At 39.7% G+C, this 576,716-nt stretch overlaps 2 protein-coding genes, 1 long non-coding RNA gene and 1 pseudogene across 5 annotated transcripts; 1 reads left to right on the plus strand and 3 right to left on the minus strand.

The window, feature by feature from the left end:
- The first annotated feature begins 47,008 nt into the window (after positions 1 to 47,008).
- LOC126198446 (DENN domain-containing protein Crag) lies at positions 47,009 to 392,338 on the plus strand. Of its 3 annotated transcripts, XM_049934769.1 has the most exons (35): positions 47,010 to 47,805; positions 64,119 to 64,215; positions 73,618 to 73,861; positions 73,938 to 74,007; positions 90,630 to 90,802; positions 91,014 to 91,237; positions 109,699 to 109,824; positions 109,924 to 110,068; positions 110,186 to 110,361; positions 125,997 to 126,180; positions 140,095 to 140,236; positions 158,487 to 158,632; positions 158,831 to 158,953; positions 164,419 to 164,621; positions 168,277 to 168,400; positions 175,918 to 176,114; positions 190,540 to 190,730; positions 205,461 to 205,568; positions 215,250 to 215,390; positions 220,632 to 220,872; positions 227,855 to 227,998; positions 228,079 to 228,972; positions 253,203 to 253,289; positions 275,179 to 275,328; positions 283,858 to 284,045; positions 307,696 to 307,762; positions 309,273 to 309,404; positions 352,743 to 352,885; positions 370,362 to 370,462; positions 375,045 to 375,215; positions 375,300 to 375,467; positions 380,039 to 380,133; positions 388,827 to 389,002; positions 389,091 to 389,270; positions 391,294 to 392,338. In XM_049934769.1, the coding sequence occupies exons 1-34, from the start codon at positions 47,604 to 47,606 to the stop codon at positions 389,225 to 389,227; spliced, it is 5,910 nt and encodes a 1,969-aa protein (XP_049790726.1). In that variant the 5' UTR covers positions 47,010 to 47,603; the 3' UTR covers positions 389,228 to 389,270; positions 391,294 to 392,338. The 3 variants fall into 3 exon arrangements, with proteins under 3 accessions (XP_049790727.1, XP_049790726.1, XP_049790728.1); XM_049934770.1 differs by lacking the exon at positions 253,203 to 253,289 and having other exon boundaries at positions 47,009 to 47,805; XM_049934771.1 differs by lacking the exon at positions 205,461 to 205,568.
- LOC126199833 (5S ribosomal RNA) lies at positions 149,585 to 149,702 on the minus strand (annotated as a pseudogene).
- A 31,073-nt stretch (positions 392,339 to 423,411) lies between the features above and the next one.
- LOC126199119 (sphingomyelin phosphodiesterase 3-like) lies at positions 423,412 to 483,270 on the minus strand. Its single transcript, XM_049935875.1, has 5 exons — positions 482,282 to 483,270; positions 482,029 to 482,141; positions 446,060 to 446,273; positions 442,346 to 442,554; positions 423,412 to 423,951 (listed from the first exon to the last, which is right to left on the minus strand). Exons 1-5 carry the CDS (start codon positions 483,027 to 483,029, stop codon positions 423,718 to 423,720), a joined length of 1,518 nt encoding a protein of 505 aa, XP_049791832.1. The 5' UTR covers positions 483,030 to 483,270; the 3' UTR covers positions 423,412 to 423,717.
- A 1,441-nt stretch (positions 483,271 to 484,711) lies between these two features.
- Positions 484,712 to 485,307, minus strand: LOC126199229 (uncharacterized). Its single transcript, XR_007540132.1, has 3 exons — positions 485,249 to 485,307; positions 484,983 to 485,094; positions 484,712 to 484,823 (listed from the first exon to the last, which is right to left on the minus strand). It is a non-coding gene; the product is annotated as an uncharacterized LOC126199229 (long non-coding RNA).
- Between the last annotated feature and the right edge of the window lie 91,409 nt (positions 485,308 to 576,716).

A 576,716-nucleotide genomic window follows, 5' to 3' on the forward strand; every position in this document is an offset into this window, starting at 1 on the left:
ATCAGATTCTTTATTGAATTTGTGGCTCCTCTAATTGTAATCTATCATAGATCCCTCAAATAAAAAGCAAGGCCCAGTTCTTGGAAAAAAGCACAGGTCACATCCATATACAAGAGTAGTGGAAGTGTTCCACAAAACTATCATCCAATATCCTTAAAATCTATTTGTTGTAGAAACAGTATCGCACCTAAGCTTATTGTCAAAAGTATGATCATATGGAGTATCAAGTGAAATTTGTGGCTGGATTGGGAACTTCTTGGTAGGTAGGACGCAGCATGTTATCTTGGATGGTGAGTCATCATCAGATGCAGAACAACTTCAAGTGTGCTTCAGAGAAGAGTGTTGGGACCGTTGCTGTTCATTTGTATATTAATGATCTTGCACACAATATTAATAGTAACATCAGGCTTTTTGTAGATGATGCAGTTATCTATAATGAAGTACTATCTGAAAGAAGCTGCATAAATATTCAGTCACATCTTGAGAAGATTTCAAAGTGATGCAAAGAATGGCAACTTGCTTTAAATGTTTACAAATGTAAAATTGTGCCTTTCACAAAATAAAAAAGTGTACTACCCTATAATGATAATATCACACTGTTGGAATTGGCCAGCTCATACAAATACCTGGATGTAACACTTTGTAGGGATATGAAATGGAATGATTATGTAGGTTCAGTCATGGATAAAGCAGATGGTAGACTTTGGTTTATTAGTAGAATACTGGGGAAATGCAATCAACCGACAAAGGAGATTGCTTACAAATCACTCATATGACCAGTTCTAGAATATTGCTCAAGTGTGCTGGACCCGTACCAAATAGGGCTAACAGGAGATACTGAATGTATACAGAGAAGGGCTGCATGAATGGTCACAGGATTGTTTAATCCATGGGAGAGTGTCACAGAGATACTGAAGGAAATGAACTGTAAGAGTCTTGAAGACATAAGACACATAAATTATCCTGAGAAAGTCTGTTGGCAAAGTTTCAAGTACCAGCTTTAAATGATGACTCTACAAATATATTGCAATTCCGTATACATCACTCACATGGGGATCATAAGGATAAGATCAGAATAATTACTGCAAGTACAGTGGCATTCAGACAATTGGTCTTCCCATGCTATATATGTGAACGAAACAGGAAGAAACCCTAATAATTGGTACAATGTAAGATACCCTCTGTCATACACCTCATGGTGGGTTGCAGCATATAGATGTAGATGTAGATAAAAACCCTGTAAGCTGCAAGGCTGCCCCTTAGAAAGATGCCAGGAAGACTGTAACTAGGAAAAAAGCTAGAGATGTTCAGCCAGTGGCTAGAATTGATATGAGCTCATACGTGGCTCACTTTGTTTATAACAAATTAAAATTTGTACAGATAACAGGATTGGAAACCGATAACTATAGACTATGATGTTATTGTTTCAATTGCTACATTGTCCATCTATTTGCATATGTTGCTATTACCAACTTGTATGATGTGATATGTGAGGTGCTCATTTGCCTAAAAATATATAATAGCTGGAGCAACATGACTTGAATCACTATGTAGATTTAAATTTTACTTTCAATCTCTGAAAACACTGTCATTATATCTGCATAAAATACATTACCATGACATTTGAAATTATACTCATAAGTATCTTATTAATGAAATTTTTTTCAAGCATGCAGTTGGGAATGAATTTGGTTTCTACAACAAAGGTAATTAAATCCAACTTGTAGGGCATGTCCTGTCTGCTTTCATACTGGGATCAATTTACATTTACAATAAGAAAGGTATCTCTTTACTGCACCAAATAGTTTATTCTGTGTGTACCATCCAGGAGGAATGAGGTTTGACATATGTCCATCACAGGCAGCAGTGTGGCTGGATGTCTGTCACAATTTGGGGATGAGTATCATCAACTGGTTGTAGCATTCTGTGGGAACTGGTCCATTAGTATGCTACTCGAAGGGAGAAACATGAACTGACAGACACTAAAGGAAGTGGCCAGCTGTCCCACATAAGCCTATTTAATCAAGAACCAGTATTGAGTGAGGAATCTAGGAATATGGATTTACTATGCCATTGCAGTGCATAGGCCTCCAGAAGAATTTAAGCAAACATTTTTTTCATGTTTCATGCAGGAATGGAATGAGAAGAAACTCTACCTTACCCTGTCATGCACTTTACAGTGATTTGTGGAGTACAAATGTATATGCAGCCAAAGCTCATCAGTTTGAAATTTAGCTTTTTAAAGCTATTCAAACACTCAAGACAGACTTAAACAGAATCAGCATCATTACCACAAACATGGCAGGAATCAACAGCTACAGCAGCAGTAACATTATCAGCAGCAGCAGCAACTGTAGAACTAGCATGTTGCAGATTGAGTAAAAGGAGGAGAGTGCCTCCTTCCCATCCCAAGGGCTTTTTAATAGTAGTTGTAGAAGTAATAGTAGTAGTAGTAGCTTTATTCATCTGAAGATCTCTTTTTACAAGGATATAGGACATTTATTTACAATTTAAAATAAGCTTATTCATATACACATATATTTACAGACTTCTAGTTAGAGACAATCATTAGGTTTACTCCTGGTATACAATATTCTTTTTTACAAATAACTTATTAAATAATGTAATGCCACACTGTTCACTCATATCTATCAGTCATTGAACACACTATATGCACATTGTTTCATAACACTTCACTCACTACACACACACACACACACACACACACACACACACACACAGACTTCTAGTTAGAGACAATCATTAGGTTTACTCCTGGTATACAATATTCTTTTTTACAAATAACTTATTAAATAATGTAATGCCACACTGTTCACTCATATCTATCAGTCATTGAACACACTATATGCACATTGTTTCATAACACTTCACTCACTACACACACACACACACACACACACACACACACACACACACTGTTGATCTCTGGGCCATTTTCTGTACCGCAACTTCCCATCTCTGGGCCATTTTCTGTATCGCAACTTCCCATTTGCTATCCTGAAAAACTGAGTCAGCATCCCTCCATAATGAGTGAGATGTTGAGCTCAGAAAGAGGAAAAGGTGTTAGTATTGTGCTATGCATAGCTCGGGGGTAAGTATTTCTAGCGAGGAAAAAAGAAACAAAGTGAAGGTGTTATGTGGAATGTTGGATGTTTTATAATCATTATTATTATTATTTATTTGTATAACATTTTTTTCATCAAACCCCTACACTGTTTTATCTAAGTAATCCTTCAATGTATAAAATGTATTGCATAAAAGGTACATTTTAGCAGCCTTTTTAAATACGTATATTTCTGCAATTTCTGTAATCTCTTTTGGTAATTTATTGTACAGTCTTATTCCTTGGTAGAAAATGCTGTTTTGAGTTTTATGTTTATTTTTTCTTGGTAAATGTAAGTTGAGTCTATATACAGGGTGTTACAAAAAGGTGGAATGGAAACACACAGCAACAGAACATACCAGCGTGACATCAAACACTTTGTTACAGTAAATGTTCAAAATGTCCTCCGTTAGCAAGGATACATGCATCCACCCTCTGTCGCATGAAATCCCTGATGTGCTGATGCAGCTCTGAAGAATGGCGTATTGTATCACAGCCATCCACAATACGAGCACGAAGAGTCTCTACATTTGGTACCGGGGTTGCGTAGACAAGAGCTTTCAAATGCCCCCATAAATGAAAGTGAAGAGGGTTGAGGTCAGGAGAGCGTGGTGGCCATGGAATTGGTCCGCCTCTACCAATCCATCGGTCACCAAATCTGTTGTTGAGAAGCGTACGAACACTTCGACTGAAATGTGCAGGAGCTCCATCGTGCATGAACCACATGTTGTGTCGTACTTGTAAAGGCTCATGTTCTAGCAGCACAGGTAGAGAATCCCGTATGAAATCATGATAACGTGCTCCATTGAGCGTAGGTGGAAGAACATGGGGCCCAATCAAGACATCACCAACAATGCCTGCCCATATATTCATGGAAAATCTGTGTTGATGACGTGATTGCACAATTGCGTGCGGATTCTCGTCAGCCCACACATGTTGATTGTGAAAATTTACAGTTTGATCACGTTGGAATGACGAAACTAAAATGAGCTCTAACATGGAAATTAAGCATTCCCAGACACATGTCCACATAACATCTTTTCTTTATTTGTGTGTGAGGAATGTTTCCTGAAAGTTTGGCCGTACTTTTTTGCAACACCCTGCATAATACAAGGAAGGAAGAAGAAGTACCCAAAATAAGTGACCTTAATTATTTAACAGTATTTCACTAGAAAGCTCAGTCAATAACAAACACAATGCAACAATTATAAATTTAATTAGTAGCCATATATAGCTTGGTAGTCTGCCTTACTGAACACTGGTACAAAGGAAATGAAATTAATCTTCTTATGAATTAGCTTGTCACTACAGCACAACATTAACAAGAGGTGGAGGCTCATGTATTTGTGTTAAAAGAGGACTTCAGTTTATTGTTATAAGTGATACAATTTCTTTGAGAGAAGAAAAAGATTTTGAACTCTCAGTAGTGGAGTTAAAACTGTTTATACTGTATTTATATAGGTCTCCTAATTGTGATGTCAAAGCCTTTTTTACTAAATTAATACAAGCACTAGACAAGATATATAATCCTAATGAACATATTATTATTTGTGGAGATTTAAATAACAATGTGATGAAAGTGGATGAAGTCAGCAACAGATTCCTGAATATCATGTACAGTTATGGTATCTCACAATGTGTAACAACTGTCACAAGAAGAACCAATTACTCATCCTCAACTACCAACCTTGTTCTAACACATAGCAACCATAAGTGTCATAAGGTAGCTGTTAAAAATCTTGGTATTAGACCATTTTGGTCAAATTACAGAAGTCAGAATATCTACAAAGAAACAAACAAAAATGCTTAGCTACAGAAGGTGTTTTTTAAATCATTTGAAATGCAGATGACCAGCCAAACATAGTCAGAAGTATATTGAGCAACACAAGCAAATGCAGAATTCAATAAATTCATGAACATATTCAGATTTAAATTTGAAGAGAAATTTCGTAAGAAGGTACATTCCATTTAGGAATCTAGTAGAAAGAACTGGGTAAAAAAATGTATCAGAAATCTGAAACTCTCAAATTTCTCAATTCTATTAAAGAAAATAAGAGTGACCCAGCCTTCTTACAGTTCTTTCTCAGACACATACAGAAAACTGCTGCAGGAAGCAAAAAGAATCCAAACTCAACACAAAAAAAATGAAAGCAAAGCCATTTGAAACATAGTAAAACAAGAAACTGGTAAGACAAAGCCAAAACAGATGAACATAAAAACTAGAAATAAAGATAATTTAACAGATGACCCTAAGTACCTGGCCAACTTTGTAAACAACTACTTTACTAGTGTAGCAACCAAACTGCCAGAAAAGCTTCCAGAAATCCAGCAAACAGCTACAAATGACTGTGTACCTTACACAATGCTGCTGCTACCCACCACTAGGACTGTAAATGCATTTAAGAGTAAAACATCCACAGGTCATGAAGTTCAAATGTGTATATTAAAAGACTGCAATAGCAAACATTATAAATGAGTCATTTTCATCAGGTTGCTTCCCTGATTACATAAAGCATTCAGAAGTTCTTCCCATACATAAAGAAGGTTATACAGAAAATGGAGAGAATTTCAGACCAGTTTCATTACTGTCGTAGGTAGTGGGGAACAGGCGTGGTAATTATGTTTATAAATAATCACTCGCACTTCCGTCGCTTACCATGAATACTTTTATTCTTGCAGCATATAAACAATGCATTTAGCATAGAGCACATACTACAGAGAACTGGTCAGGCAAAGATACAGTTGTTCTTGTTGCAGTAGGGCAGCGATATTATTGGGGGTAGAGCCAGTGGTTCTACATTCCCACACTGTCTCCCTTTTCAAAAATAATGGAAACTATTATGAATAACAGACTTATGGATCATTTAAATAAGCACTAACTTCTGTGCAAAGGACAATTTGGCTTCAGGTCTGGAAAGGGAACAGAAGCTTCTATAGTAAAATTTACAAAAGTATTTTTAGAAACCCTAGAGAAAGGAGGACAAGTAACAGGCAATTTCCTAGACCTCAGCAAAACATTTGACACAGTTGATCATGAAATACTAGGTAAGCTTTAAGTAGTAGTGTGTGTAGCTGGCACAAAATTTTTAGTTATGTATGTTGATCAACAATTAAAATAGGATGAACATATCATGGTACGTGGAAAAAGAAATAGCACACCATGCTATGCCTTACAAATATTAACCACAGTGTGTAACAGCTCTTGCCTAAAAGCAACATACTATGCACACATATGTTCTGTATCAGTTATGGTGTAAAATTCTGTGATGCAAGCTCAGAATGTGGAAAACGTGTACGGTTTGCAAAAACAAATCGTTAGAATACTGTACAAGAGTCACAAAAGGGGCACTTGCACCAATCTATCGAAAAACTGGGGTATTCTGACAATTCCAAGTTAATATATATTCCAAACTGCAATAGCAATAGGCAGCAAGCAGCTCCATACATGCTCATCAAACTAGATGCAGCAATTGCTTGTTTCCAGATAGAATAAGTAGAGAAAAGACCCAAACCATACATTTTACTAAGGAATGAAGATATAATAAATTGCCAACAGGGATCAAAAACATAAAAGAACTCTGGAAATTTAAAACATATATTAAAGAATATTTACTAAAAGTAGGTTTTACTCCATTAAAGAGTTCATTCAACGTAAAATAATTATGAATAAATAATCAGGTTAAACAATTACAAAGTGGACAAAGAGGTTAGAGAGAGGGAGAGAGAAGAGGGAGAGGGAGGGAGAGAGAGAGAGAGAGAGAGAGAGAGAGTGCATGTGCATGTGTGTTCTCTAATGATGACATCCATACAAAGAAATTAGCAATAAACAGATAAATAATGGAATTTTTACTAGTACAACATTACATACATACAACTATTTTGTCAGCATTGACCTGTCCTAGGAATAAGAACAATTATGTGCACAGTCTCCATCAGCCTAATGTGCCATGCATTACTGCAGGAACATACACTCAAACATTGGTGAAGAAGACATGCACCCCCTCACAAATCTGTTTCCTCTACAGAAATTCTAAAAACTAATAGGGAAATGTGGGTTGTAGGAATGCAAAATGATGGAGTAATTAAGACTCTATTGGAATTCAAAAATCCAACTTCCCACGTATAAATATATCATGTGATCATGTTCCATTACAATTTCAAAGTCAACAGAAAAAAATAAAGTGCACCTGAAAATATTGAGAATTGATGAAAGCAACTATAATATTCCCAGAATGCAAAATGTTTACAGTTTCAACTATAATATTGTTCAATATCTTGCACAGAAGTGTGAAGCCAAAAATGGCACAATATTATTGCACAATTTTTATGTCTGGGACACACCAGTTAGAACTGTGTTTTCATAGTGAATCTTTCAGTATTCAATGATGTGGATGTTTTTATTTATTTATTTATTTATTTATATCCCATAAATCCAATATTGCGAGACATTCGCTTGGATGTAGGATGTGTCAGAATTATTACAAATAATACAAAAGGAATACATAAAAGTACCTCTTGCAAGAGGATATCTGGTATAAGACAAAATACACATTAATAGGTATAGAAAAAATTACATTAAAAATGGTAGCTAATAGCTAAATGAAAGACACAGTAATGTTAACAGTGATTGTGAGTATCATAATGCACAATAGCACATCAAGTTAGTAAATGAAAAAATCAAATACAGTTAACTCTACTGAAATATTCTTCTGCCGAATAGAAGGAATTATCTAAGAAATACTGTTTGAGCTGTTGTTTAAATTTGGGAAGCTCGTCGATAAGTAATTTCAGTGATAGTGGGAGAGCATTGAACACCTTGCAGCTCATGTAATGGACTCCTTTTTGTACAATAGTAAGGTTGTTTGATTCATAATGAAGGTCCATCTTCCTCCTGGTATTGTGGGTATGGTATGAATCATTGGTTTTGTACGATTGTCCATGTTTACCAATGAAACATAACAGGGAGTACATATATTGGCATGCAGTTGTCAGTATCCCTAATTTTCTGAAAAGGTTCCTACAAGAATGTCTAGGCTGGACTCCGCTCATTATCCTAATAACTCTCTTTTGGGCAATGAATATTTTTTGGATAATGGCTGATTACCCCAGAAAACTATGCCATACAGCAATAGTGCATGGAAATAACTAAAATAAGCAGTTTTGTGGTGTCTCAGTCACATACAGTGGAAATAATACGAACAGCAAATGTTGCTGAGCTGAGTTTTTTGTGGAGGTGCAAAATACGTTCAGACCATTTTAGACTGTTGTCAATGTGTATACCCAGAAACTTGGTTGACTCAACTTGTAGTAACTCACTACCATTCAATGTAATATTTAATTGATCCTCAACTTTTTTCCTTACTTGGAAATGTACAAACTGGGTCCTGTTAACATTTAGCAATAACCCATTATTTACAAACCAATTACATACTTCACTAAAGACAATATTGGCCTATTCCTCAAGATTGAGGTTGGGAGTTTTGTTGATGAGGATAGAGGTGTCATCAGCAAAATGAGTAAAGTGTGTTTTAAAGCTAGTACACAAGGGAAGGTCATTGATAAAGATGAGGAAGACAAGGGGGCCAAGTACAGAGCCCTGAGGAACACCACAGCCAATAGAGCCCCAGCTAGATGACACAGAGTACCCCTCAGAGTCGTTCAACATGACCTTCTGCTTTCTTCCAGCTAGGTAGGATTTAATCCATGAGCCAACTGAGCCACTTATACCATAATATTCAGCTTTTGCTAGGAGGATTTCATGATTAACACTATCGAAGGCCTTAGAAAGGTTACAGAAGATACCAACAGGAGACAATTTATTATTAAAAGACTCTAAGATATGATGGGTGAAGGAAAAAATAGCTTGTTCTGTTGGTACACCCTGTTGAAATCCGAACTGGCTACTGTTTAATACCTTATAATGCTTGAGGTGTTCAATAAGTCTTTTCAGAACCAATTTTAGAAAAGGTTGTTAAAAGGGAGATAGGCCGATAGTTGGCAACATCGGCTTTATCGCCTTTTTTAAAGAGAGGTTTGACAATAGCAAACTTTAGTCTCTCAGGAACAATCCCGTGCTGGATGGATTCATTGAATATGTGGCACAGTATTTTGCTTATCAACTTATAGCACTCCTTCAGTAATCTTGAAGAGATACCATCTATGCCAACAGAATTCTTGCTCTTCATCTCTCTAATTATATTCTCAATTTCATGTACTGTGACAGGAGACACTTTAATCTGCTTGGTTTTTTTTATTAATAGCTTTTTGAAGGGATAACATGTCTTCATTAACAGAACATGTTTTTTCAGTTTGTACTGTTGATGCCTGAAAGTGGTTGTTAAAAATTTCGGTGATTATTTCAACATTGTCATGAATGGTATCATTTGTTTTAATTTCTATTGTGTTTTCTGCAGCAGGGATTTTACCTGTTTCCCTTTTTATTATGCCCCATATGGTTTTAATTTTGTTGTTAGAGACATCAATTTCTGATTTTATAGAAATACTCTTTGCCCTTCTTAGCAGTTTTTTTAAGGATAGAGCAGTATAGTTTGTAATGTTTTTCCTTTTCTACACTATAACTGGATTTGAGTGAGGCATACAGATTCCTTTTCCTTCTGCAAGACGTTTTAATGCCCAGTGTTAGCCAGTTTTTATTAGAGTAGGTTTCACATTTGGATTTGACAGTCCTTTTAGGAAAGGCCATTTCTAATAGGCAGATAAATTCATTTAGAAAAGCATTGTACTTGTCATTAACATTGTCAAAGAGCTCAATCTGGTCCCAGTGTACTTCTTGTAGGGAATTACAGAAGCTATTGATAGACTGTGTGTTCATTACTCTGAAAGTTTTACTGCAGGAGTTGTTCTTACAAAGAGGACTAATATTATCAATTGAAAGTAGTTGACCATCATGGTCTGAGAGCCCATTCAATATATGTTTTACAGTTATGTTTAGAATTCTACTGCTGTCTAAGAAGATAACGTCAATTTGACTTGTAGAATTAGCTGTGACTCTAGTGGGAAAATCCACAAGTGCTGTTACATTAAAAGAGTTCATTATTGTGATAAATCATTTCTTCCCATGTTATCTGTAAGAAAGTCAACATTAAAATCACCTACAATTATAATATCTTTTGTTTTTACAAAGAGATGAGTTAACAGAGACTCTAACTGTTTTAGAAAAATACAGATATTGTCTGCAGGAGCCCTATAAAATGAAAGGGCAGTAATTTCAGAGAAATCATTACAGATTACAACTCCACAAACCTCACAATGTTGATCAATACTCAAGTCTAAAGATCTATAAGCTGTTTTGTTCTTAACGTAAATCACCACTCCACCCTCATCTAAAGAATGTCTACAGTAAAGAGCAGCTAGATTACAGTTATTCAGTTGCAGTGTATCACAACCAAGTTTCATAAAGTGTTCACTAAAACAGATAACATCAGCATTATTAATAAAGTACTTATCTAAAATGTTAATGGATAGCTCATCTAGTTTACTTAGTAAGCCTTGAATGTTCTGATGGTAAACAGCAAATTTATTAGCACTGGCTGGAGATTTGGGGTGGTTGATTGGGTTAGTCTCTCTTAAAGTATTAACATTAGGCTTACTTGGAGGTGTAGTTATGACACAATTTTCCTTTCCTTGTGGTGGTACCATAAAAAATTCTCACTACGAACTGCAGCTTTTTTGGACCTCTTGCTCCTCCTCCTTGCAGTTGGCACTTCTCCTTGGGTTGCTGAAGATTTCTTGTCTGTTAGCTGCTCTGATGGTTCTGCAACAGCAGAAAATGATACTCTGGGTGCTGATGATGCTTCATCTTTTGGCTCTGGAACTATTCTTGATGCCAGTATATCTTCCTGAGGTGGTGCTGGGAAAGCCTCTTCTGCTTGTGGGAGTGATGATATCCCCTCTTCTTCTTCTGAAATTGTTGGTAGGTCTATTCCGGATTCTGAAGTGATTTCTTGAATGACCATTGAAGCAACATTATTTGTTGATGCTAGTACTACTGTTGCAACCACTTCTGATGAGGGTGATTTTCCTTCAGTTGATTCAGGTTTTGCTGCCCTTGGTGAAGTATCTATTGTGTCAGCAATTAATCCTGGTAGTGCTGCCACAGATGTTCGCTCTCTTGAATTCGCTAATGATGGTGAATTTGCTAATGCTATTAATAGTGGGTCCACTGTTGGGAGTTGAGTTGTTGCAGTAATTTTGGAAAGTTGAGCCGCTGCATATGGTGATGTTTGCTGAGGTACTGAAGGTTGAACTGTTCTAGGCGAGTAATTTATTTATTTATTTGGTACTTACAGGCAGCATTTCCACAATTTTTCTGCAGAGAAGTTTCTTGTCCTTTCTGTTAAGGTGCAACCCATGTCTCGTGAAGCTCTCTCTAAGTAGGAAGTCGACAGGCAGAAACTGAGTATTTCGATATAGTTTACATATAATTACGTACTGTTCATTAGCCTTGGTTATTTCTTTGTTTACGCATGATTCAAATGTAAGGTCATGTGTATGTGGAATGCCCATGGCTATAATTGTTTTACTATTATTAGAATCAAGTATCCTCTTCAAGTTTTGGACAGCACTCGACAATTCATTTTTATAAATGTAGTTGGCTCCCCCCACTATTACTGCATATTCATTTATATTTGTTGGACACCCGTCTTTTATGTTTTTTTCCGATTTCATACAAGAGTGCTCCTGGTTTCACATAATTGCAAACTTGAACATCGTGGCCTTCGCATAAGATTTTTGCTAATCCACGACCATGACTATCCGAGTCAATATTTACCTTAAAGGATTTCTTCCCTGACGCACTTTTATTTGACAATACAGTAGCAAATGAGTATTCACTATTTCTAATGTCTTCGAGAACACTGAAATGATTATTTAATGGCACTTGGACGACAGATTCGTTTGGGTTTCGACGAGTGAACTTTTTAGGCCTATTAAACTGAGCACAACTTTTATTTGGCGACGTATTAACACTGTTCAGTGACTGAAGATATATCAAGATCTGTTTTAGCTTTACTATGTCATCACACATAATGTCAATGATTTTTTCTTTTGTTACTAATTCACAAAGAATATCGTCCAAATTTTGTTGCAAAGGTCTGTGTTTACCGGGCTGATCACTAAAACTTGTATATACACGAGAGTTTACATGTTCTTTTTTCCCAGTGTTTTTAATTAAGATGTGGCACGGCACGCACAAATTATCACACACTGCGTTGTATTTCTCGCACAGAGAACACTTAAACACGCGATTTTTGTTACTAAAAATGGACCTCACCAAATGTGTATCTTCTCTGGCCGCCATCTTAAATCTGTGACAGTTGCTTGCCTTGCAAAACAGAAGCAAATACTATGCAGAATGAACAAAACAAGGGTCCTTTCATAGAAGCAAATATTCATAAACCACAACAACTGATTTCAAACTACACAAGCAAATTGTTTAATTTATCACTCCTGTACCAAATGTTGCAAATGAAATAAAGCAATTTTGCTCATTGAAAGCTCACATGATCTAGTGTGTGTGCTGTGACAACTGTTGCAAGAAACATATGGCTCTGAGCACTATGGGACTTAACAAGAAACATAAATATTAATGATCACTAAACAGCTGACCTAATCTCATGTGCCAATTCTGAGAAGTGTTACAAGTAAAATATACATTTCTGTTTACTGTCATGATGCCATGGTCTTTAGTAAGTCCGAGAAGGTGGACGCTATCTTGCAGCTACCCCGACCAACTACGATCAAAGAATTATGTCATTTTTTGGGGATGCTCAATTTTTATCGTCGACACCTTCCTCACACTGCGGAGCTGCAGGAACCTTTGATGGCGGCATTATCAGGCCCTAAAGTAAATAGCAAGTCTCTGATACAGTGGACAGAGGACATGTGTTCTGTGTTCGAGGCAACAAAGAATAGCATGGCCGACGCGGCGCCTCTCGCACACCCACGGCTCGACGTGCCATTAGCAATTGTCGTAGACGCGAGCCAGACAGCGATCGGAGCCACGTTACAACAATGGTTGGCCAAAGCCTGGCAGTCACTGGCGTATTATTCCCACAAGCTTTCGCCTGCACAGAGAAAATGGAGCACATATGACCGTGAGCTCCTGGCGGTATACCAAGCAGTGAAATATTTCCGCCCCCAAGTGGAAGCACGAACTTTCACAATATATACGGACTACAAGCCACTCACGTTCGCCTTCCATCGGAATAGTGTCAACTGCTCCCCCCCGTCAATTTCATCACCTTGAGTCCGTGGCCCAGTTTACTACCGACATTAGACATATTTCTGGGATCGACAACATTGTTGCGGATGGATTGCCTATCACGGATCAGCAGTGTTTCCAGTACCATAGACTTTCCTGCACTGGCACAGGCACAGAGAGACGACGAAGAACTCCTTGCCTATGTTAAAGATATGGCTTCCGCATTGCAAATGAAACTCGTTGATGTTCCGAGGGGAAGATACACAGCTATACTGCAACGTTTCTCGCGGCCGAACTCGTCCCTTTCTGATGCCGGCTCTTAGAAGACAAGCCTTTCATACGGTACATGGATTGTGCCATCCAGGGGTACGCCCGACGTTCCGCCTGGTATCGCAACGTTTCGTGTGGCCAGGCATGCAAAAAGACTGCCGCGAGTGGGTCCGATCTTGTCTTCAGTGCCAACGCAGCTAGATTAACCGCCATGTACACACACCGATCGGCGATTTTCCTGATACCACTGCCCGCTTTGCCCACGTTCATTTGGATGTAGTCGGACCACTTCCACCTTCGAACGGACAAAGATATCTGTTTACAATGATCGACCGTTTTACACATTGGCAGGAGGCAGTGCCGGTGGATAATATCACAGCAGACACATTAGCTTCCGCTTTTGCAATGACTTGGTTGGCAAGATTTGGGTGCCCACTACATATTACCACTGACTGCGGATGGCAATTTGAATCAGACCTGTTCTCACAGCTCGCCAAGTTCTGTGGTTACACCCAGCATAAGACCACAAGTTATCACCCAGCAAGCAACAGAATGATCGAACGCTGGCACCGTGGTTTGAAGGCTGCGCTGATGTGCCACAAAGAAACCTGGACAACCGCACTACCAGTGGTCTTGTTAGGCTTACGGACGACTTTCAAACCAGACCTGGGGTCGTCAGCGGCAGAACTGGTTTATGGAGAAACACTGCGCCTTCCTGGCGACTTTGTAGATGTTGATGCCATAGAGACAGTTGCTACTGGCCAGCCGGATTTCCTGCGACGCTTGAGGGACCATGTATCAAAGATTCGCCCTCCGAAAGCCACACGTCATGGCAAGCCGCACACTTTCGTGCACCAGGACCCGGAACAATGTCGTCACTTCATGCTCCGCACTGAGGGCGTTAAACCGCCTCTACAAGCTCCTTATTCTGGTCCATATGAAGTGCTACGGCGCAGTGCCCACACGATGGATATCCTAGTGAACGGCAAAACCACGACTGTTGCATTGAATCGGGTTAAACCTGCGTATGTCTTTCCTGACACCCCACTAGCGGCACCTCGTCGTAGGCATCCACCTACCGCTGTTCCAGACACTGATGCCACATCTCCGGCGCCGGCTCTTCAACATCTGCCACCCAACGCAGCACAACATCCGCCTCCTGACGCTGTTCCTCCTCCTCCGTCACGGACGACCCGTTCTGGACGTCGGGTGCACTTTCTGACGCGGTATCTCGACACCGACGCTCCGCTTCTGCCCGGGGGGCTGAAGTAGCGACGCTGCCCCACGCTAATTCAAGCTCGCCGGTGTGTGTGTGTGTGGTTTGTGCGCATGTGTCAGTGCAGTGCTGTGCGGTCGTAATTACTGTACACGACGTTTGTGTAGTTCCGTGCCCAGCCTCTAGAGGCGCTATGTTTTCTAGCTTTTACATACGTTCTGTTTATTATTATTATTCCTTGTTTTTTGAGTTATTAGTAGTTCCATGCCTCCTGGCTTGTGTGGACAAGTACTGTTTTCTCTCTGATAACTACGGAAGTTTTCCTAGGATTAAGGATCCTTCTGTAGAGGCCGGAAGCAAATTTTGTAACTCCGATCGGTCCGGTCGTCAGATACGCGCTCGCAATGAAGTTATTGTGGCTGAACTGAAGGTCTTTATTCTTCTGAATCACGTTAAGCAAAGGTCTGACAGCCACCAGTTTAGCTGAACCCGATAGTTCCCTCTGCTATGGTGGATTGGGAGATATCTGGCATTTCCTGGTCAACTACCATCTTTGTTTGTGCAGAGTAACACATGGTGTTTTCACGTACGTCTTCCTGCACACTTCCTGATCTTTTGTCATGTACTTTTTTCAGTTTTTGTAGAAATTCATTGAGAGCAAATTGAAATTCTCTCTGTCTCAGTAGGATATGTTGTATATTGTGAAGTAACACCCTTATATGGTACAATATATTTGACAATGAAAACAATTCAATTTTGACAGAATAATTTAATTGGATGGATAAAAAATATACTCAACAAGTGGCTCCTTCTTCAGGCAGCAGGGTTGAAGAGGGAGGAAAAGTAGTGAAGAAAAAGGACTGGAGAGGTCTAGGAAAAGGGTTTGATTTTGGGAAAGTCACCCAGGACCATGGGTTAGGGGAGACTTACCACACGGGGTGACTGATTATTGGGGTCCACATCAGATGAGATTTGAAAACCTGAGACCTTAAAGGTGGAAGACAGGGTAATATGCAGGACTGAGATTACTGTTTAAACATCATGCATGAGTTAATAAGAGTGCAAGCTAAGAGCATTATACATAACAAAGGTGGGAGGGGGGGTGAAAAATAGATGGGTAAGACAATGCTTAGATGGAAGAAATTAACGTAAATTAAGGCCTGGTGGGTGGTGTGAACCTAGGACATGTTGTATTACTAGTTCCCACCTGCGAAGTTCTGAGAAACTGATGTCTGTGTCGAGAATCCAGATGGTGCATGTGGTGAAACAGGTGCCGAGGTCATGATTTCATGTTGTAGAGCATGCTCTGCAACAGGGTAGTGTATGTTGCCAGTATTCACCTATGCCCATTGATCCTAATCGATAATTTGTTTACGTAACAGCTGGTATATGACTTGTCGTTTCAGAGGTGGCTCTCCCTTTGACAGTATATGTTCTGCTAGTTACAGGGCTGCTATAGGTGGTGATAGGAGGGTTTGTAGCATACCTCTTGCAGCAAGGACAGTCACAGGGGTAGGAGCCATAGGGGAGGGAGATGGGTGCAGAAGGAGCATAGGGTCTGACAAGAATATTGTGGAGATTGGGAGGGTGGCAAAAAACTATTCTAGGTGTGGTGGGCAAAATTTCAGACAAAATGGATCTCATTTCAAGGCATGATTTTAGGAAGTGGTGATTCCTTGATTGTGAATATGCTGCTATGCCCATTGCATTAAAAAAGGTGAGAAAAACAATGTTACAAATTATCGCCCAATCTCCTCTTAACCATCTTTTCAAAAATTCTTGAAAAACTCATGCACAGGTTGATTGTCAATCATCTTAGCTTCCACAATATCCTAAACAAAAGCCAGTTTGGATTTCGTGCTGGTCCTCGTACAGAACAAGCAGTATTCTGTTTAATCAACCAAGTTCTGGAAGCCATGAACAAAAAAATGTCTCCAGAAGGTATTTTTTGTGACCTCTCAAAAGCCTTTGATTGTGCAAACCATCTAAACCTTTTGAAAAAGGCAGAATATTATGGTTTGGGTGCTACCATTGGTTCGTGGCTCCAATCATACCTAAAGGACCGAAAGCAGACTGTAATGCTGAATGGCTCATCCAGAGAACCTGCCTCATGTGAGTGGGGCTCAGTAAGTTGTGGTGTGCCGCAAGGCTCTGTTTTGGGTCCACTGCTATTTCTCATCTTCATTAATGATCTCCCACAGTTCTGATACAAACAGTAAATTTACTCTTTTTGCAGATGACACTACAATTCTAATTGACAATTTTACAGACAACAATCTTGAACAAACTACGAATAAAATTTTCAATGATATTGTAACCTGTTTTTCTCCAAATGGTCTCTCACTCAATACAGATAAAACCCTTTATATGAGATTCCATACTCCACAAAGAAGTCTGGAGGAAATTAACATTAAATGCAGAGTTCAAGAAATACAAAAAGCTGAGGTTGTAAAATTCCTGGGTGCTTATATAGACAGCAAATGTAACTGGTCAGCACACATTCTTCATCTTTATAAAACACCTAGGTCAGCAATATTTTCACTATGGGTTATTGCTTCAGTGGCTGAAGTAGACACCATTAAGGCTCTGTACTTCAGCTATTTTCATTCATTAATGTCATATGCTATTACATTCTGGGGGAACCAACCTGAATGAATTAGAATAATGAGTGGTGTCCATCACAGGCACTCTTGCAGGCACTTGTTTCGAAAAATGGGGATCCTTACCACCTCCTCACAATATATCATTTCCTTGTTGACCTTTGTTTGTAAAAACCCTTCTATTTACAAAGATAATGGTCAATTTCATGACTATAACACAAGAACCAATAACAGTATGCACATTGAAGTGAAAAGCCTCACTATGGTTCAAAAATGAGAAAATGTATATAATCACCAAATTTGTAAGTGTTGTAAAATTAGTATAATTAAAGTTATTTTGATACTCACCATATAGCGGAGATGCTGAGTCGCGATAAAAAGATTCACACAATCATAGCTTTCGGCCATTAAGGCCTTTGTCAGCATTAGACACACATACACACACGTACACACACATTCACACAAGCGCAACTTGCACACACATCTGCACTCTCAGAGAGCTGAAACTACACACTCCATCCTGGATTTTCCATTGTTTAATTTTATTTTGAGTATTATCATAGGCATATGACAAATATTTATTGGTATTCCTGTATTTCCTTTGGAATATTTAGTTTATATTGATTCCTGTATGCATTACACATTCTTAACATGTGAAACAGAAATTTTCTGTTAACTGAATGTGCTGTTGTTTAGTTGATATCTTATTTACATTGTATCTTTTATTGCATTTATGTAAGATATATGTCAACTGTGTACAATTTTACACATTCCATGTCATAAATATATTACTCATCCTTAACATGTGAAACACAATTTTCTGTTAATTGATTGTGCTGTTGTTTAGTTGATTTTTATTTACATTGTATATTTGAACTATGTAGAATCTGACACGCTCCATATCCTTGCGATTCACTTGCTACCAGGATTTATGGAACATGAAATGAAATAAATAAACTAAGTCACCATTCACCTATTCTGAGTGAGATGCTGGGCTCAGGAAATTAGCAAGATACTACTACAAAGAGTAATTATAACTACAAATTGAAGAAATTACTCCTAAAACTGGAAAGCAATTGGTGAAGGAGTCCTGCTGCATTAGATATTGGGTGCCTAACTGTTCCTTTTCTATCTAAATGACCTACCACTTGCTACTGATGCTCATTCAATTTAATTGACTGATGGTACATCAGTTGTAATTGAAAATGAGATGTCTGAAAGAATTCCAGAAAATGTTAAAAATACTTTAGAGAAACCTGAATGTTGGTTCCATCAAAATGGACTGAAACTAAATGTAACTAAAACAAAAATGATGCAATTTGAAGCTAAATTATTGGAACAAAATAAAATAAATATAATTTGCAGTGATCAGAATATCATAGAAGCAAACCACATGAAGTTCCTAGGCCTAAATTTTGATAAAAATTTTAATTGGAAGGTACACAAAGACTGCAAACTTAACACCCTAGCTTTGCAACATATATTTTTTCAGGTGTCACAAGCATAGACATCTTGCTTTGAGACCATTATTCTGAGGACATTTAAGAACAAGTGTGCTGCCAAACAACAGGCATCATGTTGATTACTGTTATGAAATATAAAAATATGACATGTTTCTTCCCTTTAGATGTATGAGGCATTGTTCTTCTTATATAAAAATAAATATACACTTAACTTTTTAAATTTCAACCACAACTACAGCATTTGCTACCGAGAGAATTTTAAACTCACAGCGCTCCATTTAAAACCTATGCTCAAACATTAGAGTACAAAGGGTTAAAAATTTACAATAAAATAAAATACATTTAACATGGAGGTAGGTTCACTGAAAAGATTGCTCTATACCCGTCTGGTGGAAAAGGAGAATTCTTTGATGGCAGCTTTACAGTTCGAACAAGGAAATTACGGGCTCAGAGCTGAAGAAAGTTAAGGATTCTCCTAATAATTTGTTAATTCAATTATTTTTTTGTATTCTGGGGGAATTTTACGACCATAAATCCTAATTGTACTTATTTATCATTTTGTCATAATTTAAATAGTCTATTTTTGTATGTATTTATATCTTGACATAGCATATGCAATATTTACATGTGTGCGTTGTTGAAAGGTGCAGAGCAAGTAAAATACAATGTTTACTGTGTGTCCTTAAAAAAAATATTGCATTCACATAAAGTTACAATAAAATTCAGATAAAAATCACAGCAGGTTATGGGCCCAGAGCAATAAGAAAATAGAAAAGCTAAAAATAGAAGGCATGAATAAGGAAGAAAAACAGTTAAAGATGTTTCAAGAAAACGAAGAATTTCGTGATATATAAGTGCTTAAAGGTAGTAGTACATGCAATCTGTGGGATGTTGAAATTAGAATATTATTTAATATGCAAGCCCTGTGAGATACTGTGGATGGAACTGAAATACTGGAAAATTGCAAAACTCAAGAAAAAGAAAAAATGGACAGTAAGGCAAAACATTTTATAATGAGAACAATTGACAAAAAGGTAAAGCCACATGTACTGTGTTGTGAAACTTCTAAGTCAATGTACGATACACTTAAAGCAATTTATAAAAGAAATGCGTCTCAAAGGACTCAGCAGTTGCTTCAAGAATATTATACTTTCAAGTATGATAAAACCAGAGACATAGCTAGTAATATAAGTGCACTACAGAATATAGTATTTGAACTGAATCGTCTCCAGTCAGAAACGGTAGCAGTTTTATGATTATACCCAAGATATTGTCTATTTTGCCAGAATAATACAAACACTTTTCTCCAGCACAGGATTCTTCACCCAGTGGTGAGAAGACTATGGAAAACCTAATTGCAAGGCTTATAAGAAAAGATGAATGACTGAAAAACAATAATCAAGAAGAGAGCATTGCCTTTGATATTGGGTTTAACAAAGATAAAAGATATAATTTGTAAAAATTGTGATGGTCGTGGACATTTTGCAAGAGAATGTAAGAAGCCTAAGAAGAAAGAACACTGTTCTGTATGCAAGAGGAATAATCACAAAGAAGGAGAGTGTTACTTTAAAAATGAAAATAAAATTCAAGAACCAAAACTGAGATCTTTCAAGCCCTGTCCTCATTGCAAAAAGACAAACCCCAAAGAAGAAGATTGTTATTTTAAGAACAAAGACAGTGAACGAATATCATTTTGCACTTTTGAAGACATAAAAGAAGATCTAGTCACTCAAGAAAACAAGAAAAAGACATTGATGAATAAAAGAAGATGGAAAACACTGCACATATAGCATATGAATGTAACAAAGGAAAGATTTCACAAGAAGCCAATGAGAAAGAAGATATGGCCATGGTTGTTAATAGTGCATGTAGAGGACATTTGTGCAATGAAGTGGACAAGTTAACAAATGTGAGACATTATGATAGTATTGTAAAAGTTGCCAAACAAGGTGGATCAATGAAAATAGTAGCAACAGGAAACTTTGTAGGAGATAACTGTGTTCTAAAAGATGTTATGTATGTTCCTGAACTGAGCAGAAATCTGATGTCTGTAAATGCAATCACTGAAAAAGATTGTACAGTTGTGTTTACTAAACATTCTGTTCAAACCTATAAAGGTGAAAACCTGTTTTGAAAGGACAAAAACAAGAAATGGGTTGTATGAAGTGAACATTAAATCAGGAATGCAATCACTACTGACACAAGAAGAAAAACAAGAATGGCAAAAGAAACTAGGTCATCCAGGCATAAGCTGTACTTCAAAGATCAAGAGAATGTGTGAAGCAGAACAATTGTGTGATGCTTGTGTGAGAGCTAAATTAACAAGAAAAACATTTTCTACTGTGAGAGAAAGAGCAACAAGACTTCTTGAAATCATACATACTGATATCTGTGAAGAGATAGAACCCCAACATTTAATGGATATAGGTACTACATGACAGTGTTAGATGATTTCACTCATTTCTGTGTAACCTACTTGTTAAGATGTAAGTCAGAGCCTGAAAGATTCATAATAAAATATGTGTTAGAAAGTGAAAATAAGTTAAATACAAAATTATCAAAAATAAGATGTGATAAAGGTGGTGAATATTCCAGCCATGAGTTTAAGAATTGGTGTGAAGGAAAAGGAATTGTGCTAGACTATAGTATTCCTTATAGCCCTCAGCTCAATGGGAAAGCAGAGAGACTAAATCTGACAATACTGGCAATAATGAACGAGGCAAGAGCTATGATATTCGATAGCAAACTAAAGAAAGAGCTATGGGGAGAGGCAGTGCTCACAGCTACATACTTAATCAATAGAAGCCCAACTATCAATCAAAGTGCCATACCTGCAGAGAAGTGGTTTGGGAAAAAACCAGATCTGTCAAGAATTCAAATTTTTGGATCAAGAGTTTTTTCCAAAAATTTCGACTATTTGAAGAAACTAGATGTAAGAAGTAATGCATACATTTTTGTTGGTTGTGCACCAAATGGCTACAGACTGTTTGTTGCAGAAAGCAGAAATATTGTTGTGTCAAGAGATATTGAATTTGAGGAGAAAGTTACAAAAGAAACTCTACAGAAATCTTGTTATTCGTGAACTATCAAATGATACTAGCAATCAAGAAAATGAAATAGAAGACCATGAAAATCAAGGAGAAGAAAATCAAGAAGTAATAACATGCAATGAAGACACAAGAAACTACAACCTTAGAAAAAGAACTAGTTTGAAAAAAAAAACCTGTAAAATATAGTGATTATGAAACAGCTTTACTTACCTATGAAGAATGTATGAGTGGTCCAGACAAAGAAAATTGGTTAAAAGCAATTGAAGAAGAAAAGAGATCTCTTCGACAGAGTGAAACATGAAAGTTGGTTAGTTCAGAGGAAGCAAAAGGGAAAGAAATCTCAACAAGCAAATGGATCTTTAAAGTCTAAGATGATGACAATATAAGGCCAGACTAGTTATCTGAGGTTGTCAACAAGAAAAGGATATAGATTTCAAGGAATTATTCAGCCCAGTAGTAGATATATGCTCATTGAGACTGTCGTTTGCGCTGGCAGCAGAAAAAAGTTTCCATATGAGAGTGTTTGATGTCAAAACAGCATTTCTCTATGGGAAACTGAATGAAGAAATTTTTATGAAGATACCTGAAGGATACAAAGAAGCTGGAAAAATCTGCATGTTGAAGAAAGCTCTGTATGGACGTAAACAAGCCCCATCCAGATGCAATAAAACTTAGACAGATTTCCTAAAATCAGAAGGACTAATTCAATTAAAAACAGATCAGTGCATATTTAAAGATGCAACTGAAGAAATGTACATAGCTATACATGTTGATGATGGAATCATAATAGGAAAAGACTTGGAGAAAATTGAAAATACACTAAAGAAACTTAAGAAGAAATTTGAAATGGTTGTGGTAGAAAATCCAGATATGTACTTAGGGATACAAAGAATGAAGACAGAGGATGGAATACTTTTACACCAAGAACAGCATACAAAGAAAGTACTAAATAAATTCAATATGACTGACTGTAAGGCCATGAAGACTCCATTAGTTCCAGAGGGAAAGACAAATGAAGAAAATCAAGAAAACAGACACACTGAATTTGCATATCGCGAAGCCATAGGAAGCCTACTTTATTTGTCATGTAAAACCAGACCAGATCTTCGATTTACAGTAAATTATGAGAGCCGCTTCACAGAAGACCCCAAGAAAAGGGATTACAAAAATGTAAAAAGAACTCTTAGATATCTACAAGGTTCCAAGAATTGTGGTCTTTTCTATATGAAAAAAGAAAGTGAAGAAGATGACAGTATTCATCTAAATGTTTATTGTGATGCTGATTATGCACAAGACTTAAGAGGCAGAAAAAGTACAAGTGCATACATAGTTCTTTATAATGGTGCTCCCATTAGTTGGTGTTCCAAGAAGCAAAGTGTGACAGCTACTTTGTCAACTAAAGCAGAATACATTTCAGCAGCAGAATGCACCAAAGAAATAAAACACATCAATACCCTAATACAAGAGTTAACCAGAGAAAAAGTGAAAATCATTCTTCATGTAGACAATCAAAGTGCTATCCAAATGATCAAATCAGGACAGTTGGTTAGACGAAGCAATTATATAGATGTAAAATTTCACTATTTTAGCGAACAATACAGAGAAGCTTTGTTCAAGATAAAATATTGTAATACAGAAGAACAATTAGTGATAACTAAGTTTGTGGAGCTTGTGATTTAGAGTCATTAAAAACAAACATTGTACTTTAAGGGGTGATGTTGAAAGGTGTGGACAAAGTAATATACAATGTTTACTGTGTGTGCTTCTTTTAAAAAACAAAAAAATAGTGCTTAACATCTAAGAGTTTATATAAAAATAAAATATATCTGTAAGGTAGGTTGACATAGCAACATATCATGTGTGTATAGTGTTTTTTTTTCTTTGTGTCTATTTATGTGTGTTATTACATTCACGTAAAGTTACAATAAAATTAAGATAAAAATCACAGCATTCATTGGCAATAAAAAATAAAATAAATATACATTTACTTTTGTATACTGAAAACCGTTATATGTAATTGCATAGCAGTATCTTGGAAATGTATATAAAATAACTTAAAAATCCTGATATGTCTCCAGTACAGCAAATCAACAATGATTTGAAATTGCATGTTGTGAGACGCATAAATCTATCATGCTCTATAGATCTTGGTGCATTTTTTACATCATTACAATGTGATCTTCTAGTGTAATGTGACAGGGTGTTGTAGTTGTCCCCTTTCATTGTTAACTGCAACTGTGAGTCCTATAAGTAATCTTTAACTGTGTAGTATGCATTAGTTGCCAAGAAAGTTTTAGTTGCCTTTTTAAACAGATTTAATTTAGCAATCTTTTTCATCTCCTTTGGCAATTAATTATACAGTTTTATTCCCTTATAGAAAACGCTCTTTTGAACTTTCCATTTGTTTTTACTTGGTAAATGTAAGTTGAAAATAGCTCCTGTTCCTTGATTATTTTGAAATATTAATGGAAAATTCATAATGCTTCCTCTAATTGGCACAACAGCTATACCATTCACTTGGTACAGCAAGGATACTCAGTTTTTTAAACAGTTCTTTGTTATAAAACCGACTACTACATCTAGTTATCAATCTTACAGCCCTGTTGTGTGTGTATCCATGTTTTGTGCCTTCACTCCCCAGATAAGAATCCCATAGCTAAAAACTGTGTCTACCTGGGCATTCACAAGACATTGGCTGTTACAAATTGATTACAGAACCCTGAGAGCAAAACATGTTGATGACATTTTGTTTTGCCAGTATCTTAATATGTTCATTCCTTGCTAACTGATAATCAATATTCATACTTTAAAACATTGTTCTTGTTACATTGTCTGTATATTTATCATCTACACTTAATGTGATAAAGACATTTTCCCTCTTTATGCTATGTGCATGCTGTTTGTTTTCCTCGTGTATAGTGTTAATTTATTACCAGTTACCAAACATCTTTGAACATTTCATTTGTTGTGTCTAATAAAAGTTTTGCTGTTTTATCAGTGACTATGATTTTGCTCATCAGCAAAGAGGACTTTTTCTCCTTGTCTTACACTGTTTGGAAAGTCATTAATATACAGGGTGAGTCACCTAACATTACCGCTGGATATATTTCGTAAACCACATCAAATACTGACGAATCGATTCCACAGACCGAATGTGAGGAGAGGGGCTAGTGTAATTGGTTAATACAAACCATAAAAAAATGCACGGAAGTATGTTTTTTAACACAAACCTACGTTTTATGAAATGGAATCCCGTTAGTTTTGTTAGCACATCTGAACATATAAACAAATACGTAATCAGTGCCGTTTGTTGCATTGTAAAATGTTAATTACATCCGGAGATATTGTAACCTAAAGTTGACGCTTGAGTACCACTCCTCCGCTGTTCGATCGTGTGTATCGGAGAGCACCGAAATACGTAGGGATCCAAAGGGAATGGTGATGGACCTTAGGTACAGAAGAGACTGGAACAGCACATTACGTCCACATGCTAACACCTTTTTATTGGTCTTTTTCACTGACGCACATGTACATTACCATGAGGGGTGAGGTACACATACACACGTGGTTTCCGTTTTCAATTACGGAATGGAATAGAGTGTGTCCCGACATGTCAGGCCAATAGATGTTCAATGTGGTGGCCATCATTTGCTGCACACAATTGCAATCTCTGGCGTAATGAATGTCATACACGCCGCAGTACATCTGATGTAATGTCGCCGCAGGCTGCCACAATACGTTGTTTCATGTCCTCTGGGGTTGTAGGCACATCACGGTACACATTCTCCTTTAATGTACCCCACAGAAAGAAATCCAGAGGTGTAAGATCAGGAGAACGGGCTGGCCAATTTATTCGTCCTCCACGTCCTATGAAACGCCCGTCGAACATCCTGTCAAGGGTCAGCCTTGTGTTAATTGCGGAATGTGCAGGTGCACCATCATGCTGATACCACATATGTCGACGCGTTTCCAGTGGGACATTTTCGAGCAACGTTGGCAGATCATTCTGTAGAAACGCAATGTATGTTGCAGCTGTTTGGGCCCCTGCAATGAAGTGAGGGCCAATGAGGTGGTCGTCAATGATTCCGCACCATATATTTACAGTCCACGGTCACTGTCGCTCTACCTGTCTGAGCCAGCGAGGATTGTCCACGGACCAGTAATGCATGTTCCGTAGATTCACTGCCTCATGGTTTGTGAAACTCGCTTCATCGGTAAACAGGTAGAACTGCAATGCATTCTCTGTTAATGCCCATTGACAGAATTGCACTCGATGATAAAAGTCATCACCATGTAATCGCTGATGAAGTGACACATGAAACAGGTGAAAGCGGTGATGATGCAGTATGCGCATGACACTACTTTGACTCAGTCCACCGGCTCTCGCAATGTCCGGTGTACTCATGTGTGGGTTCATGGCAACAGCAGCTAACACACCAACTGCACCCACTTCTCCTGTGACGGGCCTGTTATGGACCCGTTTGCGTGCTACGACCATACCTGTTGCATACAGTTGGCGGTAGATGTTTTGCAATGTGCGGCACGTTGGATGCTCTCTGTCCGGGTACCGTTCTGCATACACCCTGCAGGCTTCAGCTGCATTTCGTCGACACTCGCCATAGATGAGTATCATCTCCGCCTTTTCAGAGTTCGAATACACCATGGTCACAGTTCCTACAACACTACATTATCACAGATGTCTGGCAACACGGTGTACTACAGTTGGTCTGCATGCGGAGACGAATGCAGAATAACAATAGCAGCAAGCGCTACATGCGGACACTGCGACAGCTAGACCAAACCACAACAGTGCACTACAGCCACACTCGTAAACACGGTCATCATCGTAAACATGTCCCTGCAGATGCTGCTCGCCGACCGTGGCCCGTGTTTGTTACAACACGCAACTGAACGTCGGAGGTTTCAAGCGTCAACTTTAGGTTACAATACCTCCAGATGTAATTAACATTTTACAATGCAACAAACGGCACTGATTACGTATTTGTTTATATGTTCAGATGTGCTAACAAAACTAACGTGGTTCCATTTAAAAAAACGTAGGTTTGTGTTAAAAAACATACTTCCGTGCATTTTTGTATGGTTTGTATTAAACAATTACACTAGCCCCTCTCCTCACGTTCGGTCTGTGGAATCGGTTTGTCAGTATTTGATGTGGTTTATGAAATATATCCAGCGGTAATGCTAGGTGACTCACCCTGTATATTGAGAACATAACTGGACCCAGCACGCTATCCTGATGGACACCTATGTTTATAGGTTTCTTGTCTTGCAATTGTTGTATTAAAAGTTTATCATCAGCAGGCATGTGAACTATCTCCACCATTTGCACCTTGATTTCCACTTAAGATTGGAACCACTCATTTGCCATTCATCTTACACCTATTCCTTCTTCATCTTATTTAGTGGTATTTTATGATGAACAGTATCAAAAACCTTGGACAAGTCTAAAAATATGCTTATAACAGTCATTCTTATCAAGGGCTTCAAGTGCCACTTTTGTGAACATTGTATCAACCAGTATTGCACTTCTTTCACTGTTGTTGTTGTGCTCTTCAGTCCAGAGACTGGTCTGATGCAGCTCTCTCACTATTAAAATAAAACTGTCTGTGGTAAGAGGTTGTATCAATTGATATAAGTCATTAGTTTATCTTTCATGAGTAATTCAATTATTTTTCCAAATATAGACAGCAGTGAATGTGAGCTGTAATTTCCAGTATTCTGTGAATTACCTTTCCTTGGTAAGGGCAAAATGTGATGTGTGTTCCAGAAAAATATCTGAACTAAGGGCTTTTAGTGACACAGATCAAGAAATGAAAGACAGTGTGAATGGCCTTAACTAAAGTGCTTCAGTGAGTTGGCTTTGCGCTATTCTCTGTGACGTGATGTCTTATTTTGTCTGGTATTGAGTACAAGAATTAAAATTGTTAAAGTGTGTAGTCAGTGTTCTTCATTGGATTACCCTAACTTTCAGCAACTTCCCTACAGTGATGACCCTGCACAAAATGCATCACTATGGCTTCAGAGAATGGAGCTGGCATGAAAATGGAAGGTGTCAAAAGCACTCTCCATTCATCCAGCAGTAATGCAACAGGTCCTCCTCATGATCAACAGCTTCAGCAAACAGCTCTGTAATGTAGGAACATACAAAACATTAAACTGTCAGTGTTTTGGAACTCAAGGTCACATCTCTGGTTCCTACATGTGCAAATTGTCAACACAACATACAGAATGATACATTACAATTCCTTCCTGTCATCGTCCACTTAAGCAAAGCTCAGACAACCTTTGAGGAGAATACTTCATGTATGCATAGCTGCACAGCACTTAAAGTCTGCCTCATCAAGCACTTTTCACAGTCACCTGAATACAAGCTCTGCAGATTTAGGGTGGATGACAACTTAGGAAATACGTCTACCACCCAATTACTGCACAATCTGCACTCGCTATTGGCACCTGACCTACTTTTGTAGCAGACCCTCCACACAATTTGGCTCAGCAGGCCTCCAAAGGACATGAAACTTATCCTCACAGGGGAAATAAATGCTTCACTACAGGTCTGGAAGATAAAGCTGAAAAAATGGCACCTAGCATAAAGGCACAGTGCAAAAAGTATTTTTTTATGTCAATGGCCCCACCCCAAGCAATTCAGTGGCCATCACAAAACTGGCCCTGACACAAGTGTGCCAGCAGAAGCACTGGCCTCACAACTAATAAACTCACCTTAGAGATTAAAATGCTCACCACAGGTGACAACACTACACAGAGTGCAGCACTCAGAAGAGATGTGCCAAGGCAGATGATGTGACAAGCATCAGAATGGCACCAGAACAACAAAAGCAGTTGGTGCTGATATCACTACAAGTTTGGTAACAAGGTTTGCACCTGCTCAGCACCTTGTCAGTACCAAAATCCCCCTGACTGTCACTAAATGGCACAGTTAGTCATCATGCTCAACATTCAAGCTGCCACTCACCCTGTTACAACTGCTGCATTGGTTTCTAAGGAGTTGCCCACTCATGTTTTTGTCCATAGTGCTTGTCCAGGCACATGCACAAAGATATTGACTCTGACAACCAAATTGCTGTCTTGTTCCACTGGCATGGTGAATTTTCTGCATGCATCTTCTGCAGTGGGATTTCAGGCTTACGACAGACAGGAACAGCATGGTGGTGTCCATGCAAACAGGAAGCACAATATTTTTTGGCTCGTACAGGGCACTGATGTTATGCACAAGTGCCAGGCAAGAAGAGACTGTGCATTAACGTAGGCCTACAGGAATGAATCACATGGAATTTCCTAATTGTAGATGTCAGGCAACCTATAACCGGGGCAGACATCCTATATCATTTTTAGTTACTTGTGGATGTTTAGAGAGTCCTGGCATCTCAGACCATCATCATGAGCACCTTGCAGGAGAACAAGTTTCAACAGATCCTGGAGCAAGTTTTCTGAGCTCATTTCTCCATCAGGTGACAGACATAAAAGATCAAAGCCTCAGCACCAGGGCAACAAGAGGGAGTGAAGTACAGTCACCTCAGGGCCAAGAACTTGGCTGCAGTAAAGACAGACATGGATAGACAAGTTATGGACAGAATCACATTCTCCTCAGGCATCCTGTGAGCCTTGCCCCTCCACATGGAGACTGTGTGAAGATTGCTGGGTACTGATGACTTGTGTGAATCTTTTTGTTGTGCCTATCGTGACTCAGCATCTCCGCTATATGGTGAGTAGCAACTTTCCTTCTCTAATATTGTTGCTGGGTACTGAATGAGAGAACCATCCTCAACAGGTACAAGTTGCTATATGAGTACTTGTATATGTCATATGGGCTAAAAAAAATGCTGCCCAGGCATGCAAAATTTCATCCACCAAGTCCTCTGAGGTGTAGAGGGTATATATTGTTATATGAGTAATAGCCATGTGTTTTCCTATCCATCTACATAGCATATTAAGCAGTTGCAACTACTTTTCAAGCAATTTCAAAAGCAGGGATCATGGTGAACACAGCTAAGTGGGTTTTTGGCCTGGGCAGCATCAAGTTCTTGGGGCTTGATGTAACAACAGCAGCCATCTTGCCTCTAGCAGACTATGTCAGGGTGGTCCAGGAAGTGACACTGCCAAGAACATTCAGGAACCTTAAATGGTTCTTAGGGTATTGAACTACTGCTACCACCTACCTCATATGGTAACATTGCTGACACCGCTGAGTGGGTTGCTTGGAGGAAAATTTGCAGTAGGAAATAGGAAGGTGCCTTGGAGTTAGAAAGTAATTGCCACATTTGAGTCAGTGAAAGACTATGCCACACCAGCCATACTGTTGAACCACACTCACCAAAATGAGCCGACAGCTATAATGGTGTATGCAAGCCAGGAGGCAGGGGGCATCATCCTCCAAGAGCGTAATGATAAGATAAGATCGCACATGGCAGCCCATGGAATTCTCCTTGCTACTAACAAAGAATCAAGGAAACTATAGTGCTATAGATCATAAGCTGTATGTCATCTATGCCATTGACAAGCACTTCCTTGATTGTGTGGATCACCTTGAAGGAGCATTAATATGCATCTGCCCCACATGGTCGGATGCACTACTGCTCATCCTGTTTGGCTTACAATCTCGCAATTAAGGAGAATCTGCAACATTTACCTCATGTACCATGAGGAGCTATGCCTACCAGAGGAAGAACTAATTACTGACAAACCCTCAGACCTCTCCCCGCCAGCTTCCATGACTGAGTTCGGTCAGTACCTTCGAGGAAGAAATGGCCCTACTACATACTTCCACACTGCAATTACATGGACACAGAAACACTTTCACATATAAGGATCTCTACAGTGCAACTCTCGTCTGGTTGTATGGTGACTCGGTCCACCCACCTCTCATGTCACCGTACAGTGGACCATACAAAGTTCTGCAGCATGGGACACACACCTTTAAATTTTGACACAGTGGACAAGACAAAATGGTTAACATTGAGAGGTTGACACCTGTACGCTTGGACATGGAGGCTACAGAGGGCACTGTTACCATACTATTCACCCCACTGCCAGCCACTTCCAAACAGCACCATGCAGAGAACCCTACCTTGATCAGATACCACCAGTAGGACCCACTGCTGGGAAAAACACCAGTTTCCTGATGTACCTGGGGCTCCAGGTTTATAAAAAAGAAGGGGGTGGGGGTGTGGATGATGTAGTGACACAGATCAACAAACAAGTGACAAACTGAAGACATTTTTACATAGTTTTACCTGACATGCTTTGGTGAGCTAGCTTGGTACCATCCTCTATTGAGGAAATAGGATAATTTTTTTTATTTCATCCATCTCTGTTGCGTTAATACACAATATTTGATGCAGTGGTTACTGGTTTGAAGCTGGCATGCCCATTCTCAGACTACACACCTATTTCCTCTGTTAAGGAAATAGGATAATTTTTTGTTTCGTCCATCTCCATTGTGTTCATACACAATATGTGATGCAGTGGTTACTGGTTTCAAGTTGACACACTCATTCTCAGACCAAACCCCTTGTTATTAACCATAAACAGTGATAAAAGATGGTGCCAAAAGGCTTGAATAGATCCTACATAGGACGTCCACCAGTGTAGGTGCTATTCTTGCCTCTTGGCACCATATTGTGTGATTAGTTATGGTTAGTAACAAGATGTGTGATTTGAGAATGAGTATGTAAGCCTGAAAATTGCAATCATTGCACCAAAAATTGTATATTAATTCAAATGAGATGGACAAAAAAAATTATCCAATTTCCTCAGTACTGAACAGTTGCAAACCTACCACATCCTGGCATCATTATTTGAATTACCAACCATTCTCTATGTTGTGACATATTTGGAGTGTTTGAATTTAAGGAATTTATGACATCAGGGTTCTTCATTGAATTACTGCACTCTTCAGTGACTTTCTTACAGACCCATTTAATATGTTTGTTAATGGGTTTTGTATACTGTTCTTCAGAACAGAGACTGGAGCCTGCTGACTTCTTATTTTCTAATTGTTGTATTGTTTATCTGACTTCAAACTTTGTTGTGGGAAAGAACATCATTCTGCTGTGATTCTTGAAGTTTTCCTGGCATACTGAATATTCTATGAGGTTTCAGGATTGCAGCTGGATCATGTTGACTGCTAGCCACAATATTTTGGCTGGCAACTCTCCAGCCATATTCAGGTGAGTGTCTGCCATTGGGGACCACTAGTTAACGGTGTTGGCTTTATAGAAAAAATTGGCATGGAAACACATGTGCATTGGCTGCCATCACAGAAGCGTCCTCTATCAAAATCCGCACCCTCTGCAAATAATGTTCCATCTGCAGTACACAGCCACAAGCGTAAAAGTGAAACTATATGTCCGTTCTCTGTCAGATTGCATGCTTTGACGGGGCGGTTAATAAAGAAGAAGTGCAGTTGAAGCATTTTCACACGTGAATGTGCATATACAAATGTTTGTTAAAAATGTTATTGCAAATTTTGGCTCTCATGTAAGTCTCAGGGGATGATTTCCCCACTTGGTTCATTAGTACACTTCCACACCTGGGCATTTGTTATATTTTTTAATTAATTATTCACTCAGACATAAGTACAGTTTATGCTAGGGGACAAGAATTAGGTGATTATTACACTAAAATCAGTATTTCACGACACAGTTCAATCACTATTTATTGGTGTTGTTCTTTTCTTTCGCACAATGAAATTAGCACTGGTGAGACAGTTTACAGTTTTACTTTAATAATAATTTGGCTCCGAGCCCCCAATAGCAGTAATGTAGACTGCTATAAACTAAAATCACTCAATCAATTCGAACAGAACCACAAGTCCCGCTGTCCTTTTTGTTCTAACAGTTTTGGCGTGAAATCACAGTTCGCCACATATTCACTTACGACGATGTATACCTCGTAAATCATACTCACACAAATAATCATAGCACTTACAGTTCACCAAATATATGCTTACACACTTGCACTCTTAAACAATACTCTTTGTTGAAATAAATCGACGCGAAAAAGAATTCTCAAATGACCACATGGGTCACCCTCAAGTGGGGCTTGCTCGCCACAAACCCTCTAAAATGACTGACCAACGACTGACCCCCTGGCCAACATGGCCGCTCACTTATATAGGCTCAGATGTCCAACCCCCCTGGCTATTTAAGTACCAGTCTCGCCAGTTAAGGTTACTGGAATCCATCCCCCCGATGCATCCACCAGCATCTCCGCCAGCACCGCCTCCTTCCCATTACCCAGTGTGGCTTTCGGCCGACCTTGTCTACCGATGACCTTCTCCTTTACCTCACTCATCTCCTCTCTGAACAGCTTAATTCCCGTCGCTCCGCTGTCTTCCTCTCCCTTGACCTCGAACGCGCCTATGAGCGTGTGTGGCATTCTGGTCTCCTCTTCAAGCTCCAAACCTTTGCCCTTCCTCTTAACTCCGTCCATCTGATTGGGTCCTTTCTTTCCCTACGTCCTTCCTACATCACCATCCATAACACGGATTGCTACACCTTCTTCCCCTCCGCCAGTGTGCCCCAAGGTTCCGTCCTCTCCCCTCCTCTGTACCTTTTGTATACGACGGACATGCCGCTGCCTTCACCCCCCATCCACCTTCTCCAGTACACCAATGACACCGCCTTCCTTGCCCTTGCTCCCACCCTGCAGCGCTCCCAACACCTTCTCCAATCCCATCTTGATCGGTTCACCACTTGGTGCAACCAGTGGTTGCTCAAGGTCAATCCTTCCAAAACCCAGGCAATCCTTGTAGGCAAAACCACCCCTTCCTTCCGCCTCCTTGACTTCTATGTCACCGTCTATGGCCGTCCTATCACCCTCACCCCCAACTTTAAGTACCTTGGCGTCACCCTTGACCGTCGCCTCTCCTGGACCCCGCACCTCCGGAAAATCCAAGCCAAGCCATGCTCCCGACTCCGTCTCCTCAAGCTCCTTTCTGGCCATACATGGGGTCTGGACCCCTCCACCATCCTCCACACCTATAAATCCCTCATCCGCCCTATCCTCTGCTACGCCCACCCTGCCTGGATCTCCACTCCTCCTACCTTTTACAAATCCCTTCAGATCCTTGAACGCCATGCTCTTCACCTTGCCTATCGCATCCGTCTCCCCTCCCGCATACGGATCCTGTACGACCTTATCCCGTTCCCCCACCTCCTCCTTTTCCTCGAACGGATACAGATCCTCTACACCTCCCATAAACTCGATCCTTCTTACCCGCTTGTCTCTCCCATCCTCTCCCGCCCCCGTCCGCTGCCGCGCCTGTATTTCCGCGTCCCACCTGCTCTCCATCTCTCCACTCTCCTTACCTTCTCCCAAGGTGGCTTCCACCAGCTCCCCCTCCCTGATGATGCCCTCGTCCCCTCCATCTACCCTTCCTACCAACTTCGATACTCCCCTCCCTCTTCCTGTGTTTGTTCCTATGGGCACCCTCTCTCCCTTCTCTCCCCATTCCCTCCCCCCTCCCTTTCTCCCCCCTCCTCCCCCGGGCTTCCCCTACCCCCATACCTTCATTCCTCCCATCATCTCCTCTGCCATTGGCATCTTTGCTCTCACCTCTCCCTCCCCAATCACCTTCTTCCCCTCTTGGCAGGTCCCCGGACTCGCACATGTTAAGTGGACATTCGCACGCCGGAGATCATCACCATTGTTTTAGTGTGTGTGCCGTCGTGTTTGTGCCTGAGTTTTTCGCCGCTCACGCTCCATCGTTCATGTGACATCTCCATCATCAGTATCTGTGTGCAGTGCCAACAGTTTCTTAGTTGTCTTTGCATGTGAATGGCTACGGGTTATTTGTTTCTGTGTCTACTGTTTTTTGCCCCCCACTTTGTTCTGTATATTCTGTGTCTCTATTGTTTTTCCTTTGTAAAACTTGTGGCTGAAGAGCAGCGTAGTGTGCTGCTGCCAGCCCACCTTATGTAAGGGGTTAAATAACAATAAAGAAAAAAAATTAAAAAAAAACTGTTAAGGTTACAAATTTTGATACATACATCCCCCAACAGAAATAAGTACACCATCGTAACCGCGCTAAAAAGTACATCTTATTTACTATATTACATTAATTTCTAGGATTATTCCATCGCCCATAAATCAAGTTTTAGTTTTTGTAAAATTTCACCACTGAGCGCAAATTTGATTGTTTACATCTGTGCTGCAAAGTTTTAACATGAAACTGCATATAGCACTGTTTTTAGACATAATCTATAGCGATCTACACATTTCGCTGCTCAAAGTCTTCAAATCTATAATAATTAATTAATTATGGGCGATAAATGTTAATAATAATTTGCAAACAAACTATTGCAAGTTACATGTATAGTATAACTTAACGAGTTTAAAATACGTGTGATGCCACCCAAAATATTATATAGTGCTGCTCTTTATGTCATAAATTTTCTATTGAATTTTATAAACAATTTCCCCTCAAACTTTGTTTATTGCTCTTTACAGGCTTATTTATTTATGAATCTTAACATATGACTACGGCACTCGATCCGCTATCACGAGACGTTTTTAATGAGTGCTCGCTCATCCCTGTAAGTTGTTATTTACTATTTTTACTAATCTTTCAGTATTCATGATATTAACCAATTTTGAGGTTACTATAACTTTTGCATCTCATGACTTGAAATAAAGACCGATCTTTCAGAAGGTGCATATTGCTGACGACAATCCACTGCCGCATCGCTCTTCACCGTAAGTTTTCGCGGAATGCACGAAAAACCAAACAATGCCCCCACCTCCTCCTTTTCCTTGAACGGATACAGATCCTCTACACCTCCCATAAACTCGATCCTTCTTACCCGCTTGTCTCTCCCATCCTCTCCCGCCCCCGTCCGCGGCCGCCGGAGACCATCCCACCAACCATTGCAAATCTCACATGGGCACGCCACGCGCTTCCGCGTATCGCGCACCATGCAGTGCGCTCGCTCTCCACAAAGCAATCCTTACATACTAGAAATATTCATTTAGTAAGGGGTTTGTACTGTCACAATGCTCACATCACTAAAAACAAATGTCAGATGTTGTCAGGTGTGTCTTTATGAATTAAATGTTTTCTTTCAGAAGAAAATAAAGAGATCACTGGGTCCCAAGCCTTTTTCAGTTGAAAGGTGTCATCCCGATTTGTAAGATTTTGTGCTAGATTCATTTCCACAGATTTTTTAATTACTGATTCCCAAAAGGATCTCGCTGGGGCCAAGATTTCTGTGGCAGAATAATCCATAGAGTGCCTTGTGGTAATACAATGCTCAGCTATGGCCAAGTTACTGGGCTGCAAAAGGCAAGTGTGATGCTCATATTCAATGCACAATTTGTGTACTGTGAGTATCGTCTTGCCACACTGGCAAGGAATTTTGTACATCCCAGCAAACTGCAGACCCAGCTCATCCTCTACCAAAACAAGAAGGGCACTAATCTTTGTCAGTGGCCAGAAGAATACTTGAATTTGATGTTTCCGTAGGATGCTCCCTACTTTAGATGGAAGGTTGCTGACGTATGGAAGGAACGTCCTGGACTAGAACAGCTCCTTATCTTCTTGATGTTGTGGGTGGTCACGTTTCTTCCTCATTAGCAACCCTACTAATCTGATGTGGAAAGTAACCATTACCTTTGAACACCAACCCCTGTAGATGTTATAGCTCCTTTGAAAGGCTATGTGCATCAGGAAAAAACATGAGTCCATTGCACGTATGTACTAAGGACAATAGTAGTTTGTGAAGGGTGATTCGACGCTTGCTGATAAAGTTTTGTATGTGTGGGCTAATGGTAGTCAGAATGCCCTAATGACCCTTCCATTCTCATAGTGTCCATAAGAGGAACCTTAGTGAAAACTGAGATGACATCAAAGCTCACCAGCAAGTCAGTTTCATTGAGTTGACATGACTTCAGTCTATTGATAAAGTCAGCAGGGTTGCAAACATATTGCGCGCACTTCCCCACAAAAGATCTTAGTAGACAGGCAAGGTGTATCACTAAGTCGTGTGTGGGGGCATCGATATTACTGACAACTGGTCATAACAGGACTTCTTTTTCGTGAATCTTCAGAAGACCACATAACCTGGGTGGCACAGAATCTGTAGGCCACTTCTTGCAGAATAGAAGGAGAATTCAACAGTTCTGATGTTTTCTTTCCCACTTTCGCTGCAGGGTCTTTGTCAGTCTTCCAATACATTTGTTAACTCAGCAAGTTATAAATCTTCTGTTAGAAAATGTAATGTGGCAACAGCATGGTGGCATTTCCCTTATCTGCTGGTAAGACCACTGTGTGAGGATCTTCTTGTAGCTTTCATAGTGCTGTTCTTTCCGTGACTAGAATGTTGCTCTTCTGAGTTGGAGCTTTTGTGAGTGCACGATAAGTTTCATCTTATTTCTTCTGCAGCATCTCTAGAAAGAGGTCTAACAGCTTCCTCAACAGCACTAATTCAATCAAACAGAAGCAGGATTCACAGCATAGGGGTGAAGTTCAAGGCTTTCCCTAGCACAGACAGTGTTACATGTCCAAAACCTTATCTGTTAAATTGATCACGGATAATTGATAAGTATCTCCTTGCGGTAATGTTGCTGATATCCAGGCAAACTTAAAAAACTGTCTTGAAGTAGACACCTTATGCATCCAGTCCAACTTTGCCCAAATTATGCCGTCGACCCACTCCCAGGAAAGTGATGGCAGGCTCAATGTGTTCTCCATATGTATATGAAACACCTGTTTTGATATGGTGTCCAATTCATGGCAAGTAAAATGAATCCCTTCCTTTACTAGTGCTCGGCTCGCCTTTTGTGTAATAAGTTTGCAGCAGCAGTCTGGGTAAAACGTCTCAGTATAGCAAACTTCAAAATAAGGCCATTGTCCCAACACTTGAGTAAAAAACACAGAGAACTTAACAATCATTCTCGCTTATTGTGTAGCTTATCAAACCTCTACATATGTAATGCCATCACCTCCCTGTGATGTATCTGATGTGATTCTTGTAGTTTTCCCAGCATACTGAATATTCTATGTAGTTTTGGGCTTGCAACCAGATCATATCGACTTCATGGCACAATATTTTGGCTGGGAACCATCCAGCCATTTGCAGGTGAGTGTCCGCCACTGGAGACTGCTAATTCATGGTGTTGGCTTTATAATGGAAACTGGCGTAGAAACTCATGTGCATTGGCAGCTGTTACAGGGGAATCCTATGTCAAAATCTGTGGCATCTGCAAATAATGCTCCATCTGTGGCGTGCAGGTGCACATGTAAAGGTGAAACTACATGTCTGCCCTCTTTCGGAATGGGTGCTTGCATCACTAAAAACAAATGTTAGATGTCGCCAGTTGCGTCATTATGTATTATATGTTTTCTATCAGAAGATCACTGGGTGCCAAGGCTTATCCAGTTAAAAGCTGCTGACATGATTTATAAGATTTTGTGCTAATTATATTTCCACAGATTCATTAATTACTAAATCCCAAAAGGATTTTGCCAGGGCCAAGGTTTTTGTGGCAGAATAATCTATAGAGTGTCCTGTTATAATACAATGCTCAGTTACGGCTGACTTACTGGGCTGCAAAAGGTGAGTGTGGCACTCATGTTCAACACACATTTCGTGTACTGCACATATTGTCTGACCTATGTACACTTTGCTACTTTGGCAAGAAATTTTGTATGTCCTGGTCTTCTGCAGACCCAGCTCATCCTTTACCAAAACAAGAAGGGCACTAATCTTTGGCAGTGGCAAGAAGATTATTTTAACTTGATGTGTCCTTAGAATGCTGCCTACTTGAGATAAAAGGTTGCCGACGTATGGAAGGAATGCCCTGGACTTGAACAGCTCCTTGATGCTGTGGCTGGTCATGTTTCTTCTTCATTAGCACCCTAATAGTCGGAAGTGGAAAATAACCATTATGTTCTAGCTCCTTTGTAAGGCTGTGTCCATCAGGAAAAACATGAAACCATTGCACCAACATTCTAAGGACGCCAGTAGTTTGTGAAGAGTGATGGTAGCTCAACACCTGCAGATAAAATTCCATATGTATGGGCTTATGGTAGACAGAATGCCCTAATGAACCATCCGCTCTCCTAGTAACCAAGATGTCAAAAAATGGTAAGCAAACATTCTTCTCTATTTCCACCATAAACTGATGTTCTTGTGGATTGAATTCAGATGTTGCAAGAAGTGTGACAGTTCTTCTTCACCATGGGGCTACACTACAAAAGTGTCATCTAAATATTGCCAGAAGACTTTCAGTTTAACTTCTGCTGAATCAATTGCCCTTTCCTCAAAGTCTTCCATAAAAAAGTTGGTTACCAGAGGGGACAGAGGACTGCTCATGGCCACACCATCAGTCTGCTCAAAATATTTGTTGTTAAATAAAATGTAGGCCATGAAAAGGACGCGATGAAAAAGTTCTGTTATATCAGCTGCGAACTCATTGCTAATGAGTGACAAAGAGTCCATAAGAGGAACCTTAGTGAAATCTGAGTCGACATAAAGCTCACTAGCAAGTTAGTTTCACAGAGTTGAAGTGACTTTAGTCTATTGACAAAGTCAGCAGAGTTGCAAAGAATAAACATTCAACATTTGAAGCATGCTGAGTGTGGCTATGGCCAACACAGAAACTTTTTTCCAGGAGTCCCCTCACGGTTCCATGTCACTTCCACTGATCCAGTCTGTCACCACATTTTTGCCTGCAGATGAGAACTGGGTCACCAGTGAAGAAGGAAATGGGCTATTTTCACTGCTTTCAAGTCCATCACATTGTGTTCCAGCTTTTGCTGTCAAACCCACACACTAAGTTGTGGATGTAGGCTCAGGTGATGCTAATTGATTACATACATGATTACGTAATAACACAATTGTTTCTGAAGGTGGTTAGACAAACAAACTTGTAAAGTAATGTCTGAATGTTCACATGCCATGGTCGTGTGAGGGCAGTAAATAGCTCGATCACAGATCCTGGAGGGTGCACATTCCTCAGTGATTGAATGTGTAGTATGACTACACAGCCACAGAGAGACAAAGGTTGCATGTCTGTCCAAACACACAAATTCTCTCTTGGCTCACTGGGCACTGTTTAATTCATGGAAGCAATGGAATGAAGCAAATGATCGGTGCCTGTTCAGATGCATGAATGCGACGGAGGCGAGCACGTGTTGTACACGACCAATGTTATCCACGGCTGACAGAATCTGCAATCAGCGTAAACATCCACATGTCATAGAGGTCTAGCTTATACTGGCTTTCACTTCATCTCTTTCATGCCAGTGGGCACTGTAACATAGCCAAAAGTTGGCCTAAGGAGAAAATCTGCACTTTTGTGTGAGTACTGGCATGCTGCCAACTGTGCAATTCTGAGGTATGGCTGCCAATGATCCTGTGGTATGGCTGCCACAATTTAATAACAAAGTATGTCAGAATATTAACCCTGATCATTACTATGTGAAGCTTATGAACAAAATCTCTGTGGGTTATATGACTGAATAATAGTTCAGACCACACCAACATCAGTGGTAAATAGTATTCTGTATTTAACTGTATTATTTTAGAAATGTTTCTCAATCTTGCTACTGTCTAAAGAAATTATTTATTCATCTTTATACATTCAAGGTTCCTCTCACAATGATATAGGAATTATCAAAGTAGTACCTCAAAATATACAACACACAGATTAACATGCTTTATGAGGATAGGACAGACAGTCTATGATTCACCAGGTGGTTGGCAGTGACCTTGATTAAGAAACCAACCCGACATTTGCCTCAGTCATTCAGTAAAACCACAGAACACTCCAATCAGGATGGCCAGACAGAGCCTTGAATATGAGGTCAGTATATTAACAGCTGCATTGCCTCATTCTGTTGGTCCCTGCTGTACAATGTTCCTTAATTTACATGTATACAGAAATTCTGAATGAAATATGTTTCCACTGCCAAGAGAGCAATGTGTGAAGCCTCCAGTGACTACCATAGGAAAATATTGTCAAATGATCTTTCACAAAACCCAAAGAAATTCTGGACATGTGTAAAGGCTGTTAGTAGCCCTAGCAAAACAGAGAATAACTGAAATTGAGTGTAGCAAAACAAAAGCTGGAATGCTTAACTCTGTTTTCAAATGTTCCTTTACAAAGGAAAACCCAGGAGAATTGCCCCAATTTAATTTCTGTACCACTGAAAAGATGAGTGAAATAAGTATTAGTGGCAGTGGTGTTGAGAAACACCTGAAATTGTTAAAACTGGACAAAGCTCCAGGGCCCGATGGAATCCCTATCAGGTTCTATACTGAATTTGCAACTGAGTGGTCCCCTCTTCTAACTATAATCTATTGTAGGTACCTCATACAAAAAACAATGCCCAGTTCTTGGAAAAAAGCACAGGTCACACCCATATACAAGAAGGGTAGTAGAAGCGATCCTCAAAACTACCATCCAGTATTCTTGACATCGATTTGTTGTAGAATCTTAGAAGATAGTCTGAGCTCAAACATAAAGAGGCTATCTTGAAGAGAAATATCTTCTCAATGCCAACCAGCATGGATTTTGAAAACACAGAACATTCGAAACCCCACCCACACTTTTCTCACATAACATACTGAAAGCTTTGGATCAAGGCAGCCAAATAGACGTAGGGTTTCTTGATTTCTGAAAAGTGTTTAACTCAGTACCACACCTAAGCTTATTGTCAAAAGAATGATCGTAAGGGGTATCAAGTGAAATTTGTGACTCGATTGAGGACTTTTAGGTGAGGAGGACGCAGCATGTTAACTTGGATGTAGAGTCATCATCAGATGTAGAAGTAATTTCGCATGTGTCCCAGGGAAGTGTGTTGGGAACCTTGCTGTTCATGTTGTACATCAATGACCTTGCAGACAATATTAATAATAACCTCAGACTTTTTGCAGATGAAGCAGTTATCTATGATGAGTACTGCCTGAATGAAGCTGTGTAAATATTCAGTCAGATCTTGATAAGCTTTCAAAGTGGTGCAAAGATTGGCAACTTGCTTCAAATGTTCAGAAATGTAAAACCATGCCCTTCACAAAACAAAAAAACGTAGTATTCTATGACTGTAATATCAGTGAGTCACTGTTGAAATCAGCCAACTCATACAAACATCTGGGTGTAACACTATGTAGGGATATGAAATGGAATGATCACATAGATTCAGGTGTAGATACAGCAGGTGGTAGACTTCAGTTCATTGAAAGAATACTGGGAAAGCACAATCAGTCTGCAAAGAGATTGGCTTACAAATCACTTGTGCGACCAGTCCTAGAATATTGCTCAAGTGTGTGGGAACCATACCAGATAGGAGTAACAGGGGATGTAAAACATATACAGAGAAGGGCAGCATGAATGGTCACACGTTTGTTTGATCAGTGGTAGAGTATCACAGAAAACTGTTCCTGTAATACTGGTATGTCAAAAGAAATAAAACTCAGTCCCAACAATGGCAGCACCACAACCAATCATGTAATTAAAAATAAGCTCAAAATTTTTCACCAAAATATTCAAAGCCTGCTCTGTAAGTTAGACCAATTTATTGTAAATATTGATGAACCAACAGGCGCAAATTGTGCTCATATTCTCTGTCTGACAGAACACCATATCACTTTTGGCATCAAAATGCTCAATATACCAAACTATGTTTTAGCTACCTCATTTTGTAGAAAGCAAATGTGCAAAGGTGGGGCAGTTATTTATGTGAAAAATAGCCTGTCCTTTAATACAATAGATGTAGAGAAATATTGTGTAGAGAAAGACTTTGAGGCATGTGTCACAGAAATAGTAGAAGCTAACAAGAAACTGGTAATCGTAGCAGTATACAGGGCTCCATCTGGTAATTTTAAAGTATTCATGAAACAATTAGATTCTGTGCTATTGTATCTAACAAGAAAAAATAGGGACATTATAGTGACTGGAGATTTTAATATAGATTTCCTAGAAAGCTCATCTTCTAAGACAGAGTTTGCAAATTTAATACATACCTACAATCTTGTCTCCACTGTCAGTTTTCCCACAAGAACTACTGCCACTTCCAGCACTCTAATAGACAATATCTTTGTAGATATGAGTAAAACTAATCACATCAAAGTTGAAAAAGTCATAAATGGTCTCTCTGATCATGATGGGCAAATACATACAATTGACAACTTTAATACAAATCAGAACAAAGCTAGTGCACAGTGGAAAACCATTAGAAACATGAATGAGGAAAATATCCAAAAATTCAAATTATGCATTCGGGAGACTGACTGGAGGTATGTTTATCTTGCAAATGATGTTAATACAAAATATAATTTATTTACTGATAAATTATCAGGTATATTTGAAAATGTCTTTCCAAAAAAGGTCTGTAGACTACAGAACAGGCAATCAAGCAAAAAACCATGGCTCACCAAGGGCATAAAAATATCATGCCAGAGAAAAAGGGAACTGTATATAATATCTAGACAATCCAATAATCCCCTGCAGATGAAATATTATAGGACATACTGCAAAATCTTAACTAAAGTCATTAAAAAATCTAAAAGTATGTGCATGCAATCTGAAATTAACTGTTCAAACAATAAAATCAGAACAATTTGGAATGTAATAAAGAGGGAAACAGGTACTGCACCATCTGACAATGAAAAAACTGCTGTCCTAAAAATTAACGATTTGGAAATAACTGATAGTAAACAGATAGCAGACACATTTAACAACCACTTTCTAAGTGTCACCTCTCAAATAGGTTGCAGTGGTGCCCTTGGGGAAGCTTTAGATATTCTGAAACTTAACCTCCCACAATGTTTTAATGATATAAATGTAACACCCATAACTGTTAATGAAATAAAAAAAATAATTCACTCATTGAAAAGTAAAGGATCTTCAGGTATAGATAACATCTCTAATAAACTGTTGAAAGCCTGCAGTAATGATGTAAGTGTAGTACTTGCTCACATTTGCAACACATCTCTTTATGAGGGAGTTGTTCCAGAGAGAATGAAATATGCCATTGTGAGACCTCTTTTCAAGTCTGGCGATGCTACAGATGTAAAAAATTATCATCCTGTCTCTCTCTTAACAACATTTTCAAAGGTTCTTGAAAAGGCAGTGTATAACAGGATTATGGCACATCTAGATAAACTTAATATTACTAACCATAGACAGTTTGGTTTTCAAAAAGGCGTTTCCACAGAGAGTGCCATATATTCACTCACAAATGATGTCTTGGAGTCTATTAATAGTAAGAAGTCACCAGTTGGTGTCTTCTGTGACATTTCCAAGGCCTTTGATTGTGTAAACCACAAGATACTCTTGGAGAAGGCCTATCATTACGGAAGCAAAGGGCCTATAGGTAACTGGCTAAAATCATATCTTGAAGACAGGAAACAAAAGGTGGTTCTAAATGGCTGCAACAAAGGATCTCCTAATCTAGTGGATTCTGAATGGGGCAAAATTCAGCATGGAGTTCCCCAGGGATCTGTCCTTGGACCCTTGCTGTTTTTAATATATGTTAATGATTTACCCCTGTCCATTAGTAAAAATTGTGAATTCACAATGTTTGCTGATGATACAAGCATTGTCGTAGATGGTAAGTCTACTGCTGATCTGGAGACTGATGTTAATGATATACTCAGAGAAGTTACAGCTTGGTTTTCAATTAATTCTCTTTCAGTTAATATTAAAAAAACTAATTTTATACAGTTCCACACAAAAAATAAAACTCTAGAAAATATAGTAATTGCTCATGACAACCAGGAACTAGAACAGGTGCAATCCACTAAATTCCTGGGGGTTCACATTGACAGTAGGCTCAACTGGGAACAGCATGTGTCCCTTACTCTAAAAAGGCTTTCATCAGCAACTTTTGCTCTAAGAATAATTACTCATTTTGGGGACATCAACATTTTAAAATCATCTTACTTTGGGTACTTTCACTCATTAATGAGTTACGGAATAATATTCTGGGGTAATTCACCAGCCTCAAAAAAAATCTTAACTGCTCAGAAGAGAGCAGTCAGAATCATGTGTGGGGTTCCTCCATGAACCTCATGTAGATAACTTTTTCCACAGTTAGGTATTCTGACCACAACATGTCAGTACATATACTCTCTGATGAATGTAGTTAATAAAGACTATGCTCAGTATGAAACCAATTGTTCATATCATAACTACAATACTAGAGGTAAAGATGATCTACATGTTGAACTAAAAAATTTAACACTTGTACAGAAGGGAGTAAAGTATGCTGCTATAAAGACTTTTAATGCATTGCCTAATTATATTAAATGTACAATAGAAAATGAAACGCTGTTCAAAGGTATGTTAAAAAAATACCTGCTCGACCATCCACTGTACTCGTTAGATGAATTATTTTCCAGAAGTAATGCCCTCCCTTAATAATAGATGTATTTAGTCTCTTAGTTATTAGATGGATGATACAATATTATGTTAATGTCACAGTGTTAATGTTATAATGTTATATTGAGAATTGCTATACTAGTTCAATGGCAGCTTGTAAATGAGATACTTATAATATCTATATCATTGTATTATATTACTATTCTGCAGCATTAATTGTATTTGTACAATTGTATTGACACATTCCACATCCAGGCGAATCACTCGCATGTATGGATCTATGGAATACGCATACCAAATAAAAATAAATAAAAAAAGAGATACTGAAAGAACTGAACTGGAAGAGTCTTGAACACAGGTGTAAACTGCATTGAGAAAGTGTATTAACAAAGTTTCAAGAACCAGCTTTTACTGCTGACTCTAGGAATTTACTATATTTCCCTATGTATTGCTCACATAAGGGATGTGAGGATGAGATTAGAATAATTACTGCATGCAAAGAGGCATTCATACAATCATTCTTCCCATGCTCCATACATGAACGGAACAGGAAGAAATCCTAATAACTGGTACAGTGGAACGTACCCTCTGCCATGCACCTCATGGTGGTTTGCATACTATAGATGTAGGTGTGGATAATTTGTTCCAGCCAACTCATTATATACAGCATACTTTGCATTAAAGGACACTCAATGGCGATTCTTGGACTGTTAAGGTGCTTAAGTGCCCCCCCCCCCCCTTTCCACCACCAACCCTTCACAAAGTTGACTCATGCCTGCACATATGGAACTATGCTCCTCAGTCCATATGGAAAACTGGGGCATCTTCTCGCATGATGAGTGAGATGTTGAACACAGGAGAATGACAAGACACAATTATCATGAATGTTACATATTGATACACGATTTTCATGTCAAAGTAGCAAGTGCGATCATGTACTGAAATGCAACGGCGTGTTGTAGTTATCAACTCTCATTACTACCCGCTACTCTTGAGTCCTCTTAGTAATCTTTAATTAGTACACGTAGCAGTATAGTAATAGTAGAATTGCGTAGTATGCATTGCTTATTATACGAGCAAACAAAGTTGGCACTCGGCGTGTTGTCTGATGGGAGCGACTGTACATGCCTTTATGGTCGCCCCAACATCCACAGCGCTGAGTGTCAACTTAGTTTGCGGATTCAGTATACAGAATAGTTTGGCTACCTTTTTAAACGGATGAATTTTAATAGTCTCTTTCATTTCCTTTGGCGATTTGTTATTCATTTTTGCTACCTGATATATTATTTTGGGTTTTTTGTTTGTTTCCGTGGGTAAATGCTGTTCCGTGATTATGTGTAGAATTATTGGTGAAATACATAGTAACGTTTTCCCTGATGTGTACCACATATTGATGGGATAGACGTACCAGTACTCACTTGGCACAGTAAGAATGCTCAATAGCTGTTTACCATGAGACCGACTACTACTTTATTCTCTTATTATTATTCTTACAGTCATTTTCTGTAGTTTAAAACTGTGACCATGTTTGGTGCCATGTTGCGTGTCCTCACCTCTCAATAAGTATGTTTGGTTGTTTGCAGCTGTTACCTTACGGTGAAAACAAGCGCTGAGACTCAGTGTAGGGAAAACGAATTTTAAATTTAGCGGCTATTGACTCATTCGCTTGTCACGACCTTGGTGAAGTCAACATGGCAGCAGTGGCAGAGATGAAATCATTTTGCTGAAGCGCAAGAAGTTACTGCGACAGTTGATGTTTCGTCAACACAATAATTGTGGGATGACATGAGATCGGCGTCGTTGTACAGCGTTGAAAAAAAATAACAAAATGCACGACTATCATGTTATACCGTGGATTTCATTAGTTTGTGATGTTTTGTGGATGAGTGAAGAAAATAGAATCGCCGATGTTCTTCGTTAATTGACGCATGCAATGCACATGTAGTTCGTACACACGAAGCGCTGGATTTGTCAGCAGCGCGCAAAAGCAGGAACGGAGAACTATCATGCGTAAATTTACGAGACAAGGAAGGAAGAGATGACATAACCTCCACACTCGAATGTGTTTTCGTTGAAGTTATAACCATGGCGTAACGTTTGTGCGCAAAGGAAAGGTGTAAATTAACTTTTATAGTCCGTGCCGTTTGTTTGTGTGTTCCCACTCAAAAAACTATGATAATCAAGTGCCTGAAGTTATGCTTCTAAAAAACTCATATGTGATAAGTGTTTTTTTCCTGCTGTACGGAACGTTTAAATCAGTGTTGTACTTAAGTTTATTGTTTTATTGAATAACGATGGATGAGAAAAGAATTGCCGATTACTTCGTGGTAGCCGGGTTACCTGAAAATCCTGAGCCATTGGAGGAATTTTCTCATGACAGTGCACATCTGAAATCGAACTACAATCAGCCACCAATAACAGATATCACTGTATATTTTCCAACCCTTGGAGAAAGTGTGCCACCAGAATATACTGTCCTGAGCAGAACACCAACAGGTAACTTACAAATTGGCTTGTAAACTAAACTTAACATTAGATTTGTAAAGGAAAGGAATGGAATCATCCTTCCAGGTGCACCTTTTTTATGCTTTTGAAAGGCATCTGATAACAAACATTGCCAAGACAACGCTCTGTACTTGAGATATGTACGATAGTTGTTTGAGATATTGAAGCAAATACCTATCAAGGCCCCCTAGAACCAACAACAAGTATTTCATACACTCCTGAAATTAATAAATATTGCAAATTAATAACCGTAAATTTGATAGAGGGTACGTACGTGATTCCACATGTATTGACCCCTGAAAGCTATTGTAAACAACTACAATAACAGATCTTTAACAGGTTTGTATGAGATAGTACAATTGGCCTCTCCACTCTCTTCTATAAACTGTGGTTGTAGGGACTTTCTGATTTACAATATAGGCCCTAGCTCAATTATTAATTGAGAAAAACTTTACAACAATTTTGTGGGTTATCCGACAGATTCTGTTTTGAGAAACCACTGCATTTGACTCCTCAGCATCCTTGTTAGTAAGTTGTTCTTTTTCCATTCTTGAGTAATAGTTGAAACTGTCTTTGAACACACTGTACTCACAATCCAGTCGCTGTTATGATTTGATTTCTTGTATTGCAGAATATGACATGTTCCTGTTATAACAAGTATGTGAAACTTTGTTGGCGCAATGCACTCATCGATTGGCTTACACAATTGCAAGATTTATAACTGAATAGGGGTCACTATAGGAGTAGACTTATTTGTGGAAATAAATCAACTTACAATGTACAATTTTTTTTAAAAAAGTATAAGGGGATAGACAAGTGATATGTTTTGTATATTATATTCCTTACTATATTCACTGATATTGCTTTACATTAGTTTTTAATAAAATGATGACTGAAGCAACACACACATTTTATTACACTGACAGAAAATAGACCTATATAACTGTCAACAGAACATTCAGAGATGCATTGGCAAAGAACAAAAAGATGATAGAAGCTTTTGAAATGTGTTTCTACAGAAGAAAGCCTAAGATTAAATGGTTAGATGATGTAAATAATGGAGAGGTACTGAGTCAAATCAGGGAGAAATGAAATTTGTATCATAGTCATACTAAAGAATCATAACATTGATAAATAGTTAACTGAAGAAGTGTTGAGGGGTACAAATCATAAAGGGAGATAAAGGCTTGATGGCAGTACAGGTAGGTTCAAATGGATGTAGGTCGCAGTAGTTATGCACAAATAAGGACTTGGCTAGGACAGAATAGCATTGAGCGCTGCGTTAAACCAGTCTTCAGACCAAAGTTGATGACAAAAACAACAACAATGATGGTAATAACAATAACACTGACCATAAATTATGAAACATGCAAGATAGGGCAAGTACGTAACTCTTACTGAACAAAAGGCTGCTTTCTTTGTTAGATTCTTGACTATACTGGAATCATATTCTACGCTGACACTTTCAGATACATATCACTAAGGGTAATCTGTATCATTAAATAATCATCAATGAAAGCAACGCACAAATATTATGGTTATATACTAAAAACTGTATATTAGTGTACTGTAGTTAAGGTATATTGAAATAAATATTTACTACTACTAATATATACTTTACATGAAACAGATTTCCTTGAAAAACAGTTGAAATAAATGATGCAGCAACTAGTGAGCCATGATCCACATCTCTTTTATTATTCAGTGTCATATATGATGATTATCTCAAATATACTTATTGTAACAATGAATGTTGCAAGTGATTAATCTGTTTCAGAGATTAGTTAACAATGCAATACCATGCCAATCAACCGATGACCTCATTAAAGTGACTGTGATACAAGCTTTAAGAAATGGTCAGAGGTTGACATCACTAACAGTACAAAAACATTAACAAAATAAAATCCAACAAACTAATGGGGTTCTTGTTGTTAATGTTGTCTGATATATTTAAAACTTAAAAACAACAGAACACTGTGGGGAAAACTGGGGTTTTGATCACACACGTTAATGTAACTATTGAGTATGTAGTAGGCCTATATATAAAATGAAAGGTAGCCATGGCACATTTGTTGGTTTCAATAATTCCAAACCAAATCATCACCTGACAAGCAATCCTAAGCTGTGGACTATGCTATAGCTTATTCTGTCACCATAAAAATTGACAAAAACAGCTTTTTGTTGTGACTCGTTTGTTGGCTTCCCCAACTCTCATCCAAACTATCACCCTTGACCCTAACCTTGATCTCAGACTGTAGTACTGTTCAGTTTGTCACTGGAACCTTATAAAAAGTACCATACATAGAATGGAGGTCCATATCCACTAAACCTATATAGGTCTAATAGCAAAACTGTTTAAGCCATCACCCACAAGAAATAAATGTCCATATCACTGTCGATTTTTTTGCCAGTAGTTGTGACATCACACCAATGCAATACCCCAGTGCAATGCATGCAACAACTGCAAATGCAAGGACACAACACTGGGGGGTAATCACTTGTTGGCACTGGCAATCATCCCTGGACACCTTTGAATGAAGTATAGAGGAGAAAAAATATATGCCATGCTGGAGCCACACTTGAAGAGACGCACTCCAGCCCACCCACCAGGACCGCTGGAATGATTTTCCAGAAGAGCGAGTCAGCAGCCATGGCGGTCACGACCTCTCATGCTGTCGACAGAAAATCCAACAAGGTTTGCCGCAAAGCCACATCTGGTGTGAACACAAGAGCTTCTTGCCACTCCAACTCTGGACCAGGTCCCACCCTTAGCTGCAAATATGGATCAGCATTGGCATGCTGGTCAGTGGAGCATGAAGAAATGCATGAGAATTTGAAGCATTACCAAATGTCATAAGAATACTTACTGAGAGGGAGGGCCACTGCTGCAACCAATGGGCAGTCCTATCCAGCAGTTTGGAATGAGGGCCAAATAAGGAAACCAACGGCTTGTGGTCAGTGATGAGAAGGAATCTCGCCCCATACAGCAAGATGTGGAACTTTTTGACCCCGATAATAATAGGTAGTGCCTCCTTTTCCACCAGTGAGTAGTTTTGTTGTGAGGCAGATAGTGTCTTCAAAGCGTAAGCAATGGACTGTACAGTGCCGTCTCAGTTCTGATGGGCAGGACAGAACCAGTGCCACACTGGGATGCATCACAGACCAGAGTCAAAGGCTTATCTGGTGTAAAAGAAGTCAGGCAGGGAGCAGAGCACTTATGCTTCTTGAGAAACTGAAAAGCCAGTTTACAATCTGCAGACCAGATAAACTTAACGCCCTTCTGGTGAGGCCGGTTAAGAAGCTGGCATGGGGAGTGAACTGAGCATAATATGAAATATTAGCAAAAAACGACCGTGTCTCCTTCAGGTTCTTGGGCACTGGTAGGTTGACAATGGCCTTGAAAGGGGCCTTCCATTGGGATGAGACCGTCTTTACTGAGCACATGACTCAAACAATAAATAAATAAATGCTTTTCTGGGTAGAACAATAGCACTTTTCCAGCTTTCATTAAAGGCCATTATCCAGGAGGTGTTGGAAAACCAGCTGTTGTTTCCATAAATGCTCTTCCCGATTAGGCCCCATGACCCAGGTGTCATTAAGGGAATTGACGCAATAGGGAATGTCTTGAACCAACAGTTTCAAATATCATTGTTAAATTCCCAATGCAGACAAGATTCTAAAAGACAAGCTATTAAACTGATAAAGTGCGAAGGGTGTCTTGAGGACCAAGAAAGTCCAAGAAACTGCATCCAATGGCAACAGCAGGTAAGCCCTCCCCCTGATAAATTCACCAACAAGTCTGCCTGCCATGGATTCAAATAAGAATCTGCGACACATCGTGCATTGACCGTCTGTTTAAAATTGCGCAAAGGCACACGGTGCTGTCAGGCTTCTGAATTACCACCATAGGAGTGGTCCACTGTCTCAGTGAAGTAGGAGAAATGACATCCTTGTCCTGTCAAAGGAAAAAGTCAGTCTTTACCTTGTTGTGCATGGCGAATGGAATGGGGTGGAGGTGACAATTTTGGGACTGCCAACAGCTTAAGAGAAACACGTCTTGAAATTTTCTGCGGTACCAAAGATACTGTCGAACAATGGACTATAGCACCAAGTAAGAAGTTCAAATCCGTCACAGGGTTGGACTGAGACACTAAATGCACTTTGTCCATGACCTGAAAGCTGAAAATGGTAAAGGCGTTGAGCCCAAAGATATTTTGCGCCAATGGTGAGTTGACCACAAACAATGTAAGGTGCCATTCCACATTCTTGTAAGCCTCAGACATGGAGAATTGCTCTTGCAAGAGAATGCACTGTTTACTGTAAGACACATCCTGATGAAGTATCCAATTCATTTCTGGGCACCACAAGATCCTCTATGTATCCAAATTAATGAGGCTTATTCACTCTTGTGTCTATCTGAAATTCAGCTTGCCACTCGTTCACATTGAACATCAGCAAAACACAAATGGCTACCACATGTGAGGCCTCAGAGGTAGCCCCAGAGTTCAATGAAAACACCGGGGCATTCGATGACTCACTCATGGCCTATCAACTGTCACAAACAATTTCCAAATGGCTTAGTAAACAGCATACAAACACAAATCATAATTATCCTCCCAACCTCGTACAAAAACAAATTTCCCCTGCCTTATCTTTTCAGTCTCCCACCACCTCCAAAGTCCCACCGTCCAGCCACAGTGGCGCATTCCCTGTGTAACTCAGTATGATCCAGGACTGGAGCAACTAAATTACATCCTCCGTGAGAGTTTTGACTATCTCTCCTTGTGCCCTGAAATGAGAAGTGTCCTGTCCACTATCCTTCCCATCCCTACCACAGTAGTAGTCCGCCATCCACATAACTTATACAATATACTTGTCCAACCCTATACAACCCCTGCTCTCAACCCCCTTATCTCATGTCTCATACCCCTGTAATAGACATAGGTGCAAGACCTGTCCCATACATTCTCCCGCCACCACCTATTCTAGTCCAATCACAAACATCACCTATCTCATCAAAGGCAGGGCTACCTGTGAAACCGGTCATGTGATCTACAAGCTAAGCTGCAACCACTGTACTTCATTCTATGTGGGCACGACAACCAACAAGCTGTCTGTCTGCATGAATGAATGGCAACTGACAAACTGTGACCAAGAAGCAAGTGGACTATCCTGTTGCTGAGCACGCTGCCAAACATGACATCCTTCATTTCACTGACTGCTTCACAACCTGTGCCATACGGATCCTTCCCTCCAACACCAGCTTTTCTGAATTGCGCTAGTGGGAACTTTCCCTGCAATACGGCCTACATTCCCATAACCGTCCTGGCCTCAACATTCATTAGTCATTGTCCCCTCCCATCTATCCCCTTTTCTCTGTTCCTATTCCCGCGTGGAATGTTTCTCACTATTAATGAATGTTGAGGCCAGGACGGTTATGGGAATGTAGGCTGTATTGCAGGGAAAGTTCCCACTAGCGCAATTCAGAAAAGAATTATATATATGTATAATAGAGGGAAACATTCCACGTAGGAAAAATATATCTAAAAACAAAGAAGATGTGACTTACCAAACGAAAGCGCTGGCAGGTCAATAGACACACAAACAAACACAAACATACACACAAAATTGTAGCTTTCGCAACCAATGGTTGCTTCATCAGGAAAGAGGGAAGGAGAGGGAAAGACGAAAGGATGTGGGTTTTAAGGGAGAGGGTAAGGAGTCATTCCAATCCTGGGAGTGGAAAGACTTACCTTAGGGGGAAAAAAGGACGGGTATACACTCGCACTTACACACATATCGATCCACACATATACAGACACAAGCAGACATTTGTAAAGGCAAAGAGTTTGGGCAGAGATGTCAGTTGAGGCGGAAGTAGAGAGGCAAAGATGTTGTTTAAAGACAGGTGAGTTATGAGCGGCGGCAACTTGAAATTAGCGGAGGTTGAGGATTGGTGGGTAACGAGAAGAGAGGATATACTGAAGGGCAAGTTCCCATCTCCGGAGTTCTGACAGGTTGGTGTTAGTTGGAAGTATCCAGATAACCCTCATATATCACACACACACACACACACACACACACACACACATAACTCTTTGCCTTTACAAATGTCTGCTTGTGTCTGTGTATGTGCGGATGGATATGTGTGTGTGTGCGAGTGTATACCTGTCCTTTTCTCCCCCCAAGGTAAGTCTTTCCACTCCCGGGATTGGAATGACTCCTTACCCTCTCCCTTAAAACCCACATCTTTTCGTCTTTCCCTCTCCTTCCCTCTTTCCTGACGAAGCAACCGTTGGTTGCGAAAGCTAGAATTTTGTGTGTATGTTTGTGTTAGTTTGTGTGTCTATTGACTTGCCAGCGCTTTCGTTTGGTAAGTCACATCATCTTTGTTTTTAGATAGATAGATATATATGTGTATTTTAATTCTTGTGGTTGTTTCCTTATTTTTTGTGGGCTCATATGTTGTAAATTAAATCATGCCAGTGATAGCATCAAAAATATTTTGAGTTTTTTTTTTTTCTTCCAGAAAATTTGTGAAATCTCCAATACAAATATCAACTACATTATGTGCCGCATTGTTTGTATCAGTTATAAACAGATGACAAAATCTCAATTGTGCAGTTTCTTGCATCTTCAACAACTCTTTTTCCTGACTTCACCATACCACTGAAATGAAATGAAATGAAATGTCGTGTGACGAGGGCCTCCCGTCGGGTAGACCGCTCGCCTGGTGCAAGTCTTTTGATTTGACGCCACTTCGGCGACTTGCGCGTCGATGGGGATGAAATGATGATGATTAGGACAACACAACACCCAGTCCCTGAGCGGAGAAAATCTCCGACCCAGCCGGGAATCGAACCCGGGCCCTTAGGATTGACAGTCCGTCGCGCTGACCACTCAGCTACCGGGGGCGGACACCATATCACTAACTTGGGTATTAATGGTTATTTTGTGCAGAGTATCGATGAACTTTCTTACATGGCACTGCATTTCTATATTGTGGATTTTCAAATGCAGTAGCTGTTTCCTTCCTACAGTTTAAAGGGTTTCTTAACCTTTTTGACTGACTTCTTTCCATTTTGTTGTAGAAATTCGCTAAATTTTATGGATTGTTTTGTTTTCCTAATTTGCTGAATTTATGTTTTTGCATGTTGTGCAACTCCAGTTGCAGTATGTGTTTACTCGCTATGCATTTTGTTTTTATTTCTGAGAAACCTCATCAGTTGAAATGTTCTACTGATTGCACACGTTTGGTTGGTACCTGTGTGGATTACAGCACAAACAGAATCTTGCGATCGGCGTGTAGCACATTGACTTCTGAGACAAGCCCTGCCTCCTCTTACCAGAGCTACCAGCTTATGACTTAGAAAAGAAACAAACATGTAATGGTTTAATGTACTGTAGAAGTGGCATGAGAGATGATGGAGAGCAGGTAGAACAACGTGAGAGATGGTGGAGAGCAGGTAAAAGAACTGGGTACAGCCCCTTCACTCACTTCAGTAAATAATAATAGCAGTAACTAGACACAACACTACACATGGACCAACATTATATTAACAGCAGCTACTTGTTATGCCACACAATACAGCTCCTTAGATAAGGCAAGCAATGAGCATACATATTCCAGAGCAGCACAAAGTCAGCCAACTTCCCCTGATCACAGGGGAGCCAAGGTACAGTGTGTGACCAGTACCTATACCCACGCTTGTGCTACTGCCAACATCAGTAATCAATCAAAACAGAATGGAGATATTAATAACCAGATCTGTTGAAGATAATATGGTCAGTAGTATCACTTTATTTTACAGAGGAGTACTATCCGTAACACTTTCTCAAGCACAAATAGGAAGGAGTGTTAGCAGCAGAGCAAGTAAGCTTTGTCCAGCATATTATAGACTACCACAGAGAGAGGAGTGATGCAGAGTGTGCTAGGTGGTGTCTTCCTCACTTAGTGTAACACTATACTTGTGCTTTGAGAGAGGAAACAAGTAATGTATGAAGCAGAAGAAAATATTGGCCAAGGATGTCGCATGTGTTTGGTTATTTTTAAATTTGTCTTCATTGGCTTCCAGCACCTTCAAGATATTGGAGTGGTTGGCAGATATTTTTACTATTGTGAAATTCTTTATAAAATACAGCATAATAACTTAAAGGACTTTGAATGCAATTTGAAAGTGTTCTTCATTAGAAAGAAAACTCTCAAAAATTTTACAGTGATATTGTTCATAGTTCCAAGTGTCTTTCTTATACCATATCCTGTTGGATTTTTGTTAAGTAGGCTTATAATGATTCCGCATTAAACAAACCCATGATGAATCGTGCAGTACTTCTCTGAATCCCCCCCCCCCACTCACACTCAGTCTCCCTCCCTCCCTCCCTCCCCCCCTCCCTCCCCCCCTCTCCCCCTCTCCCCCGCTCCCGCGCTCTCTCCATAATTCAAATTTGTAACAGTCTGAGACCAAAGAACAATACTTAGATATGGTTATTTATTATTATTATTATTGATATTATTTATTTACTCGTTCTTAGACCATTCAGAGCAACAGCATCAAATATGTCAGACATTACAGAAGTAATACGTACATATATAAAACGAAAATCAAGTAGGATAGGATTAGGTGAGGATAGGGCAGGAAGTCTGCCATTAAATAGTAAATGGAACCATCCCAGCATTTACCTCAGCAACTTGAGAAAACCCCTATGAGGATGGCTGGATGGGGAATAAACCTCTCTCCTCCTTAATGCGAGTCTAGGGCGTAAAGACTGACATAGCCACTTTTTCCTTCTCTCTCTCTCTCTCTCTCTCTCTCTCTCTCTCTCTCTCTCTCTCTATGTATATGAAATTGGAAGGGGAATACAAATACATGGTCAGCATTAAGGTTGCAACATGCACAAGAAGTAAATCAGTGATGTAACTAGAATGTGAAACCTTGATGTAAAACACTTCTGAAGAAATAAAAACACATGAACGTGCTATTTAACCATGCTGAAACAAATGTGCTTCAACTATATCCATCACAACCAATCCAATACCAGATTCCTTCTCTGAGGTGTGTTCCACAGCATCTGAAACAAGGGAAACAGAAAACCAACAGCAGAACCATTATTTTGCAAAGACAAATACAGCATAGATGGGCCATAAGTTAACAGACTCAAAAGAACTCAACAATAAATGAGGACCTAGTATTCCTGTAAGCTACTGTATTCACTTACACTGTAGAAACACTTCTAAAAAAGAACTAATTTAAACTGCTCTAAAAGTAGTTTCCTTCCCCAATCTCTTTATGGAATTTGGAAGTGCATTATAAATAATGACACCAAAGTGGCTCAATGCCATTCTTACTTATTCTGTATACAGGGATTCACAGCTACAAGTATTGTAACTGTTTTAATCGCAGTTGGTCGGCAGGCCGCTGAGTCTAGTTATTGTCATCAACACACATTTGTAGATGCACAAGGAGGCCACAGTAAACAAACACAACTTTTTAAATAAGGGCTTGCTGTGAGCCGTAGCATAGCTACACTATGTAATCAAAAGTATCTGAAAATGACTTAAAAGTTCGTAGCACCCTTCATTGGTAATGCTGCAATTCAATATGGTGTTGGTCACCTAGTTAGCCTTTTTTTCGCCGATGTCGAAATACTAATCTTGAAATTAATATCGAGGCATCATTTGGCATTTACCAGCATGATGTGTGGCTTATGGGCAGCCACTTGAACATGAAATCCAAATTTTCTCACCTCCCACCTAACTATCATAGTACTTGCAGTGGATCCTGTTGCAGTTTGGAATTCCTGTGTGATGGTCTGGATAGATGTCTGCCTGTTACACATTACGACCCTCTTGAACTGTCAGCGGTCTCTGTCAGTCAACAGATGAGGTCAGCCTCTACGGTTTTGTACTGTACGTGTTCCTTCATGTTTCCACTTCACTATCACATTGGAAAAAGTGGATGTATGGGGAGGTTTAGGAGTGTGGAAATCTCGCGTACAGACGTATGACACAAGTGATACCCAATCACCTGACCACATTCGAAGCCTCTTGAGTTCTGCGGAGTGCCCTATTCTGCTCTCTCATGATATCTGTTGAGGTCACTGATATGGAGTACCTGGCAATAGGTGGCAGCACAATGCACCTAATATGAAGAATGTATGTTTTTGGGGGTGTCCAGATACTTTTGGTTACATAGTGTATGTGACAAGATTCAAGCAGCCGTTTTCTGTAATGTAAAAATTTCATTTAATCATCCATTAACTTTACCCCAGAAAACTATTCCATAAGCTACAAAGGACTGGCAGTAACCAAATGAGCCATTCTAGCACCATCTGAAGAGCAAAATTTAGAAATAATTCTCAGAGCAAAACATGCAGCCTGAGTCTCGAGGAGAGTTTGGTTACAAGGTCTTTCCAGTTTAAGTCTTGATCAATTTTGATTCATCTTTTCAATTTGTGTGTGTGTGTGTGTGTGTGTGTGTGTGTGTGTGTGTTTTAAGGGTCAGCCTTTGAAGGACTTGAGGACTTGTTGTGGACAAAGATTCCTTAATATTGCTCACTATTACACTAGTGTAATCTGCAAACATCAACTCAGCTTCAGTTTCTGAGATGTGTTTGTCATTTATATAAATAAAGAGCAGGCTACCTTGCAGTACACTTTCTTTGCATCAGATAATAATATGATTTTATGATTAGAATGAGCTGATGTGAGTTCCATAATCTCTGATCTGCTGTGCAAATATGATTGAAACCACTTGTTTTCAACCCCTTTTAGTCCCTTTACTTCCAACATTGCAAAAAGAGTTTCATGAGTAACAGAATAAATGCTCTAGGAAGATTTAAATTATTGATGACACTTGATTTTGAAACCAATAATCATGATTTTTAAAAATAAAATAACAAACAAATTACAGAACTGAATCTAGATCTTTATTTTACACCCTTAAATTGTATTATGTTTTCTTTTAAGTAAAACACTTGCATACAGAGGACACTACATGACATCGAAGGAAAGCCTTCGTGGAATGTGAGGGAGCTTGGTGCGACATTGAATGCTGCAATTTTCGTCCTAGAACAAAATTTCAGAAACTGCTTGAAACTGACGATATGTTAGCCATAGTAGGTAGGGATATTTAAAAAAATTGTTTTTGACAAAACAGTTGCTATAAGAGCGTGCACCGAAAATCTGAATTGAAATATATTGCAAAATTCCTGCTTACTACAATAGAAAAAATGTTGACTTGCCAGTTACAAAAATGTATACTGTAATTACATGTATGTTTTATGAGTTATAGCTCCCACAAACTTGAAAAATGTTGTTAAAAAAAGCATTTATGAGTTTGAACTCATGTTTTTTTAATATTGAAACTGAACAGACCTTCAGTCGGCAGTGGTGGCACCACCCAGTTAGCCTTTTTTCACCAATGTCGAAACACACTTACCTTGAAATTAATATTGATTTACTGGCTTCTGCTTATCAGTTGAAACATTGTTTGCACAATTAAGAGTACTTTTTGAAATTTTCTATACATTTGCTCGTTATTTTCAAGCACTCACATTTTACTTCATATAAAAGATAAGTGAAATGACATGTTATGTAGATATGAGAAAAGCATGTGCTTTCAGACTGTTTACCGTAAATGAATTGTTAAGAAGAGAAATCTTGTTGAGAATAGTTTTTTAGTTGATACTAATATTCACTGTGACACCATCCGAAGCTAACAGGACCCCAATTTCATCAGTAACTATTATAGTATTACATCGGTTGTATTCGAGCTCTTTGATGCACCAGACTACCATGCAGTAAACAGCAGTTTTAACATATTTTAATATTTATGGCACACTTTATGTGAATGAATCTTAAAAACACTCTCTCTAAGGAACATTTTAATCCATTAAATATTATGCCTAGTAAAGTAAATTCTACCCTTGTTTATCCCCTTAACTCCTACAACACTGTCCACAGCTCGTGGTCGTGCGGTAGCGTTCTCGCTTCCCACGCCCGGGTTCCCGGGTTCGATTCCCGGCGGGGTCAGGGATTTTCTCTGCCCCATGATGACTGGGTGTTGTGTGATGTCCTTAGGTTAGTTAGGTTTAAGTAGTTCTACAGTGTCTTGAAAGGAGGATATAAGATGAACATCAACAAAAGCAAAACGAGTATAATGGAATGTAGTCAAATTAAATCGGGTGATGCTGAGGGAATTAGATTAGGAAATGAGACACTTAAAGTAGTGAAGGAGTTTTGCTATTTAGGGAGTAAAATAACTAATGATGGTCGAAGTAGAGAGGATATAAAATGTAGACTGGCAATGGCAAGGAAAGCGTTTCTGAAGAAGAGAAATTTGTCAACATCGAGTTTAGACTTAAGTGCCAGGAAGTCGTTTCTGAAAGTATTTGTATGGAGTGTAGCCATGTATGGAAGTGAAACATGGACGATAAATAGTTTGGACAAGAAGAGAATAGAAGCTTTCGAAATGTGGTGCTACAGAGGAATGCTGAAGATTAGATGGGTAGATCACATAACTAATGAGGAGGTGTTGAATAGGATTGGGGAGAAGAGAAGTTGGTAGGACATGTTTTGAGGCATCAAGTGATCACAAATTTAGCATTGGAGGGCAGCGTGGAGGGTAAAAATCGTAGAGGGAGACCAAGAGATGAATACACTAAGCAGATTCAGAAGGATGTAGGTTGCAGTAGGTACTGGGAGATGAAGAAGCTTGCACAGGATAGAGTAGCATGGAGAGCTGCATCAAACCAGTCTCAGGACTGAAGACCACAACAACAACAACAAGTTCTAGGGGACTGATGACCATAGATGTTAAGTCCCGTAGTGCTCAGAGCCATTTGAACCTACAACACTATTGTTTTTATCCAAGTTTCTCACTATTTCATCTGTGTAATCCATCATCACTGTTTCTGTACTTCTATCTGCTTGAAAGCCCTGATGTTTATTATTCAGTGAACTGTGGTTGTTTAATTGCCTGTTGGTTTTTTGTTTAGTTAATCTCTTAATTGCTTTAGAGACTGCCAGTAAGAGTGAAATGGGTCTATTGTTTTCAACTGTATGCCTATTACCACTCTGGAATAAAGGTATCGCTTGCAAGATTTTTATTCTGTGGGAAAACACTCAGTGAATGATAAATTAACAATGTGAGCCAAGGGCTTTGCAATTTCTGAAGCAGTTATGTGTTGTAAATGACACCTGTACATCATCTACATTGTCTGACAGTTTGCATTTGAGGCTTTTAATCTCCTTCACTACCTCATGTTCACTAGTTGGAATGAAACTCATGCCATGTGCAGATATACAGTACCTAAGTTTACCCTGTTTTGCTTAATTTAAGCTGGGTGTTTGGCAAACATTTACAAAGTAATCATGTATGTAACTTGGCAGATATTTCTTTGCCAATAGTGGTATTACCAGCATTGTTAGTGTAATTTCCTGCTCTTCATATATTTTCCCTCTCTCACTTTTTACAGTATCCTATATTGATTTTGATTTATTGCCAAACATTCTTATTGTACTATAGTTTTTAAGTAGTTTTTCATTTGCAGTTACCAGCCGATATATTTTCTTGAATGTCTGAACCTATGCCATAAACTGGGGTTCTGTAGATCATTTAATTTGAGAACTGAGCATTTTTTAAAGTCCTACAGAAAAACTTAATGTCTGATATAATCCAGCAGCTAGATATGAATGGGCTCTGATTAGTCAGAAAATACATTTCAGAATTGTCCCTGAATATTGAAGAGAAAGCATCATAGTCATTGTTAGTACTTGACTGTGGAAACACTTCCAACCAGGATTCATTACTTAGACCTTCAACAAAAAATACAATTTTCCATAGAAAAATTTCTTCTTTAAATAGGAGTACATTCCTTTCTTTTATAGGCATAGCTGGAATTGTAAGGATGAGACCATTATGATCAGACAGCCTTAAGTCAGTATGAAGTCAGGCCCATTTACATTCTGCCAACATTGTCCAAGGCTTTGGAATACAAAGTTCACAAACAGCTTACTAATTATTTAATATCTTATGGCATTTTAGATGAATAGCAGTCTGGTTTCTGGCAAAATTGTAGCATGATGACTGTTCTTATAAAAGTGATGGATGAACTGGAATAACATGCGACTATTAAGTGCTTTTTAGATACTCTTCTAATTGTATGTTAATTGTATGCAACTATTCTCTCCCAGTGCAAATATCATCTATACATTGATGGCCTTCATTTATATGATATAAGTACAAGTCCAACAAACCTGTCCACAACTACCCAGCAAGTAAATGCTGATTTACTTGCCCTACCAGAGCAGGCACAGAACATGGGTTTGAAACTTAACCCATCTAAAATTCAAGCAATCTTAAGTCACCCACAAAAGAATTATTACCCCTCAGTTCAGAGAATCTCTTCCACAATTAATGCTGAATTGCACAGAAATAACCTTTTTTTCTTCTGCAAAGAACTTAAGGATAATTCTAGACCATCACTTAGACTGGATTAAGCACAAAACTGCAGTCTGTAAGGTGTCAGCATCACATCACTCTCTACAGAAATATAAAAAGCATTTCCTTTTGAGCTTAGAAGGAAGCTCTTAGAGAGTTTAATACTCCCCTTACTAGATATTCTCAAAGGACTTTCGTACAAAAACTCACACAGGCCAGAACTGGCAATTAATGCTTTTGTACAATACAATAGTGATGTATGCTTTTTCGACCATATCATTCTTGCCTACGAACAACTGCTACAGGTGTATGCTGATAAGCAGAGAGACTATCATACTTTATTTGCTCTATTCTCTTTTCAGTCATTGCACTCCCTCTTATTTGCGTACACTCGTATACTACTACACTCATTCTCATCAAAGTAATATCCTTTCTATATCAGGAACCCAATTTTGGAACAATTTTCCTCAAAATATAAGAAATTAAACCCCTTTCAAACTTCAAAATACAGCTAATGGTACACCTTCCATCACAATAGCCATATCTCCTAATGTCTGTGCAGCTCACTCTCACCAGTTCCTCTCCCCCCACAACTTTTCTCTACAGCTTGTTGGCAGAGCTCTCTATTTATATTCTGTTCTTTCCTTAAGGGCAATGTTATTGTAATTTCAATATTCTCCTCTTTCTTTATCCCTTACACTTCTGATAATACTAAACATGTCTTTAATAATACTAAACATGGCTTCAGGTGCATTAAGTTAATCTATACCATTCTAAGGGCCCTTTACCACTATTCTTCTTATTCTTATTTTTCTTTCTTCTTCTTCTTTTTCTTTTTTCTTATTGTTGCTGTTTTGAAAGGTTTGTGATATATTTGGTACCAGTATATGTTGTTCCTGGCCAGGTGGAAGAGAGGCCCTTGGGTCCCGGTTGGGCTAAATAAGCAATAAATAAATAAATATTTTCTATCTCTGTGGTGTCCACATTTGAACATATGTTGTCTGTAAGATTTGTGATTGTATTTGTTATTCTTGTGGGCTGTTTATGAAAGGAAACATGTTGGAACTGTGCAACACATTAAGAAACAGTTTTTTGGTGTAGAATAATTCACGAGATTTAATAATGTTGAAGTCCTCACAGACAATTATTGTAGCTTTTTCATTAAACATAATATCCACCAGAGACTCCAGCTTATTAAAGGTGTCTAAGTCCCCACAAGGTGCTTTATACAGTGCCATAATTGTTATATTACCCATGTCACCTTGCTATTGAACAGCAGCAGCTTCAAAACTCTTTTCAGTACTCAGTGCTTCATCTCCCTCACACCCTTTTTTTAATTCCACGTCAGATTTAAGAAAAGTACAAACTCCTGCACTTTTGACATCATGTCTACAAAACTGACTCCAGATTATAATGATTAATATTAAAAATACCCAGTTCAAAATCTCTGCACCAGTGAGTGTTCCATATTTTGCATACAGTCAGTATTGACATCATTGACTGCAATTTCTTTCTCGGACTCTGGATATTATAGCTTGAAATATGAAAATTTCTAGAACAGAGACTGGTAACAGTTGTACTCACACTTTGCTGTGTCATACCTGATGCTACTTTTTTTTGGTGGGGGAGGGGGGGGGTGAGAGACACCAAAAATCCTTGAGCACTAAAGGTTGAATGAATGCTTTGTAAGTGTGTGTGAGTGAACAGCCTTAGGATAATAGGATAATTCTGGTAAACCTCAGTCTGGAATTAGCTTTCCCCATGGCAGTCAACAGCATTTTTATTTTTGTCATTATAAGAAATAGAATTAATAGCTGCACAAATTGAATTACTGGATACATATACCTTCAAATCTGTTAACAGGTTTCTCAGCAGACTTGAATCATGGAAGCTTACGCAGTCCTGAAGTTTACCTGTGCTATCGTAGAGGAAGAGACAAGCCACCTCTTGTGGATGTCGGGTAAGTTTTTTGATTTGTTATATTTTGTAAACTGTTCTATTTATTGACAGTTAGTTATTAATGTTGTCATATGCGTGGGAGAAAATGTTTGTGTTTTAACATGTATGCCAACAGTTCGCAAGATTATTCTTACAAGCAAAATTTATTTTGTAAGTTCATTCTTTGTTTGCCAGATGGAGCAGTAGATGACAAACATACTTGTATGTGCATATTAAAACTGGCTTCAAAATGCAGTACTGAAATTTTTATAGCATTTGGTAACTGTTCTGTAAATCATAACGCAGGGACACTGTTGCTAATTATTGTCAGTGCACTTGTTTAACAGTAATGGAAATTCTTGTATGGAACAATACATAAAATAAGGGAAAGACAGCCACTCACCTTTAGTGGACTGATATGTGGCACAAGTGTGCTTGCGTATCCATCCTCTCTTTTTATGGAAAAAAACAAACGCACACGCACACACACACTCACACATGCACACGGACTAACTCTACCGCATCCTACCCTCAATGTATTTGTGTACTGTGACATTGCCATACATACAGAATTATTGCAATGGTTGCATCTGTTAATACACATTATCATGCTAAGAATCATCTGAATGTCAGAGATTTACTTGCCAACGAGATGGAGCACATTGATGTACTTTGTTTTAAAAGTAAAATCCTGTGACACTTCTTGGTAACACAGAAATACGCCATAGACCATTAACGAAGGCAATCATTAGGATTACGGAATATACCATCTTACTGACTTTACAGGAAAAAGTTGAAGTCTTCAACATCTGTGAGGGAAGAAAATCTTAAGTGTACAAGATATAGCAGTGCATTGTGAAGTGAGTAAAACACAGATCACTGATATTCCAAGGAACATGAGTGACATCTTTAAATTATGGGTTGGAAATGAAAATCTTTAGCAGTACATGGGGGTTGATAGTGGGTAACCTAATATTTCAGTCTGATTTTCATTTACATACCAAGAAAAGACATTGGAATGTATGAAGGTCAAGAGAAATGAAACACATTTCTACATATACATTCGCATCTATGTAGATACTCTGCAAACCGCCATCCCGTGCATGGCAGAAGGTACCTTGTACTACTCTCCTTAATAATGCCTTGCAAAAAAGAGGATCATCTTTCCTCAAGGAATTCCTGTGTATGTTCAGAAAGCATCTCTGTAATTCTTGCTAACTGGTCGAACCTGCAAATAACAAATCTAGCAGCATGCTTCTGAATTACTTCCATGTTTTCTTTTAATCTGACCTGATGGGGATCTCACATATTTGAACAGCATTCAAAAATGGGTCACATTAGTGTCGTGTACATTGTCCCCTTTATGGATGAGCTGCATTTTCCCAAAATTCCCCCAATAAAATGAAGTCGAGCATTTGCCTTCCCTACTACCAACCTCACATGCTCATTCCATTTAATACTGCATTGCAGCGCTACACCTAGATATTTAATTGTTGTGACTGTGTCAAGCTGCATCCCACTAATGCTGTATTCAAACATTACAGTATTGTTTTTCGTACCCATCCACATAAACTAGCATTTTCTACATTTAGAGCATGCTGCCGTTCATCACACCAACTGACCGGGGGATGTCACGGGGGAAAAACTCATGAAAATTTTACCAATACATAGCACTGTAAGTGTCTTAAAATAAATGGGGTTGGCTACAGATGACAGATGAATTGCAATATGACGGCTATGGTTTGAGTTGCACATTACACCATCTGTACTGTTCAGTGTGTGAGACTGCGCAAGTTCAGCCATCAACAGTTGTGGCACTGTTAGCTAGCAAAGCCCATCCACCATGGCAAGATCTTACCATGCTGCATGGGGAAAGTGGGTTTTTAACCGCCCTGGGACCAAAAACGATATAAAAAGCAAAATGGCATTGACTTCTACCTGTCGCAAGACTAATGTGAGACTGTTCAGTATGCTGTCCACCATTTTCTGCAGCAAGTTGAAATAGAGAAACAGCATGTTCCACAACAGATCAGTGTGTCTCGGGGGTCATGTTCCGAATGTGTTGTGCAATGCATGCCTTCAGTTCAACTACATTCATAATTGGAGCACTGAACACTACACCTTCCAGATAATCTCAGAACCAGAAGTCACATGGATTAAGATTAGGTGACCTGGACAGCCACGCTGTAGGGAAATGATGGCTGATAATTGTAGCATATCCAAACTTACTGTCTCACTGGCTGTGCAATGTGTGGGGAACATCATCTTGCTTAAAAATGAGCCTACACCCCTGCTATTGAAGGGTTGGAATGACATTGGTGCGTAAAAGACCCTCATAGTGTTTACTAGTGGTGGTGCAGGTAACGGGACCTGCAGGATTCATCTCCTTGAAAAAATATGGCCCTATGATAAAGGATGCTATCATCCCGCACCACACAGTCATCTTTGCAGAATGAAGGAGTACCAGTTGATATGCATATGGCTTTTTCATTGCCTATCTTCAGCAATTCTGCATATTGACAAGTCCTTGAAGATGGAAATGAGCTTTGACTGTCCACAGAGTGTTCCATGGCTGTTCATTTTCCACTTCCTTGTGAGTAAGAAACTCTAGAGTGAACATTTGTCTCAGTAGCAGGTCATCAGGAAGCAATTCCTGAACATGGATAATTGTGTATGGATAGCAATACCAGATGTTTTGTAGGATTATGTTTCATAGGACTGAATGCACCATGCTTGCAGGCATGCCCAACGTTCAGGCAGTTTCCCATGCACTGCATGTTTGCACACCACTTCTTGACACCTCCAGTAATGCTGTGGCCACATCTTTGACAGATGTCCGATTCACTGCTTTCCCCCCTTTGCCACATTGCGCTTCAAAAGAACCTATCTTTATGAATTTTGTAGTCATTTTCTCCAGATCCTTAGCAGATATTGGACCAATGCTTTTTTCATACCCTTGAGTGTCTGGAACTTTTGCAGGGCAGGCACGTAGTCATCATTTTTGTAAAAGGACTATATTAGCAATGTGTGATCCTTCATGGAGACAGTAATGTTGGGCATCTTGGATGCAAACTGAGAACTGCACATCTGTTGGTGTGTGTATTATGACACAGTGCCGTCTATTAGTCGAACTTTTTTTTTCCCCCCGTGATGTTTCCTCCGTGTCAATAATATGCTGCTCAAATTTGACGTCATTCTGAGCAGTGGCTCTCTTTCTGTTTTAATTGTGGGAACCTAGTATTGATGATGTAATTTATATTACAGTGTGACAACATGTGACTATATAAATGCAAAGCTTTTATGTGATGTGATTTGTTCAAAATGGGTTACACCACTGTGTATATCACTTTCATTTTCAGTGACAAGTTGATAGTTTTATTATCTGACATCAACATTTTTCTACATACATAATGTGATGCTCTAAATACTTTTAAGCAAATGCGTGACATTTTATAGTGTGTGTGTTGTCATTAACATTTACATCAGTTTACAGATTTTTGGCAGTTTAATCTTGTAATGCTACTTATGTAGTTTTTCAGTTTCGTACACTAGAACCTGATGATGGTCAATCGACTAGAAATGATTGTTCAAATAAAGAATTTTATCAGAAGCTCAATCAGAACATTTTTCAGCGATAAGCTAGGTTTTTTCTTCAGAGCCATAACCAGTAAGACAATGTTCTTAAAATGTAACAAGTTTGTGGGAGGAAAAATTTCAAAAAGAAGACTTACATCACACTGTGTATCATCAAGATTGATGAATTTCAGACAATGTTGTTAGAGGCAAGATTTCTAGACATAAGAGGCTACTGGTATTTTCTGTGATGTGTCAAAAGCCTTTGACTGTGTGAACCACAACATTATCTTAAGTAAATTAGAATATTATGGTGTCACCGGCAGTGCTGCGAAAGGGTTTGAGTCTTACGGTATATTGATAATTTTTACTTATGGACCGTCTGACAGCAACTGAATAAAACACAATTTTAGTGCCATACGCGTTTCGCCTTTATTTTCTGCAAGGCATCATCAGTGGCCTGGAAACGCGTATGGCACTAAAATTGTGTTTTATTCAGTTGCTGTCAGATGGTCCATAAGTAAAAATTATCAATATACCGTAATATTACACGCAACTGAGGAAGACAGGACTACAAAAGGTTTGAGTCTTATCTATCCAACAGGAAACAAAGGGTGTCATTGTGAAATACCTGTGCAGTAAGCAGTCAGTCTTCATCTGACTGGGAATGTCGTGTTCCTCAAGGTTCCATCTTGGGCCCATTGCTTCCCCCCCTCCCCTTGTGTACATTAAGTACAGATTTAGAAATAGCTGCTAATAAAATTTTTACTGACATTATTAAGTGGTTTAAAGGTATTTCACTGTCATTAAACTTTGAGAAGACCCACTATATGTAGTTTAGAACCTGTAAGAGATTTCCCTACAGCATGAGTATAACATATGAAGACATGCAGATCGAAGAGGTTGACAGTGTTAAATTGCGGGGATTAAAACTCAATAATAAATTCAATTGGGAAGGGCATACCACAGAATTGCTTAAGCACGTAAACAAGTCTGTATTTGCCGTGAGAATGATGTCAGATATATACTTTGCTTACTGTCATTCTATTATGTCATATGGGATCATATTCTGGGGCAACTCATCAAACCAAGCAAAAGTTTTTAAGGTGCAAAATTGTGTGATAAGAATCATTTGTGGTGTAAATTGAAGAACATTTTGTGGAAACCGTTCAGGAAACTTTGGATTCTAACCACTGCTTCTCAGTATATTTATTCATTAATGAAATTTGTTGCAAGTAATACATCTCTATTTCCAACTAATAGCTCAATATATCGTATCAATACTAGGAATAAGAACAATCTACATTAAGACGTAAAATCACTTACCTTGGTCCAAAAAGGGGTCCAATATTCAAGAACACACATTTTCAATAAATTGCCAGCAACCACTAAAAACTTGGTTTCAGATAAAGCACGGTTTAAGCAGAGTTTGAAAGACACTTTGATTGGCAACTCCTTCTACTCCATAGATGAATATCTTAATAGAGACTGTTAAGCCAGCTAAAGTAAAAATATCTGTTAGATTTCTGTTTTGACTACACTTGGTCACAACAGGCAAGATTAGGTATTTTGTGTATGATAAATAATGCATAACAGTGTTTCATTCTGACAGTGTGTTAATTCTGTAAATATTAGCTGTTCCAGTTTACTGCATTGTATTAACCTGTTTCGACTATCTCCTGACAAATGATCAGATTAGTAAGTATCATATTCAAATGTTTTAGGTTTTTATGTTATACTTTCTGACATATCCCGCACCCACGAGAATCATCTCATTTTTTGGGTCTATGGAACGAAAACTGAATTTAATCTAATCTTAAGGGGATTCATTTGAGTAAATTGAACAAGGAATAGAATTCAAACTGCTGTGCCTGAGTGAGAAGGGCAATAATGACTGAGTGGTTGTTGGTATTTATACTAAAAAGAGAGAGAGAGAGAGAGAGAGAGAGAGAGAGAGAGGAGGCAAAATAGGAAAGTGATCTGGTTTTTGGAAAATGCTACATCACACTAAAATGCCACTAAAATGAATGTGGAACTTTTCTTTCTGACACTGAATACTATTTTGGGATACTAACCCCAGGATCGGAAGATTATAAACAATTTTGAAGTTTTGTATAGATAAAAAGTACTAAGACAATTAATTGTTTCAAATGGACACCCTTGACTCTGTCGATGAACTAGCAAAATATATTAAGGGATGGACGCAACTCTGTGGATATCTTCTGCCTTGAGGCATGTTTCTTTTGCTAACCATCAGTTACTTAATAAAAAAGCTCAGTTTAACTGGAATAACATCCTACTGTCAGTGTAAATAGTAGTGTTAAGAACATGACGTCAAACATGATTTCAGGATTTACTATGTGTGAATGTAAGAATGATGTCATTACTGACAGTGCATTGTATGTAGATGTGTTAACAGATATCAGTGAATTATATCTTCTTTAGGAAGAGTATAGTAACAAAGGTGATCCAAAGAGAAAGTTAAAGCATTACTTTTCAGAATGGACAGATGACGAGGGAATCAGTTTAGCATCTGAACTTTAATGAATGCATATTGAATTGATAATTGTAAAGATCTTTAAGATTAAATAAAAAGGTAGATGGTTATTTAGGCCAATCTAGCCTCAAATAGAACCTCCAGAGAGTGATACAGCATTATGAATGCAGTAATTTAACCAAAAAATTCTACTACTGCAAGGACTGTATGTCCTTGTTCGAATTTTGTGTGTACTTCCCTTTTTTTTTTTTTTTAAGTGTAAAAATGCTTTTGTATTTTACACCCTGAATGTTAGAAACAACTATACAATAAAAGAAAAGAAAATATGTTCATAAAGTAGCAAAGTATGCTATTCCTGTTGTATAACATGGCACAATTTTTTTTAATGTGCATTTATATACATGCTACACTAGCCACAATACAGTGCATGGTGGAGGGTACTTTGTACCAGCACTAGTCATTCTATCTCCTGTTCCATTATCAAATGAAGCAAGCGAAAAACAGCTGTCTATATTAGCTTTTCCAACTTTGCCCCATGGGCCCTGAGTATCCCTCGTCATGCTAGTGGGCAGGCACAGGTAATGAAGAGTACCTGTAAAATAGTCTTATTGCAAGCTTGCTGCTGGGCCACTCCGTCCACTTGCACTTGGCCAGTTCAGTATAATTGTACCAGCCGGGAGAGCCCAGTTTACATAATTCAGTACGAGCTTTAATTTCTCTTATCTTGCCTTACGCAAAACAAAATCATGGTGTCAGTAGAATCGTTCTACAGTCTTTAGCAAATGCTAATTCTCTAAAGCTTCTCAATAGATTTTCGCAAAAAGTATGTCTTCCCTCCAGGGATCACTTTTTCATCTCAGCTAAGCATTTTCCTAATATTTGTGTATCGATTGAATCAACCAGTGACAAATCTAGCAGCACGTCACTTAATTACTTTGATGTCTTCCTTTAATCTGACTTGGTGGGGATCTCAAACAATCTAGAACAACTCAGGGATGGGTCATACAGCTATTCAGTATGAAGTCTGCTTTATAGAAGAGGTATACTTTCCTAGAGTTCTCCCAATAAATGTTCTATACTTGTACCATTTCTTGTTGCTTTACCACTTTATGCCTAAGTATTCAATAGATGTGACTCTTTCAAGCAGCACACCACAAACAATAAAGGATGGTTTTTGTGACTCATCTGCACTAACTTACGGTTTTACCTACAGTTATGCACATTTATCTCAAGCTGCCATTCATCGCAACAAATAGAAGTACCGTTCAAGTCATCCTGTATCCTCCTATAGTCACTCAACTGTGACACTTTCCTACACATTACAGAGTCATTAGCTAGCAATGGCAGAGCATTCGTATATGGAGAACAAGAGGAGTCCTGTCGCACTCCCCTCAGGGACCCCAGATGATACCCTCGATTCTGATCAAAACTCATCATCCAGAACAATGTATCAATTTAAAAAAAAATCCTGAAATATCACTCCTGGTGCATACTTCTGATTGTGTACAATAAAAGCACAGTATGCAATCACATCACAGGGAGGGAAATTTTCCAAACTAATAGCCACTGAACATAAAGTGAAATCAATACAAACAATAGCAACAGAAAACTGGGCTTGACCAGCTTGTACATCAACACCAGTCAATGGAAAATTGACCACGAAACACTGAGTGACCATATAGAACATCAGTGACATTTGTAATGTCATCATTCATATTATAGTCAGTTGTTCCACATCTAAGACAGTTGCATAAATAATAGGACACTAATGAGACACATGGTGCACATGATGGCAAGGCATCTTGGCAAATGAGTAATAGCACCATAGTGGTTACTTATATAGAAAAGCATAACTGGATGACGCAAGTCACAAATAAGGGACTTCAAATAATTTCAGACTCCATGTGAGTCTTTATCCCATTACCTGAACGCTAAGAAATGAGAGGAACCCAGAGGAAAGGATATTTGGAAAGTCTTAGAGTCATTCAGTTTTCTGAGTGGACTGGAGTTAGTGCATGGGGTGTAGCAGCAAGTGTGTGTTTCTGGAGTCATCAGCAGTGGTTCTTGATGTCTGCAGTGATGAAGAGAGAATTGTGTTTAAGTCAAAGAACATTGTACAGTAGGGTCCAGCCTATTGAGGCTGTGCAGTTGTTAAGACACTGACCTCATATTCCGGAGACAGCTTGTTCTATCAGGCTATCCTGATTCATCATGATTTTCCTGAGTCACTTCAGGAAGATGCTAGGATGGTTCCTTCATCAAGGCCACAGCCACTCACCTGTACTCTTAAAGCTTGCTTATATATTTTTGATGTATATACATCTTTGAGTTATTTATGTTCCTTGTATTGTGAAGACAAATCTATCATTGTAAGATAATGCCTGGATGAAAATCTGAGGGCATATTCTATAAGCATAGTTTTTATTTCTTCTCCCTGAACTTCAGTTCCCTTTACAAATCTCTCTGTAATTTCCTTTACTGCTTGCTGATGATGTAGATTGAGTAGCTTCAGGGATAGGCCAGAACCCTGTCCACCAGTCGATCGAGTGGGTTGGGGCATACAATTATTTCAATTACACTGTTATTTCTGAAATGAAAAGTATTGCTTACAACCAATATTCTGCAAAACATGTGTAATATTTTTGTATACTTCTCAATGAATCATAAAAAAAAAAAAAAAAAAAAAAAAGGATCTGCCGCAGCAAAACATAACCAGCTATCAGTACAGCATGATTTACAAATGGTTCTGCAAAACCATGTAATGTAAAATTAATATCTGAATAAAGAAAACCCACTGATGATGGCACGGATGCACTGAAATATGTTTGAATTTGCATGAAAAAAAGCATGTTTTGCATAAGAGGCAGTCTGTGTATTCAATAATTTTAACTGCAAACATGGCAAACGCAAGCGCTGTAAGTCTAAATGATGAATACATTAAGAGAAGAAAAAAGCTGTACCTAACTTTCAGAAGAACTGTTACTTCATTCATCAGGGATGAGTGATGGGTAGGGTATGGGAGGTCTGAAAGGAGGGGTATGTTACTCAAACCCCAGGATGATGACGACTTCCCTGATGTAAGGAGGAGAGAAAATATGGATCCTTCATCATGTGGCAGACTATCAGTTGAACTGCACACTAGAGACCAGAAATTAGTAATGCCACTGGTGTTCATGTCTGAGGTGGGAGTCACCATTTACCCCCCCCCCCCCCACACACACACACAACGCCTTTTTTTTCCCAAATGTGTGGTATTTATTTTATGTGGTACACCAGTGAAAACCATTTTAATTAAGCATAAATACGTATCTGTCTGTATTCTTCATGTGATTATTTTTGTTTCTATTTTAACAGTGTAATGTATGAAGGGAAGGAGCGCATTATGGCTGATTCAGAACCAATAGTCACTACTCCTGGCGGAAGAATAGCAAATGTGAACAACTCTGGGGCAAAGACATTTGTCACCTTCAGACGTGCTTCAGCCAGCATGCCATGCAATGAGCTTGTTGTGACGGACATATGTGTCATACTCACCAATAAAGGCGAAACAGCACCTCATGCCTTCTGTATGATCAATAGAAACCTTAACAAGGGAATGGTAAGTTCTACCGTAAAATAACTATCTTTTCCAGTGTCATTCATTGCCATAAATTATTGTGTATTTTTATTTCCAGGTTGGTTCTGATGTATTTTTATGTTACAAAAAGTCAATGAACAGAGCGACATCAATATCATATAAGCCAGGTATGTTTGTAATTGATTGATCTCTTTTGTATTTGATTTTCTGATTTCCAGGGCTCTGTAGATCAGTTAGTAGATGATAAGATCTCTGTATTGTTAGTTTTTTACACAAAACTTTTTAAGTACATGCCAGAATAATGTTCAGAATGTTTACTGTGTAAACATCCTGTTTACTTTTTTCATATCAGACTTTTTTCATTTAGTTACAATTTCCTATTGAGCCTTATTACCTCTTATACCCTGAGCAAATAAAGCATTAACAGACACTATTTTAACATAAAAAATTACACTTCTGATGTTCTGTGTATTTAGTCATGAACTGGCTTTCATCTCCTTACACCATTGTCAGCTAACAACTGCCTAAGAAACCACAAGCCAAATAAATAAACAAAATTTGCAGAACATCAGTAAGGTTTTTCCTTTTTAATGTTATTGTCATGTTCATTCATTCAGTCACTTATGGACTATTTTATAACACTTCTGCATTATTTGTGGCATGGCTGATTTTGGAAAGTATTGCATATCATAAGACTGCTACGTTTTTGACTTTTACATAATGTGTAGCAATAGTTATATGACCTCTATTGCTGTGCTTTATGAAAAATTTAATACCATTTTCAATGACAAAGAAAGAATCAAAATGATTCTTTTGCTGACAACATTGTTAATCTTTCTTGTTAGTTTGTCAACCATATCTTGTCTAGTGTATCAGACGTGAAGGTAGACACAATGACTTTTCCGAGAAAGTTGTGTTCAAGTGTGTCAAGATTATAACTACCATAATTTGTGTTTCTACAAGTTCAGATAAAAATATCTCATATATATTCAACAAATTTTATGCCTAAACTGCCATGTTTTGAAGGAATAAACCGTCTCCATCAGAAGTGTCGTTTCCAGATCCACAGAGTATTGTCAGTATCATTTCCTCTTTCTGGCATGCAAACTTTTACGTCTCAGATGCTGTGTTTTCAGTTGCTCTTTGAACAGGTTTGTTTTTTGTTTCCTCGCAGTGTCTAAGGGGTAATAGGGTGTATTGTCTGCAGAATGAAGGAACTTCAGCAAAAGATGAAATGATGATATCAACAGTTCTTCGGTATTTCTACTGTATCATTATAGCAGAATCTTGTGATCCAACATTGAAGCCTCTTGGAGATTTATTGCTCCAGGAACTGGCTACACACTCTGATACATTTCAAACTGGACTATGTACCACAGTATGGAGTCATTTCCTGGAAGAAGGCCAGGAAGTTTGGTCAGAAGATTACATTAGAATGATACAGTACCACCAATATTCAAGAACTTTTAATGTCTTCAACAACAAAAGAATAGCGCATAAAGTGATCCACTCTTAGAAAATTACAGTTATTGTTCTGACTTGTAAAGAATTTAGTGAACCATGAACAAAGTTAGTCAATGCCTTCACTTTATCAATCACTGTATTATGTTAATATGCTAATTGCAAAATAATCTTGCTGCTGATTGGGATGAGATACTGGGTACTGATGCACAGCCGGCCGCGGTGGTCTCGCGGTTGTAGGCGCGCAGTCCGGAACCGTGGGACTGCTACGGTCGCAGGTTCGAATCCTGCCTCGGGCATGGATGTGTGTGATGTCCTTAGGTTAGTTAGGTTTAAGTAGTTCTAAGTTCTAGGGGACTGATGACCACAGCAGTTGAGTCCCATAGTGCTCAGAGCCATTTGAACCATTTGAACTGATGCACAAATACTGGGCACTGATGTACACATACAGGTCATGCCTAGAAAGTAATGTGTTACATTGTTTTGTGATGCGACTATACATCACAGAGTGCTTGGACCAGTTGGGAGGGGACCTTAGCCTTCCAGCGGTAGGTCGCTTACAATGGAGAAAACTTTGTAGTAATGCTTTTCAATAAAGTTTTATGGAATCTCAAGAAGACAATGCTGGAAACTTTTGGAATACTTAATAGGGTTGCCACAGGTTCTGGAAACCAGAGAAATCATGGAATTTGAAGCACATCAGGGAAATACAAGGGAAATTTGGAAAAAAAAACACTGGAAAAATCTCATTTTTGTCTCTGTGGATGAAATGGTTTGTTTACTGAGGTGTCGTGCATCGTCATTGGCTGGGTGCAACTGAGTACGTTTGCCACTTCCTTACTCCCTCATTACTACTGCTTTTCCCCTTCCTACCACTCCCCTCAGCTTGCAGTCAGTGCTGTCACCACTTCTTGCTGCTAGCCTAGCAGCTGCCGATGAGAGGCAGGGAGGCATGAGGAGTGGTTTGTTTGGATCTGATTCTCAGAGGCAGTGGATGCAGCAGCCCGAGATGGTGGTCATGTGTGCATGAGTTGTGTCTGTGTGATTGTGTGAATGTGTGCGTGCCTTGCTTTTCTGGCAAAAGCTATGGCTGAAAATTTCGTTGTGAGAGTGTGGTTGTCATTTCTACATGCCTGTATGTGGCTCTACAATCATTTTATGGTGAGTTGCTACCTATCCTCGTTATTATTGATTCTCAGAGTATTTGAACAAGTTATCTGTTGCATGGGTTGATCACCATGGTCTCATTGATCAACATGCTGTCTGTTGCTCTTGAATAGCTGGCCACACAAGTGGATTTCCACCATAGGCCAAAACCGCAGGCCGTTTCTGTAGGTATGTGTAATGAATCGGGTCTTTTGATCTGAAGTCATTCGATTCCCACTAATGTGAAGAGCCCCCAGGGGCTCAGCATTCATTTGCTGGGTACGGGCTTGGCGACCCCGGGGTGCCTGAGCTGGGGACTGGTAAGCGCCGCCAGTCCCCTGTCACCGTTAGCTCTGAGCATACTTCAGCGACCACCGTGCGGCGCGGCGGTGGAACGTTGTGTGTCTCAGGGAATGGGGATCTTGGCTTGACCGCCTGGATCGCGAGGATGGAATAAACCTCTATAAAAAAGCCCTCAATCTCGAGGTGTGCTGCGCGCTGATAAGATGCATGGCTGTTGAGGTGGAACAGTCGATAGCGGGCAACCTCTGGGGAACCTGCCGCACCTCAGTTGTATAAGGCTTACCTAGGCATGCGGGGCTCTGTCTAGGTGGACTTTTAGTTCCCTAGCTGCTCGTGGGACCGAGATGGATCCTTCGAAATCCTCTTTTCTTCCTCCCAGCGGAAAGGGTGGGCCGCTGGAAGGTTCTAACACCCAGTCTCTTAAGAGGGCCCGTGCAGTCAGTCCCCCTGACTCCGGCGCTTCTTTAAAAAGTCCAGTCTTAGGTAACAGAATGCATTCTGGTAATCCGAATGTGTTTCTCGTTGTGAAACGGAAGGAGGGTAGTTTTGAGAAGGTTTCGCCCTTCTATATACAAAAGGGATTGGAGGGAATCTGTGGCTCCTTAAAATCGGTGAAGCGCTTACGTAATGGGACCTTGCTAGTGGAAACTTCCACTTCCCAGCAAGCAACTAACCTCCAATCTGCTAAATGCCTTGGAGAGTATGCCATAGACACTGAACTGCACGGCACCTTGAATTATAGCAAAGGTGTTGTGACATGCCGGGATCTAGTCGACATTCCCAAAGACGAACTGCAACGTGAGTGGGCTCCAGAAGGTATCGTTGATGTTCAACATATCATGAAGAGGGTTGATGGCACTCTTGTCAAATCCGACTCCTTTATTCTGACCTTCAGTAGCACAAAACTTCCTGAACATGTTAAAGCTGGCTTCCTTCGCCTTAGTGTGAGGCCCTATTTCCCGGCCCCAATGCGCTGTTTCCAATGCCAGCGTTTTGGGCATAACACCTTAGGCTGTAAAGGCGAAGCGACTTGTGGAAACTGTGGTGAATCTGCTCATGAAGGAGTTGGTTGCTCGTCTCCGGCTAAATGTATTAATTGCTCTGGGAACCACCCTGTTTGGAGTAGGGACTGCCGCATGTTTTTAGAGGAACGCAAGGTCCAGGAAATAAAAACAACCAAGCGTATCCCCTATGGTGAGGCCAAGAAGATTTATAAGTCGATGCAACCTCCCACATTTGCTACATCTTTTGCATCCCTGGTACAGAAGCCTACTCCAAAAGTCGATGCCTCAATGCAGACTGAGGTGGTGAGTGTTGGCACTAACACCTGCAGCTGTCAGTGCTCTTGCAACGCAGGCAGTGTTTCAGAGCCAGTAGCCCCTACTTGAACGGCAGACAAAGGTACAGTGGCGAACTTGGTCCAGCCCCTCGCACCTCCAACAGCTGCGGCTGTTCCCAAGCCCAGTGCGCCGATTACCACTCCCGCATCTGCTCCCCCAAAGCCCACCAAACCACAGAAAGCTCCTGTACAGCAGCCACAGCGGGTCAAATCCCGTGGTAAACCATCTGACCATGCGGATGTTGTTTTACGTGAGGCTTCCTCTGACTCTTCCCCAGAGTTGATGGAATACGATGTATGTGTGGGGCCACCATCTCGCCCCAAGACTGAGCCTCCACCCGCTGCAGTCTCCCCACCTCGGCGGAAAGAGAGGCCGAAAATACAACCACCGTGATGGCTCCCATATTGCAATGGAACTTGCAAGGGTTCAGGACCCATGTGGAGGAACTACGTCTCTTGATTCAGGATAGACCTATGTGTGTATGTCTGCAAGAGACAAATTTCAGTGAAACATACACCCCTGAGCTACGTGGTTATCTCCTCCACAAAAAGGACGACCTGAGTGGACAGAGGGCTCGAGGAGGAGTAGGTATCTTCGTCAACACCGACTACCACTCCTCGCCTCTCTCCCTCACGACGAATTTACAGGCAGTTGCAATATTAGTACATGTGCGTCATATGCTAACAGTATGTTCGCTTTACCTGCCCCCACATGATGTGGTCGACGAAGAGGCTCTCAGTGATCTTCTTACACAGCTCCCCCACCCCTTCATCCTCTGTGGTGATTTTAATGCACACAATGTGCTATGGGGCTCTGTGAGTACTTGCCCCAGGGGAAGAGCAATCGAGAGGCTTCTTCTGTCTTCCAGTGCCTATTTGCTAAATACAGGTCAAAGCACGCATTTTTGCATTGCAACTGGGTCGTTCTCTGCCATTGATCTATCGCTTTGCTCTCCAGCCATCGCCCACACTGCTACATGGGAAGTGGTTGATGACTTACACGGCAGCGATCACTTCCCCATCTGGATTCACCTGCCACATGCAGTGGAACCGGAAAGGAAACCGCCTCGATGGGTGCTCCGTAGAGCCAACTGGGCACTGTATAGTCAACTAGCCCAGTTTGAACATCGGGTTGGTGTCCAGGAATGGGTGGATCATATTACTGAAGTGATTCACCGTGCCAGTGAAGCGTCCATCCCACAGTCCATTGGACAACCGAAGCGGCAGCCTGTCCCTTGGTGGAGCGACGAATGCCGCTCTGCAGTCAGGGCTAGGCGGGCAGCTCTGCGTAGGTTCAAATGCCGGCCTACTGTAGAGAACCTTGCAGCCTTTCGGGTGGCGAGGGCAAAGTGTCGTCGGATTATACGAGAGAGCAAGAAGAGGTCGTGGCAGCAGTTCCTGAACACCATTAATCGTTCTACACGAAGTTCTATTGTATGGGAGACCATAAGGAGGATTTCTGGGAGGGGTGGGAGGTGCCCTATGGCTGCTATAATGTGGAATGGTACTCTCCAAACGACCCCGAAAGATATTGCCCAGTCTATGGTGGCTCATTTTGCAGCTATTACTGCAACCACCAGTCAGAATCCAGCTTTCCAGCCCCACAGAGTGGCTGCTGAGAGGAGCAGTTTTGACTTCCGCTCACCCAATACAGAAGAGTACAACTGCCCATTTTCCATGTGGGAACTGGATTCTGCATTGTGTGGGGCTCGTGATACATCCCCTGGTCAGGATAGAATCCACTATAGCATGCTGCGGCACCTCACAGGGAGAAATAAAGAAATCCTCCTCCGACTTTTTAATCTAGTTTGGATGTCTGGTCACTTCCCCGACTCGTGGCGTGAAGCAATTTTAATTCCTCTTTTAAAACCTGGGAAAGACCGCACGTGCCCGGGTAGTTACCGTAGTGTTGCCCTCACTAGCTGCGTGGGAAAGACCTTGGAGCGGATGGTCAACCGCCGCCTTGTCTGGATGTTAGAATCCAGCCAACTCCTTAGTCGCTTTCAGTGTGGGTTCAGGAGGTATCGCTCCACCTTTGATAACCTGGCCCTCCTGGAGGCGGCTATACAACAGGCTTTCCTGCGCCAGCATCACCTGTTGGGAATATTTTTTGACATTGAAAAGGCATACGACACTACTTGGAGGCATCTTATCCTCAGGCAGCTCCACGAATGGGGTTTTCGTGGATGTCTTCCCAATTTTATTCGGTCCTTCCTGTCGCCACGCTATTTTCGGTACCGAGTCGGAGACGTACTGTCAAGTCGCTTTGAACAAGAGAACGGTGTCCCTCAAGGTAGTGTTTTAAGTGTGACGGTCTTTGCTATTGCTATTAACAGTATTACGTCTGTTGTGAAAAGTCCTGTGCAGTGTTCCTTGTTTGTGGACGATTTCTCTGTATTTTGCTCTTCTTCAAGCCTTGCAACGACGACTCGTCAGTTGCAACTCACTCTGCGACGTTTGGATGAATGGGCACAGAAGAGTGGTTTTAAGTTTTCAACTGATAAGTCGGTGTATGTTCTTTTTAACCGTTCTCGTTCCATTTTTGACTTGCCTGAGTTGCGGATGAGGGACACCGTTCTGAATTTTAAAGACACGGTGAAGTTTCTGGGCCTCACTTTTGATTCTAAGCTTACGTGGCTGCCACACATTAAGGAACTGAAAAAACGGTCTCTTAAGGCACTGTCTATTTTAAAATGTCTTAGTCACCGCACATCGGGAGCAGACAGGACTTGTCTGCTGCGGTTTTACAGAGCTTTCGTGCGGTCCCGGCTTGATTATGGATGCACGGTGTACGGGTCTGCAAGACCCACTTGTTTGAAGCTGTTGGATGTGGTGCACCATGAGGGGATTCGGTTGGCCACTGGGGCATTCAGAACCAGCCCCATACCGAGCCTCTGTGCAGAGGCAGGTGAACCGCCACTTCACCTCCGGCGGCGTCTACTAATGGTGCGCCAGGCCTATCAAACATTATCCACACCATACCCACCTGCATACCACGCTGTTGCTCGGCCTCCACTGGAAAGGCTTTTTCGCAACCGGCAACGAGCGACATGGCCCTATGGGATTCGCGCAAAGGATTGCCTTTTAGAGATGGGTGTGGCCGGTTTTAATGTTTCACGTCGAGGTTGGAGCAGATATCCACCTTGGCTCCTCCAGAGACCCACACTGATTTTAGATTTGGCAAATTTTAAGAAAGACAGTACATCAGATTTTACTTTCAAATCTTTGTTTTTTAACATTTTAGACATGCATCATGATTTTACAGCAGTCTACACTGATGGATCCCAACAGGGGGATTTTCTTGGCTGCTCAGTCGTGTTCCCCGACCGTGTCATCAGGATTCGCCTTCCCCAGGAATACACTGTTTTTTCCGCAGAACTTCATGCGATCCTGAAGGCATTGGAGCAGATACGGTTTACTCAGGGCAAACACTTCCTCATTTGCTCTGACTCACTGAGCGCATTACAGTCCCTGCAGAACCTGTACCCAGCGGAGAAGTTGGAACAGCTGATTTACGACCAACTGTACATCCTTCAACGACAGGGCAAGCAAGTGTCCTTTTGCTGGGTGCCAGGGCATGTGGGCATACGGGGAAATGAACAAGCTGACAGAGCTGCCAAGGACGCCTGCAGGTTACCGGAGGTGACGCAATGTTCTATTCCTTTGCAAGGTGTCGTTTCTGTGCTGCGGCGGAAGTATATGCAATTGTGGGAGGAGGAATGGCTGGTGGTGAGGGACAATAAGCTGCGGTTGGTGAAACCCACCGTCCAGCCGTGGTGTTCCTCCGGCCGGTCACCTAGGCGTGACGAAGTGACCCTTACACGTCTTCGCATAGGGCACTGTCCTCTTACGCATGCCTTCTTACTACGGCGCGAGGAACCCCCTCTGTGTGCTGCCTGTGGCGTGCGAATCACTGTACGCCACATTTTAGTTGAGTGTGCTTTATATCGTTTTGTCAGGGCGGAAGTTAATATTAGTGGGGATCTGCCCTCGATTTTAGCCGATGACGAGGCGAGTGTCAAGAAAGTTTTAAGGTACTGTGCTGTTTCTGGGCTTCAGCCAAAAATTTTAGGTTGGAATTATTAGTGTGTTGCCGAGTGGCTTACCACTCCTTTTTATTCTTGTCATAGGCCAGTTCCCAACATGTGCTATGTGTTTCCTTTTAACCCCTTCCCCTCTGTTCTCTTGCAGTTCTCCTCATTATGTGCTGCTTTCCTTTTGCTACTGTTGACGTGCAAACTGCCTCTGTAGACTTTCACCTATATTTTTAATCCTATTTCTGCACTTGCTGCATTTTAGTGACACTCGTCCGTTGTTGTCTCCGTTCGGGCGCTAAAGACTACACTGTTGAGCGCCCATAACACCATCTCCATCCATAATGTGAAGACTGTGCCCGTCGGATCTAGTCTCACCGATCTGCTCACAGGCTGGGTCAATGTGTGTGGTATAATGCAGCAAATTTTCATGGTTTATCCCTAGACCCAGGACTGTGGTGCTCCTCAGCAAGCCAGAGGCCATGGGCGATGGATTTCAGGAATTAAGACTGTCTCACCGCAAGTACGTTGTACAGTGTGGTGTTTTATAGAAATTTTATTTGCTCTAGTACATTTTGGCACTTCAAAAGCAGATTATATGTTAGAAAGTATGAATGATAAGAAGTAGAAAATTGTCAGTCCCTGGCAGCTTGTATGCTATGCATTCATATACTTCTTGAAAGAACAATCGCACAATACCTGTAAAATAATAGATATAACACAGTGGGTAATAACTGATAATAATGAACATACTAGAATCAACATTTTATTAGCGGTCACCCATAGTGTTGGTTTACACAGTTCTTCTCCCCCACCTCCACTGCCCCCTTCTCTGCACTTTTTTCAAAAGGCCTACTTTTTTCTGAGGTTATTTCTGAAATCAGTGAAGGTATTTTAAATCTGCCTTTCAACTCTAAGGAAATGAATGTTTTCATCACCAAATGTGTTTCGTTTTATTGAAATAAAATAATGCCATTGGTCTTAATTAAACACACATGCCATTTGCTTGCTTTCTCCATCTAAAGCAGTTCATTACAAAAGATGTTGATGTTAGCATTTAAGATTTTTGCTCACATAGGAAACACCATCTGCTTGCAAGTTTTTTTTTCGATATTTCCTTGTTTGCGCTATTGTTTCTTCTACCGGAGCTGCAAAGGCAGCTTGTCAACTTACATCTTAATTTACCCTTGAGACCTAAAAATTTGTCAGGGACAAATGCTAAAACTTGACTGGAAATGAGAGGAATATCAGGGAATTTCACTTGGGGAAACTTGTGGCAACCCTGGCCTAAGGACACCTTCGGAATGATTGTCTTTCCAGATCATAGTCAAAAAAGTGGCACAAGAGGTTTAGAGGAGATCAGAAGGAGCTAGCTGACAAGGCCTGTGCAGGATACCTGTCAAAATCGCAAATGGATGATCATTAGATTTATGTGCACCTGTTGCTGGACTCAGACTGTCAAATGAGTGTTCACTTGCTGTCGGAATTATTGTACATGCTAAAAACTTTTTTTTTTTATGAGATTGTATCTGAAGACTTGGCCTTGTAGAAGATTTGCACTTCATGGATACTGCACGACAATGCAGCAGCTCACACTGCCTTTGTTTGCACAGCCTGCCTGATCTGTACTGATTTGACAATGGTGCTGCAGCCGCTTTACAGTCCCAACATGGCTCCAGTGGAAATTTTTTTCTTTTTGTTTCCTTATTTGAAAACGAACATCAAAGGAAATCATCTTGAGTTGATGGCCAGTATGCAAGTTACTTTGAGGGCTTCTCTGAAGAGCATCCTGATTCATGAGTTACAGAAAGCTTATGATGCATTGAAAGAATTTGAAGTTGTTTGAACCTATCTGAGAATTTTTTATAACAGAGAGGGGGGGGGGGGAGGGGGAGAGAGAGAGAGAGAGAGAGAGAGAGAGAGAGAGAGAGAGAGAGAGAGAGAGAGATTATTTTCTGGACAAACCCTGTAAATTCGTTTGCTTAGCTATTGTTTTACTCAAAGATTCAGCAATAAAATACACACAAGATTCATCCCATAATTTTTTGTTAGTCGCTCATTTGTGCCATTTTTAGCAGTACATAAAAACTGAGAATGATATTAATTACTATACACTGAAGTAGGTACTGATGGCTGTCATAGTGCTCTACTATCAATAGATTGTTCCAAATTCCTGCCCCTTTTACTACCCATACTGTTCGTGTCTTGCCAACTATCACAGCTGCTGCCATTACAGCTTTTATCTTTCTATAAATGCAGCTTTTTTTTGTAGTAACTGACAAATGACTCCTCTTCATCAATACAAGACATCATTAAGTAGCAAAGGCTACAGCAAACAATTAGACTGCCATTTGCCACTAATTGTTGAAGTTCACTCCTGACGGTACCAACAGAACCAGTCATGTTGACTGACCAGAACTACCATTGTCTAACAGCACATTGTTGTTGTTGTTCTTGTTCTTGTGGCGGTGGCAGTGGCAGTGGCAGTGAAGGTCTTCTTGGTCTTGGTCTTCAGGCTGAAAAGTGGTTTGATACAACTCTTCACACTAGTCTCTCCTGTACAAGTTTTGTCACCTCTGAATAGCTACTGCTGACTATATTCATTTGAATCTACATACTGTACTCTTCCCTAGGTCTCCGTCTGCAATTTTTACCCCTCACATTTCCGTCCATTATTAAACCAACAGTTCTTTAAGGAAGATGACATACATCATACCACAACAGAAAATGAAAATAAAATATATGTGGTGTGTATGTAATTATTTACTGCAAAAATTAATCATAAATGATGGAAAGGTCTTGTGCAATAAAATATTTTTCTCATTTACTTAGTTTATTCGACTTCCAAGAATAGAAACCCACCTAACCATATCTCACTCATTCACATTGATGAAAACTGACAAATCCAAATCCATTCTCACAATAAACCACAGGTTGTTCAGTATTCTTATATCAATTAATTACACCCCTCAGTGCAATTATTAAACATATTCGTCTTTAAATTCACATATTTTTCCATCCTGACTCTTGCACCAGATGCCACTCCACTGACTCCATCCCACAACTCACTTCACACATTTGCTGCAGATCAGAATTGTTGACATAACATGACATTGCTCTGACCATCAGAAAAGATGTGAAGTGAGGAAAGTTTTACAAGCCAAGGCTCATCAGCTGGTGCATGCTGTTAGATTAGATTAGATTAATTATTTATTCCATAGACCCATAAAAGAGGGAATCCTCCTGGGTGTGGAACATGTCAGATAAACACATTACAAAAATGTAATTAGAAAAACTTGAGTTTCATTAATTTTAATGATCCTCAGTCAATAAACAGTAAAATTATGTACATGAATTAAATTTAAACTTCTAATATTTACAGCTTTAATACTTACATCTACTTTCATTAAATCCATCATTCAAACATTTGCTAGTTTCTTGGCTATTACAACCAAGTGTTGTCAAAAATTAAATTATTCATTTCAGTGATACTCAGTTAAGAACAGTCAAATTATGTACAAGATTTAAAATTAAACTTCCACTATTTACAGTCTTAAGACTCACATCTGCTTTCCATACATCCATCATTCACACAGTAGGTAGTTACTTGGCTGTTACAACCAAGTATTGTCAAAAACTAAAGTATAATAAAGTTTCATTAAAATGGTCTACTGCACTTGTTGAGAAACTCATGGATGGAATAGAAGGAGTTGGCCACCAAAAATTCTTTTAAATTATGTTTAAATTGTGCCTTGTCTGAAACTAAACTCTTAAAGGCTGCTGGTAACTTATTGAAAATATGCATTGCTGAATACTGGACTTCTTTCTGGGCAAGAGTAAGTGATTTTAAATCTTTATGTATATTGTTCTTATTCCTAGCATTGATACTGTGTACTAAGCAGTTAGTTGGAAAAAGGGATGTATTACTTACAACAAACTTCATTAAGGAATAAATATACTTTAAAGCTGTGGTTAACATGCCCAATTCTTTAAATAGGTTTCTACATGATGTTCTTGGATTTACACTACCCATTACTCTTATTATACGCTTCTGTACTCTAAAAATTTTTTCTCTGTTTGTGGAGTTGCCCCAAAATATGATACCATATGACATAATGGAGTAAAAATAAGCAAAATATGCCAGTTTTTTTATATTTATATCTCCTATGTCTGACATCATTCGCGTTGCAAATACAGACTTGTTTAGGCACTTTAGCAGTTCGTTAGTATGTTGCTCCCAACTGAATTTATTATCAAGTTGTAATCCCAAGAATTTTACACTCTCAACTTCTCTTATTTCCATGTTGTCATATTTTGTACACACACCAGAAGGAAATCTCTTGGAAGTTCTGAACTGCATATAGTGGGTCTTTCCTAAGTTTAATGACAGTGAATTGGCTATAAACCACTTATTAATGTCAGTAAAAATTTGATTAGCTGCCCTTTCTAAATTTATATATGATTTACTATTTATTTCTATGTTTGTATCATCTGCAAATAAGACAAACTTGGCATCTGGTAATGTAACAGATGACAGGTCATTAATATACACAAGAAACAGTAGTGGACCTAGTATGGAACCTTGGGGAACACCACATGTAATTTCTTCCCAGTTAGATGATGTCTGATTGCCTGCTGCTGAAGTGTTACGTAATGACACCCTTTGTTTTCTATTAGTAAGATATGACCGAAACCACTTTGCACTACTAGTGACGCCATATATTTTAATTTACTTAAAAGAATGCTGTGATTCACACAGCCAAAACGCCTTTGACAGGCCACAGAATATGCCAGTTGCCTCTAATTTGTTGTCCAATGAATTAAGGACATTTTCGCTATAAGTATAAATAGCTTTCTCAATATCACAACCCTTAAGAAACACAAACTGTGACTTTGACAGTATGTTATTTTCACTAAGGTGCTTAAGTAGACGCTTGAACATAACCTTTTCAAAGATTTTTTGAAAAAGCTGGCAAAAGTGAGATCGGTCGGTAATTTGACGGCATTTCTTTGTCCCCTTTCTTGTGGAGAGGTATAACTGCAACATATTTAAGCCAGTCCGGGAATCTTCCTATGACAAGTGATTGATTACACAAATAACTTAAGGTTCGACTAAGCTCACATGAACATTCTTTTATTGACTTTGTTGATATGCTAAGACACTATCCAAATAGAACGGTGAATGCTTCAAGAAGAGGAAGCACAATATAGAACAGGGAAATAATGAAATGATGGCATGGTTAAGTGGTTACGGTGATGGACTGCTATTTGGGTGAGCTTTGTTCATTCCTCTCTCCTGGCATTTTTTATTTTTATTTATTTATTTTCTGTTCACTTCATTGAAATTTATGTCTGTGTCGTGGTGTTGTAATGTCTGTTTACAACAGCGAGGTGCAAGTAATGGACCTGTTATGGCAGTTGATTTTGCACAACTACCCTGTTAGCAGCCGAAAGGAAGTGGCTTTTGAATGGGAACCACAAATGTTTGACTACTAGGCGACAAGTCAACCGAATCCTCCACCAGAAAATTCATTTGGTGTATCGTACATAGCCTTAGTGACAGTACGTGTATCATTTGATAGGAATCTCTCATCGACACACCTATTTGGTACAACTGGTAAGTGACTGAGATATACCTCCTTGCCCGATTTAGATATTTGTATGAATGTGAATGTGATCACTCCCAAGGAAATGATGAGAACGTAATAGTTTGTCATATAAACTGCAAGAAATGAATGCAACAGTTTCACAATTACACAGTTTCTCTGTGCTCTGTCAAAACATGTTTTTAACATTTTTGAAGTTACGTTCCACTTTGGAAATCTCGACTCTTAAATTCCTTTGTGTTAACAAAGGTCACACCTGTGTATTTGTTCTTTTTCATTTCTTAAGAAGTCTCTCACCTGTTCTCATTATTCATGGCATTTACATATGATGGTAACATATCCTTACCACATGACTCATTCTATAACCAGTGTATAGTATGACAACTACCAAAACTACAGAAAGAGAAGAAACATTTCAGTGACCAGATGGACAGTTCATGATGTTGTGAAAAATAAATAAATAAATGGCATGAAGGAGTTTCGAATATGGCTCATCCGTTTGCCAGTCCAACATCACGACCACTTACCCATGATGCCGTTGGTGTGTCAGGTTGCTCTTCATTGCAGTTCTTGTTCCTGGACCATTCACTGTTGTTTCTATTTTATTTATTTATTTATTTTTCCCACAGTTCAGTACACATACTTCCTGATTTCGTGCTAGATCTTCTGTGTTCAGCTATTGATGAGCTGTCCACTGATGCCTCTTACCATTAAATCTGAGTGTATGTGATGGCGAGTTTTCCTTGTCGGAATTTGCCGAACAAGCACCTCGTAAGCCATTTCGTCCATGGATGATTTGCATTTCCTTAAGCTTTTTCGTATGAATCTGTCTGGTGTCTGCTTTTTCTATTGTTGTTTCCTGTGCTCATGCACAGGTTGCTCTGGATAGTTACTCCTAGATATTTTGCGGTAGATAGTGTTTCCAGAAATTTGTCTATCAGTTGTATAGTTATACAGCAGTGGATTTCGTTTCCTACTCGTAATGTTTTCTGGACGACTGGAGACTGTGTGGTACTGGGGTGCAAGACTCACATGGCTCTCGCGGGTGATTTAATTACTGTGTGCAGCCGATCTTCTTCTCAGGACAGACGGCTGCATCGATCTTCACAATGTTTCTTCTCCGAAGATTTCATGCTGGTTAGGGAAATAATACTGAACTACTTCTCTACTTTTGAAATGATTTCTTACTCTCAGAATATTTTCATATCAACATCACTATATTTTCTTCTTCACCATAAAACAACTACATAAGTTTCACATGCACTTTCTAGTCTCGCAAATGAACCCTGTCTGGAAAACATTAGTACTTAACATATACCATTACAGACTCTCTTGGTTTTAATAACCCCTGTCAAAACAATTCTTGCTCTTATCAAGTCAAACGACAGAGTATATGAGTCTCTAGATAAAACGTATTTCATTTGTTCCCAACAGTCAGTACTATTTCACTGCCAAAGAGTAGCCCTTGATTACTCCTTGTACTGGACGTACAGCTTCCAAGGTGTGTGCGGTCACCACTTGTCAGTGCTGATAGACCGCCACAACTTTAATCATCTCGTAACACGTGCCCATCCTGCACACACATAAACCGTGGTGCAGTAGACACGTTTCCACTCTCACACACTCATCCTTAAAATATCGTGTGTTCGAGATGGTGAAATACGAGTGTGTCTAGAATTTACCCTGAAATTCTCGAGGCACTAAACTATACATGCACAATATGTTAACATGTTCAGGGTCAACTGGTAGAAACTGGATCATTCATCAGTCTTCTGCAGGTCCTTTTTCAAATCAATACTGTCTTGTGGCATTGTTACTTTTTTGATAGACAACTGCATCAACTGCAAACAGTCTGAAAGAGCTTCCGACACTTTCTGCTAAATCATTCATATACTGTGTCACACATCTCTTCCACTGAACAAGTGATCATAGCTCCTATGGTATGCATTTTAGACCCCATGTTTGTCAGACTTTCTCTCCACACTGTCTCCTTCCAAAATATGGATTCCTGTCATATCCCTGAATATTCCTGTCATATCCCTGAATACAGACCCAGTAGAGAAGTAATCACTGTAACTGTTACTTTGAGACAAGAGAGTCAATGCCAAAAATATTTGTGGTTGCCATGGAACAATGATTGTACCCAAGTGTGCACCTCTTCGTTCTAAGCAACTCTACACCCACAAATGCCTTTCTTCAGGGCTCCAAAAATATGGAAATCAAAGGAGGGGGAATTAGGACTGTATGGAGTGGAGAATATGTGTAAGGGCTTCCCAGCGAAACTCCTGCTCCTTAGTTGAAACAAAAGGCACACTAGTTTCTGGAAAGTCATAATAACCTGTTTCTTTGATTGCAAGAACACACTGTTCATTAACTTTCTGGAACACAGCTCTACAATTAACGCATGGTGATATTTGGGCACTTTCGCATGAATGGAAGCACTGCATCAAATCCAAACACCCGGCACTGTTGACAGAAAGCATCATTCTGTTGCAGAATCATGCCCACCCACATGTTGCCAAATTATTGAGACTACACTGTAGAAGTTTCACAGGGAAGCCCTTACACATAATCCATACAGTCCTGATCTCCCCCATGCAAATACTGTTTTCAAGAACAACATTCAGGGCAGTTAATTTGCTTTGGAAGAGTTGCATGCCTGGGTGCAATCCTGGTTCCATGTGTAACTGCTAACTTTTTTCCCATGAAGGCTTTTTTCACAGTGGGATAAATGTATTGACAGTTATGGCAATTACTTCTGAAATAATAAACAATTTACTTACTTTTTTCCAACTGCCTTGTTTTCATTTCATGGCCCCAGATATATATTTGTTGTTCTTGAGAGTTGCACTGAAATGGAATAGACTGTAAAGTGGAGTGAAACTGATGTTCTTTTTCAGGTATTTTGTCTCGATATCCATATGCAGATCGTCGAGATTTTCCATTCCCTCCATCTGTGCCATTGTTCTGCTTACCTATGGGCTCTACAATAGAATGTTGGCCAGTTTCAGCAACTCAACCACGACCTGTTTTCTCTACATTTGTGCTTACAGTTTCAGATGCAGCTGAAAAGGTTAGTCTGAATTTCTGAGGTTTTCTAGTTAAAGTATGTTTAAATGGAGTGTGTTAGAATATCTTGTAGCGTCATGCAAGAGTTGAAAAGGGTTGATGTAGCAGTGAGAAAGAACAAACATTTCACAATTATAACACTTTTTCTTCAATGAAGAGTCCTCTAACAGCAGAGGTTTGCAAATATGAGTATATAGACATTTCTTGTGTTTCAGGTGTATGGATCAGCAGTAACTTTCTATGAAAGAATTCCTAAGGATGCACTTTCTTCAAAACAACAGGAAGAACTGGAGTTGAATGATGGTGATCAGAAAACTGTGAATATCAATAAATGTATCTGTCTTCTATCACATTGGCCATTCTTCGATACATTTGAAAAATTTCTTGGGTACCTTTACAACATGTCATGTGAAGGTTCTCACAATGTACCCATTGAGAGGTAAGTTCTGGCTAGACATTGACTTCAAATTACATTAAATACACTATAAAGAAAAAATACATTTGAATGTTCTTTTTTTGTTTGAAAATTGTACCTGATAACAGATGACAAAAAAATTACCAGTCTAAAACAGAAAATCTTCAGTCTGAAGTATATGTTAAGTTTCAAAAGTGCTGTTTCACATTACTAATCACTAATGGCATACACTCTGTACAGTACTGCATCAAACACTTGGTAACATATTTGTATACCATTGTCCAGTAATGGAATGGATCAAGGTGATAAGCAGAGTAACTCATTTGCAAAATCCTGTGTTTTTTCCCTTGACAGTTATTATTATGTGTCATACTACAATTATTTACATGCCATGTTTAGGGTGTACATGCCCCCCCAGACAACTGAGAAATTTGGGAAAAACCTGGAAATTTCTCACCTGGGAGAAAACTGGAAAAACCCAGAAATTTTTTAGAATTTCAGGAATTTTACATTGCTTTAGTTTTCAGTTAAATTTTTGTAATTTTGACTGGTTAGAACTGGTACTCCAACAAAGAATTTTACTTTAACCTGCTACTGCAGAATAATACTTAGCAATAAAACATAAACAAGAGAAGAACACAAAAATAAAACTTACATTGCAAAGAAAATGCGTCATTTACACTAATGAAGCATAATGCATGCAAAATGTCTGCCAGTAGCAATAAAGACTATGCAATGCTTCATAATAACAAACTGCTTTTGATGAGTGTGATGTCACAACTGTTTAAATTAGGTTCATTTGAGCAGTTGCCAGTGGGCTCATGCCTATGCACAGAGCTGCAATCACTTATGAACAGCACCTTATCCCGCTTTCGGCTACTGGAAATGTCACTATCAGCTGTATAAGCAGTATCAGCAAGCAAGGAGATGTTAGCTAGAAAAATTTTCCTGGTCTGCTCATTCTGTGTTTGCATGTGCACAGAATATTCTGGGTTGTAGTGGGGGTGGGTGGGGTGTGTTTGTTTTCTGATTTTGCTATTTTCTTTCCATTTACAGCTCTCGCTTCAAATGAAAACAAAATTGTGTTCTGTGACTGGGAGCTATCTAGTGATTTAAAATACGTTTACATAATTACAGAAGACCAAAATATGTTATTAGTTTCAGTTTTCTGAATTTATTTTATTTCCGCATTCTTGGCAATCGAGCATTAATACTCTTGCAGAACAATGAAGTTATTTTTGTCGTTTTGCTAAAGAAATTTGGCTTTCAGTAAGCTTTTCCTCAGAGCTAGTCAGTTTATTTTAAACAAAGTGTTTCATTCCACACTATTGGCTAGTTTCAACTGTTCACTCAATTGGTAGTGCAGGTTTTCATTTCTGCCACATATGACATTATGCCATAATAAAGAACCAAACATGAAATAATACAGTACTGGCACCTCAAGGAAATTGGGATCGCGAAGACCATACTGAAAAGGTTAACACTGGGTAGGGACCTGCTTCATTGTGAATCGGACATACGAATGTGCTATTTCATGCCGAGTTATTCATTTTAGTATGGTTTATGAAATTCTGATGCTCTTGGAGTGTTCTGTGATGTCTTGTTTCTTGTATGACATAATGTAATATGACGTAATGTAGAGTCTAGTTTTGAAATGTGTATGTGCCAAGGACTGCTTTCTTGTTTTGCGTTCGTAATCTAGATAGGATATGATAAAACATGCAGCTTTACTGTATGATTAAATGATGATGGCGTCCTCTTGGGTAAAATATTTCGGAGGTAAAATAGTACCCCATTCGGATCTCCGGGCGGGGACTACTCAGGAGGACGCCGTTATCAGGAGAAAGAAAACTGGCGTTCTATGGATCGGAGCGTGGAATGTCAGATCCCTTAATCGGGCAGGTAGGTTAGAAAATTTAAAAAGGGAAATGGATAGGTTAAAGTTAGATATAGTGGGAATTAGTGAAGTTCGGTGGCAGGAGGAACAAGACTTTTGGTCAGGTGATTACAGGGTTATAAATACAAAATCAAATAGGGGTAATGCAGGAGTAGGTTTAATAATGAATAAAAAAATAGGAGTGCGGGTTAGCTACTACAAACAGCATAGTGAACGCATTATTGTGGCCAAGATAGACACAAAGCCCATGCCTACTACAGTAGTACAAGTTTATATACCAACTAGCTCTGCAGATGATGAAGAAATTGATGAAATGTATGACGAGATAAAAGAAATTATTCAGGTAGTGAAGGGAGACGAAAATTTAATAGTCATGGGTGACTGGAATTCGTCAGCAGGAAAAGGGAGAGAAGGAAACATAGTAGGTGAATATGGATTGGGGCTAAGAAATGAAAGAGGAAGCCACCTTGTAGAATTTTGCACAGAGCATAACTTAATCATAGCTAACACTTGGTTCAAGAATCATAAAAGAAGGTTGTATACCTGGAAGAATCCTGGAAATACTAAAAGATATCAGATAGATTATATAATGGTAAGACAGAGATTCAGGAACCAGGTTTTAAATTGTAAGACATTTCCAGGGGCAGATATGGACTCTGACCACAATCTATTGGTTATGACCTGTAGATTAAAACTGAAGAAACTGCAAAAAGGTGGGAATTTAAGGAGATGGGACCTGGATAAACTGAAAGAACCAGATGTTGTAGAGTGTTTCAGGGAGAGCATAAGGGAACAATTGATAGGAATGGGGGAAAGAAATACAGTAGAAGAAGAATGGGTAGCTCTGAGGGATGAAGTAGTGAAGGCAGCAGAGGATCAAGTAGGTAAAAAGATGAGGGCTAATAGAAATCCTTGGGTAACAGAAGAAATATTGAATTTAATTGATGAAAGGAGAAAATATAAAAATGCAGTAAATGAAGCAGGCAAAAAGGAATACAAACGTCTCAAAAATGAGATCGACAGGAAGTGCAAAATGGCTAAGCAGGGATGGCTAGAGGACAAATGTAAGGATGTAGAGGCTTGTCTCACTAGGGGTAAGATAGATATTGCCTACAGGAAAATTAAATAGACCTTTGGAGAGAAGAGAACCACTTGTATGAATATCAAGAGCTCAGATGGCAACCCAGTTCTAAGCAAAGAAGAGAACGCAGAAAGGTGGAAGGAGTATATAGAGGGTTTATACAAGGGCGATGTACTTGAAGACAATATGATGGAAATGGAAGAGGATGTAGATGAAGATGAAATGGGAGATAAGATACTGCGTGAAGAGTTTGACAGAGCACTGAAAAACCTGAGTCGAAACAAGGCCCCGGGAGTAGACAACATTCCATTAGAACTACTGATGGCCTTGGGAGAGCCAGTCATGACAAAACTCTACAATCTGGTGAGCAAGATGTATGAGACAGGCGAAATACCCACAGACTTCAAGAAGAATATAATAATTCCAATGCCAAAGAAAGCAGGTGTTGACAGATGTGAAAATTACCGAACTATCAGTTTAATAAGTCACAGCTGCAAAATACTAACGTGAATTCTTTACAGACGAATGGAAAAACTGGTAGAAGCGGACCTCGGGGAAGATCAGTTTGGATTCCGTAGAAATGTTGGAACACGTGAGGCAATACTAACCTTACGACATATCTTAGAAGAAAGATTAAGAAAAGGCAAACCTACATTTCTAGCATTTGTAGACTTAGAGAAAGCTTTTGACAATGTTAACTGGAATACTCTCTTTCAAATTCTGAAGGTGGCAGGGGTAAAATACAGGGAGCGAAAGGCTATTTACAATTTGTACAGAAACCAGATGGCAGTTGTAAGAATCGAGGGACATGAAAGGAAAGCAGTGGTTGGGAAGGGAGTGAGACAGGGTTGTAGCCTCTCCCTGATATTATTCAATCTGTATTTTGAGCAAGCAGTGAAGGAAACAAAAGAAAAATTCGGAGTAGGTATTAAAATCCATGGAGAAGAAGTAAAAACTTTGAGGTTCGCCGATGACATTGTAATTCAGTCAGAGACAGCAAAGGACTTGGAAGAGCAGTTGAACGGAATGGACAGTGTCTTGCAAGGAGGATATAAGGTGAACATCAACAAAAGCAAAACAAGGATAATGGAATGTAGTCAAATTAAATCGGGTGATGCTGAGGGTATTAGATTAGGAAATGAGACACTTTAAGTAGTAAAGGAGTTTTGCTATTTAGGGAGTAAAATAACTGATGATGGTCGAAGTAGAGAGGATATAAAATGTAGACTGGCAATGGCAAGGAAATCGTTTCTGAAGAAGAGAAATTTGTTAACATCGAGTATAGATTTAAGTGTCAGGAAGGCGTTTCTGAAAGTATTTGTATGGAGTGTAGCCATGTATGGAAGTGAGACATGGACGATAACCAGTTTGGACAAGAAGAGAATAGAAGCTTTCGAAATGTGGTGCTACAGAAGAATGCTGTAGATAAGGTGGGTAGATCACGTAACTAATGAGGAGGTATTGAATAGGATTGGGGAGAAGAGAAGTTTGTGGCACAACTTGACTAGAAAAAGGGATCGGTTGGTAGGACATGTTTTGAGGCATCAAGGGATCACAAATTTAGCATTGGAGGGCAGCGTGGAGGGTAAAAATTGTAGAGGGAGACCAAGAGATGAATACACTAAGCAGATTCAGAAGGATGTAGGTTGCAGTAGGTACTGGGAGATGAAGAAGCTTGCACGGGATAGAGTAGCATGGAGAGCTGCATCAAACCAGTCTCAGGACTGAAGACCACAACAACAACAACATGATAAAACGGTTGCCCTAAAGACAATAACTCTGTATGTACCCTACAAACAACATGCCACAGTGCTGAACCGTGTCACATGATGCCCCAGTACACAGAAAAAATGCAACAAAAGGCATATGAGCAGAGCAAACATCAAGCACTGGCTACCTACATCATTGTAGCTGCACATATGCAGTATCGCCTGTTTTCTGGCACTCACTGGCAGATGTGAATAGTGGTTTGAGAAGTTTTATTTTCAAAGTAAATTTCCTTTTAGGTGAGATTAATTATTTTACATGTAAGGACCAGCCACTTAGAAAAATTTCAGGCCCAGAAGAGTCACTATTTAAAATTATACTGGCTCTTTTGCATTTGATACATCTTAAAGGGTAACACACCCAAAAAAGACCAGTATTATATGTGGAAGCTTAACTTTCTTGTAGCTGTACTGTATGTATATTAATTTCAACCCTTAACTTTTCCTATTTGTGTGTTTGTGCTTCTAAACAGTGATGTTGCTATTGGTGGATGAATACATCATTTATCTGTGTTATGAAAAGGAAAGTTGCTACTCAGCATATAGCAGAGATGCTGAATCACAGATAGCCACAACAAAAAGACTGCCACAAATAAAGCTTTCAGCAGTAAGGCCTTCATCAAAAATAGGCGACACACGCGCAGATGCAAACACAACCCTCTCACATGACTGCAGTCTTGGGCAATTGAAACCACACTGTGAGCAGCAGCATTGGAGGCTAGCTTGCTGTGTTTTGTGGGATTCGTATTTATACTTTCACAATACAAAAATATGCAGCGTACATGTTGTTGCGCATAAAAGTTCTTTCCAGTGTGCGTTGTTTCTTTGCTGGGTTTTGGTTACTAAATGACCCCCCTGCGGGTCCGGGGGTTAGAATAGACCTGGGGTATCCCTGCCTTTCATAAGAGGTGACTAAAAGGAGTCTTGCAATTTTTGACCCTGTAAGTTCAGGTCCCATTTTATGGTTTGACCTGCCACTTTCCAAATTCTACAGAAGTGCGGGCCATTTGGGGAAGGACGCCTTACATGGTGCATGAGTTATCTATAGTGCCTTTAGATTTGATCTCCTGAACCTCTTGTCATGACTTTGAATCTCCATCTGCAATTCAACTACTTGGGCGAGGTCACTTCCCGGGGTATGTCATCTTCTTCTGTTGCCTCCTGTCCTCATTCGCTCCCATGACAATATTGGATTCCTCTGCACCCAATATCCAGCACGGTAACCAGTCTGTTGTGGTGGGGCCATCATGTACCCATTTGCGGGTAGTCCCCTGACAGCACAGGGATCCCACTGCTGATGCCTGAGCTGTAAACTCCACACGTATGCCAAGGAGTAGATGCCTGTCTTCCTGGGGCATCAGGACTCCCGGCAATGGCCATCATGCCATGTGGCCTTTGCTGTGGCTGGGTGGTGCCCATGGGGAGAGCCCATGAGCGGAGTGGGTCACATCAGGGCGGATGACCCACAATGAAGCAGACTAAATCATCTCTTGCTGGTGACCATACGGCACCAGCAATCTTTAAGAAGGGCAAGATCGAGTACAATGCTGACAGATATGGCCCTAAATCGTTGCTGTCCCTTGCTACACCATGGAAGGAACATAGTGTTACAGAAAGAAGAGAGCCATATTTACCTCAGTATTTAGTCTGTAGCAGAATGGATGGGGACTCCTTTCTACCTACTAAGCCTCAATTGTTTGTTGAACATCTTGACGATAAGTTTGGGGAAGTGACAGTGCTGTCCAAGCAGTGCAGTCTTGATTCAGACACCATCCTCAGCCCAATCCCGGGTGTTACTCACTTATGACTGGCTGGGTGATATTCCTTTTTCCATCACTCGCCATAAAAGCCTCAGTATGGTCCAGGGGTTTCTTTTCCATTGCGACCTCCTCTTGCAGTCTGACGACGAGCTCCGTGCCAATCTAGAACGGCGGGGTGTTCATTTCATCCGGTGCATTTACAGGGGACCCAAAGACAATAGTGTTGCTACCAGTGCTTTCATCTTGGCCTTTAAGGGTGATTCCATGCCTGCAAAGGTCAAGGTGATGGTTTACCACTGTGGCTTTAAACCATATGTCCCTCCCCCTATGCAGTGCTTTAAGTGCTGGAAACTCGGGCACATGTCTTCCCGCTGCACTTCCAGCACCACATGTTGTGATTGCAGACGTCTGCTGCATCCAGATACTCTATGTGCACCTCCTCTCTCTTGTATCAACTGTGGAGAGCAGCACTCCCCCTGCTCGCCAGACTGCACAGTACTCCAAAAGGAGCGGAAAATCATGGAGTAAAAGACCCTGGACCAGTTGTCTTACCAAGAGGGTAAACGTAAATTTGAACGATTACCCCCCGTTCGGTTGACATCCACGTATGCTGCAGCTACATTACCATCACTGTCACAATTACCAGTCATACCGCACTCTGTGCCACGAACAGTGGGCCCTCAGAGCTTCCAGAATACATCTGCCCCCTACTTTGGGAGCAAGTCTCCCCCCCCCCCTCCAAACGCAGTAACATCGATCCCCTCCTCCCAGCCAGAGAAACACCCAAGGTCTACACTAATACCACAGCGGACACTCGCCAGTGGCTAAAGGAGCCAAAAGCTGCTGGATGAAGAGCTTCATGGTCTTCCTCTGTGCCTGAAACTACTTTGAAGGCAATCAAACAAAGCAGTCTGCTAAGAAAAAGGACCCTCCAGTGGCCCCAACACCACCGCTCCCTATAAATTCTGCACCTGCGGATGAGGTGGAGATCTCAGCGACCCCTGAGGACCTGGATCTCACTGATGGATGGCTCATCCACAATAGGAATGGATACAAATACTCAATTGGTGGCAGGAGGTGACCCTCAGGTGTACCCTGCCTCCTTTCATGCTTCATGCCTTCCCAGCCTCATGATAACATTGTCCTCCAGTGGAATTGCTATGGATTTTTCCACCTCCTGGCTGAGCTATGACAACTGTTAAGCTTTACACCTGCTTTCTGCATTGCCCTCCAGGAAATCTGTTTCCCGGCAATGTGGACTCCTGCCCTCTGCAGCTATTGGGGATACGGCAAGAACCGTAGTGACTATAATAGAGTGTCAAGTGGAGTTTGTGTCTATGTCCTGAACTCAGTATGCAGTGAACCTGTGCCCCTTCAAACCCCTCTTGAAGCTGTGGCTGTCAGGATACGGACAGCGCAGGAAATAACAGTTTGCAACATATATCTTCCTCCAGATGGTGCAGTACCCCTGAATGCATTGGTTGCACTGATTCATCAACTCCCTAAACCTTTCCCACTTTGGCAGATTTTGATGCCCATAACCCCTTGGGGGGTGGCACCATGCTTACTGGCTGAGGTAGAGATAGAGATGTCAAAACCTTCTTGCCTTAAGTCAACCTCTGCCCCTTAAATACTGCCCCCCCCCCCCCCCTCCTCCACATTTCAGTGTGGCTAGTGGTACTTAATCGTCTGTCCACTGGAGAGCCTACGTTAACTTATGTGGTAGTGACCACTTTCCCATCTTCCTTTCCCTTGCACCATTCCCCCAGACGTCTACCAAGATGAGCTTTAAACAAGGCAGACTGGGAAGCTTTCACCTCTGCTGTCATAATTGAATCTCCCACCACATGGTACCATCGATGTGATAGTTGAGCAGTTCACTAGAATGATCATTTCTGTGGTGGAAAACACGATCCCTTGTTCTTTATGGTGCACCTGGCAAAAATCAGTACCTTCATGGTTGCTGGAAATCACTGAGGCCATTAAAGAGCATCGGTGAGCTCTACAGTGACATAAGCGGCACCTTCCTTAGAGCACCTAATAGCTTTTAAATGGCTCCATATCCGCATTCACCAGCTTATAAAAAGATGGAAACAGGAATGATGGGAGAGGTACATCTTGACCATTGGGTGCCATACATCACCTTCCCAAGTCTGGACGAAGATAAGAAGTGTTTATGGGTACCAGACCCCGACAGTTGTCCCTGGCATTAACATCAATGGTGTTTATCCACTGACCCAAATGCAATTGCTGAGCACTTTGCTGAGCACTATGCTCAAGCCTCCATGTCTGAGAATTATCCCCCAGCATTTCTCACCCTCAAATGGTGGATGGAAAGGAAAGACCTCTCGTTCACTGAATGTCGCAGTGAACCTTATAATGCTCCATTTACTAAGTGGGAACTCCTCAGCATCCTTGCACATTGCCCCAACACAGCTCCTGGGCCAGATCAGATCCATAGTCAGATGATCTAACATCTCTCGTTCGACTAAAAGTGATATCTCCTCATCATCTTCAACCAGATCTGGTGCGATGGCATCTTTCTGTCGCAGTGGTGAGAGAGCACAATAATTCCAGTGCTCAAACCTGGCAAATAACCGCTTGATGTGGATAGCTATGGCCCATCAGCCTGACCAATGTCCTTTGTAAGCTCTTGGAATGTATGGTAAGTCAGCGGTTGTGTTGGATCCTGGAGTCACGTGGCCTACTGGCTCCATGTCAGGGCGGCTTCTGCCAGGGTCGCTCTATCACTGATTATATAGTTTCCCTCGAGTCTGCCATCCAAATAGCCTTTTCCAGATGCCAACACTTGGTAGCCGTCTTTTTTTATTTATGAAAAGCTTACGACACAACCTGGTGACATCATATCCTTGCCACATTATGTGAATGGGGTCTGCAGGGCCCACTCCTGATTCCTATCCAAAATCTCCCCTCGTTCTATACTTTCCATGTCCAAGTTGGTGCCTCCCATAGTTCCCCCCATATCCATGAGAATGGGGTCCCGCAGGGCTCTGTATTGAGTGTGTGTCTATTTTTAGTGGCCATTAATGGTCTAGCAGCAACTGTCGGGCTGTCTGTCTCACCTTCTCTGTATGTAGACCGCTTTTGCATTTCATACTGCTCCTCCAATACAGGTGTTGCTGAGCAGTGCCTACAGGCAGCCATTCACAAGGCACAGTCATGGGCTCTAGCCCACGGCTTCCAGTTTTCAGCTGCGAAGTCGTGTGTCTTGCACTTCTGTCTGCAGTGTACCATTCATCAGAACCAGAACTTTACCTTAATGACGATACACTCATTGTAGTGGAGACATATCGATTCTTAGGAATGGTTTTCGAAACCTAATTGACGTGGCTTCCTCATCTTCGTCAGCTGAGGCAGAAGTGCTGGCAGCACCTCAAGGCCCTCTGCCGCCTGGCAACACCAACTGGGGTGCAGTTTGGTCTATGCTGCTGCAGCTCTACAGAGCCCTTGTTCAATCCCAACTTGACTATGGGAGTCTGCTTTATGGTTCGGTGGCATCCTCAGCATTGCGTTTACTCGTCCCAGTGTACCACTGTGGAGTTCGGATGGCAAAGGGAGCTTTTAGGTGAGTCCAGTGACCAGCATCCTGGTGGAGGCCGGAGTCCCTCCATTGAAGGTTAGGCGTGCACAACTGCTCACCAGTTATGTTGCTCACATTTGTAGTTCTCTTGAGCATCTGAATTGCTGTCTCCTTTTCCCACCCACGGCGGTTCATCTCCTGCATCAGAGGCCCAGGTCAGGGTTTACGATAGCAGTTGACGTCCGATCTCTACTGTCTAAAGGGAGTCCTTGACTTTACCACCTGTATTTATTTATTTATACGTCAAGTTCCGTAGGACCAAATTGAGGAGCAAATCTCCGAGGTCATGGAACATATTAGTACATGAACTTACAACATAAAAGTAATAACAGATAAAAATAAATGTTCATGAACCTGAAAAAAGTCAATCCATAAGTTTAAGTAAACGCTATCAGCAATACAATAAGAATCAGCTTAATTTTTCAATTAACTCCTCGACAGAATAGGAGTAGTGACCCATGAGGAAACTCTTCAGTTTCGATTTGAAAGCGCGTGAATTACTGCTAAGGTTTTTGAATTCGAGTGGCAGCTTATTGAAAATGGATGCAGCAGTATACTGCACACCTTTTTGCAGAAGAGTACGATCCAAATGCAGGTTTGATTTCTGCCAAGTATTAACCTAGTGAACGATGCTTATTCTTGGGAATAAACTAATATTGGTAACAAGAAATGACAATAAGGAATATACATATTGAGAGGCCAATGTCAAAATACTCAGACTCGTGAACAGAGGTTGACAAGAGGTTCGTGAACTCACACCACCTATTGCCTGAACCGCCCGTTTCTGAGCCAAAAATATCCTTTTAGAATGGGAAGAGTTACCCCATAATATAATACCATACGACATAAGCGAATGAAAATAAGCAAAGTAGTGTCGAACAATCACTCAGTTCTGATAACGTTCGAATAGTAAAAATGGCATTATTAAGTCTTTGAACAAGATCCTGAACGTGGGCTTTCGACGACAGCTTGTTATCTACCTGAACAACTAGAAATTTGAACTGTTCAGTTTCACCAATCATATGCCCGTTCTGTGAAATTAAAACATCAGGTTTTGTTGAATTGTGTGTTAGAAACTGTAAAAACTGAGTCTTACTGTGATTTAGTGTTAGTTTATTTTCTACAAGCCATGAGCTCAGGTCATGTACTGCACTATTTGAAACCGAGCCAGTGTTGCACCCATCATCCTTTACTACCAAGCGAGTGTCATCAGCAAACAGAAATATTTTAGAGTTACCTGTAATACTAGAGGATGTGTCATTTATATAAATAAGGAACAGGAGTGGCCCCAACATTGATCCCTGGGGCACCCCCCACTTGACAGTAGCCCACTCAGACCCCACATCACAGCTGTTATCAGCATTGTGAATAATGCCCTTTTGCTGCCTGTTGCTAAAGTAAGAGGTGAACCAATTGTGAACTACTCCCCGTATTCCGTAATGGTCCAACTTTTGGAGCAATATTTTTTGATCAACACAATCAAATGCCTTAGTTAAATCAAAAAATATGCCAAGCATTCAAAACCTTTTGTTTAGCCCATCCAGTACCTCATAGAGAAAACAGAATGTAGCATTTTCAGTTGTTAAACGACTTCTAAAGCCGAACTGTACATTTGATAGCAAATCATGTGATATAAAATGACCAATTAACCTTACATACACAACCTTTTCAATAACTTTTGCAAACACTGATGGTATAGAAATAGGTCTAAAATTATCTGCATTGTCCCTTTCTCCCTTTTTATAAAGTGGCTTTACTACTGAGTACTTCAATCACGCAGGAAACTGACCATTCCTAAAGGAAAAATTACAAATATGGCTAAATACAGGGCTAACGTGCAGAACAGTACTTTAATATTCTGCTAGACACTCCATCATAACTATAAGAGTCCTTAGTCTTCAGTGATTTAATTATTGACTCAATCTCCCTCTTGTCTGTATCACAGAGGAGTATTTCAGACGTCAACCTCGGAAAGGCTTTTGCCAAGAAAGTTATATCATTTCCTGTAGAAACTAAATTTTTATTTAATTCACCAGCAGTGCTCAGAAAATGATTGTTAAATACTGATTTATCAGTAACAGAAATATTTTTACTGCGAACTGACTTGATATCGTCGACCTTGTACTGCTGACCAGACACTTCCTTCACAACTGACCATATGGTATTAATTTTATCCTGTGAACTAGCTATCCTATTTGCATACCACATACTCTTTGCCTTCCTAATAACATTTTAAGCACTTTACAATACTGTTTGTAATGGACTATTGTAGCTTGATTGTGACTACTTCTAACATTTTGATATAATTCCTGCTTTGTTCTACATGATATCCTTATCCCACTAGTCAGCCACCCCAGGCAGCCCATTACTACTAGTACCCCATTTAGAATGTTCTAGTGGAAAGCAACTCTCAAAGAGCATGAGAAATGTGTTAAGAAAAGCATTGGATTTATCATCTATGTTATTGGCACTATAAACATCCTGCCACTCTTGTTCCTTGACAAGGTTTAAAAAACTCTCTATTGCTGTTGGATTAACTTTCCTACATAGTTTGTAATTAAATATGACATTGATTTGAGTACAGAAGCAGTTTAGTGTTAAAAATTGTGCATCATGGTCTGAAAGGCCATTCATGCTCTTACTAACAGAATGCCCATCTAATAATGAAGAATGGATAAAAATATTGTCTATGGCTGTGCTACTGTTCCCCTGCACCCAACTTGGAAAAAACACAGTCTGCATCAGATCATATGAATTTAGATCTATCAACATCATTTTTCTTGAGCCATCATATACAAAATTTATGTTGAAGTCACCACATGTAACTAGTTTCTGGAACTTCCCAAAAAGTGAATCAAGAACTCACTCTAGCTTGAGCAGAAATGCTCTGAAGTCAGAGTTAGGGGACCTATAAACAACAACAATTAGAAGTTTAATTTCACTAATACTCGACATCCATTCACTTACACCTCCATGGTGTACACCTAGGCCGTAGATCCATCTGGACCTTTCACATGGTCCTAAGGACTCAGTTAACCCCACGGCTCTCCGCTGTCACTTCCTCTCAATTCTTGACATGTACCGGGACCATGAAGTGGTTTACACCGACGACTCGATGGCTGAGGGTCACGTTGGTTTCGCGTATGTTCATGGAGGACATATTGAACAGCTCTCCTTGCCAGATGGCTGACTGTTTTCACTGCAGAGCTGGCAGCCATTGCTCGTGCTCTTGAGTGCATCCGCTCATGCCCTGGCAAGTCATTTCTTCTCTGTACTGACTCCTTGAGCAGCCTACAAGCTATCGACCAGTGCTACTCCTGCCATCCTTTGGTAGCAACCATCAAGGAGTCCATCTACACCCTGGAATGGTCCAGTCACTCCGTGGTGTTTGTGTGGACCCCAGGCCACGCCAGAATCCCAGGAAATGAACGTGCCAACAGGCTACACTGAAACCGCTTCTGGAGATCGGCATCCCCGTAACTGACCTGCGATAATTATTATGCTGCAGGGTTTTTCAGCTTTGGGAGGCAGAATGGCATAATCTCAGTACACACAACAAACTGCGTGCCACTAAGGAGACTAAGAGTGTGTGGAGTCCTCCATGCGCGTCTCTTGCGTGGACGCTGTCGTTCTCTGACAGCTCCATATTGGCCATACATGGCTACCTCCTCTGTCACGAAGACCCATCTCGGTATCACTGTGGCTCACATATGACTGTCGTCCGCATCTTGCTGGACTGTCCACCTTTAGCCCCTCTGCAGCAGACTTTTAACCTTCCCAGCACCCTATGTTCGGTGTTGGGCGACAATGCCTCAACAGCAGATTTAGTTTTATGTTTTATTCGTGGTGGTTTTTTTTATTGTACCATCTAAGGGTGGGCATTTAGCCTTCTCTCTGAGTCCACCACCCTCCCTCCGTTTTAACTCTGTTGCACTTTCTTTGCATTTGTTTGTCTTGGTGGTCGTCTTTTCCCTACAATTGTTCATTTCGCCTTGTGTTTTTGGGGTGGACATTTTAATGTGTTGCGAAGTGGCTGGCTCATCCTCTTTTATTATTGTAATCAGCCAGCCCAGACCATGTGCTCTATGGTTTTAATACCTTCTTCTACTTTTCCTTGTGGTGTAAGTTTTCCCCATTTTTTGTTCGTTCCATTCGTTTTCTTTTTAGGTGTTGTTCCCCATTCCTTTTCCCCCTTTTACTTTCTCAAACATACATTAGTTTTTTTTTTTTTTTTTTTTTTTTTTTTTTTTTTTTTGTGTACCTTGAGCCTTGCTTGCGTCAGGAATAAGGGACTGATGACCCTTTATACCCCAAACAAATCAACCAACCAACCAACCAACCAACCAACCAGTCGTTTCCTAAATGGCTGGGAAGTTCTAAGCTGCTGAGTAAAAATTTTAACATTCAAAAGATTGATACATTTTACAATTCCGAGGGCAAGTATACTATCACTTGAACATGTAAAAAATGTATTTTCACCCGGGAAAATGTATATTTTTAGCCGGAAAAATTTGTATTTTCACCCAGGAAAAGTGTATTTTTAACTGGGAAATCGACAGAAAACCCAGAATTTTTTTTTCTGTTGTTGGAAACAGACAAAAAACGAAGGGCAATCATTCAACATCAGCAGACTGATTGGTGTCACACACACACACACACACACACACACACACACACACACACACACACAAATTACACTGTCTGTTAAAGAGCAGTTTCTGAAGCAGTGGGGGTAGAGTAGTTTGGCAACTGGAATTGAAGGGTAAGTGTTGGGAAGTAGTGGGTAGCAGCAGAGTAGTCAGAAAGCTGTTATTGAATTGTCAGTCTCAAAATGAGAATAAGTTACAATAAACATTATGGAATTACAAGAGATATGAGAAAGGAAATAGCAGGGAGTTTGGCATAAGAAACCTCAGGATTATTCCTGGAATAACATTTTTCTACTCTTTGCCAAAGTATATGCTACAGTGGACATTTGTGACAAGCTAAAATTGTGTGGCAAACTGGGACTTAAACCCAGATGCCCTACTTTCAGCAGGGATAAATATAAATGGGACAGTAACTGTACAAAGTGATGGAAAAAATGAGCAATGTGGCAGTTGTAAGAAGGTTGACAGCAGATATTGAGTGTAGATTCTGGTCAGCCAAGGCAGATGATCTGTCTGTGAAATGTTACAAGTAGTTGTGCATGGCCCAGTGAGGTTGCAGAGCCTGTGCACTGGTAAGGGTGGGCTGGCTACGATGTGGTGCGCATATGCCAGTGACAATGCAGAACAGATGGGCAGGCAGTTCAGTGACAGCATCCAGAAAAGGTGGCAAGTCGACGGGTAGCCAAGTCTTGCGGTGAAGCTTCCACGTACAGGAGATGCAAGGAAGCCACGAGGCGGTCAGAGAGAGGCAAGAGGAAGGACAGCCAAGGGTGGCAATGGGGAGTGGGTGGCTCCAAGCAGGGCCAGACCAAAGGCAGAGCAACAGAAGACCCATCAGGAGGAGATAGGCCTGGCGCTGTGCAAACAGAAAAAAGATGAGTTATGGCGTCAACGGAGGGAGCAAGGAAGACTGTGGAATGGACAGACACCAAGAGTGCCAGAATGCATTAGCAGCTTGGACGAAAAGGTTCACTGACTGAGCCAGCAACAGTGCTGGAGACAGTGGCGGTGGCCACAGGGAGGGCAGTGAGAATGAAACAAACACCAGAATCAGTGGCACCACGTAGTGCAGAGGTGCTGCATAGGGCAGTGTTGTGGCCATATCGAGTTGTATCAGGCCAGGTCTGGAGGTGTCAGAGTGGATGGAGGCACCGCACCGTGAGGCCTAGAGGAGACAGAGGTACTGGAATGGGAGCAGGAGTCAAAAGTGCCGTGATGGACGAGTCCCAGGTAGCAATGTAGGACACAAGTGCGCGAGAGGTGGAATGGGCAGAGCAGGAGGCAGGGGCCAAGAACAGGGTGACCAGGAGAGAAGCAACAGGAAGTGCTGAATTGCTAAGCATGTAGCAGAAGCTGTGTTGTCGTGGCTTTACCAAGTGGGGATGGCACCCCGAAGAAGTACTGAAGCGAAAGAGTGTTTTTCTAGTTGAAAAGAAGCAACTGCTGGTCTTGCAACTGGACAAGTTGCATAAGCAATCGTTCTGGCACAGAAGAAGACATGGGGAAAGAGTAAGTGAAAAGAGACCTGAAGAGCATTAGAAGAACATGTGTGGAAGCACACAAATGCTGAGAGAAGGGGACTGGTTGAGCACAGGTACTGGAATAAAGTTCCAAAGACAAGTGTGTCCTGAAAAGTTTACCCTTGCCGCCCACTAAAGTATCCGTTGGGAGATGGTGCTCAGAGAAAACTAAAAGTTACCCGAGTAGCATTGACCAATGGAAGTTTATTTCTATGAAGAAATATGAACATCAGAAAACCTATTCTCTATGACAAAAGTGTAATAATTTTCTTGACCTGATAGAAGAATTGTCACTCTATCAAACACAGTCCCAGGAAGATGCAACAGAAAGCACACAGTTTGTCACCATAGGTTACACTTCTGTAGGCTTGATAGGAATTGGTCAATGTAACAATCAGTTGTTGCAGTGGCATAGTCCTAGTCCTAGTCCCACTCTTGGTGCGCAGTACCGGAGACTCGTCATACATCAATCGAATTCACGATTGGTTTTAGACTTGGCGTCAGGCTCCTATTCAGAATTCTATATTCCAACATAATTGTTGTAAAGGAGTGTGACAATAAAATAAGTTAAATGTTTATTTGACACTACCATAGTGAAACCACAGTCACAGTGCCATGACTGTGGCTTGACTATTGTTGTGTCAAATAAACATTTAATTGACGTTCAGACTGCAGGAGAGCTGCAGGCAGCTGTCCTATAAAGGCCGCCTGGTGTATGGATACCAGGAAGTGGCTGGCATCACATGCCTTCACAGATGTGAGAAGTGCCAGCTGTGTCCGGTGATCGTAGCACCCTCACTACTGCAGCTAATGTCTCAGTGCAGTGGAGCAGCGTCAGCTGCAGGCATCTGGCATGGCAGCAACCTGCAGGGTAATGCTGTGTGGCTTGTGTGCTGGGTCATGAGGCACCAGCCTTCCACTGCACTGCTCTTCCCTTTTGAGTGATCTCTGTGTGTAAACAGTGGCCATGCATAGGCAACAGCCAAGGACATTCATTCCTCTTCCCTTTGGAGGGATATGGTGAAGCCATCTCTATGCGTAGATAGCTGCCATGGCAGAGGTGATAGTCAAGGACATAGTAGGAATCAATGCCTTGGAGGGCTGAATAAGGTCCCAAGATAAGTTTCAAAGGTGATTTAACCAAATTTTGAAAATTCTGATTGAAGATACATGCTGATATGTGACTTCATTAGCCACATTCCTTTATTATTTTATTGCTTTATTAGGTGATATGCCAAATATGAACAGAAAATTCATGCTGAATAAGAGAGCACACTGTAGTACAGAACCACAAGATGGGCTGATTATTTCAACAATATGTGTACAGTAGTTATATCAGAATTACCAACAGCAATGATTTTTTTTCGTACATTTTGTCTACATTACAATAAATTCCTTTCTTTAGATATTTCATATTTTCATACAATGAGTAAAAAAATTATGATAAGCAGTTGTGTGCCATTACTTAATGCATTGTTTATACTTACCTCGATCCTGGCAGACTTTTTTTTTATTGATTTCCTTATGAGCTGCAGCTTGCCCTGGAATACTGTGTGCCATTCCTAATACATCCCTACAGTTTTCATTTCCTTTAAAATTTTTCTTATAACTTTCCAGATGAATCTAGAAATGTTGTTATTATCTATAAGCACTTATTTCTTTATTGTTGCTTGTTAAGTAGGAACATATTGTATTTATATTAATTGAAATATGTTTATCTAAAAACAAAGATGATGTGACTTACCAAACGAAAGTGCTGGCAGGTCGATAGACACACAAACATACACACAAAATTCTGGCTTTCGCAACCAACGGTTGCTTCGTCAGGAAAGAGGGAAGGAGAGGGAAAGACGAAAGGATGTGGGTTTTATGGGAGAGGGTAAGGAGTCATTCCAATCCCGGGAGCGGAAAGACTTACCTTCTTTCCCCCTAAGGTAAGTCTTTCCGTTCCCGGGAGTGGAATGACTCCTTACCCTCTCCCTTAAAACCCACATCCTTTCATCTATCCCTCTCCTTCCCTCTTTCCTGACGAAGCAACCGTTGGTTGCGAAAGCCAGAATTTTGTGTGTACGTTTGTGTTTGTTTGTGTGTCTATCGACCTGCCAGCGCTTTCGTTTGGTAAGTCACATCATCTTTGTTTTTAGATATATTTTTCCCACATGGAATGTTTCCCTCTATTATATTCATATCATTAATTTGAAATATGTTTAGGTACATATCATATTTCTTGGAAGACATTCCATTTCCATCCCCTCAGAGGCCACGAATTCTGATACAGCTTTCAGCTTCTGACCGTCTTGTACTGACACAGCCAGAAGATCTTCCACTTCCCAGAAGGTATGGTAGCAGACTTCAGCATTATGGTTACTTATTTAATAATAGGTTTGCTCTTTTGAAAAGCATAACATATTCTTCAACTTAAATATTATTTTTCAGTGGAGCAGGATTTAGAGAACTTTTGATGAGCCTGGGACCTGATAATTGCCTTCTTGTTTTGCTGTTGGCACTAACAGAACAGAAACTTTTGGTGCATTCTCTTAGGCCTGATGTATTAACAGCAGTAGCTGAAGCAATTTCTATGGTATGTGCTGTGCAATTTCATTTGCAGTCTTGTGCTAAATAATTGTAAAATATATAAGTAGGATATTCTTTTGTTTCTTTTTTGCTAACATTACTACCTTCTCACTTTTTTTTACAGATAATTTTTCCTTTCAAGTGGCAGTGTCCATATATACCTCTTTGTCCACTTGGTTTGGCAGAAGTTCTTCATGCTCCACTTCCTTTCCTTATTGGAGTGGATTCAAGATTTTTTGATCTCTACGATCCACCAGTAGATGTTAATTGTGTTGACCTTGATACTGTCAGCATATCAGTGTAAGTTGGATATGATAATGTTGTTGTACGATGATGATTTAACTCATGTGTGCTCATAGACTGAAGCTGTGTAGTGCATCAGAGAGACTAGTGTAGATAACCGTACTCTCCTGTAAACTGATTTAAATGTAATATCATAATCACTGAGATGGTCCTGTTTCAGTGACATGCATATATGCAATAAAACATAAAAGACAACTCACCACAATGTAGTTACAAGACTGTTTAAGAGGAAGGTGATAACCCCTTAATGACAGTCCACAGGCCATGGGATTAACCCATATGCACTTCTTCTGTGGCATGTACTGCTTGTGTGCCATTAGCATACTATTTTGCAACAGCTGCAGGATTGAAGTGCCATCTGTTTGTGGTATGTCATATGCATCTAGATGGTAGATAAGAGGTATGCATTCTCATTTTAAGCTGTGCAAGATGTCTGACCATGTGCGGGCTCACCCATTGCAGAGGGACAGGGAGAGGGATGATGGACATCGTGGCCTGTAAAGCTGGTCCTTCCAAATGTGGGTAGCTGCTACCTTGATGCCCAGAAGTGAATGGGCCTCTTAGGCCACAGGGAATGGTGCTGATTTGGCTGCTGAGATTGCTGCTGGCAGCTTGATTTTAATCATCAGTCACTCTGTATTACAGTAAATAGTAGTTGGTGTTCAGGGTTACATGGAGTGAGGTGGGGCTTACTACAGTTGGTGTTTTTATGATGGTAGGACCTGCAGATGTGGTTGCAGTGTGCCCCATAAATGTGTCAGTTGGTATGGTGGCTGAGGTGGCTGCCTTTAGCAGTGACAAAATGTTTCTTTTGTCCTCTTTGGCCAACGGTTGTGGGAAAGTGTATCTTTCCTTTCTTCTGCCTAAAGGTGTCGGGTCACACATTGCCATCGACACAGTATTTCCTGGGGATGGACTGAGTTAGGGCTCCATGATGTTAACCAAAGCAAAACTATCTGTGTGTGGGGAGACATGTAACATCTCAACTGATCTTTTTTTTTTCCATTTATTGCTTAGGATTAATGTTTCGATTGACAACTGTGATGGTCTTCTATATCTGCTGTTTAAAGATTCTGACCATTGGTTTGGTTCTCTTTTTGACTGGGAGTGGAATAGAGAAACAATCAGATGCTCACTCTGTTTTACTGACAGAAATGCTAGGTCTCGTAAGCCATGGGCCATGGTCATTTTCCTGCAACAAGGCCTTGCAGTCTCCTCTGATGACAGAGATATTTACCAATAGCTTGGTAATAACCTCCATGTTTGTGGAACCATCCTGACAATATAGAGAAAATGTGGTATTGTGTCTGTGTAGGTGAACTATATAGGCTGCAAAAATGGGCCAGCAGTGTTCACCTGTGCACTCTTGCCACAGGAAAGGTTTTCGTGGTACTACAGTCTGAGGAGGGTGATGTGACCTTTTGTGTCAGCGTCAGTGATAGGCCATTAGGGCTGCCGATGGGCTAATAGCTTCATGCAGGCAATTCTTCAGTTGATTGGGTGCAAGGGACAGAGGACACAGGTCGAGTATCTTGTGAGTGACACACACACACACACACACACACACACACACACACACACACACACACACACACACAGAGAGAGAGAGAGAGAGAGAGAGAGAGAGAGGGAGAGAGAGAGAGTGTGTTAATGTATTACAAATGGAAACAGTTTGGATAGGAAACGGCTTGGTGAAGTAATGCTGAAACTTCACAATCTCACTAAAACCGAAGTAGCAACTTTGTAAGCAACAGGCTTCACTATCTGGTCATGCTTTGTCTTTCTTGCATCAGCTTTCTCGTTCATGTGTTCTTGGACTTGGTGATACAATTCTTCTCTCGAAAACCCATCTCTCAGTGGAAAACTTACAAGCTGCCCAAAAATGCTAGGAGGCTTTTTATACAACAGAACGGTTGAAGGTGACTTTCTGCACTCTTCTGGGGATATCATATTGATAAGTCTCAAAGTCTGATAACTTTTCATGCACTTGTGTTGTTTCCCAAAATACACAAAATAAACAACCAACTTCGCACGTTACATGCTTCACTGGATGTTTCATGTTACTGTCTTCCATAATTTTTATTTACACTATGGACCTTTATCACTAATAATGTACTGAGGCTGAATAACATTTACAGAATAGTCATCTTCTAATTTCTTAAGTATAAAATAGTAATATTTTAAAAACATTGAGAAAAATTACATACAAAATTTACTCTGTAGCGTGGAAGTGGTCGATACAAGTAAATTGAAAACGTCTCAGCTGGTTTACGTGAGATTATATACATTAGTCCTTTGTGCTGCTCAGTTGACACTTTAGTTTTTTTGGCATACATTGTATGTCTTCAAAATTGTGCTGAGTCTGTTCACCATGTTATTAAAGATACAATACATTTGCATGGTCCAAAATTGGCAAAGCTGTTGTGAATATACAGTACCTTGCAAGATCATCAATAGCATGTCGCAGTATACAGACTCTCCATTGATCAAAATTAATGTTACATTTTTGAAACAATATTTCCTTGCTCTTCCAGATTATAACTTGTCTCATTCAGATCGCCATATTCATCCACTTCTAGCTTGTCATCTGCATCTTGCTAACATATGATATTCTGCAACATTTTTCAGACAAACTTTTCTCCCTCAACAAGTTTGATGAAATTTGCACATGTATCTTTCTGCATAAGGTGGGCTGTGTTTAACGCTATTGCATCTCCAGAAAGGCATGATAATGTTTCTGGTATGACTTTAATCTGTCCAGGTACAAATCTTATTTCAAAGTCAGGTTCTTGTAATGTTATTGCTTAGCACATGACAGAAATGGGCACAAGATGTCAGCTCATGTTGTGGTCAACCATTACTGTTGTATCCTTTCCCAAGAGATAAAATGAGAACTTATCAATTCCCGTGATGAGAACTAATGCTTCTCTCTGTATGCTTCTTCTAAAACAGTTAAGGGTCGACTCGCAAACGCTGGTGTTTCATACCTCTGTTGACATAACATCTGATACAATTGCACACCTATAATATAACCACAGGAGTCTGCTCCTAAATAAAAATCCACTGAAAAATTTGGATGATGCAATAATTTTGCATCGTCCAATTTAGTTATTTTAAGATCAAAAGCTTCATGCTGTTGGCCCCACATCCACAAAGTTCTGTTTTTAGTAATCAACATTTTGGTACAGTGAATTTTCCGACACATCCATTTCGTCCATATCTGGTACAATTGGTTGCAACAATGATGCTGTGATAACCCACTGCTGGTGTATTGAGGAATGGTTGTTCATAGAAGCTGTTTCAAATTCTTTAAAAGTTTCACATTTTTCTGGTGCTTTACTGCCCCATACATGAGCTCCATCTATTAAATAGCTAACTCATTCCGTCTTCAGGCCATGAGTGGCCTGCAGGGACCATCCGACCGCCGTGTCATCCCCAGAGGAGGATGCGGATAGGAGGGGCGTGGGGTCAGCACACAGCTCTCCTGGTCGTTATGATGGTATTCTTGGCCAAAGCTGCTACTATTCGGTCGAGTAGCTCCTCAATTGGCATCAAGAGGCTGAGTGCACCCCAAAAAATGGCAACAGCGCATGGCGGCTGGATGGTCACCCATCCAAGTGCCGGCCACGCCCACCAGTGCTCAACTTCGATGATCTCACGGTAACCGGTGTATCCACTGTGGCAAGGCCATTGCCTATTAAATAGCTAACATGTATGACAATTTTCCATCTTTCTGGGCATATTTAAATGGAAAGCATTTTGCAATTATTTGTTGAAAATCACTGGATGGATGCCATGAAGTGTTTTAAATTGCTGAAATCTTCTCAGCTTATAACTGTGATCCATGATGATGTGAGGTGGTGTAATGATATGTACACTGTTCCATTCTTTGAATGGGTATCAGCCTCCTCCTTCAAAATTTTGTGATCAGGTTTTGCTGTATTGTTGATGCATTTGTGTATCACTTCATTAATGTCATAAGGTTTTGTTTCAAGCTCTGTACAATGACGTTGTACACCATCAAGCAGTTTCATTGCAGCATTCGCATAATCGGTGCACTTTTGCTTTCTGGTTGCAGTTCCGTGATTGTACTGCCAGACCAAATCAGAAGTTTCAGCTAGAGGCTTTTTTCACTTAATCTATTGCTCTTTGAACTGTGTTTATACTGTGATTTCACTCTAATGATTATCACATTTACTCTGCAATTCCACCTTGAGCACTTCGTGCTTTTGTGAAATTAAATCAACAAGTTCGCTTTTTGTATCTCTTAATTCTGCTTGTAATCCCTGTACAAGATTATTTCTTGGCGGATTTTCTTATTTAAACTGTGGAGCAATTCAAGTAATGCCTGATTATGTCTTCACATGCAGTTTCCGGTCGCATAGCCAGGACTGTTGTTGCCAAATTCACGTTATCATTATCACTAATTTGATTGCTTTCAAAATTTTCTGTACTTTTTTCTGGATCAGGATAATTAATTACATTTCATACAAATTCAGATTCACTGTTCTGTGTACCATTAGCCATTGTGTATCCACTTCACTTAAGCTCGACAAAGTTAGTAATGGTTCCTAAATTTAAAATTTACCATCTTATGACCCACTGCTACACATTTTGTGGACATAATTTAATGACCCGGCCTATTCCGGGCTGCTGTGTGTCAGGATGGGCAAGAGAAATAGTGAGGGAGAGAGCAGAATCATGCCAGAGCATGCAGTTAAACAGTTATACAGGGTGTGTATGACCCGGGAAATCTGGGAAAGACCTGGGAATTTTTCATTGTTTCAGTTTCAGTTAATTTTTTGTAATTTTGACTGGTAAGAATTGATTCTCTAGCAAGGAATGCTACTGTATCCTGCTACTGGAGAATAATACTGCAGCAGTACAACAGAAATGATAGGGAAAAAAATAAATCTTTTGTTTCAAAGGAAATGCGCCGTTTACAACAAGAAAACACTGTGGAGACAAAAGCATCTGCAAACAGCAAAAATATGTCAAAGGGCTTAGGGCAAAGACTATGTAATACTTCGTGACAATAAACTCCTTTCTATGAGCGTGACATCACAACTGTTTACATTAGGTTCATTTGAGCAGTTGCTAGCAGGCTCATGCGCATGCACAGTTGACTTGCGTATGAGCAATACCTTCTCCCGCTTCTGGCTTCTTGATGTGTGGCTGTTAGCTGTATCGGCAATAGCAGCAAGCAGCCAAATGCTAACGAGAAAATTTTTCTTGCGCGCTCTAGCTGCCAGATTCACGCGTGCACAGAGTTGTAGTCGGGAGGGTGGTAGTCTCTACGTGATGTTTGCGTTAAGTGATGTCGCTGTTTCCTCTTCGCTTGCAGCCCCCACATCAAAAGAAAACAAAACGAATTTTTGTGGCCAGGAGCTATCAAGCGAGTTAAAATACATTCACATAATTAAAGAAGGCAAAAGTATATTATTAGTTTCAGTTTTCTGATTTTATTCTATTTCCAAGTTTTTAGCAGTCAAGCATTAATCGCTTTGCAGAACAATGAAGTTATTGTTATCAATTTGCTAAAGAAGTTTCGTTTTATTAATCTTTTCCGCTGAGGCAGTCAATTTATTTGAAACGAAGTGGTTCATTCCACACTGTTGACTAGTTTCAATTGTTTGCTGAATTTCAAGTGCACATTTTCATCTTCTGCCATGTATGGCATTATGCCATAATAAAGAACCAAACAGGAGATAGTACAGTACTGCTACTCCAAGAAAATTTACATCCCAAAAACTACACAGAAAAGCTTAATATCAGGTGGGGACCTACTTCATTGTGAATCTGGACAAACCAATGTGCACTTCTGGCCATATTATGCATTTTAATATTGTTACGAAATTCCGATGCTCTTGGAGTATCCTCTGAAGTCTGGTTTCTTTTATGGCGTAATGTAATATCTCTTTATGCTTTATACATACAAACAAGCGGGCTTTGTACATCACTGCAGCTGTGCACGCACCACTTTGCCTGTTTTCTAGCTCTCTCTGGCAACTGCTAAATCAAACCTATTTCTGACAGTCTCGGGTTAGTATTGCGAATGGTGGTTTGAAAAGCATTACTTTCAAAGTAAGTTTCCTTTTACGCAAGATGAATTATGTTACGTGTGAGAAAGTGGGATAAATTTCTTAAATCACATAGCATTTGACTCTCGTTTAAAACTGAATACTTTGAGGACCAGCCACATAGAAAAATTTCAAGCCCAGAAGACCAGATATTTACGTCATTATTTTAAATTTACTGGCACATTTGTGTGACGTACCTTGTAGCTTATTAATCTTTGAGACCAATATTATATGTGTAAGCTTAGCTTTTCTTGTTGCTACATTATGTATATTAATGTTAACCATTAACTTTTCCTCTTTGTGTATGACGACGGCGACGGCGACGTTTGGTTTGTGGGGCACTCAACTGCGCGGTTATCAGCACCTGTACAATTTTCAACCTTTGCTCAGTCCTGTCTCGCCACTTTCAAGAATGATGATGAAATGATGAGGACAACACAAACACCCAGTCATCTCTAGGCAGGTGAAAATCCCTCACCGTATCTGGAATAGAACCCAGGACCCTGTGCTCAGGAAGTGAGAATGCGACCGCGAGCTCTTTATGTATTCGCACTATGTAAGTGATCTTGCTATTGGCCCCCACCCCAACCCCAGATGTGAATCATTGATAGTGTGCAGTCTGTCAACCGAAATCCCTCAGGGGGGTGGTGGCTAGCTAGACACCCACTCTCCACTTCGGTGAAGTTTCACAAAGTTCCACAGCTGTTATGCCACAGGTAGGACATACCTTGTAGTGCAACTGGATGAATTAATCAGCAGACAGGTTGCAAACCGATCTTCATCGCACAGTTTTAGCTGTGGCTTATCTGAAACTCAAAAGCCCATTATTCTCACCACTTAAAGATGCAGACAGAATGGCGGCACAACTAAATGCTTGAGAGCCCCTAAGTTAAAATATTTATAACCTTACAGCTGTGCTTGTGACATAGTCCTACTGGGGATGGGGGTGGTGGTGATGGTGGTGGTAGTGGTGGTGGTGGTGTTGGGGGGGGGGGGGGTAGATTTGTCATGTAGTTGTTCTGTCAGCTTTTCCTAGCTCGCTCTGCCTCGAGTAAGGGTTGTGTCACAAACCCCGTGTCTCTGGATTGTTTTGATGTAATGTTAACAATAGCATATCAGCCACACTGGCCTATCTTGTCTGGCCATGGTTGGAATTTTTTTTTAAAAATTTACGATTTGTGCACCAAACTTTTTCGGAACACAGCAGTACTAACCGTATAACTGCCATCATCTGCATCTGCCACAGCCGAAGACTGGATGTTGCCCAGGCATGCAACTCTACGTTGTAAGCTCCTCCCCTGTTATACTCTCACTAAATATGATTTTTGTCCTCCTCCTGATGTGCAAGTTGCTTAGGGAATGAGCTTGTAAACGTTATGGTAGGTTTTTTGTGATATTATTTTATGAGCTTTAGGCCATAGTCCAAGACACATTTCTCTGCCTAACGTGTCATCTACTAGTGGCTGTAACAATTCAGAAAACTATTACAGTCTCAAACAAGTTCAAAAAGCTGAACTGTTTATACGTTTCCAGACTACAGTTGGTTCATGAGATCATCAGGCCACTGCCTAAGGTCACAGAGTCCATTGATGTGTGTGTTACTGAGCTTTATTTGATTTTAAGGTCTACAACTTGTCTAAATTCACTCTTTATTATATTCAGTTAAAGTTGTTTTTGAATTTCTGTGGCATCTCTGTACATCCTTACATAGTAATGATTCAATCTTGATAAAGCCATGGTATGATAATTCCATGGTCCCAGGTGCACCCTACATCTGTGTCTACACACAAATACACATACATACTCCACAAGCCACTATAAGGTGCGTGGCAGAGGGTACCCTTACCACTACTAGTTATTTCCTTTCCTGTTCCATTCACAAAATACAGCAAGGAAAAAAAAATGACTGTCTGTATTCTTCCCTACAATCCCTAATTTCTCTTACCCTCATGATCCTTATGCAAAATGTGCATTGGCAGCAGTAGAATCATTCTGCAGTCAGCCTCAAATTCCGGTTCTCTAAATTTTCTCAATATTGCTCCTCGAAGAGATTGTTGTCTTCCCTCCAGTGATTCCCATTTGAGTTCCCGAAGCATCTCATAATAAATGCATGTTGTTTGAACCTACTGGTAACAAATCTAACAGCTTTTCTCTGAATTGCTTCAATGCCTTCCTTTAAACCGAGCAGGAGCGGATCCCAAACACTTGAACAGTACTCAACAATTGGTCACAGTAGTGACACATATGCAGTCTCCTTTACAGATGAACACTTCCCTAAAATTCTCCCAGTAAATCGAATTCAGCCATTCACCTTCTCTACTACAGTCCTTATATGCTCATTCCATTTCCTATTGCTTTGCAGCATTACACCTAGATATGTAAATGATGTGATAGTGTCAAGCAGTACACTACTAATGTTATATTCAGACATTATGAGTTTGTTTGTCCTATTCATCTGTATTAACTTACATTTATCTACATGTAGAATTAGTTGCCATTCATCACAGAAACTTGAAATTTTGTCTGTTATGCTCAGAGCAAACATATTCCTGTACACCAGAGCATCATCAATCAGCAAACAACTGCAAATTGCTGCTCAACCTGTCAAGCAGTTCATTTATATACGTATAAAATAACAGTGGTCCTATCATACTTCCCTGGGGCACACCTGATGATACCCTTGTCTCTGATGAACACTCACTGTCAAGGACCACTTATTGATTCTGTTACTTAAGAAGTCTTTGAGTCACTCACGTATCTGAGAACCATTGTTCAGCTATTGCTCATCTATCCATGTTGCCCAGATGATAATATTTCTTTTGATTCTAAAAGCAGGTGTTAATGCTTCTTTTTGAAGTTCCTGTTTACACTTGACTGCATATGCAAGGGATTTTAGTACTCCAGCTGTGGCATGCAGTATATGTAGGTTCTTTGTAGTGTCCAAATGTTCACACATCCTTCCTGCAGGTTTAAACATTGTGTCAGTACCAAGTCTTCCAAGAACTCTGCTGTGACCTGTGACCAATTTTATGGAAGGAAAAATTTCCCTTCAGATGGTTCATTCTCATTAGAATCTTCAGATTTTTTAGGGTTTAGTGACCTATTTATCTCTGTCACAGTAGCCATTTCTTCTGAAGGCTGCCCATCCACCAAGTACTGTGGCTCGCACATTCTCTAATCCTGGTCCACCGGTGTTTTACTATGGTGAAGTATTTATCTCTTTGTCACAGTAGCCATTTCTTCTGAAGTCTGATCATCCTCCAAGTAATGTGGCTCACACATTCTCTAATCCTGCTCCACTAGTGTTCTGGTAACTCCTCTTTTCTATTTGGGATGGACCATACTAAGAGAATCTATGAGCTGCAGTACTTGGAGGATACATTTGGTCATTTAAAAACTGACTTCAGAAGAAAGAGCTATTGTGACAAAAAATAAATAGGGCGCTACGTCTTAAAAGATCTGGAGAGTTTAATGAAAAAGAACCAACTAAAGGGAAAGTCTTCTTCCCATTCATAGAACCAGTTAGAGCTCACATCGGCAGATTACTTGGAAAACACTGTATTGATACAATGTTTAAACCTTCAAGGAAGGTGCGTGAATATTTGCAGAAGATCTACACCCTCAGGTTGCCACAGCCAGAGTATATAAAATCCCTTTCACAAGGGACCAAGTGTGCATATGAGCAACCCAAAGCAGCAATTAATGCCTGCCTTAAGGAACACAAGCCATTGTTATCTGGGCAACACAGATAAATCAAAGTAGCAAAACATGCACTGGTACCAGGAAACCACCAAATTCATTTTTCTGAGACCATGGTTTTATCAGGATCAAATAATTACTATGCTTGGATATACAGAGAAGCCATAGAAAATCAAAAACACAAAAACAACTTTAATAGAAAATAATAAGGACTGAGGTTAGACAAGTTGTGAGCCATAGTACTAAGCAAAGCTCCATAACGCATGTCGGTGCAACCCAGCAGCCTGACACATAAACTCTTCAGCATGCTGAGGTCGCTTGATGTTGTAACTACTTTCTGAGTTGTTATAGTCGCTGACAATGTCTGCAGCACTGGGAGATGAAATGTTAGGCAGAGAAAAATAGCTTGGATGAGAATCAAATGCCCATAAAACAAGTATCACAAAAAACACAAATACTGGCTGTGAAAACCTGCATTGTATCATTTATTGGTAGGATCCAAGTTCACAGAAACTCTGACAGTTGCAGGCTAACACATTAAGTCGACCAAAGCAGAACAAAGAATACATTTAGTTTATTGGTTCCACAAAACATCTCTCTTTACAGTTATTGGTTTCTTATGACCATGGGCCATTACCAGACAGCCAGCCCTGCGTGTAAAATATAAAGCATAGTATTCAGTAAACGTTATACACCAGTGTGGCCTACTAGACACACATCCACATAGGGGCTCACTTTCGTGCATGCTACTGTGTAACACTCACAGTACACGCTCCAAATCAGGCACATTTTTGAGACCAGACACAAAGAGCAATTCATGCTCACATTCACACAGCAATATACAATTCAGAAAAGTCATCGAAAATTGTCTTCGAAGTAGCATTAGAAAATGGCATGATTTCTGGCAGCACTTAATGTCAATCTCTTATACTTCTATAAGACTAAATGATTTTCAGTGTTTATTATGACTTCTGGCAGCACTGAATGTCAATCTCTTATACTTCTATAAGGCTAAATGATTTTCAATGTTTATTATCCAATAGTTACTGAAAATTAGCAGATGTTTGATAATAGTTATCAGGTCATGATTCAAATATGAATCTATTATTGATTGAACATTAATTGTAGATCAAAGAGACTAGTTTGTAAATTACGACTGCCAAGTTTATGTGCCAGCTAGCTCAATAGATGATGATGAAGAGATTGAAAAAAAAAAAAGTCTGGTGAGATAAAAGAGATGATTCAGATATTTAAGGGTGAGATAAAGTAATTATGATGGGAGACTGCAATACAATGGTAGGAAAAGTAAAAGAAGGAAAAATAGTAGGTGAATATTGTCTTTGGGAAAGAAATGAAAGAGGAAGCTACCTGGTAGAATTTACTTAGAGCATAATTTAATCATCACTGATACTTGGTTTAAGAATCATAAAAGAAGGTTGTGTTCGTGGAAGAGATGTGGAGACACTGGAAGGTTTCAGATTGATTATATAATGCTAAGTCAGAGCTTTTGGAACCATATTTCAAATTTGTAAGAAATCTCCAGGGGCAATTGTGAACTCGTTCCATTATTTATTGGTTGAACTGTAGATTGAAACTTAAGAGCTTGCAAAAAGGTAGTAAATCGAGGAGATTGGACCTGGATAATTTGAGAGAACCAGAGGTTGTTGAGAGTTTCAGAAGAAACATTAGGTAATGATGTACTGCAACAGGGGAAAGGAATACAGTAGAAGATGAGTGGTTAGCTTTGAGAGATAAAATAATGAAGGCACCAGAGGATCAAATTGGTAAAAAGATGAGGCCTAGTAGAAATCCTGGGGTGTCACAAAAGTATTGAATTTAAATGGTGAAAGGAGATAATATAAAAATGTAGCAAATGAAGAAGGCAAAAGAAAATACAAACTTCTAAAAATGAGATTGACTTGGAAGCAGAAAATGATTAAGAAGCAATGGGTAGAAGATATATTTAAGGGTATAGAAGCATATATATATATCTACGGGAAAGATAGATACAGCCTGCAGGAATATTAAAGACACATTTGGAAAAAAAGGAAAGAAGCTATATGAATATCAAGAGCTCAGGTTGGAAACCAGTACTAAGCAAGGAAGGGAAAGCTCAAAGGTGGAAGAAATGTGAGGAGGACTATGCAATGGAAATTTAATTGAAGGCAATAATATAGAAAGAGAAGAAGATATAGATGAATTGATGAAAATGAGTTAGGATGATACTGTGAGAAGAATTTGACAGAGCATTGAAAGACTGAAATTGAAACAAGAATATATGGCATTTTCTCGGAACTGCTGATAGCCTTGGGAGAGCTAGCCATAGCAAACCTATTCCATCTGCTAAATAAGAAGTGTGAGACAGACGAAGTACCCTCAGAATGTAATAATTCTAGTTGTAAAGAAAGCAGCTGCTAACACGTGTGAATATTACCAAACTATCAGTTTAATAAGTACTGATGTGAATTATTTACAGAAGAATGGAAAACTGGTAGAAGCCAAACTTGAGGAAGATCAGTTAGGATGCCAGAGAAACTAGGAACACACAAGGCAGACTAACCTCATGGCTATAATAAAATACAGGGTGCAGAAAGTTATATACAACTAGTACAGAAACCAGACGGATGTTATAAGAGATGAAGGGCATGGAAGGAGAGTAATGGTTGAGAAGGGAGTGAGACAGTGTTGTAATGTATCCCCGATGTTGTTCAATAATCTGTATATCGAGCAAGCAGTAAAAGAAACAAAAGAAACATTTTCAGATTGGATAATGCTGCAGGAATTAGGTTAGGAAATGAGACATTAAAAGTATTAGAAGAATTTTGATATTTGTGTAGTAAAATAACTGATTATGAGGAAACAGAGAGTGTAGACTGACAGTGGCAAGAAAAGCATTTCTGAAGAACGGAAATATGGTAACACTGAATGTAGATTTAAGTGTTAGCAAAAATTTTCTGGACCATTATCTGAAGTGTAGCCCTGTATGGAAGTGAAATGTGGAAGATAAACAGTTCAGACAAGAAGAGAATAGAGACTTTTGAAATGAGATGCTACAGAAGAATACTGAAGATCGGATGGGTAGATCATATAGTCAACGAAACTGAATAGAATTGGAGAGAAAAGAAAATTGTGGCATAACTTTACTAAAAGAGGGTATCAGTTAATAGGACGCATTCTGAGGTGTCACAAATTCAAGTTTGAGAGAAGTGTGCAAGTTAAAAATTCTAGGAGACCAAGAGGTGAATACAGTCAGCAGATTCAGAAAGACATACAATATGTTAGCAATAGTATCCAGACACCTGGCTGAAAATGACTTACAAGTTTGTGGAGTCATCCATCAGTAATGCTGGAATTCAATATTGTGTTGGGCCACCCTCAGCCTTGATGACAGCTTCCACTCTCGCAGGCCTACATTCAATCAGGTGTTAGAAGTTTTCATGGGGAATGGCAGCCCATTCTTTACGGAGTGCTGCACTGAGGAGAGGTATCGATGTCGGTCGGTGAGGCCTGGCACAAAGTTGGTGCCCCAAAACATCCCAAAGGTGTTCTATAGGATTCAGGTCAGGACTCTGTGCAGGCCAGTCCATTAAAGCGATTTTATTGTCATGTAACCACTCAACCACAGGCCGTGCATTATGAACAGTTGCTCGATCGAGTTGAAAGATGCAGTCGCCATCCCCAAATTGCTCTTCAATAGTGCGAAGCCAGAAAGTGCTTAAAACATCAATGTAGTCCTGTGCTGTGATAGTGATAGTGCCATGCAAAACAACAAGGGGTGCAAGCCCCCTCCATGAAAAACATGACCACACCATACCACCACCGCCACCAAATCTTACTCTTGACAGACACTACACACGCTGACAGATGACGTTCTCTGGGCATTCACCATACCCACACCTTGCCATCGTATTGCCACATTGTGTACCGTGATTTGTCACTCCACACAACATTTTTCCACTGTTCAATTGTCCAATGTTTACACTCCTAACACTAAGTGAGGTGGTGTTTGGCATTTACCGGCATGACATGTGGCTTATGAGCAGCCGCTCGACCATGAAATCCAAGTTTTCTCTCCTCGTGCCTAACTGTCATAGTGGATCCTGATGCAGTTTGGAATTCCTGTGTGATGGTCTGAATAGATGTCTGCCTATTACACATTATGACCCTCTTCAACTGTTGGCGGTCTCTGTCAGTCAACAGATGGGGGTCAACCTGTACACTTTTGCACTGTACATATACCTTCACATTTCCACTTCACTATCACATCAGAAACAGTGGACCTAGAGATGTTTAGGAGTGTGGAAATCTTGCGTACAAACGTATTACACAAGTGACACCCAATCACCTGACCACGTTCGAAGTCCATGAGTTCCTCAGAGTGCCCCATTCTGCTCTCTCAAGATGTCTAATGACTTCTGAGGTCGCTGATATGGAGTACCTGGCGGTTGGTGGTAGCAAAATGCACCTAATATGAAAAACTTAAGTTTTTGGGGGCGTTCGGATACTTTTGATCACATAGTGTAGGGAGCCGTAGTTATTCAGAGATGAAGAGGCTAGCAAGGATAGAGTAACACGGAGAGCTGCATCAAACTGGTCTTTGAACTACAGACCAACATAACTAGCAGAGTAACCCCAAACCCAATTGATTTTCCACTTAAATACAGAATTGCCTAGATCACATATGTATATAAATATTTTATGTGTTTTGGTACCAGCAATAGTCAGAATTACAAGAATTCGTTGAGTCACATAATGTACAAGGACTTGGTATATGACTTAGTAAATGGGTTTCAGTTACAGTTGGTGTCAAGGGATGTCAATGACAGTGTCTCTCAGTACTTGTCAAATATGAGAAGGTAGCATACAAGTACTGAACTGACATACTGTGGTTTTGAACCAATGTAATTTTTTATTTTCTGTTGACAGTTATAACAACACTATGTGAACCATCAATAAGCAGTTCTGTTTCTATCACATTTAGCTCCAGCCATCACTATTTGCCCTGTCCCAAGGGCTCTTTAAATCAGTTGGTTTTCTAATTCCATGCACATGAAGTTGGTCAGATGTTTAATCACATGCCCATAGGACCTAGGTTTCATGCTCATGGCAAGAAATAATAATTATTATTTTTGTGCTGATCAGTGTATTCATTATGTTTTCTGTTTTTTTCTTTATTTCAGAGAAGTACTGTCAAATTGGTAAAGAAAATTTGTGACCATTTACAAATGCAAATTTCTGGCACAACATGGTTGTTTGACAGTTGAACCTCAAAAGAGTGACTTATGATAATATCTTTTTCTGTGCTTTCATTGTACAATGACACAAGCAAAAGGATCTTGTTGTTAATATGTTTCTAGATACACTAACTGGAGCATTAATCTCTTATTGTCACTATGACAATTCATTATTTATGGAACTTCCAGTACAGTATTGATGTTCTTGCTTGTAATATAGCTTTGATCACTCAGTGTGTGTTACATGGGTATTCTTAAATTATGCATGCTGAAACCTAGGGTAATTCTGTGTAAAGGACTATAACTCCAGAGTCAGTTCATTTTACATTCAAGAAAAGTTCCATCACTAATTATTGGCTGTTGCAAGGAATTTTGCCAGCTGATCTTGTATCTTCTGTAACTTTTCAAATGTATTTCAAGTGGATCTTTAAGTTTTGTGCTCTGGCTGCAACAACTTAGCAAAATAAGCCACTTTGTAAGTAATATATAGAAAAGTGTACTGATTATTCCATTATCTTTCAGTAATTTCATAACAGAGTGATTAATAAAATCAGTGCCAGTATAGTTTGCAACTGTAAGATTGTTGAATGTTAGACTACTAAAATCTTGGAAATTACAGCTGTGAAGATAGAAGAAGCCTCAGTACAAAGCTGCTCCCAAAGAAACCAGCCAGGATATTGCGGAACAGCCTTGAGAATTTGCAACAGAAAGTGATGTTGCACATAAGAACTGTGAACAGTTTGGCTCAAGATACATCAAAAGAAAATAACATTGATAGAGATTTCCAACTAAAGAGGAAGGAGGTAATATAAAATTATAACAGTATGATAAGTCATTTATAATTGTTAATATGACATTCTGCTGTTCATCATTATAATAGAAAGCAACTGAAAGTGACGGCTGAATAAATTTATATTAGAGATGCTTTTTCATATCATCAAGCAAACTTCTGTTGGATCTGTTACATTTTATTGTGGTGTGTGGGACTTGGAGATATGTCTAGAGCAGGTCTTGGGGGCAGATGAGAGGACTGGAATAAAATTCTTGTTTGTCATCCTGATGCCGAGTTTGTCCATTTCACCAAACTTGATTAACATTAATTACTAGGGACTTGAAAATGTAACATCTATTTTTGGCAAACTTTGCATGTTTTTGACAGTAGTCTCATCTATTTTTTCTGAAATTTGCATCTATTTGTGCTAAAATATGCATCTGTTTTTGGCAAAATTTGCATCACTGTTGGGTGAAATTTGCACCAATTTTTTGTGAAGTCACATCTGCTTTTGGTGAAATTCGCATTTTTGTTGTTATAAGGTTATCCTGCTACTTGCTTCAAGATGAAGCCATAGTACTTTGAAATGAACCATAAAAAGGAGAGATTTTTGACTGGAATGTTTTGTTTCTATTTAAGCTTTCGGCAAATGATTGTTTCTGCTGAGAAGCAGGAGCATTTTCCTGGAAGTGAACAGTATGTTTGTATGATTTAATGTGCTTCTCAACATTATTTTTTATTTCCCCACTCATTTCAATAACTACAAAATCTGCAGAATATTGGTTTGAATCTTTCATGAGCATTCATAGCTGTGTGACCCATATTAGACAACACTATGTACAGAAGTGACAAGCTACGTGCATAAAAGTGTAACTGAAAATAACTCTGTTCGCACATTAGGGGAAAACTTTTGGCATGTACAAAATATATTTATAGGTTATGTTTTCTGGTCACTACAGTGCAGAGTGCAGACACTATAAACTGGCAGTCAGCCATGAGAATAAACAAACAAGAATTATGACCTCTAGAGGGGAGAGGAACAGAATAGGGTAACAAGCCCCACCTCTGTCTCTCAGGGCAGCCAGCCAGCCTATACTCATGTTCTGTTTCTGCAAAAGCAGAACTAACACATTGTCATAGGAATTGTCGAACCCTTTTGGTGTGTGAGAGGATCATAAATGGAACCACATGATGGACCAGGATCAGTCTCTGCATTCATTTCATGTAAGAAAAAAATACGACAACCAATGCATAGTTGAAGTGTTCGGTAACAGCTCTTGCACAATTGCTGACTGAAGTTGGAAGTATTGTAAACAAGGTAGTTCAGGCCCAACCTCTAGCTGTATTGGACACAATTACAGTCCGGAACACCCACCACCTAAAACTTCCACATGAAGTGTCTGCATTATAACAACTTTTGAACTTCAGCTAACTGACAAACTTGCATGTTTCTGTGTTCTAAAATGCAAGATCTCATTGCTGACTCCTGTGTTGCAGTACACTGCATGTATCTTAGACAAACCATTCAGCCTCCCACAATTGGTGTGGTGCCAGAGCTATGTAGCTTCTGAATATAAAAGAAGGGTAATTTCTTCACTGGTCTGTGTCAAGAGAGAGAGGGAGCATAAGAGAGGTTCACTTGGTCTTTTAAGAACACATCTGTTTATCAACTGGAAAATCTCTGACATTTTTTTCCATTCCATTAAAACTGTCCCTTGCAATCATACTACACATTTTTTCAGATCATTTCACTTCTGTTAGTTCACGATTTTTATAACCTCTTGTTATATGAAGATGCCAGTAGCACACTACCACACTACACTTCCATTTAACATATTCATCAGCAAATTGTTTAAGGTTCCACATGCACTGAATGAATTGTTGGAATACAATGTTTTTAGCTGTCTTTGTCTGTAAATTGCACATCATCATCACAGAAGATTGTATCTCTTGTTTACTGACATGGCATGTAGGTCAGTGTGTCTTTCGGTATCTTGGTTTCTTCCATTAATGTTAAAACATCCTTTCTAAAAGTTTTTAGTTCACTTCTGATATGTTTACATCCATTCTGCATATCTTGCTGCCCACCTCAGTTATCTGGTCACTTCACTTCCTGTACTTGCAAAAATTGTGGACTAAATCCTTGTTAAAACTTAAAACTCTCTCTCTCTCTCTCTCTCTCTCTCTCTCTCTCTCTCTCTCTCTCCATCCATGTACAAACATAACAGAAATCTATTTTCATTCATATCAATGCAATCTTTGTAACAGACTGAGAACTTTTCATCTTGCTCCCTTATTCATGTGTGCTCCCATCAGACACTATACTTCTGCACTCTCTTTCTTTCTCTCTTTCTGTTCCTTTGTTGTAGTACTGTCAGCCTATTGCACATTTTAATATTTCCCTTGTGAAAGACAATATTACTACCAAATGGACAGTTTAGTGATATCAATCAATTGGCTACATCCCAAGTTAACTTGTTTATGTAAATTTATAAAAACACTACCATTTAGTACGATAGCCAAGGCATTTGTCAGTCATGACTGAACGCACTGTATCAGTATTAACAAAGTTAAGATCACACAAGCATTTTAATACAATAACAAATTAACATAAGTATAGTATAGTACTTAATAACAGAGTGAGAACATTTTTACAAATACATGTCCATTAAGCAATAATTAATTGCATATAATACTGCATTGTTTAGGCAGTGCAATTTGCTATTTCACTGCCAAAGAATTAATTCAAACTGCGCCGTGGTTTTTGTCGCATATTGTGCAAAATATTTCCTCAAAATTTCACTAATATTTAGATGATTGAATATTTTAATAGTCCTGCTGGAAAATTGTTCCACATCATTGACAGGTAACAGTTTGAGATGTCTTTTTTTCTTATTGTGTGCGTTATAATTGTGGGTATCACTCCTGTTGCTGAATGTTTAATGATTTTCCTTCACATACATGAAACAGTTGACACATTGACAGAAAATTGTCATTACTTCTAGACATGCAGTGGTTGAGTTTCCTGCTTGATATTATGATCTTTATTGCCTTTTATTATTATTATTATTGTTATTGTTATTTAGTAACAGTACTTCCTTGCTGTTGGTAGAGTGATCAAATAGTAACGGGCCATAGCTGATATGGCTGTGAAACAGTGAATAATATATCATTAACAGATACTGACCACTTATCACATTTCAGTTTTCTAAGTCCGTATTTGATTCATGAAAGTTTGTCACACACACATGTACAGTTTGTTCTTGCAAGTGAGTTTGCTGCCCACCATAATACCCAGAAGTTTCACAGCCCCTGATCCCTGCTGCAATTTTGCCTGGCGTAGCCCCCTTATTAGTCAGTCTGCCAAGCTGTGGACATCTAGGCTGAAAATTCACAGCTATTTATACAAGATAGCAGCTCATTTGCTGTGCCAATGCACCACATCTAGTCATGTTTTTGACAACATTTTCCTGGCCCACCAGTGGAGAAACTGCTTGACTCATTCTGTAAGACTCCCATCTTACCACCACACTGGCAAGTTCATGGTGCCAGGTCTGATCTGTCTCACAACGTTTGAACAGCCTCATTGCTGTAACAGGCATGCCAACAGCTTATGCTCACCAGCTGCCTATGGCTTGCGCAACACTGTGTTGCTGTGCTTCCACAGAATCACCAATCTTCTTTTTCCTGAAAAGAAAAGTTTGGTATTGAAACTCTTTATGCAGGCTTCAAAATAAAATTTAATTCACTCTTTTGAACACATCATAGCATGAAGTTCACTGTTACTGAGTGCTACACAGTCATTGTGGAAGGATTTCCACACACTAAAACTATTTCCTTGTGTTTATCTGCTTTTTTGCACTTAACACGTGATTTGCTCTCATCACTCACCATTATCTTGGTACAGACTGTTTTGGACTCAGCTCCACTAAAGTGTAATTGTTCTTATTACTGCATCAACAACTCAGATAGGAGATGAGGCACTCATGGAAGTAAGGCTGTGAGGATTGGTCCTGAGTCCTACTTGGGTAGTTCAATCGGTTGAGCACTTGCTCGCGAAAGGCAAAGGTCCTGAGTTGGAGTTTCGATCGAGCACACTGTTTGAATCTGTCAAGAAGCTTCATAACACACTCACTTCACTGCAGAGCAAAAACTTCATTTTACAAACTTTCTCCAGGCTGTGGTTAAGCCATGTCTCTGCAATATTTTTTCTTCCAGGAGTGCTAGTCCCACAAATTTCGCAGGAGACCTTCTGTGAAGTTTGGAAGGTAGGAGACGAGACACTGGCGAAAGTAAAGCTGTGAGGATGAGTCGTGAATCATGCTTGGGTAGCTCAGTTGGTGAGCACTTGCCAGCGAAAGGCAAAGGTCCTGAGTTCGAGTCTTGGTCCTGCACACAGTTTTAATCTGCCAAGAAGTGTCAACACATTTGTCTTTTGGCTCCATGTATGAGAAAAATATTGGCAATTGCTTGGAACACATGCATATTCCTAGCTTTATCAGATTTACAATGTAAGGGGTAAGTATGGCCTGCAGTTGTTCCTCAACTACGGTGTTCATTGTAAATGCACTGAGTTCTTCAACCTCAGCATGTAAATCAATGCATGCAGGCCTGAATCCGTATACCCTCGGCTGCCATCTTCTGATGGCACAGGGACACACTAATTTGAAGACATCGTTGTCTCATAATTTGAAGACACCTTTGCCTCATTCAGGGAGTTAGTTAGTTGCTTGCATGTTCTATGGATCATAGTTGCAATCTCTTGCTGTAATATGGAATGTGTCAATTTGTTTATCGACAAAACCCTGACCATTTACATTATTGATTTTTTACATTTATGGTAAGCTTTTTATTCCTTTGGTGGTTTATTTTTTATTATTTTATTTTTTTATTTTTGCCCCCCTCCCCATGCCTATCTATTTGCACTCTCTCTCCTATGGTTTCATTTTGTGTTTAAAATTAATTTTACTATCTATTACATTTCTCATGGTAAATCAAACAATGGAAAATCCATGATAGAATGTAACAATATTATAAAAAGGAAAGTTGCTACTTACCATACAGTGGAAATGCTGAGTCTCAAATAGGATGAAAAGACTGTCACAAATAAAGCTTTCTTCCATTAAGGCCTTCGTCAACAATAGACAACACACACACACACACACACACACACACACACACACACACACACATATATGACTGCAGTCTCAGACAGCTGAAACCACATTGCAAGCAGCAGCACCAGTGCATGATGGGAGTGGGGACTGGTTGGGGGTAAGGAGGAGGCTGCGGTGGGGAGGGGGGAGGGATTGTATGGTGGGGGTAGTGGACATTAAAGTGCTGCAAGTTAGATGGAGGGCAGGAGGGAGGGGAGTGGGGGGAAGTAGCAGAAAGAAGAGAAGTAAAAAGACTTGATGTGATGGTGGAATGACAGCTGTGTAGTGCTGGAATGGGAACAGGGAAGGGGCTGGATGGGTGAGAACAGTGAATAACGAAGGTTGGGGCCAGGAGGGTTATGGGAATGTAGGATGTATTGCAGGCAAAGTTCCTGCCTGCACAATTCAGAAAAGCTGGTGTTCATGAGAAAGATCCATATGGCACAGGCTGTGAAGCAGTCATTGAAATGAAGAACATCATTTTTGGCAGTGTGTTCAGCAACAGGGTGGTCTTCTTGTTTCTTTTGGCCACAGTTTGTGGCCAGTGGGCTGGACATTTCTCATGAGAAATGTCCTACCCACTATCCTTCCCACCCCTCCCACAGTTGTATTCTGCTGTCCACCAAACCTACACAATATACTCATCCATCCTTATACAACCCCTGCTTCCAACCCCTTACCACATGGCTCATACCCTGTAATAGACCTAGATGCAAGACCTGTTCCATACATCCTCCCACCACCATCTGTTCCAGTCCGCCACTAACAGCAGCTATCCCATCAGAGGCAGGGCGACCTGTGAAACCAGTCATGTGATCTACAAGCTGAGCTGCAACCACTGTGCTGCATTCTATGTGGGCATGACAACCAACAAGTTGTCTGTCTGTATGAATGGCCACTGACAAACTGTGGCCAAGAAACAAGTCGACCACCCTGTTGGTGAACACGCTGCCAAACATGACATCCTTCATATCAATGACTGCTTTACAGTCTGTGCCATATGGATCCTTCCCACCAACACCAGCTTTTCTGAATTGCGCAGGTGGGAACTTTCCCTGCAGTACATCCTATGTTTCTGTAACCCTCCTGGCCTCAACCTTCATTAGTTACTGTCCTTACCTATCCAGCCCCTTCTCTGTTCCCATTCCAGCACTACACAGCTGTCATTCCACCATCACATCCAATCTCTTTACTTCTCTCCTTTTCCGCTACTCCCTCCTCACCTCTCCCTTGCCCTCCATCTAACCTGCAGCACTTCACTGTGCACTACCCCCACCATACTATCCTTCCCCAGCCCTGTCCCAGCCTCCTCCTTACCCCACCCAGTCGCCACTCCCACAATGCACTGGTGCTGCTGCTTGCATTGTGGCTTCAGTTGTTTGAGACTGCAGTTGTGTGTATGAGGTGTGTGTGTGTGTGTGTGTGTGTGTGTGTGTGTTGTTGATGAAGGCCTTAATGGCTGATAGAGTTATTTGTGACAGTCTTTTTGTTGTGCCTATCTGCGACTCAGCATCTCCGCTATATGGTGAGTAGCAACTTTCCTTTTCATAATATTGTTACATTTTTAATAGTAAAGATATTTATAATTTAATACTTCACTCATTTCTGTGCCAGTATAAGGCTGTATGATGGATTGTGTAATTCATTTCTTCCTCTAGCATCACATTTATTAATCTTGCTGTTTTCGGAGTGTGACTGATTGTTTATGACAAATTTCATTGTTGTTGTTGTGGTCGTCAGTCCTGAGACTGGTTTGATGCAGCTCTCCATGCTACTCTATCCTATGCAAGCTTCATCATCTCCCAGTACTTACTGCAACCTACATCCTTCTGAATCTGCTTAGTGTATACATCTCTCGGTCTCCCTCTACGATTTTTACCCTCCACGTTGCCCTCCAATACGAACTTGGTGATCCCTTGATGCCTCAGAACATGTCCTACCAACTGATCCCTTCTTCTAGTCAAGTTGTGCCACAAACTCCTCTTCTCCTCAGTTCTATTCAATACCTCCTCATTAGTTATGTGATCTCCCCATCTAATCTTCAGCATTCTTCTGTAGCACCACATTTCGAAAGCTTCTATTCTCTTCTTGTCCAAACTATTTATCGACCATGTTTCACTTCCATGCATGGCTGCGTACAAATACTTTCAGAAACGACTTTCTGACACTTAAATCTATACTCATTGTTAACAAATTTCTCTTCTTCAGAAATGCTTTCCTTGCCATTGCCAGTGTACATTTTATATCCTCTCTACTTCGACCATCATCAGTTATTTTGCTCCCCAAACTTCAAAACTCCTTTACTACTTTAAGTATCTCATTTCATTTCCTAATCTAATTCCCTCAGCATCACCTGACTTAATTTGACTGCATTCCATTATCCTAGTTTTGCTTTTGTTGATGTTCATCTTATATCCTCCTTTCAAGACACTGTCCATTCCGTTCAGAAAAGAGTGTATTCTAGTCAGCATTGTCAAAAGCTTTCTCTAAGTCTACAAATGCTAGAAACGTAGGTTTGTCTTTCCTTAATCTATTTTCTAAGGTAAGTCGTAGGGTCAGTATTGCCTCACGTGTTCCAACATTTCTATGGAATCCAAACTTGTCTTCCCCGAGGTCGGCTTCTACCAGTTTTTCCATTCGTCTGTAAAGAATTTGCGTTAGTATTTTGCAGCCGTGACTTACTAAACTGATAGTTCGGTAATTTTCACATCTGTCAACACCTGCTTTCTTTGGATTTGGAATTCTTATATTCTTCTTGAAGTCTGAGGGTATTTCACCTTTCTCATACATCTTGCTCACCAGGTGGTAGGACTGGCTCTCCCAAGCCTGTCAGTAGTTCTAATGGAATGTTGTGTACTCCTGGGGCCTCGTTTCGACTTAGATCTTTCAGTGCTCTGCCAAACTCTTCACGCAGTATCATTCCTATTTCATCTTCATCTACATCCTCTTCCGTTTCCATAATATTGTCCTCAAGTACATCGCCCTTGTATAGATCCTCTGTATACTCCTTCCACCTTTCTGCTTTCCCTTCTTTGCTTAGAACTGGGTTTCCATCTGAGCTCTTGATATTCATAAATGTGGTTCTCTTTTTTCCAAAGGTCTCTTTAATTTTCCTGTAGGCAGTATCTATCTTACCTCTAGTGATATGCACCTCTACATCCTTCCACTTGTGCTCTAGCCATCCCTGCTTAGCCATTTTGCACTTCCTGTCGATCACATTTTTGTGACATTTGTATTCCTTTTTGCCTGCTTCATTTACTGCAGTTTTATATTTTCTCCTTTCATCAATTAAATTCAATATTTCTTCTGTTACCCATGATTTCTACTAGCCCTCGTCTTTTTACCTACTTGATCCTCTGCTGCCTTCACTACTTCATCCCTCAGAGCTACCCATTCTTCTTCTACTGTATTTCTTTCTCCCATTCCTGTCAATTGTTCCCTCATGCTCTTCCTGAAACTCTACACCTCTCGTTCTGTCAGTTTATCCAGGTCCCATCTCCTTAAATTTCCACCTTTTTGCAGGTGTAGAGCGGTGTAGAGACCGAGGAGGAGAGTACATTGAAGGAGATAACATGAAATTGTAAATAAATGTTTTTTCCAGCATCAGTCCAGTTTTTTTCTAGCCGCACCTCGTATAAACCTATATTACAACCTCTTTTTATTTTCGTAGGTTGAGGATGTAAAATGTAATGGGTTTATATTAAAATACATAGAAATGTATTGACATGTAAAGAAATATAGGCTTTGGTACTGTCACCATCTGGTGGCTGTTGTGTTTACTTCCGCCATTGACACTTCAAACTTGGCTATATCTGCCTCAGCCCATGGCAGATGCACACACAGTGGACAACAGGCAAGCACCACTGCTTCACTAGTAAGTCTCAGAAAATGTCAGAGTTCCAGTTCAGTCTGAAATCATTTTGTTCTTTGAGCACATGCTGTGGTTCTTTCTTGCCATGAACAAAGATTTCCATTTCTTCTAGTATGTCTAGGGTGTAGCCTTTAGATGCCTTGTATAAAATTTCTAAATTATCTTGCAAATGGCCTGTTTTATTTCAGACGATCACTGAGGGCATTCTTGTTTTGATCATATGTGTGCTCTCTAAGTCTAACTGCTAAGTTCCGGCCATTTTAGCCAACATAAAATTTATTGCAGTCATGACAGTTTATTTTATAAACACCAGAATCCATGAATTTATTACATAATGCCAATACTCTAGTGTCATATTGTTCCCAAGGCATGCAAAAGCCTATGTTCACTGTTTCTTTTTTAAAGGAGTGCATGATTTATTCAGAGTGTGCACCATATATGTCATTACCACATACTTTCTATCATGAACATCCTTTTTACAGTCATTAGTCCCCTTTTCTCCCCCCTCAGCTTGTACATTTTCCTCATGTTATTTTCTTTATATCTGTTGGCCCTTGCCACTTGCGTGATTATCCTGAGTTCTTTCTTGATTTCATTACTTTTTTGTGGTAGCTTAAGATCTATAGTGCCCCCTGGTGCAGGGTGGGGCAGCTATGAACCAGGATGATGCGAGCAGGAGGTGTAGGCAAAGTGGAAGCCCAAGAGATTGCAGAGAAAAGCTGCTGCAAATGTAACAAGTTCTTTTATTGACATGTCTGGGCTGCTTGATACAGCAGGTCAGCAGCTGACTGGTAGCTAAATTCTGCTAGGCTGTCTGTCTGCACATCCTGCGATGCTGCCACGGTACTGCAGATTACCGACAGACTCATTGTGTACGGTGGCCATAAGGTCCCCATGCCAGTGGCTTGCATTCTTGATGTTGCTGCATCCACTCGAGCCCCTGGTGATGCATGGCTGTGTCATTGTGGAGGATGCACATCACATGGAGATGCCCATCCCACAGTGGCAAGATCTGGTGCACAGAGCTGCCCTGCCATGGCCGCAAACTGTTGCCTTCTACTGGCAGGTCCATGTGGCTTTCTCGTCCTGCACAGCCCTGTGATGCTGGTTGGGATGTGAGACTCTAATTGTATTACAAAAATGACCGATACTTATAGTTGGCAGGGCCATGCTTGTTGTGCCACTACCAATTACTTATTCTAAAATACTACTGCCACTGTCTGTGTAGAAATCTGCCTTACCCCTTGCTGCACTAGTTTGTGCTGTACCATAGAGTTCTTTGTTTTCAGCAAGCTGACCTGGCTCCCAACATTGCATTGGCCTTTATTACAGTGACAACCTCCCACACTCGCCTGTTGTCTGTGCTGCTGCAATACATCACTCATGCTGACACTAATATGTCCATATATGATTGTTACACTACAGTTCTGATGGGTGGCTGATGTAAAATAAGCCCATTCCTGTCAATTTGGATGGCTAGAGATGACTTTCATAATTGTATCTGTGTCTATCAGTATTTTGAATACTGAAAATAAATGTCTCTTGTGATGGTTAGGTCCAAATATTTTATACTACAGTCTTTTTTTAACTCTACCATTAATTTAATTTTTTGTGAATTGCACTCATCTCTTTGGCTATACTGCAAACCTCATCCTTATCACCTTTATAAAGTTACGTTAACCTCTACATTGTGTAATGTTATAACTATACATTAAAATGTTTTCTCAATATAATTGTCCATTTGAATTTTTACATATTGACTTTTATGAAAATGGCCATATCCCCAATATGTGATGCAAATTTGAATTTTTAACATGACAAGTCCTATTCATTGTTTTTACAGATTATTTTTTATGAAATAACTGTATGCTCAGTTGTTGCACTTTATTTTGAATTTTACCACGACAATTTTTACTTTTTATCTTGTGTTTAATTTGTGGACATTAATTGAATTTTAACATTGTCAAGTGCTTTAACTTCACCTATTATCGACAAGAGTATTATTTGAGGCAGGCTGCCTCACTGAACAGCACTAGTCATTGTACAATTGCACACGTGGACTGACAAGATGCAGTATATTGAGTTTTTTAAATGTGGTAAGTCTTAATTTTGTTTCTATTCATTCATTGCACCATATTAAGGTTGTCGTCTGCACAGAAATGGGTGCACAATGCTGCAACCACAATTTTAATCACTTTTCCAGTGATACAAAATGTCTGACAGACAGCAGAGTAAGATTTGAAAGTAAACTGAAAAAATGTCTTCTTGAACTCGCATCTGTATGTCTTCTTTTTTATGGAAAGAAAAGGGTAAAAAGCCCTTGTCGGTGATCAGCATGTAGGCATATTTATAAAAAAAATTGTGATGTAAATATGAAATGACTCGTACCATATCATAACAATTTATCCTGCAAATGATCCATGTAACATGAAACTAGTACACAATTGAAGACTACTTAGAGAACTCAGAGAAGTAGTTAATAATGAAGGGGAGTGATTACAATACCTTGCCACATTACAATATGTGGTCATATCGTGTTTGCATGTTTTTGAACTGTTTATTTTCATTGTGTTGTGATAACAAATCCTATATCATTTTAAGATGACCCCTGTATGCATAAACAAAAATAAATAAGAAGACAGAATTGTGACTACAGCCAACTAGCAAAGACTCACATAATAGAACTGTAAAGTCAGTATGTCATCTGAACTGTTTACTTTTGCACAGTTTCATAGCTTCCAGCACTTTTTTCAAAGAAAGCTGCCACTCCACAATACAGTCATATTGTTGGTCGTAGCTAGCCTTTTCTGTGCTCAGGTGCTGCCTTCAACTAGAATGACGGCACGGTAGCTCAGCGTATTCGGTCAGAGGGTTTAGCTACCCTCTGTAATAAAAAACTGAGTGAATGGATCAACGAACAACCTGAACGAGTGTCATCGGACGTCCGCCACGAACAAATTCAACGAACAATGCAGATTGCCGGCACGGTAGCTCAGCGTGTTCGGTCAGAGGGTTAGCCGCCCTCTGTAATAAAAAAACTGAGTTAACCGATCAACGCCGAACTTAAACGGGTGTCTTACGACGTCCGCCACGAGCAGATGCAACGAATGAAAGCGAACAAAATGAGATTAAAAAAAATGCAATGGTTTGTGTGTTGTAATGTTTCATTACGCATGTTATTAACTTTAAAGATTACAAACACAATATGAGAGATCCAAGTTGGTTGACAGAAAAATCTACGTCTTTCTTTCTAGGCTGGGATAGATACTACTCCCACTCTGAAATGAGTTAGATATGACTAAAAGTAATTGAGGTGAATGTATTAGTGTTCACATTATGTATTTCATAATCATATGAAAAAGAGAGTACAGAAAAGTAAGTACCTTTATCCTGACATGGAATGAGCCAATAGAACTTGTGCAGGAGGAGTAAAAAATTATAATATGAGGTCTGTTCAAAACATTATAGAACCTACTCCACAAAATTTTTCTATGCTTACGTTTTACTTTTTGTGCGAGGTCTCATTTTAAATACTCTCCTCCAATGAAGATATTTCCATTTCCGGAAGCATTCTTAGTACACCTCTTGCTGGATCATGTGAAGCACCGTCTGTGAATTTTCTTTTATCTCATCTATCATTGTAAAACTTCGTCTTTTCAGTGGGATTTCCAACTTTGGCAATAAGAAAAGTCCACAGGAGCCAGGCCTGGAGGGTACGGAGGATGAGGTAGGACAGTGATTTGTGTGTGTGTGTGTGTGTGTGTGTGCGCGTGCATGCATGCATAGTCACATACCAACAGGGATGAATGGATGAATGTGCGGGTGTGTTATCATGATGCAAGAGCCATGAACTATCTCACCACATTTCAGGCCATTTTCTTCTCACATTTTCTAACAGGCATCACAACACATCTTGATAGTACCATTAATTAACAATTTGTCCCTGTGGCCTGAATTCATGATGAACTAATCCTTCAGCATCAAAGAAAACTATCAGTGTCGGTTTGACATTTGTTCTGACCTGATGAGCTTTTGTCTTGGAGAACCTTTCCCGACTCATTGTGAAGGTAGAACCTCGGTCACATCATAACTGTAGACTCACGTCTCATCACCATTTATGATTCTCTTAAGGAACATCTGGTTCTCATTTGTGTTATCCAAAAGCTTTTCACCGATTGCTAGGCAAAGGTCTTTCTGGCCATGACTCATGAGCCGTGGCACAAACTTGTTGGCAACACGATGCATTCCAAGATGCTGTATGGATTTCATGACATGATCCATCTGAAATGTTACATTCTTCTGCAATCTCTTGGACAGTCAGTCTTCAATTGGAATGCACAATTATGTTGACATTCCTGACATGAGCGTCGTCTGTAGACGTCAAAGGGCATCCAGCCATTTTGAAACCATGTAAATAATTCATAACATCTAGTACAGCTTAACCACTCATCATGATAGGTTTCCTGCATCATTTAGTATGTCTCTGTAAAGGTTTTCTCAAGTTTCATGCAAAACTTAATGCTGAGATGTTACTCCTCTTACTCTGCCACCTGGAAATTCGCAAACTGTGTGACACAATGTTCTGCTCAATAGAGCACTGAACAATAACTAACAGACATACAGCAATGAAACCTGTAGTAGTTACACATTAAACACAGGTGTGTGCAGGGATGCCAACCGCATTTCGCTCCAACACACCATTGGCATGAAATTACTAATGTACCAGAATTTTTTGAACAGATTTTGTATATAATATATTTCTTGTATTTTCCTTAATCTTTACAGCATATTTATCAGTTGCAGAACTAGCACTTGAAATTGAGAATTAGGAATAAGTACCTTTAGAAAAATTCATGTTATTGGTATCTTTAAATGTGTGACATATAGGGAGACAATAACACTTTGCCTTTTGTTTCAGCAAACACTAGAGCTGGAAATTCAAGAAGCATTTCTACGTTTTATGGCAACAATATTGAAGGGATATCGTTCATATTTGTTGCCAATTACCAAAGCACCAACTGTGGGAACCACTGATCCTAATTCATTATTTGACCTACAAGGTAATATAATTACAAATCAGGTGGCATTTGTAACATCATTAAAAATTTGCTCTTAATCTAGTTTATAACCTACATAAATGACCTTCCAGTGAATTTAGAGGACAGTTCAAAAACTGTAATGTTTGCTGATGTTGCAAGCATACTAATCGAGGGCCCAAACTCAGCTTTGGTTCAAATGGCTCTGAGCTCTATGGGACTCAACTGCTGAGGTCATTAGTCCCCTAGAACTTAGAACTAGTTAAACCTAACTAACCTAAGGACATCACAAACATCCATGCCCGAGGCAGGATTCGAACCTGCGACCGTAGCGGTCTTGCGGTTCCAGACTGCAGCGCCTTTAACCGCACGGCCACTTCGGCCGGCAAAACTCAGCTTTAGCAGACACACCTCTGATGATAGTTGAATATGCCACAAATGGTTCACAGCAAATAGTTTATGCCTTAATCTCACAAAGATTCGTATTATGCAATTTCAAGCAAGCAAACATGACCTTTTAGCTTCAGAAGTGGACATAATGGCCATACTCTAAATGAAACAATGTGTGCAAAACTCCTAGAGGCACATTGGATATAAGAAATGAGTCAGCACTTGAATAAACTGATCAATTTCAGTCCAGCATGGTATGCCTTTAGATGCATCTCCCATTGTGTTGTCTTATTTTGCGCATTTTCATTCCCTGTTATCTTATGGAATTATTGTGAGAGGCAGTGCACTTAAAATAAATAAAGTGTGTGTTCAGCAGATGTAAGCATTAAGAATATCATGTAAAGTAACTAACTTTACAGCCGGCAGCAGTGGTCTCGCGGTTCTAGGCGCACAGTCCGGAACCGTGCGACTGCTACGCTCGCAGGTTCGAATCCTGCCTCGGGCATGGATGTGTGTGATGTCCTTAGGTTAGTTAGGTTTAAGTAGTTCTAAGTTCTAGGGGACTGATGACCACAGCAGTTGAGTCCCATAGTGCTCAGAGCCATTTGCACCATTTTTTTGAACTAACTTTACATTTTGCCGAAGCCTTTTTAAGGATATTGGAATTCTTACCCTCAGTTCTCATTACATTTACTCTTTATTGGCTTTTGTTGCTGATGATAAAAATCAATTGGAACTGAATTAATAATAACATTCTACTATAAATGGAATACCATAGCTGTACAAGACACAAAAATAGTTTTCATGTAGACTTTTCCTCCTTGTCCAAGTTTCAGAATGTAGTTACAGGGTGTATGTGACCTGGGAGATCCGGGAAAAACGCGGGAATTTTTTCATCCGGGAGAAAACCAGGAAAAAGCCAGGAATTTTTTAGAATCCCAGGAATTTGTTTTAGTTTTCACTTAAATTTTTGTAATTTTGACTGCTAAGAACCCCCATGAACCATGGACCTTGTCGTTGGTGGGGAGGCTTGCGTGCCTCAGCGATACAGATAGCCGTACCGTAGGTGCAACCACAACGGAGGGGTATCTGTTGAGAGGCCAGACAAACATGTGGTTCCTGAAGAGGGGCAGCAGCCTTTTCAGTAGTTGCAGGGGCAACAGTCTGGATGATTGACTGATCTGGCCTTGTAACATTAACCAAAACGGCCTTGCTGTGCTGGTACTGCGAACGGCTGAAAGCAAGGGGAAACTACAGCCGTAATTTTTCCCGAGGACATGCAGCTTTACTGTATGATAAAATGATGATGGCGTCCTCTTGGGTAAAATATTCCGGAAGTAAAATAGTCCCCCATTCGGATCTCCGGACGGGGACTACTCAAGAGGACGTCGTTATCAGGAGAAAGAAAACTGGCGTTCTACGGATCGGAGCGTGGAATGTCAGATCCCTTAATCGGGCAGGTAGGTTAGAAAATTTAAAAAGGGAAATGGATAGGTTAAAGTTAGATATAGTGGGAATTAGTGAAGTTCGGTGGCAGGAGGAACAAGACTTTTGGTCAGGTGATTACAGGGTGATAAATACAAAATCAAATAGAGGTAATGCAGGAGTAGGTTTAATAATGAATAAAAAAATAGGAGTGCGGGTTAGCTACTACAAACAGCATAGTGAACGCATTATTGTGGCCAAGATAGACACGAAGCCCACGCCTACTACAGTAGTACAAGTTTATATGCCAACTAGCTCTGCAAATGATGAAGAAATTGATGAAATGTATGATGAGATAAAAGAAATTATTCAGGTAGTGAAGGGAGACGAAAATTTAATAGTCATGGGTGACTGGAATTCGTCAGTAGGAAAAGGGAGAGAAGGAAACATAGTAGGTGAATATGGATTGGGGAGAAGAAATGAAAGAGGAAGCCGCCTTGTAGAATTTTGCACAGAGCATAACTTAATCATAGCTAACACTTGGTTCAAGAATCATAAAAGAAGGTTGTATACCTGGAAGAATCCTGGAGATACTAAAAGGTATCAGATAGATTATATAATGGTAAGACAGAGATTTAGGAACCAGGTATTAAATTGTAAGACATTTCCAGGGGCAGATATGGATTCTGACCACAATCTCTTGGTTATGAACTGCAGATTGAAACTGAAGAAACTGCAAAAAGGTGGGAATTTAAGGAGATGGGACCTGGATAAACTGAAAGAACGAGAGGTTGTAGAGAGTTTCAGGGAGAGCATAAGGGAACCATTGACAGGAATGGGGGAAAGAAATACAGTAGAAGAAGAATGGGTAGCTCTGAGGGATGAAGTAGTGAAGGCAACAGACGATCAAGTAGGTAAAAATACGAGGTCTGCTAGAAATCCTTGGGTAACAGAAGAAATATTGAATTTAATTGATGAAAGGAGAAAATATAAAAATGCAGTAAATGAAGCAGGCAAAAAGGAATACAAACGTCTCTAAAATGAGATCGACAGGAAGTGCAAAATGGCTAAGCAGGGATGGATAGAGGACAAATGTAAGGATGTAGAGGCTTGTCTCACTAGGGGTAAGGTAGATACTGCCTACAGGAAAATTAAAGAGACCTTTGGAGAGAAGAGAACCACTTGTATGAATATCAAGAGCTCAGATGGCAACCCAGTTCTAAGCAAAGAAGGGAAGGCAGAATGGTGGAAGGAGTATGTAGAGGGTTTATACAAGGGCGATGTACTTGAGGACAATATGATGGAAATGGAAGAGGATGTAGATGAAGATGAAATGGGAGATACGATACTGCGTGAAGAGTTTGACAGAGCACTGAAAGACCTGAGTCGAAACAAGGCCCCGGGAGTAGACAACATTCCATTAGAACTACTGATGGCCTTGGGAGAGCCAGTCCTGACAAAACTCTACCATCTGGTGAGCAAGATGTATGAGACAGGTGAAATACCCTCAGACTTCAAGAAGAATATAATAATTCCAATCCCAAAGAAAGCAGGTGTTGACAGATGTGAAAATTACCGAACTATCAGTTTAATAAGTCACAGCTGCAAAATACTAACGCGAATTCTTTACAGACGAATGGAAAAACTGGTAGAAGCGGACCTCGGGGAAGATCAGTTTGGATTCCGTAGAAATGTTGGAACATGTGAGGCAATACTAACCTTACGACATATCTTAGAAGAAAGGTTAAGAAAAGGCAAACCTACGTTTCTAGCATTTGTAGACTTAGAGAAAGCTTCTGACAATGTTGACTGGAATACTCTCTTTCACATTCTAAAGGTGGCAGGGGTAAAATACAGGGAGCAAAAGGCTATTTACAATTTGTACAGAAACCAGATTGCAGTTATAAGAGTCGAGGGGCATGAAAGGGAAGCAGTGGTTGGGAAAGGAGTGAGACAGGGTTGTAGCCTCTCCCCGATGTTATTCAATCTGTATATTGAGCAAGCAGTGAAGGAAACAAAAGAAAAATTCGGAGTAGGTATTAAAATTCATGGAGAAGAAGTAAAAACTTTGAGGTTCGCCGATGACATTGTAATTCTGTCAGAGACAGCAAAGGACTTGGAAGAGCAGTTGAACGGAATGGACAGTGTCTTGAAAGGAGGATATAAGATGAACATCAACAAAAGCAAAACGAGTATAATGGAATGTAGACAAATTAAATCGGGTGATGCTGAGGGAATTAGATTAGGAAATGAGACACTTAAAGTAGTAAAGGAGTTTTGCTATTTAGGGAGTAAAATAACTGATGATGGTCGAAGTAGAGAGGATATAAAATGTACACTGGCAATGGCAAGGAAATCGTTTCCAAGAAGAGAAATTTGTTAACATCGAGTATAGATTTAAGTGTCAGAAAGTCGTTTCTGAAAGTATTTGTACACAGCCATGCATGGAAGTGAAACATGGTCGATAAATAGGTTGGACAAGAAGAGAATAGAAGCTTTCGAAATGTGGTGCTACAGAAGAATGCTGAAGATTAGATGGGGAGATCACATAACTAATGAGGAGGTATTGAATAGAACTGGGGAGAAGAGGAGTTTGTGGCACAACTTGACTAGAAGAAGGGATCAGTTGATAGGACATGTTCTGAGGCATCAAGGGATCACCAATTTAGTATTGGAGGGCAACGTGGAGGGTAAAAATCGTAGAGGGAGACCGAGAGATGTATACACTAAGCAGATTCAGAAGGATGTAGGTTGCAGTAAGTACTGGGAGATGATGAAGCTTGCATAGGATAGAGTAGCATGGAGAGCTGCCTCAAACCAGTCTCAGGACTGAAGACCACAACACAACACAACAAGAACCGATACTCTAACAAAGGATATTACTGTGTGCAGCTACTGCAGAATAATACTGCAGCATTAAAACTTGAACAAGAGAGAGAAAAAAAAAATTAAATAAAACTTAAATTGCAAAGGAAATGCTCCATATAAAAAACACAGTACTCGCATAAGCGCCTGCAAACAGCAAAATGTGCCAAAGGCTTTCAGAAGGCTATGCAATGCTTCATAGCAACAAATTGCCTCCGATGAGCGTGAAGCCACCACTGTTTACATTAGACTCATTTAATCAGTTACGAGTGGGCCCATGCACACGCGCAGTTCTGTCACATATGAGTAGTTCCTTCTCCTGCTTGTGGCTACAGAAATGTGGCTGTTGGCTGGCAGCAGTAGCAGCAACCAGCCACATGCTACTCGGAAGAATTTTACTGGTGCGCCCAAGCTCCCAGATTCACGCGAGCGCAGCAGGCCCAGATCAAGTGGGGGGTGAGGGCAAACCGGGGTATCTGAACAGGCCGGCAATTTCAGGGGGAGGGGGCAAATTCATATTTTTGAGGGGAAAAAGCCTTGTTTCACAAAGCACCTAGCATCCAGCACACGTGGGTCTATCGATAATTCATATGATTTTGAAATGCACCCCTGCTGGTTTTTGAACACATTCTAAGTTGATTTCTGAATGAATTATATGTTGATTTTTGAATGCGTGCATAGTGTACATGATGTCTCTGCCAGGGGAATCCTCGTCACATCTAGAAATAAACTTTCCTGCAGACAAAACGGGACAGGGCTATATGAGCTGAGTGGAATAAAGCCGAACCGTTGAATGCCAACTGGTGCTTGTTTATGTGATTGATTCGGTTTGCGAATGTTCAGCAATGTTATAATTACTAGCAGAATCCATAGATTCAGACTACCAGAGTGGAAATAAATGACTAACAGGAATAACAGGTAAGAAAGATTATGCATTATCTTCTCAGTGTATCCAAGAAAGTGAAATTTTTACAGAAAATTTTTGGCCAGATCGTTACACTAGACAGGGCCTATGGTAGTCCCCGGCTGGCAGCCGCTTAATTTCCATTCCGGGAGTAGCGCGGAAAACGCATTGTACGAACACGTAATAACAGCTAACCAGAGAATAATTGCTGGTTAACTAAACCGGTGATTGCAGCAGGGTTAGTAAAGTTAACCGGAGAATAAGTTTTGACAGTGGTAGGAATAGTTACAGAATTAGTGATGACAAGACTGTTTGTTAGAACGAGGAAGGAGAAGATACGGGGACATCACACAAATTATGGCAGAATATGACGATTCCAAATTTATACAAAAATTTAGTTTTTCTACTTTTCGGTCTCATCCACGAGAAACTGGTGCGTATGAATGAAATATGAAACTGTTTCCTAACGTAAAGCTTTTTGCTTGTAATAGACCAAATAGGTATTATGTATTCGTACTTCGTGAATTATATTCTGTCATATTATAAAAATGATTATTATTGCCAAAATGGTCTCGTTTATTTGGTGTGTGTTACAGTTGCTGCAATATTAGTAAGGCCTAATTTGTTTTATCCAGCACACAGTGACAAAATAGACGTAATCAGATTGAGAAACCATACCAGTCTGGGTACTATTTGTATTAACAGCCTTTCCAGCATTAGACAACGACATTTCTATTTTTCATGCAGCAAAAAGTTTGACGAACTTCGATTAGGTAATAGTTCTTTCGCAGAAAGGAAAGCATGGCTTGTAAAGCTGTAGCAAGATTAGGGAGAAAAATCGCTAGGACCTAAGGATTGAAGAAGTGTGTACTGTCTTGCCTGTCTCTTGTCTTTTACTGGTTTTAGGTATCCTATATTTAATTTTATGTTACACAGAAGATCTAATTTCTAGCTAATAGGCAATAAAGAGTCCAGATTTTCTGAGGAGTTCTTGTTCTCCTGGTTACAAATAATCCTATCCAGTATTAATTGCGATGTTCTCTCTCTCTCTCTCTCTCTCTCTCTCTCTCTCTCTCTCTCTCTCTCTCTCTCTCTCGCTCTCTGAGTGAAATCAAGTGACATGCGGTATAAGAATGTTGTTTGAAGAGGCATGGCACTGCACTGCACACTTAAGACCAAATAACGTGTCTTACATTTCCTCGAAGATATGTGTTTTATGTATCGGACTCTTCAGAAAGGTGTTCACAACAAAATGAACTTATTTTTGAAAAGCTCTTATTAATTTTTGACGTTCTAATGCGCAGAGCAGTCTGAGTTAGGGGGGCTAGTCTCCACGTGACCCATGTTTACATTTAGTGATTTGTGTGTTTCCTCTTTGTTTACTGCTCTCACGTCCAATGAAAACAAGACAGATTTCTGTGGCTCGGAGCTATCAAGTGAATTAAAACAGACCTGCCCTCTGCAGGAGACAAACTGTTCAAGAAGCGGGAACCACTGATATCAAAATGTTCCCACACGACACAGACTGATGCAGTTTTTATTTGACAACAGCGTATTGAAAAACAGAGAGAATTTAACAAAGACACGTATTGCTTCCATAAAATTTGGGGAAGCTATTGATAATGTAGTTGGAAAAAGTTACAGAGAACAACCTGTTCAATATTTACATTGACAATGCAGTTCACAGATGGAATTCTTGGATAAATACTGGAGCACAATTAAATGATTTGGTAAAACTAAAATCACTCCCATATGCTGATGATGTTACACAGATTTTTTTCAAGAGAAAATGATTTACAAAAATCCATTCAAGAACAGTGTATGTTAGAATGCCACTTCCAAGGTTTGGGCAGTCATTCCAGCCCCTTAATGACAAGGGCTGGCGTGTCACCCAGCCTGGATGTAGTTTTAGGCAGGCTATTTCGCACATTCAACTAGGTTAATACCAGGCTGCTACCCGCATACCGCCTCAGTTGAGCACTATTTCAAAACATTTAGGAAGCATTTACACTCTTTCACATGGGTAAGATTACATGCAGACTGTTGGGGTACACAAATTTGGTTCCCAGTTGGGATGAGGAGGGAGTATAAAGGGGTGGCAACATAAAGGGCATCTGGTCATTCTCTCACATTAACAGTGCCAAATCTGATAATAGCTGTGTGACCCCTAGTAGGTATTGGATATAGACAAAAGGAAGATGATGATGATGATAAGATGCACAGAATATAACATGAAAATATCTTTTAGTAAACCTAAGTCAATGGCATTTTGCAGAAAATATTCAATGTGAACTAAGGTAGTAGTTAATGAAAAAACAATTAAACAGGTAAAATATTTTAACCATCTTTGATGTAAAATATCACATGAATATACAGAAGTTATGCTGATTAAGTTGCACAGATTTGTAGTTAATGAAATTTATAAAACGGTTGCACTGTCAACATTTTTATGTAGAATTAAACCATGCGTATGGAAGAAAAGACAAGAAAAACAAATGCAAGGATTATAAATTAGATTTGTCAGAGTAGTGAAGGGATGTAAAAGAATAGATAAAATACAAAATGAAGATATTCTAAAGGAGTTGAAAATTTGGAACATAAAAAAGATAAATGGAATGAAAACAAAAAGAAATGGAATGACCATCTACAATGAGTGGGTCTAGAGAAACAACTATGTCAGATAAAGAGCTTTAAAACAAAAAGGGATCCTGGCAGACTGCGAAAAAGATTGGAAACTGCAGAAGAAGAAGAAAATTTACAGACTGAGTTTCCATAATGTCTTTCTCTTACGACAATGTGTAGCTTCTTTTATTTCATCACATGTTCTTTCTAACTCTTCACCATCCATGGAGAGCAAGTTGGCATAAAAATTTATACTGCTGTGGTAGGTGTTGGAATCCTGCCTATTTGGCTACATTAATGCGTTCACTATGCTGTTTGTAGTAGCTTATCTGCATTTGTAATTCCTTATTAATGGTTAGACTTATTCCTGCATTACCCCTATTTGGTTTTGTGTTTATAACCCTGTACTCACCTGGCCAGCTGTCCTGTTCTTCCTACCATCGAACTTCACTAATCCACACTATATCTAACTTCAGCCTAATCATTCACCAAGCGAGGTGGCGCAGTGGTTAGCACACTGGACTCGCATTTAGGTTTTCCGTGATTTCCTTAAATCGTTTCAGGCAAATGCCGGGATGGTTCCTTTGAAAGGGCACGGCCGATTTCCTTCCCCATCCTTCCCTAACCCGAACTTGCGCGCCGTCTCTAATGACCTCGTTGTCGACGGGACGTTAAACAACACTAACCTAACCTAACCTAAACTAACCTAACCTAACCTAATCATTCCCCTTTTTAAATTTTGTAACCTACTTGCCCTATTAAGGGATCTAATATTCCTTGCTCCAACCTGTAGGTTGGAGGTCTGTTTTCCCTGGTGATGTCAGTCCAATCAAGAGATATGAATGTGTGACTATTTAACCTCCGGAATATTTTACCCAAGAGAATTCCATCATCATTTAACCACAGAGTAGGGTTGCATGCACTCAGGAAAAATAATGGCTGTAGTTCAGATAGTTAAGGTATAGCACTCCGTCTTCAGGCCACAAGTGGCCCATCGGGACCATCCGACCGCCTTGTCATTCTCAGTTGAGGATGCGGATAGGAGGGGCGTGTGGTCAGCACACCGCTCTCCCGGTCTTTACGATGGTTTTCTTTGACCGGAGCTGCTACTATTCGGTCGAGTAGCTCCTCAATTGGCATCACGAGGCTGAGTGCACCCCGAAAAATGGCAACAGCACATGGCGGCCCGGATGGTCATCCATCCAACTGCCGGCCACGTCCGACAGTGCTTAACTTCGGTGATCTGACGGGAACTGGTGTATCCACTGTGGCAAGGCCGTTGCCAGTTAAGGTATAGAAAAATTTAATCATGAGTGAGTGAAGCTTAATTGTAGGAAGAGGATGAGAAGGAAAAATTATGGACAGGGGGAAAGGAATAAAATAGAAAACCACGTGATAGAATTTTCCAAAGAGCATAATCTAATCATTGTTAACCTTTGGTTTAAGAATCATGAAAGACTTTTGTATGTCGGAAACAGACCTGGAGACACCAGAAGGTTTCAAACTGATTATATAATGGTAAGAGAGAAATTTCAGAACCAGTTTTTAAACTGTGAAACATTTCCAGGGGCAGATGTGGACTCTGACCACAACTTATTAGTTAAAAACTGTAGATTAAAACTGAAGACATTGCAAAAAGGTAAGAAATGACGGAGATGGGACCTGGATAAGTTGAAAGAATCAAACGTTGTTGCAAGTTTCAAAGGGATCATTAGGCAAAAATGTACTGAAACAGTGGAAAGGAATACAGTAGAATACGAATAGTAGCTTTGAGAGATGAAATAGTGATGGCAGCAGAGGATAAAATAGGTAAAAAGACAGTGCCAAGTAGAATTCCTAGGATATCACAAGACATATTGAATTTAATTGATGAAAGAAGAAAAGATAAAAATGCAGCAAATAAATCTGATGAAAGCAAACACAAACACCTAAAAGATAAGATCATCAGGAAGTGCAGAATGGTTAAACAGAAATGGCTGTAGGACAAACGTAAGGATATAGAAACATATATCAGTAGGGGAGAGAGAGAGATGCTGCTGGGAAAGATAGATGCTGCCTATAGAAAAACTTTAGATGTCTTTGGAGAAAAGAGAAACAGCTGTATGAGTATCAAAATCTCTGATGGAATGCCAGTACTAAGCAAAGAAGAGATAGGTGGAAGGACTATATAGAGGGTTTATACTAGGTAGATGAACTTGAAGGTAATAATATAGAAACTGAAGAGGACGTAGACAAAGATGAGAGACTGCAAGAAGAATTTGACAGAGCATTGAAGGACCTAAGTCGAAACACGGTCTCTGGAGTAGACAACATTGGATCAGAAGCACTGATATCCTAGGGAGAGCCAGCCATGACAGAACTATTCACCTGGTGTTCAAGATATGTGTAACAGACAAAATACCCTCAGACTTCAAGAAGAATGTAATAATTCTAATTCCAAAGAAAGCAGGTGCTGACAGTTATGAATATTACCAGTCTGTTAGTGTAATAAGTCATGGTTGTAAAATACTGACTCTAATTATTTGCAGAAGAATGGAAAAACTGACGTAAGCTGACCTCGAAGAAGATCATTTCCGATTCTGGAGAAATGTGGGTACACACAAGGCATACTGACCCCATGGCATACCAGGTGTAGAAGTATGAAACTGGAATTTCCCTAGAGATGATGTTAGTCTCTGTGTAGGGCCCATGAGACCACATCTGCAGCACCATCTGTTTCCTGTAATGGCTGACAACAAATGTCAACACACAGTAACCCAAGTTCCATACATCTATGTCTGTAAACACAATAACTTTTGTGCCTACAAACTACTATTTGCGGACAGCATTGGTTTTCCATTATCATTTGAAGAAAACTGCTGCAGAATTGCATCGAATGCTTGTCGAAGCATTAGGTGAACATGCTCTTGGGAAACACAGTGTTTCGAGTGGTAAAAAAATTCAAAAGTGATGATTTTGACATGAGAAACAATGAATGCTGGAAACCACTGAAAAAGTTCTAAGACAACGAATTGCAGGCCTTATTGGATAAAGACGATACTCAAACTCAACAGAAACTCGTGGAACAATTGAATGTGATGCAGAAAGCCGTTTCTCTTCAGTTTAAAGCTATGGGAAAGGTGCAGAAAGTGGGAAAATGGGTTCCACATGAACTGAATGAAAGACAGCAAGCAAATCAAAACACCACTTGTGAAATGCTGCTTGCCAGGTACAAAGGAAAGTTGTTTCTCCATTGAACAGCGACATTTGATGAAAAATGGGTATATTTTGAGAATCCTAAGTGTCCTAAATCATGGGTGAATCCAGGCAGACCATCGACATCCACTGTAAGACCAAATCACTTTGGAAAGAAGACAACTCTCTGTGTATGGTGGGATCAGAAGGATGTCATCTAGTATGAGCTGCTAAAACCTGGTGATACCATTAGCACTGATCACTACCAACAGTAAATGATCCATTTAAATTGAGTATTATGTGACAAATGAGCGAAACATGAAAAAAGGCAAAACACAGTCATATTTCTTCATGATAATGCCCCATAACATACAGCAAAACAGGTCAGGGAAATGATCAAAGTGTTCAGTTGGGAAATACTAGGGCCTGCAGCTTATTCTCCAGGCTTGGCTTCATCCGATTATTATGTGTTTGCATCACTGGGATGCACTCTTGCTGAACAACGGTTCAATTCATATGAAAACGGCTCATTGACTGGTTCGCTTCAAAAAAACTGTTTTTTTGGCATGGCATTCATAGCCTGCCAGAGAGGTGGAGAAATGTATGAATTACAATGGAATGTATTTTAAATAAAATATTGTTTATCAGTTTCAAAATACAGACATAATTATTGCAGTCAAATTCCGGTTTCAAACATTCAACCCTTGCAGGTTTGAACATAGGTTAAGGAAAGAAAAACCTATGTTTACAGCTTTTGTAAATTTGGAGAAAATGCTTGACAGTGTGGAGTGGAATACACTTTTTGAAATTCTGAGGGTAGAAGTGGTAAAATGCATACAGCAAAAGATCATATATTACTTGTACAGCATTTACAGAGAGTTGAGGGGCATGAAAAAGGAACAGAGATTAAGAAGTGAGTGAGGCAGGGTTGTAGCATATCTGCAATGTTATTCAATCTGTACATTGAGTAAGCAGTAAAGGAAATCAAAGAAAATATTGGAGATGGAATTAAAGTTCAGGCAGAAGAAATACAAGTTTGGAGGTTTGCCAATGACATTGTAATTCTGTCAGAGACAGCAAAGAACTTGGAAGAACTGTTGAATGGAATGGAGAGTATGTTGAAAGAAGGATATAAGAGGAATCTAAGCAAATGCAAAACAAGGGTAGAGGAATGTAGTCAAATTAAATCAGGTAATGCTGAGGGGATTAGAAAGGAAACAAGACACTCAGAGAATTAGATGAGTTTTGCTGTTTTGGCAACAAAATAACTGATGATGACCGAAGTAGAGAGGATATAAAATGTAGACTGGCAAAGGCAAGAAAGGCATTTCTGAATAAGAGAAATTAGTTAATATCAAATATAGATTTAAGTGTTAGGAAGTCTTTTCTGAATGTATTTGTAGCCATGTATGGAAGTGAAACATTGATGATAAATCGTTTAGACAAGAAGAGATTGACCTTTTGAAATGTGGTGTTACAGAAGAATTCTGTAGATAGATGGGTAGGTCACGTAACTAATGAGGAGGTACTGAATAGAACTGGGGAGCAAAGAAATTTGTGGCACAACTGATGAGAAGAAAGGATCGCCTGATAGGACACTTTCTGTGACATTGAAGGATCACCAATTTAGTATTTGATGGAAGTTTGGAGGGGGAGGGGGTCCTTGAAGGAAACAAGGAAACGAATAAAGTAAGCAGATTAGAAGGATGTAGGTTGTAGTAGTTATTCGGAGTTGAAGAGGCATGCACAGGATAGAATGGCATGGAGAGTCCCATCAAACCAGTCTTTGGACTGAAGTCCCCAACAATGCTGTGTGCCATGATTCATTCCCCATCCCTGTAGGTTCTCATTTTTGAAGGGGTCTTTTGAACATATTTAATGAATGAATCATGCAAGTAATAAAATCTCATTGCATAGTAAGCTGATTCAGAAGATCTGACATTTTTATTGCTGAACATTTTATTATGCTAGTACCAGAGGCATTTACTGAAAATTATGTAGTCTTCACTGAATACCCTCCAATTACATTATGCAATATCTCTACAAATCTGGTAACATAACAGTAAGCAAAATTGCACTTTTAAGTGAGCAAAATGTAGGATGTTAAGTATCAGCAGCAGACTTAAAGCAGTCAAATTGCAAAATCACAACAGTTGCATTTAGTAATAAATTTCACTGCGGTGTGAGTTAATTTTAAAATGTCCTAAAGCACCACGGCAAACCCACAAAGGAGTTTAATAAATTTAACTCCCCTTATACTTATCACTGCTGATTAGGAACAATACCAGTAAACAACAAATGACCACAGTGCAGTATGGTAATGGTAATTGCAGCAGTCAGTCTTATTTAAAAAGACAATAAAACTAGTTTAAAAATACAGGTTGACTCTTAACAAAGAAGACAACAGCAACCAGCCACTTTCTACAGGGCTGTTTATTTAAATAGCGCCATTATTGGTTTCAAACTGACAGGTTCATCTTCAAACAACTGGTTCGTGTTGTGATACATTTTACCCTTAGCTTTGGCGTTTTGTTTTCCCAAATGATGAAATTTCTTTGGGGTGGTGGTGCCCTACAAATGAAACAAGATAGACAGTGTCTTTTAAAGTGTAATTTTGCCTCACAATGATTTTAAATGATGTAAACAAATTATTAAAGTAAAGGTGTTTTTGGTAACTTAGTTGAAAAATCCACGCTGTTATATTCCAGTGCTGACTGCTTATGGTCATGCAACAGTGATGGCTGTATGATGCACTTTTTTACGTACGTGAATACACATAATCTTACACATCAAGAAGTTTCACCACATGGAATTGTATATACAAAGATGGCGATAATGCAACAATAACAATGCCAAAGACTTCCACTCTCACAGATATTTCGATATATACATATTTGTGACAGTAGGAATTTACAAATTACTGTTGTTCAATTACTTACTCTTTATATTAACAAAGAACTTATTAAAATTAAGATAAACAAATGAGCAGCCAGTTTGTTATAAAGTGTTACTGCAGTGATATTATGTAAATATTGTGGTATACATTGAAAGCAAAGTAAATCATAAGGGATAGGTGTACATAAATAAATATTACAACTGTGGACATGTTATGTAACTATTGCGGCATACATGTATATGATTTGGGTTGGATATACATAAATAAATATTAAATCGGTTTTTGACAAAGTAGCACAGTTGAAAAATGTAATTACATAGTTATATTTTGGCCATGTCATCACACTGTGGCTCTTGCTGCAGACTACAAGATTTTGCATAATTAATCACAAGTGAGTCAATGAGACAACAGGGTATAACATTTACCTCCTTGCCCAGTTTTACAACTGTTATTGTAAGTATATAGACTGGTTGATAATCCATGTTGTGGGGATCTTATCCAAATTCCAGATGCACTTTAAACATTCTGCTGTGTTGCTGACAGACCACTCAGCCGACTTCATCTGTATAAAGTCCTCCCATCTTCTAATCCAGAGACTTTGGGCTCTTGGATTGCCCCAAGTGCAAGCTCTTTAGGAATTAAGTAGTATCATAATAATCTTGAAAATTAATATGAAATTATTGAAGTGTTACATGCTTTTATTGCCTCCATTTATAAAAGTCGAGTGTATGTCCTTGAGTTACCAAGTAGCAGAAATATGGTACAGTAACGTATATATGTGTTACATTATGTCGCAATTTCCTGTACATTAAGATTAATTCCCTCAGTTAATGGTAATGTTGCTATTGCAATAATATCTGTTCAACATTATGCATTTCGTATGGTCTTTTATTCAAAAATTGTAATACTGTCCTTTGTGACATAACCTACTTCATCAAACACTGGTTGCAGACTGTCTGCACACCTCAGGTAGAAGTATTCCAGCACACCAACATATTATGGAACAAAAAGCAAAGAGGAACCATTACTTTAAACTGCACCAATTATTGTTCAGGCTGTAGGACATAATCTCAGGGTACCCCGTAAGCTTCCATACTAGACCTAGTCCTGCTTCTATTCTGGATGACTTACTAGTAAATATCAGTTTCTTATCTTTTTTTGCAGGCAATGCTTATGTGTTAGTTGAAAATTGAGATGCACAAAAGTTTCCTGAATCAGTGCTCAGTATTCACAACAGCTCAGAAAAATGGTTTCAGTTAAATTCGTTGGATGTGAACACATCTAAAACACACATGATACAATTCAGAACCATATAATCAAAATGCAAGCAGTACTAATAAATGTTGGTTTCTTATCAGTTTATTGCAGGCAATGCTTATGTGTTAGTTGAAAACTGAGATGCAGAAAAAAATTCCCGAATCAGTGCTTAGTATTCACAACAGCTCACAAAAATGTATTTTAGTTAAATTCCTTGGATGTGAACACATCTAAAAGACACATGGTACAATTCAGAACCAAATAATCAAATACTATTCACAACAATGAAGACATAGAAGAAATTCATAGGACTGAATTTAGATAGACAGACAACAGTACCCAGCAAACAAATAAAGCAACTTTGCATTTTTCATGCAAGTAACATCAACTGCAACTAACATGGTCACACAAAAAAGCACATATAGAAGGTACTTAAAAATCTATTTTTAAATGTAGTATTATTTTTTGGGGAAATTATGCTAACATAATATGAGTACTAAACATACCAAAAAAAGTCATTCAGAATATGTGCACTGTGGATAACAAAGAACTATATCATCCATTATTTAAAACCCCACAACTATTAACTCACCAATCACTATATAGCTATGAAATTATCATCTTTTTTTACAACAGATATGAATTGATTGAGGAAAATCATTTTGTTCATATACATGTCAACAGAACTGAAAAAAAAAAAAACTTTATGCTTTGTATCCATCATCTTAATCTGTATGCCCAGGCTCCTCAAATGAAAGTGTGTAGCTTATTAAAAGGGACCACGTTAATGCAAATTAAGTTAGTTCCACTGAAAATAAAGCTGTATGAAGCACCACTACAGAAATAGATGGATTCATGTAGGGTGGACTGATAATAATATATACTCATATATTATTCTTTATTAGTTTAAAAATTATTGTAACTATGATGTAAATTTCTGACGTATCTCCCGTATACGAAGCACACAGTGCAGATTTGCATCATGAGAAGCACAAATTATAATTCACATATTAGTTTGGCAAAAACAAATTGTGTTTGTGTACTCATATTATTTATTTGTTTTACAAAATACACACAATTAAACAGTTTAAAAAACTTGAACAGTAATTTAACATTAAGAAGTTTCATCAGCTAGCCCCCCTGTCATGACTGCTTCACAGACTAGTAGTTATTAATATGAGATGAATCTTCAGTGGAAGTAAGTAGGGCTTCTCCTGTTTTAGAAGTTCGTTTAGCAGCCTTTCTAATGCTGCCCAAGCAGCTACACACTGCTGGTGCCATCTCATATTACTGTGTATGAGGTCTGTCCAATAAATTCCAGAACATTTGTAATTTCACAGCAATGGCGTGTTGGAGTGAAGTGCAGTTGGCATCCCTGGACATGACTGTATTTAATGTTTAACTGCAGGAAGTTTCATTGTTGTTTGTCTGTTTATTGTTCAGTGCTGTATTGAGTAGAGAGCTGTGTCACACAGTTAGCGAATTTTTTAGATGACAGAGTTAGAGGGGCAACACATCTGCATTAAATTTTGCATGAAACTTGAGAAAACCTTTACAGAGATACACCAAATGGTGCAGGAAGCCTACAGTGATGAGTGGTTAAGATGTAATCGGTCTTACGTATGGTTTACACAGTTTCAAAATGGCCGAACAGAAGTTAAAGATGACCCTCATTCAAGGTCCCCTTAAAATCTATCGTCAATGCTCATGTTAGGAATCTCAATGAAATTATGCCTGCCGATCGAAGACTGACTGTCAGAGAGGTTGCAGGAAAATATAGCATTCCAGTTGGATCATGTCATGAATCCAGAGAAAGCACCTTGGAATGCATTGTGTTGCCGCCAAGTTCGTCCCACGGTTCATGAGCCAAGACCAGAAAGGCATTGCAATCTATGGTGATGAGACATGAGTCTATGTTTATGATGTTGAGACCAAGGCTCTATCTTCACAATGGGTTTGGAAAGTTTCTCCAAGACCAAAAAAATCTCATCACGTCAGGTCAAATGCCAAATCCAAGCTGATAATTTTCTTTGACTTTGAAGGATTAGCTCATCAAGAATTCATGCCACAGGGACAAACTGTTAATGGATAGTACTATTGGGACGTGTTACGATGCCTGCAAGAAAATGTGACAAGGAAATGGCATGAAATGAAATGTGGTGAGACAGTTCATGGCTCTTGTATCATAATAACACACCCGCACATTCTTCCCCATTGTGCATGACTGTTGCACAAAAATGAAGTCACTGTGCCGCCTCATCTCCATACTCTCCAGGCCTGGCCTCTATGAGCTTTTTATTATTATTATTATTATTATTATTATTATTATTATTATTATTATTATTTTCAAAGTTGAAAACCCCATTGAAAGGATGACAATTTGCAATGATAGATCAGATAAAAGAATATTTGCAGACGGCACTTCACGCAATCCAACAAGTGGCGTACCAAGACTGCTTCCAGAAGAAGAAATGGTGTTGGGAGTGGTGTATCAGTTGTGGAGGAGTGTATTTCGAAGGAGACCATGCACAATAAGTGAAGGATAAGCACAGAAAAAAATTGTGGACATGGTTCCAGAATTTTTTGAACAGGCCTCTACAGTAAATAAATGCAGCGAGATACTTAATCAAATGTGCAATATTTGTGGTGGGCAGGCAAATTTTCATAAAGTTAAATTGTATACATATTTCAGAAATTTTATGATCTTGTTTTTATCTGAAATAATTGTTTTCTTTTTAAAGGCTTCCTTCGCTCCAGAGATAAGAATAATCATAAATTTTTCACCTATGTGATGAAAACCCAGATGTTCATACGGTTTATAGAAGAGCGCTCATTCGTTTCGGATATGGATGCAAGTTGGGCATTTTTTGATGAATGTACAGAGAAGGTGACTTTTGTTATTGTATTACTATTAATGGTGTATTTGCTTGTTCACATATGTTTTCATTCCGTGTGACCATGATTTTTGTCTATCAACGTATTTTCTAAGAACATCCCTGTAGTTTCTCATTGATTATGGGATCCACAGAGCATGCTGAAATAATGAATGTACCATCTGTTTCATGTCTGTTTTTGGTTGTGTTAGGTTGATGATGATGGCGAGTGTCGCCTCTTAGAAATGGATGAGTCTCAACATAGTGAACGCACTGTGTTCATTCCACCACCAGAGCCAACTGGATTATCACCAGGAGTGACATATTCATATGAGGTCTGTGTTATTTTGATATTTATTAACTCTGTATATGTTCTGTGTCCTTATTTCATGTGCCATAGATTAAAAAAATATATATGTCTCACTTATGAGCAGAAATAAGTGTTTTTAGCCAAAGCTTAGCAGCAACAATCTGGAAGAGACTGAGAATTTTACAGAAATATATTGAGATCAATATCATTTTATAACATACCTGATGGTCATCATATTAATGTTGAAGACTACGACCGCTATACACATTGCCAAGTAATATTGTAATATATTATTTCCCCTTTCAAAGATATATTATGTCTATAAAATGGTTGTATATTGATTGTGTATGTGATATTGTATTGATAATATAGAATACTCAAGGTAAAAGAAAGGTATTTTAATAACATGATTCTTTTAAATCACACTAAAGGACTCTTCAGTATATTGTATTTATTATTTCGGGCATGTTGTACATTCCCTGAGAGGGCATTCTTCATTTAGTTTTCTTTGTAAATACTAAAAATGGCAAGAAAGTAATACCTTACATTTAATTAATTTACAAGGAATTTTGGTTAAACCATGGTGAGAACACTGTTTTTGAATACGTTACACCTAAAAATAATCAGTAATTCTCTACAATCCATGATGCATTCCACAATCTCTCTCAACTTCCCTACGATGAAATTACCTGCATATGTCAAAGTTCTCATTCTTCCTGAAAAATGATTTCTTTACATTTACCCAACAGAATTTCTCAGTTCAATCCCCAAGCATCTGTTACACTTTTCTATCAACTACACTGACCCCTCCTAACAATATGTGATCCACTGACTCGTCCTAACAGTATGTGTCAATTTGTAACAATCACAAACATTAGAATATGCTGTAGGATTTTGTAAAAAATGAGCATTGGTGATTTTGGTTTGAAATTAAATTGTATCCATTTCTTTACCCTAATATGCACTTGGAAAGGTATTAATTCTGGACAGTATTTTGTGGTGTCACCACCAGACACCACACTTGCTAGGTGGTAGCCTTTAAATCGGCCGCAGTCCATTAGTATACGTCGGACCCGCGTGTCGCCTCTTATCGGTGAGTGCAGACTGAGTGCCGCCACACGGCAGGTCTAGTCTAGAGAGACTCCCTAGCACCCGCCCCAGTTGTACAGCCAACTTTGCTAGTGATGGTTCACTGTCTACATATGCTCTCATTTGCAGAGACGACAGTTTAGCATAGCCTTCAGCTACATCGTTTGCTACTACCTAGCAAGGTGCCATAGTCAGTTACTATAATTACTATCTTCAAGAATGTGTTCTGAACAGATAATATTGTGAATCATGTACCGTCAAGAGCAACGTTCATCATTAGTGGATTAAGGTTAAGTATCAAACTAATTATGTCTGCTTTCTGAATTTTCATTCCTTGTCATGTTCCAGACCTCACGTCAGTATAGTTCTTCCCTCCTCACACCAGCCTGCGTGAGCTAAAACATGTGCATTTCGGCCTCCAATCGTAACACGGTGTTGGCTCTTCTGCTAACACAAAATATTTAATATAAAATCTAGTGGGGATTTCAATAAGTTTTGATACCTTGTTCAGTTTGAGTAGGACTTATTGTTTTCCATTACTTGGAGTGTTTATTTCAGTGTCAACCATTATAAGATTTTGTGCCGGTTGGACAGTGCCATGGTAGTAGGGTCCTCGTGAATGAATGCATATTTAAACGTAGAATTTTGCTTTGTGTCTAGTGCCTTCTGTTTAAAAAACAAACAGATCTACAAGAGACTGTATGAAAAGTTTTGATGCTATAATTCACTTTTCACAGGACCAGCACTTTGTAGGGTTTTCCAATAGATAATTAGCCAAGATAAATCTGTAGGTGATCTTCATAGCACATCTAGAGTAAACCTTCCTAGCCACCCAAGATTCCAAACTTCTTGTCTGGCTCAAGTTCATCGATGAGATCGTCATGATCTGATCCCACGATAAAGGCATTCTATCCTCATATCTCCACATCACCAGCACCTTCTCTTGCATCCCTTTCACGTGGTCTTCCAGCCCAGTGCCCCATCTTCTTGATTGTTTCGAACACCACCTCTTTTGGTGTCTCCATAAAAACCTTTGCATCAAGCTCACTAATCGACAAAAGTACCACAATTTTGATAGCTGCCACACCATCCTCAATAAAGAGGCTTACCTGTACAGTCTTGTTACCAATGGATGATGCATCTGCAGTGATTAATAATCCCTTGTCCTGAATGCCGAAGTATTATCAAAAAATTGGTTAGGGAAGGTTAAACAGGAAGACAGGGCAATGAGACCCCGGGTGAGAGTGATTACCTGCTATTGGGATGAGGGGGGCGACAGGCAACAGACACTTCATTGACACTCCTGACCCTCCAAATGTAGTCCGCAAATAGATCTCCCATGCCATATCCAACATGCCAGTATTCCCCTTACCAACTCCATGAACCATTTGCGTAGAAGCAACTCCACCCCTCCCCAACTCCTCAATTACCCAATATCACTCTGGGCTGGAACAACTAAACCATGTCCCTCACCATTGCTTTGACTACTTATCACACCTGTAAATGAGGAACATCACATCCATAATCCTTACTACACACCCAAACTGGGATTCTGCTGCCAATGTACAAAGTATCCTGGTCCAGCCTTATGCCACACATACTGCTACTCCTTGCCACATGCATAATGCTTCTATTTAAGTCCCAGTTGCAAGATCTGTTCAATGTATCCACTCAGGACATCCTATTTCAATCCCATCATAAGCATATCTTAGCCTATCAGAGGCAGTGCCAGCTTTGAAACCATTCTCGTCATATACCAGCTTTGCTGTAACTTCTGCACAGCCTTTATACGGGCATTTGTCCTGCCAAATGAATTACCACCACCAAACTGCAGCCAAGAGCAGAATTCATTACCCATTTGCAAAACACTCCACTGACTACTACATGTCCGATTGAAATAGCTGCTTCACAACATGTGGCATAGGGATCTTCCTCGGACGTCCCCCCCCCCCTCCCCCCTCTTCCCCCCTGTAAACGTAACTTATTCGACTGTCAGTATTCATTTTATTGAAGGTAAGAACAGTTACCCCATCAAAGGTTTTAAAAAGTTTTGCTACAGTTCTAATTTAGTTTGTTACCTCTTTTACTGTACTCGGGTTGCTTCGTTCTTCATTGGAACATTGAACTGCACATCAGGGTAAAAGATGCTTCTGTCTCCTCAAATAGTTATATGCTTTAAAAGAAATTGCTCTTAACACAAGTATCTATATACATTAGCAGAAAGTAAAATTCAATTTACAATAATTTTCTTTATTGCCAGTTACGCATCAAATTAGGTGGCAATTTAATTGATAATGATTGCAAAGATGAGTTTTGCTATTTGGGCATCAAAATAACTGGTGATGGCCAAAGTAGAGAAGATATAAAATGAAAACTGGCAATGGCAAGAAGACATTTCTGAATAAGAGAAATTAGTTAAGATTGAATATAGATTTAAGTGTTAGGAAGTCTGTTTCTGAAGATATTTGTCTGGATTGTAGCCATGCATGGCAGTGAAACATGGATGATCAACAGTTTAGACAAGAAGAAAATAGAAACTTTTGAAATGTTTTGCTACTGAAGATGGATAGATCACATAACTAATCAGAAGGTACTGAATATAATTTTGCAGAAAAGAAATGTGTGTCCAACCTGACTATAAGAAGGAATTGGTTGATAGGACACATTCTTAGACATAAGGCATCACCAATTTAGTGTTGGAATGAAGTGTGTGTGTGTGTTTAATGTGTGTGTGTGTGTGTGGAGGGTAAAAATTGCAGAGGGAGACCAAAATATCAATACAGTAAGCAGACGCAGAAGGATGTAAGCCGCAATAGTTATTTGGAGATGAAGAGGCTTGCACAGGACAGAACAGCATGGAGCCACATCAAACCAGTTTTTAGACTGAAGACCACAACAACAGTGACAACAATTGACAAAATAAAAGTGAAGATAGCTGGGCTCTAAATATTGACTTTAACAGCAGTTCAGCATGACTCACTGAAGATGTGGCACACAGTACATGGCTTTGCCTTCAAATGAAAGAAAATTTATTGTTCACTGGGGGAGGGGGGGTCAGTCTGCTGTAAAAGAAATTGCTGTTAAAGACTGGATTACTGTGTGAGATTTTCACTGTGCAGCAGAGTGTGAGCTAATATGAAACTTCCTGGCAGATTAAAACTGTGCGCGGACTGAGACTCAAACTGGGACCTTGAAGGCAAAGGTCCCAGTTCGAGTCTCGGTCCAGCACACACTTTTAATATGGATTACTGTGATTATTAAAGTAGGTATTACGTATCCAACACCTCAGTGGCTGACTATATTGCTAGAGTTCAAGCATATTTTCACCACTTTTCACAAGGAACGTATTTGGAAGTACAAAAAGGTGATGAAAATACTGATACATTCTCAGTTTGACAAAATTAACAGAAAAGGTCATTTTCTTGTATGTGGGGACAAGAAATTTTATTTGGATAAGGCATTTAGACAGGAGAGCTGACAGAAAAGGGTGGCTGTTAAGAGGAATTCAGCAAGAAGAAACATTCTGTGGACTGTCTCTCTTTTAGTATTACAGATTAAACACCTTGCACTACTATCGTTTAAGTGTCCTCTCCCCATCCCATGCCTTCTCACAGAATATCTGATTTGAAATTTTACTGTTGTGAAGATGGTATTTATGTTGTTGTTGACAGTTACTTTACTAGGTAAATGTACACAACCCTATGGGGTGGTAAAACTATTTCTGCAACATTCTGCTGGTTTGAGCAGTGTCATTTTATTTTTAATCATCTTACTATTTAGCACTTCCAGCTTGACTGATTCGAACAGTAGTTGTTTTAAAATGTACCAGAGCTAGAAAATGCAACTGTTTACAATTGGTACAAGAAATAACCCAGAAACAACATCAAGTTTAGTGCACACTGCAATACAGAACTGGAGTCCCCAGTGCTGCTGTCTCCTCAGTGACATCAGGGGCACTGACCAATGTTAGCTGCTAACTGTGGGTGGCCTACCTGTTAAATTCCTACCTGCCTTGGTCTCTCTCTCTCTCATAGCCACCAGTCACTCTTCCCTCCAACTGTCCCTTCTCCTCTTCTATCCCTCCTATCTCCCATAGTCCACTCCAACTGTTAAAACTACTCACTCTAGTCGAGCTGCATTGCAAGTTCATAGTTCTCAACCAAAACAGTGTAGCCATGCAGATGTGTGTGTTTGTCTTCTGTGCTTAATTAGCTCTGAAGGAATACATAACCCAGGAACGTAGCAAAGTTTTCAATCTTGTTTATGTACCTATCGACACTCAGTATCTCACCTATACCGAGGTTGTACTGTTAGTTTCATCGACAACTGTTGTACTTTTATACAATTCACATAGCTTTGTGGTTCATTTTCCAAACAACATTAATTTTCTGTTGTCAACAGGGCTTCAATTTGAATCCTTTACTCTTCAAACAAAAGGATGTTAAAGGTTTTCTAAATGCAGCACATCGTCTAAGTGGAGGTGCTCCAGGAAGTCCAATGGCTCGGAGAACAAAGCACGAAATTAAGTTGTCACAAAAATTAGCAAGAAAATATTCTTCTTCTCCTGAGCACTGGGCTAAGTACCTTCTGGGAACATGCTTCAGGTATGTTTAATCTTGTTATTTAAAGGTGCCAGTCAGTAATACTGGTATGGTAGACTGATACTAGCTTTGCATTTAGAAAGTAATGTGCTGGCATTTTCGATCAGGAACATCACGCTCAGAGAGACTTTTTTTGCAGCAGATTAGTTAGAAATGTAAAAGTAATAAAATGTATATTAACAGTTGTAAATAAGCAAATACTTTTAACTAGTCAGTTAATCATTATACACCGTGCAACTGAATTAAAGGGTCACTTTTTCAAAAAGTTGTAATTGTCTCTCATTCCAATGCACAGGAGTTAGGAAACCTGTTTGACACATCTTATCTTTGGTTTGCCTACCTCCATTTTCTAGAGCAACCGGGAAACTAAATTTGTATCGAAGTTTCTGAAAGATATATTTTTAAAGTGTTAAAGTGTTCAACAAAGATAAGGCAGTGGCACCGAGGCTTTTGCCGAACGGGGGGAGGTCTTAGATGGACCCAATGCCATTTTATTCATGGGTGTGATAATGTAGCGCATGCACGTGTGTGCGTGCGTGCGCGCGCCCACACACACACACACACACACACACACACACACACACACACACACACACACACGCCACAGGAGGGCATGAAACAAAAGTGCTGAAAAAGCATGAAACCCCTTCACTGCCTTGTATCATATTCAAATTTCATTAAATGGTTTTGAACAGTGCCTAGTGTTTTTACCTTGTATACCAGAGCAAAAACTGCACTCTCACAACATCCCAAAGGAGGCAGATAATGTTCAATGTGGCCACAACCCCGCAATGTCCTTAGAGTAGGACTGAAAGCTCAGTATGGCAGCAGTGTTGAACAGTGTCCTGTTGCTAATCGTACTGCAAGTATCTGGCAATCAACACCCCAAGTGAAGAAGTGGTCTAATTGGCACGCTTTATGTGACCCCCTGAGGCATTTCTGTGTCAATTTTGAGCTTCTGTGTGTCTGAAATGTTCGCCATGAGAAAACTGTGCAATTTCAGTGCTTTGTGTCGCTGTTGTGACCCCCATCACAGAAGCAGCAAAATAATAGGTGAAATGTGTGTAAGTAGGACTGTTATGACCTTCCTGTCATGTGACATGTCCATGGTGGCATTGGGTAGAATTGTGATGAAATTTGGTTCCAGTGTAACATCATTAACCCACCTTAAAGGTCACACAAACTTCCAAGCTGTGTGTTGACACCTTGCTGTTTGAACCATCACTGAACCTGTAACCTAAGCTTCAGCTCATTCACGTTGTGTGAAATTTTCAGTATTCTTCCTTCATACAAACTATTAACACTAGAGAAAAAAATACTGAACCTTTATTGTAGGAAATTTAGTGTAGTTTAATTTTGTTCTGTGACAAATTTTCGCTAGAGGGTGTGATTTGAGAATTATTCATGAAAAATGTATAAAAGTGATATTAATTGTCTTCTGTCGTAGGGACCATTTGAAATAGGTCATATGTCCACATGAAGTTTTTTGTTCAGAATCAAACAATGGAAAATCCAGGATGGAATGATAGTATTATGAAAGGGATAGGTTTCAGCTCACCATATAGCGGACTTAACATCTGCACTTTGTTCAGAATCACTAATAAACCCCTCAAAGCATGTATCTTTCCTCCTGACTCGCCCTATATGTACATACGGTATCTTTCACAGTCTGCTAGACAAATGTATCTTAAGATATGCATTATGGATGGAATCATACTTAGAAACTTTTAAAAAAGTTTCATAAGTCCCCTTAAATTTGACTAGGTAGATCAGTTAAAAGGTCGGAGGAAGGTGAGGGCATAAGGACCATGTCAAGTTAATCACTGTTATAATCAGCATTATGTTTTTAAGATATGTGCGAAGTTTTTCTCTGTTATCATGATATAGCTTATGAAAAAAGTATGTGTACTGGAAAAGGAATACTAATTCAAAATCCTAAAAAATGATATATGTTTTGAATGTACAACCATTTTCTGTTTGGTGAAAAGCTCTTGGGTTTCCATCCAGTGTCAGTGTTAAAGTACTGCAACATTTCAATGAGTGTCATCCTCGTCATCTTCTGGCAAAGTGTCAAGATATGCGAATGCCGTGATTATACAGGTCAAGTGTCCTCCCCCCCCCCCCCCCCCCTAGGTGTGGGTGGCTGTGTGTTCTCTGGACCCCAGGCAGGGGAAGGGGTTGAGGTTGCAGTGATGGGGCTAGTAGGTGGGCATTCTGGTTGTGTCTTGCAGTTGGATGGTACTGGTTGCACTCCTATCATATTGCAGCTAATGCCAGATGCCAAGCTGCGCTAAGTTGATATCCTTCATCTCTGTTGACAAAATGTCATGAACCGTATTTCAATGTATTACTTTATGATGCTTTCTCAATAGCTGGTTGCTCAGCAGAGCACCTTGGTGTTCTGGAAGTCAACGTGTGGTCTTCTTTGAAGATATGCTCTGCTATCAGTGATTTTTCTGTCTGTCCCAGGGGCACATGCCCGATTTGCTCGTTGCAACATTTCAAAATACAGTGCTGTGTTTTCCCCATGTACTGTCGGCCACATCACAGATGATGCTATAAATTCCTGGTACATTCATTTTTAATAAGTTTTTCACAGAGCCTAGATGCTCTTTCATCTTCATTGGTTATCAGAAGACAGTTTGCATGTTGGATTTTTTGAATAGTATTGCAACTTCTTGAGAGTAGTCCCAGGTGCAGAAGGCAAGCATACCTCTTGTCTTGTTCTTCTTCTTCCCAGTTTCCAGCATGTTGTCTCTTCTTGAATACCCTATTCATTTGCACTTCTTTGTACCCATTTTTGCAGAATACTTCCTTCAGGTGCTGTAGTTCGTTGAGAAGGTTTTCTTTATCACAGGTGATGTACACTCTAAAAACCATCTTCCAACCACTACTGAAGACAAAAGAGTAGCTGGCCTCTGCAAAAGACCCATTAAAAGTGAATGTAGCAAGAGTATACACCATCACTTGGCAAACACAATGCTGTATTTCGAAAGGCTATGAAGAGCACATCAGGCTTGTGCACCTGGGGCAGACAGAAAACTCAGCAATATCAGAGCATACCCTCAAGGAAGACCACACCTTGACTTCCAGAATACCGAGGTGCTTTGCTGAACAGTTACCTCTTGGGACAATGTCACGAAGGAAGCCATTGAAATATGGGTTCACAACAATCTTGTCAGCAGATATGAAGAACACCAACCAAGTGTGCATGGAATCCAGCCTTAGCAGCAATAAGACAAAAATGTGACAAACCCATTCAAATTGCAAGACACATCCAGAATGCTCGCAGTGAAATGTGAGTGGAGGGCCCACTGCCCCTACCACTGCAGCCTCACAGCCCTACACACCTGTCAACCAGACAATACATGTCCACCTGTAGCCAGGTGGAGGGGACCACTCTACTGGTGTAAGTATACAGTATCTGCTTATCTCAACAGCTTCTGCATATCTCACTTTATCTCACACTTCACCAGAAGATTATGAGTATGACATTCATTGAAATGTCGTGGTATTTTAACACTGCCTCCCTGGTGGGTACCCGAGAGCTTTGACCAACAGTATATGCCAAGAGAGCCCACATTCTCAGATTTCTGTTTAGTTTTATTGTGAACATGTATTCCTATTGCTTGGCCTTACAGTTTCATTCTGTCCACAGTATCTGGTTCATACACCTACCAAGCTATGTTATGATGTACCGAAGCAAAGCAGCTACTTGTCTACGTACTGCTTATGAGGTCTTAGTAAAAATACAGAAAATGAAGTTGCAGCCTATGGATGAGGTATGTTACAACTTTTTGCAATTGCTAAACAACTCTCTCATATTCTGCAGAGTCTTTGTCAACAATAAAAAATTATAAATGTATGTTCATAGTTTTCGGTATTGTTGGTTCGTTACTCAGAGAAGATAAATTGTTAGAAGTGGGGGGAACTAAGACCCCAGAATGAGAAGAACCTGTCTATCGCATGTTCCAACCAGGTAGATACTTCTCATTCTCTGGTCTCTTACACCCACCATCATGACCTTCCAAATATTTTCTTTCTGTGGATGACAGTAATTGTTTCATAAGCTCAGAACTGGAATTTCACCTTATATACTGGGTATCTTAGAAGCAAAATAAAAAGTATACCAATCAAATGTTGTTTAGCTATCAGGGTGATATCAGTCAGCATTGTTGCCATTTCTAGTAACTGCATTCATTATGAAGATACGAACAGCATTACATCTTTCTTGAAATAGCACTCTATATTTTTTATTCAATGTACCACTGTCTGTCTCCTCAATACCAGTCCAAAAATATATCACAGTGTACCATCCACAAAAACATGACTATATTAAAAACAGGACACAAAATTCACGTGCACTTCCTGTATTAGAATACAGTTCAAGTGCTCAGGGAAAAAACACCACAATAAGGCAATAAAACATCTGTTTGGAAGGTGGGTTGTTGTCAGGATAACATTACAGCTACCTTCAACCACAATGTTGTAACGATTCAGTTCTTAATTGAGGGCTACCTTAGCTATACACTATATGTCATTCAAATAACAACGTGTGTCTGTATTGTAAATAAAACATTGCAGTTACTGTTCTGTTAACTTACATGCTCCATAGATAAATAGCATTCCTATCTATTTTCCATTGGTGTATGTTGCACTAGCACAAACATTTAACTTAGGATGATTGACTGAAATACAGGTGTGCACTTTCCTTGTGTTTCCATTTGTTTACTGTCAACTGCAACAAGTGGATGAGTTACTTTGCCTGGTGACCTGCTCTGTGAACTAGTACAGGAGAGTCAGTAAGTTTTGTGACACATCTTGAATAGGTTTTGATGGAGGATGTGTATTACTGAATAAAACATATATGGTGCTATTTAAAAAAGACTCATGCTGTTTCTCTCTTCATAACAAAGAAATTTACAAGGAAGGTAATCATGCTGGTTAATTTTACCCTGGTAGCTAAACAACATTTGTTTCAAACATTTTGTATTTTGCTTCTGTACAAAAAGTTTTTGAGTGGGGGTGGTCACATGTTTTATAACTGTTTCACAGGCAACATGTGCTTGTCAAGGTGGAGAAAGAGTGTATCATAGAATAGTAAAATGGATGGGAAGAGAAGAGAGAATAAAATTCGTTACCATAAGTTAAGCCTAACCACCTATGTTAAAAGAGTCATTATTTCTGCTTGTAATAATTTCTTTTTATCACTTTCTGTATTAGTGTATCTCCATTTAAAAATAATTTCCCTAGATGGATCCATTTGCTTTCCATTTACCCTATTTTACTCTCATAAGAGGGTATGAAAAGAGAATCTTTCCAATGTATCACACAAACCCTGTGTATTGACGTGTTGAGAAATCCAGGATGGCTGTATAGCAGAAACATACCGTAAAATATTTTCATCAGTCTGTCTTATTGTCACTGTGATAGCTTAAAATTGTTAATAAACACTTGCAGCAAATTTTGCTTTCAGAAATGTTAGTAACTTTGTTTTGAAAATCGTGTTTAGTACTCAGCTACTTTTTTAATCACCTGTTCATTTCTTTTGCTTTCCATCTATTCACTGTCTTCAACTGCCTGAAATCCAAAAACTCCTCAACTTTTTCTACGACTTCAGTCTTAAGTACCACTATTTTCTTTCTGATGTATTGGCTATACATTATTTAAATTCTGCTATAATCGATTCTTGACAGTGGAAGGAAGAAGATAGTTTGCTACTCACCATAAAGATGACACATTGAGTTGCAGAAAGGTACAGTGAAAAGACTGTTACACACTTAACTTTTCGCCAAAGCCTTCCTGAGAAAAGGAAACACATACACATTCATTCTCAGTTAATACACACTTGACTGCAATCTCTGCCAGCTCAGTGCGGAAGATCAGCTGTCATGTTGAATGGAAGTAGCAATATGGAGGGAGCAGGAAAGGGGAAGGGATAGCAGCATACAGGTGGGAGGAAGAGAAGAGCACTGTCTGGTGGAGTGTGCAGGAACCACACTGGTGTCCAAAATTACAGCAACAAACTGCTGTTTCCACATCCTGTGTTTAAAATAATTCACGATATAATCATACAAACTGTCAACCAGATGTCCATATGATCGTATTCTGCACAGAAGATGGCATTCCAGTCAATGGACAACCATGCCAACAATAATGTCAGAACACCTATGAAACGAGGTGGAGTTTGCTGGGTAGCCCCACATCCACAATCATTGTGAACACAGTCATAGATGGTGCAGTATGGCACAGAGCAGATGCCTACCAGAATGTCTCCTGTGGAGGACCAGAGATAGAAAAGAAGCAGGGCAGTCGCAAACTGATGCAGCTCGATAGCTTAGTGTGCATCATTCCTTTGTTTCTCGAATGTGACAACAGTGTATACAGAACAAAACTGTATCCCAAAGACCAGGGCAGAGCCAACCACTTGTGACTTCAGAAGAGAGAACTGTTATTTGGCTGTAAGGGCATGACAGTACCACCTTAGTACTGCACAGCAACTGGCATGTGAACTTGCAGCATCCACTGGATGTGTTGTATCGAGGCAAATGGTGTGCAGAAGGCTCTGGCAGAGTGGCCTTTGTTGTTGGAGACCTGCTGTACGTCTACCTCTGACGTGTCTTCACAGAAGGAATATCTAGAATGGAGTCATCAACATGCTACCTGGGCAGTCAAACAGTGAGCCAGTGTTGCTATCACAGATGAGACCTGATTTAGTCTGGCGAGTGATTCTCAATGGGTTTGCATCTGAAGGGAATGTGGAACACAATTTCGTGACTCAAACATTGTGGAAAGAGCTGATATCGAGGAGGATCCCTAATAGTGTGGGCAGGGATTATGTTGAACACTCGAACCCCTCTTCATGAAATTGTATGGGTGAATCAACTGCTGTCAGGTATCGCGACAAGATCTTGGGACCTCATTTAAGTTTGTTGCGAAGTGCTATGGACAAGGACTTCGTATTGATGGATGATAATGTTTGACCTTATACAGCACAGGTGGTTGATGTTTTCTTGGAAACAGAAAATATTGCACACGTGGCGTGGCCTGCTCACTCTTCTGATTTGAATCTCTTAAAGCATGTCTGGGATGCACTAGGGAGATGGCTTGCATCACATCAGTGTCCACCGGCCGCTCTCCAGGACTGCAAGCAGCTCTGCAGGAAGAATGGGCGTTATTGCCTCAACATGAGACTGATGACATTATTCACAGCATGCCCTGTCGTTATCTGGCCTTTATTGCTGCCAGAGGTGGTCACATCCCACAGTGAGCAAATTAACCAGTTGTTGGAACGTGTGTGCAAATTCATTAAGTTGGAAAGAACAAAGAACATCTTTGTCTACCATTAAACATGTTGTAGTTGTTTATGTTCTGTGTTCTTTACATTATTTGTACTTTACTATTGTATATTTATACTGTCTTGAAGCAAAATAAAACCAACCTTGCAAAATTTCCATTTATTGGTTTAATTTTGGATGCCAGTATAGATAGAGGCATGATAAGACTGCCACCAGACACAGTGTCGGGAGGCTGTGGAGGTGAGACAGAGGTAACAATCAGTCCCTGCTTAAAGCTGTAGGTCCTTCGCAGAGTCTCTCTCCTGAAACAAATTTCACATTTCACCCCACTGACACCCCATGCTCCCATCATCTGCATGCTGCCCAAAATCCACCCAACCCAAAAATCCTGGATGCCCCAATGTAGCTGGTCATTGTGCTCCCACTGAAAGAATTGCAGCCCTCATTGACCAACACCTCCAAACAGTTGCCCATAATCTATCCTCCCATATGAAAATACCAACCACTTCCTTCACCGACTGTCCACTGTCCCCACCCCTTTACCTCCTGGATCCCTACTCGTCCCTGTTGATGCCATTACCCTGCACACTAACAGTCCTATTCCCATAGTCTTGCTGCTATTAAACAATTACCTTTCCCAATTTCCTTCAGACTCCAAACTTACTACCTCATTTCTAACGTGAAACTACTACTTCTTTGAAGGGAAGGAATATAAAAAAATCCATGGCACAGTCTTGGGCACCCGCATGTCAGCTTCCCTGTGCCAACCTTTTTGTGGGCTATCTAGAGGAGAACTTCCGAGCCTCTGTAATATTAAGTGGCGAAAATGTTTTTGTGTGGTGAAGTTTGGGATGTGTATTGTTGCTTAACAAACAAAAATCAGAATACCACGTTGTATCTTACACCAAATATCACGGATATCTTACACCAAATAAATAACACATATCTTGCACCGGGGTGTTGCATCTTAATGCTGCTGTAGGTTCATCTTGATGTTACTGCATCATCACTCAGGAATCGTGCAATGGTAGAAATAAGCCCCAGGAATTTGTGTTTACAGAGAGTTTTATTTTGCACGCTAGATGTTCGGCAGCAAACTAAGACTGATCTCAAACTGCACTGAACTGGACCAAGACTGACTTATGGTGGCGTACAAGTCGCCTCTATTTATATGATTTTAAACAATTACTGACATTGTTACATATTAAATTTGCATATTTAACAATTAAAACTTTTACATACATCTTCCCAAATTACATATAAATTTACCCGAAATAAAAGTGGGTAATTTCCTACAAAGACAGGAAAGAATCTGTTTTTATTAAGGCTATAAATTACATGTTTTCTCATTGCAACAATATATTCCGTTAACTTGCATATATTACTATACTTACTTAAAGGATAAACACCCTATCACTTTCAGGTGAACAGAGGGAATAGTTTTATTGAATGAAAGGCCTAGATTCAATTAATTACATTTTGTATGAGTAAAACTTTACATTTCTATATAGTTGTAATTACAATTCCATTAACTAACACCAATTAAAACAGGAGTGTGCTTAATTCTGACTGAAAAAATTGTTATGCCTTATTTCTATTAGGGATACAATTTGTTTTTAGCTTGAATACATAAAAATAGCTGTCTTTCGATGACAAGAACTATCAGAATTTGAAACGTTAATTACTTCATAATTACAATAGCAGTTTTATTCCTACCATGTGCCTGAAGTTTGTATGATGTACAAATTGTGATGGTACATCAGCTTTTAATCCAACGTGTTTCCTTCATTCTGCAGTGTAAACAATGTCAAAACAATGGTTTAAATTAGTGCAAATTACTAATTTGCTGCAAAAGAAAATTTTCAGTGTATTCGAATCCAGATAACCAGAAAAGACAAAATCAAAGCAGAAGTTTGAATTTGTGTAAATTACTGATATTACACAGATCTTTGGGAGAGTGCAGATGAGACTGGAAAAGGATACGGGGTACCAAAAAGGGTTGTGATATTACACCTCACAAAACACCAAACCCTAATCTGGTTCAGGTTCATTGACGGTATCAACATAAAAATGCTTGATTTCAGTGGCTGCTTCTCTTTCTAGGCTACATGGATCCTCCCCTCCATCACCAGCTTTTCTGAACTGTGCAGTTGTGAGTTATGCTTACAACACATTCTCCACTCTTGAAATTATCCTGGCCTCAGCCTTCGGTAACCTACTACCCCCAACCTTACAGCCAACAGTTTCCATGTGCCGTTCCTATTCACAGCCCCACAGCTGTGTCTGGTGGCAGTCTTGTCATGCCTCCTTTTAGTTCCCACATGCTCTTCTCTCCCGTACCCTGCTATTCCATCTCTTCCCCTTCCCTGCTCCCTCCAGACTGATGCTTCCATTCCACTTGACAGTCTGAGCTGTCAGAGATGGCAATCATGTGTACATGATGTGTGCTTGCCTGCGTGAATGAATTTGTGTGTGTGTGTGTGTGTGTGTGTGTGTGTGTGTGTGTGTGTTTCCTTTTCTGAAAAAGGTTTTGGCCAAAAGCTAGGGGTGTAACAGCCTTTTGGTTGTGCCTATCTACAGCCCAACGGGTCATCTTTTACAGTGAGTAGCAATCTGTCCTTTTCCATATATTGCTGATATTCAAACCTGGAGTTTCCATATTAATGTCTGCTGTATTAAGTTCTTCCTTTCTTTATGGTAGGTTGCCTGTACTAGAGGCAAACACTACATGATGTTCTGCAAAATAAAAGTGTATAGGATATGCTAAATTAACCTGCATTCATTTTTCATTTTCCCAGTTTCAGGATTTGAAAACTTCCTTCAGGACTGCTGAGAATAGTTTCAGATCCCTGGAATCTCCTTCCATATCTCCTCCTTTTAATTCTGAATTTTTCACTATCTCAATGAAGTCAAGTGGTGGCTGTAGCATTGAGCATTGACATATATGTATGTTTCCATATACTAACATAGGTTGAATCAGTGTCGTATTTCTTAAAGGCTGTTAGTGCAGATTTGTTCAAAACTGAATGAAAAGCTCCCTCAAAATCTGCAAATAACAGACAAGAGAAGAGATTTGTATCAGTTGGTCTTTTTCGTAATTTCTTTCATGACCTGCAAATGTTCCATGGTACTTTATGTACTTATAAAGCAAATTTCCTCCATTTTATGATGAAAAACTAATTTTTTTTCTGTGCGATTGGATGATAAATTTAGTGAATATCTTCAGCTAGCAGATGCAAGGCATATATTATTTAGTTTTTTATGTCTTGTTTGTCTCTTCTTGTGAAGTACAATAATTACATCACTGTTACAGTTTTAGGTAATTTTCTTTTTCCACAACATTTTCATTATTGTTTCTAATTTTTTTGCAAGTATTCTCCTTAATCCATAATGATATTGACTAGATAATTGATGGAAAATGGAAGGTACTAACAGCTACAAAAAATCACAAAAAAGAGAAACTCATTCTGTAATTCAAGGCAAGATGAACACACACAATTATTTTGTATTTTGTTGTCAGAAATTTCAGGATGGAGAATTAACAAAAATTAGGAAAGACTACACACACTTGCCAGTAAATGATGGGTGATGCACAGACACATTTAAAAAATCAGATCATTGCTCCAGCTTTCAAACTGTTTTTGTTAAACACACACACACACACACACACACACACCACACACACACACACACTTAAAAACTAATGTAGTAATGTAAACTTAGAAACTAACGTGATAATGTGATAGTGTACTTTCTGATCTCTTCACTGTGTTTATATGCCACCTACCATTCATCAGCATGTGAATTGCTGTCTTTGTTATTTAATTTTTTTATATTATACATTAGCAGTATCACTGATAGTTGAAATGTGGTTGTGGAGTTAAGGAAGTGTGATTCATGTCATTAGATTCACTTTTTACATTTAAATCACGAGAGGCAGAAACTGGTAACTGTTTACTGATTAATTTATTTTAGTCTTTTTCCTTTTATGCTTGTTTCAGGTTTGTTACCGTGTGATGATGCAGCTGTGTGGCGTGTACAGCCAACCAGTCCTTGCAGTGAAACTGCTTTTTCAGATGAAACGAAGTGGTATACAGCCAAATGCTATTACATACGGCTTTTATAACAGAGCTGTATTGGAGGCCACTTGGCCCTCAGACTGCACTAATTCTAGTCAGCTGCTGTGGAACAAGCTAAGGTTTGTGCACCTTTGAGGTATAGACTGAGGAATAGTGTGAAATACTGGCTGTTATATTCTATGTTTATATATACGTATAATCTGAAATGAGGTGATAGTGTGTGGGATGAATTACTGTTGTAAGCCTCCATATGGTATAAGATATCACTAATTTTATCTTGTTTTGTGAGACATTTGTAGGAGGGCACAATATGATGACGAATGTACACTGCTGTAATTTCAACACTGAATCACACTGTCATGCACAACACCTATCTTGTAATATTTTGCGCTGGTCTTGGCTGAGCACCCCTATAATGCTTTTTCAATAACTAAACAAACATGTGCTCTGCTCTTCTTTCGGGTTTTGCTATTTCTGCCATCAGTCCTACGTGGTCAAGATCCCAGACTGAAAGTACTAGTCAGGTATTGGTCAAATGAGGGTTTTGTTAGCTACCTCCTTCCTTAGGATTCTTCCAGTGAATCTGCCTGCCTCTCCTATTATTATTGTTATGTGGTTGTTCACTTTAAATCACTTCATATGCATGCTAAAATCAAACAGTGGAATATTAACTATGTAGGAAAAGATAGATTTCTACTTACCGTAAAGAAGAGACGTGTCTTCTGTATGGTAAGTAGCATTCTATTTTTTCCTGCATTGTTCGTATGCATGCTTGGATATGTAATGTAAGTGACTGATTCCAGTGAGTGTTTGGCAATCGTAATCAATAATAATGGATCTTTCTACCTATTAATGTGCAACATCTTACATTCATTTATGTTGCGGGTTAACCTCCAATCCCAGCACAAGGTGCCAGTGTTATCCCTGCATTTTGTTACAGCTATCCAGCATTGTGATTTCTCTGTATACAACAGTGTTATTCGCTAACACTTCATGGAAATCTGTAGTTATGTGCACACTGTTCACAATCTTGAGCAATTTTAGGTAATTTTCTATCCCACGGTGACTAATCTAAAGATCTGTCAATTTGGTGTTGGTAATATCTTTAAATGGAAGATCCATGGTACAACCTTCGTCAGTGAAACAATTTCAGAAAACAAAAATTGGTATTTCAGCTTTCTCTCTGGCATCATCTGTTTCAGTGTGATGATGGATAGTAAGTGACTTAGTAGATGGATTTGATCTGTGTACAATAATAGTATTTTTCCATTGATACTCATCATTTTCTATGTCAGAGATAAATATTTTGTTGAGGGCTCAAGCATTTGGAGCTGTATCACATTATTGCAAAGTAGGGTTCATCGATATGTGAGTTGGGGTGGGAATCTATAAAACATAGACATTTAGCAGAGATGCTGAGCCACGATAGGCACAACAAAAAGATTCACACAATTATAGCTTTCGGCCATTAATGCCTTTGTCAGCAGTAGACACACATACACATACACACACGCGCACACACACTCACGCAAACACAACTTGCACACTCGTCTGCAGTCTCAGAGAACTGAAACCACACTCAGTTCTCTGAGACTGCAGACTTGTGTGCAAGTTGTGTTTGCATGAGTGTGTGTGTGTGTGTGTGTGTGTGTGTGTGTGTGTGTGTGTGTGTGTGTGTGTGTGTTTGTATGTGTGTCCACTGCTGACAAAGGCCTTAATGGCGAAAAGTTATAATTGTGTGAATCTTTTTGTTGTGCCTATCGCGACTCATCATCTCCACTATATGGTGAGTAGCAACTTTCCTTCTCTGGTATTGTTACATTCCAGCCTCAATTTTCCATTGTTTGATAAACATAGACATTTTTCATTCTGGCAAGACATTTTCACAAAACTTCAATCCCAAACTTTCTCCTTCGAACACCAAAATATTTCCTTGACTCACACTTACACAGGGAGGATTGACCACTGTAATAAAATAAGATAAATCAGAGCCCACACGGTAAAGGCTGTTAGACAGTGGTACGGTGGATAAGTAGTCTGAAAGTAGTTTTGTGAATCCCCTGCCAAACATTTAATTGTAAACTATAGAGTAATCATGAGCTGTAGAATCCTTGTTCCTGCTACCCACTGTAATCACTTGAGTCTTCTAATCTGTAGCATGTAAAAGAACACACCGAAGTTATAGTAGTTATTTGACGGTGTTCAAGAAATGTCTTCACATTAACTTGCCCTTCACTTCTATTTACTGTCATCAGTATTTAACTTTAACATCATATGCCCTCATAAAGAAAATATGTTGTGTGGAGATGCAAGTAAATATTCATGCTTAGTAACCAACAGAGCTACATTGCAGTGGAAACCTGAGAAATCCTGTATGTGGTTGTGAGCGGGAAAATAAACAAACTTGTTTGTCGAAAGATGATAGAATATATCATATGATAATGGAATACATTTAAATTAAAATCATCCACTCCCTTTTCACTACCTTTATCCCCCTAGCTCCCTTAACCATCAACTGTTGAATCTTCACCTCCATTACTACTCTTATTTATTGAATACGTGAGGACAATCTTTTTGAACACAAAATGTTGCCCTGATGAATCTCCTCCATTTTGTGTGCCATGGAATATTTTTTAATTACTCTAATTAATATTCACACATGATGTTCATGCCATCAGCACTTTATGCTATTCTACTTGAAACAAGTTAGCTTTGTCAACCAAATCAGCTTCAAAATGAATTAAGATTGACCAGTTTTGTAATTGACCTCACTTTAAGAGAATAATGTTCAAGTATTGGAATTAGTCAAATAATGTTGCAAGAACAGTTTACAGTATTGTAAAACAGCACCAGTTTTTTGTTTTGTACTTTTATCTTTTCATTAATAAACAAACCATTTCAATAAAATTCTTATGGATGCATGGCTGTGTCATTATGTAAATAAAAATTCCAGTATTTTGTCCACTGTCATGAGCATCTTTCAATGGATGGACCACATACAACATGTCACTACAGTTGCACAGGGTGTCTCAGCACAACAATCACAAATTTTCGGGAGAGATAGAGGACACCTAAATGATGGAAAATCACAGAGCAATGCATGGTCATAAATGTATTCCTGGCATAGTAGGGATGACATAAAATGCAAGAAAGGAAGGACATTAAAAGGGTGAGAAAACATGTTTATTATACTACATAGGAGTGTGGGTAAGCTACTACAAACAGCATAGTGAACGCATTATGATTACTGTATGATTAAATGATGGTCGTCCTCTTGGGTAAAATATTCCGGAAGTAAAATAGTCCCCCATTCGGATCTCCGAGCGGGGACTACTCAAGAGGACGTCATTATCAGGAGAAAGAAAACTGGCATTCTATGGATCAGAACGTGGAATGTCAGATCCCTTAATCGGGCAGGTAGGTTAGAAAATTTAAAAAGCGAAATGGATAGGTTAAAGTTAGATATAGTGGGAATTAGTGAAGTTCGGTGGCAGGAGGAACAAGACTTCTGGTCAGGTGACTACAGGGTTATAAACACAAAATCAAATAGGGGTAATGCAGGAGTAGGTTTAATAATGAATAAAAAAGTAGGAGTGCGGGTAAGCTACTACAAACAGCATAGTGAATGCATTATTGTGGCCAAGATAGACACGAAGCCCACGCCTACTACAGTAGTACAAGTTTATATGCCAACTAGCTCTGCAAATGATGAAGAAATTGATGAAATGTATGATGAGATAAAAGAAATTATTCAGCTAGTGAAGGGAGACGAAAATTTAATAGTCATGGGTGACTGGAATTCAACAGTAGGAAAAGGAAGAGAAGGCAACGTAGTAGGCGAATATGGATTGGGACTAAGAAATGAAAGAGGAAGCCGCCTGGTAGAATTTTGCACAGAGCGTAACTTAATCATAGCTAACACTTGGTTCAAGAATCATGAAAGAAGGTTGTATACATGGAAGAATCCTGGAGATACTAGAAGGTTTCAGATAAATTATATAATGGTAAGACAGAGATTTAGGAACCAGGTTTTAAATTGTAAGACATTTCCAGGGGCAGACGTGGACTCTGACCATAATCTATTGGCTATGAACTGTAGATTAAAACTGAAGAAACTGCAAAAAGGTGGGAATTTAAGGAGCTGGGACCTGGATAAACTGAAAGAACCGAGGTTGTACAGAGTTTCAGGGACAGCATAAGGGAACAATTGACAGGAATGGGGGAAAGAATTACAGTAGAGGAAGAATGGGTAGCTTTGAGGAATGAAATAGTGAAGGCAGCAGAGGATCGGGTAGGTAAAAAGACTAGGGCTAGTAGAAATCTTTGGGTAACAGAAGAGATACTGAATTTAATTGATGAAAGGAGAAAATACAAAAATGCAGTAAGTGAAGCAGGCAAAAAGGAATACAAACGTCTCAAAAATGAGATCGACAGGAAGTGCAAAATGGCTAAGCAGGGATGGCTAGAGGACAAATGTAAGGATGTAGAGGCTTATCTCACGAGGGGTAAGATAGATACTGCCTACAGGAAAATTAAAGAGATCTTTGGAGAAAAGAGAACCACTTGCATGAGTATCAAGAACTCAGATGGAAACCCAGTTCTAAGCAAAGAAGGGAAAGCAGAAAGGTGGAAGGAGTATATAGAGGGCCTATACAGGGGCGATGTTCTTGTGGACAATATTATGGAAATGGAAGAGGATGTAGGTGAAGATGAAATGGGAGATATGATACTGCATGAAGAGTTTGACAGAGCACTGAAAGACCTAAATCGAAACAAGGCCCCGTGAGTAGACAACATTCCATTAGAACTACTGACAGCCTTGGGAGAGCCAGTCCTGACAAAACTCTACCATCTGGTGAGCAAGATGTATGAGACAGGCGAAATACCCCCAGACTTCAAGAAGAATATAATAATTCCAATCCCAAAGAAAGCAGGTGTTGACAGATGTGAAAATTACCGAACTATCCGTTTAATAAGTCACAGCTGCAAAATACTAACGCGAATTCTTTACAGACGAATGGAAAAACTGGTAGAAGCCAACCTCAGGGAAGATCAGTTTGGATTCCGTAGAAATGTTGGAACACTTAAGGCAATACTGACCCTACGACTTATCTTAGAAGCTAGATTAAGGAAAGGCAAACCTACGTTTCTACCATTTGTAGACTTAGAGAAAACTTTTGATAATGTTGACTGGAATACTCTCTTTTGAATTCTGAAGGTCGCAGGGGTAAAATACAGGAAGCTAAAGGCTATTTACAATTTGTACAGAAAGCAGATGGCAGTTATAAGAGATGAGGGGCATGAAAGGGAAACAGTATTTGGGAAGGGAATGAGACAGGGTTGTAGCCTTTCTCCGATGCTATTCAATCTGTATATTGAGCAAGCAGTAAAGGAAACAAAAGAAAAGTTCAGAGTAGGTATTAAAATCCATGGAGAAGAAATAAAAATTTTGAGGTTCGCCGATGACATTGTAATTCTGTTAGAGACAGCAAAGGACTTGGAAGAGTAGTTGAACGGAATGGACAGTGTCTTGAAAGGAGGGTATAAGATGAACATCGACAAAAGCAAAACGAGGATAATGGATTGTAGTCGAATTAAGTTGGGTGATGCTGAGGGATTTAGATTAGGAAATGAAATGAGATACTTAAAGTAGTAAAGGAGTTTTGATATTTGGGGAGCAAAATAACTGATGATGGTCAAAGTAGAGAGGATATAGAATGTAGACTGTCAATGGCAAGGAAAGCGTTTCTGAAGAAGAGAAATTTGTTGACATCGAGTATAGATTTAAGTGTCAGGAAGTCGTTTCTGTAAGTATTTGTATGGAGTGTAGCCATGTATTGAAGTGAAACGTGGACGACAAATAGTTTGGACAAGAAGAGAATAGAAGCTTTTGAAATGTGGTGCTATAGAAGAATGCTGAAGATTAGATGGGTAGATCACATGACTAATGAGGAGGTATTGAATAGAATTGGGGAGAAGAGGAGTTTGTGGCACAACTTGACCAGAAGAAGGGATAGGTTGTTAGGACTTGGTCTGATTCATCAAGGGATCACCAATTTAGTGCTGGAGGGCAGCATGGAGGATAAAAATCGTAGAGGGAGACCAAGAGATGAATACATAAGCAGATTCAGAAGGATGTAGGTTGCAGTAGGTATTGGGAGATGAAGAAGCTTGCACAAGATAGAGTAGCATGGAGAGCTGCATGAAACCAGTCTAAGGACTGAAGACCACAACAACAACAACAACAACAACAACAACAACAACATGCTTAATACAGCAAAAATGCTGGGATGACTTTGGCTGGTGTATGCAGTAGATGGCTGCAACATCATATGCATGATCATCGTGACCACACTCGCTGTGAAGCTTCACTTTGTCTGCCAACACAGTGGAAGTAGGATGGCACCTTACACAAATCTGGAGCTGACAGATTTACATCTGGTATATAAACCCACTCATTGCAGTGAGTGAGGTGCACAGTTGTTGTACACCCGTTGTTACCCCATGAGGCAAACTCCCTGCCACATATTCTTTGCACACACAGACATGAGGTTGTCCAAAAAGGGAATCTTTCAATGAAAGGAGACAACAAGGTAAGCAAACACCTGACAGTGGTAGCCAACGAGGAGACTGTGCTAGGGTTGATACACAACAATCATGGTGTCAGTACAGGCAGTGTCTGGCGGATTCTGCATGACAACTTCATGTGCCAGAACTACATCCACTGTGCTAGCTCGTTCTTGTTACCCAAACATTTGACATCTTTCTTCAGGAAGTATTGTTGCAGCTATTGAATGACTTACACGTTCCCATTGTGAAGTGTTCTACTATATGGTTGCAGCATGATGGGGCCCCCTACATTACAGTCTTGATGTGCATCAACATCTGAGTGCAATGTAACATCATCAATGGATCAGCCAGAGTGATCAGGTGCATTGGCCTATGGGATCGGCAGACCTCACTTACCTTGATTATTTCCTCTAGGGATACACCAAGACATTGGTGTACAGTACTCCCCCTAACAGTGCTAAGAACCTTGTTGCGCACATTATGGCAACTGCCTGGGATGCCTGGAACACATCCAGTATTTCCCAGAACATTAGGTCTTCCATGCGCCAGAGATGTGAAGCATGCAGCATGGTCCAGGGTTGTAACTTTGAACACCTTCTTGGACGATGATCATTGTCCATTATTGTTCTTACTACTCGGTTTCTTCTGTACTACACATAATAAACAATTTTTCTCAGCCTACTCAATTCCTTCTTTTCTTGTGTTTTTGTGGCGTCACTACAGCACTGAGCTGAAACACCCTTTATATGTTCAGAAGGCACATACCTCATAATGTATTACTTGGTCCCTATACCTCCAGTTTTCAGATGACATGGGCACGTTGGCATCCATTTGTTACTGGAATGAGAGGAGATGGAGGAGGAAGATCAGATACTTTATCGTTAAAGGTTTTTACTTTATTTTTTATTATTTGTCATCTGTGAATCAAGCAGCAACTGCTGCCTTTATGTAATGATTATTAGGCACGTCCTGGCTCTACTTGAAACAGTTCGGCTCTCCCTCAGCCATGATAGAATGGCACATAATCGCTATAATGAGATCTTACTAGTACATGCGCTGATGAGACTGCCAATATGATGACAGTTTTATTCAAACGATTACACAATCTCACACACAGAATAACTGTACTGACAGGGACTCTTGATTGTGGAAGCCTGTGCTCGTACATCAACCAGTCTTCCACATTTATGCATATCTATTTTTCTTAAAACTGGTACCTGTCTTCCATTAAGTTTTCATCTCAGTCTTTTCTAATCTTTTGTAATGTGGCAGAGAATTTCTTGGTCCATCTACCATCATTTCATATGTCTACTTCTGTTTCATTCTCATTAGGGTCATATTTAAGTCTGTGTTGTGTACCAATAACATGCTACAGTCTGATTAAAATTACTTGTTAGTTTACACATCACACTTTGGAGATTGTTTCCTTCATGCCCAAAGTGTTTGCTGTTGCCAAACTGCCACAACGAATGGTCAGTTCTCTTACAGTACCTTGTCAGACTTACTTTCTTGATGTGTTTGTCTCCTGAATCGTGAGACTACCCCTTTTATTTTGCATTTCATCAGACATGATAATATCTCTCTCTCTCTCTCTCTCTCTCTCTCTCTCTCTCTCTCACACACACACACACACACACACACACACACACACACACACACACACCATTTCAAACAATGCCCAAAATATATCTTTAAAAAAGAGGGGAAAAAAAACTAAATGCAGGACAACTAAAGTTAGTATCAAATACATAGTTTTAGGGGTAGCTATGATGACTGATGACAGCCCTGGTGACAAAAAAAAGAGCAGCTTCTCTGATTTTCTACAACTAATTTTAATCATTTACTAAGTAAGTTTCAGTTTCTCAGACCATCATCAGATCACCATGTTTGCAGAAAATTGTGGTTGTTTAATTTTTCTATGGTAATGTTGTTTGCTGCCAGGCTTAGACAGAAAAATCAGTTAATCTCAATAAATTTTAATTTCTGTTTCAGTCATATAGGGTGCCTGGAATCCTCCATACATTTTAGAAAGGAATAGATATTTACAGGACTTTCTATAAGGCACAAAACATTCAAGAAATTATTTTTCTGAGCCTGTATGGTGAGTGGAATTGGGAGGATTAAAAACCAGGCAGCACTAGATCTTCACAGAGTACTTGATAAACATTTTGAACCATTGAAGACAATATTTGTTCTGTAAAACAACTGTAAGTGTGACATCAGAGAAACATTCAACTTTTTCACAAAGAGAAGATGGAAGGCCCCCTAGCTCTGAAGTAGGGGGTAGGTCGACTTTGGTCCAATCATGTTTTGCGCTGCTGGCCTCAGCAGTCTGATACAGAATATTGCCTAGCTAGTAATTGAAGTAATTGTTGCCGTGTGCTGTGTTGAGTTCTGTAGTAAAGTGATACATCTCTTGATGAGTAATGATGAACAGTTCCTGCCTCGTCGCAGGCAACGCCAGATGCTTCTTCCACTCCTCATAGAAGGACAAGGCTTAGTACATTATGGAGTGGAGCAAGGAAAGCAATAATGTTGCTGAAAGTTGCGAGCAGGTGAGCAAGAATAGTGTGTTACTTCGTCCTCTTTCCCGGCTGACAAGACGAATTGTGGCATACACAAGGGCAAGTTTCAGCTCTGTGAAAAGAATTCGCATATTTCACAAAGAAAATCCTGGGAAATCACCAGAAACTCCTGGCACAGAGAGTTAAATTTCAGTTCAAGTTTTTCTTCTTGACAGTCTCTGAAACTGCCTCCCACTTTGTCTGAATTACTTTAAAGTGATAAATTTGTTTTGTGTGTAAAAGAATTTCTTGTCACTGAGTAGGTAGATCAATATGCAATAACAATGAGTGTTTAGCAGAAGTCCTCATGTAGCCTACAGGATCAGGTATTAGCCCGCTATGCCAAAGGTAGTGGGTACCAACCATATCGCATATCAAATGCATGTTTGGGGTTTTTTACATCATAGCAGATATGCCTATTCACAGAGCTGTAGTTCCCCTGACTATATAGTCTTTTGTGATAGAAATTATTGCCATCACTAACTTCATTCGGTTACATGTGGCTGCATCATCTGATACCTGGGGCCATAGTTTACACAGCGGTATGAGTGGTTTTAAAAAGTTGAAGGCTTCCTGTGGGACATCTCCTTGCTACTTGTAACTATAGATTCTGCATAAAATTGAATTCTACTTTCTGACGTTTTTATTCTTTCATGTAGGTCAGGATCTACTGGGAAAATCCAGATTGGAAACTTTGACAGGGATGTCTTGAGACAAACAATTGAAGCCTTCTACTTGATCCAGAAGGTTGTTCCCAGTCTGCGGAAACTTTGACCAGTTTGTTGTTGTTGTGGTCTTCAGTCCTGAGACTGGTTTGATGCAACTCTCCATGCTACTCTATCCTGTGCAAGCTTCTTCATCTCCCAGTACTTACTGCAACCTACATCCTTCTGAATCCGCTTAGTGTATTCATCTCTTGGTCTCCCTCTACGATTTTTACCCTCCACGCTGCCCTCCAAGGCTAAATTTGTGATCCCTTGATGCCTCAGAATATGTCCTACCAACTGGTCCCTTCTTCTTGTCAAGTTGTGCCACAAACTCCTCTTCTCCCCAATTCTATTCGATACCTCCTCATTAGTTATGTGATCTACCCATCTAATCTTCAACATTCTTCTGTAGCATCACATTTCGAAAGCTTCTATTCTCTTCTTGTCCAAACTATTTATCGTCCATGTTTCACTTCCATACATGGCTACACTCCATACAAATACTTTCAGAAACGACTTCCTGACACTTAAATCTATACTCGATGTTAACAAATTTCTCTTCTTCAGAAACGCTTTCCTTGCCATTGACAGTCTACATTCTATATCCTCTCTACTTTGACCATCATCAGTTATTTTGCTCCCCAAATATCAAAACTCCTTTACTACTTTAAGTATCTCATTTCATTTCCTAATCTAAATCCCTCAGCATCACCCAACTTAATTTGACTACAATCCATTATCCTCGTTTTGCTTTTGTCGATGTTCATCTTATACCCTCCTTTCAAGACACTGTCCATTCCGTTCAACTACTCTTCCAAGTCCTTTGCTGTCTCTGACAGAATTACAATGTCATCGGCAAACCTCAAAGTTTTTACTTCTTCTCCATGGATTTTAATACCTACTCCAAACTTTTCTTTTGTTTCCTTTACTGCTTGCTCAATATACAGATTGAATAACATCGGGGAGAGGCTACAACCCTGTCTCATTCCCTTCCCAAACACTGCTTCCCTTTCATGCCCCTCGACTCTTATAACTGCCATCTGGTTTCTGTACAAAGTGTAAATAGCCTTTCACTCCCTGTATTTTACCTCTGCCAACTTTAGAATTTGAAACAGAGTATTCCAGTCAACATTGTCAAAAGCTTTCTCCAAGTCTACAAATGGTAGAAACGTAGGTTTGCCTTTCCTTAATCTTTGTTCTAAGATAGTCGTAAGGTCAGTATTACCTCACATGTTCCAATATTTCTGTGGAATCCAAACTGACCAGTACTCAAGGAAAAAATTGGGTGGACTTGCGATATTACATCTCTACGAATTATTGTGTTTTCCATGAGATTCGCATGGAAAATAGGAGGTCTTTACTGCCAGAGTATATCGGCATTATTGATTGGCAGTCATGTTTCATTGTACAAATGAAATGTATTAGGAAACAGCCACAGAAATATTCAGTCTGAATGAAACTTTAATAGAGTTAAATGTCGGCAGAAGGATGGTGATGCCAGTGTCATGGAATGGGGAGCCTCCTCTAAAAGATTTATCATTGGAGGTTTTGGATCGAGGAAGGGGTTTGTCAGGGACACCCAACTAAAATTCTGAGGTAAATCCACAAAAAGTGATTACTATGGTCAAATGAACGCTGGAAACTTTGAAAGGTGGTTTGCTAGTATAGTTCTCCCAAATGATCTGGTGACGGACAGTGCTGTGTGACAGATAGGTGGATGCTGGAACGGCCACAAAAGAGGCATGTTACTTGTAATGAGAGCATGTGGAAGCAGGCTCTATTTGCTTTAATTCAAAAACAGCTGTTTAAGATTGCAATTGAATCTCTTCTGTCAGCAACTGCTGATGACTGGGAAGGGTACCACAGGAAGGTCCAGCAAGTGGAAGGAGATTACTGGGGTGCAACATTTTGCCACAATGTCAGTAGGTGAAATCATTGTCAATACTGCTAACGCTAAATCGCACAGTAGCAATAATAATGCATCATCACGGATAAGGAATTTAATGAGACAGAGTGATTTATGTGTATGTATATTTTCAGCATTACATTTGTTAATAAATGTTCAAAATTTTACTCAGTCCCTTTTTATTGCCAAAATGTAAGTTTTACTACTGGTTCTTTTAATTCCAATTTGTCTATGACAATGGATGTGGCATTAGTAGCCATAAGTACTATCATTAAACACAAAGCTGTGGGCAGACCTTGCTTACTCTGCACCCCTGTCAGGATTCGCTCTTCTTCAACAGTAGTGACATCAGTTACATTCCATGCGATTTTAGTTCACTGTCATTAATGTGACATGTTGTATCTGACATCTTATTCTCTCTTTATTTGGTATCATTTTGTGTAGTTTTGGCACATATGAATTGGAGTTGCTTGCAAATTACAGCAAGCTGTTCCTTATACGTAAATAGTCTCGTATGACGCGCCTCCCATGCTGTCCTCCTGACCTCGGCTCCTTCCAGAAGCTTTTATGCTGCTTGTCACATAGCCCCCAATACCCTTACCACAAAAGCACAGTTCCTCCTGCTTTCTAGCATCCCTGCTGATGTTAGGTTACTCCTTTATTGGCACACCTTATGCAACATTACTCCTTTAGCTATAGTCTCTCAATACTTCATGCTACTCCTTCACGATACATAAATGAAAAGTTGTTATGTTGTAACACACACACACACACACACACATATATATATATATATATATATATATATATATATATATATATATATATATATATATATAATAGAGGGAAACACTCCATGTAGGAAAAATGGGTATATATATATAGGATTCCTTACCATTGTTTTATATATATATATATATATATATATATATATATATATATATAACAATGGTAAGGAATCCTTTAACAGTAGTAAGGAATCATATATTTTTGTTAGTACCAACTTGATTAAGACTGGTGTGCACATAACCATTTACAGGGTGTATCATAATTAATGGCGTAAACGCTTACAGTTGAAAGTACGTGATACTAGAAGAAAAAAAGTCGCAGTAAAGGTAGAGTTGGAAATGCGTGTCTTAAGAGCTACAAGCAATATTTCGACTTCCATACCGTGAAGCAAATATCTTCTACTGCAAGCTCTTTGCTTTCCATATTTTGGGAAGTGATAATATGGACCAAAACAAGGAAAAAATGTCCAGTAAACATGTGCTCTAAAATGCATACCTTAAGAGCTATGAGCACGTGTTCATCTGCAGTACTTAGGAACACAACTCTTGTAATGAATAAGTGCTCATAACTTTTAAGGTATGCATTTTAGAGCACTTGTTTACTGGACATTTTTTTCTTGTTTTGATCCATATTATCACTTCCCAAAATATGGAAAGCAATGAGCTAGCAGTAGAAGAGATTTGCTTCACAGTATCAAAGATGAAAAATTGCTCGTAGGTCTTAACGTATGCATTTTTGCCCCTGTGTTTACTGAGACTTTTTTGCTTCTAGTATCATATACTTTTAACTGTATGCCTTTACACCATTAATTATGATACACCCTGTATATAAAGTGTAATAGGTATCCTTCAGAGCAGATAGATCTCTCGTAGATGTGCTGATCTCTCAGTGATTTTCGTGTTTACCTAAGTTTGACATCTCTAGACTTTAAGATTTATGCTGTGATATTGACACTTTTTATTTTCATCAGCATTTATTTACATGATAATATAACTAAAACCAAACCACCTAAAAATCAAATTTATGAATGCAGTTTACGAACACAAAATAACCAATTTGTAGGTTTTTTTTGGGCAGTTAATGTAGGCTGACATGCTTCAAAAGGCTGCACATATCACATAAAATTCTTGTTGTGTGTTGAAAGTTGGTTCATGTTCACAGAAATTTGAATGAATCAGCCCAAGTTATGGTATGGAAACCAACCCCAAAACATCACAGAACCACCTCTGGCCTGAACTACACCCTTCACACACTGCAGGTTAAACACCTCATTGGGCAGTTAGTGCACTTGATGCCCTGCTTCATTTTAAACAATTCAAAACCATGGTGAAAACCATGTTCTGTTGGATCACACTTAACACCTCCAGTCAAGTGCTGTTCAGCTTGTGTGTTGTTTGGACCATAGAAGACCTGCCACAAAGTTTGCTCAGAAACTGGATGAGATCAGTCTGCATTCACAGGCAGCAGAAATTTGTGTAAGATTTCAAACCAGTTGTCCTTAACAAGGCATAACACTTGTTCTTATGTAATGTTACATGGCATTCCTTGTAGACAAACTAATCAGCTGTGTTGATCCAACACCAAACTGGGCAACTTCATTTGTGGCGTTGTCAGAGCCATGTCCAAACACAGTAGCCCCATTTTGCCATTCTGTCACTCCTCCTTATCGACCCATGCTACTGCACTGGTACAGTACAACTGACTGGCATATACTCACTGCGTCCCTGCCATGACTTACGTCAATAGTGGAGGCTCAGATGTCACCTAGTACCATTTCTACACCAAGTACAATGATTGAAAATGAAAATGGTCATTATTTTATTTTAATAAATATATTGTTCATTGAGTTTATGTAAGTAACAATTGCAGACAGTGTGGCAATAATTTGGAGCGCATTTGCTCTGCTGCCTTAAATAACAATAAGCAACAAACTGTTTCTATAAACTGAAACCAGATTATACTTTATGATTCATTATTTTAATTGTATTGTTTTATTTATTTGTGTTAGGAACGTCATTATTGGTGTAGCACTGTTTCGTCGTTCTGGAGCAAGAAGACGTCTTTCAGAGGACGCTGTTTCATTTGCTGATGCCATGGATGGTTTGTCTCACACTTCTGTAGACAGTGGAAACTCTCATGAATATGCACAGGTTCCTCCATCATCTGATTTATCTGAAGTAAAGAGCAAACACATTGGTGGTAAGTCCCAATGCTAAAATATGATAAAAATATAGTATTTCTTTACTTTTGGTGCTGGTGTTGTTTAGAGATTATCTGACAAATGGTATCTGGCTTACATGCTTTTATGGCTATAAATCCTGTACAGTTCATTTCATTTCCAATTTAATTGACATGAATTGCAGATTGCTAGTGATACCACACCAGATTAGCTGCATGACACACAAACTATCTTCCTGATACAGCTTATTTGGGGTGGGCCAGAGGTGGTTTAGGTGGTTTCTTCCTTTCTTCCTTTATTTTCTTTTCTTTTCTTTTTTCTTTATTTTAAATAAAAAATAGAAAATGAGATAGGTGAGTCTTGAGATTTTAGAAGCAGATATTTCATTCCTCTCCTCAGTTCCTTTCTCTTGACCAGTTATCTTCCTCTGATTGCTTTCCTTCATATTTTTCACTTTTTAGTTTTTGTCACTACTTCCCTTAATATCCTTATTGCCAGAATATGTGGAGCAGTTAAAGAAACCTTTATGAAATTTGCCATACCCAACATATTGTTATAATTCACTGTTTACATTTTGTTTCTTTGTTTGCAGTTGTTTTGTAGTATAAGTGATGGATGAATATTAACACCTACTTAAGAAAAATAAAGCAAAGTTATTACGAGTGTTAGTTATAAGTGGGTACTAAATAAAATTTTTGTTAATTTCTTTTGTTTTATTTGTCCTGTTTGTAATTACTGTGAGAATCAACACCGAACACCTCGCCTTAATCACCATGATTATGTTTTGCATAAGATTCTGCCGGCCACATTTGTTATGCTATATTTTCAGCAGTACTTGGCAGTGACGATTGTTAGAAAGGCATGTGATGGGACTTTTTAAGTAATGGCAGGAACTTCAGACTACATAGCAAATGTTTTGTGACATTTGGCTCGCAGGGTTGACCCGCGTTTGCTTTCAGGTCTTATATCCTTCCTTGGTTAATAAACGGTCATCTTTTGCTGACTATATCTTCTGGGCAGCAAATAGTATTCTGTTGCTCACTATGCGCGCAAATTTGTTTTTATGCCAACTTCTGAAGAGGTTAGAAACAAAACTTGCAAGGTGTGTGTTACCTGTTAACAATTTACCTTTTTACCAAATATTTTGTTTTGAATTTTCGGATATTGCTAAGGTATGAAGCTTTCTTTTCTCAATACTTTTAGGGACCATCCTGACCAGTGCGCAGTGTCTCCCTCACACTCCACCTGCCCCACCCTATACTGATGTTGTACTGATGGTCTATTTGCATTAATGGATACATTTCATAACAGCTTTAATAGAACTGTCAGCTGTGGAATAAGCTATGGGAGGGAGCCTAGTGTATGCAAGTATTAGGTTGGGTTTATTGTGTAAATTGGGTTTTAATCAGTGTAATCCCAATTTGTGGAAGCTCTCATCCCTCCTCTCCCCCTCCCCCCATTTCATCTCTTCATTAGTACTTCCATACATCACTTGTCACTCATTCCCATAAAGAAAAGATACTTAACAATTCAGGCCACTTGAATTCCCCTGCCCCCTCCCCTTTTTTCAGCACTAGCTTTTCTTAATTATATAGTTGGAAACATTCCCTGCAACTGTCCTTCATTCGCGCATCTCTGACCTCAAATCTCCACTGCTCGTTGCTCTCAATCTAGCTTCCTTTCTCCATGCCCAAACCTTTCTCCCACCCCACATCCATCCTCCTGCCTTCACAACAGCCTTTCAGTCCCTCTGCTATTTTTCTACCCCAACTTAGGTCACCCATCATAACCTTTCCACATAATTTTCTTCTTATCTGAGTCATCTACCTTCCAGTCTCCCTTTTTCATTCAGTATGATTACTGCTGTTTACCTACATGTTCCAACCCATTGCACGGTCTCTCTTAACCCCATCCTTTCTATTCCACTCTCCACATGCAAAATCACTTCTTGCCCTAGTCAGGTAGTAGAAGTCAGTATTTACCCCCCCCCCCCCCCCCCCTCTCTGCTGTGTGGAAAGCTCATCTTGTGAAAATCATTATTTCAAAATTTTAAATATGGCTGAAGCAGCAACTGTTGAAAATCTTCACGGTAAACGATAACAGCCAATCAGTTGCAGGACAAAGATTTGTTGAAATCCTTGACCACGGTTTCGATATATCTAAATATATCTTCATCAGAAGCAAAAATACACTAAAATCACATCCTGCAGTGGAGATACATAAAATAATCGTGCCAAAGGCATCGTCAATAGTTAAAATTAAAATATCACCTCCATTGGTACAGCATAATTTTTGGCATGATTGTTTTATGTATCTCCACTGCAGGATGTGATTTTAGTGTATTTTTGCTTCTGATGAAGATATATTTAGATATACCAGAACTGTGGTCAAAGATTTCAATAAATCTTTATTTGCAACTATTTGGCTGCTATCATGGAAGTATACCGCGAAGAAAATCATTATATCGACAATGGGAGGTCACAATGTTGGGATTACAGATCTACTTCAAACTTTTTACACCTTTAGAAGACCATTAAAATAACATAATGTGCAAGTCATAAGTTACACTACTCTGGAAAGTCCAAGAAAATTGCATGAGAAGTTTGACACGCATGTTATGTGGCTTATTTAAGTGCCTTGAACATGTACGAGGTGATGGTTCAACTCACATTCAAATTTAATTTTTAATTCTTTTCTTTTTTTTCGTCACTAGTGATTTTATTTAATTTATGTGATATTTGAGACATAATACAATGAAAAAAAAAAAAGATCACGTACAGGGTTATTACAAATGATTGAAGCGATTTCACAGCTCTACAATAACTTTATTATTTGAGATATTTTCACAATGCTTTGCACACACATACAAAAACTCAAAAAGTTTTTTTAGGCATTCACAAATGTTCGATATGTGCCCCTTTAGTGATTCGGCAGACATCAAGCCGATAATCAAGTTCCTCCCACACTCGGCGCAACATGTCCCCATCAATGAGTTCGAAAGCATCGTTGATGCGAGCTCGCAGTTCTGGCACGTTTCTTGGTAGGGGAGGTTTAAACACTGAATCTTTCACATAACCCCACAGAAAGAAATCGCATGGGGTTAAGTCGGGAGAGCGCGGAGGCCATGACATGAATTGCTGATCATGATCTCCACCACGACCGATCCATCGGTTTTCCAATCTCCTGTTTAAGAAATGCCGAACATCATGATGGAAGTGCGGTGGAGCACCATCCTGTTGAAAGATGAAGTCGGCGCTGTCGGTCTCCAGTTGTGGCATGAGCCAATTTTCCAGCATGTCCAGATACACGTGTCCTGTAACGTTTTTTTCGCAGAAGGAAAAGGGGCCGTAAACTTTAAACCGTGAGATTGCACAAAACACGTTAACTTTTGGTGAATTGCGCATTTCCTGCACGAATGCGTGAGGATTCTCTACCGCCCAGATACGCACATTTTGTCTGTTCACTTCACCATTAAGGAAAAATGTTGCTTCATCACTGAAAACAAGTTTCGCACTGAACGCATCCTCTTCCATGAGCTGTTGCAACCTCGCCGAAAATTCAAAGTGTTTGACTTGGTCATCGGGTATCAGGGCTTGTAGCAGTTGTAAACGGTAAGGCTTCTGCTTTAGCCTTTTCCGTAAGATTTTCCAAACCGTTGGCTGTGGTACGTTTAGCTCCCTGCTTGCTTTATTCGTCGACTTCCGCGGGCTACGCGTGAAACTTGCCCGCACGCGTTCAACCATTTATTCGCTCACTGCAGGCCGACCCGTTGATTTCCCCTTACAGAGGCATCCAGAAGCTTTAAACTGCGCATACCATCGCCGAATGGAGTTAGCGGTTGGTGGATCTTTGTTGAACTTCGCCCTGAAGTGTCGTTGCACTGTTATGACTGACTGATGTGAGTGCATTTCAAGCACGACATACGCTTTTTCGGCTCCTGTCGCCATTTTGTCTCACTGCGCTCTCGAGCGCTCTGGCGGCAGAAACCTGAAGTGCGGCTTCAGCCGAACTAAACTTTGAGTTTTTCTACATATCTGTAGTGTGTCGTGACCATATGTCAATGAATGGAGCTACAGTGAATTTACAAAATCACTTCAATCATTTGTAATAGCCCTGTATTTGTGTGAAATATTTGTGTGAAGTTTCAATTTATGTTTTCCATGTCTGTATGACAAATACTATCCTGCAACGTGTGATGTCAAGAGCACATCCGATGAGTAATTGCACATGTCCCTTGCCCTTGAAAGTTTAATTACAAATAGTAAAAAGTCAAATAACATATGAAATTCACTACAACTTCATAAAATCCATGTTTTTTGTCCCCCCTTCCATTATGTCACATCTCAAATGTCATATAAATTAAGGGCCGACACCTTCGCACAGATACATCAGTACCATAGTAGACATGTATAACTTCTCTTGCAATTTTCTCAGAATTATCAGGGTAGTGTGCCTTATTACTTGCACATTGTGGGATGTCAATTCCATTTTCAATTTTTCTCTCTTTTTAAATATCTAACAGTCGTGTGATTTCCAACCTTTTGTTCCAGTTTGGCAACTTTCTGATTTGAAGCTGCAGAGTAGATGTTTATTTCAAGCATCACTTCCACTGTATAATTTGTAAGAAAAATTATTCACCTATCTTTGCTTACATATTGCTTGGTATCTTGGAGTACATCCCTTTTTGAGGATGTGTAATTGTTCTTACAGATGACAGTGTTACCCCGTATCAAACATGTCTTCGTGGTGAAACTTTAATAATGATGTGCTTGAAGTATGGTATATATCTTAATTAAATAATGTGACCAGCAATGAAAAAAATCGTTTTAGAAAGAATCCACAAGAAGATAGTTGTATAATGATACCTAAATTCCTTTGTTGTGTTCTTATATATAAAATTTCACAAATACCCAATCCCATTTTCTATCCTTTACTTAACAGTTGCTATAATATTTGGTTTGTTCAATTTTGTGAACTTCTCCCTGATTTCACTTCTCATTTCAACAACTTCATGAGCATACTTTGTCTCTCCTAGTATCGTCAAGATTGTATAAAGTTGACTACAGATTTGTATTAAATTACATTAATAAATGTATGTAGAGAAAGTGGGTGGGATCCAGTAACTGCCCCCTAAGAATTTTGCTCCATTTATGTATGAGTAATTAATACATTTCATTTCTCTTAATCAGAATTGAGATAATTATTTTTGCTGGACAGACATCTCTGCTCACTAACATCATTACAAGAGTTCATGCTCTGTGGGGTGGAATACTCCATTGGAAATCATAAACAGTAGAATATTTTGAGCTGTGTAGGTACTTTTCTTATTACTTTTCAGTAGTATGCCATGCTTCCTTCTTCTCTTTATTTTTAATGTAGTTAAGTATTTGGGTGGTCACACTATGGATCCTCATCATACTTTGAAGGTACTGAATTTCCACTCTTTTTCAAACACCTGAGAGAATAAGGGGATCTTATGATTTTATTGCCCATGTCCTTATGTATGAATGATAGCAGGTATTGCAAGACTTACCATTCATTGACAAGGAATACTGGACTTATGCTTCTAACTTAAAGAAAATGTTATGGTTTGTGCATTTATTGTCAACAATAGGTTACTCTAAGTGTTGCATTTTTGCTACCCCTACCTGCTGTTTCCTTAATTTTGACTTCTTTGATTCATCATGTCCAATGTCTGATCTCACACATCTGTCCGGAGTAGTGACCAGTGGGCTTAGTCTACAAAGCAAGGTAGATGCCAGGAAAAATCATGTTTTTAAATTAATTTGTATCAGCCTGGATGTTTCAAGTTATTTGAAGTCCAGAATAATACTACCTTCTTTTGGATACTACAGAAATGCTAAGCACCCATATACTCGTATATATTGTTTAAGAATAGTGTATAAGTGAAATTCACTGGTGAATACTAAGTACAGTATCGTTCATATTTCAAATTTCCTGATCAGTTAGTTATCAGCTGGATTGTTTTCTGCATGGCCTTTTTATTGCAGTTTTCATGGATCTCTCATTTCTCTTTGTTCATGATATCTTTCTTACTTTCTAAATATATCAATCTGAAATGTTATTGCTAGAAGCAGACATAACTGTCGTTTACAAAATGCGTGGAGAGGATAAAATATAGTTTATGTCACACTTCTTGCAAGTGCCTTTCATACCCATTGAGGTGGTCCCATACTTTAGAATGGATTTAATGAACAGAATTTTTTTTTTTAAAGTGCGCAAAGAGTAGGAAAGGTACAGCCAGGAAATTCAACTATCAGGACTAGCAACAAAACCATGTAAAACAGAACTCGACACTCCTAACTATGATGCCATCACTTCTTTTTAGTTATGCTGTCTGTTCCTAATTGGGATTGATCTTGACTTGACTGTGAGGCATCAGACAGAAACAACAGCAGTCGCGTGTGGTAGTTACTTGAAATGCCATTCTGTAATATGTATCTTACATTAATACAGTGCATTCAAGCTCCTACTCTTACGAAATTTGTATTGCAAAACAGTTTGGGGAGGGATATAATGGAACTGGATAGATAAAAAATATACTGAGTCTTTATTTATCATCCTGGTAAGTCTCCCCTGACCTGGGATTCTGGATGACTTTTCCGAACTTTCCACAGTACCTAAAACTCACCATTCATCTTCCTTCACCCCTCTTCCTTCCCCTTCAACCCTTTCTCCAGAAGAAGGAACCACTAGCTCTGAAAACTTGCAAATTTCTATGCCTTTGTACATATTTCTTGCAACTGTTTGGTGAGTATATCTTTTATCTATACAATTACATTATATTTTCAAAAACGAATTACTTTTGTTGAAATGTGGGGAGAGAGGAAGAAACAAATTACTAAATACACTGTAATCTGCACTCCAATGTTGAGATGGCTGGGGTGGTAAGGAATACCATAGGAAGGAAGACACTATTATTAATATCACTGCCTACTGCTAGACACACTTGCTCACGTTATCAGTATACACCGTACACCATGAAATAGTAATTGTGCAAAAGAAACACAGTAAGTTAATGCAATATGTTAATGATCTACACTGTACAGAAGGTGCAATGTACATTGTGGTGGCTGGTGATTTGTGGAACAGAATGAAAAACATTCAGAATCATTAATAATGTTATTGATATTGGCACTTTCCTGATAGCTATATCATAGTAAACAGAAGTTAAATAAAAAGAGACGCTAAATTGTAAGTTTTGGTCACTAAATGATTCAATTTGAACACACAAAACTAATAAGAATATCTTCACTGTGATTAGCTTCAGCATAATGCACACTCTGAATGAATGTTTAGTAATGTAAATGGTTGTATGTACCAGTCAGAGTTGGTGAAGTATTTAAACCCACATCATATACACATTAACAAGAAGGTGGTTTTGGGCATATACCCAATTCTAAATATTGTACCAGAGGCTTCCTCTAGGAAATATTTCCATTATTTCTTACCATGCACTCTTACAGAGAGCTCCACCAATAAAAAGGCACCAATAAAAAAGGTATGCCAACAGGATGTTGCTTGTCTTTGAGGTTTCTCCTAATCTTATATATCTTTGGTCTATATACTGCCTCTATCCACCTGCCAGTGCTGCTCTCTCTCTCTCTCTCTCTCTCTCTCTATCTATCTATCTATCTATCTATCTATCTCTCCCTCCCTCAAATACGTTTAGTTGTGTTTACAGGAATATTTGTTTATTTCCACTATGCATACTACTAAATACTAAATTATTTCACTGTTAATAAACCTGGTTCTGAGCATAATAGCCAATACAAAATAACATTAATTACATAATTTCCACATAGACTCAAGACCATTAGTTAATCAATTACAGCAATTGCCTACAGGTGGCACTGACTGATGAGAGCTCACATTTCAGTTGCTTCCTATATCAGTTAACTTGACTGCCCATAAATGGGGTGAACATGCTTGGTTGTGACATTCACACACAGCATCTGTCTTAAGGCCAAGTAACTTGCTAGTTATGCATGTTAAAACTGAGAAATTAATTTGAAATATTATTAAGGTGATAATAAGCGTCTTGTTACATAGCTTTCAGAACTATATGCTCTTTACTCGGGAAGGAAAGAGGAATAAAACAGCAATTGGTGGGGGGGGGGGGGGGGGGGGGGGGAGTGAGTCACCTTGCTGACAGAAGTAGTGTTTAGGAGGGCAGCACAAGGAGGGGATATGTTGGAGAGCGAGTTCAGGTGAGAGAAGACTGGTACACTATAATGTGTTGAGCGAAGTCTGGCATACCCAGTCGACACTAACTGTAAGAATACCATTAAGAAGTGTGTGAGCAATGTTGACCCTGTGACAAAGTGAGGTCACAAAAAAAAGTTCATGATGATAATAGGATCAGTGGTGAAAAGTGCCATTTGAAAGCTTTTCATAAACCTGAGGTCACATTTAATGTTATTCAGATGTAGTTATCTGTGCCAGTGTCATTTGCTGCTGTGAGATTGAAGCTTGTACCTAGCATCCAATGCCCCGAGAACATCCCTCAGAACATACATACATTGGAGCTAGTGTCCATTAGGAACTGCAATTTGGTGGCAAGAGATGGTGATTGTCAGCTCAGTTAGCGTTGTTGAATAATAGCTCCATACAGATGTTTGTATCACTTTGTTACTGATGAAGGGTTAATAAGCACATGGCCTGCTTTGAGGGTCATACAGTAGTCTAAAAATGCTACAGTATGGGTATTGATCATTGCATCTTCCATTATGCCAGCAATGCCAAAATGTCTCTCTACATGACTAAACCACCAGACCTGCACACTCAGGCCATAGCGGTGCTGCTTTGAAGACGTGAGTGCCACAAACAGTGCAGTTGACTGGTCTTGCATCTAGTACACTAATTTATTGCCTACTTGGATGTAGTTGAGTTTGGTTTCAGAGTATTTCACAGTGGCATACGCATATGAAACTTTCTTGATGCTCAAACTTTGTTGTCTGAGTTAACTCGAACTTTTGAAGGTATTCACCAGAATTATGAGGTATAAGGTAATAGAGACTGCCTGTAACATCATCTCTTATACCACTGAAATAAATATTTTAATTTTGATTCCAATATCTGAAGTGATGAATTCTGTACACCCAGACATCAAATTCGAAATGGAAGTAGAAAAGGAGGACAACTTGCCATTTTCAGATGTGTTAGTTGAACCAAAGATAAATAAGTGGCATGGCAATTCCATATACAAAAAGCAGACACACACAGTTTTGTATTTAAATGAGTTTCCACCATCCTGTTCAGAAGAATTCTGTCCAGAGCACTGTAAAATGCAGAGCTCAAGACATTTTGTATTACAATAATCTTCCATCTGAATTAAAATGCTAGAAGTCTGTGTTTTGTGGGCAATGGGTACAAACCACACCAGATTAAATCTGTGTTCACTAATAAATAAAGGTCCAAATGTGTTCATCCAACAGAAGAAAAAGACAGTCCAACAACATTTCTTCCTTTCTATTTTGCAACTTTGAGCAAAAATGATTGGTATTACATTTTTGTTCACGGAAACCATATACTGAACGAACAGATACAAATTATGTTAGTGATATTCCCCACCAATGTGTCTGCACTTTTGCCATTTTTCTGGCAGCTTCTGTATTCACCTAGCAAACCGTTCTTTGGATGTATTGTGGTGCCACTGGTGAAAAACTACATTAAGTTCATAATTGGTGGTGAACCTTGTACCCCACATGACCTCATTCATTCAGGTGAATAGGGAATATTCACTAGGAGCCAGATATGGTTGATGTGGAGCATGTGGCACCACGGTAACCCCTAGTTCATGCACGGTGGCAGTAGTCGGGCAACTGACATGTGGCTCACATTGTTATGTTGGAGTAGAAAGGCACGACCCCATTTTTTCTGGTGGTACTGGTAAATGCATCAACAGAGTTCGTGCAGTGACATGCAGTACCTTTCACTGTTGAGGATTGTACTGAGAGGAAGTCAGTCCACCAGCAGTATCTCTTCTTGATCCCAGAACACAGTCACCATTTGTGTCTGCTTCATTGTCCCAGCCATTCTTTCTGGGTCTGCATTTAACTTTTGCACCAACTGTTGGCACATCTCCACACGCATCTGTTGCTGCACTGTGGTGAGGGAATGCACCCATTGTGCACACATCTTCTTTGTCTTTAAATCTTCATAGATGGTGGTGTGAAGGATTCCTGGTGATATACCTGTTGCCTTTTCTAGTTCATCAAATGTGATTCACCTGTGCTCCGTTTATCAACTCGTTGATATGTTGGGCGTTGTTTGGTTTGTGTGCAGCTGCTGGATACCCAGTGCTTTCACATTTTTTCATCACAATCCCTGCTGTCTGTGCACCCTTATACCAAACAAAACATGGATCTGTGATTTGGTGCACTTTCTCTACAAATGGCTACTAACAACTTGTAGATTCCTGAAGCAGCTACTCGTTCCTTCCAGAGAAACCGTGCTGCCCACCATTACCCACGTTTGTCTGTTTTGATGTCCACCAGCATCCTCACCAGCCACAACAAATGCTGCTACAATGCACCACCTGTGAGAAGCAACACCACCATCTGGTGTTGGTAGACAGTACTGCAGTCTTACCTTCACACATACATCAATACACATTCCAAATTGCTACTGTTCAGGAGCTGTAGACCCAGTGACAATCAGTATGCACCAGTGTTTCATTTACTACTGGAAATTAAAGAAACAGTGCCTTCAGTAAAACACTGCCGTGGTTTGAGAGGATCTTGTATTTTTAGTGTTCTGTGTGAATTAATTGAAAATTTCGTAAGGCAGGCAATCCATAGTGTGCCTAGTCACTGTTGTGATTATAAGTGCCACACCAAACTCAAAAAAATAGAAAAGTATGTGATAGTGGAACACTGCTGTACAAAAGGACATAAAAATCTCCTGTGAAAATACAGAGATCCTATGTTGTGCCTTATTGTACTGGGACTCTGTAATAAAAGAAGTGGTAGAAATCTGGATGTATTATTCCACCCTATTCAGTATGTAACGAAGTTAAATACTAAACAAATTAAGTGCATTCTAGGTATAAATATTCATCATTTTTGAACAACTTAACCCCTTCACTGCTATGCCTGTGTGCATGTGGGTGGTAGTTGCTGCATGTCTCAGGTGCTACACCCAAAAGAATACAGGTTTACTTTTCAATTTCACACACCACACTTGTTTTAAATCATTCTTATGTTGCTTTTTCCTGATAAGTACTGTTCTTTGTTCGGTCTGGTTGCGTCACTTTAATCTTATAAAAATTCCACTGTTGTACTGTGTAATTCATTATTGCTTTCCCAATGGGGTGTTTCCTGTGCAGCGTTTCCAGCCCACACTTCCCCATGTGCTTGTCTTAGTTAAAAAATGATTTATTCACCCTTCAGCCATGATAACTGCAGCCCATCTGTCCTGGCCGGGAATTGTGTTAAGATTGTGGCCAGGTGGGCAGGGCCTCTCACATGATATTGCCGGCTTGATCTATCTGACCTGTGGAAATTCTATGTAATTGTTTTTGTAAAACTGTAGGAAGTAATACATACGAGTTACATTTCTTTTGTATGACTTTACAAAAAGAAAAGAAAGAGGAAAAAAGAATCGACTATGAGAAAGTCTTTTTTCGCCACCGTGCACAGGTCTTGCACCTGCTTTCCTGATATTGCAGCAAAAGGGATAATTTTCATAATTACAAACAAAATACTTTTTACTTATCTTCCTCTATCACTTCGCTTTCTGCTCATTTCTTTGGCAAAGCTTGGATTAGTTATGTGATGAATGAAACACATTTCTTTGCCATTCTAATTATTTATTAACATCAGATTGACTATTCACAACACAGCTTCTGGAGAGAAGCGAGACAAATGAAAGACATCTTCAGATGAGTGGCATTGTATCTTTCAATCTATGTTTCTTTACAGGTCAAAAGCTACACACAGACACTCTGAACCTGTGTGCAATGCCCATATTTAAAATCTCACATTTCCCATGAGAATTTTTGCAAGGCAGACTTTTTTTAGTTACAGCAATTTTATAATCAATGCATTAATTTTTAAGAAAGTGTATGTTTTAAAAAACCATAGAATTATGGTTACAGAAATATAGTAACTTTTGGAAAAGAAAATTATTCTTTCAAAAGTGAAGTAAAGAAGGTTTCACAATTTAGGTATGTCAAGGTTAATACAAATGACATTCCTCTTGTACAAATTTTAGGCCATACACAGTTTGTAGGTATTGTAATTTTATCAAATTTCTGTAAATAAAATGGCTTTATTGAAACTAACTACACTATTACAATTAGAAAACTGATAACTAAATTCTGAATAATGAAATGTAATGTGAAACATTTTGAATAAAAGAAGAACTGGAAAAGAAAGAAAGGATAATACTCAAAAAGAACAAAGACAACAAGTGGATGAAGAGGAGAAAGAAGATTTACACAGAAACATAGAAGCGATCACAGATGCAATTATTAAAGAGGGGATTAAAGTTTTGCAGTCACATTTACAGAATGAATACCAGTAGGCTAATGAAGAAAATCTATAATTTCATTTCCAAATTAAGACACACCATGGGATGGCTGGAAGAGACAAGAAGGCATTTGAGAAAACTTAATGTCACAGAAAACACTTTAAATGACAGGGAACATTTCAAGCTAATGATCATACAGCTAAATTTCATATGCACAACAAGAGCCAAAACGTAAGAAGGTGATGTCTAATAAACAGAGGCAGGCCACCAGCCAGTGCATAAGTAGTTCTGGGAAGATAAGAAGAAAAAGATTTTGCCATAATCTTGGGTTCTAAGCAGTCTTGAATTGCCTCCTCCCCCGCGGTACACACACACACACACACACACAAACCACACTATTTCTGGAACATAATAAAGGATATGATGCCAAACCATCATTACTATATGTTCAACATACATGTTGAACTCGTTATGGCACTGCTTGTTAAAATAATTATATGTGATTACATTTACTGTGTAGTTCAGAGACAAGTTAGTATTGAGAATGCCTTATAAACACTGATATAGGCTACTACAAAAATCAAAATTTTCCTACCCATTGTTAAAAGTTCATAGTGCATCAGCAAATCTAACAGAGATAGTGTCTATAATCTTTCTGGAGCCTGGGACAGGTTTTTAGAAATGGGGCCTTCACAAAGGATCATAAGTAAAAACTTGATTTCAAGGGTAAGTGGTGAGACTGCAAGCAGTCCACAGTTTTCTCCTTGCCCTGCAAAGCTGCCCTGTTGGATAACAAAGGCTGCACTCTCAACCTTGTCCATTTGCACACGCAAATCTCATTCTGGGTGCTGTCATTCTGTCAATAATAAGCTAAGCCATTATTTTATAAAACACACACACACACACACACACACACACACACACACACACACACACACACAGGTCTTCTCCTGGTAGTCAGTAAGTTGCCAATGAAAATATAGTGAATATCTTCCATAGCTTGAGTTTTATTGCCAGACATTATGTAGCTTGAACACTGAGAGAGTTTTGTAACAGAGTTTGTCTCTATAAGGAAATTCTTACTCAGTAGTATTCATGTGAAGTATACTGCAAGGTTTCCTGTGTGAGTTGATGAACACATCCAGATACTATTGCTCATACTCCCTGAAGAAATTTTTCTGCTGCTCTTGGAGTTGCTGATTCTACAACTATTAGTGATTTACCTGTGCTCTTAACTGACACAAATTGATTTGATGATAGCAGACCATTGAATATTGTGGATTTCGATACTCACATCTTACAGACTTTCGAGACTTGTATTATGTATACATGAAAGTTCCGTTCTTTCACACAAGTCACAATTTTGTAGTGAACAGACATGATTATACTATAGTAGGTTCACTGATTTATTTGTCAAATTACCTGCTGAAGAGTTTGTGTTCATGTAGACTTACATTACTGTCTGACCAGGTCAAACACTAGATGCCCAATCCTCTGTAGGTAGTTGTCACAGTGCTGCAGGTAAAGTGCTGGAATGATGTTGCTGGTTCTATTGTGTGGTTGTTTGGCTGGTGTAGAGACTATCTGCCCTGTCCCCCATTTTATTATATTGTGGTTATTTCCTGTTTATCATTTGTTATTTTATTTTCCTCTCTTTCTTTTGTTCTTTTTATTCTTTAACTGAATTATTCTTTTCTCTTTTAATTGTGTCTTGTTTTGGTAATCCAAGTTTACTTCTCCCTCTGTCCTTTCTGTTATTTTGTACTGAAGCTTGCACCAAGCTTCTTAATTTACTTTATTTGACATCCAGCTCACACTGACATTTTTTGTTAATCATTGCCTCCCTTCCTCCCTACAAATGGTGGGTCATTGTTGGCAAACACAAGCACGCGCGTGCACACACACACACACACACACACACACACACACACACACTATTACTATTAGGACTCTCTCTTTCTTTCCTCAAATGCCTTTTATCTCCTTGTAGAACAACAACAATGTAATTAAATTAGACATTCCGTTGTGTATTATGATTCTGTATGTGTCCGCAAAAGGCTTATGAAAATGTAATGTTAAAATAATTGTGGTAGCACTGTAGTTTTGGCAGAAATCCTTGGTTGTATGAATGTGGCTGTTCTGTAGTTTTATACAGTTTTATTTCATTTCATTTCTCTGCACACTAGTTGTTGTAGTACTTTTCTTCTTCCTGCACTGCTGATTCAGTATTGTAGCTGGCTTCTTCTATTGCTTAGGCAACCAGACAGATACTGACACAGGATACAACAGCTCAAGTGTCAGTGTCAATGCACGTGAAGTTCAGCCTGCAGTGACTTCAGATACGCAAACAGAACTTGTTGGTGGTATGTGTAGTTCACTTTGGAAGCTTTTCTGAGTATGTAGCAATATAGTTAATTAACTTGGCATTGCTATTTCTGTTGTAAAATAAATTAACCCTAGTAATATATCAATGTAAGTAAAATCATGTATAATTTGCTCTGGGTATAAATTTTTTGTCAGTCTGTTTTTGCTGCATTGTATGATATGTCATTATTTGGTCTCGTAATTATAAATTCTTCGGCATGCTTATATTCTTTCCTTTCATTCATTTTATTCATGTGTGATGAACTTATTTAATTGAACCTGTGTGCATTATGTTATCTAATTATTTTCTAAGGACAAAATGGGAATGGGGTAGGGGGATACATTTAAAACAAATTGTAACAACTAAGAATATTACTGTAATGTTGTAATTTATGTTGTTTTGTATCTCCACATGACTGACTGATGTTTCAGTTCAGTACTAGGTAGATATTTGTAATTGCAGACTCCTTCTCATAGGTGCTTATGATCTGTTCAGATATCTTTTTCATATAATATTTTGAAAGAAGTGAGATGGATATGGATATATATTTCTTAATTTTCTAAGAACTGATAGGGGAGTGGTAATGTAGCTTCAGAAAAATTGTTTAAATTACATAAAAGCAACTGTGACATGGGAATTCTAATTTAAGAATGTAGTAGAACATGCAGTTTAAAGCAGTTTTATTTACTCATACAGCTCAAGGTCTGACACAAGGCTTTCTTATTGTCAACATTCGGGCAATGTCTCTGTCAGGTGTCTTAACTATAACTTCTCATTTCTGTGGCAGATGAGTAAATGTACAGTGTACTCATGCTTGTGTTGCTGTTGTTATGATGCCGACTGTGATGGTAGAAGAGAGAGGGTTCAGTTGTAAGCTGGCATATATCCAGTTCCTATCAAATAACACCAAGACAGAAGCTTAGTGTTCACACCCCAAGCACATATCACTGTCAATAGTGTTGCATGGTCTCATTTCTTGAGACACTGCAAAAAGGTTTGGAATTTGGAGTCTTTACCTGTATCAGAATAACAAAGTGACTGACAATTGAACATGATAAAATCAAATCAACAGTCACATCAGTGGCTGTAATTGTTGCCCGCAGAGTAATATGACAATAGTGAACAAAACAGAAGGCACAATCAAACTTTGTTCGCTGATTATTTGTTGCTGTGGTAGCTCTTTTGTGAACCACTGTCATTCACTTTGTTATTGTGGTCTGTTTATAATACAGGTATTTGGCACAAGATCTGGTGATTTTCTAGCAACTCCTTTCGTACCAATGCTGGCCAGATATTGGCAGTGAAAATTTTTTCAGCATTTCAAATTAAACCAGTTACTTTTGAGTCTTGTGCCACCTCACTGGTGTGCATTAGCTGCTTCAGTTTTAGGAGCAGTTACATATTACAGTCCTCACTTAAGATAGTTATATTGGAGTAGGAATTAAAGTTAGGGAGAAGAAATGCAAACTTTGAAATTTGCCAGTGACATTGTAATACTGGCAGAAACAGCAAATGACTTGAAAGAGCTGTTAAATGAAATGGAGAGTGTCTTGAAAGGAGGATATAAGATAAACATCAACAAAAGCAACACAAGGATAATGGAATGTACTCATATTAAATCATATAATGCCGAGGGAATTAATTAGGAAAAGAGACACTTAAAGTAGATGAGTTTTGCTATATGGGATACAAAATAACTGAGGACAGCCAAAGTAGAAAGGATATAAAATGTAGACTGACAACGGCAAGAAAAGCATTTTCGAAGGAAATAAATTTTTAACATCGAATATAGATTTAAGTGTTGAGAATTCCTTAAGCTTTTGAAATGTAACACTACAAAAGAATGCTGAAGATTAGCTTGGTAGATTGCATAACTAATGAGGAGGTATGAACAGAAATAGGGAGAAAAGAAATTTGTGGCACAGCTTGACTAACAGAAGGGAGTGGTTGATAGGACACATTGACACATTGTCCAAGGATCACCAATTTAGTATTTCAGGTAAGTGTGGCAGGTTAAAAACTGTAAAGCAAGACCAACAGACGAATACAGTGAGCAGATTAAGAAGGATGCAGGTTACAGTAGGGTCACTCTGTGTCAGCTCTCCTAGGCTTCCCTGCTCAACTATCACAGATTTCGACAAAAATTTATGGAACATTGGTAAATTTTAACGTTTGTCGAAGCAATGGTCACCTTGTACAACTGGACACTTTCTCTTAAGAATAATAATGAAGATAATTTTACAGGACAAGTTCAAACTTGAATATTTTGTTAAAACACAAAAAATGTGGTATTTTCAACCTGATTTTGCAAATAACTGTGTTCTATGAAACTTTTCAAACTGTCTTCATTTGAAAGACCGTGGATTTAACCACCTAAAAAAGTATGTTTGATTATCCAAAGTGAGCTAACAGTGCTAGATAATTTGAATCAAACTTGTGCAGGAAAACCATGGCTTGAAAAAATGTAGTTTGGCTTCTCACACCTTTTAGAGTAAACATATGCTGAACATAAAACTTAATATGCAGTAGTCTGGTAGTACAAGGATATTGAATACAAAATTTCACTCACCTACTATTTTGCAAGAAGCTACAAATTCATCAAAAAGATGACAGTTTTTGTGAAAAGGGGAAAATAGTGTATATGCAATACTTCTTTTTCATATTCCATTTTCTGTTATTACTTCAAAACCAGTCGCATCCGAAACAAAGTGTTTTAAACCCTACAAAGCAGTGGGTTTAATTTCCAACATGGGCCAACAATGCTACATAAATATAGGCAAAATAGTCCTACAAATCACTCTGCAAATGAAAACAAATCGCTCTGCAAATGAAAACTTTGGGTTCTTATATCTTGTTGGTTAAAGACATGATAAACATGAAACTTTTCAGACAACAACTTAGTGACATAAGGTTTTCCCAGATAAAATGTCATTCATGTACTGGTTTCTAAATTTCTCAAAATCAGTTAAAACTTAATTTTTGTAAAAATTACAAAAATAGATCACATTCAGTGTGCTTTCTGTGAATCTATTTTATGTAACTGGTCTGAAGCTAACTACAGTTGAACAAAGCATGTTTTCAAGCATTCAGAAAATTGCGTCTAATTTTCCGCTGTTCGCTAACATAGCAGAAAATGATGGCAAATCATAGTAAATGGACCGCAGAAACATGCTACATTGCAGCCACCTGTTGTCCATGTTTTGTTGCTTGTGGTTTTTATTTTTAAAGTGATGAGTAATATATTTCTATATTGCATTGCTCCATGGTGACATTGTCACTAATGGCTGCAGAACATGACCAAGCAACCCCTTTCCAATAGGGTCATGCCTGATAGCCATCCAGTACGAGTCACAGGTGGGTTTCTTCATCAAGGTTTCCAAGCATCTAATTTGGTTTCTTAATATAAGTTACAAAGCCTTGTTATGCTACCTCTCTGCTTATAAAGCCATTTGATAAATACCTTATCTGTGATCCTCAAATCTGTAGAAGTATCTCATATAGGTGGCAAGCAAAAAGTAATATAAATTTTTATTTTAAATTTATCAACATTGCAGTTTTCATTTAATTCGAAATTTTTGAACCATTTTCTGCTGTTCTTTTTCTGGAAATTGATACTGTGTTACCCAACAAGCATCTTGTTGCTAGAGCCAATAAAATGAATGAGCTGGGCCTTGAGGATGCATAAATTTTATCAGTGCATCATTTTGTTCAGTTGATCTCAGTAATGTTGCACTGTTCAGAAGTTTAAAATCAAAATTGATATTACTGTTTGCTTGGCACATACAAGACACACTTCTACATACTTGAGAATTGGAGATAAGGTATCTATCAAGTGACTTTATAAGCAGACAGACTGTACCACAGCAGGGCTTTAGAACCTAAATTAAGAAATGAAATTGGAGGCTTGGGAACTTGAATGAAGAAACCCACCTAAGGCCGGTATTACACAGCTGTCAGACTTGACCCCTATTGCAATGGGGTTGCTGGTTCATGTTCTGCAGCCATTCATAACAGTTTCACCATGGATCAATGCAATGTAGTGAGATATTGCTTCTCAACGTAAAAATAAAAACCACATGCAACAAAACATGGACAGCAGGTGGCCGCAGTGTAGCCTGTTGCTGTGGTACATTCCATCACATTTGCCATCATTTCCATGTTTGTTAGTGGACATTGGAAAATCACATCTGATTTCCAACTGTGGTTAGTTTGAAGTCAGTTTTATAAAACAGATTTACTAAAAGCAAATTGAATATGATCTATTTTTGTAATTTTTACAAAAAATCAAGTTTTAACTGATTTTGTGGAAAATTAGAAAGCAGTAAGTGAATGACATTTTAATCTGGGAAAACATTATGTTACTAAGTTGTTGTCTCCAAAGTTTCATGTTCATCACGTCTGTAATCAACAAGATATAGAAACTAAAGTTAAAACTTTATTTGCAGAGTGATTTTTCCAACCAGTTTGCCTCAGTTTATTAAACATTGTTAACCCATGTTGGAAATTAAATCAACTGTTTTGTGGGGGGGGGGCTGAAAATACATTATTTTGGATGAGACTGGTTTTGAAATTGTAATAGAAAATGGAATTTGAAAAACAAGTACCGGATATGCACTGTTTCTACCTTTTCATAAAAATTGTCATATTTTTTATGAATTTGTAGAATATTAAAAAATAGATGAATAAAATTTTGTGTTCCACGTCCTTGTGCTACAGAGCTGTTGTGTATTAATTTTCATGTTCAATGTGCATTTACTGTATAAGATATAAGAATCCAAAATTTACATTGTTTTCATGCTGCAGTTCTTGTGGACAACTTTGATTCAAATTATCTAGCATAGTTAATGTGCATTGGATAATCAAATTCACTTTTTAGGTGGTTAAAACAATGGTCTTCCTAATGAGCCCAGTTTGAAAAGTTTTATGGAACGCAGTGGTTTACAAAATCAGGTTGAAAATACCACATTTTTTTGTTCTTACAAAATACTCAAGTTTGCACAGATTTTATTCAGTATGGCAAAGTGTTACATAAATGAAGCTTTATCTTTGAGACCCTTGTGGTGTTAGGTTACTACACACCAAGTTTCACATTCAACATACCTGTAATCTTTGAGATGTAATCAGCCAAACTTTTACATTTTTGATGACTTTGTCTAAATTTTTCTGAGTGTATATGCCTGGTAAAATTCTTTTCATTATTATTATTATTATTTCGTTCCTTTCTCAGACCTTGATCAAGTGTGACTTCCTTTTAACTGTACGGTATATGTTACATTGCGTTTAGGAACTTTCGGGTAATTGAACATGTATCAATAATTACGGATTTCTGTAGTTGTATATATATGTTTGGATGTAGCTGTATTGCGTTGATGTACTGGTGGATATTGTGTGGTATGACTCCTGTAGTTGATAGTATAATTGGTATAATGTCAACTTTATCCTGATGCCACATGTCCTTGACTTCCTCAGCCAGTTGGATGTATTTTTCAATTTTTTCTCCTGTTTTCTTTTGTATATTTGTTGTATTGGTTATGGATATTTCGATTAGTTGTGTTAATTTCTTCTTTTTATTGGTGAGTATGATGTCAGGTTTGTTATGTGGCGTTGTTTTATCTGTTATAATGGTTCTGTTCCAGTATAATTTGTATTCATCATTCTCCTGTACATTTTGTGGTGCATACTTGTATGTGGGAACGTGTTGTTTTATAAGTTTATGTTGTAAGGCAAGCTGTTGATGAATTATTTTTGCAACATTGTCATGTCTTCTGGGGTATTCTGTATTTGCTAGTATTGTACATCCGCTTGTGATGTGATCTACTGTTTCTATTTGTTGTTTACAAAGTCTGCATTTATCTGTTGTGGTATTGGGATCTTTAATAATATGCTTGTTGTAATACCTCGTGTTTATTGTTTGATCCTGTATTGCAATCATGAATCCTTCCGTCTCACTGTATATATTGCCTTTTCTTAGCCATGTGTTGGATGCGTCTTGATCGATGTGTGGCTGTGTTACATGATACGGGTGCTTGCCATGTAGTGTTTTCTTTTTCCAATTTACTTTCTTCGTATCTGTTGATGTTATGTGATCTAAAGGGTTGTAGAAGTGGTTATGAAATTGCAGTGGTGTAGCAGATGTATTTATATGAGTGATTGCTTTGTGTATTTTGCTGATTTCTGCTCGTTCTATAAAGAATTTTCTTAAATTGTCTACCTGTCCATAATGTAGGTTTTTTATGTCGATAAATCCCCTTCCTCCTTCCTTTCTGCTTAATGTGAACCTTTCTGTTGCTGAATGTATGTGATGTATTCTATATTTGTGGCATTGTGATCGTGTAAGTGTATTGAGTGCTTCTAGGTCTGTGTTACTCCATTTCACTACTCCAAATGAGTAGGTCAATATTGGTATAGCATAGGTATTTATAGCTTTTGTCTTGTTTCTTGCTGTCAATTCTGTTTTCAGTCTTTTTGTTAGTCTTTGTCTATATTTTTTTTAGTTCTTCTTTAATATTTGTATTATCTATTCCTATTTTTTGTCTGTATCCTAGATATTTATAGGCATCTGTTTTTTCCATCGCTTCTATGCAGTCACTGTGGTTATCCAATATGTAATCTTCTTGTTTAGTGTGTTTTCCCTTGACTATGCTATTTTTCTTACATTTGTCTGTTCCAAAAGCCATATTTATATCATTGCTGAATACTTCTGTTATCTTTAGTAACTGGTTGAGTTGTTGATTTGTTGCTGCCAGAAGTTTTAGATCATCCATGTATAGCAAATGTGTGATTTTTTGTGGGTATGTTCCAGTGATATTGTATCCATAATTTGTATTATTTAGCATGTTGGATAGTGGGCTCAGAGCAAGGCAGAACCAGAAAGGACTTAATGAGTCTCCTTGGTATATTCCACACTTAATCTGTATTGGCTGTGATGTGATATTATTTGAATTTGTTTGGATATTAAGTGTGGTTTTCCAATTTTTCATTACTATGTTTAGGAACTGTATCAATTTAGGATCTACTTTGTATATTTCCAATATTTGTAGTAACCATGAGTGGGGTACACTATCAAAAGCTTTTTGCTAATCAATGTATGCGTAGTGTAGCGACCTTTGTTTAGTTTTAGCTTGATATGTCACCTCTGTATCTATTATCAGTTGCTCTTTACATCCTCGTGCTCCTTTGCAACATCCTTTTTGTTCTTCATTTATAATTTTGTTCTGTGTTGTATGTGTCATTAATTTCTGTGTAATGACTGAAGTTAATATTTTGTATATTGTTGGTGGGCATGTTATGGGGCAATATTTAGCTGGGTTTGGTGTGTCTGCTTGATCTTTAGGTTTCAGATAAGTTATTCCGTGTGTAAGTGTATCAGGGAATGTGTATGGGTCTGCAATGTAACTGTTAAATAATTTAGTTAGATGTGAATGTGTTGAGGTGAACTTCTTTAGCCAGAAATGTGCTATTTTATCTTTTCCAGGGGCTTTCCAATTGTGAGTAGAATTAATAGCTTGGGTGACTTCATGTTGCAAAATTATCACTTCAGGCATTTGTGGTATCATCTTGTATGTGTCTGTTTCTGCTTGTATCCACCATGCATGCCTGTTATGTTGTACCGGGTATGACCATATGTTGCTCTACAAGTGTTCCATGTCTGTTATGTTTGGTGGATTGTCTATTTTAATGTGTGTGTTATCTATTGTCCGGTAAAATTTCTTTTGGTTTGTGTTGAATGTTTGGTTTTGTTTCCTTCTATTTTCTCTTTTTTTGTATCTTCTAAGTCGTTTGGCCAATGCTTGTAATTTCTGCTTCTTTTCATCTAATTGCTCTATCACTTCTTGTTGTAAGATTTTACCTAACATTTTTCGTTTTTTTTTCTGACATTTCATTTCTTATAAATTGTGTTAGCTGTCCAATGTCCTTTCTCAGTTTTTCTATTCTGATCTGTAGCCTGTGTTGCCATGCTGGTTTTGTGGGTTTCTTCTGTGTGTTGGTTGGTTCTGATCTCTGCCTAGTGTGTATATTTAGTGTAGTGAGTGCTCCTATATAAACCAGTAGTTGTAACTCTTCCATAGTTGTGTTTTCATTTATTTTGTTGTGTATGATTGTGTTGATAGTTTTTATTGTTGTTTCGACTTGTGGGTTACTTGGCAGTCTATGCAAGAATGGTCTAATGTCTGTATTTGTGATTTTGTATTCTATATATGTCAGCTGAAATTTTTCTTCTATATCTAACATGTGTGTCACTTCGTGTTCTATTTGTGCTTGTTCTGGTGGCTGTCGCAAGATTTCGTTTTCCTCTGATTGTTTAATTGATGTGTGTTGTTCTTTGTTTGTTTGCTCTGGGATATTTGAGTCCATTACTCTATTTTCTTCTTCTTCTGTTTGCACATTATTTTGTTCCAGTATTTGTTGTACTTGTTGTTTGATGTTTTCTAATTCTGACTGGGGTATCCTGTTATTTTTGATTATTACAAGGATTTGATCAGCTAGTCGTTGTTCTGTTAAAAATTCTAATTCTGGGTATCTGGTAATAAATGTTGTGTATACTTGTGATCTGTATCCAGTTGTGTTGGTTCCTAGGTTTGTTGCTTGGTAATAACAGAACATGAGGTGTCGATTAACTTCATCTGACCATCTCATCCTCTGCCTTTGTTTTCCTTCTAGGGTGGTTGTAGGAAGCATATCCTGCAAAACACCTCTATTTGGATTTAAATCATTTTCCAGTTGGCTAGCAGTGTCGTTACCATTGTGGGCGGGCATAGGGTTCAAGCGTCGTCCCCGACCATGACGGCGCTTGTCCGAGGCTTCTTTAGTTCTGTCCTGAACCAACTCATCACACTAAAAGGGGGGTTAGACCTATTAGTGGTTTGTTCTTTTCGTCGCCTTTTACGACTGGCTGAACATACCGGAGGTCTATTCTTTTCCCGGGCCTCCACGGGGATTATTATTATTATTAAGAAAATGTGTCTAGTTGTACAAGGTGTTCAAATTTGATTTCTTTCAACAACATATTGCGTGGAATATAACAGCTCAAATTCACCAGAAATTCATGCTCACTCTGTGTAAAGTCGTGCACAGAGTCAAACAACAAGTGACTACATCTTGGCCAGTATTGCTTTGACACATGTTAAACTTTACCAATATTCATAAGACACATGTGCAAATGTTGACATATAATTTCGTCGAAATCCATGATGATCGAGTGGGGAAAATGTTCAAAGTTAGGCTGTTTGACATGGAATGACCCAGTAGTTATTCGGAGATGAGTCTTGCATAGGACAGAGTAGCATCAAGAGGTGCATAAAACCAGTCTTTGGACTGAAGACCACTACAACAAACAAATACCCTTCATATCTTTTGTCATGTGATGTTGGAATGTAAATGCAGGAGAAAGAAAAGTGTTGTATACCAAACAGTAGCTATTATACTCTACATATTTTATACAATCAGGAATTCGTAGCAGATATGCAAGTTTGAATGTGAATAGAGCAGTTGGGAAGTGAAGGGGACAGAAATTACTTCATCAATAATTTTAGCTAGTAGCAAGTAGAAGACTAAATAAAACTATGCTTAAGCATAAATTCCTTGTAGCCCTTTTTTTATTACATATTTGTAATTGTAATAAATAGACAAGTGTTCAGAAGATACGCTGTTGAAGTTGTGGCTTGTATATTGCTTACAGATGTTAAATGTGCGAGCAAGGCAAACCCTTCTGACTCAGGCTTCGCACAATTTGACCGCTTCCGCTCACGTCACGGCAGCATTGTGAGACCCTCAGGCACTTCCTTGCTTACACCAGTGCGTCCCCTGCATCAACAGCCATGTAAGTTATAATATGTGTCATTTCAACCAGCCACTATAATTGAAAGTTGTTGTTGTAATTGAAAATTGGCAAGAAAGTTGAGTTTCCATTGGTGTATATTCACTATACAACATTTTAAATTGTGGCAATTTTAAATGTGTCTTGTGTGAAATCTGATATACTTTTTGCCATTTCAGAAAAGTCATTGTAAGAAAGGAAAACATGGAGCACAGTATGGTCAGACTGACAAATTTTCCCTATTCTTGCAAAAGTTAAAAATGTTTATTATATGCCTTGTAACCCACATGAAACAAAATTTCTCCTAATCATAGAAACAAGTGAAAATAAACTCTATAACACTTAAGTTATAGGAGTAGATGAGAATAATACTTGGTAAGGGGAAGCTGAGGGAAGTATTTAATTAAAGGTACTGTTAGCTTGTCAAAAATATAGAAGTGCAGAAATGCACTGACAGGCCAAAATATGTTGAACACCTGCTTAATAGCTTGTTGGCCAACCTTTGAAACGTGATACAGCAGCAATTCTGTGAGATACAAATCCAGTATGTCTTTGACAGGTTTCTGGAGATATATGGCAATCAATATCTATGCACAGGTAAAAGGATTCCCATAAATTATGGGCTGGTGGCTTGGGGGTGTGGGAAAGGGGCCCAGTGGTTTCCCAAACGTGTTCCATTGGTTCACATCAGGCGAATTTGGTGACCAAGATATCAACATCAGTTTCTCAAGCCACAGTAGCATAGTTCTAGCCTTGTGGCATGGACACTCATGTATATTACTAAAGGTTTATTACAATAAGGCAAGTATTAAAACTAGAAACTGTTTATATGTGTTGAGGTAGAGTAACTCGTGGTGCTCAAATTACAAATTACTCAGACTACAGTCATCCAGGATTTGAGAATGAGAGCGCTTAATGACTTACAACGAACTTTAAATATAATTTCATATATTTTCCAAACTTTTTCTCTATGATACCCCCCCCCCCCCCCCCACACACACACACAAAATAATGAAAGGAAAAAAACGCTTGTTGCTCACTAAATTTCATGCAGTAGAACTTCAGTGTCAGGCATGGCATTTTAATTTATTACTTCTTTACTACTTACTCTATTGACAGCACATTTTGCAGGCAGTATCCACGTATACCACTGAATGTATGCCACATAGTTCAGGAGGTAAAATATTTTACACAAGATAGTTTTGATAAGTCGGTAAATTTCCATTAAAGAACAGAACATTTTTGATGCATCTTCATAGTTGGTAAGCTTGATTATTCCAAGGATTTATGAAGAATTCTGACAATATACAATGTACAGTTCATTGTTGATAGCTGTCTGAATTGATGAATTGTCAACTGTGATTGACAATGGAGAAAACAGAGTTTCGTGCTGTTATTAAACATTTTCATTTGAAGGGTTGGGCTGCCACACAAATCAAAACAGGCTATGACGAATTTCATGCGGGCTCTGCACCATCATTGAAGACCATTTACTTTTGGATTAATGAGTTTAAACTTGGTCGGACAAGCACTGAAGACGAAGAGCACTCCGGCCCTTGAGTTGACGTCATCACGAAGGAAACCATTGACAAAAGCCATGGTATGGTAGTAGAAGATCGCTGAATGAAAGTTCATGGTATTGCTGAGACTGTAGGCATCTCAACTGAGCAGTACATAATATGCTGCATGGAGAATTGGGTATGAAGAAGCTGTATGCGAGGTGGGTGCCACAATTGCTCAAGGCCAACTAAAAGCATATCCGAAACAACATTTCATTATGGTGTCTGGCAATGTTAAATTGCAATCAGCAAGACTTTTTGCACAGATTTGTGACTGCTGATGAGACCTGGATCTATCATTGCCCACCAGATTCAAAATGACAGTCAAAACAATGGACAAAGGTGGGTGAAAGTGCACCAAAGAAGGCAAAGACCATTCTGTCAGCTAGTAAGGTGATGGCTGTACTCTTTTTGGGATCCCCAAGGAATAATCCTCATCGATTACTTTAAAAAGGCAGATCCATAACTGGACCTATTATACTTCAGTACTGGATCATTTGAAATTTGTGTTGGGTGAAAAAAGACCAAGGATGGCACCCAGAAAAGTTCTCTTTCACCATGATAACGCACAATCCCACACATCAGCAATAAAAATGGTGAAAGTGCACGAATGGGCTTTGAATTGGTTCCTCGTCCACTGTAACCTGAATTAGCCCCAAGTGACGTCTTCTTGTTCCCTAACCGGAGACTTTGACTCACTGGGAAGAAATTTACATCAAATGAGAAAGTGATAGTTGCAGTCAATGAGTGTTTTACAGAGTTTGACAGAACCTATTTTTCCAATGGGATGAAAAAGTTGGAGGATACATGGACAAAGTGTGTATCCCTCAATGGAGTCTATGCCGAGAAGTAAGACGAGCTGTTTACAAAATCTTATCTATCAAACCGGTCTCATACATAGGTGTTCGCCCCTTTTAAAGAATCATGCCCTGGAGGTTTACTGGTTCTACTAGAAGGTGCCATCACTGTCAGAGGGTGTCCAATAATGTTCACCTGGTCCACAGCTGTCATGACGCCACATTTGATTATTATCACAGGTCCCATGGAAGTTCAGACGAATGAGTGCCCCCCTCCAGCATACCTCTGTCCCCATTGGCCTGCATCCACAGCATGCTGCTTGTTTCGAGCAGCTGTTCACCTGGATGATGGTGTAGACACAACTATTATTGTGATGTAATAATAATGTTATTCATATAAACAAGAAACACTTTAGTACTGATTCGAGGTCCCAGCTCGATGATCCCATGCCCACTGCAGGCATAATTAACTTTTTTGTTGCATCAATGAAGTAGCATCATAAAGTAAATGAGACTTGAAAAAGGCTCTGTTATAAGAAAACATAAGATGAACATGTGGGATAGAAGCAGGGGTGGGAAAAAATTATGACGAGGGGTCTGTATCGGTTGTGAAATGCCTTTGATATGGTTAATCTGTTGATCCAGGATCTTTTGTGGCGTTGAACCTAACTTACACTTCTAAAAATGTTTGACTACCAAAAATAACATACGTAAGTGAAACACTGCAAAAATAAATAGAATACTCAAGTTAGAAAGTTGAATAATCAGAATGTGCATAAACAAATAATACCAAGTAAATGAACACTGGAGACTATTTTATAATAAAACTGTTTTCAAGAAAATGGAACTGGTAATAACCACAAAGAAGACACACATTTCATTTTTCAGACATACCACATAATAACTGTGAACTACTGTTTATTGGATACTCACACCGTTTGAGTATACAAAACACAAATAAAGAATGTACTGAATTCCAAATGCTATGCCATGAATGAGCCAGTTCAGTCACTGATATTAAGCATGTTGGGATACAATCAGATGTATTATCAAAAAACATCAAAGACTCTACATGCAATCTTCCAGAGTGTGTCACAAACAAAATCCTGGCAATGTGTAGTGTGTCAAAAATGACCCATAAGGCAAAGATACAGGGAATGGCCAAAATAATGTGAACACCTTTACTTATTTTGGAATCATTTATTAATAATAAGGGGTTGGACCTCCATTTGCCCATAATACAGCTGCGACTCTTCTTGGAATACTGGCATATAATGATTGTATAGTCCTCAGTGGAATGTTGTGTCACTCTTTGATCAGAACCTCTTCTAACTCCTGTAGTGAAGAGGAAGGATGAAATCAGCTCCAGAGTCTGCGCTTCAGTACCACCCGAAAGGGCTCGATAATGTTCAAGTCTGGGGACTGTGTTGGCCAGGGAAGATGCTGCAGTTCAGTTGCATGCTCCTCATACCATGATTGTACTCTCCTGGCTGTGTGAATTGTTGCATTATCGTCCTGAAATATGGCATTGTTGGGGAATAACATTTGAAACATGGGATGCACCTGATGACCCAAAATGTTCACATAATCATTGGATGTAACATGGCCTTTGAGAGTAATGATGGGACCAGCAGAATGCCATGATATGGCTGCCCCACCATCACACTTCCACCTCCACACTTAACTGTTGGAATCAAGCAATCAGGATTGCAGGCTTCTTTTGGCGTTCTCCAGGCGTAAACCTGGCCCAGAGTTGGAAATAACGAAAACATTGACTCATTGGACTGTATGACATGTTTCTTCTGATCACCTGTCCAGGATTTATGCTCCTGACACCCTGTTTTACACTTCATTGTGTTGGTTGTCATCACTGATAGTTTCAGCATAGCAGCTCACTCTGCAGTCACTTTAACCACTGTAGTTTTGTGTTGTTTTGACACAATTCATGTTAGCGTATGGCAGTCTCTGTCATTTAGTTTTGATTTGTGCCCACTATTAAATTCACACAATGATGTCCTTCCATGTTTTGTGTAGGCTGTCATGCTGTTCAAACAGTTGCTCTTGAAACATTCAGTAAGTTGGCTGTCTTGGTTACTTATGCTCCAGCTAATCGAGCCTCCACATTCTGCCCTCTTTGGAACTCTGTTTGATCTTTTCATTTCACGTCAACCTCGGGCTCTGAATGCAAATACGAAATGTGCTGTACTCATAAATAACCTCTACTAATGTGCAACTGGTACTGAACATGCACAGTCCAGCATGACACGTGCCATACCTGCATTGTTGACCGTCAAACACAACCACCCCATTACTACCACTGTTCACGTTATTCTGCCTATCCCCTGTATATTTACAGCAAAATTGGACTTCGTGAAGTGAAGCAGCTAGTTGTATCTCTGTTTTATTAATGGCAGTTTATTGTGAGGGGTGTGTTGCTTGATGTTGGGTTATGTTGCGGAGCGCTCTGTAGCTAAGCAAATTCCCACAGGCATTAGTTGTGTGTTATCATTAACTCCCGTAGGTATAGTAAATAACACACGCAACTGTGTCATAATTGTAATTCAAAATCCTAGAACTTAAGTTTAGAATAAACACAAATGCTTTCATAATGAAACTGTTGTATTAAATGTTTTTGGTAGGCTTATTGGGTTAATTCTCTTCATTGTCTTTGATTGTGTAACTTTCTACAATTTGCAAAATCAAGACCAACCTATCACCCTATAAAGAAGTAATGCTGCAAATGTGCTGAGAACATTTAATACAACTGAGGTTAATTGGTTGAAATTTGGGATGCTAGAATGTGGAAGCAGATAAATGTGTGCTCTATTGAAAGAAATGACAGTTAAAAAATACTTTTTATGCTAAAATACATACATTGTTTTACACAGTTGAAAGCAGTGCTGGTCTACTGATGACTGGTTTGTACAATGGACCATCTTTGTCAGAAGAGGAGACGGACGTTTTTGACTCAGCTTTTGGAGGTGACTCCCCTACAGTAGGATCACAGAGGAGACGTGCTCGGAGTGGTAGTTGTTCTGAGTTTGTCTTCAATCTGCGACATCACGGTCAGCCTGCCAGCCCAAAGCCAAACCGAGCTTCTGAGACTGAGGCTTGGAAGCTTCTTAGCAGGTATTGTTGATACATTGCTCATTGCATTAATATGTTAGAAGTATACATAAGAAACAGTTCTTCTTATCAGTTGACACCAGAGCTGGCCAGAAAATCACGCAGAAACATTACTATTTGAAACCAAGAAACCTTCTTTCAGTACAACACTGACGATCGTCACAAGAAACAGTATGAATTCAACATAAAACAGTACAGTTACTCAGCATAGTCAGTCGAGGGAAACATAACAGAAATTGCCTAAGAGTGAAATCAATAGAGAAATTATTATAGTACGACACTTGAGAACCTTACAATTTAGGAATGGATGAGAGAGCAACAAATCTGAGACAAAATTTGGAATACCAACCATATGGAAAGGATAGACTGCTACTCACCACACAGAGAAGGCACACAGTGAACAAGAATGCTAAAAATATTTCAGCTTGTAGACAAAACCCTTTTTCAGAAGTAGAAAACTCACCCGCATTCACACAGCTCACACAGACACACACATGACCACTGTCTCCAGGCAATAATGCCCTACTGTCAAAGGACTTTCCATTTTCTGGCAATATTTGAAGTAACTAATTAGCATACTGTAGGGTCAGAACTGTTATGGGGACAAGTGCATGTTGCAGATCAAGTTCCCATTTGTAAAATTGTGAAGTACTGATGCTGGAGGAAGAATAATCTTTTCCAAATGGTATTATGCATCCTGTTTGACAGTTTTATGATTATGTAGGAAGTTAAGTTTTGCAGCAGTGGTGATAATGAAGCTATTGATTTTATATCCAGGTGTGTTGAGGAGAAACATTGTCTGATGATGGCAGTGTTGCAGAGTTTGCGAGGTGGAGTTATGATGTGCAATAAATGTGTAGCACTCATTACATAGTGGTCCCATTAGATATTTGCTGTACAGAAAAATAACTTCTGTTTAAAGTGTTCTGAATTCTTGCCTTCGTAGTAGTAAAGTTTCGAGATTTCATAGCCATATAGCAGAGGCGGGACAACCATTGTCAGGTTGGCGAGATGTGTGACGACTGGATGGGTAAATGGAATTCTGTTTTGCATGTCTTTCTTGTTAGTGAAACATTCAGAGAGTGTGTTTCGTTAGTAGGCAAAGTGACCGAGGAGTTTTGTTCAAAAAATTCTGAAACATTATCCACAAAATTTTTCTGTGCTTACCTTTTACTTATTGTGAATGCTATCCTTCGCAGTACTCTCCTCCACAATTAATACACCACCCCTCCCTCCCTCTCTCCCTCCCTCCCTCCCTCCGAATACCATTTCCACTTCCAGAAGCAGTCTTGGTATGTCTCCTGCTAGATCGCTCGAAATGCTGTCTGCGAATTTTCTTGTATCTCATCTATCGTTGCAAATTTTCATCCTTTCAATGGGGTTTTCAACTTCGGAAATAAAAGAAGTCCACAAGAGCAGGTCTGGATGGTACGGAGGATGAGGCAGCACAGTGATTTTGTTTTTTGTGCAGTCACACACCCACAATGATGAATGTCCAAGTGCCTTATCGTGATGCAAGAGCTATGAATTGCCTTGCCATATTTCTGGCCATTTCCTTCTCACATTTTCTTGCAGGTGTCGGAGCACGTCCCAATAGTACCAGCGATTAACACACTGTCCCTGTGGCACGAATTCATGAACTAATCCTTCAAAGTCAAAGAAAACTGTCAGCATTGCTTTGGCATTTGACATGATGTGTTGAGCTTGTTTTGGTCTTAGAGAACCTTTCCCGATCCATGGTGAAGACTGAACCTTGGCCTCAAGATCATGACTGTAGACCCACGCCTCGTCACTAGGTATGATTCTGGTAAGGAACATCTCATTTTCATTAAAACAATTCTAAAGCTCATCACAGATTGTGAGGCAAACATCTTTCCGGTCTCGACTCATGAGCTGTGGTACGAACTCGGCGGCAACACAATGCTGTGTCAGGATTTCATGACATGATTCAACTGAAATTCTACATTCTTCTGCAATCTCTCACACAGTCTGTCTTCAATTGGCATGCACAATTTTGTTGACATTCATGGCGTGTGTCATTGGTAGACATAGAGGGTCATCTTTAGCTTCCATCCGCCCATTCTTAAACTTTGTGATCCATTCAAACACTGAGTCCAGCTTAAGCACTCATCACCATAGGCTTCCTGCATCATTTGGTGTGTGTCTGTAAAGGTTTTCTTTAGTTCCATGTAAAATTTAATGCAGACGCATTGCTTCTCTAACTCTGCCACCTCGAAATCCGCAAACTGCGCACAAACTGCGAAACACAGCGTTCTACTCAATATGACACTGAGCAATAACTAAAAGACTTACAACAACAAAACTTCCGGCAGTTACACATTAAACACAGGTGTGTGCAGTGATCTCAACTGCATTTTGCTCCAACACACCATTGGCACGAAATTATGAATGTTCTTGGAATTTTTTGAACAGATCTCGTGTTTTGAATATGTGTTGGAGATCATATCATCATACCCTATCAGAGTGATTTCATAGCAGACTGAGCATGCTTTTCGGTATTTTTAGTCTGACAAAATAGCCCATATATGCTCTTGAAGCTAGTTATGAGTCATCGTAGATCTTCAGGTATATGCACTTGAGAAGCATACTAGAAGAATACTAGGATAGTATTGTGTGAAGAATGATACATTTCTTTGTTATTTTCATCAAGAGCCTGTAGTTCTATTTGTGCAAATGGTTAAAAGAGAAAGTGAAGCACATTCTTTATTTGTATGGTAGTCAGTATTGAAACTGAGATATTTACAATGAATACCAAAACTTATGTGTTGAAAGCTTAATACACAGAAAGTAAAAGGATACCTGTTTATTAATGAGCATAACTCACGGAAAGATATTTAACTACTAATCAATACCAAGGGGTGTGGCATGAAATTGTTGAAAGAGGCCAAAAAGTCTTCTCTACAAAAATAAGTCAAGTGCTCTAAGAATTTCAAATGCTGAAGATAGTCGTTGTATAAAAACAAAATAAGAATCTGAATGCTTCCTAGATCCCAGAGGGCCCTTGCTACATAAAACAACAAAAAGTAGTAGTATTTCTCTGCTTTGATTGAGCACCGTGCTTTGCGAGCAAAGTTTCACCTTTGTACTAAGATGCCAACTAAAATATGTCAACCTTACACCCTGTTAGTCACTAACAGTATATGTTTCCAGTACAGTATCATTTCCCACATGTATGGTCCGATAGACCATAATCTTCCTGTTCTTCTTGGTCAGTTTCATACACACAGAAAACTATTCTTCCTTAAAAGAGCACGCATACAAACAAATCGGGGGGGGGGGGGGGGGACAAAATAACTAATCTATTGTGAGAACTATTTCCTCTGATCTTCTGTTTTGCTTATTGAAAGAAAATCCGGTTTGAGAAAGATTATATTTATATCTGCTGAAAAAGAATTTTCTTTGTACCAGGGTATGTGGGTATGTATAATGGATAATAATGAAACAAAGCCACACACATAGTACCGAAAATGGCTTGTTGTAGATACAGTGAGAAATTATGACATTACATAACAAGAATTCCTCAGAATAAGTGCCTGGAAATAGTTATGTTTAATAATACTGTCTCATAGGCTTTTACTGTAGCAGGAGAAATTGCCATTCTGCAGTGCTATAGTTTTCAGTGTACTGAAAGGGAGTAATTATGTTTCTTCTTCTTCTTCTTCTTCTTCTTCTTCTTCTTCTTCTTCTTTCCATCAACTGTCAACGTGCAATTTTACAAAGAACGTGCCCTCTGTTTCAGCCAGTTCAATATTGTGTATTTTGTACAGGGTGGGTCATAAGCCAGTCATCAAAAATGTGTTTGCTGCAGTAATACTAACCAAATGAAAACAAAAATTTATTATCTGCACAGAAATACATGAAGAGTTCAGTGAACCTACAAAAGATACAAAGTAGTTTCCATGCTGTGCTAAGCAAACATTCCACTTTTTCGTTTTCAGCATTGGTTTATAAATTTTGTCACAAAGCTTCCAAAACTGTAGGTTTTCAAATTTTGATTGGATTCATTCCTGCAAATGCTAAATATCACAAATATTCGCAGAATAAACCTCATCTTTTAGTATATTCGAGACTATAACCAGACTGTGGTATATGAGGGTATTGAAGGCTTTTAAAAGTTGACTAGTTTCCAGTTCTACCAACATATCTTGAATCATAACTAGGTAATTTACAGAATTGTCAGTCCATTTAAAAATATAAGGCTTGAGTAATCTATCACTGAAAATCCCTACCCATAAACTTATGCCAAGAGAGTTTAACTCTGTCTCCATTGTAGAATCCTAGTAGATACACTTTTGTCTGTTCACTCTGCCATTTGACTTAAACTACCCACTTCAAAAGAATGTTTTTTTTGTAAAACTTGGTATCTACTTCTTGCCTGATTGTGTACGAATAGCAGAATTCCATGTGCCTGTCTAGATCACCTACATTTAGCCCTGGAAGTCAGTGTGATATTAATTTTTGCTTTTTCTGAATACTTTGTAGGTTTGTTCTTGCTATTCCATTCTCCTTGGATGCTTGTCTTTGAGATTTAATTAGGTGATTGCATAAACAAAGTGCAACAGTTAATATTCTCTTCTGCAGTAACAGACTTTGGCCTACCTGAATATCAAATCTCACTACCAACTCAGTCTTTTCAAATCTTTAATTTTAATGGGGCCTGGATGTCTGGAAAATGCTCTGCAAACAAAACATCACTTTAATTAGAGTCATGTTTCCACCATATTTGCGAAACAAATGTGTACTTTCTATTCATTGTGTCAGATAACAACAAACAACAAACCTCAGAATGCAAGTATCAACAGACTACACACTAGTGAAGCTCACGTCTGATTACCACAACATTGGATAAAACAAAGTCTAAGGATTGCCCTTTCCTGTATATTCTTTGTTACTTAAAATCTTCTATAAATAGATAAGATTACTGTTTTAATGTGTTTCAGATTTGGCAACTTGCTCGCAATTCAACAAGGCATAAGCTGTACATCAATTTAATCATTTTATTTAATTATGGTATCTCCATGCATATGTGTATACTTGTATGAGAGCAGATTTTCTCAACTGATAGTGACAGCACCACAACCACCCACTACAAACATTATTATTATTATTATTATTATTATTATTATTTATAGATGTTAAAATTACTGCTAATTGACACTTCATTCCTTAGTGCCGACTTCTTTCATTTGATCTTAGTCTTATGTGCAAATTGTGACATTGACATTTTGACACAACAAAGTACTTTCAGTGTTTGAGCTGCATGGCTACAAATATACTCAGAGGAAGCACTATTTAACTACTTGAATACTGAACCCTGCTCATTGTCTATTCATCACTGACCATGACAGGCAGCAGTTCCTTCTGCCATGTGGGCAGCTGACTGTTTAACAGAGCCTTAATTCAGGAACAGCAGGTTTCCTTTGCACTAATGTTGTCATAACACATGAAAGACTTTCAGTTGTAAGTGATATATATAATAAGACTATTAAGTACACCAACTAGGACCCTGTTAAAGCTTTAACGCATTTTGTGCTTTATTTGAATATGTCTCATTCCATTTCATCTTCTGTTACATAGCTTATTTCGAAACTTGTGAGCACCTTGCACCCAGGTGATTGCTGATTTTCAACTCTATAAATTTATTTTAGAGATCTGTATGCTTAAACTTCTGTCCTTTACTTTAAATAAGTATAAAAAATGTTATCCTTTCAGTACTGTTCGTGAGCTATTTTCTATGTTCTGATATACTTTACTACTACTTAATTTTAAAAATTCTATTAATTTGTTATGATTATTCATGAATGTAATAAAAACAGTGTTATTGGCTTTAATGCGTAATCTGTTCATCATGTGTTGCTGTATCTTGATAGTGGTGCCATAGTGTAATGAAATGAAGCAGTGAACGCATTGGAATACACGCTGCACTCCAGGGTAAGAGGTATTAGGCTTAACTTCGTGTTTAAGGACTCTGAAGTACCATGCTGTAAGCTGTCTGTGTGTTAGCCCAAATGAATAAATTACGACAGGCTGAAGTCTGTGTGCAAGTTCTGAAATTTGTCTAGGTGACCACAGGAAGGAGTCGTATTACATTTTTGTCGATACCTGTTTCCCAAAACCCAAATTTTGTAAGTACTGCTTACTAGATACAGAACAGATTAAACTTTTTGCCTGAAGTGTGTAGTACGACATTTTCATGATTATCTGTAACACAATATAGAGTAATTAAAGGATATATGTGGTTGCCCAGGCAGTACTCACTTTGAGCTGCAGTTCCAAGAACACATGTAAAAGTAGAAAAAACTACACCATCCTGTGGTACCGTTAGCTCAGCCTCCGTGTTTAGAGGAACCCTCCTTTTGTGAGGACAGGAGAGACAAAGATGAAAGTAGAGACATTGAAAGAGACTGACTGAAAACACTTGATAAAGACTGGGTCGGCTTCAGTCAAGGGATGATAGACAATCAGAGTAAGACATAAAGATGGATTAATTCATCTCTGTACTGAAGCTGGCACAATGCTTACGAATATACTGTCTTTAATCTTTTACTCTCTCTGATGCCGCCTTCCCTTGTCCTCACAATAAATGTTTTTATCTCAGTTTGTTGGTCAGATGACCTGTCCCTCCTTTCTAACCATCCCTGACCCATCCCTCTCTCCTTCCTGAGGAAGAAATTATCAGTTCAAAAACCCAGGTATAGTTTTTTTCCACTTTTAAATGCATCACTCTCAGGTGTTGGAAAACTGTGCTTCCTAAAGATTAAATACTGGTCAGCCATCCTGTCTCCTTGTAATTTTACTATTTGACAAATGATATTACATTACAGTTATGGACACACATTGCATATTTTATTGTCCAGTTACATTATTGTGCTTGTCAGTGTAGAGTACTGATCACAATAGACATTAAGAAGTAGCTTTTTGTAATTAGAGTTTTCAAATTATTCTCTACCTTTTTTCTGATCAGGTCAGAGAGTTTTGCTAATGATGCTCAAATTTTGGACAAACTTGGTCTTCAGGCAGAACTTCATAACAACACCAATAATGTGCCTTCAATTCCAGAACTTCCCAGAACTACAAAATCTCCAAGTTCTAAAGTCATTCCAAGCAGGTAAATTACATCAACCATTATAGTAGTCTTTTTCTCCATGCAGTATTTTCTTTTAATTTTCGTGTTGTACATTTTGGCAGGGCTCTGTTTGGTCGTAGAAACAGCCTAACATTACGGCGTCAAAGCCGGGAATCATCGTCAGAACATCTGGAAGAGCGAAGTTCAGCTGGCAGTACTGATGATTTGGACTCTGTTGGCAGTAACACACCCAAACACTTTGGTAAACTAATGTCTGCCTGGGGTTCAAAAGTTAGTCGGGTAGGAAATGAAATGTGGGATCGTGTAGGTATGAAGAAGCTAGACAGTGACAGCAGTCTTAAGAAAAGCAGCACTGATTCTCTTCTTGATTATCATAATAATGTGAAGAATAAGAATATTAAGAATTCGTCCTCCTTTATGGTAAATAAAACTCCCCAAGTTTTGCACTCTGCAACTACTGCAAGTGATACGCGTCAGACACAGGAGGAAAGTGAGAATTTTCAGTGTGACCCAAAACATGTAAATGGACCACTAGATTCTCCTAGTAAGAATTCTGCTTCTCACTCCCAGAAGACCTCACCCGTAAGGACACCTGTTACGGAGAATGACCCCCTTGGGGCTCTACATATGGAAGATGACATACCCCAAGACACAGAGTCACCAGAACCACCTAACATTCAAGATCATCCCAGTGCATCCCAGTATAATTCAAACGCTGCAACAGTTGTGTTAGAGTTGTCAGATAGTGAGAGAGGCCCGGTGCTTTTTGGTGGTCGGGGACGAACTCAGGGTGTGTCTCGTAGTGCAACTTTTACTCAAGAAAGTTCTCAAGTTGGAGATGAGGATGAATTAGAAGAAGGAGAGGGAGAAGCTCACTCTGTGCAAGGAAAGTCGATGCAACGATCATCGACAATGCCTGTTGATGTTCCGGTTACATCTGGTGGGGTAACTTCAAGTATAAGCAGCCTTGGTTCAAGCTTCAAGTTACCATTCAGGTGAGTTTCATTTATATAATTATTGACATCAAGAAACTGGGCAGATTGCACTGCAAGGCATCAAAGTTCAGGTAGTTTTTGATACAATTTAAATGAAAAAATTAAAAAAAACATTCTCTACTTTGACAGTAATATTATACAAATCTTTGGACAGTTAAATAGTATATCAGGACATTTTTCCAATCAAAGTTCGCTCATTAATCTTTTTTGCACTACATCCTGCTTCATAAAATAGTGATGTCTGTTAGTTTTCGTATTTGCTAGTAAACAAAAATAAACTCCTAACAAAGTAAAAGATATTCTTTACATCTGGGGTAAAATGACTGATTAATGTGACTTTAAAGCATTAAAGTCCACTGCTTCATTTCCATGAATGAATTTGGACTTCATTTATCTGCAGAGAAAAATCCAAAAACAGTTTTACAGTAAATGTTCAACCAGAAATTTGCTTATATGTATATTGGCTTGCACATCAACACACTCAACTTTACCATGTTGCTGCATATAGCTAAGTGGTGTGTGTGTGTGTGTGTGTGTGTGTGTGTGTGTGTGTGTGTGTGTTAGGATGTGTGGCATGTGTGGATGCATGCATGAAGTGAAGTGCTTGTGTGCATACGTGGCTCCACTGTGTCATTCACTCTGCGATATAGCAAAAATTTAAGTTATATCAACCACAAGACTAATTGTATAGCATTGCAATGGCCTACTTACACTGCCATTTTATTACTTCTTGCAAAGCATGCACACTTTGAAACAGCAGCAAAAAGTAAACTACATGGCCGGCTTCAAAAACCTAAAATATTCTAAGATACTTTGTTTCATGTGAACAAATTTCAGAAAAAGTGACAGAAATTGTTGAATTTCTGTTTAATCAGTGCATTTAAGTAAGTGCAGTTTATAGTAATGTTAATAATGAGATCTTTGCTAGCTTTGGGATGAATGCTTTTTTGAGTTAGAGTACACATACGCGTGCGTGTGTGATCCCTCACCCCACTGCCCACCGTTCCTCCTGCCCCCTAACACACTCTCTCTCTCTCTCTCTCTCTCTCTCTCTCTCTCTCTCTCTCTCTCTCTCTCTGTCTCCAACATTGCCTGTTAATGAATGGTTGCCCAAGCAGACACATGTGTAGAAGGTGGGGGTGAAGAATTTGGGAAAATGTGTGGGGCAAGCCTGGGGTTCCCATTTGTCTCAGTGTTTCCAGGACAGTCCTAGTTTTTAATTAAATGTCCCGGAGTCCCCAAACCCTCTTTGGGAACAGTGAAATGTCCTGCATTTCCCTCTTAGTGTGACTTTTTCCCTTTTTACACTTATTGCCTATCCTGATACAATGGTTTATCTGAAGTTTCTGAACACTAACATTGTGTGTCATTTGCATGAAAAAACCGAACTGTTTTAGTTGTCAAGTTAATATAATACATTGATTGATTCAGAAAATTGATGTTATTGTGATCATGTGTTCTAACTTCGGTGTGTTGTACTGTGTACAGTAGTTTAGTGTTTCCAGTGCTTGCAGCAGGGATTCTGATTATCTAAATATTGCTTATGTTAATTATGGGAAAATGCAAGTGTAAACTAAACAGTAAGGCACTGCAAGAATTCCCATTAATTAAAAGAAGTGAGAAGAATGCTGTGTGTGCAGTTTTGTGGTCCAAAATGTGGCACTGGACATGGAATGCGCATTGACATTGTAACTCACATGAAGTCTGACAAACATAAAGCTGAGGTCCAGGTTAACTCTTCAAGATCAAAATTTGATAACTAGTTTTTGCAGAAGGTAGTTTCAGACATTGATAAGCAACTTCTGGTCCAAGAAGCTTTATTTGTGTACCACATAGTCAACCAGAGTTTCAAGTCCATGGACAGCTTCAATGAGATAATTAATTAAATCATTGTTCAACAAGAAGTTCTCATGCTCACAAATGAAAACCAAATTAGTGATCATGAATGTGATTGTGCCATTTTCTAACGAATAATGAAGGAACTGAAAGCAGTAAAGTCTATTTCGGTGATGACAGATTCTTCCAGCCACATAGACTTCAAACTAGCCCTTTAGTGGTTAGATTTTACCGCCCAGATAAAGGCATTGTAATGAGAGTGTCGTAGTTGGTGAACTTTGGTTGTGGAAGTGCAGAGCATTTGACTCCGTATGTCTTACAGATGTTGGAGAAGTTCGTTCTTAAGAGAAATGTCGTAACAGTTTCTGCTGACGACACACACAGCAAATATGGAGTAAAGAAATGGAAAGATTAAAACAGTATTTTATTTTAAGTTGCAGTGAAAGCGTGAAAATAATTTGATTGGTGTAGGGTGTTCTGCTCATATTGTACACGGCATTGTCCAAACTGGCACAGATTGCACACTAGTTGATATACAGATCATTATTGATGAAATCTACCAACATTTCCATGCCTGTACTGCCCACTTGTTGAGAAACTAAAATCCTTCTCCGACTTCACTGAAGTAGAATACAATAAACTCTTAGGCTGGAGTAAAATAAGATGGTTATACCTTCTACCAGTTGTTTAAAGTGTCATTGATATTTCCCAAGCATTAGAATCCTACTTCCCATCCCTTAACAAGTATCCTGTCACTCTGAAGATTTTCCCCCCCTTCAAAAAATCTGCTCTCCTTAATCACTTTTCAGTTTCTTCAAGCTAGTTACAGTATTTTCTCCAACAGTATTCTGTGCATAGAAAAAGAAAATGTAAATGTAACTGATGTTGCAGACAAAAGATTTTTGACATATGTAGCAAATCAATATTATAAGAAGGAAAGTTGCTACTCACCATATAGCGGAGATGCTGTGTCGCAGATAGGGACAAGAAGAAGATTTTCACACTTAGCTTTCGGCCAATGGCCTTTGTCAACAAGAGATACACATATGCAAACACACACTCAACGCAAACACAACTCCCACACATGACTGCAGTCTCAGGCAACTGAAACCACACTGCAAGCAGCAGCACCAGTGCATGATGAGAGTGGCAGCTGGGTGGGGGAAAGGAGGAGACTGGGGCAGGGAAGGGGAGGGATAGTATGGTGGGGATGGCAGAGAGTGCAGTGCTGCAGGTTGTGTGGGGGGCGGGGGAGGGGGGGAGTAGTGGAAAAGGAGAGAAATAAATAAAAATAATAAAATAAAGTAAAATAAATAAAAAACAGTGGATATGGTGATAGAATGACGGCTGTGTAGTGCTGGAGTTGGAGTAGGGAGGGGCTGGATGGGTGAGGAGAGCGACTAACGAATGTTGAGACCAAGGGGGTTATGGGAACATAGGATGTATTGTAGGGAAAGTTCCCACCTGCACAATTCAGAAAATCTGGTGTTGTTGGGAAGGATCCATATGGCACTGGCTGTGAAGCAGTCATTGAAATAAAGGATATCATGTTTGGCAGCACGTTCAGCAGCAGGGTGGTCCACTTGTTTCTTGGCCACAGTTTGTCGGTGGCCCTGCATACCGACAGACAGCTTGTTGGTTGTCATGCGTACATAGAATGCACACAGTGGTTGCAGCTTAGAATGCAGCACAGTGGTTGCAGCTTAGAATACTGCACAGTGGTTGCAGCTTAGCTTGTAGACCACATGACTGGTTTCACAGGTAGCCCTGCCTTTGATGGGATGGGTGATGTTAGCGACCAGACTAGAGTAGGTGGTGGTGGGAGGATGTGTGGGACAGATCTTGCATTTAGGTGTATTACAGGGGTATGAGCCATGAGGTAAGGGATTGGGAGCAGAGGTTGTATGAGGATGGATGAATATATTGTGTAGATACGGTGGACGGCGGAATACCACTGTGGGAGGGTTGGGAAGGATAGTGGGCACGACAAGAGGTAATCGAAACCCTGGTGGAGAATGTAATTCAGTTGCTCCAGTCCTGGGTGGTCCTGAGTTATGAGGGGAATGCTTCTCTGTGGCCGGATGGTGGGGCTTTGGGAGGTGGTGGGAGACTGGAAAGATATCCCTGCCCCCTACATCCTCCCACCACCACCTGCTCTAGTCCAGTCACTAACGTCACCTATCCCATCAAAGGCAGGGCTACCTGTGAAACCAGTCATGTGGTCTACAAGCTAGGCTGCAACAACTGTATTGCATTCTATGTAGGCATGACAACCTACATGCTGTCTGTCTGTCTGTCTGTAGGAATGGCCACTGACAAACTTTGGTCAAGAAACAACACGTTGCCAAACATTTCAATGACTGCTTCACAACCTGTGCCATATGGATCCTTCCCACCAACACCAGTTTTTCTGAATTTTGCAGGTGGGAACTTTCCCTGCAATACATCCTACATTCCTGTAACCCTCCTGGCCTCAACCTTCATTAGTCGCTTTCCTCACCCATCTAGCCCCTTCCCTGCTCCCATTCCAGCACTACACAGCCGTCATTCTGCCACCACATCCAGTCTTTTATTTATTTATTTATTTTTATTTCTCTCTATGTCTCTCCTTTTCTGCTACCTCCCCCCTCCCCACCTCTCCCCTGCCCACATCCCAACCTGCAGAACTTCACTGTCTGCCATCCCCACCATACTATCCCTCCCCTTCACAGCCACAGCCTCCTCCTTTCACCCACCCAGTCACCACTCCCATCATGCACTGGTGCTGCTGCTCACAGTATGGCTTCAGTTGCCTGAGACTGCAGTGGTGTGTGTGAGTTGCATTTGTGTGTGTGCGTTGACAAAGGCCATTGGCCGAAAGCTTTAAATGTGAAAATCTTCTTGTTGTGCCTATCTGTGACTCAGCATCTCCGCTACATGGTGAGTAGCAACTTTCCTTCTCATAATATTGTTAAATTCCATCCTGGATATTCCCATTGTTTGATTGTAGTAAAACAATAGTTACATTAGTTGAAAAGTGAGGGGCTAGTGACACATCACCAGTTTAACAATATGACCACAGCTCTCTCTGGTACCTGCATTGGATGGATTCGTGAATGATGTGAACCATTACTGGTAATTCTTTAACTGATGGAGTGGACTGCCCTATATAAAACCTTCAGCTGTATTAGTGTTCAAGAATTGCTTAGTTTTGTAAAATCTAGTGTCGTGAACTTTACAATGGATAAGGGAGAACTATTTGATGAGTGCTGTTGTGTAATCTGAGTGAAGGTAAACTGCTGGACTGTAATGTTGGTGTCAGTGAAAAACAGAGAGAAAATTTTACTCATTTTTTGCAGTGAGTGTGTATCTAATACATTTTAGACACTTGGTTGAATTTTTACTAGCTATTCCAGGTTCTAATGCATCTCCCAAAAGAGTGTTTTCAGTAATTAAAACTTTGTGGATAGATGAAAGAAACAGTAAAAGCTCTGTCAATGATAAAAACCGCATTTGTTAGTCTAAATAATTTAACTGGATAGATAAAAAATCTACTTACCAAGCGGCAGCAGAACACACACATAAAATACGGTTGTAATTGACAAGCTTTTGGAGCGGTTGAAGGGAAAGGAAGAGGGGGGGAAGGGAAGGACTGGAGAGGTCTAGGAAAAAGGGGCAGTTTTGGGAAGGTCACCCAGAACAGCAGATCAGAAGAGACTGCATGGAATGAGAAGGAATGACTGTTGGGGACTGCATTGGACAAGATATGAAAACCTGAGAGCTTAAAGGTCGAAGACAGGGTAATATGCAGGCAGAGATTACTGCTTAAACATCATCTATGAGTTAATAAAAGTGAAAAGCTAAGTGCATTGTATTTAACAGAGGTGGTAGGGAAGCAGTGAAAAATACATGTGTAAGACAATGACAGATGTAGAAAACTAAAATGGAGTGAAGCAAAATACTGAGATGGAAGAAATTAATATAAAATAAGGCCAGGTGGATGTTGTAGTGCTGGTTCCCGCCTGCAGAGTTCTGAGAAACTGGTGTCTGTGTTTCTGCTGCCACTTGGTGACTACTAGAGTTTTTATCTATCAAGTTAAATTATTTTGTCAATAATTGATTATTTTTGTTGTTATATTTGTTAGTCTCTCTTATGTGAGCTTCTACAATTTGCTACTTAATGAAAATAAACTTCTATAGCAAATACTCTACACTCCACTAAATAGTATTATTCAAGCACTGCCTTCAGCGCTAAATGTGAGAATTTTTTTTTTTTAATATCTGTACCCATGCGTGCAACACTGCCATTAATCCCTCATAAGTCATATTGTAGATTATGTGAAAATAAATTCTTATTAAGCCTCTATTGATTGTAACTCTATTATCCCCTGAGTTTTACTAATTTCGTTATTTTGAAAATGCTGTGAATTTAATTAAAATAATAAGGGAACTCGAGGCAAGTTGCGTGTGTGGAAGTTCTGAAAGGTTTGTGTGTCATAAAACTTGGAGGGTGGAATATGAATGAGAGACAAAAGGGGGGAATGATGAAAGGGGAATACATTAGTGAGAACAGTTGCTCCATCTGATAATACACATCCTCTTCTCTGTGCCCCTGAAACAAACATTTCAGTGTGGATACTAAATACATAGAAGACTCTACTGCAAGAAGATATTGAGAATACATGCATCCTTTTATAAACTATTAAAAAATGTTGTAAAATGTACAATGTCAAACCCAAAGTTCTGAGAAATGGTTAACAATATATCACATGTAACCCAGATAAATCTGTATTAGACAGGAGGGAAAGAAAATTGTGTGGAGTAAATGATGGTAGTAAGCTTTGTGGGCAGTGAGGATAAATTATGAAATCACAGGCTACAGATTCATCACTAGAAAAGAAGAAGACCAGAAATAAATCGCACACAATAGTCACAACACTTCCTTCCCTCTTTACGTTTAGGCATGGTGATGCTAAAGATTGAAGGGTTCAGATATATTCTATTATGGCAACACACACTATACTTTTGGTGGCAATGTTTTGCATCATGTTAGCCATCACATTCACACTTGCTGCAGCTGGTAAGGAATTTAAGAGTTTCTGTAGAGGGGAAACTTACTGTTACTCACTTATCCTTGCCTTAAACTGGCCTGAATTCAATAACACAAATCACTTTAACCAGTCAATTTTATTGATTGTTCCATTACACATTTTGGCAAATTATACACCTCTCATCAAGTATATTTGCATAAATTAACAAGACACCAAATTTGTAAAAAATTGTTGGGCAGTCTGATCCACTTTCTGGTAGTGGTCACAGAAAAGTATTGGGATTAAAAACACTGTATATAACCTGAATTAAACAAAATATGCATACGGAGACAACATATAATCTTTGTTTAGTCAGTAATGGAAATACCAACTAAAGTGATTGGTTATGATTATTTTTGTATGTTCATTAACAGTCCAGATTCCTCACATATCAACAATGTTTTTTGTTTTTTTAAATGAATTATTCTGTCTAATTGTTCCATAAGAAGACACCAATTTTACAAATAAGGAATAACAGATGAAGTTGCAGTTTAATGTATGCTTGGCAGAATGCATGGAAGATAATGCAGAATACGTTATATTTGACCATAACATTAGATCATTGCGAAGTGCTGAGTAAAAGAATTTTCTTTTCTCTACTATTGCATACAGTGAGTAATTGTTTGAAAGTCACACTCCATATGGACCTGTGATTTTTAGCTGTTTTTGATTTACAGACTATCATCCCGAAAATAGGATAGAGTGAATATTACTAACATGTGGGTGATGCCCACTCATTAAATCACCTACTAACAGTTGCAGTTTCCACTGTCACTGAGGCGACAGCATCTTAGGTAAAGGAGTTCAGTTACTTTAGTGTGCATAAACTCCCCTTAATTTTAGTGGGTCATAAAGGAAGAACAGACCTCATTTACTAACTTCCTTCTGAGAAAAAGTGAGTAATAATGGCAAGTAGTAAACTGATTGAATACATAATAAATAATGATCAATATTTGGGTTACTGCATTAGGAAAGGTGTCCTCATTTTATAAAAAGAAATCTATTGAAAAAAGTAGCAGGTGTTTTGAAATTCAGTCAGAAGCTGAAAAGAGTCTGACTCTGCAAAGAGAGAAAGACTCCTGGGAGGGGGGCCTCAGGACACAACCACAATCAGAGATGACCAGCACCTGCATCCAGGGCAGATGACACAGAATGGGGTGGAGATGAAGCAAATGGCATGCTGTGAAGGCGCCTATTGAGAAAGAAAAAAGAAAATATCTGAGGAAGAAAGTAGGGCCTGGAGGTCAGAGATGGATTGCCGGCAACAGGCAGGAAGGAAGGGCCGTGTGGACTGGCAGTTTTTGGGCTAGAGGTGAGGAAGCATTGTTAGAATCTGAGAAAGCGAAGGCAGCGGCATTGATTGGGCAGGAAGGACACAGTCAAAGAAGTTGTGAGTTGTGCAGGAAGCACTGTGTGTGATGCACAAGCTGTGCCATGCTGTCTGTAGCATGTGGGGGCATTGACACCAAACAGTGCTGCGTCAAGCAAGCAGTGTGATCATCAGTGTTGTTCCTCTGTCAGCTGGCAGCTCAATAGTAGCTTCCACCCCTGCATTGTCTGTAGTAGTAGCGGAGCATGATTCTTCATCAGTGACACTAAGCTACCCTCCCTGAACTGGTTTGGTTGTCCCTGCACACAGACCTTTAGGGATGAGTTGTGACTGCTGTTATATGTGCTGTTTGGTACAGGTTTGCTGGTCTGGAGGTATTGTCTTCCACAACCTATAATTGTTTGTGATGCCTAAATAAGCCCCTTTGAGAGTAATGTCATGACTACATTCCGTTTAAATGACAGATTTGAATGTCTCTGTTCTGTCAGTGATAGTTATTCTTACAATACATGCTCCTGTCGGCTGGATATATTCCCCATATGCAACCTTATATACAATCACGTTTGTATGACAGAACACAATTTTCTTGAGCTGACGATGATAAGCATTCAAATCACAGAAAAAGAATCCCAAGTTGATTAGTGCCCAAACTGGTTGGGTGTCAGGATATCCTGTAACCTCTGTAACTGTCATCCATGAAGGATTTTTATCTTTGCCTCACTTCCATAAATGGCCACCTCACTTAGATTTCCTGAATTCAGCAGATAGGTAAGTGGCTGGTACATCTGTAGAGCGACAGGGAATGGCTAGAGCGTGTTGTCTTCCACCTCTGCAGTGGCGTATAACATGTCCAGGGTTTCCACAGTGAAAACAGAGCAGTGTGTTGTCTTCCATCCTTCAGATGTCTGTCCTCCCATGGGACGTTTTACTTGGTGGTGGAATTGGTCATACCCACTTTGATTAGATGCTGGGTTGTCATTTGATGGTGGTGGCATAAGACCAAGTTGGCCGAGTTGATTCTCCATCGCACATTTGACTGGTGGAGTTTGGTGTGAAAGATTGATACAACTCTTCTTCAACATTCTCTGTTACCTCCTGATGTTTATGGTTACTTTGTGAACTCAGTTCAACATTTCTGGCTGCCTTACTCTACTGTATCTTTTCTCTTACTCTCTGGCATATGAGAGGAGCAAGGTCATGGTGGTTCTCCCAAACTCCTCTTTTCTGTGGTTTTCCTAGATACACTGGTGTCACTTGATGACTGTTCTGTTGTGACATTCTTTACCAGAAGAGTTTGGTACATGTCCTCTGCAACTCCCGTCATCAACTGTGAGATTTTGCGGGTGCCTGTCATATTGGGATTTACAGTGCTGTAAATTGTCAAAACTTTCTTTATCAATGACTGTCATTACACTATGACACTGAACCCTAATCTTTGATATTGATCTTCTGTTAAAAGGACTTGCTATCAACTGTCACTAAATATTTTCTTCAGTTCAGCAGGGAATTTTTTCTGAGCTATTGAGCTTCTTTTCATTGTTTACGAACCGTTGCTGTGCTGTACCATCCAAGTAAAAGTACACATTTTCCAAACACATCATCTCATACAACCTGTTGTATCTGGCAACTCAGTCAAATCCTTTCAGCTGTTTTGTAAGTTTGTGACCAGTATCTACAGAAATCACGGGTGGGTGTCTGATGTGCAGCGGTCTCCTGAATATACAGGCTGTGGGACTGATGTATTGCTTGCATTTGGTTCCTGTCTGTGCAGTTGAGGATTTTACATTGCCTAATTGAAGCAATGGTGATGTAGATGCCTTGAGGATACCCATTCCACCAAACAATGTCATGTCAAAATCACAATCAAGTCCAAATCCAAAGGCAGGTTCATTAGCATCCAAATCCAAAGGCAGGTTCATCAGCAAAGCACAACAGTTAGAAATGAAAGTAAGTTTATTACTGACACTGATGTACTGTCAGGACAATACTGAACTCAGGACAGTGAGTGCAGTTATATATTCAAACAACAAATGTTCCAAAGAGCTAATATTCCTACAACCATTGAATATTGCATACATGCAAACATTTCAAATGTAATATATTTCAAGAACCTTCCAGAAATGATAAATAATAAATAACAAATAATGTGTGAAGCAACGACCAGCAGCATGTGGCAATACAATCCATCCTTCCAGATATAGCTAAGTAAATTATGTTGTTCCAACACTGCAGCATGGGCTCCTTGTCTGCCCCTAATCATACCTCTGAGGAGATGCAAGTAGTGTAGGCAACACAACAGACAACAGTATTACATTCTGTGGATGCACGAGTTGCTTGGCCACCCGTGCCTGAAGCACGCAGGCAATGGAGTACGATCACCTATGTTATGGGGCAGCTATTAGACTGCCAACATTTTAGTTGTTTGCCCGTACATGCCTGTGCTTGTCCATTTGCTTGCCAGTGGGCACACAAAATCAACAGCTTGAAGTAAGTAAACACCAGTTGCAAACCTATATTGTATGACAAGTTGGTTGTCTTTGGTGCTGACAAGGGAACCTCCCCATCGCACCACCCTCAGATTTAGTTATAAGTTGGCACAGTGGATAGGCCTTGAAAAACTGAACACAGATCAATCAAGAAAACAGGAAGAAGTTGTGTGGAACTATGAGAAAAATAACCAAAATATACAAACTGGGTAGTCCATGCGCAAGATAGGCAACATCTAGGAGAGCCTGAGCTCAGGAGCGCCGTGGTCCTGTGGTTAGCGTCAGCAGCTGCGGAACGAGAGGTCCTTTGTTCAAGTCTTCCCTCGAGTAAAAAGTTTACTTTCTTTATTTTCGCAAAGTTATGATCTGTCCGTTCGTTCATTGACCTCTCTGTTCACTGTAATACATTTAGTATCTGCGTTTTGCGACCGCACCGCAAAACCGTGCGATTAGTAGACGAAAGGACGTGCCTCTCCAATGGGAACCGAAAACATTTGATCGCAAGGTCATAGGTCAACCGATTCCTCCATAGAAAAACACGTTTATACGACACTGGTGACGGCATGTGCGTCACATGACAGGAATATGTTGTCGACCCATCTAACTTGTACACTTGGCGAACGGGTAAAAAGATTCTTCTACCTCGCCCGACTTAGGCTTTCTTGTGGATGAGATAATCACTCCCAAAAAAGTGATGAAAACAGAAGAGTTTGTCACATAAACTGCAACAAATAAATGCAACACTTCACAGTCGCACAGTTTTCCCTGTGCTCTGTCAAAACATATGTTTTTAACGTTTTCAAATTTTTCCGTGTGTAGACCGTCAAATCCTGCATATGTCCAAGCAAATCTGAACACGTCCTGAAATATTGGAGAGCGAAGTTGATTATGTGTGAGTGCCTGAACTTTGATAATTGACACACGATCACGTAAACAATACTGCTCTGTGTACCTGTGCAGCTTCGCAAAATCATAGAATCTTTTCATAAAGTATTTCACATGCCGAAACCAAAAACACATCTAACGGTTGCACAAGAGGTGTACAACCTGGAGGAATGGTAATCACATCTTCTCCCACACTAAAATTGTACAATGCCTGATTCTTCTGTCCTGTATAGCTGTCAGGGAGATAATAATCATCTGAAAATAAAAAATTAAATTTTTTATTAGAGTTGAAGACTTGAACCAAGGACCTCTCGTTCCGCAGCTGCTGACGCTAACCACAGGACCATGGCGCTCCTGAGCTCAGGCTCTCCTTGATGTTGCCTATCTTGCGCATGGACTACTCAGTTTGTATATTTTGATTATTTTTCTCATAGTTCCACACAACTTCTTCCTGTTTTCTTGATTGATCTGTCTTCAGTTTTTCAAGGCCTATCCACTGTGCCAACTTATAACTAAATCTGAGGGTGGTTCGATGGGGAGGTTCCCTTGTGAGTACTGTTCACACAGGTTAGGTGCAAAGTATAAAACGTCTTAAATAATCTCTCTTTTGCACTCTTCAGTTGTAGCTGTAATCAGTCATTATTATTTGTGGTGAATACTAGTCACTAAACTGTGCAAACCACTGAGCCATGGGCATAAAAGTTTAATACTGAAATTAAGATTTAGATATTAAGAAAAGTGATCAGTAAACTGGAAATTTTTTATTTGAATGTATAGAAATACACATGGTGGCAGCAGATGGAAGCATATAGAAAGACATGAAATATATAGCTTTGGGGAGCAGAGGTCTTCAGTAGAGAGGCAAGATTTGTAGAAGAGACTGACAAGACTTGACCATGCAGGAAAAGTCGTCCACAATATCCTGTAAGGGAAGACTGTCTGCATGGGATGTTGTTGCTATTTGAGAAAATTTGTAATTTTAATAACTTATAAGTGGCAGGATGTTAGTAGATAAGACCAAGGTGAGTGGAATTGCATCATAAACCTGATTAGATAGGAATGGGTTTGGAGGGTGGTTGAAGAAAAAATTGTAGACCCAGAGAAAAAAACAAATGAACAAGTAATACAAGAAAAAGAAATGGGAACAAAGTCTTTCGTGACGGCATTTATGTGTAAAACATTCTTGGTTTTCTTGCCAAGTCAATTCGGGATAAAATCTCAAACTTTCAACGATTACCTCCATTGTCATCATCAGGAGCAACTGACTGTCTTCACTGCTGCTGTGGTAGCCTTTTTTGTAGCCTGTGTATGGCTTCTGATTGGTCAGCTTGTGATTGGTCAGTGATTACGTACTGCTGTCGTAGACGGTGTCAATGTGTGCGCCAGTGGCGCCACTGCTTCCGTTGGAACATAAACCTTGGAAGGAACGTCTCTGCTGCTTCTCTGCATCAAGCACTCGTTTCCATGCACAGCTCAGATGGTATCCACTATTGCGGTTAAAGTTATTTTGGCTCATTCATATTTCAACAGCCTCCTTAATAACAGAATCCCAGTACGTGGAGGCATGGGACAGAATTTTTGTTTCATCGAACAATATTTTATGTTTGTTCATGAGGCTGTGCTCTGCAATTGCCGATTTTAATATGGCGCTGTTCTGCGCAGTAGTCGGAAACAGTATGAATGAATGGTGTGACCTATATAATTGCTTCCACACTCACAGGGGATATTATATACTCCAGGGACCCAGAAGCCAAGATTGTCCTTAACAGGGCGCATCATCTCCTTAATTTTCTTAGGAGGACAAAAAATCGGTCTTATACCCCGTCTACACAGGACTCTTCCTATTTTGCTGGAAATACCACCACAAAAAGAAAGAACTGCAATCGGTGTTTCATCCTGTGAGTGTGCAGCATTTTCAGGTTTCATATATATATATATATATATATATATATATATATATATATATATATATATATATATATATATATATATATAGAAAGATGATGAGACTTACCAAACAAAAGCGCTGGCAGGTCGATAGACACACAAACAAACACAAATATACACACAAAATTCAAGCTTTCGCAACAAACTGTTGCCTCATCAGGAAAGAGGGGAAGGAGAGGGAAAGACGAAAGGATGTGGGTTTTAAGGGAGAGGATAAGGAGTCATTCCAATCCCGGGAGCGGAAAGACTTACGTTAGGGGGAAAAAAGGACAGGTATACACTCGCGCACACACACACATATCCATCCACACATACAGACACAAGCAGACAAATATGTCTGCTTGTGTCTGTATGTGTGGATGGATATGTGTGTGTGTGCGAGTGTATACCTGTCCTTTTTTCCCCCTAAGGTAAGTCTTTCCGCTCCCGGGATTGGAATGACTCCTTATCCTCTCCCTTAAAACCCACATCCTTTCGTCTTTCCCTCTCCTTCCCCTCTTTCCTGATGAGGCAACAGTTTGTTGCGAAAGCTTGAATTTTGTGTGTATATTTGTGTTTGTTTGTGTGTCTATCGACCTGCCAGCGCTTTTGTTTGGTAAGTCTCATCATCTTTCCTTTTAGATATATTTTTCCATGTGGAATGTTTCCCTCTATTATATATATATATATATATATATATATATATATATATATATATATATATATATATATATATATACAGAGGGAAACATTCCACGTGGAAAAAATATATCTAAAAAGAAAGATGATGAGACTTACCAAACAAAAGCGCTGGCAGGTCGATAGACGAACAAACAAACACAAATATACACACAAAATTCAAGCTTTCGCAACAAACTGTTGCCTCATCAGGAAAGAGGGAAGGAGAGGGAAAGACGAAAGGATGTGGGTTTTAAGGGAGAGGGTAAGGAGTCATTCCAATCCCGGGAGCGGAAAGACTTACCTTAGGGGGAAAAAAGGACAGGTATACACTCGCACACACACACATATCCATCCACACATACAGACACAAGCAGACATACCAAATATGTCTGCTTGTGTCTGTATGTGTGGATGGATATGTGTGTGTGTGCGAGTGTATACCTGTCCTTTTTTCCCCCTAAGGTAAGTCTTTCCGCTCCCGGGATTGGAATGACTCCTTACCCTCTCCCTTAAAACCCACATCCTTTCGTCTTTCCCTCTCCTTCCCTCTTTCCTGATGAGGCAACAGTTTGTTGCGAAAGCTTGAATTTTGTGTGTATATTTGTGTTTGTTTGTTCGTCTATCGACCTGCCAGCGCTTTTGTTTGGTAAGTCTCATCATCTTTCTATATATATATATATATATATATATATATATATATAAACAAAGATGATGTGACTTACCACCCGGCCGCCCCATTGTAGCTGGTTACCAAGCCCCCACAGAACGGATCTCTGCCTACGTAGATCAACACCTTCAACCCATTACATGCAGTCTCCCATCCTTCATCAAAGACACCAACCACTTTCTCGAACGCCTGGAATCCTTACCCAATCTGTTACCCCCGGAAACCATCCTTGTAACCATTGATGCCACTTCCTTATACACAAATATTCTGCACGTCCAGGGCCTTGCTGCGATGGAGCACTTCCTTTCACGCCGATCACCTGCCACCCTACCTAAAACCTCTTTCCTCATCCTGACCCACAACTTCTTCACTTTTGAAGGCCAGACATACCAACAATTAAAGGGAACAGCCATGGGTACCAGGATGGCCCCCTCGTACGCCAACCTATTCATGGGTCGCTTAGAGGAAGCCTTCTTGGTTACCCAGGCCTGCCAACCCAAAGTTTGGTACAGATTTATTGATGACATCTTCATGATCTGGACTCACAGTGAAGAAGAACTTCAGAATTTCCTCTCCAACCTCAACTCCTTTGGTTCCATCAGATTCACCTGGTCCTATTCCAAATTCCATGCCACTTTCCTTGACGTTGACCTCCACCTGTCCAATGGCCAGCTTCACACGTCCATCCACATCAAACCCACCAACAAGCAACAGTACCTGCATTATGACAGCTGCCACCACTTCCACATCAAACGGTCCCTTCCCTACAGCCTAGGTCTTCGTGGCAAACGAATCTGCTCCAGTCCAGAATCCCTGAACCATTACACCAACAACCTGACAACAGCTTTCGCATCTCACAACTACCCTCCCGACCTGGTACAGAAGCAAATAACCAGAGCCACTTCCTCATCCCCTCGAACCCAGAATCCCCCACAGAAGAACCACAAAAGTGCCCCACTTGTGACAGGATACTTTCGGGGACTGGACCAGACTCTGAATGTGGCTCTCCAGCAGGGATACGACTTCCTTAAATCCTGCCCTGAAATGAGATCCATCCTTCATGAAATCCTCCCTACTCCACCAAGAGTGTCTTTCCGCCGTCCACCTAACCTTCGTAACCTGTTAGTTCATCCCTATGAAATCCCCAAACCACCTTCCCTACCCTCTGGCTCCTATCCTTGTAACCGCCCCCGGTGTAAAACCTGTCCCATGCACCCTCCCACCACCACCTACTCCAGTCCTGTAACCCGGAAGGTGTACACGATCAAAGGCAGAGCCACATGTGAAAGCACCCATGTGATTTACCAACTGACCTGCCTACACTGTGATGCATTCTATGTGGGAATGACCAGCAACAAACTGTCCATTCGCATGAATGGACACAGGCAGACAGTGTTTGTTGGTAATGAGGATCACCCTGTGGCTAAACATGCCTTGGTGCACGGCCAGCACATCTTGGCACAGTGTTACACCGTCCGGGTTAGCTGGATACTTCCCACCAACACCAACCTATCCGAACTCCGGAGATGGGAACTTGCTCTTCAATATATCCTTTCTTCCCGTTACCCACCAGGCCTCAATCTCCGCTAATTTCAAGTTGCCGCCACTCATACCTCACCTGTCATTCAACATCATCTTTGCCTCTTCACTTCCGCCTCGACTGACATCTCTGCCCAAACTCTTTGTCTTTAAATATGTCTGCTTGTGTCTGTATATGTGTGGATGGATATGTGTGTGTGTGCGCGCGAGTGTATACCTGTCCTTTTTTCCCCCTAAGGTAAGAATTCCGCTCCCGGGATTGGAATGACTCCTTACCCTCTCCCTTAAAACCTACATCCTTTCGTCTTTCCCTCTCCTTCCCCTCTTTCCTGATGAGGCAACAGTTTGTTGCGAAAGCTTGAATTTTGTGTGTGTGTTTGTGTTTGTTTGTGTGTCTATCGACCTGCCAGCGCTTTCGTTTGGTAAGTCACATCATCTTTGTTTTTAGATTTACTTTTCCCACGTGGAATGTTTCCCTCTATATATATATATATGAGGGAAACATTCCACGTGGAAAAAATATATCTAAAAAGAATATATCTAAAAAGAAAGATGATGAGACTTACCAAACAAAAGCGCTGGCAGGATATATATATATATATATATATATATATATATATATATATATATATATATATATATATATATAGTTATAATAGAGGGAAACATTCCACGTAGGAAAAATGTATCTAAAAACAAAGATGATGTGACTTACCAAATGAAAGTGCTGGCAGGTCGACAGACACACAAACGAACACAAACATACACACAAAATTCAAGCTTTCGCAACAAACTGTTGCCTCATCAGGAAAGAGGGAAGGAGAGGGAAAGACGAAAGGGTGTGGGTTTTAAGGGAGAAGGTAAGGAGTCATTCCAATCCCGGGAGCGGAAAGACTTACCTTAGGGGGAAAAAAGGACGGGTATACACTCGCGCACACACACACACGCACATCCATCCACACATATACAGACACAAGCAGACATATTTAAAGACCATATATATATATAAGTTTTTGTTTTATTTTTTTTGCGAACACTGCCTTTATATCGCGTGCACCATAGCCATTCTTTTGTCAGTTGCTCCTGACGATGACGATGGAGGTAATAGTCAAAAGCCTTGAGATTTTATCCCGAATTGGCGCGCAAGAAAACCGAAAATGTTTTACATATAAGAAAAAGAAACCATAAAAAAGAGGGAAAAGACAGTAAAACTTAGTTGCAATTGAAATAAAATAGGTCGTGAAAAACAGGGACACATTGTAGAAACTATTTCCCTTTTGTGATTTTCTGAGGAACTACAATGACATCTGGTTTTACATTCATCATGCTTCCTTATAACGTGTACTAGATTGTACTTTTGATACCTGTATCATTTGCTTCCTTTCCTGTCCTATTCCGAAAAGGTGTGCGGGAAGGACGACTGTTGGTTAGGCTCTGTTTGAACCATAACTTTTCTGATTTGGATATCATGGCTCTGTCCCCTTATTGAAAATAAATTTTTCCCAATCACTTTGTTCTTCAATGACCTGTGGTAAATTGCTGCTATAAGGGGTATGTGTACATCTGCCTAGTAGATATAGAATCATAAAGGAATCTTATTTGGTCAAATTTCCATTCCTATGTTGAGTGATTGTGGTTGATTTTCAGGTCTATGATTACTTATTTCAGTACCTGTCATTGCAGCCCTTTCATTGTTCGTATGATGGTTGAAAGGAACAACAAGTGTATGATCTTTGACAGTGAACCAATATCAGAAGACCAAATTCAATTTTTTGGGATTGTCTCTGTCCTTAATTTGATAACCAATGAGCACTTGTATTGATGATTTTTGTCTTTTTAGTGACTTTACTTAACCCATTAAGTCCCAAATTAATTTTTTTTAAACTGAATTTTTTATTCCTTAATTATAATTTACGTAGTGTATGAACCACAATAAGTACAAAAATAACCAAAGAATATTTATACATGCTGATATACTGGCCGTCCTCAAAATAGGACGCTGGGATCTAACAGTATCGTATAGTGTACTAAACTGTATTCAAGTCTTAACTATTTATTTCTTGTGAAATGGTACAAAACACTTCACACACAGTGTTACACGGCATTTAACACAATATGTTTTTGGTTTCCCATTGCATTTAGCTCTTACACATCTTCTTTGCGTGCTTCTTTTGTCAATCATATGACCAATTCCAACAAACCTTACGTCTGGTATCACTCTCAATTGACATGATGGGTATTCCATTGGACGTCCAATATTTGGTCTTCCAGTGTCCAATTTCAGGTATGTAACTGTAACAGCACGTCTGAAATCCAGTAAATCCAGTCCATTTCTCCCATTTACTAGTCTGTAAAAGAGCCAGGCATTTACGAGGGCCATTTCCAGCATACGTATAAATATGACCCAGTACCATTTTTTCCCTCTAATTACCGTTGCATATTTTCCAACTAACCAGTCAGGGTGGTCAACACCTCCCATGTATGCGTTATACAACTTCAAAACGGCAGGTTGTTGCACTTGTGTCTTCTTACTTGCTAGTCTATTGTACCGCGTAGCTGCTCCCAAAGGTTCAACTTTGTCAAAATTTCTACCAATTGTAACGCATCTGTTGTCATGCCATCGAACAAATAAGACTTCACCATTCCTGTCGAACTGGTAGTCATAGTTTCCTCAAACTGTCTTTTTCAGTTCGTTGCTGCTCAGTAGTCGACAGTCACCAACTCGATTCTCTCTGACAGTCCCAGTTGCTCGAAAATCCAAATTTCCCAGATGAATCAGAAGATCTCTACTAGGGAAGAAATAGTCAAAGCACACACAATGATTCTGGTGTTTTTCAATGCAGTCCAGCATTTTTAGGACTACTCTTGATCCCAATGGTAGGTCATCCCTTGCAGTATCTTCTGGATCCTTTCCACAGTATAAATCAAATTTTGAAACAGTAGCCACTTGCTCCACAAAGAGACCACAACTTACAGCCAAATCTAATAGGCTAGCCTCGGATAAACTGTTTCAACCCACTTTATCCATAGTATTTGACTATCTTTGCGTCAATTGACAAATTTTTCTCAAATATTCCAAATTTTTTAAAAGATTCATTTATCATTTTCAAGAGAGGTCTAATTTTGAATCTGCAATCGTGTTTGTTTTCATTGGCTAAGTCATTGTCTTGAAAATGAAGCAATGTTTTCAACTTCTGGTATTTATTCCTTGACATAGCTGTCTTTATAATTGGTATGCCCACATCTTCATCATCAGACCAGTATAGCTTCTCAGCACGGAGCTTACGGTAGCCAGCAAAAAGAAGAAATCGACAATGACCTTCACTTCTTCAACTGTGAGGATAAAATCCTGCATATTCTTCATATTTACTGCATATCTCACAGTTTCTTTCACTATGAACTCGTATATGTTTTTGTTCATCAGTTCTTCAAACATCTCCGTCGGAGTCAAGGAAGAAAGTTGTTCCTTGAATTCCTCTCTCTTTGTGGTGATGTCATGCTCACTAGTTTGAGACAGCTTTGTATAAACTGGCACATCTGAGACTTCCACGGTTTCAGTAACATCGTCTGGACCTTCTTCTACGTCGGTCATACAGTCTACTTCAGGAGGACATACAGTGATATCAATATGGTACTGATCATCTGACACCACATTATAGAATGCGTCACTGTTTATTATTTCTTCTATTTCTTCATTAGTGAGGTATCTATCTCGTCTGAGGGCCATTATAATCTATATAAAATGAAATGAAATAAAATGTAATAAAATAAAGTGAAATGAAAGAATAATACATTAGCACAAACTACAGAAAAGGGGATGTGTAAATACCTGTGTCCATCTGGAACTGTATTATTTACTAATGGGTAACATATTAATAAATATACTTACATAAAACGCTGTAAATTTCAAAGTAACTTCATATCCTGTAATACATATAAATAAAAAAAAGAGGGGTCGTTACTTACCTCAGCAACAAAATCTGGTAAAATTACCATGTTCAAAAAAGAAAATACATCAGCAGTAGCAGAGTTTCATATTCGAACGTTCAGCAATACAAATAAGTGAAATGATAACACCAAGTCCCAGTGTCCTATTTCGTGTACACCAAATTTTATAACAATGGAAAACATTGAATATAACTCCAGTTGAGCTAACAATGCAAGTAGTTTAAAAGGCACATTGTTGACTATAAATAATCACAAAAAGATCTTTGCCACATATTTCAAATATTACTAAATTGTAGATAAAGTAAATACCTGTAATAACGAAAAGTGTGCCTTAGTATTCAATAATCAATTAATGGTAGGATTTATTGCTTTTAATTTCCTGTAAGCACGCATTTGTTATAAAAAGCATCAACAAATGACGTAGAACGGTAATAGTTGCAAATTAATAATTTATTGCGTATTTATAAATAAATATGAGCTCTGACCTCAAAATAGGACACTGGTACTTAAGATGATGATTCATCAGATTGAATGGTGAAATTTTACTTTTGAATTCATTGAATGCTTTCACACTGTTCGCTCCTTACACACATTTAACTTCATTCAGCTGGTTCCCCCCCACTAAGGCTTTGAATTTGATTAATTCTGTTTAAATCTCTTGACTTTCATAATAATTTTGCAATACTGCCCTTGATCTATGGCAGGTCATTCGTATCCCTCACCATTTTTCTCATTACACATACCACGTGCATGTCCAAATCTTATTGTACAATACTTTTGAATTTTATCCATTGATTCTCCAGAACTTCAGCCCCGAGAGAGATAATATTCGATGCCCACTGCTTAGAGAATCAGTGATTTGTTTCAAGGTCACATTTTCTAAGTAAAAATATATTTTCACATTTCTTAACTTGAATTATGAAAAGGATAGATTGTTACTCACCATATAAAGGAGACGTTGAGTCATGGATAGGCACAATAAAAAGACTACAAAACACGTAAGCTTTCAGCCAAAAAGTCTTCTTCTGAAATAGACAACATACAACCATGCCATGGCCAGACCAGAGACAGTGATCATGTGTATGTGAGCTGCATTTGCGACTCAACATCTTCACTAAAAGGTGAGTAACAATCTACCCTTTTCATAATTTAGTCACAAATTCCTTTCTTTACAGCAATTGGACTGAAAGTTTGGGTTTACTCATTACTAGGAAATATTGCCTCTCATGTTAGTTCTCTAATTAGCTGCTCAAGCTAATTTTCAAGTAAGACATTCAGTACAGTTTTTAACAATCCCTATCTGTAGTACCTGTTTAAGTTGCACAACTCTCACATTTGTAGCTGGTAATTTAAAATCTCCCTTTGCTGTCACAACATGATAAGGAAAGCTACCAGTGATATTCTCGAAGTGTTTTTTTTCCCCCTGAAGCTTCTTGCCATCACCACTTATGAGGTCTGCAGGCTATAAAATCATCCAGTTTTTATGGTAGACCTACCTTTGAAGCTTACCTTTGTGCAGATCATGTAGAATTTGAAATCTGTAAATTCTCAAGTTCTTTATGACAGTAAATATATTGCCGCCATTGGTATCTAGCCTATCATTGCAATACATTTAGTTTGAATGTCATTCACTTCTGCTTTCATCCAGCTTTTTGTTCATAGTACTATGTGGATATTATTACTAATAATAAGTCAGAATACTACTGGATATGAGCCCTGCATGTGAGGCTAACTGTCATCACCATTTCAGACAGACATATAAAGGAGCTGAAATTGGCCCCTGAATCCAGACAGCAGCCACTATTTGTGCATACATGAACCATGACTGTTTACTTACTGCCAGTTGTACTCATTGTACTCAGTACTCAAAGGTAGAGCTGCCTCCACACCTCATATGAGACTTTTTGGCAAACATACTAAGTGCACACTAGCATTCCTTCCCAACCTGCCAGTTAATGTCCCTTAATGACTCCATTACCCATCTAACAGTAGAGCTCCCAAAGATCAACATAAGTATCTTCTCTGCTTTCTGAACTCTGCAAGACAATATTATATCTATTTATAAGAAGATTTAAAGGTTCTGCTGTGAAGCTTCATTGTCTAAACTGCACAATTTTTATACAAGGCAACTGCCTGTTAGCTTCAAGTCCAGTTGTGGCCGGCTGTTGCATCTCACCAATTTAAACACTGGTTCACCATAATAAAGCAGGTGTTAAGAGGCAGGACTATAATGTCAATATGGGGGACGATCCAGAGCCCTCTGCAGGAGAAACAAGCCGTGAATTCTGCACGCATGGCACAAGAAGCCTGGCTTAGCTGTCTTGGCTGGATTCCACATCGTTATCTTGTTGAATTCATTAGGGTGGCCGACGATGCCTATACGCACCCAGCACTGATTCCCATGATTTGCTGAGCTGAAATCCTGAGACTCTGTTTATTAATATGTTAGCTATATGTATTTCAACTACTTGTTTACTGACAGAGCCTTAATATGTGTAGGCAGATGAGAGGATATTAGTCTCTCCATAGTTCATGCCATGTCCTGTATCAAGACAGTGTTCAGCAACAGCTGTTAACACATCTGTGGACTGTTCTGTTGAGTTTTATGGTGTTTCATATAATGTCCAGCATCAATAGAAAGGCTTATTTTCCTTCTTATTATTATTTTAAAAAATTTAGCTGTAATTTTATGTGCACTTGGGGGAAGCCAACGGATGCACAGAAGCAATTAACATCACAGACTTTCGAGGTACCACTCCTTTGTTTACTATAAAAATTCACTCTCTTTGTTGAAGACTACTGTTGATTTCTTGTACCTCTCATTACATTTTCTTTAAATGTCTCTTTCTGTTTATTGTGCTGAAGGAAACTAGAAATATTTCTACTTTTTTGTTATACAATTTTATCTCTCATTGGATGTGACTTTCATTCTTATAAATTAATGGTGCATTTGACTTTGTCTCAAAAAGTAGTAGCAGCCAAACTGTATGTGATATAGAGCTGCTGACCACATAGAAATACATGACAATAAGATACCTGTGTTGCTTAGGTTGGAACAAAATAAGAGATTTACAATCAGTAAACTGGGTCTTCTGTATCTTCTGTTGTACTGCTCATTTGATACAGTCAAACTGAAGTATTCATTTGTGGAAGTTCAGTTAATTATCTCCCTTTGTTCTTATTTCATTTTATTGTTCTTGAGTGACTGAGGTTATCTTTCATATAATCTTCTCTGACACACTATAAAACTGAATAAGATTCAGATACTCATCTCACTTGTCATTGACGCAAAGAGTGTGTATAAGCAGTCTTTATTTCCAACCAAAATTGTGGTCAAAGTTTAAAATCAAACATTTTAGCCAGTATTTTGGTTGATAACTTGTGAAACATTTATAAAACTAAGGACATATTATTTGAATGACCAGTGGAACTACGAAGCAAATAACCCCTTCCCAAACATTAAACTAATAACTGTAGTAGGCAAAGATCCTAAAGTGTTACTGTATGTTTTTTATTTCTTTCACATAATTTTTTTGCTTCTTCTTGCAGTTTCTTTTTGTTCACATTTACAAGTTAAGGAGCCTAGTTTTACTGTAATTGTTGTTTCTAGATATATTTTTATTTTTGTCGAAAACGTGTAATGTGGTTTTTGTAAGTTTGTACTTATTCAGTGCTTTCTCACTTCTGTATAAGCAATTCTCTGATGTAAGCTTTTTTCAAGAATAAGTGTTGAAGCAGTGTTTTTGTCACCTTAGTTGTAGCTTATATGTAGTATCCTTTTCCTATCAATCATTCAGCATGCCAGTTGCTCACCCTTTGTGTAGTTTGTGTGCTAACAACACCCATATCTCGCTTCTTTGCAGCCGTTATTCTCCTGCTCGACTCAGTCTGCGTAAAGCAGACCTTCGCATCGGCACTCAGATCATTGAGAATGCTCTCACTAACTTCAGGTCAGATATTCATTACGCACGGCTTTAGAGGTAGTCTGCATGGTGAGCATGTATATTAGAATTGTAGAGGTATTTGCATATAATTGTTTGTGAAACTTCAATGTGTTAACTCTTTGTATTATGTTATAATACTTCTGATAAAATAATGTTGTGGTACTATACATCTTAAATTATAAGTTAAGTTACTATATCAATAAAGGTAAATTGTCACTGGGTGCCAACAAACCAACCACCAGGATTAAAACCATCAGGATTAATAAATGGGGTCCTAATCTCTAAGCTCGGAATATCATTCCCGTATACTCAAAGAAATAATAATTTTTGCATATAGTCCTTCTGAATCCAGTACTTGGGCTGCAGCTGAGACATTTGTCCTACGAGCAGTATCCAATATAAAATATTCAGGTGAGTCTTTGGAGGCACTGAGAAATTAGGAGAACATTGATTGCAGATTGAAGCTTTCAGTTTGATTATGAGGCATCTCATTTTTTGGATTTTGATCTGCTACATAGCTTGAAAACTTGCTATATCTACATAACTTCTTTGCAATTCGCACCCAAGTGCCTGACAGAGGGTTTATTGAACAACTTTCACACACTTTCTCTAGTGCTCCATTCTCAACCAGCACTTTATGGAGTTTTTATATCAGCATAATCTTAAAAGGATTCAACTGATATACAAGATGGACTGGAAGACTTGCCTTTATTAAGAAATATGAGCTGCTTCGGTACACCGAGAATATGTACTTCTAACATTTCATGTGGACAGCAGTTCTTGATTCGAATTCTGGTATATTTATTTTGTCATCTTCGGCGATGGAATTTTGGAAAACTGTATTTAATAACTCAACTTTAGTGGTACTGTCAATGGTAACATTACCATTGGTATTGAGCAGTGGGGGTATTGATTGTGTCTTGCTGCGGGCATAATGTACATACAACCAAAATCTCTTTGGCTTTTCTGAGACAGAGACAGAGTTTCTTCATGGACACTATTAAAAAATTTGACATTGAAATCTGCACTAAATTTCTGACCTCTGTGAAACTTCACTAGTCTTGGGGATTTTGCATTCTTTTAAATTTAGCACACATTTTTCATTGCTTTTGCAATAGTGTTCTGACCTGTTTTGTGTGCCATGGGAAATCAGTTCCATCTCTTATGAGTTTATTCAATATAAATCTCTCAACTGCTGTTGATACTATTTCTTTGAATTTAAGCCACATTTGGTCTGTGATTATCAAGTTAATTTGGAAGGAATGGGGATGGTGTCTTTTTTCCTCCTCTCTTTAAGGAAGGCATCAAGTGAATTTTTATGTGCATTTTTAAATACATGTATTCTGCATTTATTTTTGGTGGGTTTGAATGTTACGTGGGGTTCAGTCTCGCTGCAACAATATTATGGTCACTAAGCCCTGTATCATGTGCCATGATGCTCCCTGTTTGCTTGGGATTATTTGCTTCTAAGAGATCCAAGTATGTTTTCACAACCATTAAACTTTGAGTTGGCCCCTAAAATAATTACTTAAAATAACTTTCAGAGAAAGCATTTATTACAGTTTTGGAGAATGTTTTATACCTACCAATGGCTTTCAACATGTATTCATGCCTATATATCATGACAAGATGGAAGTCATCATCAACTACAACTTGTGTGAGTAGGGTATGTATTTGAGATGATACTCAAGTTTCAGCAACTGCATCATCTGAATCAGGAGATCAGTAAAAGGAACCAATTATTAACTTATGCTGGTTGTCAAGCGTAACCTCTACACATACTAACTCACTATAACTATCTAATTCTATCTTGCTATGAGATAAACTACTACTAACAGCAACAATACCAGAGAAGGAAAGTTGCTACTCACCATATAGCAGGGCACGGGAGATTTATTTTTGTACAAGGATGGGGGAGGATAATTACGGTCAGTGAAGGCTTTAGCGAGACCCTCTGTGTATTTTGAGAGGGACTGCTCGTCACTGCAGATGCGACGACCATGGGTGGCTAGGCTGTACGGAAGGGACTTCTTGGTATGGAATGGGTGGCAGCTGTTGAAATGGAGGTATTGCTGGTGGTTAGTAGGTTTGATATGGACGGAGGTACTTATGTAGCCATCTCTGAGGTGGAGATCAACATCGACGAACGTGGCTTGTTTGGTTGAGTAGGACCAGGTGAAGCAAATGGGGGAGAAGTTATTGAGGTTCTGGAGGAATGTGAATAAGGTGTCCTCACCTTCAATCCAAATAGCAAAGATGTCCTCAATGAATCTGAACCAGGTGAGGGGTTTAGGATACTATGTTTTAAGGAAGGCCATCTAGGGGAACCCTTCCTTCACTGATCGTAATTATCCTGTGTGATAGACTACTGATCTATTAATCGGAAACCGATACATCACCACACTATGATGCAAGTCAAGGAATCTGCAGCCTACATGGTCGCTGAATCATCTGAGCCTCTGATTCAGATCCTCCCCTCAGTTTTGTTCCAATGGTCGGCAGTCGATCCTCTTGACATTGATACAAATGGTGAGATCTGTCTTCATCTTGTAAGCAAAACTGGTAGCCTTTTCCATTTCAGATAGCTGCCAAAACCAGAGAGGATCTCTTCCAGTCCAAAGTGACATACATCATTAGCACCAGCATGAGCCACCGCCTGCAATTGGCTGCAAACTGTCCTCTTCAGGGCATCAGGAAAGACCCATTCCACAATTGGGATGATTTGCGCCAGTGTGCACACAGAGAGCACACTGGACTTCTTTCCCTCCTTGGCAGTCATATCCCTAAGGGCCCCCTTTATGCGCCTGACACTGGAGCTCCCAACTAACAGTAATCCCACCCTCTATGGCTCTCCGGATCTTGCAGGCTGAGCGGCTTCCTGTGAAACAGGACAAGTGACTGCATCTGCCTCAGGATTTTCATCAGCCACAGATAGCAACGGAAACCTATTTCTCAGGTGAACTATGTGTGTTATGGTCAGCCCAACTGCAAGTCTTCACTGCCAGCCACACCTTGGAGTGACCTCCCACTCTGCTATAGGTGAGACTCAACATCAGTGCAGGCAGTAAATCCAATGACAGCCTCAAGCTGCATAACCTGGACTCTGAAAGAAGGGTCTCCATTTCAGCCTGCATCCTAACACAACAATCACAGTTGGTGTCCATGCTAAAATTGGTGGAATTCTGCACTAGGCAGTTATTAAATTGCAAAAGTGTGTCTACTAAGCATACAAACACACAATAAATTTACAAACTAAACTACTGAGCACACAAGTAAAAGAAATAAGTCACTGCTGTTTGAAGCTCTTACAAATAATTGAAAAATGTACACTGTACTCTCCTGTGATGCTGATGTTGAGACAAGAAATGCCACCTTATCTGGTTGTTCCATATATAATAATGTTTACAAGAATTACTTTATATTAGAAGTAGTATGGAGTGAAGGTGTCCCCCCCTCCCCTCCCCCCTTTTCAGTATAATCATACTGACTATTGTCTACTGAGGAAAAAATTTGCAGAGATGTGCTTTGTCATTGATTTAGAAATACTTGCCCTCACCAGCCATCATCTTGTGCACTTGCCATACTAGGATTTTCTTAGCAATCGTGTACTGCTGTTGTGAAAATTGAAAGTCATCTGTTAAAATTATTCTACATGTACATCCACACTCTGTTTACCATTTTTTTTTGCATGACTTATCATTGTTCCATGTCTGAGGGTTTCTTTAAGAGATATGGGGTTTCTTACTGTTACTTTCACATATGGAGTGCAGGAAAAATGACAGCTTAAATACCTCTGTGTATGCTGTAATTAGTCTAATCTCGTCTTTGTTATCCCTACAGGACCGATGTTCAGGGGACTGTAGTATATTCATAGATCCCTCACTTAATACTTGGTGTTGAAATTTTGGATATAGGCTTTTGTGAGATAGTTGACATCTGTGTTTAAGTGTCTGCCATTTCGGATTTTTCAACATTTTCGACTTTTCAACATTTTCATGACAATTATCCATTAGTGAAAGAAACCTGTAACCTTTTGTGCTCCTCTTTGTTGTCTACATTCAGTATCTGGCTATTAGACACTTCGGCACTATTCTTGGATTGCCTGCACAAGTGTTTAGTAAGTATTCTTCTTTGTGGATTGGTCTTGTGGCCCATTGTCCTACCAAATAGATAAGATCTCACATTGGCTTAAACTGTGGCTGAGTCTATGCAGTCATTCCACTTCATATTCCCACAAATTGTTAAAACAGGTATTTATGTGAATTAACTGATTCCAGTTGGTATTCATTGACATTGTACTCAGAGGATATTACATTTTTTTGTTTTGTGAAGTACACAATTTTACATTTTTTAACATTTAATGCAATTTCTCAATAGTTACAGCACTTTACTGAATATTTGTGCAGCTTTTTTCAAAGGGTACTTCCCTATTGATAACTGCAAAATCTCCAAAATTTCTGAGATTACTGTTAGTTTTGTGTGCAGGCTTTAATATGTAACATGAAGAGTAAGGGTCCAATTATGGTTGTGTTGTGGTGAAATGACAAGTTTGAAAGGATGTGTTCTGTTTTCAGTAATTATTCTCACAACCCAGGTTCCTGTCAGCTTTACCTATTTTCCATTGCAACCTTCAGCATGATGGCATTCGAATATTTGAACATAATCTTTTTAGCTGGAAACAATAAGCATCCTGTATCACAGAAAATGTTGCCCCAGAATTGAATAATCCTTGGATAGTTTAGTCGAAGATCCTTTGATATCACAGGAGATATTGAATTTAATTGCTGAAAGAAGAGAATATAAAAATACAGCAAATGAAGCAGAGGGTGAAAGGGAATAAAACATTTAAAAAATGAGATTGTCAGGAAGTGCAAAGTGGCTAAGTAGGAATGGCTAGATAACAAAGTTAAGGATATATATATATATATATATATATATATATATATATATATATATATATATATATATATATATATATATATATATATATATATAAAAGAGAAACAGCTGTATGAATATCAAGATCTCAAATGGGAAACCAGTACAGAGAAAATAAGAGAAAGGTGAAAGGAGCAAATTAAAAGTCTATTCAAGGGAGGTGAACTTGAATGCTATATTATAGAAAAGGAAGAGGACGTAGATGAATATGTGATGGGAGAAGAATTTCACAGAGCTCAGAAATACCTAAGTTGAAACAAGGCCTCTGGAGTAGATGAAGTTCTGTCAGAATTACTGATATCCTTGGGAGAGCCAGCTGTGAGAAAACTATTCCACCTGGTGTGCAAGTTGTACGAGACAGGCAAAATATTCTCAGACATAAAGAAAACTGTAATAGTTCCAATTCCAAAGAAAGCAGGTGCTGACAGCTGAGAATATTACCGAATTATCAATGTAATAAGTCATGGATGCAAAATACAATAAAAATTCTTTACATAAGAATGGAAGAACTGGTAGAAGCAGACCTCAGGTTAGGTCAGTTTGGATTCCATAGAAATGTGGGAATACATGTGGCAATCCTGACCCTATGACTTATCTTAGAAGATAGATTAAGTAAAGGCAAACCTGCATTTGTATCATATGTAAACCTAGAAAAAGCTATTGGCAGTGTTAACTGGAATGCTCTCTTTGAGTTTCTGAAGATAGCAGTGTTAAAATACAGGTAGCACATGACTATTAACAACTTTCACAGAAACCAGTTGGCAGCTATAAAAATTTGAGGGACATGAAAGGGAAGTAGTGGTTGAGAAGGGAGTGATACAGGGTTTTAGTCTATCTCCAGTGTTGTTCAACCTCTACATTTAGCGAACAGTAAAGGAAACCAAAGAAAAATTTGGAGGAGGAAATACAGTTTGGGGAAAATAAATAAAAACTTTGAGGTTTGCTGATGACATGGTAATGCTGTCAGAGACAGCAAAGGATTTGGAAGAGCAGTGGAATGGAATGGACAGAAAGGAGCACACAAGATGTTGTTGAGCTATGTTCTTCAATTGTTCTCTGGCCATGTGGACTTGCTGTTGGTTGTCAACAAATGTTTTTATTTCCATCAGAAATTTATTGCAGCTCTTGAGCTTTTCTTTGTTTTGATAGGCCCCTGATGGACTCTGGCATCCAAGCAAAAGTAGGATGTTGGCAAGACAAATTGTGTCATCCCTTGTTCATATTTTGGTCCCTTTAACAATTTTATTCAGCTTCTGGACAGCACATCCTGAAAGAAGTTCTGGATGCCTTACGTGCTTTTATCACGCCAACACTTGTGTATCTATTGATAGCACAACAATTCACACCAATAGGATGAATGTATTGTTTTTATTTAGTGTTCTTGTCCTTGAAGGTGATAGCTTTTGCATAACCTTAATAGAATAAGCCTTCACACTGAAAGCATGTTTATTGAGCACACGCACAGAAGTGCAGATGGAGCTGAACTGCTGACTTTAGCAGAGTGTTCTCAAATTTATAAATACATAGTTTCTTTAGATTTTTTAATTTTGTATTTATTTATCCTTTTTTCCTTCCTCAGTCTGAAGACTGGTTTGATGCAGCTCCCCACACTAGTTAATCCTGTACAAGCCATCTTTGACACACCATAATTATTATAGCTAAGGGAAGTCAGAAATTCTCAGGGGGGGAGACAGTAGTTTTAATGTGTTTTATTTATCAAAAAAATTTTAAAGTATAACTCTGTTAATGGTTAGACTGCAGTTTTGTATTAAAATACAGTACGAAAGCTAGTTTCTGTTGCATCTGCAACCATCTTGAGATCTGTAAACAAATGGAGAAAAAGTAGCCTAAGAAAATTTTGCACAGGCAAGTAGGATATAAAAACTGACCAAAAAATATAATGGGGAGTCAATTCTAATAGTAAAAGTGAAAATTTGACAAATCCATTTAACAGTGGAGTACAAAATACGTTAATGCTTGTAATTATGTAACGTACTGTTCAGAATGTAAAAAAGTGGTGACCATGCATTTGGAAGCATCATTAGCTGTAGTCATACTATGACGTGCACTCATAAATAGCAAAACAATGACAGTATGTAGTTTAAAAACATCAGCGTGAGCAAGCCAGATCGTAGACCTGCCGAAAGAATTTTAGACCAGAAATCTTAAAAACCTTATCCCTACATCCAGGTGAATTTTAAAATTATGAAGACAACAATGGCATAAGTTAAAATTACTAGAAGAGTCTGCCAAACTCACTGACTGTTTGGATGACACTCTAAGTTACAGTTTGGCTCATTGAAAAGATTGTTACACATTGAGCTGTCAGCCAAAGCCTTCTACAGAACAAGAATCACTAACACATTCACATAAGCAGGCACACCTGACAGACACAACCACTATCTCCAGCTGCTACAGCCTGAATGGTGCTGTCATGTTGGACAAAAGCAGGGATCTGGAGTGGGGCAGGGGAGTAGGCGGAACGAGAGGGTACTAGTGGCAGGAGCTGTGTCATGAGACTTGTGAGGAGAGGGGTGGGAGTGAAAAGAAAAATGGCAGAGAAGGGGAAAAGGCCCTGATGGATGTGTTAGCAGGAGGAATAGAGAATATATTGTAAGGATAACTCCCATCTGCACAGTTCGGAAAAGCTGGTGGTGCAGAGAGGGATCCAGCTGGATATGAGGGATGACTCCACAGATGTCAATAACTGCCATCCAGTGTCACTCCATGCACCATTTTCTAAAATATTTGAGAAGGTAATGAACTCCAGAGTTGTGACATAAGCGTGCCATGATGTGATACATAGCCAGTAATAGTTTGGCTTTCAACATGGACTCAATACTGAGTCAGTTATTTATACATTTCCTGTTTGACATGATACACTGATGATTTGCTTGCTGGTTGTCAGGAACAATAGGAGGTATCCCTTGCCCCTGAATTAGGACTGCCAAGGTGAGTGGAGAGGTGAAGGGAAGGCAACGCTGACTACTTTCCGCAATGCTGACATCAATTTCCATTTCTTGTGCTTGAATGAAGGCAGATATGACATACTCCAGAAATATTGGTAGCACTCAGAGGCAAATGAATATCTTCCAAATAGTGTCGATTTTCTCCGCTACTGGCGGCACCAGTATAAATCATCAACTTATTCTGGCCAATGTGTTCTGAGCACATAACACAATCTTTAAATGATAAAAAACCATCAGTTGATCTTTTGTGACTTATTGAATTCATTTGATTGTGTCAGTCACAATATTTTATTAGAGATGTTATGTTTTCAAGGAATACTTAGTACAGCACATGCTTGGTGTTATTCTTATTTAAGAAACAGTATCACGGAAGCTATACTAAGCTGTTTGAATAATGCAGAGAGGGATGCCACATTATCTATATGGTGAGCAATTACAGTAGGAGTCCCACAAGGTTTGATCATCATTCCACTTCTGTTCTTGCTTTATGTTAATGATCTACTATTTTATTTGAATCAGGAGGCAGAATTAGACCTGTATTTTTTGAATTTTCTGTGGCAGATAGAATATTCTACTGTCTTTCAGGTGTACATCTTTGATGAATGCACATTTACTCTTCAGCATTGTGTCAAGTGGTTTAAATTTTTTCAGCAACATACCTTGGTTGTAAGATCATCAGTCGAAATATCAGAAGAAGAAATAATACCATCCTTGATGTGTGCCCAAGACATGATGGACAGAAATAAATAGAATTAGGCCTATTTACAGATGATACGAACAGTGCTGTGAAGCCAAGCAAAGAACCACCAACACAGAAATTAGTGAACTAAATGATATTTTTGTGAAGTTATTGATTAGTTTTGCACAAATGGGCTAGTTTTAAACTTTGTAAAAAACACAGCTCATCCAGTTTTGTACAGTCAGAATATCCCATCTCCTATTAATCTAGTATATCAACTAGAAATAATAATCAAAGGAGAAAATTCTAAGTTCTTAAGTGTGCTTATTGCAAAAACTTAAAAGAGGAGAAAACATATTGTAGATCTGCGAAAACATTTAGATTTGTCAACTTTTGCCATAAGAATAATTGGCTTCTGTAAGGATCTAGAAATCAGTAATTTAATATACATTTATGGAAAAAAATTGCAGCATCAAAGAAGAGTTGTGTGAGATAAACGAAAGTTGGTAGACATGTTCCTACAACTAGGAGATGAAATCCATTCAAATTTCATGTGTCACTATGAGGATGCAACTCAGTTTTCCTTCAAATAGATGCTGTATTGGTTATGTGAGTTAATTACCTTTGAGATTGGATGCATTGATTGTTGTTAGTGAAGAATACCTTTAAGGTGACATAGACGCCATTAATAACATCTAACTGAGTGTGGACGAGGTGTGTAAAAGGGCTTCAAGAAGGTGGATGTTCCTTCTGCAATATTGCACTAAGACTTGGCAAGAATGTAGCCACTGTACATGACTGCTGGCAGCTGTGGTCATGAGAATGTATAGTCACGAGAAGACCAGTCTCCAAAGAACCACATGCTGCTACCAAGATGGGAGGTCATCGTGTTTGGCATATGGCTCTGGCACATTGTGCTACATCTGTAGCAGCAATTAGAGCAGTAGTTGGCACCACAGTGACACAGCGAACTGTTACATTTTGGTTATATCAAGGACAGCTCTGAGACAGATGCCCAGTAGCATGCATTCCATTAACCCCAAATCACCACTGTTTGTGATTTCAGTATTTTGGTGTCAAGTGAGAACTCATCAGGGTGAAGGTCTGTTGTGTTTCCTGATAGAAGCTGATTCTGCTTCAGTGCTATTGATGGCCTTGTGTTGATTAGGGCGTGCAACCATCCTATCTGCATTCTAGACACATCAGACCTACACGTGGAGTTATGGCCAGGGGTGAGATTTTGTATGACAGTAGGAGAACTGTTGTGCTAGTCCCACACACCATGACTGCAAAATTGTACATCAGTCTGGTGATTCAACCTCTTGTGCTGCCATTCGTGAATAGCATTCCAGAGGGTGTTTTCCAACAGGATAACGCTCGCCCACATATCGCTGTTGTAACCCAACATGCTCTACAGTGTGTCAACATGATGCTTGGCCTGTTCAGTTACCAGATCTGTCTTCAATTGAGCTCATATGGGACATCAACGGACAACATCTCCAGCTTCATCCACAAGCAGCATTAACCATTTCTCTACTGACCAGCCAAGTACAACAAGCTTGGAACTCCATCCCACAAATTGACATCCAGCACCTGTACAGCACAATGCATGCATGTTTACATGCTTGCATTCAACATACTGGTGGTTATATCGGTTATTAATGTACCAGCATTTCACATTTGCAGTGGCTTATCTAGCACTTATGTTAACCTGTGATCTTGCAATGGTAATCACTTAAATATGTTACCAAGACAAATGTATTCCCAAAATTTCGTTCTGTACATTAATTATTTTTTGGTGTTGTGATTTTTTTTTCTATCGATGTATTACGGATATCTTCATTTACTGATGTCTTGTGCGGTAACTCCTCACTTAGGCAAAAAGAATTCATTACACAAAGGAAAGTAATTAGAATTATGTGCAAGGTTCATTCACATACCTCATGCATGCATCTTTTTAAGCAGTTAGGAACAGTAGCCACAGTGTCAAACTACATTTATTCGCCTACAAAATTTATCAGCAATTCAGCTCAGTTTGAGAATAATAGATATTCACAATTACAAACCTTGAAGGATAAATTATCTACGTCACCCTTTAATGAATCAAACTTTGGCAGAGAAATGGGTGAAATATGCACTTATAAAACTCTTTCATAATCTCCCCGTAGAAATAAAATGTCTGATAGATAGTAGAAGTGGTTTGAGGTGTAGATTAAAGATGTTTCCCCATTAACAATTCATTCTACACTGTAGAGAAATTCTTGAATAGAAATAATTACTCATTCAGAAAAATCAGTAAATGGCCAGTGTATAGCTATATATCATATCTCGTGTGTGTGTGTGTGTGTGTGTGTGTGTGTGTGTTTGCATATCTCATAAAAAATTGTTTCTAATCCATTCAAAGACTTTATGAAACTCTGCATGTGTAAATACTGAATGCAGAGGTCATTCATACTGATAGATAACTCCATAGTATTTGGGGGAATAGAGAACCATTATCATCTTACCCATTTGCAGAACAACATTGGCTCAGTTTCATGTTAGTGAATAGGCTGACTTTGGTCTATACTTGCATTTTTGGTTTGAGGATCATAATGAACCAACTTTTGATCACCAATCACATCATCTCATGTCGAAGAACTAGTAATCTTGGTAGAACCTTTCTTCATGCTGCCTGTACAAAATTGTGACCACACCACTTTGGCAAATACTTGATGTCTCTGTCTGTGCCTTAATTGCTATTTGGTGATATTGCTGTGCAGTACAGGGAGCGTGCTTGTTGTGACCTCTTTCCCAGCTGAGCAATTGATCATGGAAGATTGTCATCATATTGCTCTTATAGCATTTAATAAATTTTCATAGTGGATTTCTGCAGACAGACATTTTGATATCATATAATGCGTACTGGAAATTGTCCCTATTTTCTAGAAATAAGTATTATTTGCTTTTCGGTCACAATATTAGGAAAAGAATAGTTGCTACTCACTGTGTAACCGTGATGTTGAGTCACAGATAGGCACAACAAAAAGACTGTCAGAAAGTGAGCTTTCAGCTACCAAGCCCCCCCCCCCCCCCCACACACACACACACAAATGCAACTCACACACACATGACCACACTCTCTGGCTGCTGATGCATCCAGAGACTGCGGTCGTGTGTGTGTGAGCTGCATTTGTGTGTGTGTGTGTGTGTGTGTGTGTGTGTGTGTGTGTGTGATGTTGTCTATTTCCAATGTAGGCCTTGTTGGCCAAAAGCTCATTCTCTGACAGTCTTTTCATAATAGTGTTACAGTCCTTCCTGGAATTTGCACTGTTTATTTTTATGTCACATTTTTATGACTTTATTGCTACGTAGAAGCATTCATTTTGGTTTAGATATCTCATGTGCCCTATTATCACAACATCAGCACCATATGTAAACTACATGAGATGAAAATATTTATTTTCACTCTATAGTGAACTGTCCTTGTAGATGTTGGGCTTATTACTCACAGGACCATGGTTTTTATGTGCAGAAAAAATACTTAATGCCATATATTTTAGTAATTCAAAAATTTTATCACCAATCAGTAGTATAAATACAGTATAATTTATTGCATTATTTTGTCTGTGCACCGCCATTGAATCGTCCAGAATATTTTGAGTTACGCCACATTCTAGAATAGCACCGAGTCAATAATATAAGTCTAATACAGGTATATTGATCAGATTAACTGCATACCTGGTAGATTATCACGGTGTTGCTGTTGTTTGTTTCAACCCAGATACATCTTTAATACATATACGTAATGTTTTTATAGCTTGCTTTTACTCACTATAATGAACAGTACATATTTGAAAGTATTGTTGGCTCATGACCACTAGTAACACAAATGTAAATTTTAGAATTCATTCTAAAATTCATTTCAGCTTGTCAGCACATTGTAGAGTGCATTATCGATGAGGCACTATGAATAGAGCATACAACAATTGCATAGTTGTGTTATGAACTGAACGTTTACACGAAAATATCATTAAATGAAGGGTGGTATGAGTTTAATATTGAAATTTACAGTGGCTGGGTTGCAGTTTACTATCTTGCACAAAAGAAATGATACTCTTAATGTTACAAACAGTAACTACTGTTTACCATGACACATTACGGCATGGCTATTTTTCAGGCTTGAACTGCATGCTTACACAGTGAAAAGTTTAGGCACAAGATATAAATCAGAGTGTGAGGGACAGAGCAGATTCTTACAAACATGTTCTTGCACTCCGCTGCAAGGCAAAAGCTGTGTGGCTCCTTATTGAAAGGAACATGCAGAAATTTTCAAACAGTTGAAGAAAAGACTGTAAAGTGTGTGTACTCACAGTACTTTGAAAGTGACTATACATGGTAGGAATAAAAAGTTTGTGGTATCCTTCTCTTTCATTTTATGTCATTGTAAGCAACATTCCTTCTGAAGAGCACCAAAATGTGACTGTAATAAATTACTCATCCACTGCCAACAGTTTACACCATTAAACATGTCGCAGCATAGGGACACATGCGAGATCAAAACAAATTTCTACTAATGTGTTATAAAAAAAGTTAATAGTAATGTAAACAGTCTCATTTGCTTTGTTTCAAGGTGGAATGTTTAATGTAAAGTTCCGGATCCACCATTTCTTTATGATAGTTACAAATCTCATACTGTGACATATTCACATTGAATAAATAAAACATTAACATCTTCCCTAAAATATTATGTTGTACTGCTTCATTCATTCAACCTTGTTCAAAAGATCCCATCATAAAGAAGCAGTTTCAGAAGTGTGGGATAAGTTAGGTTATTCATTACCAGAAAGAAGTAACTTTCAGAAACCTGCTAATTTGCTTCTACGATTTTTTCACTCGTTCCTGTCGCTTATTTTGCTTCTTGCAGTAATTTATGTATGTGAAGTTATTCTGTAATTTAGAGACAGTGTTAAACTGTATATTACCCCATAATTAGGAATGTCAGTTCCTTCAACAGGATCATGCCTAGTAAAGCACTGCAGTGTTAAAGCCAACGTTCAGGTGGATGACAGTTTTACCTGTTTAAATTAACATTAAGTCCATTAAGTGTCATTAAACTGTTATGTTCAGTTAATGCTTACATGGGCTATAAATGAACAATAGTTGTCAGAAAGCCACTACTTAACATCAGTTATACTGTACAGCATATGTTTAGCTCCTAGTGTAATGATCAGAAAGTAGATCTTATAAATGCTGTCAGAACAGAGGCCTGGTAACATCATTGTCACTTTTCATTTTGGTAGCAGGAATGTCCACTAAGATATGTTTTTAATTTGCAATTATTTTCAATTTTTAGCTGTATGGCAGCTGATATTTTATCAAAACCTTTGCACCAGAATACAGAATTTATCTCTAAAATGAGGAAGCAAAGGAAGCCAACACTATACTTTTGTATGTTGTGTTGTTATGTAAATCACAATTCATGTGAAATTGACTGTTATCAACAAATCCATTTAGGGGCAAGGGTACCCGGCAATAAGTATAAAAATTCCAAAGGCTTTGAAGGGACCTCAGCAGGAAATGCAATATTTACTTTATGCATGATTCCTACTCATATTTGTTTTGCTTGACAGTTAATTTAATGAATAAAGATAATGTTCCACTTAATTGCAAAGACACTGGTCAGTTTATTAGAAACATGAGCTTTGTAGCTCACCTTTTGAATACTCATTCTGAGCAAGCATCCTAGGGATCATCTCCTCCTCCCCCCACCCCTTCTCTCTCTCTCTCTCTCTCTCTCTCTCTCTCTCTCTCTCTCTCTCTCTGTGTGTGTGTGTGTGTGTGTGTGTGTGTGTGTGTGTGTGTTCTCCCACCCCACCACACACACACACACACACACACACACACACACACACACACACAAATAAAATATTGCCACAACATAGTCCCCAACTCGGTTACATTGGGTATTCTATTATAGTAACTGGTATTTGTGTTCATTGGTGGTAACTATAACTGTTTTATTTTAGGATTTAGTAATATTAAAATATCTCTAGTCACTGTTTTTGTAACATAACTACTTAGGCTTCTGCGGTCAGTGTCATGATTATTAAAATTCTTCTGAATATTGTACTGCATCATTGTATGAAATACAATGGAAAATCCAGGATGGAATGTAACAATATTATGAGAAGGGAAGTTGCATCTCCACTATATGGGGGTGAGTGGCAACTTTTCTTCTCACAATATTGTATAAAATACTTCAGTTATAAACTTTAAAACAAATGTTTTGACCGAATTACAAAGGCCCTCCTCAGGGCAAGTTAATGCATTACGGTTGAAACATTGGTTTTACAATTTATAAGTAAAGTATTTTATGCAATGACAAGGTACCACACCCAGAAGACTTTTAATTGTAACTGTTGGTTTTGTTATGTCTGATGCATTCATGAACTAAAGTCCATTTCCAGTATCTACAATTTTTGCCTTACATTTGTTTCACTTTTCCAACCAAGCATTGAAGCAAATTAAAGAACTATAAAACTTTTGAGAATGGCATCCCAGTTGAAACTGAATGTAAAATTGTGAATAAAAATTGGTGGCATTTAACTTGGCTCTTTCTTTCCAAAACTGTTTTCTGCGTTGATGAAAAATTCTCCAGGTTTGCGTTAGCTCATCGTAAAAGTTGACATTTTCCTAATTTGTTATTCCTTATTATGCTTATTTTTGCTGTACATTTATGGATGTTATTAAGTGAAGATAATTTTCTAGCTGTACAGTGTATGCATTTATATTATGTTGCCACGTGCTGTGCTGCATACAATGTGGCATAGTGGTTAGCCCCATGACTGGCATGCTGTGGATCACTAGTTAAAACCCAACCAAAAGGAATTATTCGGTAATAAGTGTTAACCATTTGTGGAAGTTTCTGAAAATTTCTTATGTTTGTAATATTTGCTTATTCTGGAATATTCGGTGTCTGTATGAGTAGCTGTGCTCTCCATCCAGGAGTTAGGTGCTGCTCTATCTGTATATTGGTGTTCATAATAAACATCCTTTCAGTGGTAAGTGTTGCACTTCATTGAAGACCATACTTTTGGATTTGTACATAACTACAGTTATGATGTGACAACATGATGTATATATTATTACAAAGTGGAGGTAAATGTTATGAAGTGACACTGAATAAGGATTTGTATGGTAAAAGTAAGTTTAATTCCTCAGCTTTGATGAGTTTTTCTAATTTAAGTTTTTGTTAATTATGTCTAAAGTTGGTTGCATTGCTACAGTTCCTTGCAGAGTTGCAATATTAACTGACTGCTGTCTTCACTAGATGCATGTGTCTCTGTAATTAGCTTTGTGAATTTTCTGCTATTCCTTATGGTTGTGTTGTGTTCAGATATGTACCCCTTTTTCAGGAATTACGAAGATTCTTAATGGACTGCAATCCTTTTCAACTCTGGGTTTAAGAATTTTGTACTGAACTTATCATATCCCTAGTTTCCTTACTGAGTAAAATATAGTTACTGTTCTTCATGGCTTCTTCGATGGACCTCTGAAAATTTTTTGCATGTACCCAGTCACCTGCATTGGGATGGATGCATTACAGTTTTGCTTTCAATATCATCACATTATTAGCATTTAGTTTCCTAATGATGTTTTGCTGTCTTCCTTTCCTTTAGCGTGAGTGAATAAGATTGTTAAAGCCTAGCTTGGAAGCCACAGCAGTCATATGTTCCATGGTTTGTTGATACAATTTAGGTCAGATACTTTCATGTACAAAGCACTGAGATTTTGTGATTTATAAAGCAAATACAAGTTGTGTTGAGTACAGAAGTTTGGGATTTTTATTTATCAGTTTTACTTAATATTGTGGTTACAGTTTCATAAGTTTGTTGTGATTTTGTTTCATTCTCTCTGCTAAAATGAACAGCTTATCTCTTGTGAAGTTCTCTATATGTTTGTATTCCAGTGTGCATATATGTGCCAAGCTGCAGTTACAATGCGTATACTACTGTCCCGTTGAGATGATTGGTCATTTTGTAAAGTGAACTTATTTCATTTGTTAGCCTTGATTTTTGAGCAACAGTTAAAACTCTTCTGGTATTTTTCATTTTGTTTGAACATTATCTTCACATGGTTTGATGTTAAACTTTCAGTGTGACAAATTATTTGGAGTCTAATATGCATTACTGTTTTGTCATCTGTACAGATTTTTTCCTAAATTTGTATATTGTCCATATTACCTGCCAAGATATTCTTAAATCATTAACATAAGAAGTTAGGATGTAAAATTATATAATAAAAAGTATTTTTACTCAATAACATCCATAACTGTGCAGATAAAATATGTGTAATGAAGAATAGGAAGTTGTAAGATTGATAAGGAGTCATGTATGATGTTATGACAAGTATCACTAATGTTGTGTTTGAATGCAGATGAAGTCCCTTTTCAATGGTGCAAGTGTAAAGACAGAGACGAGGTAATCGTTATAAATTCATATTCGTAATTTTTGTCTCACTTTTTGCATTCTGTTTCATCCATGAAGCCATTCTCACAAAATTAATGACTGTCTCCTTTCTTTAAAAAAAAAAAAATAAATAAAAAAAAAACCTACGTGGAAAACTGAAGCATATGTAAACTGTAGAAATGCAAACTTTAGTCTTTGAAAATGGAATTTAATGTTTAATTTTGAATCACATGTAATAGAAACAACAGTGATTGGATATTTTTTAATATTGTGAAATATTCTAACCAAAGATCTGTATACAAAGCAAACAGCGAAAAAAAAACTAAGGAGAAATTTGAAAAAGAAGTTAAAGTTCATAAAAAGTAATAAAACCTTGAGGTACACCTATGACATTTAAATTCTGTCATAGGCTGTAAAAGATCTGATGTTGTTGTTGTGGTCTTCAGTCCCGAGACTGGTTTGATGCAGCTCTCCATGCTACTCTATCCTGTGCGAGCTTCTTCATCTCCCAGTACCTACTGCAACCTACATCCTTCTGAATCTGCTTAGTGTATTCATCTCTTGGTCTCCCTCTACGATTTTTACCCTCCACGCTGCCCTCCAATACTAAATTGGTGATCCCTTGATGCCTCGGAACATGTCCTACCAACCGATCCCTTCTTCTGGTCAAGTTGTGCCACAAACTTCTCTTCTCCCCAATCCTATTCAATACTTCCTCATTAGTTATGTGATCTACCCATCTAATCTTCAGCATTCTTCTGTAGCACCACATTTCGAAAGCTTCTATTCTCTTCCTGTCCAAACTATTAACCGTCCATGTTTCACTTCCATACATGGCTACACTCCATACAAATACTTTCAGAAATGACTTCCTGACACTTAAATCTATACTCGATGTTAACAAATTTCTCTTCTTCAGAAACGCTTTCCTAGCCATTGCCAGTCTACATTTTATATCCTCTCTACTTCGATCATCATCAGTTATTTTGCTCCCCAAATAGCAAGACTCCTTTACTACTTTAAGTGTCTCATTTCCTAATCTAATACCCTCAGCATCACCCGACTTAATTCGACTACATTCCATTATCCTCGTTTTGCTTTTGTTGATGTTCATCTTATATCCTCCCTTCAAGACACCATCCATTCCGTTCAACTGCTCTTTCAAGTCCTTTGTTGTCTCTGACAGAATTACAATGTCATCGGCGAACCTCAAAGTTTTTATTTCTTCTCCATGGATTTTAATACATACTCCGAATTTTTAATTTGTTTCCTTTACTGCTTGCTCAATATACAGATTGAATAACATCGGGGAGAGGCTACAACCCTGTCTTACTCCCTTCCTAACCACTGCTTCCCTTTCATGTCCCTCGACTCTTATAACTGCCATCTGGTTTCTGCACAAATTGTAAATAGCCTTTCGCTCCCTGTATTTTAACCCTGCCACCTTTAGAATTTGAAAGAGAGTATTCCAGTCAACATTGTCAAAAGCTTTCTCTAAGTCTACAAATGCTAGAAACATAGGTTTGCCTTTCCTTAATCTTTCTTCTAAGATAAGTCGTAAGGTCAGTATTGCCTCACATGTTCCGGTATTTCTACGGAAGCCAAACTGATCTTCCCCGAGGTCGGCTTCTACTAGTTTTTCCATTCGTCTGTAAAGAATTCGTGTTAGTATTTTGCAGCTCTGACTTATTAAACTGATAGTTCGGTAATTTTCACATCTGTCAACACCTGCTTTCTTTGGGATTTGAATTATTATATTCTTCTTGAAGTCTGAGGGTATTTCGCCAGTTTCATACATCTTGCTCACCAGATGGTAGAGTTTTGTCAGGACTGGCTCTCCCAAGGCCATCAGTAGTTCCAATGGAATGTTGTCTACTCCGGGGGCCTTGTTTCGACTCAGATCTTTCAGTGCTCTGTCAAACTCTTCACGCAGTATCGTATCTCCCATTTCATCTTCATCTACATCCTCTTCCATTTCCATAATATTGTCCTCAAGTACATCGCCCTTGTATAGACCCTCTATATACTCCTTCCACCTTTCTGCTTTCCCTTCTTTGCTTAGAACTGGGTTTCCATCTGAGCTCTTAATGTTCATACAAGTGTTTCTCTTATCTCCAAAGGTCTCTTTAATTTTCCTGTAGGCAGTATCTATCTTACCCCTAGTGAGATAAGCCTCTACATCCTTACATTTGTCCTGTAGCCATCCCTGCTTAGCCATTTTGCACTTCCTGTCGATCTCATTTTTGAGACATTTGTATTCCTTTTTGCCTGCTTCATTTACTGCATTTTTATATTTTCTCTTTTCATCAATTAAATTCAATATTTCTTCTGTTACCCAAGGATTTCTACTAGCCCTCGTCTTTTTACCTACTTGATCCTCTGCTGCCTTCACTACTTCATCCCTCAAATCTACCCATTCTTCTTCTACTGTATTTCTTTCCCCCATTTCTGTTAATTGTTCTCTTATGCTCTCCCTGAGAATCTGTACAACCTCTGGTTCTTTCAGTTTATCCAGGTCCCATCTCCTTAAATTTCCACCTTTTTGCAGTTTCTTCAGTTTTAATCTACAGGTCATAACCAATAGATTGTGGTCAGAGTCCACATCTGCCCCTGGAAATGTCTTACAATTTAAAACCTGGTTCCTAAATCTCTGTCTTACCATTATATAATCTATCTGATACCTTTTAGTATCTCCAGGGTTCTTCCATGTATACAACCTTCTATCATGATTCTTAAACCAAGTGTTAGAGCTATGATTAAGTTATGCTCTGTGCAAAATTCTACCAGGCGGCTTCCTCTTTCATTTCTTAGCCCCAATCCATATTCACCTACTACGTTTCCTTCTCTCCCTTTTCCTACACTCGAATTCCAGTCGCCCATGACTATTAAATTTTCGTCTCCCTTCACTATCTGAATAATTTCTTTTATTTCATCATACATTTCTTCAATTTCTTCGTCATCTGCAGAGCTAGTTGGCATATAAACTTGTACTACTGTAGTAGGTGTGGGCTTCGTATCTATCTTGGCCACAATAATGCGTTCACTATGCTGTTTGTAGTAGCTTACCCGCATTCCTATTTTCCTATTCATTATTAAACCTACTCCTGCATTACCCCTATTTGACTTTGTGTTTATAACCCTGTAGTCACCTGACCAAAAGTCTTGTTCCTCCTGCCACCGAACTTCACTAATTCCCGCTATATCTAACTTTAACCTATCCATTTCCCTTTTTAAATTTTCTAACCTACCTGCCCGATTAAGGGATCTGACATTCCACGCTCCGATCCATAGAACGCCAGTTTTCTTTCTCCTGATAACGACGTCCTCTTGAGTAGTCCCCGCCCGGAGATCCGAATGGGGGACTATTTTACCTCCGGAATATTTTACCCAAGAGGGCGCCATCATCATTTAATCATTCAGTAAAGCTGCATGCCCTCGGGAAAAATTACGGCCGTAGTTTCCCCTTGCTTTCAGCCGTTCGCAGTACCAGCACAGCAAGGCCGTTTTGGTTATTGTTACAAGGCCATATCAGTCAATCATCCAGACTGCTGCCCTTGCAACTACTGAAAAGGCTGCTGCCCCTCTTCAGGAACCACACGTTTGTCTGGCCTCTCAACAGATACCCCTCCGTTGTGGTTGTACCTACGGTACGGCTATCTGTATCGCTGAGGCACGCAAGCCTCCCCACCAACAGCAAGGTCCATGGTTCATGGGGGGAAGAAAGATCTGATAGATCAATTTAATTAAATGAAAAGTATCTAGAAAAGAGGTTGCAAGGCAAACATCAACAGAAGTCAAAGGAGGGTAAAAGAGAGATGTCAAATTAATCAGGCCATGCTAGGGAATTATATTAAGAAACAAGATTGTAAAAGCAATAGATGAAATCTGCTGTTTCAGCATCAAAATAAATGATGGCTGAAATTGGGAGGATACAAATTGCAGACTGTCAATAACAAGAAAAAAACATTTCTGAAAAGGAGAAATTTATTGACATCAAATGTAAAGTTCAATATCAGAAAGTATTTTTCTGAACATATTTTTCTGGTGTGTTGCCTTGTACAGTAATGAAACATGAGTGATAGGCTATGCAGACAAGAAGAGACTGGAGGCTTTTGATATGTGGTGCTAGAGAAGATTTTGGGGATTTAATGGGTAAATCAGATTGCGAGTTTAAAGATAGTTAATTGAATTAGGGAAAAATGAAATGTACGATATAACCTTGCTAAGAAAGAATAGTTTGATGGCACACACCCTGAAGCATCCAGGAATAGTTTGGTAATGAAGGGAAGTAAGCAGGGGGAGAGGGCTGAGAGGAATTTTAAAGCGAGACCCAAGCTTGATTGCAGTAAGCAGGTTCAAGTTGATTTAGACTGGAGTAGTTATGTAGAGATGAAGAAGAAGGGACAGGTTGATAGAATACATCCTGTGGAACAACAAATCTTCAATTTGGTAATGGGCGTTATTCATTGGGGGGGGGGGGGGGGGGGGGAGTATTACAAATTGTTGAGGTAGGCTGACTTGACTACAGTAAGCATGGGCAGTGAGTGTAGATAGTGGAAGTTATGCATAGATGAAGAGGATAGATTAGTGTGGAGAGTGCATCACATCACTTCACATCATCATCCTGTTTTTGGGTATTTACTAATTTAGATGGTCCATTGTAAGGATTCCTTACTTATAATATTACTGTACATATGCAAGTTAGCAGTGACTAATTTTCATATGCAAACAATTATCCCTCATCTAAAGGTACATTTTGATTTATTTCTGCATAAGTCTGTAATTTAAAAGTATTACTGTTTTAGTATCTGTATATTTGAAAAAAAATGGATTCATATTTTGACTATTATTTTTTCTAGTCCCAGCAGTTTGACTTCCAAAAAATCAAATGAATTATTAATTGGAGGCCTCAATAGCCTGAAGTCTGCAGCTACTTCAGTCGCTAAGAAATTTGATGAAATTAAAGAAGCAATATCTGCCAACTCCACACCTGTAAAAGGAGTAGTTGGGTATGGTGAATTACATTTCTGAATATTCTTTGAATGTAACATAGTTTTTCATGTATTTTGAAGTTAACCTGCAGAGGCTAACTGTTTCTTATTTTCAGGTATCTAAATTATAATCTTACTTGTTACAAATAATGAATTTGGTGTGTACATTAACCTGGCTGTTAGGTAGACTTGCCAATAAACTTCTTAACAATAATTCAGCTTTTTTCCTGCCCACATATGTATGAAGTTGACTTCTAGCTTTTAACTGATATCAGACTTTATCATGCAAGAAGACAGTTTTCTAACTAAGAAAACTTGTAGAAAGGAAAAGCTTTGATTATTCAGATTACATCTGATGGCTACAATCGTTAAAGGAAACAAAGTGGCCAATCATATCCTGACATTTGCATTGAATGTAAATAAATAATTTTAAAAACTCTTCAATATGTGGCAAAAAATTGTGAATTGATTCTCAGCTTTGGTGCTCAGTTTCTGTTCATTCTCTTATTATTCGACATATTGTGTACACGTGGTACTCAGCAACATTGAAGTATTTGAGGGGAAGAAAAGAGATATTACCACAGAGAAGCTGCATCCTGTCTTTAATTTATTCAACAATTAGTTGCTACAGCATTATCATCACCTGATTTTGTTGTGTGGTGTGAAACCTCATATACTGTATATAGGGTGTTTGACTGTTATAGACACAAATGAAAGGTGCAAGTAGAGGACAGTGAAACAAGCAAATAATTGTAATAAACACAAACTGATCTACTACTTGGATGATGTACCTTATGGTGAAAAGATTAGTCTGTGGTACATAAATGATGTGCTGGTACACTTTCATGTGACTATTCAGGAATAAATAGTGTGAATCTTTGTCAACAAATGTATTGATCATGGCTGAACAATGACATGGCCTCCCAGGTCCCCCAAATTCAATCTGTTGGCTCTTTTTTTTGTATGGCAGTATTTAAAAGCTTTGGTGTATTCCAGATCTCTTGATAATGTTGATGAACTCTGGGGAACACGTTGTGGATGGTTGTCAGTGCCTTTGAAACATGCCTGGGACTTTTTAATTTTTACAGGCATCGATAAGAAGATGTGCTGATGCCAGCTTTCACATGAATGGTGGCCATGTGGTACACTTATTGTAAAGTGTTTGTTCTCAAGCGTGTATCTGCAATTTGGGTCCTCAGGGACTCTGTTGTAAGGTGATTGTGTACTTGATCACAATACATCATACTGGGGAAAGCATTGGTTTGTACCTATGATTACTAGGATTATTTGCTTGTTTCTTTGTCATTCAAGCACGTGTTTCATTGTATCCATAACAGTAAACTATTCTGTATGTATACTGCAACTCACAGTTTCATTTGGACTTTTTTTGTACCTCTCTCTTGCAAAGGTTACGGATTTCATAGACTAAATGATTTATACAGGTACATATACAATTACTTATCAAGTGATTCATGATGCATGATGCCAGTGGTTTGGTAAAATGTCTTAGTTATGTTGACTAGGTGAGGACAATGATATTGAAACTAATCCTTGAATAAAGTCAAGTCATATTGCAGCTTCTTTGCAGCCATGTCTTCCCTTTTCAAATTATTTCATATTATAGTCTGAGCAGTGTAATTTTGCTTTAGTATTCAACTTACGACAATTTGCAAGTATCAAGTGTATTAAGAATATGATTAAATATCTTGTAAACAAGACATAATATTTGCTTTGCATGATTGACACCAATATTTTTCATCTGTTTGTGGATACTCAGAAGTAGGAAAAGTAATTATAACGCCTTGCTTAATCTTGATTGCAGAAATGAATAAATAAACTACTTTGCAGAAAGACGTGTGTTGTTACCAAGTCACCTCTTGATCTTGAAATGGCTCTGCATTAGGATATGGTCAAGCTTAGTATTTGCTCAGCTGCAAAGTTAGTGTTCTTAAAAATATGGGAGAGGCATGATAAATAGAAACTGAAACTGGTCTTAATAGAATAATTAATCCGTACTATCAAGGCGAGAGCTCATAAGAATTTTGTTCCAAATCTGTGACACAAATCAGCTTTAACTTTCCTGGCAGATTAAATCTGTTTTGGACAATATAGCTCAGTTGGTAGAATACTTGCCCACTAAAGGCAAAGGTGCCAGGTTCGAGTGCTGGTCTGGCACACAGTTTTAATCTGCCAGGAAAGTTTCATATCATTGAACACACTGTTACAGAGTGAAAATTCATGCTGGAAATTAGCTAGTTTTCAAAAAGGAAAAGAGCAAAAAGGAAAAAGAGATGGAATAGAAAAATTTAAGTAGGCTTATTTTGTTTCCTGATACATTAAATTACCATACACCTAGCTTTGCACACTATCCTCCTCTAACTGTACTTGCAGCAGACAACTTGCACGGCTGTTCATTATGTGTGTATCATCATCATAAATACTTGAGTTGCTTCTATCTGTGATAACAAGTAAGGTGTGTTAAAAAGTAAAGGGACTTTTGTAATTTTGAGTGTTGCATTAATCTAATTTTTTATGTTGTTGAACATTTATGAGATGTATCTGTACAGTGTTAGCCGTATCGTGTATTTAATTTTGTCATGAGCTACTGAAAAGGTTCCATGTGTTTGGGTAGTATCAATGTTTATTTATTTTGTGTGGAAATTACTCAGATAATTTGCATCAAATTTTGCTTTTAGATCAGTATAAAGTGTGGTGAAGTTTCAAAATGCCATGCAACTCAGTTAAGTCCATAATTCTTGAAAAATTTACTCATCTTCCAGTACAGTAACAATTTCTTTATTTAAATATAACTCTCAATGCCTCTTTTCACTAATACTCCTAGAATATCCTCTAAATATTTCATATAATTATGTATCAAAAGAAATTTGCACGAAGAAAAGCTGTGTTCCTTCAGAAGGTTAAATTCTAAGTACTGATGATACACACATATAAAAGTAAGAAAAAATCTGTCACAGTGTTTGGAACCATCAGGGATAAGTTGGGAAAGACAGAGAGGAGGGGCTTCTCGTTCTTATCGTACATTGAGAGGAATGTGCCTATTGCCATGATGATAAAGGAGAATATGGAGACACCAGAATGATATAAGATTGAAGGTAGTACATTGATAAGCACTGTTCCAGTTTCAGTCCACAGATGATAGGACAGAGTGAAAAGATAAAAGGTTGATTGAGGAAAAGAATAAATGATGCAATTGAAAACTAAAAACAGATGATGGAAAAAACGGAGGGAAGGTAGGTGTGGGAGGTGGGAGGTGAATGTTAAGTGAAGAGAAATGGAAAGTGGAAGGAATAGTGCAATTAAGAAGTAGAACAGAAAAGGGAAGAGGAAAAAAAGAACAGAGAAAGTGAAGAAGAAAAATGATAAAAAATTAACAAGTAACAGGGTAAACAACTGAGAGGAAAAAAATAGAAAAAGGGGGAAATGGAATGCCCACCACTAAATTGGCTGAGCACATGATTGGAATCAGAAAAACTATCGCCTTTGGGGACCTCAAAACCTGTAACACCATAAAGACCACTTGAATTGTCCCATCCAGTACCAGTTTCCTTGAACTCCAAAAATGGGAACTTGATCTCCAATATATCCTCACATCGTGCCGCCCTCCTGGACTTACTCTCTGTTAACGACCATCACCCTCTCCTTTTCTCCTTCCAGCTATTTACTGTTGTTACTTGTTTCCCCTGATGCTTTCCTCTCTTATTATCTCTTTGGACTCTCCCCACACCCATCCCTCTTTCCCCCTATTTCTTAATTGCGCTATTCACTTAACTTTTCAGTTCTCTTCCTCTTAATCCATCTTTGCTTCTTAGTGTCATTTTCTCATCTTTGGAACTGAAGCTGGCACAATGCTTACCAATGTATTATCTTTAACTTACTAACCTCTCCGACATCTTCCCCTTCATCTTTGTCTCCCAGTGTCCGCACAAGAGGTGGTTTTTCACAACCTGCAGTCTGAGCAATTGGCCCCTCCTTTCTAACCTTCCCTGGCTTATACCTGTTTCATCCCTGGCGAAGGAACAAATGGTTCTTGAAGCTAGAATAGTTTTTTCCTTTTATATGTTGCTATTGGCAGAACTTAGAATTTCGCCTCATGAAGATAAATACTGGCCAATTGTTCTGACTCCTTGCACCTATATAATATTGTAGGTTCTATAGATAAGTTATATTCTGGACTGCCAGCAAGACCAATGCAAAACAGATATTTGTAAAACTGCCTCTGGCTGCTATGATGACACAAACACTTGGCATACTTAGCCAGGGGCTAATCTTTACTAGCAAGAAAAGTGGAAGCTGATGCTGTCTGCTTCTCATCCCCACACTGGATCTTACAAGGAAACAAAATGCATTCACAATTAAAGTGTAAACGTAATATTTCCCTTTTCTCAGATTTCTTGTTTGTTATGTCAGTTAGCTTAAGTTGTCATCTGTGGAATCCTTATTAGGCACACATTGCCAAGAATAAATAATTCATCAATAATCAATTAACTTCCCTGCTTGACCAATGACCTTGGTGTTTGGTCCCCTTCCCCAAATCAACCAACCTTCCCCAGTTGTATAACTGGGGTGGTCAGGGTTGCGCAAGTTGCCGAAGGGGCATTCAATTGAAAGATTTGCACTAGGCCAATGAGGCACATGAAAATATTATTATTGTTGTTGTTGTTGGAAATGCCATCATCTATAACCATTATTGTCAAAGACATTACCCAGCTGCAGTCCCATAAGTTATTAGAACACTCAGAAATAGCAGGTGAAGCTCAAGTTTCACAAACTGCTGCTCCCTACTGCAGAGACACTGATGGAAAAACTATTTGAGAGGGGGTGGAGGGTGATGTTCTGTTGCTTCTTGTTGGAACAAAAGATAAGTGGAATTATATTGTGAGCGGAATAGAATCAAGGTAATATTATAAAGCACTGAACTGTAGAACCTACCTCAATTCTGTTAGATCCCTATGGACATTTAAATGTTGTGGTCTTTATAGTGCTAAAACTGGTATGTAAAATAGCAACAAACATCTGTAGCAACACAGAACTTTTGTTTGATCATCAGCACACTCGTGAAGTAGAGGCACATGATGACAAAGTTTGCTGGAAGAAAGCTTGGGACACGCGCAGTGTGAATTGTTTGCATTTGTTCATATCTAGAAGGACAATGATAGAACCACATTATCTCCAACACTGTTGAACGGCTCTATTGCATATTAATAGTTATTTGTGTTGTTTTTTGTCAGTTATATACTCATCTCCTCGGTCTTATCTGGTAAAAGTATTTTTTATACAGCTACTCAATTGTGAATGATACTTAACAGCAAAAGGGAAAAGATGTACCATTATACAGGTGACTACCAAAAATAAATGAATATCATAGTACAAACAGCCACAAACAATGGATACACAGAAAACTTAGTAACAAAGCTGAACAATAAAATTGAGAAACAGGAAAGAGGAAAAGTCCATCTATCTCCAACACACAGACAGAAGAACAGGAACACCACAAGATGAGAAAGAAAGGAAACAGAAGATTGCATACAATAACACACAGTCACAAATACACACATAGAATATACAATTTTATTTTTAATTTTTTTTAATTTTTTTTTTTAAACAAGGCATAAAAATAACCCAACAAACCAACATTTCAGTTCAAAAGTACTTCCCAAAAACAACAGGAAATACAGATCTATACAAATTAATCTTGGGGGGGGGGGGGGGGGGATTACTCTATAGGTTAACAAATAATTAATTTCTGCGGGAAGCTTCTTGTGTTTCGTTGAGTAAGTAATATCCTCCAGCTTTGATTATGGTTCAAATGGCTGTGAGCACTATGGGACTAAACTTCTAAGGACATCAGTCCCCTAGAACTTAGAACTAGTTAAACCTAACTAACCTAACGACATCACACACATCCATGCCCGAGGCAGGATTCGAACCTGCGACCGTAGCAGTCGCGCGGTTCCAGACTGAAGCGCCTAGAACCGCCCGGCCGGCCCAGCTTTGATTAGTTTAAACTTCTATGAGTTCGAGCACTTACCTCTTATTGGATAATTACTGCCCCCCCCACCCCCCTTACAAAATTAAATTTTGTGGTGTGATTCATATTGGTAGTTAATGGTGCGGTCATATAAACAAATAAATTCTATTCATGATAAGATAAATTTTACAATAGAAGAAGAGCAAAATAGACAGTTAAATTTCTTGCAAATTACTGTAAAGATTTAGAACAACCAACACACGTTTTAAACATTGGAAACTCCAGGTAGGAGTATCAACAGTGCAGGAAAAGACAGATTGCTACTTACTATAAAGAAAAGATGTCAAGTTCGCAGACAGGCACAATTAAAAGGCACTTACATAAAGCTTTTGGCCACAGCCTTCATTGTGCGGGTGGGGGGGGGGGGGGGCGCACACACACACACACACACACACACACACACACACACACAAGCAAGCACACCTCATGCACACGTGACCACTAACTCCAGCATGCCAGCCCGAGATGCTGGAGTTAGCGGTCGCATGAAGTGTGTTTGAATATATATATATATATATATATATGTGTGTGTGTGTGTGTGTGTGTGTGTGTGTGTGTGTGTGTGTGTGTGTTTCACAGATGAAGGCTATAGCCAAAAGCTTTATGTAAGTGTCTTTTTAATTGCGCCTGTCTGCAATTTGTATCTTCTTTAAGGTAAGTAGCAGTCTATCTTTTTCCTATGTTGTTGTCTACACACATTTCACATATACTGAAAACTGACAACAACAGATACAATAATACACCAGGCATCATATCACCCAAACTCTCACAAACAAACAAACAGCACTTAGATACATATTAGAAATCAGGAATATACCAACTGAAGTGTGACACATTTGATGGAAGACATGTAGATCATGCCAGGAGAACATTTTACACCAAATACAAAGAGAATGGACGTATAGAACCACTTTTGCAGAATGCTTACAACAACACCAACACAAATTTTCCACTGAAGACACAGACAAGACAATCGTAAGGATAAACAACAACAAAAAACACCTTCTTACCTGTGAGAAAACTACCACATTCAGAAAACATAATGTAAAAGAAATAGCTCATAAATGATCAGACCAACCTGGCAAACCATACTCTCTTTAAACTATTAAGCGGGTATCAAAAAGTTTGCATTTGAGGCCATTGCCGCAGTGTATAAGCAACATAGCATGACTCCAAAACAGGTAAATAAACATGGGAGTAGTGTGACATTTAAGTCTTTCCAACATGCACATAGTAAATGCAAAAACCTGAACTACGGCAACATTCTTACCTAATGTACACAAATAGGACCAGAGTGCTGTTATTCTTTTCTTAGCTGCTGAAGAACAAACACCAGTAGACTTCCATTGCAGAACGAAAAATTTGTATGGGGCAACATATCTGTTGAAAACCACCATTGTGGAATGACAACTGCAACAAGGGATGCAAATGTCATAATGCAGAAGTTATACCAACTCAAGTGGGAGACACTCAAGCACGTGCCCTACAGTGTTGATCTCTCACCATGCTATTATCAAGCCTTTGGCCCCTTGAAAAAAGCCTCGAAGAGTCAATAATTCCTGTTGGACGAGGATGTGCAGTAGGCAGTTGTGAACTTGTTCGCACCAGAGGACACTGTGTTTGACCAAACGGGAAACGTCAACCTGGTCATCGGTGGCACGATTGCCTCAGCGCTCAAGGATATTTTGCCTGATTGGCATACTGCTTCTGGACAGTGTGGGAACTTTTTGATTGCACTTTATAATAGACCAGTTACATACAGACATAAAGTTCAAACTTAATCATTTGCTTTTGCTTAACACCATCTGTGAGTATTTGCGTAGATCACATTGTAACAGCTTATCTCTGTAACCAATAAAAATTGGACACATGTTATATTAAGTGTTTTATCCGAATTAGTGTATACTATCACCTCTTAAAATATTTACTACTACTCCTGAAACATCCTGTATATAATTGTACTGTATGTTGTATTATACTGTATACTGTATAATGTCTATAGCCTATCATGTAATGTTATGAATTTTCTGTTCACCAGAGTAGGTATGTTTGTGTGGTAGTGGTCTCTTTGTGATTGTAACTAGCTTTCCATAACTAACCACTGCATTATATCAGTCAATATGTGGATGTTTCCAGTATGCTTCTCTGTTGCCAACTTGTGGAACTTTCCTCAATCTCAGTTAGCTTCTGTATTCTATAATTTATTGTGGATATTGGTTTTAACAATCACAACCCTTCAGAGTTTTGATAGCAGTTACTCTTCAACTAATTTCTTGCAGTTATTAATTGTTTCTCATTTCCCTGAAGCTTCCCAAGAAATGCTCTTTCTGTAGTAATCACAGATTATGTTTATTGATCAGGTATATAATGGATAGGAATTACATATTTCTGATTTATGCTCTGAATTCTATCTTAAGCTTCAGTGCATTATGATATACCCCCTGCTTTGTTACACCCTGTTTTGAGTAAAAATTTTCCATTTCATATTTTTATGACAGGCAGGGATATCAACCTGAATATGAGAACCAATATCTTGAGGATGAGTCAGTTGACGTAACAGCTGCTGTGCCTGAGAGTAGCAGGAGGATATCTAGTGAATTCTCATACCTCGATTCACGCAGTAATTTATGGGAGTTATTTGGTGATGGCAGCAGGAAAGGAAGTTCCACGAATCTTCACCCACTTGGTGAGATTAGTTTTTAATTTTATTCTTTTTTCTTTTGAATTAAAATCATTCTGTATAGTATTATATAAGCTGTTCTATGTATCTTTATTCATATATTCATTTGCTCATTTCTTCATACGCATAACCGGAGCTTGGTAGTATTAGGCATATTCCTCTAATTTATGATGTTTAAATTACCTCTTGCTAAAAACCAAAATAATTCTATTTGCTGATTATGCAAGCTTCACACTCGTGATTTGTTAAGTAAGACACATCTACCAGCATTGAATTGCATCCCCTTTTTGCCCTGACGATGGCAGTCTCGTTGGTGTCTTATCACAGCATGGCCCTGAGAGACAATATAGGTATTGAATAACCATCTTGATCCTTGACCATTAGACCACTGCACTAGCTGATAAGTTTTAATCAATGCAGGATCCAAGACATGTACATCTAGCTTATTGGAGTTCTAAATGTATTGAATAGGTTTGATGCCCACATTCACAGGCATTAATCAAAGCTGGATCCAAGGCATGTATATCTAGTTCACTGGTCTCCTAGATATGCTGAATAAGTTTGACATCAGTGGAACAAGATTGCACAAACATTGCTTTTGCACTGTTTTTTCTTGCTCAAGGTCAGATTACTTGGGAAGTGCTGCAGTTGGAAACACAGTTGCATAGATCCCTGTAGTATTCACATATGAAAGAAAATAACAAACTATCCCAGGATCCGTTCTGTCCCGTGTAAAAATCATCTCTACAACCTGCTGGAACAGTGCCTTTTGGAAAGTGGAATGCATTACATCATGAGATTTCTGTGTAGTATGCCTTGCTTTTAGCATATACCAATATGTACTGCAACTAATCAGTCCACACAATCCATGTTTTGTGCATCCATTGTGCACACTAATCTCTGTGTGTATTGGCATGGGCTGAGCAGAGAAGGGGGCCAGAGGCTTCTGTCCCCACAATGAGGTGGTGGTTCTGGGTGACATGGCTGCTCATTTGTTGTCCATCAGTGAGTGTTCTGCTTCACTGTGATCCATCAATCCATTGTTACAATCTGTGCTAGTTGATAGCAAAACCTGTCGTCAATACATGATTGATGGATAGGTAACTCAGGTAGTGATGATTTTCCCTAAATAAAGGTTCTCGCAGTACACTTGGATTTGGGGTTGTGGTGTAGTGCCTACACGATCTAGGAGTCATGCTATCCTATTCATTGAACACTAACAGTGTGGCCGTCATTATATCGTGCTGATATGACACATCTCACCAATACTGCACTTGCGTGTCATACAAGTTGCCAGTATATGGATAACATCCCAGTCATGTGAAACACCAAGCTGTTGCATTTGGACTGGCAACAGCGACACCCTTTTCTAGGCAGTTATTAACTGGTTCTCGGAAAATAAATAGTCACTTAACGTGGATAATGCACAGAATTTTCAACTTTGTACAGTGCAATCCCTGATGATGGCTACCCCCATGAGAAAAATGTGTGATGTTAAGAAGAATTCGACTGCTAGATGGTAAACTTGTTGGTTTACTGATACATAATTGTTTTCATGGCCTAAAGCCACATTACCAGGTGCAACAATGTTAAAAGGTCATCGGTGTACCCATTGCTCTTAGTAAAGATACATTATTCAGTGTTTATTATCAACATTATGCTAGTGAACGAAGGGTGACAAAGACATGATCCATTAATTTTGTGAAAATTGCTATTGTGTCGATCACATAGTCCCTTGTTTTAAGGTTTACCAGCATCAGTGTGATGGCAGGGTCGTTCAGTGTTCAGGAAGAGTAGGAGCAGTCCACACAAGCGATGAGTCCATCGTAGTTGCTGTGTGGGTGTTTCTACTCTTCCCAACACCAGCTTGCCCTGCCATCACCCTTGCTATGCCATTACCCCGATGCAGGCAAGTTTTAAAACAAGGTTCTATAATGACAGTATCCATGCACCTGCAATTTTAATGAAATTAATTATCCTTTGTTTGCTAATGTAATGCAGATAATATTCACTGAATAATATTTCTTGACAAGGGCAGTGAGTATGCGTATGACCTTTTAACATTGTTGCATCTGATGGTGCTGCTTTAGGCCATGAACCAATTTGTGTTTCAATAAAATAACAATTTTACCATCTGTCAGCCAAATTATTCTGAACATCATGCCCTTTCACAGTTGCGGGTGCCCAGAATATAAAATACTTTACAATGAAATGAATAACTCTAGCTGCATTGATATTATACATGGTGTAAATTTTAAGTTTGCAAACCAGAATAACTCGAAAAATAAGCTTCACACGAAAAAATGTGTAGAATTCAAAGTTGATTATTTTTGAGGGGGACATCTGCTGGTGCTAAAATTAGCACGCCATCCCAGCCCCCTGGGGGTGGGGCGGGAGGGAACTTTAAAATTTCAAATGGGAACCCCCATTTTTATTGCAGAATCAGATTCTACATAAAAAAAAACTACATACATTTTGTCTTAAACATTTGTTTTGATACTTGATAGTTGGTGCTGTAATTCAAGAAATTCCATGTTCTCAATTTTGCGTGGAAAATGGTTATGGATAAATGAAAAATCTTACTTCACTAAAACTAAAACTCTCCCTCTCTCCCCATAGGGTGGGGATTGAGAGAGAGGAATTAGAGTTTTTCAAATGTTGACTCAAATAATAATTTTTTCCGCAGATTCAGATAAGTTTTGTTTGTTTCGTGGCCATGAGGCCACACAACTTTTAATTATCAAACAAATCATCTAACTAGCTAACTAACCACAATCCTACTTACTAACAAGTTAACTCATTAACCCACAGAGTAAACAAAGTAAAAGACTAAAAGTATTCCCCTTTAAAATTTGGTGATCCTGAAAAGGAATGATTGGTTTCGTTTTATTGTTGATTATCTGCATGTACTTGCAAGTAAATGAATTTTGGGGTGCTTGTTTCCAGTGAGTCCCCTTGCATCTCACTTTCACCAAACGTTAACTGACAAAGGTCGCTGATGGTTGACTTCTCGAATCCAGTGTGGGTTCTGATCACTCCAGTAATGCATGTTATGGCGATTAACTTCTGCAAAAAAGTTTTGGTTTGTTTGCATCCGCTGAACTCCCCAGCGACAAAACATTAGGTGGTTTTGGAAGTCATCACCATGTAGTTCCTGATGCATGGATACATGGTATGGATGAAATTTGTGGAGCTTCAGGAGTTTCCAAACACTCATGTGTGAAATTCCTGATTGCCTTGATATTTCTCTTGTACTTGCATGTGGATTATGAGCCACAGCAGCTAGGACTGCCACTTGTTTGTTTTCTCCACAAACAGAGCTGCACGGGTTCTTTTTTTCTGGTTCACACTGCCTTCCGGAGTAAATTGTTTAATAACTCGAACAAAAGAGGACCGTGATCGAACTTGGCGAGGAAAAAGCTGCGCATAAAGTGCGACTACTGCATTGTCAACATTTCTGCCACTTTCTCCATAAATGTACACCATCTCAATTCTTTCTTCCACAGAAAGATAGTTCATAGTGACATATGTCACCTATTACTCTCAAGAGAGGAAAGATAGGGGGTGTTGAGATAGGCAGGTTAGAATTTCTATGAGCAAGAAGTGGCCCGCTCGGCGTAATTCCACCTATCAATACTAACTCCACGTCAAATGTGACTGGTAGCGAGCAAAAACCACGAATGCAGTCACACAAGGTAATCAAACATAAGTCGCCCAAAAGACAATCGTTATAAATGATGCAGTGCTGTCTGAATGCTCAGACAGGTAAAAGAAACAGTGCATCTATTACATTAATACTTACAGTTTCTAAAGCCCAGTCTTCTTATGATAAAGAGCGAATTTCTCGTCCCTGCGCTACCTATCGGCAGCACTCCAGAACATTACACTGCTCATCAGCAAGGGCTGGATAAGAGCATCGATTTTCAATCAGGGCTGTTTGGGGTATCGATTATCGTACATAATTCTAAAAATGTAAATGACGTAACAGCCGCGGTATTCCAAAATAAAATAAAGGTGTGAACAATGTGATTTAAGTAAATGAATTTATGAAAACGTTTTCTACGTTTTTCCACCCGAAACTAAAAGACTCAAACTAAGCAAGCACCCCAGTTGTGAGACTTCTTGACAAACAAGAGTGATTACTCCTAATCTAATAAAAAATTAGATTTGTTAGTCAGTTAGTTTCAGTTAATGAGTTCACTAGTAAGTAAGATGTTTGGTTAGTTAGTTAGCTAGTCAGATGATTTGTTTGATAATTAAAAGTTGTGTGGCCACATGACCACAAAACAAACAAAACTTATCCAAATCTGCAGAAAACATTAATATTTGGGTCAACATTTGTAAAACTCTATAATTCCTCCCTCTCAAACCCCACCCTATAGGGAGAGTTTTAGTTTTATCAAATCAAAATTTATTAAGTAAATAAGTATTTTTTATTCATCCATAACCATTTTACAAGCAAAAATGAGAACATGGATTTTCTGGAATTACAACGCCAACTACCAAGAAACAAAACAAATATTTAAGACAAAATGTATGTAGTTTTTTATGTAGAATCTGATTCTGCAATAAAAAATGGGGTTCCCATTTGAAATTTTAAAGTTGCCTCCCACCCCACCCCCTCGAAAGTAATCAACTTTGGATTCTACACATTTTTTCGTGTGAAGCTTATTTTTCGAGCTATTCTGGTTTGTCAACTTAATATTTACACCCTGTATAAAGCATTAAAAAATCACATTTATTTAAAAATTTCATTATTTTTCAATTTCAGGCATGCTTTACTTATTGATTTTTATATCGGAAGGAAATTCTAGCTAATTTTTGTTCTTTACAGCTTGTGGGCGTATAAACATAATGGATTTTGCCATGAAATCATCAACTGCTGTCACATGTTTCATCTATATGATTCCCTTACAAATAATATCCATTTCTGTAATCTCACTTTATTATTGAGTTGGGCTTAAAATTGTACTTTGTGTTGTACTACATTATGCTGCAAATTTATCAGAGATAATTCGCCACATAACTTAAATCTCTGTAATGTTTTTCCATGTTGTAATTAACCCAGTTTGAATAGTTTAGATTCATTTCATGTAATACATTATGTACCTGTTGACTTTTATTTATAACATCTTTGTACTTCTATTGGGTATAGAGCAAACCAAGATACTTAAATTATATGAATAGTACACAGTGTGTCAGTGTTAAAAAAAAATTATAGGGTTAACCTAGAAGAAAATTGCTTCACTGCTTTAATTTATCTTTCTCCATTAAATGCTGAAAGTAAGTCAAGCACTTCAGATATCATGATTAAAGTGGAAAGTAATTAATAAAAATGGGAGATACTTTATATTAAAATAGGAAGAGTATGTTGTTTGCATAACTCGCTAATGAAAATTATATATTATGTGTCATTTCAAGAGGGAATCCTCTGCGCGTGCTCCTGCTCCCCCCCCCCCCCCCCAGGCCTCGTTCCTCCCTGTCTCTCTCACTCTATAACCTCCCTCTCCCCCCCCCCCCCAAACTTTTCCTTTTGTTTCCACCTTTTCTACTTTCTTGTTTATATTTTTCTGTGCCCTTCCTGTCACATTGGCTATCTACACTTACAATCTTATATCTCTCTTCTCAGATACTTCATTGCTTGCAATTTTCTTCTCTCTTGCTGAATGCATTTTATTCCATTTATTGAACTCCCATTCAGTAAGGCGCTGCTCCCATTCTTTGTCTACCAGTATTTTTTCTATCTAAATTTTTACATATATGAAACACCTGTTCCTTTTTCATTTGCATTTTCTGTAAATGAACGGTAACAATATAGATACCCAATTGTTACTGATTGAACTGTGGTGTATTTTTCCATGTGGTTATTCTTTCTGATTTAATTATGTCTTTACTGTCAGCTGTCATGGTTACAAATACAGTCTTTTGTCTGTATGCTATAAACATGTTTTGTAGGTTATTGCCAACAGCTGTTACATGCTCTAGGTAGTGCATGACATAAAGCTGTCTATATTTATTTTATTATTACAGCCAGTTCCAGTTATCAGTGACTTTCACAGTATTTGTATGCAGCAAATAAGAGCATAAAACTAACACTAATGCATAGGCTACATTCAATTAAAATTAGAGATTACATGAAGTGTTATTGTTGTTGTTGTGGTCTTCAGTCCTGAGACTGGTTTGATGCAGCTCTCCATGCTACTCTATCCTGTGCAAGCTTCTTCATCTCCCAGTACCTACTGCAACTTACATCCTTCTGAATCTGCTTAGTGTATTCATCTCTTGGTCTCCCCCTACGATTTTTACCCTCCACACTGCCCTCCAATACTAAATTGGTGATCCCTTGATGCCTCAGAACATGTCCTACCAACCGATCCCTTCTTCTGGTCAAGTTGTGCCACAAATTTCTCTTCTCTCCAATTCTATTCAATACCTCCTCATTAGTTATGTGATCTACCCATCTATTCTTCAGCATTCTTCTGTAGCACCACATTTCGAAAGCTTCTATTCTCTTCTTGTCCAAACTATTTACCGTCCATGTTTCACTTCCATACATGGCTACACTCCATACAGATACTTTCAGAAATGACTTCCTGACACTTAAATCTATACTCGATGTTAACAAATTTCTCTTCTTCAGAAACACTTTCCTTGCCATTTCCAGTCTACATTTTATATCCTCTCTACTTCGACCATCATCGGTTATTTTGCTCCCCAAATAGCAAAACTCCTTTACTACTTTAAGTGTCTCATTTCCTAATCTAATACCCTCAACATCACCCGACTTAATTTGACTACATTCCATTATACTCGTTTTGCTTTTGTTGATGTTCATCTTATATCCTCCCTTCAAGACACCATCCATTCCGTTCAACTGCTCTTCCAAGTCCTTTGCTGTCTCTGACAGAATTACAATGTCATCGGCGAACTTCAAAGTTTTTATTTCTTCTCTGTGGATTTTAATACCTACTCCGAATTTTTCTTTTGTTTCCTTTACTGCTTGCTCAATATACAGATTGAATAACATCGGGGAGAGGCTACAACCCTGTCTTACTCCCTTCCCAACCACTGCTTCCCTTTCATGTCCCTCGACTCTTATAACTGCCATCTGGTTTCTGTACAAATTGTAAATAGCCTTTCGCTCCCTGTATTTTACCCCTGCCATCTTTAGAATTTGAAAGAGAGTATTCCAGTCAACATTGTCAAAAGCTTTCTCTAAGTCCACAAATGCTAGAAACGTAGGTTTGCCTTTCCTTAATCTTTCTTCTAAGATAAGTCGTAAGGTCAGTATTGCCTCACGTGTTCCAGTATTTCTACGGAATCCAAACTGATCTTCCCCAAGGTCGGCTTCTACTAGTTTTTCCATTCGTCTGTAAAGAATTCGTGTTAGTATTTTGCAGCTGTGGCTTATTAAACTGATTGTTCGGTAATTCTCACATCTGTCAACACCTGCTTTCTTTGGGATTGGAATTATTATATCCTTCTTGAAGTCTGAGGGTATTTCGCCTGTCTCATACATCTTGCTCACCAGATGGTAGAGTTTTGTCAGGACTGGCTCTTCCAAGGCCGTCAGTAGTTCCAATGGAATGTTGTCTACTCCGGAGGCCTTGTATCGATTCAGGTCTTTCAGTGCTCTGTCAAACTCTTCACGCAGTATCGTATCTCCCATTTCGTCTTCATCTACATCCTCTTCCATTTCCATAATATTGTCCTCAAGTACATCGCCCTTGTATAGACCCTCTATATACTCCTTCCACCTTTCTGCTTTCCCTTCTTTGCTTAGAACTGGGTTTCCATCTGAACTCTTGATGTTCATACAAGTGGTTCTCTTATCTCCAAAGGTCTCTTTAATTTTCCTGTAGGCAGTATCTATCTTACCCCTAGTGAGATAAGCCTCTACATCCTTACATTTGTCCTCTAGCCATCCCTGCTTAGCCATTTTGCACTTCCTGTCGATCTCATTTTTGAGACATTTGTATTCCTTTTTGCCTTCATTTACTGCATTTTTATATTTTCTCCTTTCATCAATTAAATTCAATATTTCTTCTGTTACCCAAGGATTTCTACTAGCCCTCGTCTTTTTACCTACTTGATCCTCTGCTGCCTTCACTACTTCATCCCTCAAAGCTACCCATTCTTCTTCTACTGTATTTCTTTCCCCCATTCCTGTCAATTGTTCCCTTATGCTTTCCCTGAAACTCTGTACAACCTCTGGTTCTTTCAGTTTATCCAGGTCCTATCTCCTTAAATTACCACCTTTTTGCAGTTTCTTCAGTTTTAATCTACAGGTCATAACCAATAGATCGTGGTCAGAGTCCACATCTGCCCCTGGAAATGTCTTACAATTTAAAACCTGGTTCCTAAATCTCTGTCTTACCATTATATAATCTATCTGATACCTTTTAGTATCTCCAGGGTTCTTCCATGTATATAACCTTCTATCATGATTCTTAAACCAAGTGCTAGCTATGATTAAGTTGCGCTCTGTGCAAAATTCTACCAGGCGGCTTCCTCTTTCATTTCTTAGCCCCAATCCATATTCACCTACTAAGTTTCCTTCTCTCCCTTTTCCTACACTCGAATTCCAGTCACCCATGACTATTAAATTTTCGTCTCCCTTCACTATCTGAATAATTTCTTTTATTTCCTCATACATTTCTTCAATTTCTTCGTCATCTGCAGAGCTAGTTGGCATATAAACTTGTACTACTGTAGTAGGTGTGGGCTTCGTATCTATCTTGGCCACAATAATGCGTTCACTATGCTGTTTGTAGTAGCTTACCCGCATTCCTATTTTCCTATTCATTATTAAACCTACCCCTGCATTACACCTATTTGACTTTGTGTTTATAACCCTGTAGTCACCTGACCAGAAGTCTTGTTCCTCCTGCCACCGAACTTCACTAATTCCCACTATATCTAACTTTAACCTATCCATTTCCCTTTTCAAATTTTCTAACCTACCTGCCCGATTAAGGGATCTGACATTCCACGCTCCGATCCGTAGAACGCCAGTTTTCTTTCTCCTGATAACGACATCCTCTTGAGTAGTCCCCGCCCGGAGATCCGAATGGGGCACTATTTTACCTCCGGAATATTTTAGTAAAGCTGCATGCCCTCGGGAAAAATTACGGCCGTAGTTTCCCCTTGCTTTCAGCCGTTCGCAGTACCAGCACAGCAAGGCCGTTTTGGTTATTGTTACAAGGCCAGATCAGTCAATCATCCAGACTGTTGCCCTTGCAACTACTGAAAAGGCTGCTGCCCCTCTTCAGGAACCACACGTTTGTCTGGCCTCTCAACAGATACCCCTCCGTTGTGGTTGTACCTACGGTACGGCTATCTGTATCGCTGAGGCCCGCAAGCCTCCCCACCAACGGCAAGGTCCGTGGTTCATGGGGGGGATTTATATGAAGTAGTACTTACAAAAAGTGATATATTTGTTACATCATCATCATCATCATCATCATTATCGTCATCATCATCATCATCATCATCATCATCATCATCTTGGACAGTTTCCAGCCACTGGCTGGGTCTGTCGGGAACACAAGCCTCTCCATCGTGTTCTGTCAAGTTATTCATACAGCCTCATATTGCATCAGAACTGCTGAACATGAAAGTGACAAATCATTGGATCGCTTTATGTTATATGTCTGTTGTCTGATACTCTTTGACTCCATTATGGTTTACCTTACAAATGGTTGTAACACTGCCTTACATCTGATACACCACCGTTGTCTTTTCATTTGATTACATATTATCTCTTGTATATCCACTTTTGTGAGTATTCCAGATGATCTGTAATAATTCAAAACATCTTATAACCACTTTGTAAGTTAAAACATTTAACAACAAGGTTTGTCTCTTTCACATTCAACAGTTATGTTGTGACATCAGGCCTTAATAATAACCTTCCCATGTCAAAATATTGATATGGCACAAAACTAATATACACTTTATGTATATTGAGTGTACTCTATTAATTTCTTTTTGTTTTATGCTCTTATTTTCTGTATATTGATACTGTGAAATTGGTTGAAACTGATAGTCGTTGTAATATTACAATAAATGTTGACAGCTGTGTATCATACACCTCAAAAAATTTATGCTACATCTTGAAACATATTTACCTGTAGCCTGTCTTTCTTTTGTTGACTGCAATCAAAATTGAGGTCTGCTTTTTTTCTGCATTAATTTTCATTCATGCAAGGATAGCTTAACTGTTCTTGTCCCAGAAGAGAACACCACACAATGACTGACACAACAAACTTTATTAAGTCTAGAAAACAACTTATTATAATGGGTACACTAGCCATGGAGTGGCCTACAATAACAGTCTGATAACACACATGAGTTATAACTGGTGGGTACCATCTCTAAAAAAGCCGGCCGCGGTGGTCTAGCGGTTCTGGCGCTGCAGTCCAGAACCGCAGGACTGCTACGGTCGCAGGTTCGAATCCTGCCTCGGGCATGGGTGTGTGTGATGTCCTTAGGTTAGTTAGGTTTAAGTAGTTCTAAATTCTAGGGGACTTATGACCTAAGATGTTGAGTCCCATAGTGCTCAGAGCCATTTGAACCATCTCTAAAAGCTGTTAGCCAGCTGTAGAGTGCATGGATGAGACGCTGCACACGCATCCATGAGTGGTGGCTTCCAAAAGTCGTTAAACTTCTAGTTGCATCTGCCGACTTCTGTGGCCCACCTTACAAGTGTGCACCCAGATCTCTGGTTTGGATCTGTGTGGGGTCACTACACCTGTCACCCCTGGGGCGGGGAGGGGGGGGGGGCGCTTTGCTATCCCTGGGCTGAAATGTGGACAGCTGCAATGTGGAGACAGCATCCATATCCATGGAGGCTTTGGAAGCAAGAGGAGTGAGCAACCCATGATCACTGGAGACCTTAGGATACAGCAAAAGAGGCCGGCACGAGGAGATCCCCAATGCCCCACTGCTGCAAGCTAAGGCTGGTCCTGTGACATCTGGAACGCCAACGAAGCTGGTGCAGAGGCTGCAAAGGCATAGGTTCTATGACCGAGGCACTGTGGCAGGTAGTCCCCTGTGCATACGGTATAGATGTAGCAGCCTTTCTTGCAACAATGCCTGTTGGTATCCAGCATGGGCACCAAACGAAACCACACATCCAGACTGCGGACCCTTGTGTAAAACCTGATGTGCAGGAATATGATGGTGGGCAAGATCTAGGACATAAGAGATCGTGCAGTATCCTTGGATGGTGTGCAATAGGCTGTCAGAAAAAAATTTAATGCCTCTTCAGTGGGGAAGTCTTGCGGATATTTTTCACCTGGGTCTTAAAGGTGCGAACCATGTGCTCGACTTCCCCATTAGAATGTGGATGAAAGGGAGGGGAGCAAATGTGGTGAATATTTGACCACACACAGAAATCATGAATCGCCTGAGACAGAAACTGGGTTCCATTGTCAGAAATGAGGGTAACTGGAAGACCTACTGAAAAAATTTTTAAGAGAGCTTGAGTAGTGTCCTCAGTAGTGGTCAAGGGGCAGTGGACCACATATGGAAAGCACGAAAGCTCTGTTAATGACAATCAGCCAGAAAACATCCAGAAGCATACCTGCAATATGGACATAGATGCATTCCCAGGTCTTGGTTGCTGGAGGCCATGGGGAGAACAACGACCTGGGTGCTGCCTGTTTACTAAGACACTGAGGGACACACAGCAACCAATTGTTCCAGCTCTCTGTTAAAGCCAGGTCAGTAAACATGCCTGCGAGTAAAGGATTTAGTGCTGGAATCACCCCAGTCCCCCTCATGTAACTCTTGTAAAATCTCCCACCACAAACTCTCAGGAATGGCCACCCAGGGAACTGCACCAACCATGGAAATGATGACGACACCATATAAGACCAAGAGATGATGGCGCAACACAAAGTAGTTATAAAGAAAATTGGAACAGCATCCCAGTGGATGAGAAGACCAATTCTGTTGTACAAGGCAGACTACCTGTCTGGCTGAGGATGGGGTTGGCCGCTGTTGCCTTGGTGACTCAGGTACTAGTGATCAGAAAACCATGTACTGTTTGGAGACATCCAAATGAAAAGACTTGAGCTCTTCCCAATCCAACCTGGGGTCTGGGCCAACAGGCAGCCAGAATAAGGCATCCACATTGGCACAGTGCTCCATAGAGTAAAAAGGTATGTCATAGCTGTATTTGGAGAGGAACAAGGGACACAGCTGCAACTTGTGGGCCACCCAGGTGGGTGGATTAAATAACAAAATTAAGGGCTTGTGGCCCATTATTAGCTGAAATGTGGTGCCATATAAGAAAATGTGAATTTTGATGACTTCATACACAATGATCAGAGCTCCCTCCACAACCTGTGAGTACTTGACTGAACGTTTTGGATGCAAATGCCAAGTGGCTGCTCCAAGCTATCTGCATTCAGATGGGCAAGGACCATCCCCACGCCCTGCTGTGATGTGTCCATAGCTGAAACCAATGGTTAGTTGGCATCCAAGGTAGCTCAATACAGTGCTGACCAGAAGCATTTCTTCACTGTGGTGAAGGCCTAGTTGCATACTGGACACCAGACAAAGGGAGCACCTTTGTGTAGAAGGAGATGCAGTGGGTGTGCAGTGGTTGATGCCCAGGTATTGAACTAGTGGTAATAAGCAGTTTTACTTAAAAAAAGCCCGCAGTTCACAGAAATGGCGAGGGGTGCAGCAGGTCCATAATGGCCCTGACAAGACTCTCCATGGGTCAGACACCCTGCCTTGAATTGATGTGGTCCAGATACTCAAGAGATGGTTGGAAAAATTTAGACTACTGCAGATTGCAGTTCAGACCCATGGCCTAGAGGTTGTGCAGGTGGTCACTCATAGTATGTCCTGTAATGACATCATCATCTGTGTACTTGAAGTAAAGCAGAATATTTGAAATGACATGGTCCAAATAGTGTTGAAAAACTGCAGGAGCACTTGTCACCCTAAACATCAACCATTGGTATTGATGAAGGCTGAAAGGCATTAAATGACTATGAACCACTTGGTCTAATCCTCCAGGGGCAGATGGTGATATGCTTTAGAGAGATCAAGACTGGAGAACAACTGACCCGCTATTAAGTGTGTGAACAATTCATCAGGACATAGCAGTGGGTGCATGTTGACCATGAACTGTGAATTCATGGTAGCCTTAAGATCACTGCAAAGGGGCAGTTTACCAGAGGGGTTTTTAACAGTGAAAGGGGAAGTGACCCACTCACTAGAGGAAATCAGAACATCAACATTGCAAGAGGTGAGCTGATCCAGCTCCGTCCTGCCTTGGGAGTGGAGGGCCGTGGGAATCTTCCTAGTGTGAAAAAAAAATCCAGGTTATGTGGGCTCGAAAGTTTGCGGTGCACCCTAGGCCTTCAGCAAAAATATCCTGAAATTCTGAACAGAGATATTCCAATAACAGATATGGGGCCTTGTCAAATACCAATTCTATGGAGTCCATGACCAAAAAGCCAAAGACCTGAAAAGCATCCAACCCAAAATGTTTTGCTGAGCTTGCATCATGGACAACAATAAAGGTAATAGGTTGAGATACTGACTTATAGGTGATTTCAGCTGTGAATTGGCCAAGCAAGGTGATTTGCTGTTTATCGTATCCCTTGAGGTGCCTGTTTACTGGCAACGACTGCAGAGAGCTGAGATCTGAATGTCTTTGGGCACTAAGCAGTGGAATGCTGCACCGTGTCTGCCTGTTGGTGCAGCTGTCACGAGAGAACCAAAATCTTTATAAAAGGCTTGGAATCCTGATCAATAACCAGCCAGCCCTGATGACGCAACATCCTGAACATCCATATCCACTGCCTCTGATGCTGTGATATGTGCAGTTGGGTGGCAGATTACCAAAATGTGGCCCTTACTCTGACATTTACAACAGATGACCCAACATGGGGGACACTATGATGTGTCATGTTTGGAGTAACATGATGCACACAATAGCAACAAGGAGTGGAGGCTGGAACACTGTACATGCATTGTGTGGGAGCTGCCGAATAGGCTGGCATGTACCACCATGACATCATCATCCCCCAGATGCAGTGGATGTACTTGAGCCACCCCGTACCACCACATCATCACACCAAACTTCCAGTTGCTGACCAGCAGATTGTGAGACGTCATATAGCTGGGAAGTTGACAAAACCTCATCAAGGAAGGGCTTTTCTAACTGGAATTTCCTTATCTGAGGCAGAGCAAATGATAACATCATGAACAATGACATGCACATACAAATCTTTTGACTTCTCCATTGCAAAATGGCACTTGTGACTAAGGCAGTGGAAAGTTTACAACAAACTTCTTGAGGGAATAAATACACCGCGAAGCAATAGTCAAAATGCCTAACTCCTTAAAAAATTAGCACTGGTTGCCACATATATATTCTTCCGTTAACACAGAAAAGTTGCTTCCTATATTGTGGATACAAATCAATAAGCTCGGGTGCTATATTATGTTTATGGATGTACAGGGATCAGACAGACACACGGGAATGCCAAAACAAAACACAACACATTGACATGCCTAATAAGGTTCAAATGGCTCTGAGCACTAAGGGACTTAACTTCTGAGGTCATCAGTTGCCTAGAATTCAGAACTACTTAAACCTAACTAACCTAAGGACATCACACACATCCATGCACGAGGCAGGATTCGAACCTGCGACTGTAGCGGTCGCACGGTTCCAGACTGAAGCACCTAGAACCGCTCGGCCACTTTGGCTGGCGCCTAATAAGGGATAGGAAACCTGTTGGCCTTCAAAACAGCTTCCATTCTCCTTGGAATGTATAAATACAGGTCCTGTGTGGTTCCCATGGGTATCTTATACCATTCTTTCTGCATAATACTGCAAGTTCAGGTAAGAATGACAAAGGTGAATAGTGATCAAACACCCTTCTCTTCAAAGTAAACGACAGAGGCTCTGTGTTATTGAGTTCTGGTGATGTTGGTGGCCAAGGGAGATGTGACAGTTCATCCTCATGCTCTCAAAACAAGTTCTGCACAATGCAAGCTTTATGAACAAGGGCCCTGTCATCTTGGAACACAGCATCACCATTGGGTACAAATGTTGTACCTCATAGGTATGTCATCTGGCCCAGTTGCCTTTCCCTTCTTTGGTGGTTTTAGTTAATTTTGTATTTCATGGTCTTGTACCTCAGTATCTGCCAGTTTGTTGTTTGTCCAACATTTCAAAGGAGGAACCATATTATTATCTTCCATGTGAAACAATCTCAGAAGACCAAATTCAGCATTTCAGGTTTTCAGATGCATTGAATGCTTGCCACATCCCTGCCCTCACACTCAGTTTGGCTCCATTCAGCTCTTTCTGTCAGCTAGGCTGTGGCTTCACTTACATCAGAGATGAAGCAACTTTCTAACATGGCTACTGAACCCTGGTGGATCTTTGCCCATTCTCACAACCTTGCTCAGCACGTACTTGTGGAAGGCATATTTAGCAGAGTCAACAAAGACCAGTAAAAAAAAAAAAAAAAAAAAAAAAAAAATATATATATATATATATATATATATATTGTAGTCACAAATTTTTGTACAGCAGTAGAAAGGAGTGCCATGAACAAGATACTAAAAATCCTGACCGGTGGATTGTGAGTGTAGGGTAGGGGAAGGGGTGGCATTTAAAGGTCACTCATTTGTTTTTTTTCTGAATAACTCAAAAACTGCATCTTCTAGCAAAAATGTTTCCCAATACAAAATTAAACTGCATTAAGTTTCCAACAGAAAAGGTGCTATTAATTTATCTCTATTTTACATAAAATTGAGAAATAACAAGATTATTAAAAATAGTGTTTTAATAATATGTAATTAATCTTCATTGTTAAATGAAGTGGATTCAGAACAGGTATTTAATGTGGATAACACATCTAAGTGGATTAGAGCTGTATTAAGGAATGAATTTTGTTCTTAGGGTGTAATAGGGTGGAGGGAGGGGTGGATGGTACAGGCATAAGGGAAGGCAGATTGCCAACTTGTGGTCATGCACTTGTCTCCTCTTCATAGGTCTGCAGACAGAAGAGCAAGTAGGCAAGTCCCCATTCTCTCTGGGGAGCAGCTACTGGATGTTTCACAAAGTTATACCAACCATTCCTCAGTTCATCTTATGAACTACTGGTGACACCACCTCTCTGTGTCAAAAGAAGCAACTACAGGGTGTTTCACAAAGCTATACTGACACTTCCTCAGCTCACCCTATGAATCACTGGTGACGCAGTGCTCATACATGCCCAGGGTGATGTTTCTTTTCTGCAGAGTTTTTTAACACTACATGGTGTACAAATGTGAGTTACTAATAATACCAACACAAGAAATGCATATGGACAGATTCTATATAATATTTGCACAGTGATCTCACTTTTAGAGAGGAAACTGATTCTTAGTAATCCTGTATGCCACCGGTAACATTGCTCTGAGAACGGTACCTTCCCCATCATCAGTGCTGCTCACTTTTCAGTTTACAGACAGACTGCATCACTTCAGTATTTCCTGTCCAGTTCTCTACTGTGAGTAGAGCATGTATTTATACAATAGAGTTACTTTTAGTTTACAAATGGAGTACCTATTTGCAAGTATTAAGTGAGCTTTCATGTTGATTATGTTCCTATAAAGAATGGCTGAGAAGTGTGTAATTTGTAGTTATGATGTTATCAGTGACCTATGTAGTGTTGGTGCAAAAGGGATTGGATTGGTAAATGTGGCACCTTGCTTCTGACTACTGTTTACAGTGTATTGTTGGCCCTTGTAACCATGTTACACTCACTGGTGGTGAGTTAATGAATGACTAGAAAGTTGCTGCTTGTCTCTCACCATCAACAGTGTTAATGCTAGACTGCATAAATAAATCTCTTCCAATCAGGAAATTCTGACACTTGTAGAGTGGGATGCACTGAGTGGAGCCACTTACCACACAAACACAATATATCTTGCAGGCTGGGTGTGAATATATCTAGAATGGGACTGATCATATTCAAATCTGAAACAGTAATCTGCTGTAATGCATTGCTTGACTTATGCTGAAATATCTGAAGTTCCGTAAGACCTAGGTGACCTACTTCTTTTGCAGAGGGTGACAATTTAAGCCTTTGTGCCTATTCAGATGTGAGAGCTGAGGCTGGGGTGAAACATTTGACACCCCTCACGCTGTGGAAAATATTCCATCCAGTGATGGTGGAGACAATGAAATCAACATGTTGAATACATACAACATGTTACACTTGTGAGAGGCTTCTCATTGTACTAGACAGTTGGCAGCTCCAGCTCTTTTTACATAATAGCTCATGTAACAACTGCAAATAAGTACTCACTTAATACACTGAAAATAACTACACTATATAAACTCAGACTTAGTGAAGTTATTTTGACTACTCACATAAGAGCACTGGACAGGAAAGGGACCGATGGCCCGTGTGGTCTGGTCCCTTCAATCCCACAAACCGACCACTGGACAGGAAATGCTGGGGCGGTATAGTCTAGTCAACAAACGAAAATTGGGAGAAGTTGCCTTTCCTGGAAGAATGATACAGGTGCCATAAAGGATGTCTAGGAATCAGTTCCTCTCTAGCAGTGTAGAAAAGTTTGCAGAGATTTATATAGATCCTGACCAAGACCGATTCTTGTGTTACTAATTCATATCTGTATTCCATGTAGTCTGAAAGCATTTTGTGGAAAATAAACACTCCCCAGCCATGTCTGTGCACTGTGTTGGCAGTGATTCATAAGGCATATTGCAGAAGGATCAATATAACTGTATGAAATGCTTCTTGAGACTTGGTGTGGTAGAGAGAATAGGGAACTGCCTCCTCACTCTAAAGTTTGCAGATTTAAGTAGAAGGGATGTACATGGCAGCAATCTGGTGACCTATCTTCCCTCATGCTTGTACTCTCCCCTCCCCTCCCCTCCCCTCCCCTCTCCTCTCCTCTCCTCTCCTTCCCTCCCTCCTCTCCTCTCCCCTCCCCCCCTCTCCCCTCCCCTCCCCTCCCCTCCCCTCCCCTCTCCTCTCCTCTCCTTCCCTCCCCCCTCTCCTCTCCTTCCCACCCCCTTCTCCTCTCCTTCCCTCCCCCCTCTCCTCTCTCCTCCCCCCATCCCCTCCCCCCCATCCCCTCCCCCCCCCCTCCTCCTCACAATGTTACATCTGCTGAGCATAATTTACCCATTAATATGGCAATACTTCACATAGATGTAGTACACACATTTAACATTCATTTTATAGCATTAAAATACTATTTTTAATAATCTGTGAGTTTTCATGCCGCATGGAGTCCTAGAGAAAAAATGTGTAGGTTAACATTTTTAGGAAATGTAAGTAATGTGTTGTGATTGGCTATTATGAAACATTTTCATTAGAAGTCAAAGCTTTCAAATTATTCGAGAAGAACATAAGAAAGTGACCTTTAAATACCCTCACAACCTCATGCTCGCACCCCACCAGTCAGGATTTTTAGTGTGTTGTTCCTGGCTCTCCTTCCTATATCCGTACAAAAATATACAACTACACAAATGTTTTTGCTTAATTTCCTTTGATTAACTGAACTGATTGTACAGTTTTTATCCATTTGTCCAAATCTGCACTCTCAGTGCCAAAATTTGATGTTACTGCTTAGTCTGCTATTTCTGTTCTGAGCCCTTGCTCTCCAAAAATATTTTCTTCTCTTCTTTAATATTCCTTGAAATATGCATAGGCATTGATGCGATCGTAGTCTTATAATCAATTGACTCTAAAGGGTTTGAAAAGTTTGGGTCTGTTAGTTACTAGGTGGTCTAAGTCATTGCCTTAACATGTCAGTTCACTTACTATCTGCTCAAAACAATTTTCAGACAAGACATTTCAGAACAACCCCCACATGAATCTCTTTCTCTGGCATCAGTTTTAATTGCCTGACTCTCCCATTCTATAGCTGGCTGGTTGAACTCTCCTTCTGTTACAGTAGCATGATCAGAAAACTTACTCATGGTATTTGTCAAGTTGTCTCTGAGCTGCTCCTGATGCAACTGACCTATAAATTCATCCCATTACCATGTTTTACCCTCATTTGATCCTTAACTTCATGCATATTATTTCACATTTGGAGTCTACAGTAACCTCACTATATACAACAAAGTGCTTCACAACAAAAAATACACCACAAAGCATACTTGACACTGCATATTAACAGGATGTGTGCAGATGTCTTCAGTATGAACTGTTGTTGCCAAACTTATATTTAGCTCACAAGCAACTATGAACCAATAACATCAGACCTTTACATGCTCCTGGTGCTCAGCTGTTAGTCACTTTGTTGTTCTGATCCAGATGTAAGAGCAAATGTCAAGTATTTCTTCTTGACATTTACTTCTGTGCCATATATGAAATTTTATTAGTTAAATATTTTGAACATGGCTGCACATCAGCAATGGTTACAGAATAGCATTTGAAATAGAAACTCAACCAGTTGCAATAAATGGTGGTTTGCAGTTAACCTTTACCATGGTAAACTGTCTTCCTCAGAAGGACAAGAAACAAACTTCACATTAACAAACAGTCAAAAAAGCTATCTCCACATGAAATGTGTTGGCAGTGGTCTGTACATCCATAAGTAAAAATTAAGGCCCCTAGAATCAAGGGCTTTGTCACATCAATAAAACCAATCACATAAAATACCAGACCATGTTAAGAGCTAAGTGCCTACTCAGCATGTTCCTTGGATAGTAATTTTGACTCCTCTATGTGGTATGGTCCAAGGCAGTTTTATGATTCTAGTACATCTTATCAGCAGAAAATATGGCAACATGCTGACCATTTTGATAATTTCTTAAGCCTATTGTTGTTATTAAGGAAAATATGCATCCAGTGATTTATGTTCAGTTTCTCTCTCTGACACACACACACACACACACACACACACACACACACACACACACATATTCAGAAATTCTTCTACGACGTAAAATAAGTTGTCAGCAGGTATTATTTTAGTTTCCCTTTGAAGTTAATTTTATTATCCATTAAATTCTTTATACCAATGGATAGTTGATCAAAGCTGCAAACTGTCTTCGGTTGTTGAAAACAAGCTTCATAAGGGAGTAAATGTACAACGGTGCTGTTGTCAGTATGCCCAACTATTTAAAGAGATATCTACAAAAGGTTCTAGAGTAGGTATCAGACATTATTCTTATTATATGCTTTTGTGCAATCAACACAGAGAAACAGTTATTATCTTGGATGTTAGTAACTGCTTCAGCTGTATTTAGTCCATTATTACTAGATCACTACCAGTTTTGAAGCCCTAAAAACTACATCTTAAAACATATGACTGAAACATTAGAGCGGAAAAGCTCGGAACCTTTTTTATCCAACATTCATTGTCTGTCAGGACAAAACACCGCTAAAAGGCAGTATGTCATAGAATACGGTCAGTATGACCACGTACACGGCTGCATCTCTTGTATGCGGTTCTGTATACCTGTAGGTCGGAGATGCAGACCCATCCACTATATTGGAATCCAGTTGTTTTATTCTATGACATACCGCTTGTTAGCAGTGTTTTGTTCTGACAGACAACGAATGTTGGGTAAAAAGGTTCCAAGTTTTTCCGCTCTAATATTTTAGTCACTTATTCACCTGAAGCCGTGTTTTTTAGTCCCATGAAACCAGTAATGATCCAGTAATAAAGGATTGAATACAGCTGAAGCAGTTATTAATATAAGATGATTACTTATAGCTGTGGTTGTCCTACCTTCAAGGTTGTCCACAAACTGTTATTAATTTTCAAGTGTTGAAGATATTCCATTAGGCATAATTATAATACTTGTATCAGCAGCAAACAGAGCTATTTTTGCTCCTTGAATATGTAATGGTAGATCATTTATATATAACAAAATAAGAGTGGACCCAATATTGATCCCTGAGGTGTACCTGTAATGGTTATTCTTCATTCAGAAGATGCAGTTTCATTGTGTACACTTCCTGAGTTTCTGTACAAAACACTCTGCATCCTTTTAGTTAGAGAGAATGAATACACAGTAAAGGATTAGAATCAAAAGTGTTAAGTAATCCATAAACACATTGTTTCCAAATTAATGCTGTGGCTCTTGCAGTTACTTATTACTTTAAGATTGAGTACATAGGTTTGGACTTTGTCATCTGTGGGGATGTCACCGCCAACTGTATAAAATACGACATAAATAATACTCTTTGGTAGTGATGTGAGTTTAGGCCCCCTGCTGGGAGGAATGTTTTCGACACACTAGCGCACTCATTTCACTATTAACAATTGTACTGTGCACTTGCATTTCTGTTGTACATCCATTGTCACTAATAAAGTATGTGTTACCTGCATTTACTAGCATTCTGTCTCATTCTGTGAGCATTCGTGACCAGAAACAATACACATCTATTAAATTTGAATGTATGCTTTCCCGGCGTTTACAGCTGGCGAAGAGTTCTCAGGCTTCCAGCCGGGTGGCGGTGTCTTCAAACTGTGACGTTTCGACGAGTGACATACTCATCATCTTCTGGCGAAGTGCCGAGACTTTGCGGCTGCCGGTCCCTTTATACCTGCGGTGTGCCCCCACCCACCTGGCCGCGGGAGGCTGGGTCCAGAGGAGCCAGCGGGCGGGGTGGAGGGGGAAGTGGGTGCGCCGTTCGTTTCGCCATCAGAGCATTCTGATCGCGTCTCGTGAGCTGGACGGTTCTTGTTGCGTTCCTGGCGTATTGCGGCTAATGCTGGATTCCAGACCGCGCTCAGTTGATAGCCTTCGTCCCTGTTCACAAGATTCTCGTGGACCCGTATTTCTATTGATTCTTTAATGATGCTATCCCAGTAGCTCCCGGCTCGGCACCTTTGATTTCGAAAACACCAGGGTGTTGTGCCGAGCCGGGAGCTATTGGGATAGCGTCATTAAAGAATCAATAGAAATACGGGTCCACGAGAATCTTGTGAACAGGGACGAAGGCTATCAACTGAGTGCAGCCTGGAATCCAGCATTAGCCGCAATACGCCAGGAACGCAACAAGAACCGTCCAGCTCACGAGACGCGATCAGAATGCTCTGACGGCGACACAAACGGCGCACCCGTTTTCCCCTCCACCCCGCCCGCCGGCTCCTCTGGACCCAGCCTCCCGCTGCCAGGTGGTGGGGGGCACACCGCAGGTATAAAGGGACCGGCATCCGCAAAGTCTCGGCACTTCGCCAGAAGATGATGAGTATGTCACTCGTCGAAACGTCGCAGTTTGAAGACACCGCCACCCGGCTGGAAGCCCGAGAACTCTTCGCCATCTATTAAATTGCTTTTTCACTGGATTCTGCAGTTGAGTCACTTATGCCTTTGTAATCCAGTGACATAATGACAGTATGTTAATATGTGGAAAATGTAATACCCACTCCACTGGAAAAAATTATTCAGATTTCCATACATCTTTGTGCAGACATCGTTCTGATTGTCCATGTTCAGAGGAAGAACCAGCCCACATCTGTGGGATGATAGTAATGTTGAAATTGCAACTGATGCTACATTTTTCATCATTGCTTTTGCCATGATCCATCTACATCTGTACTCTGCAAATAACTGCACAGTATGTGGCTGAGAGTGCACTGACTTAATAAAGACTCTCTGATCCACAAATGCACTTGCCATGGGGATAGCATAGTACATTGTCTGCAGTACATTTGTTTTTACACATCTCATGGTGCAAGCTTCAGTAAATCTGTCTCTAGTGGTTATTTAATAGTTTTCAGATGTTGTGTGCACTCATCTATAGAGCATCATAATTACGTATGAGAATCAAAAGTTTTAAAATATAACATACAAATTTCTCATGCCTAAAGTACCTCCATTTGTGATGTATAGTTGACATCCCACTGCTGCCAAAGACACACCCTAATGCCAATTATTGAATTAAATACTTAACTGAATTGAAAAAATAAACAAAATGGTGCTCTGACAATGCAGAACCATATATGAATTTTAAGTAGAAACAGGAAAAGCTATAACTTCCACCATTTTTTTCTCATCAGCTCATTGTCTGATATTGTTATTAGGACTGCTGCAAGTAAAGTTTTCAGTAACTCTAATCTGCATAGTTAATCAAGCTTTGTATATGTATCCTAGAAGAGATAGAGAATCATACACTCTACAAAGTACACACAGATTTTGGTAGTTATTAGGTATTGTTTATGTAATAATGAAGACTTAATGGGTACAGATGGTTGCACAATAGAGATGATCCCACATAATGTGGCAGTTGGTCTAAGCAGTGAAATAATCTAACATAGAGAATTGCATATGGAACATGATGGAAACTTTGCAGTAACCACTACAAAGTATGCTTCCCAGCAGTGCAGTGGAAATTAGCTAAAATGTTGTTAAATGGTGCTACCCACTTTGCGCATGAGAAACTACTGTTTACACTTCTGCATTAGTATGTCCTTTATTAGCAATGTACCAAAATTTGTACAGAATTAAAACTGATGTTGATATGGGCATTATCTGGATTGACGTAGGAAATTTAAACTATTTTCACTGTTATACTGAGTTACTTATAGAGATGTGTGAACACATTGTTTAACACATTAAGTTTTTTTCAGATTAGGTGGCGTTAAGGGATTACTTGTACCCATTAGTTATTCTGATCTTTTCTTTGCTTAGGTTCGGCAGCATCATCTCAGCAGCAGCTCCTTCCAGAGATTTTGTACCCTAAAGAAACACATACCAGGTGAGATATGCTAGAAGGAAAACATTCTGTCAGATCCATAGCTACAAGTATAGCTTAAATAACAATAATATGAGAAAATAGTTAATTTTTGTAAAATGTAATATATTATAACAGTATATTTACAAGGCCAGTATTGTATAAAAAACTTCAACATCTACATAATTACAACATAACAAGTCCTTTCTTGACAGTTAATCATTGTTCAGTTTCAAATATTGTGAAATACAATTCACTTCTATCTTCTACGAATACATTTATTATTACTCTCTCTCACTTTCTCTTAAATTCTGTTTCAGTTTCTAATCACATTACTTTCCTCTCCTTCCATGTTGCCCCATATTTCCCTCATCTTGCCCCCACTGCCCTCATCTTTTGCTCCTCTCCCTCCTGCTGCCCGTCTGTCTCCCCCCCCCCCCCCCCCCCCCCACTGCCCCATCTTTCCCCCACTGCCCCATCTCTCCTCCACTGCCCCATCTCTCCCCCATTTCTCCCAACTTTCACAACTCTTCCTCATTCCTCCCATGTCTGAGTCTTGTGATACTACACCCAATCTCTTCCAAATCCAATACTGCATGCTTTGACTGCCAGCAGTGTCAAAGGAAATTCACAAACACTCTGCACAGCTGCCCACCCCCCTCCCCTTCCCAAATATGGTGCTTTGTCCTTGTCCCCTGCCCTTGCAACTGTACCCTGCCCTTGCAACCAAACCCTGCCCTTGCAACCAAACCCTTCCCCTCTCCCCTTACTATGCTCTGACACCCATCCCCTTAATATGGCCTGCACCCTTTAGTGTCACCTCCCCCCCCCCCTCCTACCAATGCCCTGCCACCTCCCTTCCTTCACCCTACACCTCTCTTTCTTTCTGGTCACCCCATGCTATGCTTTGCCCTTTCTACTTTACTCTCCCACCCCAATTTACTGGCCCCCCTTCTGTCCTCCCTTCTGACCCTTCTACTCTTCTCTCCCACCCCTCTTTACTCCATCTCGTCTTCCTACTCTCCAACTCCTCCTCTTATTCTAGTTTCCCTATGCTTGCTTCTTCACTTACCTTCCCCTCACCATCCCTCTCAACTTTTGTCTCCCAAACTCTGTTTCACACTTCCTTGTCCATCAATGGAATATAGAATTTCATTTTTACATATTTTCTCCTCAGTATTGAGTTACTGATATTCATGTGCACATGGACCTGCACAACATTGTCCCACCCATCTACTTTGTGCTGGTACTGCACTTCGACTGGCATTTCTAGCACAAGATAGTTGGCTGAGACAGTGTGGCCTTGTTGGTGTGTGTGTGTGTGTGTGTGTGTGTGTGTGTGTGTGTGTGTGTGTGTGTGTGTGTGTGTGTGTTTGTAAGGACTCATGTGTAAGCTCAGCAACATTCTCAGTCTAGTTTATGTGCCTGTCAGCAGTGCCTCACTTCTACAGTAATGAGTTGGTCTTTATTCTTTCTGTTATCTGTACTCCACCAAGGAGACTCAATTACTGAACTTTCTGTATTATATCTACAGAGATCCAAATGCTCCTGTTGCATTGGAGATTAGCATGACAACATGCTCAAAGTGCCATAATTGTTCATCAGTGCTGTATGATGAGGAAATAATGGCTGGTTGGGAACCTGAAGACTCAAATTTGAACACAAAGTAAGTACTGGGTTTCATCATGCATATCACTTAAAATGGACCATTTTTATAGATCATTCATTTTTTCATAATTTTGGCAGGAATCATTACATTAATGCCTAGTTGCAATCCGACTCCTGCTGTATCTACTAGCCAGACTTTATATATTGTTGAATAACTGCTCTTTCAGAAACAAATTAATTATAAACATACCTTTTGCTAAAGGTTAATTATGGTCCTTTCTAATACAGATTTGTCTCATAACCCGCAGCATATGTTTGTTGATCGAAGAGGCTGTTAAGAACTAATGAATAAGCAAGAAAACATTTTCAAGTAATTGCTGTTTTCCTTAATATTTAATGTATTAAAATTTCCAGTTATTACATAAAAAATTAAAATTATAACTGTTGCCAGTATAAAAATAACTGTGATCTAGCTGACCAACTGTGAACGTGTGCTTTTCTATACTTCGTATGAGCTCGTGAATGTTTATGGAAAGCCACTGAAAACAATCCACACTGCTGGTTGAAACCAATGATAAAAATTTAAAATTAATTAAACATGTATGCTTTCGGCCAGAAGGCCTTTTTCTGAAATAGACAACATACACAGACACACATTCATGCAAATGCAGCTCGCACCCATGACTACTGTCTGGCTGCCAAGGCCAGACAAGAGACAGTGGTTATGTGTCTGTGGGCTGCATTTGCTAGAATGTGTGTATTTATGTTGTCCATTTCAGAAGAAGGCCTTCTGGCAAAAAGTTTATGTGGTTAGTAATCTTTTTCTTGTGGATGTCTGTGACTCAATGTCTCAGCTGTGTGGTGAGTAGTAATCTATTCTTTTTGTAATATTGCCAGTTAAGCAGTTACAAAATGGGACACTGTTGGTGGAAACATCAAGTTTCCAACAAATGACAAACCAGCAGAAAGCCAAAACTCTCGGGAAGTGTCCCATTGAGACTAAGCTCCACACCACATTAAACTGCGCTAAAGGTGTTGTGACATGCAGAGACCTTATGCACATTCCCAAAGAAGACTTGAAAGTTGAATGAGTCCAAGAAAGCACTGTAGATGTGCAGAATGTTATGAAAAGGGTGGAAAGTGATATGATTAAATCCGACTGTTTCATCCTCACTTTTAATAGCACAAAACACCTGTAACATTTTAAGGCAGGTTTTCTTCAGTTACCATGTGGCCCTGTGTCCCCAAACTAACGAGCTGTTTTAAATACCAGCGATTTGGGCACACCACTCTCGGATGTAGGGGAGAAGCCACTTATGGCAGATGTGGTAAGGCTGTCTACGGAGTAGTCAGATGTTCATCTTCTCCAAAATGTGTGAATTACTCTGGGGCTCGCCCTCTCTGGAATAGAGTCTGCTCTGTCTTCCTTGAAGAACAGAAGATACAGGAAATTAAAGCCAATCCCCTATGGTGAGGCCAAGAAGATTTACAAGACCATGCAGCCCCCAATATTTACCAACTTCTTTGCTTTAGTTGTTAAACAGCCAGTACAGAAAACCTATGCTGCTACATAAACTGAGGTAGCTAGTGTCAGCACTAGTACCTGCATTTATCAGTGCACTTGTGCTGCTGTGGTTTCTTCACAGCCTACACTTCCTCCCAAAACATCGCAAAAATCTGTGGTCACCAACACTGTGGAGTTCCCTGCTCCCTTGAAGGTTCAGTGCTGCCACTACCACTGCCGCAATTGTGGCTCTAAAGGCTACCCAGGGCAAGAAATCGAAGGCCAAGCGTCCACCACCAACAGTGTTGGGAAGTAAACAGTCCACTGATGTCAACGTCATCCTATCTGATGTCTCTCAATTCTGAGACAACCGCCCTTTCTCCATGTGGGAGGTGGACATGGCATTGTCTGAGTCTTGTGATACTACACCCAATCTCTTCCAAATCCAATACTGCATGCTTTGACTGCCAGCAGTGTCAAAGGAAATTCTCTTCAAACACATTAATTTGATAGGGCAATCAATCAATTTTCCAACTCATGGAGGGAAGCAATTTTGGTACTATCGTCAAACCAGGAAAGTACATCACGTGTCCCAGTAGTTACCGGAGTATTGTCTTAATGAACTGTGTAGGAAAGGCCCTAGAGCAAATCGTTAACTGTCATTTGGTTTGGTTGTTAGAGACCATGCAACTCCTTAGCCATTTTCAGTGTTGTCAGCCTGACACTGCTAGAGGCAGCTGTCAGCAGGCTTTTCTATGTAAATATCACTGTATCAGGGTATTCTTTGATATCAGTAGGACATACGATACTACTTGGTGACATGGTATTCTCACACAACTGCGTCAATGGGGCTTTCATGGCCACCGCCCCATCTTCATATGGTCTTTCCTGTGAGCGGTTTTCTAGGACCTGAGCTAGTGACACACTGTCAGATCGTTTTGAGCAGGAGAATGGTGTCTCTCAGGGCAGTATTTTAAGTGTTGCCCTCTTTGCCATAGCCATAAACAGTGTCACATCTAAGGTAAGGAGTCCTGTACAGTTCTCCTTACATGTGGATGATTTTGCTTTTTTTCTGTTACTACTCCAGTGTTGCAACAGTGAGCCATCAGTTGCAACTTACACTACTGAGGTTAGAGGAGCGGGCTGCAAAGAGAGTTTTCAGTTTAATGCAGATAAGTGTATGTGTGTTCATTTTAATCATTCCCATCACATTTTTAATTTAACTGACTTGCATATGAGGGACACCATCCTATATTTTAGAGGCTCGTGATGTTTCTGGGCCTCATTTTTGACACTGAGTTGTGGTTTCCACACCTGTGAGACCTGAAAACCAGAACTCTCATGGCACTGAACATAGTAAAGTGCCTTAGCTATTGGTCTTAGGGAGCAGACAGGGTGCATCTGCTCCAGTTTTATAGGGCTACTGTGGGTGCACGGTCTATGGATCTGCGAGGCCTTGTTATTTGAAGACCGTTGACGCCGTCCACGATGAGGGGATTAGGTTGGCCCTGGGTGCTTATAGGACAAGCCCCAAACTCAGTTTCTCAGCTGTGGCTGGTGAACTGCCACTTAAAATCTGACGGCAACTCGTCTTAGGGCATCAGGCTTATAAGTTCCTTACAGCTCTGTATTCACACGCATACCATCCTGTTGCTTGTCCCACTCTGGAACACCTTTTCTCCCATTTTCCACAAGCAACAAGGTCATTTGGGATCCACGTTCGGCATGTGCTGGAGACACTTGGAGTAGAGCAATTACAGCATCAAATCCAGGGTTTTAACTGTCTACCACCCTGGTCTTTGCAGAGTCCCACAGTCATTTTAGATTTAGCACCGTACAGGAGCGAGTGCAAGTTGCAGACAGGCACAATTAAAAGACGCTTACATAAAGCTTTCGGCCAAAGACTTCGTCAATAAAAGAGAGACACACAGTATTCGTACACACAAGCAAGTACACCTCATGTACACATGACAGCCAACTCCAGCATCTCAGGCCACAATGAACTATCACATGGGTTACAAGCAGCAATCTAGAGGGGTTGGGAAAGGGAGAGGGATAGTAGTGTACAGGTGGGGAGAGAGACAAATGCTGTCTGGTGGAATGTGAAGGGACTAGAATGCCAATAGGTGCAAAATCAGGAGGTTGTGGGGCAGCGAGGTGGAGAAAAAAGAAGCAAAAACGGAGAGGAGTGGGGAAATACGGGCAAATGTGATGGCAGAGGGCGGCGAATAAACAAACCGGGAGATGAGAATTGGGAGGAGATGATAGGACACATGGGGTGGAAACTGTTGGGTGGACAATCTGGAGACAGTATGTTACCATAGATTGAGGCCAGGATCCCAGAATCACTTCTGCTCCAGATCCAACTCTGCAATCCCTACTCCATATGTCACATCTGTGAAACTGAATCCTTGCTCTCCAGCACCTGGTGCTGCACTCTAGGTACCACCTCCATAAGATGTCCAACCCGCTGACCTCCATAAGTTATCCAACTTGCTGACATCCTACTGACACCTTGGGTGCCACTATCCAACCCCTGTCGCACCCACAGTGTTCCTCCTCGTCCACCCCTCATAGCAGCTAGACCCTACCTAGCTGACCTTTTCAGCTTGCCACATCCCCAAAATGCCTTACTGACAGTCCACCAAATCCAGAGCCAAAACATTTGTATAACACTGTTGTTAACCTTCCCATCAAAACCTTCAGCTCCACAGAGGTTTCATACGATCCAGGCCTCACCTTTAGCCCCACACCCAAGTTTAACAATGCTGGACTTGTCAAAGACCTACTCTTTTTCTCCCAATCCCTGCAATAGAAGCACTTCTTCGCCAAATATCTGTCCAACCAAAACCACCATAATTCCAACATTGAACCCTGCCTCTTCCAGTTCATACCACCATCAAACCGTGATCCTCCCCCCTCCCACATAACCACCCACTGGTCACTTTCCAGGAATTCCTTATGTTCAACTTAGCCTCACCATCCTTCCCCAAGTCCCTTCCCCAGAACAGCAACCTTTCAGTACAACCTCAAAACAAATCCTGACCTAATCATCCTACCTGCAGACAAAGATTCCACCGTTGTTATGAATTACAGTTCTACCTGGCAGAAGGCCTCCGCCAATTATCTGACTGCTACATCTATAAACTCTACCAGAGTGATCCCATCCCAGAAGTCCAGCACAACCTCCAATCCCTTCTTAAAGCCTTAGGCCCTTCCCAGAATCTCTCCCCTGAATCCATTTCTCTCCTCACCGCTGTGACACAACTCACACCCACCTTCTATATGCTCCCCAAAATCCACAAACTTCCCATTGTCACTCATTATTATGCCCCCAATGAAAGAATTTCAGCCCTTATTGACCAAAACTTCCAACCAGTTGCCTGTAATCTAGCCTCCCATGCGAAAGACACCAACCACTTCCTACACCGACACTCCACCATAACCACCCCTTTACCTACTCATCACTGTTGACACCACCTCCCTATACACCAACAACCTTCATGCCCATCGTCTTACCAGTATTAATCACTACCTTTCCCAATGTCCTTCAGACTCCAAACCCACTACCTCATTCCTCATACACCTTACTAACTTTATCCCAACCCACAACTTCTTCTACTTTGCAGGGAAAGTATATAAACAAATCTGCGACACAGCCATGGGCACACACATGGCACCCTCCTATGCCAACCTTTTCATGGAACATGTAGAGGAGACCTTCCTAGCCCCCCCCCCCCCCCCCCCCCAAATCCCAAGTGTGGTTCAGTCTCATTGATGATATCTTCATGATCCGGATTCAGGGCCAAGACACCCTACCTTCATTCCTTCACAACCTCACCACCTCCCCTCCCATCCTCGTTATGTGGTCCTCCTCAACCCAGTTTGCCACCTTCGTAGATGTTGACCATCTCCTCTCTGATGACTCTATCTGCACCTCTGCTCACATGAAACCCACCAATCACCAACAGTATGCATCTGGACAGCTGTCATCCCTTTCACACCAAAAAGTCCCTCTCATACAGCCTGTCTCCCCAGGGACAGTGTATCTGCAGTGACAAAAACCCCCTTACTCAGTATGCTGAGAATCTCCCCAAAGCCGCCACAGACAGGCTCTATCCCCCAGACATGTCCACAAACAGATCCATGCCTTTACCTCTCACACCTCCAATCCTTCCTGTACCCCTCCTGAATGGAACAACTGAACCACATCCTTTGCCAGGGCTTTGATTACCTGTCATTATGCCCTGAAATGAGGAAAATTGTTGTGTCGGCAGACTTGCCAACACTACGCACACTAATTGAAAGAGGAGGCCAAGATGCACGCGCTATCTCACGAAGGATGGAGTGAGGTTTGAAACAGGAGACTTAATGAATGCTATAAAGAAAAGTACGTAGCTCCTTTGGTACTTATTTTTTAATCCATCCTTTGTATACATCGTTCTTGATGAGACATCTGGAGATTGTGGCGATACAAGTGAGGCTCTTTAGATACAAGCTATATAAGGCTAATGGCGCCTTGCTAGGTCATAGACATGAACTTAGCTGAAGGCTATTCTACTGTCTCTCGGCAAATGAGAGCAAAGGCTTCGTCCGTATAGTTGCTAGCAACGTCGTCGTACAACTGGGCGAGTTCTCGTACGTCTCTCGGGACCTGCCGTGTGGTGGCGCTCGGTCTGCGATCACACAGTGGCGACACGCGAGTCCGACATGTACTAATGGACCGCAGCCGATTTAAGCTACCACCTAGCAAGTGTGGTGTCTGGCAGTGACACCACATTCCTCCCCCGCAAATCGGCGAACGGTCGTGTTATAAGGCTTCCGCCCGCCGTGGGGAGGACCCCATGTTGACGTATGCGATGAGGTGGGGAGCCTAACAACAGGCGAGGCTGTGCCACCCGCACCCGGCCATTCGGTCCGAGGGGAGCTAGGAAACGCCTGAAAACCTAGTCCAGGGTGCACGTCAACATGCGGTGTATGCGCCCGTAATGAGACAGGAGGGGCCGAAGGGTCGACCTTCATGTGGTCGGGGCACCCGACGGGCGAAGACGACATCTGGTCCAGAGCGGGCAAGAGTTCCATGGTGGAGGACAGCCGGTCACGGGAAGCGAGCGGCGGCGCGTGACCCAGGGAGGCGCCAGGCGGTTGCACCGACGCGTCCACTGCGGGCGGCGCCGGCGGGAGAACAGGCGGCGGCGGCGGCGCGTCGCCATGAGGCAAAATGGAAGGCAGCGTCGGTAACACCTGGGGATGAGGCGAGCCAGTAGATGGGTCCCCAGAGCGCTGACCGGACGGCACCGTCGCTGAAAGCAGACGGGGAGCGGCAGAACCCAGGCGACGACAGAGGCGCAGCTGAGTGAGATGCCGACGCACCTCACCAGAGGCCCCCAAAACCAAATACATCGCGCGGCCGTGGCAGCGAAGAATGCGCCCTGCGAGCCAACGCCGTGAACCGCGATAGTTGCGATAGAAAACAACGTCGCCAGGAGCAAAAGCAGTAGGCTGCCGCTGCACTGGAACCTGATGCGGCGGATGCAGCAAAGACATCAAGGTTCAGTGAGGACGACCATGGAGCAACTCAGCCGGCGAGCGACCATCGCGGGGCTGAGAGCGATACGAAGACAAAAAGAGCAACAATGCGTCCTCCCGAGAATGCGACTCTTTCAACTTCAACATCTGTGACTTGAAAGTCCGGACCAACCGTTAAGCGGCACCGTTTGACTGAGGCGAAAACGGCGCGGATGTCAGATGTTGAATACCATTGGCCTTGCAGAATGACTGAAATTCTGCGGACATGAATTGTGGGCCATTGTCAGAAACAATAGTCTGGGGAAGACCTTCAATGCAAAAAATAGCGGCCAACGCTTGGATGGTGGCAGATGACGTCGTGGAAGACATCCGGACACAAAAGGAAAATTACTGAAGGAATCCACCACAACCAACCATCGAGCATTCCAGAATAGACCAGCAAAATCGATGTGCAAGCGTTGCCAAGGGGAAGTGGCTGTCGGCCATGCAAAGAATTTCCGCGGCAGGGCGGATTGTTGGTCGGCACACGCCACACAAGAAGAGCACATATTCGCAATCGCAGCATCGATTCCGAACCAAGTACAGTGCTGACGAGCAAGTTGTTTCGTGTGCACTATACCCCAATGTCCTTGGTGGAGAAGCTTTAGGACAGAGGACTGTAACGAACGTGGGACCACGACTCTGGATTGATCATTATCCGAACGCAACAACAAAACACCACGTCGTACAAAAAGTCTCTCCTTGTGAGCAAAAAATCGGCGAACCAACGGATCCTCGATCCGTGACTTTGACAAGGGCCAATGCGTAGCAACAAAACGCAAAACAGTAGCAAGGACAGGGTCAGCAGCTGTAGCTGTAGCGACACGACGAAAATCAATCGGAAACGATTCGACCACGTCATCGGTTTCCGAATCAATGAACATGCAAGCTTGTGATTCGAAATCGGTTAATGTTCTTGCGACCTCATCACGCAATGCTTGGGGAACATTGCGCGCTCTGAAAAATTGCGGTTGCGCGTTCACTTTCAGGTCCAAATGTGCGTCATAGGTCATAGCGCAACCAAGGCCCGGTGCAAAAATGTCTGCAAATTCTGCACATAGACTAGAAACACTGGCGGAAGGCACAGTCTGGTTCACTGATAGGGCCTGATTTACAATAGACATGTTAAACAACTGAAATAAATCTAAACCAAACAAGTTCACTGCAGAAGAAGAACGTAAAATGACACAAGTTTTGTTTGTCCCTTGTATGTGGCAAGAAGGCTGCACTGTCCTAACACAGGTATCTGCTGTCCGAAATAACTATTGAGCTGAACATTTGTGGCATGCAACGGAGGTTTGCCCAGTTGTTTGTACGTGTCTTTATTGAGCAATGAAACTGCAGCTCCGGTATCGAGCTGGAATGGTATCACTTTGCCTCCAAAGTCTAAGTCTACAAAAAGTTTATTGTCCTGCTGACGACAAGAGCGACTTTCACTTGCAATTTGAACAGAGACAGGTACAGAAGCACTTGCGACTTTACGGGATTTCCGGCGACGTCGACGCACACTTTTTGTGGGACGAACACAGTCACTGTTAGATGAAGTGGCGCTGGACGGGGTGGAATTAACGACATGAATGTCCATGGGCGAAGGTCCACGAGCCTGATTGTCCCTGGTTCGATTCCGGCGCGAAGCAAAGGGCCTGGAATCGTTGTGATTGTCTGATCTTAGCTTTTTCTGGCAAACACTTTGAACATGTCCTTTCTTATGACAGTAAAAGCAAATAGCTTGGCGTGACGGGCAATTCTCACGCGAATGTCTAGTTGCACACCGCGGGCATGATTTCACTGCATTTGCTTGCTTTCGCGGGACACGTGGCGGTGCGGACGTGCGCGAAGGCTGTTTACAGGTCCGCGCAGCGCGCCCGGCAGGCCGGTTAATGCGACACACTGCTGGCGAAGTTGCAAATGATTCCTGAGCAAAGTCAAGTGTGTCTTGCCTATCCAATATGTCTATCACTTGTTGAAGGGAGGGATTAACTAGTTTCAAAATCTGTTCCCGTATGCGAACATCAGAAACGTTCTGTGCTATTGCATCACGCACCATAGTATCTGAATACGGAAGGCCACATTCACATGCAAAATCACAATCCCTAGTAAGTCCTTGCAATGTTGCAACCCACTCCCTATTAGTCTGACCGGCCGTACGTTTGGTACGAAAGAACGTATACCTTTTTGCAACTACATTAACTGTTTCTTTGAAATAGGCATCTAAAGCAGACAAAATTTCTTCGTAGGACAGAGTTGCTACGTCGCGTCGGGGAAACAATTTCACTATCACACGGTAGGTGGACACACCGACACAAGAAAGCAAAAACGGCTGCCGCTCATTACCTTGAATTCTGTAGGCGGCTAGATGGAAGCTGAATTGTCGGGACCATTCCGGCCAGGTCTCGTGGGCTGCGTCAAAGCTACGAAACGGAGGTGCAACCGCGTGTGTTGGCTGCGGTAGCGAGGAAGCGGCGGCGGCCGCATCGTTTTGCAGCGCATGTTGACCCTGGACGAGCTGTCCAAGGGCATCCAATAACGCCTGCGTCTGCTGATTCTGCAAGCGATAAAATTCGGACAGTACATCTGGCGAAGCCATGACACAAATAAGTTAAGCAAAGCAAGAATAAGATCCTGATTGATCCGCGTCGCCAAAATTGAAAGAGGAGGCCAAGATGCACGCGCTAACTCACGAAGGATGGAGTGAGGTCTGAAACAGGAGACTTAATGAATGCTATAAAGAAAAGTACGTAGCTCCTTTGGTACTTATTTTTTAATCCATCCTTTGTATACATCGTTCTTGATGAGACATCTGGAGATTGTGGCGATACAAGTGAGACTCTTTAGATACAAGCTATATAAGGCTAATGGCGCCTTGCTAGGTCGTAGACATGAACTTAGCTGAAGGCTATTCTACTGTCTCTCGGCAAATGAGAGCAAAGGCTTCGTCCGTATAGTCGCTAGCAACATCGTCGTACAACTGGGCGAGTTCTCGTACGTCTCTCGAGACCTGCCGTGTGGTGGCGCTCGGTCTGCGATCACACAGTGGCGACACGCGAGTCCGACATGTACTAATGGACCGCGGCCGATTTAAGCTACCTCCTAGCAAGTGTGGTGTCTGGCAGTGACACCACAAAAATCATACCTGAGATACTCTTAAAGTGGTGTTCCACCGCCCACCCAAACTCCACAACAACCTAGTCCATCCCTGTGCCACTCCCAATCCCAACACCTGGTTACGAGGATCATATCCCTGTGGAAGACCCAGGTGCAAAACCTGTCCAATCCAACCACTCAGTACTTACTATTCCAGTCCTGTCACCGATTTATCCTAGCCCATGGGGGGCCAGGCCACCTTTGAAAAGAGCCATGTCATTTACCAGCTTTGCTGCAGTTATTGCACAGGTTTTTATATTGGTACAACTACCAACGAGCTGTCCACCAGGGTGAACAGCCACCACTAAATTGTGGCCAAGAGCCAAGTAGACCACCGTGTGACACAACATGCAGCCGAACGTAACACACTTGATTTCAATGAGTGCTTCAAATACCCGAGCCATCTGGATCCTTCCCTCCACCACTAGCTTTTCTGACTGCACAGATGGAAGTTATCCTTGCACCACATTCTCTGCTCCCATATTTATCCCAGCCTCAACTTACAGTAACATACTGTCCCCTCACCCTCCACCCACTTTGTCCTGTCATCTTCTCACCATTCTCATCTCCCACCCTCTGGCAATGGATCCACCCATCTTACCCTGCTCCTCTCCTTTTTTGCTCTTTTTCCCCCCATCCCCCTGCCCTGCAACCTCCTGACACTGCACTTATGGCATTCTAGTCCCTGCACACTCCACCAGATAGCATTCATCTCTCTCCTCACTCGTACTCTACTATCCCCCCCCCCCCCCCCCCTAATCCTCTCCAGATTTCTGCTTGCATCCCACATGATGTTGCATTCCAATCTGAGAAACTGGAGTTGGCAGTTATGTGTACATGGGTGTGCTTGCTTGTGTGGATGAATGTGTGTCTCTTTTACTTATGAAGGCTATGGCTGAAAGCTTTATGTAAGTGCCTTTTGATTGTGCCTATCTAGAACTTAATGGTCTGCTTTACAGTAAGTAGCAATCTGTCTTTTCCTACATTGTTGATATTCCTACCTGGAGTTTCCATTGTTTGATTTTTCCTCTGTTTTTAATGCAATATTTTCGGACGTTTTATATGACCACCACAACTATGTAGCTGTCTTTACAGATGGGTCCAAACTGGGGGAACCCACTGGTTGCTTGGTTGCTTTCTCAGATCATGTCTTCAAGCTTTGACTGCTTCAAGGCTTTACTGTCTTCAATGGAGAATTATAAGCGATCTTGCAGGCACTACAGCAGATGAGACATTCTTCCAGTTTTACATTTCTTGCCTGTTCCAATTCTTTGAGTGCCCTTCACAAACTGTACCCAACACATTCTATAGCCTCACTGTTGGGATCCAAAGTCTTGCATCAGTGGGCAAGTGAGTGGGTGGAAGTGACAGACAGTAAGCTCTGTGTAGTAAAGCCCACAATGTGGCTGTGGCATACCTCCTTCCAACCACATTGATGGGGCGAGGTCCTCCTTACTTGTCTTTGCATAAGCCACAGCTCTCTGACACGTGGCTTGTTGCTTCAGCGAGAGGACCGTACAGTGTGTGGTGCTTGTGGCATACAGATAACTGTGCCCCACATTTTATTGGACTGCATTTTATTTTCTGACTAGCGGGCCATGGTAGATTTGCAGATGGATCTGCCCCTTACTGTAAGTAATGCTCAAACAGATTCGGTTCAAATTTTGAAGTTTTGTGAATTTGTCCAATACTTTTCCCGTAATGGTTTTAATGTGTTCAGAGGGTGATTGGCTCACCCAGTTTTTTTTAAGTGGTCAGCCTGTCACATTTCCCTGTGCCTTTCTTTTAGCTCTTCTGTCGTTTTACTTGTGTTTTAATCTCCTGTGTAGAATATTTTAGTATTTCTTCATTGCCTCAGTATGTATGTTAACATTTGTGTATTTTATCCCCATTCACTTCTTTTCGTGTGGGGAAGGGCACTGATAACATTGCCATTGAGTGTCCAAAAGACACACACACACACACACACACACACACACACACACACACACACACACACAGTATTGTCATTATTCCATTCTGGATTTTCCATTGTTTAATGTTAGTTAAGATCTATATTCTTTTCTCTTAATGTTTTTTGTGTGAAAATGTTGAACTTCTTGAACTGATACAAATCGTTTTGAATTTTGTTTGTATAGAGGATATCCCAGGGGAAATGGCCAGTATTCAGGAATATGACAGGAAGCGAAAACAAAAAAGTCCAGTAAGCATGGGGTACACAGCCCATAAAAGCTGTGAGCTCCATCATTATCTTGGACAGTTTCCAGCCTCTGGCCGGGTCTGTAAGGAACGTAGGCCTCTCCATCGTCTTCTGTCTTGCCACCATCTCTCCATCTTCACCCTGGTCCAGTCTTCTCCTTTCTTCTGGACATATTCCTCTACTCCTTTCAGCCATCTGTCTCTCGGTCTTCCTCTTGGTATCTTTCCTTCCAGTTTCATCTCGTGTATCCTCCTGGGTATCCTTTTCAATAATGTGAGACAAATCTCATCTACTGCAAACTCTTTGCTTTCTATATTTTGAGAGGTGGCAGTATGGACCAAAACAAGGAAAAATTTTCAAAGAGCATGGACTCTAATGAGCAGCCATGAGCAGTTGTTCATCTTGCTTCTGTGAAACACATCTCTTCTACTGTACAAGTGCTCGTAGCTCTTGAACTATGTATTTTAGAGCCTGTTTACTAAACTTTTTGCTTCAAATTATCATTCCTGTAATTTCCCTGAATATTATCTATTCCTCCTGCAACACCCTGTATATTTTAAATTGGTCAATGTTTCCTCAAATTGAGGTTGCACCCAAGTGCCGCTAAGACATAAGTCTCAAGGTTTCACCTAAACAACAGGTTGTCAAAGGGCTGTGGGTCTTCTTCGAAGGAAGGCTACTCGGACATAATAGAAACCTAAAAATATCTAGTGGTCATGTTTGTTAGAACACTCAGTTACTAACTACATCTGTCAAGAACAGCTGCCGTAACAAAAACTCGAAGTGCCATCCTCCAGAAACTCTAAGTCACATTGTGGGAGTCCTCTGCACCTACACTGTGTACTTCAGCTCTGGGATTGGCTTACACTATTGTGGACTATTGGACCCAGCTTTGATTAATAGTACTGACACAATAGTTGTCAACACTGCTCATCCATACCATTTGTCTTATAACTGGTCCAATCACACCTGCAACTTTTTCCTGGCTATCCATACTTATCCACATACCACTGCCATCTATGTGGTGGGAAAGTGCATGTGTACGGAAGTACAAAAAACTACTGTAAAATCCTCACCTTCCTGTTCATGCAGACATTCAAACCATCAGTAAGGGAAAGCTTCATCTCATCACCCACCCCCGGTAACTGCAAGGATGTTAGTTGGCAATGACTGTAATTCTAATGACTGCTGGAGACTCAGATGATAGATTAATGCTACAATGGAACAAATGAAGATGCTATGCATATTGACCGAGCCACTTGCATTTGAATTGCGACACAAGATATGGTTGGTTTTTAGCCAAATAAGTACAAGCTGTGGCAGGTGTGCCAATTCTCTGCACAAGTGGAAGAAAATAACTTCCACAAGTTGTGAATATGGTGCTGAAAAACAGACTGTTCACCATATTGTTCAAGAATGCCCTCTGAGAGCTTTCCATTGTGATCCAACAGAGTTACTAGTGATGACAAAGGGATCAAGAGACTACATTTGTGGCCTAGTTTGGAATATGAGATAATTATGGATATCAATTTTTAGTGAATCCTCCATCCAACCATGATCCACCCCCACTGCCCCCAAATCACCCCGTTAACTTTCCAGAATTTTTTAACCTCTAACCTTGCCTCACCATCATTTCCCAAGTCCCTCAACAAGCAAACTAACCTTACATCCACCGAAAGAACCACCTTAAAACTGATCCAGACCTTATAATCGTACCTGCAGACAAAGGCTCCACCACTGTTGTTTGTTGTTTCGAACTGCAAGGATTACCTGGCAGAAGGACTCTGCCAACTGTCAGGTACATCCACCTACAAATCTTGCCATAGTGACCCCATTCCAGTAATCCAGCAGGATCTCCAGTCACTACTCAAATCCTTAGCCCCATCCCAGAAACTCTCCCCAGAGTCCATCTCTCTGCTCACACCTACCACTCCCTGCATACCTACCTTCTACATGCTTCCTAAAAACCATAAACTCAACCATCCAGGATGCCCCATTGTGGCCATTTGCTGTGGCCCCACTGAGAGAATCTCTGCTCTCGTAGACCAACACCTTCAACCTATTACCCGGATCCTACCCTCTCATATAAAAGGTACCAACCATTTCCTCCACTGACTCTCTACAGTTCATGTCCCTTTACCACATGGTGCCCTGCTCGTCACAATTGATACCACCTCCCTTTACACTAACATCCCTAATACCCATGGCCTTACCGCTATTGAACACTACCTTTCCCAATGCCCGACGGATTCTAAACCCTCCTTCCTATTCGCCATGACCAATTATATCCTCATCCACAATTACTTCTTCTTTGAAGGCATTACCTACAAATAAATCTGAGGTACAGCTATGTGCACCCACATGACACTGTCCTATACATGGGCCATCTAGAGGAATTCTTACTTTACACCCAGAATCCAAAAATCCCTCATCTTGCTCAGATTCAGTGATAACATCTTTGCAGTCTGGATCAAGGGTGGGACACCCTATCCACATTCCTCAGGAACCTCAGAAACTTCTGCCCCATTTGCTCCAACTGGTCCTACTCAACCCAACAAGCCGTCTTCTAGATGTTGACCTCTGCCTCAAAGATGGTTACATCAATACCTCCATCCATACCAAACCTACCAACCACCAGCAATACCTCCACTTTGACAGCTGCCACCCATTCCATACCAAGAAGTCCCTTCAATACAGCCTAGCCACCCGTGGTTGTCGCATCTGCAGTGATGAGCAGTCCCTCTCAAAATATACCGAGGGTCTCACTAAAGCCTTCACAGACCGTAATTATCCTCCCAACCTTGTACAAAAACAAATCTCCCTTTCCTTGCTTTTCCAGTCTCCCAAAGCCCCACCGTCCAGCACGGAGGAGCATTCTCCTTGTAACTCAGGAGTGGAGCAACTGAACTACATTCACTGCCAGGGTTTCAACTACCTCTCGTCATGCCCTATATGTCCTGCCCACTACCCTTCCTAGTCCTCCCACAGTGATATTCCGCCGCGCACTGAACCTACATAATGTACTCATACATCTCTACACACAACCCCTGCCCCCAATTCCTTACCTCATGGCTCATACCCCTGTAATAGACCTTGATGCAAGACCTGTCCCATACATCCTCCCACCACCACCTACTCCAGTCTGATCACAGACATCACCTATCCCATCTAAGGCAGGGCTACCTGTGAAACCAGACATGTGATCTACAAGCTAAGCTGTGACCACTGTGCAGCATTCTATATGGGCATGACAACCATGGCCACTGACGAACTGTGGCCAAGAAATAAGTGGACCACTTGGTTGCTGAGCACGCTGGAAAGGACTGATACTTCTGCAGGACTAAAGCTTATGGAGGAAAGGTTTATGATTGTGTTTTAGGTCTGTTTAGATTCTGGATTCTTTATGGTGTGGGAGGGAGTTTTTTAGGGTGAAGTGAATATATTAGGTCTGGGCGGCAGGGTTTTGCAGCTGTGAGGGGATGTGGGGGGAGATTTAGAGGTTGTTGTAGAGGTGGTGTATATGGTAGTCCAAGGCAGGAATAGGAAATAAACAGGGTGGAGTGTTTACTTTCAGGTGATGTTGTGCATGTTGCTCTAGTTCGTGGAGGGCATCCAGAAATTTAGGATTGTGTAGCAGAAGTATTTTATGGATGGAGAGGAGGTATTGCGAGATGGCTTGGGCATGATGGATATGGTTCCTGTGACCTTCAACCTTTGTTAGTCTTTTTCCTTACCCTTCTCTTCCCTGTTCCCACTCCAGCACTACACAGTGCTCTATTCCACCAATGCACACATAGTTTCTTTACCTCTCTCCTTTTCCACTAACCCTCCCCCGCCCGTTGTCTAACCTCCCGACTGCACCTAGCTGCCCTACCTTCTCTCCACCTCGTCCCTGTATGCCCCCACAAGCAGCACTTTACTGTCCACCATTCCTACCCTGCTATCCCTCATCCTCTCCACTACAGCTGCCTCCTTACATCCAGCACACGGTTGCATTCCCCATCATGCATTGCTGCAGAGACTGCAGTTGTGGGTGTGCGTGTGGGTGTGCATGTGCGTGTGGGTGTTCTATCTCCAATGCAGGCTTTGTAGGCCAAAAGCACATTTTCTGACAGTGCTTTAGTTGTTCCTATCTGTGACTCAGCATCTCCACTATGTGATGGGTAACAACTATCCCTTTCATAAAATTGTACATTCCATACTGGATTTTCCATTATATGAAATATTGTTTTCATAAATGATTCTAATTATAAATCCTGTATACATCTTTTACAGTTTAATTATTACTAAGGCAGTAGTCGCATTTGAAATTTGTTGGGGAATTGGCTACATTACAGTCTGCATGAATCCATTCAGACATTTCATTTGTGTGGGACAACAGAAGACTGGTTCATGAGAGTCTACATCATCCATTTCATCATCTTGACACAATTCCAGTTCATTATCCGTTTCATATGAGAAACTGCTGTCATTGTGAATGAGTCTCTTTTCTTCTAATTCTTTTGTTTTCCCTTTAAAATTGTGTTTCTGCTGTTGCTTTAGCAGAAAATTTCTTATAGTCCTTTGTCATTTTTTGCTTATTCAAAATCCTTTTCCTTGGTATGGATGTTAGAATTCCTGAATATTGTGTAGGCCTTGATTTGCTTGATTCTAATAGATTTGTTGCCATCCGAGGTATTGGAGAAATGTCTAGAATAGACACCAATGCTCCGATGCGACAATGTTCATCATCTGCATTTGCTTTCTTTCTTCTTTCTGCCATCTGTACCTCCACAGGTGGTTCATTCATCGGAATAAAGTTCTCCTCTGGGAACACATATAGATTGTTAGGAAAGATTCCTGTCTTTTTAAAGCCAGAAACAGCTTTATAAATTTCTGAAACCTTGGTGTATGCAGCATGAAATAATACAGAGATGTTTGCCTTGCAGATCCTTTGATATGAATGACTTCTCATAAACAGAGTGCATTCTTCGTTATAAGCAGCCGCATCAGCTTGTCTAATTTTCTTTCCATTCCTAACTACTGCAGCCATGGCTGCAGTTAATGATTGTTCTGTCCAGGGAGCTTTACTGGTTTTTTTGTACATAATTCAAAACCATCTGGAAATAAAACATTTCTCTTACTAAAATTATAGTAAACAATGAAACTCCAGGTTAGAATATCAACAATGTAAAGAAAAGATAGATTGTTCTTTACCATAAAGATGACACCTCAAGTTGCAGAAAGGCCCAACTAAAAGACACTTACACATTAGTTTTTGGTCAAGCCTTCATTAAAAAAAGAAACACACACACTCATTCACACAAGCGAGCACACCTCACACCCACATGACCTCCATCTCCAGCAGCTTGGACCAGAATGCAAGTGTCAAATAGAATGGATGCATTGGTAGAGGAGTGCTAGTAATAGTGTTCCATAGATTTCGTGTTTGTAGTAAATACAGTCAGAGAGAGTCCCTTTAGTCAACCATAGTGCCAGTAGTGCTAGTGTTTGTTTTCAATACAGTCCAGAGACAGGTAGTGCTATTTTCATTGTTTTCTATAAGAAGTGGCTAGAAATCACAGTTTAGTCAACAATCAGCCACCTTTAGTGAATTAGCAGTCTAGTTAAAAGTCGATTAACTCTCTACAGTAAATTGATTCCTTAGGATGGATAGGATGTGTGACTGCTGTGTATGGACGCAGGAGGAGCTGGCCACTGTTCGCGAACAGCTGAGCGTGTTGATGGCCGCGGTCAGCCGTCTTCAGGCTGCTGCCTCAGAGTGTAGCGGCAGTGGGGAGTCTGGTCACAGTTTAGTCAACAATCAGCCGCCTTTAGTGAATTAGCAGTCTAGTTAAAAGTCGATTAACTCTCTACAGTAAATTGATTCCTTAGGATGGATAGGATGTGTGACTGCTGTGTATGGACGCAGGAGGAGCTGGCCACTGTTCGCGAACAGCTGAGCGTGTTGATGGCCGCGGTCAGCCGTCTTCAGGCTGCTGCCTCAGAGTGTAGCGGCAGTGGGGAGTCTGGTGCGTCGCATGGTACACCCCAGTTGTGAGCAGGCACACGGGGGGAGGGGTTTATTAGTTATTGGGAGCTCCAACGTTAGGCGGGTGATGGAGCCCCTTAGGGAAATAGCGGAAAGGTCGGGGAAGAAGGCCAGTGTTCACTCTGTCTGCTTGCCAGGGGGTCTCATCCGAGATGTGGAGGAGGCCCTGCCGGCGGCGATAGAGAGCACTGGGTGCACCCGACAGCAAATTGTTGCTCATGTCGGCACCAATGACTCCTGCCGTCTGGGTTCAGAGGTCATCCTCAGTTTGTACAGGCGGTTGGCGGAATTGGTGAAGGCGGAAAGCCTCGCTCGCGGGGTGGAATCAGAGCTAACTATTTGTAGTATCGTTCCCAGAACCGATCGCAGTCCTCTGGTTTGGAGCCGAGTGGAAGGCTTAAACCAGAGGCTCAGACGATTCTGCGTAGATCTGAGGTGCAAATTTCTCGACCTCTGCTATCGGGTGGAGAAATGTAGGGTCCCCCTGAATAGGTCAGGCGTGCACTACACGCCGGAAGTGGCTACAAGGGTACCAGAGTACGTGTGGAGTGCACATGGGGGTTTTTTAGGTTAGAGAATTCCCTCCCTAGGCCCGACCGACAAGACGCCTCCTGAGATGCGCAAGGTAGGAGTAGGCAAAATGCAACAGGGAATAACAATATTAATGTGCTAATAGTAAACTGCAGGAGCGTTTATAGAAAGGTCCCAGAACTGCTCTCATTAATAAACGGTCACAACGCCCAACTAGGGACAGAAAGTTGGCTGAAATCAGACGTAAACAGTAATGAAATCCTAAACTCAGATTGGAATGTATACCGCAGAGACAGGCTGGACAATGAATGGGGAGGCGTGTTCATAGCGATAAGAAGTGCAATAGTATCGAAGGAAATTGACGGAGATCCGAAATGTGAAATGATTTGGGTGAAGGTCACGGTTAAAGCAGGCTCAGACATGGTAATTGGATGTCTCTATAGGCCCCCTGGCTCAGCAGCTGTTGTGGCTGAGCACCTGAAGGATAATTTGGAAAATATTTTGAGTAGATTTCCCCACCATGTTATAGTTCTGGGTGGAGATTTTAATTTGCCGGATATAGACTGGCAGACTGAAACGTTCATAACAAGTGGCAGGGACAAAGAATCCAGTGAAATTTTTTTAAGTGCTTTATCTGAAAACTACCTTCAACAGTTAAACAGAGGACCGACTCGTGGCGATAACATATTAGACCTTCTGGTGACAAACAGTTCCAAACTATTTGAAACAGTTAACACAGAACAGGGAATCAGCGATCATAAAGCGGTTACGGCATCGATGATTTCAGCTGTAAATAGAAATATTAAAAAAGATACGAAGATTTTTCTGTTTAGCAAAAGTGACAAAAAGGAGATTACAGAGTACCTGATGGCTCAACACAAAAGTTTTGTCTCAAGTACAGATAGTGTTGAGGATCAGTGGGCAAAGTTCAAAACCATTGTACAATATGCGTTAGATGAGTATGTGCCAAGCAAGATCGTAAGAGATGGAAAAGAGCCACCGTGGTACAACAACCGAGTTAGAAAACTGCTGCGGAAGCAAAGGGAACTTCACAGCAAACAGAAACATAGCCACAGCCTTGCAGACAAACAAAAATTACGCGAAGCGAAATGTAGTGTGAGGAGGGCTATGCGAGATGCGTTCAATGAATTCGAAAGTAAAGTTCTATGCACTGACTTGGCAGAAAATCCTAAGAAATTTTGGTCTTATGTCAAAGCGGTAGGTGGATCAAAACAAAATGCCCAGACACTCTGTGACCAAAATGGTACTGAAACAGAGGATGACAGACTAAAGGCCGAAATACTAAATGTCTTTTTCCAAAGCTGTTTCAGAGAGGAAGACTGCACTGTAGTTCCTTCTCTGGATTGTCGTACAGATGACAAAACGGTAGATATCAAAATAGACGACAGAGGGATAGAGAAACAATTAAAATCACTCAAAAGAGGAAAGGTCGCTGGACCTGATGGGATACCAGTTCGATTTTACACAGAGTACGCGAAGGTACTTGCCCCCCTTCTTGCAGCGGTGTACCGTAGGTCTCTAGAAGAGCGTAGCATTCCAAAGGATTGGAAAAGGGAACAGGTCATCCCCGTTTTCAAGAAGGGACGTCGAACAGATGTGCAGAACTATAGACCTATATCTCTAACGTCGATCAGTTGTACAATTTTGGAACACGTATTATGTTCGAGTATAATGACTTTTCTGGAGACTAGAAATATACTCTGTAGGAATCAGCATGGGTTTCGAAAAAGACGGTCGTGTGAAACCCAGCTCGCGCTATTCGTCCAAGAGATTCAGAGGGCCATAGACACAGGTTCACAGGTAGATGCCGCGTTTCTTGACTTCTGCAAGACGTTCGATACAGTTCCCCACAGTCGTTTAATGAACAAAGTAAGAGCATATGGACTATCAGACCAATTGTGTGATTGGATTGAAGAGTTCCTAGATAACAGAACCCAGCATGTTATTCTCAATGGAGAGAAGTCTTCCGAAGTAAGAGTGATTTCAGGTGTGCTGCAGGGGAGTGTCATAGGACAGTTGCTATTCACAATATACATAAATGACCTTGTGGATGACATTGGAAGTTCACTGAGGCTTTTTGCAGATGATGCTGTGGTATATCGAGAGGTTGTAACATTGGAAAATTGTACTGAAATGCAGGAGGATCTGCAGGGAATTGGCGCATGGTGTACGGAATGGCAATTGAATCCCAATGTAGGCAAGTGTAATGTGCTGCGAATACATAGAAAGATAGATCCCTTATCATTTAGCTACAAAATAGCAGGTCAGCAACTGGAAGCAGTTAATTCCATAAATTATCTGGGAGTACGCATTAGGAGTGATTTAAAATGGAATGATCATATAAAGTTGATCATCGGTAAAGCAGATGCCAGACTGAGATTCATTGGAAGAATCCTAAGGAAATGCAATCCGAAAACAAAGGAAGTAAGTTACAGTACGCTTGTTCGCCCACTGCTTGAATACTGCTCAGCAGTGTGGGATCCGTACCAGATAGGGTTGATAGAAGAGATAGAGAAGATCCAACGGAGAGCAGCACGCTTCGTTACAGGATCATTTAGTAATCGCGAAAGCGTTACGGAGATGATAGATAAACTCCAGTGGAAGACTCTGCAGGAGAGACGCTCAGTAGCTCGGTATGGGCTTTTGTTAAAGTTTCGAGAACATACCTTCACCGAAGAGTCAAGCAGTATATTGCTCCCTCCTACGTATATCTTGCGAAGAGACCATGAGGATAATATCAGAGAGATTAGAGCCCACACAGAAGCATACCGACAATCCTTCTTTCCACGAACAATACGAGACTGGGATAGAAGGGAGAACCGATAGAGGTACTCAGGGTACCCTCCGCCACACACCGTCAGGTGGCTTGCGGAGTATGGATGTAGATATAGATGCCACACAAAGAGAGTGGGAGACGAGAATAGGAAGGAGGTGATAGGGCAGAAGGAATGCAAATTATTGGGTGAAGGGTGTGGGGACAGTACGTTACTGTATTGAGGCCAGGATTATCTCAGAAGTGAAGAATATGTTGTAAGGATAACTCTCATATGCACATTTCAGAAAAGCTGGTGGTGGAGGGTGGATCCGGATGGCTCAGGTAGTGAAGCAGCCATTGAAATCAAGCATGTTATGTTCAGCTGCATATTGTGCCACAGCTTGGTGGTGGCCATTCATCCTGGTGGACAGCTGGGTGGTAGTCACACCAATATAAAAAGCTGTACAATGATTGCAGCAGAGGTGGTATATGACATGGCTGCTTTCACAAGTGACCTGACCTCTGATGGGGAACGATAAGCCTGTGAGAGGGCTGGAATAGGAAATTCTGGGTGGGTGGGTTGGGCCTAGGTCTTCCACAGCAATATTATCCTTGTTGCAATTTGTTGGAGTTGGTAGTGGCATATGGATATACAGGATGGGACAAATAAAAGTGGGCTGGATGAGTGGATACTTTGTACGATTGGATGTGAATTTATGCATATAACCATACCCCTTGATACACACACAATGTGTATGCCTGCCACATGGTCCACACTGATTCAGAGCGTAGTACAGTCTGTGTCAGTGTGAGTGGAGCAGTGCAAAGAGGACGATGCTACTCACAATGGAGCAGCGGGTATTTGTTGTGGAAATTTACGTGACAATAAAGACATGGAAACGGTGTGGTTGGTTCTTTGTTGAGAAGTTTAATGGCGTCATAGTGCCTTGCAACTTACTCCAAAAATAGTGTCGGACAGGATCTGTTTTGAACAAGTGAAAAAAAAAAAAAAAAAAAAAAAAAAAACATTCTGAAACATGCCTGCACACCAGGAAATGTGGATGCAGTTCACCAGAAAATGCTTCAGAGTTCTAGCAAATCAACCTGACAGCTGTCACAAGAGAACAGCATATCATGTTGATCCTGTGGACTAATACTCCACCAGAACCTGCACATGCATCCTTACTGAGTGTCTGTTGTTCATACATTAAAACCAGCAGATGCTCATCAGCACCTCCAGCTTTTTGAGAGGTTGTTGAGGCTGTTCACTGTGATAACAATGAATGGCTTGAACATGGATCTGTTCTTTATGTCTAGTGAAGCCTAATTTCACCTGGGTGGTTATGTCAACCACAGAATCACAGGTTGTGGGTGGCAGAGAATCCCGATAACTTCCACAAAACACCATTGCATGATCAGAAGGTTGGGGTTTGGTGTGCAATGTCTGCACGCTGCATTATTGAACCCATCTGCTTTCATCATACGCTGACTTCAGTGCATTGCATTACCAAAATTTTGAAACTTGTGGCAGCATTAACAGAAGAGGAAAAGACCTACAATTACTTCCAACAGGATGGAGCAACTGCCCATATGGGTGGCCAAACCTTGGAGCACATTCACACAATCCTCATGTCTGACAGAGTTGTTAGTACATGTCAGTCTCATTGTGGCTCTAGCTGATCACCCAGGTCACCTGATCTGTCAATGTCTGATTATTTTGCGTGAGGATCCCTCAAGTCTAAGGTGTATTGCACCAACCTCCATAGTCTTCAAGAACTGCAGCAGAACACTTCAGATGATGCTGTAGCAATTCCATCAGTCCAGCTTTGATCCACCTTCAACAACTTGCTGATCAGTGCCTAAAAGTGCCAAGAGATGAATGGTGGTCACTTTCAACATCTTCTATAGTCATTTTAATACTGTATTTCATTTCCTCTGCTGTGTTTCTTTCTACCCTGGAACTATGTTCTTCAGGCCACTTTTGCTTGCCCCACCTTGTACTAGGACATCGTAGAGGTGGGGTGGGTGACAGAACAACACTTTATGAGGGGTAGGAAGTATTTTAAGTAGAATGGGCCTTGCTTCAGGGCACGATGATAGCTAATCAGAACCCTGGCAAAGGATGTGGTTCAGTTGTTCCAGTGTGGGTTCGTACTTCTTTGTAGCTGGTTCTTGGGGGTTGTGGGATGATTGGGGATGTGAGAGGAAATGGCAAGGAGATCTGTTTGTGGACTAAGTCTGGGTGATGATGTCTGTCTGTGAAGACCTTGGTGAGTCCTGCGTATAGGGCAGGGTAGTTCTTGTCACTGCAGATATGCCATCCCAGGGTGGCCCAGCTGTATGTGAGGGATTTTTTGGTGTCCAGCATAAGCTCCAATCCCTGCTTAAAGCCTTAGGCTCTTCCCAGAACCCACTACCTCATTCCTCGTACACCTTACCTACTTTATCCTAACTCATTGATGATATTTTCATGATCTGGACTCGGGGTCAAAACAGCCTATTTTTATTCCTGCACAACCTCAACACCTTCTCTCTCATCAGATTCACCTGGTCCTCCTCAATCTAGCATACCACCTTCCTGGATGATGGCCACCTGCTCTCTGATGGCTCCATCCACCTCTCTGTCCACATTAAATCCACCAAACGCCAACATTATCTGCATTTTGACAGCTTTCCGTCTCTTCCACACCAGAAAATCCCTCTTATACAGCCTGGCCACCCATCTCTTCCTATTTCAGTCATATCAAAGGCTTTCCTACCCTACCAGAGGCCAGGCCACCTGAGAAAGCAGCCATGTCATATACAAGCTCTGCTGCAATCATTGCATAGTTTTTTATATTGGTATTATTACCAACCAACTGCCCACCAGGATGAATGGACCCTGCCAAACTGTGGTCAACAGCAAAGTAGGCCAGCCTGTGGCACAAGATGCATCTGAACATAACATGCTTGATTTCAATGGCTGCTTCAGTACACAAGCCATCTGGATTCCCCCTTCCACAATGAGCTTTCGTGAACTGTACAGATGGGAGTCATACTTAAAACACATCGTCCACTATTGAAATTATCCCAGCCTCAACATATGGTGACATATTGTCCCCACACCCCCTACGCAACAGTTTCCACCTCCTCTGTCCTATCACATACTCCCTATTCTTGTCTCCCACCCTCTTTGCATGCCACTCTGCCAATGCATCTGCCCATCTTTTCCCACTCCTCTCCTTTTTTGCTCCGTTTCCCATCCCCTCCACACCTCCCTGCCCTACAGCCTCCTGACACCGTTCCTGTTTGCAGTTTAGTCCTGCACATTATGCCAGACAGCTCTCTTGTCTCCCCCCGCCTGTGCACTGCAACTCTTCCCCTTCCCCACCCTCTCCATATTGCTACTTCTACATGACAGTTGCATTCTGGTCCAAGTAGCCATAGATGGCAGTGATGTGTGCATGACGTGTGCTTGCTTGTGTTAATCTATGTGTGTGTGTGTGTGTGTGTGTGTGTGTGTGTGTGTGTGTGTGTGTGTGTTTCTTTTTCTGGCGAAGGCTGTGGCTAAAAACTAATGTGTAAGTGTCTTTTAGTTGGGCGTGTCTGCAACTTAACGTGTCATCTTTGCAGTAAGTCTTTCCCATACATTGTTAAAAGCACAGTAAATTTCAGATATTGGTTATGTTAAAAAAATCCCTAAAAATCAGACAGTTGTTAATTATGTGTGGGATACAGAGCAACATGCCTTGGAATGCATGCCATTATCCCAGGTTGCGCCATTTTGTTTTGAACACATTTGAAGCAGAACATACAACGAACGAAGCTCGGAATATCATTAGGCACTTTGGCTCACATTGAAACAGCAATTTTCTATTTACCAAGTTTAGAAATTCAATATGTTCTTAGAAAATTTTATAATGAAACAAACATCCAACAATAACTCAGTAACTAACATCTCACTGAAGCAGCTCTGACTTACTACCACTAGCTTCCCATCAATGTACGAGTACAAAAAAAATGCCCAGTCTTTGGAAGCAGTAACATCTGTCAAGTATCTGGGTGTGACTATTCGAAATGATCTCAAATGGAATAATCAGATTAAACAAGTAACAGGTAAGGCAAACTCTAGATTGCGGTTTATTGGTAGAATCCTGAAGCGAAGCAGTCCTTCATCAAAGGAAATAGCTTACAATACATTAGTTCGTCCAGTCTTATAGTATTGGTCATGTGTATGGGACCCTTACCAGTCGTGTGTGATTCAAGAGATTGAGAAGGTCCAAAGAAGAGCAGCAAGATTTGTGACTGGTACATTTAGCCATCGCGAGAGCATTACAAATCTCATAGAAAGTTTGAAGTGGGACACACTTGCAGATAGACGGTATGGTAAACGGAAGGGGGTGCTCACTAAATTCCGAAATCCGATCTTCATCGAGGATATAGAGCATATATTACCACCAACTTTCAAATCAGTCAATCATCAACATTCAAAGATAAGGGAAATTAGAGCTTGTACTGAGGCGTTCAGACAGTCGTTTTTTCCTCGCGCGATCCGCGATTGGAACAGGGGGGGGAATATGACTGGCGCGAATTGTACCCTCCACCACACACCACTTGGTGGCTAGCAGAGTATATATGCAGACGTAGATGTAGAAAGTGTCACCACACTCACTTCCGTCTATGGACTGGAGGCACCTGACTTTTGAATATGCATATGCATCCCATTCACCGCTACATACTATAACCCCTCTGTCCCCTGCCACTGCAACTATTTATCTCTCTTAATGAGAACAGGTCAACCAAATTTGAATATCTGAAAATAATTTTTAAAATATCAAATCATTGTAGTGCTGAGTTCAAATATATCAGTGGTTCTTCTCTAGCACTCACAAATTTGAGAAAATACTTTTGTTCATAATGATTGAATATATTTTCCTAAAAATTAAACTAAAATAAATATGTGTGTTGCTTTTAGACAGAAAATAAGGATCATATTTTGTGTGTGTCCTTGCAGGTTTTTTAATTTATTTCCACTTTCACCTCAAAGCTTCTTTTGGAACACTTTCTCCATTTGACTGCCATCTGGCTGATCTCTGTGTTGTTGTTGTTTTGCCTTTAGTAGTCTGAAGACATGTTTGTGAAGCATTCTACGCTGTTCCATCCTGTGCAAATCTCTGTCTATCTGCATAACTACTGCAAACAAACATCCATTTGAAACTGATTACTGTATTCAAACCTTGGTATCCCTCAACGATTTTTACGCCCCCCCCCCCCCCCCTCTCTCTCTCTCTCTCTCTCTCTCTCTCTCTCTCTCTCTCTCTCTCTCTCTCTCTCACACACACACACACACACACACACACACACACACACACACACACACACACACAACCAAATTTACGAATCATTGATGCCTCTGGACGTGTCCTATCAACTAGTCATTTCCTTTAGTTATGTACTCCTGCAAATTTCTTTTTTTCCCAGTTTGGTTCAGTACCATCTCCTTAATATTTGATCCACCCATTCAATCTTTAGCATTATTCTATGTGATTTACAAATTATTACTTATAGGCTACACATAATTCAACTCTACCCCCTCCCCTGCCGCTGTACTTTCCACATTATTGTTAGACTTATATCAGGAGTCATATATGACCGTAAAATAACGAAACATAGATTTAAAAAAAAAAACATGAATCAAATTAAATTACGTAAGCTAAAACATATTTATGAAGAAATACTTTGATACTGTGTGTCAGTTCTGAGAAGTAATATTACAAGAAAGGTAAAACTCTTTTATTTGCCTGGGGAAAAGGTGTTTACAGTAAATAAGTGGATCCCGAATATGTTTAAGTTTCATTTATGTGATGGTAACTGGTTGCAGGTATACTGACATCATACAGATGTAAGATGAAAAGATGCTGAGGACTAAGAACATAAGTGATCAGTACTGTAATTGGTATAGAAGAGCAGGCTCTAATGTAAAAAAAAGGGGGGGGGGGATTTTGCCAGGCGTTAAGAGAAACAATATGTAAAAAAAAATTATGGAAAAAAAACTCATATCTGAAAACAAGACACAGGCCAGGTTGAAGGTAGTTAATAATGAGTGTAACATCAAAAGGGATAAACAGACATGATGTAGCAATCTGAATGCGACACATTTCAATACTTCTACTGATAGATACTGAAAAGCAGACTTTTTGATTTGTCAAAAGCTTTTACACTAGCCAAGAGATGATATTAAATAAACTGCAGTTCTACAGCTTTACAGAAAACACTGTTATATTATCTTATTCAAGTAGCAGAATGCAGAAAATTTTTGTTAGTGGTGTACAAGTGCATAAGAACACCCCTCAAGGTTCAATACTGTGTCCAGTTATATTAATTATTTATATTAATGACTGGCCATATAACATAATGTGGGACCATATTATGCATTTATTTATTTATTTGGCAATAATCCATCTGCCTGTATAATACTGAGACAACAGAGATGGTAAAATATGAAATAGATCAGACTGCCAATAATGTTGAAGTGTGGTGTAATGCAGACTCCCCTTGAATCAATCAAGGTAAAGCACAAGAACTACATATTACATGAAATCGTAACATTCAGATAACAATTGATTCCAAAGTATCACAGGATGATTGCAAACAAAGTGTTATGCAAAAGTAGAAAAGATCATTTGCACTTAGGAAACAACGTCTTTCTGTTAGTATTCCAGTGCTGAAAATTGTCAATAATGCTTTAATATATAGTCATATAGCATATGGTACCATTCTGTGGGGCCACCAAAAGAATGTGACAAATGCTTTTAAATTACAAAAAAAGACAATGTGGATAATATGCAGCATGACACTCAGAACTTATCGACTTAGCTACAGAAAACTAAAGATTATGACTCTGATGTCTCTATATATATTGCAGTATGCAATGCACATCAAGGAGAACTTGTGTAGATACGATCAGTATTGCTTGTGCCATAAGTACCAGACCAAGAAAAAAACACGATGTGGTATCATTCTGTTGTAGCTTAAAGAAACAAAACAAAGAGTATTAAAATATGCTTTTGGATGAAGTCCTTCTTCCGAAATAGAAACCACACCCAAATTTGCACGAGTGCAACTCAGACCCACACGGTCATAGCCTGTGGGCACTGGAGCCTGACTGGACTGCGACTGTCTCTGACATGAAGCAGTCTGCCGGGATGGGTGGTGCAGGTAAGGAGATAGCATGGGGCAGAAGAGGAAGGGGCAGCAGGGTAGGATTTGGGACAGGTGTTGTACTCCCTCTGGGAATGTGTAGGGACTTGTTAGAGGCAGGATAGCGCTGCTAGGTGCAATGTCTGAAGGCTATGCTGGAGGGGGGGTTTGAAAATTCCCATGTTGTTGTTGTTGTGGTTGTGGTCTTCATTCCAGAGACTCGTTTGATGCAGCTCTCCATGCTACTCTATCCTGTGCAAGCTTCTTCATTTCTAAGTAACTATTGCACCCTACATCCTTCTGAGTCTGCTCAGTGTATTCATCTCTTGGTCTCCCTCTACAATTTTCAACCTCCATGCTGCCGTCCAGTACTAAATTGGTGAACCTGTGATGCCTCAGAACATGTCCTACCAACCAATCATTTCTTCTAGACAAAACAAAGACTATTAAAATATGCTTTTGGATGAAGTCCTTCTTCCGAAATAGAAACCACACCCAAATTTGCACGAGCGCAACTCAGACCCACACGGTCATAGCCTTTTCTTCAATTCTGTTCAGTACCTCCTCATTACCTGTGATGCCTTAGTACATGTCCTACCGACCAATCGTTTCTTCTAGACAAGTTGTGCCACAAATTCCTCTTTTCTTCAATTCTGTTCAGTACCTCCTCATTAGTTACATGATCTACCCATCTAATCTTCAACATTCTTCTGTAGCACCACATTTCGAAAGCCTATGTTCTCTTCTTGTCTAAACTATTTATCGTCCGCGTTTCACATCCATACATGGCTACACTCCATACAAATACTTTCAGAAAAAAATTCCTAACACTTAAATCCATACTCTATGTTAAAAAATTTCTCTTCTTTAGGAACGCTTTTCTTGCCATTGCCAGTCTACATTTTATATCCTCCCTACTTCAACCATCATCAGTTATTTTGCTCCCCAAATAACAAAACTCATCTACTACTTTAAGTGTCTCATTGTTGAGTGTCCTTTCTGCCAACTAGAGTGTTAACCTAGGTTAACTACAGCTGTAGTTTCTCCTTGCTTTCATCAGTTCGCAGTACCAGCACAGCAAGGGCGTTTTGGTTAATGTTACAAGGCCAGATCATTCATCCAGACTGTTGCCCCTGCAACTACTGAAAAGGCTGGTGCTCCTCTTCAGGAACCACACGTTTGTCTGGTCTCTCAACAGATACACTTCCATTGTGATTGCACCTATGGTACGGCTATCTGTATCGCTGAGGCATGCAAGCTTCCCCACCGACGACAAGGTCCGTGGTTCATGGGGGGAGGGGGGGGGGAGTTCCCATATCCCTAACTATAATGTAGTCTCCCATACTGTTTCTGTGTTGTTGCTCATGGAGTCAACCCAAATGATCTGACCATCAGATTACACATCTCCAGTTGCAACCCTTCCTTCTACAGTGGCCTCTTGTCTGTCCAAATTCCGTTAGTCCATAGCCTTCACCAACCTGGTCTTGCAAAACCTTATAAATCAGCCCAAATCTCCTTGTAAAACCTCCCATGCATCCATAAAATCATGCTCAAATCTCCCTGCATTATCTCCTATGCATCTGTAAAATTCTCCAGCTCTGCAGTGCCAAAAGAGTGAAACTCTTTGAATCTAGAAACTAGTCAGCATGCATGACACCACCTGATAAACTCTCCAACCTGTTCACCACCTACTCCCACATTTGACTACTGCTGTTTACCGTCTCTACAGGTATAAGATCCTCCATCAAACCTTCCTTATCCCCTCATAACCACCAAACCCTGCCTCACAGACCAAGAACATAGCACACCCTCAGAAACTCATTCCCACCACTATGCAGAACCCAGGAACTAAAAAGACCTGAAACGCAAGCCTCAAAAAGCTTCAGTCCCAATTCCTAAATTCAATAATGCTAGGATTTTTAAAGACCTTCTCCCTCAACAGTGGAAACACTTTTTCACCACCAACCTTACTAATCAGACCCAGTCTAAAACCACCATTGAACCCTGCCTGACTCGGTTTACTCCTCCACCCAACTGTCATCCATCCCCACTGTCTTCGAATCAGCACTTATCAACTTTCCAGAATTTCCTAACCTTGAGCCATACCTCACCATCAGCGCCAAAATCCCGCAATGTAAAAACCAACCTTACATCCATGGAAATAACCACAATCCATCACCTAAAAGCTGATGCAGACCTTATAATCCTACATACCGACAAAGTCTCCACCACTGTGGTTATGAATCGCAAGAATTACCTGGCAACGCGACTCCTCCATCTGTTAGATTCATCCACCCACAAACCCTGTCACAGTGACCCCTTCCAAGAAATCCAGCAGGACCTTCAGTCCCTCCTCAGATCCTTAGATCCATCCCAGAATGGCTCTCCAGAGTATATATTTCACTACTCATCCCCACCATTCCCCACACTCTTACCTTCTACGTGCTTCTCCTAAAATCCTTAAATCCACCAATCCAGGACACCTCATTGTGCCTGATGACTGTGCCCCCACAGAGAGACCCTATGCTCTGGTGAACCAACACTTTCAGCCTTTTAACTGTAACCTGCCGTCCTATAAAAAGAATGAGGAAACTGACTCCACAGTTCTGTTCCTTTGGCATCCAGTACCCTCTTTGTCACTGTTGATGCCACCTTCCTGTACAGCGGGGTTTTCCAAACTGTGTTCTGTGGAACACTGCTGTTCCACAGGAAGTAAAGTGCTCTGCAAAAGACAATAATACATAAGTTTTTTCATCATTTTTTTAAAAAACATTTTTGATGATTTGCGTTTAATTATGATTTGAAATTGAAGTAATCACTGAATATAACAAATTTTTCTCATTCTTTAAAAAATTTTTTTAACCTTGTAAATAAACAAAGTACCAGGATTCTCTGTGTTCCATCAGGGAAAAACTTCGAAACTCCTGCTCTACACTAACATCCTCAATGCCCATGGGCTTGCTACTCTCGAACACTATTTTTCCCAATGCTTGACTGACTCAAAACGTACAACCTTCTTCTTGGTCACCGTCACCAGCTATATCCTTATCCACAATTGCTTCTTGTTTGAAATCATTGCCTACAAACAAATCCATGGCACAGCAATGAGCACCCAAATGGCACCACTCTATGTCAACCTTTTCATGGGCCATCTAGAGGAATCCTTCCTAACTTCCCAGAATCCCAAGCCTCTTGTCTCCGTCCAGTTCACTGATGGCATCTTTGTGATCTGTACTGAGGATGAGGACACCCTATCCACATTCCTCCAGAACCTCAACACCTTCCCCATCAAATTTGCTTCATTTGGCTCTCCTCAACCGAACAAGCCACCTTACATCAGTACCTCTTCCACAGCAGACCTACCCCCCTACAACTATACTTCCAATTTGACAGCTTAAATTGTAGCCCTCTCCAGATATGATAAAGAGTCTCATGAAGGCCTTCACTCACTGAAATTACACTCCCAATCTTGTTCGGAAACAGCTCTCCCATGCCTTATCTATTCAGTCATCTACCATCTCCCAAATATCCACTGTCTGGCCACAAAGGAGCATTCCTCTCATGACCCAGTACCACCCAGAACTGGAGAAACTTGATTACAATCTTTGCCAGGGTTTCGACTACCTCTCGCCATGTCGTGAAGTAAGGAATATCCTACCTTCTATTCTCCCCACCCCCCTTATAGTGTTATTCCGCTGCCCATCAAACCTAAGCAATATTTTTGTCCATCCCTACACCAAACCCCTTGCCTTATGGTTCATCCCGAAGATGACTTTGATGAAAAAGCCTGCCCCATAAATCCGCCCCACTACCACCTACTCCAGTCGTGTCACAAGCATCTTCTACCATCAAAAGCAGGGCTGTCTGTGAAAGTATCATGTGATCTAAACAATAAGCTTCATCTACCGTGCCACTTTCTGTGTGGACATGGCAACTAACAAGCTGTCTGTCTGCTTGAATGGCCACTGCCAGACTGTGGGCAAGAAACGGTCAGACCACCCTGTTGCTGAATGTACTGTCCATCATGATGTGCTTCACTTTAATCACTGCTTCTCAGCCTATGCCTTTTGGATTCTTCCTGTCAACACCAGCATTTTTGAATTCCGTAACTCCCTGGCCTCAACCATCACTAATCCCTATCCTCCACCCACCTATCTCGTGCCATGTTCTCACTCCAGCTGTACACATGCCTTCTATCCCACCAACGTTCCTACAAGTCTTTTCCTCTTCTGTACCTCTCTGCTCTCCCGTATTACGTATGTATTAAATGAATTTTTCATGAGTGCTTGACAGAACATGGCAGCAATATTAAACAAAAAACTCTTTCTTGAAGAAAATTTTGCAGGATGCAAGGAAATCGGTTCCCATTTAATATTTTAAACGGGTATGGATAGGATTTCCGTTCACCAGATATCATATTCAGCAGTTCAACTTCCCTGACTGCTTTATTCTTGCTGTCACAGTGTGTAACAAAAAAGAAGTAGAGTTTTCTGTATTCCAGACAATGCAAAAACAATTTGTTGTGATGCAGCAATCATTATATTGTTTCAAAGTACAGGGTGTACATAAAGTCTGCGAACACTTTCAATTATTTATTGCACAAGAACTAAACATTATATAAATGTCATACATATTGCATTTTGAAGAGAAACTCTGAAAGTCTTTTTTAAAAACATTCGATATGCGAACCATGAGTGACCCGGTAGATGTCAATTCGGTAATCAAATTCTTGCCATACCCGTCCTAGCATGGCATCGTCGACTGTGGCAGTCACTTCTACATCTACATCTACATCTATATCCATATACCGAGCGAGGTGGCGCAGTGGTTAGCACACTGGACTCGCATTCGGGAGGACGACGGTTCAATCCCGTTTCCAGCCATCCTGATTTAGGTTTTCCGTGATTTCCCTAAATCGCTTCAGGCAAATGCCGGGATGGTTCCTTTGAAAGGGCACGGCCGATTTCCTTCCCAACCCTTCCCTAACCCGAGCATGAGCTCCGTCTCTAATGACCTCGTTGTCGACGGGACGTTAAACACTAACCACAACCACCACCACCACCACCATCTATATCCATATACCGCAAGCCACCTGACTGTGTGTGGCGGAGGGTACCTTGAGTACCTCTATCGATTCTCCCTTCTATTCCAGTCTCGTATTGTTCGTGGAAAGAAGGATTGCCGGTATGCTTCTGTGTGGGCTCTAATCTCTCTGATTTTATCCTCATGGTCTCTTCGCAAGATATACGTAGGAGGGAGCAATATACTGCTTGACTCTTCGGTGAAGGTATGTTTTCGAAACTTCAACAAAAGCCCATACCAAGCTACTGAGCATCTCTCCTGCAGAGTCTTCCACTGGAGTTTATCTATCATCTCCGTAATGCTTTTGCGATTACTAAATGGTCTTGTAACGAAGCGCACTGCTCTTCGTTGGATCTTCTCTATCCCTTCTATCAACCCTATCTGGTACGGATCCCACACTGCTGAGCAGTATTCAAGCAGTGGGCGAACAAGCGTACTGTAACCTACTTCCTTTGTTTTCGGATTGCATTTCCTTAGGATTCTTCCAATGAATCTCAGTCTGGCATCTCCTTTAACAACGATCAACTTTATATGATCATTCCATTTTAAATCACTCCTAATGCGTACTCCCAGATAATTTTTGGAATTAACTGCTTCCAGTTGCTGACCTGCTATATTGTAGCTAAATGATAAGGGATCTATCTTTCTATGTATTCGCAGCACATTACACTTGTCTACATTGAGATTCAATTGCCATTCCGTGCACCATGCGCCAATTCCCTGCAGATCCTCCTGCATTTCAGTACAATTTTCCAATGTTACAACCTCTCGATATACCACAGCATCATCCGCAAAAAGCCTCAGTGAACTTCCGATGTCATCCACAAGGTCATTATGTATATTGTGAATAGCAACGGTCCTACGACACTCCCCTGCGGCACACCTGAAATCACTCTTACTTCGAAAGACTTCTCTCCATTGAGAATGACATGCTGCGTTCTGTTATCTAGGAACTCTTCAATCCAATCACACAATTGGTCTGATAGTCCATATGCTCTTAATTTGTTCATTAAATGACTGTGGGGAACTGTATCGAACGCCTTGCGGAAGTCAAGAAACACGGCATCTACCTGGGAAACCATGTCTATGGCCCTCTGAATCTCGTGGAAGAATAGCGCGAGCTGGGTTTCACACGACCGTCTTTTTCAAACACCATGCTGATTCCTACAGAGTATATTTCTAGTCTCCAGAAAAGTCATTATACTCGAACATAATACGTGTTCCAAAATTCTACAACTGATCAACGTTAGAGATATAGGTCTATAGTTCTGCACATCTATTTGACATCCCTTCTTGAAAACGGGGATAACCTGTGCCCTTTTCCAATCCTTTGGAATGCTACGCTCTTCTAGAGACCTACGGTACACCGCTGCAAGAAGGGGGGCAAGTACCTTCGCATACTCTGTGTAAAATCAAACTGGTATCCCATCAGGTCCTGCGGCCTTTCCTCTTTTGAGTGATTTTAATTGTTTCTCTATCCCTCTGTTGCCTATTTTGATATCTACCATTTTGTCATCTGTGCGACAATCTAGAGAACGAACTACAGTGCAGTCTTCCTCTGTTAAACAGCTTTGGAAAAAGACATTTAATATTTCGCCCTTTAGTCTGTCATCCTCTGTTTCAGTACCATTTTGGTCACAGAGTGTCTGGACATTTTGTTTTGATCCACCTACTGCTTTGAAATAAGACCAAAATTTCTTAGGATTTTCTGCCAAGTCAGTGCATAGAACTTTACTTTCGAATTGATTGAACACCTCTTGCATAGCCCTCCTCACACTACATTTCGCTTCGCGTAATTTTTGTTTGTCTGCAAGGCTGTGGCTATGTTTCTGTTTGCTGTGAAGTTCCCTTTGCTTCTGCAGCAGTTTTCTAACTCAGTTGTTGTCCCATGGTGGCTCTTTTCCATCTCTTACGATCTTGCTTGGCACATACTCATCTAACTCATATTGTACGATGGTTTTGAACTTTGTCCACTGATCCTCAACACTATCTGTACTTGAGACAAAACTTTTGTGTTGAGCCGTCAGGTACTCTGTCATCTCCTTTTTGTCACTTTTGCTAAACAGAAAAATCTTCATATCTTTTTTAATATTTCTATTTACAGCTGAAATCATCAATGCAGTAACCGCTTTATGATCGCTGATTCCCTGTTCTGCGTTAACTGTTTCAAATAGTTCGGGTCTGTTTGTCACCAGAAGGTCTAATATGTTATCACCATGAGTCGGTTCTCTGTTTAACTGCTCATGGCAATTTTCAGATAAAGCACTTAAAAAAATTTCACTGGATTCTTTGTCCCTGCCACTTGTTATGAACGTTTCAGTCTCCCAGTCTATATCCAGCAAATTAAAATCTCCACCCAGAACTATAGCATGGTGGGGAAATCTACTCAAAATATTTTCCAAATTATCCTTCAGGTGCTCAGCCACAACAGCTGCTGAGCCAGGGGGCCTATAGAGACATCCAATTACCATGTCTGAGCCTGCTTTAACCGTGACCTTCACCCAAATTATTTCACATTTCAGATCTCCGTCAATTTCCTTCGATTCTCTCCCAGAGCTCTGCTACATCACGTGGTAGAGGTGGTGCATACACCAGATCTTTAATGTGGCCCCACAGAAAAAAGTCACATGGAGTGAGATCTGGTGATCGGGGAGGCCATTTCATGAAACAGCTGTCCCCTTTTGTAGCACGGCCAATGCATCAATGTGGGAGCTCCGAGCTCTGGTAGCCACGAGCTTCAGGATCAAAATGGGGTGGAGCCCCATCCTGCTGGACGATGAAAAGAGAGTCCGATTGCATTTGAGGCAGCAGCAACATGTCCAAGTAGGAATATCCACTGACAGTGCTCTCGGCAAAGTGCTCTCGCACCTGAACTCTCCATGTTTGCAACTAGTGCTGACTATCAGCAAATTACCAAACTATACTGTTGCGGTATATGTGAAAAAAAACTTTCAGGGCCTCTCTTCAAAATGACATTTGTATGATATCAGTACAATGTTTTGTTCTTCTGCAATAAATAATTGAAAGTGTTCCCGGACTTTATGTACACCCTGTACATCATAACCATTATTTGGTAGTTAGAAAGAAGTAAAAATAATTAAAATTTATAAAAATTACTGTGGATCTAAATTATGTTAAGAGTTGTTGCATAATAAAATGTGATGCACCAAAGACCACAAATGAAATTAGTTTTGTTTTTAATGATTGTTAAGAATTGGTGTTGAAGCCACATAATTTCTGATCTAGTGTCATTATTAATAAGGTAATGTATATATATTGTGAGATCTGTGCTGTAGGGTTAAGCATCATTGTCTGATTATCAATACATCCAAAATTTTCATCCAGCAAGTGCCTAAAGTTTGGATAAAAATCATCGGCAATGAGAGCTGAAGACTTCGATATAATAAGTCGCCCTCGTTCTGCCAGAAAACTTGTCAAAGGGGATGGAGGAGCGAATGGAAGTTCAGGGCACTATCTTGCCCTTAGTGTGGAAAATTGTCCCTAAAAGGTGGAAGAATCAGCAATGATCAACAGCATGAGGATGCAGAATGCAGTGGAAACCATTGCATTAAAGACACAATGTGTGTATCACAGACATGTGGCCTCTATTTGAAAAAGTGTTAAGATGACCTCTCCATTGTCACAAGAGTCCAGATGAGCCCCCATTCAAATCGCTGAGAGGGGACTGCCCAGGGAGATGTGCTCATGAGGAAAGATGGAATAACCAACAAAGCGGAAACATTCTAAGAGTTGGAACATGGAATGTCAGAAGTTTGAACCTAATAGGAAAGCTAGAAAAATCTGGAAAGGAAAATAGGGTTTCCACTCAGACAAATATATCATCAACGGCAACAAAAAATGATGTAATGGGAATAAGATTTATTAGGAATAGGAACACAAGGCAAAGTGACAGGGCTCTTCTCATAAGAATTAACAACAAACTGACTCTGGAAAAAATTTTCTACCATGTGAAATGGTGCAAGATGTCTGAAATTCTGAGAAAAATAGGGGCAAGCTGTAGCGAAAGATGAATAATATACAATATGTACAGCAATGAAGTGCTCAGCTTAAAAAGGCTGTAAGACAGGGATGCAGTCTTTGCCCCTACTGTTCAATCTGTACAATAAAGAAGAAGTAATTGAAAGAAAGAAAGGTTTAAGAGTGGTGTTAAAATTCAGGCTGAAAGGATGTCAATGATAAGATTCACTGATAAAATTGTTACCATCAGTGAAGGTGAAGAAGAATTACAGAATATGGTGAATGGAATGAGCAGTGTAATGAGCGCAGAATGTGGATTGGGGGTAAACCATGAAAGACGAAAATAATGACATGTAGCAGAAATGAAACTTGCAATTAATGTAACATCAAAAACTGTGGAGCACAAACTTGATGGTGTTAAGGAATTCTACTACCTTGGAAGCAAAATACCACATGTCACATGAAGCAAAGAGAACCTAAAAAGCAGATTTTCATAGGCAAAGAGAGCATTCCTGGCTAAGAGGAGTCGACTAGTATCAAATATCAGACTTAATTTGAGGAAGAAATTTCTGAAAATGTATATATGGAGCCCAGTGTTGCATGGTTGCATGATAGTGGATCATGGGCTGGAAGAGAAGAGAAGAAAGGATTTGAGATTTGGTGCAATAGGAGAATGGCCCCCCATGAACCATGGACCTTGCCGTTGGTGGGGAGGCTTGCGTGCCTCAGCGATACAGATGGCCGTACCATAGGTGCAACCGCAATGGAGGGGTATTTGTTGAGAGGCCAGACAAACATGTGGTTCCCAAAGAGGGGCAGCAGCCTTTTCTATAGTTGCAGGGGGCAACAGTCTGGATGATTGACAAATTTGGCCTTGTAACACTAACCAAAATGGCTTTGCTGTTCTGGTACTGCGAAAGGCTGAAAGCAAGGGGAAACTACAGCCGTAATTTTTCCCGAGGGCATGCAGCTTTACTGTATGGTTAAATGATGATGGCGTCCTCTTGGGTAAAATATTCCGGAGGTAAAATAGTCCTCCATTCAGATCTCCGGGCAGGGACTACTCAAGAGGACGTTGTTATCAGTAGCAATAAAACTGGTGTTCTACGGATCGGAGCATGGAATGTCAGATCCCTTAATCGGGCAGGTAGATTAGAAAATTTCAAAAGGGAAATGGATGGGTTAAAATTAGATATAGTGGGAATTAGTGAAGTTCAGTGGCAGGAGGAACAAGGCTTTTGGTCAGGTGAATACAGGAGTATAAATACAAAATCAAATAGGGGTAATGCAGGAGTAGGTTTAATAATGAATAAAAAAATAGGAGTGCGGGTAAGCTACTCCAAACAGCATAGTGAACACATTATTGTGGCCAACACAGACACGAAGCCCATGCCTACTACAGTAGTACAAGTTTATATGCCAACTAGCTCTGCAGATGATGAAGAAATTGATGAAATGTATGATGAGATAAAAGAAATTATTCAGGTAGTGAAGGGAGACGAAAATTTAATAGTCATGGGTGACTGGAATTCGAGAGTAGGAAAAGGGAGAGAAGGAAACATAGTAGGTGAATATGGATTGGGGCTAAGAAATGAAAGAGGAAGCCACCTGGTAGAATTTTGCGCAGAGCATAACTTAATCATAGCTAACACTTGGTTCAAGAATCATAAAAGAAGGTTGTATACCTGGAAGAATCCTGGAGATACTAAAAGGTATCAGATAGATTATATAATGGTAAGACAGAGATTTAGGAACCAGGTATTAAATTGTAAGACATTTCCAGGAGCAGATATGGATTCTGACCACAATCTCTTGGTTATGAACTGCAGATTGAAACTGAAGAAACTGCAAAAAGGTGGGAATTTAAGGAGATGGGACCTGGATAAACTGAAAGAACGAGAGGTTGTAGAGTGTTTCAGGGAGAGAATAAGGGAACAATTGACAGGAATGGGGGAAAGAAATACAGTAGAAGAAGAATGGGTAGCTCTGAGGGATGAAGTAGTGAAAGCAGCAGACAATCAAGTAGGTAAAAAGACGAGGGCTGCTAGAAATCCTTGGGTAACAGAAGAAATATTGAATTTAATTGATGAAAGGAGAAAATATAAAAATGCAGTAACTGAAGCAGGCAAAAAGGAATACAAACGTCTCAAAAATGAGATCGACAGGAAGTGCAAAATGGCTAAGCAGGGATGGATAGAGGACAAATGTAAGGATGTAGAGGCTTGTCTCACTAGGGGTAAGATAGATACTGCCTACAGGAAAATTAAAGAGACCTTTGGAGAGAAGAGAACCACTTGTATGAATATCAAGAGCTCAGATGGCAACCCAGTTCTAAGCAAAGAAGGGAAGGCAGAAAGGTGGAAGGAGTATAAAGAGGGTCTCTACAAGGGTGATGTACTTGAGTACAATGTTATGGAAATGGAAGAGGATGTAGATGAAGATGAAATGGGAGATACGATACTGCGTGAAGAGTTTGACAGAGCACTGTAAGACCTGAGTCGAAACAAGGCCCCCGGAGTAGACAACATTCCATTAGAACTACTGACAGCCTTGGGAGAGCCAGTGCTGACAAGACTCTACCATCTGGTGAGCAAAATGTATGAGACAGGCGAAATACCCTCAGACTTCAAGAATAATATAATAATTCCAATCCCAAAGAAAGTAGGTGTTGACAGATGTGAAAATTACTGAACTATCATTTTAATAAGTCACAGCTGCAAAATACTAACGCGAATTCTTTACAGATGAATGGAAAAACTGATAGAAGCTGACCTCAGGGAAGATCAGTTTAGATTCGTAGAAATGTTGGAACACGTGAGGCAATACTGACCCTACAACTTATCTTAGAAGAAAGATTAAGGGAAGGCCAACCTACGTTTCTAGCATTTGTAGACTTAGAGAAAACTTTTGACAATGTTGATTGGAATAATCTCAAATTCTGAAGGTGGCAGGGGTAAAATACAGGGAGCAAAAGGCTATTTACAATTTGTACAGAAAGCAGATGGCAGTTATAAGAGTCAAGGGACATGAAAGGGAAGCAGTGGTTGGGAAGGGAGTGAGACAGGGTTGTAGCCTCTCCCCGATGCTATTCAATCTGTATATTGAGCAAGCGGTAAAGGAAAGAAAAGAAAAGTTCAGAGTAGGTATTAAAATCCATGGAGAAGAAATAAAGACTTTGAGGTTCGCCGATGACATTGTAATTCTGCCAGAGACAGCAAAGGACTTGGAAGAGCAGTTGAACGGAATGGACAGTGTCTTAAAAGGAGGGTATAAGATGAACATCAACAAAAGCAAAACGAGGATAATGGAATGTAGTCGAATTAAGTCGGGTGATGCTGAGGGAATTAGATTAGGAAATGAGACACTTAAAGTAGTAAAGGAGTTTTGCTATTTGGGGAGCAAAATAAATGATGATGGTCGAAGTAGAGAGGATATAAAATGCAGACTGGCAATGGCAAGGAAAGCGTATCTGAAGAAGAAAAATTTGTGAACATCGAGTACAGATTTAAATGTCAAGAAGTCGTTTCTGAAAGTATTTGTATGGAGTGTAGCCATGTATGGTAGTGAAACGTGGATGATAAATAGTTCAGATAAGAAGAGAATAGAAGCTTTTGAAATGTGATGCTACAGAAGAATGCTGAAGATTAGATGGGTAGATCACATGACTAATGAGGAGGTATTGAATAGAATTGGGGAGAAGAGGAGCTTGACAAGAAGAAGGGACCGGTTGATAGGACATGTTCTGAGACATCGAGGGATCACCAATTTAGTATTGGAGGGCAGCGTGGAGGGTATAAATCGTAGAGGGAGACCAAGAGATGAATACACTAAGCAGATTCAGAAGGATGTAGGCTGCAGTAGGTACTGGGAGATGAAGAAGCTTGCACAGGATAGAGTAGCATGGAGAGCTGCATCACACCAGTCTCAGGGCTGAAGACGACAACAACAACAACAACAGGAGAATGTTGATAATTAGGTGGACTGATAAGATAAGAAATGAAGAAATGAGGAATTTCTCCACAGAATCAGCGAGGAAAACACTGACATGATGATAGGGCATGTGTTAAAATATTTGGGAATAACTTCCATGGTAATAAAGAGAGCTGTAGAAGGGAAAAATTTTATCGGAAGGCAGAGATTGAAATACATCAAAAATCAATTGTGAGAACATATGGTGCAAGTGCAACTCTGAGATGAAAAGGTTGACAAAACAGAGGAATTCGTGAAAGGCCACATTGAATTAGTCCTAAGACTGATGACTCAAAAGAAAAAGCCTTGTTAATACTATGTCATTTTTGTACACAATAATGGAAAAAGTTGTTATATGAGAAACTGAGGCTGATGGAATTTTCTGTGATTTTTATTGAATGGAGCATCAAGAAATCTATAACAATTACCTATCATTTTATAAGCAATTCTGTCATTGCAGGCCTATGTAATCTGCTTTCTGTGAATTACATATTTAGTGGCTCATTTTACAACTTAATATCTTTTTATTTGGAATTAGTGAGTTTCAGAGCTTTGTCCAGTCATCCTAATTTAGATTTCCCCCAATTTTTTCCCAAATCCTTGAAGATGAATGCCAAAATGGCTGCAGGATACAGCTTATTTCCTTCCCCAGCCTTGTTCAACCGCATATTGTGGCCTCAATAACCTAGTTGGCAATGGGTTGTTAAATCTTAGTCCTCGTTCCTTGTTCACAGAATAACTGTGGCTCATGTGATGTCACAAAACATATTAAAATGCATTCAAAATTAACTGCTTCATCCTAGTTTGATTGTTTCTCAAGTTGAAATATATCTCATCCACATTTCTTTAGGTTTTTTTTCAGATTATTATTATTTTTTTTTGTTTTATTAGTAAGTTTCACATTTTGCAATGTTATCCATCCTTTTTACATATCCTGTGGAACGAGAAGGGCTTAGCTGTAAATTACAAAGCATGTGACTCTGATACAGATCATTATGAAATGCAGTGGAGCTAGTTTCTGTTGTGCCTACCATGCTCGACAAAACAGAACATTGGGTCCTGAAGCCAGATGAAAATACGGATAAGAATTTTGTATTGCGCCCATGGGTAATGGATGTAAAATAACAGATTCCAGGCTGGACTTTTATTTTACATTTTTTGTAATACAACATTGCCATAGTTGTAAGTACTATCATTATGATCATTACCATAAAAATATAATTCATTATGCATTTGTTAGCGAACTTACAGGAAAAGTTCTTGATCATAGCATTTTTATCAGGTATTACTCAAGGAAGTCACACTGATCTGCAATCAATTCACAATTACCGCTATTTCATAAAATTTTTGGAATTACATAAAGGATAGAAACGTGTTGTTACACATGTTTATCACAAATTATATACTTTACAGATATTTTTTTTCCTTTTTCAGGTGCCAGTTTTGTGGGAAAGCCACAGTTCCATTTCTTAGTGTTACCATACTTGATTATCGGTCACAGCCAAAAATGGCTTCAGCACAAAGTCAAGAAAGTGTGAACAGAAGTAAAACTTCCTTGAATCGGCTTTCTTATCTGGGTAAGCAGAGTCTGCCTATGCAGGAGTTATGATGAGTTGTTTGAAAAACCCTACTGTTAGTGATTTTATCATCTAAAGTGCTCATTTATTACTGTACAATTTATGTCTCTCCCACATGAGGATGTGTACATGATAAATGTACTTTGGTATATGTTAACTGAAGTATTTAAGCAGCACAAAAGTTTTACATTTAAACATGTGGTGTAAGCAGCAAACCTGGGCTGAAAGTTGCAGTAATGATTTCAACTGCAGTAATAAATTGTAAGGAAAATAAAAATACAAAAAGGGAAAAAATTCTTTTGGACACAGTTGAATTATCTTTGTATGTATTCACTATGAAATATGCTTGGATGCTGTTGTGAACAGATGTAGATTATTTAGTGAGGTTCAGGAGGGAATCTTAAAAAATATTGCCACAACAGCAATATGGAAAGTTACATGTTCCATTACTAAGTATAAAAGTACCAATCAAACTCAGTTCTCAATAAATCAATGAATATAATCAGTGTTTGAAAATATAATGTGATAGGACAGATAAAAGAAAGCTACTCACCAAACAGTGACACACAAAACACAACAAAAAAAATGAGGAAACGTGTGAGCTTTCTAAGCCGTGGCTCCATCTTCTGGCAGAGGGGTTGAAGGGGAAGGAAGGTGGATGAAGGAAAAGTCAGGATTGCTTTGCATATATTGCAATGTATTATCAAGATGGAAGACCTCATAGAAACATATGTAGAAGTTAAAAATTGCAAGTTTGAACTTGAAGTGTAAAATTTTAAATGTGAAAAAAATCTTTTACAAATGTTGACCATTTTAAATTAAAGTAAAAAGATGATTTACTGAGCAGGGAACTTGTTGGTTAAGAGTGGAACTCATATTAGTGAATCGCCTTCGAGCCATTAGAGAATAGATTTCCTGTTGTTTAAGTCATCTCTGGTGATTAATAGGACGTTTCCTCTGTAAAAAGTGTGGCTGATTTCTTGTACCATTCCCATCCAGTCCAATCAAATGCTCTGTCTACAATAATGTTGTTATCAACAGAATGTTTAACCACAGCTTTCTTTTCTTCTTTGTTGTATAATTTTCTATAGTTTTCTTAGAAAAATTTGCCGGTTCCCAATTCTGATTCAAATAACCAAACCCCACCGAGACAGTACACAATTAGTAACTACTTACATTTAAAGAAAGGAAAAGACCCTGTGGTGTTAAGGACAGATAGTTGATTTTATAAACAAGTACAGGTTGAGTTCCTCAACAGAGACCAGCAGTTCAGCTCTGGCTTTTGCACTGACTTTTCCCTATGACAGCTGGTCTCAGTCGGTTGACAGTGTGCTTTGTAACTCTAGTATCACAATAAAAATTCGAATGTTTGTATTTAACCACTTAAGCATTCTCCAGCTCAGTGTGTGTTTTTTTCATTGATTTGTTCACTATATGTTGAAGCAATTAGAACATCTGCATGGTAAACTTTTGCATAGAAGTAGCATGTACAGTTTGGGTGGGTATGCAACACACTGAGGCTTCAGATGACTGAGGAAATGGTTCATGGCTTTAAGCAGTGAAGCCTTTGGACACTATATAAGGAAGATTACTGTGTCATGATGAGTGAAAGAAAGAATTGTTCTTGGAATAAAGTAACCTGACAGTAAAGCAGAGTCTCTTTATACTCTGTTCTTCATACAGCCAGGATTTCTGTGCAGGAACTGCAAAATATTATCAAAATGGTAAACTTCATAGATACATCATTACACAGGCATTCCATCACCAAGTCCAAGCACTTAACAGCTTTCTTGAGAAAATCTTTGTAGTGTATCACTGTAGTTAGCAACTGGAAGCACACCCATTTCTGCAAGTTTGTTTTTCAGCTTCAGGAAGAGCTAATTATATTTTAGTAGTATGTGGAGAGATGCTGCTGTTTCATTGCATGTTGTAGCTGTATGTTCGGCCTACTTCAGATTTTTATCTAATTTTACCCTTAGACCCTTTGCTTAGTGGAAGAAATTTATATTTATCCTGCTTAAAAATAAGGATGAAAAGAATACCTAAAATTTCATGCCAACTAGGATAGAGTGATGAACCAGAAGAAGTTGGATTTTAAGTGGAATGCAGTGCATACAAGTCAACATTGACATTATAGATGGCTGCCTTCCAAGCTATTTGGTTTTGCACTTAACTGAAGTAATTTGCTTACTTTTGCTATTTACAATAGGACAGAACTGATGACATATCATTGACATACAATGAGAAGAGTAAAAAACCTTTTACCGATCTCTGAGGGGCATGTGCAGTCTCCATTCTGTTTTTGCAATTTCAGAAATGATGCACTGCAAGCAGAACACCGGATTTAAAAAACTGTACTCCTTTCCCATAAAATAGTCCAATGGTCACAGCATAATAGTTGCACAGTCTTCTTTACATAACAGGGTTTCGTGTGAATTGTTGTCTTTCTTTCAAGAATTCCCATTTAAGTTTCCCAGGGATTTCTATTACACTTTTGCATGGACTATACTAACCTGTTATGACCCTAGCTGTGCACCTCTGAGTTCATTCATTGTCTGTTGTCATGCTTTCTTGATGCGGACTCTGGACGCTGGAACAATACTCTAGAATTGGTTGCAGTAGTGTCTCTATGTGATTTCCTTTACAGATACCTTGCACTTTCCCAGAAACCTTTCCATATATGTAAGTCTTCCTCCAGAGTGATTGAATTCTGAAGTGGGGGGAAAAGGTAAGGCCTTAGGAAAGGGGGACTGAGGCTTTTGGAGGACATGTTCATGACTTTGTTATGGGTCTCTTTAATTTCTCGATTCTGTTTGGTGGTGGGAGTGAGTCTCTGATGGTGTGGTAAATGTAGTATGTCTGCGAGACAGGGTAAATTGAGCATGAGAGGATGTGGAGGAGTTCCAGAGGCTCTTGCAGAAGTGGTGGTCCAAGGTGGGAGTATGAGTTGAGTGGATTGGAGAGTTTCTTGAGGTGGTGGTGTGCAAACTAATCTAGTTTGTGGAGGGCTATAATTTCAGTCTGAGAAATGGAGAGCAGGAATTTGGGAGTCTAGAGCAGGAGAATTGTAAGAATGGAAAACAGGTATTACAAGGAGGTTTGGATCTGATTTACATGGTATTGCAGGCTAGGTTGGTGAAGCTTATGGACTGATGGAATCTGAAGAGACAGAGGTCATTGTGTAAGGACGGGTTGCAGCTGGAGATTAGTAAACTAACAGTCAGGCCATTTGGTGGGATTCCATGAGCCAAGCAACAGTTCAGGAACAGTATGTCAGGCTGGGTTCTGGCTAGAAATAGGGTAACTTTTCCGTATTTCTGCTGATGGAAGGAACGAGGTCCATTGTGTGAAATAAAAAAAAGGCGCTTAAAATACATGGCAAAAAGGATGAAACAGATGAGGTATGAGGAGAAAAAGGTGAAACCTGAGGGAGTGAGGCTGATAATGAAAGAAAAAAATTGGCATAAAAATAAAAAGATGATAACGGTAGCATGCAGGTTGATAGGTGTATGTGAGTGGAGAAAGGGACAGCAGGTGAAAAATGGATTGGGTGAGGTCAGCATGTGCAGGTTGGAATATGCGAAAAGAATGGTGGGGCGGGGGGGGGGGGGGGGGGGGTTGTTATGAGGTTCAGCGATTTCATGAGGCACAGGGAGTTAGGGGGTGTAATAACTTTGAAGGAAGGCATAGAAATGATTGTATCAGTGTGCAGAGTGTGGGTCATTAGATACTGCCCCAACAATCCACATAGTCACATATCCATGTGTTGAGTTTGGATGAGACTGTTGATACAGTGTAGCTCAGAAGTCAGTGCATGTGGAGTTTGGAAAGCAACAGTAAAACACAGGAAATAAGAGAAAGAAAAGGACAGAGATAATAAAATGTGTTAGATAATAACAACACAGGAAAGCAGCACTGGGTTGTGTGATGGAAGAAAAGCTGTTAAGCAAAGAAGTCCAGGATGGAATCATTATGCAAAGGACATACCACATAGAGGAGGAATTGAGACACAGCCAGACATAATGAAAAGACTGCTAAACATTAAATCTTTTTGCCAAAAGCCATAATTGGAAATTGACATACATTCACTTAAGCTCAACTCACACAAACAAGGCCACTGTCTCCAGCCACTGCAGCCCAACTGTGGACTGCAACTGTGTCAGATGTCAGGCATGAGCAGAAATCTGCGGTGGGTGGTGGTGCCAAGGAGGAGGCATGGCACAGGGAAGGGGAAAGATTTCAAGGTAGCGGTGGAGGAAAGTGTTGCACTGCCTGTGAGAGCATGTAGGGATGTGTTAAGTCAGGGTTGGGACGGCTAGGGGAGTGGAATAGGAGAGAAGTAGAGAAGGGGAAAAGACTAGTTGGTGTGTTGGCAGAATAGAAGGCATGCATTGTGTGTAATGCTGGAGTGGGAACAGGGAAGGGGGTAGGTAGGTGGAGGACAGGAAATAGCAAAGGATGAGGCCAGGAGGGTTATGAAAATGAAGGATACATTGTAGGGAGAGTTCACATCGGTGGATTCCGGAAAAGCTTGTGTTGGTAGGAAGGATCCTGATGGCACAGGTTGTGAACACATCGTGTTGGGCAGCATGTGTCTTTTTAGTTAGAGTTAGGCGGTGACTCTTCCCCCATGAACCATGGACCTTGCCGTTGGTGGGGAGGCTTGCGTGCCTCAGCGATACAGATGGCCGTACCGTAGGTGCAACCACAACGGAGGGGTAACTGTTGAGAGGCCAGACAAACATGTGGTTCCTGAAGAGGGGCAGCAGCCTTTTCAGTAGTTGCAAGGGCAACAGTCTGGATGATTGACTGATCTGGCCTTGTAACATTAACCAAAACGGCCTTGCTGTGCTGGTACTGCGAACGGCTGAAAGCAAGGGGAAACTACGGCCGTAATTTTTCCCGAGGGCATGCAGCTTTACTGTATGATTAAATGATGATGGCGTCCTCTTGGGTAAAATATTCCGGAGGTAAAATAGTCCCCCATTCGGATCTCCGGGCGGGGACTACTCAAGAGGACGTCGTTATCAGGAGAAAGAAAACTGGCGTTCTACGGATTGGAGCGTGGAATGTCAGTTCCCTTAATCGAGCAGGTAGGTTAGAAAATTTAAAAAGGGAAATGGATAGGTTGAAGTTAGATATAGTGGGAATTAGTGAAGTTCGGTGGCAGGAGGAACAAGACTTTTGGTCAGCTGATTACAGGGTTATAAATACAAAATCAAATAGGGGTAATGCAGGAGTAGGTTTAATAATGAATAAAAAAATAGGAGTGCGGGTTAGCTACTACAAACAGCATAGTGAACAAATTATTGTGGCCAAGATAGACACAAAGCCCATGCCTACTACAGTAGTACAAGTTTATATGCCAACTAGCTCTGCAGATGATGAAGAAATTGATGAAATGTATGACGAGATAAAAGAAATTATTCAGGTAGTGAAGGGAGACGAAAATTTAATAGTCATGGGTGACTGGAATTCGTCAGTAGGAAAAGGGAGAGAAGGAAACATAGTAGGTGAATATGGATTCGGGGGAAGAAATGAAAGAGGAAGCCGCCTTGTAGAATTTTGCACAGAGCATAACTTAATCATAGCTAACACTTGGTTCAAGAATCATAAAAGAAGGTTGTATACCTGGAAGAATCCTGGAGATACGTAAGACATTTCCAGGGGCAGATGTGGATTCTGACCACAATCTATTGGTTATGAACTGCAGATTGAAACTGAAGAAACTGCAAAAAGGAGGGAATTTAAGGAGATGGGACCTGGATAAACTGAAAGAACGAGAGGTTGTAGAGAGTTTCAGGGAGAGCATAAGGGAACAATTGACAGGAATGGGGGAAAGAAATACAGTAGAAGAAGAATGGGTAGCTCTGAGGGATGAAGTAGTGAAGGCAGCAGAGGGTCAAGTAGGTAAAAAACGAGGGCTAATAGAAATCCTTGGGTAACAGAAGAAATATTGAATTTAATTGATGAAAGTAGAAAATATAAATATGCAGTAAATGAAGCAGGCAAAAAGGAATACAAACGTCTCAAAAATGAGATCGACAGGAAGTGCAAAATGGCTAAGCAGGGATGGCTAGAGGACAAATGTAAGGATGTAGAGGCTTGTCTCACTAGGGGTAAGATAGATACTGCCTACAGGAAAATGAAAGAGACCTTTGGAGAGAAGAGAACCACTTGTATGAATATCAAGAGCTCAGATGGCAACCCAGTTCTTAGCAAAGAAGGGAAGGCAGAAAGATGGAAGGAGTATATAGAGGGTTTATACAAGGGTGATGTACTTGAGGACAATATTGTGGAAATGGAAGAGGATGTAGATGAAGATGAAATGGGAGATAAGATACTGCATGAAGAGTTTGACAGAGCACTGAAAGACCTGAGTCGAAACAAGGCCCCGGGAGTAGACAACATTCCATTAGAACTACTGATGGCCTTGGGAGAGCCAGTCATGACAAAACTCTACCATCTGGTAAGCAAGATGTATGAGACAGGCGAAATACCGTCAGACTTCAAGAAGAATATAATAATTCCAATCCCAAAGAAAGCAGGTGTTGACAGATGTGAAAATTACCGAACTATCAGTTTAATAAGTCACAGCTGCAAAATACTAACGCGAATTCTTTACAGACGAATGGAAAAACTGGTAGAAGCGGACCTCGGGGAAGATCAGTTTGGATTCCGTAGAAATGTTGGAACACGTGAGGCAATACTAACCTTACGACTTATCTTAGAAGAAAGATTAAGAAAAGGCAAACCTACGTTTCTAGCATTTGTAGACTTAGAGAATGCTTTTGACAACGTTAACTGGAATACTCTCTTTCAAATTCTGAAGGTGGCAGGGGTAAAATACAGGGAGCGAAAGGCTATTTACAATTTGTACAGAAACCAGATGGCAGTTATAAGAGTCGAGGGGCATGAAAGGGAAGCAGTGGTTGGGAAAGGAGTGAGACAGGGTTGTAGCCTCTCCCCGATGTTATTCAAGCTGTATATTGAGCAAGCAGTAAAGGAAACAAAAGAAAAATTCGGAGTAGGTATTAAAATTCATGGAGAAGAAGTAAAAACTTTGAGGTTCGCCGATGACATTGTAATTCTGTCAGAGACAGCAAAGGGCTTGGAAGAGTAGTTGAACAGAATGGACAGTGTCTTGAAAGGTAGATATAAGATGAACATCAACAAAAGCAAAACGAGGATAATGGAATGTAATCGAATTAAATCGGGTGATGGTGAGGGGATTAGATTAGGAAATGAGACACTTAAAGTAGTAAAGGAGTTTTGCTATTTAAGGAGTAAAATAACTGATGATGGTCGAAGTAGAGAGGATATAAAATGTAGACTGGCAATGGCAAGGAAATTGTTTCTGAAGAAGAGAAATTTGTTAACATCGAGTATAGATTTAAGTGTCAGGAAGTCGTTTCTGAAAGTATTTGTATGGAGTGTAGCCATGTATGGGAGTGAAACATGGACAATAACCAGTTTGGACAAGAAGAGAATAGAAGCTTTCGAAATGTGGTGCTACAGAAGAATGCTGAAGATAAGGTGGGTAGATCACGTAACTAATGAGGAGGTATTGAATAGGATTGGGGAGAAGAGAAGTTTGTGGCACAACTTGACTAGAAGAAGGGATCGGTTGGTAGGACATGTTTTGAGGCATCAAGGGATCACAAATTTAGCTTTGGAGGGCAGCGTGGAGGGTAAAAATCGTAGAGGGAGACCAAGAGATGAATACACTAAGCAGATTCAGAAGGATGTAGGTTGCAGTAGGTACTGGGAGATGAAGAAGCTTGCACAGGATAGAGTAGCATGGAGAGCTGCATCAAACCAGTCTCAAGACTGAAGACCACAACAACAACAACAAGGCGGCGACTATTCATGCAGACAGACAGGTTGTTAATTGTCATGCCCATATAGAAAACAGCACAGGGTTGCAGCTTAGTTTGTAGATCACATGGCCAGTTTTGCAAGTAGCCATATCTTTGAAGGGATAAGTGATATCTGTGACAGGACTAGAGTACGTGTTGATGGTAGTAGGGTGTATGAGACAGTCTTGCATCTAAATCTACTGCAGGAGTATGAGCTATGAGGTAAAGGGTTGGGAGCAGGGTTGGAGTAGATATGGACAAGGATATTGTTGTAGGTACGGTGGGTTACAGAATACCACAATGGGAGGGGTGGGGAGGATAGTGGGTAGGATATTCCTCATTTCAGGGCACAACAAGAAATAGTTGAAACCCAGGAGAGAATGTGATTCAATTGCTCCAGTCCAGGGTGTTAACAAGTCACGAGACGAGTGCTCCTTTGTGGACAGACAGTTGGTATGTGGAAAATAGTAGGTGACTGGAGAGAGAGGGCATGGGAGATGTAGTCACCAACCATTTCCCACGGTCCACTGTCCGGCCACAAAGAAGCACTCGCCTCGCGACTCAGTACCACCTAGGACTGGAGCAAGTGAATCACATTCTCCAATAGTGTTTCAGCTACCTCTTGTCGTGCCCTAAAGTAAAGAATATACTACCCACTGTCCTCCTCCCCCCCCCCCCCCCCCTTCTCCTGCTTCTCAGTAGTATTCCGCCACCCACCAAACCTACAAAATATCCTTGTCCACTCTTACTTCACCCCTATTCCTGCTTCATACCTCATGGCTCATATCACTGCAATAGGTCTAGATGCAAGACCTGTTCGATGCATTCTTCCACCTCCACCTATTCTTGTACTATCACAGCATCTCCGATCCCATCAAAGGCAAGACTACCTGTGAAACCAGTTACATGAATTGCAAACTGAACTACAACCACTACGCTGCTTTCTAGATGGACATGAGAACTAACAAGCTGCGTGTCTGCATGAATGACTTCCTCCAGAATGTGGAGAAGAAACAATCAGACCACTCAGTTGCTGAAAATGTTGCCCAACATGATATGCTTCTCTTCAGTGACTGTTTCACAATTTGCACCACCGGGATCCTTCCTACCCACACCAGCGTTTCCAAATTGCGTGTGTGGAAATTCTCTCTACAATTTATGCTGCATTCCTGTAACCCTCTGATGTCAACCTTTGCTACCTCCAGTCCTCCATCTACCTATCCCCTTCCCTACTCCCACTCCACAAGCCTTCTGTTCCGCCATTGCACCCGCTAGTATTTTCCCTTCCTTACTTTTCTTCTCTCCTTTCCACTTTCCCTTTTGTGCTCCCCTAGTGGTCCTAAAATGTCCCCACCATATCTCACAGGCAGGACATCATCTTTCCCCAGCACTACCCTGCTATCCCTCCCCCTTCCCCTCCCCACCCCATACCTCCTCCTTATTACAACCATTCACCTCAGATTGATGCTCATGCTAGATGCAGTTACAATCCACAATAGGGCCACAATGCTGAGAGACAGGGCCCAGTGCATGCGAGTTGTGCTTTTGTGAATGCGTGTGTGCTTGTTTTCCATTTCCAAAGAAGACCTTATAGCTGAAAACTTAAATGTTTTGCAGTTGTTTCATTGTGCTTGTCTGCAACTCAGAACCTCCTGTCTGTGGTGAGGGGGCAATCTATCCTTTTCATAATGTTGTCGTTATTTCATTCCGGACTTTCCGTTGTTACATTATTATGTCGTGTATAAGCACTTACACCTAGTTTACTTTTTTTATTGTTGCACAGCTTGCGTCTCACAACAAGAAAACAAAATACACATGGTATAAGTGCAGCTAAACAACATGATTATGTAAATTCATCTGCTGTCATTGAAGTGTATTGTTATAAAAATTGAGCACCTATGTGTGGATGATCTTTACTAATGGAAGTAGGGAACGAAAACTCTGACCACTGAAGATGTTCAAAATAAAGCAAAATATGTACAGTGTAAATAAGACTCTTAATTACAGTTGAAAATTGATGGTACATAACCTAAATTATGTGTATAATTGCAGCTGTGGATAAAGAGGCCAAAGAATAAAGATGACAAAATGTTATTTTTATTTCAGTAAAATATTCCCGACCCAGTAAACTTATTGTGTCCCACTAGCCAAATGTTCATAGAGCTAAACAAATATGTGGGACAATATTCCTTACAATTATATCTCTGTTAGCAGTCAATAATGAGGTAGAGTATTGAATGCCTTTAAATAATTTAGTAAAGCATAATTTGCCTGTTCATGCACATCTGTTGTTTGCTACTGATTCTTTTAGAGATCTTTATTGTCCTCCAGGAATATTTGAGCTTAGAATAGGCTGTAGGTTTCTGCAACAGACTGACATCATGGATATTTGTTTTTAATTCAGTGGCTCCAATCTGTTGTAGTCACATGGAAGTATTTGTTGTGCAAGAGATTCTCGATAAATATGAGCTAGGGAGGGGGCTAACTGTGCAGTTCATTGAATGTAAAGTATAACTGGTATCCAGTTAGCACCTAGTTCCTTGATCACTTTAAGTAGGTTTACTTTGTTTGCAATATTGAGGAGGGAGTTGGGGGGGGGGGGGGGGGGATACCGATATTTTAAAATCAAGCCTTTATATGGTAATATCCTCGCACACAAATATATTTTTAAATATGGTATTTAATATATCTGCTGCCTTCATTTTCAACACCAGGAGGACATTTGAGAGATTAGATGGAAGCTTTGGACCTGTTCATTGTCATTACGTGTGACCAGTACTTCCTAAAATTTTGTTATAGATCTTTTGCCAGGACTGACTGAAAGTTATTGTGGGCTTCACACATATCTATTCTTATGGCTGCATAAGTTGCTATTAAATGTACTGTATCAATTTCCCTGCAGTCTCTTTTGTAGTAAGAGTGTTGTAGTGTCTTGAATGGTACTGGCTACATACTTATCTAGACCACAATTTATAATATTATTCAGCTTTAACCACAATTGCTCTGTGTTCGCTAGATCTAAATCAAAGATTCTCGGGGCATCCTTTAAGTAAGTCAGTAATGACTGTCCGTCTGTTTGACCAAATATCTGCATCTACATATACATCTACATCTATACTCTGCAAACCACTGTGAGGTGCATGGCAGAGGATATGTCCCATTGTACCAGTTATTAGGGTTTTCTCCTGTTCCATTCAGGTATGGAGTACGGTAAGAATAATTGTTTGACTACCTCTGTGCATGCAGCAAGTATTCTAATCTTATCCTCATGATCCCTGTGTGAGTGATTATGTAGGGGGTTTTAGTATATCCCTAAAGTAATAATTTAAAGCCGGTTCTTGAAACTTTGTTAATAGACTTTCTCAGGTTAGCTTATGTCTGTCTCAAAGAGTCTACCTGTTCAGTTTCTTCAGTGTCTCTGTGACACTCTCCCACTGATTAAACAAATCTGTGACCATTTGTGCTACCCTTCTCAGTATAAGTTCAATATCCCCTGTTAGTCCTTTCTGTTACAGGTCCCGTACTGTTGAGCAATATTCTAGGACGGCTCACTCACATGATTTGTAAGCAATCTCATTTGTAGACTGGTAGCACTTCCCCAATATTCTACCAATAAACTGAAGTTTATCAACTGCTTTACGCACAACTGAACCTATGTGATCAGTCCATTTCATATCCCTGCAAAGTGTTACACCCAGGTATTTGTATGAGCTGGCCGTTTCCAACAGTGACTCATTGTTATTATAGTGATAGGATACTAAATTTTTAATTTTGTCAAGTGAAGTGCAAAATTTTACATTTCGAAACATTTAGAGCAATTTGCCCCTCTCTGCACCATGTTGATCTTATCAAAATCAATCTGAATATATATGCAAAAACAAAGATGATTTAACTTACCAAACGAAAGCGTTGGTATGTTGATAGAGACACAAATATCTTTGTTTTTAGATATATTTTTCCCATGTGGAATGTTTCCTCTATTATATGAATATATATGTAGCTTCTATATCTAAAAACAAAGATGATGTAACTTACCAAACGAAAGCGCTGGCATGTTGATAGACACACAAACAAACACAAACATACACACAAATTTCAAGCTTTCGAAGCCCAAGGTTGCTTCATCAGGAAAGAGGGAAGGAGAGGGAAAGGCGAAAGGATGTGGGTTTTAAGGGAGAGGGTAAGGAGTCATTCCAATCCCGGGAGCGGAAAGACTTACCTTAGGGGGGGGAAAAAGGACAGGTATACACTCACACACACACACACACATCCATCCGCACGTACACAGACACAAATGTCTGCTTGTGTCTGTGTACGTGCAGATGGATGTGTGTGTGTGTGTGTGTGTGTGTGTGTGTGTGTGTGTGTGTGTGTGTGTGTGCGCGCGTGTGCGTGTGCGAGTGTATACCTTTCCTTTTTTCCCCCTAACGTAAATCTTTCTGCTCCCAGGATTGGAATGACTCCTTACCCTCTCCCTTAAAACCCACATCCTTTCGTCTTTCCCTCTCCTTCCCTCTTTCCTGATGAAGCAACCGTTGGTTGCGAATGCTTGAATTTTGTGTGTATGTTTGTGTTTGTTTGTGTGTCTATCAACATGCCAGCGCTTTCGTTTGGTAAGTTACATCATCTTTGTTTTTAGATATATTTTTCCCACATGGAGTGTTTCCCTCTATTATATGCAGCTTCTCTTAGATAGTACTTCATTATAGATAACTGCATCATTTGCAAAAAGCCTGATTTTACGATTAATATTGTCTGCAAGGTCATGAATATACAACATCAACAGCAAAGGTCCCGTCACACTTCCCTGGAGCACACCCAAAGATACTTCTACATCTGACGATGACTCTCCATCCAAAATAACATCCTGTGTGTTCCCTATCAAAAAGTCTTCAACCCAGTCACCAATTTCACTTGATACCCCATATGATCTCATACTTTTGACAATAAACATTGGTGTGGTTCTGAGTCGGAAGATTTTTGGAAATCCGGAAACACTATTCACGATCCTCATTCTGTTTGAGCTCAGAATGTATTTTAAGATTCTACAACAATGTTATGTCACAGATATTGGATGGTAGCTTTGTGGATCACTCCTACTATCCTTCTTGTAGATGGGTGTGGCCCGTGTCTTTTTCCAAGAACTGGGGATGGTTTTTTGTTCAGGTGATCTACAATAGATTATAGTTAGAAGAGGAGCTAACTCAGCAACAAATTCAAAATAGAGTCTGACAGGGATTGCATCAGGGCCTGGAGCTTTGTTCAGTTTTAACGATTTCAGCTGTTTCTCAACACCATCGACACTAGTACTTACATCAATCATCTTTTTGTTGGTACAAGGATTAAATTGGGGCAATTCTCCTGGGTTTTCTGTTGTATCCTGCCTACTCATCAAATATGGGATGCCTAGGAAACTGGCTTCTCTGATCGCTAGACAACAATTCAAGCAAATTGTATTAAAGAGTTTTATTACGAAATGAATCAATGACAATACCTAACTTCCATTTACAAATAGCCACAAACAATGGATACAAAGAGAACTTAGTAACAAAGCTGAACAATAAAATCAAGAAACAGAAAAGAACAAACACCCAATTACCACCAACACAAGGACAAAATCACACACAAAGAAACACACAAAATACAAGAATAGAAACAGCACAAAGTGTGAAAGAAACAGAAAGTAAAAGATGGTGCACAATGATGTACTACCACAAATACAGACATAGAATATCCAATATTTTCAAAAAACAAGGCATAAAAGTAGCTCACCGAACCAACAACTCAATTCAGAAATACTTCCAAAAAAAAAGGAAAACATGATCTGTATCAGAAATCAGGAATATACCAACTGAAATGCGAATGGAAGATAGGTCAAACCAGGAGGGCATTTGACACCAGATACAAAGAACATGTAAGAGCATGGAAGTATAGGACAAATAATACAACATTTGCAGAACACTTACACCAACACCAACATAAAATTATAACCAGACACACAGACATGGAAATCATAAGGATAAACAAAATCAAAAAACACTTCCTCACCCTACAAGAAGATTACCACATCCAAAAAACCATAACAGTAAAGAAACAACTCATAAATGATCAGATCAACTTGGCAAGCCACACACTCTTTAAACTGATTGACCACTTAATATAACATTAAAAGTACAAATATAACCACAGGCTCAATTTACCACTACCATTTTCTCCCAGTTCTATCCGATAATCAGTGTCCTGGCAATCCCTGTCTTCCCCCCCCCCCCTTTCTTTAGAATGGGGGAGGGGAGGGGATACCCCTCTCATGTCTCTATCTACATACAAGACAATTTCACTAACTAACTCTGGCGTTCTCTCTCGCGCTCTCTCTCTCTCTCTCTCTCTCTCTCTCTCTCTCTCTCACACACACACACACACACACACACACACACACACAAAATCGTTTCATAGGTTGTCAACACTCACAATGTGAAATGAAAACAAACGAGTAGACATAAATACTGTAGCAGTGATGAGAATGAAGAACAGGTAAGAAAGTCAATTATAAGTATTGCAGTGCAGGAAATAACGTAAAATGCCAAAAACTGCAGATGTGAAATGAAGCCTGTCGACATCAACCACTGCTAGTCAGAGGGGAAGGTGCAGACTATGTAAAGAAACACCGTAAGTAGCTTCACAAAGAAAACGCTGTTTTTAATCTAAAAGAATCAAAAAAATAAATTTACAAATGTATGTATCCAATTTCAGAATGCCACTGAAGGTGCTTTATAAATAAAAGTGAAACGCGTCTGGTGTGATTCTTTTTAGTTACATTGCAGTCAGCTCAAAACAGATAACCTATAATTACAGATGTACATAGATGTGTTGCAAGCAAAGGGCAACATGCAATATAATCAATGTCCTTCAGTATAATGATTCCTACACAAGTGAAGTAATACAGCGGATGCTTGTATCCAAGTCGCTGGTCTTGACGCTTTTGTAGAACTGGCCGTGACCAGTCTGGAGCAGCGCTTTTGTTTGCTTCGTCTAGAGGCCGCTGCTGTCACGTTGTAATCCTAGAGGGGTCGGTCAGAGTGCTATTGGCTGACATCTTCTTCACAGCCCTCTGTGCTCTGTGGTTTCCAACTGGCATGCTGGTGCTTGACTTTATGCTGGAACATTTTCCTTTGTAAAGGAACATTTGAAAGCAGAGTTGAGGATTTGAGCTTTTGCTTTGCTACCCTCAATTTCAGTTCCTGTCTTATTCGCTAGGGACTGGACACAAATACTCAATTAGCTTTTTTCATGTCCTTTTTGCTTTTGGTGACCATCATACTCTAGTAGCTTCATGGCTTCCCTTACCTCTAAAAGTAATGTTTAGTTTTTCCAGTCGGTACTGGGTGGGTTAAAGTCACCACCATAACTAGCTTCAGGTCATGTGTTATTTTTGGTAAAACTGTTGAGGCGTTGCAATGCCTATGTAAGTCTGATTGGTATTTATCTACTAGGTTATTTGTCATCAAGTAGTCAGTATACTGATCATGACTTTATATTGTAAGGACTTAGCTAGCAATGAAAGAACACAAATGGGACAGTGATCAGAGACTGCTGCGGCAGTTCCTTTTTGGGCAGTAGTTTGACAAGTCTTTGTTTCCAGGTCACTGGAAAAAAGCTTGCAGTCTGGTGGTAATAGAAGATATCCTTCATTGTGAGCAGTAATGAGTCAGTAATAAGTGTGACCTTTTACAGTGTAATGGCATCATGTCCATTGGGTGCTGATTTAATACACATCATGAATTTTTCAACAATATTTTTGGTAACATGATTATGAAAGAGTATTTTCCGTCTAGAATCAATGACATCTAATCTGTCTGTTGTCAGTTAATGTACAGGCATGTCTATTTCAGCATTTCCTACAGATTTGCTGACACACTTTAGCATCTACTGACAGGCAGTATGATTTTCCAGGGTGAGGCATCGTCTGTATGTCATACATGCAGCCCTCTCTTCAGCTCATCATTTAGCCATGGTGCAGGATTTCTTCTGACTTACATGGTCTTTGGCAGAAATTATTTGCCTTATAGATGAGTAAATATGCATCAGTTTGAAAGTGCTGTTTCAGGTCATCCCACTTTTCTCACTTATCTTCAGTGATCTGTGTTTTTTTTAGGTATTCAGTCTGAAGACTGGTTTAATGGAGCTCTCTATGCTACTCTATCTTGCTGAAGTCTCACCAATGCTGCATAACTACTGCAACCTTACATCCACCTGGATTTGTGAACTAGAGGCCTTGGTCTGTCTCCTCTGCAATTATTATCCTCCATACTTCTCTCCATCACCAAATCGAGTATTCCTTGATGCGTCAGGTGGTGTCCTATCAGCTGATCTTTTCTTTTAGTCAAGTTGCACCATAAGGCTCGTGGACAAGAAAAGTATTGGCATGAAAATGAATATCACTATATGGAACAAAAATAATGTTTGTAATAGTATTAAATACAAGCTGAAAAATAGTGACGGAGATTACTATTAACAAATGTATTGGAATTATGAATAACAGCATTGAGATAATGGCTCACTTAGTGGGGAGAAAACAGTTTTGTTGGATTTGGATATCTCTGAGGGTAGAACATAATGAATTTTCACTTGCAGAACTGTGACTTGTCTTTCTAATTTTCCTTTTTTAAGGCACTGTGTGCACATTTTGAAATACATATTGTGGATTCATGTGTGTAATTCAAATTCAGCAAGCGTATAATAAAACTGAACTATAGTAAGAATGAATGAATAAAATCCATGTATCAAAATACTTTTTTTAATTGCTGAACAGAGGGAAACCCATAAAGACATCTCACATAAGTAGCTGTTTACCTGAGAAGCATTACAGTGTGTTGTGGTCACTCTTACTAGGATAGAAAATAATGTCTTTCACTACTAGGATGGCCAATTAGCCCTGTGCAATTTTTTTAAGAGTCCTTCGATCACAGATTTTTGTTGAAATAAAAATAATTTTGTGTGATTGTAATCTTCCATATGTTCAGTTTCCATTTTCTGTACAATATTTAGACAACCGACCCATCCATCTTCTTCAGGTGCTGTGAGTTTTGCCATTATATTTACTCACTGCCTGACTGAGAGTTAGTGTTGGTCTCACACTGCTGTGTATAACCAAGTGCAATTCCCATCATCATCGCCACATCTAGTTAGGGACATCAATGTACTGAGAAGTAATTGAAGGATGATAAATTTAGTCATGGTACTGGATGGCTTACCATGAGTATTGTTTGCAATGGAGGTATCGAGAGTATTGGTGACCTTGAAAGTTTTAATACTCTTGATGTCATTACTTAGCATATATTTAATCTTGGTGAAGTTTGTAATAAGGATATTGGTACATCTCATTTTTATTGCTCAATGCCTTTTGCATATGTCTGGTTGGAGTCCAGGCAGCGAGTACAACAGCGAAACTCGCAGCAACTGAAGAAGACAGCTGGGTTGGTCTTCGAAATATTGTGCAGAGAATTGAACAACTCAGTTGAAAACCCAAAATCTCACTTCTTATCAATCATGCCTACAAAACCTGAGAGTTACATTGGTATAATTACAGCTGTTGAAACTGATGAATTACTTTATTACAGGTCTGAGTAACTCATCAGTAGATTCCAGCAGTGCAGCTGAAACAGATGTCAGTAAACTTCGTCCAGCAGAAGGAGATCCTCTGACTGCATGTAATAGGAAGGTAAAGATTAAAAGTGACTGTTGTTGTTGTTGTTGTGGTCTTCAGTCCTGAGACTGGTTTGATGCAGCTCTCCATGCTACTCTATCCTGTGCAATCTTCTTCATCTCCCATTACCTACTGCAGCCTACATCCTTCTGAATCTGCTTAGTGTATTCATCTCTTGGTCTACCTCTACGATTTTTACCCTCCACACTGCCCTCCAATGCTAAATTTGTGATCCCTTGATGCCTCAAAACATGTCCTACCAGCCGATCCCTTCTTCTTTCTCCTGATAATGACGTCCCCTTGAGTAGTCCCCGCGCGGAGATCCGAATGGGGGACTATTTTACCTCCGGAATATTTTACCCAAGAGGACACCATCATCATTTAACCATACAGTAAAGCTGCATGTCCTCGGGAAAAATTACGGCTGTAGTTTCCCCTTGCTTTAAGTGAAAGTATTTCTTACATTTTCTGTGGCTCATGTTTCTGATAACTCATTATGGTGTAGTACGTGTCATTCAGTTTATAAATATAATACATTTTCTCAGTAAAGATAAATGTTTATGCTCACCAGTCACATGACTGACTTTGGAATTGAAGTTAATCTACATTTAAATGTAATAAATGAGTCTATTCAGAGAAGAAGAAACTGTTAAGTCAAAGTGATTTAAGTTTGTTACTTGTATTATGTTTCTTCAATTAATTATATTTGTAGAAATTAATTATTATGTAGAACTTTTCAGTTGTTCATAAAAGTAATACATTTATCAGTGAATATGCTCACCATGTTCATGATTCACTTTTCAATTAATTTTCGCCTACCTATAAATTTGTAAATAACAAAAATTCACCAAGCAAATAATAGAAATTGCCAAGAAAAAATTATTCAGTTTCTTTTTTAAAACTGTTTTCATATTTTGATGAGTTCTTAACAACAAACTAAGTAAGACAGTAAATATATTGTGACACTGTTGTTTTTACACCTATTTTTTAAACTGCTGTACAGGGTCTGGTAGTGAACACCAGGTGATGTCCTTACAGCACACTAGTATGCAATGGATACATGACATTAACAAATTGCAATATGCAAAGTGCTTTCATGACATACATAGAGCAAATTTAGCTGAACTATCTCTTCAAGAATTTATTTGATATGTTGACTGGAAGAGACAACTATTAACATGTTGTTAGAACAGTACCAGTGTAACATTGTTACAGGAATTGGCATAGGAATATCCAGTTGCAAAATGATTGTTACCCACTTCAGTATCCATTCTTGCTTCAAGATCACCTTCATTTAGTGAAGGGGAAGTATGTAGATAAATTAATATCAATTTAAGGAACATTGATCTGATCTATGCCAGGTGGTGAGAACAGGGCTGGATATTGACTATTTTGAGATGTGCCATTTGCTTCTTTGCCAAGGTAATTTATAGAACTCCAGTTGTAACTGAATGGCTAATATGTTGGAAACACATTTTGAGACCATGGCTGTGTGCGAGGTACAGATGATTCTTGAAAGGAAGAAAACAGCAGTCAACCACTTTTAATAACTGTATTTATTTACACAAATAGTGCCAGGACACTACATTAATATATAATACCTACTTGAAATTTGACATAGATTTAACTATTTATTAATGTATGACTAAGCAAGCTGTTATATTTTAGTGTAGTATTTCATGTTGCATTAGTGTATGCAATTTGATTTTATCAGAACGAGAGTGTTTATTTATGTTTCAAACAGAAAACAAGTGAATGAAATTTTGAAGAAAGGACGGTTGCATAACTCAGTGTGTTCATCGAGAATATAATGTGGTGATTTGCGTTTATGTACATATATATCTTTCTCCTTGAATAGGTCCATAGGTTATCTTTCTCAGCATGGTGCAGTATCTGAATGCAGTCTTCAGTGCTTTTCACTCTGTCTGTTGACAGTTGTCCTGTCTGTTGAGAGTTGTCCATATTGCCAATATGGATTTTGATATGTTGTGCAACCACATCGCGTCTACATGCACTTTGATCTGAGTTTCGATGCTTTTCCCATTTGTCCTACGTAATAGGAGGGGCTTCCTGACCAATAAAAAGGGTGCTGAATCAGGACTCAAACCTGGATGCCTGCCTTTCCTGGACAGTGATGGGCGTTGTTCTTACCAAATAAGCTATCTGAACTCTGTGGACTAGCATTCCTGGGAGAAGAGATATCATAGAGAATGGCTTAGTGACAACTTACAGTTTGTTTCGAAAGTAAATATTTAAGTTTACATGGAAATTGGCCTCTTGTGAAACTTGTCAACAGTATCCTAGACATGTATGTATACAAGGTAGACCACTAGTGTTCACCAAATTAAAAAAGTCACTGACCTGCTCAGTGTGTCAGCAGTGTCAAAAGATAATTGTAAAGGAATTAGAGAAAGGAGAGGTCAGAATTAGAGGTGAATGAAAACAAAAGTGCTGATTGCCCAGTCCCTTGGGGTCAACAAAGAAACTGGCAAAAATGCAAAATTGTTAAACTCTGGAAACACACAGGTGACAAAGCAGTCAGTAAGCAGACAGCAATCATTTACAAGATCTGGAAACAAGAGGACTGCCAAGTGGCTGGACATTTGCCCGAATTTGTCATGAATATAAAATATGAACAACCATTTTAGCATCTCATTTACCTTGATAAGTATGAGATTTTCTCTAAAGCCTTCTGTGGCTGCAGAACAGTTTGACTCACAAAAGGAAAATATCAAGGAGGATTTAGGAAAGACTACTCTTTTGATGTGCATGTTACCAATGTTACATCTCTGTTCTTTTATACCTGAAGTTTAAGGATAAGAAGTTCTTAGTTACCTTCATTGATTTCATGAAGGATCAAAACCCTGTTGATTGAAATACACTAAACCAAATCCTGAAATAAGTCAGCTTAGACAAAAAATAAACAATTATCCAAAAAAAACATGATTGGCACCATAAGTGAAATTCAAAAGGTAGATTTCAGTGCCTATGAGGTCGGGATGGGTGGTAAGTTAGGAGATGGCCTGTCACCTCCACTTTTCCCTTCGTGCAAGTGGCTCAAAGCAGTACATGGTGAAGTTATCAAAAATACTGTTTGTTGCTATGTTCTTTTGCACTCTCTGTTCTCTCTTAGGCTTCTAACTTCCTGTTCAGGCATTTCTATTCACTGTGAGGTCTTCTGCTGCATACAGAATGGGTACAGCAGCATTGGTCTCACACTGATTGCTCAGCTTTTGCAGATGATTTTGCGATCTTTTCTGTTTACCTAGGCATAGCCACAAAACAAATCAAGAAATTCAAAATCAACATGGCAGTGGTTGGCCTCCAGAGGTCATTTGACAAAACCAAAATTTATAACAGGCATTAAGTCGCCACCCAGAGAGGTAGATGCAGATGATGGAAAAATCAGGCAGGCAGAAAAAAAATCAAGTACTTAGGAGAATCATTAGAACCAGGCATTTCCGAGAAAGTAGCCTTTACATCTGGGAATAACTCGATGGAAGTGGCATAGAAGCTGTCAAGAAGTATTTACAAACTACTGTGCAATCATTTAATCAGAGGCTTTGTATGCAGCAGAATGCCTCACAGTGAGTAGAAATGCCTGAGCAGGAAGTTAGAAACCTAAGAGAGAATGCAGAGTACATAATACAACATAGCAACAAAAAGACCCTGCCCTGGTTCACTCAGGTTTTGAACAGGATCTTCAAGAAGTGGTGACCATAAATGAAATCCTCCACTAAAGCTACCTGATGCCAAAAGTTAAAAACCAGCGATCTTGTCATGTCATTTGCCAAATGAAAAAACTTCTGATTCTAAAAACTGACAATTCCTTCTGCTTTTGTTCATTCATTCATCTATGTGTATAGTTGTATGATGGCATTTGCTGATATATACTTTATTTAAGAAATCACCTGTGGGATAGGAGGAGTTGTCAGACACAATTTTTAATATGTTTTTAACTTATATCCAAAGATATCTTACCAAAGAATAATACAGCTCTATGGTTTACATATTTCTGTGTCAAAGATAGGTGCAGTGGTAAATTGTGAAGACCATTCACCTCAAATTGGCGTAGGGAAAATTAAACATCCTGGAGCAACTCCTAGCGTCTAGCCTGGTGAATAAGGGGTAGGTAACCTGATAAGACATCTGCTAGCATATTCAGAAAAAATACACAGCTTATGAGGAAAGTTCCTCAGCATTCAAGAGGGAGAGTAAAAAACAATTAGAACAATGAAACTAGCTGATTTAAGTTTACAGTAATTCTATCTATAACACATTTTCTGCCCATGTACCAGAACACATACATTAATCACTATTGTGTTTCATAGCTTTCATCAGCTGTCTAATATTAACATACCTGTAATAATTGGACAAAAGACTTAACATAAAGATATGCTAATATTTCACATATTTGCTTATATCTGCATCATGTTCTGGCTGCTCGCATGAATTTATTATAAACGGATATTACAAGATTGGCTGGAAAACATTACCAGCAACTAATTACTAAACTGGATAATAGATGTGAGTTGAACACAGCGATTGTAAAACATGTGTAAACTGCAATATAAATGTAAAAGCATCTCTATTGCAGAGAGAAGACCCTCCGGCAGATCTTCCAGTTACACTTGAGCCAATTACTGTGCCATATCTCAATCCATTAGTATTGAGAAAGGAATTTGAAAATATTTTGTACAATGAAGGAGATAGCTGTCTTACGCAGTCCCGATTTGTGGATGAGCATCCGATTATATACTGGAATATGGTAGGCAAAATATTCTTTTTCCATTACATTTCAAATAATTAATTGAATTCGTCAACAGCAGTTTGTATTACATGAATATTGCAGGTCTGGGTGTTTCAACGCATCACAGCTGTAAGTCACTTGCCTGGCTTGTGTTTACATGCAGCGTCTGTAGAAAAAGGAAACCGAACTGTTCACCCATCATGGGCCAACAGTGATCACAATAATGTTTTGATTCACTGCATGTGGGATAATCCTCGCCTTCATGAAGAGGTAAAACTTGCTCCACAAATAATGCTGATTATGTGTAGTAATTATTTAGTTTACCACAAACTGTTTGAATACCCTTTACTGTTGTCTTCTGTAAGTGTACATCGACAGTTTACTAAATAATAATGTCCCCAAAGTCAAGAAATAAGTATTAAACATTGCACTAACATTACACAACTGCTAAGAGAGAGTTCCTCAGTTTACTGAAAAAGACACTTAAGTCACATATTCTTGGTGGCCATTTTACTCGAACATAACTGTTACTAATTGTAACTGACAACACTGTAATGGTACCAGAATGAATCTTTAACTATGCAGCAGTGTCCGCACTGTTGTGAAACTTCCTGACTGGTTACAAGTGTGTGCTGAACCAATAAGATAGAGGAGAGGTAATGGTAGTGTGGAATTATTTCTGCTTCACAAGTAAGGAACCATGTGTGTTTAGAATATGCCAGCATCATCAATATACTGATATTCATTAAAATTATCACCAACAGCATGAAAAAACATCAAATTTTACTCAAACAGAGGAACAAATGTAGAAGAGAATGTAGCACAATGCTCCTTTTGCAATTTATGAACAAAATTAGAGAACAGAGAAATGCTTGGGATTCATACATTTAGAAAAAGCTGTTCATTCAGGGTCAGAAAAATATGCACAACAGTCACTGAGAAATACAGCACTGATTCAACGCATGAAGAATATGTACACAAATACTAGATCTTCAGTTTGACATTAGCTATTCTCAGGAGCCCTAGAGGTGGTTCTCAGATCTCTAAATTGGAAGAAAGGGAGGAATACTCATTAATGAAACATACTGTAGCCAGCTTTGTTTTGCTCATGACATCATGATGTTGATTCCTACTGTAAATCATTTTCAACAATGTATGAAAAAATATAACAGAGCAAGTTTGAAAGTAAACCTTAAAAATATTGTGATCAGTATAATCAGCACACAGAAAAAAATAGTAAAAATTGACAAAGATGTCTTAGATCCATTGGATTGTTTTGTATTTAAGACAGTTGAAGTCAATGACTACATGGACAGCAAAAGAAATAAACGGAATAATAAAATATCTTGGAGTGGTTTTGGTAAATTAAATAAAGTATTTGAAACCAAGCTTTTGATGTGTTTGAAACTAAAAAAAAAAAAAATTACAAACAGCAAGGATTACCAGTTTTAATTGATAGCAGTGAGACTTTGGCATTGTTTGCAAAAACTATCCAAAAACAATGAGCAGTAGAAATGTACATCTTGGGAGTTACATGGAGATGCAGGAAGACAAACAAATTAACCAGTGTACAGATTGGAGTGGACTACTTAAAATGAAATAGAGTTTAACAGTTGTCGGGCAGATTGGTGGTAGATGGGCCAATGAAACTCATTCCTGGATTTTAGCAGATAAGAGAAGATTGAGATGAAAACTTAATGCAAGTTGCGAAGATGTCATTAAAACAATAGCTGCATGAATTTGTATAACTGAAGATCATAATGCATGAAGAGGTCCGGAGGTGGTCTTTATCCAGTAGTGGGTGTCAAATATTACTGCTGCTGGTGATTATGATGATGATAAAAACACTATTGTATGTTTCAGTGATCCAACATTCTCAAAAATTTACTAATAACTCTGTTTTCCCATGTGGATTAGTTATTGCTTTTCTTGCATACTTGATTGCAGTTCATGTGAAGATTAGTATTCAGACACTGTAAATTCACACTAAATCATCAGTTCTTTCATTAATAAATAGCACGGCATCTAGACTCCACTTAATTCTCATATATCTGTAAGGAAGAAAACTGCAGCGTGGTACCCTGTTAAAAAAAAAAAAAAAAAAAAAACAAAAACAATAATTTATTTTTTTGTTACTAGTTTCACACCTCGGGTTTTTAACATTTACAACTTAAAATTATGACCCCACATTTTGTAGCTGTATGTGTTTTTCTGTGGCATTGGATAGAACATTTAAAGAAGACTTCAGTGACGCAAAACAGTCAGTGCTGTAATTGGGCAGCTATAAACATTAAAGATTACTAGCATACGTAATAAAATTTGCCACACTGTTCCTAATAACTTAGAGAAAACTTCATCTTTATATATTTACGCATTCTGAATATACAGGGTGACTCAGGGGCAAGGTACATGCTTTGAGGGGTGATAGTATTGGTGATTCTGAATAAAAAATTTCAAATGAACATATGCCCTTTTTTTTAACTATTCCGGCATACAGCTGTTTGAAAATCATGGGTGTCAGTCACATATCCTTCTTCACCAGCACTCACATAAGAATACAACCAAAGTGACATTAGGCCATGTAGTGTTGTCTTTACTGACTATTTCAATGCGCACATCACTTGCACATGATGGGATGACAGGTCATGCAAGAGTACACATTGTTTACCTCACAAGTCAGTACTGCAGTGGTTGCACCAGTGTACTGCAGTGTTGTATGTATAATCAAAACAATCAGGTCATTGTAGTGAAGGTGCCACACATCTTCATTCATGCAGAACATGGTCACATGATCTTTGTCTACAGGTTTTGTAATTGGAATTCCAGAGCCACTGTTTGCAAATACGAATGTGGATTTCCTCCTGATTACAGATTTCTGGATAGCACAGTATTTTGCAAGGTGTTGACCAGTTTGCGCAAGCCTGGTAAGCTTCCCAGCATACATGATGTATCTGAACATCCTGTCCAACAAGATCATAGTGAATTTGAGAACACTTTTGAAATGGCAGAACACAGTGCAGCTACCAACTCTAGGTGACTTGCTACACAGCTTGGTGTTCCACAGACATGAATAATGCGCATGGTACATGAGAAGGGTCTCCATCCGTATCGTCGGCAGATTGTGAACCATCTGCGTTGTTTTCATTAGTTTCCTCAGAAACTCTAAAGAATGGACCATATGTTCATATGGCATTTTTTGTTCAGAATTACTAATACTATCACCCCTTCAAGGTATGTACCTTTTCTCACCCTTCATTTAGGGAGGCCTATTTTACCTGCCTATAGGACATGGTTTTGTTATAAAGTAAAGCCCAAATATTTCTGAAAATTAATAAGTAAACCAACTTCATTTCCTCAAGTAAATAGAACATATAGACCCTATGAGCAGATTGAAAGTTTTAGTAAAACACAAAATCACTTATACTGTTTTCTGTTAAAGGATAAAAATGTTTACATTCATACAAGAAATCATTGTTGCTGTCTAATGGGCAATTTATTGCTTCAAGAAAGGATGGCTAACTGCAGTTTGATGATTCACTGATTTTATACTAATAAAGCCACAGTGTTCTCAAACTGTCATGGATAAAATAGTTCTTAAATAGTTTTGAGTGCTTGTAAAGAATGTAACTGAAAGACTTTTTTAAAAATTTGTGTGCTTTTACGGGATGGTATGATGAAATCTGAGTTAAAAGAAAAACTGAATGCCTTGTCAGTATAATACATGTTGGCTAATGACACCACCACATTGGCAAATCAGGTTTTATTCACAACTGAGCTCTTTTATTCTGTATAAATGTTTTCTAGTGTGATGCTGTACTATACTCTGTAAGGTGAGAAATTGCCAGCATCTGGCAATGCTAGTGCCAGTATTCAACTGTGAATTACAAAGGGCTCCTGCAACACAGACTATGATAACACTGGTGTGTTACCATCAGTTTAAGTATGGCAAGATATACCCCCCCCTCCCCATCTGCCAAACTTGTACTTTGTTAAATTCTTTCATTGAACAGTATGTGATGGCAACATGATGTGTTTGATACTCATCAAGCAATTGCAGTAGGTACCTGCAGATCTTTTGCTTTTGGAAATGGAGGTTTGGGAGGTTGACATAATTTTCAAATTATCTTGTTGACGCAATACAGTAAATCTGGCCACATTTGGGTGTTGGAAAATTGCAAATAGTTTTTTGGTGTACTTTTTCTTTCTCAAATTGTGTGCTGAAGTAACCTAGTAGGACTTCTTTATTATACATCATACTAAAACTAAAGTACAGTATCTCCATAAACAATAAAATACACTTTTTTTAAAGAGAGTTTATATTGCTTGTGATTTATTTACTTTGGTGACTCATTTAATTTGTTGTGTCTAATATTTTATATCAGTATAGTTCATGTAAGTAATATTTATCAATAAAGCTTCATTTCATTAAACCTACTTACAAAATAATAAAATTAGCTAAACCAATGTAGAAAAAATTGCAGATGTGTAGTAGTTTTACAAGGTGCGCAAATTTGGCAGTTCTGCCAAAGGAACAGGATCAATTCGGCACAACTCTGGTTGGCATACGAAAGTAAACAATGTTGCATTATGTGATTCGTCACAGCGGACTCACAAAGCAGCTGCACTGAGCCAACATTGTCAGGGCTCCTCTTTGGTCCCTGAACTATAGGCCTGGATTGAATTTTTTCCTTTTTATTAATAACCAGCTTTTACTGTCTTTTACCCCCCCCCCCCACACACACACATATAGAACAGTGTATCTGAAACTGTTAAGACAAGGGAGGGAGTGAATAGTTTCTTATACTGTGTTTCAGCACTTATTGTTTCATTTCCATTTACAGGTTGGACAACCTATGTATGTGTTGTGGCAGCTAAATGAGGAACCAAGTTCTCTCGTAAGTGCTCTACTTACAGATCCTACCAGTGTGTCCAAAGGGTAAGTTGAATCATGTGTATTGAATATAACATATTTGTAAATAATTTAGCAATAAAGGAGACTACTCAATGAATAGCAGTAGTGTTGAGTCGTTGGCATGTGCACGAAAAGAACAAAACTTGGCTAGCTTTTGGTATAAATCCTTTGAAAAGCCAGATATCGCACGCGTATGTGCATGCGCTGTCTCTCACGAAAAGGAGCAGGAAGCATGAAGAAGGGTTGGGAACAGGTAGCTAGTGACTTGGAGGGAGGCAGCAGTTGTGCAGAATAGGAATGTGGGAGGAAGAGGTGGCAGGTGCTCAGGCTAGGGATGCAGTACATGGGCATTGGAACCAGCGAGGTGCAGTGCATGACAGCGACATGAAGGCATGGGTTGTGAAGGGGTGACAGGACAAAGGAAGGGGAAACTGCTGGGTGGGCGGTATGGGAACAGTGGGTCATCGATGACTGAGGCAGAAGGATTATAGGGGTGTAGGATGTGTTGGAAAGATAGCACCCATATATGTAGTTCAGAAAAGCTGGTGCTGGAGGGAAGGATGCAGGTGGCATGGGTTGTGAAGCAGTCATTGGTCTCTGACAATTTGTGCCCCGCAATGTGTTTTGCCACTGGTTGGTCAATTCTGTTTTTGACCCCAGTTTGGTGATGGTCATTCAGTCGGATGGACAGCCAGTTGATAACTATGTCCAAATAAAATACTGTGCATAAATTGCAGCAGAGCTGGTGTATGACGTAGCTGCTTTCACAAGTGGTCCTGCCTCTGATGGAACAGAATAAGCCTATGACAGGACTCAAGTAGGATGTGCTGGATGGGGGGGGGGGGGGGGGGGATCAGGCAGGTCTTGCACCTAGGTCTTCCACAGGGATATGCCTGGAGGTGGTGGGAGGATTGGGGAAGTGTGAAAGTGTGAGAATATGGCACAGAAATCTGTTCATTGACTAGGTTTGGGGCGGGGGGTAGTGCCTGTCTGGGAGACCATCAGCATACTGGGCAAGGGAATTCTCATCACTGCATATATGTTGACAATGGGTGGCCAAGCTGTATGGAACTGATTTTTAGGGTGCAAGTGGCGACAGCTGCCAAGGTGCAGGTGCTGCCGGCAGTTCATAGGCTTAAAGTGGACAGAGGTATGAATGGCACCATCAGGGAGGTGGTGGCCAAAGTCAGGAAGGTCACATGTTGAACAGAGGAAAACCCTGTGAAGTGGGTGGAAGAGGAGGAGGAATGAGAAGAGGGTTGTCTTCGCCCAGGTTCCAAATAATGAAGATATCAACAATGAACCTGAACTAGACAAGGTGTTTGGGGTTTTGGGAGGCTAGGAAGATATCCTCTACAAGGCCCATAAACAGGGTGGCACAGGAGAATGGTTTGTGTACCTTCTTTTCAAAGGGAAAATAGTTGTGTGTAAAGATATAGTTAGTAACAATATTACAAGAAGGAAAGTTGCTACTCACCATATAGCGGAGATGCTGAGTCGCAGATAGGCACAATTATAGCTTTCGGCCATTAAGGCCTTCGTCAACAGTACACACACACACACACACTTAAGCAAACGCAACTCAAACACACAACTGTGTGAGTGTGTGTGTGTGTGTGTGTGTGTGTGTGTGTGTATTGCTGACGAAGGCTATAATTGTCAGAGTCTTTTGTTGTGCCTATCTGTGACTCAGTGTCTCCGCTGTATGGTGAGTAGCAACTTTCCTTCTCATAATATTTCTACGTTCCATCCTGGTTTTTCCATTCTTTGTTGGTAAGGTGTATAAGAAATGATGTAGTGGTTGTGGAGATGGAAGGACATAGGGAGAGGCAGTATTCCATAGTGGTAAGGACATGGGCGTGAGAGATGTTGGTGTATAGGGAAATGTCATCAAGAGTGACAAGAAGGGATCCAGGTAATAACAGGGTGTGGGGATGGTCAAGAGCCAGTGAAGGAAGTGGGTTGTGTCTTTGATATGAGAGGCTAGCCTGTGGGCAGTTAGTTGGTTTTGGTTGACAGTGGTGGAGATTCTTTCAGCCAGAAAGCAATGACTAGCTGCATTTGGGGCATACAGTGTTGTTGAGTTTGTGGATTTTGAGAAGCATGCAGAAGGTGAATGGATTTTGGGAGGGGGGAGGGATTTGGTCTCGGAGGAGAGATTCTGGATCGACCTAAGGTACTTAGTAGAAATGACGTGAGCACCATGTAGTTCGTAGGTGATGGAGGCAGACAGTTGATAGAAGCCTGCTATCTAGTAATCACTGCAATTCATCACAGCAGTGGTACATCTTTTTTTACAGAGAAGTTGATTAAATCAGGACCTGTTTTGTGGTTGCAAATGGCTTTCCTTTCTTCTGTGGAGAGATTTGTGTTCTTTGAAGAGACCTGGAGAAGGATAGTGAGGCCAAGTTGGATGTAAGGAATTACTGGAAGGTGACCAGGGGGTTGGTTAGGTGGGAGGGAGAGAGGAGGAACACTGTCACTTCTGGAGGAAATACAGAATCTGTAACTACTTGTCCACTTCGCTGTTGATAGCATATCAGTGGTGGTTCTAGAAGTACAGGGGAAAGAAGGACCAGGAGAACTCAGGATGTTACATCCACCACACTAATCAACAAGTTTGAGGTGCTGTCTTCTGCTGAATCTGAGCCAGTAAGACTCACTTTACCTGTTGAAAAACATGCTGCATCCCATGCCAAGGGGACTCAAACACAAAAAGGTGGGAGTCCATTATCTTTGGCAGTTGAAATGTACAGCTAATAATGGCACCCTTTAGGGAAATGACAGTAAGGGATGAGAAAGAACACTGTGCACTCAGTGTGTATGCCTGGGGGCCTCATTCAGCATTGTTGAAGAGGCTATTCTGGCAGCCATTGAAGGGACGAGGCACAACCAAGCGCAGATTGTGGTACATGCTGACAAATGATGCTTGTCATCTGGCTCCAAGGTCATACTTGGATCATTACAGCAACTGGCAGAGAAGGTTGAGAATACCATCCTTGCTCACAGACGTTCACAATCGGCAGCCTTTTTGCCCAGAACAGATCTGGTCCTGAGTCGAGTGGCAAGACTGAACCAGAGACTTCAAAGGTTCTGTAACTTCCTAGACATGTGCCATCTGGCTGAGAACAGTAGGGTCCTCCTTATTGGGTCAGGTGTGTTGGGTGCACACAAGGGTTTCTTAGATTGGGCAACTCTCCATCCTATCCAGATAATGATATCTGTAGGAGACCAGGAACTATCATTGTAAGATCCAAAGAAATTCCTCCACTCTCACCCCCTGTATATGCGGGAGAATTAAATCATAGTGAGTAAATGTTCAAGCAGTAACAACGTGCTCCTAAAAAGTAATGAAGCTCACATACTAAATTATAATTGAATCCTACCAACCACCTGACTCACTTCTGGTGTAACGAAAAATTTTACAGGAAACCTCATTTCACTGGTATGGAAGTTCCTCAATCACACTGTAATCATCAGAGAAAACTTAACCATCCAACAATCAATTTCAGTAATTAAAGTGTGTTTTTCTTAGTGCTGGGTGTGATAATTTCCTGTGTAACATTAATAAATGCCTTCTGTGAAAACTACCTAGAACAGTTCAGAAACCCTCTCATGATGGAAATAGATTAGATGTAATAGCAACAAATAGACTTGATCTCTTTGAGGATGTCCGCTCCAAAACTAATATTAGTGAACATGTGGCAGTTGCAGCAACAGTGGTTACCAAAGTACAAAGGGCAATGAAGCAAGTAGAAAGAAGGAAAAGAAATGAAGGAGGAGTAGTGTCATATCTCAATGAGGAAATTGTAACTTTTAGCTCAGGACTCAAGTTTAGAAGGATAGTTGACCACGCACTGGATAAATATGTACACAGTAAAACAGTTCATGATGGTAGCGACCCTCTGTAGTACACAGTCGCTGTAAAGAAATTTCTAGAGAAACAGATACTACTGCATAATACATATGAAAAAAGCATAGTACGATAAATAGGTTGGTGCTAAATGAAATGCATTTAGCTGTCAAGAGAGCAATGTGTGAAGCCTTCAATGGTTTCTGTAGTAGAATAATGTCAAAAACTCTTTCACAAAACCTAAAGAAATTCTGGTCATATGTAAAAGTTGTTAATGGCATCAAACTTCGGCTCCAAACACTCTTGGTTGTGACAGAGACTGAAATTTAGGGTAGCAAAGCGAAAGCAGAAATACACTACTGGCCATTAAAATTGCTACACCATGAAGATGACGTGCTACAGATACGAAATTTAACCGACAGGAAGAAGATGCTGTGATATGCAAATTATTGGCTTTTCCAGAGAATTCACACAAGGTTGGCGCTGGTGGCGACACCTACAATGTGCTGACATGAGGAAAGTTTCCAACCGATTTATCATACACAAACAGTAGTTGAAAGGCGTTGCCTGGTGAAACATTGTTGTGATGCCTCGTGTAAGGAGGAGAAATGCATACCATCATGTTTCCGACTTTGATAAAGGTCACATTGTAGCCTATCGCAATTGCAGTTTATCATATCGCGACATTGCTGCTCGCGTTGGTCGAGGTTCAATGACTGTTAGCAGAACATGGAATTGGTGGGTTCAGGAGGGTAATACGGAACGCCGTGCTGGATCCCAACGGCCTCGTATCACTAGCAGTCGAGATGACAGGAATCTTATCTGAATGGCTGTAATGGATCGTGCAGCCACGTCTCGATCCCTGAGTCAACCCGTGGGGACGTTTGCAAGACAACAACCATCTGCACGAACGGTTCGACGACGTTTGCAGCAGCACGGACTATCAGCTCGGAGATCATGCCTGCGGTTACCCTTGATGCTGCATCAGAGAGAGGAGCGCCTGCGATGGTGTACTCAACGACGAACCTGGGTGCACGAATGGCAAAACGTCATTTTTTTGGATGAATCCAGATTCTGTTTACAGCATCATGATGGTCGCATCCGTGTTTGGCGATAATGCGGTGAACGCACATTGGAAGCATGTATTCATCATCGCCATACTGGCGTGTCACCCGGCGTGATGGTATGGGGTGCCATTGGTTACACGTCTCGGTCACCTCTTGTTCACATCGATGGCACTTTGAACAGTGGACGTTACATTTCAGATGTGTTATGAACCGTGGCTTTACCCTTCATTCGATCCCTGCGAAACCCTACATTTCAGCAGGATCATGCACGACCGCATGTTGCAGGTCCTGTACAGGTCTTTCTGGATAAAGAAAATATCCGACTGCTGCCCTGGCCAGCACGTTCTCCAGATCTCTCACCAATTAAAAACGTCTGGTCAATGGTGGCCGAGCAACTGGCTCGTCACAATACGCCAGTCACTACTCTTGATGAACTGTGGTATCGTGTTGAAGCTGCATGGGCAGTTCTACCTGTACATGCCATCCAAGCTCTGTTTGACTCAATGCCCAGGCGTATCAAGGCCGTTATTACGGTCATTGGTGGTTGTTCTGGGTACTGATTTCTCAGGATCTATGCACCTAAATTGTGTAAAACGTAATCACATGTCACTTCTAGTATAATATATTTGTCCAATGAATACCCGTGTATCATCTTCATTTCTTCTTGGTGTAGCAATTTTAATGGCCAGTAGTGTACTTAACTACATTTTCAAATTTTCCGTCCCAAAGGAAAATGCAGGAATATTGTTGCAATTTAATTCTTGTGCCACTGCGTAGGTGAATGACATAGTTATTAGTGTAAGTGGCATTGGAATACTGAATTTGCTGCTGAGTTAGCCTCTCCTGTAACAATAATCTGCTGTAGATCCCTTGAACAAAAACCATGCCCAGTAGCTGGAAGAAAGCACAGGTCACACCTGTCCACAAAAAGAGTAGCAGAAGTGACCCACAAACTACATGCCTAACATCCATTTGTTGTAGGATCTGAGAACATATTCTGGGCTCCAACATAATGCAGTATCTTGAATAGAGAAACAGGGTGTATTCTGAAAACACTGATTTTGTGCAATCTAACTTGCACGTTTCTCACATGACATACTGAAAGCTGTGGATCAAGGCAGTCAGGTAGATGCAGTCTTTCTTGATTTCTGAAAAGCATTTGACTAAGTACCACATTTACACTTAATATCAAAAGTACAATCGTGTGGGATATCAAGCAAAAATTGTGACTGGATTGAGAGTTTTTTGATAGGGAGGGTGCAGCTTGTTATCTTGGATGGAGAATCATCAATAGAGATAAAAGTAATTTCGAGTGCATGCCAGGAAGGATGTTGGGATCCTTGCTGTTCATGTGGTATATTAATGACCTTGCAGACTATTTTAATAGCAACCTCAGACTTTTCACAGATTATGCAGTTGTCTATAATGAAGCATTGTCTGAGAGAAGCTGCACAAATATTAAGCCAGATCTTGATAATATTTCAAAGTGTTGCAAAGATTGGCAATTTGCTTTAAATGTTCAGAAGTGTAAATTTTTGTGCACTCATAAAAACAAAAAAATGAAGTATGCTGTGGCTATAATATCAGTCAGTTACAATTGGAATCAGTCAGTTGATATAAATATCTGGGTGTAATAGTTTATAGGAATATGAGGGGAACAATCTTATACACTTAGTCATAATTAAAGCAGGTGGCAGGCTGCAGTTCATTGGTAGAGTACTAGGAAAATACAATCGATCTACAAAACAAACTGCATACAAAATACTCATGGGACACATCATAAAGAATACTGCTTAAATGTGTGGAATGAGTCCCTAATGGGACTACCATAGGGTGACCAGATGGAAAACTATATGGAATATGGACACATTCAGTTGAAAGGAACCATGTTTGCATACATGTTAATCAATATAGGCAAACTGTTGAAAACCTAAATCAGCATACTGGATGGGATTTTGAACCCTGTTACACCCAAAACCACCCTTAACCATTGTGTCACCTTGATCAGTATGAGATAGTTAAATATTCCAATTATTATGGCATGATTAGGGGTCATTCATGCTCTCAAATTTTCATTAACTGCAGCAGATATGTCTGGGGTCTAGCAGAAGGATTAATTTAAAACCTTTTGCCTGTCCTCGGTAGTTAGTCTTGTCCAAAATGTTCTACATATCAATTCATTTTTTCTGTAGCAATATTATGACAAGGAAAGTTGCTACTCACCATATAGTGGAGATGCTGAGCCACAGATAGGCACAACAAAAAGACTCTCACAATTATAGCTTTTGGCCATTAAGGCCTTCATCAACAACAGACACACATGCACACACACACACTCACGCAAACGCAACTCACACACATAACTGCAGTCTCGGGCAACTGAAACCACACTGTGAGCAGCAACACCAGTGCATGATGGGAGTGGCAACTGGGTGGGGGTAAGGAGGAGGCTGGGGTGGGAAGGGGGAAGGGTAGTGCAGTGTGTTGGCAGACAGTGAAGTCCTGCAGGTTAGATGGAGAGCAGGGGAGGGGAAGTAGCAGAAAAGGAGAGAAATAAAGAGAGACTGAAATGTAATGGTGGTGGTGGTGGTGGTGGTGGTGGTGGTGATGGAATGATGGCTGTGTAGTGCTCCTGGATGGGTGAGGACAATGACTAAAAATGGTTGAGGCCAGAAGGATTACGGGAACATAGGATGTACTGCAGGAAAAGTTCCCACCTGCACTGTTCAGAAAAGCTGGCGTTGGTGGGAAGGATCCATATGGCACAGGCCATGAAGCAGTCATTGAAATGAAGGATGTCGTGTTTGGCAGTGCGTTTAGCAACAGGATGGTCCACTTGTTTCTTGGCCACAGTTTGACAGTGGCCATTCATGTAGACAGACAGGTTGTTGGTTTTCATGCCCACGTAGAATGCAGCACAGTGGTTGCAGCTTAGATTGTAGACCACATGACTGGTTTCACAGGTAGCCCTGCCTATGATGGGATAGGTGGTGATAGTGACCGGACTGTAGTAGGTGGTGGTGAAAATCCCTGTTAGTAATGTGGACATAAAAATGCCTCCATTCCTACACAAAAACATGTTATTCTTTGCAGCTTTTGTGTACTGTTACAAATATTGAACAAATAGTAGTTGATAAATAGCAGGTGTTTGGTGTAAATGAGGAATACCAGCATCCCAAATTAATATACGGTTGCATCTCTTCAGTGACTGAAGAACTAAGAAAAATATCTATATTGTGTGTGACTGTATTTTTTTCCTGTCTTTGACATTAACTTCCTAAAATTATCGTTTGAGAGGAAGTTTTTTTTATTTTTAGCAAGTTTACATATGAAATTCTATTGCTCACACTTTAAATGACTACTGAGAGTAAAAAAGAGAGTTAGACTCATCAATACAAAAAAATTGTATTGATGAGTCTAACTCTCTTTTTTACTCTCAGTAGTCATTTATAGTGTGAGCAATAGATTTCAGTGTATTACGAGTCCACAGCAGCTATTTATTTATCTTATTGTTAATGGAGTACACATTAAATAGCATTCTACTCTTTACTAGATGCCACTCATCCTATTTGTCATACTGTTAACTATTTTCCACACTTCCTTCTGTAAGGTTGTCTCACAGCAGTGAACTCTTGGTCTTAAAAGCTTGAGAGTCAAAATATTCTTTGTAATTGTAGGTATATATTTAGAAGTCTTATGTCACAAGGCAATACCATCTGTTTGATTTTCTTTCTTTATATTTTTATATTGTCCTAGTTTATATTACAGCTAACTCTGTTTTTTCTTATTGTTTTCAGAGTAATGGACCACGTTCTATTGGGAGTTCGATGCAGTGACCTCTTGGAGCCACTCAAAAAACTAGCAATCGAAAGACACAAGCTGAAAGGTCGAGGTGTCATTAGAGGCCATTCTTTATACAGAGAAATGTTATTTTTGGCCTTCACTGCCATGGGCAGGGACAATATTGACCAAAGTAAGCTATCAAGCAGTAGAGGTGATTATCATTTCTTTTATATGTATGGCAGAAATAAAGAGGTTTTTTTTTTTTTTCCTTTGTACAGGTGCATTTGATAAGGAATATGTGACAGCATATGATCGTTTGTCCGAGAGGGAACTTAAATTATACAGTAAATGTGATCAGCCTCTTACACCAGCATCACTCTTCTGCAGGCTTTACTTCAAAGAATTGGAGTTATGACCTAGATAGTAACTAAATGTGAAGCACTTAAAAGCAAATCACTGTAAGTATTTTCTTTCTTCTTTTAAGTTAACATTTGATACAAAGCTCCACCTCTTACTGGTGTAACATTGGTTTCAGGTGTTAATTCCCTTAAAAAGTTCATATTCATTATTTGTAGTGGCTAAGGATTTTCTGTGATGTGACGTTTTCCCTGTTTTAAAACTGTTTCTTCATTACGTCATACCTTTCTCAGGCTTTGTTGCAGTCTGAAACCTTGTCCCCTGAGTGCATTACACATCTTGTATTACTCTTTTTGGAAAAACTGTTTGCTGTGGATGAGTTATTCAGCATGAAGTGTCCTAATGACTCCTTCATAATACTCATTCCTAACTGACAGCACTAACAAATACATTGTGCTTGATATAGAACATTCCTTCAATGCATTATCATCTTAAAGCTACTTAACTTGACAAGCTACATTCAAAAATTTGCATTTTGTTAGTATCAGAAAGATGTCCACAGTTCATTAATTTTAAATGTTCATTTCAACCCTGTTGCTATTATTTCTGCTGACCCTCCTTCACCAGCTAGCTTTGCTGTTTCATAGTTGCTTGGTGTTGGATTCAGTCATCTTCCAACCCTGGAAGTTACAAGTCACTCAAAGTTATCTTTCCTTCTGTTTTGAACATTGTAATTTGAACTATTAATAGGATATTAATTAAAGTTACACGTATATATCTAAACATATGGTTTATTCCATCCTGGTGTTTTGTACTGTTAGATTTAATGTTGACCAAGCATGACTTGCAGTTAAAACTAATGTGATAAAATTTATATAATTTTATCTGCTTGCTGCACTGATAACACCCAAAATGAACAAAAGTGGAATAAAGGTAATATTAGTTGAACAAAATCAAACAATGGAAAGACCACGTTGTAATATCAACAATATTATGAAGAGGCTAGATTACTGCTCACCATAAAGACTGTTACAAATGAGCTTTCAGCCAATGCCTTCTTCACAAAAGATAAGAACATGCACACACACATTTGCTCAAGCAAGTACACATGGTCTTTATCTCTAATCATATTCTGGCATGACCTGCGCCCCCCCCCCCCTCTCTCTCTCTCTCTCTCTCTCTCTCTCTCTCTCTCTCTCTCTCTCTCTCTCTCTCTCTTGTATCTTGCTCCCCCCCCTCCCCCCCGCCTATTTTTTTTTCCTTTTTCCAACCTTTCCACAACCCCTTCAGGGAGATAAGTACTGGCCAGCTCTTACGTCTCCCGGTAATATAAATGTGTACTTCGTGTCATAAAAACACCTAAAAATATATTCATAAATTAATCTTCATTTTTGCCATGAGACCCCAAAGATGATCTACCTGGTCTCTGATCTTGTCACGTATGCCTGTATCAAAATAACAACCTACCAAACAGGAAATGAGTTTTGTCACACTGTCTCTTCTATTCACTGCTGTCACTTTAATTTGCTACTACAAGATTGAGTTACCACAGTCAGTTGTAAACAACTAATTGTTGATCAGTTTTCACTGTTTTTCTGCAGCATGCATTTTACACTACAGAATATCTGAAACTAGCTGTAATAGTTTACAGAAAAGCAAGGAGGCTATTATAATCACACCAAACTAATTCAATAATGTACAAGTAGCAGAGGACCATTTGAGTGAAACCAGTATGAAACCATACATCCATATAATGGTGAACTGAGAACATTGCCCCCTTCTATGCTCAACTGTCAATCACTTTGTTATTCTGATCCAGGCATATACGCAATAAATAATAGGCTCTGCAGTAGTTGCAAAATGCTGCATCTATTTACATCTTAACTTCTCCAGAACCACATACTGCAACATTAAGTAGTGAACTATATTCTGTATCATCAAATTAACATACTTATGCGCCTATCCATGTTTTGCTGTCAGTTTTTGTGAAAGCTTTTGTCCAATGCATAAAAATATTTAGGAAATGAAATATTCTGAATTTAGTCTTTAGTTTAAGATAGCACTGCACTACCTTGAGTTCATTGCCCGACAAGACTCCACATTGAAATCCACAATTCTTTTCAGGTCCATAACTTAATGTGATGTTACACCGCCACCATGAACAATTTTGGGTATAACCTGCTGAGGATTAATCATACTTTGCAGCATTTTTATATAGAATTGAGTACATATTTACAACGACATGTAAAAATTTTTTGAGAAGGAGCTATAAAAATTTGACTTGGGTTAACTCAAAATATTGATGTCCAAACTATTTTTCTGCTATGCTTTTGGCAAAGCAGTGCAGAGTTTTTAAAATATTTTAATCTTATAGGCTTGAGAATGTAAGAATGTGTGTTCTCTGGTGCACCAAATGCAGCAGATATTTTTATGCTTCTGCAAAAATATGCAGCTACTTGTTGAGTTTTTGGATTTTAAATGCAGTGGCCTCACTTTCCAGTATGGTATCTGCAGTCTCTCTGCAACACGAGAGAGAATTGCATTAATGTGGTACCTGCAACTGAATAAAGACTGTTTGATGTTATATTGTAGACAATATTAAATCCAGAAGAGCTAATAAAATGGAAAGTGTTTTTCTAAACCGCAAACATCACAAAAATATTTTTGTAAGCATAATGTACTTTGAATTATAATTACAAATGCCTCACTCACATTTCAGGAAGAATTTGAGTACGCTGTATATATTATAAATATTTATGCTCCTTTTTCTGTGATTCACTATTCAGAACAAAATGCATTCTATTTTACTGCTCAGAAAATTGTGCTTGTTAAATAATGTGATCCTAATTGAATCGTTGCTTGTTTTGAATGTATGATTGTTGTAAAATTTTTAAAAACAAAACAATGTATATAAACAGATGAATTTTAAGGCCTATTTGTTTCGTTGCAAATTGATAAATGGTGGTGGTATATATTGCTTCACCACACTGGTTGTGATTTCTGATTATGTTAATTGATTGTAGTGTTGACTTTCAGTATTTTGTTAAGTTGGAAACTCAAACATATTTATATGGAATGAACTATTGCTTGAATCCCGGTTTTGAACCATTATTTTCACATTTCACTTTGTTTTATAATTAACGTATTTATATCATCATGTACATGTACTGTCAAAATTCTTGATTTAAATTTTAATATATATTTTTGTATGTGAAAAAATAAAATGTAAAAAATTGTCAGTAAAATATGTATTTTACTTAGAAGTGATCAGAAAGATTATTTTGTTTCTCCTTAACTCCCTCCACAATTAAACTTTCAGTACAACAGATTGTACACACTCATGAAAAATCTAGACAGATTGAAACCATGTTTCAGAATGAATGCCAGGAACTTCCCTTACAGCTTGGGAACAAGACTGAAGCTGATCGGCAAACCAGGAGACATCTGAATAGCCCAACAAGTTTCTCCAGCCTCCACATTATTACTTCCAACAATTAACATTCCCCACCCACCCACCCTTTTTTTCGCTCTTGAGACCACCTCTAAGATGTTTTCTTAGAATGTGTTTCAAAATTCTCAACATCTTATATTAGTCTGACATATATGCAAACACCCTGTAATTGTGAGTATAAGAGCAAGAAATCAAATAATTAAAAAGTTAGGTTAATAGTATCACATTGATCTTTTTATAGGCCAGCTGGACATAATTTCAAAATGTTCTGATATGAAGAACTGCTTAACACTGTTACTGAAAACACGGTGCCCATTTCAGCATCTGAAACCTACTCCTTCCAAGTTTGAATTCAGTGTGCTCCTTCTGTCTTCATGTCAGAATAGTTACAGCACACTGGGCAATAACTATTAATGATAAATCACCTATCTTGTACTGGAGCTACATAGAGTTTTATGAAATTGATAATACAATTTGCTCCAGCCTGTTACATGAAATGCTATATTTTACAAATTTTGTGAATGAAGTATTCTCACTTACTCTAAAGATAAATCTTATAGTAAAATTAAATGTTGAAAATTAATCTTTTTCCACAAGTTGATTATGGACAGACATATGAAACAGAGGTGCATGTGTGATAACATATTATCAAGTGGAAAGTGAGGAAAGGTGAGAAGCAGGATGACACAAACATGGAATGATACTTATTTTGGTATCTTCTCTCCCCCACCACCACCACCACCACCACCACCACCTTAGGAATATTTACATTAACACTACCAGTGTGTGAACTGACCTGCCTCAATACCCTTAACAGAGGGAGTGAAGGCTACTGCAGTTGCTTTGCAGAGGATTTTTCACTAACTGCAACAGGCTCTTTATTATGTCTATGTTATTAGTATCTGGGATCTGCCTGTGTAAAAATGCTTTAAAGACAAGAAGCAAAATTTGTTGCACAAACAAGCAAGGAACCTTTTATCTGTCACAGAGACAGATCCCTCAATACTAAGAAGAATCATCATCCATTTAGTATCCAAGGAACAACATAAGATACAGAAATTTATGCACAGGCTTTTCATTTATAAAAACAAGCTCCTCGTCCAAGTGATGGCAACTGATTGCCGTTTCATCCTCTGTTTTGTGGTGCCATGCAGATATAGTATGGAGGGGCATGTGTTCAGCACAATACTCTCCCAGCCATTTTGCCAACTTTTCAGATCATGGAACCACTATTTCTCATTCAAGTAGCTTATCAATTGGCATCATGAGGCTGCACCTCTCACCAAAGGAAAATCCTTAGCAGGACCGCAAATCAAACCGATGTCCTCCGCGTGCTGCATGGCAGCCACCTTCACTGGTCACTCAGGTGTGGAGGCAGATTTTTTCATTTATATCTTCCTGTAAATTTATGTATGAAGGCACACACAATGAGGCAGTTTATTTCTGCCCCCTCACAACCTAAGCCATCATCAATTCAGGTGAATTAACTGTCAACAAGCCAAATACCTTAGTTGTGTACAGATGCAGTTTGAGTGTTGGCAGTGGGGGACATGGGCTCATACAACAGCCCCCCCCCCCCCTACACACACACACACACACACACACACACACACACACACACACACACACACCAAACATTTTGCAAAAAGCATTTTTGTTTCTAAATATATTAATTTCTAAATTTTTCAATGAACTTTCAGAGAATGCAGAATTATTGTAAACTATTCATAGACTGACCATACCTGTTGTCAACAACAAATCCAACACAGTTTGTGAATCCAAAGGTGGAATCAGCAAACCAAAGAAGTTTAGGGAAAGCAGGACAGAAGGGGAAGGATGTCCCAATAAGAATACCAAACAAAACAGAAAGACTCACTCTACTGAACATAGGTGAAAACAACAGAATTGTCCCCATTTATAAGCTTGTATAGCTGTAGTCAGCAGATGTGTTCACAACCTTAGAGCAAAATGAAATGCTGATAATGGTGAGCGTAGTCTTTGATTTTACATTGCATAAATTATGAAAGCATGGGGAAACCACACCTATTACTTTTTCTGAGGGCATGCAGTTCTGTGTGGTTAAATGATGATGGCATCCTTTTGGGTAAAATAGTCCCTCTCATCATTAAGAGAAGAAAAGAAGAAGCTGGTATTCTACAAGTCAGGGTATGAAATATCGGGTAGGTAGGTTAGAGAATTTCAAAAGTGGAATGGGTAATGTGGTGGTACATGTTGCTATTCAAGGTAGCAACATGTCCCACTTCCTTTCCAATGTGCCAGTGGCAGATGATTATGCAAAAACCTTAATTCATGGTAATAGTGGTAAAGGAAAATATGCATACTGTGTACGCAAAATATATAACAGAGGGAAACATTCCACGTGGAAAAAATATATCTAAAAAGAAAGAAAGTGATGAGACTTACCAAACAAAAGCGCTGGCAGGTCGATAGACACACAAACATACACACAAAATTCAAGCTTTCGCAACAAACTGTTGCCTCATCAGGAAAGAGGGAAGGAGAGGGAAAGACGAAAGGATGTGGGTTTTAAGGGAGAGGGTAAGGAGTCATTCCAATCCCGGGAGCGGAAAGACTTACCTTAGGGGGAAAAAAGGACGGGTATACACTCTCACACACACACACACACATCCATCCACACATACACAGACACAAGCAGACATCTTACAAGCAGACATATTTCTGCTTGTGAGATGTCTGCCCGTGTCCGCACATGTGTGGATGGACACGTGTGCGTGTGAGAGCGTATACCCGTCCCTCCTTCCCCCTAAGGTAAGTCCTTCCGCTCCCGGGACCGGAACGACTCCCCCCCCCCAAAACCCACATCCCCTCGTCCCTCCCCCTCCCCCCCGACGAGGCAACAGCCTGTTGCAAAAGCTTGAACCCCGTGTGCATGCTTGTGCTTGTCTGCGTGTCCATCGACCCGCCAGCGCCTTCGTTCGGTAAGTCACATCAACTTTGTTTTTATATCTAAAAAGAAAGAAAGTGATGAGACCCACCAAACAAAAGCGCTGGCAGGCCGACAGACACACAAACAAACACAAACACACACACAAAATTCCAGCCTTTGCAACAAACGGTTGCCCCGCCAGGAAAGAGGGAAGGAGAGGGAAAGACGAAAGGAAGCGGGTTTCAAGGGAGAGGGCAAGGAGCCACCCCAATCCCGGGAGCGGAAAGACCCACCTTAGGGGGAAAAAAAGGACGGGTATACACTCGCGCACACACACACACACACACATATCCATCCGCATATACACAGACACAAGCAGACATTTGTAAAGGCAAAGAGTTTGGGCAGAGATGTCAGTCAAGGCGGAAGTACAGAGGCAAAGGTGATGTTGAAAGACAGGTGAGGTACGAGCGGCGGCAAATAGAAATTGGAGATTGAGGCCTGGCGGATAGCGAGAAGAGAGGATATGCCGAAGGGCAAGTTCCCACCTCCGGAGTTCTGACAGGTTGGTGTTAGTGGGAAGTATCCAGATAACCCGGACGGTGTAACACTGTGCCAAGATGTGCTGGCCGTGCACCAAGGCATGTTTAGCCACAGGGTGATCCTCATTACCAACAAACACTGTCTGCCTGTGTCCATTCATGCGAATGGACAGTTTGTTGCTGGTCATTCCCACATAGAAGGCTTCACAGTGTAGGCAGGTCAGTTGGTAAATCACGTGGGTGCTTTCACACGTGGCTCTGCCTTTGATCGTGTACACCTTCCGGGTTACAGGACTGGAGTAGGTGGTGGTGGGAGGGTGCATGGGACAGGTTTTACACCGGGGGCGGTTACAAGGGTAGGAGCCAGAGGGTAGGGAAGGTGGTTTGGGGATTTCATAGGGATGAACTAAGAGGTTACGAAGGTTAGGTGGACGGCGGAAAGACACTCTTGGTGGAGTGGGGAGGATTTCATGAAGGATGGATCTCATTTCAGGGCAGGATTTGAGGAAGTCGTATCCCTGCTGGAGAGCCACATTCAGAATCTGATCCAGTCCCGGAAAGTATCCTGTCACAAGTGGGGCACTTTTGGGGTTCTTCTGTGGAAGGTTCCGGGTTTGAGGAGATGAGGAAGTGGCTCTGGTTATTTGCTTCTGTACCAGGTCGGGAGGGTAGTTACGGGATGCGAAAGCTGTTTTCAGGTTGTTGGTGTAATGGTTCAAGGATTCCGGACTGGAGCAGATTCGTTTGCCACGAAGACCTGGCTGTAGGGAAGGGACCGTTTGATGTGGAATGGGTGGCAGCTGTCATAATGGAGGTACTGTTGCTTGTTGGTGGGTTTGATGTGGACGGACGTGTGAAGCTGTCCGTTGGACAGGTGGAGATCAACGTCAAGGAAAGTGGCATGGGATTTAGAGTAGGACCAGGTGAATCTGATGGAACCAAAGGAGTTGAGGTTGGAGAGGAAATTCTGGAGTTCTTCTTCACTGTGAGTCCAGATCATGAAAATGTCATCAATAAATCTGTACCAAACTTTGGGTTGGCAGGCCTGGGTAACCAAGAAGGCTTCCTCTAAGCGACCCATGAATAGGTTGGCGTACGAGGGGGCCATCCTGGTACCCATGGCTGTTCCCTTTAATTGTTGGTATGTCTGGCCTTCAAAAGTGAAGAAGTTGTGGGTCAGGATGAAGCTTGCTAAGGTGATGAGGAAAGAGGTTTTAGGTAGGGTGGCAGGTGATCGGCGTGAAAGGAAGTGCTCCATCGCAGCGAGGCCCTGGACATGCGGAATATTTGTGTATAAGGAAGTGGCATCAATGGTTACAAGGATAGTTTCCGGGGGTAACAGACTGGGTAGGGATTCCAGGCGTTCGAGAAAGTGGTTGGTGTCTTTGATGAAGGATGGGAGACTGCATGTGATGGGTTGAAGGTGTTGATCTACGTAGGCAGAGATGCGTTCTGTGGGGGCTTGGTAACCAGCTACAATGGGACGGCCGGGATGATTGGGTTTGTGAATTTTAGGAAGAAGGTAGAAGGTAGGGGTGCGGGGTGTTGGTGGGGTCAGGAGGTTGATGGAGTCAGGTGAAAGGTTTTGTAGGGGGCCTAAGGTTCTGAGGATTCCTTGAAGCTCCGCCTGGACATCAGGAATGGGATTACCTTGGCAAACTTTGTAAGTAGTGTTGTCTGAAAGCTGACGCAGTCCCTCAGCCACATACTCCCGACGATCAAGTACCACAGTCGTGGAACCCTTGTCAGCCGGAAGAATGACGATGGATCGGTCAGCCTTCAGATCACGGATAGCCTGGGCTTCAGCAGTGGTGATGTTGGGAGTAGGATTAAGGTTTTTTAAGAAGGATTGAGAGGCAAGGCTGGAAGTCAGAAATTCCTGGAAGGTTAGGAGAGGGTGATTTTGAGGAAGAGGAGGTGGGTCCCGCTGTGACGGAGGACGGAACTGTTCCAGGCAGGGTTCAATTTGGATAGTGTCTTGGGGAGTTGGATCATTAGGAGTAGGATTAGGATCATTTTTCTTCGTGGCAAAGTGATATTTCCAGCAGAGAGTACGGGTGTAGGACAGTAAATCTTTGACGAGGGCTGTTTGGTTAAAGCTGGGAGTGGGGCTGAAGGTGAGGCCTTTGGATAGGACAGAGGTTTCGGATTGGGAGAGAGGTTTGGAGGAACCCGGGAGCGGAAGGACTTACCTTAGGGGGAAGGAGGGATGGGTCTACGCTCTCACATGCACACGTGTCCATCCACACATGTGCGGACACGGGCAGACATCTCACAAGCAGAAATATGTCTGCTTGTGAGATGTCTGCTTGTGTCTGTGTATGTGTGGATGGATGTGTGTGTGTGTGTGTGAGAGTGTATACCCGTCCTTTTTTCCCCCTAAGGTAAGTCTTTCCGCTCCCGGGATTGGAATGACTCCTTACCCTCTCCCTTAAAACCCACATCCTTTCGTCTTTCCCTCTCCTTCCCTCTTTCCTGATGAGGCAACAGTTTGTTGCGAAAGCTTGAATTTTGTGTGTATGTTTGTGTTTGTTTGTGTGTCTATCGACCTGCCAGCGCTTTTGTTTGGTAAGTCTCATCACTTTCTTTCTTTTTTTATATATATATATATATATATATATAACAGGGAAACATTCCACGTGGAAAAAAATATATCTAAAAAGAAAGATGATGAGACTTACCAAACAAAAGCGCTGGCACGTCGATAGACACACAAACAAACACAAACATACACACAAAATTCAAGCTTTCGCAACAAACTGTTGCCTCATCAGGAAAGAGGGAAGGAGAGGGAAAGACGAAAGGATGTGGGTTTTAAGGGAGAGGGTAAGGAGTCATTCCAATCCCGGGAGCGGAAAGACTTACCTTAGGGGGAAAAAAAGGACGGGTATACACTCGCACACACACACATACCCATCCACACATATACAGACACAAGCAGACATATTTAAAGACCTTTTAGTTTTCACTTCCACAAACTTGTTCAATGCTCACCACTTCACTGTATATGGGTGGACTGTCTTGGTCTTTAAATATGTCGTTTGGTAAGTCACATCATCTTTGTACACGTAAACATAGTACAGCTACAAGATGCGATGGAGGGGGTGAGTGTTTTAATTTAGGGGCAGGAGCTATTTACACTTTGACATTGTAACTTGGTGGTGCCGTGGATGCCAAAGAGGAAGAGGTCAGAACAACAATTGCCATTGTTCTGAAAATAAAAACAAAAGAAGATTCTGTGGGATTACTTACTTACTTCTTGATTTCGAGATACTAATGATCTATCTGTCAACAAGTTTGGTTGTTAAGAGCTTAAATGTGACTGTTTAACTGAAATGCTGAAAATGTTTTTGAGACAGTTAAATACATACAGGTGTTGAAAAGGAGTGGTTATGTGATTTTGTAGCTAGCAAATAGCAAACATAATCTTCCATTATCACAGCACTTTCCTGCAGATCAATATAGGTACAAGTGGTACTACATAGCACGACCACAACTTCAAGGGGTGACACGAGTACAGAAGATATAAAGGTACAGGTATCTATGAACATACTGTAGCGGCACCACCATTTAGGATAGGGAAAGTTAGTTTTGTGCAATATTCTGAGCACAAGTTACAGCCAGGTGCGGGCCGGATTGCAGGGAGTTACACATACCAACTGTGTGAAGCAGAATAGAGGCCACAGGGCAATCAAATTGCTGAAAGAATATACGTAGTGGTTTTGCTTATCGCAAATCACAGGCAGAAGGCACCCACTGGCCAACCAAATGGGTTATGAGTACGTGACGTAAAGCGTCGCTAATGGCAAAACAGAGGTGCACAGCCACGTATAAATAGGTGCGGGTTTCTAATGAGATTCATTCAAGTGTGTCAGCTCTCCTGGACAGCAGGGCGTGTCGCACCACTAGCTACACACAGCAGCAGGTGGGGTGCCAGCGTTCCAGTCCATGGTGGGTCGCTGGTTCGACCCTCTGAGGCCGATGTGGGTCCGTAGCCAGCCAGCGGCGGGCCACTCCACGGGTCGCTACCACATGCAATTGTCCTGGCTTCCAACACACGCCGAAGGCATCCCAAGGCGAGGGCCACAGATTTGGACTCCGGATCGCAGGCACTTGTTTTCACTGCAATCTTAGCCACGCCAGCGAGAAGTACACAGCTGGCCACCTGCGGCTCACACCAAGTGGCGCTGAGTCGGCCAGTGTTAGTGTATTTGGGGCAGTAACGGTTTTTTTTTTCCATGGCATTTTTTAGATGTAGAAAGTGGATAATTTTAGTCCTGTAGACGCGAATTTGAGGAAAGGAGTTTTAGTAGCAAATTTGGATGTGCCAGATGACGAAGACTGGTGTCCGTTAGGTAGGCGAAGCGATCAACCACTAAGTGCTGATAGAACTGCGTTTCATGACAAAATTCAGCATTTGAAAGGAGGAGAAAGAGAGCATATGGAAGAATTATTGTGGGAATTTAAGGATCTGTTTTTTCCACAAGAACCTTTACCAGCAACTCCATTAGTTCAAACAGGATACAAAACAGGGAATGAAGCACCTGTTTACCATAAACCATACAGAATACCAAGGTAATTGCAGCCAATTGTGGATGATTTCATTGATCATTGATTGTGGACGGTATTATAGAGCTTAGTAATAGTTGCTGGGGTTGGGCATCATCGTTGTGCCTAAAAAATCTGTGGATGGAACTAAGAAATACCTCAATAATAAGACATTAATGGATGCATACCCCATTCCAAACATATCGGAAACTTTGGATCTCTTAGGACAGTGCCAGTACCTTTTTATGGTTGATTTGACAAGTGGCTATCATCAGTTACGAGGTGGCTCCAACGCATCGTCCAAAAACTGCTTTCTCTACTCCTGGATGCCATTACCAGTACATTAGAATGCCATTCGGTTTGAAAAATGCTCCAGCAATGTTTCAGAGGTTTCTAGACAGTGTCTTGAGGGGTTTGAAACCACGGTAGTGTCTGGTCTATTTGGATGACATTATAGTGTTTTCAAGTAGTATGGAGCAACATGAGGTTAAGAGCAGCTCGTTTGATGTTGAGCCTGGAGAAGTGTCATTTTGCATTAGAAGAAATAAAATATTTGGGTCATATTATCAGTAAGGACAGAGTGCGAACAGATCCGAAGATGGTACAGGTTGTAAGGGATTTTCAGGAACCAAAAACAGTTAATGTAGTGCAATCATTCATCGGAATTTGCAATTTCTATCAAAAGTTCATGAAGGGTTTTGCAGATTTGGCACAGCCATTGACACAGTTGTTACAGAAGGAAATTTGAGTGGACAGAAGAGTGTCAGAAAGCGTTTGACAAACTGAAAGAAGTGTTAACATCAAGTCCGGTTGTTGTGTTTCCAGATTTCGAAAAGGAGTTTGTACTAGTATGCAATGCACCGAATCAAGCATTAGGGTCTGTTTTTAGTCAGGAAATTGATGGGAAGGAACATCTTGTAGCGTATGCGTCTAGGCAGTCAAACGCAGCAGGAGAAATTACTCAACATTTGAGAGGGAGATGCTTAGCGTAATCTATGGAATCACATATTTTAAATGTTATTTGTATGGGAGAAGATTTCGGATAGTGATGGACATGCTGCATTGAAATGGTTGAAGGATCCATCCACTAGACTTGCTAGATGGGCTGTGAGGCTTTGTGAATTCACTACAAAGTGGTGCACGAGCCTGGGAAGAAGCACGGTAATGCGGATGCACTAAGTTGGAAGGTGGCAAAAGTAGAAGTCCTAGGTTATGACCTAGCACTATGGCAAGAATTACAGGACGTGGACAACGATTGTAAATTGTATGGACACAGCCACAATTTAATATGTACGATGGTCTTCTGTGCAGGGAAATGAAGTTAGGGCCAAGGGTAGTAGTGCCAGCGAAGTTGAGGGATGAGGTTTTAAAGGAAGCACACGATCACATATTATCTGGTCATGGAGCATGTAGGGCGACGAATAGGAGAGTGGCGAAGAGGTATTGGTGGAGAGGAAGGAAAGTAGATGTGGATCAGTATGTCTAGATTTGTATACCTTGTGCACAGAGAGCAGATTTGTGTGGGAAACAGATAGAGCTACAACGATTACCGGAAGCAACACGTCCATTTTCCTTGCTGGGGATCGATGTCTTAGGACCTTTCAGGTGAACACCATCAGGGAACAGATTCATTCTGAAAATAATAGACCATTTTTCGAGGTATGCGGAGATGGTGGCTGTGCCAAGTCAACAGGTAGCAGTGGTCATGCAAGCGTTAATAAACAACTGGATTTTGAAGTTTGGTGTACCAGAGACAATAATTACTCACCAAGGGACCAACTTCATGTCAGATTTAATGAAGCAACTGTGTAAATTGTTGAACGTAAAGATGTGGATACTCATCACCATCAGTGGGATGAGTATTTGAAGCATATTATATGTGCATACAATGCAAAAGTCCATACAAATACCGGTTTGTCTCCATACGAGATAGTGTGTGGGCGAAAAATGCTGTCATCATTTGATTTGGCGAGGCTACAGAACGGAAGAACCAGTGAATCTGTACGTCAGTTCGCAAGGACAATTCGGGATGTTTGGAAACGGGTACAAAAGGCGACTACAAAGGCTTTGGAAAGACAGGAAGATGCAGTAAAGAGGAAAGGAAGGTTACCACAGTATAGAGTGGGGCAATGGGTAATGCTGTCCAGCCCCCATACGCAAAAAGGGGAAATGAAGAAGTTTCTCACAAGGTATCAAGGGCCATACCAAGTTGTTGAAACCACATCCCCCGTTAATGTTAAGTCTCAGCTGCCAACTAGAACAACGATAGTACACATTGGGCAGTTACGGCCATTTAAGGGTTGCCCGGATGTGATTCCAGGCATGTCGCAGGAAGAAAGAGAGGTGCTAAGCACAGAGAAAACCAGAAAGGTAGAGTACAGCATGAAGTACCGTATGCTTTGCGATCCAGAAAGTAGTGGAGTATTTGCAGTTTTTTTTCATGTCTTTTATCATTGGGTTTGCGTAGAGTAATTAGGCATTGTATTTTCATACGTTGTATGTATTTTTGAATATAGCCTGCTGCAGACAGCAGTCCTTTTGAAGAGGGAGGAAGGGTGATCATGACCCCTGTCCTCATGTCACTGAAAGGGGAGCGTTGGCGATGATTCATCTCTTCATCATCGGGGTGGATGCCTTACGGGTGCAGCACCTGGATGAGGGTGTTCTGTACTCAAGGCAGGAAAATGTGGTGGTGTCGAGTCACCAGTGGGCACTAAGGTTGGTATGGAACATATGGGAAATGGTGAAAGAAGTAAGGAGGCTCAAGGAAGTGTTCAAAGAGCTTAGGAAATGTCCAGAGGGCAAGGGAATGCTGAAGGAAGTTGCAGGGGAGTGTAAGAAATTGCATGAGGCTTATAAGATGCTACGGAAGCAGGTAGGACAGATGGAGGAAGTGGTGTCACGGGTAAGATGGAAACGAGAATGGCTGAACATGGGGGGAAAATTTTAAAGACAGTTTTTGGAACCGCAGATGAAAGCGATATAAAAGAACTGAACAACACAGTGGAAACAGTGAGACAACTTGCAGAGGAGAGTAGGGTAACGGAAGCTTGGCATGCAACTCAGATAGGGACATTGGAAGGGGAAGTCCTGAATAACACATGGTTGCTCCGCACATCAGCAGGGCAGGTAGTGGAATACGCTAAGGTGTTGGAAGACATAATAAAGCGTAACCTGGGAACCCTACAGGGGCATCTAGAAGTACTAGATAGCAGGGTGGTGGTAACCAGACTTTTGCAAGGAGTAACTGACAGTGTGTGGTATGTGCAGGGAGTAATAACGAATCTGCAAGAAGCGCTGCATCACGCATTGCAAGGCCTACGCGGGTTGCGCAAGGTGCAGAAGGAACTACTGTCAGGGTTATATTTAATAATGGAGCCAAGCAAGCAAAATTTGCCATTTTTCTACCATGTTGCAACAGTAAGGGTAACAACCGACTGTGCACGAGTCTATATTTTGGTCCAATTCCTGGTTATGGGGATGGTCCAATTCCTGGTTATGAGGAAGAACACGAGATTTCAGTGTTACACAGTCCACCCATATACAGTGAAGTGGTGAGCATTGAACAAGTTTGTGGAAGTGAAAACTAAAAGGTATTGCTGATCTCAGCAACTAGAAACTGGCATGCTGAGATGGCAAGGTAGGAATTACGAAACTCCCATAGAGGGAAGGTAACGGTATGTCCAGCCAGGGTGGTAAGTACCAATCCGGACACATGCACAGTGCAGTTATTTTTAGCCAGGGGGAAAGGAATAGATTGTTCAAGGGACATCATGGAGCCAAAATTGAGCTTGCAACAGGTCGGGATGCATTGGATCTTCTCCACCTATGAGAATTTGATAGTAGTAGCAAGTTGTTTTGAGCGGGAAGTATTTGCAGAAGTGAAACGTATAGAGCTCGAGGGGAGCAGAAGTTTAATCAATAGAACTAAGTATAACAGTGTCAATTTCAGGAGTTATGCAATTGAATGTTATGTAGCCACAGCTGTACCGGCCAGAAACCACTTTAGAGTTTTTGCCAAGGCAGAATCTGGCCTTGTTAAATCAAACTCTGGAGCCAGGTCTGTTGAGATCCATAAACCAGTTTATTTTAGAGCAAGAGGAGTGCATATCAGCCGAACAGCTTGTGCAACATGTCACTCAGTATAGGGAAAGGCAACGGCAAATAATGATCATTTTGAGCACCTCTGTGTCAAGTGTCATCACAGCCCTTAACTTTGTTATGTGTTGTTTTCTTTCTGATCAGGCGGAGAGCTAATTCCAAGAGGGAACCAAGAGTAGTCAAAGTCCCAATGGATTGGATAACGAGGGCATGAGACGTGTAGGTAAGGGGCTGATCGAGCAGTGGTCATCCAGTGAGGAATTTTTACGTTTTGTTTCATTTCATAGTTTTAAGGGGCACTAGACCACATTTAAGTTTTCTAATAATAAGGAAATATGCCATAGGTGCCGACCCAAACAAGATAAGAGATAGTTAAGGGTCGACCCGGGGACCGGGTCTTTCCGAAAAGGGGAATAATGTAGCAGCACCACCGTTTATGATAGGGAAAGTTAGTTTTGTGTAATATTCTGAGCACAAGTTACATCCAGGTGCATGTCAGATTGCAGGGAGTTACAAATACCAACTGTTGCGAAGCAGAATAGAGGCCACAGGGCCGTCAAATTGCTGAAAGAGTATACGTAGCGGTTTTGCCAAATCACGGGCAGAAGGGGCTCACTGGTCAACCTAGCGTGTTATGAGTACGTGGCGCGAAGCGGCGCATATGGCAAAACAGGGGCGCATAGCCACGTATAAATAGATGTGGGTTTCTAACGAGATTCATTCAAGTGTGGCAGCTCTCCTGGATGGCGGGGCGTGTCACACCACCAGCTACACAAAGCAGCAGATGGGGTGCCAGCGTTCCAGTCCATGGCAGGTCGCTGGTTCGACCCTCTGAGACTGATGCGGAGTCCGTAGCCAGCCAGCGGCGGGCCATTCCGTGGCTCACTAATGCGGGCAGTCGTCCTGGCTTCCAACACACGCCAGAGGCATCCCGAGGCGAGGGCCACAGATTCGGACTCCGGATTGTGGGCACTTGCTGTCACCACAATCTTAGCCACGCCAGCGAGAAGTACGCAGCTGACCGCCAACGGCTCACACCGAGCGGCGCTGAGTCAGCTGGGTCATAGACCATTGAGTCAGCTGCCGGCATCCTGACGACGCCGCAACTCCGCTGTCATACAAGGCCAACACACAGCAGTGCGTACAAGGGTCGCTGAGGCAACCATTCCACGCCAAGCCATTTCGCAGACAGCGAAGTGGTGTCGTCAACATTGCGGGACCCAGTGATGCAGATCTAGAGGAATGGGGGCACTGTAGTTGGAAACAATAAATCACTTGGAAAGCTCGGACGAATCTTAATATGGTGCCTTCTACCTCTTCCCGCTACATTTGGTGTTGCTGTTACATTCAGTGGCAGAAGTAACCACTACAACACAATCATATTCACGGAATTGGTACCCTGGTTAAATACTCAACAGGTGCGAATGCCAGTGGTCACATTTCCCTGTGGGGATGGCGGAATGAAAGAGAAACATGTTGAGATAAGGTTGTGGTGATACAAAGAAGAATTTGACAGCAAAATTGTCAGAAAATATGATGTTGCCTAGTGCAACATACTAAACATGGATGAAGAGAAGAGACATACCTGAAACTTACTATCACAATAAGGAAGATATTATGTTGTGATAACAACCAAATAGCTAGATAACAGCAAAATAAACATAGGAAAGAAGATTTATTAAAGAAAATAATTTTTCAACATTAAAAATAGTTATCGTGTGTGAGTACTGGCTCAGCATGTCATTCAATATATATTAAGGCATCTAAATGGAAGTCTGCAAACGGTTTCCAACTGCAGTTCATGGTAGGAATGCTCCATATTATGGTGAAAGGGTGGTTAACTGTGACAATGGCAACAGCTATGGCTACGAGACACCTGATCAGGCATTATGTCGCATCACACACACACACATGAAGACATCACCTTCACACTGCAGAACAATATACAACAAACTAGATGAGTTGTAACATGGGTCATCTACAGTTGTGTGTAATGTTTCACATCATCACTAATTTTTTTGGCAGTACTAAATACTGGTTTCAAGGTGATAAAACATGTACTCAAAATATTTAGTGCTATTGAGTGCATAATCTTCACACTTTAGTATATGTCTACCACTGTGAGTATGGATACAAAAATGTTAAGTAAGATTTTAGATAAGCTGAAACAGCTTGATCAACTAGATGAACTGTCTCACAACATAACAACTATGCCAAATGATGTGTCAACAACATCAAGTGACATGACAGCACTCAAAATGGACAGTAGAACTGAAACAGATAAGTTGAAACAGCTGGATAGGCTAAAAAATGTATCGAATAATATACAAACTCTCTTAAGGAGGATTAAAACAAAAATGAAGGAACATTAAGGCTCGGTTAGGGAGGAGGTAGAGGAACATTTTAATAATATCAATGATATGATCAAACAATTAGAAGGTACAACTATGAATGATTTCAAAACTATAGCAGCCCAAATTTCAGATATACAGAGCAGGATTGAGGTATTGGAATTAAATAGAAAGCTTACTGAAATAGCTACTGTTCCAAATGCTTTAACCAGTTTGGAGATGCATACAGAGGTATTACTAGGACAGAAAGTACAAGAAAAAAGTAGACATCACTAGCAGTAATTCTAATTCTATGGATGATAATGTTGATCATTAGAATGAATTTCAAAAATTGTGTCAAGAGTTAAGTAACACTAAATGGAACTTAGGAATAAATACATCCAACATTGAGTTATCAACAGAGGGTATTAGAGGAATTGCAATTAGGAAATTGATAAAATTGGTCAAAACAACTGCCTCATATTTAAACCTGAAAGTGATATACATCAGATGCATTTCTTAAAAGTATTTTCCCGATCTTTGGGCAAGAAATGGGAATAAGAAAATATGTTTCGTACTGGGACATTTAGTATCTGACACTCCAGAAAGGAGGACAGCCCATTCTGAGGATTTTAAATCGTGGGTGGACTTCCAGTAAAAATTTAAGAGACGATATTGGTTGGCAAGTACCCACGAGAAATTAACTTTAGAACTGTTAGACCCAAAGTACTATAATATTTCATGGGGCACACATAAGAAGTATATTGAATGGCATTTAACCAGATCAAAATACTGAGACAACCCACTAGATGAAAAACATTTAGGTTAGTATATGTATATATTACCTTTTTATGTAAGGAGATATTGTATAGCGGTCAGTGCATTGTATCATGCATGCTATGCACTGTATTATTGAAGCTGCAATTGATTTATTACATGGGAATCACTTAATACTTAACAACACATGTTAGGGAAGGGGAGGGGGGGGGGGAGGAGTAGTATGCACAGCTCCAGCAAGGATATTACGATGTCCTAACATATAAACACAGGACATAGGTACAAAGGAAAGAGGTATATGGCAACTCTCGTTCCTTGGCTAGTAAGAAGAATGTGCCACTATTACTTATGGGCTAAGAATACGGCAGTGATCATATGTTAGTGAGGGCAAAAGACCTGGTGTGTTTTATAGCATGGTAAGATCATTGTGCTATTAAGCAACTTCAACATTGGTAATAGTGATGAGGAAAGGTCAGAAACTGCGCATACTATTATACATTTTTTAGATGAAAGGAGTTAGGAAATAAAGGATAGGCAAATCCAACATAAAGGAATAGTCTAATCCGCGGACATGTGAATCCAGAGAAAGAATGACCTGAACCAGTTTCATATGGATAAACATTGAAGGAACACTTGTATCACATATATTATAAAGTATGTTTCCAACATCTATCCACAGTATTAGATGAGAATAAATTGGTTATGGAATTACAAAACTGTAAAATAAGAGTAACAGGGTTGCCACAAGATTCCTCAAGTGAAGTGCCCTGATTTCCAGACAAGACTTAGCATTTTTCCCTGACAAATTTTGGGATATAAAGGGTAAGTTAAGATATAAGTTGTCAACATGTCTTTGCAGCTACAGTACAAGAAACAACAGTGGAAACGAGGAAATATCTAAAACAACTTTCAAGCAGATGGCGTTTCCTGATGTGAGCAAAAATATTAAATATGAACATCAACACCTTTTGTAATGAACTGTTTTCATATGGAGAAAGCAAGCCAAATGGTATATGTGTTTCATTAAGACTGCTGATGTTATTTTATTCCAGTAAAATGAAACACATTTGGTGACAAAAATATGCCATTTGCTTGGAGTCGCAAGACAGACTTACAGACTGATTTCAGGAACAACCTCAGAAAAAAGCAGGCCTCTTGAAAGAAGTGTATAAGGTGGGGAAGAATTATGTAAACCAACACTGTAGGTGACTGCCAATAAAATTTGGTTGTACAATTTCATTATTGTCCGTTATTACCCTCTGTGTTGAATCTATTACTTTACACATATTGTTTTATTTCTCTTTCGAGAAATATATCAGTATATAGCGTACAAACCGCCAGTGAATGACAATTTTATTCTTCTTATCATTCATACTTTCTGACACATAAATTGCTTTTTTAAGTGCCAAAATTTAGTAGAACAAATAAAAATGTCTATAAAACACCACAGTGTAGGCCGCACTTGTGGCGAGACAGTCGCATTTCCTGAAAACCATCGCCCATGGCCTCTGGCCTGCTGAAGAGCATCACAGTCCTGGGTCCATGGATAAACCATGAAAATCCCCTGCATTATAACACATACAAACTGACCTGGACTGTGTGCAGATCAGTCAGACTAGATCCCACGGGTAGGGCCTGCATATTAGTGGGAACCAAATGGTTTTAGATTATCAGACCCGATCCAGTATAGATACCCACAGGAACGGCCTACGTTTTTGGCCTGTCGCGGAAATCCACTCGTGCAGGAACAGTCAGCATGTTAATGAAATGAGACTACAGTGATCAATCCATGCAACAGACAACTTGTTCAAATACTCTGAGAAACAATAATAATGAGGATAGGTAGCAACTTGTAACACCGAAAATGCAGGACGCATGGCAGCTGCTACCTATATATAACTTCTTTTCTGAATTGTATCTAAAAATTTGTAATTTAAATGCTTTCTTTTAATAAGTAAGGACATTGCTTCACTGTATGTGTACATTTAGGTAGAAGGCTGTTGACGTTTCATTGTATTTATTGTGTTTTACTGTGAAACTTATAAGCTCTGGGTAAAAGCCAAAGGAATTGTTATTTGCACCGACTAGCAACAATAATAGCAGTGCTTGTGCATTGTAAAATCTTTGGGTAGGGAGTTGTTGTGCAGAGCCCACAGAGAGAGCAAGAAACGGGTTCCAGCACTTGTCGTGTGCAGAAGTGTGATGTTAACGCTCTCGCAATAGAGAGTACCATTTTCGGCGGCATCATGTATGCGCGCTGGCCAGTTGTCTAGAGCAGGAGTACAGACAGTGGACGGGTGGAAGAGGCTGTATTAATTATGATTGCCCGTCCCTATAATTAGCCGTGGCTCCACAATATGCTACCGTCTTCAACAACAGCAGCAGTTCCAGCAACAGTTTCGTCGTCAGCTCCGAGTTTCGTTGTATGCACAGCACTGAAGTAAGACTGTTCATTGGTAGAAAGTATTAACGGCTAACCCAGCAGTACAACTCAGTGTGATTTGATTGATAAGATTTATTTAAATATTAATCAATTAAACTCAGGGTGACCGAGTCCTCATTGTCCCCGGACATTGTTACCAAGCAGGATTCGTGTTCCTTTTTTTCCTAATATGCTAACTGAGTGTCATAAGTAACAAATTGAATAGTTACAGCCAGTTTATTAATGAATAATTTCTCTTTTAAGAATTTTAGCCTCGGTCTACTTTCAATTAACTGTTGTACAACAGAGGCTTCAGTATATGACTAAAGTAAAGCAATTTCATTTTTCAAGTTTGAGAATCAATCACTGAAAAAAAAAAAAAAATCCAAATCTAAAGAAATGCACAAATTAAGAGTGCGGAAGTTTTATTTATTTTACATATAGCTTGGAGCACATGGCTGTTTGGTTTGGTACATATTCTAGTATTTAATTCTGTTCAAGTCAGTATAAAAGGATCAGTTGTTCAGACAATAAAATGAAATCCAATTTGCAAAATAAGTAACGGCAAAGTAAAAAGTGCTTGCTTTTTTTTTTCTAAATTTCTTTGATGGCGTTATGCTGAGGTCACTGAAAGTCATTTTTCACGTAACGAAGTTCAGTACTAACATACAGTTTAGTTGCCTTTTTCAAAATTTAATGCCAAACATAATGTAACAGTGACTTCTGTTTTCTTTATCATTACATACTCACTTAAAATCAGTGAAAAAAACGTGGCAACCTTTAGTTGCCACGTCAGTGTTTAATAATACATGTTTTTCTTTCCCATCATCTTGTACAGGATTTTGGATGTAAATTGCCCTAGTGGGCTGGCGACTGTTAATTACTTCTTTTTCGTTCATTAGTATAACTTCTGGATTTGTGATCAGTGGTACCCCTTTCTGTCCAGTGTTGTTCGTGAGTGAATGCACAATTTTCCAAATTATAGCCCTGTTCGGTTTAATTACTTTTATTTTTAGTAGGCTTTCCATCAGAAGGGTCAGTTGTACACTTTCCTCCTACTCACCATAAAGATGCTTTCTGAACTGTAGACAGGCATCAAGAAAAGGAAATCACACTCTCACCACTAAATTCAGTCATAGCTTTTGTCAGAAAACAAAAGCACACTCACACAATCACCCACACACAACTCACACACACATAATCACCATCTCCATTTGCCGCATCTACAGGCCCAGAATCAGATCCGAACAAACCATTCCTCAAGCCTCCCTGCCTCTCGTTGGTAGCTACTAGGCTAGCGGCAAGAAGCGGTGGCGTGCTGACTGCAAGCTAAGAACAGTGGTAGGAAGGGGAGAAGCAGTAGTAATGAGGGAAGTGTCGCATGTAATCAGCTGCATCCAGCCAGCGATGACGCATGAAACCTCAGTAAACAAAATGTTTCATGCAACTGAGACAGAAATGAGATTTTTCCAGTTCTCTCTCTCTCTCTTCCAGATTTCCCTGATGTGTTTGAAATTCCCTGATTTCCAGAACCTGTGTCAACCCTGAGTAAGGGAATTTAAAGAAGCATTCTCCTGAATAATTAAAGCATATGGACTTATCTAATTAATGTTGGTTCTTTTAAATCTTCATTTTTCCATGCACGTTGTATGAAAGCATATACGAGATTTGAAGATGGGAGAAGTAGAGTAAATGGTAATGCAAACATGTAATTCCTTCTGGTAAGTAAAATGTTGGAACTTTGCATATCAAACAAATCGAGGCAAGTACGCTTTTGCACAGCAGTTACAGGGAATTAACAATAATCAACAGATATGTAATAGGAAAATGGTTCTCACTGGTTTTTACAACTAAGAATGTATTTTGGAGCAAAATGGTCAGCTGTCTCAAGAAATTAAGTCATTCATTAATCTGTGGAAATATTCTGGTTATAGCAATATTCACTCACATGTAGAGTGGGACATATGTTGAAAGAACTCTTGTGAGGAATAGGCATAAATAATTATTAGTTCCTAATCATACATTCATACAAAGAGATTAACATCCTGATGAACCAAGGGATTACAAATGGAACAGTTAATTGAAAATATATGAATGTGTGTTGGTTGTTGTGGAAAGAATTGAAATAAAGCTTTGTTTTCAGAGGCCCTTGATGTGGAACTACTAGTAATTTATGGATTGATGTGGAACTACTAATAATTTATGGAAAGTCAAAGCTACACAATACTGTGATTAGTTACAAATAATTCTAGATGACATCCCTCATCTAGATCGGAGGACCTATTCGAGGTGGCAACATGTTCCACTTCCTTTCTAATGTACCGATCAAAGATGGTTGTGTAGTAACCTTAATTTACGGTAGTAATGGTAGAGGAAAGACTGCATACTGTGTGTGCATTATTTATTTATGTGCAGATATGAAATGCAAATGTGAGCTCGGAACATCCACAGGGCATGACAGAGGGTGAGTGTTTTAATGGTGGGAAGGAGTAGTTTGACATCACAATGTGGTGATGCCATGGACGCCGAAAAAGAGAAGGTCAGGACAACAATGGCTGTTGTTACAAAAAGAAAAACAAAAGACTTACTTCTTGACTCTGGGATACTAAATACCCATCTGTCGACAAGTTTGGTTATTAAGACCTTAAATGTGAATGTGTAATTGATTCATTGAAAATGTTATTGGGACTGTTAAGTATAGAAGGATTTTGAGAAGTGGTTATGTGATCTTGTATCTAGTGGGTAGCAAACATAATTTTCCACTATCACACACTTTCCTCCATATGGTGAAGAAGTTCGATATAGCTATGAGTGTTACTGCACAGCAGGACCACAACTTCAAGGTCTGATATGAGTACAGAAAAGAAAAGGTAAAGGTAATTACGAACATTCAATTGACAGATCACATTCATAGAACTGATACCCTGGTTAAGAACTCTCCAGCACTGAATATCAGCAATAACATTCCAGTAGGGTTAACCCTTTGCACTCCATAATGCAGTCCCAGTGATTTTCCGCGCACACTCATTTAAATTGCCGCCGCAGGGACAGTGAGTATGCTACAGAGAATTGCGCAAGTCTCTTTGTTGAAACAATGAGGCCACTGACCAACAATTAAGGGCATACATTAAAACAATAAGAACGCTTCCATTCAAGTATATTTACATACATTACAATACAAAACTTTCCATTGTGTGATATTTTATGAAGCTATTCAAGGTGAACTGTTTCGATCATCATTTCACTTAAACTGTTTACAAATGAATCTCTGTCACCCTCATTTTCACTTAGACATTCCTCCAAAAGCTCTACAGTCACCTCCTTGAAAAGGACTGTGCATGAAAAGCTAGCCCTTTCATGCCTACTGATGTGAATATAGTAAGTACAACCTCTCTCTCGAAAACAACTGCCATTGTTTGACACTGAATTAACAAAGGTTTCCCTAGATGGCAGAACTATGCAGCATTGATTCCTAGCCCAGTTCGATTCAAAGAATGGAGCATGTGAGAGCTACGAAAAATGTTGTGGAATGAGGCTCGACATTGGAGTGGGAAACAAAATTCACACTGTCAAGTGCCACGTGCTGTTGGAGTTGAAACGGTTAAGGTTATACAAAGGGCTTTCATGAAGTGCGGCAGCTTTTAAAAGCAGGACTTCTGGCCAGGTGACTACAGAGTTATAAATACAAAACAAAGTAGGGATAATACAATAGTAGGTCTAGTAAGGAATAAGAAAACAGGATGGCAGGTAAACTCCTGTGAACAATGTAGTGCACGCACTATCACAGCCAAGATACATGTGAAGCCAACAGCTGCCACAATGATTCAAGTTTACTTGCCTCCTAACTTTGCAGATGATGATGAAACTGAAATAATGTATTAAATAAAAGAAATTACTCAGATAGTTAACCTCTAAACCGAAACATTGGTCCAGGAGACCTTCTGGGTTTTCTAAATGTGTTGTGTGGCAACACTGTTCTGTTTGCCACTATCCCCTCCACAGTACCTTCTCACTGGCAAGTTATTTACATAGCAGAAGCATGTTGGTTCAGTTTGTGGCTTCTCATTGTCACATATGTATTAATTTTATACTACTACACATTGTTCATTGTTATGTATAAAATGGCTCGGTCTGTTAGACCGAATGTTTCATAGACATGTAATTTATTTTTTCTGTTTCACATTTTGTATGTTTTAGAAGACACCATGATGGATAACACTTTAGTGTGTGTTCGTGAATCTACAAGAGGCCTAAGGAATGAGAGAATATTGTACAGTGATGCCAGTTTTGAGAAGAAACTTTCAGAGCTATTGCAGAAGAGCCATGATGAATCCAAGGTGGAGAATGATTACTCATATGCGAATTCTAACTTTATAATTACTGACGTAAGAGAAGATGATCCGGGAAGAAAAAGGAATGGTAATAGGCTGAAAGTACATGAGAGTAGTGATGATGATGATGATGATGACTCTGATAATACACTGGAAGATGAACATTTAATTACTGACTATACACATGGAAAACTAATTAGCATGCCAGATATTTTTGTTGGTTGCTACACAAATATTGTGCTTCATTGTTACTGAAGACTAAAATTCTAACTGTTTATGAAATACCAAATTAGTTTTGAATAAATAAAACTTAAAAAAAAAAAACTCAATTTGATGTTTAATACAAGATAAAGAAAAATATCATCCAAAACACACAAAAAAATTTTAAATGATAAATCTATGAAAAAATAATGATTGAGGACAAATCAGGTATCTCACACCAGTTGTCCCTAATTAAGTACTATCGACCTACGTTTCTGTTTAAAGGTTATGGGAGATGAAAATTTAATTACAATGGGAAATTGAAATTTGATGGAACTTAAAGGGGTAGAAGATAAAATAGCAGGCAGCAGGACTGGAGCAAGAGAGTGAAAGGGGAAAATGCCTGGCAGAATCCTGTACCGTGGATAATACAATCGCTGCAAACACCTGGTTTAAGAATCATGAAAGAAGGTTGTATGCATGGAAAATACCTGGAGACACTGGAAGGTTTCAGAGAGATTTAAATAATGGTGAGACAGTGTGTTCAAACTCAGATTTTAAACTGTGAAATATTTTCTGGTGTAGATATGACCTCTGAACATACTAATATTTTATTGGTTGTAAACTGCAGATTAAAACTGAAGAAACTGCAAAAAGGAAAGAAATTTAGGAGACGGAACATGAATAAATTGAAGGAATCGGAGGTAGTTGAGAGTTTCAGAGGGAGCATTACGCAATGATTGACTGAAACAAAGGTAAGGAATGCAACAGAGGATGAATGAATAGCTTTGAAATATGAAGTAGTAAAGGCAGCAAAGGATCAAACAGTCAGAAAGACAAGGCCTAGAAGAAATCTTTGGATAACGCAACATGAGATATTGATGTAACTCTTCAGGCTTTCCCGGCGATCTAATGACACCTTGGGTTGTCGGGTGTTCTGCCGGATAACAGCGTCGTACTTGCACGATATTTCGGTCACGTAGCTTGTAACCTTCATCAGGTGTGACCTGAGACTGCTCCTCGAATGGACCTGGTCCAATATTTATGCCTATGGCCTTCCCCCTCCACCAACGGCTGCAGGCACTTCCTCTGTGGTCCGCGCCCATTCCCTGCGACCTGCTGGAGCGTTGCTGCTCCGTTTTCCATCCGCTGCGGTTCTAGGTGTTCCCTCTGTGGTCCGCGCACACCAAACGCGCTCCTGGGGATTTCATCTACGGTCTGGGGTACCAAGCGTTCCCCCTGCGGTCAGCGCCCGTTCACCACGACCTGTTGGAGCGTTGCTGCTCCGTTTTTCGTCCGCTGCGGCTCTGGATGTTCCCTCTGCGGTCCGCGCCCACCAGTCCCACTTCTGGGTGTTCCATCTTCGGTCTGGTGCGCCTGGCAGCCCGTCAGCGGACGAAAAACAGAGCAGCAATGCTCCAACAGGTCGTGATGAACGGGCGCAGACCGCAGGGGGAACGCTTGGTACCCCAGACCGTAGATGAAACCCCCAGGAGCGGGTTTGGTGGGCGCGGACCACAGAGGGAACACCTAGAACCGCAGCGGACGGAAAACGGAGCAGCAACGCTCCAGCAGGTCGCAGGGAATGGGCGCGGACCACAGAGGAAGCGTCTGCAGCCGTTGGTGGAGGGGGAAGGCCATAGGCATAAATACTGGACCAGGTCCACTCGAGGAGCAGTCTCAGGTCACACCTGATGAAGGTTACGAGCTACGTGACCGAAATATCGTGCAAGTACATCGCTGATATCCGGCAGAACACCTGTCAACCCAAGATGTCATGAGATATTGAACTTAACTATCACAAGGAGAAAATATAAAAATGCTGCAAATGAAACAGGCGAAAAGGAATAAAGACACATAAAAATGAGACTGACACAAAATGTGCAAAATAGTTAAGTTGGAATGGCTAGAGGACACAATTAAAGAGAAAAGAGATAGGGGTGTATGAATATCAAGAGCACAGATGGCAAGCCAGTGCTAACCACAGAAAGGCTATAAAAGGGAAATGAAGACAATATTATAGGACGGGAAGTTAAAGAAATGAAGGTAAGCTGGGAGATAAGATACGATACTCCAACAAGAATTAGCCTCTGAACAATGAAATACCTAAGTTGAAAAAAGTCCCCCTGAACTATTGATATCCTCAGGAAAGGCAGCCATGACCAAACTATTCCACTTGATGTGCAAGATGTATGAGAAAAACAAGGCGCCCTCAGATTTCAAGAACACTGTAAGAATGAATCCAATTCCAAGGAAAATAGGAGCCGACAGGTGAGAATTACCGGTTTAATACCACTAATTATTTACTATGCAGCAATACTAGAGAATACTGACCCTATGACTTACCTAAGAAGATAGACACAATGAAAGCAAACCTGCACTTACAGCATCCATGGATTTAGAGAATGCTTTTGATAATGCTGACAGGAATACAACACTCTTTGAACTTCTCAGGATATCAGGAGCAAAATACAGAGAGTGAAAGGTTATCTGTAACTTGTAGATACAGCAGACTGTAGTTATAAGAACCGAAGGACATGAAAGGGAAGCAGAAGTTGAGAAGGGAGTAAGGCAAGGTTGTAGCCTAGCTCTAATGTTATTCAGTCTGTGAAATAAGCTAGCTGTGAAGAAAATCAAGGAGAAATGTGGAAATGAAATTAAAGTTCATGGAGAAGAAACAATAACTTTGAGATTTGCTGATGACATTGCAATTCTGTCAAAGATGGCAAATGACTTGGAAGAGCAGTTGCACAAAATGGATATTGTCTTGAAAAGAAGTCATAAAATGAACATAAACAAAAGTAAAACCTAGGATATGGAATGGAGCTGAGTTACATCGGCAAAACTGAGGGAAGTACATTGTGAAGTGTAGATGAAATATACAAAATAACTGATGATGTATGTGGTGTCTGTTCTTTCTGACACCTCCAAAAGAACAGACATCACATACATAATTAAACCAATGTGGCCAATGATCCCCTCAGTGCAGATGCACACCAAGCTCGAACTCTTACAGGAATTGTGTGTGTGTGTGTGTGTGTGTGTGTGTGTGTGTGTGTGTGAGTGATCATCAGCACCCTTAAACTTATCAAAAGAAACAAACGTGAAGACAAACTAAAATTGTTGTGTACTCATGCATTCGCAATGAGTCAGTCTATCTCACATACACCAAAACCAATTAGGAGAGAAAGTAGCTATACATGAAATTAAACCACATAAAACAAAACACAGAAGAGCTAAAAGAAAAGACAGAGAAATGTGGCTGGCCGACCACCTACAAAAAACTACGGCGAGCCAGCCAACCTGTTGACACATTGCAAAAGTCTCCCAAAAATCTAAGATATTTAGTGCCTTGAGGGTTCTGGCTTTCAGGTGTCTCAGGTGTGGCAACCACAACAATTTCGAGTAAAAAATGAGGCTCAGAAACTGCACTGAGTCTCTAAAATGCAGGATGGTGTCTCCCATAAAAACGAGAAAGATTAAAATGAACAAATTCAGACTTATCCACAGAAAACTGAAAACCCGTCTTTGCAGCCCACTCCTCTAACTTCTGCACTGTAAATTGCAACTGGCAGCTTGCAGTTGCAACATTGGAGGAAGAACAGAAAACGGCAAAATTGTCCGCAAATAACGAGCACTGTACACAACTCCTTACTACAGACGCGATACCATTTATGGCTATGGTAAATAGGATAACACTAAAACACTGCCCTGAGGGACACTATTCTCCTGCTTAAAACGATCTGACAGCGGGGCACCAACCCAGGCCAAAAAAAAACTGTTGAGGCAGGAAAGACCATATGAAGAACAGGAGGTTGCCACAAAAGCCCCATTGATGCAGTTGTGCAAGAATACAGTGTCTCCAAGTAGTATCGTACGCCTTACTGTTGAAGAATATACCAATACAATGAGGGCTGCACAAGAAAGACTGCTGAATAGTCACCTCTAGCAGAGGTCAGGTTGTCAACAGTGGACTGAAATCTCTGGAATCCACACTGAGAGCTGCTAAAGAGTTGTCTGGTCTCTAACAACCAGACCAGATGACAGTTAACCATTCGCTCCAGGGTCTTCCCTGCAGCTCATTAAGGCAATACTCCTGTAACTACTGGGAAATGTATGGTCCTTTCCCGGTTTCAGGAGAAGTACCAGAACCGCCTCCCTCCACAAGTTGGGGAAGTTGCCTGTCTGACACGTAAGATTAAAACATTTGAGGAGGACTTCCATTGACGACACTGGCAAATGTCGAAGCATGCAGTATTGGATTTGGTAATGATCAGTGCAGTGCCATGAGTCTCACACAATGCCAACTCGAGCTCCCACATGGAGAAAGGAAAGTTGTAGGCTTCAGAACAGTTGGATCTGAAGTCCAACCCCCTCTCTACAGTTGCACGATAATGACGAAATGCTGGTCCTGGCTTGCATCGGCTGTAGTTTTCGCAAAATGTTCATCCAGCATCTGAGCGATGTCACTAGGCATCATTTAGAGACACCCCTGTTTCAGCACTGCGGCTATTGGTAAATGGCTGCATTTACTAGAAATCCACCCAATGGCTTCCATACTTATGTAGAACAAGTGGAATGGTTAATGGAGTCCAGGAATGTTTGCCATGACAATTTTTTGCTCTTCTTAATGACACGTTGAGCCTTGGCTCTCAAGACTTGAAAGGCAATGAGACTGTCCACTTTCAAGTGTCAAGGAGCAGCACGTCTGGCCCATTTGGCTGAATGACACTCTTCTGTCCGCCAAGGTACAACTTGACTCCTAACAGGACAGAAAGACTATGGTATAGAGAGGTCAGCGGCATGATGGATCATATGGTCCGCCCATTCCTGGATGCTGTCACAGTGTTCAAACACATCCATCTGGCTGAATAGTGCACAGTCAGCCCTGGCAATCATCTATGTTGGTGGCTTCTGTTCCAACAACGCACCATTCAGTAGGTGAATGCAGACTGGGAAGTGGTCACTGGAATGAAGCTTGTCAATGACCTCCTAGTGAACAGTAGGTGAGGACTGGACAGCAAAGAGATAGGTTGATGGCCAAGAATGACCCAGTAGGAGCACAGAAATGAGTGGGAGTACCCGTATTTAGGATATACAGCTCTTTAAATCTCAGGAGGCTCAGCAAAACCTGACCCCAAGAGTAAGTAGAGGTCGAGACCCACAGGACATGATAGGCATTGAAGTCTCCCAGGAGGACAAATGGTCGAGGGAGTTGTTCCATAAGATTTGTGGGAGTCTGAGAGTCTACTGCATTCAGCGGAGGTAAATACAGAGAGCAAATTGTAAGCCTCCGAAGTGCATTCAATTGGTACTGCATGCAGGTCAGTAACCAGGGGTAGAGCAGAAGAGTGGTGCGCATTAGTGACAAACACTGTGACACCTCCCTTGGCTCTTTCCCCCCGACATCATCCTTGCAGTATAGAGTATAGCCCAGTAACACAGTGACGTCTGTATATTTGACACGTGTTTCTTGTAAACACAATCACAATGGAAGTGTCTGTGCTAGGAGTTTCAGTTCCTCCATATGAGTCCTGAACCCATTCAAGTCCCACTGTAGTATGGGAGCCATGTCATCAGTGTGGTTTTAATTTACCCCTATCTTTGCACCAGGGAGGTGAAGCACTTGTAGAGCAACGGCGGGTGGAGGGGCTGACTGGATCTGAGGCATCTAACTCCACAATGTCATCCTCATCAGTCACACATGCTAAAAAGACGTCTGATGGTGCCCAGGACAGCTTGTGACCTGAACATCGGGATCCTTTTCCTGCACCCTGTCGCATCGAGGATGGGGGGAAAGGGACCAACGAGAGGCACTCTGCTTTGTTTGTCCGCTTGGGATTCTCCCTGTGGAATTGTTGTAGATCTTTCCTGTTGCAGCTGCCTGGATAGCTTTGTCCTTACTCTTTTTTCCTTGGCATGTACACGTACAAGTACAGGTGCTTGTGGTGGATACAGGCACTATAGATGTCATCTGTGCTGAAGCATCCACCTTGGGAATAGATTCCTGCACCATGGAAGAAAATGAGGTGGCAAAGACAGGGGGTTTCATTGCCTTATATTCTTTTTTGGCTTCAGCATAGGGGATCCACTTGGTCACTTTTGTTTCCTGTATTTTGCACTCTTCAGCAAAATCAGGGCAGTCTCGGCTCCAGACTGAGTGGTTCCTATTGACGAAGATCGCTGAAGACAGGCAGTAAGTCCCAGCGTCATGAGCTGGTTTTCCTCACTTCCCGCAGTTCGCTTCACCTCCACAACTCATGGCTATATGGCTGAAATGCTGGCATTTACAGCACCGCTTAGTGATTGGTATGTACTGCCAAACATTAAGTCAAAGGAACCCCGCCATAATATATTCAGGCAGTGTCGGAGAATTGAATGTGACAATGAAAGTGGCGGTCTTTTCAGTGTCTCAATTAGTCCTTTGTGTTCATTGCTCCACATCGACTATCCTCTGGAATGACCATTCTTGTTTCAGTTCCTCTATGCCCATGTCCATGATATCTTGGCACATGACAATGCCAGATTGGAGTTGAGAGAGGTGTGCATCTCAACAGTTACATTCATCCAGTTTCTGCAATTCCTTAAGAAATTCCACCTGCTTTGACCTGTTAGTTTTGACCAACAATGAGCCATTACACAGTCATTTAATAGATTTTAAAGTGCCAGCAAGGCCTTCCAAACCCTTATGGATATAGAAGGGGGACACTTTTTCAAATGTCCCCTCCTCCCTCTTTATCACAGAAACACATTATTATTCACGACTCCACGAGCCCTGTTACTGAAGTCCAAAGCATTCTTATTATCGGGAGAACTAGCCTCTCTCATTATCTTGAATGAATAATACTCCCAGGCAGTACACCCTTCCCGCTGGGATGAGGAGATGATGATTTCAAGGGTTACATCTTGGTCCCACAAGCAGTTAGGGAAATAAGGATCCAATCAAGTAGAGCCCCTCATGCCTGAGTGTTATACAATTGAGGTGCAGCAGGTTCCCCAGAGGTTGCCCACTAATGACTGTTCCACCTCAACAGCCATGTAACCCATCAGCATGCACCACACCTTGAGACTGAGGTTTTATTTTTATACAGGTTTATTTCATCCTCGCAATCTGGGCGGTCAAGCCAAGATCCCCTTTCCCTGCGATACACAACATTCCATCACTGCACTGCATTGTGGTTGCTGAAGCATGCCCAGAGCTTACAGTGAGAGGAGACTGGCAGTGCTTACCAGTCCACAGTTCAGAAACCACAGGGTCGCCAAGCCCTTGCCCAGAAAATAATGCTCAGCCCCTGAGGGCTTACGGGAATGCGAGATGCCGAAAGTAATGAGGCTAATGAGCCAGGACACTACTCAGTACTGTGTGGTGTAACATGAGAATTTAGTTCTGATAGGAGACATCCTTGGGTACTCCAAGCAGTTGTTGTGACCACTGTGTCCAGATGGCATAGTGGTCAGCATATCTGCATTGTAAGCAAGAGATACAGGTTCGAATCTCGGTCCAGCACAGATTTTTTCAACCTGATCCATTGATATAAATCACTGCCCATTGGCAGCTGTCTTTAATTCCTTTGTGTCACAAATGCTGATGGTCAAAGTAGAGAAGATATCACATGCAAGCTGTCAAAAACAAAAGAAGCATTTCTGACAAAAAACTGCAAATATGAATATGTGTGTTTGGAAATCTTTTCTGAAGGTATTTGTCTGGAATGTGGCCTTGTATAGGAATGAAACTTGGACAATAAACAGATGAGGCAAGAAGAGAATAGAAGCTCTAGAATGGCACAATTTGACCAAAAGAACTGGTTGGCTGATAGGAAACGTCCTGAGGCATCAAGGAATCATCAACTTGGCAATGGAGGGAAGTATGAGAATGGTAAAAGCTGTATAGCAAGACCAAGGTTCAAATGCAGTGATCAGGTATAAATGAATGTAGACAGCAATAGTTATGAAGAGACTTGTAATTGATAGTTGCAGCAAACCAGTCTTCAGATTTAAGACCACAACAATGACAAATTATAGAATTGTCAAAGCTGTGAAAGTTTGTTGCTACTCCAGTTCTTAAAACAAATGCAGGACACCAGCAATCTTAAATGTTTGAACAAGCAATTTTTTTTTGTTTTGTTTTTCAGATCAAATATTTATATGTACTGCAATTTTTTAGAAGTTATGTTGAAGTGATGTGCTAAGCACTCGTGTAAAAAAATTATTTTAAATGTTTTAATACAGCAATAATACATTATTATTTTAAAAATATTTATCAATAATATATTTTTTTTAGTATCGTAGGCATCTGTGGCTCATTAAAAATCCTGGTTGCAAAACTGTGTCCACTTTTCTTCCAAGTGTTTACTAAAGTACACATGCTGTAATGCCACCAATATTCCCAAACTTAAATTTCTTGCAATAAATAACTTAACATCTGTATAAAACTGGGCTTCGTTAAGATCAGGTATTCAAAATAATTATTTTTATGCTAAATAGGATGATGGCATAACTTTTTTCAAGTTTATCAGAGCAGTGGCAATGACTGTTTTCCTCAATGAAAGAGCTCATGTATGCTCCACACACACACTATTTTCAAAACATTGTTTAATTTCTTCTCTCAGAAATTACATAATAATATGGATACATTAAGATCACAATAACACAGTGGGATGCTACTTCACTGCAACAAAAAAGTATTTACAAATGCCAACACATTATGCACATTCTATAAAAAACATAGAGGAGTATACTGAATCAAGCGCACAGCACTAGTGGAGAAAAAACTGAGAAACATGAGTGATAAAAATTAAACTTGTGTTGGTCATCTATACTAAAACAAAAAAGGTCTGTGTGTGTTGTATAAACTTCATCACAATATTTGTAAATATTAATAAAAAAATATGAGACATGATTTTTTTTTTAAACTGTGGATGATCAGTGTACAGGACATTACAATGTTTTAGTTTCCATACAATGCTTGTTTGTTAGTGTCATATATATTGGTAAATGATCTGTTAGATTTGTAAGAGCTGTTGAAAAACAGTAACCCACTGGTACTGATCCAGAGATTGTTTTGTTGAACAAAATTCTGTCTATTCGTCGCATGCCGCCCCAAGGAACCGGACGGATTAAACCATCTTTGTCAGGATTAGCAACTGCCATTCTTAAATGATGACCATGTACCTAAAAAACAATATCAGTTTACGAATTTTATAATATTTAGGTGCAAGTCATATTATGAGCATCGCTGCAAAGTTAGGAGATAGATATTTACAAAATTAACACAGAGGTCATCACATGAATTTGTATCGTAATTATTTTACAGCACAATGCACAGATTAAGTTACACAACAATTTTATTATGCAGCAATAAAAATACTTTGCCTTGATGTGAGAACCAATTTGACAGAAACAGAATCCCTTCAAGCAAAAAAAAGTAGAAATCCTCTCAAGCTCCACATCCAAGCTTCTCAACCTCAACATCCAAACTTCCAGACTGTTCTCAACCTATCTTTAAAAAACTTAACCCCTGGAAGATTTCCAGTCCTCTCAAAAGGTCGAATCTCCAGTTCCCAATCCAGTTTGAACTGTTCTGGGCTTATAATCAAGGATTTGCTCCCTTGAGTAGGTACTTTCAGTGGAAGCAGTTCTTTGTTACATCCCATTGACTACAGTCAGGTCAGAGCACATGCTGAACCTTCAGTTTCTCAGCAAACTTTCAGAAAATAAGGTAGCATGAAAACTAAGAGCCTCAAAAAGCCTAGGAATTCTAGAAAATTACAAGCTATGTTCAACACAGGATACCTTTCAATTGCTTGCCCAAGGGCTGGCCCACATGTAAGGGCTTGGTGCCTGACTTGCTCCAGTAAACATTTCATCCAGGTAAAAGTACTGATTCATAAGCTGTCCCCTTGGGCTCCCAACGATAAATTCAATTTGGTTTGTGAGTCCACTGGTAGAAGCGGCAAATTATGGGAAATAAGTAGGACAAGAAAGGAAAGGGAACGTCCTCCATTAAGGAAAAAATAACAGAAAGATGACTTCTTTACATAAGTGACAATGAATGAAAAAACACAACTCCCCCATTTGCATCCTCACATAGCCACAGTTTGCAAATCTATGATCAAAATCGTAGTGTTCAGTGAAATACTGATAATAGTGAGTGCACATTCAATTTTATACTGAGTAAATTATGCTGTCAAATCTGTGGGAATTTCTTGCTATTATGGTTCTTAAATGAGTTGATGAGAGACAAATTTCTCAAGTTTTCAGATGAATGCTTTCGATACTTGTTTTGCAAATCAAACTGCCTTTTCCTGCTGCTAGTTATTTTATTTAATCCATACGCGTTTCGCCTTCTACTGTTTTAAGGCATCATCAGTGGGATCTATAATGATACAGTTTTGTTAGTTATAGATTATCAAACAGTTCACTTCGCGATTTTTTGTCAACTGTCTGATAATCTATAACTAACAAAACTGTATCATTATAGATTCCAATGATGATGTCTTAAAACAGTAGAAGGCGAAACGTGTATGGATTAAATAAAACAACTAGCAGCAGGAAAATGCAGTTTGATTTGCAAAACAAGTATTTACATGCTTGCTGCGGCGGATGGCCACACAAACAAACTGGTGAATGCTTTCAAAATGATATATTTCTCTGAATTTCAAGGCATGCTAAAGAAATATACTAAGCACTAATGTAAACAAGACCATCAATAAGAAAACAAAGGTTGTTTTGAAGGGAACTAGCTGAGGTATAACAAAATTCCACGTTATGTAGGGCCCCACTTGTCAGGATACTCAGCAATAAAGAGCCCTTGCTGAAAACTGCCACTAAGATGAAAACAAAGAGAGAGAGAGAGAGAGAGAGAGAGAGAGAGAGGTGGGGGGGGGGGGGGGGGCAGTTTGGCACTAAAGCCATGACATCCACTTCCACAATGCATCTCATAATTTCTTTGAACTTTTTTTGACTTTCATCGATTGAAAGTGATTTCTGTAAAGAAGCGTATTATTAATCTTTTTTTTAAACCCACCATAATAGAGTAACATTCGCTTCACAGTATGTTCCTCACAATAGCAAATATTTAAAAGCCATTACAGGGTGTCTACAGATTTTTAGAGCAGCAAATTCATGACTTTTTCATTACCTCTCAAAAATATGCATAGTACAATGACAGAAACAGTTTTTTTATGAACCCAAAAGCTGGCTGAAATGAAAGCTGAATGTAATTATTCTTGTATCACTTAAATTGTTTTCAGCATGAACAATGTAACTGCATATGACCTTCAGTAGACCAGCCATCAGATACTATAAAAACATTATAAACTTTCATGTACAATGGGGTTCGAATATTTTCAGATATATGTATGATGACATCAATTAAAATACAAACTGATTTAACACAGTAATATAGTGGAAACTTACAATTTTCCTTAAGACAACAGAATGCTAGTATCACTGATTTTTAAGTTTCAACTAAAGCGTCTTTGTTAATAGAAAAACCTCTTTCTACTGCAGCATTTCCGTTAAACATGCATAACAGCTTCTGCACAGATCTGATTACGTAATGGTTCACAGTCTGTAACAAACTCATCAGAAAGTGATCAAGTTTATCCTCATTTGGACTGAATTATTTCAGTTGGTTTTCAGAGTATTCACACAACTGTAAGTACTCTCTCGATTACGTCAGGTGTTGATTGAGTCTTAAGGTTTTTGACACAATGCAATTGTCAATCAAGCATTTCTCAAACTGTAGCTCTGCTTAACTTCAGGTGATAAACATGAACCACCTTTGCCTTTCTTTAATTTCAAAGGACTCTTCTCAGCAATTTTTAGAAACAGACCTGTGCGTTTATTTCTGACAATAAGGACAAATTTTACCATGTAGTACTTGCTAGCAAAAGTGGCATCAAATCCAATATCTACATGATGAATTGTTTCATGAATACATGCTTTGATAATATCAACAGTAAGTAATTTGCTACAATTTGTCACCATTTCCATAACAGTTTTCTTTATGAACTGAGAGGTAATGCTACATATTAAATGCCGTACATTAAACTGAATAAATTTTTGCACAAAAAGGGGAAGAGAGAGTCATCTGACTGATACTTTGTCAACAACTCCCGAAGTTCAATTGATAATGATAGAAGAAACTCAAGTTTTATGTGGTGTCACTGCCAGACACCACACTTGCTAGGTGGTAGCTTAAATCGGCCGCGGTCCATTAGTACATGTCGGACCCGCGTGTCGCCAGTGTGTGATCGCAGACCGAGCGCCACCACACGGCAGGTCTCGAGAGACGTACGAGAACTCGCCCCAGTTGTACGACGACGTTGCTAGCGACTATACTGACGAAGCCTTTGCTCTCATTTGCCGAGAGACAGAATAGCCTTCAGCTAAGTCCATGTCTACGACCTAGCAAGGCGCCATTAGCCTTAGATAGCTTGTATCTAAAGAGTCTCACTTGTATCGCCACAATCTTCAAATGTCTCATCAAGAACGATGTATACAAAGGAAGGATTAAAAGTTAAGTAGTCCAGAAGCTACGTACTTTTCTTTATAGCATTCATTAAGTCTCCTGTTTCAGACCTCACTCCATCCTTCGTGAGTTAGCGCATGCATCTTGGCCGCCTCTTTCAATTAGTGTTCGTAGTGTTGGCAAGTCTGCCGACACTACAGTTTACACGAAGGAATCTGTCTTGTAAGTGACGTTTAATTTTTTCATAGTTTCTACTTTCAGGTGGTCTTTCTTATACCTCAGTAACACACTTCTTCAAATGCGAAATAAGTTCAAGTGCTCTCTTTGTGGCTTCAGTATTTCCAACCCATCTTACAGAACAAAATTTGAGAGGAATCTTGGAAAACCCAGTGATATTTGAGAAGGTTGCCCTCCTGGAAGCAAAGTCCTTCATAAAGTACTAGATCACCCTACGAAATTCATGAACATTCCAACCACTTTCATTACAAGAGATTTCAAAGCTCCATTCATTACATGAAGCAAGTATGTGCCACAATGAAATATTTGTGGTTGATTATCTCCTTCACTGATTGTAAATGCTTGCAAATCATGCGACATCTGCAAGCTCACATTTGGCCCACGCATTGAAATTTGTATTATATACTTAGATGACAAATTCAAAACATTCAGACCTTCCTGGAAACTTTGCCTTAAACCAGAAGATGTGGAAGAATTCAAAAACACATATCTTAAATATCTTGTAGATACAGACTGATTTTGTTCTTCCCAAAAACTAATCACCAAATTCATCTGTCCCTTTTGGACAACTGTGTTTAAACCCTTGTCATATGACACACAAAAGAATCCAACTTCCCTAACTTTGTTAGCTAGGAGGTTCTGGAAATGAGGGCCAAGTTCATAAGTAATTATAAATGACAACTTATCCTTGTGTAATTGGATTTTTTTCACAATCATGCTGTCAGGAAACATAATTTGAAATATGTCTGTTGTGTTTCCAGAACTTATTCCTGCAGAATAAGGCATGGCTTTATCCATGCCCCATATAATTTCAGATTTTACTGTCTTACCAGTGACTAAAAATTTTTTCAATGAGGTTGTTTTGGAACACTCTTCATCTGAAGTTCTAGAGGTTGTAGCAGGAGCAAGTGATTGTAATTCATTACCGCCATTCAGATTCTGTTCAGAAGGAACTTGTGACTACGCTGGCACTGCTTTTACTACAGTAAAAGGCAACTTGTTTTGCTGCCTTACGACTAATGAATGAACCAATGCTGAATGTCTCTTTCCTCTGTCATGTGTTTTTACACACGACATGCCACTGACACTAATGTCGAAGTCACATTTGCACCAGTTAAAGTTATTACTTTCTACTGTTTGAAGCCAAATTTTCCAGTCTTTTGAGTCATCATGTTGTAGCCACTGAAACTGCACTTCCTAGGCGCCTTGAAAAATTTAGGAATCTACTACTTCAGTGTCAGTACCTACGACTAAAATGAAGGGCATTAGCAACAGGTTTCTAAAAGAATTTATTCAAAGAAGCATGTTAATTATACTGCATGTAGATCATCAGTGTGAGATTAGGGGAGAGGATTGGGAACTGAGATTCAACTTTCACCACTTAAACATGGAACAATGAACACAACCACAAATTCAGTTGTAAACCTTTCCCCGGAATAAATAAATATGATTGTCTTCACTTTGCATCCTTAGCGGATGCCTAACTTAAGAAAGAGATTTCATACTTCTGTGACTTTTTGTCTTCTAGCTAAGGTGGTCTCTCTCAAGCCCCCTTCACATTGACACAATTGCTCGCAAACACAAGCAAATGCACATTCATGTGAACACTGCACAAGGATTCACTAGTGTGCACCTCCAAACAGGCATTTACACTGGATCAAACAGAAGATAACAACACAAGATAACTGTACTTGGTGGTTTTCATACTTATTCATCAGTATGACGAAAATATGCTGTTTTCGTGATACATGGACACACAAAACAAATAACAGAATAAGCAGATGCCAGACAGATTCATATTTTTAATTTTAATTAGCATGATAGATGGATACCTTTAGTTGTTTATGAAGCTTTCTCCTTTCCTGGCTGATGGAGGCATGTAACCAATTGTACACTTGAGTGCATCGGCAATTTTCTACCAGTTTTTCAGTGTAACCTTTTGGCACAGACACTGTTTAGCAAACGGCCAGAACAGTGTGTACTTTTTACAACAGTGAAAGTTTTCATAGTTAATTATGCGTTTCAAATACATTACATACACATGCATACTTATTCTGTTTTATTTAATTTCCTTGTATGTGGTTATTCAAACACTATTAACATTCTTCTGACAAAAGCGGTATTGCCATCATTGTTGACTTTGATATTTTCCATGAGGTTGGGCTATTACCAAATAGAGATGAGTAGATAGATTTTAGTTATGAGGATACTAAAGTAGATCCATAAATTTTCAAAACAGTATAGATGGAAAATAAAACAGAGCATTTTATAATTGCGTGACCAGTTTTATTTCTCTAATATACTAGTTCTGAAAATTCTACTGAAGGCCCTACGTTTAAATGAAATTGTTTGCTTGATGGCAGGTGTTGGTCTTCCAAGCACTTTAATTTACATTTGTTCATCTAACGTCTAACAGGAAAATGCTTATGAAGCAAACCACTTACAGGAATCATTTCACTCACAGTAAATTATTATTATTCTTTCTTTTCTCAGATGTTATGTCTGGTCAAAAATGGAAAGTGACGCGGACCTTGATCAAGCGTGACTTCCTTTTAACTGTACGGTGTATGTTACATTGCATTTAGGAACTTTCGGGTAATTGAACATGTATCAATAATTACAGATTTCTGTAGTTGTATATATAAGTTTGGATGTAGCTGTATTGCGTTGATGTACTGGTGGATATTGTGTGGTATGACTCCTGTAGTTGATAGTATAATTGGTATAATGTCAACTTTATCCTGATGCCACATGTCCTTGACTTCCTCAGCCAGTTGGATATATTTTTCAATTTTTTCTCCTGTTTTCTTTTGTATATTTGTTGTATTGGGTATGGATATTTCGATTAGTTGTGTTAATTTCTTCTTTTTATTGGTGAGTATGATGTCAGGTTTGTTATGTGGTGGTGTTTTATCTGTTATAATGGTTCTGTTCCAGTATAATTTGTATTCATCATTCTCCAGTACATTTTGTGGTGCATACTTGTATGTGGGAACATGTTGTTTTATAAGTTTATGTTGTAAGGCAAGCTGTTGATGTATTATTTTTGCTACATTGTCATGTCTTTTGGGGTATTCTGTATTTGCTAGTATTGTACATCCGCTTGTGATGTGATCTACTGTTTCTATTTGTTGTTTGCAAAGTCTGCATTTATCTGTTGTGGTATTGGGATCTTTAATAATATGCTTGCTGTAATATCTGGTGTTTATTGTTTGATCCTGTATTGCAATCATGAATCCTTCCGTCTCACTGTATATATTGCCTTTTCTTAGCCATGTGTTGTATGCGTCTTGATCGATGTGTGGCTGTGTTAGATGATTCGGGTGCTTGCCATGTAGTGTTTTCTTTTTCCAATTTACTTTCTTCATATCTCTTGATGTTATGTGATCTAAAGGGTTGTAGAAGTGGTTATGAAATTGCAGTGGTGTAGCCGATGTATTTATATGAGTGATTGCTTTGTGTATTTTGCTAGTTTCTGCTCATTCTATAAAGAATTTTCTTAAATTGTCTACCTGTCCATAATGTAGGTTTTTTATGTCGATAAATCCCATTCCTCCTTCCTTTCTGCTTAATGTGAATCTTTCTGTTGCTGAATGTATGTGATGTATTCTATATTTGTGGCATTGTGATCGTGTAAGTGTATTGAGTGCTTCTAGGTCTGTGTTACTCCATTTCACTACACCAAATGAGTAGGTCAATATTGGTATAGCATAAGTATTTATAGCTTTTGTCTTGTTTCTTGCTGTCAATTCTGTTTTCAGTCTTTTTGTTAGTCTTAGACTATATTTTTCTTTTAGTTCTTCTTTAATATTTGTATTATCTATTCCTATTTTTTGTCTGTATCCTAGATATTTATAGGCATCTGTTTGTTCCATCGCTTCTATGCAGTCGCTGTGGTTATCCAATATGTAATCTTTTTGCTTAGTGTGTTTTCCCTTGACTATGCTATTTTTCTTACATTTGTCTGTTCCAAAAGCCATATTTATATCATTGCTGAATACTTCTGTTATCTTTAGTAACTGGTTGAGTTGTTGATTTGTTGCTGCCAGAAGTTTTAGATCATCCATGTATAGCAAATGTGTGATTTTTTGTGGGTATGTTCCAGTAATTTTTTATCCATAATTTGTATTATTGAGCATGTTGGATAGTGGGTTCTGAGCAAGGCAGAACCAGAAAGGACTTAATGAGTCTCCTTGGTATATTCCACACTTAATCTGTATTGGCTGTGATGTGATATTATTTGAATTTGTTTGGATATTAAGTGTGGTTTTCCAATTTTTCATTACTATGTTTAGAAACTGTATCAATTTAGGATCTACTTTGTATATTTCCAATATTTCTAGTAACCATGAGTGGGGTACACTATCAAAAGCTTTTTGGTAACCAATGTAAGCGTAGTGTAGCGACCTTTGTTTGGTTTTAGCTTGATATGTCACCTCTGCATCTATTATCAGTTGCTCTTTACATCCTCGTGCTCCTTTGCAACAGTCTTTTTGTTCTTCATTTATAATTTTGTTCTGTGTTGTATGTGTCATTAATTTCTGTGTAATGACTGAAGTTAATATTTTGTATATTGTTGGTAGGCATATTATGGGGCGATATTTAGCTGGGTTTGCTGTGTCTGCTTGATCTTTAGGTTTCAGATAAGTTATTCCATGTGGAAGTGTATCAGGGAATGTGTATGGGTCTGCAATGTAACTGTTAGATAATTTAGTCAGATGTGAATGTGTTGAGGTGAACTTCTTTAGCCAGAAATTTGCTATTTTATCTTTTCCAGGGGCTTTCCTATTGTGAGTAGAATTAATTGCTTGGGTGACTTCATGTTGCAAAATTATCACTTCAGGCATTTGTGGTATCATCTTGTATGTGTCTGTTTCTGCTTGTATCCACCATGCATGCCTGTTATGTTGTACCGGGTATGACCATATGTTGCTCTACAAGTGTTCCATGTCTGTTATGTTTGGTGGATTGTCTATTTTAATGTGTGTGTTATCTATTGTCCGGTAAAATTTCTTTTGGTTTGTGTTGAATGTTTGGTTTTGTTTCCTTCTATTTTCTCTTTTTTTGTATCTTCTAAGTCGTTTGGCCAATGCTTGTAATTTCTGCTTCTTTTCATCTAATTGCTCTATCACTTCTTGTTGTAAGATTTTACCTAACATTTTTCGTTTTTTTTTTTCTGACATTTCATTTCTTATAAATTGTGTTAGCTGTCCGATGTCTTTTCTCACTTTTTCTATTCCGATCTGTAACCTGTGTTGCCATGCTGGTTTTGTGGGTTTCTTCTGTGTGTTGGTTTGTTCTGATCTCTGCCTAGTGTGTATATTTAGTGTAGTGAGTGCTCCTATATAAACCAGTAGTTGTAACTCTTCCATAGTTGTATTTTCATTTATTTTGTTGTGTATGATTGTGTTGATAGTTGTTATTGTTGTTTCGACTTGTAGGTTATTTGGTGGTCTATGCAAGAATGGTCTAATGTCTGTATTTGTGTCTTTGTATTCTATACATGTTAGCTGAAATTTTTCTTCTATATCTAACATGTGTGTCACTTCGTGTTTTATTTGTGCTTGTTCTGGTGGCTGTCTTAAGATGTCGTTTTCCTCTGATTGTTTAATTGATGTGTGGTGTTCTTTGTTTGTTTGCTCTGGAATGTTTGAGTCCATTACTGTATTTTCTTCTTCTTCTGATTGCAAATTATTTTGTTCCAGTATTTGTTGTACTTGTTGTTTGATGTTTTCTAATTCTGACTGGGGTATCCTGTTATTTTTTATTATTACACGGATCTGATCAGCTAGTCGTTGTTCTGTTAAAAATTTTAATTCTGGGTATCTGGTAATAAATGTTGTGTATACTTGTGATATGTATCCAGTTGTGTTGGTTCCTAAGTTTGTTGCTTGGTAATAACAGAACATGAGGTGTCGGTTAACTTCATCTGACCATCTCATCCTCTGTCTTTGTTTTCCTTCTAGGGTGGTTGCAGGAAGCATATCCTGCAAAACACCTCTATTTGGATTTAAATCATTTTCCAGTTGGCTAGCAGTGTCGTTACCATTGTGGACGGGCATAGGGTTCAAGCGTCGTCCCCGACCATGACAGCACTTGTCCGAGGCTTCATTAGTTCTGTCCTGAACCAACTAATCACACTAAAAGGGGGGTTAGCCCTCTTAGCGGTTTGTTCTTTTAGTTGCCTTTTACAACTGGCAGAACATACCGGAGGCCTATTCTTTATTATTACTATTATTATTCTTTACTTTCTCAGACGTTAAGTCTGGTTAAAAATTAAAAGTGATGCGGACCTTGATCAGGCGTCACTTCCTTTTAACTGTATGGTATGTGTTATATTGCATTTAGGAACTTTCGGGTAATTGAACATGTATCAATAATTACGGATTTCTGTAGTTGTATATATATGGTTGGATGTAGCTGTATTGCATTGATGTACTGGTGGATATTGTGTGGTATGACTCCTGTAGTTGATAGTATAATTGGTATGATGTCAACTTTATCCTGATGCCACATGTCTTTGACTTCCTCGGCCAGTTGGATGTATTTTTCAATTTTTTCTCCTGTTTTCTTTTGTATATTTGTTGTATTGGGTATGGATATTTCGATTAGTTGTGTTAATTTCTTCTTTTTATTGGTGAGTATGATGTCAGGTTTGTTATGTGGCGTTGTTTTATCTGTTATGATGGTTCTGTTCCAGTATAATTTGTATTCATCATTCTCCAGTACATTTTGTGGTGCATACTTGTATGTAGGAACTTGTTGTTTTAAAAGTTTATGTTGTAAGGCAAGCTGTTGATGTATTATTTTTGCGACATTGTCATGTCTTCTGGGGTATTCTGTATTTGCTAGTATTGTACATCCGCTTGTGATGTGATCTACTGTTTCTATTTGTTGTTTACAAAGTCTGCATTTATCTGTTGTGGTATTGGGATCTTTAATAATATGCTTGCTGTAATACCTGGTGTTTATTGTTTGATCCTGTATTGCAATCATGAATCCTTCTGTCTCACTGTATATATTGCCTTTTCTTAGCCATGTGTTGTATGTGTCTTGATCGATGTGTGGCTGTGTTAGATGATACGGGTGCTTGCCATGAAGTGTTTTCTTTTTCCAATTTACTTTCTTCGTATCTGTTGATGTTATGTGGTCTAAAGGGTTGTAGAGGTGGTTATGAAATTGTAGTGGTGTAGCCGATGTATTTATATGAGTGATTGCTTTGTGTATTTTGCTAGTTTCTGCTCGTTCTATAAAGAATTTTCTTAAATTGTCTACCTGTCCATAATGTAGGTTTTTTATATCGATAAATCCCCTTCCTCCTTCCTTTCTGCTTAATGTGAATCTTTCTGTTGCTGAATGTATGTGATGTATTCTATATTTATGGCATTGTGATCGTGTAAGTGTATTGAGTGCTTCTAGGTCTGTGTTACTCCATTTCACTACCCCAAATGAGTAGGTCAATATTGGTATGGCATAAGTATTTATAGCTTTGGTCTTGTTTCTTGCTGTCAATTCTGTTTTCAGTATTTTTGTTAGTCTTTGTCTATATTTTTCTTTTAGTTCTTCTTTAATATTTGTATTATCTATTCCTATTTTTTGTCTGGATCCTAGATATTTATAGGCATCCGTTTTTTCCATCGCTTCTATGCAGTCGCTGTGGTTATCCAATATGTAATCTTCTTGTTTAGTGTGTTTTCCCTTGACTATGCTATTTTTCTTACATTTGTCTGTTCCAAAAGCCATACTTATATCATTGCTGAATACTTCTGTTATCTTTAGTAATTGGTTGAGTTGTTGATTTGTTGCTGCCAGTAGTTTTAGATCATCCATGTATAGCAAATGTGTGATTTTGTGTGGGTATGTTCCAGTAATATTGTATCCATAATTTGTATTATTTAGCATGTTGGATAGTGGGTTCAGAGCAAGGCAGAACCAGAAAGGACTTAATGAGTCTCCTTGGTATATTCCACGCTTAATCTGTATTGGCTGTGATGTGATATTATTTGAATTTGTTTGGATATTAAGTGTGGTTTTCCAATTTTTCATTACTATGTTTAGGAACTGTATCAATTTAGGATCTACTTTGTATATTTATTATTATTATTATTATTATTATTATTATTATTATGCTACTTGTATTGTGTAACACACTGAAATCTCACATGGCTTGATGAAATAAAACATTAGCAGGCGACAGCAGTCGGAAGGCTTCAGGAACATTTTGGCTAGTGAGAAATCGATCTTACTCTGTTTGTCCCCAACACCTTTAAAACAAGATTAAAATTACAATAGTTTTATATTAATTATTAAAATCCCCTTAAGGAAATATCTTTCCAAAAAAGATGTGGAATAAAAATATTTAAACGGAAGTGGGAGCGGACAGAATTAAAGAAACAGCTGTTCTAACAAACTCCTACAGTAGCTTTTGCATATCAGGCATCTGACAGTTTGTCTGTCTGTGTGGAGCTCCATGTTCAACAATTTACGATGAATGGTGTGCTCTGAAGCACTTGTGCATGCACAGTCACTGTGCTCTTTTGGCTGAGATGCCACAGACCTTTATCAGTCCTACTTTACAGAGCAGACAAAGCTCCAAACTCCACATTCTGTGAAGAGTCAAGGACATCCAAGTATTTAGTGCCTTTGGTAGTTTTACTGTCTTTTATCTCTTTCCACAGATGACGACAGCAGAGGCACGTGAACATTTGATCAGCTTCACCATTTTCAAGCTACTCGTTCACAGGCTTTGTGTAATAATAATCTGCCCTTTGTCAAAGTTGTTTATCTTAATGGACTTCCCCATAGCTCAATGAAGCCACACCTCCAAATTTCTATATCCACACCTGTCCCTCAGGGTTGCAAATTGCAGTAGCAATGGTTTTGCTGACATGGCTTGCACAGATACAGGGTGTTTCAAAAATGACCGGTATATTTGAAACGGCAATAAAAACTAAACGAGCAGCGATAAAAATACACCGTTTGTTGCAATATGCTTGGGACAACAGTACATTTTCAGGCGGACAAACTTTCGAAATTACAGTAGTTACAATTTGCAACAACAGATGGCGCTGCAAGTGATGTGAAAGATATAGAAGACAACGCAGTCTGTGGGTGCGCCATTCTGTACGTCGTCTTTCTGCTGTAAGCGTGTGCTGTTCACAACGTGCAAGTGTGCTGTAGACAACATGGTTTATTCCTTAGAACAGAGGATTTTTCTGGTGTTGGAATTCGACCGCCTAGAACACAGTGTTGTTGCAACAAGACGAAGTTGTCAACGGAGGTTTAATGTAACCAAAGGACCGAAAAGCGATACAATAAAGGATCTGTTTCAAAAATTTCAACGGACTGGGAACGTGATGGATGAACATGCTGGAAAGGTAGGGCGACCGCGTACGGCAACCACAGAGGGCAACGTGCAGCTAGTGCAGCAGGTGATCCAAAAGCGGCCTCAGGTTTCCGTTCGCCGAGTTGCAGCTGCGGTCCAAATGACGCCAACGTCCACGTATCGTCTCATGCGCCAGAGTTTACACCTCTATCCATACAAAATTCAAACGCGGCAACCCCTCAGCGTCGCTACCATTGCTGCACGAGAGACAATCATGCACAGGATTGATGACGGCGATATGCATGTGGGCAGCATTTGGTTTACTGACGAAGCTTATTTTTACCTGGACGGCTTCGTCAATAAATAGAACTGGCGCATATGGGGAACCGAAAAGCCCCATGTTGCAGTCCCATCGTCCCTGCATCCTCAAAAAGTACTGGCCTGGGCCGCCATTTCTTCCAAAGGAATCATTGGCCAATTTTTCAGATCCGAAACGATTACTGCATCACGCTATCTGGACATTCTTCGTGAATTTGTGACGGTACAAACTGCCTTAGACGACACTGCGAACACCTCGTGGTTTATGCAAGATGGTGCCCGGCCACATCGCACGGCCGACTTCTGTAATTTCCTGAATGAATATTTCGATGATCGTGTGATTGCTTTGGGCTATCCGAAACATACAGGAGGCGGCGTGGATTGGTCTCCCTATTCGCCAGACATGAACCCCTGTGACTTCTTTCTGTGGGGACACTTGAAAGACCAGGTGTACCGCCAGAATCCAGAAACAATTGAACAGTTGAAGCAGTACATCTCATCTGCATGTGAAGCCATTCCGCCAGACACGTTGTCAAAGGTTTCGGGTAATTTCATTCAGAGACTACGCCATATTATTGCTACGCATGGTGGATATGTGGAAAATATCGTACTATAGAGTTTCCCAGACCGCAGCGCCATCTGTTGTTGAAAATTGTAACTACTGTAATTTCGAAAGTTTGTCTGCCTGAAAATGTACTGTTGTCCCAAGCATATTGCAACAAACGGTGTATTTCTATCGCTGCTCGTTTAGTTTGTATTGCCGTTTCAAATATACCAGTCATATATGCAAGTCCCCTATAGATAACAAAGACTTTAAGAGTTCTTGTGAATCTTTATAATATATACACGATCTTTTACTGAATTGACTGCGGGATACAACATTTTTGGGGGTAGCACTACCTTGCTACTCCCTTTTAGAACCGCACTTGACTGAACACAAAACAAAATTCATGACTACCTACTCAATTTCATTACCTTTTCATTAATTGGATGACCACATGTTATTACATCACTTTTTCGGGACTTTCATGATCTGCAGACATCCTGCATTACAGTCAGGTCAGAGAATCTTCCTGGGACCTCTGCTGTTCCTGATCTATATAAATGACATGGGTGACAATCTGAGCAGTTCTCTTAGGTTGTTCGCAGATGATGCTGTAATTTACCGTCTAGTAAGGTCATCCGAAGACTGGTATCAGTTGCAAAGCAATTTAGAAAAGATTGCTGTATGGTGTGGCAGGTGGCAGTTGACACTAAATAACGAAAAGTGTGAGGTGATCCACATGAGTTCCAAAAGAAATCCGTTGGAATTCGATTACTCGATAAATAGTACAATTCTCAAGGCTGTCAATTCAACTAAGTACCTGGGTGTTAAAATTACGAACAATTTCAGTTGGAAAGACCGCATAGATAATATTGTGGGGAAGGCGAGCCAAAGGTTGCATTTCATTGGCAGGACACTTAGAAGATGCAACAAGTCCACTAAAGAGACAGCTTACACTACACTCGTTCGTCCTCTGTTAGAATATTGCTGCGCGGTATGGGATCCTTACCAGGTGGGATTGACGGAGGACATTGAAAGGGTGCAAAAAAGGGCAGCTCGTTTTGTATTATCACGTAGTAGGGGAGAGAGTGTGGCAGATATGATACGCGAATTGGGATGGAAGTCATTACAGCAAAGACTTTTTCGTCGCGGCGAGATCTATTTACGAAATTTCAGTCACCAACTTTCTCTTCCGAATGCGAAAATATTTTGTTGAGCCCAACATACATAGGTAGGAATGATCATCAAAATAAAATAAGAGAAATCAGAGCTCGAACAGAAGGTTTAGGTGTTCGTTTTTCCTGCGCACTGTTCGGGAGTGGAATGGTAGAGAGATAGTATGATTGTGGTTCGACAAACCCTCTGCCAAGCACCTAAATGTGAATTGCAGAGTAGTCATGTAGATGTAGATGAACTGCGGGAGACATCTTTAGAGGTGAAAAGGCAAACTGCAACCAGAACTCGAGGGAGTGCCGAATACATAGGCAGTGTAGAGGATGCCACAGTCTATCACGAATTTTTGGTTACAAGATGGTATGCCAACATTCTCGACTGAAAATAATCGTTCGTCATTCTTACATTGCAATGCTGACATCCAAATTTTATCTGATTTCACACTTTCCTCTTATCTGTTAAAATTATTATGGTGTTTATTAATCTTGATTGCCTCTCTATAAATATGCGCTTGATAATGAGATGTTTTCAATATGACACTCCTCCCAGTGAACTTTATTTCATCATCACCCTCCTGGTAAACATGTTCTACTATGGCTAATTTATCCATATGTTCCAGGCAGCAGTTCCACTTCTGTACAATGAGACTGGTGTCAACACTTCTTTTTGTGGTATTAATATAAACCAGCTCACAAATACAAGAAATTTTATAAACACCCAGTGTAGTCAAAGAATGTAGAATATTTTTTGCTGATCTTAAACATTCTTTTATCTTCCTGGTGGGCCTGAAGGAAGTTTCCACATTGTATTTGCTCAACACTTTCCCAATGTGATCTGTAATCATACTGATGAACAGAAGGAAAATTTTCCCTTTGAGCAGCTGTTGTTCCTTATAATATCCTGATTCTTTCCCTAGGGTGCAGTGCTCTATCTGTCTCCTTGTCAGAATAACCTTTCTTCCTGATCATCAACCAAACATGTTCAAGCTCATCTTGTATGTAAGTTTATTCACAAATTTAGTGCAACCTATCTACCAAGGTTTTAATCACCTCTCTTTTTTGTTTTGGGTGCTAATTTGAATCTTTATGCAGATAATGGTCAGCACATGTGGCTTTTCTGTACACTCTATGGCCCAACGACTCCTTCACTCTCTTGATAACAGACACATCCAAGATATTTGGTTGGCCATAATAGTCCGTCTCCATAGTAAATTGTATTTTCGGATTGATACTGTTGAGATGCATCAGAAAGGCATTCAATTCCCCTGCACCACGTGTCCATACTACAGAAATACCAGTGGTACTACCTGCCTGGTCCTTTCCTGGCAATCTGCAATGCCTGTTGTTCAAAGTTCTCCATAAATAAATTGGCAACAGCTGGACTAAGAGGACTGCTCATAGCCACCCTGTCAATCTGTTCACAAAAATCATTATTGGATTGAAAGTAGGTCTTGGTGACGCAGTGACTAAATAACTCCACAATATCTGCTGGAAAAATAAAGACACAACGTCAAAACTAACAAGGATATCACCTTGCCCCATGTGCATTTCTTTTAATTTGTCTATAAAATGATACAAATTTTTAATATGACTATCAGTTCCACCAATGTTGCAGCAATGAGGCAAGGTGTCTAGCGAATTCATGGGTAGGATACCCTATAGCACTCACAACAGGCCTCAAAGGAATCTGTGGTTTGTGCACCTTGGGTAATCCAAAGAGCCTAGGCAGGTATGCTCACATTTTGCAGAATAGCTTCTTGTCATCAGAGGAGAGTGGAGATGCTTTCACCAACTGATCAGTGATTTTCAAAATCTTCATAGTCAGATCCCCCTGAAGTTTTTTTTTTTTATAATTGGTGTGATACAAAATATTATTGAACTTTTCACGACTGTCCCTACTTCTAAACAGGATTATGGTATTACCCTTGTCTGCAGCACGAATGATAATGTTTTTATCTGCATTGATATCACTCGGCGCCTTCATTTATGCCCACAGCAAATTACTGTTAGGTGGCTCACGTGTACGTAAAATCCTAGTTGTTTCCATCCTAATTACATCAGCTGACTGCTGAGGAAACTGACAGATTCCTGCCTCAACATTTGCTGTAATATCTTCCATGGATACTTTTACACACACCACAGCAAACTTGCCTCCTTTGGCTAGAACAGAAATTTCTACTTCAGCCAAATCTTTATCAGGCAGGTTGATAATAGTTTGAGAACTATCCCCAACTGAAGCTACCGACATGTTCTTCTGTAGACTAGCAAACTACTTCCTCCGTCTATTAACTGATATCTCTGCTTTAATTTCCATAGTCCTGATTGTTAGACTGTCAATCTTATTCCACCCAAAACATTGCATAGAGTTACTGATAAATAAGAGGAGCTGTAATAGTTTACTGCTGGTTTCCACCAATGTTTGCTGTGTCTGGTGAAGCCTCTCTCATAGCACTACTAATTCCTTATGGTTGTAAATACAATGAGCCAGTGCCGAGCGAAACATCTCTTCACCTTAAGAAATTTTAGAACAGTCGTAGCGCCCTTGCAGTGTAACACTGCACACTCAGCTGTAGTGTTGTCTTATTGCACATTCCCTCAAATCGTCACACCAATGCTGACATTTCCTCCTCACAGAGGCATGTGATTGAACAATGTAAGCTCACATCAAATAGTTCCTCCCCAAACAGCCAAGGCTCCTTAGGTACTGCAATAACAGTAGGAAACAGGAGTTATACAAATATACTGATAGCTTTGCCTCCAGAGACCTTACAAACAATACCCTGACTAACTAATCAGGTATCTGATTTCCCTTAGCAGTTGCTTTTACAGAGGTTGGTTTGGCTCGGATACATGAAACATCCTGCAGCTCATGTGGACAACATTGGCAATCCCTTGGCAGCTACCTGCAACTACCAGCTCTCTCTGAATTTGACATATTTCATCAATATTTACTCGTACTGCAGCAACTTTTACACCACCCCCTATGGCAACAAGTCACAGTAATATATTGTCCTCTGTAAATGTGCATTAATGGTTCACGTGGTGCAAAGTCACAACCCTTATTATTTGAAGAACAATGATCTACTGAAATGTTTGCTTTTCAGTTTATGAGAAATAAACAAAGCTACATTATAAGTATTCTGTTCCTATTAACAGTACTAGAATTGAACACAGTGTTTCTTACCTCGCTACTATGCAAACATTAACAGCTAAAGTGTGCAACAAAGAACAAACAATAGAAGAAATTTATCACAAGATAGGACATTTTGAGAATAGTGTATATCATATCAGTCAAGATTCTCTTCTTAAAAGATGACTTGAATTCAGTTTTATTGATATAGCAATCTCTGCAATTACAACTGAGACATAAAATTATCTATTGTAATAGTCGTTGTCAAAGTAGCAGTAAGAGATAGATCCAACTGGTGTCAAAGTAAACACTGAACATTTGGTACATTAAATCCTATACTAAAGCATGCAGCAGGAACACTTACTATGACATCAGCATCGAGAAGAAACCTCCTTCGTTCTGAGTCATCAGCTAGAATCTCCTTAAATATTTCAGGATCTGAAAGTTCCTCAGAGTGCATTGTCATTTGCCTCATTTCTGTCCCTATAGCCCAATCATGATCTTTGCCTGGTTTTTCCACACATACGTCACAATATTCTTTGAAAATGACATGATATTGAAAATCCTCATCAGCTGAAACAAATTAACATTTTTTTAATTCTTACAGTACCGTAGTCAAGTAATGTTGTACAGATAACAGAAGCATCATGAATTTTGAGAAAAAAACTGAGTTGTTTCTCTTGTTGTGTAATACTGCTGTTGTTTCACAATCTAACGTAGGCCACACCAACTCAAGCACTCGGTGCTTGTGCGCCTCCGTGTCGCGGCGCCTAGTGGCACCACAGCCGTGCCTAGCAGCACCAGTGCTTTGCCGTTCCCTCCCCTCTTTCCTCCCATGTAGAGGCTGTAGCAGCCTGTGTGTGACGGAGAAAATGCTCGCCCTCGCACAGTCCTTGGAGCATATCGCTACAGTAAATATCAAAGCATCAACAGTGTGCTGTCACTACAAAAATATACATTCCAAAACACACAAGGGGATTGTTGGACAGAAGTAAACTGATTATTAAATTAAAATCAGAACTGCCACGATCTGAAGAGGTAAGCCTTGTTTATACTGTGCATTCTAAAAGAAAAACAAAAATATACCTTTTTGCAATTGTACTTATAGAAACTTGTGCTACTTCTCTTTAGATATTTTTGTTAAACTAAATTATGAGACTGTTTTCTATGGTAAGATTTTAAAGTTAATTATTGCTGTTGTTCCACAGGCTTCTGAACTGAACATCGGAAAGCACAGTTTGAGCAAGCTATATCTGTTGCACTGAAAATTGCATAAAGTGGAAGACCTTTTACGAATGGCTAATTTGTAAAAAGAGTGATCAGAAGTAATATGTTCATCTGCAGTGGCCCTATTTGAGATGCTAAGCTTGTCTGAACATACAATTTCTCAAAGAGTGCATGAAATTGTTGTGGAATTAAAGGAGCACCTGCCCAATAAATGTCGTAACTTCTTAGAGTACTCCATTGCCCTCGATGAGAGCACTAATAATCACAGCACAGCTCACCTTGCAATTTTCATAGTAAGATATGACGAAAAAGGTTTCATTGTTGCCAGCGAACTATTGGATGTCATTTCTTTGAAAAGTGTTACAACCAGGGAAGATATTTTCCTGGCTATAGAGGTGGTTCTGAAATACATGCAGTTGTTACTTGAGTGCCTTTACAGCACTGCGATTGATGGGGCCCCTGAAATGTTGTTGGAAGGGGTAAGTTTTGTAGAGTGTATGAAAAAAAAAGTGCACTACCTAGGCTTCCCCCAATTTTGGCAATACACTGCCTTTTAGAGTAGAAAGCAAAGCAGGAATTTTTGGAGGATCTTGAATCAATTCACAAAGACGTTCCTTTTTACTGTGTCACACAATGATTAAGCTGCTCTAATCTCAGTCTTTTTTGATTTGAGACCAGAAATAGCTGTGTTCACTGATATGAAAGTCTGTCCACAGTCAGACTTGAATGATGAGCAATGGATCACTGACCTCACTTTCATGAAAGACATCATGGGGTATTTACATGATTTAAATATCAAACAACAAGGGAAAAATAAATTAATTGGCACTATGTGTGACTGTATTGAAAGTTTCAAATTGCAGCTTTTGCATTTTAAAAGTCAGCTTCAAAGAGGAAATTTGGGCAATTTTCCCTCTCTAATATCCTTGAATTAGATACTTATGAACACATCAATGATCACACAAAAGCGGTACAGTCATTGCATAAGGAATTTGAAGATAGGTTCAAAGAAATAAAACTAGTAAAACCTGTACTCAAATTTTTTATGACACCTTTTTTGGTGCATCCAGAGGGTGCCCCACCAAGTCTCCATGTTGAGCTGAAAAAACTACAGTGCTATTCAATGTTGGCAGATCTGAACCATTACAAAGGTGATTTGATTTCATTTCATAAAGGCATTGATCAACAAGAATTCCTGAGGTTTCATGCCCTTGACCTTAAATGTGTTGCTATGTTCAGAACAACATTTGTTTGTGAACAAATGTTTTCAATTATGAAGATTAACAAAACAAAAACATGGGCAAGTTTGTCTGATGCTTCATTGGAAACTATACTTCGAATTGCAATTGCAATAACAATTATTCCAAATATTGGAAAATTACGGGCTTCAAAGTCATGCTAAAGATAAACAAAGAATGTTGTAAATTAGTGCAAAATAAGGAGAGCAATGAAACTATTCATCCTGTCTGTACACAAAACTGTTATTATCATCATTGTTATTATTATTATAATTTGTTTTAATACTGGCATGCCGCCTGGCAAGTGCTGATTTGCCCAGCCCTGTTCAACAAACAACACGTTCCTCTCCTGCCACTGCCGCAACAGTGGTGTGTGTGCCTCCCTCACCCCACTGGCAGTACAGTAGAGCACTGGTGCTTTTGCCGGTGCTGGCTGGTGTTCATGAAGCACCTGAGTTGGTGTGGCCTGATCCAATGGCACTATCTTTCATATCGAAACTGACTACCAAAAAACTTCCGGCCCAAGATGCTGGAGGGCGGTTTTGTGTGTGTGTGTGTGTGTGTGTGTGTGTGTGTGTGTGTGTGTGTGTTTTTTTTGCTGATGAAGGCTGTGGCCAAAAGCTTTATGTAAGTGTCTTTTAGTTGTGCCTGTCTGCAATTTGATATGTCTTCTGTATGGTAAGTAGCAATCTGTCTTTTGCTACATTATTCATACTCCTACCTGGAGTTTCCATTGCCTGATTTTTACCAAGGAACTTGATATTTTAATACTGTCAGCAGATTTTACTAAATAAATGAAGACATGTCATTATGCTTTTTTCATCCTTTCCTTTTTTGTCAACTGGTTTTCCAAAAGCTGATCATTTTTATAGCAAAATAAGAATGGATTTAAAATAAGTATAAATACACACTGATTAATAAATAAAACTTGTGTATATTTTGAACAATATTTGGTATTTTGTAATTATGTTTCTTATAAAATTTCTGTATGTGCTTCTGTTTTGCAATTCCATCAACATCTTTTCGCAACTACACAAGCAAACCAAAAATTTCTCATTTTAATTACTTCATTTTCTTCCAAGTCTGGTACTCTACTATCCAAAAGAAGTCCTCTGCATACATTATCATCATATTTTAGCAATCTTCCTGTTATTGTCTATACTATTAAACTACCATCAAACAGCAGAAGCATACAATCCTCAATAGCTACACACAAAAGATGGAGAATGGAAGACTTGCTAGCTTTCAGAGATATCCTTTGACGAGCTAGAGTACATGAATATACACGCACACATGTGCATTAGTGTGTGTGGGGGGGGGGAGCGGGGGGGGGGGGGGGTGTTTGCACTCTAGCTCTCCGACAGCTAGCAAGTTTTCCTTCTTTTGTGTGTGTTTACCAACAATTCAATGCTTCTGTTTTTGCTGAGTGGTCTCCTTTAATCCTAAAGTATTTACGGTCTAGAAGAACATTTCTACAACCATAAAAACATTAAAATCAAATGTCTGTTCCTGGTACTATAATAATCTGATGATAATTTCAAAACAAAACCAAAACATAGAGCAGAACATAAATCTGACTGAGAAATGTCTAATAGTGTACAGTAAACTTTTACCTGGAGACATGTTATCAGCATTGAAATCTCCACATATAACATCAAAATCAACAATGTCTGTTTTTTCAGTAAATCTATACTTGAACATATGAGTAAATACATATGCATCTGTCACCTGCCTTGGAATGACAGGTTCATCACCCTGAAATGCTTGTGTATGCATGTTGCTGATGAAACCAACATGGCGATATAAGCCCGAGTCACTCAGCAAGACCTGTAATTGAAATGAAATAAGAAATAATTACTCTGAACTAATATACAAGATCAACTTTTCTAAGATGACATTAAGTTCCTTCTTTCTTTTTTCTCCATCTACTTTGCTCCACGTTAAATTTAAAAAACTGGCTGGAAGTAGGTCTCTCTAATGGTAGTTATTATCTTACCTGGGATGACAGCACACCAAAACAGATTCTGAAGTTTTATTGCATTTCATTAACAAACTGCATGAAATAATTCAAATCTGTTGATACTTTCTCTAAAGTAATTATGAATTTGTCAGGACAGATTTACTAAGTTCACAATACTGTGCTGATCATTTGCCTGTTAATGGGGACATTATGTTTGAACCATGGAAATGGAAGAATGTGACAAAACAGCACCTGGTTTTCTCCTGTTTTAAATTTGGATTATCAATTAAGTTTTCAATGATTTCCAGTAATTTTCTTAGTATTCTGGTTAGTATAATGCAATCATTTACTTATTCATTCAACCATTCCTTCAGCATGAAGCATCTAAAACCAGCACACCTAAAAACAATCCAGCTTCAAAACTTTTAGAGTTATCTATAGTTACTTATATGATAGTGCAGGTGATTTATGAGAAGTCCATATAATATTTTCTCTGTGTTCTTCAAGAGGAGAACACAAATGAATAACAGAGACCAGCAAAACTGACTGCTATCAATCAGTGCATTTATGTTGAAAAGTAGTATATCATGCACTTACTTGTAAGACTGTGTTATAAAATTAAGGATTTGATCAACTACATAACAATGTGTTAATTATAAATTACATATTTCCTACTCTCATGGTCAAATATCATTCCTGGAAAGGCTGTTCGTCCACTGACCAATTTTATTTTAAGTGTGGTTCACTGACATCATCCATGGAATGAGTCATTATATTGAAAGTGATGGTTATATGGCAACAACAGTTATTACTGGTTGAGAGTAACAAAAACCCAACTCCCTCTAAATTGTGCAATAAGTTTTTGTTAAAATTTTCATAGCCAAACGAACAGTGAGAAATGGACAAATGGGGTATCAAATTCACCAACATGTGTAGAAAAACAAAGGAAAAAATGAAGTGCTTGAAGGAAAATTACACTATGAATTCTTGTCCAAATCTTCACAACCAAACAATGAGTGGGAAATGGATAAATGGGGAATGAAATCGACCGGCAAAGAAATTGGCGAAAAAGGGTTTAAATGCTTGCAAGTAATGAGGGAAATTAAGAAAAAATTAAACAGTGGTTTGAGGGAGAATTTTTGTTCGATTTTTCATAGTCAAACAATGAGTGGGAAATGGATAACATCAAACTGACCAACATGAGGTGTAGTTTTGCAAAAAAAGCTTTTATTCCTTGAGAATATCCGAGTAATTAAAAAACTTAGTGATTTAAGAAAAAATTGAATATTTCACAAACTACTGCAGTTTCTAAGTAAATGAAGAGTAAAAACTACATCTCTTCATGGTCTAGTCATTTTGCACATACAAATTTGCACTGGTGTGGTATTTAAGTGTCAAAATGGTTTTCTTTGCACCAAGTACTATATTAAGGACATTTCATTTCAAGGACAGAAGACATTAGGAAAGTGATTTTGTAAAAGTTTCTATGGTAACACCTCAGTGTTGTCACAGCTCTATTTATGGCTAACAGCCATTAGTGTCTCACAGTTAAAAGCTGGCAACAGCCTGCTAGTGGTCAGGGTTCTTCTTACACCTACAGAATGTCTCACGCATCATCTGACGTGCACAAGCATGACCAGCCACCTAATATACCCAGAAAACATGGAAGGGCTCCAACAACGTTACATCAGAGATGCCCAATTCTGACAAAAATGGAACCACAATCAAAAAACAGATTCTTTTGGTTAATAAAGATTTCCAATTGCTAGTCACTGGAGAAGTATTCGAAGAACTAAATTTGAAAAATACGAAAAAGATTACAACAGAATGGTCAAATGTTTGGTGAAATGACTGCTCTCACATTAGAAATAAAATAAACTAGAGAAAAATCTGACATGCCTTTGGGTGAAGCTCAATATCATGCACACCAAATGAGGTGCCAATTGAGAATTTAAAGGGTGATGTTTAGCTTGGAATCTCAGAATTTTAAAGAGTAAGTGCCACCATTCTTGCCACAAATGAGCCAATTGGGACCAACCGGCTGAACACCATGTCACCCACAGTCAATGACATCATATTGATGCGATATGGAGGGATAAGAGCCAGCACACTGCTCTCCCTGTCATTGTCAGTTTAGCACATCTGGTGCCACTACTTCTCATTCCAGTAGTTTCTCATTTCGCATTCTGAGGCTAAGTAGACCCTTCCCAATACTCCCATCACAGATAAATCCCTGGCAGTGCCAAGAATTGAACGCAGGTTATCTGCAAGGCAGCCAGCCATGCTGATCACTCAGTTACAGAGAGAGACAATTTTAAAGAGTACCACAAGATATCTGAAGGATTATGTAAACTGCACAGTCAGTTGTGTGGTCGAATCAATCTATGAAAATTCAATTCTAGTTAAAAAACAGTGGGGAGGTACAAAACCCGATTTCCACAACTTTGAAAGTTTCTACCAGCTGCGATATTCCATGCTGAAAGCATATATAAATACACAAAATGAAAGTATATTCTGCTCAAGATAGTATTGTGCCACATTTCAGTGGCCAGTCATAAAGGCATTAGTTGTCATGTGATTACCTATGCATCAAATAAGGCCAGGCAGGCCCTTAGGAGCAGCAACCCCATCATAATAGGATAGCCAATAAGGGTATGATTGGTTCTCCGCAGAATTAGAGAAGGACCACACTAGTCCAGATGAGGCATGTTGGATAACTGGCAGGAAGGGATAAGATTGTGAAGTGCTATATTCACTTTCAGAAGAAGCAGGATTCAGATCCCTGACCTGCCATCCTTATTTAGGTATTCTGTGTTTCATCAATTAAATTACTCTAATGGCAGGGCACTCCATTCGAAAGGTGGTTCTAGATGCTAACACACAAGTCCTGTGCAAAACACTGAAAGATCGTCCACCTCAAAATTACCTCACAATGCTAGGTAATAGTAATTCATCCCCACCATCAGATTACTACCTCAAATTTCCTAATTTAAAGAATTTTTTTATAGCCTTCCACATTCAAAACTGTTTTCTATTGACTGGTTTTAACAGATTAAAAGAATGCGGAAAACAAATTATTTGTGGTGAAACTAGTAAACTGCCGAAAAACACGGTGAGACAAATACTTCAGACAGGGGTGAAGGAAAAAACAAACACCCTGGACTGTACATTTAAAGTAAGCTAACAACTCTTATGGACAGATCCATTCAAAACTGTGTTAACAGCCCTAGGTTTCTGTTTCAAGCATAGGATTGTAATAATGACCTGTAGAATGACAGGTGCCAGCTGTGTAGATATTCTGAAGAGATACAATTTCCTTCATAATTTAGTGGGAAAACAACTTTTCACATCATGAAATGTAGAAGTTGTGAAATGTTATGCTGAAAGCAAATGTACAAAACAGGAGCCGTTTTCATACTACAGTGAAATGTTGGTGAATCGGGAGCATATATCAAAAGTGAACTTCCAAGTTATGATAAACCCTTCTTTTGAAAAACTTTGTGTATGGTAGCTGAGTTATTTTTCCTTTAAATGGTTAGATTTAATGGGTTTCATGTGAATTAGGCATTTATTTTTTCCATAATTTCAATTTGCACTTTGAAATCACTGCAAATCTTCAGGAGGCACAAATCCGCAAGTGTAGGTTAGTGTTGTTTAACGTCCCGTCGACAACGAGGTGATTAGAGACGGAGCGCAATCTCGGGTTAGGGAAGGATGGGGAAGGAAATCGGCCATGCCCTTTCAAAGGAACCATCCCGGCATTTGCCTGAAACGATTTAGGGAAATCACGGAAAACCTAAATCAGGATGGCTGGAGACGAGATTGAACCGTCGTCCTCCCGAATGCGAGTCCAGTGTGCTAACCACTGCGCCACCTCGCTCGGTCCCACAAGTGTAGTTGCGCTCAATAATCTCATATGGAATAATAATCTCGGGTACCGCCACCCCTTGAAAGAAAGTGTTCATTGCTCAAAAATGTCCTGTAAGAATAATATATAGTGCCCACCTACAATCACCTTGTAGACATCTATTTAAGGAATTAGGCATTTTGTCTCAGAATATATTTATTCCCCACAAAATTAGCTGTAAACGATCTACTGCAGTTCAGAAAGAACAATGTACATAACTACAATTCCACAAGGGAAAAAAAATGACTTTCATTACTACACATTAGGGTTGTCTTTAGCACAAAAAGGAGTGCACAATGCTGCCAGCAAATTTTTTAATAATTAAGCCAATGATTAAAAAAAAGGCAGACAGCCAAGTTAAATCTGAAAACCAACTGCAAAAGTTTCTCCTTGACAACTCCTACTATTCTGTAAAAGAATTTCTATTTTTGTAATGTTCAATAGGTGATGGGTAGCAACTAATGACTCACAATAGTATTAAGACAAACACCATTGAAAACTTAGCATGTAGCCCTATTTACATATGAATGAGTAATGTGAATGTAAAATTACTCATTCTACATAATTATGATTAACTATGTTATTGTTCAAAGTAAGACGTCCATCTATTCCAAGGCCAAATTATGTCACCAAATGACAGCAAGACAAATCCCTGCCACCAATGAGAGTTAGGGAGTCTGTACTTGTTCATGAAATATATAGGTTAATTTTCTGAATACTGCACCACTGGTTAATTTTGTCCAAGCACTGCTGTAATTATCAAGCGATGAAGAGACTGCAACAGCTCTTACAGACAACAGTATCAGTTGCATAGAGTGCAATATCACTGTCAATCTGTTTAGGTATGTCATTCATGTAAACACAGTACTGTTTACAGCCTAACCCAATATCTTGTGGTAGTCCAACCTCAATTGGATGGAACCAACACTTACAAGGAACTGCTGCTTTGTAAGGGTGGAATCATTAATCCAGATTATGTGCTCAGGACATCCAAGTAGATGAGGCCATCAGAGAGATGTAGTCAAAAACTTTATCAATATTAGAAATACTGATCCTGTCGTCTCCCTTCACCCTGACAATATGGACATGATCAACCCATCACAGTGATAGCTGGAGTTTGGAATGCTCGTTGCAGAAACCTAAGTACTCATACATCAGAATTCCCCCCCCCCCCCCCCGAGTTATTTTCAGAGGGCAGGAACGGTGCTGGGGACAGGTAAGAACTATTCACTCACAGAGTTTGTTGAGATCTCTTAAATAGGATAGTAGTATTCAATGAGTAGTAGGTTTTTGTTAAATTTAGGAAGGATCATAACTTGCACTGTTTTCCATGCTGAAGAGAAGTAGGACAGTTTCAGCCAAAAACAGCAAATGCTTCACAAGAGAGGTTATGGTGGCTGGAGGACAGATGTACAAATCAGTCAGGGTCAGGGAATTTGTGATTACCTTGACACATTATTAGGATTCAAGACTGTAGGCTTGTTAACAAACCTGAACTCTGTTGTTGGACTTGTTTTTCCATATCTGAGTCACTCATCCAATGCTGTCATTTCCTGCCAGTAACATTCACTGTCACCAATGATGTGACTTTAGAATTATGACACTGGACTTTCATTTGGGAGGACAACTGTTCAAACTCCAACCCAGCCACACAGATTTAGGTTTTTGTGATTTCCCCAAATCACTCCAGGCAAATGTCTGGATGGTTCCTTCACAAGGACATGGCCATCATCCTTCCCCATTCTTGACACAATCTGAGCTTGTGCTTCATCTCTAATGGCTTCGATGCCGACAGGATGTTAAACCCAATCATTCTCCTCCCTTCCTTCCTTCCTTCGTTCCGAATTGTGACCCTTAGCTCTTCAGCCATTACTTCCACCTTTTCTTGTTCCTCACACCCAAGACCACCCTCGCCATGGAAAGGCTTGTTCTCTCTGATGAGTGCTTTTTGCTGCCTGCTAATCTGTCCAATCCGTCATTGGGTAGCATCTGTTTTATCAGATCTCAGCACTTCTGTGCTCCTGTAGTCATCGTTTAAACTTATCCTCTAGTTTCTGCAGGCAGATGGTGGTCATCAGGGTCTTGACAATGTTGTGCCACAGCCTACATGTTCTGAAAATGGTGACAATGGGATTCCAGGTGTTATGGGGCAAGTTTCTAACATCATGTTCAGTGGTAAGCCTAAAGCTTGATTCACAAGATGAGCAGGGATGGATAATGTAGATAAAATGCTCAAAATCCAACTCCACTACTCCTTTTGTCCACAACTGTAAAATTTCCTCCTTGTTTCTCCTACCAGAAAGTTGTAACTTTCCCAGTTGGTAATGACTGTGTTTTTACCATTGTTCCAGCTTTGTGTTGAACACTGGCTAAATTCTGAATAACTGAAACGTGATTGGAGCTCACATCATAATGCACATTGGCTGCCAGTGGTGTTCTGCTGGATACAGCCCATGTTGTCTATACACGAAGATACAAAACAGACTTTTTTCTTAAAACAGATACACATGTGATATCTAACACATACTGTGGGGGCACGAGAGAACAGCCAAAAAACTGAGAGGAATTAATAAGTCTCAACAGTCAATAACAGCCTCCACTTTTGGCAGAACAACACATTATTTCAGACCAACAGCACAAAAAACAGACAAAATCTGATGTTTCAGGTGGTGGACTGTTATCTATCTGATATCACTCATCACCGTTTTACCGAAGCCCAAGATGTCCACATGTATCTTCGCATGCTGATTATCATTCGCTAACCGTCATGGCCATGTTAAATAGACATGCACCAATTGAGATGCTGATCGGTTTACATCTTTATGGCTTCAGTCCCAGGGACAACCATGTTTTGGTGGACTCAAGAGTTATCTGTTTGCACAGAACCACTGCTTTTACCCCAGGGAGCCACATGAAATTATTAGCATATTACTTATCTTCCACCCACACACTTCAAGATATACTGATTAATTTTGTTCTTTCATTGCAAATAAAAATTAATAATGCACTTTTTAATGTAAGTGATCCCCTAGGGGCACATTTCCTTCATGTAATGTTTTCCGAAATCAAGTAATCCATTAAGTATGTCAGTTTGTTTCTAAGTTATGTCTTGTTTATATCCTACTATTTATTCCGCCAGACCACGTATTTTAACTCCGGTGCTTACGTCTGTTTCTGTTTACCACATTGCTGTCCGGTAATTAAAGGTTGACCGCGCCGAGAACTCTGTCAGTACATTTGGTCATTTTTGGTCTCCTTTCGGCAGTCTGGCACCCAGCAATCATAATTTAAAAAATGACTGCTATGAGTGCAGAACCACTTGTGTCAGATTGTAGTGGGAAGATGAGTGGAAATCTCTGTAAGTAACATGGATCCAAAATGATATATTTCAATATGAAGACCCCCAATGGTTTGACAAGCTCTGTGGTCAGTCAATCAGTTTCTGTTCAATGGTGGTGGTAGGCACTCACCAGTCCAATTGTATTACAGCACAACTGACTGTTTTCATGCACTGGATACAGTAGCTAACTTATCATCAAATTTCATAGAAATAGTTGTTTTACATGTCAATAAATATTTGTTTCATGTTGTGCTTCTACTACTATGACATCCTCAATTCCAGCTTCTCTTCAAGGAACTATGGTGGCATACTCAGGAACTGTTTCATACAATGATGCCTCCTCTTCTCCACACGTTTATCCACTACTGAACACTTAAAAGAAAGTAAGAATACCAATCATGTGAAGAAAAAAAGAAAAAACTGCAGCATGCATAAGCAATATTTTTAGTGAGCTCTGCCTTGAGATAAAGAAAAAAATTATAAAAAAAAAAGAAGATGAAACAAATTAGTGACAGTTTGATGTTGACATTTCTAGTAATTGACATATGGATAAATGTGTAAAAAAGATTGTCATATTGAAACCTGTATCTTTGTATCATGAAAAACACACACACACACGCACACACAGATATGATATATATTTATATTTTCTATTAGTTGCTATGCATCAATTACTTACTCAGGCAACATATAATCTACCACATTATATGATTTTTGCTTTAGTAATGCTCTTTTTATCTGTGGTTTCAATGCTCCATCACTCCATGTTCACTTCCATTGTTACCATAGGTCCTTAGCCTTGCTTGTTTAATCACTATTTTATGACACCTTTAGTCGACTTTCATAGTACAGCTTCTCAAAATCATACATTCCCCAATGTAGTATGTGTTAGTGTGCCAGCAACAGTACACAAGTGGTGTGTACTAAACAGCATTCATATCAGTTACTTTTGAACTTCCATGGGTATTTGTTACAACATACAAAAAATTCTAATACATGCAAGAAGAGAAAGATGGGGAGAGACAGGAGCCGAATATAATGTTTCTTTTCTAGGAAGTTTCTTCAAGTTTGAAACTTATTTTTTGTTACTGTAAACACCCACAGTCGGTCAGTACTGTTGACCTTCCAAGGCCTGTTCGGATGGAGTTTAGCTTAATTTTTATAAAGATATGTTATTTTCTCCCCTTATTTTTGACATTCAACAAACAAATTCTTTCATTTATAAAATGAAAGTTGCTTACTTCAAAAACTTGATGGTATAATCACTTTTGTAAGGATGTCACCTGGACCAGTATTTTATGCACTGGACGTAAATGTATTTCACATAATACTATTGCAGCTACTACAACTCTGTAAAAGTGGTAACAAAATGCAAAAATAAATAAATTGATGACTAACGCACAATGAAACTGTAAGTGTACTGCTAGTGAGTAGCAATGAACTAGGTTTTAAGTCCAGTCTGGCAAACAGTTTTAACATTTCCATATAATCACTACTCAAATAATCTGCCCAAAGTAGAAAAGTTAATTCTCAAAAAATGTAAAACTTCCAAAATAAGTAAAGTGCACCTTACTTTCAACTAATCTAATTAGTAGCAGAAACTGTGCTGCACAAATAAAAGAAAATTACATGAAGTAGTTCATAATTAAAAAGGAAGAAAATCTTCACAGAAAATCAAGAAATGAGTCAAAGAGTTTGAATTATCAAGAAATGAATCAAATAAACTTAAGTGTCAAATAACATTTCCTAAACAAATATCAATAATAACTGTTTAACATTACACAATGTACGTTGCAAGAGAGAATAATTACTCGTGAATAAAAGTGACACATCAGCATCAAAGACAACGAAATTATAAACGACTTAACCTCCTTCAGAAAGTACTTACGGCTACCAGGGAAAAAAAGACTAAAACTATTATTAATTTTTAAATATAGGAACAATACAACCAAACAGCAACCAAGACAACTTAAAAACTCTCACACTGTACTGGAATGGCTTCTGAGGAAGCGATATCCAATCTACAATTGTCATGCTGTAAAATTCTTTTTAAAATGAATGATAATAGGCTGCAGAAAATTCTATAAGCAGTGCATAGGATAAAAGCAGCCAGCCATTCAGTAACAATAAATTGATGGACCAGCCACAACGGAAAATTCACTTATCAACAACAGGAGGACTCTAGACATCACTCGCTCTTTCATTTGCAAAACAGATGGTATTTCTCCACTAGAATGTGATGTTCTGCACAGATGGTCCATTCCTGAACTATCATGGTGCTGGTCACTCTCCTCTTATTGTGGCACAACACTGTGTGCTCTACAGAGATACACACCACCTGTTCAGTTCATCTGATGAATGCAACAGATGATTCTCTAAGTGGACATATCTTGTTGACTAAGGAATGAACACAGCAAATTGTGAGTTTAATGTCCCACACCTATACTGAGTATTCAGATTAAGAACAGCATTTTGGGAGATCCCTATCTGGCAAAGGAATACAGACCAGTGAGTGACATGTGGAATGTACATTTTCCACACAGTTCATGATACAATGGCCATAACAGTGGGAGAGCAAAACAAGGGATGCATGACAAAAAATTAGCAAGTTGCACTGATTATACTCCATTCAAACAAGATAGATTCTGTGTTACAGTGAAGTTCTCAATAACTTGGTTCTTGATATTTGTAGAATTACTAGAATGTTGGGAACTTAAAAGTGACATATATCATCATCTGGAATAACGGCTTACTTTATGGGTACAAAATAGAATTACATTTTGTGTACAACTGCAAAAGCAGATTCCTAACAGTTGCAATGAGCTTGGCACAGTTGCTGCACACATCTACCTCAATTCATCATGAAACACGATTTTGTATGTGTCTTCATAGCAACACCTCACCTCAATGTTGTCACTGGACTCAAGGTGACTACCATTTTCATCTGCAGCTATTTACACTTCACAGCTGAAAGCTGTCAAAAGCACTGCCTGCTGTCAGGGAACTTTTCTTACCAACTACACTATAAGATATATGCATTTGTAAGATCATTCATACCTGGGCTTGACTTATATCCCTTACAAAATATTAATATTCTAAAACATTGCCTTTTTCTTGCCACCGAGTGTGCTACACAGAAGGTGTCATATTGTAATATTTTTGGTTTACAACCAAATTACTTGATTAAAAAAAAAACTATGTGATCAACAGTATCAAGACACTTCTTAGCATTTATTAATATGAGGTGAGTCCACCCTTCACCTTTATGACAGCTTCAACTCTGCTGGAAACATTTCCAATGAAGTGCCTGAATGTCTGTGGAGGAATGGCAGCTCATTCTTCTTCACGAACAGAAACCAGAAGAGGTTGTAATCCGAACACTGGGATCTGGAGCAAATTCAAGATTGTAACTTGTTCCAAAGATGTTCCATTCGGTTCAGGTTGGGACGCTGGGCAAGCCAGTCAATTTCTGGAATGTTAATGCCCGTAAACAACTGCCTCGCGATGCTGATTTATCACAGGGTGCACTGTCATGCTAATACAAATAATCATCATCTCCAAATCATTCAGCTACTGTGCACAATACACAATGCTGTAAAATGTGTTCATATCCTTCCTCATTTAATGTTTTCTTAAGTGCAATAAAGAGGCGCATCCCAACGATCAAAAACAGCCCCATACAATAACACATCCTCCTCCGTACTTCACTCTTGTGGATACACACGACAGCAAGTAACATTCTATAGGTATTTGCCTAACCCCAACAATTTCATCAAATTGCCAAAGGATATAGCATGATTCAGCACTCCAAACCAGTTATTCCCAGTCATCTGCTGGGGGCATCAATCTTTATATCACCTCAAAGCACTGTGTATCATTGACTACAGAGAAGTGTGGCTTATGAGAACTCCTTGATCACTGTGCCTCATTCCTTTTAATTCCCTCAGCAGTCATCATGCTAGCTGGACTGCTGGTGGCATATGATTTTTTACAACCACCCTCTGCAATACTTAACACACCCTATCCATCAGTACTTACAGCCTGCCTGGACTTGGTTTTGCTGCGGTTGTTCTCAAACCACCAGCAGTCAACATGGGCAGTTTTAGAAGGATTGAAATGTCCCTGATCGATATGTCACTTTTGATTAGATAGTGTACATTCCATATCATGTTTAAACACAAGTCTATCAACTTTTTGGAAGACTGATTTAGCATAGGGCATATTTGCAACCTATGTGTATTATTCTTTCTTTCACATATAATGCTTTCTTGGTGTAAAACCAGCTTGATTTGTTCATCTGAGTACATATTCCTTTGGGAAATTTTTTGTAGGTGGTGTTATTCTCCACTCAAGCCCTAGGAGTTGTGGTCCTCGGCATGCCCTTTCTTTATGAAGCAAGGTGATAAGTAGAGGTGTGGAGGTTGAAAATGGTTTGTCTACCTACATACAATATTGCCCAAGGATATACTTGTTCTTATCTTAACTAACACATCCAGGAATGGCACTCCACCCTATTTTTCTAGTTCTATTGTAAATTTTATATTTTTTTGGGCTGTGATCATACCAAAAACATGCCCTCTATTATTTATAGATATATGAAGACTTGAGCTTAAAAAGTTTTAGTATCTTTGCTTCTAATTGTTATGTGTGTAGGCCTGTCACAACTTGTAACTGGGTACCCACATTCATCTGTCTGCCCCCCCCCCCCCCCCAAAAAAAAAACACACACATATGAAAAGCAGCAATTAGTTCTGTGACTCAAAAAGCTTTCTCAGAGAGGGACACCACAGTAAAATCAACCATAATACCTTTGTTCCGGAGCCATACTCCACTGGGCCAGTATACCAAATTGACAGAGCTGTCATACTTTTCGGATATCAGGTATTCTGACAACTTGTATTTGAGGCAGCCAATACCACTATTTATTGATCTTAGAGGAATCCTTTTTGTACCTGAAAATGTTCATTGATTTGCAATATCAGACCTGCCTGTAGTTGATAATTTAATATGGCATTAGGGCCTATATGGCACTAACACAGCAAGGATTAATCACCTTAATTTCACTGGTGTTATCTGCCTGAGGGTGCAATTATTCAACAGTTCAGACATTTTACTTTAATCCACATGAGGAACTAACTGAAATGTTGTCCTTGTCAGTAAACAGAAGATTTCTATGATCTGACCATTTTCTTTAGAGACACTGGCATCATGTATTGACATTTTGGTAAAAGATCTATTATTGTCACTGCACACCTCTTCACTATTTGTAAATAGCGGGAGGTGGTGGTGGTGGTGGTGGTGGTGGTGGTGGTGGTGGTGGTGGTGGTGGTGGGAGGGGGGGGGGGGGTGAGTTCTGACCTGTGTTAATTATATCCTCATCAACATGTTTCAAAGTATGGCTGACTATGGTACAGCCCCATGCTCTGCCTTCTTCCTTCAGTGGCTTGCTTTTTACTAATCATCAATAAGGCACAGCTAAAATCCCAGATCCCTACAACAAAAACTTAACTTCATGCACCGTGAACACTTGAACTATTATAGCACTCACTTTCTCAAGGAACTGGCAACCAGCACAGCACATCACAAGATTAAGGGAATATACCTGTACAAACAGAGCACAATTCCAATCTGCCTTTGGTCACATTTTTTATCACTTCAGGCATATGTCACGGAAGTTTCTAAATAATAGGAATCAATTTATTTAATAGTAAAGATATTAATGTTCTCAATGACAGAAGCAGCCATATCTTGGGTTCCGAACTCTTTTCTGAGAAATCATAAAGCAATGGATTGCTGCCTTCTGGACTTCCTTTTTCACCATAATGTTCCCAGTTGCAAGTGGTTCACAATGGTGAAGCACTTGCTGTTGCCTATTTCATTCAATATACAGGGTGTTTCAAAAATGACCGGTATATTTGAAACGGCAATAAAAACTAAACGAGCAGCGATAGAAATACACCGTTTGTTGCTATATGCTTGGGACAACAGTACATTTTCAGGCAGACAAACTTTCGAAATTACAGTAGTTACAATTTTCAACAACAGATGGCGCTGCGGTCTGGGAAACTCTATAGTACGATATTTTCCACATATCCACCATGCGTAGCAATAATATGGTGTAGTCTCTGAATGAAATTACCCGAAACCTTTGACAACGTGTCTGGCGGAATGGCTTCACATGCAGATGAGATGTACTGCTTCAGCTGTTCAATTGTTTCTGGATTCTGGCGGTACACCTGGTCTTTCAAGTGTCCCCACAGAAAGAAGTCACAGGGGTTCATGTCTGGCGAATAGGGAGGCCAATCCACGCCGCCTCCTGTATGTTTCGGATAGCCCAAAGCAATCACACGATCATCGAAATATTCATTCAGGAAATTAAAGACGTTGGCCGTGCGATGTGACCGGGCACCATCTTGCATAAACCACGAGGTGTTCGCAGTGTCGTCTAAGGCAGTTTGTACCGCCACAAATTCACGAAGAATGTCCAGATAGCATGATGCAGTAATTGTTTCGGATCTGAAAAATGGGCCAATGATTCCTTTGGAAGAAATGGCGGCCCAGACCAGTACTTTTTGAGGATGCAGGGACGCGGATCTGAAAAATGGGCCAATGATTCCTTTGGAAGAAATGGCGGCCCAGGCCAGTACTTTTTGAGGATGCAGGGACGATGGGACTGCAACATGGGGCTTTTCGGTTCCCCATATGCGCCAGTTCTGTTTATTGACGAAGCCGTCCAGGTAAAAATAAGCTTCGTCAGTAAACCAAATGCTGCCCACATGCATATCGCCGTCATCAATCCTGTGCATGATTGTCTCTCGTGCAGCAATGGTAGCGACGCTGAGGGGTTGCCGCGTTTGAATTTTGTATGGATAGAGGTGTAAACTCTGGCGCATGAGACGATACGTGGACGTTGGCGTCATTTGGACCGCAGCTGCAACTCGGCGAACGGAAACCTGAGGCCGCTTTTGGATCACCTGCTGCACTAGCTGCACGTTGCCCTCTGTGGTTGCCGTACGCGGTCGCCCTACCTTTCCAGCACGTTCATCCGTCACGTTCCCAGTCCGTTGAAATTTTTCAAACAGATCCTTTATTGTATTGCTTTTCGGTCCTTTGGTTACATTAAACCTCCGTTGAAAACTTCGTCTTGTTGCAACAACACTGTGTTCTAGGCGGTGGAATTCCAACACCAGAAAAATCCTCTGTTCTAAGGAGTAAACCATGTTGTCTACAGCACACTTGCACGTTGTGAACAGCACACGCTTACAGCAGAAAGACGACGTACAGAATGACGCACCCACAGACTGCGTTGTCTTCTATATCTTTCACATCACCTGCAGCGCCATCTGTTGTTGCAAATTGTAACTACTGTAATTTCGAAAGTTTGTCCGCCTGAAAATGTACTGTTGTCCCAAGCATATTGCAACAAACGGTGTATTTCTATCACTGCTCGTTTAGTTGTTATTGCCGCTTCAAATATACCGGTCATTTTTGAAACACCCTGTATGTAGTAAATAAAATATGTCAACAGCATAGGGAAAAATGTAGTTTTAGACTGTAAGAATAAAAGACTCAGTAGTCTGTAAAATAAAGCAGATCCCAAAAATAAAATCAATTAGGAGTTTCCAGAATGAGATTTTCACTCTGCAGCGGAGTGTGCGCTGATATGAAACTTCCTGGCAGATTATAACTGTGTGCCCGCCCGAGACTCGAACTCAGGACCTTTGCCTTTCACGGGCAAGTGCTCTACCAACTGAGCTACCGAAGCACGACTCACGCCCGGTACTCACAGCTTTACTTCTGCCAGTACCTCGGCTTCGGTAGCTCAGTTGGTAGAGCACTTGCCCGCGAAAGGCAAAGGTCCCGAGTTCGAGTCTTGGTCGGGCACACAGTTTTAATCTGCCAGGAAGTTTCATATCAGCGCACACTCTGCTGCAGAGTGAAAATCTCATTCTGGAAACATCCCCCAGGCTGTGGCTAAGCCATGTCTCTGCAATATCCTTTCTTTCAGGAGTGCTAGTTCTGCAAGGTTCGCAGGAGAGCTTCTGTAAAGTTTGGAAGGTAGGAGACGAGATACTGGCAGAAGTAAAGCTGTGAGACCGGGCATGAGTCGTGCTTCGGTAGCTCAGTTGGTAGAGCACTTGCCCGCGAAAGGCAATGGTCCCGAGTTCAAGTCTTGGTCGGGCACACAGTTTTAATCTGCCAGGAAGTTTCAATTAGGAGTTGTTAGATTACAGGATACAGGTAACAGTCACTGTTGTGTACCCAAAAACTAGTTGAAAGCAGCATCAAAATGACAAAAAGGCTGGCCACTTTTGACAAAGTGATAAAATTGCCAAAAGCTGTGAGACTTCACGTGGGAGTAAATCCAAACAGTTTGGGTTATGAATTGACAGTACAGTACGTTATGCACATTTTCTGTTCAGCTGTATGTGTGCATCTCAATATGGCAATTTTGAGGCTGGCTTCCACAGTCACAACTATACTTTTGATTAATGAACAGAAGTTTTTAAAGTGAGTATTTAATTAGCTGATCAACAAAATCTGCAACCAATGTGTTAGCTCCAACACAGTTGAGGGATCATAATTTCCAAGTGACTTCATGAAGTTTTGTCCCTTGTATAATCAATAGGGTTCCAAATTGTCTTAAACATAACATTTCATTTGTTGTTAATAATTGTTTCCACTACAATACTCAGAAATCATTCTGACATAATAAATAATGCCTTTTGTAGATCCCAGGGAAGCAATCAACACTGAACTGGAACAAACTAATGGAAACTATAAAAATAATTAAGTTAGAATACAGAGACATGAATTTTTAAATAAATTGAAGAGAACAACTAGAGGAATAGTAAAGATAAAGCAATATAGAAAAGGAAGCTACATTCTAATAGCTGTTAGACAAAATATAATCTGTCCCCATCTCTATACAACATCTACACAGAACATGCAACAAATCAGTGTCAAGAATAATGAACACATTTTGAAATAAATGGTGAACGAATACAAGTTTTCAGATGACACAGCTGTGAAATCCCTTTAAGAAAGAACATCAAAATAATGTTACAAGATATGGATGCAATAGTAAGACATGTATTGAAAAAAGATGAAACACAAGATATTACTGTTCACACAAATCAAGTTAACATGTGGCTTGGAGGCTGATGGGAGTGATCATATAGGCATTTCCCATTGATTACTGACCCCATCAGCCACCACACTTTGTGTGAACAGCAAAAACAACAAAGTAGGGAAGCATAACAACATTTATGAAGAGAAGAAAATGCTATGCTCAAACAATACAACTACAGAAATGAGGAAAACATTAGTTACCAGCAATTTACAGCAGAGAAAACTGACAATAACAAAAAGAAAATGAAATGAAGAGTAATTACTACACAAAAATGAAGGATTAGCTTTAATATGTCCAGATGGAAAGCTAATACCTGACTGAAAGGTTAATGATGACAATGATGATGATGATGAAGATGAAGTGAGAATTTAGGGCAGTGGCCAGCATTAAAGTCCAGACCTGATGTTCACACCATGCAGCTATGAACAACCACAAATTACCATCTTGACAAGTAGCTTTGTGATGTGACATACAGGTGAGATCTGCTGTGTGGATTATGTGAAAGAACTTGCTCCCCTTCTAGTAGCTGTTTCTCATGTTTAATGGAGCAATGAAGCATTCAAAGTGATCGGAAAACGTGCAGAACCTTCTCATTTTTATGAAGTGTCAAGTGATATACAGGGTGGTCCATTGGTAGTGACCGGGCCAAATATCTCATGAAATAAGCATGAAATGAACAAACTACAAAGAACAAAACTCGTATAGCTTGAAGGGGGAAACCAAATGGTGCTATGGTTGGCCCACTAGATAGCGCTGCCATAGGTCAAACGGATATCAACTGCGTTTTTTAAAAATAGGAACCCCCATTTTTCATTACATATTCGTGTAGTACGTAAAGAAATATGAATGTTTTAGTTGGACCACTTTTTTCACTTTGTGACAGATGATGCTGTAATAGTCACAAACGTATACGTATGTGGTATCACTTAACATTCCACCAGTGTGGACAGTACTTGCTTCGTGGTACATTACCCGTGTTAAAATGGACCGTTTACCAATTGCGGAAAATGTCGGTATTGTGTTGATGTATGGCTATTGTGACCAAAATGCCCAACTGGCGTGTGCTATGTATGCTGCTTGGTACCCTGGATGACATCATCCAAGTGTCTGGACCGTTCGCCAGATAGCTACATTATTTAAGGAAACAGGAAGTGTTCAGCCACATGTGAAACATCAACCACGACCTGCAACAAATGATGATGCCCAAGTAGGTGTCTTAGCTGCTGTCATGGCTAATCCGCACATCAGTAGCAGACAAATTGCGCAAGAATCTCAAAAACGCCAGTGTTGAGAATGCTACATCAACATCGATTGCACCCATACCATATTTCTATGCACCAGGAATTGCATGGCGACGACTTTGAACATCGTGTACACTACTGCCACTGGGCACAAGAGAAATTATGGGACGATGACAGACTTTTTGCACGTGTTCTATTTAGCGACGAAGCGTCATTCACCAACAACAGTAACGTAAACCGGCATAATATGCACTATTGGGCAACAGAAAATCAACGATGGCTGCGACAAGTGGAAGATCAGCAACCTTGGCGGGTTAATGTATGGTGCGGCATTATGGGAGGAAGGATAATTGGCCCCCATTTTATCGATGGCAATCTAAATGGTGCAATGTATGCTGATTTCCTATGTAATGTTCTACCGATGTTACTACAAGATGTTTCACTGCGTGACAGAATGGCGATGTACTTCCAACATGATGGATGTCCGGCACATAGCTCCATGCATTTGAAGTGGTATTCAACAGCATATTTCATGACAGGTGGATTGGTCGTCGAAGCACCATACCATGGCCCGCACGTTCACTGGATATGACATCCCCAGATTTCTTTCTGTGGGGAAAGTTGAAGGATATTTGCTATCGTGATCCACCGTCAATGCCTGACAACATGCGTCAGCACATAGCCGATGCATGTGCGAACATTACGGAAGGCGAACTAGTCGCTGTTGAGAGGACTGTTGTTACACGTATTGCCAAATGCATTGAGGTTGACGGACATCATTTTGAGCATTTATTGCATTAATGTGGTATTTACAGGTAATCACGCTGTAACAGCATGCATTCTCAGAAATGATAAGTTCACAAAGGTACATGTACCACATTGGAACAACCGAAATAAAATGTTCAAACGTATCTATGTTCTGTATTTTAATTTAAAAAACCTACCTGTTATCAACTGTTCGTCTAAAATTGTGAGCCATATGTTTGTGACTATTACAGCGCCATCTATCACAAAGCGAAAAAAGTAGTCCAACTAAAACATTCATATTCCTTTATGTACTAAACGAATATGTAATAAAAAATGGGGGTTCCTATTTAAAAAAAACGTAGTTGATATCCGTTTGATTTATGGCAGCGCCATCTAGCGGGCCAACCATAGCGTCATCTGGTTTCCCCCTTCAAGCTAGACAAGTTTCGTTCGTTGTAGTTTTTTCGTTTGATGCTTATTTCATGAGATATTTGGCCCAGTCACGATCAATGGACCACACTGTATATAGTTATGGACCTTTATATAACATGTTTAACCTTATGCATTCTAATATTTTTGGAGCAAACATACACCAGAAAAATAATTCTATTGTAAATATGCAAACTAAAAACAATACTACCGACATTGGATGAATCACAGCCAGAATAAAAAATAAAAGTAAGACAAAAAGCAAATAATGAGTTTCAGTGCGAAACTGTAGGAAGAACAGAATAAATGAAAGAAATCATATAGGAATAGAATGTGATGAGAATAATAATTTATCATATTCTTCAAGAAGAATGCAAATACAAAAAGGACTTTGCAAGTACCACATGAAAAAAAATGAAACTGTCTAAACTTTATCAGAAAATAACTGTACTATATATAGGCTATGACAATTCAAAAACCACTTTAGAATTTAAATTGACAATGGACTAGTAAAATTAAGAATAAAAACAGACACAGAGCTAGCAAGAAACAAATTCATCAGGCAGGAATTCATAAATGTAGATTTTGAGAACTTACTTAAGAATTGCTAGGCATGCCAAATTAACATAAGGAACAACATCAGAATCTTGAAAAATGAAAACTGTACAGAAAAAAGGGGCATCTATGTAAAAAAGACACATAAGCAAACAGCAAAATATATTGCAGCTACGAAGGAGACAAATGGAAAGAAACTCTCAAATTAAACAAGGCCACTGTTAAATAAGAAGGGGAAGTTTCAAGCACAAAATTTTGAGAAATTATTAAAAACAGTAAGAATATGGACGTGACAAAACAAGAACTTATGTTGAGTATACATCAGATTTTATTCCGTATAATATCACATTGACTAACAAGAGAGAGAAAATTATACATGCATTCAAAGATTTCTTAAAATGTTTGTATACTTCAAAAGGATGAATCAGAAACAAAGCTAGCTAATAATGGCACAATTTGACATGGAGGCAGGCAAGGAGATTCCACATCACCAAAACTATTATCAGCAGGCCTAGAAGAACTTTCCACTTCTCCGTACGTGCTCATGGAACATACCTGGACCAACTTCATTTTGCTGACAACATTTTACTGGTGACCTCTAGTAAATTTCTGCAACTAATGGAAGAACTTAATAGGCCTAGACCAAGATTGACAGTTGCCCTGAAAATTAATTATAATAAACTATACAATGTATAATCAACACATCAGAAGGACATTGCACACATCAAAATGAAGTCATAGAATCAGTTGAATTTTTGTGTTTTTGGCAAAAGAAATAGATAATAAAATGGCCTCAAATACTTTTTGCTAAACACAAGTTTTCAAAATTAAGCTTTCAATGTATTTCTAATGGAAAGTTTACAATAAATGTGTATTACCAGCTTTGATTAACGACAGTGAGCAATAATCATAAAAAAAAGGAGTTGTTCATGGAGGTAATGAGAACTGCATCAAGAATCATTGTATGCACACTGTTACTTGACACCTCATACATGAGATGGTGAGTGGCTATGGCTACCATGTGGACTGTCAAATTATAGTGTGTGTGTGTGTGTGTGTGTGTGTGTGTGTGTGTGTGTGTGTGTGTGTGGTACTGGGAAACAAACTAGAGCAGAAGATGTAATTGTGACTATAATGATGATGGTGGACAAGAGATACACATGAGCAAAGGGATGGCTGATGGACTGAGGAAGTTCTTAGTTGGATTCAAAGGCATAAGAAAAGACCAACGGAATGACCTACTGGAAGGCAAGAAGATGAAGAAAGGATGCAGAGACAAAATGGATGAATGTAGTTACACATCTTAAGGCATAGAGAGGTCTGGAGGAAAACTTTATACAGAACTGGTTGGCAGACAGAGGGTGATGATACAATTATGGCACAAAATTTAATTAAAAGAAAGGAATATAATTCAAACAGAGGTGTAAAAGTGATACAAATTAATATACTGTACTTGGTTTCTGTAAGTAATAACTATCACTCAAATAGAAAAGATATGAGCAAATTAAAACAGAAACCTGTTATGGTTCAGGACAGGAAAAAATTATTTTATTTTATGGCCAAATTTGTTATCATCTTTTTTTTCCATTCAGTGCTATTTTTCACCACAATCGGTGTTATTTTCTATCAGAGTCATCATTATTTATACAAATTAATACCTTTTACAAATACATTATTATTTATTTGCCCAATTTGGTGTATTTTCTGCTAATTCAGTTTATTTTTTGACACCTTTACTACCATTTCCTACCAAAGCCAGTGTTGTTAATGCCAAAAATATTCTTTTTTACCTAATCTGGTAACTTTTTTGCCAAATTCTGTGTCTGTTTTGCCAAATTCTGTGTCATTTGTTGTCAAATTCTGTGTCCATCAAATTTTGTGGTTCTTTTGTCAAATTCCATGTTGTTTTTGCCAATTTCGGTACTCTATTCACTGTCGCATCAAAGTTCATTATGCGGGAAAAGATCTGTCAGTTTAAGATTATACACAAACCTCATCTTTGATGAGATGAGAAGTCAAAATGCAGTTTTAACATTCAATAACTATCAGTTACAAATACTAGTGAACTGCCATCATCAGGTCTATAACATTTTTACATGGCAAAACTACAAATTTCCCAATGTCTCCTAAAAATGCTGTAAACAAAGCTGCCATGGAAGTTCTGGGAAAGAAAAGAAAATTTAAGACAAAGAAAGATGTAAAGATCTGGACTGAAGGAATACAAGAGGCTATTGAGAAAAAATATACAGCATACAGAACACTTTTAGGCAGTCCTACAGCAGAGAATCAGGAAGTTTATCAAATAAAGAGAAATACAGTACGGGACCTAGTAAAGAAGAGCCATCAATGTTTACAAGATAGATTCACTTCAAACATTGATAATGATGTCCATGGTCAATCGTCTTTATGTTGCAAGGCATTGAAAATGTTACATAAAGAATAGAAAGACACTGTGAAACTAACTGATTGACAAGAAATCCTGGCATTCATACTTTGGAAATCTTTGGTATTAAGATAAGAATTCCAAGAAAAAAAAACCATATACAGATGAACTTCTTGGATTAGATATCTCTCTTGAGGAGGCTACTGTCATAGTAAAAGCCTTAAAAACACAAAAGAAGCAGGATTGGACAGGATTAATGCTGATAGCTTTAAATATGGTGGAAGCTTCTTACATGTTCACTGACATGGGGATACAACTAACAGCACCAGCAAAAACAAATAAAGAAGTCAAACAAGGTTGCTGTCTCTCCCCAATACTTCTTAATATCTACGTGAATGAGGTCATAATAGGATGGAAACAAATTTTCAAGTGCAATATAATGCTCCCACCACTTTATGCAGATTATGATTATAATGAATCATCCTCCTCTAACATTACCTTATTTGTCTAAAAACAAAGATGATGTGACTTACCAAACGAAAGCGCTGGCAGGTCGATAGACACACAAACAAACACACAAAATTCAAGCTTTCGCAACAAACTGTTGCGACCTGCCAGCGATTTCGTTTGGTAAGTCACATCATTTTTGTTTTTAGATATATTTTTCCCACATGGAATGTTTCCCTCTATTATATTACCTTATCTGTTATAGAGATAGCCGATACCACGTATACTATCGATTCTTGCATAGGTTAAAATTATCTCAGCTATTTCACTAAAAGAACTCATATGATTTTGTATATGGTGTATTATATTTCAGGCTAAAATATATAAAAAGAAATTAATGTGTTACAATCGATATGTACAAACAGTTAAAATTACTCTTCTTTTAAGAATAATTGAAATTACGAAATTTCTGGCATACTTAAGATTCATATTATTAATTGTGCAATCAAATACTAATTATTAAATTTGTTTCTGTTTATTTATGAAATCATGATATAATTTAGTAAAAGAAAGTTTGTAAACTCGCAAACTCTATGGAAACTATGAGTAACGCATAATGCAGGTAGTCGTGGGCCTGCCTCTGATGGAAGTAGACAAATTGCTAACCTTGTCAACAACAATGTGAATTCATGTTCTGAAGTGAAAATTGTAAAGTCAGTGTAATTTAGAAGAACGGGATGAAAATAAAAGAAAATCATAGCAATAGACAAATCTTTATCAGTTATTTCATCTGCAGGAACCCATTAAATCAAAATTTTCAGCAGCAAGAATGTACTCCTAGACACAACAAGCTTTTGAGCCAGCAACAACAACAACAACAACAACGACATAATGGAGATAAGTAAAAAGTTATTATTTTGTAAATCTCACACCTCTCGAAGCTTTTGAAAATAGTGAAGATACTAAGACAGTGAATTTAATAGTGATGTGTGGGAGGGTAAGATTACATGTGTTATTGTACTACAGTCTAAAGAGGGCTATATAACTTGAAAATATAGGAGAAGAATATGGGTTTATAATTTCCACATAAATCAAAAATAAAATCAAAAATTGAGATAAATTACAAAATACTGGAGCAGTTACCTATCTTTAAATATCTTGCATGTGAAATATACCCAACAACACATCACAACACAGAAATCAAACTTTGCAAATTTAAACATAAATGTGCAACAATTCAAAAAAATCTGAAGTATAAAACAAGAAATAAATGTAAATTGCAAGCTTTTTAAAAGAGGCAGTAGTGGTAGTGTTTGAAAGTGAGATGTTGGTACTCTCAAAGAAAAAAGATGGAAAATTACATCAGCTGAGATGAAATTTCTCAGGGCAGTCAAAGGCTCACGCTGACAGGCAATTTACAAAACACAAACATAAGACTAGAGCTACAGATTTTCAGTTTGGAAACCAAAATATAAAAGCAACAGGAATAACCATTTCGAAAGAATGCACCAAGATTGTCTACCTGGAATCACCATGAACTAAAAGATCACTGGATGTACAAGGACAAGATGGTTTCTGAAACAGGCTGTGTACCCTGCTACACAAAGTAAAGATGATGATGAAATGCTCAGGGAAACAATTGAGACTTATTCAAAGGAAGCATCTTAGCATTTGCCTCAAATGATTTTGGGAAACCACAATAAATGGTAGACCGGATCTGAAAACCATTTCTAAAAACTATGGGTCCAGTGCCCTAGTCAATGAGTTACCTAGTTCACTATGAGTCCAGTGCCCTAGTCAATGAGTTACCTAGTTCACTATGAGATAAGGTTTAGGTTTGATGTTCAATTGTGAATTACAAGAAAACAGTAAATATAAGGATAAGAAAACCAAGAACAAAGGTCAGAAACAATATAACTGGGAGGATGTAGAACTGAGCAAGCACTGTACACAAAATTTACAAGGGCGATGGCAAAAATTATTGGAAATATGAAATAAAAGGTTTAGCAAATATTTTAAGAATTCTTAGGAACTGTTGTAATATTAAGTGCTTGCATTTGATTCAGATACGCGTTGCTTATTAAAACAGGGTGTGCTATTGTGGAGAAATCTGAGTTTTAAAGAACATTCATTTAAATTTCAAAATTGAACATTTGTATAATGAAAGGGTTTGCTGATTGGTATGTGTGCAGAAGATTTTTTTAAAGAATTTAAAATTGTCATTTTTTTTCAGGAATTTTCAGTACTGTATTGCCAAACTCACAAATCTATCACAGCAAGTCAACCAACCTTAGGAATCATCTCCACCTGACCATCTCCAGTTTGGATAAGATATTGCATTGATGTCCCCAAATGAATGAAGCTAAGTTTGAACATTTGCACTCAAGATACAAAAAAATTCAAAAAGCATTCAATCGGAGACTGCAAAATGTCATGTGAGCTCTTCAACAGTTATGGTCAACTCGAAGACAGCTTAAAATTGAAACTAACTTGTTTTAAGGGGATAGTCGGATCAGATGCATAATTTTTTGTGCTTAACAAATTGTTGAATTTCACAGGCACTGACAGTAACTGTTTTTGTGCAGCATGAGATCAAATTTGAGGAAAAATCAATCTTCACAATTTCTCAATCATTTTGTGACTGCAGTAATTTTGGCTCAGTGTTAAAGTGATGGTTTACTGACCCAAATGTCTAGATAAGTTCCTTGTTAATTATACCATGGTGAAACAGTTATTTATAAGTATCTGAGAAATTATTAATATTTAAACTTGCCTCATAAAATTTTTGCACCAAATTTGTTCAGCATTTGATTTTGTTTTATTTTAGTTTCATTAGATAATGCAAGATGTTTTGGTAGGAAAGGTTTTATTTCTTTTGGACAGCCTTTCAATAAGATTAAAAAATGAGCCTGAAGACCTTTGTGTCTGGACAGCTCAGTTAGTAGAACAGCAAATGCAGCACACAGTTTTAATCTGCCAGGCAGTTTCAAATCAGCACACACTCCAATGCAGGGTGAAAAATCTATCTGGCTATTGTCAAATGTTCACAGACTGTTGTTACACCTCATGGTTGATGAATTCATTCTCTCTCTCTCTCTCTCTCTCTCTCTCTCTCTGTGTGTGTGTGTGTGTGTGTGTGTGTGTGTGTGTGTGTGTGTGTGTGTGTGTGATATAACATGGCTGCTTTCACGTGTGGCCCCACCTTTTTTTACTGGGTAGGAGATGCCTGCGAGCAGACTGCAATAGCAGGTGATGAGGGGATGTACGGCCAGGTCTGGCACCTTGGTCTCCCACAAGGAATGACCTTGGGGTGCATGATTGGAGTAGGGATTAGTGATCATGATGTCCTCATGCCAATATGGTTACTAAACAGCACAAATCCATCAAGAAGGCTAGGGGAGTATTTATGCTAGAAAAATCAAGTAAGCACATGTTAGCATCCCACTTAGACAATGAATGGACATCATTCAGTTCTAATATGACGGACATAGAGGACTTATAAGCAAAGTTAAAACTTACTATGGATCGCATTCTGGGGTATTTTGGAAAAGTGTAGCTCTTCTATGAAGAAGTCAGCATACAGAATACTATTGTGACTTCTTGAGTACTGCGCGAGTGTTTGAGATCCTCACCAGGTTGGATTGAAAGACGATATCAAAGCATTTCCAAAGCGTGCTACTAGATTTGTTCCCCGGTGGTTCGATCAGCACGCAACTAGAGGGTCTTTCAATAAGAATATACATAATACAAAGTATTGTGTTGTCAAAACTGTAAATCACTGTGCCACAGCTCAGTTATTGTTGGAACGAATACATTATTTAATTCACAGTCATTGCTGCTAGACGTCTGTTGTCTTCTGTTTTCTTGGTTACCATTACATGCTGCAAAATGGCTACTCCACAACAGAAATTATTTTATATTCTTGATCTTGGAAAGTGTAATTCCATGATTACAGAGCAACGACATTTCAAGTTGAGGGACCACACTGATACTCCGAATGGATGTAACATTGCTACATAGTACTGACAGTTTGTAGACATACGATGTTATGTAAAGGAAAGAGTCCTGACCACCATGGTGTTTCCAACAAAAATGTTGCACAAATTTAAATTGCTTTCCAGCATGATTTGACACCTTTTGACTTCTTCCTTTGCGGTTTCATTAAGGACAATGGTTACATACTAACACTAACACAGAACCCAGAAGAGTTGAAGAACCAAATCCATACTGCCGTAACATGGGTGACGACGGACATGCTTACCAGGGAGGAATTTGAGTATCGATGAGACAGTGTTCGTGTTGCTGGAGGAGGACATATTGAACATCTATAATCTACACTTGAGAGATTTGCAAACATATGTCCCAAGCTTCATAGTCATATATTTTACTGTTTCAGTGCACGATTTGTGATGGTACAACTGGAACACCATACTGGTACCTTTGATGAAAAAAAAAAAAAATCAGAACCACAGATTTTGAGATGTGGTATGACAAAGCTTTTGCCGCAGTTGAAGCTATGTAAAACAAATGTTGTATTTCCACTTTTAACATTCTCAGAAAAGCATTAAAATAATGTATTAAGAAGCCTACATTTCAAAAACCACACGTGGGTGGTCACAGTACTGGAACTACTTATTTTACGAACTGAGAACTGGAAATATTCGTGTTCTTTATGAAACATCCTGTATTAAGCTTATGCCTCATGAACTCAAATGGGAAGCCCTGAAGGGAAGACAATGCTCTCTTCACAAGGCACTACTGCAGAAGTTTATGGAACCAGCATTTGAGGCCAACTACAAATCGATTCTTCTAGCACCAATGTACATTTCCCATGACTATGTAGATAACATGAGAGAAATTAGGCCTCATACAGAATCTTACAGACAGTTGTTTTTCCCTTGCTCTATTTGCAAGTGGAACGAGAAATGACTAGTAGTGGTACGTGGTACTCTCTGCCAAGCATCGTATGGTGGTTTGTTGAGTATACACGGATGTATAGACATAGATATTCTGTAGGTTGGGAGGATTGTGGAACATTACTTTGAGTGATTTGGGGAAGTTAACAGGGTTACTGGTGTCAAAGGAGGAGACAACACAGGAAATATGTTTACAGATAAGCCGGATAGGATACCGTCTGTCAATAAAGGCTCTGGTAAGGTTATCGATACATTTCGACAACTCCTGCTTTCCACTGTACATGAAATGCAATGTCGATGGGTGGCGAGGCCATATGAAACAGACTTTTTGACATGGAACCTGTGACAGCTGTCAAAGTGGAGGTGCTGTTGGTGGTTGGTGCGCTTGATATGAATGGGTGTATTTATGGAGCCATCTGAGAGGTGGAAGGACCAGGTAAAACAGATTTGGGAAGAGTTGTTAAGATTATAGAGGAAGGAGCACAGATTGCCCTAAAAAATGCCATCAATTAATCTGAACCAGACAAAAGGTTCTAGGTGTTGAACGGAAAGGCAGGATGTCTACAGATGGCCCTTTAATAAGTTGGCACAGGAAGGTGTAATGTGAGCACTCATGGCAGTACCATGGTTTTATTTATAGACTTGATGATTGAAAGTGAAATAATGTGGGTCAGGATGTGGTTGGCTATGAGTGTTAGGAAAGAACAGGTGGGTTTGGTATCAGGAGGACGTTAGGGGAGATAAGTGTCTAGTGGTCACAAGGCCATAAGCATGAGGGATGTTGGTGTATAAACATATTGCATCCAAAGTAACCAATAAGGAGTCTGGTGGTAACACAAAGGAACTGTGGAAAGTGAGTAGTGTCCTTAATTTAAGAGAGGGGTTATGGACAATGGTTTTGAGATGTTGTCCACCAACAAAGGCACAGATTTGTTCAATGGGAGCATTGTTCTCAGCCACAATGAAACAACCTGTGAGGAGACATGTGAGGTTGGGTTCATAGATTTTGGGGAGTAGGCAAAAGGTAGGAGTGTGAAGGTGGGGGATGCTGGTGTGAGGAGACAGACATATTCAGGTGACAGGTTTGGGATGGACCAATCCAGAGCTTATCATTCCTGCAGATAAAGGAACCACCACAATGATCATGAAACCTTATTGACAATGTGGCTCAAAGTCTCTGCCAACTTTCTGACACCTCTGTAGACTAACCTTACACCAAGGATCCTAACTCAGAGGTCCAACAAGACCTCCAGCAGCTCCTCAAAGTCTTAAGTCCATCCCAAAACCTAACACCTGATCCATCTCTCTCCTTGCACCTGCAACCCCCCCCCCCTTGCACCCCACCCTCCTACTTTTTATCTATTACCCAATGTGGCTGGCTACAATGCCCCAACTGACCAAACTCTGCCATTGTTGACCAACTCCTTCCAACCACTGTCCACGATTTCCCATCCTACATTCAAGATACTGCTCATTTCCTTAACAGTCCTACCACAGTTCCTGTCCAATTACCATCAGGCTCCTTGTTGGTCACTGCAGATGCAATGTCTTTATACACCAATATCTCTCATGTTCATGGCCTTGCGGTGATGGAACACCACCTTCCTCAATGTCCTCCTGACACAAAACCCACAACCACACCCTGACCTACAATTCCTTCACTTTCAAAGGCTGAATATATAAACAAATCCAGGTTCTGCCGTGGTTATTAGAATAGCAACTTCCCATGCCAACTTATTTATTGGCCATCTAGATAAATCCTACCTCTCCAGTCAATACCCAAAACTGTTTGTATGGTTCAGATCCACTGATGACATTTTCCTAATCTGGACTCATGACGATGACAACCTGATCTGGACTCATGGCAAGGACCACCTGTGCTCCTTCCTTCATAACCTCAACATCTCTTCCCAAATCCACTTCACATGGTCCTTGTCAACTCAACAAGCGAACTTCCACCTCTCAAATGGCTTTATATGTATGTCTGTACATGTCAAGCGCCCCAACAATCAACAGTAACTTGTACCATGTCAAAAAGTCTCTTCCCCACAACCTTGCCGCAACTGCAGTGGAAAGAAGGAGCTGTTGAAATTTACTGATAACCTTATAGAGCCTTTACTGACAGATAATATTCTATTCAGCTCATCCATACAAAGATCGCCTGTGCCACTTTCTCCTCTGACACCAGTAACCCTGTAACTAACCACCAACCAGTGCAGCTCTAATCACCCAGTATCACTCCGGCCTTGAAAAACTCCACCATATCCTTCAACAGGGCTTTGATTACCTCTTGCCATGCCCTGAGATGAGTGATATCCTTTCCAAAATCCTACCTATGTCACCCAAAGTAGTGATCCACCACCTGCCCAACCTCCAGAATATACTTGTCTGTCTCCACTCCACCCTGACCTCACGTCACTCCGCTGTGTTTAACTCAGGTGCAAAACCTGTCCCATACTGCCATCCACCACCTCCTATCACAGTCAAGTCATGGGCATCTGCTACCAAATAAAAGGCAGGGCAACACTGAAAGTAGCCATGTTGTATATCAGCTGTGCTGCAATTAATGTGCGTCATTCTATGTGGGAATGACAAGTAACCAACCGTCCACTCACAAGAATGCCAACTGTCAAACACTGGCCAACTGCAAACTTGACAATCAAGTTGCCATGTATGCTGTGCACCATAACACCAATGCCTTCAACTGCTGCACCACTATACAGTCCATTTGGACATTACCTGTTTCTCTGAACTACACAGATAGAAATGGAATTCTCTCTCCAGCATATATTGCACTCTCACAATCCCCCTGGCCTAAAGCTCACTTTACATTTTCTGATCTGTCTTCTGTCCACATCACTCCTTCCCCATTCAGATCATGTACTGTCTTATCCTACCACACTTCCTGACCCTCCCCCCCCCCCCATTATCCATGCAGGCTTTCTCTCTCTCTCTCTCTCTCCCCCCCCTTTTTTCACCCCTCTCCCCCTTTCTCCCACCTATCTCCCTCTTCATCTCCACGTTCCTCTCCTTTCCTACCCAGTTTCCCTCTCTCTATCCTTACATGCTCTATCCGCTGAATTCCTTCCATCTTGTGCAGCTGCTGAGTCATCTTGTGAAATACCTGCCTCATTCTAGTCTTCTACCCCCGTCCTTGCTTTTTGCATACTTTCCTATCTCCCCCCCCCCCCTCCATCGCCAATTTTTCCAAACAGGCTTTTGAAGTCATTGATAAAATATTTCACTCACTAAGACAATAACACTGTATCTGTGTTAGCTCTGAAATCCAAAGAAACTCCCTTCAGGCTTGGGTCTCTAAGTTAAAAATTCAACCTATTACAGAACCCAATTCTTGCACTTGCAATTAAATGTTCATTTGTCACTTTTTTTGTCATAATACTTCAGGTGAATCAAAATGCATTAAGTAAATTGTTATATTTAAAACCAATGAAACTTTTTGGAAAAGCTGTACTTGTTAAAACACCCATCTAAGTCACAAACGGTGTTTTTTTTCTGTTAATCATTTTCAGTCATAGAAAGATCTTCTTCAGAGTATTATGTAATTAACAATGTAAGTCACGAATAATACAGCCACTCAACTTATACAGCATTAGGTAATCAACATAGTTACAAAATTAAAATACTACGTGTATATAACTACTGGTGATGAGACGGCTCTGTGTATTGGGTCCACGCATCACCAATGGGTATATACATGTTGTATTTTTATTTTATAGCTAAGTTGTTTCTTAATGCTATATAAGGTGAATAGCAGTATTATTCATGGTCCACTTTGTTGATTTCAGAGTTACACACTGGGATGAAGATGGTCTTTATGACAGTTGTTCCACTTATGACTTCAAAAATTACATACTATATGTTTATTTTATGGCAATGTTGTTGCTTAATGCTATATAAGGTGAATAGCTGTATTATTCCTGGTCCACTTTGTTAATTTCATAGTTACATACTAGTCTGAAGATGGTCTTGATTACTGCTGTTCAACTTATGACATCAAAAATTAAAGCTGTACTTGAAAGTTGAACTACTGCACAAATATTTGTAGGTTTCTTATAAAGAATGCACTTGTTAAACTGTTTGACATTTTTCAAGATAAGCAATAAATTAAGTGTAGTTATATGTAAAATCAATAAATACTATAGTAAAAGTTGCACTGATTACATAAACAATATAGTGTTTTACAAATATTATTGTAGTCTCAAAGTAGTTGAAAAATTATCGTGACTGAATTTTCCCCAACTTTAACCTTGAGATGCGCAAATTGGTAAATGGCACACCATTGAAATTTTTACGGTGCACTGAATACAAAAACTTGTACATCTAATCCAAATATTTGTCTTACATAATTAATTCTTGTAATTTTAAATCATCTTAAATTTGGCCAAACCTGTCAAGATCGTAGAAGCGTCCGATCCCACGCGTCGGCTTTGACCCGTGACGTAAGGGTGTTGTCGTGTGTGACGTCATGACAGCGCGGAGTTTGGTTTGATATTGGCTGTCTCCAGTTCTGTTTTATCTTATTTTATTTACTTTTCTGATCTGTTCGTTCTATCTCGTGAGATTTTTTCTTTAATTTAAAAACACTTACTACTTATTTTAATTATCTGTTTCCTCCAATTTCTGTTTTAGTTTATTATATTTATCTTTCTGATCTGTTTGTTCTATTCCGTGAGATTTTTTTTTTTTTTTTTTAAAAGACAAAAAACACTAATCAGCTACTGAAGCATCTTTATCTTCTATGGGTTGCATGGGTTACGACCCCTGGGGAGGTGGGTGGGTATTCATGCATGGCTGTCTTCACTTACACGTTGTAGCTACGCAAAGCGTCTAAATTTGTTTATATTTAGTTTGCCCCCCACCCAAAACACCCCATTTCCCGCGCTTGTCCCGTTAGTGTCATTAGGATTCTTGTGGAAAGTGTGTGTGTGTTTGTTTTTGTTTCCGCCATATTTGTGACGTCATGGGTCAAAGCAGACGGGCGGGATCGGACGCTTCCGTATTTCCCATTTTTCAGGCTTCTCACACCTAGAATTTTTTTGTGCCTTGAGCTGATGAAAAGGCATAACTCCCACATGGAAGTGTGTATCAAGGGTCTACATGAGAAGTATGTGGTGTACCCATAAAGATGTCATCAACCCAGAGTTTGGTATCAACATGATTGTCTTTTAATTAGACCTGGTCCTGTTGTAGGTGGTATGCCATTGTCTTCTGACATCTGAAATTATTTATGCAGCCAGTTGCAGGAGGACCTGCAGTGTAACGTGGACTCCAAATCATTGTAGAATTCACTATTTGTCACATAAACACATGTTGGCAATGGTGAAAGAAGTTATAACTAACATAAAAATCTAAGCACTGACCAGGTATCAAATCTAAGATTCTTGGATATGTAGCCTGCACTTCATGATTGAGCTGAAACAATCTTCAATTTATTAAAAACTAAATAAACAGTCCTAATAATAGTTTCTACAGCACTGAACTGACCACCAATCATTCACAATGACCAAGCTGTCACAGTAAATATTCTGGGCATTGTGTTATGTCTTTCATATAAAGAAAATGCCTAATAATTTTCTGTTCAACAACTCAAGAAAATATGAAACTCACTGAATAAGCCTGTGACGACAAAAGTCATTAAGTGGAGCGAGTGAGAAAATTCATCTTAATGTAGTCTGCAGTCTTCAAAATAGGGGAACGACGGGTAGTACGGGCCAGTTGGTTTTTCGACTATCTGCTACAAGATAGCAGCACGGTACACAATGTAATCTTTGCCACCAGTTCAATTTCATCATGTGCAGAGAGTTATTTTGATTCCCAGTATCATATCGTCTGTGAGTGATTATTGCTTGTTTGTGCTCCAACAAATTGTTACCCCAAATACTTTTTAACATCACCCTGAGGGAGGAGGAGGAGGAAATTAGTGTTTAACGTCCCGTCGACAACGAGGTCATTAGAGATGGAACATCACCCTGAATCATTACAGTAAGAATATACTTATGAAACTAGAGCTGTTATTTAGTTTACTCTGTTAATATAAGACACTGACAATTGCATTTCGTTTGCTCTAAAATGTTTCACTTACTATCATGTTTTCATATCAGTGTGAATCTGGTAATATGGGCCATGCTACATGTGGTATGGGCCATGGAACTCATTTCCTTTTTTAGGATACTATGCCAACATTTAAGAAAATACCAGAAAGTGAAGTTTGGGGAGAACAGTCAGAGAATGATACGAAAAATGCTGTTCCAAGTGTACTGGAAAATAAATTTTACAAAAGAGCCACCTCTGACCGATACTTTGTACCTAGAAGCACTCTGCAAAGAAAGTTAAAAGCTATAGCAAATAATGAGCCAACTGATATGAAACCACAAATGGAGGCTTTTAAGGCAACCTTTGATGAAAGATGTGAAAAACTGTCAGTAGCTCATCTGACAGATTTAGAGTCAAGTCTAATGCCCCAGTTCAAAACAGAGTTTTTGAAACTGGCCTATGACCTGACAAAAAAATTGATCTTGAGTCACAGATTCAACAAAAGGACAAAAATGACTGTAAAAGATTTTAATGCCAGTTTTATGAAGACGCACCCATATTTGACGTACAAAAAACCACAATCAAATAGAATGATGCGGTGTGCAGGGTTTAATAAGACACAGGTTGAAAGGTTCTTCAGCTAGTTTGAAATTCTCTTAAAAAAGCATTCCTTTCATCCACCCCAAATTTTTAATACAGACAAGACTGGCGTATCATGTGTGCATGAAAATGACAAGATCATTACAATGAAAGGCAAACATTAAATGGAGAAAATTACTTCTGGAGAGAGGGGACGTAATGTTACAGTTCTATTTTGCATGCGTGCAACTGGGCAATTTATTCCTCCAATTTTTATTTTCCCGAGGAAACTAATGAATGAGCATCTCTTGATTGGTGCTCCAACTGAAATCATTAGTTTTTCCAACTTATAGCAGTTGGATGACACCTGAGGCTTTTCTTAACTGGCTTCAACACTTTGTTTCCTTCACAAGCTCTCAGAGGATCATTTCTTGCTGCTTGTAGATGGGCATGCCAGTCACAAGGACTTAGATATCATGTTTTCTCTGGAAAACAATGTCCATATGTTAAGTTTTTCCCGCACACTTCTCATAAGTTGCAGCCTATGGATAGGAAATTCATGAAATCTTTCAAAAACTGCTACAACACTGCTTGCAGTTTGTGGATGAGGGTTAATCCAGGGTCAAGAATTAATGACTTTGGTGTTGCAAAATTTGTAGCTGATGCCTACAAGAAAATGTGTCAACAAGATATTGGTGAAAATGGATTTCGATGGACTGGCATTTACCCGACAAATCCAGACATATTTACTGATTTGGACTTCATAGGCAGTGATGTTACCAACACTGTACAGGAATCTCTCCCCAAGATGAAGTCTGATGGGGCTGTTGTTGCTACACCCAAGACACCCACATCGATCTCACCAGCACCTCTCATAGCTCCCCCTGAGCTTGCTTCCCAGGCAGAAACTACAATCACTTCTTGAGAGATCACCACTTCCTCCAATGCACTACATTCCAGTGAACATTCTGATTTTGCAAGTGTTTTAAAAGTGGTGTCGCCTTTGCCCTCCTGCAGCGAAAACAGGTTGACATGTTGCAAAAGAAAGGCAGAGAGAAGCGAAATATTGACATCAACCCCAATAAAAAATATACTGACAGATAACAAAGACTCAGAAGAGCAAAAGGAAAATGCACAACACAAAAAGAGACAAATAAAATTTTCAAAACAAGAACAAACTATGATCAATAAGAAGAAGAAAAAGGTACAAATCAATTTTTTCCATAATGACAGTCCTACACCAAACACTTCTCAAGATGTTGTAGATGTAAAATGCATTGTGTGTGGAGAAAGCTATGAGGAAAACTAGATTCAATGCAACAAGTGTGGAGGCTGGGCTCTGTGCAGACATTGATGACTTACTGTTTCACTTTTGTGATCTCTGTAAGCTAAATAAATCATAGAGTAAATGAGCTATAATATGTTATGCATTGTATATAGTATTAAACAATAAAAGATTTATTCAAAACAGTGTTTTTAATTTATAAACATAATCATATTGGTGTGGCCCATGCCACCTGCCAATTTTTAAAATGCCCAAAATGCACGGTTAATTCTAATTACATTTTGTGTTATGTTCTCTTCATATATTGCTAAATATATTTTTATTACTTAGAGGAAAGAAGCTGAAAATTTGATTTTTTCGCTCATAACTGAGTTAAGCTACAAATATATTTTGTAATTTACATTTTTCCTTAAATGGCCTATAATACCCACTGTTCCCCTACTATACCTGTTATCGTTCACGTGGAAACACTTTTCTCATCACGACACAAATAGAAACTACAATCCAATATATATTCTTACAAAAAATGAATAGATCCAAGGCCCACATAATTTAAATTTGATTCCAATCTTCTTATATAGGTAGGACACAAGCAGATACACCAACCTTCACACAAAGCACTCCTTGAGAAGTGTATTTCGCATGCTTCGTTCTATACGAGAATGTCTTGAAGTCTGCCGCAAGTATGGGTCTTTTACTTGCAAACATAAGACCACTGCCTTTAACAAACAAAAATATGAGATTTAGTTCATACTTCAATTTCTTATCTACAATAAACAATCATATATGCAATTACGTACTAACAGAGGCCGTACATACGAAACAAAAATCGTTGTAATGTATAAGCTGAAGAATTTACCTAACATACAGTGATTGATGTCCCATGAATATTCACCGACGTCATATAAAAAATATTTGAACTCATCTTTAAGTCTGTCAATTAATATTAAAGCATAAGAACGTTCCCAAACTTCCTGGAGACACAAGAAGTCCGTGTACGGAACTTCTGAATGCAAACTCTCTAGTTTACTACATACTTCGTAACCAGTATCTTCTTGGTCTAAGTTATGCAAGTGTTTTCCTGTGTGATTTGTGAATATTTCCGCGATAGCAGCTGCTCTAGATTTTGAGTCTGTAACATTATTTAATCTGCAGACAAATTCTGGTGCCAATAATACATTGGCCGATCCAAATGTGAAATATTTATTTTCATTTCTCTTCGAAATAAAAGCCGACTCGCAGTCTGAATTGACCTCCACGTAGGTATACTTCTCTTGTTTGAAATTACGGCAAATTATCAACCACAAAAGGATGCCAATTACGCCAACTGGACTTACTACTATCACTAGCAGCAAATAAATACTTCCCATAATTATGTTCATTATTTTATCTTCAACACTTCTAGCTGCCGATTCTCTAACAACACAACATGACAATAACAAACTGAGCAATGTTACCCAGGGCAGCATTAAGTTGTATGAGATCGTGTCCAATAAATCGGCATTTTTGCTGTAGTATCGTGTTGCAATATCTAGCCTGTATTGTAGCTCTGGTGTATCATCTTTCGCGTCGTCAAGATGTTTCTCACTACAATCACACTCTTCCATGGCTATTCGCGAATGCGAATCACCGTTCTGATTACAATTTCTGACGAAACTGGTGATGACTGCCGCGTTCAGTTGCCGACACAAGATATTTCATGACAAGTTCACAGAAAACGCAATCTACCCCAACCCTGACATTGTATTTTAATAACAGATCAGCTTCTGCTCCACTGTTTACTATACGCTGTTGCACAGAAATATCTATGGTTTGTTGTCATCACCATCATAGGGTTTATTACATAGTAGTGGTGGGCAGGAAATCGCGTATCTGTTAGAAATCACAGTGACTGAGAAGTCACAGATATCACAGTAGCAACTTTACAGAATCTAACTGCGATTTCAGTCACAGTTAGCAGTCGCAAGTAGTATTTCACATTCAAAGACGTGAGCCATCTATTGGTCGAATTTAGCACTGCTTTCTGCGATTTCAGTGACAAGTCGCAACTAAGAGTCGCAAGTAGCATCTAAAAAGCGCGGTTAACAGTGGCATCTGTTGGCCAAAGTTCGTACTACGTCCATTTCTGCGGTACGCTACGGAGTCCAACTGCGATTTCCGTGACAAGTCGCAACTAAGAGTCGCAAGTAGCAACTAAAAAGCGCAGTTAACATACTTTTCCTAGTGCCATCTTTTGACCGACGGACGTACTTCGTAATGAGAGCCTTGTGCCTCACGAGATCGATGTGCTATGTGTGCATATGAAGGGCTTTTTCAATAGTGGTACAAGTCCATTTTTGTTCATTTTGAGATACAGAGTCGTAAAGTTAAATGAGCGCTGAAAAATCTGCAGTTGAGATACCAGAAATATTCAAGCATATGGCTTCTTGCTAGAGATGAACCTTTATTTATGTTTGCTTGGATCATTAATTTCAGAAGCATTATAGACAGAAAAGTGGAGGTAATGGACTTGTACCACTATTGAAATAAGCCTTTCATATTATATGACGACATGCACATTCAGCATCAGTTATGGTTGGTCAAATACTGCTGTGACTCTGAATGTATTATATTAACAAGAAGCAACATTGCCTTTTTCTCCTGAAAATATCAAGTAACGTAACAAATGTGTTTGATTCTGCTTCCAATATGACAGTTTTGGTTAATACTCCACATGCCTACAGGACTTTGCAATGTTAACACAGCAGAACTCAGACATCTGTATAAGTGTAGTGAAATGAAAACAGTCATATGAATGCCTCACTTTTGTTCCGACACAGTTCAAGACTCGGGAGAAAAGTTTTACACCTGGTGTTCTACATGGCAACTTCACACACAAGAACTTTTTGCCGACACTACTACCACCTACATAAGTCACCTTTTCCTGTGTTACTTTCAAGTAATGCACTTAAGCTATTCCCGATTTAACTGGAAGATCTGTACTTCCCACTTTCACATCAAAAGCCTCAAAATGCATATTGTAGACTTCGGGATATGTTACAGGTCAGTGTCACACCAAGATTGTGGAGAAACGGGGGGGAGGGGGGGGGGGCGGCATGTCACTCTCCAACAAGTGTTTACCAATAAGTAAGTGGCGGAAAATTACGGTTATTGGACGGCTTAACATGTGGAAAATGAGATTTTTATTATTCACTCACTGTCTTTAACATTTATTATGCCTTTAAAATCGCACAACAACTTCAATAAAACACAGTTTAATCTTTCACACACTTATTTCACAATTCTTTCACTTTTAAACAGCAAATCCTCAAAGAGCTGTCTTGAATCTTCACGAATCTCTCTCAACAGCCTTGATGTGGATAGATACGTACAGCAACCAGTAATCAGAGTCAGAACTGCGTCTGCAAAAACACAAGGATTATTAAACAATTTTTGCTGTCACTAATTACTAGCAATATAATTGACAGAGAAGATTGCTAATATTTGCTATAATGAATGTCACATTTGCAAGAACGATCTCACTGAAGTAATTAAGTCCATCGAAACGCTTAGAAACTAACCTCTCGTCTGACGAAAACGGTCTAAAGACGCAGTGGCAAATTTCTTCAGATCTGCTGACAATGATATTTTGAGTTATCACTTTACTGAGTGACTGAAATGTAGTTCAGGTACCTGTGAACATAACAATATGTTAGAATTCATTTTCTAAACACGAACTATTACGGTACTGTGCGGCTACTTACATATTAATTACACTATTAATATTTTCACAGTTGTTTCTTTAATACAAAATTGAAGCCAACGGAAGAAAAAACGTAAAACATACTTGCCAATGACAGGTTTGTTGCGATGCAATTTTCTGTGTTGACAGATGTAACTTTTTCATATGGTGGTAAGTCGCAGAAATCGCAGGAGTCACAGAAATCGCAGAAGTAGCAGAAATCACAGAAGTAGCAGAAGTCGCAGAAATCGCGGAAGTAGCAGAAATCGCAGAAATAGCAGTGGCGGAGGGATACACGACCTATGTTCCTTAACTGCGACTCTTAACTGCGACAAATCGCAGTTAAGAGTAACAGATACTGAAAAGTAGCATTCACTGAAATCACTGATATCGGAAAATCCCAGTTTAGCCCATCACTATTACATAGAAACTACCACTCATGGAGGGAGACGCTGTGACGTCACAGCTGCGAAGCTATGTGAAGCCGAGGGTAGCCATCTCAGTCCGACCAAAACATTGCTGCTGTAAGCTTGTGTGCATAGGCTTGTCGCTCGCTTTTGGAAGGATTTTGCGTTATTATGGTGACTTGTGTGGTGTTCGGATGTACGAATCGTTCTGATTGTGATGCGAAATCGAAGGGAATAACATTTCATATGTAAGTTGTCTCGTTAAGTGTGATTTTACAACTTCATTGTGAATGAACGTGTGCTACATCCGTACTTGTACTATAGCGTGTTTTTCTCCTGTATGATTTTAGATTTCCTAAAAATGAAAGTCGGAAAGCTCTGTGGGAGAATGCCGCGAGGAGGAAGAATTGGCGTGTGTCTAAATGGAGCACTATATGTTCTCAGCATTTCCGAGAAGAGGACATAGACCGAACTTCCCTTTCAACAGTAAGGCTCCGAGAAAATGCTGTACCATCAGTTTTCCCTACACACCCAAAACATTTGCAAAAGGTATGTTAATTCAAAGAATTAAATTCTTAGTTTTCAAGTTCACATTTCAGTATAATACGTACGTATCGTCGATAATCGAAGTGTTGAGTAACTCACTTTGTCTTCACCATGTACCAAATTAAAAGCTAACACTACATTAACTGGCGTAAAGTATATGCCTAAACAGTACACTGTGTAGATTTGCCATTCTATGTACCGTATTTCAGTAAATATTGGTGGTAATGAACAATGTTTCCCAGTAGAGTAACGTAACTGAAATGTCCCAGTTCGTATTACAAACAAAATGTATTTATGGGGCTTTGGAGGGAGGGTATAGCTAGCTTAGTATTCAGTTTCTATTATTTAGCTCTAACTCCGAAAGTAATGGAATACATGTGTGAAGTAAATTATATCAGTTATGTGAATATTTAAGGCAGTAGTTTGTGAACATCTCACTTTGTCTGGTCTACTGTGTTGTACAACATTTTTATTGCACTGTCTTTGTTAGTAAATGGCAGTTATGTTTTATGAGTAATTGATACAGCTCTAGTTTTACTTATATATGTTGATTTTGGGAGGATTCCTTCAGGTCATTTGAATACATTAATTTCACTTTCCACCTGATTAGGTCCTTACACATAGCTTTTGCCTGGGAATGATTCCATGCTGTATATAGAATTTAAGAGGGGAGGTGCTGGAACACTGAAGTGTTTCTGCAGCTACACAGTATGTTATAAAGAGGTAATCTGGTTCTCTACATTGTCATGTAGAAACAAATTTATGAAACTCCTTTTTGATGAGCATCAGCCTCTGCACACAAGAGAATATTTGAGAAGAAAATTCAGGTTCACTGTTTAGATTATGAAACTACTTAAGCTAACAAGTTTGTCTGGTATAATTATTTAGTGAAGTCACAGAAATTAACACTTGGGCTGTGTTAAATAATAACTCTGTATTTGGGTTAAGCACAGCAAATGAACATTTCTTTTGTTTGATGCACTATTCATTGACATTCTCCATTGAAAGATATCATTGATTAAAAAGCTTTGGCATTACCTGCTTGTTAACATTATCCACAACTGTGGAACATTGAATATGCACCAACCACTAATGCAAAATTAGATATAGCACACAATTTTATATGATTAACTGTTGGACCGGTAACTTGTTAACTGACAGCACCCATAGCGATACAGTGTGATAGTTAAACAGGACACCCCATCAGAAATATTTTACATGTTCAAAGTTTATATTTTTTCAATAAATGTGTATTAATTGTAGCTTCGCACATGGGAGGCATTTCAAGTTGTCTGCTGAACACAACAACGGTTTTTGTTAGAGTAATGAGTATTTTATGAACAAGATAAATAGTTGCTGGAAAAATAGAATATATATTTCTGGAAAGGACTAAGAAAAGGAGTAATTAGTGGGCTGTAACATGCTGTTCATGAAAAAGACTCTAACACCTTCAACCATCTGTTAAAAACAGTTCTTAATGTTTTCCATCCGTTTATTTCATTTAGGAAGACAAGAAGAGAAAGCCACCATTGCGGAAGGAGAGCTCTTGCTTTCCATCTTCAGTTTTGGCTGCCGTCAGCAGAGTGCAGGATGAAGAAGTTCCTGCTCATGTTCCTGAGTACACTGCAGGACCACCAGAACGTAGTCAGACATCCTCTGAAAGTGAGGAACTGAAGACGAAGTGTGAACACCTCATAAGAAAAACTGATCAGTACAAAAAACAAATTAAAACTCTTCAGCAGTCTAAGCGACGACTTAAGAAGAAAGTGGCTTCTTTGAGTGCTATCATTAAGGTACTGAAGGACAAGCATCTTGTGGATGAAAGTTCACTAAATATACTAGAAAGCATACCTGGAATGCAGAGAGACTTGCTGCAGCGACAAACTGCGAAAGCTGGGGCACAGGCTGTACCTAGGTCATGCAGCCCAGAACTGCGCTCCTTTGCCTTAACACTGCATTTTTATTCCCACAGGGCGAATAATTATGTTAGGCGCTTTTTAATACATGTTTGCCACACCCCAGAACATTAACAAAGTGGTACCAGTGTGTGGGTGGAGCACCTGGCTTTACATCCGAGGCGTTTAAGGTAATCACGGCATAAGCTAGTCACTGTGAAACAAAGTTTCCAACTATATGTAGCTTGGTAGTTGATGAAATTGCCATCAGGCAACATGTAGAATTTGATGGTACATGCTGTTACGGTTATGTTGACATGGGGTCATCTGTAGACACAGAAAATTTACCCATTGCCAAAGAAGCATTTGTGCTCATGCTTGTGCCTATTAATGCTTCTTGGAAGCTCCCAGTTGGGTATTTCCTGACTGCTGGTATAACTGGTGAGCAAAAAGCCGAGATAGTTAAACAGTGCATTGATCTTGCCAATTCAAGTGGTGTGAAAGTTGTTTCGCTCACATGTGATGGTTCAGCTAGCAATTTGTCAATGGCTAGATGTTTAGGCTGCAATCTCAATTGTGAAACTTTGAAAAGTACTTTTTCAGTTGAAGGGAATGATCATGAAATGTCATTTTTCCTAGACCCTCCACATATGTTCAAACTTGTGCGCAACGCTTTAGGAGATAAAAAATTTCTTTGGGATGAGCAAGGTGGTGTCATTTCTTGGCACTTTTTGGAACTTATAAAGGCACATTTGCATGCCGAGCGTGAGTTTCCGCGGAAACGCGAAATATTAATTAAATAAATAATCAGTGACTAATAAATAAAGCCTATGGCACACAACTGCAGCGCTGTGTCGCTGATAAAGACAAAAGAGTAATTACGTTACTCTTATGTTTGATTAAGAGAAGGGAGATCTCAGGTAGAAGTGGTGCGAGAAGCACGTATTTTATTTTATTTGTCTGGCACACCGCCATATTTTCATGTTATAGAAGAATACTGCGAGTTGCAACCACACTAGGCACTCGATTCTGTAATGAATTTATATTTATAAAAGTAAGTAGGATTATGAACTGTAGGCTATTTCATTGAATATATCTGATTTAACTAACTGTGTAACTTTTTTATGTTTAGTAGACAATCACCTCTGTACGACGTATTGGCATGGCTGGCAAATCATTGTAATATTGAGATTAGATCATGAGTCCGTACCTACCGCAGCAGTCTTTGGAAACGATTTAATTACGAAGTCCGATTATTTCAGTTTTCTTTCACGGTCAACTACGAGTTACATTGCCTTTTCCAAATAGCCATTGTCAAGCGTCTGATACCGAATAATTAAACGTCCACGTTCCAGATAAGCAAATACCAATTACAACCAATCATCATACATACAGAATAATTAATCATTAATATTTTATTCCAAATTTTATTTTTTATTTATTTTATATTGGCGACCATGACAGGACTTGTTATTTTGTCATTTGTTACATTGTTCTTTTTGTTTCATGTCAAAAATCAACTTTCTGGACCTGGACGTGAATGTATGAGAGATAATGAAAATCTGAAGATATTTTCCAATTCTAAAGTTTTGCCGGAAGACGCAATGAAGCTTCCAGCAAAATAAGGTAAGACGCAGCATCTTTGCATTAGCAGGCTTGACCAGACGTATAATTCAGTGTATTAGCTTTTCAGTAAATTCTGTAGTGTTTCTTTCGCGCATAACAGTTTTCAGTAACAAATTTCATTCCTAGCACTTTTTCCTAAACAATAACGTATCCAACAATACCAATACACGAGTGTACAATATGGCCGACTTCTGTACGATATGATGTAACATGGCCAGCAGCCATTACCAATAATTTCAAATTCAGTTTATATTTTTAAGTTAACGGGACAGCCATTGTTGCTATGAGCGATTCATGCTCAACTGCATTTCATTTTAAAATCAGTGTCAAATATTTTCTTGAAACATAAATCACGTGTGGCATGGTAATGACTAGAAATCAATACGCAAAAATGGAACAGCAAAGACGTACTATTCAGACACAATCCGACTCGGACGAGAGACAAATGTTAGAAAATGACTTTACGACAGCAACCGGTAGTGACGATTTATCAAACATTGACGCAAGTGTTGACGGAAATTTTGACAATAGGCCGTCCACCACAAAAATTTCAAAGTCTCAGTCAGAGCCCATGTTAATGCATGACGTCACGTCTAATGACGCGGCGGTGGCACAGACGTTGCAAACGGTAAACATTGCCAACATGTTACAAATGATAATGAAACAGAACGCCGAAAACATGGCAACCTTACAGATACAAAATGACGAAATTAAATCTGACCTCATAGCACTCAAGACGAGTAATGACACTTTATGTAAACGTGTGGAACTTATAGACGCCACACTGACCAAACAGATGACTGAACTCAGTACTAAATTTTCCCAGCTTAATACGACACAAGAAAGGACTACAACTGATGTAGCACTTTTACAGACACAAGTAAAAAATCTTAATGTCACGTGTGAAGTTCTTACTGAACAAATTCAAACATATCCTTCAGTACACGACAACCTTGAAAAACGAATTACTGACGTACAGAATAAATTTGACAATGTTGAACAACACCTGACTGACATCTTACAATCTGATGCTACAGCTCATTTTCAAAACATTAATAAAGAATTTCATGATTGGGTAGTGAACAAAGACAAACATTTTGATAGATGCCTACGTGAAAATTTACCAACAATTGTGCACGACTCCGTAGCGCAATACATTACTAATAACAAACAGCTGATCAGTGACGCAGTACAATCCGTCACTGGACCAATGACACAATTCACCGATCGACCACAGTCTGAATGTAACGAAAATATCAGTCAAAATGTACAGTTCAGGAACCAATATACATTCGAGTATGACACACACATACCACACACGACAAACACACAAGAACAAAACACACCACGACTACAACACATACCACGATGTACAAACACAAATACAAGCTATTATCATGGTAAACCACAGCAACATTATTGTAATTACTCGCCAGCTGAACATTGCAGTAATTACAGTGGAACAAATCCATATCACAATGCGAAGGAAGAAGAAAGCTTAATGAAACACAGGCAATTTCAGATTTTTATCCCAGAAAAACGAACCATTCATCCGGTGATTTTTCTTAAATCTTTTAGTAACGCATTTCCACGCACTTGGAGTGACCGGAAAAAGATTTCATATATTGTCGGTTACATCCAAGGCGATGCAGCTGTCTGGGCATACAGTCAAGCTGACGTATGTACCACGTACAGTGAGTTTGAGCGTGCTTTTCTGAACAAATTCTGGTCGCAATCCGTCCAGGAGCGACTCAGAAGACAAATTCTAGAACCTGAAACTTTTAACAGTAAAAATGGCAACTTACGCCGATATTTTGAAAAATACTTGAACATGGGACACTTTTTAGACGAACCAGTCGCAACACGCGATATACTCCGTGCGTTGAAGGCCAAATTGCCTTTCAACATTAAAGAAAAACTCCTACATATCCCGGATGACGATTCAGATTATTTTTTAACAGCTTTACATTCGGTTGACATGTTACTTGAAGATCAGTGCTTCACGCGGCAAAACAGCAGCCACAATGTTTACACTAGTGGAATTCAAAACATGCAGGCTTGCCAACTCAATTCTGGCGCGCCCACAGTTGGATACGCAGTACAACAAAAACAGCAAACTCACATGCCGTCTCAATACGGAAATCAAAATCAACACGCGTATTCCAATACAAACAATAGTTACAACAGTAATAACACTTCATGCGGCAATCCATACAAAAGGCACCGCGGTAATAACTACAACGGTAACAACGGATACATAGGCAACAACAAAAACACAAACAGAAACAGAAATAATAATAATAACTACGAGCCAAGACAGCATCAAGGCTGGACTCGTAACGATCAGTACTTTCATTCAAACACTGCTTTACCACAGCAGCCACCAGGACAAAATTGGAGCATACCTTATGACCGACAGGTAAGTTATAATGCGCAACAGCAACAACAACCGCAAAAGTTTGGAGATCACAATAGGCAATATCCGAATGTGAATATAATAGAAATGACACCTGACACACAACCTCAATCTGTGTCAGTACCTAGTACAAATGCTAATCCAACAAACTAGAAACAGTCACTTCTATGCCCCAGGCCGTGGCTGAGGAATTCTTGGGGGGCGACTTCAATGTTAATCAGTTATTTGGCACCACAGTTGAACATCAGAATAATGATATGCCGAATAATTATAAACAAAAATTACCTGTTTTATTTATAAGATACAACCACAATAACAATATATCAGATGAACTTTTACAAGACAGTACACAATGTCGTTCAAACACAAATGAAATTGTTTTAGCATCTACCACTGGTGTAGTAGGTGGGATTCCAACTACTATTATTCTAGATACAGGTGCAGCTGTGAGCGTTTTGTCTTTTAATTTCTATAAAAAGATGTGTGAATTGGAACCTGTGCCTGAGTTTCCTGCCCAAAACTGTAAAATAACTACTGCACTAGGTAATAAGTCATGTAGGGTTACGAAGCAAGTTTTTGTAAACATTAAAATAGGTAATGGAACCGTACAATGGCCATTCCTGGTTGTACAAAACCTTGTGACAAATTGCATATTAGGAATAGATATTATGAGCGAGAAGGACTGCATTATAGACTTCTCCAAAGGTAAATGTATTTTAAATGATAGAGGCAGTGTAATTATTATTGATTTGGACAGGAGAACTCTAAAGCATGACAAACACTGTACAGGGTACAAGGTTCAGTTAGTACTTGACAATGACATTCAAGACACGCACACACACTCATTTGACACAGAGCTAATGGACATGAAAACATTGCTTGATCATAAGATAAATGAAGCTACAGCTCTCAGTGCACATGTACATATAAAACTACAGGAAGTGTTATCCAAATATTTACAAGTTTTTGCCAAACGAATAGGTGTTATCAACACGTATGCGTACAAGATTGAAGTTAAGCCTCACAAGATCTTCTACCACAAGACATATAACGTACCGTTATCTCAACGACCTGCTGTGTGGCAAGAATTAAAACAAATGTTAGACTGGAAGGTCATTGAACCATCCACCTCACCTTACTGTAGTCCTCTACTTGTTGTCAAAAAATCAAATGGAAGCATTAGGTTAGTGTTAGACGCACGAGCAATTAATGAAATAATTTTACCAGTTCACACAAAACCCGAAAATGTAGAAGAGCAATTACAGAAATTTCTAGATGCAAAGTATTTTTCCACAATAGATCTCGCTAATTCATTTTGGCAGGTGAGTATCACTCCTGATTCTCGGAAATATACTGCATTTATGTTCGGGGGGCGAACCTATCAGTTTTGTGTTCTACCTTTCGGACTGAATGTCAGTTCTGGGGTATTCATTACAGCCCTGGATACCGTGCTTGGCGATGATTTAGTTGAGACAGTCACACACTATGTTGATGATATACTGATAGCTACACAGTCTTGGAATGAACACGTTGACACACTTCAAAGAATTTTAGAAAAATTTGCACAAGCTGGAGTCACAGCCAATCTTAGAAAATCAAAGTTTGGTTGCAGTGAGATAAAATATTTAGGACATATAATTAATTCACAGGGCATACGTCCTGATCCCAGTAAATTAGATGCTATCAGAAACTTTCCTAGTCCTCGAACTATAAAGCAGTTAAAATCATTCCTTGGGCTATGTTCATTTTTCAGACGTTTTTTGCCACAACCACTTTTGAACAGTAAACATCTGCTAAATCTACTCAGAAAGAATCAAGTTTGGATCTGGTCGGAACAGTGCCAGAATGACTTTAATACAATTAAACATGCTTTAGTGAATGCAAACTTATTGAGCCATCCAGATTTCAATTTAGATTTTTGTATGACTTGTGACGCTTCACGTACTGGTTTGGGATGTTGCTTATTTCAAGTTGTAAAGAATAAAGATAAGGAACAGATAAGAATTATTGGGTTTGCGAGTCGTACTCTATCTGAATGTGAGCGTACATACTCCACTACTGAGCTAGAAACACTTTCCATAGTATGGGCATTCAAGAAATTCAATTATTATTTATTTGGAAAACATACAGTAATTTATACCGAGCACCAGGCCCTGACATTTTTGTTAACTTGTAATCTTGTACATCCTAGACTATCACGATGGGCAGTTACACTTCAGAACTACTCTTTTGAAATTAAGTACATAAAAGGTAAGGACAACACCATTGCCGACGCTTTGTCTAGACTTCCACAAGGTATGAATGAAACCAACAGTGACTTAGAAAATATAAATGACTACAGGATTCTCTTAATGCAAGACAAGCAGTATCACCAATATTATATTGATATGTGCAGAAACATGGCTAAATTACAAAAATCTGATCCTCACTGGTATAAGATAATAACATTACTGGTAGAAAAACACAATCATCCTTTGACTAAGTATTACAAGTTACACAATGATGTGTTATTTTATCGCCGACATTCAAATGCTACTAACTGGTGTGTATGCATTCCCAAAGAGTCTGAACGTAATCTAATTTGGCACACACACTTAGTTTGGGGTCATTATGGGACGAAGAAGTGTTTAGCAAAGCTCAGCACATACTGTTATTTTAGCAATATGAGAAGGAAAATTTACAGGGAACTGAAAACATGTGTCATACGTCAAAAATCAAAACCTCAGAATTTATCCACAAAGACAGATTTACATTCTATTTTACCCAGTAAACCCCTGGAAATTCTGTGTACTGACATCAGTGGACCGCATCCAGCAAGCTCTGGAGGCGTCAAATATATCTTGGCTTTTTACGATATATTTTCTAAACATGTAAAACTTTATGCTTTAAAATCCGCCACTGCAAGTGCTATAATACGAAGATTCTCAAGTGATTACCTGACGCACGTGGGAAAACCAAAAGCAATTCTGTCAGATAATGCAGCATACTACTCTGGGTACAAATGGAGAAATTTCTTGAAGGACAATAACATTAAAAGTATATCTATTTCAAAGTTTAGTCCACAATGTAACGCGACTGAGAGACTTTTCCGAGAATTAAACCGATTCATGAGGACCTATATTTCATCAAAACATACTAATTGGGTGTCCTACCTAAGTCTTTTCGAAGACGTACACAATAACTTAAATATTTACAATACAAATTACACACCTAACGAGATCATGTTCAATTGCAAACAGAACGATCAGTGGATAGAACCATTACCTAAGTTGTCCGACAAGGAAATCACACCTGAACAGAAAATAAAAGAAGTTTTGACTATGCTGACACATCACGCACAGATACGAAACAAACATCACAGAAACATAATAAAAAGAAAACAAAAATTCGAGGTAGGAATGCTTGTACTACTTCGTACTCATCATAAATCTGTAGCACTCAAACGACGCAACGCTAAGTGGCGTCTGCTATATGAAGGACCTTATATAATTGTTAACATACCGCATCCTGGTGCGTATTTGTTACAACATCGTAGAACTAACAAAATTATTGGGCTATACGCACACCGAGATCTTAGAGCATTTCATGCGGAATAATGTCAAAGTCACATCCATCAAAACATTGCTAAGCAACTCCAAAAAACTCTGTTGCTACAACACAGATAGTAAGTAGTATAGAAATTTTCATTTCAGCGGTTCCAGTGACGCAGTTGAAGGCAGAAGAACTCTTCTTTCAGCGCGCGCCACCACCTGGAAGACGGAATATTAAAATAAAATTTATGTTTACGTAGCAGTGAATGATATATTAATTTTTTCACGGAACATTTGTGACTGTAGGTATCACTGACTTGGTGTGACACCTGACGAACCGACAGACGTCATCTGTGAAGCGAACTTTTACTTTGAGAAATAGATTAGACGCACATCTCTCAACACAAAAAGCATCTATCAGTAGTCAAGGCCACACAGACACTATACACACACGCACAAAACGCGAGGAATCAAACATTTTCTCTCTTACTATTTTGAATATTTATTGAGTAGTGAAAATGCCTGGTCTTGCCTACTGATGTAATGAATGTTGTGTCTAACCTATCTTAATTTCAGATATCACAAAATAAACATCGATAAAATCCCAGCAAAACCCTTAAAGAGGACGTAATTATCTGCAATTCATGTAATCAAATGTGACACAATGTAATAACCCATAGCTATGTAATGATGATGAAAACATGTTTATGTGCAACTGTATTATATTTATGCTAAGAAATATGTGATGTATGTATGTATGATTACTTATATTTTTTTTTGCTTCTCTTTCAATGATGTATAATGTAACTGTTACTATGTAAAAGAAATTTGAACAAAACGAGTGCCAAAAGGACATTGCATAGTGAACCATTGTTCACGGACATTAATGAACATTACTAACTCTGCAACTACGCAGAAACCTATGTGAAAGAAACTGTTAATGACATTCATTATGCATCGTACCTATGTAAACGCGATGAACCATTTCTTTGATTAATAACTACGAACATTTAGGTGAGCTATATTCAGCAAAAAACTGAAAATGTGAAGTGCATAATTCGTGCATCGTCTAGTGACAATACTACAGTACCTAACTTCAAGATGTTAACTGGATTAAACGGACACAAAGTGCCTGTCCAGAAAACAACACGACAGGTGGAAGAATTTTGGTTGGAACTTCAGGGAATGAAATGTTCTCGAAATGTGACGGACACTCTTACCTGGACTGTCCAAGGATCCACGCCAGCTATGTGTCGTCCGAGGTTCTGCAACCAAGCTTCCACGGAATGTAAAAAACGAACTGCACGTGGACCAATTACTAACGGGTCACGTCAGATCTGTAATTAACAATGTTTTTTAGTCACAACGAACTGCATCACAACGACTATAATGGAAATGGACATGCTTATGTTTTAATCATGTTGTTATACAACGATGATACTAACCTGTGAAAAAATTATTGTGCAGCAGATGAATATGAACTGTAATAACGACACGATGTGAATAGGTCGACGCACCTGAAACATACGGACATTTTTCTTTGAAGTATTTCAAAACAATACTATGTAACTAAGAACATTCAACAATCTGAGTTGTATTGTGATATAACAAATATTGTAAATTTAAAACCAAGTTACCTGTTATAGAATGTAGTCTTCATATGTAATCTTGGTTGAATATTTTCTTTGTGCAACGACTAAGATACGCGCGCACACGAACAATATGAACTGCATTACTGTGCCGCGTGATCTAACTGTATGATATAACGGCACTGCCGGAGTCACACAGACGCTTCTGCGCATGCGCGCACTCTATCTGCCAACATAAGAACTTTTACGACACACCCGCGTCATTCAAATTTTGTATATAATGTGTATAATGTGTGTAATGTAAGTCATGTGAATAGTTGTAGATAACTTAGATTTTCTTGTGCCTTTAGGTGAATTGCTCGCCTGCAGGTGTGTCCTTTCGCCTCGCAATTCTGGGGGCAATATAAAGGCACATTTGCATGCCGAGCGTGAGTTTCCGCGGAAACGCGAAATATTAATTAAATAAATAATCAGTGACTAATAAATAAAGCCTATGGCACACAACTGCAGCGCTGTGTCGCTGATAAAGACAAAAGAGTAATTACGTTACTCTTATGTTTGATTAAGAGAAGGGAGATCTCAGGTAGAAGTGGTGCGAGAAGCACGTATTTTATTTTATTTGTCTGGCACACCGCCATATTTTCATGTTATAGAAGAATACTGCGAGTTGCAACCACACTAGGCACTCGATTCTGTAATGAATTTATATTTATAAAAGTAAGTAGGATTATGAACTGTAGGCTATTTCATTGAATATATCTGATTTAACTAACTGTGTAACTTTTTTATGTTTAGTAGACAATCACCTCTGTACGACGTATTGGCATGGCTGGCAAATCATTGTAATATTGAGATTAGATCATGAGTCCGTACCTACCGCAGCAGTCTTTGGAAACGATTTAATTACGAAGTCCGATTATTTCAGTTTTCTTTCACGGTCAACTACGAGTTACATTGCCTTTTCCAAATAGCCATTGTCAAGCGTCTGATACCGAATAATTAAACGTCCACGTTCCAGATAAGCAAATACCAATTACAACCAATCATCATACATACAGAATAATTAATCATTAATATTTTATTCCAAATTTTATTTTTTATTTATTTTATAAACTGTTACATAAATTACAGGTCAAGGAAGGGCTCCACATAGGCAACAAGATGACTGCCAGTCACCTTAATTTTTTTTTTAAATAAAATGAAGGTGAAACTGGCTACTCAGCTGCTTAGCAATTCTGTGGCAGATGCCATACAGTACTGTTGTGATATGAAACTCCCAGGTTTTGAACAGGCATCTGCAACAGTAAAATTTATACGCATTTTCAACTGTCTCTTTGATGTCTGCATTTCCAGAACACTTTTACAAAGTGGTTTCAAGCAGGCATTAAATACAGCAAATTTTAGTGCTGTAGAGGGATTTCTTTTAAAGGCACAGAGGTACATCAAGGAACTCACTGTTGGTCCAAATCCTCAAGCAATGAGAGTTGTTGAGTCAAATAGAAAGACAGGGTGTATGTGTATTGGATTCCTGGTGTGTATATCCAGTGTTTTACACATGTATAGCAAAGTAGTGGGGACACAAATTCATGCTCCTCTATTGAAGTTTCTGCCTCATTACAAATGTTCTCAGGACCACTTGGAAATGTTTTTTAGTGCCATCCGAAGTCGTGGTGGTTGGAATAACAACCCCACTGCTCGCCAGTTTGTTGCAGCATACAAGAGGCTACTAATTCATAGTGAGATCCGTGGATCAGAAAGAGGGAATTGTATAACTTTGGAAGATATTCCCATTCTTACTTTCAGCAGTTCCGATGTTGAAGATCACATAAATAACACTTCGGAACGGTGGCAGTTACTAAGCACGGAAAATAGTGCAGCGACAACTGACAACGACCACGATTACTTTGCTACTGGAATTTATCTCTCTGAAGAGGCAGTCCATATTGTAGTATATATAGCTGGATTTGTGGTGCGTCACTTAGAGAAAACCTTAAAATGTGAACCATGTTTATCCGTGTTGAGAGGGGATGGTTGGTTTTACCATCGAATGATGTTGTTGACATCTGTGTGTGTGCAGAAAAAGTGCTCAGGTGCTATACTAAAGGTAATTCTAAAGTTCCTTTGAAAAATCAGTTTTCCAAATGTGTGTCTGAGGTGCTCAGTGAATTCATATTCAAGCCAGTGTTTAAGGAGTTAGCAGACCACATGAAAAATCAGCATCCCTTGGACAATCATATGATACTGCTGATTAAAGCAATTGCCACACGATACCTCCTGACACGGCAAAAACATGCAGCCAAGAGAATAAGTGATGCATTGCATGAAAATAAAATCAGGACAACCTATACAAAACTGGTACTCTTTAAAGGTCAGTAACTGATATTTGTACACAGAGGTCTAGTGTGTGAGGCATCTTGTATAAAGCACTCATTATATTGAGGCAAACTGGGAATGTAACCTTACTGTAATCAATAAATGATGCACATTCTTCCTTTTCCGTTATGTCTATGTTGTTATAACCAGCTACAAAATGTTTGTGATGTCTGTATCTTAAAACTATTAGTACTAGCATATTTAGTGTATCTATGAAAATTTGTTCCTGGTGTGTGATGGAGTCAGACAATTATAATTTTGTGTGTGTGTGTGTGTTTCAAATATATCTTCCTCAAACCAACATTTGGAACTACATTATATGTAGAGTGTTTCCAAGTATGCAGTACTGGTTCTGCAATAGCTTGTGATCTGTGTGCTTCCAAATGGGACATACATTTCTTTTTGAAATATTTAGCCATTGTTTGGCTGAGTATGCTGTAGTATGTTCTAGCCAGTGTTGTCAAGTTTCCACGAGTGACAACATATTAATGAGAAATAGAATTGCCTCATTTTTGTCACATTGAAATACATTCCTATCATTGTGTGGTATGTTATTGTTTTTGCTTGTGTGTCATTACAAATTATATTTTTTGGTGATCTAGTCCAACAGTGGTTTACTCTCAAAAAATGAGAGATAGTAGTGTTCGCAGGTGGGCATTATTGGTTTTTCACTGCTTCATTGGGCACTAAATTTTCTAGCAGTCTCTCTCCTAATCCATTGAAATGTAACCCATGTGTTGTACAGAAACTACAGCCCACAACGTTTATATCTGTAGTAAGACATATTTTATAAATGATTGCATATTTTCTTATGTTTGTTTACTTGACTACTTTTCTGGTTTATGCAAGACCACTGTGATAAATCATATGTATGTGGAATGGTAAATAGTATTGCATTTGTGTCAGTCAAGAGACTGAGACATTTCTTTCATTCTCAACAAGCAATGATGTGGACTTTGTTACAATTTCATATAATATTTTTTTTACATAGAACTGTGTTATTTTTAAATTCCACAATCTTCTGAAAAAGGCAGTTAACTGAAAAGTCACACTGTAATAATTTTTCTGTATACCTGTAACAAGCAGTTCAACAAAGTGGATAACAACAGATCAAGAAAAGCTTTTTTGCTGGAATAAAATTCTGAATATAGTACCTAATATTTATGCTTTATTTCATTCCCAGTTCCCATACTTTTTATGAATGAATAAGGAATATATAGCCTATATTTTTATTAGGATAATGATTTCAAAAGCAAATCCTAGTTTCAATGTTAGTAAAACTTTGTCATTGGCAAGCAATGAAGCTTCCGCTTATTGATTGAGACATTCCACACTTCTCAAACAATGATGTAAAGTTTTGCTCCATGATCTGTCTCAATACCTTCATCATTTCATTTTGTACCACTGTAAATACCTGTCAGCTTGACAAGAAAGGCTTGCATTTAAAAGAATGAAAGTTATAAAATAGGGAATGACATAAACAAAGCTCAATGAAGAATGGTTTATGCCTAAGCTACCTAAAAACACTGGGACATTGTTGCCCTGTTAAATCTCTTCCATACCAAAATAAGAAATTGGAACCTAAGGTAAGTAAGCAATAAGTAGAACTCCTTACTAATATTAAAATGAGTCCCATAGCAGATGAAAATTGGAACACTGTTATACTGCCTTGGCTAACAGACACGTCATTTAAGTGCTGCTGCTGCTGCAGTTGATTTGTTAGTTACTAAAAAAAGTGCCCCAGTCTCATATTAGAGCTGCTGCATATCGCTTAAGAGAAGAAATGTGGGTATGTATTGAAGTGTGTATGAACTGTATGGCAAAGAGTTTTGTTTTCTTCTTCAGGGTCAATGTTATCCAAACTGAAAGTACCTATTTTGTGTATAACAAACACCTAATTTATATTTCTTGGGATTCTCCGCAGTTATATTCCACTTGACAACGGAATGAAGTTGTGCACAATGTGACAGGTTGGTGGCTAAACATTAACTCACATTGAGTTATTTTATCAGACTTATTTATCTGCTGCTCCATTGTTTAAATAATTAACAACAAAGACAGATCATTTGGTTACCTCTTCAGATATAGGTGGTGGTCAGAACCGCAATCAGTCTGTTACACATTAGTAAATAGCTGCTACAATACATCATTCTGAACTCAAACAACTGAAAAGTTTTGGTTTGTATGTCACGAAAATCGGAAAAGACGTCGTTACTTTTCGTAAATCTGGCATTGCTTCGTCCAATCAGATGATCGTAAGAATAAGTAAAGAAAGAACCCTAGTTTGTGATACACGTTGATTACTGAATTAACAAAATTGTATCGTTAACTTTGAAGACTAGCTATTCGTAATATTACATTAAAAACTATTAGTGGTGGGTAGGAAAACGCGTATCTGTTAGAAATCACAGTGACTGAGAAGTCACAGATATCACAGTAGCAACTTTACATAATCTAACTGCGATTTCAGTCACAGTTAGCAGTCGCAAGTAGTATTTCACATTCAAAGACGTGAGCCATCTATTGGTCGAATTTAGCACTGCTTTCTGCGATTTCAGTGACAAGTCGCAACTAAGAGTCGCAAGTAGCAACTAAAAAGCGCAGTTAGCACTGCCATCTGTTGAGCAAAGTTCATACTACGCTATTCGCTACCGAGAAACTGCGATTTCTGTGACAAATCGCAACTAAGAGTCGCAAGTAGCAACTAAAAAGCGCAGTTAACATTCTTTTCCTAGTGCCATCTGTTGACCGACGTACGTACTTCGTTATGAGAGCCTTGTGCCTCACGAGATCGGTGTGCTGTGTGTGCATATGAAGGACTTATTTCATTAGTGGTACAAGTCCATTTTTGTTCATTTTGAGATACAGAGCCGTAAAGTAAAATGAGCGCTGAAAAATCTGCAATTGAGATACCAGAAATATTCAAGCATATGGCTTCTTGCTAGAGATGAACCTTTCTTCTTCTTCTTTCGATTTCGGCCATTTTTGGACCACGTTCAAAAATTCACTTGCCCGGCTTTTTGATCTTTTTTCTCTCTTCCCAATATTTCCTCATCATTTTCGAATGGTTCCTCCTCCGCTCTTCCGACCATTTCCTGTTATTATTCTTTAGTTTCGTTTCTTCTGGAAAACACTTAATTTCGTTCACTATTTGTCTAAACTTTTTCCTGTCCCTGATTGACTCACGGGTGACATTAAAATAGGCCAAATCCTTTTTCACCATCTGTATTCATTTATTATTGGTTTTTTCGTTTACTATGTTCAAACACTTTTCTTGTTAGTCTGTTTCCATCCATCCTCGACAGGTGACCATAAAACGTTAGTCTGCGTTTACGCATTGCATCACTCACTTTCTCAATAGTTTTGTATATTTCCTTATTACTCTTTAGCTTGTACTCTTCTCCAATCTTTCTCGGTCCTAATATTTTTCTCAAAATTTTCCTTTCTTTCCTTTCCATGTTTTCTATTTCCCCCTTTTTGTTAAGAGTTAGGCACTCCAATGCATACAGGCATTCTGGTCTAATGACAGTTTTATAATGTCTTAATTTAGCTTGAATCGAAATGTTTTTTTTTGTTATATATGTCTTTGGTTTTTTGAAAACCAAATTCCATTTTCCTTGCTCTCGCCTGGTTTGCACTCTTGTCTAAACCATTCACTTGGATTATTTCACCTAAATACTTAAATTTTTCTACTCTCTTAATATTGCTGTATTTAGTAATAAGATTTTTCTTGTTATTTCTATGATTAGACATATACACGGTTTTTTCAAATGAAATCTGCAGCCCAACTCTGGCCAAAACTTCTTGTAGTTTCTCCAAGTAATTCTGAGCTATTTCTTCGTTTTCTGTAATTATTGCCAGATCGTCTGCAAAAGCTAAACAGTCCACTTCTATTTTTTTCTTTTTTTGTTCCAATTCTGATGTCATTCTTGGTGCCTTTGAGTTCTTCTTTCCATATTCTCAATATCTTTTCCAGTACGCAGTTGAAGAGGATTGGGGATAAACCATCACCTTGTCTAACACCTGTTTTAATTTCGAACTTCCTTGAAATTTCACCCATAAATTTAACTTTGGCCTTACTGTTTGTTAGCGTCTGTTTGATAATTTGAATTGTTTTCTTATCGACCCCAAATTCTTCCAATACTTTCAGTAGTGTTTCTCTATCTACCGAGTCGTATGCTTTTTTGAAATCTACAAATACTATTGCAAATCTCTGGCCTCTTCAGATTCTGTAACGAATTAGTGTTTTCAGGTTAAATATTTGTTCAACACAGGATCTACCTTGTCTAAAACCTGCTTGATATTCACCTATTTTTTTATCCAGAACTGGCTCCACGATTTGAAGTAATTTCCTTGACAAAATTTTGTATCCTACTGGTAGTAGCGAGATCCCTCTATAATTATTAACATTCATCTTATCCCCCTTTTTGTGTAGTGGGTGTATCAGGGCACACTGCCAGTCTTCAGGAATTCTTTCTTCGTCCCAGATCTTCTTAAACATATGTTCCAAAACTTGTGGGAGGTTGGTATCCATTATTTTTAGGATTTCTGGTACTATGGAGTCTTCACCTGGGGCTTTATTGTTTTTTAGACTGTGTATTATGTGTTTTATTTCTTCAGCGTCTGGAGGTTTTGACTCGGTATTAGTATTTCGGTGGTTTTCAAAACTCATTTTATCTTTGGGGGGTTCACAATTTAGTAGATTCTCGAAATATTTTGCTAATATTTCACAATTAGTCTTGTTTCAAACCTAGCTTGTTCTCTTCATCTTTAAAACATAAATTTGGGGATTGGTATTTGGTTAGCTGTTTTCTAAAAGTTTTGTAGAAATCTCTAGAATTATTTCTTTTAAAGTCTTCCTCAATCTGTTCTAGGTTATCCTGAAATTGTCTTCTTTTTTTATTACGGAAAAGCTTAGCTGTTTCTCTCCTCTGGATTTTAAAATTGTCAAGATCTTGAGGATCTTTTGTGGAGTTCCATTTCTGCCACAATTTCTGTCTCTTCTCCAGGTTCTCATCACATTCATTGTCCCACCATGGATGTCTTCTTACTCTTTTCACGAGACAATTTTCTTTTGCTATTTCAACTATTTCGTTTTTGATCTCCTCCCATCCCGCTTCCTTATTTATTGTGGATATGCCATCGCTATCTTTGTGCAAGGCTCTTTGAAAGCGTTGTTTAATTTCTTCATTTTTTAAAGTTTCTGTGTTATATTTTGGAATTTTGTAAAAGGTTTTCTTCTCTTTTCGAAATGGGAGTGGTCTGAATTTAATCGTAGTCAAATAGTGGTCTGAATCAACATCAAGGCTTTTCAGCACTTTAGTGTTTTGAATTTCTTCTTGACAATGAAGTGAGATAGCCACATGGTCAATTTGGAATTCTCCGAGAAGTGGATTTGGTGATCTCCATGTTTTAGTTTTTCGGCTCAGCTTTTTGAAATGTGTTGTCATTATTTTCAAGTTGAAATGCCTACATACCTCTATAAGCCTTTCTCCATTTTTTGAAGTTCTTTTGTGACCTGGGAAGAGGCCTACTGTTCCATGGTATTTTTTCTCCCTTCCTATTTGTGCGTTAAAATCGCCTAATAACATTTTGATGTTCTTCTTTGAGCACCTATCCAGTTCCATTTCAAGTATCTCCCAAAATTCTTCAACTTTCTCCGGGTTATTTTTGTTGTCCTGGTTTATGGGTGCATGGCAGTTGATTATAGAGTATCCTTTGTTTTTACATTTAATCTCAAGAATGGATAGTCTCTCAGAACTCGAGTAGAAGTTAGTAACTGAATCTAAAATTTAGTGATGTACCAGAAATGCTGTTCCCAGGTATGGCATTTGTTTCATTAAGATTTTACCTGGTTTTCCTTTAAATAAACGATAGTTTTCAAAATCTAAAGCAGTTTCATCTAAAAACCTTGTTTCTTGCAATGCACATATTAAAATTTCTTTCTGGTTCAGCTTTTCAATCAATAATTTCAATTTTCCTACTTTAATTAGAGAGTTTACATTTAGGGTTGCAAACATAGTTGCTTTCTTAAATTTCAGTGTTGAGGGCTGCATACATGTTGGTCGGGGTCCTCCAAAATCCTTTGACCCCTTTGCATTGTTTCTACGAACAACGGAGGATTTGCCATTCGGTCTACCTCTTGGAGTAGTGTCTATCTTTGACGACGTTCCCATCATGCTTTGCAGTAATTGTTGGATAATAAATTAGGGGATCGGGTTGCCCCGAATCCGAAATTAAAACCAAGGTAGTAAGCCCTGGAGTTAGCTCTTCCGCTCTCTCTACCGTTGGGAAAATGTTCCTCTTCCGCCATTGAGACCGTTGGCTGGGTTTCACCTAGTAACCCTAGGCAGGGGCCCTATGACAGGGTGCTACCATCTGGAGCCGGACGGACCCTGGTTTTTTTACGAGGTTGTTACTCCTCCCCCTCCACACTTCCCCATCCTCTTGTTTTTAGATGGGCCCGGACTTGGGACCGGCTTGCGGCGGTGTTAGATGAACCTTTATTTATGTTTGTTTGGATCATTAATGTCAGAAGCATTATAGACCGAAAAGTGGAGGTAATGGACTAGTACCACTATTGAAATAAGCCCTTCACATTATATGACGACATGCACATTCAGCATCAGTTATGGTTGGTCAAACACAGCTGTGACTCTGAAAGTATTATATTAATAAGAAGCAACATTGCCTTTTTCTCCTGAAAATATCAAGTAACGTAACAAATGTGTTTGATTCTGCTTCCAAAATGACAGTTTTGCTTAATACTCCACATGCCTACAGGACTTTGCGATGTTAACACAGAGGAACTCAGACAGCTGTATAAGTGTAGTGAAATGAAAACAGTATTATTGGGTCATATGAATGCCTCACTTTTGTTCCGACACAGTTCAAGGCTCGGGATAAAAGCTTTACACCTGGTGTTCTACATGGCAACTTCACACACAAGAACTTTTTGCCGACACTACTACCACTTACATAAGTAAGCTTTTCCTGTGTTATTTTCAAGTAATGCACTTAAGCTATTCCTGATTTAAATGGAAGATCTGTACTTCCACTTTCATATCAACAGCCTCAAAATGCATATTGTAGACTTTGGGATATGTTACAGGTCAGTGTCACACTAAGATTGTGGAGAAAGGGGGGGGGGGGCATGTTACTCTCCAACTAGTGTTTACGAGTAAATAAGTGGCGGAAAATTTCGGGTATAGGACGGCTTAAACATGTGGAAAATGAGATTTTCATTATTCACTCACTGTATTTAACATTTATTATTCCTTTAAAATCGCACAACTTCAATAAAACACAATTTAATCACTCATCTGCACACTTATTTCACAATTATGTCACTTTTAAACTGCAAAATCTTCTAAGAGCTGTCTTGAATCTTCACGAGTCTCTCTCAACAGCCTTCATGTGGATGGATACATACAGCAACCAGTAATCAGAGTCAGAACTGTGTCTGCAAAACCACAAGGATTATTAAACAATTTTTGCTGTCACTAATTTCAAGCAATATAATTGACAGAGTAGATTGCTAAAATTTGCTCTAACGAAAGCCACTCAATGGGGTATATTTCACATTTGCAAGAACGTTCTCACTGAAGTAATTAAGTCCATCGAAACACTTAGAAACTAACCTCTCGTCTGACGAAAACGGTCTAAAGACGCAGTGGCAATTTCTCCAGATCTGTTGACAATGATATTTTGAGTTATCACTTTACTGAGTGACTGAAATGTAGCTCGCGTACCTGTGAACATAACAATATGATAGAATTCATTTTATAAACACGAACTATTACGCTACTGTATGGCTACTTACATATTAATTACACTATTAATATTTTCACAGTTGTTTCTTTAATACAAAATTAAAGCCAACGGAAGAACAAACGTAAAACATACTTACCAATGACAGGTTTGTTGAGATGCAATTTTCTGTGTGGACAGATGTAACTTTTTCATACGGTGGTGAGTCGCAGAAATCGCAGGAGTCGCGGAAATCGCAGAAGTAGCAGAAATCGCAGAAGTAGCAGAAGTCGCAGAAATCGCAGAAGTAGCAGAAGTCGCAGAAGTAGCAGAAGTCGCAGAAATCGCAGAAGTAGCAGATATCGCAGTGGTAGAGTGCGGAGGGATACAAGAACTGGTTCCTTAACTGTGATTCTTAACTGCGACAAATCACAGTTAAGAATAACAGATACTGAAAAGTAGCATTCACAGAAATCACTGATATCGGAAAATCGCAGTTTAGCCCATCACTAAAAACTATTTTCAATCAGAAGAAACGCGGAATTTCGCCTTTACGAGGTTTTATTTTAAACAAAAACTTTGAAACAACCAATCTGATGACGTTACATGCGTATATGGTGCAATTAGCGACTTTAATACACGCAGCGCTAAAGCACACTGGCAATGTTTTGGTCGGTGTGTCATGGCAGCGAGACGCCCCCATGGCTTCAAAACGTAGTACGGCTGGGATACGTAGCGCCATCTCCCCTTATTCCTCCATGCTACCACTAGACTCTAGCGACAGCGAAACACGGGAAGTGACGTAGTTCACAGACGTTACCACACCCAGTAGTCCAGTAGTAAGCCTTGCGATTATTATCTTTGAAGATGCACTTTTTGGCGGGCAGAAAAGTGTGTTATTGTTTCGACGAGGTGGTACATGCTGCGCCGAACTGTTGTAGTAACTCAGCAATAGGGTTTGTGCTATTGTGATTTCTAAGAGACGAAAAGTGGAACGCAAAATTGTTGACGAGAAAACAGGAAAAGTGATATACATTCGCATTCTGGGAGGCAAATAAGCTGATCGTTTAAAATGATTGCGGTTAGAATATCGTATTTTCCCACAGAATATGAATGTATAGGAATACTGTGACGTATGTACTGAAGTATATAGCGATGAAACTCGCTAAAAACAGGAAGAGAAATGCAGCAAAACTGGAGATACCGTGGGAAACTTCTATTTGCAAAACAAGATGCTGAAATAGCAGGTAAGGATTCATATGAATGTCTCGCCTGACAGAAAATTCGTAAAGCAAATCAGTGTCTAGTAAATTAACTGTTTATTATTAATCATAAGTTCCATTAGGGAGTAAATGGTTTAGGATGTAAGTATTATTATTCCAATGTTGGAATGTACAATTTTTAGATCTTAGCTGCGCTGCTTAGAAAATGCTGTAGGACAGATTGTGGGCCAGTACAGTGAGAAAGATTTCCTTAGTACAAAGCAGGCAGTACTGGCCTTTTTGGGCTGTACCAAAAGATTGAAATTCTGAATAAATGTTCCAACAGTAATTAAGTTTCATTCTGATAATTTAGTCCTGTTTTCTTGCCAACTGGCAGTCATTGCCTCATCACTATTTCCTAGCTGAGACTAACGTGAGGTTATTTGCACAAGGTCCAGTACTGATGCTACACCCATCTGCATTGACCCGTGATGTCATTGTAAGCCTTGATGTTTTTGAGTTTGTAGATTGTGTGTTGTAGTATTTGGTGGCACTCTCTTGTGCTGGATGTCTGTTATTGAGTTGTTTGACATGAATTGAATGTTTCAGGTTGCTATTGAAAGAATTTGTGCAGGCTTTCTGGTGAGTTACTTTGAATTTGCATGTTTTGCCTGATGGATTCATTTTTATGTTTGGAAATATTAGTGCCTTGGGGTTGTTGTGGTCAGAGATGTAATGTTTTTCTCTTTTCTTCAGTTGTGAAGAAGATACAGATATTTATGAGTAGCTCATTGCTTGTTGCATTAGGTGGAGTTGTTTGTGTGCATTGAAATTGGTGGTGAAAGTTTTCATGAATATTCGGGATTTCTGTGTTAGTGTTCAGTAATTATTGGATTGTTATGGGTAGGTATCATGGATATTGATATACCATTGTTGGTTAGGATACATTTCTAATATTAGTCATGTGAGCATGATTTGGTTTGTTATACGGAGAACTTTAATTTAGATAGAGTAAGTGTGGCATCTAGGGCTTTGTTGGAGCTATGTAGGTCTAGTGAAAATTGTGTTGAGTTTTTGAGGTCTGTGTGGGTTACTGGTATTGAGGTCTTCATTTGAGATATATGGATCACGTGAAATTTACAACACTGGTTTTCATTTTTGTAATTTTTTTGTGTTAAATTTTGAGGATTTCATGTTCTTGATTTTTGGGTGAATATTTGTTTTGCAATGATGTCACTATTGCCAGTGAGTGGAAGAAACCACTATTCTTTTGAAATTTTGATTATTTATTTATGTAACACCACATCAGTAAATGTATATATTGTGAAGGTGCTGTGAGGATGCTTAATGCCTTGAAGATGCACCTACATTAGCATCACTATCTCCAGCCTCCAACTTTCAATGTGATGCAATATGTGATCAGATTAGCTGAATATGTGCTTCAGCTTTTGACAACTTGATATTTGTTCAAATGCTGGAGTTTTTACTCATAGGTACTTCATTTGAGGTTGATTTGAATCTCATTGGCGACGGAGTGGTGTGCTCTACATGCAAAATTCATGTTACTAATCAGTACATAGGCATACTTAGTTCTTTTCTAATTTGACATGCAGTGATGATATTCTACTTATGTTTGTTCTTTTCATTACTGCCAGGTTCTATCATAAAGCATTCACTAATTCATTCAGTATATCTTTTATTTTTTTCAGAAACACATTGCAAATCCAGTACCACACCAGAACTACAGGATTGTACAACCAAACGCCACCTGCCACCACCCTATATTTTCTGGCATGGTTACTAAGGATAGGGCATGACAAATACCCAAGATCATTATTTTATATTTTACCATCTGTGCCAGATTAACATGCCTGGTAATATATTAATGTTATGGCACTGTCAATAGCAGTATCATAGATCCAATTAAAGAGAATGAAATGGTTTACATTCCACTGTGAAAACCCACTGTCATAAAATGTTTATTGAAGTGGATAACACTTGTATCTCTTGTGTTGGAGTTACTGTTGCAATGAATGTGATTTTTTAGTATGACATATTAAAAACAAATGCAGTAAAATAAATTTGTTTATTGCAAAAGGAGTTATGTCTCTTACATATGTTTTATCATCTCATTTTATATGTGTGTTGTTCACAATCCCTGCTCCCATCCCCACCCAGAAAAAGTAGTTACAGAATCATTGATTAATGTTAAATAGTGTGTTTGTTTGTTTGTTGGAAGGGGAGGGGGTGCATGCACTTTTGACAAGAGTTTATTGATCCATCCACTAATAATTATAGGTCCAAGGATAATACTTTTTAACTGAGTTGCTTACATTTCATCAAAAGTAAAGCTGTGAAAGTATGAAATTAAAATATTTTGTGATTGGCTCTGCATGGAATGTTGAATGTTTTGTTATAATATATTCAATTATCAAATTTTATTTGCTTACTGTGAACTGTTAGACATCAGCAGTATTAGGTATAAATGTGATACCTATTAGTGACATATGAATATTTCTGCTCAGCTGCAACTTGTACCTACATTTCTCTCGTGTTGCGAGGAAATATCCCATGAAGTTCTGGGTTTGCAGTCAGATGTTACTGATTCAGTCTTTTGACTGCATAACTTCCAACAATCTGAATGTAAATGGGATGAATAAATACTGAATATTCATCTGTCCTAGAAACTCCATCAAAAATTCACGGTGTATATGTTTAGAATAAGGTATAATGAGCCAATTGTAACACATTCAGCCAGTGATACACAGCTTCTTATTTATCATGTGTTCAGTTCTTTGATTCTTTCCATACATAGACTCTCCTCTCCTCTGCTGGTAACTTTGGATTGATCAGTCTGTGAGAGTACATATGGGCTATGAAAATGTACACTTGTTTACAACAGTTTCTTGTAGATATGTTTAGTTTGGTTTGGCCTTTTGGATGCGACATGATCTTGAAGAAATAAAACAAGTAGAAGTAGCAACAGCTGTAACCAGAGCTTGATTTGTAAAACACAAGAGGTACCAGTACTGTGACTTGCCAGAGGTATTGGTACAGCATACCATCACAAATCAAGCACTGGTTATAACAACAAAAGCAGTTGTTTCATTTAAAATAGTGATGCCAGTAATTGTACCTGGATTGCTGTCATTTCACAGCAAAAAAAGGAAGATTTATGTTTGACAGTAGTATGAAAAGGATAGTTGCTACTCACCATATAGTGGAGTCACTGATTCATAGCTAGGCACAAAAAAATACTGTCAAACACGGAAATACAGAAGCGTCCGATCTTACCTGTCGGCTTTGACCCATGACGTCACAAATATGGCGGAAACGACCATAAACGACAATTCCAATATGGCGGATATAAAAACATCGCATACGTATCATAAACACTGAAATACACAGGTTTCACAAAAATCCTAATGACTCTAACGGGACAAGCGTGGGAAATTGGGGGTTTTTGGGTGGGGAGAAACTAAAAAAATGGTTCAAATGGCTCTGAGCACTATGGGACTCAACTGCTGTGGTTAGCAGTCCCCTAGAACTTAGAACTACTTAAACCTAACTAACCTAAGGACATCACACACATCCATGCCCGAGGCAGGATTCGAACCTGCGACCGTAGCAGTCGCACGGTTCCGGACTGCGCGCCTAGAACCGCGAGACCACCGCGGCCAGCGAGAAACTAAATATACACAAATGTAGCCACCGACCGCCATACAAAACCACGCAAAACGACGAAAAAAATCAACATCACGAAACTGACCAAATACGAAAAAAACACATTCTTATCCAGAATCAGACACTTCCCTTGACCAACATAGATCTACAGTAACTCCCGATCCCATAAATTAGGATCGAACACTTCCCTTCACCTATATAGCTCAACAGAACCTCCCGATCACATCCCCCGATACAAAACTCAAAAAACACTTCCCTTAAACCTACATACATCTACAACAGCTCCCGATCCCATAAATTAGGATCGAACACTTACCTTGACCTATATAGCTCAACAGAATCTCCCGATCCCATCCACCAATAGAAAAATAAAAAAAACGACAAAACCATAGCAAACAAACATTTCCCTTAAACCTACATACATCTACAGCAGCTCACGATCCCATAAATTGGGATCGAACACTTCCCTTGACCTATATAGCTCAACAGAACCTCCCGATCCCATCCCCCCATACAAAACTCAAAAAACACCACTAGCAAAAGCAAACAAACACTTCTCTTAACCTACATACAACTACAGCAGCTCCCGATCCCATAAATTGTGATCGAACACTTCCCTTGACCTATATAGCTCAACAGAATCTCCCGATCCCAACACACAATACAAAAATGAAAAACCACCACAAACCATAACAAACAAACACTTCCCTGAACCTACATACATCTGCAGCAGCTCCCGATCCCATAAATTGAGATCGAACACTTCCCTTGACCTATATAGCTCAACAGCAACTCCCGATCCCATCTCCAATTACAAAAATCGACATACTCCACCAAACATTGAGATTAACACTTCCCTCCAGCTATATAGCTCAACACCAGTTACCAATCCCATATCGACCACTACCCATGACCTATGATCTCAAACACATCTTCCAATACGAATACCAACCTTCACAGCCACAAATCTCAATGAAACACTTCCCTATACCCAATACACAACACATACACCAAAACAAAAAAAATGGAACTTACCACAAAAACGTTCCAGCCCCCCCCCCACACACTCTCTCTCTCTCTCTCACACACACTCTCTCTCTCTCTCTCTCTCTCTCTCTCTCTCTCTCTCTCTCTCTCTCTCTCTTCAAAACCACGAACACAGCACTCACCACTGAGCAACAGCAAACTGACCCCAACAAACCAAACAAACGTAAACCATGAACACACCACCAGAGGGCACAACAAACATCCCCACGACATCTACAAACACGCCACAATCACAAACAAAACTCCGCGCCGTAATGACGTCACACACCACAACACGCTTACGTCACGGGTCAAAGCCGACGAGTAAGATCGAAGGTTTCTGTTGACCCTCAAACACAGCTTTTGGCTAAAAAGGTCTTTATTAGATTTAGACAGCATACAACACACGAATGCAATGTGCGCAGACGTGGCCTCAGTCAAGACAAGACTTTGAGCATGTTGCACTGCTGCTTGCATGCTAGCCTTGGCAGCCAGAGACTGGTCAGGTACGTATGTTTGAGTTGTGTTTACGCACACATCTGTGGTGTGTGTGTGTGTGTGTGTGTGTGTGTGTGTGTGTGTGTGTGTGTGTGTGTGTGTGTGTGTGTGTGTGAGAGAGAGAGAGAGAGAGAGAGAGAGAGAGAGAGAGAGAGAGAGAGAGAGATAAAAGCTTTGTTTGATAGTCTTTTTGTTATACTTACCTGTGACTCAGCATTTCCATTATGGATTTGTTGTAATGTCCAGTGTTATGTGTCTCTTGTCAGTTATGTCCTTGTTCACACAGCCACCTAAAGAAACTTATGAACGAAATTGGTCTGATGAATTTTTGTGTGGTGGTGGTGGAGGAGGGAGGGGGGGGGGTTGGAGACAGGGCGGAAAGTTTGCTCTGCTCACAGGAAAAAATCTCTCTTGAATGTGTAAATTAAGAAGTCCCAGCACAATCGTGGGTATGCCATTATAGATTTATCATTGAGTCACCAGAGTAGAATTAAAAAATAATTTGAAAGTGACGAATGAAATCAAAATATTTTGTGATTGGCTCTGCATGGGATCTGAACCCTGTCACATTCATCTTTTGTGGTTGTAATATATTTGGTTACACTGACGCAAAACTTCGGAAAAAGTACATGAGATGAGAGCTTCTTGTATAAGGGGCAGTCAAATGAAAACAAGGCTGATGGAAAAAGTAAGTAAACTGTTTAGTATTTCAAAAGGAATCACCATATTTGTGAATACATTTATGCCTCTGTGAGACAAGATGGCCAACCGCTTCATGGAAAAATGTTTGCAGTTGTCTACAAAACCATGATTGTACTCATCTGTGCACCTCTTGGTGTGAACCAAATGAATGGCCAAGAGTGTTTCTTTAGGGCTCCAAAAATATGGAAATCACATGAGGAGAGTTTGGGACTGTATGGAGGTTGTGTGAAGGCTTCCCAGACCAAACTCTGCAACATAGTTTAAGCAACCTGCCAATAAGACGCCTACCATGGTTTTATAGAGTATGCTATAGAAGTTTCGAAGGGAAACACACGTTATCGATAAAGTCCCAATCTCTCTCTATGTGATTTCCATATTTTTAGAGCACTGAAGAAAGACATTCATGGCTGTCCCTTTGCCTCAGATAAAGAGGTGAGTGCCTGGCAACTGCATTCACTTTCCCACAAAGGTATTGACCTTCGTAAGGCAGTTATAGTGGAATAAATGTGTTAATAGCTATGACTGCCCTTGAATGCCACTCTCTCTCTCTTAAGTTTGCTTTTGTAGAGCTGTGTACTATGTACACAAGTGCTCTATTATTATTTTACAGCATTTTCTTTTTTTTAACACCATGTTCCCCTCAGAAACTCACAGCTGTGTGCAGGGTTAAAGTTATCACAAATTAGATAGGTTTTCATAATCTAGCTGGATTATCTGCAGTGCTAAAGCAATCAACAGTAGCTTCATAAACACTGGTTGACATGCACCATGTTGGATTTGAGAACTGTAGACTCACTTTTTTGAGGCGGGGGCAGCAGAATACAGGCTTCTATTGTACAGATGAGGAACTTGAAACTTAGCAAGTTGGAGTAACTCCATTTGCTATAAATCTACTCCTCAGATAACTTCCTTATTTCTTTTTTATATTATGCTGGTAGTAGATGTACCACATTTACATCAAGCACCAAAATTCGTATTTAGGTGATGTTTCAGTAAAATTCATTATTCATCAGTTTATCTGAGTTCTGCTAATGCCAATGGTGTAGTTAATTTTTCACTGTACATGTTCTTTTAAGAGAGATCTGTAATTTGCTTTATTTAGAAGCCATATGCTCAGGAACATATTGTGAGCTAATAATTGTTTATTTCCAGAATGACATAAATAATTTTAAAGCTCTCATTTCAGTCTTATCAGTAAACATTTTATTATTTGTGAAAAGTCATTAACTAAAATGTTATTCATAATTAAAATTTCCACACCCAGAAAATGGTATTATTATTTGGACCTTTAAATACATTTATGAAATCTTAGGTGTAGTTGTAATTTTTCTGAACTAGAAAATAGCTCTGGTTATCAGAGTAATTTGACAATTAAGAAATGAAGAACACTACTATCCTGCTAAATTTAGAACAAGCTTGGTAAATTCCCACGGCAGTGCGCATGGTATGAATAAAATAATCTGCCCAACTTTTTTAATTTCCCAATCATCTATCACATAGATAAACCAAATTATTACTTGCTTCCCCGTGATTAGAGATTATAGTCCGTGAGACGAGTGATTGGTACTGACAGTTCCGGCGGGCAGACGGCGCTGTTGCCGAACGTGGCTCACAGCACGCGGCGCCCTGTCTGCTACACGCATTCTCTAGCAGCAGAAATAAAAGCGAGACAAAATACAAGTCGTATTGGTACGCGTGAATTTATTTAAAGTTGATGCTTGAAATATATTAACTTGAAAACTGATAAGAGCTATTTAGTACAAGTATCTAAGATGCTGAAACATAATAAAGTTATTTGTTAAACTTCACAACTGAAATGAAAACTATTTTCGCAAGTTGTTGAACATTAGCAGTTTTGGTTTCCATTGTTAAGTATTAGCATTATTAATTTGTTCTACTACAAGCTACAGAATAATTGGTCAGTGTATTAAGAGTTATAATCTGAAGAAAGTACTCACAATATGATGATCTGGTTGTAGATCGATAGCAAACTCCCTCCTTACATTCCTGAATACGTTGTAGTTACTGTAATGGAAAAACACCACTCACATCACTGTCAGAATCTGATTTGACATTGTCTTCCTCAGTACTACTCGAACTATCATTGCTCTCTCCCAGATGTATAAATAAATTTTCGATGCATTCTTCCACAACCCCTTCGGTTTTGGCCGCCTCTCTGATGGCACTTGCAGTGCTGTTTACAATTTTAGCCCACGTCTCGCTTGTCACTTTATTGATAGCTGCTGGAAGGAGAGTTTCCACTTCAGAGATTGTGAATTTTTTTATTGTTTGCAGCAATGTAATTTTTTATCTGCGCCCACACTCCTTCAATTGCATTGAAGTGACAGTGGTATGGAGGAAGCCGAACGATTTCATGCCCGTGCCTTTTAGCAATCTCGTCAATTACATATGTTGGAAATTGGGGTTTCTTTTGTGCCACAATTTCGAGCAGTTCCGCCTTCCTTAAATCTTCTCTGAAATCTAATTTTCGCCGTTTCAACCACTGAATGATACAGTATCTTTTTGTTGCCAAGGTTGGTGCCTTATCGTGAACAACGGAATGATAAGGCGCATTGTCCATAACAATCACTGATGGACTTGTCGGATTCGTCATAAGCGATGTCTCGAACCATTCTTGAAATACTACACTGTTCATTTCTTCATGGTAATCTCCCGTCTTTTTTGACCGAAACATTTTCAAGCAGTTTGGCACAAAACCTTTTGATGTTCCTGCATGTAAGACAATAATACGCCCTCCTTTGCCAACAGGCATTCCAGCCTCTACGTAAAGAATGGCTGGCATTGACCCAAGTTTCATCTAACCACACTATACTTTCGAATTCCACACCCATGATCCTGCGCAGAAATCTGCACCGCCATGCAACTACATCTGTCCTTTCCATTAATATTTTGCGTCCATTAAACAGTGAATAGCTGAAGCCTATGTCTTTCAACACTGTACGCAATGAAAATTTGCTCCCTTTAAAAAGATCGTCTTTCTGAAGCGACACCAGTAATTTAGATAGAGTGGGATGTTCCCTTCTCTTATAATAGCTGTATATATGACGACGAATAGCGTCTTTCTGAAAATCGTCCAAAGCTGTCACCTGCTTATTTCTCGGTCGCTTCTTTCCTGGTGTGTACAGCTTTGTTGTGCCACTCTCGTCACAATCTACACTATACTGTTCTTTCCCTATCTTTACAACAGTGTTCTTACTTATTTTCAATGCTGCTGCAGTTCTCTTCACAACCTGAACAACAGGAATTAAGGGCCCACCTTTGTCCTTTTCTTTCTCAAAGTAATCCTTCACAGAGCACACGAATTCACGGGCCTGGGTGTGTAGCACACTTTTCTTCCTCTGTTTCACTTCTTGTGTTGGGCTGGTACTACCCGCCGCACTAGACATTGTTTACAACGAAACATAAACAAAGAAACACTAAAAACAACAAAAACGAAATAAACTGCGAATTCAACTTCAGACAAACGACGAATGACCGCACCGCCTGCATGCGAGACACTGGTAAGTTTCATAAGCGCGCGCGACCGGGTTTCAGAGCGGCAACGTGGCCCTTGCTACCCGCTCAAAGTCAGGCCGTCATTGGCTGCCTGCCTGCGGTCGCTAGGCAACGGAAAGACGCTACCGAGCTGTCAATACCAAAGACTCGTCTCCCAGACTATAGATTAGATGTCATAGCCACTAATTTCGAAATCGTTCGCTTTGTACAGCAGTAGGAATTTAGGTCCTAGTAATCGTTCCAGTAACATCTCCATGGCAGAGTCACGATTGGCTATTTTCATCTTAATATCTCAATGTATAAATTCATAGAGTGTACTCATCCATTCCACATTTCAATGTCAAAGTCACTAATATGAGCAGATCTTACTGTTACAGTCACTCAATGTGATTATTTAATGAACTTGTTTGGAAAATGTGTCTGTAATCATCCACATAACTTCTCTGTGTTAAAGTGTTAGTAAAGCTTCAGTGACAAAGTTCTTTCAAATGCTTTTTTCTGAAGATTTACTTTTTTGTAGACTTTGATGACGACTTCACCATAGAAAGAACCTGCCACTGGTTAGACTTCATCAAATGTAGTAGCTGAGTTGGTTTATTTGAACTATAAAAATAATTGATAGCAGAAGTTAATCTTCATCATTGTGTGTTTTGGCACTAAGAAATGTGAAGTAATATCAAGTTTAAATCAATGATGTCATGCCCATCACTGAAATATTAGATTAAATCGTGATTTCAGTTTCAGATATCACTATGAGTGATTGACACTTACAATGAAAAACAAATTATGTGAATTTTATGTACTCATGTGGAACTGACAAAAATTGTTTGTGTAAACATTTTGAAATCCCACTTGTGAAATGTGAACAACAATATTTTAAACTCATTGGAAAATCTAGAAAATGGAAAAAGGAAACTGAGCAGGCAAGAGAGAGAGAGTGAGAGTGAGTGAGTGATTGGCCGCATGCTGGGACATAGTAGAGACAGGACAGTGAGCTGCTAGTTGCAGCATCTGCAGGCTATGCTGGGGCTGTGGGGGAAGTGGAGTAAAGTAGAGAAGGGAAAAGGATTCTGCGAATGTGCCGGTGGGGTAGAAGGTTGTGTAGAGCTAGAGTGGGAGCAGGGGAGGTTGATATCAGGGCGGTGGTGTGGGTGGAAAGAATCCAGTCAGTGAAGCAGTCATTGAATTCGAGCATATCATGTTGGGTGGCATGCTCAGCAAATGGGTGATCCAGCTGTCTTTCGGCTGGTTTGGCACTGGCCATTCATGTGGACACACAACTTGGCAGTGGTCATAACCATATAGAATGACAGAAAGTGGCTGCAAATAACTTGGTAGATCACATGACTGCTTTCACATTTGTCCCTGCCTTTGATGGGATGGGAGATGCCTGGGACAGGACTGGAGCACATTGTAGTATGGGTCAGGTTTTGCATCTATTACAGAATAAGCCCCATGGAACAATTGGTTTGGAGCAGGGGTGGAATAGGGGCAGACAAGGATATCGCACGAGTTGGGTAGGTAGCGGATTACCTCTATGTATATGTGTGTGTGTGGGGGGGGGGGGGATATTTTTCAGTTCAGGACACGATGGGAGGTAGTTGAAAACCTGTCGTTGTCTGAAGTATCATTAATGAACCCTGATGATGACATAAAAATTGTTATGAACTATCATTAATGCAATAGAAGTCATCCAATCTTAGCATTTTAAGAAAACTAAATTGTGTGGTTGCCTTAGTCTTAAATCAGTATTTATGTCTCCAAGAATATATACCCTTTCCTTATACCATTTTGCAAAAAATAAGTCAATTTTCTCCAAGGTCTGCCCAAATGCTTCAATATTAGTGTCTGACATACAGTACAAAAATATAGTTTTGATTTTTAACATGAGCTGTAACAGTACATCTGCTTTCATTGAATTTTCTAGGCTTGTATCACCCACACTAAGGCCAAAGTAATGCACAAGTACTGCAAGCCCACCAACTTGATTTATGTAGTCTTTTCTATGATACCTCTTCGGTAGCACATCAGTCTGAAGTCATAAAGGCTGAAAATGTTAATGATTTCAGGATGGTGTTTGCTCTAAAAATGTACACACCACCACAATTTTGGTTTCACTTTTTCATATATTGTCTTCAAGGTCTTACTGTTGGATGATGACCAATGTCTTAACATCATATGAAAAAAAATTACTAATGAGGATATGCTATAATTATTAATAATAATTTGGTTAGTAAAAAGTGTATGGAATCATTTTATGCATCTACATTGGCACTAATCCTTTTTTGGGTACAAGTACAATACTGAACATCATCGGAGATCACGCAGTATTCATAACTAATGGCTCAATCAGTTAATGAAGTAAGCCACCTTATGCAAAAAAAAAAAAAAAATTGAGTAACGGAAGTACAGCAGTCAAAGATGAAATCTAATAAGCACAGAGTCAAAATCTACAATGTAAAATGGGTCTACTTCTGAACTTTAATTATAATTATCTTGTAAGTTAATTTTTTCTACAAAATTTTAACTATGTTAATGAAAAGTTGGAATGCTAGTCTTTTAAATGAGTGGTATCATCCTTACCAAATCTATTGATTAGCTGAAAATATTTTCACTGTATTTACTGTAGTAAAATTTTTAATCAGACATAACTTTTAATTAATATGGTTTTAAACAAAACTAACTGTATTTTTGCTGTCAGATACTGAGACTAAAACTGTAACCTAAATAACAAATAGGCAGATTTATGCCTATATCGCATACAAATATTACTGAAAATCAGAACCAAAAAATGCCCAGAGACAGAAATGAGAGGAAAAAATTATTGGTAGTAGTTGAGTGCAATTAAAGCTGGTGGCAGATGTCAGCTCGATCTGCCACAGTATGCCAGGACCATCCCCCATGATATGAACAGTTGTAGCTTATCTTCACTGAGCCAGTGTTTATTAACACATAATGTAGTCTTCTTGTTTATACCTAACAGAATACTAAGATTACCAATTTTATTTTTTAATGACTCAACATTTATATAAAAGAATAATCATGAGTCATCACCACAAAGGGTTAAAGGTGGATTCTTAGACAGCAGCACATCATTGTCTTCACTTTATACATAGTCTTCTGTTATAAGGAGATATACAGGGTGGTCCATCTGAAGTTTCGGATGAGATTATCTCGAAAACTATAAATCGGGTAAAAATAGTGGGTAAGACAAGTTTGTAAGCTCAAAGGGGGCATCAAATGATACTGCACATGACCTCCAGACCTCGCCTCCTTGGATGGGGCGGGAGGCAGCTTTTAAATCTTAAATGGAAACGCCCATTTTTCGTTGCAGATTCGGATTCTCCATAAAAAAGTAATCAGGTTTTGTCTGATACATTTTTTTAAACCATTGATAGATTGTGTTGAAATCGAGAAAAAAGTAAAATTGGGGAAGAACTCTGATTTATTTAGAATGGTCCGAGAAAGACCATCAAATCAATACAAAATGTGCACCAATTCTTTTGTTATGCCAAATTAAGCTATTTTTGCACAAAATGTACTGTATCCTACTTTTAGTGTTACCCAGGAACGACGACATGGACGTAGTAGAATGATGTTCCCATGGGGTGTTTCATTAGTATGAGTCCCCTTTCCTCTCATATATTTGCTTCAATGCGTAAAGTCAATCTTCTGCGAAAGTTGTCCACAGTTTTGAGCAGCACATCCCATGGTATGGCTGCACACAGTCTTCGAATGCATATTGTTTCGCGTTGTGGGCTGTCTGTCAAACAATATTTTTTAAACAACCCCACAAGAAAAAATCAGGTGTTAGGTTTGGTGAACGTGGAGGCCACTGAATTGGTCCACCTCGTCCATCCACTGACCAGGGTACCGTAAATTTAAAACGTTCCCACAGTTTTAGCATAATGAGGAGGTGCTCCGTCCTGTTGGAACCACATTCATTGTCCAGTTTCTAAATCAACATCTTCCATTAACTCCAACAATTCATTGTGGAGAAGTTGTAAATAAGATTCCCCAGTTACAATTCAGTCAAAAAAATATGGTCCTATCAAGTAACCGTTTAACATTCCACACCAGGCCATTAACGACCATTTGTGTTGATTGTCAATGGGTCTGTGCTAGTGTGGATTGACAGGGAACCAATAATGACAATCATGACGATTTAGTTTGCCATTGTTTTTGAATGTGGCTTCATCAGTGAACATTAACGTATGTAAAAAAAATCATTGTCACCTCTTATTTCCAAGGCCCATTGGCAGAAATGCATGTGTATTTGCATATCTTCTAGCATTAATGCCTGTGTCAGTGTGATATGATACATATTTATATGCCTTCAGAATCCTCAAAACAGTTGATTTCAGTATTGCAGTTTGTCTCTGAATCGCAGAACTACTCATTTCGGGATCCAGTTGAACACAGGCGAGAATGGTAAGGGTATGAGCGTCATTTTCATTGTATTCGAGATGACGAGGTGGATGGTGCATGCATCCATTTCGAGCTCGTTGAATGCAATTTCGAATAATGTTTTTGCTTGGATGTCGTCTGTTTGGGAAACGACCCGCATACAACTGCGCAGCTACAGCGTAATTGTTAAGGCATTCACCTAAAATTAACATAATATCAACAACTTCTGTAGGAGGATAGTGAGCCATGTTTCGCCAAAGAATAATTTACTTTCGTCAGTTGATGTTTATGGTTCACAATCTGAAAGTGAAGTGTGATTGCATTGCACCGACCTTTATGCTGAGCCATAGTTCAAAGTCTATGCAATTGTGAAGAGTTCCCTAACAAGATTTTAACACCATTCCACCTCCCTCCATCAAAACCTGTGGTGGGTAGGATATATTTTTAAAAAATAGCTTAATTTGGCGTAATGAAAGAATTTGTGCACATTTTGTATCGATTTGATGAGTCCTTGGATCATTCTAAATAAATCAGAGTTCTTCCACAATTTAAATTTTTCTCGATTTCATCGCCATCTGTCAATGGTTTAAATAGACAAAAGTTGATTACTTTTTTTATGGAGAACCTGAATCTGCAATAAAAAATGGGGGTTTCCATTTAAGATTTAAAAGTTGCCCTCCCGCCCCACCCTATGGGTCAGGGCTGGGGGTCACATGTAGTATCATTTGATGTCCCCCTTTGAGCTTACGTACTTGTCTTATCCACTATTTTCACACGATGTATAGTTTTCGAGATATTCTCATCTGAAACTTCAGATGGACCACCCTGTATGTAAAGATGACCAAATAATGTAATACTTAAATTTCAGTCATTGCATGGAATGTAAGCACACAGTGATATACTGAAGTCGTATAATAATACCAGTTAGATCTTATCAACTGTTTATCATGAAATAAACTATAACTATGTATTGTATGTGGTTAAAAGACAGTATGGCATTCCCCAACTGCATTTTTTTAGATTACGGACAATATATGTCATGCACTCATGAGATACTTGTTTATTATCCCATATGTGCTTTCTGAATTTACCTTGCAGTTTGTTTTTATAGCAAAAAGTGCACTAAATATGGCATGAACATAGACATCGTGCTACTCTACAAATCAATATTTTACATCTAGCTCCAAATAACTTGGCACCCACACAGCCCCAAGGTATGTGTACCTTTTTGTTACAAAGGAGTGACCATCTTAGTCTGCAGTAATATGCTGAGCAGTGTGCTTGGTCCACTATCAGCAGTTGCATTATTTGTTAATGGGGTGATTTTCTTATTAGGCCCACCACTCAATTATATTACTAGTCACACTGGGATGAGCTGTCCATATGATCTTTTGCAGACTCGCTAACTGTAGCTTAGGAGTTCTGCTTTTGAGTAGGCCTCATTCGTTGAACTGAATCCCCCCTACCAGATAGTGCTTGCACACGGTGAAACCCCCACCACTTCCACTGTACCCACCCATACAGTACTGTCTGCACGAGTATGGAACAATACTTTACTTTTAACACTCTGCTTCCCCTTTCATCTTGGCCACACGCAACCAAACTGTCACCTAGCCACCTTAACCTAATCCTCTGATTACACTAGAGATCAGTCATCACAACAAAATGCCTATTCAATCTTGTTATGTCAGTGCTCATTGAGGGAGATAAAGTAGGTGTTTACCCAACCTGAAAATTAATTTGCGTAAGAAAATAGCATCTGAAATGTAGTGTTACAGAAAAATGGTGAAGATTATATGGGTATACCGGTTAACTAAATAGGTGGTACTGAATAAATATGGTAAGAAGAGAAATTAATATCACAACTAAAAAATGGGACTGACTGTTAGGACACATCTCAAGGCATCAAGGAATCGTCGAGGTAAGTGGGTGGGGTAAAAATTACAGAGGCGCACCTAGGTTTTAGTACTGTAAGCAGGTTCAAATGGATGCAAGTTGCGCCTTACAACAAAATGTAATGGAAGCTGTGTATTATATCAAAATGCACCCAAGTTTCCTGAGTAAATTAATTACAGTTACAGTCGATGCTTTTAAGTGTAATATCCTCTTGGATTTGTGCATCAGTACAAATTTTCAGGATTGCTTCTAAAGGGTATCAAACATACATCTGTATCATTATTATTTACAATTAACTATTCTCAATTCCAATATTTACTATCAACAAACATTTGACATAATAGCCAGTGGATGTAGACCCATTTATAACATGGCTCCAGCATGTAAAAGAAAGCATAAAAAAAACACCATCCGAACAGCCCATGAAGGGCCAATGGTACTGACTGGCTACCATGTCATCCTCAGCCCTTAGGCATCACCAGGTGTGGATACAGAGGGCATGTGGTCAGCACACCACTCTCCCAGCACTGCTGTAATTTATTTGTTGCTGTGGTCTCCATCACAGCACTGCATAGCAGGAGAGACGTCAGGCAGACATTGAAACCCTGTGGCAGCATCATGTTGACTACAACAAATAAATTACAGCAGTGCTATCTTTTTGTTTTGTCACCAGCCTACTCAGTTACGGATATGAGATGACAGTCTAAACTTTCACAGGCTCCCCCCACAAATCTCCTCACAAAAGTCTTAGACATGGCACTCAACAGTGAACTGTCATAACCATCTCTCAACCACATCATTTACATTTACAATAGCTATAGCTTAAGTTACACAATCAAATCAGTGCCCTCAACTAGACATTTCCATTTCAATCACAGAAATTTTGTCATTAATATTATCTTGTTAAATACACAGAAGCAGAGTCTCTATTAAGAAGTAATTTTTCCCAAACATGTTTGCAGAAATAAGTAAATTATTGCCCAGGTCATCCTAAAAATGATGGATTTATTGCATCAGAAGACCAGAAATTCTCACATTCTTTGCTCCTGTAGCATAAACCAGGTAAGTAACATAGCCGTATCATATATTATTTTAAACTGTATTTATCCAAGACAAAAGGAGTGACTTCATTCTTGTAGGTTTATGTCCAAATCAAACAGTTACACAATATTCCCATATTTTTTTTCCTTGTTTGACTGAAGCAGTATTTTTTCCACCTTCATTTGCATTGAAAGGAAATTAAAATCCATCATTCTGGCAGAAACAGCTGTGCCACATGTGCCAGCTGAAGAAAAACTGGAAAGGAAAGCAGATAAATGGCAGTCAAGAGACTGAATCAGTAACATCTGACTGCAAACCCAGAACTTCATGGGATATTTCCTCGCAACACGAGAGAAATGTAGGTACAAGTTGCAGCTGAGCAGAAATATTCATATGTCGCTAATAGGTATCACATTTATACCTAATACTGCTGATGTCTAACAGTTCACAGTAAGCAAATAAAATTTGATAATTGAATATATTATAACAAAACATTCAACATTCCATGCAGAGCCAATCACAAAATATTTTAATTTCATACTTTCACAGCTTTACTTTTGATGAAATGTAAGCAACTCAGTTAAAAAGTATTATCCTTGGACCTATAATTATTAGTGGATGGATCAATAAACTCTTGTCAAAAGTGCATGCACCCCCTCCCCTTCCAACAAACAAACAAACACACTATTTAACATTAATCAATGATTCTGTAACTACTTTTTCTGGGTGGGGATGGGAGCAGGGATTGTGAACAACACACATATAAAATGAGATGATAAAACATATGTAAGAGACATAACTCCTTTTGCAATAAACAAATTTATTTTACTGCATTTGTTTTTAATATGTCATACTAAAAAATCACATTCATTGCAACAGTAACTCCAACACAAGAGATACAAGTGTTATCCACTTCAATAAACATTTTATGACAGTGGGTTTTCACAGTGGAATGTAAACCATTTCATTCTCTTTAATTGGATCTATGATACTGCTATTGACAGTGCCATAACATTAATATATTACCAGGCATGTTAATCTGGCACAGATGGTAAAATATAAAATAATGATCTTGGGTATTTGTCATGCCCTATCCTTAGTAACCATGCCAGAAAATATAGGGTGGTGGCAGGTGGCGTTTGGTTGTACAATCCTGTAGTTCTGGTGTGGTACTGGATTTGCAATGTGTTTCTGAAAAAAATAAAAGATATACTGAATGAATTAGTGAATGCTTTATGATAGAACCTGGCAGTAATGAAAAGAACAAACATAAGTAGAATATCATCACTGCATGTCAAATTAGAAAAGAACTAAGTATGCCTATGTACTGATTAGTAACATGAATTTTGCATGTAGAGCACACCACTCCGTCGCCAATGAGATTCAAATCAACCTCAAATGAAGTACCTATGAGTAAAAACTCCAGCATTTGAACAAATATCAAGTTGTCAAAAGCTGAAGCACATATTCAGCTAATCTGATCACATATTGCATCACATTGAAAGTTGGAGGCTGGAGATAGTGATGCTAATGTAGGTGCATCTTCAAGGCATTAAGCATCCTCACAGCACCTTCACAATATATACATTTACTGATGTGGTGTTACATAAATAAATAATCAAAATTTCAAAAGAATAGTGGTTTCTTCCACTCACTGGCAATAGTGACATCATTGCAAAACAAATATTCACCCAAAAATCAAGAACATGAAATCCTCAAAATTTAACACAAAAAAATTACAAAAATGAAAACCAGTGTTGTAAATTTCACGTGATCCATATATCTCAAATGAAGACCTCAATACCAGTAACCCACACAGACCTCAAAAACTCAACACAATTTTCACTTGACCTACATAGCTCCAACAAAGCCCTAGATGCCACACTTACTCTATCTAAATCAAAGTTCTCCGTATAACAAACCAAATCATGCTCACATGACTAATATTAGAAATGTATCCTAACCAACAATGGTATATCAATATCCATGATACCTACCCATAACAATCCAATAATTACTGAACACTAACACAGAAATCCCGAATATTCATGAAAACTTTCACCACCAATTTCAATGCACACAAACAACTCCACCTAATGCAACAAGCAATGAGCTACTCATAAATATCTGTATCTTCTTCACAACTGAAGAAAAGAGAAAAACATTACATCTCTGACCACAACAACCCCAAGGCACTAATATTTCCAAACATAAAAATGAATCCATCAGGCAAAACATGCAAATTCAAAGTAACTCACCAGAAAGCCTGCACAAATTCTTTCAATAGCAACCTGAAACATTCAATTCATGTCAAACAACTCAATAACAGACATCCAGTACAAGAGAGTGCCACCAAATACTACAACACACAATCTACAAACTCAAAAACATCAAGGCTTACAATGACATCACGGGTCAATGCAGATGGGTTTAGCATCAGTACCGGACCTTGTGCAAATAACCTCACGTTAGTCTCAGCCAGGAAATAGTGATGAGGCAATGACTGCCAGTTGGCAAGAAAACAGGACTAAATTATCAGAATGAAACTTAATTACTGTTGGAACATTTATTCAGAATTTCAATCTTTTGGTACAGCCCAAAAAGGCCAGTACTGCCTGCTTTGTACTAAGGAAATCTTTCTCACTGTACTGGCCCACAATCTGTCCTACAGCATTTTCTAAGCAGCGCAGCTAAGATCTAAAAATTGTACATTCTAACATTGGAATAATAATACTTACATCCTAAACCATTTACTCCCTAATGGAACTTATGATTAATAATAAACAGTTAATTTACTAGACACTGATTTGCTTTACGAATTTTCTGTCAGGCGAGACATTCATATGAATCCTTACCTGCTATTTCAGCATCTTGTTTTGCAAATAGAAGTTTCCCACGGTATCTCCAGTTTTGCTGCATTTCTCTTCCTGTTTTTAACGAGTTTCATCGCTATATACTTCAGTACATACGTCACAGTATTCCTATACATTCATATTCTGTGGGAAAATACGATATTCTAACCGCAATCATTTTAAACGATCAGCTTATTTGCCTCCCAGAATGCGAATGTATATCACTTTTCCTGTTTTCTCGTCAACAATTTTGCGTTCCACTTTTCGTCTCTTAGAAATCACAATGGCACAAACCCTACTGCTGAGTTATACGACAGTTCGGCGCAGCATGTACCACCTCGTCGAAACAATAACACACTTTTCTGCCCGCCAAAAAGTGCATCTTCAAAGATAATAATCGCAAGGCTTACTACTGGACTACTGGGTGTGGTAACGTCTGTGAACTACGTCACTTCCCGTGTTTCGCTGTCGCTAGAGTCTAGTCACACTACCTAGCGGCAGTACGGGTTAGGTCACGATTTTAGCAGACGGTTTATCCGCAGGGGAGAGAGAGGAACCTTTCTACTGTCTTCTGTTGGCAAGAACCGTGCAATAATAGAGCCTGCAAAAAGTGAGACGGCAAACGAGTTATCACAGGAAAAATTTTTCAAAAAAAAAAAAATATTGGATATGTATATTTCCACACTCTTTGTGAACAAACAATAATCAGGACATTCACTGTTCAATAAGTACAGAGGTAATATTGGAATCAGAATCAAAATTTTATTGTCTCATAACGTACAAGTTAAATCATTGATTTTATGAACAGGAGACTCGTCAGCTTATAACTATGATAAATTATACATGGGATACAATATTTTTTTATATAATCACAGTAAAATCGGAATATTATTTATTATTATTATTTTTATCCTACTCAGATGGGCAGATAATTAAAAAATTCATCAACAGATTAATAACAAATGGTTCAAATGGCTCTGAGCACTATGGGACTCAACTGCTGTGGTCATAAGTCCCCTAGAACTTAGAACTACTTAAGCCTAACTAACCTAAGGACAGCACACAACACCCAGCCATCACGAGGCAGAGAAAATCCCTGACCCCGCCGGGAATCGAACCCGGGAACCCGGGCGTGGGAAGCGAGAACGCTACCGCACGACCACGAGATGCAGGCTGAGTAATAACATTTTTGCACCAGGGTGCTATACAATTCACTTTTTACTGCCTCAGTTGGCTGGCTCTGAGCACTATGGGACTCAACTGCTGAGGTCATTAGTCCCCTAGAACTTAGAACTAGTTAAACCTAACTAACCTAAGGACATCACAAACATCCATGCCCGAGGCAGGATTCGAACCTGCGACCGTAGCGGTCTTGCGGTTCCAGACTGCAGCGCCTTTAACCGCACGGCCACTTCGGCCGGCCTGCCTCAGTTGGGACCTTTCTAAAATTTGTGTCTTTCACTTTATTACAAGGTTATTTATTGTATACATTCATTCCCATATATTGTGGAGGCAGTTCAAAAAGATTAAGCCTGTACGCGCAGCATTAACCTTTCTTTGTTTCTAGCGTTGTAGCTATACTGAAAATTATTTGACAAAAAGAGGTTAGGGTTATTACTTGTGAAAAGAATTATTTCATACAGATTCAATGATGGAACGAACGCTTAGTATCTTAAGATCTCTTAATAATTGCCTACAAGATTCTCTTGGCTTTGCACGGCATATGTTTCTGCAAATTTTTTTCTGCAAAGTTAATATTTTTCTCATGTTGCTAGCATTCCCCCAGAAGACAATACCGTATATCACTACTGACTCAAAGTAACTATGATAGACTGCTTCTTTTGTGTCTACACTAGTGACATTGGCTATTTACTTTATTTTTTAGACAGTCTTTGTGTGAGGACCGTGATTGGTTTCTGTCCAATTGCATTCCTAAGAATTTAACATGCTCTGCTCCATTTAGCTGCTGGCTTTTGTGCATTATGTGAATATTACTTATTCGAGACTGTTTAATCTTAAATTGCATCAGCTTTGTTTTTGAAATGTTTAGCATTAGTCCATAGATGCAACCAAACGTCTAGGTTTTCTAGAATTTCTATGACATTTTCAGGAATTTCTTCTGTATTTTTATTTTCTACCCGTACTGATGTGTCATCAGCAAATAAAAATGAATGATAATTTATATGTATGGGTAAGTCATTTACATAAAAAAGAAAGAGGATTGGGCCTGGAACCTTGTGGTACTCCCTGTGAGATGGTTGTCCACTTCGAGGAATATTTCCCTTTACTTGATGTTATGACAACCCTTTGCTTTCTCTCCGTTAGATACGACGTACACCACTGTAATTCCATATTTTTTTCATTTTATATAATAGTAAGGAGTGATTCACGCAGTCGAATGCTTTGGATAAATCACAGAAGATTCCTACAGCTCTTTGTGACTTGTTCAAAGTGGAACTAACTTTAGTCACAGATTCATTGATTGCAAGAATTATACTTTTGCCTTTCTGGAATCCAAATTGAGTTTTTGAGATTAGATTGTATTTGTTGCAGAAAATTTGAATTTGAATTGCAACAACCATTTCGAGTATCTTAGAAAACACAGGAAGAAAGGAAATTGGATGGTAATTTCCCATATCATCTTTGGAGCCTTTCTTAACCACTGGTTTGACTTCTGCATATTTTAGAAATTCTGGGAAGTACCCATCTTCAAGTGATTGATTAATTATTTTGTGTAGTGGGTATGCTATTATATTTGTTGCTGCTTTAATAACTTTGGCACGTATTTCATCCCATCCCACAAAATTTTTATTTTTTAGGTTTAGTATAGTTTTTCTACATCTTTTACTATTACACTGTTAAATTTAATTAGGCTCTCATTCTTGCTCTGGCTTGAGTCAAACAAATGTACCGTATCTTGACAAGAGTCTACATCAACATCAGATTTTGTTCCATTTTCTGATATCTGAGCAGGATGTACAATTATTTTGTCTTGTACCTTTATTTTAGAGAGTTCCTGGTTGCAAGGTTTGATTCCAAGTTCAGATTTGACTACTGCACATACTGCCTTGGATTTATTTGCGTATTTTTAATGAATTTAGTGTTTTCCATTTCCTCTGCTGCTTTTGCAACCTTCTTAAATAGTTTTTTGTACGCTTTAACATAGTTTATGAACTCAGGACTCTTATTTGATTTCAGCTCAGCTTGTAGCTCTCTCTTTCTATTGCTAGATATTTTTATGCCAGTGATAATCCATTTTAGTTTATTTGTTGCCCTTCTTGGGCAAGCTATGGGTGGAAATGTTTCATTGAAGACATGTAAAAAGCTGTTTAAAACTTATCAAAATATTCTGGTAAGGATTTTCCTTGTTGTAATGACCAGTCTACCTCATTTAATCTATAACAGAACAATCTTTTAATGAATCATTTCCCATTTTTTAATATTTATTTTTCGTAAGTTTAATTCTATAAGCAGAGCAGAGTGATCTGAGATGTTGTTGTTGTTGTGGTCTTCAGTCCTGAGACTGGTTTGATGCAGCTCTCCATGCTACTCTATCCTGTGCAAGCTTCATCTCCCAGTAACTACTGCAACCTACATCCCTCTGAATCTGCTTGGTGTATTCATCTCTTGGTCTCCCTCTACGATTTTTACCCTCCACGCTGCGCTCCAATACTAAACTGGTGATCCCTTGATGCCTCAGAACATGTCCTACCAACCGATCCCTTCTTCTAGTCAAGTTGTGCCACAAACTCATTAGTTACGTGGTCTATCCATCTAATCTTCAGCATTCTTCTGTAGCATCACATTTCGAAAGCTTCTATTCTCTTCTTGTCTAAACTATTTATCGTCCATGTTTCACTTCCATACATGGCTACACTCCATACAAATACTATCAGAAACGACTTCCTGACACTTAAATCTATACTCGATGTTAACAAATTTCTCTTCTTCAGAAACGCTTTCTCTACTTCGACCATCATCAGTTATTTTGCTCCCCAAATAGCAGAACTCCTTTACTACTTTAAGTGTCTCATTTCCTAATCTAATACCCTCAGGATCACCTGACTTAATTCGACTACATTCCATTATCCTCGTTTTGCTTTTGTTGATGTTCATCTTATATCCTCCTTTCAAGACACTATCCATTCCGTTCAACTATTCTTTCAAGTCCTTTGCTTTCTCTGACAGAATTACAAAGTCATCGGCGAACCTCAAAGTTTTTATTTCTTCTCCATGGATTTTAATACCTACTCCGAATTTTTCTTTCGTTTCCTTCACTGCTTGCTCAATATACAGATTGAATAACATCGGGGAGAGGCTACAACCCTGTCTCACTCCCTTCCCAACCACTGCTTCCCTTTCATGCCCCTCAACTCTTATAACTGCCATTTGGTTTCTATACAAATTGTAAATAGCCTTTCGTTCCCTATATTTTACCCCTGCCACCATCAGAATTTGAAAGAGAGTATTCCAGTCAACATTGTCAAAAGCTTTCTCTAAGTCTACAAATGCTAGAAACGTAGGTTTGCCTTTTCTTAATCTTTGGGATTGGAATTATTATATTCTTCTTGAAGTCTGAGGGTATTTCGCCTGTCTCATACATCTTGCTCACCAGACGGTAGAGTTTTGTCAGGATTGGCTCTCCCAAGGCTGTCAGTAGTTCTAATGGAATGTTGTCTACTCCCGGGGCCTCGTTTCAATTCAGGTCTTTTAGTGCTCTGTCAAACTCTTCACACAGTATCGTATCTCCCATTTCATCTTCATCTACATCCTCTTCCATTTCCATAATGTTGTCCTCAAGTACATCGCCCTTGTATAGACCCTCTATATACTCCTTCCACCTTTCTGCTTTCCCTTCTTTGCTTAGAACTGGGTTTCCATCTGAGCTCTTGATATTCATACAAGTGGTTCTCTTTTCTCCACAGGTCCCTTTAATTTTCCTGTTGGCAGTATCTATCTTTCCCCTAGTGAGATAAACCTCTACATCCTTACATTTATCCTCTAGCCATCCCTGCTTAGCCATTTTGCACTTCCTGTCGATCTCATTTTTGAGACGTATGTGTTCCTTTTTGCATGCTTCATTTACTGCATTTTTATATTTTTTCCTTTCATCAATTAAATTCAATATTTCTTCTGTTATCCAAGGATTTCTACTAGCCTTCGTCTTTTTACCTACTTGATCCTCTGCTGCCTTCACTACTTCATCCCTCAAAGCTACCCATTCTTCTTCTACTGTATTTCTTTCCCCCAATCCTGCCATTCGTTCCCTTACGCTCTCCCTGAAACTCTGTACAACCTCTGGTTCTTTCAGTTTATACAGGTCCCATCTCCTTAAATTCCCACCTTTTTGCAGTTTCTTCAGTTTTAATCTACAGTTCATATCCAATAGATTGTGGTCAGAGTCCACATCTGCCCCTGGAAATGTCTTACAATTTAAAACCTGGTTCCTAAATCTCTGTCTTACCGTTATATAATCTATCTTAAATCTGTCAGTATCTCCAGGGTTCTTCCATGAATACAACCTTCTTTTATGATCCTTGAACCAAGTGTTAGCTGTGATTAAGTTGTTCTCTGTGCAAAATTCTACCAGGCAGCTTCCTCTTTCATTTCTTATTCCCAATCCATATCTACCTACTATGTTTCCTTCCGTCCCTTTTGCTACTACCGAATTCTAGTCACCCATGACTATTAAATTTTCGTCTCCCTTCACTATCTGAATAATTTCTTTTATTTTGTCATACATTTCATCGATTTCTTCATCATCTGCAGAGCTAGTTGGCATATAAACTTGCACTACTGTAGTAGGCGTGGGCTTCGTGTCTATCTTGGCCACAATAATTCGTTCACTATGCAGTTTGAAGTAGCTTACCCGCATTCCTATTTTCCTATTCATTATTAAACCTACCCCTGCATTACACCTATTTGACTTTGTGTTTATAACCCTGTAGTCACCTGACCAAAAGTCTTGTTCCTCCTGCCACCGAACTTCACTAATTCCCACTATATCTAACTTTAACCTATCCATTTCGCTTTTTAAAATTTTCTAACCTACCTGCCCGATTAAGGGATCTGACATTCCACGCTCCGATCCGTAGAACGGCAGTTTTCTTTCTCCTGATAACGATGTCCTCCAAGGTAGTCCCCGCCCAGAGATCCGAATGGGGGACTATTTTACCTCCGGAATATTTTACCCAACAGGACGCCATCATCATTAGCCATACAGTAAAGCTGCATGCCCTGGGATAAATTATGGCTGTAGTTTCCCCTTGCTTTCAACCTTTCGCAGTACCAGCACAGCAAGGCTGTTTTGGTTAGTGTTACAAGGCCAGATCAGTCAATCATCCAGACTGTTGCCGCTGCAACTACTGAAAAGGGTGCTGCCCCTCTTCAGGAACCACACGTTTGTCTGGCCTCTCAACAGATACCCCTCTGTTGTGGTTGCAGCTATGGTATGGCTATCTGTATCGCTGAGGCATGCAAGCTTCCCCACCAACGGCAAGATCCATGGTTCACTTGGGGGGGGGGGGGATCTGAGATACCTAGGTTTAAAGAGAATTTTGCAGTGACCTCAAATGTATTATTTGTTAAAATATTGTCCATGCATGTTGCTGTTCGCTCATTTCGTCTAAAGCCATATTCTTGAATATGGCAATAAACATAGTTGACATGCTTGTTTTGCTTGCTGTATCTATGTTAATATCGGCAGTAATTACAATTTTTTCCTATTTTCTTTAGTGAGTTTATTTAGGAGACTCTGGAATTTATCTGAGAATAATGTATTTACATCACTACCTGGAATTCTGTATATAGAGATGATGATATTTTGTTGTTACAGCTCTACACAACAACTTTCAAATACAAGCTCTTCATTTAGAAATTCCAAATCGTCTCTTTCTTAAATTCCAACGAATTGTTAATCAATGTATAGGAGGCTCCACGATTACTGTTTTGCCTACAAAAACAACTAGTTATCCTAAAGTTATTTGAAACTGTGATTGAATCTTTCGTGAGACAGTTTTCGTTTAGGCAAATGACTTTGATATTTCTTCTTTGTAGAAGAATAATTTGCAACTCGTCAATTTTTGTGGTTTTATCGTGAGGATATATTGCATTTAGGCCGTTTATGTTCCAGTGCATTAGGAATGAAGACTTAAAATTATTTATACACATCTCCCCTCCAATTGTCTCCTTCACTTTTACTGTTGAAATTTTCTTTCCAGAGCGATGTTTTACACGATTGATGTGACATTTCTCTGGAGCCACTTACCATAAAAAACGTTGTGGTTCTTTCCTGTTACGAGTGGTGCGGGTTGATGCGTAGTGAATTGGCGTTTCACATGTGATTTTTTAAGTTTTAACTCGGGTCACTGTAGCTAAACTTGTTGGGGATCCTCTTCTTGTTTCTTCAGCTTTGTCTCGAATCATTGGAGTATCTGGTACTTCAGTGAAGCTGACGATTCCGTTTCTGCTGCTATAACTGTAGGTCGCATTAAGCCAGGCTTTTTTGATTCAGTTGTTTCAGTGTTACATCACATAGTGCTTCTTTGCCTTTCATATTTCTATGCATTCTATGGGTAGTGAAGTCTTCCCTTTTTTGACTGTCTGCGTTAGTATATGTTTCAATACTGAAAAACTTACAAATTTTTTCCATCTTTCGGTTAGTTGCTTCAATTTCTGCGTTCACACACGATGTTTTCATGAGGTCATGTCTCATAGGTATGCTTGTTACGAACACTTTCATGTCTGTAACCTTTTCCAATACTTCCATTAAAGATCTCAAGGCAAACTTTGCTTCGCTTTTGTAGACATCATTTGCTCCAGCTAAAATAATGCAGGAGTTACAACTTCCTTGGTTGATGTATGTGTCAATGCATCGAGTAACGTCTCGTAGTGGAGCACCTGGCTTCATGAATAAAACAACACTTCGATTTATTATTTCTCCATTAATAATTTCTGCCAATTCTTTTCCATGACTATCAGCAAGCAGATAAATAATGCCAGCATGTTGTTTTACACGTTGACTGTTGGTTGTTGTTTTCGGTTTTGAAACTTTTCGTTTAATATTTGCATCACTTAGTCCGTTTGTTGTTTCTGCTGGCAAAATGAATCTGTTTTCGCATACGATATTAGGTTCATGTTTTCTTTGAGAATGTGACACTTCGAGATTATTGTGAGGCAAGTTTAATTCGTTTGCATGCTTTTGGCCATTATTATTCACTAACACACTATAACTGTTTGCGCACATGCCTTTTGGTTTACTTATAATTGTTTGGCACCATATTTTTGTTAGATGGCCATAATTTGTTGCATTCGATATGCGCACATTATTTTGTTGCAATACGGTTTCACTGTTTTTTGGGATTTTACTTCCTGAATGCTGTCTTCTTCCATCACTGTTTTCCACTGTTCTGTAAAGATCGATTCTTCCTGTTTCATTAGCATCTCACTTATTCCCATTTGAAGTTTTTTAATATACTGTTTTAGGGCACTGATTGTGAATTGTAAACTTGTTGCATTTCGTTTAACTTTGATATCTCGTCCTTACTATTCACACATACTTTCTTTTTTTCACCTAAATTTACTTTTTTTGCGGAGATACATGGTGTACTTTGACACTGGCTGCCATATTTACTTTGGATGTTATTAGTAAATAATTTAAAACTATGAAGATTCGAAGGTTTTCAATCTGAATGCTCCCAGTCATGATAACAAAACAGTAAAATTATTAGGATTTCGTATAGGCCAAAAACTCAGATGGGAGTCCCACACAGGGAAGATATGTGGAAAATTGGCATATGCCATATATCTGTTGTACAAGCTGGGGAAAAGTGTCAATAAAGAACTTCTTTGATATGCATATTTTGCATTCTTCGATTTGCATCTGAGTTGTGGAATACTATTAGGGGGCAATTCAGTAGGCTCAAAATTAGTGTTTAAATGGCAAAAGAAAGCCATAAGGTGCATAACAGGACTTAGCCCTTATGAATCATGTCAAGATTATTTTAAGAATCTAAATATAATGACAGTGCCTGGCCTTTATATTTACAACTGCCTTGTCTTCGTTAAAGAGAATCTGAGTGAATTTGACTTAAGGAGAACAGTTCATGGCCCTAACATAGGAAGTGGACATACAATTAATGTGCCATATGCTAGGTTTGCAAATTAGTCTTTTGAGGTGGATGAAAAGTAAAGTAATTTACTCTGCTAAAGAGATCCTTGAGTATGTGACGAATGACCCACTTTCCTTATTATAATGAACTATAAATTAACTACAAACTACTCATATACATATGCCACACTGTGCAACTATTTTATCACTGTTTCATGTACTTATTGTTAATTATCTGTTTGATTATTTATTTGTCATTCACTGAACTATGTAGTTCATTTATTGTGTATTGAATCTGTTAGTAAATTTCTTGTTGTTATTGACATTTTCACAAATATGTATTGTATCCATCTTGGATTATTACATTGTAGTTAATAAAACTTGCCATGTCGAAGTTTATATTATTATTATTATTGTTATTTTCATTGTGTTAACACTGATGACACCAGTCGCATGTAAATATGCTCAATGGTGGAATAAAACATTCGTATTTGAGTCATCCAAAATGGAACTGAAATACTCTGGCGGCAACAAATTTGTGTATTAACATATTGATGTTCAAACCTCACTGTTTCTATTCATGGCGTGAGGTGTGCTGTATGGTCACAGTAGCAATTGGGGGACAGTCGAGATGTGAAAAATGCTGTACACATCACACATCACAGATCTGCACATCTGCATCCATTGTATGTATCTAATGCCAAGAATATCATCATAATATAGAATATGCCGTGAATAACCAGAAAGAAACAAATACAAGAAGTAGCTACCTACAACAATATACAACGAAGCAAGCAACATGTAGCTACACCACTACAGTATACAATTCAGTAGGGCTGAATCTTCCAGACAATACACCTGGTAGGCAGAGCCAGATAAATAATACTGAAGATTTTCCTCTATTAAGGAGAAAGGATGGTGCACATCAGAAAATGGACATTAGCCAAGAGCAGTCGATTTCACTTATCGATGGAATGTCAAAACAAATGTGGGCTCTTTTACAATGAGATGGCACGAGCAACTGAAGTGCATATTGTTCAGGTCACATACCTTCTCAGCGACCAATAGAACGAATAATTCCTAATCTGCAAGAACCTTCACATCACAAAGTAAAGATCGCTAAGACGCAAAGTACAGATGAGCACAGGCTAATAGACAGTATCGTCAGCTTAACATTGAGTACAATGGAGCAAATAAGATCAATGGGAGGTGAAAACATACAACTACAACAAATCAGGAAAAACATCGAGCAGCTTATTAAACAAGATAGTACTTCAAATTTTATAGAGGAATGCACGATCGCAGTATCCAATAAAGAAAGTTTGCTACAAGACGTCCACCAAAATGAAGTAAATGCCTCAGCATCCTCAGAGTTATTGTTCAAACTTAGTTCAGGTATAATGTTTCCTGCACACGACGTTATAAGAAAGGACGGACTTGCAGACATACTTCCAGACAAAATAATGAGACTCTCAGTACCAGCAGCACCTTTGAGTGGTTTAGAAGATCTATCACATCATTTCTTATGCTCGCTGTTTACAAAGGAAGAACTGTAAATTGCTTTAATCCACTCAGCGAACACAGCATTAGGAGTGGACAATATCTATTACGAAATGCTGCAGAATTTATATGTATCTGCCACAGGGTGGTGTTTTATATATACAATCGAAATATGGTTACACAAATCATTTCCTGAAGATTGGACTATGCCAATCATTCACCAATTCTGGAATCTGGAAAGGATCCAACGTCTGTCGCCTCCTAAGACCGACACCACTACCATTTTGCGTTGCGAAAACCTTTGAACAGTTAGTTAAAAATCGTCCTGAATTGTAGCTCGAAATTAATAATGTACTACCAGATTATAAACATAGTTTTTAGAAACAACCCTCTGCATTGGATAATGTGACGCAACTCACTTTGGACATATAAAGTGGATTTGAGAAAAGGTAATATCTTACGTCTATGATTGTGGATATTGTAAAGGCATTTGATAATGTTATCACACCCTTATTATAGCAAAGAATGATAGAAATAAGACTGCCAAACAATTGATTATGGTATAAGCAAATTTTTCATTCAAAGAATTATCTTCTTACAAGTAACAAATAAAAGTGTAGGCACAAGTTACATCACTGTTGGACTTCGACAGGGATCAATATCGAGTCCTATTCTATTTAAAGTTTACACAGCAAACATGGGAAACAGGCTGCCAAAGGCTTTTCAAGTAGTACAATATTCTGATGATATATGGATCTATAGTTCTGAAACCAGCCTTGAAGAAACGAGTAGAGTAAAGGGCACAGCAAAATTCTAATTAGAAACCTGGTTGGCATCTAAGGACTTGTAGCTCTCAACCATTAAGACAACTGTGGTTAACTTTGGTAGGTGAATGATTCCTCAGGGACTAACAAACATAAGATTAAATAACCAATTTTTCCAAGTGAAGGGTCAAACTGAATTCCTAGGAATTATAGTGGATTTGCACATATCATGGATAGGACATACTTCATACCTCACAAAGAAGATTTAGCCTTGTCTCAATGCGATGCACTTAGTTACAAGAGTATGGTGGAGAGCAGATTGTAATATTCTACTATTAACATACAGAGATCTAATAAGATCTAAAGCATGTTGTTCTATAGAGGCAACAGAAAATCGGTTTAGAAGCTAGAAAAACTTCAGTTTATCAGCTTCAGATATTAATATACAGAGATCTAATAATCTCTAAAATCGACTATGAAAGTATGTTGTTCTTAGAGGCAACAGAAAGTCGATTCAGAAACTAGAAGAACTACAGTTTAGATGCTTCAGGACTTGCCTAGGAGTTACGCGGTCCACTCCAACCAATGCAATGTTGGAGGAAGCCACAGAAAGGCCCAGTGCATTACAATGGAAATTAATGATGGATATCTTCATCTTAAAAAGCCTTTTTACAGTTGATCGCCCACTGATACAGAAACTCGACAGGTTATATTAAGAAGCTATGAATAGACAGAGAATAAACATTGCCCGAGCGGTTCTAGGCACTTCAGTCTGGAACCGCGCGACCGCTACGGTGGCAGTTTCGAATCCTGCCTTGGGCATGGATGTGTGTGGTGTCCTTAGGTTAATTAGGTTTGAGTATTTCTAAGTTCTAGGGGACTGATGACCTCAGCTGTTAAGTCCCATAGTGCTCAGAGCCATTTGAACCATTTTTTTTAAGACAATGCTCTGTGTTTCGGGGAATTAGAAGGGTGTCATCTATTATGAGCAGCTTAAGCCTGATGAAACCGTTAACACTGATCGCTACCAAGAACGAATGATAAATTTCAATCAGCCATTACGTGAAAAACGGCCGGAATATGGAATAAGGCAACACAAAGTCGTATTGCACCATGATAATGCTCAATCACAAGCAAAAAAATGGGTCAGGGAAACGATCGAGGAGTTCTGTTAGTTGATACTATGGATGTGGCTTATTCTCCAGACTTGGCTCCGTCCGATTATCATCTATTTGCGTCACTGGGACAAGTTCTCGCTGAACAACGCTTCAATTTGCATGAAAATGTACTAAAATGGCTTGCTGACCGGTTCGCTTCAAAGGAATAGCTCTTTTTTTGGCGTTTCATTCATAGCCTGCTGGAGAGATGGGAGAAATGTATAACTAGCAATGGAGATTATTTTGAATAAAATATTGTTTATCAGTTTCAAACAACAGACCTATAATTATAGCAACCAAATTTCGGTTTCAAACATCTACACCAGGTATGTCCATGCCTTCACCCCTTCTTCCCCACCAGGGTCGAACCCAGTTTCTACTCCTGGCTGATCACTGTTGTGGCAAGTACTGCGTAGATAACTGCTTCTTCCATGTCCAAAGTGCTGTGAAACGTAAATTTACTCATTTGATTGTACCAGCATGACATAAAACGAACCCTTTAGTCCATAATTCCTTACAATCATAAAGTCATTTCATTCTAACTGCACAACATAACAATAACTCCTTAATAAATTCGAACCTAGGCCTCTCAGAAGTTTCAGTATGAGTAAATAGCAGCTTTACAAAAATATCGACTTCCACACTCACCAAAGTAATAGGTACCCTTGGTTCGCTGGTGTAGAGTTAAATGTGAAGTGAGTTGTATGACAGGGTTATGGGCCGTATGAATAAAACAGAAATGTATTTTATGCTCGAAATTTCAGAGAATATTCTCAGATTCGCATGACTGAAGCGAATCGGTGATTACACTTCACCTGGGAGTGTTTTCAACTTGCGTAAAAGAATGGGGGACGTTGCTCAATGCAAAGAGCATCTGTGAATAAAAATAGAGCATTTTCTCACAAATGGGAATAATTCTCAGCTTTTTTTTAAATGAGCTCTGTAGCATATTTCGAGCTGAGTAACTTCTGCTGGGGTTAAGCTTTACCGACAATTTTTAGTAAAAGTAGCAGAATTAGCGATGCTAGAAAAGTAACCCGAGAAATACTGGGGAGAGAAAGTCTCGAAGTTTACATAGATTTAAGAATAAAAACATTATTTGGCTGGCGAACTTCCTTCCCAAAAATCATGAAATAAGAGGAGGGGTGGCGACCTTTCAAACGAACCTAAACCAAAAACATTTTTGTGCTGTTTAGTAGACCCAGGTTTTCAGATTGGTGTAGGAGAAGACTTAGGTATATGTGCAGGTGGGTAGAAAACAACTTCGTCACCACATTTTCAGATGTTCATCCTCATGTTTGCTTACACCATACAACTTAAGTTTGTTATGCAGCGAATAAGAAATCAGATCAGAAAGATTAATAACTGTTTTATTACAAATGTAGAAATCTGTTTCTTGTAACGAAACCGCTTGGGCGACTGCTTAACACTAGGATGCCCAGCCTTTGCCAGCCCTCTCTAACCCCCAGGGCGGTCATTTTGGTCCCTACTATACAGGGTGTTTCAAAATGAACATACTGGTTTTAAGGCGTTGTAGCATTTATTACGTTCAACTTAGATTGTAAAGAATATACCAAATGAAAGAGCAACTCAAACAGATTTGTTTGTATACCTATGCGCAATGGGAAGAGTATGGAATGACAAAGAGTGACTGCAAAACGTGTTGAACGAGTGCGAGTCTTTCACGCTTAGCCCCAAGAAATACCCCTGCGGTAAGTTTATGGGCCTTTCTCTTGTGGTGAATCAACTGTGACTGATGTTTCTTATCTTGATGTACTACAACTATAGCCTGTGCCTCAATAGGAAGAAGCTTAACAAGACATCTTTATTTGGGAGCAGAATGGTTCCCTGCCTCACTGGCATATCTCGGTACGTGACTGGTTAAACAACGTTGTATGCCATCAGTGGATTGTGCACAAGGGTCCGGTTGACACAGCATTTTATGCATGACTGCCACGTTCACACACGATCTGACGCAATCATGTGTATGTACCTCAGATACCAGTCGATATATCTGACTTTAGAGACAGTGTTATTGCAACAGTTACTACTGACACATTGATCAAGGTTTCAGAACAACTCGCCTATTGATTCAATGTGTGATCAGTGTTCACACTGAATAATTGTTAGAAAAACTGTTAATGTTTTTCTTTCATTTGGTGTATTATTTATAATTGTAAGGTGAATGTCTTTCAACACCTTAAAACCCGTATATTCATTTTGAGACACCCTGTATATCTGTAACACTTTGAATTGTTATACCAAAATTGCAAGCAATTATTATATTTCGTTTCTTACATGATTTATATTTCATTTAAGATACTGTATTGTGAATAAAATGTAACAGAACCCAAACAACTTCCGTTGTTAAAAAAATCTCTGAAACCCATAAAAACCAGACAAAAGTAAGCAAGTGAGGGGGTTAACGTAGTTATAAATGCATAGGAAAATTGAATTATTCATGATTAGAGCAATTTTGTGTAGTTTATACTTCCACTTAAAATGACAAATTTGTACAGTTTTCTTTTTTCATTTTCCACAAATCATTTTCATACAAACTGTGCACTTGGAAATAATCTTGTTAGACTTGCAGAATTTAAGAACTAACATTTACAATTTTCTGTGCTATTTCATCTTCATTTTCATTTACATTCTTTTCATAATCAAAGCACTATGAAATCAGCTACTCTCCACGTTCTCAGACAGTAGTTTCTTTGCAAGTTACTGAATACAATGTTTTCTTTTGATATCCTTCCTAGAAAGAGCCCTGAATATTAAGTAAGCATTTATTCCTGCTAGGTTCGGAATATTGTAGAAGGAGTGTACTGCCCTCTTCCTGAGAAGGCCTTGCCTGAGTACTGCCTGACCATTTTGTCTACTATGTCCATCCCAGATTTTGTCTTGTTGCAATAACTTAGTGTTTGTGGATTTTTTATCGTTTGTATTTACGTAACACTACGCTGAAGGTAATTTATCATGACAATTTTTTTTACTTTATTTACTCGATAGCCTAACAAAAAGTATGTAAGGGAAAGAAAGATTGCTACACACAATTTATGATGACACAGCGAGTTGCGGACAGGCACAACGAAAAGACACTTAGACATTATCTTTCAGCCAAAATCTTCATCAGAAAAGGAAACACACACACGTACTTTCATATAAGCTCACATAACCGCCATCTCTTGCAACTGTCACATAGAACAGAAGCAGCAATATGGACAGGACAGGGAAGGTGAAGGGATAGCGGGGTATTGGTGGGGCGAGAGATGTTAAGAGAATGGGAATTATCCTCCATTTCAGGGCATGATGATAGGTAATCAAAGCCCTGACAAAGAATATGGTTCAGTTGTTCTAGCCCAAGGTGGTATAGGTTGCCGAACAGGGTACTCTTTTGTAGTTGGTTCTTTGGGTTGGTGTGAAGCGTTGGTGAAATCCTCAGTATATTGTGCAAGGGAGTTCTTGACTCTGCAGCTATGCTGTCCCAAGGTGGCCTGGCTGTATGCAACAGATTTTTTGGTTTGAAAGGGACTACAGCTGTCGAAATGCAAGTAATGTTGGTAGTTGGTGGATTTAATGTAGACAAAGGTGTGGATGTAGCCATCAGAGAGAAGGAGGTAAACGTCCAAGAAGGTCACTGGGTTGAGGTGGAGCAGCTGAAGCAGTTGGGAGAGTAGACGTTGTAGTTGTGAAGGAATGAGGAGGGTGTATTACCCCAGAGTCCAGATCTTGAAGGCATCATCAATGAACCTGAACCAGACTAGGGGTTGACGTTTTAGGAGGCAAGGAAGGTCTCATCTTGATGGCTCATAAACAGACTGGCGTAGAGGGGTGCCCATGTCTGTGTTGCAGATTTGTTTGTATATCTTCGTGTCAAAGGAGAAATAGTTGTGAATTAGGATAAAGTTCGTGAGATGTATGAGAAATGAGGCAATGGGTATGGAGTCTGAAGGATGTTGGGGAAGGTAGTGTTCAGTTGCAGTAAAACCATGAGCATGAGGGATGTTGGTGTATAGCGAACTGACTTCAACAGTGACAAGTACGGATCCACAAGGTAAAAGGATGGGGACAGTGGCGAGTTGGTGAAGAAGGTTGTTGATATCTTTGATGTGGGAGATTAAATTATGGGTAATTGATTGGAGGTTTGGTCAATGATGGCCAAAATTCTTTCGGTGGGGCCACAATAACCAACCATATTGGGGTGTCTAGCTTTGTTGAGTTTGTGGATTTTGGAGAGCAGGTAGAAGGTGGGCATCTGGAGTATAATAGGGGTAAGAAGGGAAATAGATTCAGGAGAGGTTCTGGGGAGGGCCTTAGGCTTTAAACATTGATTGGAAGGATGGGACCACTGTGGTTGAGTTTATAGGTGGAGGAGTCCGAAAATTGGCAGAGGCCTTCTGCCAAATAGTCACTATGATTCATAACAACAGCGGTGGAACCTTGGTCTGCAGGTCTAATGATTAGGACAGGATTTGTTTTGACATTATGTATGGTTGTCCTTTCTTCTGATGAAAGGTTGGTGTTCTGGGGTAGGAACCTACGGAAGGATGGTGAGGACAAGTTGGTGGAAATGAATTCCTGGAAGGGGAGGGGGGATCATGGTGGGCTGTTGGTATGAACTGGGAGAGGCAGGGTTCAAAATTGGGAGTAGGTTGAATTTGTTCGAAGGTCTTGGTTTCAAAGAAGTGTTTCCATTGCTGGGATCAGAAGAAGGGGATTAGGTCTTTGTCAAACCCAGTGCGATTTAATTTGGATGTAGGTCTAAAGGTAAGACCTTTGGATAGGATCGAAACTTCTATGGGGCAGAGGATTTTGGTGCAAAACTTAACAACAGTGCTATGGGATTGTTTTAGCTCTGGATTTGGTGGAACGTTGGTAGGAAGTTCTGGGGGATGTGGCCAGCTAGGCAAGGTCTAGGTGCTATGGGGGAGTGACAAGGAGTAACACTACATACAGGATACAGATTGGATAGTGGTGCCCTGAGGCGGCAGTATGATCTCGGCAGGTTAGATAACATATGGGAGAGATGTCTGGAGAGTTCCTGCAGATGCTGAAGAGCAAGGGCTTCAATTGCAGAGATATGATGTATGTAGCAGGGATTGCACATTAGCAGTATCTTGTGGAGGAGTGGAGATGCTTCTGGGAGACCTGTTCTGTGGAAATGTATTTTTGCAGTACCATGTTCCTGAGGATCAGGTCTGATGGAATCTGAAAAGGTGACGGTCACTGTGAAAGAAGGAATGGGATCCAGAGAAAGGAATTTTTATGATTAGACCATTGGGTGAGATTGTATGGTTTAGGCAGCATTTTAGAAACAAGTTGTGGGACTGGGTTTTAACCAGGGACAGGAATACTTTTCTGTTCTGGTGCAGAAAGAAGGAGCAGGGATACACTGTGGCAGGGATGGCGTAGGTACAACGGGAAAGGCCCGGAAATGGACAAAGGAGGGTGTTAGGTACTTTGAAGGGAGATGAATAACAGAAAAGATGCGTAAAATGTACGTAAAGACATGCAACAACACTCACACATACTCAAAAATACGTACAAATACGTCAAAACGCATAAACACCTAAAAATACGCAAAAATGAGTGAAACTGGGTAAAAATACGCACAAATATATTAAAAAAGTACAGAAACGTGAGAGAGAAGGAATGGATGAAATGTGGGATTATGCATGTATTGGAATAAGGGAAGAGAGCAGGAATGGGGATCGGTTAGGTCAAGGATCACAAGTTCGTGTGCCACGGGTAGGTGTGAAAAATAAAATGCTAGAATACATGAGGATGACGGAGGAAGTGGGATTAATAGAAATAAATAAAATTGTCGGTGGGAAGAATTTGGGGCGTCAGGTGCTGCATCAACAATCTGTGCAGTCACACAGCTGTGTTTGGTGTGTGGAGAATTTCTTGACACGGTGGACGCAGAAGTGTGTGTGGTGTGGAAGGCAGTGAAAAACACAGAAGAGGAGGAAGAATGGAAACTGAGAAGTGTAATGCTATAGCAGATATTAACAAAGGAAAATGTCATGGGGTTGTGGGGTTGTCACTGAAAGAATTTCGGCCGTTGTTGACCAATACCTCCAACGAACTGCCCATAATTTAGCCCCCCCCCCCCATGTCAAAGACAGCTACTACTTCCTTCACCAATGCTCCACCATCCCTCTCCCATCACCTCCTGGATCACTATGCATCACTGTTGATACCACTTTCCGATACACCAACGTCACTTATGACCGTGTCTTGAACACTACCTTCCCCAGTGTCCCTCAGACTCCAAATCCACTACCTCATTCCTCATTCCTCATACACTTTACTAACTTTATCCCAACTCACAACTAATTCTCCTTTACATACAAACAAATCCACAGCACAGCCATTGGTACAAGCAGGGCACCCTTCTATGCCAACTTGTGTATGGGCCATCTAGAGACCTTTCCTAGCTTCCCAAAACGCGAAATCTCTAGTCTGGATCCTTCACAACGTTAATGCCTCTTTTCCTATCCGCATCAGAGTGTCGTCCTCAATCCAGCATGCCACCTTCATCGACGTTGATGTCCTCCTCTCTGCAGACTTCATCCACACCCCTGTCCATATTAAACCCAACAAACACCAACAGTACCTACATTTCGACAGCTGTCATCCCTTTCACACCAAAAAGTCTCTCCCTTACAGCCTGGACACCTGGGGACAGCATATCTGCAGCGTCCAGTCTGCAAACAGATCTTACATGCCATTTCCCCCCGCAACCCCAATCAATCCTGTCACCACTCCCAAGAGCTAGTCACTCAGTATCCAGTATCACCCCAGATTGGAACAATTGAACCACATCATTCGACTGGGTTTTGATTACCTATCATCAGTGGGACATCCTATCCAGGAACGTTCCCACTCCTCCTAAATTGATCTGTCATCCACTGAATGTCCACAACATCTTAGTCCATCCACCCCTATACCAATTCCAATCCCAGCCCCTTGTCTCTGTGGATGACCCAGGTGTAATACCTGCCCATTCCCCCTACCTAGCACTTACTACTCCAGTCCTGTAACAGGCTTATCCTATCCCATCAGAAGTCAGACCACCTGTGAAAGCAGCTATAGAGTAGAGCAGGACTGGTGCAGTCACTTTTCAGCTTTTTTATATTGGCATGATTGCTAATCAGCTGTCCACCAGAATGAATGGCCACTGTGTAACTGTAGCCATGAGGAAACTAGACCACCTTGTGACACAACATGCAGCTGAACATAACAGGCTTGATTTCAATGGGTGCTTCACTTCCTTAGTCATCTGAATCTTCTCCTCCACCATTAAATTTTCTGAACTGTCCAGATGGGAGTTATCCCTGCAACCCCTTCTCCATTCACGAAATTACCCTTCCCTCAACCTTTGGTAACCTACTGTCCCCACACCCTCCACCTAACAGCTTCCATCCCCTCTGTCCTTTCACCTTCACCCTATTGTCGTCTCCTACCCTCTTTATGCGCCGCCCTCTGTCAATACACCAGCCCTTCTTTCCCCTTCCCGACTTCTTTTTTGTTCCACGTTTCCTTCCCTCACCTTACACTCTTCCCCCCCAGCCACCTAATGCTGCACCTGTTGGCAGTCTAGTCCCTGCATGCTCTGCCATGCAGTGCTCTGCTCTCCCTCCCACCTGTATCCTGTTATCCCTTCTCCTTCCCCATTCCATCCAGATTGCTGCTTCCATTCTACATGACAGCTGCATTCTGGTTCGAACTGGCGGTGGTGGCAGTCATGTGTGCAAGAAGTGTGCTTGCATGTGTGAATAAATGTGTGTGTGTTTCCTTTTCTGACAAGCCTTTGGGCGAAAGCTAATGTGTAAGTATGTTTTCGTTGTGCCTGTCTGCAACTCAGTGTGTCCGTTTTACTGTGAGTAGCAATCAATCTCTTCTTTATATTGTGGATATTCCAACCTGGAATTTCCATGTTTGATTTTGCCTAAAGACTCTTTTTCCATCCCACAACGCTGCGCTGTTGTCCTTTGTTAATATTTGCTAGAGCATTACTCTTTTCAGTCTCCATTATTTCTCTTCTATCATGTGTTTATTCACTGCCTTCCAAACCATACACACTTCTGAGCAACACAGTATCAACGATCCCGTCCACGCACAATGCACAGCGGCATAACTGCACGGATAGTTGATCCAGCATCTGATGCGCCAAATTTGTCCCACCGATAATTATGTTTATTCCTACTGATCCCACTTCCTCCCTCATCCTCATATACTGTATTTTAGCGTTTTATTTCCCCACACCTACCAAAGCCACGCGAACGTGTGATCCTTGACCTAACCGATCTAGCTTCCCCCTCTCTTCTCTTATCCTAACACACACTTACTCTCATACCTTATTCGGTCCTTTTCCGCGTGTTTCTGTAGATTTTAAAAGTATTTTTGCATATTTTTACACAGTTTCACGCATTTTTGCGAATTTGTAAGTATTCGTACGTATTTTTACTATTTGTGCGTATTTTTGCGTATCTGTGTGAGTTTAGGCGTATCTTTACACATGCTTTATGCATCTTTTCTGCCGTTTCTCGTGCGCTAGCCGATGCTGATATCCTGCAATTGAAACACTTTTTTTGCCACCATTACCTCCAATCAAAGCCAACCTAATCCTAACTTTTAACCCTGCCTCACCCACTTCATACCACCATCTAATCGTGATCCTCCCCCCCTCCCCCCCTTTCCCACATAACCACAGCTTGGTCACGTTCCAGGAATTCCTTACCTCCAACTTGGCTTCGTCATCCTTCCCCAGATTTCTTCCTCAGATCACCAAAATTTCAGCAGAAGAAAGGACAGCCATACACAACCTCAAAACTAATCCTGACTTAATCATCCTAAATGTAGACAAAGGTTCCATCATTAGAAGAAAGGACAGCCATACACACCCTCAAAACTGGTTCCATCATTGTTGTTATGAATCACCGTGACTACCTGGTGGAAGGCCTCTGCCAGTTATCTGGCTCCTCCACACCAGAGTGACCCCATCCCAGAAGTCCCACTTAACCTCCAAACCCCGCTTAAAGCCTTAGCAGACCCTTTTCAATCATTCTACCCAACAGCTTCCGCCTCTCTGTCCTATCACCTCCTCCCTATTCTTATCTCCAATCGTCTTTGAGTATCACCCTCAACAAACGCACCCACCTGTCTTTTCCCTTTTCCACTCCTATTCTTTTTTGCTCTCTGCTCTCTACCTTCCCCCTCCTTGCCCCATAGCCTCTCAACACTGCGCCTTTTGGCCATCTAGTCCCTACAAGCTCTGTCAGACAGCGCTCTTTTCTCTCTGTACCTGTACCCTGCTATCCCTTCCCGTTGTCTGCTGTGTATTGAATGTGAAAATATGACTATGACATTTGTTGCCGAATTTTGGACTACATTTTACTTGAAAACAGTTATGGAATCAGGCATAAGAAACCCAAACGATAAACATTTTTTCAAAATTTTAAAATTAAGGTACATGACCGGATTATAAAATTTTCAAAAGGTGAGAATAAAGTACCCTGCACCCTCCCCCATATGCACTGTGTGGGTATACTTGCTGTCAACATCTACAGTTAACCAGTACTTTTGTCCGCCGGCCACGGTGGCCAAGTGGTTCTAGGCGCTTCAGTCCGGAACAGCACGACTGCTACGGTCGCAGGTTCGAATCCTGCCTCGGGCATGGATGTGTGTGATGTCCTTAGGTTACGTTTAAGTAGTTCTAAATTCTAGGGGACTGATGACCTCAGATGTTAAGTCCCATAGTGCTCAGAGCCATTTTTAGTACTTTTGTTCATACTTGTCAGGCTTGAAAGCCACGAATTGTATGAATGGGCACCTAGTTTTACACAGGAAGAGTTGCTAATCTATCATAATGTCAGATCCAGGTTTGTACCGCATTGTGCAGTTTTCTATGAATTTGTTCCAAACAGCAGAAACCAGTGCAAATTTACCAACATGTAAAGGAAGAGAGGAACCTCATAATATAAAAGACTTTGTCTCTACTTATAGTTTCCACACAAAATGGTAGGCCCCAGGAGTTTGACCATTAGCTGTAGAGGTCTGTACTTTTGCAACCACTCATCCCACAAGCATAAATAATTGCAATAGATGCTTCTGTTTCTTCTGTGGTCACTGACCAGCTGGCATTTCCAATTACTCTTTGTGCCTCTCTTATAGTACTTTCAAAATATGTTTGATTATATAGTTGTCTATGAACATCTCCCAAACTCCTGATACTTGTTCATCACTGAAATTTCTTTTTACACATGGTGTAGGTCTAGGAGAATATCTCAAAATACTACACTCCTGGAAATTGAAATAAGAACACCGTGAATTCATTGTCCCAGGAAGGGGAAACTTTATTGACACATTCCTGGGGTCAGATACATCACATGATCACACTGACAGAACCACAGGCACATAGACACAGGCAACAGAGCATGCACAATGTCGGCACTAGTACAGTGTGTATCCACCTTTCGCAGCAATGCAGGCTGCTATTCTCCCATGGAGACGATCGTAGAGATGCTGGATGTAGTCCTGTGGAACGGCTTGCCATGCCATTTCCACCTGGCGCCTCAGTTGGACCAGCGTTCGTGCTGGACGTGCAGACCGCGTGAGACGACGCTTCATCCAGTCCCAAACATGCTCAATGGGGGACAGATCCGGAGATCTTGCTGGCCAGGGTAGTTGACTTACACCTTCTAGAGCACGTTGGGTGGCACGGGATACATGCGGACGTGCATTGTCCTGTTGGAACAGCAAGTTCCCTTGCCGGTCTAGGAATGGTAGAACGATGGGTTCGATGACGGTTTGGATGTACCGTGCACTATTCAGTGTCCCCTCGACGATCACCAGTGGTGTACGGCCAGTGTAGGAAATCGCTCCCCACACCATGATGCCGGGTGTTGGCCCTGTGTGCCTCGGTCGTATGCAGTCCTGATTGTGGCGCTCACCTGCACGGCGCCAAACACGCATACGACCATCATTGGCACCAAGGCAGAAGCGACTCTCATCGCTGAAGACGACACGTCTCCATTCGTCCCTCCATTCACGCCTGTCGCGACACCACTGGAGGCGGGCTGCACGATGTTGGGGCGTGAGCGGAAGACGGCCTAACGGTGTGCGGGACCGTAGCCCAGCTTCATGGAGACGGTTGCGAATGGTCCTCGCCGATACCCCAGGAGCAACAGTGTCCCTAATTTGCTGGGAAGTGGCGGTGCGGTCCCCTACGGCACTGCGTAGGATCCTACGGTCTTGGCGTGCATCCGTGCGTCGCTGCGGTCCGGTCCCAGGTCGACGGGCACGTGCACCTTCCGCAGACCACTGGCGACAACATCGATGTACTGTGGAGACCTCACGCCCCACGTGTTGAGCAATTCGGCGGTACGTCCACCCGGCCTCCCGCATGCCCACTATACGCCCTCGCTCAAAGTCCGTCAACTGCACATACGGTTCACGTCCACGCTGTCGCGGCATGCTACCAGTGTTAAAGACTGCGATGGAGCTCCGTATGCCACGGCAAACTGGCTGACACTGACGGCGGCGGTGCACAAATGCTGCGCAGCTAGCGCCATTCGACGGCCAACACCGCGGGTCCTGGTGTGTCCGCTGTGCCGTGCGTGTGATCATTGCTTGTACAGCCCTCTCGCAGTGTCCGGAGCAAGTATGGTGGATCTGACACACCGGTGTCAATGTGTTCTTTTTTCCATTTCCAGGAGTGTATGATTAGGAAGACGTCCACCTTGTGAATTAGCCATTACTTCGATACAGTGAGTGCCATCAGGAGCAATTTCTTTAAGTGTTACAACAGGTAATAAAGAAACATTCACTTTTTCTACACTCCAAGGAAAAGGATCTTCTCTCCTTCTCTTATAAGAAACTTCTTCATCTACAAAACACGATCATTTTTAAATTTAGATAATTAATAACTGTAAAAGTGTAGGATAGCAATTATAAATTCTAAATTAGGTACTGTAAAATTATATTTAGATAAGGATACTATTATAATAAATTAGTAGCATTAATAATAATAAAATGTTCTGGTATTGTATTGTATGGAACTGGGGACCTAGAAACGATGGAGGGGCTTTGTCCCTTCCGTAGCCCTCAGTGGTTCACAACCCCACAACAGGCTACAGCAGTCCACTCACCCCACTGCTGTCCCACACAGAATCCAGGGTTATTGTGTGGTTCACGCCACAGTGGACCCCCTGAGAATGTCTCACACCAGACGAGAGTAATCCCAATGTTTGCATGGTAGAGTAATTAGGGTGTATGCATATGTGGAGAAAGTTGTAAGGTGGCCATAATTTCGCATCTTACAAGCACACATACTTTGCCATGATCTACAAATACAATTAGATATCATGTGATAGATTGTACATCGTATATATGAATATATAAAGGAGACTGACATTGTCATGTACGGCTTGGAAATAATTGTTAACGCTTATTGCTTGAAAAGTAATGGAGTGTCGTTATTATCAGAACGGCGTAATGAATGATTACCTATACTAGTAAAGGTTGGAACGACAGTGAAAATGAAATGGGAGGCTGAACTCAAGCCCTGGGTGGAAGTCCCACACAGGTGTGGTGGTTCAGCTCCACGTGCCATGACAGACAGTCTGGACACCTGAGCGCGAAGACACAATGCAGGGGCGAGCGGCCGCTATCGGCCGCTATTGTAGTAGGTCCAGAAGGATAACCGGATATACTTCCGAACCCTCTGCAGATTTTGGACGCAGGTGAGAGGAACGAAGAAACGGCACCTCGAAAACCGCGCAGGCTGGGTTACTTCCGCGGATTTTTACTCAGAAGTGCACCATTGTAAGAGTATAGGTTTTTCCTCGCAAACTCTCCGCGCTGGACGACAAAAGACTAAAATATTGTTGGTCGGGGTTCGGAAGAATCTGTAGAGAGGGAGAATATTCCATGGTTTCGGGAATATGATTCGTTTTCGGAATTACGATGGTGAGGAGCTGAGCCTTCCTGGGAAGCCAGCGGTGGAGAGACGAGGTCTTCCGTTGTGATCGCCCGTGTGTGACGGTCGCTCGATATCAGCTTTGTTGGTACAGATGAACTTGCTATCTCTGCTCTCAGGAGAGTTTATAGCTAGATCAGTTAGGCACTGTACTGTTGCGAACCTATACGATTCTGGACTTCACCTTCGGGTTGGAAGTCGTCGTTGAGTACACAGCATTCAGTAATTGAGAGCACTTCCTCTGCCTATACCTACGTTGAGACGTTATCTGAAATCCGTCCTTGTGGCTAGGAGTTCGCGTTTCTCATCTGTAGAACACAGAGAGGAGAAGACAGTATTAGAGAATATTAGTCAGAGGACCGCCTTCTGCCGCCCTAGTGTTTGAAGGAACTTTTATTTTGTGGCTAGGGTTCTTCCATCGACGCAGACATGTACGAGAACCAGTACGCTGACGCACCAGATGCAGTACATGCGGTGATATCGCAAATTGCTTCAGCTTATTAGGGCTATAGAAACTAAACAGCTGTGATCACGTTAGTGTATTTCCACTGAGGTTCCACACCACCGTAAATCATCTTTGAAAGTAGTGTCTTCTAGTGTTTGGTACGTAGATGACGTCAGTCATTTCGCATTATTGATATTAGACCACACAGTCATAATAAGGGGCAGAGTTGGGCAATTGATTAGTAATTTTACTTAGGAAATGTAAACCTTGTAATACAAAGGGATTTTTTAATCTACAATAAATATACACTACTGTCCATTAAAATTGCTACACCAAGAAGAAATGCAAATGATAAACGGGTATTCATTGGACAAATATATTATACTAGAACTGACATGTGATTACATTTTCACGCAATTTGGGTGCATAGATCCTGGGAAATCAGTACCAAGAACAACAACCTCTAGCCGTAATAACGGCCTTGATACGCATGGGCAATGAGACAAACAGAGCTTGGATGGCGTGTACAGGTACAGCTGCCCACGCAGCTTCAACACGATACCACAGTTCATCAAGGTAGTGACTGGCATATTGTGACGAGCCAGTTGCTCGGCCACCATTGACCAGACTTTTTCAATTAGGGAGAGATCTGGAGAATGTGCTGGCCAGGGCAGCCTTCGAACATTTTCTGTATCCAGAAAGGCCCGTACAGGACCTGCAACATGCGGTCGTGCATGATCCTGCTGAAATGTAGGGTTTCGCAGGGATCGAATGAAGAATAGAGACACGGGTCGTAACACATCTGAAATGTAACGTCCACTGTTCGAAGTGCCGTAATGCGAACAAGAGGTGACCGAGACGTGTAACCAATGTCACCCCATACCATCACGCCGGGGGATATGCCAGTATGGCGAGGACGAATACACGTTTCCAATGTGCGTTCACCGCGATGTAACCAAACACGGATGCGACCATCATGATGCTGTAAACAGAACCTGGATTCATCCGAAAAAAATGACTTTTTGCCATTCGTGCACCCAGGTTCGTAGTTGAATACACCATTGCAGGCGCTCCTGTCTGTGATGCAGCGTCAAGGGTAACTGCAGCCATGGTCTCCGAGCTGATAGTCCATGCTGCTGCAAACGTCGTCGAACTGTTCGTGCAGATGGTTGTTTGCAAACGTCCCCATCTGTTGACTCAGGGATCGAGACGTGGCTGCACTATCCGTTACAGCCATGCAGATAAGATGCCTGTCATCTCTACTGCTAGAGATACGAGGCCGTTGGGATCCAGCACGGCGTTCCGTATTACCCTCCTGAACCCACCGATTCCATATTCTGCTAACAGTCATTCGATCTCGACCAACACGAGCAGCAATGTCGCGATACTATAAATCGCAATCGCGATAGGCTACAATCCGACGTTTATCAAAGTCGGAAACGTAATGGTACGCATTTCTCCTCCTTACACAAGGCATCACAACAACGTTTCACCAGGCAACGCCGATCAACTGCTGTTTGTGTATGAGAAATCGGTTGGAAACTTTCCTTATGTCAGCACGTTGTAGGTGTCGCCACCGGCACCAACCTCGTGTGAATGCTCTGAAAAGCTAGTCATTTGCATATCACAGCATCTTCTTCATGTCGGTTAAATTTCCCGCCTGTAGCACGTCATCTTTGTGGTGTAGTAATTTTAATGGCCAGTAGTGTATAAGCAGGAACAACGTTTATCATTTAGTAGGATTAGTTGTCTTCATCGTTCATTATTGTTTAGACTGTAATTTATGGAATTAAGAAAATGGTTCAAATGGCTCTGAGCACTATGGGACTTAACATCTATGGTCATCAGTCCCCTAGAACTTAGAACTACTTAAACCTAACTAACCTAAGGACAGCACATAACACCCAGCCATCACGAGGCAGAGAAAATCCCTGACCCCGCCGGGAATCGAACCCGGGAACCCGGGCGTGGGAAGCGAGAACGCTACCGCACGACCACGAGATGCGGGCTATGGAATTAAGAGATCCTAAGATCTGCTTCAGGGGGTAGTCAGACAGGGCCAAAACTTCATCTCAGCATTTATTATTTTCTGTTGCTCACAGTCATTTTACACCCGCCTGGGGTAGCATCTTGGAAAGTGTTTGTGCAGCAATAGTGTAAACGAGGCGGAATAAGGGGAACCAGCTCGTATTCGGCGAGGCAGATGGAAAACAGCCTTAAAAACCTTCCACAGAGTGGTTGGCACACCGGACCTCGACACTAATCCGCTGGGTGGATTCGTGCCTGGGACTAGCACACCTCCATGCCCGGAAAGCAGTGCGTTAGATCACACGGCTAACCGGGCGGGCAAAAATTCGATAATATTGTCAGAAAATGCATTTTCGTAAACTGTCTATAATCATCTTAATAATTTATTGCCGTACATAAAAGTAAAATCGAAACCTAGTGAAACTTTTCCGAAACACATTGATGCCATTTCCTTATTTGTATATTGAACAGTTTGCCTGTTTGAGTGAGTTGAATACAATGTAAGATTATGAATTTGTTCTGTGTGTATTGCCGGACAGATCAGAAGACATCACACCAAGAACATTGTCAAGGACGAGGAGAGGCAATGAGAAAGAACTCCCTCATCAGAGAATATACTTCGAATTCATACGAAATTGAGAACTTTCTTATAGAATGTTTTTTTGTTCTGAGAATCTTCTCCAGAGACTGTTCTATTTTTTATTCATGTGATCAATGAGCAAGCTGGCAGTTCCAAATTTCTGCTCTTGGAGTCCTAGTGCAGCTTGTATACGATAGGTGCTATGCTATTATCAGTCTCTCTATACTATCTGGATGCCAGCTCCAGTTGTCCGAACCTGCCGACCAATTGGCCAAAGATGATTGTATTACGTTTCTTGCCTAATTACAAGATGGCTACCATGAAATGTCATGAGAACACAACATAATAATACTTTTAGATCCTGCTCCCACATCAACCTGTTCCATCAGATACTGATTTGAAGTTCAAAAAATTCCTGGTGAATCATAAGTGTGTTGAAGTTCACGTGTTACTTACATGTTCATCCTCGAAGCTAACAAATCTTTCATGACAATTGGTTACACAAGTCCAGCTTTAGTGAAAATGGAAACTAATGACGTGATCCCAGCTGATATCAGCCAAGGGTCGAGCCAGTCATGACATACTCTCCATCAAAAGAAAAATTACAGATCAGCGTCAGTAGGGTACCACTGATCTTTCACGATCCATGTCCTCAGAATTAACAAAAGAAAGTGGAATGTCATTCATCGCATACAGGTGACTCATCGCACTCTCCAGCTCAAAACACTCAGCAACAAAAGTCAAAACACAGATTACCATCATCACAACAGGTACCACCTCCTGATGCAAATGCGCCAATGAAGGCAAAATCAAGTTACACGCACACAGTGGGGGGTTTTTCAAAATTTTGCCCATGTTCTACTATATTACAAAAACAAACAGAGTTTCTCTATGTCACCACGAAAGGCATCACTTAATATTGTTGCAATGTTAGCTTTACCTAATCCGTCAAGATCAATATGTTTATGATTTTTAGATATTTTTTAGTTACTGCATTAATATGTCCTAGATCTGTCACTCCGTCTCTACCACATGCATCACACTTCCCGAATAGCAAACATGGAAAACAAAAAAGTGCCCTTGTATATTGGCTTTTTTTACAACCACCTAGAACCTTTAGACTTACAAGGGTAGTTATAGTAACTAAATTGAATATATTAATTTGACATGTATAAGTTTAACAACTGATAATTTAACAGTATGAGGAATAAAATAAAATGGGATAAAAAGATAGTAGCAGTGGGATTCGAATCCGAACCGATGAGCTGGCAGTCTGTGCGCCTGACCAGTGAGTCTTAGTACCGTTATGTCAACTGCTGCTAAAAAGATCCCTCATCCTCTACTCTTAATTCTTTAGAGAGCATTTTACCTTGCCGGCCGCTGTGGCCGAGGGGTTCTAGGCGCTTCATTCCGGAACCGCGCTGCTGCTACGGTCGCAGGTTCGAATCCTGCCTCGGGCATGGCTGTGTGTAATGTCCTTAGGTTACTTAGGTTTAAGTAGCTCTAAGTCTAGGGGACTGATGACCTCAAATGTTAAATCCCATAGTGCTTAGAGCCATTTGAAGAACGTTTTACCTTTTCATATGACCTACTCGGGGGAAATATTCAAGGTATTTGAAACTAAATTTCTTCTCTACTCGAAGATGATGTCTTTAGCAGATCGTCCACAGAATTCGCTATGTTGCTTACACAATGATTTACACATGCTTTCAAAGAAACATAGTGGCTTTGTGCTGTTACCAACGTAGTGCCCTCAGTGCCAGCAGGGATGACACTACATCAGAGCTTGTACATTTGAAAACAGACATCTGTGTCCCTTTTCTGAGTTGATCGAAGTGTGGCTGACCACCATTTCAGCACTCAGCATTGGTTTCTAGTTATTGTGGAGCGCTAAGAAAAATGTTTTCATCCATTTTATTTGCATGCCAGCACACATTCAAAGAAAAGTGGAGAAAAATGGAGTGTATTTTTGACTGATTTCTACCCCACATCCTGAGACAAATTGCACAAGTTTAGTGCAACAGTTACAGTGTGCTGTAGAACATTAGCACAGGATCACTGGCTGCCATTGCACACATGTTAGTAACGTAGTAGTGGATATTGATATGGTGATATTGCAAATGTTGCCTGCACTATGGAAGTTCAGAAATGGGCAGCATACGGCACAACAATTGGGTAGTAAGGACACAAACAGTTCACTGCCCACAGCAGACACTCCTGAGGAAGCAATGCATTCCCTAACAGGAGGAAATATGCTGGCAGTTATAACACATATCAATTAAGAGACATGGGTGCATACATTGTATTTGTAGAAGGAGAAAATTGTCATATGGGAAAGTTGCATGTAATCGCCATGGGAAGAAGTAGTTCAAAGAAAGTAACAATGACATTCTTAATATCTCAGATGCTAACAGAAACAGGTATAAAACTGAAACCAAAATTGGGCAGTCAGCAAAGATGTTGTGGTTGCTTGATGTCTTTAAGCAAAAGGTATGGAGGCTTACATCCGTAAGCTGTTCTGACATGTTATACAAATTTTAGCGTCGACAGAGTTCGATATGAAACAATTTGTGTCCTCCCACTCCTCTGCTCACATCTCACCCAGACGGAGAAGCTACTTTTAACAGCTTTTGTGCTTTAATGCTGTAGATCTTTCTCCCTCTAAAAAATTAAAAATACATGTAAAGACACAGGCTCTTATATGGAATGGTGTTTGAAGGCTTCTGCAAATCTGACAATGGCTTTTAAAGTCCTCCAGTGCTATGAACTATCAGCTGTCTCAAACAGAGAAAGTCTTTGTAGAGAACTTATCAGCAAGCACATGTCCGTAGCTTGTATTTGCGAAAATTGGTTTATCTATCACATCGAATGCAATCCAAATGTTATACAACGCTTACACATGTCAGGGAGGATGGAAAACGAGATGTAGCCCATTTTAATTAGGATACAGTTCAGTTTAAAAATTTTTACGTCAGTGTTAGGACGACAACCTACAAAGCAGTGGTCCCTGTAAGTTACTCTCATAACAACTCATTTTCACCATTTACAAACTTTTCCTCAGTGTAAATTACGAAACTTTGCTGTGAATCAGATTATTCGCCAGCTTCAAACGCCTCAACATGCTCCACTCTGTATGGGGTTGTGGAATAGATGACTTAGATGGCAGAGATCTGCTTACACTTCACAAAGATCTACATCTAGTTCTTCTGATCGATGGCTCCCATGGCACATAACCTGTACAGATGACCGTTAGCTGTTGATTTGTCATTGTGTTTTGCTGACTTTCGCCACCGTGTAATGGACTGGACAGTCAAAAGTGATTCTGTTTGCTCAGATCATCTCCTCTGGAAATTTCGATAGATCCCTCTATAAATCCAGTTTATATTATATATGTAAACAGCAGCAAACATATTCTACATCTACCTCTACTTGTACATCTACATCATTAGTCTGCACTTCACAATTAAGTGTCTGGCAGAGAGTTCATCAAATCACCTCAAGCTATTTTTCAATCTTTCCACTCTTGAACATCGAGTGAGAAAAACGAACACTTTACTCTGTCCATGAGAGCTCTGATTTCTTCAGTTTTATTATCACAATTTCTGCCTATGTGACCAGTTCATCAAATAGCTTTGTTTCACTTAGACCTGTTATAAGTGACTACATAACTTTGCTGTCACACTGGAATTCCACCTCAAGGGAGACGACATCTTTGTAAACTGCAATGAACAGTCGCCTTCAGTAGTGGGATAAGCTATGTTGTGGTGAAATTTGTTAGTGTGGGTTGCCTACATCAGGGACAGGTTATTCACTCAGGGGCAAACCTACTGTTCTCCTTTGACTGACAGGTCCATAACCCACTGTTCTGCTAAAAGAATCCTCCCTCTTGATTTACAGGTCCTTAACCTACTGTTCCTCAGCACCCTCCCCCCCCCCTCCCACCCCTCAGGAAACCTCCAACCCACCCATTCCCTCGCTGCTACAGGTACACTTTCAGGTCTGAGTTATTTGAATAGCCCCATTTTACTCTTATCAGTTTGATTGACTACTTAATTAAATTGGTAAATTAACTAACCCCTCCCCCTCTGGAAAACCCCCCTCTCGGAAAATGGCGTGAAAAAGACTCAGTTAATCAGACATTTGGAGGGAATTCGATTGCAGTGTATGGAATATCATTTAAACAATTTAGGCAATGTATGGTATATTTTTAATTATTTTTGTCAGTGTATGGAATATAGTCTATTTGTTTAGTTAAAGAATTTGTCAGGAAGTCGGTTGCAGTGTATGGAATATTGTTTAAACAATTCAGACAATGTGTGGAATATTGTTTAATTAAAGAATTTTGGGGATTCAAGGCAGTGTATGGAATATAGTTTACTTTTTTATTTAAAGAATTTTTCAGGAAATCTATTCATCCCCACCACCACGCTATCCCCCCTCCACCTCCCCTTCCCCTCTTCTACCAGGGAATTGGAGGCTCTGCGATGGAGAGGAAGGATCTCACAAAGGGAAGTTTAAGGGTATATTGGGGGGGTTGGATTTCTCTTACTCATCATTCTCTGCTGTTTGGAAAGATGCAGGTTTTGTAAGAAGTAAGATCACGTAAGGAATACTATCATGAAACACACATCACACATAATTACACTGGTAAATATCTTTGAATCACAAAGAATGCACCCATCCAGGGGGAGCCGCAAGCCAAATCGTCATAAGCCGAACTCTCTGAACTGGTTGTATACAAATCAAATGCAAGCTATGTCACACAACTGATGCTTCCTGACAGAACGACGGAAAAAAATGGTCAAATGGCCTGCAGCAATATCTCTCTCTTTCTTTAGAATACATCATCAGTCTACCATTAAATCGTACCTCATTACAGTTCCATCTCAACCAATCACTCCATCCACTCTCTGTCATCCTTTAACGCAGATGCATGTCAGTTTTCAGGCAGATGGTTCTCTGTTTACCTAGAAAGCGTCCAATACAGTAGTCAATTAGTGTGTATCACTGTAACCTCAATAGACAAACAGTAGAATGCTGCCTCAATGGAAAAAAAACTATTTCCCTGGTTCCTGGTGCTTCCATGTCAACGTTCTCTCGGATTCCTCTTGCTGTCTCATACTCGTTCCTGTGTACAAGAATAGTTTTGCGCCAAATAGATGACACGCAAGTACTTCCTCAATTTCCCCGCATTTCGGTTTATTTTCCCTCAATTTATATGTATTTTCCGTCATGGATTTTATGTCACTTTTACCCACGCGATCATGATATCACTTCTCGTTCTGTGTTCTAAAATTGCTATTAAATGTAGTTCAGCTGCCAACATGTAACACAAGTGCACTATTTTTCTGGTTGGGCGGCATAGTATAGCAATGTACGGGTGGAGGCGACTGGATGCATTCGATTACAATGCTATACTATGCCACCCGAGCAGAAAGACGGGTGGAAGACACACTTGCTGGTTCTCTAGACATGAGAAGCACCTTAGTTGACTTTGTAAATTATAAGCATGATTTGGAATCTGTTATATCACTGACATCAGTAATCGTGAGTGAAAAAATATCAGTTTCCTCTACGTTTTTCGAGTTCTCATGTAAAGATCTCCGCAGACGGGATAAGTTTCTTGTTACTCAGTGGTTTACAGGTTGCTGCACCTCCCTAAAAGTTTCGTGTTTATAGAGAAATAATTTTTAGTCTAAATCTTCGGAATTATACTGTGAAATCGATCAGTAGCATACTGCTGTGTGCTTGTATCGAGAATTATCACGTAAATGGTATAATATTCTGGCAAACCTTGTGAAAATACATATGTTCTTGTAATCCCAGAGTCTGAAGATGGGTGCAGAAAGCAAGCAAGCAAGCAGGTCAGGGACAGAAACAGTAACGCCTTTGTGCTGAGGGGAACCAAACTGCACCGCTTGTCTGAAATGTGTATGTTGCAGTGTAAAGCTACAATAACTTATGTTTTGGCATGTCAAGAGAAAATGACTGCGTGTCCTATCGTGAGAGAGGTATGGATTTGATGCGGAGAACTGCAATAGCCATAAGGGGATCGAAAGATTTTTTTTTATGTGGAAAATTTTGTGCGTTATATATACATTGAGACCCGTTCTAGAACCAGTCCTATTTAATTTTAGTTACACCTATAAATATGTGCCTGGTTCCCAATATTCTTGTGAGTCTGAAGATGGCCGTAGAAAGCGTAGCAGCGACGAAGCAGGTTGGGGCCGGAAACAGCATCTCAGGGAACGCCTTTGTTCCAGGCTGAGGCTTGTACATCCTTTGTTCACCAGTACAGAGAGTCCGAGAAAGATTCCCGCTTACGATGATTTGGCTCATGGCTCCCACTGGAAGGGTGAATAGTTAACTAATGCTCACTTTCCGTTGAGTCACCTTTGGGACAGCATGTGTCACGTGTATACTCTGTGGAAATTTGAGAAGATTCAGTACGACGAGTGCTTGCCCTGGGGGTATTGATAGCGTTTGAACTCCTACCATTCAGGTCCTCCTGGGTTCAAATGGTTCAAATGGCTCTGAGCACTATGGGACTCAACATCTGAGGTCATCAGTCCCCTAGAACTTAGAACTACTTAAACCTAACTAACCTAAGGTCATCACACATATACATGCCCGAGGCAGGATTCGAACCTGCGACCGTAGCGGTCACACGGTTCCAAACTGAAGCGCCTAGAACTGCAAGGCCACACCGGCCGGCGGTCCTCCTGGGGTTGGGGTTCGTCCACAGCCGGCTGGCCTCTCTCTGGCTGACACTTTTTCCACATCTGTGGTTCAAATGTTTCAAATGGCTCTGAGCACTGTGGGACTTAACATCTGTCGTCATCAGTTTCCTAGAACTTAGAACTACTTAAACCTAACTAACCTAAGGACATCACACACATCCATGCCCAAGGCAGGATTCTAACCTGCGACCATAGCGGTTGCACAGTTCCAGAGCGTCTGTGGTTTTGGGTCATGTTTACAGGTGCAGTTCCCTCTGCTGGTGCTGCACTGCAGCATACTGAGTACGTGGGATGTATTTGACGATCTGTAGACCACTTTTGTGGGGTTTAACTGCCAGTGAAATATAGCGATCTGTACAAAATGGTTTTGCCACTGAGAGTCTCGTCTGCAGGAAAAAATGGCGGACAATGCTCCCATTGCTGCCATATCGGCAGCAGCAGCAGTTTGGTGGATAAATTCAATAAGAGCTGATCAGAATGCTCCATTCATTCACAAGACATCCTTTTTGCTGGGACATAGGAGCCTCTACAGACTGGTTCAAATAAGGTGGGGGCAAGGTATCGACGGAAAATTCTGAGGGTAACGTGATTTCTATGTACATATGTTCAAGGACGAGTTGTAGCAGACCATACATCTCTGGCATAATGCTGTCCCTCATCCACCATTATGGGATTAGGACATCTCCAGTCCAGCAGCTGTAGGACACCGAAAATTTCAGCCATTTTTATCTTCTGTAGGACAGTGCTTCGAATTCTGTTTGCGTTATTGTTATAATTTTCCCGAGTGTGCTTAGATTGTGCTCTCTTTCCAAACAACAAGAATGCATTTATGATTAACGGTGTTTTTGCAAGCATGTACAGACATGATGAAACCTTTTAGCGGTGAGAACAGGAGCGAAAGGTAACCGTTTCTGAGATGTATGTCGGGAGTAGGACGTGACACATGACAAACAGGCTGTTCTGTTAGAACTGCTAGGAAGAATATGCCTTTTGTTATTCTGGGATGTTTTCGTAATCAGTTTCTGAAAGCATTGCAACAGATTTCTATAGCATGTCCAGAGGGAGACTTGGCTGTTATTAACATATACATGTAACGTCAGTATAGCACCGACAACCTTTTAGCAGAACCTGTGAGGGTGAGCCACTATGCAAACATCTCACTGGACTGCAGGTACAAAGGCTATGTGTCAGCCATAGTGACTACGTAAACACATATTTCGACAGGAATTTATCAGGTGTCAAGTATGAAAGGATGCCGCCAACTCATGCTTGCGGGATCGTGCTGCGCATGGCTTGGCAGCTGACGGCTGCATCGTCACTTGGCGGAGGCCGCCGGTGCATCCCGACCCCTGGCAGCACGTGTAGTGGCCTACTGTATAGTCCATTGGACAGAGACAGCAGGAGGTGCGTGCTTCATGATCGAAAGATTATTACCAGTGTAATTACGTGTGATGTGTGTTTCATGACGGTATTCCTCGCATGATCGGAATAAAAAGAAGGCCGATCGATTTAATTACTTCTTACAAGACCTGCATCCTTCCAAACAACAGAGAATGATGAGCAAGAGAAATCCAAGCCCCACAAACTGAATTTTTTAATAAATAAACAATATATTCTTGAAATTCCTTTCGTGAGATCCTTCCTCTCCTTTGCAGAGCAGCCAGTTTCCAGGTAGAGGGGAGGGAGAGAGGGGTGGGGAGAGGGGGGATGGGCTGGCTGGAGGGGGGATCGATTTCCTGAAAAATTCTTTAAATAAATGAACTATATTCTATGCACTGCCCCAATTCCCTAAATTATTTAAATAAACAATATTCCACACATTGTCTAAATTGTTTAACGAATATTCCATACACTGCAATCGATTTCCTGACCAATTTTTTAAGTAAGTGAATAAACTATATTTTATACATTGCCATAAATAAGTAAAAAATATTCCATACACTGTCTAAATTGTTTCAACAATATTCACACTGCAATCGAATTCCCTCCAAATGACCGAACAACTGAGTCTGAGGGGGTTTCCAGCGGAGAAGGGATTATTTAATTCATCAATTTAATTGAGTAGTCAATCAAATTAATAAGAGTGAGAGGGGTCTATTCGAATAACTCAGACCTGAAAGTGTACCTGTAGCAGTAAGGGGACAGGGTGGGTTGGAGGTTTCCTGAGGGGGGGGATGAGGGGGGGTATGGGGAACAATAAGTTAAGGACCTGTCAATCAAAAGGAAGGATGCATTCAGCAGAACGATAGGTTGAGGACCTGTCAATCAAAGGAGAACAATAGGTTTGCCCATGATGTAGGCAACCCACACTAACAAAATTCACCAAAATATAGCTTGTCCCACTGGTGCCTTCCTGTGGCATCTAATCTATCTTTGTGGTATATTTTCCATGACTCACTAAATATCCCAGAGCTATTTCTACACTTGGGGTTTCAGCCACTTCTCGGTCCCAAGAATAATTTGAGTGCGAGAAATTTCCTGGAGGGCAGTAAATCCAGGAACTTTGATATGAATACTTCATCAATTAACTGATAAAACTTTGACGGTCGAACTGTCATTACAGTGATGTCAGTTAGGTTTCGCTATTTGCATGTCTTCTGGCGAGTCTTCATCAGAGTACCTCATACTACTCTTTAGCCTTTAACACCCCAGGTGCACTCACAAGCACTCCGCAACACTTATAATTGCCACCTTTGTGTACTGCACCCCTGATCTTTTAAGGAGAGTCCTATAATTCCCCACCTGATAATGTAGGTCCACAAATCTGCACCCAGGACCATCACAGAACCAACGAAGCCTTTGACTGAGATCCTACACTTGGCTCCATATCAAAGTACCCCAATCAACTCTAGGAACAATGCTGCATATTGCTAGATCTGCTCACACCCAATATGCAAGGTCAGCAGCCTTCACAAATCCTGTCAACCACCTGTATCAACTGAGGATGTCCTTAGGACCCAAGCGACAGGCAAGACTGGTGGTAATGTAAGTCACAACTTTCAGACCACAGCATCATATGAGCTTGGTACCCGCGGCCAAGCCTGCCTCCACATCTTGGATGAGGTTTTCCAGCAGACACACTGAATGCACATTGGCTTTCTTTCCAGTCTGAACGCTATTTCCATAAGGACGCCGTAATGCGCCTAACATTGGAGCTTCTGATTACTAGCGGACCCCTACCCCCATATTCCTTGTTGGATCCTGCTGAAGGAGTGTCCACCTGTCCACTGAAGGGCGAATGGACGAGTCCAGACAACTAGTCTCCACATTGGCCCTCCACCACAAGCGATACTAATGCATGTCCACCAGCCACTCACCTTGCTGTGAGGACAGATCCACCACGTTGGGTACACCATGAGGTGCCTCAGCACCAGAGCTCATGTGTGAAAGAAGTGACACCAGAGATGTCCCATATGATGTGATAAATTCTCCATCACTTCTACGACCAGCCTGTAAATGACTGATCACAGACAAAAGTGCATTCAGCTGTTCGTGGACTACAGCCAATTCCTCCTGCATCCAAAGACAGTGTGCACTAATGCTGCTCATCCTAGCATGACAAACTGAAGAAATAAACTATTAAAGTACAGACAGAAACGAGATATGCAACTTGCTATCTTCTGACGTGTCACCAATAAAGGCTGACATCTTAATGAACTGTGTACCTGGCTGTTCAGAAGAAATAGCAGCTATTTTACAGGCTGCCTGACTCTACACTTTACAATCATAAAAACAAGAGATTACACCTATTAAACAGAATAACATACTCGGCATTTAAGAATTTGTTATACGAGATCTGCTTTCCTCTTCCCACAAACTCTGGAAGAAAGGAAGCTTCAGCCACAGGAGAAGCTTCCGTATTTCCCATTGAAACATTCGCTGTTCTACAGGTGGCACAATGCATAATCTCTCTCCAAATCCCCAAAGCAGCAATAATCACTGAGTCACATAGCCAGTAACAATCAGAATTGAAGCAAAAGGACTTGCAAATACACCCTGGACCTAGTAGACCACTACTGTCAAACAAGAGGAGGACCCGTGCAGATGGAACTCCCATACAAAGGCTACCTTTTGCAAATAAAACGACAAGCGATTCTTCATGGGAAGAAACCTTAAAAGCTACCCAGGTATATAGCCTCTCATACCAAAACAGCCATGTTTTGTAACGTACAGACACTCAAGGAAAATAATATTGTGTGTTATGTCTTGCATTTCAGTGAATGATCTTTCTGCTCCCACTTACATAGAGTTGGCGTATCAGCGAAACTGTACTGACAATGTGATGACCTCACAATTTGTGATGTCAGTCACATTCTATTTTAGTGCAAGCGTTATGAGAGTGGTGGAGTCAATTTTTACAGGAGCACCTCCGGACTTGATCAATGCCAACCACTTTGTACTATACCAGTTCTTGATGATAAAACCGAAAGTACATATGCGCCTTAGCAAACTTTATAGCTGTAGAAAATATACAAATCGAAACGTAATGATGATGTCGTTCTTACTGCAAGAACTGAATTATCAGCTTTCATACAACAAGTGGTATGCTGTCAATTGTATCCAGTACTCTCATTGACTACATGTCACAATTATGTTCTGAAAATGCATTTATAAGTGTCTCCTCTTCAGAGTGTGTCATCTAGATCAATGTTATCTTGCTATAACTGTCATTTATTAAAGATTTATGCTAGAAGAAAAAAAATGTTAGAATATTACTACAGGTTGTAACCTCCCAACAGAAAAATATATATAAAATTATATAGATATAATTATAATATTCAGATTTAGTGTAACCTCCCAACAGTTTATTGTTCCAGAACCTCGCAATAATAACGTGACTAACCTCTCAATAAAAAATGTGACTCAAATATAACCTTTCGATAATTAACTGACTGTGAATCTAAACTGGTAAATTTGAACGTCAGCAGTGCTGAGTCATGGCCCTGAAAGATCATTCTGAATAAATTGAAAATTCTTACCTCGATGAAGTCGCCAGATAACGCGTATATATCTGCTCCTATACGAAATTTTTCTGGCACAGCCCAGTGCAATGCTGACCGCTAGATTTGTTATGTATAAAAAGAAACAACTGATTTTTCTTTACGATAATCGGGATGACAATGGATTGCAGAAATTAGTAAATTCTTTAACTTAAGATGAATGATTGTTGGAAAGTTAATTTAATAAGAAAGATTATTATTAAAAGATTTTTAAAAAACATTTACATGGGACTTGATATAACAATAGTACAAATTTAATTGTAACAAATTAGATATGCGCGCAGCTGCTTTTACCTTATACTACATCGCTCAGGCATGACCGGCCCAGCCTCCCGACTGTGAGCTATCACCACTGCAGCCGACACTGCTCCTACTGCAGCTGACACTGCTCTCTGGTCTGCGATTCTATTATAGCTTATATATCGCAGGCAGCGCGGCAATCCATCGAAATTACATCTGCTCGAGTGAGTTAGCAATAAATTCCTTAGTCATGGACCTCTTACAAGGTAGTATGTAAAATTCAGTGAACGAAATTTACGAAAGTAGGTGTAATGTTCTCACAAAACTATGGATATAATAAAGTTACTACCTAGTTACTACAGAGTGTGTGTTAAAGGCGGTCCAGCTGGTCCATTTGGTCTGTGAAAACAAAATGATTAACCACGTCAGTGGCATTCACATAAAGCACTAAAATGACATCGACTATGCTTGTGCTATCTCCTTAATCATTCGCCAGTGATGTGATGGAATAAAAAGTTGCCAACTGCTATCTTGTGTGATCTCTCAAAGGGTTTTGGTTGTGCAGATCACAAAATGCTCTCAAGGCCGATGTACACTGACTGCCATATCATGTCACATAACCTCGAAACATTCCAGACTGCATTTCAAATAGCAGCATTCACACAGGTCGTTAACGGATCTTCACGTCATTTCATCTCACTTTAGGGTTTCCAGGAAGAAAATTTTGATGGCGTCGTCATCTACTAACATCGTAAGTTAAACTATTTTCGCCGTGGTCACTCGTATTATAGTAGTTACTTTAGTGCTTTTGTTTATTCTTAATCTTTATTTTATTATTATGCTTTGTTTTCGTGGCAGATTCCAAAATGTTCCATGCTGGCTAGGATTTTTTTTTAATGCTCTTCCACATGCAGGGTCAGATATCGGAAAGCGAAAAATTATATAAGTTTTACGGTAACAGGAAAGGAGTGATGCTCACTTAGCATATAAATAAGAACATAAGTTGATGAAGCAGTTTTCATTAAATATTATTTTAAGTGAAAAGTCAGCTCTAATGAAGAAAAATACAATAGTTCATAAAGTTATTAGTTATGTAAGAAAAAAGGTAATGGATAAAGTAAACATGCCTGATTTATTCTCTTATAAATATTGTATAGTGTTTTTGTATGTGCATATTTTTGCTAGCAAACAAATGTTGTTTCAGTTATCAGCACTTCATCAAACAAAATGTATCAAGAACATCCGCTATGAAGTTTTCTTTCGCCATGAATAAACCTTATCGTTAAAGTTACTCTATTCTGGTACTATACTCTGACTTTTTGTATCACAGGTGGTAACTCATAACCTCACTTTCGCAATTGGGAATTAACGTGACATGATGTGATGGACAGCGTGATAATGCATGACATGACATGATGGACATTTGAAATGGCCTTATGGGTGGTCTGGCACTATGAATGCACAGGAGCTGCAGATATCTGGTTACATTCGTATACTGAAAACAAAAAGCCAGAAGACAGTAGTAGATGCATAATGGGAACAAGATGTGATGGCCTATCAGTGGGACATAATAGAGAACCGCTTCTGTCACGGTTATGTGCTGTTTGTAGTAATGTGAACGCTCTGCCTCTGCCTTTCAATAAAAATGTATTTTGCAGTTTTTGCTGATGATACAAGAGTTGTAGATAACACATCAGTTAAGAAATTGGATTACAGTGTCAAGGATATATTACAAGAATTTGTGGGCCGGTCACATTTAAAACATAAATTAATAAGTGATGGTACTTATCCCCATGGTACACAAAACGGATCAGATCGCTTTTGCAGAAGCAACGAAAAAAGCATGCCAAATTTAAAAGAACGCAAAATCCCCAAGATTGGTAAAGTTTTGCAGAAGTTCGAAATATAGCGCGTATTTCAATGCGTGATGCTTTTAGTAATTTCCACAACGAAACTCTGTCTCGGAATCTGGTAGAAAATTCAGGGAGATTCTGGTCATACATAAAACACACCAGTGGCAGGACGCAATCAATTCACTGCGCGATAACAATGGTGAAGTCACTGATGACAGTGCCACTAAAGCAGAGTTATTAAACACAGTTTTCCGAAACTCCTTCACCAAAGAAGACGAAGTAGATATTTCTGAATTCCAATCAAGAACAACTGCCAGGATAAGAAACATAGAAGTAGATGTCCTCGGTGTAGTAAAGCAGCTTAAATCACTTAATAAAGGCAAGGCCTCTTGCCCAGATTGTATACCAGTCAGGTTCCTTTCAGACTATAGTGAGACAATAGCTCCATATTTAACAATTATGAACAACTGCTCGCTCATAGAAAGATCCGTACCTAAAGGCTGGAAAACTACTCAAGTCACAGCAATACCCTAAAAGGGAAATACAAGTAATCCGTTGAATTACAAGCCCATATCACTAACGTCGATTTTCAGTAGGGTTTTGGTACATACACTGTGTTCGAACATTATAAATTACCTCAAAGGAAATAATTTATTGACACATAGTCAGCACGGATTCAGGATATTCTTGTGAAACACAACCCAACTAGCTCTTTATGCTCATGAAGTGGTGAGTGCTATCGACAGAGGTTGACAAATTTGCCGGGCTCAAGCAATGCGTTGTAAAGAATTTGTTGTGCCAGTGGTATATGGCCTTCCTTGTTGGTGGCTTGTTACCGTACTTGGATCTGAAGATCCGTCGAACAGCTGCAACACACTTGTTTTTATGAACTCCAACACACAGAAAGTTCGCTACGCACCTGAACTCGCCATGTTTGCGACTAGTGCTGACTGTCGACAAATTGACAAACTATGCTGTGGCGGTATACTTGAAAAAAAAACTTTCAGGGTTTCTCTTCATAATGATGTATGTATGATAGCTGTACAGTTTTTGGTTCTTATGCAATAAATAATTGAAAGTGTTCCCAGACTTTATGTACGCCTTGTATATACACACCAACAAACAACCCAGAGAAAATATTGTATTTTGTATTTAAGTGTGTCCCACTACGAAGGTCAAATCACAACACTGGACAGCCCGCAGAAGAGGACACATTATCACATATTCTGTGGGGGCCCAATGGATCGTTCCACAAAGATAGGTCTTGTGCTTCTACATAGGAGAGCAGCTCTGACAGACCTTTGCTGATTTTCCACTTTCAGCAGTTGTCATTGCTAAAGCTATGTAGGCTAACCCCCTTCGATCAACATTCCTTACCCTCATACAGCATGGAAGGTTTGCACACTTGATATCATCAGCGTCTCTTCATCTATTCATCATTAGTTACTCTGACGCATTTCGACACTGCAGGGTGTTCACCTTTTCGCCACAGAAAGGGACATCATTTGTATAATGGTTCCAACAGAGATCTGGCCAAAAGTTCAGTAGTTTTTACATGAAGACAACTGAAACTTTCTGAACACAAAGAAGCTGATCTACCATCAAATTTATTGGGCTATCGTCGATAAGATAATCAAAGTCATGGTCTGCAACTGCCCCATTTCAAAGTGTATCAGGCTGCTTTATCTCAGCCTTTCGCACCATGATCCACACCACATCCATTTTATCTTTGATTGTCATTCTTCAAATACATTTTACTGATTATCACTGATAATTCCTATAATTTTCAGTATATCGTTCTGATGTCGTCTGCACCATCAAAGATACGTTGAGGGACTTAGCCATAGCATTACTCATCAAATATTACTCATCAAAGACCTTCCAAAAATTTTGCTGCGGTTTACCTCAACAAAATTTCAGGATTTCTGCCAACACAACGGCATCAAACAACAGATTCTTCAGTAGAATCAACTGCACTCATCATCATCATCCAAAACCCAGCAGCCTTTGGGGTGAGGACTGCCACCAGACAAATCTAACCAGAGCTCTGTAGGAGGAGAAGGTGATTAGTGTTTAACATCCTGTCGACAGTTAGGTCATTAGAGATGGAGCACAAGCTCAGATTGGGGAAGGATGGAGAAGGAAAGTGGCCTGCCCCTTGAAGGGACCATCCTGGCGTTTGCCTCAAGCAATTTGAGGAAATCATGGAAAACCTAAATCAGGATGGCCGGACATAGGTTAGAACCATGACCAGAGCTTTGAAGTTCACTACTGTATTTCACCCAATGGAGCACAGAGGGGGCAGTGCCCATCTGTCTGCCAGCAGCACCATTTCCACCATTCTTGCCTGATAATCAGGTCATCCCTGAGGATGTCTCATAGGCTACATCATCTCCACTCGAATCTCTGGAGACCAAATCCCAGACTCTTGTCATCATTATACTGAGAGCTCCCAGGAAAACCATGCTTGTTGGCCAAGATGGCCATATAATAACCCTTCATTGGAATAGTTTTGAATCCAAGAACATATAGATGCAAGCGATGCCTACCTGCAGTATAACTAAGCGACTCTCTGAGTGTTTCCTTCAGTAGTTGTAGAAACAATCTGGGTGGATGAATGCTATATCTCAACTGCAGTTTCGAGAGTGGTTACTATTGTTCTGTTGTGGGAGGCTTTGCCAGGAAATGTAATGAGTACCTCTGCCACACGGCAGCAGCCACACCTACTCCAGAGAATAACTACAAACTATAAAATCTTCTCTAATGTCACCTGGGAGAGAACTCGATTAGATATTACAGCGTCCCTCACCTCTGCCACACGGCAGCAGCCACACCTACTCCAGAGAATAACTACAAACTATAAAATCTTCTCTAATGTCACCTGGGAGAGAACTCGATTAGATATTACAGCGTCCCTCACCTCTGCCACACGGCAGCAGCCACACCTACTCCAGAGAATAACTACAAACTATAAAATCTTCTCTAATGTCACCTGGGAGAGAACTCGATTAGATATTACAGCGTCCCTCTCTTCCGATATATTATACACAAATACCATCTGCGCCCTGACATCGAGCATATGAGGTGATCCTATTAAATGTAAAGGCATTGCTTCACTGGAGCAGGTGGCCAGTGATCGAAGTCGCTAACACAAAACAGTCTAAAGTTTCGTCGCCATTATTGTAGGAGGACCATATCACACGGACTATCAACCACAAGAGTGGTCCCTCTGTTGTTATTTCATAAGCAGTTTTATAGGTTTTTTTCTGCTGTAACTACTGCTTTGCACACCACCATACATTTGGTTTTTCCACCACGACTTTGAGGTCTGTCAACTTCGAGGTCTGTCTACATCGAGGTCTGTCTCAGTGCTAAGTCCACATTAACATGTTTCGTTCCATTGGCTCTCACAGGAGGCTGGGGCATCGCAAGGTGTACATTATGCTGCTCCCACAACACGCTGGATGGATGAAATAAAAGATGGAGATATTGTTTGTAAATGACAAAAATATGCAGTACATCACAACATATGGAAACTGGAAGAGTTTGCATCATTGTGGAGCATTTCCAGACAGCTGTCCAAAGGTGATTATCTCTACATTTAATCTCCTGTTCCACAGTATAGGGGTAGCAGATGTCTTGGTGATCCATTCTTCGGAGAGACCCTGACTATTGATTCCTCATACTGGCGGTGCATATTGCACCCAGGAGTAGGGGGACAAAGAGAGCACGAGCACATTTAGTTAGTGCAGGTTGCCTATATCAGAGGCAAGTATTCACTCAGGGGCAAGCCTATTTTTCTCCTTTGACTGGCAGGTGATTAACCTATTACTTTTCTAATAAGACCCTGGGAGTAATTCTTCCTTTTGATTGACAGGTACTTAACCTATTGTTTCCCCATGCCTCCCCCTCCCCTTCCTCCTCCCAACCCCTCAGGAAATTTTCAACCTCCCTCCTCCCCTTCGGTGATACAGGTACACTTTCAGGTCTCAATTATTCGAATAGTCCCCGTCACTCTTATCAATTTGATAGACTACTTAGTTAAATTGATCAATTAGTTAACTGCTCCCCCTTCAGTAAACCCTGCTCTCACCCCTCCCGTCCCCTATATGGAAATTGGCAGCTCTGTGGTGGAGAGGAAAGATCTCACGACAGTAAATTCAGGAGTATATTGTTTATTTATAAAAAAAATCTGTTAGCATGTGTTGGATTTCTCTTGTTCATCATGCTATGCTGTTTGGGAAAATGCAGGTCTTGTAAGAAGTAATTAAATCGATTGCTTTTTTTTCATCCTGATCACACAAGGAATAATGTTATGAAACACCCATCACACACAATTTTGTTGTTAAAAGTCTTTCTATTGCAAAGCACGCACCGCCCGCCATCCCCTGACCACTGGATCGCACAGAATGCTACCTCAAACGCTGCCATGAGTGTGGTTGTACCGACGAGAGCCTCAGAAGCGGCCGCCAAGCGCATGTGTCCCTACTCGCATCCCCCTGATTGACAGATTGGATGTGACACTAACCCTCAAAGAAAAGCGTTAGGCGGCAGCATCCCTTTCATACTTGACACCTGAGATGTTCCTGTCGAAACATGTGCTCTTTCTCCGTTTCTCCTACTGTCCTGCCAGACCTGCAAGCGCCGTAGGTCGAGGTTGGGCCAGAGCACAAACAAAGCAATGTTTACCCAGTAAACCCCATGTGGAATACTGATGCGTGCTAGAACTCCATCCTTCCAAGGCAAATTCCTGACTGAGAATGGATTCCGCCATTGGCTCTAATCTGCCGTCTGTGTTGGACAGAAAGGATCTCACGACAATAAATTCATTTATGTAGCATAGGATAAACCGTCTATTTATAAAATTCAATTTGCAGGTGGTGAATCTCATTTTTATTTGATGGGTAAAGCTCACATCCAGCTAATACATATCCTCATTATGCAATTACACTGCAGAGGAATGGAGATGTCGTCTTATTGGAAAATTATCCTGAGTGTGCTCACCTTGACATGCAGGGATCGACTGAGCAAGTGCACAATGCCACCACCAGAAGACATTCCATCCCCTATGCCTCGCCTCATCCCTCCCCTCCCCTCCTAGAAGAAATTTATATGAAAAAGACTCACTCTGTGCTGGAGAAGAAGGATCTCTAAATTCAAGAAACTCAAACCAAAGCCAATAAAACATTGCTGCATATCCTTTATTTAATCACTTTGCGAGAGACAGAGTGCCTCTCTTGGGCAGACATTGTGACTGCACCCCGTCCCCCCCTCCCCCACCCCGCCGCTACACATGACATAACAACTGTAATCACTAGGGAATGGAATGAAGTGCGATATAGTAGCCACCGTTTGGGTTCTCCCGCGTATCTGCCTATCGCCAGGGCGCCGCCACGAAAGTCAAAACCGCCCAATGTCCTAATTACAGATCACGTTACTAAATACCACCGACCACGGACCGGATATCGACCTCCTTCGACCTCGCGGCCCCCAAACAAAGCATCAAGTGGCAGCATACTGTTGACCGGCAAATTCCAGACTTGCTTTCTGTCTCTGTCGCTCCCAAGGAGCCACTCCCTGCTAGTCTGTGTGAACCAACGTCTCCAAACACGAAGATAGGGGTTTTCATCTCTCCTCAGAATACTGTTTGCCTGTTGCTAATGCTAGAGACAAAGGGAAAGCTGACGCAATTTCCATATAGAAAATAGAGCGAAATAATCCATTTGCACTCCCTTCTCAAATTAATTGTTTAACAATTTACATGAGCTAAATAGATCGTTTAAAACACTCACTTCCACATTACAATGATCCTTCTTCATAATAAAACGTATTTTCAACGTGTATCACACACAAAAATTATACAAATCAAGTAATGAAATTTCCATCACAAATAGATCGTAGCGCTAAATACGAGGGCTATCCACAAAGTACATTACGTTTTGGAATTAAAAATAAAGTATTGGAAATTTTTTTTATTATATACATATGAAAGCCACACTTAAATACTACTTTTCTACACAGTTGCCATTTAAATTAAGGCACTTATCGTAGCGATGGACGAGCTTGGAAATTCCTTCGTCGTAAAATTCGGCCGCCTGCACTTTCAACCACGTGGTTACCTCTTTTGGGACAGAAAAGTTGTGATTTTTGTGGATTTCCTGGAAAGAGGCACTGCAATAAAGTCTCAAAGGTATTGCCAAACTCTGCACAACCTCAG

This window comes from Schistocerca nitens, chromosome 8 (assembly GCF_023898315.1).
Source record: "Schistocerca nitens isolate TAMUIC-IGC-003100 chromosome 8, iqSchNite1.1, whole genome shotgun sequence".
Lineage (NCBI taxonomy): Eukaryota > Metazoa > Arthropoda > Insecta > Orthoptera > Acrididae > Schistocerca > Schistocerca nitens.

Bases quoted from the DNA above. Each gene is read 5' to 3' on its own strand.
- LOC126199119 (XM_049935875.1), bottom strand. From the start codon at position 483,029: ATGGAAGAGTGTGATTGTAGTGAGAAACATCTTGACGACGCGAAAGAT. The intron at 482,142-482,281 runs GTAAATTCTTCA...TGTTTGTTAAAG, and splicing joins CATCAATCACTGTATGTTAG to GCAGTGGTCTTATGTTTGCA. The intron at 446,274-482,028 runs GTTGGTGTATCT...TTTCAATTACAG, and splicing joins AAGGAGTGCTTTGTGTGAAG to GTCTTGCTGAGTGACTCGGG.
- LOC126198446 (XM_049934769.1), top strand. From the start codon at position 47,604: ATGGATGAGAAAAGAATTGCCGATTACTTCGTGGTAGCCGGGTTACCT. The intron at 158,954-164,418 runs GTCTGTGTTATT...TGTTGTCAACAG, and splicing joins GAGTGACATATTCATATGAG to GGCTTCAATTTGAATCCTTT. The intron at 275,329-283,857 runs GTATGGTGAATT...TTTTTATGACAG, and splicing joins CCTGTAAAAGGAGTAGTTGG to GCAGGGATATCAACCTGAAT.